Source organism: Leopardus geoffroyi, chromosome B3 (assembly GCF_018350155.1).
Source record: "Leopardus geoffroyi isolate Oge1 chromosome B3, O.geoffroyi_Oge1_pat1.0, whole genome shotgun sequence".
Taxonomy (NCBI): Eukaryota; Metazoa; Chordata; class Mammalia; order Carnivora; family Felidae; genus Leopardus; species Leopardus geoffroyi.
This window is the reverse complement of record NC_059337.1, coordinates 99,156,305-99,624,387: the sequence shown is the minus strand read 5'-3', so window position 1 is coordinate 99,624,387 and position 468,083 is coordinate 99,156,305. Positions and strand designations below refer to the sequence as shown.

The 468,083-nt window shown below is 41.0% G+C and overlaps 1 protein-coding gene and 3 long non-coding RNA genes across 11 annotated transcripts in view; 1 reads left to right on the top strand and 3 right to left on the bottom strand.

Annotated features, from left to right (window-relative positions):
* Window positions 1–16,178: 16,178 nt before the first annotated feature.
* Window positions 16,179–35,713, bottom strand: LOC123583825. Its single transcript, XR_006705008.1, has 6 exons — window positions 35,610–35,713; window positions 23,807–23,926; window positions 22,263–22,336; window positions 17,916–18,008; window positions 17,285–17,394; window positions 16,179–17,117 (listed from the first exon to the last, which is right to left on the bottom strand). It is a non-coding gene; the product is annotated as an uncharacterized LOC123583825 (long non-coding RNA).
* Window positions 35,714–72,795: 37,082 nt separating this feature from the next.
* On the bottom strand, window positions 72,796–86,499 carry LOC123582291. Its single transcript, XR_006704298.1, has 3 exons — window positions 86,382–86,499; window positions 85,691–85,836; window positions 72,796–72,907 (listed from the first exon to the last, which is right to left on the bottom strand). It is a non-coding gene; the product is annotated as an uncharacterized LOC123582291 (long non-coding RNA).
* Window positions 86,500–97,542: 11,043 nt separating this feature from the next.
* FRMD6 (FERM domain containing 6) lies at window positions 97,543–338,058 on the bottom strand. 8 transcript variants are annotated; one of them, XM_045450953.1, is made up of 17 exons: window positions 337,981–338,058; window positions 297,974–298,041; window positions 260,771–260,835; window positions 200,903–200,975; window positions 137,087–137,331; window positions 131,136–131,226; window positions 127,658–127,761; window positions 126,562–126,638; window positions 124,106–124,292; window positions 120,732–120,887; window positions 117,041–117,106; window positions 116,105–116,173; window positions 113,052–113,226; window positions 108,279–108,614; window positions 107,022–107,153; window positions 102,846–102,937; window positions 97,910–100,924 (listed from the first exon to the last, which is right to left on the bottom strand). In XM_045450953.1, the coding sequence occupies exons 5-17, from the start codon at window positions 137,183–137,185 to the stop codon at window positions 100,640–100,642; spliced, it is 1,869 nt and encodes a 622-aa protein (XP_045306909.1). In that variant the 5' UTR covers window positions 137,186–137,331; window positions 200,903–200,975; window positions 260,771–260,835; window positions 297,974–298,041; window positions 337,981–338,058; the 3' UTR covers window positions 97,910–100,639. The 8 variants fall into 8 exon arrangements, with proteins under 8 accessions (XP_045306914.1, XP_045306909.1, XP_045306908.1 ...); XM_045450958.1 differs by lacking the exons at window positions 97,910–100,924; window positions 200,903–200,975; window positions 260,771–260,835; window positions 297,974–298,041; window positions 337,981–338,058 and adding exons at window positions 97,543–97,812; window positions 178,431–178,547; XM_045450952.1 differs by lacking the exons at window positions 200,903–200,975; window positions 260,771–260,835; window positions 297,974–298,041; window positions 337,981–338,058 and adding an exon at window positions 178,431–178,589.
* A 126,077-nt stretch (window positions 338,059–464,135) lies between these two features.
* Window positions 464,136–468,083, top strand: part of LOC123582290 — a 7,559-nt gene continuing 3,611 nt past the window's right edge. Inside the window, exon 1 of the long non-coding RNA XR_006704297.1 lies at window positions 464,136–464,209. This is a non-coding gene — a long non-coding RNA (uncharacterized LOC123582290). The remainder of the gene's footprint in view (window positions 464,210–468,083) is intronic.

The following is a 468,083-nucleotide window of genomic DNA, read 5'->3' as shown; positions in this document are numbered from 1 at the left end:
CCTTCTATTTCTTAGGTCCACCGTGTAGAAGTGGTTGATGGTCATAAAGAAGCCATCGTTTCAGCCTGGTATCTCTCCTGCATTACTGAACATTCTAGCTGAATGTCCCTTGAAATTAACATTTTCCAAATTTTATATATTGCCTTACCCAAAGCATGTTCCCCTTTCTGTATTCTCCACTTTATTTAATGAGGACTATAAACCTGTTTCCTACAGGGGGAATATAAGAATGCTATCAAAACTATTTGTCTTTGTCACCCCATGTCTGATTGAAAGTTCCTTATCTGTTTGTTCCCATATAATTTGATAGCACTGAACTATCCCTTTGACTAAATCCCTGTTTTCCGTGCCCCTGTCTTAACATAAATGCTTTGGTTTCCTCTATATGACTGCAATACTCCCTCCTGTGTCCTGCTACCTCCAGTCTCTCTTCTTTTTTAACGTTTTATTTTTTATTTTTTGAGACAGGGAGAGACAGAGCATGAACAGGGGAGGGTCAGAGACAGGGAGACACAGAATCTGAAACGGGCTCCAGGCTCTGAGCTGTCAGCACAGAGCCCGACGCGGGGCTCGAACTCACGGACCGCGAGATCATGACCGGAGCCGAAGTCAGCCGCTTAACCGACTGAGCCACCCAGGCGCCCCTCCAGTCTCTCATGTTAAAAAAAAATTAAAATGAACAGTTCAGGGGGCACCTTAGTGGCTCATTCAGTTAAGCCTCCGACTCCTGATTTAGGCTCAGGTCATGATCTCACGGTTCCTGAGTTCGAGCCCTGCTTTTGGGCTCTGCACTGCCAGCACGGAGCCTGGAGCCTGCTGGGTATTCTGTCTCCCCCTCTGCCTGCCCCCTCCCCCCGCCTGCTCTCTTTCTCTCTAAATAAATAAAAATAAACTCTAAGATAAGCCGTTGATAGCTGATACCATCACTGGCCTGCTATACCTCGTCAGCATCTCCCCTCCCCATTGCCTAGAGGACACAAATCTTCATTCCTCTGCCTGGCACACAGGACCTTACAGAATGTCACCCAGCTACACTCTCACCTTATTGGCTAACCTACAACCCCACCTCCACCTCCATGGGGATTCTCATGGGACCGTGCCCTTTGTCTCCTTTGCACCTTGGCATATGCCCTTCATTTGGGTAGCAACACCCTCATTCCTTCCTCCATTTTGTCTGCTGACAACCCCTTCCTATCTCTTCAGACTCAGCTTCTCTCCGAAGCCTGCCCTGACTGCACAAGCAGGGCCGGGTGTTTTTGTTTTTGTGTTTAATATTTACTTATTTATTTTTAAGAGCGAGACAGACAGAACATGAGTGGGAGAGGGGCGGAGAGAGAGGGAGACACGGAATCCGAAGCAGGCTCCAGGCCCTGTCTGGACTGTCAGCACAGAGCCCGACGCGGGGCTCGAACTCACGAGCTGAGAGATCATGACCTGAGCTGAAGTCGGATGCCCGACTGCCTGAACCACTCAGGTGCCCCAGGGCCGGGTGTTTTTTGCTGGGAGAACACACGGTGCCTGGCCTCGACCTCTGAGTCAGCATTAACCGCACTGTTTTCATGAGCTGTTACATGTCCGCCTCACCTGTTACTGTTTGAGCCCCTTAAGGTTAGGGCCACGTTCTGTTCATCTTCGCGTGTCACAAAGCAGGCAGTTACTGTTTGTATAATAGTCATCATTGGCAGAACTTCCAAACCTGCCACTGTATTCCTTTGGGTGCCTGGGGAGGGGAAGAAAAGGGAAGTCTCTGATATGAGAAGTTGGTCATGGGATAAGAGACAATAATCCCTCTAGGTTTGTTTGTTTGCTTGTTTGCAGAAAACCACGGTTCTCTGCAACTTGCATGCCAAATTCTGAATTTTGGTTATGTAGGTAAATCCTGGTTCTACGTCTGCACTGAATTGCTTATAAAGAAGCACAATCTGGCAACAAAAAGTAATTTTAAAAAATAAACTCTAAAAAGAAGTAGAAAAAAAGGAAAAAAGCTATTCTTTACTTGCATTTCTGGGTGAACTTTAAAGAGACTGATTTATAAGCCAGAAACACTTTTCGCATTCCCTCCTGCACGCTCCAGTTTTTGCCGCCTCGCAGCTGTCCCAGAGGCTCTCCTATGCCAGATCCCCAAACCCTTCTCCAATCTCTTGACGATATTGTTCCTGTCCCTCTGCCGCCCTCGCCATGCCTGCTAGTTCTTTACTATTTTGATTGACTTGCTTTCTCTGGCTAAGCCCTCCCTACTTTCCTGTCCATGTCCCAGCTTTGATGTCTCTCTATCCTTTCTTATTCTGTTGTAGCAGCCAGGAGCCATAAAGCGAACCGGCAAAGCCGCTGCTGGATTGCATCTGTGTGTGGCTGCAATGAAGAGGGGAGGGTGAAATGGAAAGAAAGTTCATACATTAATAAATCTTGTGCCAGTCAGATCTATGTGTCACAGGGTCATTGCCAACCCCCCTCCCCCCAAGACATCTGAGCCTACCCCAGCTGTTAGGAGTCAACAAGACTAAATCATGTTTGGAGTAAAGAGAGTCAGGGTGGGGGGGGGCGGGGGGAGGTAGACAGAATAGATTTTTCTTGAGAGAGAGCGGCTGCCCCTCACTAATGAAAAGTGGCCGTCTCTGTGTCATGGCCCAGGACAAAAGCTAGTAGGACAAGGGGTCTGCAGAGTAATGACCAAGGCTTCCTCTAGAGGGCAAAATGTTAGAGGCATGAATTCCCCTCTCCCTTTCCCGTGGGCAGGGCTAAGGAGGCGATTCAGTGGAAGAGTGTGACGCCCTCCAGATACTTCCCTGATATTGCCTGAAACGTCACCATTAAACCAATTTGGGTTGTTAACCCAAAGGTACATGTGTGTGTGTTACAGGCATAAGGCCCTGGGGAGGTTGTCACTGATGAATGAGTTCAAGAAATTTGCTTTCCTAATATCCCATGAGTGAAGAAACACAGGTGTTGATGGGAAGGAAGGGGGTGGGTTCGGAGGCCAAGGGTGGCCAGGAGCTGGGAGCTGAGGAGGCTAACCATGAAGCATGAGGTCTTGCTAGAAGATACTAGGTATGGAGGGATGCAGGAAGGAAGAAGACAGGAGATGGGGAGGGAGGCAGAACCAGAGCTGGAAGTCAGTCAGCAAGCGGCCTGGATGTGGATGGAAACAGCGGGCGCTTGGCCAGGCTGAAGAAGGCTGGACGCTCCCCGAGTGCACACTGCCTGCACTGTGTCTGCAGTCCTGGTCTTCCCAGAAGGAGGAAACGTTCCAGACCCTCCACCAGCAGGAGTGGGAGCTGGACCATTGACTAGGTTGATGAGACAGTCTAAACCAAATGCATTATTACCATAAGGACAGAAACAGCAATTGCCGCAAAATACAACTTGTTTCCTCTAAAAAGTCTCTGAAACACCACACAGAAAATCAGGGACAACAGGAAGTGAGCAACAGGATCAAGAAGAGGGAGTCAGCAACAAAGTACGACAGAGGTTAGAGACCATGGAGTGCAGCAAAGCCTTGGGAGAACAACCCTTGAAAGGAATGTCAGTATTAAAGGACAGGAATCGGTGAGATTAACGTCACACAAGGAAACCATTTTGAAGTGTCTTGAAAGAAAAGCTGTATGCTGAGAACTCCAATCATTTGCAGGCAGGGCAGAAAGGCGAGACTTGATTTTTCTGCACCAAATATGTCAACCAGATAAGGTGATCTCTTTCTATAGCAAACAGGGTTGCAAAAGGCTGGAGAACAAAAGATGTTTGAAAGCCTCTTTGTGTCTTTGTTGATTTCCCCATTGTAAAGATACTTCACAGGTTTACTTACGACCTCGGTCTCCCCACCAGCTCTGTTTTTCTCCTAAGTTCTCACTTTGAATTTTCCTATGATAGAATTTCAGAGACAGAACCCCAGGCACTGAGGAAGGAACTATGGTGTTAAGGGCTAGGTGGTGACCCTGTCTCTCCCACCAGAGTCCACTTGAGTCTAATAAGTAGACTGAGTGCTGAGGACAAGGGCTGTGCTCTCTGCACCATTCAGCACCTTGCACAGGACTCGGCATGTCACGTTATGCTCAGTACACGTTTGTTGACTTTAACTGAATCTAAACAATGAGGCCCTGTGGGAGAAAGTTATGAGTACTGCTGACCACTTAGAAAACACAAGCACATATTTTTTACAAAATTCTAGGAATGAGCAAACCACCCTGGCTGCTTAATATATTACCCAAAATGTCCTTCAGAATCAGAAAATCAGAAAAAAAGGAAAAGGTGATACTGAAGTTAAAAAAGGACAGACCCTGGGCTCGGTCAGTTAAGCCTCCGACTTCGGCTCAGGTCATGATCTCACGGTTCCTGAGTTCAAGCCCCATTCATGAAGCCTGCTTCAGATCCTGTTTCCATCTCTCTCTGCCCCTCCCTCACTCTCTCTCTCTTTCTCTCTCTCTCTCAAAAATATTTTTTTAAAAGGACACACCCTGAAGTTACCAGCTGACTAATGTTAATATTAAACTAGTATGAAAATCCATTATTTGCTCAGATGACAGTGGAGTCCCACTCTATGTAGAAAGCTCCTAAAAGTTTTATCATTGATTACTCTTCTTGCAAATCTGCACACTTGGATGGTGCATCTTCAGTAACGCAAAACATTTTCTATAACTTCCTGTGAAATGTTACAAAAATGGTATCAGTTCCGTTAGTAAGAAGGTATTCAACGTTCTTTCATTTGTATTGTTATGCCCAGAATTCGTGATCCCCAAAGACCACCAGGGAGCCGAGTCCGATGCAAAAGCAAAGAGCCTTTATTCGAGCTAGCTTGAGCTCAATCCCCTACCTGCACCGACACAGCAGTGAGACACCGGAAAGAGAGAGAGCACGGGGGGGTTTCAAAAGCACAAAGGTTTTATAGGGATCATGGCCTTAGCCGACTGGCTGGGGAAGGGTCGTGGCCTCAGCCTATTGGCTGGGGAAGGATAGAACAATGGCTGCCAAGGTGTGGTCCCAGATCAGCAATTATCAGTGTCACCTGGAACTTGTTAAAAATGCAAATGTTGGGCCTGGGGCTCACAGACCCACTGAATCAGAAACTCTGGGGGTGGGGCTCAGCAATCTATGTTTGAACAAGTCTTCCAGGAGATTCTGATGCACCTGAAGTTTAAGAACCACTGTGTCTGAGGATCTCTAACATGTTTGGCCTCAGTGTATACAGAACGTTTCTCACTGGTCACCTATTAACCATTGGCTGTCAGCCTTGCTGTGCTATATAAATACCTAGCACCAAACACCATCCCCAGAGATTCTGATTTAATTGGTTTGGGGAGGGGAAAAATGCTCCCAGGTCATTCTAAGCCTGGACAGGGTTGAGGGCTCCTGCCTTTGGCCCCTACCTGAGAGAAGCCCTCCCTCTTCTACTCACACTTTCCACGCCTCTCACACCCCCCTTCCTCCCACCTTAGACTTCGGAAGAATGCATCAATCGGTAGCCTGCTTTCTTAGAAAACATAAGTTACTCAAGGGGAGGAGGCGTGGTCTGAGGTTTGAGCGGGAACTTCTTTCTGCGGCCATGTCGGGGACATAGTCACTAGTCGGCCGGCCTAGGTCTGCTCTTTCAGTATGATTACACAGGGAAATTTCAACAGAGGAGAATTGTGTAGTGTATAGTAAATTTGGATATCTCAAATTATTGACTTGGCAAAAATAAACAATATGATTCCTCAGGAAATTACTATTTTTACTTGTGAAGTTTTCTCAAAGAAAATGACTGGGTTAGGTGGATCCTTCCTCCTTCACAAATCACCTCTTGCTTATCCTGGCTATTGCTCTTATCACACTTTATTGTCATTGTGTGTTTCTCCTTCTCTATCATCTGCCGTATGTGGAATTCTAGAATACCCAGGTAATGTCTTACTCGGTGCTATATCTCTAGTACCTTCTGCAATGCTTAGTGCACAGGATGTTGTAGGTGTGCAATAAATATTTGTCGCATGTATGAATAAAGGCAAAAGCATGCCAAGTAAAGGACACAGATTAATTTTAGGAGGAAGATTATGAGCCAAACATTTGTGGATTTAGTTGCAATTTTTAAAAAAATTAATAAAGTCCTATAGTATCTTGTTGGTAGGCAAGTTTGTCACTATTTATACCTTGTCCTTTATGGCTTTGTTTTCACACGAAAAGAATGGGTTACTTGCTCAAAATCAGTTATTGTCATTGCATCCTTCCCAGCTCAAAATACCAGAATTCACCCAGCCCACAGCCAAGTCATTTGTTTGCTACTAAAATATCTGTGTACATTCCTAACTCCCCAACCTCACATTTTCACATTTAGAAAGTAGGTAGATTTATACTAAAAATTAATGGCATAAATATGACTAAGAAAACTCCACCAATACCCAATAAATACACTTGGCACTCTAACATAAGACTGCATTCCCCATGTTCTAAGGATTATATATGTATATCCGTGGTTTGATATCTGCAGAAAGTGAAAGAAATAATCTCAAACAATATACACAAGAGGGAAAAAAAAACATTGTATGTGCCCATAGCTAAGGGGACCCCACGAGAGAAAAATAAGATTCCAAGAAAGAAGTGAAAGTGTACAGTAATGAATATATTTGCTTAATTTTTTAGTGAGACAGACTCGCCCACTTTATTCTGGAACAATAGCCTAAGAAGAATCTTCAAAGCCCCACCATTTATGACAATCATCAGATGAGAAAAATCAAAACACCTCTCTACCCCTACATTTCTAGGAAGATAACTAGGTGCTTATTTTGATTAGCCAGGGTCTTGATGGTGCCTGGTCCCCAGTATCTACTCACGAAATCTTTGTTAAGTGAACTTGACAAGAATGACAGAAACTCACTATTCATATCTCTAATATATACAAATGATGAGGTTTAGTATTGATGAGAGCTAAAGCTGTTGGTTCTGGTACAGATTCTGAATGGGTGTAGCTCATTACCGAAAGGAATTACAATGAAGACTTCTGTGTGTAGATTCCGTGTGTCAGTATGGCACTAAGTGTGGCACTAAGTCATGTCTTCTCACTGGCTGTAACAACCAGCTTGTCTCCTCCACTCCAAGGGCCATTGCTTCAGAGCATAACAGACTAGTTTTCTCCCAATTCCTATCTGAGAAGGTGTTAATTTATCATGCACCTTCTAGGGCTGGTAGAGGATAGATTTGGGTTTACCCACTCTAGATTTGGGTTTAGATGTTCCTGAGGCTGCCTTCTTCTTATGATCAGTCAGTTGGGATAAGGCATGAACATGGGCTCCCCAGTTGGTGCCGGGGGGGTGGGGGGGCGGTGGTCCAGGACAAGTGTTTTGTTTCCTGCTTGCTCTGTTCTCTTCTGACTATGGTAACCAGAGGTCAACAATCTCTTTAGCCTCTTAAGTGCCACGGAGGACAAGAAATTGTCACATGTGCCCTTGCCAGATTTCAGGAAGAAACAGAGGAGGGGGAAATAAAGGGGAAGCTAGGAGGGAAGTGTTTATTTTCCTCCAAAAACCATTTTTAAACAAGACCTCAGAAAACAGAACTCAACGGAGAGCCAGATAAACAGAAAACAATTTAATTTACTTTTAAGAAGGAGAGATGTGAAACCTTGGTTTTAAAATTTCAGGACAGCACTAGCAACAACTCAAAGGAATAGCAAACCAAAGGAGGAGACAGGACTAAGAGGCAACTGTGTTTCTTGCAAAGCTCCCAGAGGCAAATGCTAATTCACTGAGTAGCAGTGCTCTTTCTTTTTTTTTGGGGGGGGGGGCAGAGGGGATAAGATTTTAGTTTTAAAAAGGTGGAGATGTTACTGGAATTGGGCATTTAAAAACATTTATTTTTTTATCTAAAATTGGGTATCATTTATACATTCAATTACAGAAGTATTTCTTGATAGGTTGCTAAGTGCCAGCAGGAAACATAATAGACTAAGTCTCTTATCTCATGAAGTTTATACGATAGTGGGAGAATAAAAAATAAAACATAGTAGGGGCGCCTGGGTGGCTCAGTCGGTTGAGCTTCCGATTTCGGCTCAGGTCATGATCTCACGGTTTGTGGGTTCGAGCCCTGCGTCGGGCTCTGTGCTGACAGCTCAGAGCCTGGAGCTTGTTTCGGATTTTGTGTCTCCCTCCCTCTCTGAACCTCCCCCACTCATGCTCTGTCTCTCTCTGTCTCAAAAATAAATAAACATTAAAAAAAAATTAAAAAAATAAAATAAAACATAGTTGACCCTTGAACAACATGGGTTTAAACTTCACGTGTCCACTTACACGTGGGTTTTTTTTTCCCCATACAGTACAGTACTACAAGTATAGTCCTTCTTCCTTACAATTTTCTTGGCATTTTTTTTAGTTCATTTTATTGCAAAAAATATAGTATATAATACATACAACATACAAAATGTGTATTAATCAACTGTTTATGTTATGGTAAGCCTTCCAGTCCATAGTAGGCTATTAGTAAAGTTTGGGGGGAGTCAAGAGTTATGTGTGGATTTTTTATTGTGTTGGGTATCAGTGCTCCTAACTCCTGTGTTGTTCAGGGTCAATGTGGTTAATACACAAATATATGTCAGGTAGCATTAAGTCCTATGAAGAAACATAAAACAGAGTAAAGGGGAATGGAGTGGCAGGATGGCATACAATACTTTAAGTAAGAAGGTTGCTATCCCCTGATTTCTACATTCCCCCCCCCCCCCACCCTGGCCATTTCAATTCATCCTCCACCCTTCTTTGCTTTGTGCTGCAGTCAGTGGTATCTCTACTACATCTGAGATGTCCCCCAGTTATTACTGGCTCCTGGTACGCACACCCTTGTGTGGTCTCCTCTCACATTGACTCAGAACTGCTCTACTCAGCTGAAGTGACCCAAGGAATTTTCAAGGCTAGGTCACAAAAGGGCATTGTAGCTTCCACCCTGGTCTCTTGGATCACTCCCTTGGGGGAAGCCAGATGCCATGTTGTGAAGATGCTCAAGCGGCCCTGTGGAGAGGCCCACATGGGGAGGATCTTAGGTCTCCTGCTGACAACCAACAACAATTCACCAGCCGTGTAAGTGAGCCACCTTGGATATGGATCCTTCATCCCACATGAGCCTTCGAATAATTGATGTCTTAACTGCAATGTCACATGAGGGTTGGGACTGGAAACACGAAGATAAGCTACTTCCAAGTTCCCCACCCAAAGAAAGAGATAACAAATGTTTATTGTTTCAAGCCAGTGTATTTTGGGGCTATTTGTTGTGCAACCATTGATAACTTCTATAGTACCCAATACTACATTACCTGGACTCTCTTGGATTCTGGTTTCCAGCTCTGTTTGGCCAATCCACAGAAAGTGAGGTCAGTGGCTTAGGCCTCAGCATTCTGTTCTGGGCAGCCCCACGGGACTCCAGGATGCAGCTCCCTTTGTGCGCCTACAATATTATTTTTTCCCTTTGCCCCCTTAAGACTAGCTATGGCATTCAATCTCGCTGTTGGCTTCCTTACTCCTGCACACAGCAAACAAGTCCTTTCATCTCCTAAAACTTGTGTGACTCTCGTTTCCAATGAAAGACCCAGGCTGATCAAAAGTCTTCCATGAACCACGGGAATCTACCCCCCAAAACCAAGAGCACACTTTACACACTGTATGTTAGCCAATTTGACAATAAATTATATTAAAAAATAAACAAACAAACAAAAAAGGCTTCCTGTAGGAGAGCCTATTTAGAGACTTGAAGAAAGCGAGGAAAGGAGCCCTCCTAACATGGGGGGCAGGGGAAAGAATATCAAGGCAGGTGCAAAGACCCAAAGAAGAATCCTGGATGTGTTCAAAGAATGACAAGGTCAGCATAAGAGAACAGAGTGCACACACAGGGAAGTGTTAGGGTATGAGGATGGAGGGGTCTGGGGCCCCAGCAGGCCACGGCTGCATTTTGAGTGTTGTGCACAGCCATGGGGTGGGTGGGGAGCGGTCTCAATGTGGGCATGGCATGACCTAACTTGCCTTGTGTGACCAGGATGGGAACCAGAAGACCAGTCAAGAGGCTCTTTTAGAATTTAGAAGGATGATGACAGCTTGGGTATGATGGATAAAAAGGTGGAGAGAAGAGACTGCATTCAGGACTTGTTTTGAAACCAGACCTGTAAGAATTAGCTGCTAAACTGAATGTGAGAGAAGTATGGATAAGGAAGACTCTCAGTTGAATGATGAATGTTGGAGCCATTTACTGAGATGAACACAGGGAGCAGAGGAGGGCAGTTTGCAGGAAGGAGGGGTAGAAATCAAGAGTTGGATCATTTCATCTTCAGAAGAGGAAAAGAGTAACAAACACTCTGCTGTTAGAAAGGAAGATGAGAGGTTTTGTTTTTTTTTTCCTCATTTTACAAACCAGAGGATCTACCTTTGCAGAGGCACTTTCCTATCTCCCTATTAGGATACTGCCATTAGAAAACTTAAAAATCAAGTAGGGCATTCTCAAGTTTAGCTATAAACATGATCAAATCATGGGTAGTTCTGGCTCCCCACAGGTCAGACTAAATAAATCCAGGAGCCAAGTCTGTTCAGGGGGACCAGAGCCCCTGTAGTTTGTTATAAAACATGATCTGCCTATCAGCTGGGGATTCTAATTATCAAGCCTGTAAAAGATAATCTCACTGGTTAACCTCACATGACTTTCTTTAAAAAAAAAAAAAAAAATTGAAATATGACTACCCTCAGCTCCAGAAGCAGATGTGGCAGGAAACAAGACATAACAGACACTTCCGTTTTTCTTGGGACAGCACCCTTTGCTCCACTTCTGCAGTTCAGGGTTCTTCTTACCAGAAAAGTAGAACTGTGCCCCAACCCAAACAAGACACTCCCCCTCCTTACACCTCAGTTACCTGCCTTTCCTTTGCAGACCTGAAACTTGAGAGAGAATCGGGCAATTCAGTGTGGAGCTTGTGCTTAGGGACTTCCCTGAACAGACCTGCTAGACCAAGTCAACACCCTGTGCTCTGAGGGGAGAAGGCAACGCCCTTTATCTCCTTGTAATGTTTGCCACCTGCTCACTGGCACCCTCCTCTACTACAAAGAGCTTTGTGATGCCGGAGCATGGTTGTCCGAACGCCAACTGGCATTTTGTTGTTGTTGTCGTTGTTGTTGTTGTTGTTGTTCTTGTGTTCATAATGACCTCTTTCTAAAAATTCTGTAGGCTTCCTGGAAGGGACACCAGCCTACTGGGATAAAATGGACTTCTCCCTGCCCCCCTCCCCACCTCTGGTTACCATGGCAACTCTGAATGACTGATTTCCTGGTTGCCATGTAAATGCAGTGGGATCCCAGCCACTGCACCACACAAAGACGTCAGTAAGACTAGTGAGAACACAAAAATCATATTTAAAAAGACAAAGCGTTTCATTTCAAGGCTTTTTCTCACACAAAGGAGGAGGAAAGGAACCAACTATGATTAGAAATCGTGCTCTTCCCCCTCCCCCCTCCCCCGAGGCAGGAGTGTGTCCCTCCTTCACTGGAGGGAAGACTGGGAAAAAAGGGGAAATCCCTCCTTTGTAGTGAAGTTGGCATGGTGACAGGAAGACAGATGCCATTCTCAGGTGCCAGGAACCCTTCAGTAATCAGCCTGAGTCCCACAGAGAGGAAATCTGAAATATTTAACTGGAGTGGAAGAATTAAGTTGAATTGAAAACAAAACAAAACAAAACAAAAAAATAAGTCTCATGGACTTTGTGTAGAATTACTTCTATAATTTTAGAATTAAGATTCTAAGTGTTCCAATTTAATACTTACTCAACAATGAATTTTTATTTCTTTCCAATAACTTTGGAGAATTAAATGCAGCTATTTATCTATTTTTTTAAAAATTGATTTGTAACACCCTGATGAAACCATATGCTGAATATTGATTAATCCAGATTTCTATGATTTTCATAGACTGTGTGTTAACTGTGTTTAGTAATGTCTATAAAGAGGATTGGCATGTAAAAAGATGTATATTTTGTATTACTCTATGTATGCAAAAACTAAAATTGTTGATAACTTACCTCTTTGATGTTCCATCATATCTTAGAACCAAATGGCTTAAAATTAATCTGTTGTTCCTTTTCCAGAAAAATCTTTCTGCGTTTTGACTAATATTTCACATAAAGGTTTCAAAAACCTAATCAGGCAGAATTTCCATAGGTTTGTTGAAAAACACATATATAGGCAGCTACTGGTGCTTTACTATTAATTTTTGGCTGTTGAATCACAAGGTAATTTTTTTGAATGTCTATCTTGGGGAAGGTTAGATCTGCATTGAACGAAAGCCTCCCACGTATTATAGATGATAGAGAAGTGACACCAAGAGATAAATTTCTGTGCCTGGGGGTACTCCAGGGTACAAAGCAGACAAAGCCAGGCCCTGTAACTGCCATTTCTTAATATTCTTTCTGGCATCCAACACTGCCTCATTGCAAGAGCCAGCAAGTTCCAAACTGGGTCAATAAGTGTTACACAAGGTAAAAAGTTGGGGCAGGAAATTCAGAGCTCAAATAATTTTGTAAAATCTTAGGTTCAAGAATGTTAAGCAGGTTTATTTACTGCGTAACTTCTCAGCGATTTTGATATTCCAATACCTATGGTGACTCTCCAGGAGGGGGCTCTAGACAATATGCTGTTTCCCAGATGAATCTGATCACCGAGTGATATCTTCACAGAACATCCCCAGTACTTCAGAGCATACTTTGAGAAATGCTGGGGCAGATTTCTTTCAAATCTAATTATAATTTAAAGATAAATTTTTATTTATGATTTAAAATTACAAAATTTACACAAGTGATTGGCTCTACATGATACCCTAAAATTTAGCTCATAGATAAATTCTTAAGAAAGCCAAGAGAAAATTTTAAAAAGAATCCTCAATAAATTGGGTGTCTTTCAGAATATTTATTTTGAACCTGAGCATATGAGCACATATTTTCCTTGTCGAAGTTTTATTGTTGATTTTATAGGTCTAGATGAAATTCTCTAACAATAAACCCCACAAGACCTCTCAATTTTTTCAACAAAAGTTGTGGCAAGGAGCAAAGAGGGATGTGAGCCATGCCTCCATTGGGACGGGGGGGGGGGGGGGGAGGAGGAGGGGGCGGTTGGGGGTAAAGGTCAGCTGGAGTTGCTGTGGATTCTCCTGGGAAGTAACCACCAATGCTTAGGTGACTTTTTGGGACTGAGTTCCCATCAATGCAGATTTGGGGGCTTCCATTCTGACCACAGTGACTCTTTATAAGACTACTCCTGGCCCGTCCCCCACCAACCAATGAGCTGGGAGAAACAAAAGAGTTGCCAACAGCCTCATTACCACTGAAGATAAAGAAAAAAGTGACAAAGGGAAACCTCTGCTCCCTCTGAGGTTCCCTGAGTAGGGAACCTCCTACTCACTCTGATCTTTTAAGAAGGGGACCATGTCAGAAAGCAGATGTGCCCCCAGTCCAGCCTTGTCCTGTCTGCCCTGGGGAGATGGAGAGGGGTTTGTACCAAATATGAGATGGTTAACAGGACCAGATTGTCTTAATAAACAGAAGTGACTGAAGAGTTCTGGGATAGAATGAACTATTGTTAAGGGAGCTTGCTGCCCAGAGGGAAAGGAGAGTCAAACAAAGGAACCAAGTGGGTTAGCAGCCATGGGAAAGATAAAATGGGTCCATGTTTTTATCTCAACAAGTTGAGCTTCTTCGATCAAACTGGCTAAGTAGACGGGACAGCCATGTACACCCCTTAGGAGCACAGATGGGGGAAACTGAGGAGAGGAAACATAGGGACGGGATAGATTTATTTTGTCTGGGTTGCCAGGACAGCCTTCAGAACAGTCAGCAACTGAGATGGTGCCTGAGTGCTCAGTGATAGGAAGGGGAGTTTGCAAGCTAGGTAACTGTTCAGAAAGAGGGTAGGACAGAACATGGCTTATTCTGTGAACCATGAATAGTTTGGCATAGTGGGAACAAATGGCTGGGCTGTATCGAGGGGGTGCTCCATGGATTGTAAAGGTGGACTGGGATCCACCTTTTGGGAAGTACCTTCCATGATGTTTCAGCCAGTGTGGATAAATGAGAACCACATAACTTAGATACATAACTAGGCTTGCATTTTGGAAAAACCATTGCATTGATATGGGGTAGGTTTTGAAATGGGGTAGGGTGGAAGATGAGAGCAGAGCAGACCCACAAAATTGTTGAGTGGTTTTCACAGCACTAACTGGTAATGTCTGGGAAGAGATGACAGAGAAGAATGGGAAAGAGGAGGCAAGGAGTAGCCTCAGGAGCAAAACAACCACAGTGAATGCTTGTGCCCTCATCTATCCATTCAACAATTATTGATTTGCATTAATATAAAAACAACATCTCTTCGCTCTCTTTGTCCTGAAGACCTTCCCTATGATTTCCGGTAAGAATAGTGTGGATTGGAAGCACCTGAAGGAGTTCAGCTACTTATAACTTGATCGTGTTGTTGGTCTCCTGCTTTCTAACATGGGTGGGACTTTTGCCACAGCATCTAAGTCCATTACTTTAGCGATACCAATGGTAACAGGGTTCTCCAGAGGAAAAGAACCTTTTTGTCGGTCTTTGGTTCTGACAATAACTGTGTTCTGTGAAAAAGGATCACACGTGGGCCCTCTGTCTGGCAAAACAGGCCAAACTGCCATCTTAATAAATTAATTTTGGACCCCGAACGAATCCATGACCACTCTGGTGGGACCTCAGGAAACACCACTCATGTGCTAGGAAAGTAAGTGGCTTTTCACCACTTTTGTTTAGGCGTGCAGAGTCCTGTGCCTGACGCGAGAGAAACCCTGCCTGCCAGTCACAGGTTCACTTACCGACTTTGGCAGCTCGAGAGGATGTAGAAAGAAGAAACACAACTGCCCTGGCGAAGACCTGGGAAAGATGTTTGCTCTCTCACTTTCTTTATAAAAAATAACACATATTAAGATCAGATTTTCGGAAAATTTATTTGAAGACATCAGCTCCAGACCGAAAGATTCTAATTGTACCTTCTTTCATGAGTCCCTATGTCTAGACCAGATAATATCAGGACACTTGTCTCGTATCTGAATAAGCTTTTAGTGTCCTGGCTCTGAATAGGAGGGTTTTTCAAGGACGTAAATTTCATTACTGTTTAGGTCAGGAAAGGGCAAATAAGCATGACATCATGGTGTCCATCTAGGTTAGACAAAAAAAAAAGGAGGTCTTTTGCACAATGGGAAAATAACACACAGTGGAGTAAAAACGTCCTTAGGCAGAATGTTCAAAGATTAGCATGTTTCCCTCGATGGGACTTTCTGGGTGTAATGGGGGAAGAGTGAACTCATGTTAAACATCTTTCTTAAATATGTTAGCATATATTTCATATTTTGCTTGTGTTATGTCCTCTTAATAATTCTGTTGAAATATTATCATGGGGTCTGAAGTCAGATTACCTGGGTTCAAAAGCAAGCTCCACTGCCTACTAGCTGTGTGACCTCTCTGTGCCTCAGTGTTCTCATCTGCAAAAGGGGGATATTAGTACCTTCCTTACAGAGTCATTGTGAGCACTTTATAGATAGGGAACAGTGGGGCTCTTTTCCTGGTGGAGCCTCTAAACATGGGGTTCCCAGACTTGGGCAAATGTCAGAACCGCCTGGGGAGATATTCTCAAGTGCAGATTCCTGGGGCCACTGCCACAGATTGTGATTCAGTCTGGAGAGAGGCCTGTTGCAGCTGATTCATGCAGTGGCAGTTAAGAACCACAACTTAAAATTAAAATTTTGCCTCCTGTGGCACAGTCCTTGCTCTTCCCTCCTATTCTCTTGAGCTTCCCCCAAGTCATATTGTCTCATAATGGCAAATCTCAGGTGTTTTTTTTTAATTTTTGTTTAATGTTTTTATTTATTTTTGAGACAGAGCATGAGCAGGGGAGGGGCAGAGAGAGAGGGAGACACAGAATCTGAAGCAGACTCCAGGCCCTGAGCTGTCAGCACAGAGCCTGATGAGGGGCTTGAACTCACGGACTGTGAGATCATGACCTGAGCTGAAGTCGGATGTTTAACCCACTGAGCCACCCAGGCGCCCCTATTTTTTTTTTTTTTAATTTTTAATGCTTATTTATTTTTCAGAAAGAGAGAGACAGAGTGTGAGTGGAGGAGGGGCAGAGAGAGAGGGAGACACAGAATCAGAAGCAGGCTCCAGGCTCTGAGCTGTCAGCACAGAGCCCGACATGGTGCTCGAACTCACCAACTGCGAGATCGTGACCTGAGCCAAAGTCGGACGCTTGACTGACTGAGCCACCCAGGCGCCCCACAAATCTCAGTTGTTATAGTGTTTGGCTGATTTGCCTACCAGTGGAGGACCTCTATAGAACTACCTATCTTCTTACTAAACTGGTCTCCTATTAGACATTTCTGGCCACTTCTCAGTGTCAGTCCGCGACCTCTACTTTTAGAAAAAATGATCAGACATGCGAGGGCTCCAATTAATCTGTGTTTGCTATGGTGGGAGGTAATACGTGTTTGGCATCACACGTGCATGTGACTGAACCCAGTATCAGGGCTCCGAATACTACAAGGTAGGAGAGGCTTCAGGGACTTGTTTATGAAACTTACACGGAAGGAAGGGGGTCTCTCTTCTAGCTACATGCGTTGGCGTCATGCCAAAAGGCAGTCCCTTGGAGTGGTGTGAAAAGTCAGACTCTTCTCCTGGATGCTAGACCTGGGGGCTGAAGGGCAAACGTAGCTTTCTTCTCTCATCATTGTTCACTGGACCCAGAGCCTGTCTTCAGCTGCCTCCGTGAAAGATGCTGCAGCAGTGGAGTAAGTGACCACCTAGGCTGAGGAGCAAAGCTGAAGATGCAGAGGGTTTTAGGAGAGTTGGAGACGAATGAATGGGGGAGGGCCAGAGAGGGGCATCACAGAGGGGAGAAGTCCCTGGGGAGCTGGGGAACGGGGTATCTCGGGCCACATCCAGAGTGGAGAGTGGAGACTCTGCCCGGGGAGGGGGGTGGGGGCGGGCAGCTTCACAGGTTCTAGAAGCTACTTCTGATTTTCTGTGGAAGTTAGCTCTGTGTGGAACATTTCATAGGTGTCACAAGGGATGCAATCGATGGAAAGACTCCAGTGGAAACAGTACAGGAACAAGAAGTTTCGTAATGCTAAAATGACAAGGGATAACGTTCTAGAGTCAGGCAAAGCAGGAGACAAGGTGAGAGGCTCTCAGACCCGGGTACAGGCTTCCGTTCCCAGGCTCTGACAATGACAGAGAGCTACTGGTGAAGCCAACCAGTTGGAGTAAGCCTTTCGCCAGACATGAGAAACTCACCTTGCCCATTCTTACAGCTACGTTTACATCTCGTTGAGTTCTTAACAGATCCCTAGTTGCCAGATGTCAGTAATTGTTGCAAAACAACTACCACACATTTCAAGTGCTTCCTGCAAGACAATTAAGCAAAGAAAGACCGATTCACTGAGATCATCCTGCAACTGGCCAAAGGTTCAGGACTATTGGAGATCTGTTCCTAGAACTTCTGGAACTGGCCGTGTCTGCAGTTAGACATGGTGCTGCACATATTCTAGGACTGCTTACGTGTAACTGAATGACTTCTTTTTTGGTAAAAGACTTTGTGGTACCTCTTATTCTTTTTTCTATTAATAAATTCAGGTGTAATTTGCACATAGCACAATTTGCCCTCTTAAAAGTATAGTTGTGTATCCTTTAAGATATGCATATAGTTGATTAATCACCACCATAGTCGAGATATAGGACGACTGCATCACATCGACACCCCTACCCCTGAATTCCCTCGTGCCCCTTTGCAGTTAACTCCTCCCCTGACTCTGGTCCCTGACAACCACTGATCTGCTTTGATCCCAATGGTTTTGCCTTCTCCAGAATGTCAAGTAAATGGAATCCTACAATATGTAGCCTCTTCTATCAGGCTCCTCTTACTCACCTTAATGCATAGGAGATCTGTGCACATTGTTGTGTGTTTCGGGGGTCACTATCACTGAGTATCTTGTCCTTCTTTGAGAGGATTGTGCATAAGCTGGCATGGGGGGACGTATGGCTCCAGAGGGGGATATTTGAAGAGAGCATACAGGAATCCAAAGAGAAGTTTTTTGAGTGATTGAATGAAAGACACTTTGAGGTACGATTTCAAATTTATTTAACTAAACAAATGCCTGTATATTGTTGCTGTGTATCAGATAGTGTTCTACATGCTTTACAAATAATAGCTCATTTAGTTCTCAACCCTCCTAGGTTGGAGTGATTATTCTCATTTTACAGATGAGGAAACTGAAGTGTACAGAGGTTAAATTACTTACCACAGGTCACATGGTTAAGTAATAGAAATAGGATTTAAAGCCAGGCAGCTTGTTTTTTTTTTTTTTTTTTTTCTTTTCCTGCCCCGAATCATAGCAGTCTATCAAAGATTCACCCATTGTCGTAAAAAGAAAAGATAGTGAATTCAAAGTCTGGCCATTGAAGGAAAGCAGTCTTCCCTAGGGCCCTAAATTATATTAATTTGTGGAGTAGGAATAAAAATAACTACAGATTTAGAAATAGTTGTAGACTGTTTAAGATGTACATCCAGGGTATCTGTGGAGACTGCAAATTTTCTATAAATTAGTGAGTCTGCCTCAATTTAGGTAATGATCTAATGTGGACCAGCACACAAAACACAACAACAACAACAACAACAACAACAACAAAAAAGGTAAAGCCCTACTCAGAACAGATAAAGAAAGAAGAGGTGTGCAATCAATATCATTCATAAACATATATCGAGCACCATGTGTTTACTATCTCCTTGGTACAGGGACCCATTCTGAAGTTAGATCTCTCTATATTAATTGTAGCTTGTTTATATTTATGGTTAGATTTATTCAAATGTGCATGGTCCTTTACATAGTAGTAATTAGGTTCCTAACTTAGTCTTTTTATACAGTGCTAAATTTAAAGAAGCTTTCTAATATTACTAAGCATTTTTTAAAAAATATTTTTGAGAGAGAGAGTGCGCAAATGGGGGAGGGACAGAGAGGGAGACAGAGGATCCGACAAAGGCTGTGCACTGACAATAGGGAGCGGTGGGGCTCAAACTCACAAGCTGCAAGATCAAGACCTGAGCTGAAGTCGGACATGTAATCGACTAAGCCACCCAGGTGCCCCTGAGCATTTTTATCAAATAGATTTGATCGGTAAATGCCATCAAAATCATGGCACCCTAAATGAACAGAGGGAATGTATCAAAAAGACATAGTTTTATTTCGGTATGTTACACTTACCTATTAAAGTAGCCCCCAAATTGGAAGCACTGGGAACCATCCACGCACTCCAGACAGAGCTGATATTATTTGATATCACTTTCTCAGACCTAATGCTTTATAGAACTGTCATGTTATTTCTTTCTTTTATAACAGGAAAGGGACCAAATTTAAATGCAGACGAATACTTATTCATATCACAAAATAGTTAAAGATAAAGAGTAACGATTTAAGTGTTGTTAAGGATGTGAACTTACTGCAATCTTCATACACTGCAATGCTAGTAGGAATGCAAACTGGTGCAACCACTTTGGAAAAATATTTGACAGTACTTACTAAAACCAAAAGTATATAAACGTACCACCCAACAACTCCCCTCCGGAGTATATAGCCAACAAAAATATATGCTCATGCTCACAGAAAGGATATACAAAAATATTCTTAATAGCTTTATGCCTTAGAGCCAAAAACTGGAAACAACTCAAGGGTCCCTCAACAAGAGAATAGATGAGTTTGGGTTATTCATGCAATGAACTTTGTAAACAGTTTTTTAGAAAGAATACTACCGCATGCAACGACATGGGTGTATGCCACAGGCATAATTATGAGCAAAAGATACCAGACACAAAACAGCAGCTACTGTATGTATGACCCATTTTATGAATATCAGGCCAAACTAATTTATGGTGATAGATGTCGAAAAAAAAAAAAAAAAAAGGTGACCTGGGGTTAGTGGTGATGGTGGATTGAGTAGAAAGAGGCATGAGAACCTCTGGGGCACTACAAATGTTTAACATCTTGATCTGGGTCATGGTAATATGTGTTTGACAAAAGACACACACATATACATACGTCCTTATATGTAAAAAGCCATTAAAATGTGTACTTAAGATATCTGCACTGTGCCATATGTATGCTATATCTCAATAAAGATAATTAAAACATTTTTGGGGGGTGATATATACACTGTAGCAAGAAAAGCAAGGATTTCATAATTTAACAGATCTGGGTAATCATTTGTTCCAGTGAATTCAAACAAATTTCTTTGTCTCCTTGATTTTCAGTTTCCACATCCGTGTAAATGGAATTAATAATAACCACTTTTCAGAATTGTGTAGGTTGCACAAAATGATAAATATTAAATGCTTCCATACACTATGCATAAGTGCTGTTAAAAATAAAAGTATCCAGGGGTGCCTGGGTGGCTCAGTCAGTTGGGTGTCCGACTTCGGCTCAGGTCATGATCCCATGGTTTGTGGGTTCTTTGTGGGTTCGAGCCCCGCATCCGGCTCTGTGCTGACAACTCAGAGCCTGGAACCTGCTTCCAATTTTGTGTCTCTGTATCTCTGCCCCTCTCCCACTCACACTCTGTCTCTTTCTCTCAAAAATAAATAAACATTAAAAAATAAAAATATAAAAATTTAAAAATAAAATTATCTAAAAATTTGGAAACGTGCAAGTCTTTTTCAGTGTTAAGCCAGGGTTGTGTGTAGACCTGTTTGGTGAATTATCTGATTCTCTAGGTGGGTACTTTTGTCTGAGTTGCTATTTACTCAATCTCACCATAAGGAGATTTTGGAATTCTGCAAGTGTAAAAGTTAACTTGTAGAAAAGTGCTAGCAATGCAAATGATTCTTGTCCAAGAGAAATGCAAATTGATTTTGTCCAGAAGACATGAAACTGCTTTCAGGGTCGAAAAGATAAGCCCAAGATTATCCTGTTACTGCCCTCTAGGACATGAACCAGGTCCGAACCTAAATTACAAATTTTATCCATGTGCTCCCCTTTCTTGCTCAGCCCCTATAAATACTTCCATCTTCCTAATTCTTTTTGAACTATCTTGTCTGTTCCCTCATTCATGAGTTAAATCTTTGACACGTGCTCCCTGTTTTGTTTTAATGTTTATTTTTGAGAGAGAGAGCACGAGCCGAGGAGGGGCAGAGAGAGAGGAAGACACAGAATCTGAAACAGGCTCCAGGCTCTGAGCGGTCAGCACAGAGCCTGACACGTGGCTAGCACTCACAAACTGCAAGATCATGACCTGAGCCGAAGTGGACACTTAACCAACTGAGCCACCCAGGTGCCCCTGACATGTGCTCCCTTTATATTTGAATGAGTCATGCTTTTAACTTTAGATCTGACAATACTTAGCAGAGTGCTTTGCTCATAGCGATGTTCAATCAATTTTAACTCTTAATCTCATCCAACTTTTTTCCTTTCTCCCAAGTCTAGGCATGTGAAACAATCTAAAATGAGGTATTTTCTTTGAAAACAGGTTTTACAATTAATGTATGTTTTATTGCATCCATGTTAAGATTCTTTAAATACAATGCTAAAAATATTTTACTGCGTTTATAAAAACAAGCTTTTATCATAGGCTGGCCTTGAGTCCCTTCTTTAACGGGAAGTTGGAGCTTAGGGGCAAGAGTGGGTAATCCTATAAATGGGCCTTATAATTTTCCCCTCCTGGTGCATCTATTTAAGAGCGTGTAGAGGAACATGGACCATGAGAAAGAGAGTAGGTTAGAAGTGATATATTTTGGTCAGGTTATCCAAAAAGTGAATGGTAGATGACTACTGGGTGTGTGCTAGAATTGTGGGGAGGGAGGGAATACTCATGAGGGAGGTGATATATAGAGCTAACTATAAAAACACATATTTGTATGCTTTTTTTAGAATTCTTTTTTTTTTTTTTTTTGAGATTTGATTTTTTTTTTTTTTTTTTAAGTTATCCCTACACCCAACGTGGGGCTTGAACTCACAACTTTGAGATCAAGTGTCTCCTGCTCTACTGACTGAACCAGCCAGGAGCCCTTGGCTTTTTATAATTCTAAAAACATTTTCATACACATGGTCTCACTGGACTCTCAGAACGCCACCATAAAATATATTTTTCCATTTTGTATAAAAGGAAACAGAGGTATGAAGGGTTCAAGGTCCCTCAGTGAATGAATTCGTGACAGCGCTGAGACCAGCCCAGAGTCCGATGCTTGCCCTGCCACACCACACTGCCTCTACTTACCCACCAAACCCACCTGTAGCAATCTACCTGCACAGCATCTCATCCTGAAACATTCAAGCTTGGACATCGGAGCTCCCTTTTCAGCACCTGTCAGCAAGAGATCTGATGATTAGCAGCAAGGCCAATATTTACCAAATGGTAGGAAACAAAATTACAGTATTTTAGCTAAGATTTTCTATTTGGTTAAATGTTTACATTCATTCCCAATTCTGCAAGGAAGAGACTTTGGGAGCCTCATAAATTTAGGTCTTTCCTTAAGGGGAAGTTGTAGGTTAAGGGCAGGAAAGGATGATCTGATAAGTTTGCCTTAATATGTTTTTCTTTAGGTTCATCTGTTGAAGTGTTTGTAAAGGAGCATGGAACATGGGAAGGGACAGGTTAGAGGTTGATAGGCCCTGGGGCAGCCTACCTCAAACCAATGGTGGGAGATATCCTGGAGCTACAGGGAAGGCAGGAAACCAGGGAGCACACTCCGAAAAGCCCCATCTTATTCACCTATATAGCCTTGGACCTCTGATATATTACAGGTAAAGAGAGATAGGAAACCTGGAGGTCTGAGTATAAAGTAATTTTTCCTCTTCAAAATAAAAGACCTGGGATAAGAAGGTAGGTTTGATGTGGAAAGAATAGGAAACCTGGATGCCTACTCTCCCTCTTCACTTCCCATTTTCTGCTGCTTTATGTCTCTTATCTGATATGATTAGCTCAGCGTTCCTTCCTGCTTCACAGGGTAATTACTGAGTCTCAGCTCCAGGCTCTTTATAAACATCAGATTAGCCCCGAAGCTTTCTTTTGTTTCCTCTTTTGCTTGTTCCTCAGAGGGCATTAAAAAAACCGAGTCTTGGTCATAATTCCAGCGATTAAGCCTATTTCTACAGAGTTCGCCTTCTGTTCATTTGCATTGCATTGCTCTGTTGAAGACGCTGCTGAGCCTCAGGGTCCCCTGCTCTTTTTTGCACGGCATCTGCCCTTACCTGTTTATACATTAGCTGGGTGGGCATTTAGGGTATCTTTAAAGCAGGCATCTAATAAAGAGCTCTAACTCAGAGCATTAAGGAAAATGGGTCTCTTTGGACACAGCAGAAATAAATGGAATGCCCTAAAGGGAATGGAAGAGAAAATCTATTTCCAGAACATTTGCATTCGTATTAATGAGTACTTCAGGCCATGTACCCAGTAACTTTGCATTCATTACAGCCCTAGTTGTGTTCCCAGAATCCACTTAAGTGATGTCCCTTATGCTTTCCTTCTCCCCCATAGAAGGGAATCTCCCAGAAAATTAAAGCGGCATTAGCAACCTCAGTGTTGAATAGCATGTGTTTTTCTTTACCCGCTACCCAGTGGCACTGGCATCCACAGGGCGCATGAGCACAAAGCCTGTTGCAAAAGGCAGGAGAGCCTTTCTTCTGACTTGCTACCCTCTGGAGGGAATAACATTAGCGCCTTGCCAGCCTTTCATCTGCCACCTTTCCCCAGCACTGGACTCTTGTCTCCCAGCTGGTTGACAAGCTCTGTTCTCAGTCACCAGGGAAGGCCTAGCTTCCATGCGGCTCTTACCTCAGCAGGGAAGCTGGGGCCAGGCAAGCCCAGAATGGAGACCATCATGGGCTGGAGCCTCTACACCGCTGTGCACATCCTCCGTGCTGAGCACCAGGCATCTTTGGAAGATTTTGTTATCTGGAGAAAAATATGCATTTGCGTCTGTCTTAGTTACCGTCTCCAAAACCCTTAGTGCATTATTTATTTAATGCACATTCTGAATGAAGTCAACATTCTGCAAATATATTTGCCTTTTTTTTTTTTTTTTTGTCTCTTCCAGGAATTGTTCAGAGAGCAGGACCATGTTTCTAACTCAGCTGTATTGCACAATGAGAGTGGCTTAAGGGCATTCTGATGTTTATGTTGAGGGAATCTCAAGCCGGCTATGGTAAGCTATGAAAGCACAGTGTATCCCGTACCATCCGTACAGCCACCTGTATTATTGTCAAAAGAGGGGAAAAAAGGCAAGAAGTGGTGGCAGTTCTGATGAGATGGGAATTTCATTCATCATCCCGGCCGGGGGCACACAGGAATGACGCTGCGATGAGCCAGTTATGGGGACAGTTGAGTGACATTCTGTAGAATGTGTGTTCCTGGTGGCTTTTCTAAAAACCAACATTGCCATTCTTTATAACCCTCAAATATCACACACCTTTCCCTGAAATTCCACAAAGAGTGGTTTTCATTCCTTTGATTTGAGGCTTCCTGATTATTTAAAAAATTTCTGAAGAAGCCTACACATTAGGCTTTATTACCCATTTCCACCTTAGTGTTAAGAAGTATTGGATTTTTGGGGCACCTGGGTGGCTCAGTCGGTTAAGCGTGCGACTTCATCTCAGGTCATGATCTCACAGTTCGTGAGTTTGAGCCCCGCGTCGGGCTCTGTGCTGACAGCTGGGAGTCTGGAGCCTGCTTCGGATTCTGTGTCTCCCTCTCTCTCTGCCTCTCCCTGCTCGTGCTCTGTCTCTCTGTCTCTCAAAAGTAAACATTAAAACAATATTTTTTAAAGAAGTATTGGATTTTTTCCCAAAGAGTAAGTATTGAGGGGGCACATATTACTAGCTTCATATTCACAATCTTATCGTATTCCTCTCCTGTTCGAAGAAGGGCGCTTTTTGCCTCTTGCTATAGAGATAATGGGTAGCAAGAACTAGAAGTTGCTTAGATGTTACAAGGATTTATTTTAGGAGACATGAGAAGAAGCTCATGGACCAAGAAGAGCTAGAGAAGAGTTTTGAATGGGAAGGCAATATTAGGCTAAATAAAATAAGCCAGACAAATACATACAAATACTGTATGATTCTACTTACATGAGGTATCTAGATGAGGCACACTCAGAGAGGCAGAAAGTAGAAAAGTACATATCAGGAACCAAGGGCAGGGGTGGGTGGGGATTATTGTCATGGATGTAGGATTTCTCTTTGTGATGATGAAAAGTTCTGGAAATGGATAGTGGTGATACTTCTAGGACACTGTGAATGTACTTAATGCCAAAGAATCGTACACTTAAACATGGTTAGAATGGTGAATTTTATGTTATATATATTTACCACAGTAAAAAATAGACACATACACACACGAGTTTTGAATGGGGAAGAAGAATCAGTGAAAGATGGAGATTTTCATGGAATGTTTAGAAGAGAAGATTTAGGGGGAGGTGTGGAAATTGCTACAAAGAGGGTTGGAGATGGGTTTTCCAGGAAGTTCTCTCTAGCAAGACTCCCTTTCAGTTCTAGAACCCAAGGACTGTATTTATGTGCTCATGTTATATTCTTCTTCAAACAAAGTACCCGTCCCCCAACTGTACAAGCTTCAGACCTCATAATTCTGAGTCATGAGTGTGTTTATAGAGAAAGAAATAAATGATGTTAAAAAAAATTTTCAAAACTCTGCAAGGCAAAATGACTTCCTTTTTGTGCTAAGGCCTTGGCTAACAAGCCCTCCATAAGGGCCATCTGAATTCAAAAATTTTTTTTTTCAAGGTTTATTTATTTTTGGGACAGAGAGAGACAGAGCATGAACGGAGGAGGGGCAGAGAGAGGGAGACACAGAATCGAAAACAGGCTCCAGGCTCTGAGCCATCAGCCCAGAGCCCGACGTGGGGCTCGAACTCACGGACCGCGAGATCGTGACCTGGCTGAAGTCGGACGCCCAACCGACTGCGCCACCCAGGCGCCCCAGGGCCATCTGAATTCAGAAGGATATAAAGTTGTCTGACTAATTGCCAATTATTCATTAGACCATTTTACAATTTTGTAAGGACTGTCTTTAAACTTTGCAGAAGACTGCTAATGCAAATGTTTCTCACCTTTCGCTATGGATTGAACTGTGCCTTCCCCTGCCCTCCCTCAATTTGTATGTTGAATCCTTAAGCCCCAGTATGATGATATTTGGAGATGAAACATTTGGGGGGTTATTATAGTTAGATAAGTCATGAGGATGTGCCTCATCATACAGTTAGTGCCCTTATAAGAAGAGATACTGGGGGACAAAACCCAAAATAAAACAAAACAAAACAAAACAAACAACAAAAAAGAAGAGGTCCCAGACAGTTTGCCTTCTCTTTCTCTCTGCCATCTGAGGATATAGGGAGAAAAGGGCCATCTTCAAGCCAGGAAGAGAGATCTCACAAGAAAGTGACCATGCTGGCACCCTGATCTTGGACTTCTCAGCTTCTAGAACTGTGAGAGAATACATTTCTGTTGTTTAGGTCACCCATTCTATATGAGGTTTTGTTATGACAGCCTGAATTGACTAAGACACCTATAGAAAATAATTTGGGGGGGGGGCGCCTGGGTGGCTCAGTTAAGTGTCTGACTTCGGCTCAAGTCATGATCTCACAGTTTGTGGGTTCGAGACCCTGTGTCGGGCTCTGTGCTGACAGCTTAGAGCCTGGAGCCTGCTTTGGATTCTGTATCTCCCTTTCTCTCTCTGCCTTCCCCTGCTCGCTCTCTGTCTCTCTTTGTCTCTCTCAAATATAAACATTTTAAAAAAGAAAGAAAAGAAAATAATTTTTGCCCTGTAGAGATATAAATTACTTCTGAAAGTAGAAAAGAGAACTCCAAAGATAATGGTTTTTGCCCCATAAGAAATAAATCAGTTTTGTATCTAACAATCTTATTCCTGCATTCATTCATTTTTGTTTTCACTAACTACATTTACATTATATTCTCTTATCATCCTTGAACTGCTTTATCATTTTAATGAGTTAAAATAAAACTCTGACATACATGCAATGTGTATAAGAATTTGTGTTTTTAATTTGGAAAATAATGCTTTCAACAGTGAAGAGAGTCTTTTAGGAATTATGCCACATGTTGTGTAATACATTCCACTTTAGTATCTCCTCATGAGACTTCAGTAAAGATATAAATAACTTTTTGTAAAAACAATCCTAAAATTCTTATGGAACCACAAAAGACTTCAAATAGCCAACACATTCCTGAGAAAGAAGAACAAAATTGGAGGCATCATACTTCCTGATTTCAAGCTATATTACAAAGCCATGCTAATCAAAACAGTATGGTACTGGCATGAAAACAGATACATAGACCAATGGAACAGAATGATGAGCCCAGAAATAAGCCCATGCTATACAGTCAACTAATATTTGACAAGAAAGCCAAGTATACTCAGTGGAGAAAAGACAGTCTCTTCAATAAATGGTACTGGAAAAATGAGATATTTACATGTAAAAGAATGAAACTAGACCCCTATCTTATATCACTCATAAAAATTAATTCAAAATATATTGAAGATTTAAATTTAAGATCTGAAACTATAAGAAACCAGAAGAAAACTAGAAGAAAACAGGTAAGCTCCTTGACATGGATCTTGGCAATGATTTTTTTTTTTGGATATGAGACCTAAAGCACAAACAACAAAATAAAATTAAACAAATGGGACTGCATCAAACTAAAAGTCTTCTGCACAGCAAAAGAAACCGTCAACAAAGTGAAAAGACAACTTATAAAAAGGGAGAAGACATTTTCAAATCATATATCTGATAAGGGGCTAATGTCCAAGATCTATAAAGAACTCATACAACTCAATAGCAAACAAAACAAAACAAGCCAGTTAAAAAACAGACAAAGAAACCCAAATCAAATTTTCCAAGGAAGATACTCAAATACCAACAGGTACATGAAAAAGTGCTCAACATCACTAATCATGAAGGAAATGCAAATCAAAACCACAATGAAAAATTACATGAATAAATACATGTGTTGGGAAAAGAATTTTTTTTTAATTTTTTTTTTAACGTTTATTTATTTTTGAGACAGAGAGAGACAGAGCATGAACAGGGGAGGGGCAGAGAGAGAGGGAGACACAGAACCCGAAACAGGCTCCAGGCTCTGAGCTGTCAGCACAGAGCCCGACGCGGGGCTCAAACTCACGGACCGTGAGATCATGACCTGAGCCGAAGTCAGACGCTTAACCAACTGAGCCACCCAGGCGCCCCAAGGGAAAAATTTTTTTTAAACAAAGAGGGAGGGGTGCCTGGATCTCCCGGTCCATGAATTCAATCCCCGTGTCAGGCTCTGTGCTGACAGCTCAGAGCCTGGAGCCTGCTTTGGACTCTGTGTCTCCCTGTCTCTGCACCTCCCCTACTCTCACTTTGTCTCTCTCTCTCTCTCTCTCTCTCTCTCTCTCTCAAAAATAAACATTTAAAAAATTTAAAATAAAAAGAGGGAAAAGAAGTGCCAGAAGTGAGGGTGAGGGGGTAAGTTGAAATATTAAGTAAAGCGATCCCTGGGAATATGACATTAAATCTATTGGTGCTAAATAATTTTTGGATTTGGGGAACTAGCAAAGTAGAAGATGTCTGGAGGATGAGCATTCCAGGCCAAAGGAAGAGCAAGTGTTTCTGGCCCAGAGGCCAGAACATGCTTGGTACATCTGAGGACTCACAAGGAGGCCACTGTGTGGCATGAATAAGGAGAAAGTAGTAGGACACAGGTCAGAGAAGAATAGGGGGAGAGAAACAGTGTTGTAGGGCCTTGTCAGCTATTTTAAGGATTTAGCTTTTGCCTTCAGTGAAATGGGTACTTTGGAAAAGGTTTTTAGAGGAGTTTTGCATCTCATGTTTGAAAAAATCACTTTGGCTGCTGTATTTATTGACTAGAGGAGGAGCAATCATGAACACAGGAAGACCAATTAAGAAGCTACTGCAGGGGTGCATGGATGGCTCAGTTAAGTGTCCAACTCGACTTTGGCTCAGGTCATGATCTCAGTTCATGGGATTGAGCTCCACATCAGGCTCTGCACTGTCAGCTTCAGATTCTCCAACTTCCTCTCTCTCTCTGCCCCCCCCCCCCCAGTGCACTCTCTTTCTCAAAATAAATAAATGAACATTAAAAAAAAGCTACTGTTATAATTCAGGTAAGAAGCATCGGCAGCTTGGACCATAGTAGCAGTAACTGGAGTGGTGAAAAGTGGTTAGCTTCTGGATATATATTAAAGTTTGATGTTGGATTAGATGTAGGATCTGAGAGTAAAAAGAAGACATACGGATGACTCTATGATTTTTGGCTTGAGTAACTGGAAGAGTAGACCTGCTATTTACTGAGCTGGGAGAACTGTAGGAGGAGCCACTTAAAGGTAAGGAGGAGTTCCATTTTGAACCTGTCAAACATGAGATGCCAGCTATCCATCAAGTATAGATGTCCAAAAGGCAGTTGGCATGTGAGCGTGGAGTTCAGGTGAGAGGTCTTTGCTAGAAATACAAAATTGGAAAATCAAGGCAACGATGGTGATTGAAGCCATGAGAAGACAGGAGCTCAGTAAGGGAGTGATGTAGATAGAGAAGAGAGGAGGTCCAAAGACTGAGCGGCTGAAGTGCCTCACTGTTTACAAATCACTACAATGGGAGCAAACCATTAAAGGACTCTGAGAAAGAATGGTTAATGATAGAGGAGGGAAAAACCAGGCAAGTGTGGAATCCTGGTATTAAAAAAAAAAGTGCTTCAAGAAGGGAATGATCGGCTATGAAATGCTACCTATCCATCAAATAAGATGAACACTGAGAATCGTCCACTGCATTTTGCAGTGGAGACCTCAGTGGAGTCCTGAGGAGAACAGCGTTGTGGGAATGGTGGAGGCAAAATCCTGGTAGGAGTGAGTTCGACAGAGGATAAGAGGAAGGAGATTGGAGACGGTGAAGACTAACAACTCTTTCCAGGGGTTTTACTATAAAAGGGGGTGGAAGAATGGGTCAGTGACCAGAGGGTGATGTGGGATCAAGATACAGTTTTTGTTTTTAAGGTGGTAGGAAATGGCTATGCAAACCTGAGTCTGTTGTGTCCGATGAACTGGATTTAACTAGGAGGAAGGCTGCCACATGAGTACACTGGAGAGGTGAATGAGACGAGCTCAAATGATAATGATGATGAGCTATGGGATCTAAACTGGATAAAGGGGGAATGGGGGATGGAGAGAGAGAGAAAAGGTAGTAGGATCAAGAGCTTGTAGGTATGTCAAAGAGCTGTTCGAGTTAAGGAAGTTTAGAGTAAGGGAGACAAGCTGAAAGGTCAGGAGATGGTGAGTGAGATGGAGAAGTGTTCATTGTTGACGGCAATGACAAGTCCAGGATATACCCACGGGAGTGGACAGCTGAGGTGGGAGGGGGCAAGCATGAGACCCCTGGAGGACTGAGAGCCTGGGTGGGCAGGATGTACCTGGCTGCTCTGCTGAGGTGGGGTCTGTTCTAGGTGACAGATGTCTTTGCCCTATCAGTTGTTAAATATTGTGGATGTTATTCCCACGTCCAAGCAATTGACCACCATTGTGGACCTGGACTTTCCCAAGAATTGTAATAGGAGCATTTGGGGAGTGTGACAGTGGCTAAGAGCCTTCAGGGAGTGTCTGTAATGACTGTATGTCAAAACATTAGGTGGAAGGGAGAGGATAACCCTCTGTGCTGTGCCTAACCCTGAGCCACAGGGATGTTCCTGAAGGGCGAGCACAGGACTATAGGGTGAGGAAAACCCAAGGAGAAGGATTTCCAGAGAAGGGAAAAAGACTCCCAAATGGAGTACAATCAGAAACCAGCTTCACAACTTAGCCTTGGACCAGCCCAAGCAATTGTTACTGGTCTGTACATTAAGCTACATCTTGTGGCCATAAGAACACTTAATTCATTCCAGAATTCTCAGTGTGCCCATGAGTCAGAGAGAAATCATAAGACAAACTACTGAGCCCAGCAAAAAGGATCTGTTTTCTTTTGCTTTTGTTACCATCTCCTTGATTTATTCCTTCCTCCCTTTCTCCTCCTGTCTCCCTTATCAGAGCCAGGAGAAGCAATATCTAAAAGTGTTCAAGGTCTTCTGATTCTGTTTTCCTTTATGATAACAATGGGGCCCTGGGACCATTTTCAGTCAGGCACATCCTTGATGGTAGAAGGCCCAGAGCTCTGGCAAGCAGGAAAGTCGCCAGGTGAAAGAGCTAATTGAAGACCCAGTCCGTCCACTACCTATCCATCTTAAGGTGTCTTCCCCATGTCTGCAGTGCTCCACCAGTCATGAAGTGGCCTGTCCCAAGACTGTGGCTTTTGCCACATGCTGACTCAGCTCCCTGGGGGTTGGCGACAGGACTGTTTGGGACCATCAGCCACAAAGGCACCAAATAACTCATGTTGAGGAAGCTAGTCATTTTTAGCAAGGCCTGTCATACTGATAATCCATGGCCACTGTCCCAAAGGCAGATGGAACCTGCCCTCATCCCCCATCCTTCCATACCCGAGCATCTATCCAGCATTGTTCTTTTGTATTCTGTAGCTCATGCTTCCATAGCCTGCCCCTCCCACTCTCAACCCCTGTCTCCAAACTTTTAACCCTTCCCACTATGCCCTCTGCAGCCACTATTCCATAAAAAAATGCTTCCACATTTTTTCTTTACAATATTACTCCACCACCATAAATTGAAGCCTACCTTCTCCCAAAGGTGCATGGTCTTTTGCTTCCATCTCTAGTGGAGGCTCCTGTTTTTCCTGCATGTCTGGAAGCAGGGCTTGGAGTCAGGATTCATCCAGCTTCCTGGCGCTTCTTTTACACGATGTGCAAATTCTGCCAAAGTTTATGCCTCTTGATGCTACCATTTTCTATTTCCCATAAACACCGAAAATCTAGATATGAGTTTTTTCATCATTCCCAAATCCTGACGTAATTCTGGGATATTTAAACATATATGTGGATGATTATCCAACACACTAGTGTTTAGTTTCTTCACCTTTTTGAGCCTCAAAGCTGAGTTAGTTACAGACCGGAAATGCTTGACAGTAAAGGATACCAGTCCTTCTAGCTCTCTCACTACACTCGCTCTTTGAGGGATTACCAGGACAACATTCCTTTTCTTCCTTATTCAGTGGTTGTCAAACTTTAACAAACATGAGAATCACCTGAAGGACTTGTTAAGACAGACTGCTGGACCCCAATCCCAGAATTTCTGACTCAGTAGGTCTGGGGGGAGGGGATCAATGCAAACTTGCATTTCTAACATGTTCCCAGGTGATGCTGATGTGCTGGTTTGGGGGCCACATTTTGAGAATGCTCTGCTAATGGATGTGCCCAATGATTCCCAAATTACCTTCATATTAGAATTACCTGGGGAGCTTCAAAAAGTAATGGAGGTTTGTGTCTGCATTCCAGGCCCTCAGACTGTGATTTAATTTACCAGAAATGTAGCTTGGGCTTTGAAGTTTTTAAGAGATCCTAACTGAGGTGATGCTGTGAACAGATAAGTTTGGAAGCAGTTGGTACCAAGACCTTCTATCTTCCCTTCCTCTCATATCCATCCTGGTAGATGTGGTTAATCATCCAAACTATACCTCCTGCCTGGGTATTCCCCTGTAGCCTTGTATTGGCCTCCTCCTTTCGGGAAATTTGTGTCCAACCTATGTCAATCTATTTGTTCCTTGTTCCTAAATGCTAGCCATCATGTGTGGCTGGAGAAAACCACATAGCTTTCTCATTCTGTAGCTTACCCTAGTTGTGCTCCCTCATTAGCTTTTAACTTATCCTTGATTCTCTCTAGTCTTCATCTCCCTCACTAAAATAATCATTATTAATAATTAATAATAATTTCAAAACTTAACCATTCTAATATCCCTATGTGAACTCTTCAGGTGACCTTCTACTTCATCAGGTAAAATTCATTCCATCCAGCATGATCTCTTTCAATTTTATACTCTATCCAAAGATCAAATTTATCTATAGCCACACCCTTTCATTTTGTTATTGCTTCATCTCAGAAGATGCACCCCTACTCCATTTCAAGGTCAACACTTCCACCGTGCCGCACAAATCACCTCACCTCGCCAGCACATAGCATGATTAATTCCATGCTCTTTCCATATACCTTCGCCTTCCCCTCTCTGTTGGCTCTGGACCCTCTGCTTCAGTTCTTAGTCTTTCTAGCCTCTGACTCTGCTTCCTTTCCTTATGGCTCTTTCATATACACCCCAGCTACCGTTTGTCAGCCCTTGCTGCCTACTGATGATTGATTCAAAAGTAGGAGTAAATCCTTCCAGATGCCTCCTTTACAGGCTTTTGAATTTGGTATTCAGAATTCTTGGTTTTAATGTTTTTTCTTTTTTACGTTCCCCCTTGCCACGTGACTCTGCTCGTATTGTCAGCACCACGCTTCTCTTATTTCTAGAACATAACTTCTTTGTTCAGTATGCTAGGGACTAATGAGAAAGCTGCCTCAGAAGCATAAAGCATTGTATTAATTGTATTTTGCTTCCAACATGTATTTACTGCTCAACAAAAGGTGAGCATATAGCTCCTGTCAGCACAATGAAGAAACAACAAATCCAGCAACCCTGTGGAAATCTGGTTGTCTGGGGATTTGAGGGTCTCCTATTCACACAGTGACAACTCCAGAAGAGGCAGGGGGAAAAAATGAAGGAAAATGACAAAAACACACACAGGAAGCACAGTACAGGAAGGAAATCAACAAGGCAGACAAAAGAGTGTCTGTGTAGTTTTGTTTGCTCAGCTAATACAATTAAATCAACCCTGGTTCAGGAAGTGTGCTTGTATTCTTACTGTGGTCCAGGTGTCAGACTGGGTCTTCAGTACTAGGTGATACATAGTGGATTTCTTTCATCATGGCTGTGAAAAACCTTAACACTAATTTATAGCAGAGTACTACTGTTTCCATTCAAAATACAAAGTAAGTTAGGAGGGATGGCAGAGAAAGCTTTGGTACTAATTTTCCTCATAACATATATTTAATATAACATCAAACATTACATTCACATAAAATTGCATATTATACATATGATATTAAATGTTATATTTATGTAAAATTCCTTATTTTGACACAATATAAAAACAGTGGACATCAAAAGCATGATATTTAAAAGAAAAAACTGTTAAATTGGACCTTACCAAATAAAAAACTTCTGTGCTTCAAAAGACACCATTTAGAAAGTGAAAATATAAGCCACTAGACTGCAAGAAAATATTTACAACTCATGTACCTATAAAAGACTTGTATCCAGAATATATAAAGAACTTTTACAATAAATCCATACAATGGAATAATATTCAACAATTAAAATGAAAAACTACTGATTCATGTTACCACAAGGATGAAACTTGAAAACATTATTCTAAGTGATGGAGGCCAGATGCAGAAGAATGAATACTGTATGTCTGATCCCATTTACATGAAGTGTTTACAAAAGGCGAATTTATAGAAACAAAAACAGATCAGTGGTTGCCTAGGGTTGGGGGATAAGAGCTGTAAGTAACTGTAAGTGGGCATGAAGAAAGTTTCTGAGGTGATAGTAATGCTCTAAAACGAGATTTTTAAAATTTTATATTGATAAAGCTATATTTTATTTTATTTTTTAAAATGTTTATTTATTTTTGAGAGAGAGGGCTAGAGAGCGAGCAGGGAGGGGCAGAGAAAGAGGGAGACAGAATCCCAACCAGGCTCTGTGCTGTCAGCACAGAGCCCAGTGTGGGACTTGAACTCACCAACTATGAGATCATGACCTGAGCTGAAACCAAGAGTCGGACACTTAACTGATTGAGCCACTCAGGCACCCCAATAAAGCTATATTCTTAAAAAGTGACCAACTCATAGTTCTTTAAATTACCATTAAATCAAATTTCCATTTTTTTAAGTTTATTTATTTATTTTGGGAGAGACAGAGAGAAAGATCAAGTGCAGGCAGGGAACGGGCAGAGGGAGAGGGAGAGAGAGAATCCCAAGCAGTTTCCACGTTGTCAGCACAGCGCTCAAACCCATGAACCATGAGATCATGATCTAGCTGAAATCAAGAGTAGGACACTTAACTGACTGAGCCACCCAGGCACCCCCCAAATATCCATTTCTAATTGCTAGAAATAAAACATGAGTAAAGAATTTTAAATATGATATATAAAATAACTACCCCTCTCCACAACCCCAGGATCAGTCATTTACTACACACAGGAGAAGAGGCTTCTGGGAGCTTCCAGTAGTTCATGAAGATGGTTAACCCTGCTTCTGACCAGACCACTCATACTGAAAAGTCTGCGTTCCTCTGCTCTCACTGCCCCTTTACAAAGGAGAGGAAAGCCAGGCGTCTGGATAATCCACAAATTGGATCATGAGTCCTGAATAATAAGGTAGTCAACTCATTTTTTCTTTTTTTTTGACAGATGCCAGCTACTTTTCCCACGATTATATATTAACTATGGTTAAAGCTTGTCATTTTCATCCTTAAAGGCTGTTAAACAGCATGGAATAAATGTGCTTGCAATATTTTCTTATCTGGGACTGTACTGAAAGGTGTGGGTGAAGCACCAGGACCGTCTTCAATATTTACCAAGTGTCTTTCACTCATTAGGCACTTAGGGTGATGGGCCACACAACGAAGATGATGCAGCCTCTCCATTCAGTGAATTTGTAACCTGTCTAGGAAAGAAAGCTAAGAAACGGTTATTAGTAGACAATTAGTAAATAATAAAAAACACTGTAAAGTCAAGCTGAAAATCTCAAAATGTAAGACAAGGGAGTTGCACTACAATATGTTTTGAATTCCATCCTGCTTGAACATTCTATCTTTTTTAGAGAAAAATCTGGATAGCTTGCATATAGGCTGTGTCTGGGTAACTTAAGGATTTGTTATGTTTCTGTGACAACTACTTATTTAGTGATGTTTTTTGGTCTGTTTTTTAAATTGTATGGATTACAAAATTGTTTCATTTCCAAGTCAAGATCTCATCAGTAAGGCTGAGCCAAACGTGTGCGTGTGCATTCTTATGCATGCAGCTGCAAAAATTTATCTTCTTCTCTTCTCTTCTCTTCTCTTCTCTTCTCTTCTCTTCTCTTCTCTTCTCTCTCTCGCTCCCTCCCTCCCTCTCTCTCTTTTGCTGATGCACTCAGTTCTGCAAAATGACAATGCTGATATTATTATTATGGGCTTACGGGCAAATTTCCTAGTACTGTGCATGGGTATGTTAGCTTATCTTGGACTACCAAACCACAGAGGTCCTTGTTTATGATGTTAACTGTTGTACTCAAGTTTCCCAACAAAATCCAGATCTGTTAAGTGAAGGCAGACCACCATCATATGTACTGAAACTCTTGGTCCTCTTCTGTGGTGAAGGGAATGGTCTCACTAGTGATTCCTTCCCTGCTGTTAAGTCACCTCAACTTTTGAATAAATATGGAATTGCACACGTTAATGATGGCAGCCCAGATTTTTGCAGACAAATCTCCATTCAGTTTATGCAGCATTCCTATAGACTTTTATATATTTAGCAAGTTATGGAGAAAGGAGTCATTGTTTAACATAAGGTCAGGATTGAGGTTTGGGTATGAAGTAATGCAAATTAAAATTATATCTTTCCCATCTGCTGCTTTTTTCCCCCCATCTCATTGTATTTACAGACCACCATAGGAATGGAAGTGGCCACATCATACCTAGGCATCTCTCAAATAATCCTTTTATGTGTGAATACTCGTAGGGTTGAGGGGTTCTAGAAATACATTCCTGCTTTTTCTATTCACACCTGAACCTGCCTGGAAGATACTTCCAGAAATGAGATTCTTCCTGCTTCCAAGATCTGTCTCATACTTGGCCTCAACTTGCCCCTGCCTCCTAGAATGCCATACCCTTCATTCATGTTCCAAATTACATTATAAGGTTTTATTTCATCAGAAACATTACCCTGACTTCCTTTTAACAATCCTGTCTTGAAATGCAATACAATGCAGAATATTATAATGTTATATTATTATAAATGATGCTTACCCAACTGCTTAACTCTTGGGAGAAAAAAATCAAGTTAGACCTTTATTTCTCATGACATGCAAAAATAAATTCAACTGGATAAAACTATTAAATATGAGTCCATCAAAACATAAATATACTAGAAGGAATGATAGCTAAAGATTTATATGATTTATGAATAGAAATGTCTGTGCTAGAAAAGGTTAAAATCAGCTGAAGAAATCAGAAAGTAAAATAGTGAATTGACTACATAAACAGCAAAATCTATATGTATGTAAAATTATTAATAAAATTAATGAGTAAACAATAAGCTAAAATATAGTTGTGAAAATATCAAGAAAAACTAATCGTTTTACATAGAAAACTTAAACAGGAAAACTGTAATATTTCTATAAAAAACTAATATCCCAAAAATATGAATAAACAATGTTTAAAAGAAGCCAATTTATAAATGGCCATTTTATTTTATTTTTGTCTTTTTTCATATTTACAGATTTTTTAGAGTAGATTTAGGTTCAAAGCAAAATTAAGAAGAAGGTACAGAGTTCCCCTATATGCACTGCCCCCCAGTATGCATATCCTCCTCCTATAAATGGCTATTTTAAAATGTTGACATTTCACCCTCATTAGCAATGGAAGTAATAAAAATGAAGGCAATAGTAAGATCTGAATTTTTTTTTAAAGATTTGTCAACCTGGTAGACAATAACTACCTAGGGTTGAGGGAGAGGCAGCGAGAAATGCCTTCTCTTGTTTGTTGAGAGAATGAACTGGTCAAAACTTTCTGAAAGTTTTTGACAAGATATATCAAATGCCTTGAAAATATCCATATGTTTTGATAGATCAATTTGCCTGCTGCTAGGAATTTACATTATGAATGACACACAAATGTATGTGTAAGAATATTATATTATTTATAATAATTTCTAACAAATCACAAGTAGCCTTTAGGTCCAACATTAGTGGAGTAGTTAAGGAAATTAGGGAGCAACCATATGATAGACTATTATGCTGTCATTAAAAAATATTTGGAAAATATTTCAAATGACACAGGAAAATATTTCTGATTTCATAACAGCTAAAGGAAATTGCAACAGTAGAAAATGTTGTTCCGCCATGGAAAATTCATTTTTAGTAAGTATAATAAAACATGTACAATATTAACTACACCTTTGAGTAGTGGGATTATGGTTGGTTGTTATTTATCCTTTATACTTTCTGTACTTATAAAATGATCTACCATCGGTAGACATCCGTTTATAGTAAGAAACAAAATTTTTTTTCATGATTCCATGAATAACAATACAAAATATTGTATTATATTAATCTCAAAATAAATAAACTTTTTTTAAAGTTTCTACACAGTAAAAGAAACAATCAACAAAATGAAAAGGCAACCTATGGCATAAGAGAAAATACCTGCAAACCATATATGTGATAAGGAGATAGTATCTAAAATATATAAGGAATTCATATAATTTAACAAACACAATATGCTTTTAAAATGGGCAGAAGACCTGAATAGACATTTTCCCAAAGAAGACACACAAATGGACAACAGGTGCATGCATGAAAAGATGCTCGACATCACTCATCAGAGAAATGCAAGTCAAAACCACAAGGAGATATCACCTCACACCTGTCAGAATGACTGTTATCTAAAAGACAAGAGATAACAAGTGTTGCTAAGGATGTAGAGGAAAGGGAACCTTTGTGCACTGTTGGTGGGAATGTAAATTAGCACAGCCACTATGGAAAACAGTATGCCAACAAACCCACATGCACGCGCATATGCAGGTGCACGCACACATAATGGAATGTTGTTCAGCCATAAAAAAAGAAGGAAATACTGCCACTTACAACAATAGGGATGGACTTACTTCAAGGGCATTATGCTAAGTGAAATAAATCAAAAAGAGAAATACAAATTCTATTTGATGTCATTTATAGAGGGAAATTAAAAAAGTCAAGTTCATGGAAACATGGTTGCCAGGGGCTGGGGGTGGGGGAAATGGGAAAAATGTTGGTCAGAGGGTACAAACTTCTAGTTGGAAGATAAATAAGTTCTAGGGATCTAATGTACAACATGGTGACTATTGTTAACAATATTGCGTATGTGGAAGTTGCTGAGAAAGTAAATCTTAAATATCCTCACCACATTCACGCAATGTAATTGTGTGAGGTGATGGAGGTGTTAACTAACCTTATTGTAGTAACCATTTTGCAATCTATATGTATATCCAATCATCACATTGTACATCTTAAACTTACACAATGTTATATGTCAATTATATCTCAACAGAGCTGGGAAAACATACTTCACGATATGAAAAAAAATATGATATTCTTACTGGAAAAGCAGAATACAAAATTACAAGTACAGTATGATTATGCTTAAATAAAAATGAATTTTATCCATAGACGTGAAGATTTAAAAAATACCCAAATATGACTGTAGTTCAGTTTGGGTGGTGAGACGATAAGTGGTTTTTCCCTCTTTTCCATTTAGATCAAAATGTATTGATGAATTTTTATGGTATAAAAATGTCAGCCATTTGTCAAACAATTTATATAACAAACACTGATTTCATAGCTACTGTATGCCAGGCCCTATGTATGCCAGTTGCTGGAGATTCTGAAAGTGTTATGACAGAGTTTTTGCCTTGAAGAAAATCACAGTATAGAAAGAAGAAGAAACACATGATTAAAGACCTAGTCATAAGTTCTATCATAGAAGAAGGGACTGGCCACTATTGGTGCTACTGGATCCCAGAAGTAGGGCAACTGATTCAGACTGGCTTGGAGGAGAAGAGATAGCAGGGGAGTATTTCACAGGAGAGCCACCAAATAATGACATGCCATGATGGAAGGAAGGTTCAAAGAGGGGGTTAAGTAGGTCACATATTCAGATGACAATATCTTAATAAGGTGACTGTCACATGAAATGCTTACAAAAGAGAATTGTAGGATAATTTTCAGGCTTCTGGCTTAAAGGTGCTGGTGTCCTCTAAAAAGAAAGGAATCCAGGGGCACCTGGGTGGCTCAGTCGGTTGAGTGTCAGACTCTTGACTTGGACTTAGGTCCTGATCTCATGGTTCATCAGATTGAGCCCTATGTTGAGCTCTGTTCTGGCAGCACAGAGCCTGCTTGGGATTCTCTTTCTCTCTCTCTATCTCTCTCTCTTTCGAAAATAAATCAATAAATAAACTTAAAAAAAAAAAGATAGGAATCCTGTTTGTGGACAATATGTTGTCCCCAGTCTCAGTCATGTTGAGTTCAGTGTACCTATGGGCTATACTAATGGAGATGTCTCGTAACAGGTAGAGTTGAGAGACAGAAGCAGAGATCTTAGTTGTGAATTTGGCTGAAGGACCCAGGGAGGATGTAGAGAGTGAGAAATGGAGCCAAGGACCTGGGACAGGCTCAGAGGAAAACACACATTTAAAGAGGCACCCGAGAAGAACTCAAACAAAAGCCAAGAGAGAGAAAGGTCCAGGAGCCAAGCGGGAGAGAGCTGTGGTTAAAGGTGCTGAGTGCTACAGAGAATGCCAGAAAATAAGAGCTGAAGTGCCACATCAGGAGCCAGACCTTGTGTCCAATCCATGTATGAAGGAAAGCAAGGTAGGAATAGAAGCTGGAAAGGTGGGGGAAAAGATGGGAGTTGGGGAGTGGGGGGTAACAGCTGTTAAGGCATTGTGAAGGTCCAGGAAACTCACATGTGCCAGACATTAGGGTCATGGTATAAAGGTAAGTAAGACATGTATCCCTGCCCTTACCAAATTTGTTATGGGAGACAGGAAACACCCAAACGACGAGCTAAAGAATAACTACTTTTCTTAAACTTCTTCCAAACTTGACTCATGGTCACAGAATGGAATATAGCAGTTAGATGGCTCTCAGCAGGACCTGCCTGGCCTTCTGAAACCTGAGCTGAGAGCCCAACCAAACTCAGATGTCATTGCCAGAGGTTTTTGTCCTCTTTGTTACATTCAGTTGCACCTCAATGGTTCTGCTGCTACGCTCATTAAATGTTCTCTATTTCCAGCCACCTTGAACGCCTGCCAGGGCAATACTGTCATCCAAGAGCCTCTGAGACATTTATCTGTCTCAACAGAAAAGCAATTCAAAGGACAAGTAGACACAAATCTGCTCCCTTCAGGTATGCAAGCCACCTAGGCGTTGGCATGCTTCTCATGGTCCTGACATTGTTTTGTGGTTTCTAGGGTATGTTTGGTTTCCCCATGTGAATTGTAGACCCTTGTAAAATTGGGAGATTAAGTCTAGTTTTTCATATGCCCCACAGACTCCAGCACTCGATGCTTTATACAGCCCGTGCCCCTTCCCCCTTTCTTTCTGCTTTGAATCTGGACGTGACGTACGGATCTGAAAGGGTGATCTTGGGACCAAGAGGTGAAAAACACAAGGGAAAGGTCAAGAGCATCACCAAGTGTCTAATCATGACATCATCAAGCTGCTGAATCAATGCCAGCAGCCAGCTAACACAATAATTTAGGTTATGAGGGAAAAATACTTTTTAGCCTAATCTACTCATAAATTGAGTTTTGTTTCCTGCAACTACATGTTATCTACCCAGCATCCATCCTCCTACTTGTTCACTAGCAGAATACCGACTGTGTTCAGATATCCCTCCCTGCCTACTCAGCTAGGTGCCTCAGGTGAGACTGATTCCAGCTCTGGTTCCAGGGGAGGCACTGACTGGGCAAGTGTAATCCCATTACCCTTGTCCTTGTCCTTGTCCATGTAAAGGAACTGGTGAGGCACAGGGGTGCTGAAATCTGGGGCTCTTGAGGAAAGCTCCTATGACAGAACAGCAAGAAGAGTCTGTCTCTCTCTCCTTCTGGAGAATAGTGCTGTGTCCAGGTTTGAGACCTTGAACTATTGCAGTCACCGTGAGGCTCCCTGGAGGAGGATGCCAACACAAAAGATGGCGGAGTGAAGACACAAAGATAACCTGGGTCTTTGTGGACATTGTTGCCCACCCCCCCCCCACCCCCGAGTTAACCGGCTTGGAAGCTTGCACTTCCTTGCACCACCACAATGTAAATTTCTGTATTCTTTCATGTAGTTTGAGTTGGGGGGGGGGGTTGTTGCTTCCCCACAAAGCACCTTTGCAGATAATGAGGTATTTTTTTAGTTGAAGTATGCTTTAATTTTATTATTTTAAAAATTTATATATGTAAAATAAATGTATTTATGTAAATTCAAGTTAAAATACAGTGTAGTATCGGTTTCAGGAGGGTGAGGGTATTTTTTAAAGTTTTGTTTGTGATGCTCTAACTCCAGCTTTTCATAAGAAAAGGTACATCACGCATCAGTGTGTGTATTTAGCATTTTCAAATGCTGAAGAGTATTAATTTCCGCCCTCCAGAAAGTAGAAACTTTGGATACAGACAAAGGTTGAACTCAACATGTGTCCTGAAGCAAATATTAATTTTATCCCTGGTCAGCCTGACCCAGCCAGAAGAGTGCTTTGATTTATTAAACTTGCCCAGCCAATAATAGGTTATCTTCTTTCTGATGGGGTTTTAGGGGGGAAATGAGCCAATGAGAAATAAGACTCTCACTTCTGATAAGACCTGAGGGAGAGAGACCAGTGATTCTTTCATCATGGGATCTGGGGCTGGTGCAGATGGTCTTTCCCTGACCCCTAACATTCCATTCCCTTCTGGGACTATAAAGATGGGAACCCCAGGGTATGATCTGTGGTTGGTGCAATTAGTACTAATTAATGAAAAGGACAAATAAATACTATGTCTCTGAGTCATTTCAACCCAAGGAGGAGAATGCCTTGAAACCTGCAAGGTTCAGACAGCTGGCACGGTGCCTGGCACATAAAAGGCACTTGAGACAATGTGTTTAATGGATAAATTAGGGAAGATAGGCAAGTGGAGCCATTTCTGTATCTTCCTCTCCCCGCCGCTGCATTCGCTCAATCAATTGTCCTCTTTTCCTTGTTTAGACGTTCATTGCTGAATATAGCTCAACTATGCACACAGGTGATTTAGGGAGACTTGGAGTAGCCTGTCTAAGGTCACTGAACAATTCCCAAAGCATTCTATAGCACAGCACCTCAACCCCTGGGCCAAAACTTTAAGCCCAGAACATTTTTAGAAGCTGTGGGCTAGAAAAGGGCCTTTCCCAAAATGTTGCTTAGGCACCCAGAATTTAAACACACACTCCAGTCCCCAAGCCTGTCATGCTTTTCTGAGAAGATGGCTGCATGAGTCTGTCACCATCGCCATGACAGATCCTTCAATAATGAACTTGGAACGTTCCAGGGATATAGCCATGTCCCTCACCCACTCATGGTGAGATAATCTGGAGACTATGTTCCAGACAAAGCTGTCAAATGTGCACCTTACCTTTGAGGCTCTTTTTTTTTTTAAATATATGAAATTTATTGTCAAATTGGTTTCCATAAAACACCCAGTGCTCATCCCAAAAGATGCCCTCTTCAATACCCATCACCCACCCTCCCCTCCCTCCCACCCCCGACCAACCCTCAGTTTGTTCTCAGTTTTTGTTTTGTTTTTTTTTTTTTTTTCAACGTTTATTCATTTTTGGGACAGAGAGAGACAGAGCATGAACGGGGGAGGGGCAGAGAGAGAGGGAGACACAGAATCGGAAACAGGCTCCAGGCTCCGAGCCATCAGCCCAGAGCCTGATGCGGGGCTCGAACTCACGGACCGCGAGATCGTGACCTGGCTGAAGTCGGACGCCTAACCGACTGCGCCACCCAGGCGCCCCTGTTCTCAGTTTTTAAGAGTCTCTTACGCTTTGGCTCTCTCCCACTCTAACCTCTCTTTTTTTTTTTTTTTTTTCCTTCCCCTCCCCCATGGGTTCCTATTAAGTTTCCCTTTGAGGCTCTTTGAAAGTCCTGTCTTCTTAAAGGGCTTAGATCCTACATTTATTTGAATGCAGGTTTCCCCTGTTATCTGAAAGTAGAGTATTCCTATGAAAGCGTTTGTGGGATGCTTGGATGGCTCAGTTGGTTAAGCGTCCGACTCTTGCTTTAGGCTCAGGTCATGATCTTGCAGTTACATGAGTTCGAGCCCCATGCTTGGGATTCTCTCTCTCTCTCTCTGCCCCTCCTCTGCTTGTGCTGTCTCTCTCTCAAAATAAATAAATAAACTTTAACCAAAAAAAGCTTTCATAAGCAGAAATGGAATAAAGTGAAGAAACAATTCCCACTAATTTACATGAAAATTTGAGCATTCCCAGACCCCCAAAATAACCTCTCTGCTTTTCTGATACCTTCGGATACATCTTGCTAACTGACTCATAAAATAAGTGGAGATAAAGCCCAGATGCTCAGAGATGCAGTTCAAAGCTAAGGGAGTATGATACTGAGATGCTGAGTATAGTCCCCAGGAAGGAGCTGGGTGGGGCCACTCTCCCTGCTGTGGGTCCTCTGTAACAGCTGCTGCAAAACAAAACACTGAATGCTGTTATCACTTTTTACTTTTTGTGTTTTTGTAAAAGTGAAAATCTTCTTTGGATTTCTTTCAGTTAATGAAAACAGGTACCATCTAGGTCTTTAGTAAAAGCAAAGTGGAGTAACTTGAACTTTCAAGAAGCAGAGGAACCTATATTAGACTTGCTAAATAAGCAGCTAAATAGGGCTGGTTATAAACCAGGCATGTACTCCCATTTTCAACCCTGAACAATATCATAGGGGACTAAATGGTTTCAACTTTCTCATATATATGTACCTCCTGTGAATGCCCATGATCCAGCATAATGAAGTATAATATAGTGCTCAATACAATTTGTAGAATTAATGAATAAATTTCATGGATAACTAGAGTGGAAATAGATATGGGAGATTCTTTCCTACTAAGTACCTCACATTCAAGGCAATGTATCTCTCAGGCAGTCTAGTTGACAAAGTGGATAAGAAATAATGGGGGTGCCTAGGTGGCTCTGTTGGTTGAGCATCTGACTTTAGCCTAGGTCACGATCTCATGGTTCATGAGTTCAAGCCCCACATTGGACTTGCTGCTGTCAGTGCAGATTTCACTTTGGATCCTCTGTCCCTTTCTCTCTCTCTCTGGCATGCTCTCTGTCTCAAAAATAAATAATCATTAAAAAAAAAGAAACAATGTCATGGGAGGGAGGATCTAAATGCTGAAGCTATAAGGGTTTTCCATCTTATATCATCGTAAATAGATATAATATTTGTTGTTTATTCATATATATATGTATATATATATGAATTGTTGGCATCAGATTCGGTGCTACATGTATGACATTGCATTTTATTCTTACAATACCTGTATAGTGGCTACTACCATTGTAATTCTTGTTCTAAAGATGAGGAAAGTCAGGACCTAGGGGACTAAGTAATTTTTCCATAGCCCCATGGCTAGAAGTGGTCTGTGCATGCACTTGACTTTACAATCCCATTAGGAGGAGCAGGGTACCTCTAAGAAATTGATCAGATCTGAAAGAGGCTGCAAGAATAGAGAGAATTTTGAATCAGCTAGACACTGAAAATATTTCAAAGCTATAAAGATCTCTTTGGACTCTACTAAAACCCATCTTGGCATGGGTTAGCTGATATTCTGTCCACTTTTCAATGAGAAATTTTTAAGTCTTTCCCCATAAAAAATACATCTACTGTTTTCATCCAAGTCATCAGCAACAGTAGACTGTGTATGAAGAAAAATGCCATGGAAGACGGATAGAAGGTAAATGCTTACTCTGAGCTACAGCGCTATCATAAGAGCAGTCTTCTCTAAGCTTCACAACATAGATACGCACCCTGCTCCACAGGCTCACTCACACAACTTGTGCATCTTGAACTCTGTGCTGGAGTGTCCTTTCTCCCAGAGGGCCCCTCAGTGCCACCACCATCAGCCTACATTCTCTGCCATTAATGTTGGCTCAAACCTACTCACCATTCCACCCTGCAGTGACAATTCCAATAGTTAGCACTTATTGAACCTGACTGTATGCCAGACCCTGCGATAAACACTTTAATGTTTACTTAACTGCCACAACAATGCAATGTGGAAGGAACTACTTCTAGTCTATCAATGAGAAAATCAAGTCACAGAGCAGTTAAGTAACATCCCACGGTCATATAGAAAGGAAGTAGCAGAAGAGAAATCTCTTTTTACTTGCTGGTCAACCATATTTTTTAAAAATCAATTTCATTTGGGGGCACTTAAAATAGTCCCTGGTGTTTTTTTTTTTTTTTTTTTTTTTTTTCTACCTGGTGGTTGTCTTCAAGACACTAGGGAACCTGGATTCAAGGAAACACACCCACTACAGTAACTAGTGAAGTAACTCTTGCATGAATATACTGTCTTTTGGGCATTTCTGTTTTCAAGGGATGTGTTCATTCCATGGCATCATTATTTTTTTTAATTTTTTTAATGTTTATCTTTATTTTTGAGACAGAGAGAGACATGAGCTGGGGAGAGGCAGAGAGAGAGGGAGACACAGAATCAAAAGCAGGTTCCAGGCTCTGAGCTGTCAGCACAGAGCCTGACATGGGTCTCGAACTTGTCAACTGCGAGATCATGACCTGAGCTGAAGTCAGACACTCAACCAACTGAGCCCCCCAGGCACCCCTGCATCATTATTTTTTTTTTTGATACTCAACTAATGCCCTAATTCCTCCACAGAGCTCTAGCATGTAGCTTAATAGCTGTGGAATGGTTTTAGTTTTATCACAAAACGTAGTTGTGATGCTCTGGAAAAGATTAAAACATTTGGTTTCTGTAAATAAAAACATTAAATAAACATTAAATTTATTCTATAAATAAAAAATATTACAATAATGATTTTAAACAACATCTAATGGCCTGGAAATAAGTTCATGATATATAGTCAATAAAAGCATGGTACAATACCAAATACATAATATCCATCCGCAATTTAAATTTAAAATATTCACCTATAGATATATATTTTAAAAACCTGGAAATAAGTACGATAAATGTTAAGAGTGGTTAGAGCAATAGTGCTTTTCATTTTCTTCTTTATATTTTATTTTTCAGATCTTCTATGATGACCTGTATTGCTTTCATAATCAGAAAACAACAACACCAAAAGATTCTCCAGTAAAAGGCACTTTGGGGGAAAAGGCTGAGTCTGTGTCTAAGGCAGGAAAAGTACAAGGTGAGTCTTGACATATTGTTTCAGAAGAAAGAAAATGCATGCTCACAGGCTAATGGGAGTGTGTCAAAAGGTTTTCAGAACCAGATCAAAGGGCTCTCACTAGCCAAAGTCAGAACAATTAGAGCATCAGAAATAATAATGACTATCACTAATGGCAACACATGGAATAATAGTGATAGAAAAAAAAGAGAAAGGGAAACGAAAGGAGAGAAGACTTGCTGGATTAGAAAAGTTGACATAACGATAGTTACAAAAATAATCATTTTGCAACCTCCAATGTAATCACTGATTAAGGCAAGAATGATCAACAGATACTAAAACTATCAGGAAAGGTTGCTGGGGGACTGGTCACTGTCAGTGTACAGACCTTTTATTTATTGCAAAGAGAAGGTTGTTCCTTTAACAAGGAAGGGATTTGGCAGATTTTCCCTTAGACAAAAGATCAAACTTCACATCACTAAATGTGTGGCAATCTGACAGCATGTTCCTTCTGATAGGCTGCAACATGAAGCTCACATCTCTGAAGTATTCTTGCCAAAAATATTTAACCTGAATCCAATCAAGCCTCTAGACTTGAATTAAAGAGAAAGAAACAAGTCAATAATACCATGAGCAAATAGTAAGACAAGTTCAGAATATGGTATACTCTGTAAGACAATTGTCTTAGTTTCCTCAAAACAACGGTATAATGAAAAGAGCAGGATTGTAATTTTTTCAAGTGTAATATACCTTGGTTTTTTTTTAGAGCAGTTTTAGGTTTACAGAAAAATTGAACACAAAGCATAGGATTCTCATATACTGATATATGTGTCAGGTAGTTGTAAATGTTATGAAAAAAAAAAAAAGCGTGGTAAGACAGAAAGTAACTGGGAGTGCAAATTTTAGGCAAGGTGGTGTGGTGACCTTGGCCCTGGGGGCAGAGCCACAGGTCTACCTTGAGCCACAGAAGATTATTTTCAGGCCTTGAAACCTTACTGGATTTTAATATTGCTTAGGACCTGTGGCTCCCTTCTGCCTTCCATTTTCTCCCTTTTGTAACAGTAGTGTCCATAACCATTACCCTATTCCTGTCCCATCATTGTATTCTGGAAGCAGATAACTTTTCTAGTTTCATGGATCACATGAGAGGAATTTTGCATCAGGATGGATCATACACAGAGTGTCCCCCATTCCTGGTTTAGATAATTTAGATAATGAGATATGGGACTTGGAAGCTGATAAAAATTTAGATGAGATTTTGGCCTTGAATGGATGCTTTAATGAGTTGAGACTTGTAAATGTATGAATTGGGTACAGATGTGGGAGACGCATCAATCTTTGGGGGCCAGAGGGCAAACTGTTGTAGGCTAAAAAATACTTCCCCCACCAAAGATTCACATTCTAATTCCTGGAACTGGTTAATTTTATCTTATTTGAAAAAAGTCTTTGAAGGTGTGATTAAGGACCTTAACATAGGGAAACTATCTTGGTTTATCTAGGGTGGACCTTATATCCACTTATAAGTGTCCATAATGAGATGAAGGGGAAGATGATTGCATACAGAAGAGGAAGAGGCAGAGATTGCAGTCATGTGGCTCCAAGTCAAGGATTGCTGGTAGTACCAGAAGCTGTCCAGGGCAAGGAACCAATTCTCCTCTAGATGATGAGCCTCTAGATGATGCACAGCCCTGCTGACATCTTGGTTTTGGCCTAGTGATCCTGATTTCAGATTTATGGCCTCCAGATTGTGAGGGAATACATTTATGTTGATTTAAGCCATCCAGTTGTGGTCATTTGTTACAGGAGCCACAGGAAACTAATCCAGGCAGTCAGGGAGGTCACATTTCAAGGGAGAGCAAGGGAGTGAGCCACAGGGCTATCTGGGAAAATGGCACTCCAGAAGGAGATAATAGCAAGTGCCCAGGAAGGCCCATGTTTACATAGCAAGGACGGCAGTGTGAATGACTGGAGTAAGCAAAGAGAAAGTAATAGGAGATTAAATCAGAGAGCTGAGGATAAGGGACAGAAGATGGTTCCAGATTTTGCAGACGGGAAGGCACTAGAGCATCTGAGCAGAGGAGTGACATGATCTGACTTATGTTAGACTCCTTTTCTAGGTGCTGTGTCCAGAAACGACTATGGGGGACCAAGGTAGAATAGAGAGACTAGTTAGGGGGCTCTTGCTAATGTGCAGGAATGAGGCGATGGTGACTTGAACATGGACAGTAAGCAGAGGAAGTAGTGAGAAGTGATTAGGAAACATTTCACAGAGTTCCGGGTTTGCAGACAGATTGTACGTGGAATGTGAGAGAAAAAGAGGAGTCAGGGAAGACCTGGCCTGTTTTTTGGCCTGAGCAGCTGAAAGGACAGGGTCACCATTTCTTGAAATGAAAAGACTGTGAGAAGAGTACATGTGGAGGGGGAGGAATGAAGACATTAGTTCTGGGGATGTAAAGTCTGACACGCCTATTAGGCATTTGGGATGGTTAGGAGGCAGTTGCTTATCTGAGCATGGCATCAGGGGAGACCTCCAGGCCGGAGATACAAATCCACAAGCCATCAACAAAGAGGTGGAATTTAACATGTTGGGACTGATTGAGATTAGCTAAGCAGTGGATTCAGATGAAGAGGAAAAGACATCTGGAGAACTTAACCGTGAGGCATATCAACACACAGACATCATCAACAAGAAGAGAAACTGGCAAACAACAAGAACAACAACAAAAGAAAACAATACAAGATGAAAACCAAAACCAACCAACCCAACAAAAACCAGCTGAGAACGAAGGGGCTGTGAAATAGGAAAAGAACTAAGTAGTGCTCTGCGCTAAAAGACAGTGCCAACAAAAACCAGCTGAGAACGAAGGGGCTGTGAAATAGGAAAAGAACTAAAAGGAAAAGACAGTGGAGCAGTACCTGAAAATATCCCAGAGGAATGATTTTCAAACTGGAATTCTCCATCTGGCCAACATGTCAACTGAGTGTGAGGATGATCTGCCAGGGAGTTGACCGCTTAAGAGGACATCATGAAACCGAGCAAATAGGAGGGCAGAGGGAATTCCTGGGAATCATCCCAGGGAGGGGCCAGAAATCTCTGGGAGAAAGGTGCTTTCCCTGGGGGGAAATGGAATTGACAGTTGTTTGATACACTTGCAAATGGATGTATGCAGATGTGTGTGTGTGTGTGTGTGTGTGTGTGTAAGGGTGGGGACTAGGAAGGAAAGGATGAGCCAATTTTAATCTACTATACAATGGTGGGAAGTCAACTGGTAGGAAGTCAATAGGTAAGAGTTAAAATTGATAAGTCAAAATTACAATTTAAGAATTATTCACTTAAATATTGGAAGAAAGAGCCAAAGAGGTGAATGTGGTTGCCACTGGGGAACAGGAATCAAGAGAGGGACTGAGTGTGATGATGGGCTTTGGTTTTTTTACTTACAAATCTTTAAGTACAAAATAATTGTTAAGTATGTGCACATAATACTTATTTTAAAACATTAATTTAAAAAGGGACAACTGGGTGGCTCAGCAGGTTTAGCATCCAAGTCTTGTTTCAGCTCAGGTCATGATCTTATAGTTCCATGAGTTCGAGCCCCACATAAAGCCTTGCATTGGGCTCCACACTAATAGTGTGGAGCCTACCTGGAATTCTCTCTCTCTCTCCCTCTCTCTCTGTCCCTCCCCTGCTCTCTTTCTCAAAATAAATAATCTAAAATAAAATAAAATACGCAAAAGATAGGTATTCTGTAATCAAGTGAACACAATTTCTCGAACTCACCAACTGTGAGAGTTAAAATCAAGAGCTGGACAGTCAACTGACTAAGCCATTCAGGCGCCCTGATGCACAAAAGTTTTAATTCCAGGGTAAACTTACCAATTTCCTTTGTGGTCTGTATTTAGTGTCCTCTTTAAAAGAGCATTCCTTCATTTTCCTCTAAAATTATTGTCCATGCTTCTTATTAAAGACCAATAAATTTGTTAAAATGAAAACTTTATTTTAAAATAAAAGATGATGACAAATTCTCTTTTCCCACAGTTCTCTAACTTCCTTGGACAAAAGGTCAAATCACTTTTTCTCAAAGAGGAGATATCTATCAAATATTTCCTTTTTGGAATGTCTCATGGAGTACTTTGAAATAGCCCTCTAGCAACTTTGAAATATGAAAGTATTCATTGTATTTTTATGGGATGATAGTTCTGTTGAAGAAAAGAACAATAAAGTATATACTGGTCTTTACTAATTATCAAAAATCTTTATTCCTGTAACTGCTGAATTGTAACAGAGTTCCAGAACTGGATATGGCTGCTTAATCCTTGGCTGCTTGAGGAGTGGTCCATGAACTAGTAGCCTCACCAGGGAACTTGTTAGAAGTACAGAATCTCAGGCCCTACCCCAGACCTACTGAATCAGCGTCTGCATTTTAACAAGGACCCCAGGTGATATCCATGCTCATGAAAGTTTGAAAATTGTGGGCTTAACCCCATGAGACAGAGAAGTGCCCAAGAGACAAATCTCTAATAATTTTCCTCTTCTGAGTGTGGTGGTTCTCAAACTTCCTTGTGCAATGGAATCACCCAGAGAGCTTTCAACACCACTGATGGCTGAGGTCCACTCCCAGAAATTCAGATATGATTGGTCTGGAATGCACACTGGGCACTGACAAATTTTAAAGCCCTGTCCCCACCCCCACCCCACCAGTGGCTCTCAAACTTTGCTATACATGAGAGTCACTTGTGGAAAATTTTAAACTCCTGATGCTTAGTCTACAACCCAAGAGATGAGTATAGTTTGATGGTAGATATTTACAGGCTGGTTTAGTAGTTCCATCATGTTAACTAGTACCCAAGTCCTCTTTCTCCTTCTGTCTTCGCTGAATGGAACTGTAGCTGGGATTTTCCAGCCCTCTTTGCAGCCTCTGTGGCCATGTGTCTAAGTTCTTGCCAATGGAATATGAGTAAAGTGTGTGCCACTTCTAGATCAGCCCCATAAAACTTCTTAGATGTGCTCCTCCATATTCCTTCACCTCCCTCCTGCTGGGAATGGTCATGACCAGAATAACCTTAACTCCAGAGAACAATATAGATGGTTACCAGAGGGAATGTGGTGGGGGCGGGGGGGGGGGGGGCAGGTGAAATAGGTGAAGGGGAAAAACAAAACAAAAGAAAAAACAAAAAAGAAGAGCCACCCACCAACCTGAAACTCCTAACATGGGCTGCTCTGTGAGAGAGAAACAACATCATAGTATTTGTATTACTCAGGCATTATTTACCAACCATTGCGCATCAGACATCATCTGTCCCTATTTTGTAACACCCACAATGAGGCATACCATTATTTGCACTTTACAGTGAGGAAGCTAAGACATATCAAGGTGCAGTAATTTCTCACAGTCACACAGCAAGAAGGTGACAGAGAACAGACTTACAATCAAAGTTTTCTTATTTCAAAACCCAGGCTCTTAATCACACATCATGTATCTTCCCATGAATGTTTGAAAGTAAGAACACTCATCGTTGGAAAAGATAAAGAGTTAATGGAGTCTATAGTTAAGGCAGAAAACATCTGTGCCTTAAAGATGGAATATTTGATTCTGCCTTTTGTGGCTCCTTGCTCAGTAATTTTTAACTGCATGCTTTTGGTTCAGCAATCAGGTCTTTCTGCCTTCTTCTCTCTCACATGTGTTCTGTATGTTCACGTCTGTTCCATATGCTGCTGCTATGTTAATCTTCCAAAACAAAAACAAAAACAAAAACAAAACAAAACCAATCTCCTCATATCACTTCCCTCCTCAGAAATCTCCAGAACCTACCAGCTACAGTTCCAATTCCTCGGCTTGGCACTGAAGGCCCTCCTCATCTGGTCCCAACTTACTTCTCGGTCTGGCACTCTGCTCCACCCAAATATGCTTATCTCACTTCATGAGCCATAAACTTTCAGCACAAGAAGGAACTTTAAGTTCAAGTAATTCAATAACCATCTGTATCAGTTGCTTATTGCTGTGTGACAAACCGTTCTAAAACTCTGTGCCTTAAAACAAGATTTATTATTTCTTACTCTATCATGGGTCGACTGGGTGGTTCCTCTGTTGGTCTCACTTAGAGTTACTCGCATGATTCCATTTGGCTGGCAGCTGGGCTGCACTCGAAGTCCATGAAGCCCTCTCTCACAGGACTGGGTGGGGGTGCTTGGTACTATTGGCTGGGGGCCTCCTTCCTCCTCCACATGGTCTCCCCTCTATGAGATGTTTCATTCTCCAGTCTTCTCCACATGGCCTCTCTCTCTCCAGCAAGATACTCTGGGCTTCCTTACATCTGACTTCCAACAGGAGAAAGGCAGAAGCCACTAGGCCTCTTAAAACTTAGGCCTGTGTCTCATACAACGACTCTTGTGCCACATTCTACCAGTCAAAACAATCACAGGGCCAGCCCAGATAGACTCCATATCTTGAAGGGAGAAGTGGCAAAGAACCTGCAGCCATCTTTGATTTCCTGTGTCGTCTCATTTCTTGTACCTCATCCTTCCCTTATTCTCACCATCACTGACCAATATTCCTTCTTAGTATAGCCACACCACAGCCTTTAAGGGGTGAGCTATGTTTGAATCCCAGCTCTGCCACCAATCTACAACCTACAAGGAGTCACAATACCTCTCTGTGTCTCATTTTGTTCAGCCATAAATGGGGCAGAAGGGGGATGTAAATCCTATGTCATTGGGTTGTTGTGAAACTGAAATGAGTGACAACAACGTGTTGGAACAGTGGCTGGCGTTAGCACAGGCTTCATAAATGTGATCTGTTGTTGGTCTTGGTTGATACAGAACACAAACGAGTCAGACTAGGCCTGGGGTTTAGGCTCCAGGCCAGAGCATATTAGAGAAAGGGATATATATAATCCCTAAGGAGTCATCCTTGCACCAAAATGCCTTGACTTAATTGATCATACGAGGAATATATTTTTTGTTTGTTTATTTTGAGAGGGGCGGGGGCAGGCAGAGAGAGAGAGAGAGAGAGAGAAAGAATCTCAAGCAGGCTCCATGCTGTCAGTGCAGAGCCTGATGTGGGGCTCGAACTCACTAACCATGAGATCATAACCTGAGTCAAAATCAAGAGTCAGACGCGTAGCTGACTGAGCCACCCAGGCACCCCAACTACAGGAGGAATATTTTAGGAGAAGGTGTATAGGCTTCTTTCTCAGTTTCTAAAAGTGCTCCCCCTAAGATAGAACCCCTATTTCTATAAAGTTGGAAATCCACATCCTATGCCCTAAAAGGTAAGCTCAAAATCATCTGAAGTTTAGTTTTCCTGATTGAATAATGCTTTAGAATTCATCCTATTAAGACTTAGATGCCCTCCCCCCCCGCCCTGGTATTTCAATGCCTTTTTTTTAAGGGTACTTTTTAGATCCAAAGGAGAAGCCTGCAGCAGAAGCTTGTCTGCGGTATTCTAAATATTGGCAGTTCCAATGTCGGCACACAGCACACTCAGCCCCGAGCAGCCATGATTTACAGCAGCAGAGTCTGGGCAGGGAATCCAGCGGCTCTCGCCACACATGACAGAACGCAGAGCCCAAAGCACACAGACCATGTGGCATGAGGACCGGGGCAGAGGCACAAGAATAAATGGGGAGCCAAGGACAGAGCTCTGTGGGTATTGCTGGTCCCTTTCTCTCACCATTAGTCATGCTCTGTGGTCATGAGTCTTATTTTTCCAGTTCCAATCTATCACAAACAGGTTAATCATTGCTTTTCCTAAGAGAGAGAGGAAGAAGAAAAATGATTTAAATTCACCCAGAGGCTGAGAGTAATCATACTAATGCATTAGTTCAGATGTTATTTTGGGGCAAGATGGCTATTAGTCTGCCATAATTCATCTGAAAGCTCTGTGATAAGCTTTCCTGACATTATTTATTATTTGTTTTACAGCACAAAATATGCAAAGTGTAGTCTGAGAAATGAAAGTGGTATATAGAACTTGTGCCTAAAATTCTGGAGTAAATTTATTTAGTGTCTTCATTGTCTTCAATTCAAGTAATATTTTTGGATTACCAAGTATGGGCAGAGCATCGTGGTAGGCACTGGCAAAGGAATGGGATACAGGAAAAAAGAATCAGATGTTTTTTGAGCCCATACTCTGGTCAAGGCAGATAACAGGGGATTTCTTTTTAACTTTATTTATTTATTTATTTTGAGAGAGAGAGAGAGAGAGAGAGCGCGCGCGCCTGCGCGCACAAGTGGGGGAGGGGCAGAGAGAGAGGGAGAGAGAGAATCCCAAGCAGGCTTCGTGCTGCTCACACAGAGCCCAATGTGGAGCTCAAACTCATGAAACCACAAGATTGTGACCTGAGCTGAAACCAAGATTTGGACACGTAACCAACTGAGCCACCCAGGTGCCCCAATAATATGGGATTTCTAATGGCTCCTGGGAGTCGCAGACTGTCTTTAATACTCTAAATGTGGACATGGCACCAACAGACATGAATGGGTAACATTTTTTCCCAGCTTTACTAAGATATAATTGCCAAATAAAAATCGTATATACTTCAAGTGCACAATGTGATTTGATTTATGTATACACTTTGAATTGTTTAATCAAGCTGATTAACATACCCATCATCTCACTATTACTACTTTGTGTAAGAACAATTAAAATCTGTTCTCTTAGCAAATTTCAGGTATACCATACAGTATGGTTAACTACCGTCACCATGCTGTACCTGAGCTATTCAGAATTTACTCCTCTGGCATATCTGAAACTCTATGCCCTTCAATGAAATTTGCTCCTTTCCCTCACTACTCAGCCCCTGGCAACCACCACTCTGCTCTCTGCTTCTAAGAGTTTGACTCCTGTAAATTCTACACAGAAGTGACATCATTCAGTACCTGTCTTTCTATGTCTAGCTTATTTAAAAATTTTTTTTAACGTTAATTTATTTTTGGGACAGAGAGAGACAGAGCATGAACAGGGGAGGGGCAGAAAGAGAGGGAGACACAGAATCGGAAGCAGGCTCCAGGCTCTGAGCCATCAGCCCAGAGCCCGACGCGGGGCTTGAACTCACGAACCGTGAGATTGTGACCTGAGCTGAAGTTAGACGCTTAACCAACTGAGCCACCCAGGCGCCCCTGTGTCTAGCTTATTTAATTAACTTAGCATAATGTCCTCCAGTTTCAACCACATTATTGCAAATGATGAGAATTCCTTCTTTTTAAAAGCTGACTAATATTCCAACATGTGTGTGTGTGTGTGTGTGTGTGTGTGTGTGTGTGTGTATTACATTTTCTTTATTCGTTCATCCATCAATGGACACTTATGGTGCTCCAGTATCTTGGCTATTGTGAACAATGCTTCGATAAATAGGTGAGTACAGATATCTCTTCAGCGTTGTGATTTAATTTTCTTTTGGACATCTACCCAGTGGTGGAATTGCTAGACTTATAGCTCTATTTTTACATTCTGAGGAACCTCCATACTGCTTTCCATAGTGACTACCAAAAGTGCACAAAGGTTCCCTTTTCTCCACATTCTCAATACTTACGTTTTGTTTTTCTGATAGCAGCAGACCAACAAGTATGAGGTATGTAGTTTCATTTGTATTTCCCTGGTGATGAGTCACATTGAGCACCTTTCCTATACTTGTTGCCCATTTCTATGTCTTCCTTTGGGAAATGTCTATTCAGATCCTTTAACCGTTTCTAAAATTCAGGCTGTTTGCTTGCTTTGAGTTGTCTGAGTTCCTTGTAATATTTTGGATATTAACTCCTTATGAGATACATGGTTTGCAAATATTTTCTCCCATTCTGTAGGTTGCCTTCACTCTGTGGATTGTTTCCTTTGCTATGCAGAAGCTTTTTTACTTTGATGCAGCCTCAGCTGTCCATTTCTGTTTTCATTGCCTATTGCTTTTGGGGTCACATCCAAAAAAATCACTGCCCAGACCAGTGTCAACAAGTTTACCTTTATGTTTTCTCCTGGTACTTTTATAACTTTAGGTCTTGTGTTTAAGTTTTTAATCCATTTTGAGTTGATTTTTGTATATAGCATGAGATAATGGCTCCATTTCATTTCTTCTGCATATGGATATACAGTTTTCCCAATATCACTTGTTAAAAAGGTCATCCTTTCCCAATTGTTTGTTTGTGGCACCCTGTCAAAGATCAGTTGACTATACGTGCATGTATTTATTTCTGTGCCCTCTATTCTGTTCCATTGGTCTAAATGTCTGTTTTTCCATCAGTACCATACTGTTTTGATCACTATAGCTCTGTTGTATACTTTGAAACCAGGCAGTATGATGTCTCCAGCTTTGTTCTTCTTGCTCCAGATTGCCTTTGCTGAAGGCAACATATTCAGAAATACTTTGAGGCTAAATGAGAGCGCGGGTTGTAAGCATCAGCTCCCATTGTCATGGAATGCCTTGCCCAAGGAGCAGTGCCCTAGAATTTGAATATAATCTAGAAGCATGGGCTCAGCATCCAGATTCAGGTTCTGGCTCTACCATGTACCAGCGGTGTGAACCTGGCCAGCTACTGAACTCCTCTGTGCCTTGGTTTCTTCATCTGTAAAACGGACACGAGTGACATCTACCTCACAGGGTGGTTGCGAAAAGTAAATGGAAAAGTACTCAGGCTAACCACACCACTAGTGTCATTCGAGTGTGAGATATTAGTATTCTTACTGTTTTATGGGCACAGAGGAAGGAGGAGCGCCATCAAAGGCTCATGGTAGAAGGTGACAGAAGCCATCTGTTACAGGACAGGAGTGATGAGCACGGGGTTGTCAGTCTCCCACGCTCCATCCTTTTGCTCACTTGGCTCTTGGAACCGCAGTGTGTGGGCAAAGAGAAATGAAGGGGGGTGTGGGACTTGTTCTAATTGATCTCTTGTGTTCCCTTTGATGCTCTTCAGGAGGTTCTGGTAGGGTTTGAATCGCTTTTCAATTATTCTTGCCCTCTTACAGCTCTTTATATAAAGCTGAAATGGGGTAGAGACTGTCAAGAGGGACTCCTGGCTATTTCCTCCTAATCTGAAGTGATCCCAGCCACATCTGAACCCTGGGGCCGCTTTGCTTGAACTACATTTTTAAACTCTTGCTTAGTCTGCAACATAGTATGTTCACTTCTGCACATATGATACGCCTCTGAAAAACCCCATAAGGGTTAACGCTAGGCCTTATTTGCTTGGCATTCTGACCACATTCCTTTACAGAGTAGCATTTCATAATCATTGTTGAAATAAGGAAAAGACTATTTTCTAGGGTCAGTGATAAGACCAAATACTTGGAAAAGAAGGTTCCAACCTTAAATAGGGGAGGTCCTAAGAATTGTATAATCCTAATCTTGAACAGGATTTCTATTCATTCCAGAAACTGAACAGACACCTTTAACCTGAAAGCAAAAAATGTGACCACTTGCTTTCATTTCAGATGCCGGCATTGGACAGAATCGAGAAGCCTCAGCCAGCCCTGGTTTCCTCCCAAGGTATGGCACTTGATTAAGAATGTGCTAGAGCTGAGGCAGTAATGCCGTTAATGCAATTGGCTTCCTAGTCAGGTAGCTGTGAGCAGAATTTGAAGGCAGGGCTAGATATTTTCAGATCAAGTGCACTTTCAGGCTGTGGTGCTAAGAAACCTCTTCGTGGTACAGTGTTTACAAAGCAAGTCATAATCCACATCACGGTTCAGAAAATATCACAGGAGAGAAAAAGATCCAGATAAATTTTGGATGTCAATTATCCTTCCCGGTGCTATTATTGCGTAAGACATTCTTATAATTCAAAATAGAGGTTTAGAGAAATAGTTCCACATTTATAGCATTTCGTTCCACTCTTTCCCACTAACCCCCAGGCCAGTGGGGATTGGCGATGAGAAGGCAAGTTTCAGGGTGGGTCCACTGAAAGAAGGGGTTCAGAGAAATAAGAGGTACAAGGTAAATCTCATTAACAAAGCAGAGCATGACCTATTTGTTAAATGCCGTTTTGAGGCTGCAGGCTACAAAACAGTGGGTTTCAATCCTGGCTGCCCATTAGAGTCATTATGTTTTTTTCCTGCTTGTTTTTATTTTTACTTTGTATTAAAATATGACACATGTTCAGCGAAGTACACTAACCTTAAGCGTGCAGCTTTGTGAATTTTCACAAGGCCAACTACCTGGGTACACCATCAGATCAAAATATAGAACATTTCTAGGACCCCAGAGGCCTCCCCAGAGGTAACCACTCTCTTGATTCCTATCACCCTGGACAAATTTTTTCTGCTCTTAAATTTCATTTAAATAAGATCATACAATATGCATTCTGTTGTTTTTTTTAATTAAACAAAAATTTTTTGGTTAATGTTTATTTGAGAGAGAGAGAGAGAGAGAGACAGAGTGTTAGCAGGGGAGGAGCAGAGAGAGGGAGAGAGGAAGACACACAGAATCTGAAGCAGGCTCCAGGCTCTGAGCTGTCAGCACAGAACCCGATGCGTGGCTCAAACTCCTGGACTGCGAGACCATGAGCTGGGCTGAAGTTGGACACTTAACTGGCTGAGCCCCCCAGGCACCCTAAAGTGTTTTTAATATTTATTTATTTTTTGAGAGAGAGAGAGGGAGGGAGAGAGAGAGAGGGAGAAAGGGAGACACAATCTGAAGTTGGCTCCAGTCTGTGAGCTGTCAGCACAGAGCCAGATCCGGGGCTCAAACTCACGAGCTGTGAGACCATGACCTGAGCCAAAGTTGGATGCTCAACCGACTGAGCCACCCAGGCACCCCCGCATTCTGGTTTTTTAACTGAATATAATGTCTATGTATCCATCTATATTGTTGCATGTACAGTTTGCTCTTTTATATTATATGCAATATATACATTATATGCTATGTAGTATTCCAACATATGAATATATCACAGTTTATTTATTCTACTGTTTGTTTGTTTTTTTTTCCGGGTGAAACAGATGGGTCTTTCTGTGCATGAAATATCTCTGGAAGACACTGTTAACAATTGCTCTGGGAAGGGAAACTGAGTGATTACAGGGCAGGGATGAGGCGGAAACTTACTTTCCACATACAACTCTCTGTAGCTTTTTATTCTGTCCAGTGTATCTGCTATAGATAATACATAAATTTAAGTAATAAACATTTTCTTTAAAATTAAGTCCTTCTTGTGTCTCAACTCTAGAAATTCATTCTACTGTTGATGGCCATTTGGATTGTTCCCAGTTTTGGGTGATTACAAATAAAGTTTCTGCGAATAATCTTGTACATGTCTTTTGGTACTGCAGACACCCAATTCTCTTGGACATATACCTAGGAGTGCAATTGCTTGGTTGTAAGGAAGACATTATGTCAAGCATTTTCCAAGATGGTTATACTAATTCATATTCCTACCAGCAATGGATGAGAATCACAATAGCTCTAGCTCTTCTCCAACAGCTAATGTTACTCGATTTTTAAAGGTTTAGCCTACGGAGCTTTATATGATACCATCCCCAGAGAATCTTCCCTAATTCTTCTGGTTCTGGGGCAGCACTCACACATGGGTACTTCTGGAAATTCTCCCAGGCTATCCCAATGTGCAGCCAGGGCTGAGAACCACAAATTTGAATAACGTCCTTACTTGACTGGCCATCGGAATCAGTGGGAGAACTGGAAAACATACAGGTTCTTGGGTCTTGTCCCAGACCCACTGAATCAGACGCTCCAAGGGAAAACCTGTGGTCTGAACTAGCTCTTGGAGTGATTTGGATGCAACTGGCCCTACATTTGACAACCACAGATTTAAGACATGTTTATTAAAAACTTCAGCTACTTTTTTTTTTCACTGAAGAAGACACACACAGTTAAAAGCAAAGAGAAAATAAACACAGTTCATTTGCATACACAATGGAAAGGAAGCCTTCTCCTAACCTAGACTCCTAGGGTCCCTCTACAGAGGTGACTGCAGGGTTGGTTTTCATGTTTTGTGTGTTTTCTAAACATTTGGGGAATATACCATATTTGCTAAGATACTTTATGTTGCAAGTCATTGAAAACTCTTCACATACTGGCTTCCATTTTTAAAAGAACATGGAGAGAATTCATTTCCAGAACTGAATAGTTGGATTTAGCCCTGGCTCTGGGTACACTAAGAGCCTGAGACTCAAACTCCGAGTCTCAGGTTTTTACACCTTTTGGCTGTTCCTTTATCGTCAGGTCCGTTCCCTTAATGGCAGCAAAATGGCTTCATGGCTGTTTCTGGCCTGAGAACCTCACCCCTTCACACTGTGCCACCATTTTCTGGTCCTTTTCTCTACAAATCCTGGCATTTTCTCTGTCTCACTGATCTGAATTGGATCACACACTCATCCCTGAACTAATCACTATGGCCACAGGAAATGGAAGGTATCCCCTGGCACTGAAGACTAGGTCATTTTACCAAAATATGTGATTATAGATGTGAATTTATTTCCCAAAGGAAAATCGAATGAATGTTCACAGGGTAGTCATGGCTAACCCTTAATATCATTTACTATGTAACAGCACACTCTATCAAAAACCCGTTTCAGAAAGCATGTTATAGCCCTTTGGTCATGACAGATTGTCCCAGGAACCCAAAAAGGTCCTTGCAGTGTTTTTTTTTTTTTTTGTTGTTGTTGTTGTTGTCTTCTTCCTCCTTGTCTTAGAAGCAGGGAAATGGAGGGGATGCCCAGGGGCAGAAGCTGGGGGAATCGTGGAAGTGAGGGACGGTTGGTTTGTGGAGTGTGAGCTCACTCTTGTGTTCAGGCCTCCTTCCTTCCCCCCCCCCCCGACTTGGAAATGAGTTAGCTGAATTCTATTTATTTCTCAATTAATAGGCATTCACCTCTTTCTGAAGTTGAAGTTAAGCTGGCTTCATTAACAGCTGGCCTTCATACACATGCTCTTGAATAGCTTCACCATTGACAGTATCCCCTGGTGTGGCAGGGTTAGTAGAACAACTCTGTGACATTAAGGGTTAGCCTTACGCTCCCATTTAGCTCCTCCAGACAATCTCCTGGTCACCTTTTGTTAGGACGGGTTCATCCTTAAGGGCATCCATTAGGAAATCCAGGGGTCTCCTACTCCAACACTGATGCTAGACAGAACTATAACTGACCAAAGCAAACCAGCTTCTATTCTAATGTTTGTTTTGAGAGAGAGAGAGAGAGAGCGAGCTCAGGGGAGGGGTTGAGAGAGAAGGAGAGAGAGAAAATCTCAAGCAGGCTCCAAGTCATCAGTGCAGAACCCTCTGCAGGGCTCAGTCTCAGGAAGTGTGAGATCATGACCTGAGCCAAAATCAAGAGTCAGGTGCTTAACCAAATGAGCCACCCAGGTGCCCCAAAACGGCTTCTATTCTAAATGATTAACATATGTCCTAGTAACGACTTACTTAAGACGTACAAGCAACCCTGAAATTGTAAGATTTGTATAAGCAATCCTAAAAATGGTTTCCTTCCTGTTTCTATTTATCAGTTGTGATTAGTATATTAGGTGTTATCTAAAATAAGAACGGAAATTGCATTACTTTAAATAGATTAATAAACAGCTTTGGGGAGGGCGCAGAAGGGTTTGTAACAATACTGTAAACTGTTGTGTTTACTACAAACTTCCTTATATATTCATTTTATGACCTATTTTTGTATCATAATGCTTTTGATAGACATAACGTATCCCAATGGACTCTATTATTACTATTAATTATCTTTATAAATGTGTTTAGTTTTTCTCTACCTTACCAGTGGGAATCCTCTTTTAACACTAATCTAGAAGAACTTTCTAAAAGTGTTCTTACTTTCTGACAGTATCAGAATGTTTTCAGCCTATCTTGCTTTTTCTCTAAGACTGGGTCCAATATCCACCAAGGAACTCTGGCTCCTTTTCATGGAAAATAGTGAGATGGGTCAGAACATGGAGTCTACGTTGCACTCCAGACATTACTGTGACTTTTGGAAGTAGGAATGGCAGAACCAAAGATACATAAAGCATGGGTCTCAACCTGGGAAAATTTGTCCCCCCCACCCAAGGCATTTGGCAAAGTTCAGGGCCATTTTTACTTGTCATGACTGGGGAGAGGAGACTTGGTACTGGCATCCAGTGTCTACACACTAGATAGCCAGGGATGCTGCTAAATTTCCTGTAACACGCAGGACAGCCACCACCACCAAAGAATTATTTGATGCCAAGTGTCAATAGTGTTGAGGTTGAGAAACCTTTCCATAAAGCATTAGCTCATGTTGATGCTTTCAGTTTACCTGCTCAAGTTCCTGCCCTTTGTTTTTGAAATATCTTATTATAAATATCGGTAAGTTTCCTACCATTTTGTGCATACTCATGCATATATATACACATGATATATACATACATGATATATACACATTATATATATATCCCTATATACATGTGTGTGTATATATATCCCTATATATATATATGTATATCCCTATATATATGCATACATGATATATACACACATGATATATATACATTATATATATATATATATCCCTATCAAATTTGACATTTTGTGTTCTTTATTATCACCCCCCAATCCTGTATTTGCATTACAGTGCTGCAAAGAACAGCGCATATCCCCACTCCCCATTTAAGAGCATTTATGGTGCTCTAGCGGCTATATTTTAGGTTTTAGGGTGATTAATGTGATTTACAAACAGAATACACGCGTGGAAACGTCGTGGGAAAGCGTCATGGCCATGATGTGTTTTTCTTCTTCTTTCTCCCTTCCTTCTCAGCCCTTAGTTAAAAATCTGTGAGCTGATTCCAAATAATGCAAAGTCTGTGATGTGCTGGTTGATACTATCAGAGAGTAGCACCAGCTGTCAGAAAAGAAAGTCAAGGGGCGCCTGGGTGGCTCAGTTGGTTAAGTGTCCGACTTTGGCTTAGGTCATGATCTTGTGGTTCATGGGTTCAAGCCTCGAGTTGGGCTCTGTGCTGACAGCTCAGAGCCTGGAGCCTGCTTCAGATTCTGTCTCCCTCTCTCTGTCCCTTCCCTGCTTGTGCTCTGTCTCTCTCTCAAAAATAAATAAACATTAGGGGCGCCTGGGTGGCTCAGTCGGTTAAGTGTCCGACTTCAGCTCAGGTTATGATCTCACGGTCCATGAGCTCCAGCTCCGCATCAGGCTCTGGGCTGATGGCTCAGAGCCTGGACCCTGCTTCCGATTCTGTGTCTCCCTCTGTCTCTGCTTCTCTCCCGTTCATGCTCTGTCTCTCTCTGTCTCAAAAATAAATAAATGTTAAAAAAAATTTTTTTAAATAAACATTTTAAAAATTAAAAAAAAAAGAAAAGAAAAGAAAAGTAAAACCCAACCTCTCTCAAGAGGACCAGTCCTCAAGGGAATCTTAAGGGCGTGCCACTCCTAGCATGACAAGTAGAGGCCCTGTCGTGGAACCCATTTTTATACTTCCCTGTTAATAGTGTCATTTTCATCCCTCCTTATTTTACTTATGTACTTACTTATTTCCTTTTTTAATGTTTATTTTTAATTTTTAAAAGTTTTTTATTTATTTCTGAGAGGCAGAGAGAGAGCATGAGCAGGGGAGGGGCAGAGAGAGAGGGAGACACAGAATCTGAAGAAGGCTCCAGTCTCTGAGCTGTCAGCACACAGCCCGACATGGGGCTTGAACCCACCAACTGTGAGATCATGGACCTGAGCTGAAGTCAAGATACTCAACTGACTGAGCCAACCCAGGTGTCCCAATTTTCTTTATTTTATTTTATTTTTTTAAGATTTTTAAATTTTAAATAATCTCTACACCCAGTGTGGGGCTCAAACTTACAACCTGGAGATCAAGAATCTCATGCTCAAGGGCTCCTGGGGGGCTCAGTCCCTTTAGCATCTGACTTTGACTTCGGCCCAGGTCATGGGTTCATGGTAAGCTTGAGCATGTCAGTGAGGAGCCTGCTTAGAATCCTCTGTCTCCCTCTCTCTCTGTCCCTCCCCCACTCTTAGGCATGCTCTCTCTTTAAAAAATAAATAAACGTTAAAAAAAAAAAAGTCACATGCTCTCCCAACTAAGCCAGCCAGGTGTCCCTCATTCCTTCCTTATTTTAAAAAACTTTTTTGAAATACAACATACATACTGGAAAGTGCACACATCTTAAGCGTGCTACTTGATGGATTCTAAAAACCTGATCACACCTGTATAACTAGCACCTAAACTGAGATGCTAACCAAGACTAGCGACCAGAAATCCCCTTGCATTCCCTTTCAATTACTGCCCCACCTCCCAGCCAAGTCACCTTTGTAACTTCTAACAGCATAGGCTAGTTTTACCAGTCTTGATAATAGAAATAAGTGAAAGCACACAGTATGTATTCATTTGTATCTGGTTTCTTTCACCCAACAGTGTATTCGTGAGATCCATGCACACTGTTGTGTGTTAGTTAGTAGAACCCTCATTGTTACTGCGATTCGGCATGGGAATGGTGTGCGAACATAACCACATTTTCTCCGCCTTACTGTTGAACATTTGTGCATTGAGTTTTCATTTGGGGGCTATTTGAAATAGTGCCGTTATAAACATTCTTGTAAATGTCTTCTGGTGAACATATGTCACACACGTAAGCATTGCTGTTGGTTCCTAAGAGTGGAATTTTGGAGTCATAAATATGCACATGTTTAACTTCAGTATATAATGCCAAACAGGTCTCCAAAGTGGTTGTGCCAATTTATACACCTGTCATTAGTGTAAAAGGGTTCCATTGGCTCTACAATGTCACCAACACTTGATATTTTCCATCTCTTTTCTTTCCAGCCACACTGGCGTGTGTGCAGTGGTATTGCAATTGGTTTCAATTTGCATTTTCCATATGATGAATGCGACCGAACGCCTTTTCATACGTTGGTCGGTCATTTGGATATCAGCTTTCCTGAGATGTTAATTCCCTATGCTTTATTTAAAAAATCTTATGGGGGGCACCTGGGTGGCTTGGTTGGTTAAGCGTCCGACTTCGGCTCAGGTCATGATCTCGCGGTCCGTGAGTTCGAGCCCCGCGTCGGGCTCTGTGCTGACAGCTCAGAGCCTGGAGCCTGTTTCAGATTCTGTGTCTCCCTCTCTCTGCTCCTCCCCTGTTCATGCTCTGTCTCTCTCTGTCTCAAAAATAAATAAATGTTAAAAAAATTTTTTTTTTTTAAATCTTATTCTCCTCCCCCTTCTATTTTATTCCCCTTGCTGTGTAAAGACCTTCTCCCTCCCCTTACCCTGGGGGGGGGGGTCATTATAACATTTGAATTTTTAAGGTAATGTTCTTTCATTTCATTTTTAAGCCTGTGCTAATTCACTCTTTGTTCCTTTTTCCTTAGGAGCATTTTAATGTATTTTACTGATCAGTTGTTAGCATACTAAAGATATAAAGGACTTCATTTGCTCAGGAACTGGAGATGTAGAAGTAGAGCCTAGTAGACAAGAGAAGTCCCACTCACGAGGTTGGGTTTCTGGAAGGTGTTTCAACTTTAGGCCAAACCAGCGCCAAAGAAATCTGTAGTATTGAGGGCTTTCTGATAAATCTTTAGTTTGATTAATAAAATGTGATTAAAATGCATATCAAGATTTTTTTTGGTGAAATGCATAAAAGATTACAGAATACAAGATTACTTTCTTAGAAAGCTTGCATAGAATGATTTCTACTTAAGCTTTCACAAGGTAATCTGAGTTCATAATAATTGGTTACAAAAAAAATACACGTGGAGATAAATTAAAGCACATTTCAGTTAAAATTCCACCTTCATATCATATTAGTTCAATTTTATCAATATTTGGCACATCATTTTGAGCCATATTTTTTTAGTCTCTGATATTTTGTATAAGGTTCAACAGAGAACGACTATATTGTTTTGATATAAGTATCCGTTTTCTGCATCATGATAATATACTATGCCTGGAATCCCCCCAATTTTACATTCTGTGGGAATTGTACATTATACAGTTATCATCACTAAACTTTGCCAGTAGAAATGTATTCCCAATTTCACATGGACTTATCTTTTTAAAAAGTTTTTAAAAAAATTTTATTTTATTTTGAGAGACAGAGTGTGTGTGTATGTGAAGGAGGGTGAGAGAGGGTGAGAGAGAGAATTCCCAGCAGGCTCCATGCTGTCAGTGCAGAGCCCAACATGGGGCTCAATCTCACAAACCATGAGATCATGCCTGAGCCAAGATCAAGAGTTGGATGCTTAACCGACTGAGCCAATCAGGCGTCCCTGGACTTATCTTTAAAAATCCCTCATAGAGGTGCTCCTGGGTGGCTCAGTTGGTTAAGCACCTGACTTCAGTTCAGGTCATGATCTCATGGTTCATGAGTTCAAGCCCCACATCAGGCGCTGTGCTGACAGCTCAGAGAGTCTTCTTTGGATTCTGTGTCTCCTTCTCTCTCTGCCCCTTCCCCCACTCACACTCTCTCTCTCAAAAATAAATAAACATTAAAAAAAATCTTTAAAAAGTCCCTCATAGCGACCCAGAAATAAAAATCACACATATATGGTCAATTAATTTATGACAAAGGATGAGAAAGGATGGTCTCTTCAATAAATAGTGCTGGGAAAACTGGATACCTACATGCAACCCAGAGAAACTGGACCACTGTCTTACATCATACACAAAATTCAACTCAAAATGGATTAAAGACTTGAACTTAAGACCTGAAACCATAAAACTCCATAAAGAAAACATAGGGGATAAGTTCCTTGATCTCAGTATTTGCACAATTTTTTGGATGTGAAAACTAAAACAAACAAGTGGGATTACATCAAACTAAACAGCTTCTTTAGAGCAATGAAAACCATCAACAAAATGAAAGGGCAACCTATAGAAGGGAGAAAATATTTGCAAACTATATATCTGATAAGGGGTTAACATCCAAAATACATAAAGAACTCATATGACTCAACAGAAAATGGACAATTTAATTAGAAAATAGGCAAAGGACCTGAATAAACATTTTTCCAAAGAAGACATCCAGATGGCCAACAGATACATGAAAAAGTGCTTACCATCACTCATCATCAGGGAAACACAAACCACAATTAGATACCACCTCACACCTGTTAGAATAACTATTATTTATTTTTTTTAACGTTTATTTATTTTTGAGACAGAGAGAGACAGAGCATGAACGGGGGAGGGTCAGAGAGAGGGAGACACGGAATCTGAAACAGGCTCCAGGCTCTGAGCTGTCAGCACAGAGCCCGACACGGGGCTCGAACTCACGGACTGTGAAATCATGACCTGAGCCCAAGTCGGACACTTAACCGACTGAGCCACCCAGGTGCTCCTAGAATAACTATTATAAAACAAGACAAGAAGTAACAAGTGTTGGTGAGAATGTAGAGAAAAGGGAACCCTTCTGCACAGTTGGTGGGAATGCAAACTGGTGCAGCCACTGTGGAAAACAGCATAGAGGTTCCTCAGAAAAGTCAAAAATAGAAGTTACCATATGATTCAGAAATTCCACTTTTGGGCATATATCCAAAGGAAATGAAATCAGTATCTTAAAGAGGTATCTTCCCCCTCACATTCACTGCAGCATTATCAACAATAGCCAAGACATGGAAACAACCTAAGTGTCCACCAATGGATGAATGGATAAAGAAGATGTGGTGTATAGATACACAATATAATAGTCATGAAAAAGGAGGAAATCCTGTCATTTGCAACAACACAGATGAACATAAGTGAAGTAAGACAGAAAGACAAATACTGTATGATCTCACTACTAACACGGGAGCTGAAAAGAAAAGCCAAACTCAATAGATACAGAGAGCAGGCTGGTGGTTGCCAGAGGCAGAGGGTGAGGGAAAACACCGGTGAGGAGGTCAAAAGTTACAAACTTCCAATTATAAAACAAGTAAGTTCTGAGGATGTGATGTACAGCCTGGTGACTATAGCTGACAATACTGTATTATGTATTCAGAGTTGTTAAGGGAGTAGGTCTCAAAAGCTGTAATCAAAAGAAAAAAAATATCTGTAACTGTGTGGTGATGGATGCTAATTAAACTTATCGTGGTGATCACCTCACTATATCTACGTATATTGGTCACTATGTTGAGCAATTGATACACCTTAAACTAATACAATACTATATGTCAATTATATCTCAATTAAAAAAATCTTTTAAAGCAAATCCCTGAACTGAAATATACGAGATTTTTTAAATTGTTAGAGTATTTGTTTTTTACCATCTTTTAATTTCTAATTTAATTACTCATCAGTAGTTTCATAAAACAACAACAAAAAAGAGAAACAAAGTTGTCACTCTTCCCTGCCCACACTATAGCTTAGCAGGGAAAGCACTGACCTCAGGACAAAATCATAAAAACTTTCAGTTAACCAACGATCGCTGGTAAATTTCCATTTAAATATCTTTGCCTCGTTATCTCTGGTTGCTTTTCAAACTGTTAGGTCACTAAAGTCTGCTTTTGAGACAAAGACTATTCCTGCCCCAAAAGTCAGGGGAAATATAAAAAAATGAAATTAGTGATTAAGGATATAAGTTAATTAATGCAATCACTTTGGCTTAATCATTTGAAGTCCAGTTTTTTTCCTCCACCACACCTGAAAATACACTATCCCCCAGCTATCAGAATTACACCGAGATCTGTAATTTTTCAATGATGAATTTATAGCGCTCACATACATGAAGAGAAGAAATAGAATCTGGAGGGCGAGTCATACAAAATTATTATATGCTGACATATATATGCCAAGTTTTGCATACACATGCTCCTACATATTTTTACAAGATCAGTTCTCTAATGCTAACAATAAAATTTTGGCTCCAACTAAGCAATTTTGATAATTCTTTTGAGACACATTTACCTAATGAATAATCACCTTTTAACCTTATACTCTTTGAACACTAATTTTCTTTTTACCATCTTACCTGTTTTTAAGTGTTCAAGTCAATGACATTAAGTATATTCACATCATGCATCTCCAGACCTTTTTCACCTTAGCAAACTGAACCTCTGTTCCCATCAAAGAACTCCCCCTTACCTCCTTCCCCCAGCACCTGGCAGCCAGCTTCCTACTTCCTGTCTCTATGAATTCGCTACTCTAGGTACCTCGAGTAAGTAGAATCATACGTTTGTCTTTTTGTGACTGGCTTAATTCACTTAGCATAATGCCTTCACATTTCGTCCATGTTGTAGCTTGTGCCAACGTTTCCCTCTTTTTTTACGCTGAATTATATTCCGCCGAAGGCCATTGCTAGACCTTGAGATTGCGCTGACTTCCGGCTATTGTAAATAATGTCACCGTGAACATGAATGTGCAATATTTGTCGGATTCTCTGCCTTCACGTCTTTGAAAGAAGTAAAGGAATCCCAGAGGTGGAATAATCGATCGCGTGGTGATTCTATGCTTTCTTTTTATGGGGAACTGCCGTGAGTTTACCACAGTGGCCGCATCATTTTACATTCCCCCCACAGCAGTTCACGAGGCGAACACTACATTTTAAAGCCATACCTCTGAAAACCTTGTGTAAAAATCATGTGACCTCAAGATGAGCATTTGTATTTTTTTTTTAATGTTTGTAATGTTTATTTATTTTTGACAGAGAGAGAGAGAGAGAGAGATGAGGGAAGTGGGGGTGGGCAGGTATCTCTCCCTAGCTCTGCAGCCAGAGGGGCATTGCTCAGCAAGTCCTGGTTACCCGCTGTCCTAGGTGGTGGAGACCTGGCCCCTTCTAGAAGCCTTTTCTGTAGGCTCGTAAGTGTATTCTAGAAGTGGTCTCCAAACAGCACTTCCCAGAATGACTCCATTTGCAATTTCCTTCATCTTTGATAATCTCATTGGATTCTCCTCTTTTTTCCCTTGTTTAGTCTTCCCATTAATTTCATCTTTAGCCTTTTAGTATTTTTGCCAGTACATGTCTGAGAATTCCTCCGGGTTTCCTTCTACCCAGATTTTTCACACCCTCAGCAGGAAGTTGCTCTCTGAAGGGCTTCTAGAAAATGATTACGTTTTGATTGGGATTTGTGAGGTAGAATTGTTGTGACCATCAGAAAGGCAAGAGGGGCTTTTATAGCTGAAATACGTGGTCTGTAGAAGTGACTTTTGTCACTTAGGGTTACGAAGAGGTCATGGAAGAGATGGAGGTGACACAGAGGTTCGTTCTCATGGGAGGGAGGGAGCTTCTGGAGTTTTGCCCTCATATGGTGCCTGAGGATTCTCCTGTGCATCCTTCTCTAGCTTCTCCTGTATCTTCTCAAAGATGTCCTCCAAACAGGACTGTGGCAAGGACTGGGACTTAACAGTGATCATGTGTATGTTTCAACGCTGTCCTCACTGACAGCCACTCCTGAGTCTTCTGTGCTAGATCCCATTCCTCACAGTCTCTAAGAGGTAAGGTACCCTGACCACTGTTCTTTTTTTTTTTTAATTTTTTTTAACGTTTATTTATTTTTGAGACAGAGAGAGACAGAGCATGAACGGGGGAGGGTCAGAGAGAGGGAGACACAGAATCTGTAACAGGCTCCAGGCTCTGAGCTGTCAGCACAGAGCCCGACGTAGGGCTCAAACTCACGGACCGAGAGATCATGACCTGAGCCAACGTCGGCTGCTTAACTCACTGAGCCACCCAGGCACCCCTGGACCACTGTTCTTAGATCTCTTCTCCGCCCTATTCACTTTCCCTAGGTGATTTCTACCAGTCCCATGCATTAAATAAATCTTTATGCTAATAACTTCCAAGTGTATATATCTCATTTTGTCCTATTCTTAAAACTCGAGATTTGTTTATTCAACTTCTATACAGTTATCTCGAAATGGATATATAAGAAGAATGTTAAATTGAATGTATCTAAAATCAAACTCTTTACTTTTTCCACCCACGTTAATTTTCACCTTCTTCTGTCCTTCCTAGTTCAGTAAATGGCTCCAGCACTTACCGGTAGCTCGGGCCAAAAATCTTGTCATCTTTAACTTTTCATTCTCAACTGTTACATCGAATTCAATCTGTAAAATCCTGCCGCTTTTACATCCTAAAGTCTACCCGTTCTCACCTCCTTCAGTGCTAACAACGTTGCCTGTCACCATCACCTCCTTCCTGGATCCTGCCGTGGTCACCCAACTGCCCCTCCACCCGCTTCCATGCTGGCCCCTCTACAGTCTCACCTCACCTCACCACACTAGGGAGGTTTAAATGTTAAACCATTTAACAGGCTGATCTTTCATCACATCACCTCTGTTCTCAGACCTCTAAGTGCTTCTCATTTGACTCCCAGAATAAAACTCAAAGTCTTTGTCATGTCCTGTGGGTCACATGAGGCCCTATGTCATCTATATCTGGCTGCCACGTTCATCTTATCTCATACTGTTTTTGCCCCTGTTCCTCTATTGTATCCACACTGGACATCCAGACCTTCTTCACACACGCACCCAGAATTCCCACCTCAAAATCCTGAACTTTGCTTTCCCCTAAGTCTGGAACACTCTTCCCACCATTTTTACATGGCTCCCTCCCTCCTTGCATACAGGTCTCTGCTCATATGCCGCCTTCTCTGAGAAGTCTTTTCTCATGACCTTATGCAGAATCTCAAGTCTCCCCACCCCAACAATACAGATGGTCATACCACAGAAGATGGCTATCCTTGTAGGTCAAAATGGTAGAATATCATCAATTTCAATTGGTCTAACACACACATACATGTTATTGTGCTTACCTGTCATCCTTTATATTTTTATGGTTTTACTATTTATTTATTGGCTTATTTTTTCTCCTCCCCGGGAGTGCAAGTATCTTGAAGGCAACAACTTGGATGGCTCACTTCTAGATAGTACCTGAAACAAAGAGGCATCTATACATCACCATCTGCTGTACACTTCTCTCATCTTTGGCCGAGCCCTTTGATACATTAAGTGCATTAAATGGCTCTCTGTACAGGCGCACTGCCATTTTTGGAGGCTGATCCCTTTCACTCCTTATCAAGAGCCATCCTTTTCTGTTCTCAGATTCTCAGTTTTGAGATCCTGTCATCCCTCTTATACTGTTTTCTCTTTCAGATTGTCTGCTTATAGGATCAGATTGTACTTTCCTCTGAATTTCTGAAAGCTGTGTGCTGACTTTAGGATTCATGTCACAGTCCCCCGAATGGTTTTTTCCAGGCATTTTAACCTCCCCCCCCATGTGAAAGATTCCAGCCCCCAGCTTCCTACACTTCTGCTTCAATTACCAGCTCTTTCTCAGAGGTCAGAATTAAATCTAGGAAAGAAGTTCCTTGTGTTTCTTTCTCTTCCTCTGCAAAATCAAATTATCAGCAAGACAAGGTCAAAAATATACTGTATGTTCTGCTTTTAGAGAAATGAGATTTCCAGTTGAAACTCAGTGGCTGGTAAGTTCCCACTACTGCTATGACTTGCAAATGTGTCAATTCTGTGATCTTTTTAGGAACATATTAATCAGAGCTCCATCTTATTTAGCTGAGGCTATTATATTCACTTATGTTATGCCAGGTACTTTCCAAACCATTTAACAGTGGATGGAACTTCAGTCATCAATATGACAATGTTTAGGACCTACTCCAAGGGATGCACCCAAAGACTATAACTTGAATCTCTAATTATACTTGAGTCAGAGTGTTTTTTGAAGGCCACTGTTGATGAAAAAAAAATTAATGATATTTGTTGAAGATGATGAGAGACTTTATTTAGGAACATCATGAATATATGGAGACCACTGCGATGGAATTTCACAGGGAGAGAGATTGGGCTCAACTCTGAACACAGGATGGGCAAGTGGGAATTTATAGCCAAGGAGCACAGTGGGGATCAGTGGATGAACAATTACTGAGACGAAACATCCAGGGTAAGGGTGGGAGGGTCCAGCTAAAATGACCTAACCGGGTTCTTGCTGAAGACAGGCCAGGGTGATCAGACATCCGCTGGGGGGATAGTGGAGCATGAGGAACCTGATCAGTTATGAACGGTGGAGGGTTCTGGTTAAACTGACTTAGCATGGTTCTTGCTAAAACTAGGTTTTATAAGGTGGTGCACAGGAGAAAGAGACTGAGTAAAGTTTGATCAAAGTAATGTATTTTTGCCACAAGTAGCAAAAGGGAGTCGGTGGGAATAGCACAGAGTAGGGATCAAGGGCCTGGATTTGGAGTCAGACATACTTGATTTTGAGTCCCAGTGTTCTATGTATTAGGAAAACAGAAACCAAACAAGTAACTTTAACAGAAAAGAATTTAACGGAGAGAATTGGTTAAATGGATATCGGAGATGCAAAAAGGTAAAGAAGGAAAAAAAAAAAAAAAAAGAGGACACTGAGGCACCAGAGGGATAATGACTTTAGGAAGCAGCTTCTTCCCTAGGGCTAGGGGACCAAGAGAAGAAGATGAGGGTATCAGAACCTCGAAGCTCAGAGCAGGGCCCTTTATAATTGGGACCCAGACCTCTGGGAAAGGGGTGCCCATTGACTACTGCTGGTATTCGTGAGGTGCTGGTCTGGGAATGTGGAAAGTTACTGCTGCTGAGGTCAAAACCACAGCTGGGGTGAGGCTGACCATACCAGGAAGCAAACAGGAAGAAGCAGTCCCTACTCCCTTGCCCAGCCTTACAGTCTCCTGCCAGCCTGCCAACAGAGCACCTATGACGAAGCAGAAATGCGGTTTGCAGAGTCCCAGACTCAGCACCTCGGAGAAGATTGGTTTTGAAACAGAAAGAGATCACCTAGTAACCGGGATAATGGCCTTCAGGACTTAGAGAAGCTCTCTTAGCCTCAATTCCTCTACCTGTGTAACGGGAGGAAATGCCTCCCTTCCAGGTTTTGGTAAGGATAAATGAATGGTGAATATAGATTGCCCAGCAAGTGCATCAACAGCAGCTCTACATGTATGTTCCTGACACCCCATCTTCAGCCTCAATCCAGCAGCCAGAGGGTAACCAGGAAAGGTAGAAAGAAAGATGGTAAAGAGGGAAGAAGAGAGGAGATGAGAAAAAGAAGGGGCAGGGGGAGGGGGAGAACGGAAGGCAAGTGAGATGCACCCCAGGCTTGTGTAGCCAAGTCTAGGGGGAGATTTTACACCACCGGAGGGAAGGGCTGAGGCTCTGTGGACCATCCCTGGTCTTCTTGGGCAGGCTTTTCCCATTTGGAACAGATTACGTGCTCCAGGTGCTTTTAATGACTCCTGGGTGTTGTTATGATTTCTGCAAAATCAAGGGAACTAATAAGGGTAGTTGGAGGTATGTGACCATTTTCTAAAATGTGAAGGCCCAGTGGCTTGGCAAAGGATGACAGCAGGAGGTCTTAATGAGTTAGACAACACATTAATCCCGGCTTGTTTCTCCTTTTAACTGTTTTTTTTTTTTTTTCCTTGTGTGTCTTTGGCTGGCTCTAACAGCTGTTCCAACTGTGTAATTAAGTCATTTCTAAAAGAGCTGAGCAGCTGGGTCAGTACTATATGTTCCAGTGATCATTGGCTGTCAGGCTCAAGCTTAAATTAATATTCTAAACAGTTATTGAATTTCTGCTGCCCCATCTTCATGGAAACCAGCAAGTGGGATGAGACTGCTATTCAGGCTTCTACTTCTATCAACAAATTCAAGGAGGGATAAAATCCAGAGCCAGCCTGCTATGTCCAACAATATTTCTTAGACTAGCTGTTGATGTGAAAAGTAGATAAGACTAAATTTAGTCTGAGGAATTGGAAATGTGGCTGTTCACTGTAGGCTGACAGGACAATCATCACTCCACCACGCTGAGCTGTCTCTCTTTGCCTCTTGGCCTCATTTCCTTCCTGGATAATAAACATAAATTCCTTACAATGCTAAAGGGTTACTTTCTGGAGGTGCAAATTGAAATTTGCTAGCTGTATAAACTTATGAAATTAGTTTTGCTGGTGGAAGAAATCTTAATTAAAGGACTACTTTGAAATAATGGAGAGTAATAAAGTATTTTTTGTTATGTTCACCTTGGCACCAGCCACATTCATTTAATGATCTACTTTTCTTATTTAATGGATGGCATTAGATTAGCTTTCCCAACAGTTTCATTTCCAAAAAGTTAATGAAGTCAAAAGCTAAGTATATATAGTAGATCATTAGGTTATCTGCTTAGAACAACCAATATTTGGGGTGCCTGGGTGGCTCAGTCGGTTAAGCGTCCAACTTCAGCTCAGGTCATGATCTTGCGGTTCATGGGTTTGAGCCCCGTGTCAAGCTCTGTGTTGACAGTTCAGAGCCTGGAGCCTGTGTCAGATTCTGTGTCTCCCTCTCTCTGCTCGTGTTCTCTGTGTCTCTCAACAATAAACAAATGTAAAAAAATAAATAAATAAAAAGAACCGCCAATATTCCATAGTTCTTGATTCTGCTTTGTGTTTTGGAACAAGATGAGATTTATTAGAAAAACTAGTCCCTCTTTTTATACTAAATGCTCTATACTAGGAAATCATTTTAATTATCAGAATTGCAGAGGAAACAGCATCTCCTCCAAATAAGTAAATTGCCCAAATATCAGATGTTTTTTGTGACTTTTCATAAAAAGAATTGAATGAAAATAATAGAGTTAATGTATGAGAATCAAAATTTGGGAATGTAAAAATTGATGTGTCACAACCCAGTCTTACCAGGGAGCCGGGGACAGGGTTTTAAGCATTTACTCAAGGCAGTAACAGGAGTAAAATTTAACTTTTTATAAAATCATTTTGTTTGCTTGTTTTCTTTTAATTTTTTTAATGTTTGTTTTTTTGAGAGACAGAGACAGAGACAGAGAGACAGAGCACGAGAGGGGGAGGAACAGAGAGAGAGGGAGACACAGAATCTGAAGCAGGCTCCGGCTCCGAGCTGTCAGCACAGAGCCTGACGCGGGACTCGAACCCACAAACCGCAAGATCATGACCTGAGCTGAAGTTGGATGCTTAACCGACTAAGCCACCCAGGCGCCCCTTGTTTGCTTGTTTTAAGGTGGGACTATACCCACTTCTCTTCCATCAGGCTTCTTAAGGAAAGAGCACAGGATTTGGGTTCAAAGGCCTTGGTTTGCTAGTCAACAGGGACTAGATTTACAATTCCTGCCTGAAACAACCAAAAAGCAAAACAAAATAAAACAAAACTCCAAAAAAAAAAAAAAAAAAAAAGAAACAATGGTCTTCAAAAATTTGAACACTGGGGAACAAAGGATTGTTACTCTTGAGTCGTGATAAAAAGTGAAGTGAGTCTTACAATCTATGTAAAGTCAGTGCTATCCTACATAAAATCTCAGATGTTTTTCTCGTAGAAATCAAAAAGCTGATTCTAAAATATGTATGGAAATACAAAACAGCAAGAATAGTCAAAATAACTTCGAAAAAGAAGAGCAAATTTGGAGGACTTATACTACCTGATTTCAAGACTTATCATAAAGCTGTAGTAATCAGACAGTATGGTATTGGCCTAAAGATAAAAAAATAGATCAGTGGGATGGAATGGAGATTGGAGAAACGGGGTTACATATATCTGACATGCAATTGACAATCAAAAAAGGTGCAAAGAAAACTCAACAGAGAAAGGACAGTCTTTTCTATAAACGATGCTGAAAAAATTGGCTATGCATTTGCAAACAAACAAATAAGAAATTCAGCACACTCTCACATCATGTAAAAATTAACCAAAATGGATCAGAAGCTCAAATCATAGAACTTCTAGAACACATAGAAAAAAAAAAGAATCTTTGTGACCTGGGGTTAGGCAGGCTTCTTAAATATGATCCATAAAAGACAAAATATGATCCATAAAAGAAAAATTTTATAAATTTGACCTCATCAAAATTTAAAAGGTCCACTCTTCAAGAGACACGAAGAAGAGAATGAAAAGACAATCTACAGAGTGAGAAAAGTATCTGAAAAATCACATCTGATACCCAAAATATTTAAAGAATCCTCAAACCTCAATAATTAGCAAATAGCCTAATTTTTAAAATGGGCAAAAGATTTGAATAGACACTTCACTAAAGAAGATGTATGAATGGCTAATAAGCACATGAAAAGATACTTAAAGTCATTAGTCATGGAGGAAATGCAAATTAAGACCACAAGGAGATCTCACTACATCTCACTACATCTGAGAATATATAAAATGGAAAAGACTGACCATAGCAAGTGTTGGCAAAGATGTGGATAAATGAACTCTTATACACTACTGGTATGTAAAACATATAACCACTTTGGAAAACAGTTTAGCTATTTCTTAAAAGTTAAAGTTTTTTTTAGTTAAAGTTAAATAAAGTTAAACTTTATTTCTTAAAGTTATATGATGTACCTATCATATAACCCAGATATTCCATTTCTAGCTATTGACCTAAAAGAAATGAAAGCCTATGTCCACAGCAAGGACTTGTACATTAATGTTTATAACAGCTTTATTCATAATAAACCCGAAACAGAAATAATCTAAATTTCCATCAAAGAATGGATAAATTGTGGTATATCCATACAAAGGGATATATGTCAACTATAAAAAATGTACCACTGATGCACACAACATTAATGAATCTCAGGATAAGTGAGATGAAGCCAGACAAAAAAAAAAAAATGTGCACACTGTATGTTTCTATTTATATAAAATTGTATAAAATGAAAACCATAGTAACAGAAGGCAGATCAAAGTTTGCCTGGAGATAGTAGCATAGGGGTGGACAGGAAGGTGGGGTGGGGCAGGGGAAGGAAGTCTAAAAGGGCTGAGGGAATTTATGGGGCTGATATGTTCATTATCCTGATTATTGTGATGGTTTCATCATTTTATACATATCAAAACTTACCACATTTTACTTTAAATATGTGCAGTTTGCTGTAGTTCAGTTACACTTCAATAAAGTTGTGTTTAAAAAGGCCTATGTTGGGGCGCCTGGGTGGCGCAGTCGGTTGGGCGTCCGACTTCAGCCAGGTCATGATCTCGCGGTCCGGGAGTTCGAGCCCCGCGTCGGGCTCTGGGCTGATGGCTCAGAGCCTGGAGCCTGTTTCCGATTCTGTGTCTCCCTCTCTCGCTGCCCCTCCCCCGTTCATGCTCTGTCTCTCTCTGTCCCAAAAATAAATAAACGTTGAAAAAAAAAATTTTTAAAAAGGCCTATGTTGGGGCATCTGGGTGGCTCAGTTGGTTAAGCGTGACACTTTGGCTCAGGTCATCGTCTCGCAGTTTGTAAGTTTGAGCCCTTCCTTGGGCTCTGTGCTGACAGCTCGGAGCCTGGAGCCTGCTTCAGATTCTGTGTCTCCCTCTCTCTCTGCCCCTCCCCTGCTTCCTCTCTCTCTCATTCTCTCTCAAAAATGAATAAATATTAAAAATTTTTTGAATAAATAAAATAAAAATAAAAAAATGAAAAGGCCTATGTTCGAGTCATAGTTATGTGATCTCGAACGAGTTTCTTGAACAAGTGTACCTGAATTCCCTTCGGCGTCAAAGGAAGGCAGTAATAACAAGCATGTCACAGAGGTGAGAACCTGTAATGACAGCCCTTGCTTGGAAAAGTACTACATCGATGGCGGGTACAGCATCTTGTCCTCCCTGTAAAGAACCTGATTTTACAATTAATCCCTCAGACAGTGTTCTCTCTCCAGGCTGTATCTTTTATCTTCAGAAATCAAAGGACATGATTTTTGAAGCAGAGGTAGTTCAATCTCTTAAAATGCCTTTATAAACCAAGTCCGACGAGGAGAAATGAGAACACACAGGAGATTAAAAAGCAACAGCATAGCATGTGTAGCACTCAGGTGGAAATCACACTTGCCTGATCATCAATGCACACAATAAATTCAAACCATCTGGCCTAGGTGTGAGCCACCCCCCCCCAACTCTCCCACAGTCACATGTCAAAAAAGTATAACAATTAAATAAATAAACAAGCAAACAAATAAATAAATAATAAAGATCGTATGCTTTGGAGTCAGACTTCAGATCAGATCCTGACTCGTCACTCACTGAGTCTGTGATTTGGACAGCTCACTCATTCTTGCTGAGTCTCAGTTTCCTCACTTCTTTTTTAAAAAAAAATTTTTTTTTGACGTTTTATTTATTTTTGAGACAGGGGGAGACAGAGCATGAACAGGGGAGGGTCAGAGAGAGGGAGACACAGAGTCTGAAACAGGCTCCAGGCTCTGAGCTGTCAGCACAGAGCCCGACGCGGGGCTCGAACTCACGGACCACGAGATCATGACCTGAGCCGAAGTCGGCCGCTTAAGCGACTGAGCCACCCAGGTGCCCCTCAGTTTCCTCACTTCTAGACCCATTACCTGTATGGCTGGCTATGAGGAAGAAACATGAAAAATACCTTGGACAGCACCTGGCACAGGGGAGGTGCTCAGTAAAAGTTTAACAGACTAAACAGTGGTAGATCTTGAGTAGCAATCTCCTGGCCCCAGTTCAATACTCCTTCCACTATCCTCTGCTGCTAGTTTCCTTTGCTACTCTGTGGCAGAGGGGCAATCAGATATCAGGAGTCTTAGCTCTCAGTCTGGCTTGTTACTGTGCAAGGTCATTTTTTTTTACACCACCATGAATCGGAATTCATTTATTAATTAGGGAAAAGGGCACCTAGAGATAAAATCATATTAGTTGCAGGAAAAAATCTCTTTGGCCCCTCGTCCAATGCCATTAATTACCAGCTCAGTTCCCAGTGTCTCTCTACTGAAGCATTCTCTGATTGCTACCACCCCTCTGAGCCACAACCCTTTCAAGAGCTTTACACCAGGTAGCCCTGGTGCTGGACTGCAAAGGATGTTCTTCAGGTGCATAATTGCTGCTGTGGCAGCTCTCAACCACTAGATGGCACACAACTCTCTCCTTTCAGATGAGAAAAGCTAGCGAAGCCGTGGAAGGAAGTCTGAAACCAGGCATATTTCAAATCAGGTGAAAATGCATTTATTTTAAAGAGTTGCCCCCTTCACTTTCAAAAATGGCCAGGACAAGCCAAAGAGCATGGAAGGAGATCATGCTAAGGCCTGAGAGACGACGGGAGAAGGGAGGCTGCATTGGGGGGACCCAGGAGGGTTGGCAGAAGAGAGGGTGTGTCTTGTTGGTGTTTGCACCTGGTCTTGTTGCCTCCCTCCCTGCTCATATGCTGGTCAGAGCTCCTAACTCCAATATGGGCTATAGGGTTCCCTGTCCCTGACTGAGGGTCTACTTGAGCCTTGACGAGACGTCAAGGTTCCTGAATTCCTCTTCTACTCCCATAAAGATATATGTTCCTTACCTCTTTTCCCATAATGGCAAGGACATGGTTTTTACATTTTCCCACATGTTCTCTGCTGCTGAGCAGCCACTCCAGATAGAACTTATTGTTGTTGTTACGCCAGTACAGGGATACACGAGTCTATTTTATCCTGTATTTCACCTGAATACACCCAGGCCCAGGCAGCAGTGGTCCTGCCCCTCCTACCAGCCACAGCTCCCTGCAGCCCCCTGCTGAGAGGGTCACCATCTTCCTTCCTTGTCCTTCCTCCTCCCTCAGACTCCACCAGCTGGCAAAAGGCGTATTATGGAACCCAAAGCATTTGTAATACCTCCCCCAGGAGCTCATAAATCTCACTTGCAAAGAAGAGAACATTCCCATTGCCTAAAGTAATTCAAAGCCTTGCACTTAAATCTGGTGTCATCATCTTTCCTATCAAACCTTGAGGGAATGTGGTACGGACATACAGACAAATAATTGCAACATAAACCTGAGGGAGTGAGGAGGGCAGGTTAGAGATGATCACCAAAGCCGAGTGAGTGGGAGTTACCTAGTCCCTAGGCTGAGGAGAGGGGCTAGAATGAGGAAACACGTTCTCCTTGGACACAACGGCATGCGGGCTGGAGGCAAGGAATGGCAAATGCAAGCAACGGGCACAGGCAGTATTGTTGTGCTAGAGAGTGAAATGCAGACAGTCACTGAGGAAGCAGCCCCTGCGACAGGCACTTGCTAGATAGAGGGCCTCTTGTGCCAGAGGGAAAGGCTAGGCCTCTGGCTCTAAGTGGTGAACTGAACCACTGAAGAGTTTGATAAGGACAGTTTATATTCTATTTTTTAATTAAAAATTTTTCATGTTTATTTATTTTGGGAGAAAAAGAAAGAAAGAGAGAGAGCAGGGAAGAGGCAGAGACAGAGGGAGAGAGAGAGAATCCCAAGCAGGCCCTGTGCTGTCAGCACAGGGCCCGATGTGGGGCTCGATCTCACGAACGATGAGATCATGATTTGAGCCGAAATCAAGAGTCAAACGCTTAAGCGACCGAGCCACCCAGGCACCCCACGACAGTTTATATTTCAAATAAGCTGCTCTTCCCCTAAGATGAAGGACAGATTTAGGAAAGATATTCCTGTGTCCTGGGAAACCAGTCGGGATGCTATTGCAGTAATTCAAGCAGGAGATGATGTGGCCTGAACTAGGACAGTGGTGAAGGCAGAGAGGAGCATTGAGAAGGTCCATATAAGAGGACCCCATCAACCAACTGAATGTGAGGGACCAGGGCAGACCCCTAAGTGTCCAGCTTATAAGAGTAAGGAGATGCGGGATCAAGAGGGAGAGCTGATTTGGAAGGAAGGTGATAAAATAGGACGTGTGCATGTTGAATCTGAAGTGCTCAGAGGACATCCAGCTGGAGATGACCAGCAGGCAGGTGCAGCCGAAACCTGATCAAGGGCCTGGGCCAGCAACATTTATTTGGGAGACAGCAACAGATGAGTGTGGTTAAAACCAGGACAGTGGATGACCTTGTTCTGGCATGGAGTGAAGAGGAAGAAAAGCAGAGGGTCAAGGAGTGGGTCAGTGTTGATTCCTTTACCATTGACATTGAGGGGATAAGTAGCAAAAGAGAAGCTATTGGAAAGAGAAATCCATAAGGGAGACAGAGAAGAAATGGCCAGGGAGGTGTAAGTGGGAGCAGGAAAGTGCTTTGCCATAGACTCCAAATGATTAGAAGGAAGGAGTCAATGCATTCAGTGCAGCGGAGAGGCCCAGCAAGGTGAGGAATGTGGACTCTCCACACTGCCTGGTGATGGGGAGGCTGCAGAAGGCTGATGGCAGCGGACTGGAGAGCCAAGGGAGCTTGAGAAAGTGGAGACAGCGAGGGCAGATTACCTTCTGGGCACACTGGCTGAGAAGGGGAGGACAGAGGTGGGCGATGGGGTGGTGGCCCTGGGATGGGGACCTAGCAGGGCTGAACTGAATATAAGGCAATGAAGCTTCTGTTACTTGCTTGATTTTAAAGTACAGGCATTTATTTTTTACCTTGTCTTTTGAAATCATTATAGATTCACAGGAAGTTGCAAAAACAGTACAGAGAGATTCTACGTGTCCATCACCCAGCTTCACCCAATAGTAACAGCTTACTTTGCTGTCGTATATATTATCAAAACCAGGAAATTGACATTGCTAAAACCTATAGACCTTCAACAGTTTTTACATGCACTTATGTGTGCATGAACAGTTCTGTGCAACTTTACCATCAGTATAGATTTGTGCCACCACCACTGCAATCAAATACAGAACTGTTCCAGCACCACAAAGGACTCCCTCAAATTATCTAACCTCTGGTGACCATGAATTACTGTAATTGTCATTTTGAAAATATTAAAGGAATGCCATTACATAGTATTAACACTTAGAGACTGTCTTCTGTCACTCAGTCTAATGTCCTTGAGACCATCAATGTTGTTGCAGTTATCAAGAGTTTGTTTCTTTTCATTACGGGGTAGCATGCGTTATATGGGAATATCACCCTTAGTTCAGCCATTTACTTCTTTGAAAGGCATTTGGGGTGTTTTCGGTTTGGGGTTATTAAGGATAAAAGCTGCTGTGAACATTGTATAGAAGTACGGGAGACATTTTTGTGATATTAGTTTACATTTCTCTGAAATATTTGCCATATTTGTATTGTATGTTAAGTGTATGTGTAATTTTATAAGAAACATCAAACTATCTTCTATACCATTTTGTGCTTTCAATAGCAATTTATGAGTGATCCAATTTTTCCATATTCTCACCAGCACTTGGTATGGTCAGTATTTTTCGTGTTAGCATTTCTTTTTTTTTTTTTTTTTATAAATTTTTTTTTTTTCAACGTTTATTTATTTTTTGGGGGACAGAGAGACAGAGCATGAACGGGGGAGGGGCAGAGAGAGAGGGAGACACAGAATCGGAAACAGGCTCCAGGCTCTGAGCCATCAGCCCAGAGCCCGACGCGGGGCTCGAACTCCCGGACCGCGAGATCGTGACCTGGCTGAAGTCGGACGCTCAACCGACTGCGCCACCCAGGCGCCCCTCGTGTTAGCATTTCTAATAGGTGTAGGATATAGGAAGCTTTTGTCTGTGTTGTGTTTTGTTTGTTTGAAGGTTTTTTAGCAAAGGTGAGCCTTCGGCACGTCTGTGGGTGGAGGGGAAGCAATGAGCAGCGATAATGGATCGGAGGTCCAGGAGAAAGGAGATGAGCAGATGTAGTCCGGAGAAGAAGGAAGAGGCGGGGCGGGATGAGCTTGGACAGCAGGATGTGAGCCTTACTCTCTGACACCACAGGAAAGAACGTCAGGATGGCTAAGTGGGTAGAGATAAGCTGTAAGTGAGAGGGTGAAGAGTTGACTCTAAGCAACACGGCAGATGAGACAAGATTAGAGGTGGAAGGCCCTGGAGAACATTGTCACCTGGTGGGTAGCAGCGTAGGCTCTGGAGTCGCGCTGATCTGGACTCCAATACCAGCTCCCCCAGTGTTCACCAGCTATGTGACCTCGGGCACACTACCCGATGTCCCCAAGTACTCGGTGTCCTCATTCATAAAACGGGGCAGTAACAGGCCCTCTCTTATAGGACTACTGAGAGAACTGAGTAAGGTTCTCTGCACCCTACCAGTGTAGAGTGGCAATGATGATGGTCACGCAGCAAATCAAAGAACTAAATACGCCAGAGAAATTCATGGTCCAAACAGTTTGATAATTCGGGGTTTCTCTGTCTTTCTACTGCTTCTCACAAACTAAAAATAAGTTGAGGGTAGGCAGCATATGTCTTCCTTTTCTTTGTTTCCTAAGTATCCAGTTCAATGCATTCCTCCTAGAGGGCTCTCAGTAAAATGCGTTAGGTGATGGAATAAATGGGTGGCAGTCAACCAGGCAACAGCTCAGACTCCTGACTCTCAGGCTGCGTTCTCTTCCCACCACACCACCCCTCCTGGTGGGGCTCTCACTTCTGTGGTTGCTACCCCCAACACACTAATCTCTCTCTGTGATCACCAGACGAATAATGAGTCCTTGAACTGGGCTCTAGATCAGTTCTGAAAATGCAAAACTCTATTATTATACACGATTAAAGTCAAGTGACCATTTGTGTTGGTTACAAATTACCCAGTATGAAAAACGAAAAAGGAAAGACAGATTGTTGGACAGACTTCTTTGAAATTCCTGTTTTTTTGTTTTAAGTTTATTTATTTTGAGAGAAAGAGAGTATGAGCAGGGGAGGAGCGAAGAGAGAGGAAGAGAGAGAAAACCCAAGCAGGCTCTGCGCTGTGCGGAGCAGGGGGGGGGGGGGGGGGCGGTGGGGGCTCCAACTCACAAACTCGTGAGGTCATGATGTGAGCCGAAATCAAGAGTCCCACGTTTCACTGACTCAGCCACCCAGGCGCCCCTTGAATTACCTGTTTTTAGGACCACTTGCATCCTGGGAGGGCTTTAACTTCAGAAAGTTCAACAGGTTCAATGTCCGAGGGTTGAGTAGACCCAGCTTGCTGGGTTGCATCCGCAGTGGGTTCAGGTGCGCAGACAGGTGATGGCCGAGTGCGGTCTAGGCCAAGGAGAGAAAGGCCGCGGCCCGAATATAGCCGCACCCATGCACACCTGTGTCGAGTTACGTTTTTTCAACCTTCGTCCCCACCCCAACCTTCGAAAAAAATAATGTCTTGTAAAAACACCCAACTTCCTGTCCATCTCTCTCTCTCTCTCTCTCTCTCTCTCTCTCTCTCCCTCCCTCCCTCCCTCTCTCTCTCTCTCTCTCCTCTCGAAATGCAGCTAAAATGCCGCCTGCAGGCGTTCAGGGGAGAGGGGCTCCGACAAAACGCGTAAGCAATGGAGGCAAACCAAAGAAGTTGGAAAATCCACAAACTGCAGATCACCCCCTCCTCACAACGTTCCAGTCTTGGCAACAGAGGCTCCGCCGGCGGAGGTGGAATTTAACTTTTCCCGGGACTCTCTACAGCTCCAAAGCACCGGGTCCTGCCCAGCAAACCACTCGCTCTGGCCACCAGGGGTCAGGCTGCGGCCGGGACACCCCCGGGCTGAGCTCCGCCCCCCGCTGTCCCCCAGGCCCCGCCCGCGTCCCGGAGAGCTCACCCACACTGGGCCCAGCGCGCCCAGCCCTGGCCTGTGGGATTCCTTTCCCGTTTGTCACAGAGGCTGCCTGGGGTTGAGTTAGGTCCGCGAGGGAATCGTGCCCTCGTTTCCATTTAAGTGTGAGAACCACTCACCTAAGGATCACGTGGGGCGGGGGAGGGGGGCGGAGGCGGTGCTTATTCTGGGTCCTGCTTATGGAGGCAGACTCGGTAGGAGGGTTTGGGCCCCAGAATCTGCGTTTTACGCAAACTCTTTTGAGTAGTTCTGAGGCGGGTGGTGCAGGGCCACACTTTGACAAGACGCTGCTTTAAGCGATTGTTCAAACGAGGGCAATCCCTAAGTGGAGGGATTTGGCTCTGTGCCTTGCCCTGGACTTAAGTAGGCAGGTGGGATGAGGCATCAGATGTGTGGTCTCTGGCCACTTGAATAAACACCCAAGGTGAGGGGCGCCTGGGTGGCTCAGCCTGTTGGGTGTCTGACTTTGGCCAGGGTCATGATCTCGCGGTTGGTGAGTTTGAGCCCTGCGTGGGGCTCTGTCCTGACAGCTGGGAGCCTGGAGCCTGCTTGGGATTCTGTGTCCCCCCCCCGCCCCCCCCCCTTCCTCTGCCTGCACGCTCTCTCTTAAAAATAAATAAATAAACATTAAACACACACACACACGCACGCACACACACACACACACACACACACCACCCAAGGTGGGATGAAGGAGGGTGAGGATGAAGGAAAATTCTTACTCCCTGGTGCCAGATGAAGACCACCACTGCCGCTGGCTCTTGCCCTCTCCTGATGTCCTTCATGGTCTGTGTTCCTTCTAATTTCCGGGCACCGGTTTCCTTGTTTCATCCCCTTTGATGTGCCTCCCTCCTCCTCATTGCTCAGCACAAGCATCCTGGATTAGAGGCAGCCAAGCTCTCTGCTCAGGAAAATGTGTGTTGTCCTCATCTGGTGCTAAGATACAATTTGCTCCCGGAGCACCCTGATGTCCTAACTGCTTTGCAGGGCGGAGTGGGGGGTGAAATACAGCATCAAATATGCTCATCCATGGTAAGATGCAGCCCAGTTCCAGAAATCAATAAAAAAATATATATATGTTTTAGAATTGAGAGAAGTTTCTCTCCTCTTCTCATCATCTGATGTTACTGTATTCATTCAACTCAGATTCACAGAGTACCTTCTGTGCCAAGACGCTGCTCCAAGCGCTGTGGGAGAGTTAAGCCAGATTCATAGTGTGGTTGCCCTCACACGGCTGAAAATGAAAGAATAATAAATGAATTAGTGAATCAGAGTTGGAGGTTGTGACCGGTGCCATTAAAGAAATAAATAGTATTATGTGGCAGAAATGCCATGGAGGGACCCATTTCAGCTGGGTGTTCAGGGAACTTTCTGCGGAGGGGTCATGGAATTGAGGTTGAAATGAGGAGAAGGACTTGAGGTAGAATATTCCAGGTAGAGAGTACTTTCTTGCGGTTCCAGCTAAGCTCACCCGGCAGCTTGGCCCATGGTGGCAGAATTTCAACTCATTGCTTAACATGTTTTGAGCACATGTTTTGAGTCACATGATGCTAGTTCGTCAGGATGCAGCTGTGAGCAAGAATGCCATGGTTTCTGCCCTCCTAACGCTGATAAATTGGTGCAATTTTTATTTATTTATTTTTAAGTGTTTATTTTGAGAAAGAGCTTGAGAGAGCGGGGGGGGGGGGGGCGCAGAGCGAGAGGGAGAGAGAGAGAATTCCAAGCAGGCTCCATGCTCAACGCAGAGTATGGGCTCGATCTCAAACTGTGAGATTATGACCTGAGCCAAAATCAAGAGTTGAATGCTTGATTGACTATGCTACCCAGGCGCCCCTAACCTGGTGTAATTTTTTAAATTTTTTTTTTTTTTGAGAGAGAGATTATGTGAGCGGGGGTGGGGCAGAGAGAGAGGGGCAGAGAGAGAGGGGGACAGAGGATCCGAAGCAGGCTTTGGGTTGACAGCAGAGACCCCAATGTGGGGCTCGAACTCATGAACTGCAAGATCAGATACTCAACTAACTGAGCCACTCAGGTGCCCCACCTGGTGTAATTTTTAAAGATAAGGTTCTGCTGATGTTCAGTTTCTACATTTACCACTTATCTTCTTCATCATAGAAAATCTATTTTAGTTTGGGACAGTATGGCCCTTCTGGGGAGGCCTTTGTGACTACAAATACCAAAACCCGATGGGAAAATCATCTGTTGGAGGTCTCCAAGAAACTGAATACAATGTCCGGTGACTCATATTAAAGAAAGAAAAGCCACGGATCACAACCTGCCCATTTTGGGGGGAAGAAGGCTTTTCTTTGCTCTCTAGCATTCCCTTCATACCATCCCATCTCACCAATTCTGGGTGAGAAGAAGAAATGGGTTCCCAAAGTAGAGCTCCTATCTTCCATAACTGAATTCAGCCCATTCAGGCATTGTCATTTTGGGAGCCATCTATTGGAGCTGAGCAAAAGCACAATGGCCACGCCTGCCCAGACTTCTCAGACCTCAGAGGGGAAAGAACTCTTTGCCTTTGAATCCCTCAGTTGCCTTTCTGAGTTTCTGACTGAAGATAAGTGATGGGATAAAAGTAGCAACAATCAATAGCAGAGCTTTGTTCCCACCCTTCCCAGGAAGCCCCGGCTTCTCCTACAGCATGAACTGGTAACTGACAGGTGCTGTCAACCCCCTGGCAAAAAGCAGATTTTTACCTCTGGGTTTCAGAAAGTTCCTGCTGCTTCTGAATTGCTAATAAGGAAGAAGAGAAAGCTGAAGTAGGGAGAGGACTGCCCCGAGGCTACAGGCAGGCCAGGCTTGGTCTGGAAGTGGTACAGCGGGGCTTGTGGGGGTGGCCGTGGTGGAGGAATGAGTGGGAGAAACAGAATCCTGGGCCTTAAAACGCCTGCAGGTTCTGATCAGCTGGTGTGCTGCGAGGCCTGGAAATAAATCTATCTTAAAAAAAAAAAAGTCTTTGGAGTTTCTGAAAATCATTCAGGTTTGTGAACACTGATCAACAATCTCCTGCTTATCATTGTCTCCCATCCAGACAGGCTCCGTGTCTCCACCCACTCCCTCCGAATACAAGACCTCCGGTTCCATCTTCTGCCCCACTTTTTGTCTTAGCCCCCTGAGACTGGAGGCTGAAACCTGAGTCAGCCCCAAGCCCATGCCAGGTGGAGGAATTGCCTTGGTCCATTTCAGTAAAGGCTTTGAGTTACCAGACACCCATCTGCTGGCTGTTCTCACCAAGGAAACGGCAGCCAGATCACTTTCACTGGGCATCAACCCCACATGTCCCAGTGTGCAGGGAGGAAGGGAGATTCGTCCCACCTTCTGGCGCTTTCACTACAAACAACTCCCATGTGGCTGCCCAAAGCCTTTTTCATTAATAGGCCAACACCTCCCAGAATAGCCTGCAAGGCGTTGTCAGGAAGAGTCCCTGCCCAAAGGAAAAGCCTCCCTCTTCCATTCTACCTCCTGGGCTCACATCCATACCGTGTTCATTGGAGATAAACTTAACAGCCCGTTCCTCAAAATGAAGACTGTTGCCCACCACACTTGCTTCCATTTGCTGATTCTTTTCTCTTTATGGTCTCTGGGAACCCAGGGTTCTGTGCTAGTGACTGAAATCACTTTTTAAATTCTTAAAAAGAATTAAAAAAAATTTTTAAGGTAATAAGTCTACATTATTTGAAAGTGCTATCATGCCTCTAACAAAAAATAGCAGTTTCCTCTTCCCTCCCCAGATGCTAACACTTTCAGTTCTTAAGGTGGTTCTAGAAGTAAGGTATTTACCTCCATATTTTAAAGTAACATTCTCACAAATATTTGTACACTGCTTTTTCAATTTGGAATGTTCTCTGTCAACTTCTTGTTATGAAAGATGAGAAGACACCACTTGTATACACATTCACTCTCTCTTCTAACACTGAAGGTTCTCTGGTCCTATCCAACAGAGCTTATGGCTTCCAGTAGCATGATAAATAGTTCTCCATCCCCTCACTCTCAATCTAAAGGTGTCCTCAGGTCTAAAATGAGTCTCTTGTAGACAGCAAATAGATGGGTCTTTTTTTTTTTATCCATTCTGATACCCTATGTCTTTTGGTTGGCGCATTTAATCCATTTACATTCAGTGTTATTATAGAAAGATACGGGTTTAGAGTCATTGTGATGTCTGTATGTTTTATGCTTGTAGTGATGTCTCTGGTACTTTGTCTCACAGGGTCCCCCTTAGGATCTCTTGTAGGGCTGGTTTAGTGGTGACAAATTCCTTCAGTTTTTGTTTGTTTGGGAAGACCTTTATCTCTCCTTCTATTCTAAATGACAGACTTGCTGGATAAAGGATTCTCGGCTGCATATTTTTTCTGTCTAGCACACTGAAAATCTCGTGCCAATTCTTTCTGGCCTGCCAAGTTTCAAAAGAGAGATCCGTCACGAGTCTTATAGGTCTCCCTTTATATGTGAGGGCACGTTTACCCCTTGCTGCTTTCAGAATTTTCTCTTTATCCTTGTATTTTGCCAGTTTCACTATGATATGTCGTGCAGAAGATCGATTCAAGTTCCGTCTGAAGGGAGTTCTCTGTGCCTCTTGGAGTTCAATGCCTTTTTCCTTCCCCAGTTCAGGGAAGTTCTCAGCTATTATTTCTTCAAGTACCCCTTCAGCACCTTTCCCTCTCTCTTCCTCCTCTGGGATACCAATTATGCGTATATTATTTCTTTTTAGTGTATCACTTAGTTCTCTAATTTTCCCCTCATACTCCTGGATTTTTTTATCTCTCTTTCTCTCAGCTTCCTCTTTTTCCATAACTTTATCTTCTAGTTCACCTATTCTCTCCTCTGCCTCTTCAAGCCGAGCTGTGGTCGTTTCCATTTTGTTTTGCATTTCATTTAAAGCGTTTTTCAGCTCCTCGTGACTGTTCCTTAGTCCCTTGATCTCTGTAGCAAGAGATTCTCTGCTGTCCTCTATACTGTTTTCAAGCCCAGCGATTAATTTTATGACTATTATTCTAAATTCACTTTCTGTTATATTATTTAAATCCTTTTTGATCAGCTCATTAGCTGTTGTTATTTCCTGGAGATTCTTCTGAGGGGAATTCTTCCTCTTGGTCATTTTGGATAGTCCCTGGCGTGGTGAGGACCTGCAGGGCACTTCCCCTGTGCTGTGGTGTATAACTGGAGTTAGTGGGCGGAGTCGCAGTCAGACCTGATGTCTGCCCCCGGCCCACCGCTGGGGCCACAGTCAGACTGGTGTGTGCCTTCTCTTCCCCTCTCCTAGGTGCAGGATTCACTGTGGGGTGGCGTGGCCCGTCTGGGCTACTTGCACACTGCCAGGCTTGTGGTGCTGGGGATCTGGCGTATTAGCTGGGGTGGGTAGGCAAGGTGCACGGGGGCAGGAGGGGCAGGCTTAGCTCGCTTCTCCTTAGGTGATCCACTTCAGGAGGGGCCCTGTGGCAGCGGGAGGGAGTCAGATCCGCTGCCGGAGGTTTGGCTCCGCAGAAGCACAGAGTTGGGTGTTTGCGCGGAGCGAGCAAGTTCCCTGGCAGGAACTGGTTCTCTTTGGGATTTTGGCTGGGGGATGGGCGGGGGAGATGGCGCTGGCGAGCGCCTTTGTTCCCCACCAAACTGAGCTCTGTCGTCCGGGGGCTCAGCAGCTCTCCCTCCCTTTGTCCTCCAGCCTTCCCGCTTTCTGAGCAGAGCTGTTAACTTATGACCTCCCAGATGCTAAGTCGCGCTTGCTGTCGGAACACAGTCCGTCAGGCCCCTCCGCTTTTGCCAGCCAGACTCGGGGGCTCTGCTTGGCCGGCGAGCCGCCCCTCCGCCCCGGCTCCCTCCCGCCAGTCCGTGCAGTGCGCACCGCCTCGCCGCCCTTCCTACCCTCTTCCGTGGGCCTCTCGTCTTTGCTTGGCTCCGGCGACTCCGTTCTGCTATTCCTCTGGCGGTTTTCTGGGTTATTTAGGCAGGTGTAGGTGGAATCTAATTGATCAGCAGGACGCGCGGTGAGCCCAGCGTCCTCCTACGCCGCCATCTTCCCTCCTCCCTATCCAACAGAGCTTAAAAAGCAAGCCTTTAAATATTGAAAGAAAAGGGCTGTTCAGTACTATACCCAGCAAAAATCTCTTTCAAAAACAAAAACGAAATAAAAAAATAAAAAATGGAAATCTTTCAGGCAAAAAGAAAATACCAGATGAAAAACTTTATCTGCACAAAGAATGAAGGGTCCTAGAAATGGTATATATGTGGGTAAAGATAAAACACAATTTTTTTCGTATTTTAAATCTCTTTAAAAAATAACTGACCATTTTAAGCAAAAATAAGAACAATGTATTATGAAGTTTATAACATACGTAAAAAGTCAAATGTACTGCAATAACAAAAAGACCCGTATAAATTTCTTATACTATATTTGAAGTGGTGTAATATTTTTTTTTTTAAGTTTATCTTTGAGAGAGAGAGAGACAGAGCATGAGTGGGGAAGGGGCAGAGAGAGAGAGAGGGAGATACAGAATCCAAAGCAGGCTCCAACGGTCCGAGCCATGAGCACAGATCCCGATGTGAGGCTCGAACCCATGAACCATGAGATCATGACCAGAGCTGAAGTCGACGCTTAATTAACTCAGCCACCCAGGCACCCCTGACATAGTGTAATATTATCTGAAGGTGGATTATGATAGCTTAATGGTGTATACCATAAACTTTAAAGAAACTACTAAAAATAAACAAAGAGGCATAGGAGAGAAAATGAAATAAAAATCACGAAGCCCAAAGAAGGCAAAGGGGAAAAAAAAGAACAAAGAATAGGACAAGTGAAAGCAAAGAGAACATTGGAACATTTAAACCCAATGATACCAATAATTAAGTGCAAAATTGACCAGAGACATTTACAAGGAATAGCCTAGAATTTTTTTTTTTTTGAAATACAGACCCAATGAGAACACGTTCACTTTTCCAGATGCAAAAAACACCACAGAATTCCTGTTATTAATGGTAATGATGACGAATTGGCAAATGTTTTCTACAAAGGCCGAACAGTAATATTCAGGCTTTGCAGGCTCTATGGCTCCACTGATAGCTACTTCTCTCTGCCCTTGTAGCCTGAAAGCGGGCCTAGATGATAGGTCAGCGAAGTGCTAGCCGAGTGCCGCTGAGGAGGGAGAGAAACCAGTGCTTGCTCTCTCCATTTGCTCTCCCTCTCCTGCTTCTTCCCTCTCTGTGCAGCTCTTTTCTGGGACTCAGCCCTGTGAACTCTAGCTACCTTGGCCTCCTCAAATTCCCACCCTGTTTTCTCAATTCTGGGAGACCACTGGGGTCTGCTTGGTTCCTCCTCCCTCACTGAGGCCTGGAAACCCTCTCCGGACCGTGAGCTGGGGCAGTGATAACTTTTTGTTTGTCCTTCTGGGGCTTCCTCTACCGCGCTATATGGTAGAAGGTTTAAACATTTTTTCATACATATTTTTTCTCTTTTTAAAGTTGTTTAAGGTGAGAGGGTAGCACCTATTACTCCTATTACTCCATCATGGTTACGATGTTTCATCGTTGGGATTTTGATTGAAATTGATGGGAAAAAATGATATTATTGAGTCTTTCCTTTTAGGAACATGGGGTATTAATTTAGGCCTCTTTTAAATTTCCCCAGTAGCTTTCGTGGTCTTCCACACTCACTTTGCTGTTGCCTTTAAAGGCCCCGATAGAGTCTCCTTTGCTTCTCTCTTAGCATCTTATTTATACCCTGTAGCAACGCAGGGACAGAGTTTCAATAAGACTCTGGGGCTTCTGCTTCTTCCCACCTGTAGATCAGAAGGTCTGTGACTTGATCTTAGGGGTTGGCTTCATTCCAGCTGACTCTCATGATGGCAGAGCAGGATTGAGCAGCTCTGGACTGGGGCCTGGGTTGTGGATGGGAAAACCCTAGAAACATCCCTCGTGGAACCGCAAGGCAGAAACTGGCTTAGAGCTGCTTCGTTTTGGCATAGCTTACCTGAAGCCTTTTTCTACTTTTAGCTACAGTTGGGCATGGATGTACCCTGAGACGTAAAACCTGAAGATTGAATTATTGGTCTACTGGGGGTGCTATCTTCTGTATCTGGTTGTCGGGTCACTCCATCTATCTTATTTATACTCTGGGCCTCTTTGTTGGTGGTTACTAATGCACAGGAAAAAATCATCTCTAATAATATCTCTGGGATAAACAGGCATTTGTGGGCTAGTTAGGGAACTTGGCGACGTTGTGTTCTAAATACCAAACAACCAATTTAGAAGCAAACTTGGAACATAATTCCTTTCTAAGTTGGGAACTATCTGTTTTTATAAAATCCATCTCTCGCCATGATAACAGTAATAAAGTGAGGAGACCTTCACAGACTAGGGTTCACACCAGATGGGTAAACACCCATCGTAAGTAATGAGTTGGTTAATTATAGCTGTGCCCTGTTTATAGACCTTCGATTAATCTCTTGAGTGTACATAACTCCATCACCCACAATGTCTCATAGCATTTGAGGAGGACTTTCCAGAGGTCAGGCTCCTCCATTAATTAAAAATGAATGTGTTAAGAATCAAAGAGCTAGGTGGAATTTAGCTTACTTCTTTCCATTATTCTCAGTAGCGATCAACTCATACAAAGCATCAGAGGAATGACAAGGCAAATGAAAGTGGCAGGGAGGAGATTTGGAAGTATTTTACTGTACTCACATAACCTCCACTCTCATACTTAGCAAAATAGTTATGTGTAAGTAATGCCCAGCTCTCTAGAATGTGGGTGTATTCAGACTTCCTGGGATGATGAGTTCAGTGCCTTGCCTGAACGTTGGTCCACTCTCTGAACTCTTTATCAGTAAAAACATTATCATTCTCACAAAATGCAATATGCTGGGACACTCTGGAGACCCAATGCACCCCAAGTGTGGATCATGCTAGTTCAGAGCAAGTAGCCTGCTTGGTCTGTATTGCTCGGGCTCACTGTAGACCAGTGGGTGCACATTAGCCTCCCTTGCTGAACTTTTCCTAGTACCGTATGCCCACCCAGACCAAACAAATGACAAGCTCTGATCTGGGCCCTAGGCATCGCTGTTTTAAATTCTCCAGGTCAGTCTTCTGTGCAGCCCAGCTTGAGAACCTATAGACTAGAGTAGTTGTGGCCATTGTGCCAATTCTTGACATTGGAAGCATCTGTGCAGAGTAGATTGTAATTCATTCTATAAAGCAGTAGTGAGCTTTCTGGTCTTCCCAGGGACGTTGCCAAGTATGGAAACTTGCCTATTTCTCCAGTATTTAGCTTGGAACGTAATGTGTGTGTGTGGGTGAGAGGGAGACGTGAGACAGGAGTGGGGGGGGGGGGAGAGAGAGAGAGAGAGAGAGAGAGAGGTGTGAGGGAGGCATAGCTACATAAGTTTCGAATCTTTCTTCTCCCTGCTGCCACATCCTTGTTCAGATCATCATCTCTCCAGTCCTGCTCCCCTGTCCCTATCTTCTACTGGCACTGATCCCATTATTTCTCTCAAATAATGTCTCTCAAACATGTCTCTTTCCGTTTATAACCCCCTTCAATGGCTCCCTGTCCAGAAAAAACAAAACAAAACAAAACAAAACTCAGTGTCCTCCTCTGGGCACCCAGAGCCTTTCACGACTAGTCTGGAGAGAGTCGTTGCTCAAGCCTAAAGGCCCCCGAATGAGCACTGTCATCCATGGCTTCTAATCTTTGCGTGGACAGTTTGTACCTCACCCCCATCTGCCAGAAGGCCCCCTTCAAGGCTCTTCTATGTTCTTCCCACCTCCCACTCCCTACCACCACCCCCCAGGTCTCCACTGCTTCTGTACCAGAGTACTACCCAAATAATGCTTCTATAGGTCTGGCATAGGGGTGCTTTAAAAAGGTGGGCAGGGGTGCTTGGGTGGTCAGTCGGTTAAGCATCTGACTTCGGCTCTGGTGGATGGTTGAGTTGAAGCCTCACATCAGAGCTCTGTGCTGACTGCATGGGGCCTGCTTGGAATTCTTTCTCTCTCTCTCTGCCTCTCCCCTGCTCATGCACTGTCTCAAAATAAATTTTTTTTTTCTTTTTAGAAGTGTGCAGGGACACCTGGGTGGCTTAGTCGGTGAAGCATTGGACTTCAGCTCAGGTCTTGTGGTTCATGAGTTCACGCACCACGTCGGGCTCTGCGTGGACAGCTCAGAGACTGGAGCCTGCTTCGGATTCCGTGTCTCTCTCTCTCTCTCTCTCTGCCCTCCCCTGCTTGTACTCTCTCAAAAATAAATGAAACATTAAAAACAATGTGTCCCTCTCTCTCTCTCTCTCTGCCCTCTCCTGCTTGTACTCTCTCAAAAATAAATGAAACATTAAAAACAATTTTAAAAACAGTGTGCAAATAAATGTCATTTATCATATTATCCAAATCGTAAGTCTGTCTTCCCTATCAGATTCTGAGCTTTCTCTGAGTGTAATGGATAATGTGGTATGTGTAGTAGAAAAAGCAAAGCTTTTGGAGATGGATTTGGGCTTAAAACTCTGCTCTCTGTTTACGAACTGTAGGATCTTGGGGAAGTTTAACCATTTCCTCAGCTGTAACATGAGTTGACTACTTGAAGGGCTGTGAAGGTTAGACTTGACGTGTGTAATGGCAGATACAGAGCAGGTGACCAGAAATGTTCTTTTCCTTGACTCCGATTTACTCACAATTTACCAGATACGCTGCAAAATTCATGAGTTTACCCCTCAGCAGAAAGCTTTTGTTTTGGACTGTAGGCTTCCGAATGGCCACATGGCTCAATTCTACACAAGTTAAAGGCTTGTTAGAAGATCGGAAAACACCCACCCTCCTTTCTCCCACCTTAGTGATCAGGGGCATGTTATAACTATTACGTTATTAATCCCCCAAATAGTCCTTTGAATTATTAATCCCATGAGAGCCAAGAAAACTGGAGTAACGAAAAGATAATGGACGTTCTTTCACAAGGATGCCAGGCTTTTCGGTGCTTTCGACGCCTGTCTACTGACCGCCAGCTCCGGCCTCTCCCCGATGCCGCTTTGCTCTCACGCCCAGCCTTGCGATAGGCATGCTTTTAAATGCAACCACTTACTTTTTTAAAATTAAAACTAACACGCCAATGATGATTATTTTGAGGGAAAAGTTAAAGTAGTCATTTTAATTAAAAAAAATAAAATGTTGTATCTTATCGAGTGCTTTTAGCCCCACAGCTCAGGCCTGCACAGCGGGTGGCTGCCACTGCCTCTCTGAGCTTCGGTTCCTTCGTCTCTAGGTCGAGAATGAGAACAGACCCCGCCGTATGCAAACACGAGGATGAAGGAGTTAATATGTGAACTCCTCACACACGAGAGCAGGAGCAGGGGCAGCTCAGTCCCCACCAGCTTCGCCACGGGAGGCTCCGGGCTCAGAATCCTACCACCGTGGACCCTTACATGTTCCTCAACATGGCCTATTATAAGAAAGAAGAACATAAAGAAAACATTCACTCTTTAATGCTTCTTGCTTAATTGAGAACTCTTAAAAAAAAAAAAAAAAAAAACCAGCACTTTAAAGACAAATAAAAAGTAACTTTATTGACTGCTAATCTTACCATGAAATGCCTATAAGAAATCATTACAAAATAATGCAGTTTTCTTTTACACACTTTTGGTATCTTCCTGATATGATGATCCTTTCACAGAAAGGATTATTTACAGTTTATGTAGATATAAAGCTCGTTGCAAATACAAATGTCGCTGTATCGAGGCAGTATATACCAACTGGTATACCGACTAGCGATGATATTAACAAATGCAGAATAAATAACAGCTTCATATGTTTCTTTTCCTTTTTTATTTTTTAAAACAATTTCCAAATACAAAACGTAGATAACCAAAATGGATTTTCATATACATATATATAATTCTGCCACAAATAGAGGATCAAAAAGCAAAAATGTTCCTTAGCATGTTTCATTTTTGAAAACCCACAAGACTATGCATAAACCCAATTAGAAAGAGGGTGTGCAAAACCACCAATAATGCTGGCAAAACCCTGAAGACCTGATTCTGGCTGAAGCACAGAGAAACTAAAGCGCTACATACTGAATTAAATATGCTTTTGCCTCGATGTTGCAAGAAATGCTAAGAGCTAGGGAAACGCACCACATTATGATCTGGGCTCTTGAAGGTTAAACTTCCTAGGATTTGTCCCTTAAGCATCTATAAGAAATGGTGGACTATTTAACGACTTACTTATAAGTGAAGCTGTCATTAGATGATCCTTCTACCCTTTCATACAGAAGACTGAGACACTTGTACATTCTGGTATCTGAAAACTTTGGTTCTTTTAAAACTTTTGATAAAAACAAAATAATCGCATGACTACAAAACTCTATAGAACTTCTGTTCCTTTTTCCAAGTGTCGGGTTGAACTGATTCGATTGGGATTGCAGTGTCCACACTGGCCTGGCCCATCCGCACGCGGGCGTCTGAGCACAGCACAGGTGAGGCTTGTCCACACTCCCCTTATGTTCATAATACTGACTCCCGCCCCCAGGGAACACTGCATGTTCTGCTGTACCCTAAATCGATTTCTTTGTTACCTGAAAACTTAATTTTGTATAAAAATATGACTGTTTCTCTAGAAAATAATATATAGTTTTTTTTTTTTAAGAAAACCTGGCAGATAGAAAAAATGGTGTATCAAAATATGGTAAACAAATGTCGTTAAATACGAAATCATTACAAACATCTCGTAGAAAGACATTGTGCTAAAGTTCTCTCCTGAAGTGTGAACAACATTGTTTCTGTACATCTAAAGGTTGATCAATTCACTCTCCTGACGAGGTTTCATTATATATCCTAATAGCAGTGGCAGTAACTGTCTTAAAAATGGTCCTTCCTCAAACACTGACATTTTCTGTACACCTTAACTTCAAAATTAAGAAAAAGACACCCTCTGGAGCAGTGGTTTTAAACCCTGTAGCATATTAGCTCCATCTGGAGAGCTTTAAAGGAAAAGGCAATTCCACCTGGACCTCACTGCAACAGACTGATTTTATTGGTCTGAAGTGGGATCCAGACAGTGTTATTGTTTTTAAAGCTCCCCAAATAATTCTAGTGTGCAACCAGGGTTGAGAATCATGGCAAAAGACACATGGGAAAACAGTTGTTCTTAACTCTGCATATATTAACTGATTGTCTGTAGGTATCATTCATTCAGTGACACCTCCTCCATATTAAACAAGCATGACTATGTACACAAAACAGTCATGGAAGCCAAAATGAAGCGTTAGTAAGCTGTAAACACATATAAACACATACAATCTCAGGTATTTATATATGTATAACATATATGTATAGTTAGGGTGTTTTGCTTAAGCAGAAACAAGCATTACTACAATTTGTTGTTGATTTAAAAAAAAAACAAAACAAAACACCAAGCACAAACATTTTCTAAGACGTTTCCATAGTTTTAACAGAAACTGGTTTTACAAACTCTACAAAATGCACGAAGACGTGAACACAACTGATGAGTTACTCGGACGAGAAACTAGCTGGGTCCCAGAGCTTTCGCGAAGAGCAGGAGGAGGACAGGGCACTGACCAGGCATGAAGGAGTCACAAGGCATCACAGCACACATAGCCTTCTGGTTATTGCTTCATTCATGTCTTCTTGGCCCCGGGCTGCATTTCTGTTATGTACATATCTTTGGCTTGCTAGAACTACAAGATTTTTACTACTTCATTAGTGTTCACTTTGGGACAGCCCCAGCAAGGCGGCAATGGCTATGTACCAGGCAATGGTTTCTCCCTTAAAAGGAGAGACTCTCCTTTCTCTCCTCCCTCAAACCATGTGCATGAGGGAGTGACACACACACACACACACACACACGCACACGCACATTTACAAGCAAACAAATCAATCTAATAACATCTTTCACATGATAAAAAATGTGATGTCGTATGATCAAACTGAAAAACAAAACGAGGGACAAACACACCACAATTCAATATTCTGAAGGCTTGGTAACCAGTAAAGCACGTTTCCTTCCGAAGGGTCACGAACTTCTGGGCACTTGTCTTGCCGTACCTTCTCTGCAGTTCTTTTCTCTCTGTGTAATACTTAAAGTGCAATTGTCCCAAGGCTTTTATTTCCATTGCAAATATCATAAAGAAAGAGCTATGTGGTGGGGTGAAGAAAATATGGCACGATACTTAAAGAGAGAACCCGTGGCTTCTCCGGCCTCCAGCAGACAGCAGGCTGCCTGTGTGGCTAGCTACACGCAGACGTACTTTATACAACGAACTCTGGAACTTCGTCATGAGTGAGATCCAGAGAAAAGTACTTGCTGGTTCTTTTGACTGGAAAAGCATCTTGGATGTTGACACACTGCTGAGCCAAGCAGCTGTTGCAGTAGAGGCCTTCCTCATCCAGTTCGTGGCCACACCCGAAAGTGTAGCTCTGAGCAGTGTCTTGACATAGACCTGCAATGCGCAGGAAGTCTTTCTGGTAAAGCCTGATGTCATCAAGGCTCAAGCTGTGTCGATCGGTGGAGGTCTTTGGTTTTCGACATATGGTCTGCAAAATAAAGTAAGGTTAAAACCACTTCAAGAGGATGACTAAAGTGACAGGTTAGCGCTATTTTGCCCTTGTAAAGAGCGACACTGCAAAATCATAGAAGGTTATGGAATCCTTATATGTTAGAAAGTGATTTCCGGTCTGAGGTCCTGCGGGGAAAACAGCACCACTACCAACAGTCAGAGTGGCTAACATTTACTGAGCTCTGATTATGTGCAAGGCTCTCACCTAAACACGATATTATGTATTTACTCGTTTACTCTTCCCATCTGCCCTATGAGCCCAGTGCTATTATTCTCCCCATTTTACAGATGAATAATCCAAGGAAAAGGAAGTAAATGCAACAGAAGCCTGTCTCTAGCATCTCAGAAGTCAAGAAAATGTCTTAAAAGGAGGCTAGATACGTACAGATATAGTTTCTTCTCTTTTTTCTTTCTACTAGAATATGACAATTCAACATATTCTATACAGTAATACTTTCATGCTGAGCTCTATTATTATTTTCATAAGAAATGTGGAAATGAACCAATTACTCAAGGAATACAATTTGAAGAACGTTTTTTGGGGGGTTTATTTTTTTGTTTTTTTTAAAGCTAGAGTTCTTGGATAGAAAAATAATACAAAGTACGGAAAGGTTGGGAGGCAAGAGGCAGCTCCCAAACACTGTAGGAGGTGCTGTGCCAAATACTCCACACAGTGGGCAACAGACTTACAGAACTCATTATCCCCAGAAGTGGTACTGGCTGAAAACATAAATAGGTTAAAAAATGGCTCAGATAATTACATGAACGAAAGACGCTTAATGGGTTATTTAAGGAAACAGGGCACTGTACCTCTCAGCTTTTGCTGCTGAACACCACAAAAGCCAACCTCGTTAGAATAAGAGATCACTTTTTGCTAAAGGCAAAAGCACCAGGAGGAGAGAACAGGGTCTGAGCCCAAAACCATTTTATTTGGAAGTATCACATCCGAGCACTCCCTGAAGAAGGTCCCCTGGACCCACACAGGCTTCCCAGGTGCCAACGGGCTTTCCCACACAGAATTCATTAGGTCATCCTCACGAATCCACACAGCAGGCACGCAAACGCGCTTCCCATTTTGCAGGCGTGGAATCTGATCCTCAGCTGTGCACCACAAGCACTTACGTACAGGAAGATCTAACACCGGGTGACAGAACTGGGTGCAAACCCGGGCAGTGGACCCTGGGATTTGTAATCATCATGCTACACATACTGCTTTAGAAATTATTCACTGGAGTAATCAAAAAAATATGTAATAAAACATCATGTGCACATAGAAATGAAAAAGAAAACAGGGAAGAGAGAAGCACACACAGAAAGCAAAAAGACACAAAACCCAAAAAAGACAGAGATGGACCAAGAAAGAGAGTCATAAAGGAGAGAGAAAGAGAATACACAGGAAATAGAGGTGAGTATATCAGCTGTGGAACAGATCCAGACGCTACAACCATGAATTTCAGAGTATTTTATCTTTTGATATTTTAATAGTCTAGCAAGTGATCACAGGTTATCAGTCTCACTCAGCATACTTTGAAAACGCAATCTGAATGGAATAATCAGCGTGGAAACGTTTCTGCCATAACACGCCTGACAAGAGAATTATTCTCTCAGTTGTTGAGGTTCACACACACAACCTGAAGTCTGAAGTTACGCACTTCCCACCTCTATAAAGTGGCAAACAAAGTATATAATTTATCCAAATGAAAATCAACTCAGAGATGAATGGAACTAGCAAACACAATGGTTATCAACTGAGGATAAAGCTAGAATGTACCTAAGAAGAATCACTGCCTTATGGTTCTTAATTTTTTGCTCATTTATATAAATATAAACATTAAGTTCCAATTTAACATTTTCTGTAACTTCAGTGCACAACTTAAACATTTCGATTCCTTCTGTACCTGTGGAAGAGAGTCCGTACTCTGGCCACGAAGCTTCACAACTGTTTCTGAGGAGCTAGAGGTGGAAGAACCAATTTCTTTCACAATCAACCCTGAAGTAAAACACAGAAAAACAACGACAATGAAGACTTCCTTATTCATACTTTTTGCCACCTATCTGACATATGCTACCACCAAGACTGAAAGGTCAAGTATTAACTGTTCCTGAGAAATCTCACTGTGACTCATCCGTGGTAGACAACCAGCCTAGGACACATCCCATCTCCTGTCTCACAGTAAATAGGGGGGAGAGGGATAAATGTGGGGTCAGCGTACAGGAAGGAGTTTAGAGTCTGCCTTTTCTAAGGTGAACTACAACTTCTAATTTAAGCTATTTATGATGAAATTAGTAACAAAAACAAAGACCGTAGATGTAAAGCAGTCTCCCTCCTAAAGCTAAACTGTGACACGGCTGTCTAGGTTTGGGTCCCTTTAGATGGACGGTTAAAGTGTAGTGTGGGGCTTGACCTCCAGAGTCACACGGATCTGAGCCGGAAGCAGGCCCAGAAAAGTAATTAACTGTGTATGCTGGCCAGTGACTTAGCCCCCCTATGTTTCGGTCTCATCTTATAAAGTGGGCCTGACAGCAGTGTCTATCCAACAGAGTTTAATGACGACTGACGAGTAAATGCATGAAGAGGGCGAGGTACAGGGCCTGCACACAGGACACATCCAGCTCAGAGCTCCTCGGGCTGACCGGGGCCCTGTGGCACTTGCCTCCTACAATAAATCCTGCTGGGGAGAGGCCACGAGTGGGAGGCCACCCTAAGCATTCAGTTCTGGATCTCTGAGAGTGACAGGGCCCTAAATCACCCCAGTGCCCAGGAGTCACCTCCTAATATTTTGGAAACAGAAATCCAGGGCTGAAACTTCCCTCTGAGGCTCTAGCATGTTGAGTGAAGCACCAGGAAAAAATGTTTCGTAAGATAAGACTGCTAACAAGAATTGGATACGGAAGTGGAGATCACTGACATTTTTCTTGCAAATAGATGAAGCAGGTCAGTCAAACCCCAGATTCTTTTTTTTTTTTTTTTTAATTTTTTTTTTTTCAACGTTTATTTATTTTTGGGACAGAGAGAGACAGAGCATGAATGGGGGAGGGGCAGAGAGAGAGAGGGAGACACAGAATCGGAAACAGGCTCCAGGCTCTGAGCCATCAGCCCAGAGCCCGACGCGGGGCTCGAACTCACGGACCGCGAGATCGTGACCTGGCTGAAGTCGGACGCTTAACCAACTGCGCCACCCAGGCGCCCCAAACCCCAGATTCTTAAGGCCAAATGGCTTCTCAGATAAAGCACATTCTCACCTTATAAAAAAGGAACCTGGAGTGCAATGTGATTTTTATTTAGCTACTTGCTGATAACCTCAGAAATGGCCTTTTGTGTTTTATCCCTTAACTCTTTAGAAATGACGCCTAACGATTCAGTGTCGAGTATATACCTTGTATATATTAAGTGTTTGATATTTTGTTCAATTGAAACATGGAAGGAGGACATTCTTGGTTTACATGTAGACAGTTTAAAAGCCTTCAGGTAGGTACTTATGTTTTGGGGGTTGGTACAGACTGCTTTAGTAGGGGGTCTTTCTTGAGAATATCTTTATCTTTTAAAAAGCTTTAAACTTTTAACAAATCCTCAGAGGATGATGTGGACTGGTGTCCTTGGTTGGCACTTGGCATGGGTCCTTCTGGACTTCCTGGTAAATGTGTCCTTGGCCACCATGTCTGTAAATTATGTGCTCCCAAACCCAAACTCCGCATTAGACAAGTCAGCAGCAAGTCTGGTGCTGAGAACACTAACCTGACTTGTACCAAACTTCCATCCCTATTCGATCTCAGCTCCATGCTTGAGAAACAATGTTTAAATGCTCAAATTGTAGGGGCACCTGGGTGGCTCAGTCAGTTAAGCATCCAATTTCAGCTCAGTTCATGATCTCATGGTTTGAGTTCGAGCCCCGCATTGGGCTCTGTGCTGACAGCTCAAAGCCTGGAGCCTGCTTCGGATTCTGTGTCTCCCTCTCTCTCTGCCCCTCCCCTGCTCACGCTGTGTCTCTCTCTCTCTCTCTCTCAAAAATAAATAAATGTTAAAAAAAAGTAAATGCTCAAATTGTAGAGAATTTGGAAGAGGAGGATGATGCGAGGAAGAAAATAAGATCATCACAACCCCATCATCCAGAGAAAGGCTATTCATATTTTTATGTATTTTTTCATATACATATATACATTTTTGTAATTTGAGAGCATCCTGATTATACAATTTGTGCTGTTTTTCTTACCTATCTTTCTTATATTATTAAATATTCTTTAAAAGTGTCATTAGTTAATGGCTGTACGATATTTCACTATATGGACAGCATATAACTGCTCATTGTTAACCATTCAGGTTCTTTTTCAATAAATAACATTTCAAAAAGCATTTTTTTTGTATAAAAACCTCTTTAAACAGCCACCCTATTTATTTAAATTTTACTTCTATTTAAAATTACAAAATCTTACCATAAAAATTAAACATAGAAATAGATAAATAAAAAGCCAAAGTCTGTTTCCCTCATCTCCTCTCCTCCCATGGACACTTTGGTGTATATGGTTTGGACAGTTTTCTTTCCACAAAAATACCCATGCACATATCGAGTGAGAGCATGATATCCATGTACATATAATGTGCATAAAATTGTAAATTTATATTTAATATATGTGTTAAAATGTATTTGTGAGGGAAGACATCTATGTAAGAAAGTAAATGGGCAAAGAAACGGGGGTAAAGTTTGGTTTGAGAACTCTAAGCCTGAAGCATGACCAGAGCAAGCAGCCTGACGAATCTGTGTTTGCTTAGGCAGAGCGGTTCTCTGTAACCACTGGCAGGTCTATTCCCCGCAGAGCATCTAGAGGCCATGCTTCTGCTAGGTGAGCAGAGGAAATTCTCCAATAAAAGGAGCCTTGTGCTCTTACAGATTCAATGCCAGGATGAGGGGGCCATGTGTACTGTGGTCTTGTTTCTCTCTCATTCCCAGCACCTGTTGCATGGGTGAGGCTCACTTATCAGGGACCGTGGGTCTTGACACAGCAATGGCAGGTCACCCCAGTTGTAAACAGGGTCTTTCACTCAAAGCTCAAAGCGGTTGACCAGTAAGTACCTGGGCCATTTCGACTTCATTCCTAAGGTATGTTTTTTAGACAGAACGGAGACCAATTCATAAAATGTGGCGAGAGCAGTTAGGAGTGACTGAGGTTTAAAAACAAAACCTGGGGCGCCTGGGTGGCTCAGTCGGTTAAGCGTCTGACTTTGGCTCATGGTCATGATCTCGTGGTTTGGGAGTTCGAGCCCTGCGTCGGGCTCTGTGCTGACAGCTCGGAGCCTGGAGCCTGCTTTGGATTCTGTGTCTCCTTCTCTCTCTGGCCCTTCCCCTCTCGAGCTCTGTTTCTCTCTCTCTCTCAAAAATAAATAAACGTTAAAAAAAATTGAAAACAAAACCCATACTGTGGTTTTTTGCAGTAATATTGAAGGGTAATATCTTTTATTTGATAGAAATAGATTATTACATATCGTATTATATAATCCCATAATAGGTTTACAGTGAATGCAAGTGTCCTAGTAGAGTTAATGAAATACAGAATATAATAGGAATGCCTTTTTACGCCAACATTTATTGACACTTTTTCCTCCACACTCCCATACCCACTCTGATCTAGTTGGGGAAAAACAATACAAACCAAACTCGGAGACCTGCCTTCTGTTTCTAGCCACCTAAGTGTCTGTCCCCCTCATCTATGGGTTTTCTCATCTGTAAAAAGGAGGTCTCTGAGGTCCCTTCTAGATGTATTCTAGGATTCTCTGATTATCATTTGTAATAGCAAAACAAAACAACAGCAACAAAGAGAAAACTGTGTTTTACCACTTTGTGCTGAGCACAGGGGAGAGGATGCTAATTCCCCATCCTAGATGCTTCTCCCCTTCTGTTCTCTTTCTTCCTCACGAGGTACTCGACCCTGCAGTCTATGGCACTGACTTGGAAAGGTTCTGATTCCAGCCCTGTTTCTGATCGAGAGCCCCACCCTGACCCTTCTGTTTTCTGAGGCACCTGCTCCTTAGTCCAAGACCATCCACTAGCTCAGGAGAAGAACTTCCCACAAGAGCTCACCAGAGTGTCCATTCAGCTTCCGTGACATGAGCATGTCCTCGGTGATGTAGATGCACATGTCTGGGCTGACTTCCAGAGACTCTTCATTCATCTGTTCCAGGTCCCTGGGGTCATCAACCAACATCTCTATTTCTGACGCAGAAGAAGAAAAAGACGTTTAGTGACACGAAGGGAAATGGATGCCAGCATTCGTAGCCACACTTTGCGGGAGGCTCTGTAATTATTCAGATTTTAAAATACATTTGCTAATGAGAATCTACAATAGGAAACTCTAGGACAATTCTCAACTAGATGTATTTGCCCTCTTTTTCACAGGGTTGCTGTGTTACCTACATGTCTTCTAATGCCACGATTGAACTGTGTTATTCTTTCCTCTGTGAGAAAGAAGGAAAGAGCTATACCACCTTGCTGAGATGACAAAGGGCAACTGAGACTGATGGGCCACATGCCTAAGCCAGAGCAGACTGCTGTCACCTGCACCAGGAGTAGTTCATGAAGCTCCCCATTTCCAGACCTGCCTGCCCGCAGGGCATTCAGCTGACTTCACTAGAGATCCACATGAATTCTAGAGTAAGCATGCAAATGGGCTGCTGTTTTCCTTAATGAAGTCACTACCCTTTCCCCAAACCCGGATGCTATAGCACTTGAGGAATAAAAATAATAAAAAAGATGCCCACATACGTTAAGTTTCGCTGAGACAGTCTGGTTTTTCTCTCCTTAACAGAGTTAAGCATCCAGGTGCTAACTTTCTTTTACATTCCCAGAGTTCTGGCTGCATAGGAGGAATTGAAGAAATACTAAATAACCAATGGCCTGGACTCAAGTCTTTTTTTTTTTTTCCCCCTCTGCAAAGTTTAAGACATTTCTGTCACTATCACTGCGTCTCTGCTGTTGTCCTCACCAATGCCTATTTAATCTGGGAACCAGAAATGCAGACACGAGTGCTGCGGCACCGACCTCTCCTCTACTTCGGCTAAACCGCCAGGACTCAGCCTCCACTGGCGTCCAACCCTGTGGCGGCAAAGGATCGTGACCAGAGGGATGCTTTGTTCACCGACACGAGCAACTCCCCCAAATCATGGGGGAAGGTGCAGGACACCTGTCCATTACTACCCCCCGGCTGTGCCCTACACAGCAGTTCTCCAGAAGGGATGCTTGGGGAAAAAAAACCAGAAACAAGACGAGGCAAGAGGAAGAAGGGGGCGAGCGACAGCGGCTCAGCGCTGCCAGCTTGGAAAGCCGCGGCGAGCGGCTTACCGTCGTCCTGCGAGTCCTCTTCCGGCCGGTCCTTGCCGCTGCTCTCCACCCCGGAGGTGTGGGAGCTGCCGTGGCTGGTTGTGGAGCTGCAGGTCTTCAGCTTGCGGTGGATGGCACTGCCAGAGTAGCTGTCCTCCGGCCCTGCGTCTCGGGGCTTGGTGTCCGCCTCGATGCCCGACGTGTGCGAGCTGCCGTGGCTGGCGGTGGAGTGGCGGGACAGGCGCTTGTGCTTGGCGCTGCCCGCGCTGCTGCCGCTGGCCCGGGACCGCTTTTCCAGCTGGTCCACGTCCAGGTCCAGGCTGTCGCTGATGTAGGACTCCCGGTACTGCTTCTTCTCTGCGCGGTGAGGAGCACATTCACGCAGGACGGCGGGCGGGGGAGGGGAGGGGAGGGGGAGACACGCCTGGTTAGCCGACAGGGCACATCAGGCTAAGAACGCTGCAAGTTCACACCCAGGATCTAGTTAAGCAGGATCACACCCAGGATCTAGGCGCCGTGAGGGTTCTGACCCGGGTGGGTGGGAGGGGGTCAACTTAGGATGATGAGCAAAAACCAGTACAACGGATTTGAGCGAGTACTGAGACTACTCAAAGGGTTTTGACGTTTCAAAACTCGGAAAAGTGCTATTTGAAGTAGAGTCGCCAGACCACCTCTTGTCTGCAAGTTGTTATTGGTCCACAGCGATGTAAGCTCAGTAAGTGAGAATAAATACTTAGAGATTTTCAGAGCAATCTGACAGTGCCGTGACAGCCACTAAGGTGATTTTGTATTTTGTAAAATATCAGTCCATGGTGGATGAGGAATGTTAAAAATCTGGTCCTTCCCCACAAATAGTTTCAGAAGCACTGCTATGGAAGACTGTTTGATAAATATAATTACACTAATTGCCAATGATTTCATTTATTCAATTTGGCCCATTAGTAGCTCAGTTCTGACTGCTGAATATAATTTAAAATAAAACTATTCTTCTCTAAATTTCCTTCAAAGAGTTCTAACATTTAGTTTTTCATTAGTGGAAACTGCTTTTCTCCATTTGGGGTGAACTAGTGAGGTTTAACCATCTACTTAGAAAACACAGTCATCACTACTGGTTTGATGATTTATACCCATGTGGCCTCTGACTGACAAAACTGTTCTTTGATTTAACATGTCAGTGCCATTCTTTAACACCAAGACGCAATGTTAGAAAGTCCCTTTTATCAAAAGCTAAAGCAACGATCACATTAAGGCACAAAGTTACAACTGAGTTGCAGGTATACAATACTTTTGTGTCTCAGGTCAGAACTGTAAAACAGAGAAATAGTTTAGATTCTTTGTATTCTTAATACTGATGACAAATAACACATTAGAACAATGTTAAAGATGGAGAATGCATTTGAGGAATGTTAAATTGATATTATTTCAGAAATTGCTAACTTGTAGACTAATTGGGTTCTCAGAGGCCTGCTGATGAATTTAATTGTCTTGTTTCTTGGGTAAGTGCACTCCTGGTGTCTTGCACTCCTGGTGTCTGAAGTATAATCTACACAGCCTCCTCAGGGAGGGAAGAAGCATTAGCAGAAAGAGAAGATGCGCTTTCCAGGATGCAAAATGCAAAAATGCTTGCAGAAGGCGATGTGTACATTTTTTGGCTCCAGCCATTCATGTCAATTCTAGGGAATCAGGCTGCATCACAACAGCGAGAATGCACAGCCACACAGAAAGCAGACTGGGGCAGGACACCAGAGCCCAAAACACACATCTGAGACAGATGTGCATCATCTAAAATCCATGTTTTAGGGCTAGACTGGGTTATAAACATTCCTGTTTTCTGAAGACAACAGGGGTTGAGAGAAGACGGAGAGATAAAAGGGTTTGCAAAATTCTCATACAATTTCTATTCACTGTGGTTTCAAAATACTAGCCACGTGGCACTTGGAAAGGTGGAAAGTGAAAAAACAGTTTTCTAAAAAGTTCTTTAGGGTGCCAGAGTTCTAAGACAAGTGGGAATTGTGGCTCTAATAACTTAAAAGCTTTCTGCCTCTTTACAAACAGCCCTTTTACTCCCAACCCTTCCCAGCAGGTTCGGAGTCTATTACGGTTACTCTAGTAACAGAAGGCAAGTGCTCGCCTAACTGTGGTCTACCTCACAGGAGCCTAGCGTAAATCTGCTTCGTGTCAGCGTGTCAGCACGGCCTTACTGTTCTACGTGGCTGGCCAGTGTTCCCTTCCCAGAGCTGTATCACTTAGACCTGGTACAAATAAAAAGTGTCATGAAGGAAATGCTGACGTGATTATGAAGTTTATTCTGAGACCTGGGAAATGCAACCTCTTAACTCCCTAGTAATCACCGGAGTCAACAGCACAGATTACCAATGTGTTGGTATTCTTTGGATTCCCTCTGTTGTAAAAGCCCAGAGACCACAGAGCTTTTCATATATTATTTTGGAACAGAATGCAGTGTGACCTCTTGGCATATGGCCTAAGAATAAGCTCCCACTGTTGAATAAAGTTGGGTTAAAAAACAACTTTTGTTTTTAAACTTTTTTAATGGCAAAGGCATTCTCCCCCTTCTAAATGCTATGGAATAATTCTTGTGATCATTTTCTACCATAAGATCTCAGACAAGATGGATCTAAATTAAATTTAAGAAAAATACACTCTCTTTCTGTGCTGTTTTTTTGCTAAGAAAAGGGCTTTATTGTAAAAGTGATGAAGACTTTAAGCGTGAGTGAAATAACTGGCATCAGGCCAAAGCTGGCCCAGAGAAACTTAATTTTGGGTGTTCTTTAGACTGTGAGGGATCTCTAAGTAGAAGAAAAGAAGTATGTTTTCTTTAGAAGAAAAAAAAAGAGATATCCGCCCAAATCTATCTACATTTACCCAAATAACAAATACAATCCACACCTTTATCATTCCTTCATTGCCCTAATCGCGTAAGCCCCCAAATGCACTTGATACTACTAGGCGTGGTAACAGACAAAACCCTGCCCTCTAAGAACTGAAAATTCTTTGTCATTTTACCTGAGAACCTATAGGGGTTCTCGAATTCATTCAGGCTCTAAAGGGCTCCCCTTACGGTCATCTAAGCAAGAATCTGCTAAAATGCTGGCAAAGCTGATGAAATAAATAAACTTCTCAAGGCGCTATAAGCTGGCCATTTAGGAATGTGACCCATCTGGCACATGATGGGCTCTGCACGTAAGTCGCCTATTCTTACAAGTTCCCTTGGCGCTTCTGTCCCATCTCGAGTCCTCCTACTAATCATGTCAGCATTGGAGAGAGGTGCTTGTTATCGCAATGAGTCATCGTGGGGAAGAAGGGGCAGCCTGGCAGCAGAGGAAGCCCATACACCTGGTGGTTATACACCAGTTCTCTCCAAAGACAAGAAAGCAGTTTGGTGGCAGACCGTGCAAAATGATTCATGTTCTAATGGCTACTTAAGATGCAGTGGCATCCCCAAACTGGGTCTCATTTAGTTAGAGAGATAGGTTTTGAGAGAAATTGATTAGATGTGCAAGCTTCTTTCAGGTTTTTTCTTAAGAGGACAAGTATTTGTGTTTCTGTGAGAAAGCTGGGGTCTGAGAGGTCGAAATCTGTTTCAGACACGGACCTAAGGATATGAATCTGCATCCAAATGTTCATGCAGATATCCTAAATCTAATCCAATTGAATTATAAGAACTACCACAATGGGAATCTACAAAACAAATGGAAGACATTGAAATAGGCAGGGGCGCCTGGGTGGCTCAGAGCCTGGAGCCTGCTTCTCATTCTGTCTGTCTCTCTCTCTGCCATCTCCCCACTCATACTCTATCTCTCTGTCAAAAGTAAATAAACATTAAGGAAAAAAATTTTTTTTTAAAGAAATAGGCAAATGAGCACAGTAGCATTTTGGGGGATCAGAAGTTCGTGTGTGTTAAATGGAATAACCCTGGGTGCCATGACTTAAGATGAAGGGCTAACCAGTAGAGTTGAAGCCTGCTCTTAGAGGCCCCAATCCCTGCCTTCCTCTTCCTTACCGTGACTCATTCTCCTTTTCAGGGGCCCCAAATGTATCTCAGCAAAGCTCCCACAGGACTGGCTGATACAATCCTCAAACGGAAACTTCTTTCAGGGCGCTTAGGTGGCTCAGTTGGTTAAGCGTCGGACTCTTGTTTCAGGTCAGGTCATGATCTCACAGTTTGTGGGGTCGAGAACCGCGTTGGGCTCTGTGCTGTCAGCGTGGAAACTGCTTGGGATTCTCTCTCTCTCCTTCACCTTCTGCCTCTTCCCCGTTCTCCCTCTCTCTCTCAAAATAAATAAACATTAAAAAAAAAAAGAAGAAAACTTCTTTCTCCTTTGTCGTTCCTGCTGACCCAGACCTGGGGTCCTCTCAGCAGTCAATAAGAGAGACTGGAGACATTTCTGTCTCCAACCTTTATTGTTACTTTAATCTAAGGAGTAATTGCACTGGAAAAAATTCCAGATTCCAAGGTGCTCGGAGTCGCAGATAAATCTTGCCCTGCATCTTCATGTGGTGGCTTTTTGCAAGGATTTTCAAAGCAAGTGTGGGGAAACGTTAAAGAGACTGTACTCGGGGATAGCTAAATGATAGGGATGACCTCAGGTATTTGGGACAGGTGCTGGGACAGTGGTGAGATGTGAGGCGGAACACGGCCCTGAATCTGGAGAGGCTCAGCCCTCGAATCCCATTTTGCAGGGGTCTAAAGCCCCAACTGATGGCAGCTACAGACTAAGGGGCCAGAGGTGGCCAAGGCACCGTGTGTGCTTCTCCCCCCCAACACTGCCATACCTTCGTTCTCCTCCAGCTTCCGGATGTGGCGCAAGACAGGCTGCAGATTCATGTAGAGGCGGTGGCTGTTACTCAGGAGCTGGAGGAGGTGTCGGGAGCGCATGGGGCACCCTGTGTAGTAGATGAGCTTCCTGGCGGAGGGCAAGCCATCTGGCAAAATCTCAAATTTCTTACCCTGTGGAGCAAAAGCACAAGTCAGCTTTTGGAAGGTAAGTCTCTAATTTGCCAAGGTCCCCTTCATTTTCTCTTTAGTAAGGAGAAGTGCAGATTCAAAAAGAGACGTATAAAGCTGCATTCAAAATTCAGCGAGAGATAAATTGCTGTTTTCCTTTTCAAAAAGGTCCCAGGACAAGGATTACCAAAAACTCAGGGAAGTGTCTAGCCAGGGTCATCCGGTCGACACCGACCGGGTATGACGGTGGAGGAGTATCTTTGGTTTCTCTGGCTAGTCAGGCCATTTATACAATGGAGAAGAGAAGGGCTCATCATGAAAGCATCTTCAAATGCAATTCCAACACCCTAATTCAGCAAACAAGATGACATTCTAGAAGCGTGATGCATTCAAATATTTGTTAAACACTAGGTACCAAACACTGCTAGTCACCAAGAAAACAACAGTGAATAGGACAGACGAGGTCGCTACCTTCACAGAAATACATTCTGGTGGGAGAGATGGCAAATAAACATAAATATATAAAATAACTATAGTTTGTGATGAACTCTGAGGAGGAAATAAACGAGGAGTTATAAGAGCAAACACTATAAATACCTTTTTAGGGTTAAGAAAATACAGAAAACTTCTTCAGCTGGATAAAAGAGGGAGGCTGGGTGGGGGGCACCTGGCTGGCTCAGTTGGTAGAACATGAAATTCGTGATCTCAGGATTGTTAAGTTCAAGCCCCACACTGGGTGTACGGTTTATTTAAAAAAGGTGGGGGGGTGGGTGGGAGGGGATAGGTGGAAGCTAGAGGGACAGCTCAAGGGATGAGACAGGAAAGAGAAAGGAAGAGATATAAGTACCGTTAAGTATTTCTATCAGAGATACCAGGAATCTCATTGTTTAAGTTTGGGATCATTAACATAAAGTTCATTAACATAAGCTGAGGGTGAGAGTGGCAGTTTTTTATAGTTATGGAAAACTGTAAGTTTATTTATTTTGAGAGAGAGGGAGCACACAGGCATCTGAGCTAGGGAGGGGCAGAGAATGAGAGAAAGAATCCCAAGCAAGCAGGCTCTGCACTGTCAGCACAAAGCCTGGCCTGGGGCTGGACCTTACAAAACTGTGAGATCATGTGACCTGAGCTGAAATCAAGAGCTTAACCAACGGAGCCATCCAGATGCCCCAGAAATGGAATTATCAATTCCTTCACCTTTCCTATGAAAGAACAGGGCAGCAGGATTGCATAAGGAATACTGCGGACACAATGATTCTCAGCCAGAAGGGAGAAGTAAAGCAGAGAGAGGCATCTTCTAACCACACACTTAAAGTCAATAAAAAACAATATGGCTCTGTGTATCTCGGTTGGGAATGGATTTTTCACCTCTCGATTTTTCATTTTAAAGGAACCACCAGTGGATCCCAATGCTAGAATGGTAATAACTGACACTGAATGAGCACTAGGCAGGTATTGACTCATTTAATCCTCCGAATCAGTCTATGGGGGAGGACCAATTATCTCCATTTGGGAACAAAGAAACCAATGCACAGAGGTTAAGTAACTTGCTCAAGGTCACACGACTGGGGCAGGACTGGGCTGGCTGTGAGAAGAATCATCTGGGAGGTTCATTAAAATAGATGCCTAGTCCTCAACCCACACCCTCTGAATCAAAACTCTCTTAGGGGAGGAGGATGAGGCCCAGAAATCTTTATCTAAAACCAACTCCTCAGATGAGACTGATGCAAAACTAGATTCAGGAACCACTGTGTCCAGGACCCTTAAGACACTCAATTTCATAAATGCATTTTGTGTCTACTCAATTTGGGACATGACTGGGGTAATGGGCTAATAATTTGCTTATTTTCATACAGCTTAGATCCTTTCACAAAGGGCCTAAATGAGAGAGAGCAAGTGAGGAGGAAGCAGGTAGGGCCCCATTTGATGTATGAGTGAAGTGAAATCAGATTGAACTGGGCCCAAGTAATTAAAATAATGTAAAGTCAGGAACAGGTCTTTGACTTCACAGGGCAGTATGGAGTCAGAATGCAAATGCTCTTTGGCAATACAGCCCTTTATTTATATAGGCCATCTTCTTTATTTGTGTATGTGTACAAATCCTTATCTTCCTCCTTTGTGTATTTTTTTCCAACAATTTCTGAACAAAGAAAAAAATATGGATTTTAATGACCACCAGATATACATATTATTAACTGTAATTCTTTGAACCCTGCCCCAAACCGGATAGAGCCGGCAAAGTAGAGAAACAGCTGGGAAAAATCATGAATTTGCTCTTATAACAAAAAAGAGGATACTATTCTCAATATTCTAAAAATAACACCATTTTTTCCCTGTTAAGAATTGTAGACCTTTCTTTATAATGATGAGTTTCAAAGAGTTAGATATTAATAGAAACATCTTTTTATATCACTCTTTATTCTTTGCTCAAAAGAAATAACTTCCAAAAGAACTGGCCTACCCCCACGCCAAGAGTAATTTATCCTGTGATTATGGCTTTCCGTTTTCTGATCCCTCTGATGTAGGCTTTTGAAAATCATTCTCTTTGCTGAAGTCATCTTGCACATTCCCCCACTACATTTCTTCTGCAACTAGAATAACTTAGGATAGCACGGTGGGGACCAGACTCACAAATTAAATAAATAATTTCTTTTGCTGTAAAATTCCTTAATTTTAGATTCATGACCTATGAGTGGCAACGAATAGAGCACATACATAAGAATATAAGAAAGTGAGTTGTCTTCATTTTCAACTTTTTAAAAAAAACATCAGCTTTTGTGCCTGTCACAGCATTATTTTTAAAAACAAAACAGGGAACAACGAAAATCCACAAAAACAAACAACTGAGCAATTTTTCTTTAGTCAGTTACTTTAAACTTACCACAAATACCAACTTTCCAACATTTGTCCAGGGGAAATCATAAAGTAATTGTTTCTCTTCATCTAAATTCTGTGGAAAAAAATTTTAATGCATACAGAGTTACTGAGGAAACTGCCAGACACTTTAAAATGGCTCTAACTTCTCTCCCAGAAAACTAAAATACAGTAATTAAAATCTGAAAGAGGTCCTCAACTCTCTTTGGAGATGTTCAGACAGTAATTAAAAGATTAGTGAGACAATTCTGTAGCTTTGGGTTCCTGAGTGACTGCATTAACTGGCCTTTCAAAGCAACCTTTTCCCTTTGAGCCTATCCATAAATTTAAATAAAAAATCCAAAAAGACTCAGGCATTGGAGAGATGAGATAAGGCACTCAGACTTTCATAATTGGATATTGTGCCTACATCAAGATAAGAGATTCTTATATTCTCCCTGGTCTCACAGAAAGAGGGATTCTCTCTTTCTTGTTGATGGCTGTGGTATAATACCATCCCACCTGCAAAAGCGTGACAGGGACAGGGGACAGGCTGTATCGGAAAAGTGTAATGAAAATTAAAATACAGTGGTCTGCCACTGTATTAAGATGTCATTTTTTTTTTCTTTACACAGTTGTAACGCTCCAGAGGAGCATTATAATCAGGATATTTAAAATCAGTAACACACAAAGAAAAATGTTTGGATGTTAATGATCTGTTAGTGATGAACCTGAGCCAATCTTGGGCTTATTACTTTCTATTCTAGAGGACTTATTACTGTCAAGGTTTGGACTGTATCACTTCATTTATCCTACATCATCCCCATTTGTACTAGACAAATAGGAAGTAATGGCCAGTCGATGGCCAGAAATGAACCAGTGAACCTGTCCAAGGACCACACAGGTACACTGTCAACATGAGACATGGCGGATGCCACTTGACACTCATTTCTCATTTACTGACCTGAAAAATCTGTATTCCCCGCATGGTCAGTCCAAGCATCAGAGAAGCTTCAATTTCCCTTTTATCCTATAGAAATAAAATCGTATGAAACAGTAGTGGTTTTTTTTTTTTTTTGTACAATGGACAATTAAACACCAAAGGGAAAAAACAGGAGAAATCTGATTAGAAAATTTTTGATTTAAAATAACTTCATTCAGGGGCATCTGGGTGGCTCAGTCCATTAAGGATCCGACTTCAGCTCAGGTCATGATCTCACAACTCCTGAGTTTGAGCCCCACATCAGGCTCTGTGCTAACAGCTCAGTGCCTGGAGCCTGCTTCAGATTCTGTGTCCCTCTCTCACTCTGCCCCTCCCCCTCTCGTGCTCTGTCTCTCTCTCAAGAATAAACATTAAAAACAAAATTTAAATAACTTTGTTCATCTTTTTGCATCCCTAGCTTACCATAAGCTTTAAGAAAATCATGAGCACATACACATGAGCAAGGATATATTCTACTTTTTAAACCACTGAGATTTCAAAGGATTAGTGTTTTTACTATATTATATACACTTTCATATCTGACAATATTCTAAATACCGCCATCGCTGAAAACTCTAGTAAACAATACTATTTTTGCTGCTTATTTATTTATTTATTAGTTCTTTTCCTTTTCTCAGATGTCAAAATCTTGAATCTAATATCATAGATATATTCTGAGATGCATTAGATTTTATAGGTTTCAAACTATGTAACTCTCCTGCCTCTGAAGCCAAAATTCAGAAGCATGCCTAAATATTTAAGACTGTCATCCCATGAGGATAAAAAACTGTAAAAGCTTTATATTCAGTTTGTTTGGAAAGAAAATACTTATTTCTAAAAAGTTCAATTGTCACTTGCCAATATGATATACATTCTACCAGCTAAACTATAAAAAATCAACTAAAATGAGTGTAGGGGACAAAAACCCCTGAAATGTTCTCTGAATTTTAAATGTACTCTGAAATTTGACCACATCTTTGGAGTGCTCATATGTAATAATGGGATATAAGGTATGAAGTTCAAAATAGAAGATAAATAAAATCACAAAGTAACTAAAATATTTTCATTATGAAATTCCTCAATAAAAATAAATGAGTATGTTTAGTGCCAGCGTTCCCAAGAATATGGGAAGAAATATTTTTAGAAAATGCATCCTCATCTGGTATAGTAAAGACAAGGTATGGCCTATTTTCACTATTTGGGCTGTTTTCTCCAACTAATATGTTTTTACATCAAGAAAGGCACATACAGTATAGGTTCAGCAGGAGAAATCAATCTATCACTGTGAGTTTAGGTCAATTTCCTCTTCAAGGCTACTCTGATTGCTTCCTGAAATAAGATTGTGCTCATAAAAATGCTGGCTGTGCAGGCACAAGGCATGTACTACTGGGAGAGGGACACAGAAGTTTTTCTCCCCAGAATGTTTCCTGTCCTCTGTCTACCTTATTTCCACTTTACGAGCAGTTTTAATGGCTGCCACTTGATTTCTCTAAAGAATGAAAACTCCGCCCATGAGGTAACAATATCTATTTCCCCACTTCATTCAGTTTCATTATTATTAATTATCTTGCTTTAAGAAGATAAGAGAGTCATTTTCTTTTTTTTAAATTTTTTAACATTTATTGATCTTTTGAGAGAGAGAGAGAGAGAGAGAGAGAGAGAGAGAGAGAGACAGAGCACAAGTGGGGGAGGGGAGAGACAGAGGGAGACAGAATGCGAAACAGGCTCCAGGCTCTGAGCTGTCAGCACAGAGCCTGATGCGGGGCTCGAACTCATGGACTGTGAGATCATGACCTGAGCCGAAATCCAACACTTAACGGACTGAGCCACCCAGGTACCCCAAGAGAGTCATTTTCTATGCCATGTAGAAGTACCACATCGTAAGCAAATAAAAGGTAAATCATTTAAGCAAAAGATAAATTCCTAACAGGATTCTTTAAAATACTATGTTTCCCTAACAAGTGAGAAGCACTTGGTATTTATTGAGCACTGATTAATGTACCAGACATTCCACCTGGTTATTTCAGATTCATTACATCATAGAATTTTCCCAACCTCGTGAGATGTATTGAACCATTCCCACTTAATAGATGGCCCAGAATTATAGTTCTATTTGCCTAGGATCCCATAAAAGTGGTGATGCAGGGTTTCTGATATCTGACTCTAAAGCTACACTCACTCCTTCTTATACACCATTCGTATTTCCTGTACATTTTAAAATATAAACTGATTGTCAAATGCCATTTATTTGCATTTTCTCATATAAACTGAGGTGTCACAAATGAAATCACTCAAGGAAACAAACAACTCCGTCCTTCAGGAATTTGGCCAAAGAGATCTTAAAGAACTCAATTATGCCTCTCAAGGATGACAGGACATTAACAATTTCATCTCTTGGGCACAGAAGTGAGAAAACAAAAAATACCATTCTTTGGTACCTAATTACGTTTTCTGAACCAGACAAGAAGATCATCCAGTAACATATCCAAACTACAGCCTAGTCTCCAATGGTCTAGTTATGCTAAACTTACCACAAAGGGTATAGTAGTAATAAGAAGCACATTAATAACAATGATAATGGTAACAACTTAACATCATTCTTAACATGTGCTGGGCAGTATTTTTATCCACGAATTCCTTTAGTCAAGTAGACCTGGGTTGAATCCTGGCTCTGCCCCTTGCTAGTTTTGTGGTCTTTGGTCTGTTTCCTCATCTGTACAATGAATATTACAGCTTCTATTTTATAGAACTGTGAGGATTTAAAAAAGAAAATAAAGCGTGCCCCATAAAAACAATACTCAGTAAACACTAGCTGTTGTGGTCGTTCTTCTAATTAATGGATACAGTGCAAGTACGGCTTCACTTAGAGGAACATTAAAAATTACTGATCAAAAAAGTTGCAAATGTTAGTCCCCAAGGCAGAGATGCAGATTTGGAAAGGGGAAAAATAACTATTTCATAGTCACTGAAAAGCCAGACTCACGATTTGAAGCCACTTGGCATCTCAGTATTAGAACCATTATAAAGGGACTCTATCAAGCTCCCAGGCCTGAGGAAAAGCATCATTAACTCGAAGACTGAACTACCATGAGAAACAGTTCACATGAATCCTTTTTAAAAAAAAAAAAAAAAAGCCCACTAAAAAATGATATGACAACTTTTTTTTTTTTTTTCAACGTTTATTTATTTTTGGGACAGAGAGAGACAGAGCATGAACGGGGGAGGGGCAGAGAGAGAGGGAGACATAGAATCGGAAACAGGCTCCAGGCTCTGAGCCATCAGCCCAGAGCCTGACGCGGGGCTCGAACTCACAGACTGCGAGATCGTGACCTGGCTGAAGTCGGACGCTTAACCGACTGTGCCACCCAGGCGCCCCGATATGACAACTTTTAATAAAAGCTTCTTCAAATCATGAAGGTATTTTGTCTTCAGAAGCTGCAGACTTGGGTGCCTAGGTGGCTCAGTGGGTTAAGTCTCCGACTTGGGCTTAGGTCATGATCTCACAGCTCTTTAACGAGTTCAAGCCCCACATTAGGCTCTTTGCTGTCAGCGCAGAGCCTGCTTTGGATCCTCTGTCCTCCCTCTCTGCCCTTCCCCCACTCACTCTCTCTCAAAAATAAACAAACATTTCACAACAACAACCAAAAGCTGCAGGCTGACTGCAGTTTTGTACCTTATACAATCTGTAGTAATGAACGGCAACATCATCCAGTCGGACGGCCTCTTTGATGTATTTAAGATGAGCCTCGGAAGCTGTTAGCGCAAACTGATCTTTGTGCATGTTTGGAATGTGCTTCAGGATGTAGTCCTTCCCTCTCTTGGAAACAACCTGTTGGAATACAATGGGTATGCACTGCCACATCTGTTGGAGTGATGGGAGTCCTACCCTTGTCCCCCAAATGATGAAAGGACAAGGACCTAACATAGGTCATGGAAACTGGCTAATTTCCACCAGGAAATTTCCCACTTGTATTCTGTTTTCACCATCTGTTATGTTACTAGGCTGAATCAGCTAGTACTAGAAGCTCCAAAGTCAATTTAGCTGTATATCTGAGAAGAAAAATCACAAGAAATGAGAAAAATATGTTCTCTTGGCTTTAAACTCACCAAGAAAAAAAAAAAAAAACATGCAAACTTGCAAAATTTTGTACACATCACTGTTTATACTTGCAAAATTATTGGTACTATGAAATACATCTACTGTCAACACATCTTCAGGTTCTGGATCCTACTTAACTCTTCTAAAATTACAGCCACAGAGTGGGAGGTTCTAAATGTTAATCCAAAGAAGGCAGGGGACTGGGAGGAATTTTCTGAAACATTTTTGGTTTTTGCATAAAAGGCTGATGTGAACACTCTATTTGAGTATTTGTGAGGAAACAATTTCATTCAAACATTCATTGCAATTCACTATGGCGTAGTTTTTCAACGGACAGTAGCCTGGGCCTTTCAATGCCCAAAACATATAGTATCCAGCAGCTGCAGGCTAAGATTAGTTAAAAATCTTAGCCAAGGGGCGCCTGGGTGGCTCAGTTGGTTAAGCGTCCGACTTCAGCTCAGGTCATGATCTCACAGTCCGTGAGTTCGAGCCCCATGTCAGGCTTTGTGCTGATAGCTCAGAGACTGGAGCCTGCTTTGGATTCTGTATCTCCTTTTCTCTCTGCCCCTCCCCTGCTGATGCTCTGTCTCTCTCTGTCTCAAAAATAAATAAAAATATTTAAAAAATTGAAAAAAAATCTTAGCCGATTTCATAAGGATTATAAAACATGGAAAGGATTATGCAAAGAGAGCAAAAAGAGTAGTGCTTAAAATCATCAGAATAAAAAATAATTAAAGAATTTTTAGTTTTAAATGTTTTTATAGATATTGACATTTTGTTTCTTCCTATTGTTTAAACATGATAGATTGCTGGCTATTTAATATTGCTGAGAACTCAAGTTACAGATTTTTCTTTCAGACTCCTTTTACATGGAGATCACCTAAATTAGTATTTGTTAACTTTTCTCGGCTCAAAGAACACACAGAAAATAATATTTGCAAGGGCACTGAAGTAAGTGGCTTTGGTGATCTCAAAGGTTGAAGAAACTTGTATCTCAGTGCTCTGGAAGCTATGGCGCACTGACTGGGAAGATCTGATTTAAAAGACCGAGATTCAGCAAGTTACTGGATATAAACATAGGCTAATTTGGGTTCCACAGACACTGATATGTAAAAGCTTGATACCTTTTGTGGTTTCTCTTTAACAACCGACATGCTGGCAATCAGTCCACAAAAATTTATATTGAGCACCTCAATGTGAAGTGCTGAAGAGACAGAAAAGGTGTAGTTTAAGCCTGCCCTTTAGAATATACTAATAAACAGTTCACTGGAGGCAAAAGATAAACAGAAAATAAGATGTAAAACACTATGCATAGCGGGGGCTTCTAGAGCCCAGAGGAGGGGCATTGAGTACCTAGCCAGTCTGCCCAGAAGGAAATACATCTGAGCAGAGTCTTGGAGAATGAACAGGAGTTGGCCAGGTCAAACAGGGAGAGGGGTTCTGTTGGCTAAGGGAACTTCAGGAAGAAAGGCCAGAAGTGCAAAATACCACAGGGCGTTTGGAGACATAGGGATTGCTGGATGTTGTTAGAGCATAAAATTCAAGGTGCAGGACAACCTGAAAGGAAGCTGGAAAGGCTGGCAGAGATCAGATCCTGGAAAGTTCCTCGGTTATGTATGGGAGCCTGGCTTTCACTCTGTAGGTGAGAGGGAAGCCCCTGAAGATTTAAATCAGGAGCAAAATCCACTCATCCGCAAGCTCTAAAGACAGAGGCAAAGACAACAAGCCCCCTCAGCAGTGCTGCTGAGTGCTGATGAGAGCTGGAACCTGGGGGACGGGAGCAAGGACGCTGGGGAGGGCACATGACAAACATTCAGGAAGTCTACCACAAGGAAACTTCAAGAGAATTTGATTTCTTAAGCTGGTGACGGGTAATCAAGTATTTTATGTTCTAGGTTGTTTCGGTTGGTTTGGGCAGGGCAGGGAGAAAGAAGGGTGATGGGGAGACCTCTGCAGGAAACTCAAGTTTCTGGGTGACTGGGTGGATGGCAGTGCTACTAGCTGACATTAGGGACACAGAGGCAGGAATACATGAAATCAGGTGGGAGAAAGATGAAGTTGACTTGGGACATTTTGAGTTTGAGGTGCCTATGGGTAAACAGCTGTCTCATGGACACAGAGGAGAGAAACAGATTTGGGAGCTACTGGCACATAGGTGGTTGTTAAAAAAAAGAAAAGCATTCGTTTGGAGGAGATCTCCAAATGAGAGTGGTTCTATGTCAAATGCAGCCGAGAAAAGAAGTGGAAAGTGTCCACAGAATTTGGCAACTTAAAGGTCACTGGTGACCGTAGGGACAGCATGAGGAGTGGAGGGGAGCGTCGGGGACAGAAAGCAGATGGAATTGTGTTGAGGAGTGTATCTGGGAAATAAGGTAAAAAAATCAGATTTTCAACAGAGGCCTGGAGGAAGGGTGGGCACAGACATGGGCAGGGTTGGGCGGAGAAAGGACAGTTGAGACAGTTCGAATAACCTAAATTTGCCTGCTGCCGTAAAGGCGTGGTTCCTCTCTCGAGAGTGGAGGAGATGGCGGTCAGGGCAAAGTGACTATTTAATTTGTTTTCTCAACATAGGAAAAGCTGTGAATGATCTTACTTTTCAAAGTGTAATGTTTTTCTCCCTTCAAAGGGAGGAAAATGATGCTTGAATTAAAAGTAAATAAGAAAGTAAAGACCAAGCACCTGCCAAAAGAAGGCTGGTAATTTCCAAGTTCCATCACATTTAGGATGGACAGAAATCCTCTTCCCCTTTAACTGGAAGGAGCAGATCAAATATATCAAGAGATCATGTGTACAATGCTCTTAAGTGTTAAACTTCTATCTGGGCATCATGAAGGGTTTTACTGGCCACAAACATCTGTGTTCCCATTTCTTGAAGCAACCTGAGTAGCAGCATAATGAACTAGAAATGTGCTAGAGAAAACACTTTAAAACTTGAAAACAGTGCCTACCCAAGATGGGAAGTAAGCCTCCGGCTCAAAGTATTTTCCATAGTGCTTATTCCTTTTGAAGTTCCCAAGATCAGCCTGCAGGGCAAAGGCTGCCAGCAGGAAATAGGCCTCTTCTCGGAGCACACACTGAGAATGAAGAACTTGTTTTCTCAGGTGCCAGTAATAATAGTATCTTGCTGCTCTGTCACTAGGAAAATAAAAGAAAACAGAACTCACATTTGATGGAACAATCCAATGGCGTGTAAACAGAACCCAAATCCTGCTATCCATCTGGTGACAAGAGCTCTTCTGTTTCTGTTCCCTCTTCCTCCCTCCACACTCCTTGAAAAAAAGTGGGTGGGGGGTTGAGGCTAATACCTGATTGCTGCCTCACCCAGGTTGCAGGGAGGTAGGACTCCAAGTCTGACTACCCCAACAGGCAAAAATAACATTTCCTGAGGCCTATAACATTTAATTCATTCGGAGAATGGAAGCAAGATCTGAATCATCCATTCCAACATGGTAAATATTTCACTGAAACAAGTGTTACTCTAGAAGCCTAGGCGTTTGTTGTCTGCGTTAAAGTAACTTTGCTGCAATAATGCGGCACATATGACAGAAACAAGGACAAATCTGAGGGGACAATCCTGGCTTTAATGTTTTGCTCCTCTGTTTTGTTTTGTTTTTCAGCTCAGCACATTACAAATGCCCTAAGGTCCTTATAAAAAAATTTCTGTTTAAATGCCCATTAAAAAAAACTATAGTGTTTTGTTTTCTTTCTCAGAATGAACTGGAAAAAAAAAAGCTTGCTTTAAATCTCTCTCTCCCTCTCTCTCTCTTTTTTTTTTTAATTAAGTGGATGTTACTTTATGGGTGTGGTTTTATAGGAACATGTTATGACAGTCATGATACTCCTCACAGATGGAAATCCTACTAGTGCACTCATTACAATCCGTTGAAGTCAGAAATAAATATAGTTCCCATTAAATACATTGAATAAGAAGTGCTGACTGGGGAAAAACATGGTCAAGCTCCAAAAAATGTCACAGGCAAATGGGATGCCTTTGTGATCAAAGTAAAAATGCAAGAAAAAAAAAAAAAAGTGTGTGTGTGTGTGTGTGTGTATGTGTGTGTGTGTGTGTGTATTTAATGAGCTTACTTGCCTCCCCTATTAGTTTAAGTCAAAGGTTTACCTGAGATTTATAATGCATTAGCTGATGACAATAAAAACATGAGTTTATTTTAACTAAGATCATGTTTAAGTATGATGAGTTTAAAAATAAAGCATTTATGTAATTTTTTCCCCATGGGACAGAGTACTTTTCAAGGCATTTCTTTTTATAATGCTGACCACACAGTGTTTGGACTAGTTCATCCCTGGGGAAAAGAGCAGAAGTACAGGGATGAATTAAACATTCATTAGCCCCAGGGGGTTAATTTGTGGCTAAATAATGTATTTTCCTTCTTTTCAGCACATTCCATACTTAGTAGGTAAATTGAGCAAAAATTTTACATAAACTCCAAATAACTAAGAAAGTTTCTTGGCCTTTAGAAAAAATTATTTATGGGCTAATATTCTTTACTTTTTAATTTACATATGGCAATAACACAAATATTAAGAGCAGATCTCACATATAACTTATTAGCCAAATGTATCTTTGTATCTTTTAATGGAGTTTCTCAGAGTTTGAAAGTAAATAAGGAAAACAGAGTTCACATTTCTAGTATTTTCCATCAGCATTTTCTATCCATTAACAAAACCAACTCTGAAAGCTTTCCAGCACTGAATCCTCCTATGCAAATGATAAACTGAGCTTTTGAAATGGTAAATTCTGAGTCTGTATCAGTAGCATAGAATTGCTCATGCACCCACCTCCAGAAGAAGAATCAATTACCTGCCCTTGCCAAACTGCATCTAAGATTCTCACAGGATAGCTCCACCGGGTGTAATCTTAGCTTTAAGGCCCCTGCCAAGAACAGAAGCAAGACCCCAAAGGTGGAAAGAAAACCAGGCTATATCGACCCCATTTTTACAGGAGAGAGTTCTTGCTGCTGCCCTACTCCCCATCTCACCACCAGAAAAGAATACAGTCCTTTAATTAATTTCTCCATTCTTCACAAAAGTGCTAGTTCCTTCTTGAATGAAATATCTTCTTTTTGGTGAATGACTGGTTATCGAAAATGGGGAGTACAGACAATGTGAGGCAGTGACATTGTTACCATTTTCACCAATAGTCTAACATTATCATTCATCCATTCATTCATTCATTCCACAAATATTTAGAGTGCTTACTGTGCCTCTTTTCTAGGAACTGAGGATACATGAGTGTACACAAAGATTTCTTTTAAAATCCTTGCTCTTTTGAAATGTGTATTCTAGCAGATGGAGACAAATACACACAAGAACTTTATATGGTTATGTTAGAAGGTGAGTGCTTGTGGAAGTGAAGGTTTAGAGTCTCTCCCTGTCCTCATACCTGATCAATCTGCCATTTTCCACATAGTACTGCACACGGAAGTGAATGATCATAGGAGGTCCAAATTGGTCAATACCCTAAAACAAAGACACATATAAAAAGAAAGCTATTTTTAGTAACTGCAAAACGGGTTTTAAACGCAACAAAATACCATTATTTACAAGATACTTTTAAACCTTGAAAGGTTTTATCTACTTCTAATGGGGCTGGGTGGTGGTGGTGGCTGGGCAGAGGGTAGACAGTTGTCCATTATGGATATTAAGTTCATACAAAACTGGGAAGTTATAAAGCATCATCATGTATTTGATACTCATTCACTGTAATGCCAATGACAACATAAGGGAAGATAAAAATAAATGCCAGTGGAAATTTCTAGTTGAGATCCAGTTCCTCTCTCAGCTCTATCCCCTGTGGTGACCATTTGCTCCTCATTACAAATGTTCTCTTGTTCCTCTGACATTCCACATACCAAATTCTAATATGCTGTTTGTTTATCTAGACTTTAATGTTCCTTACTTTGTAGTTAGCTTCCAAGTAGCCTTCCCGTTTATTCCAAGAATTCTTAAATACAAATCAGAGGATCTAGGATTAGACACTGGGGACTTATTCCTGATTAATATGGTGGAAACACTAGGCAAATTCCCTGTGAATGATGCCCCATGTAAATGGAGTTGATGTTTATTAAATAAAGGCACCAGTATAATAAAGTAATAAAGTATCAAAGGTAAGTACAGTAAAAGTAGATTTAAAAATTAGGAATAACTTCTAGAACATCAGTTTTGATGGCTAACATAGCCACAGAAGAGAAGCAAGTTCTTTTTCCATGGTTCTCGTTTCAAAGTATTATCCCCAAATTACTAAAAAGTTATCATCCAACATGATTTAAACAGATACCCGAAATCTATCATATGCTATAAGCTATTAATATTTTATTAATGTGACATTTTAGAACTTACACATTTCCCTTTTCCATTCTCTACTTCATAGTGTTTTTATGAATTAAAATTTAAAAAATTAAATATTTTTCTAATGTCTAATAGCTAAAATAAACCTTTTAAAAAAATCAAAATAGTTTTGCTCATAAATGTAATCTCACCCAAGTGACTTCGTATTGTCGTACCTTGCTGGCCTCTTTCTTCCATTCTTTTGGACAGTATTTATACAGCTTTTGTGACAACTCCATATAGACATGTTCATTATCTGCACATTAAAAAAGGAGGCAATATGATAAAGAAAAGATGATTTTTTTTTAAAGAAAACACACACAAAAACGGGTTCTTTAAAAAAGCCTCACAATTTGTGAATGTGCTCTGAATTCACATACAAAACGTGAACAATCAACAAGATACTAAAAGACAAAAAGTTGGCTAGACATTAATGAGATTCTTTATAAACTATTTTGCATTCGCAATACAGAACACATCTTATTAAAAATATGTAGTATTTAGAAGAAATACTAGCTTCAACATCCTGCTTTTACTAAGTTTCTATGGTCAATCCTAATGCATAGCCAAACTTCCAACTCTGTGCTTACTTGCTCTTAGAGAAACATGCTTTTGCTTAGCTCACAGAGGACTCCTGTCATAGCTGCAGAATAATGAAACAGGGCAGAAACACCATCCTAACTGCTATGTAAGAAATGAGACAACATTGAGGATAATTGCCTATTTCCAAGTGACGGGTCTGACCCACGCTTTGTGAAGAACATCCTTTAAGACAATTTCTTCTCTGTGTTTTCCACATAAAACACACCCTGGTAAAACACACTGTCTTTGGACTGATCCCATGGAAAGATGAGAAGAATCTCATGCAAAAAAAAAAAAATAATGCTAAAGTATTTCTTCAAGGAGATGATGTTCTTAAGATGAACAGAAACCATGATTGCTAAAAACCCATGTAACAATGATCTAAACATATGAAGACAAGCTGTTAAAAAATATTAAAATTTTCAGATTTCCCCAAGAGAATATTTTATTTTTTTAAAAAAAATTTTTTTTTTTTTCCAACGTTTATTTATTTTTGGGACAGAGAGAGACAGAGCATGAACGGGGGAGGGGCAGAGAGAGAGGGAAGCACAGAATCGGAAACAGGCTCCAGGCTCTGAGCCATCAGCCCAGAGCCGGACGCGGGGCTCGAACTCACGGACCGCGAGATCGTGACCTGGCTGAAGTCGGACGCCCAACCGACTGCGCCACCCAGGCGCCCCCCCAAGAGAATATTTTAAAAGAGAGATATTTCACAACAGAAACCTTCAGCATTCCTATCTTGTACAAAGTTGTAAATCTTTTTAAAATAGTTTAGTCCTTTTTCTCTAACCATCACTAAGGCAGCATCCTCGTGGAAAGCTCTGCATAAAAATGTACTCACTCTGGAAGGGAAGGGTGTCTCTTTGACTTCTCCAAGGATAACAGACCTGACTACACTGTCACTCCTGACTGAATGCTGGAGATGTTTGCTTGAAAAAGAGCCATAAGAGAACAGGAAGGGTAGAGTTTCTCTGTCTATAAATGGCATATTAAGCCAGCCAATTTGAATGAAAGGGATAAGAGGTCCCAGAGACCAAAACAAAACAAAAACAAAACAAAAAAAACCAAAAGGATGCTACTTAAATCCACTTATCAGATCAGCCAAATTATCTCCCATATCTCACATGCTACCAGTTAAACATGAAGTGAACAAGACCAGACAACCTTCCTGTTGAATATGGTTTGTGTTTGGCTTGAATTCCCATCTGAAGAAGCAATATAATGAACAGAATGGAGACTGTTCAGCCTAATAGCACATACTTTTAAACTACCACCATATCTCTGCCATCTGACAGTCTGATCATGGCTTTATATTTTAAGAATTCTAAAGCATATATCAGAAGTCTGCAAAGTGGGTGAAGAAATCTCCAGCTGACACCTGAGAAAACTGAAGTCGAGAGAAGTCAAGTGACATTTCTAAAGCTACCTAGCTAGCTAGTGGTAGAACTAGAATTGGAACAAGGTCATCTGCGTCCTTTTTCAATGTTCTTTTGCCACACTACAATCTCTCTTTTAAAAAAGAGATCTTGGGGCGCCTGGGTGGCGCAGTCGGTTAAGCGTCCGACTTCAGCCAGGTCACGATCTCGCGGTCCGTGAGTTTGAGCCCCGCGTCAGGCTCTGGGCTGATGGCTCAGAGCCTGGAGCCTGTTTCCGATTCTGTGTCTCCCTCTCTCTCTGCCCCTCCCCTATTCATGCTCTGTCTCTCTCTGTCCCAAAAATAAACGTTGAAAAAAAAAATTTTTAAAAAGAGATCTTAAAAACTCATATTTTGAAATCTAAGGAAGCCATAAACTGGTTTTATTAGACTGACTTGTTAAACAACACAGATCAACAATCTGGCTGTCGTGGCAGTAAGAAAGAATTAATTTTGAGTTTAGAATAAAAGAAACAATTTTTAGAATCTATAGAGCATCTTATTTCTCCCAAACCCTTCCTTGAAAGAATGACGGAGGGATGTACTAATAGAAACACAGAGCTAAGCATCTGTGCTTTTATTGCTTTAACTACTACAGGAAAAAAACTGAAGAGCAAATGGTTGATTCATTGGTTCCTGAGGTGTTCCCTGCTCCAAGCTCTCTGGCTTCTCCAAAAAGACAGCTGAAGATGGTTCATATTTTGGAGGAGAAGGGCTGATCATGATACACTTTCTAACTTGGCAGATCTAAGCTTTTTATGGTATTAACCAGATTCTCAAGATGTCATAAGCCTTTAAATTTAAGCCGATTCCAGTAGTAGAATATGATTCATCTACAAGTATAAAATGTAATTAAATACATTTCACAAAAAAAAGTATTCTTGAAAAACTGAGCAAAGATAGAAAAGGTTTTTTGCATAAGGGTAAATTAGAGAAATTTAAACATATGACTTGAAAGAAAAAGCTTATAAGGAAAGGCTGCAGGTAAACCCTGGGAACTTAACTCTAAGGTATTATGGGAGTGGGCAGGTGGAGGAGGCTTCATGTGAAGAAAGCCTTCACATAAAGTAAAAGTAGAAACTGATCCCCCATCTTTAAGTCTTATAGTCTGATTGGAAGAAAAGGAGAAGGTGTTAAGAGGGAAAAACAGGAAACAAGAGCAAATTAATAGATCACTTTGTTATACTATATGGTCAACAGCAAGAAAACTTGAATAGACGAAAGCCATTTTTCTTATGCCTAAGTTTTTTAATGTCAAAAATTATGAAACAAATTACAAAAACATGCAAGATAATTTCCTACTAGCTACAGCTGTTCCCTGAGTGCAAGGAAACAAAAATCAAGCATGGTTCATTAAAACAGAAAAGAACAAATACAAAATTTAGACTCCTGAAAAGAAACCGATTTTTAAGTTCAAACCATGATACACGGCCTAAAATTCTAAGTCTTGTAAGAAATACACAACAGTTAAGATCAAAACACAAATAGTAGACTAAAAATGATAATGAATTTATGGGTATTTTACCAATCACAATCTTATCACAATACGCCCAAATCAAGTCACAGCCAGCTATAAAATATCACTTCCTCGGTGACAGCTGGCTAAATCTATCAGAGATGGGACTAAGACCTACTTTGTATAACACTGAGTCCAAACAGGTGACAGTCCTTTAGCCTGAGTAGGTCACACACCTGGACCAGCAACTGGTGACACAGAATTTTAACCTGTAGAGAAAAACAAACAAGCACACAAAAAACACAACTTGAGACAACAAGTCACTCAAACCCAAATACTGAGCCACAATCAGGCAATTTAATACACCCTGAATATATGCCTTGAAAGGACAAGCCGACACTAGCAAAACCGCTGTTGGTTCATGGAAATTGCTTTAATCTGCGTTGTGTTTCAATACTGATTATCACAATACGAATTTTTACAACATGGCAATAAAGTACCAATGCAATCTTGTACAAGACTCATAAATCTTATGACACATTGACGAGGCCTTAATTCTAAACCCATGGCGCATGGTAAATATTTCAGAAGGTACCCAAAACAGCCTACTCAGATTATCAGAAGCATGAATTAGGCAGGTATCTTTACAAGGAAGGTTTTCTTCTTGATGGTCTAAGCAAAATACTTAGATATTATTACAATGAGTGAATGAGTGAATAACTAGCTTTTATTTATCTTAATTTTATTGTTTTATACCTTTTAAGTACCTAAACAAGGGTCCTTTCTAAGTCCTAGTATAATTCAACCATAAAAAATCATATCAATTTGGAACTCTGAATAGGCTATCCTGAAAAGTCGCATGTTGAATAACAACATAGTCTTTAACAGACACAGTTTTAATGATTTCTCCAATATTTAATAAAGTATTTGGGGGGGCAGTAATTCTGTTGGGTCTGTCTCATTGAATTCAGAATCACTAAAGCTTAGAGCTGACTTTAAGAGACCATACAGGTCAATTTCTTCATGTTATGGATGATTTCTTCATGTTATGGTCAATTTGTTCATGTTATGTCATGTTCTTCAGTAGGTTAAACGTCCAACTGGTGATTTCAGCTCAGGTCATGATCTCATGGTTCATGAGTTCAAGCCCCACAACAGGCTCTGTGCTGACAGTGCACAGCCTGCTTAGTATTCTCTCTCTCTGCCCCTACCCTGCTCTCTCTGAAAGAAAGAAAGAGAAAGAAAGAAAGAAAGAAAGAAAGAACGAACGAAAAACCCACAAAGCTTAAAGTCATATAAGCTAGTAATGGCAAAAGCAGCAACTCACAACTTTGCTCATTTAAGTATTAAAATATTTCCAAATGTGTATTTTAAAATATATACAACATGACAGTTTATCATTTCAGCTATATATATTATGTGGGGCATTTGTCCCTCACTTGTACTATACTTGCAATGATACTGATGCCACTTACAGTTTTAATGATAAATTCTAAATTAACTCTGAATTCATGACTTTTTATCATACCTTAATATGTGACTCAGATTCAGAAAATAAGAGACCCCTGAAACCCCTTGATAACTGAAAGCCAAACAATGCAGAATGGTGATAATTCCAAGTGAAGGTTTGCTGCTCTTTCCACATTATTAAATGGCAACTAATCTGAAGCACCTTATCTAACGGAAAGAGCAAAAGGTATTTATTTAAGACCAAGAGCACCAATTCCACTGCTTAGAAGCACCAGGAACTCAATGAAGCTGGGATCGTGTCTTATCTTATTTTTAAGATATATAGTTGGCACTCAGTAAATGTCTGATGGATAAAAGCAGGTGTCTGATGCCCATTTGGGCCTCTTGCTTTTGTTCTGTTCCAGGACTATGGGCTAGTCTCTGGCCCACTGAGCACAGCACTTTATGAATGTGCCACTGAAGAATTTAGGGAAAATGAAGAATTGCACACTCACAAACACCACTGGGAGACTATATTTGCCAATAGGAAATCATCCTCTTTGTTCATTTAAAAAAACTGTGTATTTTTGAGTTCTATATTGTCCTAATTCTACTTTACAAATAAGCTTAACCAACATGATAAAGTAAGGGGAAAACTATCAAATGTTATATAAAGTTGAAATACACACTGCAATTTTGAGACTTAAGATGCCATACCATCTAGGATACCTTTAATCCTTAGTTTTTACTGTATTTTATTTTTTTTTAATTTTTTTTTTTTCAACGTTTATTTATTTTTGGGACAGAGAGAGACAGAGCATGAACGGGGGAGGGGCAGAGAGAGAGGGAGACACAGAATCGGAAACAGGCTCCAGGCTCTGAGCCATCAGCCCAGAGCCCGACGCGGGGCTCGAACTCACGGACCGCGAGATCGTGACCTGGCTGAAGTCGGACGCTTAACCGACTGCGCCACCCAGGCGCCCCGTGTATTTTAAAATGTTATAAACAAAGCAACTGGGATAAAATGTGATAAAAAGTTAGCAGAAAACTTCCAAACCACAAACTATACATAAAACAAACCATGTTGTAACTGTAACTGTTGTTCAAATAATGCTGTACATTTCTCCCATATATCCCATATACTTATTATTTTTCTGCTAATTTAAATCAAGTATTTGGGGCCTACTGATAAAGCTCTGTAACAACTATGGAGTAAGTAGTGTTCTTGTTTAAAATTGTGGCTCTGAAGTCTTACCTTCTGTGAAAAAAGGCTTGAGTTTTTTGTATTTGCATATTATGAGTCTTGAAGGCTACATTTTAGCTGATTGTGAAATTTTTCAAGTTCTTTAACCTTCAGGAGCAATGGAGCTTTAAAAAGTGCTATAGGGTATATGAAGTATTAAGAATAAGAATTAAAATATTATCTAAAAATATCCTCTATATGGACCTTTTTAATAAAAAAAAAAAAAAAAAAGCATTTGGTCCTAAATGTCAATGGTTATTGAGCAAGCACATTTAAAATATATTCCAGGGGCGTCTGGGTGGCTCAATTGGTTAAGCATCCAACTTCAGCTCAGGTCATGATCCCGTGGTTTGTGGGTTTGAGTCCCGCATCGGGCTCTGTGTGGACAGCTCAGAGCCTGGAGTCTGTTTCGGATTCTGTGTCTCCTCCTCTCTCTCTGCCCCTCATGCTTATGCTCTGTCTCTCTTTCTCTCAACAATAAATAAATGTTAAAAATTTTTTTTAAATATATTCCAGAAAAAAAAGAATTGTTTACCATAGTTTTAGTGAACAAGTATAAACTCTTGGCCACTATTTATATCACTCAAAAATTTTGTGGCTCTTACATTTACCATAACTTTATTTCCAAAATTTTCCAAGTTTCCATATTTAGTATTTATCTGATGATTAAAATCATTTAAAACAGCCCCTACTAGTTCAACCTCATGGAGAAACTCGAATGATCAGATACTAAATATATCTCACATGTAGAAAGACAACATTCTATCAACTACACGTCAAGGAATAAACCATCTTTGTGTAAAAAATATTTAGAAATGATGAAAAAAATGAAACCATTGATAAAACTGGTTTTGTTACAGTTAATTTGCTATGTTATAGCCATACAAATAACAATTACTATTTTATGAATGCAGAGATAACACTTTGAAGGAAAAGGCAGAGCTCTGGCAGTCCTGCACTGGTTTTCCAGCAATGAGGGGCCTCCATACTACTTAACTGAGTCCCTCCTCCCTCCTTTGTTCAATCACTTGCTAGAGAAGGGTCTGGACATGACAGAGGGGTCTACATGCCCTGGAATAAGAAGATCTCAACAGGCCCACAGGGGGTTCGGATTCTCTATTTGAGTTTCATTAACAGAGCTCCCAAATGAAATGCACAAACATAGCTCAAAGAAATTAAAACAAGCACTACTCTGTTAAGTGCTCACGTACTGAGCAATGCTCAGCTGAGATTTTAGGACAAGTTAATCTCTTCGAAAATTCTAGCCGGCTCTCGGTATTCTTCATGAAGCCAGATTAGTCTTCCTTCCACTCACCTGAGGTCAGTAAGGTTTTGTTCCGTATCCTGTATGTGCGCATAGACGCACACATGAACACAAGGATATACAACCCTCTGGGTGGGAACGTATAAATGGAACTGAGAGAAATTTCTTAACTTCTTACAGCTTAGGCTATATGCCCTGGATTTTGAATTTTAAAAAAATTTAGTATCTCTTTATATAAATGTATATAAAAACTGAAATAGCATATTCACCTGTATAAGCAAAATTACATTTTATATATTTTGACCATGACCACACTGAAAAAGATAAGCTGCCAAGTTTTATTAGATTAAAAAAAAAAACCCAAATGTTGTAAAAATGATAGCCTATCACTTCACATACTCAAAAACAACTTTGGGTACCCTGAATAGCAATGTTGCTGATGAACAGAAATTCTGCCCCACAGATGATAAAATTCATCCAAGAGGTAGGTTTGATGCTCAGACAATTCCTATAAGCAAAAACGAGGTTATATTAGTAAATCAAGAAACTAAAACCCAGAAACTGTGGTGGTTGTCAGAATAAAACCAAAATAATTACGGTGATAAGCAGAGCCATTTCCTGTGTAAATTTTGTAATGAAGCTATTTAAATGCCATATATATTCAGTATAACACTTAGAAATATTCTTTTATATAGCAATTGGGTTAACAAAGAAAACTAAGGGGTGCCTTGGTGGCTCAGTAGGTTAACCATCTGACTTTGGCTCAGGTCATGATCTCACAGTTCGTGAGTTTGAGCCCCACACTGGACTCTGTGCTGATAGCCTGGAGCCTGGAGCCTGCTTCAGAGTCTGTGTCTCCCTCTCTCTCTGCCTCTCCCCTGCTCATACTCTGTCTCTGTCTCTATCAAAAATAAAGATCAAAGAAGAAAAAGGAAAAGGAAAAAAAGAAAACTAATTTAAGGCATTGCACTGAGGCAATATTTTTCCTAATTCCATCTGAATACAATCAGTAAAAGGAAGAATATGAAAGTCGATAACAGGGAGAGGAGCTGAAAAGTGCTAGGCATGATTCTGATTACCATAAAACTGTTTGGCAGTGTCTACCAAAGCTAAACACAGGTATCCTTTATGATTCACAGTTCTGCTCTTAGGTGAGGCTCAGAAATGTATACACATGTGCATATACATAAAATGCTCTTAACACTTTTACTCATAGTAATAGCCCAATACTTACAACAACCCAATATCCATCAACAATAAATGGATAAACAAATTGGGCATATTCATACAATGGAATATTACATAAGAATGAAAAAGAATTAGTGTTATGTGCAATAACATAAGTGAATTTCATAGGCCAAGTTGACTGAAAGAAGCTACATATAAAAGAAAACATACCATGTAATTCCAGCTGCATGAAGTTCAGAAATAAGCAAATTACTCTATAGGGGAGGGAATACTTATTACCCTTTGGGTAGAGATGACTGACAAGGAGAAGTCATAAAAGATCTTTCTGGGGTGCTGGAAATGTACTGTATCTCAAGCTGGATGATGGTTATAGGGGTGTATACACTCGTAAAAATTCTCTGAGCTGCATGCTTATGATTCCTATACTTTGCTGTATGTAGATTATAACTCAGTTTTAGAAGTTAAGAAAAACAGTACCATATTCCTCAATGTCCAGGTCAACTAAGAGAGTTACCCTTGACTCATGAACCATAGCAACAGCTTAGTGCTCAAGTGCACAGCCTGTCCTTAAAATTGGCTAGACTTAGGCTACGATTAATGATCAAGATGCATATTAAGAAGCTAGCAATTATTACCATATCATGTGTGTGACAACTCAAAAACATTTAAAAAGCAACATCATATTATAGATTAATAAAAATTTATATTTCAAGACACAGTTTTAAAATAGCAAGGTGTTTGTTTTTCTATAATATAGTAACCAAAATTCTGTAATTCCACCCCCCACCCAGGTGAAAGAATATTGAGGGCAGTCGCTCTAAAGCCATAATTCAAAGCTTGTAGACAACTTTAACCCCCCAATTCTGTCACATTATTATTAATGGTCTCATTCTGTAGCGCTCTCACCCTTCACCAGGTAATAACTTGAATGTGGCCACTGGTGGGAACAGGACATTCAAACATTTCTCAAGTCGAATCTACTTACATTTATGATGATGTTCAGAGATTCATCGTTGGGAAGGAAGATACACACACTCCGGCGGTCTTGCATGACTCTGTTGTTGTGGAAATTCAATTTGTTCATCGTGTTGTGGGCTCTCCAGTGGTCAGGGCTGGGCTCCGAGTCCTCGGCAATTCCTCTGGTTCCGAGCACTCGAAAGCCAAACTCCGTTCCTCATCACACGCCCTACGGGAGAAGCAGCGTGATGTTCCACTACGTAGGTTTCATAGCTGTAAAAAAGCCCAAAAGCCAGCCATAAATGAAGGCAGTGAGATTGGTGAGGAGAGACAGGGACATGAGCAGCAGCACAACTGTTTCTGTTGGCACAAAGACAGCACGTCTCAATGCGAGGGCTGCCTGCTTTAATAAATGAGAACTCACTGAAATTCATTCTGTATTTTGCCCACTATCAACTCTTTCAAAACTTTCATTCATCGTCATGAATTAAACATAGAGCCAATGAGCGCCTCATACATTCAAGGCTGTGCTGTGCACTCCAGGGCTCACAGAAGCAGAGAGAGCCTGCCTTTGAGAAGTTTCCAGTCTCGCATGGGAGATAACAAAGGGTTCCATAAACAAACAGAATGACAAACCAGCAACAACAACAAAATTCTCAATCTTTTTTCCCATCGCAAACTCAAATAAATGCCTTGGCTCTTACATCACATTCCTTCTTTAACTGCTGTGGTCTGGCTTTCACTTCCTTCACTTCACCACCATGGCTCTGCCAAAGGAAGCCAGTGACCTCCAGACCATCAGCAGAATCTGGGATTCACTTCAACCGATCTCTCTCTTACCAAGGTTAAGCCCTCCTGACAACTTTTTTTCTCCCTGAGGTTTTATGGTGCTGCTCTCCCTCCCGATTCTTTAACCTGACAATGCAAACAATTTTTCTGTTTCTTTTCACCAACCAATTAATACCTAGAAATAACAAAACTGTATCTATCAAACCATGTTTGTATACAAAAGAACTGTGGATTTTGTAGATACCCTCTCATATCTATTCAGCTTATTAAACACATTTTTTAATTTCTCTCAGGTTTTCAATATATGCAATTTTTTTTTGCAAGTAATGAAGATTTTATCTCTAATCTTCAACACTCACACCCTTTGTTTCATGTCTTATTGCATTGGCAAGACTTTGCAGAATAATTTTAAAACAGTGGGGGATATATTCTACTTTTAATGGGTGTGTCTACTTTTTCATACATTATTGCTAATATAACACTATTCAACCAAGATTAAGACTAGTTGCTTCTCAAACAGTAATTATTTTTCCCCAGTAGTAATTATTTATATTGTCTCTTTCCAGCTATATTTGTATGATGCAGAAAAGAATTTCTAAGAATACAAAATTGTTTTGCCAGAGAGTATAACCACACATTTTTCTTTCTTTTTTTATCATCACTTATATTCAACACCCAGGGCTCATCACAAGTGCCCTCCTTAATACCCATCATCCATCTAGCCCATCTCTCACCCACCTCCCACCATCAACCCTCTATCATTAAGAATCTCTTGGGGTTTTTTTCCCTCTCTCTTCTTCCCTACCCCCCTTCCCATATGTTTATCTGTTTTGTCTTTTAAGTTCCACATGAGTGAAATCATATGGTATTTGCCTTCCTCTGATTGACTTATTTTGCTTAACATAATACATTCTAGCTCCATCGACGTCATTGCAAATATGTGTAATACACCCCCCCCCCCCCACACCATCTTCTTTATCCATTCATCAGCTGATGGACATTTGGGCTTTCTCTGTAGTTTCGCTATTGTTGATAATGCTGCTGAAAACCTTGGGGTACATGTACCCCTTTGAATCTGTATTTTTGTATCCTTTGGGTAAATACCTAATAGTGTAATTGCTGGATCGTAGGGTAATCCTATTTTTAGTTTTTTGAGGAACCTCCATACTGTTCTTCAGAATGGCTGCACCAGTTTGCATTCACACCAAAAATGAAAGAGGGCTCTCCTTTCTCTGCATCCTCGCCAACATCTGCTGTTTCTTGTGTTGTTAATTTTAGTCATTCTGACAGGTGTGAGGTGGTATCTCATTGTGGTTTTGATTTGTATTTCCCTGATGATGAGTGCTGTTGAACATGTTTGCATGTGTGTGTTAGACATCTGGATGTCTTTTTTGGAAAAGTGTCTATTCGTGTCTACTGCACATTTCTTAACTGGGTTATTTGTTTTTTGGGTGTTGAGTGTGGTAAGCTCTTTATAGATTTTGGATACTAACCTTTTATCAGATATGTCATTTGCAAATATCTTCTCCCATTCCATAAGCTGCCTTTTAATTTTGTTGATTGTCTCTTTCACTATGCAGAAGGTTTTTATGTTGATGAAGTCCCAATAGTTCATGTTTACTTTTGTTTCCCTTGCCTCCAGCAATGTGTCTAGTAAGAAACTGCTCTGGCCAAGGTCAAAGAGGTTGCTGCCTGTGTTGTCCTCTGGGATTTTGATGGTTTCCTGTCTCACATTTAGATCGTTCATCCATTTTGAATTTATTTTTGTGTATGGTGTAAGAAAGTGGTCCAGTTTCATTCTTCTGGATGTCGCCGTCTAGTTTTCCCAACACTATTCATTAAAGAGACCGTCTTTTTTCCATTGGATATTCTTTCCTGCTTTGTCGAAGATTAGTTGATCATATAGTTGTGGGTCCATTTCTGGCTTTTCTATTCTGCTCCACTGTATCTATGTGTCTGTTTTTGTACCAGTACCATACTGTCTTGATGACTACAGCTTTGTAATATAGCTTGAAATCCGGGTTTGTGATGCATCCAGTTTTGTTTTGTTTTTTTCAGGATTGCATAAACTGTGTAGATTGCTTTGGGTAGTATAGACATTTTAACAATGTTTGTTTTTCTAATCCATGAGCATGGAATGCTCTTCCATTTCTTTGTGTCCTCTTCAATTTCCTTAGGCATAAGTATTGTATAGTTTTCCGAGTACATAACCACACAGTTCTAACAGAAAAGCTACTGTCAGTGCTCACATAAATCAACGCATAAATGAGATATAATCTGGTCTATTTGCTTAAGGTTAAATGTCCATCTGTTATGAGCAGGAAGATGGGAGAGAATATAATCTTATATGGCACTATGAGTAAACACAAACTAGCATTTCTTTTTAAAGTATGAATAAAATGCCACCAACAAGGAAACTACTTAAATTAAATAAAAACAAATGGTAATCTTACATACAGTATTTCCTTATTAGGAAGGTGACCGAAAGCCCCCTTACAAGTATTCTGTTTTTCTTAAAGGATAATAGCAATTGTTTCACATTAAGATTGTAGCCAGCACATCACCCTATAGGGTCACTGGAGGTCAACACTGAAGTTTATCTCCAGTATGGGATGGTTAGCCCATGTGTTATATGACCACAAACTAAGTACACGCCAAATCCAATCACTGGTCTGACAGATGCACACTTTCAGTTCAACAGTTCCAAAGCACCAATTGGAAGACCCATTTTGGCTGCATCAGAATCACTTCAGTGTCTGTAAGAAATACAGAATCCTGAGTGCAGTGACATTCTACTCACTCAGAATCTCCCAGGTCAGGACTCAGGCATCTTAATCTTTCTAAAAAAGCTCCCAGGTATTTCTGACACATAGTCATGTATAAAGACCGCACTTGAGTTAACAGAAGGAAGGTACTGAGCAAACAGTTGAATATAATACTTTCATAGCATACACTGGGAAAACATCATGAGGTACAGAATGAGGAATAAGCAACATATAAGGACTTCTGAAAAGTACTCAATATTTTCAAAGGTATAAATTCCTAAAACAGGTCAAATTTTTGTATTAGAACACTTCCCTGAAAAGTGTTACTAGGTGACCTAGGGATAAATAAGTTGGAGAAACAGGGGACCCTATATATACCTTCTCCAAAACAAAGTGTTAAAGGCTCTGAGGAATACTGCAGGCAACTTCCTAAATCTGTTTAACTTAATATTTCTCATATTTACTTGGTCACCGAATACTTTCCCCACCTCTAAGACTTATCTATTAAGGTCCTATAGAATAATATTCTTAAACATACTATTTGAGAAATATGGTTGTAAAACAATTTCCTTGTCAATTTCATGGCAAATTTTTTTCCTACATATTGATCTATTCTAATACTTAGGTCTCCTCTCTGCTATTAAAATCTTTTCAAGAAGAAATACTAAGCTATGACTAAACGCATCTTATTTAAATTCAAACCCTTAAGTGATATTAGTCCCAGTGTAATTCTTCTTATTTAAATCTACACTTCAAATTGAGTTATTCCTATAATTTTCCATTCCTAATTAAAACAATTAAAAGAGGGATATTTCTACTGACCTACTTTCTAGAATTTAAAAAATAAACTAAGGAAAAAAAACATCTTCTGGTGTTTGAGATGTTTCTAGAGCTTCATTAAAATAATTTTCAAATTTCATTTGAGTACAATTTTTACTTATTTTATGATTCAAATAATGTAACAAAAAAAGGACTGGAAGAGGATTACTGAAGAAAAATTAATGAAAAGCAGAGTCTTTAAGAAGCAGCACTGCCTCATTGCTGCCTTTTCTGCTTTGAGGATGGCAAACTAAAATGTCCTAAAAGAGAGATAGGATTACGTTTTTATTTTACCCAGGACTGCATTAAAACTGATTAAAAGATTCCAGTGAAACAGCAAAATGCCTATGTCTCTAATACACTCCAGTATAAAATTTAATCTGAAATTGGACATTCCTAGGGAAAAGAATTAGGCTAAATTTATACCAATTTGAGTTGTTGAAATTAGCCTGTGAGCCATTGGCTACCTCTGCTGTGTCCTCAGCTAAGTCCCAACTCGGCCCCAGGAGGGCACATTTCCTACTCCAGGAGGTCGTTTTCTGCCCAGTGATCTTAGGATAGATTACTGATTTTAAGACAGGTATCCACGAACATACCATGTTGTAGGATCAGATTTCCAGGCAACAAAAACACACCTTTAATAATGATCAAACCCCACATCCTGTCGTCTTTATTAATACCCAACCTACAAATAAAATTTGTTAAGCTATTAGATTCCCCCACTTGAATTTTAAACCCACGTTATTATAAGTCCCTTACTTCCTGATAAGCTGCACTGGGTAGTTACTTTGTTTCTTTTAAGAAACAGGAAGCTACCATCTGGTATGTGTGTACAATGAATAGAGATTTTCATTTTTTTTTTTTTTTTTTAGAATTTATTAGAATTAACCTTTAAAACTGAGTCACCCCAGAATGAAAGTATGACCTTTATTTAATTATCATGCATCAATAATGGTTATTAGTTGTGATAAATATAGCACACTCATGTAAGATGTTACCAACAGGGGGAAGTGGGTACATGTGGGTATGTAGGGGCTCCTATACTCTTTGCAACTCCTATATATTTGAAAGTATTCTAAATTTAAAAGGTTAATTAAAAATAAAAGAACTAGGGGCGCCTGGGTGGCGCAGTCGGTTAAGCGTCCGACTTCAGCCAGGTCACGATCTCGCGGTTGGTGAGTTCGAGCCCCGCGTCGGGCTCTGGGCTGATGGCTCAGAGCCTGGAGCCTGTTTCCGATTCTATGTCTCCCTCTCTCTTTGCCCCTCCCCCGTTCATGCTCTGTCTCTCTCTGTCCCAAAAATAAATAAACGTTGAAAAAAAAATAAATTAAAAAAAAAAAATAAAAGAACTAGGTTACCAGAAATTTCCAACACACATAATATAGTCTCACTTTGAATGGAAGCAAAGGAGGATTCTCAATTCTGAGACTGTCACCCTAAAAAAAGTGAAAGGTGGTAATGTGCTACGGTGATTACTGTAAGGCAAGCATGGTTAGTAGTCATATTTCAACAGTCAATAAGGTATCTTTACTACCTAACAAAAACAAGATGAAAAACTATCTTGGAAAGCTGGATCACAAAGAGCCCTTTTAATTTAATGACTATACATTTAGGAAGCTCAAATTACACACACAGTATTGTATTTATTTGCTGAAAAGCAGAATACAACAGCAATAGAAGACGTGCCCCTGCATCCTTGAGCTTGAAATCTAGTCAGGAACATACCACTGCCAAGAAACTTAAGATGATGATATTGCCTCTGCTTCCCAAGAACACACGTATCCTGACGGATAACTCTCATGGGATGACATAATAGCGGACAGCATTAAGTATATGAATACTGTGGCTAGTATCATTTTGGCATAAATAGTATATGGTCTTTCAATGCATGGTATCCTAAAAGTGATATCAAAGTGCCTTTGGTAAAATGAGTTGGGTTTTTTCCTCATTCATTTATTCATTCATTCATTCCATGTATATACATTGAACACCTACAATGTACTAAGTGTTGTCGTAAGCACTGAGTATATAACACTGAACAAAACAAATATCCTGTGATGATGGAGAAAGACAAATATATAATGTAGATAGTGATATGTACTGTGAGGAAAAATAAACTCAGAGTAGATGACAGAGTTGATGGAGATAAGGTGGTAGTGTAGATGCTATTTCATACAGGGTACTCGGGAAGCATCTCTGGTAAGTAGATATATGAACTGATAACAGAATTAAGAGAGGGATGCCATTTTCTTCCTTCCTTCCTTCCTTCCTTCCTTCCTTCCTTCCTTCCTTCCTTCCTTCCATTTATCCATCCATCCATGCCTCCATCCATCCACCTCGGGAAGACTTTTCCAAATAGAGGAAACAGCAAATGCCAAGGTTCACCTACTGTTCAGAAAAGGCACTGATTATAGCTAACATTTAGTACACACTTACTATGTGCCAGGTGCTCCTGTTAAGGACTTATGCTATATTAAAGAAAACTGTAAACTCTTTGCCATGCTTCCCATTAAGAGATGGGATCTATTTCCCCTTCCCTTGAATTTGGGCTGGCCCTGTGACTGACTCATATTCAGTTAGAAATTCTGCTTCATGGATGACTCATTTGTGCGAATACACTTTGTTATTCCAAAGCACTATCTTTACACTAACAGTTCAGTAGCTTATGTTTCTTGTCTGTCTCCCCTACTCAGACTTCATTTAACCTCCAATTGGCAGGTGTAGTATATGCTCATTAAGTGAGGGATGTTTCACTTACTACATACATGTCCTTGGACAAGGAAGACTCTATAGCAGGGTTTCTTAACCTTGGCATTATTGACATCATGGGTAAAATATGCTTTGCACTGCGGGACATCCTGTGCATTGTAGGACGTTCAGCAGCATCCCTGGCCTCTACTCACTAGATGTCAGGAGAATCCCCCCACCTCCTAGTTGTGACAATCCAAAATTTCTTTGGACATTGTTGAATGCCCCCTTGGGGAAAAATCCCCCACTGTTGAGAACAAGTTTCCTTAGAGTCATTACTTTTTAGCATCCAGTTGTTTTTAAAATACATACACATCTTGTTTTATTGCACTTTGCTTTACTGGACTTCACAGATGATGTTTGTGTGTGTATGGTTTTATTTGCTTGTTGACAAATCTAAGGTTTGTGGCAAATCTGGTTGGCACCACTTTTTCAACAGCATTTGCTACCTTTGTGTCTCTGCATCACATTTTGGTAATTCTCACAATATTTAAAACTTTTTCATCATTATTATATTTATAACGGTGATCTATGATTAAAGATCAGTGATCTTTAATGTAACTATTGGAACTTTGGGGAAGGGGCGCCATAAACTGTGCCCAGATAAGACAATGAATTTAATCAATAAATGTGGGTGCTCTGACTGCTCCACCAACCAGCCATTCCCCACCTCCCTGGCCTCTCCATTCCCCATGAAACAATATTGGAATAAGGACAATTAACAATCCTACAATGGTCTCCAAGCATTCATATGAAAGGAGGAGTTGCACGTCTCTCACTTTAAATCAAAAACTAGAAATAATGATCAAACTTAGTAAGCAAGGCATGTCAACAACCAAGATAGGATGAAAGCTAGGCCTCCTATACCAGTTAGCCAAGTAATAAACGCAAAGGAGGAGTTATCGAAGGAAAAGTGCTATTCCAGCGAACACACAAATGATAAAAAAGCAAAAAAGCTTTACTTAGAGGTCTGGATAGATCAAACTAGCCACAACATTCTTTTAAGTCAAAGAGTAATCTAGAGCAAGCCCTTAACTCTCTTTAAGTCTGTGAAGGCTAAAGGAGCTGAGAAAGCTGCAGATGAAATGTATGAAGCTAGCAGAGGTTGGTTCATGAAGTTTAAAGAAAGAAGTCATCTCCATAACATAAAAGTACAAAGTAAAGTAGCAGGTGATGATGTAGAAGCCGTAGCAAGTTATCTAGAAGATCTAGCTCAGGTGGCTACATGAAACAGATTTTCAGTGTAGACAAAACAGCCTTCTATTTTTTTTTTAATTTTTTTTTTCCAACGTTTATTTATTTTTGGGACAGAGAGAGACAGAGCATGAACGGGGGAGGGGCTGAGAGAGAGGGAGACACAGAATCGGAAACAGGCTCCAGGCTCTGAGCCATCAGCCCAGAGCCTGACGCGGGGCTCGAACTCACGGACCGCGAGATCGTGACCTGGCTGAAGTCGGACGTTTAACTGACTGCGCCACCCAGGCGCCCCAAAACAGCCTTCTATTGGAATAAGATGCCATCTAGGATTCTCATAACGAGAGAGGAGAAGTCAATGCATGGCTTCAAAGCTTCAAAGGACAGGCTGACTCCTCTCCAGGGGCTAATGCAGCTAGCAGGTGACTTTAAGTTTAAGCCAATCCTCATTTAGCATTCTGAGAATCCTAGGGCCCTTAAGAATAATGCTAACTCTACTCTGCCTGTCCTCTATAAGTGGAACAACAAAGCCTGGATGACAGCCCATCTGTTTACAACATGGTTTATGGAATATTTTAAGCCCACTATTGAGACCTACCACTCAGGAAAAGATTCTTTTTAAAATATTACTGCTCATTGACAGTACATCTGGTCACTCAAGAGTTCTGATGGAGACGTACACTGAGATTAATGTGCTTTCATGCCTGCTAACACAACATCCTTTCTAAAGCTCATGGATCAAGGAGTCGTTTCGACTTCCAAGTTTTATTATTTAAGAAATACTTCCATAAAACTAATGTTACCATGGATAGTGAGTCCTCTGATGGACTTGGGCAAAGTCAACTGAAAACCTAGAAAGGAGTCACCATTCTAGATGCCATTAAGAACATTCGTGCTTCATTGGAATAGGTCAAAATATCAATAAGAACAGGACTTTCGAGGCAGTTGATTTTAACCCTCATGGATGACTTTGACGGGTTCAGTGGAGGAAGTAACTGCAGAGGCAGCAGAAATAGCAAGAGGACTAGAATTAGAAGTGGAGTCTGAGGATGGGACTGAATTGCTGCAATCTCAGGATAAAACTTGAGCGGATGAGGAGTTGTTTCTTATAAATGAGCAAAGAAAGCGATTTCTTGAGATGGAACCTATGCCTGGCGAAGATGCTGTGGAAATGACAACAAAGTATTTAGAATAGGATACAAGTTTAGTTGATAAAGCAGCAAGAGGGTTTGAGAGGACTGACTCCAATTTTGAAAGAAGTTTTACTGTGGATAAAATGCTATCAAACAGCATCACATGAGACAGAGAAACTGTTCATGAAAGGAAGAGTAAACTGATTTGGCAAACTTCATTGTCTTATTGTAAGAAATTGCCACAGTCACCCCAACCTTCAGCAATCACCATGCTCATCAGTCAGCAGCCATCAATGCAGAGGCAAGACCCTCCAACAGCAAAAAAATTACGACCTGATAAAAGCTGAGATGATAATTAGCATTTTTTAGCAATAAAGTATTTTTAATTAAGGTATGTATATTTTTAAGACATAACAATATTGTGTACTTAATAGACAACAGTATAGTGTAAACATAACTTTTATATGACCTGGGAAACCAAAAAGTTCATCTGACTCACTTTATTGCAATATTCGCTTTTCTGCAGTGGTCTGAAACCTAACCTGTGATAGCTTGAGGTAATGTACGAGTAATATACAAGTTAGAATAACTACATTTGAAATGTAGTTATTGAATTGATAAAAATGATAAGCTTGTAAAGTGGGGATATAGTAAGAGGTAATATGATGTGCGACTTAAAAGCATGGAGAGACTGCCCAGATTTGGATCCACCTGAAACACCGGAAACCCAGGTGCCCATGGGCAAGTCTCTTTACTTCTTCGTGTCCATTTTTCTCACCTCTGAAATCAAATTGTCGTGAAGATTATTAAATTGGCTACTCATTTACTACCAGGTAACATTATTGATATCATATTACAGAAAGTAAGTGGAAGAATGGCTTTTTGTGTAATACATGGTGTTGAGTTCTAAAAGAAATCGTGTTTTTCTCTTGTTTGTAGCTAATAGATTATTTCATTTCTATATTTAATGATTACATTTGCTAGACACACCGTGGGGCTGGGAATGGCAAAGCACCTTCCAATTAAAGTGGACTTTAATTGGTGCCAACTAATACTTACCATACTCTAAGGAATAAAACTATGCAGCCAGTCCTACAAATGTTTGTACCTTTGACCCAATACTCTGACTTCTGGGGACAAAATATGTAAGAAGGAAACAACCAAAACACATCACACTTTTGATCAAAATTACTCACTGAACTATTATCCATCAGAGTAAAAACTGGGAAAAAAACTAAATAGTCTAACAACAGGAATGGATTAGTAAATTATAGTACATCAATAAAAGGTACCATTTACTGAACACATTCTTCCCAAATCACAAATACCCACTGTAGCCCCAAATTACTCTTTAACTACATTTTCAGACTAGAACTAGCAGGAATAAAGAAAGCCCCTAAATCAAATAGGTACAAAGAAAGACAGACAGTACAAAGACAGTAAGACAAGGAAGGAAGGAAGGAAGGAAGGAAGGAAGGAAGGAAGGAAGGAAGGAAGGAAGGAAGGAAAGAGAAAGAAAGATAGAAAGAAAGAGAGAAAAGGAAACAAAACAAAATGAAACAGGGAGGGAAGGGGGGAGGGAAGGAGGGAGATCCAGAGTATTCTGTTAGTCGGACAGCATGTAAACTAACTGGAATTTGAGTCCTCCAGCACTTCGTTTAAGTATGCTCCTTCTCGTCTCTCACATCATTTCTAAATTCTGGCCTTAGAGACCTTATAATCTCTATTAACACAGTAGGAACAATAGAAAGTAATACAATTGTATTTTAAGTTAAATGCTTAAAAGTGTGTGGTAAAAAGAAGGTGGTATCTGGATTTGTGGAAAGGCTGTGAACAGAGGGAAGTGCGGCACAGAGGAAAAATGTCACAGAGGGAGGTAAAAATGGCTTGTATGCAGTGGGGAGAAAAAGAAAGGATTACAAGGGTGTAAAGTCATACAGATAAGGGCCCCGGCTAGGGAGGCAGGACAGAGGACCGAGCCCCTCAAAAATTCAGTGTTGCTGTCCCATGATGCAAACTCAGACTGGACAGATGAGAAATCAGGCTGTGGAATGTTCCCCTGAATGATAAGGCATTTCCTTCAGTACCCTGACCAGGTTTCTGAGGAGACTCAGAATGAGGAAAAGACAGTCTCTTCAGTAAACAGGGCTGGGAAAACTGGATGGCTATAGGCAAAAGAATGAAACTGGGACACTTTCTTACACGATACAGAAAAATAAACTCAAAACGCATTAAAGACCTAAATGTAAGACCTGAAACCATAAAACTCCTGGAAGGAAACTTCGGCAGTAATTTCTTCAACACTGGATTTAGCAACATTTTTCTAGATGCCTCCTAAAGCAAGGGAAACAAAACAAAATTAAACCATTGGGACTACACCAAAATAAAAAGCTTTTGCCCGGTGAAGGAAACCATCAACAAAACAAAAAGGCAACCTAATGAACGGGAAGAGATATTTGCAAATGATATATCCAGTAAGGGATTAATATCATATATAATGAACTTGTGCAACTCAACACCAAAACCCTCAAAAAATCCAATTAAAAAATAGGCAGAGGACCTCAATAGACATTTTCTGAAAGAAGTCATATAGTGATGCTCAACATCACTAATCATTAGGAAAATACAAATCAAAACCATGAGATATCACCTTACACCTGTTAAAATGGCTAAAATCAAAAAGACAAGAAATAACGAGTGTTGGCAAGGATGTGGAGAAAAAGGAACCCTCATGCACTGTGGGCAGGAATGCAAACGGGTACAGCCACTGTGGAAAAGAGTATGGAGGTTCCTCAAAAAATTGAACATAGAATTACCCTATGACTCTGTAATTCTACTACTGGGTATTTACCCAAAGAAAACAAAAACACTAAGTCAAAGGGTGCAGACATGCACCCTTCTGTCTGTTGCAGCACTATTTACAACAGCCAAAATATGGAAGTAGCCCAAGTGTTCATCCACAGATAAGTAGATAAAGAAGATGTGGTACATATGCATACAATGGAGTAAAAGCCACAAACAGGGATGAGATCTTGCCATTTGCAAAAATATGGATGGACCTCAAGCGTATTATACTAAGTGAAGTAAGTCAGACAGAAAAAGCCAAATACCGTATGATTTCACTTATGTGTAGAATCTAAAAAACAAAACAAACAACCAAAAAGCAGAAATAGATCCAAAAATACAAGAAGTGGTGGTTGCTAGAGGGAAAGGGGGTGGAGGAATGGGCAAAATGGGTGAAGGAACATGGAATGAACAAGTCACAGGTATAAAAGGGACAGCATACCGTAAAAGCATTGTATAGTGACAGAGGATAGCTATACTTGTGGCGAACATAGCGTAATGCAGAAACTTGCCGAATCACTATGTTGTACGCCTGAAATAATGTAACAATGCATGTCAACCATACTTCAATTAAACAGAAAAAGTAATGGGATCTTTACAATTACTTTAGATATTTCAAAACCCCTGATAAAAGCTGGTATATTTACCCATGGTAATATTTCAAAGAAAACTAAAAGATCATTCACTTAAGTCATTTTCATACCAGTTTTCAAGTGCTTATTTTGATGGCACATTTGGTTTTACCTGCCAGATTTAAAAAATGAAAATTCACTTTGACAGACAATCTTTTCATAAGGCCCAAGGAAGGTGGGGGAGAGGAAGGGCGACAAAAATGATCCCAGGGGTCGAAAGGCTGTGATATAGTTGCTACATATACACTTAAAAATAATCTTAGTTACAAAAAATGAATATATATTCTTCCTGTGTCTGGTCTACCATTCTAGTGTCTTTCTCCTCTACCATACATCGTCACTGTACTCTCTCCCTTGGATTTCTAACTGTTTGGTCTTGTTTCACTCTTCAAGTCCGCCACCCCCTCAATGCTGCCAAGGTGACCTCATGAAACTGCACATTCAATTTTGCATCTCACATCCCAGCTCACACATTCTTTCATGCCACAGCACTTCCACAGGACAACTCCTAAACTCGAAGGCACAACCTTTTACCTTCGCGTTGTATCCAGCCTCCACGTGGCCGTTCTGTCAACTCGTGTTGTACATTACTACAGTTGTTTTCCTCAGAGTTCTCTGAACAAGTCTTGCTGTCATATGTCTATGCTTTTGACCATCCTGTTCCCCCTGCCTAGATATTCTCCCTCACATAGTATTCACCCACGTCCAAAAGAACAAGAACAAAATACTGTATCTTCGTTCTCCCCAGAAAACTCAAGATACTTGTCCGGGAAGCATGCCTCCACATGGCTAGGCAGCTGAGGGGCATTTCACTTGCACTCTTATCACCCTTGTACTTGTTGGCAAGTTGTCCACCCCCCCCCCCCCCCCCCCACGGAGAACTGGAATGTCCTCCAGGATAGGATGAATGTCTGTGGTAGGCAGAGACATTGGGTCTCTAATAGGCACACAGCAGGACACAATGAGTAAATTATTTATCAATTCACCAGAAATGTGAATTCTCTAGCAATTAAGATTAAAATTATGTTTTTAAAGAAGCGCTCTCCAATCCCCACCCTAGAAATGGGAGTCAGTATTGGTCGCAGCTTCTTGAATATTCTCTGCATGTTAGTTACAGAAGAAAAGGTGCATATTTTTCCTCATCTTTAAATGTGATAGCCAAACATAAAAGAAAATAATCTTCAAAACTATCAACAAAATACAATTTCTAGGAAAGTCTCCCTGTATATCAAGTTAAGCCAACTTATGTGAAAGCAAATATATAAAAAGATACATTGGCTGGGATGCATTATATTGTAAGTACCAAAAATATCAAACTGAAACTTGAACTCTGTAGCCAAATTGCCTGGGTCTGACTATTAGCCATCTACTTCCAAGCTATGTGACCTTGGACAAATGCCTTTGCCTCTCTCTACATCTCAGCTTCCATATCTGTAAAATGGGAATAACAACAGTAACTACTTTAAAGGATGATATAAGGTATATGGTATACACTACAGACATGTTAACTATTAGTAGTTAGGCTAGTTACATGCTATAAGGGAAATTTATAAAAACCAAAGTAACTTGAAGGCAACAAGCAGGATGAAAGGGCCCATGGGTGGTTTGATGTGGTAGTTTGAGATGTCATCCAGAACCTAGTTTCCTCTTGGTACCTTGGAATCACTCCACTTTAAGGCTTGCTTCTCTCAGAGTGGCCAAATAAACCAGAATGCGGAGGCAAACAGGAGTAATGATACTAATCCTAACTGAATGTCTCAAGTCACCAGCACGCACCACCACCCCCCCCGCCCCCCCGACTCCCAACACACACACAATATAGGGCAGGGGCCTGCATAGATTAGCTGAGGCCACCCAGGGCTCACCTCTAGAGCTAGAGGTAGGATCAACTTCCCCTCAAGTACATAGACATCAAAACAAAAATCTGAGTACATTTGGAAAGCCTGGGAGATGAGGGGAGATGCTAGATAGGCAACCAACAAGAAGAACAAAGTCAAGGGTAAAATTCATGAATTTTAAGCCAGAGAAACTTGATTTTGCATAGCCATCTGTATTCAAAAGTCATATCGGGTTTAGCAACCAGGCACAAAAATTCCTTTCAACCAAGATGGATTTCTAGCATGACATCGCCAACAAAAAGTGCTGTTCTCAGGGAAAATCCTCTAACTTAGAAGCATCTGCTTCTAATTTCCACAATGAAATCTTTGATTCCTTCATTCATGGGACTTGCGCTCAATTCTCTCTGACAGTGGAACTGCAATTTTCTTGATAATGATTTTGCTGTGAAATTCTCATTATCTGGTAAAAATATAGAAATCCTTATATTACATAGGAACCTTAACATTAACTTTACTTATTTTTCCTCTGAAATATATTTTTTTTTCCAAAGAGACTTTAGCACCCCTAAGAAAGACTGAATTAAGGATTTGGAAAGTTTCTAGCTTTAACACTGCAGAAGAACTTTTCATGTTATTAAACAGTTCTTAACAACAACAAAGTAAACACACACACCAGAGAGGCAAAAGTCCATTGACAGAATAAATAAAATACGGTACATTAAGGCAATTCAGCAGTGAACATTAATGAACCACAGCCACACGTGAACAACTGTGAATCTCAAAGACAATGTTCAGTGAAAAAACAAGTTACAAAAGAATATATACAATTCTTTCCTGTGAATAGAAGTTCAAAATCAGGTGATGAAACAATAACTCATTCAGGGATACAGAATATATATTGGTAAAACTGTTAAGAAAGGTAATGAGTAAGTTCAAAATGGTGCTGGATGGGGTAGTCTGGGAGCAGGAGATGTCTTCAGAAAGGGACAGGAGCTACAAAGGAGCTAGAGAATTATTTTTCTTATACTTGATAGTGGATATAATGGTGTTGATTACTATTACTGTTTAAAATGTACACAGACATTATAGGCATTTTTCTGTGTGTATTTCATAATTAAAAAAAATTATCAGAGGTACTGTTGTTGAAATGCTGTGAACAACTACATATTGGTGACTAAACTTGAAAAGATATATAAAGTACGACAAGTATGCAACCCTGTTAAAATAAACAGCCTGTTACTTTTAACATAAATTGAATCCTTTGAGGATCCTATGCAAAGACTTTACAGCAAACTAAAATAATCTTTATAAAATATTATTGTACCCACTACATAAGTGTTTTCATGGCCCAGAAGTGGGAAAAAGCCTTAGATATTCTGGTGTTGTTAATGAATTTTTACAGTATTTACAAGTTAGTAGTAGGCATATGTATTAATTTCTAAGATTCTATCCACTACTAAATGGAATAATAACGCAATAGAAGAACAACCAAATGAAAATTTGACCACTGTACCAGATCTCACAGATGATCTACTCCAATCCCTTAATTCAATTTTACTTTGTAAGTTTATTCATTCATTTTCGAGAGCCAGCAAGCGAGAGCGCGCACAAGCGAGAGAGGGGCAGAGAGAGAGGGAGACACAGAATCCGAAGCGGGCTCCAGGCTCTGAGCTGTCAGCACAGAGCCTGATGCAGCGCTCGAACTGACAAATTGTGAGATCACGACCCGAGCTGAAGTCGGACACTTAACCGACTGAGCCACCCAGGCGCCCCCCAACCCCATAATTTTATAGGTGAAGAAACCAATGTGGTGAGAGAACGATCTGCCAAGATAATACCAGTTAGTTTTAGGTACCCAGTATCCTTTTTTTTCCCCCCGCAGAATTTTTCTTCTCTAAATTCTGTTCAAAAACTCCCATGAGTAGGAAACAATTTAATTTAATCTAGTCTCTCTTCAAAAAGTTCATTTTTGATATGAAGTTAAGAAATATGTTAAAACGATTTACTAAAGTGAATGTACTCAAATGCTAATAAGACCTGCCTTCCACCCTGACAGTTGTAGCATTATATGTAAAGAAGTTTATGAAGCCAGAAAAAGAGTTTGAGGTGCTAGGAATCCAATTTTTACCTTGATACACATAAATGATGGGCTGCAATTACTTTGTTAACCAGACACACCCGAAAGAGTAGCATTCGCATCAGGGCACACCCTCACACATGTGCCCATACTGTTCATGTGCCAAACGTGCAGAAGGGCGTGAAGTAAACCTCATGGGTCCAGGTACTCTTTACAGTAAAAGATCAAAAGCACAATCTACAGACTTCAAAGTAAGCAATTCCTCTGGACATTCTAACAAGGCTTGATACTGCTACAAAAGTTCTTATTCAACACCTCTTTGGGGGTTTTGCTGTGAGTAAGGTAGAGACAAAGTTGTCACATAAACTTATAAAGATATCTGAAAATACCAATTTAAAAAGTCAGAGAAAACAACTATTACTATTATTATTATTATTATTATTATTATTATTATTATTATTTAGTGAGAGAGGAAGAGAGAGCACACGTGTGCACGCACAAGCAAGGGAGGGGCAGAGACAGAGACAGAGAGAGAGAGAGAGAGAGAGAGAGAGAGAATCCCAAGCAGACTCCATGCCCAGCATGGAGCCCAATGTAGGGCTTGATCTCACGACCACAAGAGCACGACTTGAGCTGAAATCGAGAGTTGTATGCCCAACTGACTGAGCCATCTGGGAACCCCAACAATGATTATTTTAATCATTAAAAAAAAAAGTCTAAAACTCTGACTTACAGCTTTAAAAGTCCTTGCTTAAGAAAACTGATGAAAATGTTCATTTTATGTAGGGCTTCCCAGTTATATATAGCTACCCCATCCCCCTGGGGCATCATCCAATCATTAGCTAATCTTCTCCAAGGAGACTGAGGTGATTTGTGCTATTCTGGAGAAACACAAACCCAAGACTGTTAAGACGGATGTGAGGAACATCACTGGGAGCCACGGCTGCATCCCTTAGGTTTTCCCCAAGGTAACCTTCAATCAGAAGTTGGCTCTCTTGTATCCGCCATCCAGCGTTTAATTCCCTTAGCTTACTTGTAGAAGATAACCACCATAAATTTGCCAGGTCCATCAAGTGTGAAATCTCATTTTCAAGTAGTATTTACCTATATAGTAATATTCTATTTCCCATACACCAACTCACAGACCTTGTTTCTAGAACTCTTCTCAACCAGGTTTTGAAATAAGAGACCAAAGCCAACTTGAGTGTTACCTTATATCCCAAAGAGAATAGAAATAAAAGTCATTTAACAGTGAATCTCTGCACTCTCTGGTGAAGTCCACACTGTCCAACAGTGAGTCACTGAATAGCCCAGTCAAGTTGTCTCCATTTGACCCACCTGTTCATTGGATTTTCTGGTTCTGTGATGTGCATCCCTCTGCATACCGCCAAAAGACAACATTCCTCCTGATACTAATCATCCTCTAATGCTGTGAGAGAGACTTAAAAGCCTGATTTTTAAAGGGTGTGGAGGAAGGAAATCAGAATTACAAGTTACCCTACAGTGACAGGGTTAATCCTCCATGAAAAATGGAACCACAACTCAACGTTGAAGTTAAAAACAAACCAATCAAACAAAAAACAGAAACCAACCTATCTCTGTTTAGTATTGCTTTTTTTTTTTTTTTTTTTTTTTAAATGGCTCTAATCATCCTGGAAAGGCAGCTAGTCTTGAGGCTGACCTACAGACTATTACCCTGAATAAACCAAAAGAGCAGCCTACTCCAAGGTCAGCCATTCTTCATGGCAGGACTACTGCCCAATACCAGTGGTCCATCACTGTCCTCCTACTGCCTTAATTCTATCAAGAAAATGTTATATACTGCCAACAAATGCCATAGAATCATTATCACCTCAGATCCAGAGGCAAAACTATTCAAGTATTCAAAAAGTCCTCATTAAGAGATGAGTGCCTATTTTCCTTCATGACCTTCACATTTGGAAAAGTGAATTAAGAAAATACGTTGTTGGTACTAATCATGGGCTCTCTAGGGAAAGCTGGATGAAAATTCTTTGTCAGATAAGATTTGGAAAGTTGTAGGTTGTCTGCTGGTAACCCTCAATACAGTTGGCGATAATGAAGAGACAAAATCCTGAAAATCCTTCTAAGGAGTCTTTCAAAAACATCTTCCAATTGCATTACTCTGTCTGGAATTTGGAAATTACTTGCTCCTAGAAGTCATGACAGTTTAAGAAAAATCTACAGTTAATATTACACTTAATGGTGAAAAAGTAAATGGTTTTCCCCTAATATTGGAACGAAGCAAGTATGTCTGCCCTTTCGACTCAAGTTCAAAGTTGGAAGACTTAATATCTGATTTTTCAGACTTACTGTAAAGAGTACATACGTTACTTAAAGCGGTATATATTTTTACTTTTTTTAAGTTTATTTTGAGAGAAAGAGAGCATGTGTGCATGTGTGAGCAGAGGAGGGGCAGAGAGAGAGAGAGAGAGAGAGAGAGAGAGAGAGAGAATCCCAAGCAGGCTCTGTGCTGTCAGCATGGAGGCCCATGTGGGGCTCAATCTCACGAACTGTGAGATCATGACCTGAGCTGAAATCAAGAGTCAGACGCTTAATGATAGCCACCCAGGTGCCCCTAAAGCAATACAATATTGGCCTAAAGATATGTCAGTCGATGGAATAAAGAGTCCAGATACAAAGCCATATACCAAAAATCATTTGATTTTTGATAAAGGTGCCAAGGTACTTTACTGAGGGAATAAACTTAGAATTGATTTCGGCCCTAATACAAAGATTAACTTGGATCACAGATCCAAATATAAAGGCTAAAACTGTGAAACTTACAGAAAACTTCTAGGAGATCTTTGTGATCAAAAATTTTTTTAAAGGAAAAATTGGACTTCTTTACAATTAAAATTTCTGCTCTTTGCAAGTCAGTTTAAAAATGGCAATGCAATCCTCAGACTGAAAAAAATATTTTTAAACATTTATCTAATTAAAGACTTAAATCCAGAATACATAAATAGCTCTTACTAACAGAAGAAAACTCCCTTAAAAATATGGCCAAAAGATTTAAACACAGTCACTTCACTGGAAAAGATACACAAATGGCAAGTAAGCATTTGAAATGATGCTCAATATTATTAGTCATTAGGAAAATGCAATTAAAAACTACAGTGAGGGGTGCCTGGGTGGCTCAGTTGGCTGAGTATCTGACTCTTGATTTAGGCTCATGTCATGATCCCAGGCTTGTGGGATCAAGTCCCACATTGGGCTCCATGCTGAGCATGGGGCCTGCTTGGGACTGTCGCTCTCTCTCCCTCTGTCCCTCTCCCATACTCACACGTGTGCGCTCTCTCTCTCTCAAATAAAAAAATAAAAAACAAACTACAGTGAGATACCACAATGACACCCCTAGAATGTTTAAAATTGAAAAGACAGAGAATACCAAACCTTGGTGAGAATCTGGAGCAACTAGAACTCTCAGACACTGCTGGTGAGAATGTTAAATGATATAACTACTTTGGAAAACAATTAATAGCTTCTTATAAGGTCAAACATTCATTCATCATAGAACTCATTCTTAGGTACTTAAGCAAGATAAATGAAAAGACACATCCACCAAAGACTTACACTTGCAACCCTTATCAAAATACCAATGACACTTTTCACAGAACTAGAACAAATAATACCAAATGGAACCACAGACTCCAAATAGCCAAAGTAATCTTAAAAAAGAACAAGGCTGGAAGCATCACCATCCCAGATTTCAAGATATACTACAAAGCTGTAGTAATCTAAACAGTATGGTACCAACATAAAAACAGACACATAGATCAATGGAACAGAATAGAGTCCAGAAATAAACACATGCTTATATGGTCAATCTATCACAAAGGAGGCAAGAATATACAATGAGAAAAAGACCATCTCATCTCTTCAATAAATGGTGCTGAGAAAACTAGAATGTTACATGCAAAAGAATGAAACTGGGCCACTTTTTAACACTATATACAATAGGACTAAGGACCTAAATGTGAAGCCTGTAACCTTAAAGCTCCTGAAAGAAAATATAGACAGCAGTTTCTTGGACATCAGCCTTAGCAACATTTTTCTAGATATGTCTCCTGAGGCAAGAGAAACAAAAGCAAAATGAAACTACTGGGACTACACCATATCAAAAGCTTTTGCACAGTGAAGGAAACCATCAACAAAACAAAAAAGGTGACTTAATGAATGGGAGAACATATTTGCAAATGATATACCAGAGAAAGAGTTCTATCCAAAATATACAAAGAACTCATACAACCCAACATCAACCCCCCAATAATCCAATCAATCAAGAATGGGCAGAAGACATGAATAGATATTTTCCCAAAGAAAATATGCAGGTGGCCAACTGACACATGAAAAGATGCTCAATGTCACTAATCATCAAGGAAATGCACATCAAAGAAATATCAGCTTACACCTGTTAGAATGGCTAGATTCAAAAGACGAGAAGTAAGTGTTGGTAAGGATGTAGAGAAAAAGGAATCCTTATGCACTATTGGTGGGAATGCAAATTGGTAGAGCCACTGTGGAAAACAGTATGGAGGTTCCTCAAAAAGTTAAAAACAGTTAAAAAAAAGTTATTATGACCCAGTAATTCCACTACTGGGTATTTACCCAAAGAAAACAAAGACACTAATTCAAAAAAAATATATGCACCCCTATGGTTGTTGTAGCATTATTTCCAATAGCCAAGTATGGAAGCAACCCAAGTTCCATCCATAGATGAACGGATAAAGAAGGTGTGGTATATGTGCACAATGGAGTATTACTCAGCCATAAAAAAAAAAAAAAGAATGAAATCTTGCCATTTGCAAAAAATATAGATAGACCTAGAGGGTATAATGCTAAATAAAATAAGTAGGACAGAGAAAGACAAATACTGTGTGATTTCACTCACAGAGAATTTCATTCATGGAATTTAAGAAACAAAACAAACAAAGAAAAAACAAAAAGAGAGAAACAAAAAACCAGACTTTTAAATACAGAGAACAGGGGAGCCTGAGTGGCTCAGTCAGTTAAGCTTCTGACTTTGGCTCAGGTCATGATCTCACGGTTTGTGAGTTTGGACCCTGCATTGGGCTCTGTGCTGGCAGCATGGAGCCTGCTTCGGATCCTCTTTCTCCCGGTCTCTCTGCCCCTTCCCTTCTCTCTCTCTCTCTCTTTCTCTCTCTCTCTCTCACTCTCTCTCAAAAATAAACAAACACTTAAAAATAAATAAATACAGAGAACAAACTGGTGGCTGCCAGAGGGGAGGTGGGTGGAGGGATGGGTGAAATAAATACAGGGAATTAAAAGTACATGTCTCTTGATGAGCATTGAGAAATGTATAGAATTGTTCTATTATATTGTACACCTGAAACTAACGTACAATCATATATTATACTTGAATAAAAATTTTAAAAATATAAATGAACTGGTGTGCCTCAAATTAAAAAAAAATTTATACATGAACGTTCATAGTAACTTCATTCATAATAAACCTCCATTCCCAACTGGAAACAATCCAAATATCCATTAATAGCAGATGAATGAACAAGTTGTGACAACTTACTATTACCCAATTAAAAAAAAAAAAACAACAAAAACTTGATATATGCAACAAAATGCATGAATCCAGAAAGCATTATGCTAAGGGACAGAAGCCAGATACAAAAGCAAAGCACAAAAAAACTACAGGTCACATGATTCGATTTACATGAAGTTCTATAAAAGGCAAAACTGAAGATCAGTAGTTGTCATGGATAACTGGGGTGGGAGGAAGGAGAAAAAGGAGAAAGTGGTGGAAGAGAAGAGGACTAACTAAAAAGGGGCTGAAGAAAACTTTTTGGCATGACAAAAATGTTCTATATCTTGACTTTGACACTGGTTACATAATTATACACATTTCTCAAAAGTTACCAAATTATCTACTTAAAATTTGTGAACTTTATTTTTACTGCATGCAATTTATATAACTAAAGATTTGATTTAAACAAATTTAATGAATCTACATGTTCACTGAAGTGCCTTACGTGTTTAAGTAACACCACATTACTTCAAACCCTTTGCTGCATGATGCAGGTATTCACAAAAGTGATACAATTATTACCTAAACTGGCTAAACCCATGGCTTCAGAAAGTTTAAACTTGACCTTAAAAATTGAAAGGTAGGAATTCATGGTGATTTGGAAAAACACTACAATTTTAAATGATACTAAGTAAAACCAAAAGTTAGGGCCTTTTGATGTTTACCAATGGTATCACCTGGTAAGAATTCTGGAGAGATAAAAGAAAATTTCTTGTTCAACAAAAATAGCACCGCAGAGTTTTAAACAGGTAGCATTTCACATATCACATGGTTTAAGTGTTCACTGTTTGTCTGTCTCCCTCATCAACCAGGCTCTACTTTCCAGAGGACAGGTCCATGCCTTGGTCATCATTGAATTTCCAGCAAAATGCTTGACATATAAATAAGAGTTGAATGAAAGAAAGATTTGCAGATGTTCTCATGCTAAATTCGGGTTCATTTACACAGTCCACATGTCTAAAACTTCCTACAGAAAGGCCTGTAGTATGTTTCCATAAAACACTAGCACTTAAAGATTATAATGTTCTAAAGGGAAATCAAGCAAATGTATTTAATGTCTCACCTTTAAATGTACAATGTAACATCATTCCAAAAACACCTTTATTCTGATTTTCCTTTATTAACCAATCCTACAAATTACTAGAGGTTTTTTCAAGGTAACAGCTGCTCTGAACAAAGGATTAATAGTGTGAAATTTTATGCATGTCTTGCTGTCTTCTAATAAAATCCAATGATCAGGAATTTTGTGTCAAGTTAAATGCATTATCACAGGAAGTACAATATGTTTGAAAAGACTACCCTATCTAGTTCGGACTGACACAAAAAATTCTCTACGGCAACATCAGTGTAAGCTAATTAAGGAACAAAAGTTGATTTAGTATCGGGCAGAAACCAAAATTGACTTAAAAAATACTAAAAAAAAAAAAAAAAAAAAAAAATCAAAATGTCACACCGTATTTTGCAAATACTCTAGAAATATTTTATCACCAGGATGACTGGTAGCAAGAAAAAAGAGCACAGGCCTCAGAGTCAGAAGAGTATCATGTTCTGGTTTTTCACCAACTGTTTCAGGTAAAGTTGTCAAGTCATACAAATTATTTAACCTTCTCATCTGTAAAACAGGGACTACTACTCTGAGGATCAAATAAAGTAACCTACAAAATGTCACATAGAGATAAATTATGATAATGCCGGAATATCTAGTTGAAGGAAAGACATGCTCACCTTCCTTTAATTTTTGAGAAAGGTAATATATACAAATCATGGTTCTTAATCTGATAAATAGCATGTGTCCTTGCCCCACAAGTACGCATCAATGTTTCATTTTCCAGTGTCAGAGTCTCCCACTCACCATCTGCAGTCCAGGGTAAACGCTGTAACAATCGCTTCTTTCTCCTGCCCACACCTATAGGTAGTAAATGACCACCCAGATAACATCTATGATAAGACCCTGAGGTGTCTCCATGGGATACCACATTTACAGAGCACTTTCAAATGCATTATTTCATCTCAGTAGTATATCCCATTATCTAACAATACTTTAAGATGTGTGACCTTGGCATCTGCGTGGCTCAGTGGGTTGGGTGTCCCTCTTGATTTGGGCTCAGGTCATAATCCCAAGGTTGTGAGATTAAGCCCGGTGTCCGGCTCTGCACTGAGCATGGAGCCTGCTTAAGATTTTCTTCACTCTCTACCTCCTCTACCTCTGCCCCTCTCCCCTGCTCATGAGCTCTCTCTCTCTAAAAAAAAAAAAAAAAAAAAAAAAAATCTGTGACCTCACTCAAATATCAGATGTAATTCAACTTCTCAACGATGATTTATTATAATACCAAACTCTAATGACAGAATTCTTAATCGTGCTGTATAGCTACATTTCTATCTGCATTTAGGTAGAAAACCCTTATCAATTAATATGCATATACCATTCTGAAGATCTATTATTTTACTTTACACTTTAGCATCTCAAAGAGAATTGAGAGAACACTATAGTTATTCTTATGATTACATAATTATTCCCATAATCAAATACATATATATATATATATATATATACATATATATATATATAAATTATCATAGGAAGCTAATCAATGACATCTTGATTTGTTTCTTTGAGGAAAATGTCCTATTTTATAACTACACTCTATTGGTAATTTTCAAAATTCAATCTTTGTTTAGTTTTTGAAAACTTTAAATTTACATTTTTCACAGAGATACAATTTATATTTTTCAGTATGACATTAAATCTAACTACATATTACTGTTATGAAAGTTATATTTTGTTCATATGTCAGATTTGGGAGATATACAACATGGATTTTTATAAACACAGTTTTTAGTTTGTTTTATGGATCAACTGCTCCTGGCCTGTGAAAGGTTTAAATTCATAAAGATACTTATAAAATAACTTTATTAATATCCTCAGGGGAAGCACACACACACACACACACACACACACACACACACGCACAATTTGAGTAGAAAAGAAACTAGGAAGGAGTAGAATCTCTGTACATGATTTTAGTTAAATTCTTGTCTGTGAGCCTTTTCATCCCATTATAGAACATACGACATGCAGAGTTGTTTTTTTCTTTGTAATAGAGGATACATAGGCCATCAGATGAAGCAGGAACAGAACACAGAAGGGTTGAAGAAACAGAAGGCAGGGGAAGCTAAAACTCACATCCATAAGGAGGTCAAGACAACAGCAAAGATGGGTGGCGCAGCAAATATAAAAGTTTCATTTAGAAATAATCCCAACTTTTTGGCCCCACCCCCAATATGAAAGTAAGATAAGACTAATATCAACTATTTTATAAGAAATTATGAGGTCCGTTATCATCTCGCTTCTAGGCACAGAGCCAAGCACATCAACGCAAATGGTGGGAGGGTCGTGTCATTTCAGGACTACCTTCCTCACAGGCAATTCGATCATCACAACGAGGGTGGACACCACCACATGTCAAACCAAGGAGGAAAAACTGCAAGAATGGTTGAATGGGCGTTTCCAGTGGATTAGGCTTGTGTCTTGGGCCCCAGTGCGTGGTGTACCATCACTAAGAAAACATCTGGCATGAGGAAACAAGAAACGTTGTTCTGATGCAGGCTGGGAGGAAATCCCTAATCGAGGTATTTCAAGAGACCTTGTTTTCTTGCACTGAGAAATCACAGATAATTTCTATTGCTGTATTCTATTATTAATGCTTAAACTCCAATCTTCATTTATGGTCTTTTGAAAGTTTATGGAACAAAATTTGTACTCTTCATGGCCTTTTGAATGTTTAAGCAACAAAATGTGTATTTCTAATGCCAATATTAAATATGAATACATGTCATTATTGTGCTATTGATATACATCATTTATACATCAGACTCGGGAGATACACACAAACACAATTCTGTTAACTTTTTTTAATGGGTCAGATGCTTCCTGGACTTGCTGAAGGCTTAAATCTAGATGGCAGCTCTCTCACATCATACAGATCAGAAAGAATAAAGCCACAACGCTGTTGGGCTGAAGTCAAGAGTCAACAGTTTTATAGGAGCTATGAAAGAATTCAAGAGAGTAGAAATCACCTCTTATGTGTCCTCAAACAGTACTGCCTACCTGGGAAGACATGACTAACGTCCATAACACAGACAATAATATCATACCAGAAAAAGATACACAAACTCAGTCACCACTGCAACATGTCTGGTCAGGATTCAAGCACTAGAAAATGGAATTCAGTTGACCACAACCAGGCTACACAAGCCCCCAAACATTTCAGAGCCTTTCCCAACCCCTTGGCAATTGAGAATTTGTTTCAGGCCCCTCAACTGAAAATAGTTCATACATTAAAATGCATTAATTTAGATCCTTTATCTATAATATGGTGACTACAAATTTCCTGAAAACGTATTGGTCAATTACGAGTCTAGTTCAAAAATACATAAGCCAACCAATCATTAAAGGCAACTTTGTTTTATAAGTTAACTAACTTTCATTGGCTTTCCCTGCTAGTTTTTACTCTACAACTAAAATTCATGAAAACTTCTCTTTATATTTCTGTAGGCACCAGTAAAAGCAAATAATTTAGTAAATAACATATCATCTGCTAAACACCCTCTTCACAACTTAAAACTGACATGGGCTCAGTTAATGAATATTTAAGGTTAAAAAGATTTATCTGGTACTTATTTTAAATTCTACATGACATTTGACATTTCTTAAAAACTATTTCCTGATCTGATTTCCTTAAATTTCCTTAAGCTCACATCTGAAAATCTTGGGTGAATTTGAACTAAAACTTCCTTATGTTAATTTTTCTGAATCTCTTTCTATAATTACCAGTAACATGAGTTTCTCAACAGAAATTTCAGACATGGCACCACTACAGCTGACCTTTGTTTCAGTGTGATGCTAAGCTATGCAAAAAATTAACTTTACCACTATATTTAGATGGATTTAGTTAAGTATAGAATTCTATTTTCTTTGGGGGGAAAATGCCTAAAGCATTTCTGATTGCTGTTAATAAATATATACAGCACACAAAATTCCACTCTATTTTTTGGCTCACATATGCTACTAACTTTACCTCTGAGGTTTTTCATAATACCCTATTACATCACTCCAAGATCATACTAATAAACTATTAGTATTTTTTAGTCACGGGCTTGGAAAGATAAAATAAAGGTACTATCCACTACTCACTCTTGAGGGAATAAGTCAGTTTATTTTTTATATCCTACTTTCGGAAGCCATAAGAAATGTCCTCACTGTAAACATCTTCAAAATAATTACAGTTTCATAAAATAAAAGTTAGTTTGCGAGTTAGCTATATCTGAAATTTCTAGCCCAAATTCCTTTTTGTCTTTCATTTACTTATTTTTTTATTTTATTTATTATTTTTTTTATAAACATTTTTTTTTAACGTTTTATTTATTTTTGAGACAGAGACAGAGCGTGAACGGGGGAGGGGCAGAGAGAGAGGGAGACACAGAATCAGAAGCAGGCTCCAGGCTCTGAGCCATCAGCCCAGAGCCCGACGCGGGCTCGAACTCACGGACCGCGAGATGGTGACCTGAGGTGAAGTCGGACGCTTAACCAACTGAGCCACTCAGGCGCCCCTCATTTACTTATTTAAATAGAGTTCAATTCAGGTACCAAACAAAGTAAACTCTAGAGTTATAAAATATAATTCATTCTTCATGGGGCACCTGGGTGGCTCAGTCAGTTAAGCATCTGACTCCAGCTCAGGTCATGAGCTCGCAGTTCATGGGTTTGAGCCCCGCGTGGAGCTCTGTGCTGACGGCTCAGAGCCTGGTGCCTGCTTTGGATTCTGTGTCTCCTTCTCTCTCTGTTCCTCCCTCACTTACACTCTGTCTCTGTCTCTCTCTCTCTCTCTCTCTCACAAATAAAGATTAAAGAAAATAAATAATTCATTCTTCCTCATTAATGACTGTAGCCAATGGTAAGTTCCTTAGAGATTTTTTTAACTCTTATTTTGTCACAGAAATTACCACTTAATTTATTTGTTTCTAAGGTTAAATTTTTTTTTTTAATTTTAATGTTTATTTTTGAGAGAGAGCGAGACAGAGCATGAGCAGGGGAGGGGAGAGAGAAAGAGAGACACAGAATCTGAAGCAGGCTCCAGGCTCTGAGCTGTCAGCACAGAGCCAGACACGGGGCTTGAACTCACGAACTGTGAGATCATGACCTGAGCCAAAGTTAGACACTTAACCAACTGAGCCATCCAGTACCCCTCTAGGTTAAATTTTTACATTTAGAATACTTTATAAACTTCTATGGCATTATGAGAAAGTCAAGGAGTTTAGAATTCAGTTATGTTATACTCCCTATTACAGCCCCACCCTCAGACCAGACTGCTCTGTTAGGAGGTCTCAGAGAACCCCCCAGTTCTTGGTAATACTTACCAAAATTAAACAATTATACATTCTGTTTTCTGATATCTGCCTTTCTGGCTAATGGGTTAAAGCTTCAGGAGAGCAGGTACCATCATGCCTGTTGAATTCACACTATCTCCAGGGCCTTCTACATAGGGTACTCACTATTTGTCAAATGAATGAAAAAATAAGACATTTAAAACAGTATTAGCCTTAGAAAGAAGCATATCTAAAATTATAAAATGGTATGTAATAAAGTTCCCCTTATTTGGAAACATCATCCACCTACATAACAGAATCTAAACAGGCAATACATGAGGTGGTGACTTAATACTCAAATAAATGATATAAATCTTGCTACAAAGAAATCGATATAGTAAATTAAGATTGACCTGTCTGAGGAAATAGATTTTATACAAGTTTTGGGTATTTCCTAATACTTCTCAAGCATCACTATAATTATATATTACCATTACTGGAAGGTAACTCTAAACAATAATTAATCTAGTAAATCTAGAGTAAATTTGCTAGGCACTAGTAAATAAGATATGGTTGTTGTCCTCGAGAAACTTCGAGCTGGTAAGTTAGAATATATAAAAAGATGACAACATAAAGCAGGATGTACTAAGTTCCAGTGAAGTGACACAAGCATTCTGCAGCTCACTTGAGTGCAAGGAGAATAGCAAGCATGACCCAGACTAAGTATGTATGTCGTAGTTAGCCTGGTAATGGAGACAACTGGGGACTACGAGGAGAACTGGGATAGACTGACGGATCTGTGAGATGACATTATGTAAGAATCCAAGTGACTACAACACACGGATAGTCAATTCCCATGCCAACAGGGGCAGGCAAGAAAGGAGTGAAGCCTGCAGGACGAAAATGCCGACAGCAATTTGGTCTCAACGTTGGGGCCAAGAGGATCTCTTCTGGGGAGTATGGTGGGCTACAGAGTACAAACCCCATATAAAAGGGGAAGTTGTTACGTTGCTCCCCAAAACTCATTGCCAGGCCTTCCAGCTTTTCAAAAGAAGATATAAAATTCAATTTTTTTTAAGTGAAAAGTTTCAACTCTTAAAAGTTGGCAAATAATTATTTTCATGCTATGTTAAAAACCAAAATACGTCTGTAGCCAGTCTTCCCGGTGGGCCACAGATTTGGAGCTCTGGTTTGGGATATTGAATTCCATGCTCAAGAGATCTGGACTTCATCCTGTAGTCACTGACTTAAGAGACTTAACGTTTATTCCAAAATTTGCTTAGTTTTATACCTCTGCACACTCCAGTATTTACCACGTACAACTCTCAACACTGCCAAATTATTTCACATTGGTCTTGTGTATTTCTCCGTTACAAGCCAATTATGTTCATTTAACAAACTGTAGAGTGACCTATAAGTTTCAGCTGAAAAAACATTCAAAATGATACTAATAAAGCAGTGTTGACAGAGCAGTGCCTAAGAGAATGCTGACATTATGTTACACCACAACCCACTAGAAACACACACACACAGTCCCTGGAGCTCCACTTCTCAAAAAACATGCACCATAATCCAGTGCAAAAGAAGAGTCTTTGCTCTTTCCAGCATTTTCCCATACTTAGCAACTTTCTAAAGACTATTACTACACTTTCTTTTATCACCAAACAACACTCGAACACATGTAGCAAAGTTTTAATTCTACCATTCACTGTAAGCTTTTAACTATCCAAAAACAATATTTAAGTACTAAAGGCCTATGTGTTAACATTTTAATAAGCTTAGGGAAAGAAAAGATAATTAGTATCAGAGACTTGTTGATTCGTTTTGATGACAGTATTACAGAAAGTTAGCGTTATAATTCAAAGGTAATTCCCAGAAGAGAAAATTCTCAGTGCATAATTATGATATACAATACAGAACTATGAAAATTGCTTAATCACATGCTTTGAAATAATATTCAGAGTGGAAGCTATCAACAAAGTAAAAAAGAACTATTAAACAAGCAATGTTTCTATTACTTAAATTCTTCTGGCTCTTGGGAACCCCTACCCTGAGCCATCCATTCTGTGAACGAAGGCCTCCAGGTTCATGGGGCACTACGATGTGTGCCAGGTCAGCTCAAATCTATCACCATTGCCGAAAAAGAGGCTAACTCAAAGCACATGTCTCACAAGGGCTCTCTTATACCCTTTTCATGTAAAGGATCAATGGGTTGAAGTAAAGAACACGTCTTTACTAGAAACAGAAAAGTCTCAACACAAAGTGACAGTGCTTCCAGGATATAGTTCTTATCTAAAGGGATGCAACATAGAATAAAGACACTGCATTACAACTGATTTTCTATTTCAAAAGAAACAGACTACAATCTATATGCTGGGAGCTTTCCCAATAATAGCCAGAGGGAAGCTCAAAGGCTCCCCGTTACCCCCATCCCTGTCAGAGCCTGCTGAAGACCCCTCATGGCCTCTAGTATTCTGAAGTCCTACCCCACATTCTATCAGACATATTAAAAAGTACTCACATTCAATACTGTTCATAAGAAACTGAACAGAAAATAAGAATTATCAGGGTACCTGGGTGGCTCAGTGGGTTGAATGTACAACTCTTGATTTCAGCACAGATCATGATCCCAGGATTATGCCATCAAGCCCCGTGTCAGGCCTCTCTCTCTCTCTCTCTCTCTGCCTCTCTCCCCTGCTCTCATGCTCTCTCTCTCTCTCTCGCTCTCTCTCTCTCTCTCAAATAAATAAAAGGAAAATTATAATTCTCTTTCATAAGCTTTTCTCTCTTGAGCCCACTCCAGTCACGTTTTGCCCCCACCCCTCCACTAACACAGCACTTGTCAAGGTAACCAATGACTTCCCTTGCTAAATCCAATGAGCAACTCAGTCCTCACCCTACCTGACCTCTCAGTAACCTACGACGCCACTGATTCACTCTCTCCTCCCTGAGACACCTCCTTTACTTGACTTCAAGGATATTCTTTCCATTTCCCTCCTATCCATCTGGCTGCTCCTTCTCATTCTCCTTTACTGGTCCCTTCTTACCAACTCAATCTTTAAAGGCTGAAACACCTCAGGTTCAGCCCAAGTGCCTTATCATAGAAAAATAACTCTCAGTTCATTCTTCCCATTTTGTGGGTCAACAGAAATAAGAGTATCTTCTAATAATAACACTTATTTAGGAAATGGAGACAATTAGATCCACTATGTTAGAAATGTGTGCATAATTCCTATGTCGTAAGATAATTTCTTAGGAGATTTCTTCTCTTCTTCAACAAACTGTAAATACTAGCATGACCCAAGGCTTGGTCCATGGACTGTTTTCTCTGTCTATTCACATTCCCCAAGGGATCTCATCCAAATTCTCTCGGCACCTTCCAAATTTGAATCTCTAGCCTGGGCATCTGAAACTCCAGAATGCTATCGAACAACACACTCAACCTCTCTACCTGGAAGTCGAAGATAACGTGTTTACAACAGCTCCTTGTTATCTTTCCCAAACCAACTCCTCAATCAGATCCCCACCTCAATTCATGGCAACTCCATAATTATGCAAAAAGCCTTGATGTTATCCTTACTCTGATCTCTCTCATATTCCTCAAACAGCTGGCCAAGAAATCTAGGTGGTGTGATCTACAAAATAAACCCTGGTTATTTCTCACCACCTCCTCCACTGCTATTGGCATTTCTCAACTGGATTGTTATCAACAACTGCTAACCTGTATCCCTGATTCTGCCCTTGACCGACCACCCTGCTCCATTTTTCTACCTCAACACAGCAGCCAGTGATTCTATTAAAATGTAAATCAAACCCTTACTCCTCTGCTCAAAGCTTTCCAATGATTTCCCATTTCACTCAGAGTAAAAGCCTAAGTTCTTAAAATGGTCCACCAAGCGGGTCCTACGTGACACGCCCCCTAAACTTCTCTGACCTCATCTATTACTGTTTTGTGACCTTCTCATTGTTCTGGGAACACACCAGGCACACTTCCACCTGAGACCTTTGCCGGTCTATCTGCTGAACAATGTTCTCCAGGTATCTCTGTGTGTCCAACTTCCTCTCTCAAGTCATCTTCTCGGTAAGTCCTACTGTGGCCATCGTATTTCAAATCGCCAACACGGTCCCGGGATACTTCGTAGAGACATAAAACATATTTCTGATGGGCTTAGGAAATTTGATGTTTTAAAAACGTTCACTAAGTTCAAGACATTATTCAACACATAACAAGCATGGTAGGTCCTGCTATTAAAGAACACAGTGGGATGATACATCACAATTATTCTGGAGGATCCTGTGCCTATTTTGACTGGCTTCTAATTATGCTGTTTAGATGTAAATGTGTCTTTTTCTAATATGCTTAACTCTTTTTTAATGCTCCTTTTGAAACTTCCAGACTATTAATTTCCATTGAATGAGTGGTTTAAAATCTTAAGCTTTGGGCCTACTGAGAGAAAATTATAAAGGGGTCCGACCCACATTATAGAAACTATGCCAATGGTGGGGATGGGGAGGGGAGAAATAAACAATAATTGCTTTCTACCAATAATAGTGGTTTTCTTTATTTTTTTTTAATGTTTATTTATTTATTTTTAAGGTGGGGAGGGGCAGAGAGAGAAAGAGAGAGAATCCCAAGCAGGGTCCACACTGTCAGCACAGAGCCTGATGCGGGGCTTGAATTCACAGACTGTGAGATCATGACCTGAGCTGAAATCAAGAGTTGGATGCTTAACTGACTGAGCCCCCCAGGCAGGTGCCCCAGTAGTAGTTTTCTTTAAAAGCACATGTAGTTTATAGGGTACAAGAGCAAAAGACATGGGCCACTGGTAGTCTTTAAGTTTAAAAATACTTTGTTCGGCCTTCATTATCATAAAGAGAGATTATTTTTTAATCTGTAGATTTACTTTTTGGCATCTGGAAAGGCATATATATCTAGCAAGCAGAAGCTGAGAGCCTGAGTAAGACTACTGGAAATCAGAAGAGAAATAGGAAAAATAACTCAATCAATTAGTGGTCAACGGGATAGGCCAGCAGATATTCTCAGTGCAGTGATACAGACTGCCCAGTATCTGTAACTGAGAAACACTAGGTTTTGTTGCCTGTTGAAGGTCATCGAAAACAAAATATAATATCATCTCATGAGCTGCTTGTAAATTAAAGGCTCAGGGACTTCCAAAAAAACTGTAAATCCTATACATCATTTTTTTTTTTTTTTGTCTTAAGTAGTAAGAGCTAACATCACTTGACAGTTTGCTATGTGTCAGACCACGCCATTGTTTTCTACGTACTCTTTCATATAGTAATCAAAACAACCCTGTGGGATAGTTACTATCATTATCCTCATTTTACAGGTAAGAAAAAAGAGGTTTGGAGAACGAAGTAACTTCCTCAAGGTTACACACAGGAAAATAGTGGAGCCTGGATCGGTGCCCCAGAGGATTGATTTCAAAGATCTTGTTGTTACCGTTAGACTTTTCTGCTTCTCTTCCATGTTGCCTCTGAAATGTACTATTCTTTTCTGCAGTAATTTCAGTGAGGAGCTTGTCAGAGATATGACCCTATGGTGAGCACATTTTTTTAATTTTCTAAGATTGCACATGCTAGGTTTTTGCTGTTCTAAGCAGTATTTCATTGAGCAGAATATATTTACTACCCATTTGTAACACTTCTGTTATTTTACTTGTTTTTCACTTTCCTCATGAGCCTAAGTCAAAATTCTGAGCCTTTTCTTAAACCATGAAAAATGCCCTTTTCCCCTTTAGGGAAACATAAAAGAAAAAAAAAAACATCTACATCATTTGTTTTCCTTTGTAAGCACTTTATCTGTTAGATTTCTCATAATCCTCTGTTTTACAGTAAATGCTTCCTGGAGACTGCCACAGACATCAGCATCAGAATTTCACTGTTGTTTTAGGTAGAGACAGGATGTTTCCACAGATATTTATGAAAAGATAACTTGAAGGAGGGGGAAGCGTGTCCAAGGGAGGAGAAAAGTGTATAACCGGTGAGGACATAATGGCAGGAAGAGGCAAACAAACAAAAAAAGACTTTTTCATAGTATCTTCTTAAGAGTGAACTACTCTGAAAATATTTAGAAAGCAGTCCTTTGAAACTGAGTTCCAGCCTAGATCACTTGTGGATCAATGAAACACTGAGTCAAGAGGGACCTCAAGATGTCACCTACCTGGCACTTGACACCCAACCTCTCACTAGAAAGTCCTAGAACACAGGAAGAAGGAGAAAAGGGCTCTGCATGGGAGCAGAGGCGGACCAGCCTAGAGGAGGTAAAATTCTTCCTCACTGGACCACTGCCCTGTTTTCTCCGGGCAGGTCTGAGTCTATCTGAACAAAGCCACACAATCCCTTTGTGTTGACAGAAAAAAGCACCCCATCCTGAGGCCAGTGGACTTACTGCAGAGTAGAGGGCCGGCTGTCAGCCCTCAGATGGCGCGAACCTAGACCAGACTGAGCGTGAGAAGGAGCTTGTTCACTTGGTGCTGTCATTACCTGTGAGACTCTGAGTCACTCAACCTCACAGGGCTTCAGTCCCTCCACTTCTAAAACCTGATGAGGCTGTCTGCCACCTATGGCCTCCTCCCTCTTTCCAGTTCTCAGTTAAAATCTGGCAAGATCCAGTTGGTATGTTCCTGTGTCCCTGAAACAATAGGATTCCGTGGACTGAGCTGAGACTTCAGTGTTTTTGTAATGTTCCTTTCTCTTTTTTTCTCTCACGTTTTTGAAGTAATTTTCTCTTTTAATCTTAAGACTATACTCTCCTTTCAACTCCAAGGTGCTCGACTTTTCTTGAGCCTTCAAAAGGTCCTACCCCACATATTAGTCCCATCCCCAAGTGTCCATCGACAGAATGGATAAATACACTGGATATATTCATGCACAGAAAAAAAGAAAAAAGAACGGCTACCTGCATCAATGTGGACATGACGCTACGCTGAGCTGAAGAAGACACAAGAGAGAACTTCTATTTGATTGCACTTACGTGCAGTCTGAGCGGGGTGCCTGGGTGGCTCAGTCAGGTAAGCGTCTGACTCCTGATTTTGGCTCAGGTCATCATCTCAGGGTTCCCAGGTTTGAGGCCTGAGGGGCTGCCAGAGTGGAGCCTGCTTGGGAATCCCTCTCTCCCTCTCTCTCTCAAAATAAACATTTTTTAAAAAACCATCTAACCTATGGCAATGAAAGAACAGTGGTTATCCCTGGGGCAGGCAAGGACTGTGAATGTAAAGATAGGCTTCTGGGGAGCAGATAATGATGTCTTTTTGGCTTGGATGCCGGCTGCCTGCATATGACCACTTCGTGCTATACTTCTGATCCGTGCATTTTCCTGGTTGTATCTACTGAGACTGGATAGTACAAGTGCCACTACTAAATAATTACTCATTTGATGTAAACTACACAAAGAACTACCCAAAAAGCTAAGTGAGCTTTTCATTAATTTCCTAAAATCTTCATCCGGAATTTGCTTAATTTTTATAATCATTTCCTCCTTCATATGAAACTGTGGCTAGAAGACAGTATAAAATAATTGTTTTTCTCTGTCTTCATGTACCTATAAAACGTTACTACTCAAAGTTGTATCGTATCTATGTACAAAGGCAGGGTTATTCGAAAAGAGCTGAAAATATCCCTGGATAATCAATTAGGAATACTGAGGTTCTAAATAGATCTTTTTGGACCAAATTATCCCAGTTACCATATTAATGAAATACACGGGGTCATGGCAAAATCTCTTAGTTTCTTGCTGTGCAGATTAAACTCTGCTAGGAAAAGGCCGCACGGGTGGGGAAAGGCATTGGAGAAAATGCTGTGCTACACACAGCTCCAAGAAAGCTCTAGTCAACACTGCCGTCTCCTTTGGCCTGTAACTGGTTCATCTGAATTTGATGCAGTGCTACATTTTTCTCCTCCTGAGACTATTCTTCATGTCAGATCAGAGATTTCTTTCCTTTCCCCCTCCCACTGTTGTATGATATCGTTTTGATCAGTATGGTATACTGCATGATTGATTCCACTTGATACGTATCAAGAGTGATATCATACTCTGATGCATTACTTGCATCCGAAGTAATTACACCACCAAATCATGTCAGATAATCTGGAAGCACTGATAGCTTGTTTTCACTCAAAATCTTATCATAACTATGGCCATTATTACTGTAGAGCCCCTCTGGTCCTAAAGCATGGCAGGCAGGCTGTCACTCTCACAAATGCTGGGGGAGTAATTAAATATTTGTAGAACCAGGGGCACCTGGGTGGCTCAGGGCATGATCTTATGGTCCGTGAGTTCGAGCCCCGTGTCGGACTCTGTGCTGACAGCTCAGAGCCTAGAGCCTGCTTTGGTTCTGTGTCTCCCTCTCTCTCTGCCCCTCCCCTGCTCCCACTCTGTCTCTCTGTCCCTCAAAAATAAACATTAAAAAAAAAATTAAATATTTGTAGAATCATTAGAATTTAGACAAAAAAAATGTTTTTAATCTTCAAAATGAGAAGTGGCATGGGTGGCGGTGGGGCACAATAATAAGCATCCAGTCCCTAAACACTATTTAAGACCAAAGCAGCAATTTAACACAAATGCACACCAGCTTTCCAGGATGAGTAGCACACAACAGCACCATTTCATATTGTATGCAGATTTTGTAGGGCACCTTAACATGAATCCTTTTTTTCTCTGCTAAAAAAGATCTTGTTTTTTAATTTCCACTTTTAAATACAAAGTTTTCTCTACTTCAGCCTTGTTTTAAATATTCATCCTTCTAAGTTCAGATTTTCCTTGCAACTCATTGTCCAGTATTCTACTTCCTCCTTCCTCTCAAATTATTCCCTTAACCTGTTTCTACTTATTTTTATAGGCCCCCAAAGCCTCTTCCTCAGGATAATGTGCAATTCAAAAAACCCTCTCAACTACCCCCTGTATCAAAGTTTAACTGCAGAAGCCAATAATACTATTTTTCCTGTTTGGGTTTTAGGAAAGATATGTTTTAACTAAAATTTCACCACTCATAAAACCCCATCACTATTTCTTTTCCATTCCCCCCTCCTGCATTCAACTGTTTAATATGCAATCACAATGTAATCAAACTCTTAAATGTATAATTACATAAACAAAGACTTCTTAAAAATATATAATTTTAAGTGTGTAACACACACCCTTAGTAACTTTAGTGTTGGAAGTACAGATTTTTTTTTAAGTACTGGAGTTTTCTTCTAAGTTGTTTGTTCTCTCTTGGTGTGGGAGCAGGATACAGGATCATCATATGAGGACCAACTGCTTTATCAGAAACCACAAACTGTGTTACAACAGGATCCTATTAAAGACTGAGAACGCACTTAAAACTCTTTATAAAAATAAAGTTGGAATTGGGGCGCCTGGGTGGCTCAGTCGATTGAGCATCTGACTTTGGCTCAGGTCATGATCTCACCATTCATGAGTTCAAGCCCCACATTGGGCTGGCCGCTGTCAGCCTTTCAGCACAGAGCCTGTTTCAGATCTTCTGTCCCCCTCTCTCTGACCCTCCCCTGCTCATGCTCTCCCGGCAAATAAATAAATAAATATATATATATATATTTTTTAAAAAGTTGGAATTGCATAAATGAAAGCCAACGTTTCTATGCTTTGTTCATAAGGATACACAATACTGAATACCTCTGGTTTTCCTACTTATGAAACACACAGGCTCATTTACCAAACCAGGGCATTTATAAGGTTTGCATTCATGTGGAATAGGAAAAACCTATCTCTGCATAAATAGAGAAAACTTTCTATCCTTGAGAATGCTTAAAACAATTTTCAAGTGACTTTAGAGAAGGCCCCTGAAATTTAGTTCTGAACTCAGAAAACCACCTAAGGGACAGTTTGTGAATGCCATCTGGGATCCAGGCAGTTTCATCAACAAAAGGGAAAACTTGTTGAGATCATCCAAATCTAAAATTCACATACATTTTTACATCTGGACTGAATTAATCTTTTCTTGGTACTGGCTTTCATGTAATAAAATAATTGTTTGCAGGCTTTATTTTTTTTTTTAAACCCACAGTCTCAGAAATCAAAATGTGCAGCATCCACGCTGAAAACTACAAAGAACTCCTTTATCAAAAAAGTTAGCTGTGAGACAGGACTCATTTACACTAAACTCTGAACTTGACAGTTCAGTCAAAAGCAATTTCTGTTTGAAACTTTCATTTCAAGCATCTGCCACAAAAGGCTACACAGTCTATTATGTCATAAGTTCTGAAAGCCAAAGGCTTTATAAGTGTAGTTAAAAGTGAAAACAAAGTCCAGAAACCAGAAAAGCTCTACAACCCCCCTTCCCTGGATTCAGCTAGCCCAACTGGATGAGTTTTTACAGAACTTGTTGCCAGAAGTGATCACCTAGCACATGGGCACTTTGCTTTCAAACAAGCAGGGTCTTCCTCCTAGCTCCTATTGTTTCACTGCAGAGCTAGGAGCATCTTCAACCAGCAAGTTCAAATTATGTACTTGAAGCTGGTAGCTTACCCAGGGTGCCCCCCAAAAAGGAGGGAGTGGAAACACGGAAAGATTTCCTTTCCCTTAAGATGTTTTGAGTTCTGCAAGAACTGCTGATTACTGTGGTCCATCAGTGTCAGATCTCCGGCATTTTTACAAGCAATTCAAAAGGGGGAAAATTAGTTCCTAATACAGTCAGTCTGCTTTCTGGAGAAGATATCCTGCAGATAACTTGATAGAAGATATCCCCTGGGGGACCCTTCTCATCTAATGATCCCAAAGGTCCATTTTAATATGAAATATAAATCCAATATGTTTACAAACATACAGAAAGAGCATTTAAATGTCAGCTGCCTCATATTGTGTAGTAGTTTCCTTTTTAACGTAATACTTTTATTTCTCAAAACCACACCCAAGGAAAATGATTAACTGCTACAAGTTTTGTACTACAAAGGACAACAGCAAAAGCATCTGTTTTCCTGCCTCTCTCCTCTGGTCTTTTCCCCTCCCCCATCTCGATGGTGCAGGCTGTAAGTCTTGGTGGTTGTTAAAATTACTTTCTACAAGACTCTCATAATGCTGCAGTTTCTGAAAAACTTCTTATCCTTTAACATTGCTGAGCCTAAATTTATGTGCTGCTCTAAGAAGACAAAATCCAAAAGTCAAAAGCCTTTTTAATGACAGATGTATTACGGAAAATTTTCCCCACAAAGTTTTGATGCTGTGAAATATCAACTCCCTGAAATCACAGAAAGGAAATGACTTACATTCTTGGAAAATGAAGCCACTAGCAGCTTTCTCCAACAGTATTTTCTAATCCCTAAACTACACCCTGTGGCAACGGGGAGTATTTCGTGCAAAAACTGAATTTAAATAGATGCTTATAAACCCAATAAACAAACATCGTCGGATCCCAGAGAAAAACAGAATCAGACACTTTTTCTGCACACTCAAAAAACCTGGAGAGCACAGGCTTGAAGTCAAAAGCAACCTGAGAACGCTTGCTCAAGTTTTCCTGCCCCACTGTGGGCCATGCAAAGCTCCTGAGGGAAATTCTGGCAAAACAGTTTTTTGCCAAAAAATAAAAACGAAAAGGGTGTAAAAGAGCTAATATTTCTTTGGACACTTAACTTCACAACTGCACGACCTGAAAATCTGCCAGTTTTCGTTTCAACTTTAAAATATGCTTATTTTGACACCTTTCCATTTATTCATGCCCTAAAGAAAACGCCCTCACTATTAGGTTACGCTGTCCCGGGACTCGAGGTACTGTTATTAAGTCCTGTGGATCTCACACGGGTGGCCCCCAGCGGTCCATACGTGACAGTTCCTGGTCCTCCTCGAGGACAGGCTGGTGGTCTCTGCTGCCCCGGGCCGGGCCTGCGCGCCGCAAGCACCTCCAGGAACCCAAATTCTGCAGGCCGCGCCCCCCACTAGCATCCCACCGAGGCCCCCTTCTGGCGCCGCCGAGCCCCAGCTCAATCTCGGGCTCCCCGACTAGACACTTTCAGGGACCGTGGGGCAGAGGCTGCTCTCGGGTCCCTTCCCGCAGCCGGGCTGCCCTCCCCCGGAGCACGCACAACAGGCGGCAGGGCACCCAGGAATTCAGGGTTCACGCGCTGGCCCCGGCGCCCCGTCAAAGTGGCGACCGATGGGGCGCAACCGACAGGCGCCCCCGGAACAGCGCGCCAGAGACCACTGGGGAGCCGAGCGCGGCACCGTGAGCCCGGGGAGCAGCCCGCAGCCCCGGCCGGCCTCCCGCCCTCGCCGCAGAGGCGGCCCCGGAGCTCCGCGCCTCCCCCGCTGCCTGGCTCGGCTGCCCCGGGGCCCCGGCCTCCCGCCCCGGCGTGGGCGAGCTCTGACCCGCGGAGAGGCGACCTTCCAGCCAGGTGCCCGAAGCCCAGAGTCGAGGAAGCAAAAAGAAGGCGAAGAAAGACGCAGGGAAGACACTGCTTTGGCTAGGGCTCTCGACTCCCAGAAACCCTCCCAAAGTCCCGTCCAGCCGCCGCCGCCGCCCGGCCGGCAGGGGGCACAGTGGATAGCCGGGGCGCGGTGGCCAGGCCAGGGGACAGACTGGGAGGCCCCCAAGCGCCGAGCTCCCGCTCATACCTCCCAGAAAGCCCGGAGCACCAGGCGTCGGACTCTTCCCAGGTCCTCGTCCCTTCCTGCCTGCGCCGCGCCAGCCCGGCTCCTCTCAGCCCCTATGCCCCGGCAGCTTGTCGAGCGCTCCGCGTCCGCCCCGCCCCCCCCGCCCACGCCTCCCGCCCCGCCCCCAGAGGCTCCGCCCCCACGCCCGCCCCGAGGTGGCGGGGGTGGCCGCCGGGCCGCGGGAGCAGAGCGCCTTGCTCGCGGCCGCACGTGGAGCGCCTGTCGGCCCCGCCCCGGACCCAACCAAGCGTCCCGCAGAGGGGTGCCGCGACACGAAGGTGGGAGCAAACGGAGGGAGCCACCCCTCTCGGGTCCTGAGGAAGGAGGAGAACCCAGAAGGGCACCGTACGTGGACCACTGCCATCTAGCCCTTACCCTCACGCGACGGATGCGGGAGGGGACACTGTCAGCTCCCCCCTTCTGGCCGAATGGCCCTCTCCGACGCTCGGCCCCGCTCCCCGGGAACGCTCCCTCCCGAGCCCAAGTCTGGGTGGGCGGGGGCGGCTGTTTGGCCTGAGCACCGTTTTACTAATTCTGAACGACGGAGTGGAGGGAGGCCACTCTAAGAGGAGGCGATCCCAGTGGAGGAGGCTTCGTGACTCCTAGCTTCCCTCCCGTCTTTCTGTCCCGCACCCACCGGCCCACCCACCACTCGGGACGCCGCGCCCTCGCGGGTTTTATCCTAGATGGTGGGGGCGCCGCCCGGAAGCCAAGCCTCCCCTGCTGAGTCTCTCCAGTTGTAAAGGTAGACACAGCCTCTATTGGCTGTGCTTTTAGTGTCCGTGACCCCTCAGAAATTTTATTTGCCCGCTCCTGGAGGTGGCTGGAGAGAGCGCCGGGTGATGCAAAGGGCCCCCGGAAGGTGTTTTTACGGAATTTTCTTGGGTCTGGGAAACAGCTACGCCTCTTTGGTCAACCTGTGCCCACTAGGACCTGCTGCTGGGAACTGGAACCAAGGGAGAGTCACGTCGTCCCCATACCCCTGGTGCACAGTACTCCCGCCTCTCGGGCTTCTGCCCTCCTAGGTCTTATGTTGATTGCTGACCCAGTGACCCCTGGCCAGTGTAGCAGTAATACCCCACAGGGCCCTTCACTAAAGGAGTAAGGCTGTGTATGTTTCTGGGTGAAGAGACCAAAAGAGGAGGACCTGAGAAAGGACAATACCCAAAATCAGATTTATGCTTACAGAAGCCAACTTAAAAATTGCTCTGCTCTTTTAGTCCAAACATAAATATGTAAAGCTGGCTGTTACTGGTCGAAAGTATGCCTGTCTGTGTGCCTCCTTTGCTTGGCAAAAGAAATTCACTTTTGTGTTCATTAGGGCTGAAGCTAACTTGGAATAGTTGCCTCATTGACAGCTTTTACAATGGAGGAACTATGACACTGGAACTGAATCTTAGAAGCAGCTGTGATCTTTTTTCACAATTGATAATACATTCAGAGCTTATTTCTGATAAAGCAAAGCAGCAGTGTCTAAGGATATTGCATTTAAAGTCATAATTCCGTTATGGAAAAAAGGACCAGAACTACATTTCAATGACTGTCTTCTAAAGTAGTTGTATTTAATTAACAGAGTAAAATTAAAAATTGGCTTACACTGGTTGACGACAATGTAGGCATTTAAACGTGGAGGCTCACACTTTTCTCTCACTTTTTTAGATGCATTCAGAATGAGTGCACAGTAAACACTGGTTGATAAGATCTTAAATTAATTTGATGTCTAATGAGATAATCCAGCATTTCATAAGTAAAGATAAACGAGATAAAGGAGTAATACATTACTATCTTGGAAAACAGTTCCTAAATCTGATTTCTTTTCAGGCTTTCTGCATCTAGTGGATAAAGAACAACATATTGTAGGGTACCTGGGTGGTTCAGTTGGTTAAGCGTCCACTCTTGATTTTGGTTCAATACATCTCACAGTTAAGGAGTTGGAGCCCTGAGCCCCACATGGGGCTCTGCACCAACAGTGCGGAGCCTGCTTGGGATTCTCTCTCTCTCTCCGCCCCTCCCCAACTTGCACATGTGCTCTTTCTCCCAAAAATAAATAAACTTAAAAGAAAAAAGAACAACATATTGTTAGATTGTGAAACATTGCTGCAATATAATTAGGTAATCCAAGGAGCAAAATATTTTAAACAGCTTTTTAAAAAACATGTTTAAGATTGGGTTTATTGTCTAGAATTAGATTGTCACAAAATTTACTGTGTGGATATTTTTTTACTCATAATGATCATATTAATAGTGAATACCAATAAACATACATTCTTACATAATGCATTTTGTAAACTAACACTCTTAAAAACCACTTTATAGCCCCGTGAAACATAACACATTTCTGAAAGGATTGCTTTGGAAAACAACACATAATCCACTCAAAATGGAGGTGGAGCTGAGAAAGGATGGGTTGTTTTAGATATTTCTTACCACAGGACATGTTTTTGTGCACTTATTACAGTAAAGAATGCAAATTCATAGGTAAAGTTATATTTTATGGTTCTTTTTGATGTTTAGGTATAGATCTATTTTCACCAATATGATGTTTTCCTAAATATGAGACATTGCCCATCAGTGAAACATCACCTTGAGCACATCTTAAATGACTACTTTCTCCATGGCATGTAAATATTAACATAACTCCATATTTTTGCTTTTTTTTTTAGGGGGAAAGTATTCATTCCATAAATTTATTGAGTACTTCCATACACCAGGCACAGGGTTAGACTCTGTGATCTGAAGGTAAAAATACTCCTGAATTTTACAGTGGTTTGAGGAAGCAGGCATGTGAGTCAGCAGTTACAATAGACTTTAATGCTCGCCAGGCTAGGGATATGCAGGAGGCATAGTGGGAAGGCCTGGCCCCTTCAGGGCAGGCATCAGACCTCTGTCTGGGTGAGAAGGATGAACTGAGATGAGAAGGATGAGCAGAAGTTTGCCAAGGAACAAGTTGGTCAAGGTGGTGGTTCTCAAACTTGGAAGTACCCTGAATCACCTGGTGACCTTCAAAGACTGTGTCCCAGGCATGTGAGTTAATTGGTCTGAGATATAGCCTGAGGTTGGGAATGTTTTTAAATCCCCAGATTATTTTAAGTGGAGACACGTGTGGATATGGTATCCCAGGTAGAGGGCACAAGAGTGAGCACGTGTACTGGGGTGTGAGTTTAAAGCATGATGGCCATAGCCTCATTTTATAATTCAAGAGGCTTAAGCTTTGGTGGCTGATATTTACACATTTTTAAAGAGCCATAAACTGCTATAATTCACACCCCTTTACAAGTATCTTCCAAACACTGGAATAGTATTTTGAGAATTAAGATCATTCAGAATATTAAAAGACAAAAAAATTAGTTCTTTTTCATCCTTTCTATATAATTCAGGGTTATTTGGGACTCAGAGTATGTTTTAATGCTGAAATATAAGTTCTAGTCAGAGAAAGAAGTCAGTCATTTGACATACTGGCTTTTAAAGAAGACCTTCCCCAAGTTAAATACTGTTCATCATTCTGGATGAAGGTCATAATACGGAAATTAGGTTCATTTTTCTTTTTGGTAATTGCTGAAGTGCAATTTAAAAAGCAAAACAAAATGCATTTTAAAGCATTCAAAATACATTTAAAGTCCTACTCTGAGGTCTTAAATCTCCACTTAGCTAATGTATATTACTTTGAGAGACAAACTAATCACATATGGAAACTTAACAGTGCAGTGATATAGTTCTGGTTTTCACTGCCTAACATTTAAAATGCTCTTTTTATTATTCTCATTGGTATATCACTATATTCTGTAAAACAAAAACACCAAAAGATTTTAAGGGGTGCCTGGGTGGCTCAGTTGGTTAAGCCTCTGACATTGGCTCGGGTCATGATCTCACAGTCCGTGGGTTCAAGCCCCACATTGGGCTCTGCGCTGATAGCTCAGAGCCTGGAGCCTGCTTCCGATTCTGTGTCTCCCTCTCTCTCTGCCCCTCCCCTCTCATGCTCTCTCTCTCTCTGTCTCTCAAAAATAAACATTGAAAAAAAAATTTAATAAAAAAAAAGATTTTAATACTCAAGAAAAGTCAGGAAAATTGATGATCAGTTATTTAATCCAGCCATCTCATTAGTATGCACCAGGAGCCCCTAACCAAGAATGCAAATAATTATTTTGCAGAGGTAGCACAGCATAGCAATATATTAGCATGCATAACATATTATGTAGCAATCTAACACAGATGTACCTTTCCCCAATTTAGAGACACAAAGTTACAAAAATTAAATTAATTGATTCTGCTCTTTTGGCCTTCAAATTTTGAGAAAATATTAAAAACAGGATAGCTTAGGGGCGCCTGGGTGGCTCAGTCGGTTGAGTGTCCGACTTCGGCTCAGGTCATGATCTTACTGCTCGTGAATTTAAGCTTCACTTGGGGCTCTGTGCTGACAGCTCGGAACCTGGAGCCTGCTGTAGATTCTGTCTCCCTCTCTCTCTGCCCCTCCCCTGCTCACACACTCTCTCTCTCTCTCTCTCTCTCAACAATAAATAAACATTAAAAAAAATTTTTTTAATAGGATAAATTAATTATCCTAGTATAAAGTTTGGTTTTAATGCAACATGTAAAACTCTACAGGAGACATATTCGAAGAGCTACTTTTCTTTCCATTCTTTTAAGGCTTTAGTTTTGCCAAAACATCACATTACTATTCCTTGAGGGCTTACATACTTGAACACTCCAGACAAAAGATTTGATAAGACTGGGAGGGTCAAGCCAGGCCCTTCACTCTTGAGAAGTGGGGCAGTGAAGGTGTTAGCTGCACCAGGTAGGATAACCGAGTACTGAGGTCTTGGAGGTGAAAGGCATAATGGCAGAGAGGCCATGCTCTTTTGAGGGATACTGTTGTGAATTAAAATAGAGTGAGGAATTAAGTGTGTGCATAGCATTTCTGCTTTTGCATGGGGCTTCACATTTCAGAGAAGATTGAGGACAAGTACAGAAAAACGTCTAGTAGAAGGGACGAGACAAGGGGTAGACTCCCTATAGGACAAAGCTTCCTGATGTATACCATTTGTGTTTATACAACAGGCCTCAATGTCCCAGAGCAGTTTTTTGGCTCTGATTCCTTGATTACTCTCTGAAAAGCTGAAAGAAAACATTCCTACCCCCAGAGATGAAGGCGACTCCCTCCATTCCCCACTGGGGGAGACAGATGGGAAAGGAAAGGAAGTAGGACCAGTTACTCCAAGTTAGGCCTCAGGCACACTCTGATTATCTTTATCTGAGATAATATTCCTGGAAGAGTCACTTTCAAACACAAATGACACCATTACAGATGTCACTGAAATTCTCTTCAGTATTTTATGACATCTTGTCAATTTGTGCCAGAGACACACGGAACTAGAACAGGAGATGTGAATATCCGTCTTCCAGAACACAGGCTTACAGCCTAGCTGACACTGGTTTTCTTGAGAATACCCACAAAAGCTTCATTAATGAAGGGGATTCGTGAAATGTATCCATTTAGTTTTAATTCAGTTACCTTGAGTTATATTTTAAGCACAACAAACGTGCCCTTAAGCTTCTTTTTAGTTGCTTATAAAGGAATGATGAACAAAAATACAAGTAAGAAATGCTGGTTCTGGAATCCCACGGGAAGCTCACTGACACTAACGGCCTCTGTTGGCGGGGCCTCCAAGGAACACCCTATCCATCCGTGGTGGCTGGGATTTTGGTTATAACACAAAGTCCCGATCCGCTGGCCATATTACCCAGTTGTACGCAAGGGAAAAAACATTTATGAACACCCGCATTAGATCCCTGTTTTCCTCTCACCTGATCCTAGATGAGAAACAAAATCTACCTTCGCTCTTGTTTGGATTGACTATGGAACCAAATGCCAAAAAAAAAATCTTAAGGAATTCTTCCATAGGCAAGGCAGTGGTTATATTTTTCTTTTACAAGAGTAGGCTAATGTATCATTCAATTAGCCTAAACAGAATTCTTATGCTTTAGTTCTTTGAAGAAAGAACACTGGTAATTAGGCATGGAGTTTGAATTAGAAACCGAGGATTGTAAGATTGTTCTCAAATGGCCTCAGATTCCAATGTTTAGTTTTGACAGGCCTGGAGAAGAAAGTGCTGGGTGATAGCATTCTTAACTAGATCTAGCTTGGAAGGTAAGACTCTTGGGGTGGAGGGGTAGGGCCAGTCCTTAAACATGCTTTTCTTTAAAAACATGATTATGTATTTATAATTCATCTGTGTGATTTCTTGAGCAGAAAAATAGAATCAGCAGATCAGTGATTTTCCATTCTGCCCATAGTTCTGTATTAGATAATTTTTGTCCTTTACACCCCAATTTCTTAAGAGATAATGGGATATATTTTTAATATATTATTTTATGTATATATAGACCTCATATTATATATGCATCAATATAAAATATTTTATCACGTCATTCACTTTTTTCATAGCACTTTGCTCATTATCTGAAATTATTTATAAATATGTTCACTTGTTTGTCCATGTCTCTCCCTTTAGAATTTAAGCTTCATCTGAACATAGACCTAATCTCACTAACCGCTGTGGCCCCGGCATCTAGAACAGTGTCTGGAGTATATCTCTTGATATTCCTTAATGGATATTTTATTTCTGTTTGCACCTTTCCCTCTATCTTTAACTACTCAGACTACAGACTTTTGAAAGAGTGAGAAGAACATGAGAGGGATTTTACTAGAGCAGTGAATTATGGAATTCCTTGCCAACAAAGCATTTTGATGAGATACCTCTTGGGAACAGAGTGGTTTGAGTTGAGCAAGGGAAAAAGAAGTGGCCTTGCTTCCATTTGGTCAATGCCCTCACCTCCACGGGAAGGTATCCTAGTGTCGTCTGGAGCTGCTCTATCTCTAACATATGAAGCTGCTCTGTCCACCACGTCCTGCCCTTCTACCTCTCCCACCAGAGCTGTTGTTTGGCCTGAGACTTCCAGTCACCAAAACCCTCCCAGTTCTTCCAGTTTATTGGCCGTTTTTGGCCTCTCTTCTTTTATTTTGAATTTAGTGCCTAGGCTCACCATTTTGACTTTATTTTCCCCCGTAGTCTATGCCCCATATCTCCTTGACCTTCTACTACAGCTTTCTTAACAGCCCTAACAGGTCAACTCAGTCGCCCATTTTCTTGCATTTTGCTTTAAAGTCACCAAGGAAGACTACAGAAAATAATGAATGCGTTGATCAGTCACGTCACCAAGACAACGGTTGTAGCAGTGGAGCACTTAACACAGATGCTTGGTCAACTTTTTATTCATTCCTGATTGGCTCCCTTTCCCTTTTACCATAATGTCCAGATTCTTATGTCTCTCTTCAGGTCCCTCATCCCAGTCCAAAACCCTGCTGCTGTCAAGGCTCAGCCTAGCACGTCTCTCATGGTCACTGGTCTGAAAGGTTTATAAGTATTACCTTGTTGAATCCTTACAACAGCCCTTGGAGGGAGGCACTGTCATTATCCCTGGTTTACAGATGCCTAAGATCTTAAAGAAAGTAGGTGCTGGATCTGAAACTCAGGAAATCTGTCTCTAAGCTCACACTCTCTCCCTAAACTGTCTTGTCAGTGACTTTTTGTCAGCGATTTAGGAAGGTTTGGAAAACTAACCTTTGGCCATTACTGACTGATAGACTATTTGCACTTTAACTGAAATTATTCCCACCAAAGTTACCTCAAACTGGTACCTGTGGTTTAAGCCTTATAATCTATGATTGTGAAAAGAAAGATACAATCTGATTAAAGGAATTTCAGCATTTGTAAGGGGCGGGGGAGATATTTGTAAAACAAGGCACTTTTTAAACCCATATTTTGCAACTTTTAATCTAGTAGTTCTCTGGGCACCTGGGTGGTTCAGTTGGTTGAGCATCCGACTCCTGATTTCAGTTCAGGTCATGATCCGAGGGTCGTGGGATCAAGCCCTGTGTTGGGCTCCACGCTGAGCATGGAGCCTGCTTAAGATCCTCTCTCTCTCTCTCTCTCTCTCTCTCTCTCTCTCTCTCTTTCCCTGCCCCCTTCCCCACTCTCTCTCTCTCTCTCTCAAATAAATTTTTTAAAAATCTAGTAGTTCTCAACTAGAGGGTGATTTTTCCCCAGAAGAACATTTGGCAGTGTCTGGAGATATTTCTGGTTGTCACAAGTCAGGGTTGGGGTAAGAGGGTCATTGCTACCAGCGTCTAGTAGATAGAGGCTAGGGATGCCACTAAGCATCCTACAACACAGGGCACCTCAAGATAAACAATTATTGCTCCTAGTTGATAACCATGGGTCTAAACTTGACCAGAACATTTAGCTGCCCTGTAAGTTGGGTTGAGGGAAGGGTCCCTTTGGGGATTCTGGCTAAGACTGCTGAAGGTCTGTCGAAGACTGTCTAGAGATGAAGAATCATTTGGAACCTACAGAGTAAGTTGTTTGGGCTGAGTTTCTCCGTCTGCTCTTCCCCAAACTTTACCTGAGTGTTTCTCTTAGCTCCAAGACACTTCATGCACATTTTATGACGTCTTGCATCACCTATTTTAGTGTATGGGGACCTGGAGAGGGAAAAGTAAGTAGGATAATCCCTGTATCTGACAAAAGCATCTTTTTACATTAGCAAAATTTCTACCTCTGGCTATAAAATTACCAATGTGGTAGAACACCATGCTCTTTGTCAACAGAGGTAAAGCAAGATTTATCTCAATCCAAATTAAACAATAGGCCAAAGAAGAAAAAAGCTGGAAACACTAAAGCTTTTCACTGACATCAGTGAAGAATCAACTTTTGAGCAATTTTAGTCTTACGGATATTATTAATAAAGTATAAAGTTTATAATTTAACTAGACCTGACTAGTTATTAGCTCTTATAGTGAATAATAACCGTAATTGCTTAAACAATTCACGAAATTTTATTTTTAAGTAGTATAAATGCATATGATAGAATAAACAAATCTTTTGAACAAATAGCCACTGCCAAATATATAGAAATAAACTTTGAAAGGATCATTAGGGCTATCAATTACTTGCATGAATCATATTCATCACATTTATATTGACTAAAGCCATTTCCTAACCCTATACTTCCATTATTCTTCATATTACCAGCATTTATAATAAAGGATATATGTATGTATTCAAATATATTCAAATTTCATGAAAGCAAACCCAAGAATAACTATAAGAAGTATATCGTTAACCACCATTTTCAAATATTACCTGATTTCCACTTTGACTTATTAGCTGATTTCTTTTATATAGTCATTTGCAAACTATAAATGTATCAGAACCATTTAAGAGCCAATGGCAAGGTTGGGAATCTCAGTATAGTGGCAACAAACTCTTCAAATCATTCCTACACCCATTTGTGACCATATGTGTAGTTGCACTGTTAATGCTTATACTAAAGTAAGATTTAAATGAAGAGGCCAGATTAAAGATACTTTAGAAATATTTAATTTGATGCCCCAAAATGCTTTAGGTACTGTAACTCCACCATCCCCTTCCAATGAATAAAACTAGGTGGGAGGGGAGGTGGAGGGAAAATGTGTTAAGATGTGATTAGTAATATTTTATCACAATAAGGATGGTGACATCAGTGCAACCCATTCAACTTAGGGAAGGGTTGCCTATTTTTGATTCTTTGTGATGTAAATGGAGTTACTAAAACTATGATTTTTAATTCGGTCAATAAGAAGCCATTCAGCTAAAGATAAAACAATGGAGACTACCAGTCTTACTGAGTAACATAATTGCATCTAGTCCCCAGAAACTTCCACATCAATCTAATAGTGTATAAATGAATCGGAGTCTTAATTAACGTTTCCATAAATACGCTGAAGGGCAACTCTGAGAAAATGGAATAGAGACTGAAGAGAATATGTAAGTAACCCAATTTCTACTTCTTCCCATTTCACAGCTTTGCTCTTCTGATGCTGCCTAGTAAATACATATATATTTCATCCCCACGGCACTGACTCACTCAGGACTTTGGAAGGTGACACCTCATTGATAAATTCAAAGTTGCGTGGATAGATACTATTTTGTTCTATGAATGACAAGTAACTTCAGAAGAGTAGTTTCCAGGAATACAATGCATTTAACATAATGACAGGTGATTGTTTATTGATCATTTACTGTGGTTTAGGTACTATGCCAAATGTCTTAAGTTTACTATCATAACAGCCACCTTATGAGATAGATACCATCACAATTCCTATTTTACAAATAAGGAAACTAGGGCACAAATTTAAATAGCCCACTAGTATTGGAGTTTCTAAATAATTTTTGTAAAAAACAAAATAGAAAAAGTCACATGAAAATAATGGAAATGCCCAGATTTGATATATTTTTTAAGTTTATTTCTTTTGAGAGACAGAGAGGGAGAGAGAGAGACCCAAGCAGGCTCCACACTGTCAGTGCAGAGTCCAATGCAGGGCTCAACTTCAAACTGTGAGATCATGACCTGAGCCGAAACCAAGAGGCAGACGCTTAACTGACTTGAGCCATCCAAGTGCCCCTGATAAAATTTTTAAAATCTAACACTAAGGTGTCCACTTTTTTAGCAGAGTGACTTTCAGGCAGCAAGCTATGGTATTAGAAAATGTGCAGAAGTACCCACGATATGGACCCACTCAAACTGTATGTGGGACAGGAAGGGCTGGGAACAAAATTCTCAGCCCTGTTTTCAGTGGGTAGAATTACATGAGGTCATTTGGCAAGAAGGCACCCAGAGGGCAGTGCTTGATGATACCTTTCCACTCCACCAGCTGTAAATTGGCCTGTGTTTTAAATTGATCAGACTAAAGGAATGATGACCAAGGCTCTCAGGTAAGTAACTACACCCCTCTGCATTCATCTGCAACTCCACTTTTTCCTTTCAAGTTTCCAGTGACTTCATTTGAGCCACACCACTACATAAAGGAGAGAGGTGGAGAGTTCAGGGGAACATTTGAGGAGCCAACTGGCAGTCCCTAGAATCACCTCTGCCTTTAGTCTCCATGGTTTTAGCATTGCTAGAGCCAGGTTGTAAAATCTAGCATGCGACATGAGCCTCCTAGGTCAGCTGTGGCTCCCAGAACAGTGGCTGTCAACCCTGAGCCTCCAGGAGGAATTCAAACAATGCAGAACCACCCACAGCTGGAGGCTCCCAGTCTGAATGAGGTGGTAGAGACCAAATTACTGTTCCCACTGGCACTGAGGCTTGGGCACCATGCTATCCTGTCTCATTCAACTCATTATCCATGGAAAGAACTTGGCAAATTTTTTATTTCTTAAATCAAAGATTTCCCTACTACTCTTTGCAACTTGGAGAACTCTTGAAGAAAATGTCCTTGAGTTTCAAGAAAAGCCACCCATCAAAATCTTTTGGGGATTTAGGGAGAGATGACTTAAATTGGGATGATTTTTAAAAACTGTTTTAGGGTGGGGCACCTGGGTGGCTTACTTGGTTAAGCATCTGACTTTGGTTCAGGTCATAATCTCATGGTTTGGGAGTTTGAGCCTCACATCGGGCTCTGTGCTGACAGCTCGGAGCCTGGAGTCTGCTTCAGATTCTGGGTCTCCCTCTCTTTCTGCCCCTCCCCTGCTCATGCTGTCTCTGTTTCTCAAAAACAAAGAAGCATTTTAAAAAAATTAAAAACTGTTTTAGGTGGAGGGTGCCTGGGTGGCTCAGTTGACTGAGCTTCTGACTTTTGATTTGCGCTCAGGTCCCAATTTCACGGGCTGTGAATTCTATCTCCACATCAGTTTCTGCACTGACAGCGTGGAACCTGCTTGTGATTCTCCCTGACCTTCTCTCTCTGCCCCTCCCCTGCTCATGTGTGCATGTGCTCAAGCTCTCTCAAATACATAAACATTAAAAAAAAAAAAAAACTTTTAGGTGGGTAAAGGGATGGGTAAAACAGGTGATGGGGATTAAAGCGTGCACTTGCTGTGATGAGCCCTGGGTGATGTATGGAAGTCCTGGATCACTATGTTGTACATATGAAACTGATATTACTCTGTATGTGAACTAACTGCAATTTAAATAACAACTTAAAAAACAAAAACCGTTTTAGATGGATTTATGGATGACATTAATGAAGATATAAACGTATCAGTTTGTATTATGAATTTCACCTTTATCCTCACCTTTCAAAATTGCTCTGTTTGCAAGTCCTCCTTCAAAACAAAATCTCTTTAGCTTTGTGACCTGTTATGCTAATTACCAGAGAAAAAATATTTTTCTTGTTCTCCATCCCCTTTACATTTGTTTTTATTTCTTTGAGTACAGTTAACGCACAATGTTATGTTAGTCTCAGGGGTACAACTCAGGGATTTGACAAGTTTATATATTATACTAATGTTCACCACAAGTGTATCTACCATCTTTCCATTATATCACTATTACAGCATCATTGACTGTATTCCTTAGGCTTTGCCTTTTATTTTCGTCACTTATTCACGAACTGGAAGCCTGCATCTCCCTCTCCCCTTCACCCATTTTGCCCAACTCTCCAGCCCCTTCTCTCCCTCTGGCAACCATCAGTTCTCTGTATTTATAGGTCTGGTTCTGCTTTTTGTTTATTCATTTATTTGGGTTTTTTTTTTTGTTTGTTTTGTTTTGTTTTGATTCCAAATATGAGTGGAATCATATGATATTTGCCTTTCTCAGTCGGACTTATTTCACTTAGCATAATACCCTCTAGGTTTGTTTTTAGATACATCAAGCGTTGCAATTGTGTGCGGGCAGGATAAAATGTTGTTGCTAATTGTACTGGTCTGCGGTGCTGATAACATGCCATTTGCTTTATGTCAGTTTTTCCCCCCAGCAACTATTTCTAGCCAATGGGTATCACTTTTATGTGTAATGCTTCCAAAAATTAAAAATAAAAATTTGCAAAAGTATGTTCCTAAAGTTAGGGAATTACACATATATTTAACATCATTCATTTGCATACTAAATGGGGACACATCAATTATAGAGTAAAATTAGTTTTTAAAGATTTTTCACTTAATGGTTGTTATATAAAATGCTTATTCTTCTCCTTAAATAGGAAGCACACCCATACAAATAAAGTCCCCTGCCAGTTATCTTAAAGAAAAACAAAACTTTATTTTTTAAATGTAAAAGACACCTGCTATTCCACATAAAATGTGTAATGCAGGTGAGAAGATGGTTCAGAATGAAGCTGGCCTTTTCTTCCCTATGGTTGCTTCTGTCTTGCCTTGGTCAGACCCCTGGGTGGGGGAAGTCTCTCCTACCCCTCTGGGCCTCCCTCTCCGGGTGCAGAATCAGGACAGAAGAACAGCTACTCCATGGCCTTTGGGAAATGATCACTGTACCTTGTAATAATGACAGTCCTTTTGGAGGTCACCTCCCACATCATGGCCTTTTTCCTCTAGATTTGATCTTCAAATTGGACTTCACATATAAAAAAGTGGCATTTGAACAGCATTTCGCAGTTTTTAAACCACAAAGCATCTCATTTGCCTCTTGGCAACAGTACAGGGACTTGAGGACCATCTTCAACACAGGTCAGCATTTCACAAGGCTGCTTCTCCATAGCTGCCCGGAATGGGCCAACAGCACGTAGCCAGACAGGGAAATGGTCAACTATAGGCAAATATGACAAATTGACTAAAGCAATTCAATTAGCTGTGGAGAGGCCTAGGACTGCAGGGTAGGGGTGGGCAGGAGCAGGCAAGCAACGACCCCCCTACCCCACCCCGCTGCCTTCCTCGTTTATTCTGCAGATGTGAGCATAAACAGGTCAGAGTGAACAGACAGGTACACAGCAAATGTTTTACTGTGTTCTTTAGTAGGGAAAACAATGTTTTCCCAGATAAAGGATATTTGGAAAAGACCAGTTGTAGCTGCTTTATTGGGTGATTACTACATGTCAGGCGCTCTCCTAAGTGCTTTTGTTTTGTTTTCATTTAATTCTTATGCCTCCCACAAGCGTGTGAAGTAGGTAGCATTATTTTTTTTTTTCTTTTTGTAATCACTTTAAAAAGATGAGGTAACTGGGTCATGGAGAAGTCCCTTGTCCTAAGAGCTATTTTCCCCCCAGCTTTATTGAGATATAATTGACATATAACATTGATGATTTGATATACACATAAATAGCAAAATGATTACCACAATAAGATTAGTTAACACATCTATCCTTATCTAAGTTCTAAATCCAGGATTCAAACCCAAACAATCTGACTGCAGAGAATATGTTCTTAACAGCTGGATATGCTGCCTTCTGATAAAATTTACTTCAAATATTAAAAGAAATGAGAGCATGTTAAACGGTTTCCTAAATATACTCGTTTAAAACATGAACAACAAAGAGCCTTTACTTATATGTGAAAGTTTTTTCTGGCCAGTACCTGGGCTCATATAATTCAGAACGGTGCTGAGTCTGTGCACAAGGCTATGCCAGCCTCTGTCTACTTAATATTGGAAAAGATAGGAAGCTTAACACAAGGCGGTGGTCAACACAAGGCACTGGTCAGCAGCCTCTGGGAGAAGAATAATAATAAAAAAAAAAAAGAATTTTAGAGCTGGAAGGAAACCTAGATAATTTAATCTCACCTTTTCATTTTACAACTGAGCAAGCTAAAGCTCAGATTAAGTGGCTTTACCCAGGGTACAAACAGCTAAATAGTAGCAGAGCCAGGATTCCAACCCAGGCTTTCTGTCTGCATTCTCTGTTACTCTAAGGTGCCTCCAAATTTGTGAGAGAGAATTTTCCATTTCCTTTTCAAATGTTTTAAGGAACGTCAAAAGCTAATATCCATGTATTTAAGTAAATTTATCTGAATTTATTTTTGCCTCTATTATATACAATGGTAAATGGAAATATATTTGGATTTCCCAAGGGTACTTGAATTTCATGAGTTTTACATTTCCTACAAAGGGGCCAGGCTCAGCAATTTAATTTTCACGGGCTAAGAGCTCTGATTAAAGCCTTTACCTTGACAAATAATTGGTTTTGAGAATAGGGGATAGAGCTAATTCAGAGATATGATAAGCATTCATTCATTTACTCAGACATGTATTACATGCCTATTATGTTTTAGGCACTGTGCTAGGTATAGCTCATACAAATATAATTACGACATAGTTCTTTCCCTTTAGGTATATGTTTTCACTTTGTTTCCTATTAGCAAAGGATCTGATACGTTCTTGATGTTCTCAAATGAGGCTGATGTCTCCGAAGGTGTATGAAGAGTATTAATTGTGGTATATACCACGATCATTACCATGATTTTTGATGGTGAGATACAAGCATTTTCAAAAACTAGTTATATGTTCATTTCAATGTATTTTAGAAAAACCAAAACAGCTCAAAACCCATATTTAATAGATGTTATGGCTTAGGACATGGCCAATTATGCTCACGATCCATTTTATACAGACCATATGCACTACGGGTATGAAGCTCAGGCATGTTCCGTAAACCCTCTTCCATAACATTTCCAGAGTATGACAATACAGATTTTTTAAAGTTTATTTATTTATTTTGAGAGAGAGAGAGTGCACATGAGTGCCTGAGCACACACGCAAGCAGGTGAAGGGGCAGAGAGAGGGAGAGAGAGAAACCCAAACAGGCTCTGTGCTGACATGGGGCTCAATCTCACCAACCGTGAGATCATGACCTGAGACTCAATTAAGAATCAGACACTTGACTGACTAAGGCACTCAGGCACCCTGACAATATGGATTTTTGAAAGTACAGATGATATGGAGGCACCTGGGTGGCTTAGTCAGTTAAGTGTCTGACTTTGGCTCAGGTCATGAACTCAAGACTCGTGAGTTCGAGCCCCGCCTCAGGCTCTGTGCTGACATCTCAGAGCCTGGAGCCTGCTTCTGATTCTGTGTGTGTCTCTCTCTCTGCCCCTCCCCTGCTCATGCTCTGTCTCTCCTTCAAAAATAAATAAAAAATATTTTTTTAAAAGTGCAGATGATATGGATAATAGCATAGATTCTGCATGTACTAAATTTCTGTGTTCATCACTGCATTTTTTTTAAGAAGATGTATCGGGGCGCCTGGGTGGCGCAGTCGGTTAAGCGTCCGACTTCAGCCAGGTCACGATCTCGCGGTCCGTGAGTTCGAGCCCCGCGTCGGGCTCTGGGCTGATGGCCCAGAGCCTGGAGCCTGCTTCCGATTCTGTGTCTCCCTCTCTCTCTGACCCTCCCCCATTCATGCTCTGTCTCTCTCTGTCTCAAAAATAAATAAAAAAAACGTTTAAAAAAATTTTTTTTAAAAAATAAAAAAAAAAAAAGAAGATGTATCAAATTGTGACTTCTGAAGTTGACTCATTTAATATGTGAAGTATAATATGTAACTTTATTAGGTTAATTATGCATAATGCCATTCTCTAAGCAACTTAGTTTTAGCTACACATATTAGAATTGATTAGTTATTATTATTTATATTGTTTGCTTTTATATGTTTGACTTATGAAATGTAACATTACTTTTGATTATAATTTTATGGTTACCTTATAATTATGACAAGTTATTCACTTTTTCATTCTTAATTCAACTATGTGTTTGCATTACAAACAGTAAACATCAAAACTAATTAGTAAAAACAAGCCACATTACACTTACTTGTTTAATGAGATGGTTGAGCTTTTAGTTAGCATCTGTAGCTTTAACCTGCATATCTGCGCAACAGGCTTTTTGCTATATTAAAACTCTCTCACACGCCTACATCACTGCTTTGTAAGCTCTTAAAAAACAACATACCAGGCCATGAATGACTAGGTGAGGTGTAAAGGTTATAGCATTCCAGAGGAAGCTAGCATCTCAGCCTTCGTCACTAAAAACCGCTGATAGTAGGATTGTTAAAAAGAGCGAGTGACAGAGAAGAGGAGGGAAAGAACAGAGGACTCTTAGGACCAGTCTCCAGAGAGACTGGTTTGGGTTTCTGATTTCATAGATTGGGGCTGACTGATTATTCTGCATTAAAAAAAAAAACAACTCATCAACACCAAAATATTCAAACCTACAGAAAAATATTGTATAAAATCCTCACCTGTCCCATTACTCAGATTGAAGTTATTAATATTTTGCCAAATTTGCTTCATCTATTTTTTAAAGGATTTTACAGCAAATCCTTAGCATCCTAACATTTCATACAAAACACTTGAGTATGCATCCTTAAAAACTGGCATTTTGCTCATAACCAGATACCATTATCATACCTAACAAAATTAATAATTCCTTAGCCTTCAAGCTTTCTATGTATCCCCAAAATGTCTTCTTATAGTTGGTCTGTTGAAATCCAGATCTAAATAAGTGCCATGCATTGCATTTCATTATTATATGAGTTAGGGTTTTTTTTTTTTTAAGTTTATTTATTTATTTTGAGAGAGAGAGAGAGAAAGAGAAAGTGCTTGTGTAAGTGGGGGAGGGGTAGAGAGAGGGAGAGAGAGAGATAATTCCAAGTGGGCTCCACATTGTTAGTGTGGGGCTTGACGTCATGAACTGCGAGATCATGACCTAAGCCAAAGTCAGATACATAACCAACTTTGCCACCCAGGCACCCCTAGTTTGTTTTTTCAATGAAAAATTCCCGTTTCACATGAAACTACCACTAAGCAGTGCTCAGTCAGGTTGGCCCTTTAGGCTTTTACAAGAAAATTCAGATTTAGAAAGGTCATAGATTTCATTTCTCCTTTAACATATTTCTACGCTCTATGGGTTTACCAGTCAGGGTCCTTTTATGGGCGATATGAGATGGAATGTGGGTGAAATGGAAAGAGGTTCCCGCGTGTGTGAACTTTGAATAGACAAGAAACCGTACTCCGAAAGCAATTGCAAATTTCCTGTCTTTCCCCAAAATGTTTTACAAAATGTTCCCGTGATTAAGTTTTTCTTCTCAACGTATAAACTTGAGGAATCACTATGTTGTACACTTGAAAGTAATATAACATTGTGTGTCAACTACACTTAAAAAAAAGGTTTTCTTTTCAATTCATATTATTACTGCTTTGATTAGGTACACCAATAACCATCTGTTCTGGCAGAGCACTTTAATAATCACATTTGTTAGTTTTCCTCTCACTCTTAGATCCTGTGGTATAAACTGGAATTTTTAATCCCACTGAAAGATAAGTGCTATTAAGTACATGATATGAGCCCAGTAACAAAATGCTGCCAGTTAGGATTTCACTTAAAGCCCTAGAATTTGAAGAACTTAGTTGGTAAAATTAAAATAATCCCCAATTACCTGTGTTGGCTGTCGCTAGAGAAAAAGTAATTTCAGAACGTATCACTCATATTCTCATCTCCCATCCCCTGTCCCTTTTACCACATTTCTAACCCTTGCCTGAACAACCTCTAACTTGGTGCTCTAAGGAATAGAAGAACTTCAGGAAATAGCGACATTTCCGTTGAAACTAGGCATCATAGGGGCGCCTGGGTGGCTTGGTCGGTTAAGCGTCCGACTTCAGCTTAGGTCATGATCTCACAGTCCGTGAGTTCGAGCCCCGCGTCAGGCTCTGTGCTGACAGCTCAGAGCCTGGAGACTGTTTCAGATTCTGTGTCTCCCTCTCTCTCTGCCCCTCCCCTGTTCATGCTCTGTCTCTCTCTGTCTCAAAAATAAATAAACGTTAAAAAAAAATTAAAAAAAAAAAAGAAACTAGGCATCATAAAGATGAGTTCTCACTTTTTCTTTCATGGTGATCACATAAACATATATGAAAAACAAATGAAGTAAGAAACATATAAATCAAATATTCCTAAAGACAAAGATTAAGGAGGCCTCCACTCTGAAATCTGTAAATGTATGTTTTTGTTTTCTTGAGAGAGAGAGAGTTCCTCCAAGCGCCCTGTAGCATCTTCTAACTGCTCCTCTCCATCTATACACCGCTGTGACCGCCACCATGCAGGGATGCCAGGTGGTGGTGGGTGGCAATGACATCAGTAAAGATTCCACTCACCCAAGGGAAGCAGAACTATTACTCAAAAAATGTACCAGTTTAATTCTGGAACTTCTTAGTTCCTCACTCTGGGTGGTAAAAATGTCTCTGTGGAATTTCGCTGCACTATCTGGGCAAGTACTTGGGATGAACAATCTTTTCTCAGCTGGGGGAAAAAATCAAAATGCCTATTCAATAAACAAGAACACCATTTCTCCCCATTCCTCCTGAAGCTGTGAGATTGATTCCTCCTTCCCAAGGTTTGAACTTTGTGTGTGTGTGTGTGTGTGTGTGTGTGTGTGTGTGTGTGTGTGTGTATACAGAAATAAGGCCTGGACCACAAGATAATTATTGGCTGTACAATGTAGTTATAATAATTGACCACTGTAAATCTCATTGTTATATTTTCTCATTAGTTAGCATTACATTAACTTTTCCCCCTGCTCATCAGAATTTTCATCCTTTGTTTTTTTCCTCTCAGTTGGCACAGTGAAATAAAATTGGATTCCAACTAGGTGACCTGGGCTTAAAACCCAGCTTCACTTACTAAGTGTGTGTCCTTATACTATTTACCTAACCTCTCTTCACCTGTGGAATGGTGATTGTAAAATTACCTCAAGGATTATGAGAATTTCACCATGTGAAAAATATGAAAATACTCATCTCATATCCAGTATGTGGGCAATTGGCAGATGTTGAGCTCTTTGCTTTCTTTTCTTTTCCTCTGCTTGCATTATTTATCACTCGATCCCATCATTTCAGGAAGAAAATCAAGAATAAATGACTTCCCTGAATGTGTGGGCTTTTCTTTGACATGATACCAGGATATAGCACCATGAAAGGCTTATCCTAAAGGGATCTGCTTCAATTTGTCGGAGCAGATGAGAATCTATTGGAGAAGCAGCTGTCCAGGTAGCTGGAGGAAAGATACAGGTGAGCACGGAACCTCTACTCCTGCCCACATCAAGTACTAGGTTTTTGCTTTTGTTTTTAACTTATTCTAATTGGCCAAAACAAGTAATGGAAACTAAGCATTCCTTTTCTGCTTGTGTAGACATCCAAGGGCCTGTTTCAAGTAGTAAGGAGACTCTGGTCCATGAGGAATGTTTGTGATCCTACTGTATGAGCATAATTGAAGTGACTGACAATAGCAAGTGTTGACAAGGATGTGGAGAAACCGGAATCCTCTTATGTTGCTCACAGGTGGGTAAAATATATTTTTCAGTTTGAAAAATAATTTGGTGGTTTCTTAAGAAGTTAAACCTACCACCTCACCCAGCAATTTTGTTCTTAGGAATCTACCCCAGAGAAATCAAAACAAATATCCACACAAAGGCATGTATGTGACTGTTCATAGCAGCATTATTTATAATAGCAAAAGACTAGAAACAATCCAAATGTCTACCATTTGGTACATGGACGGTGGAATAGTATTCAGCAGTAAAAAGGAACAAACGACTGACTGCAACAAGTATAAAATTCAAAAACATTATGTTAAGTGAAAGAAGTCAGATGCAAAAGACCTATTGGATGATTCCATTTAAATGTCTAGAAAAGGCAAATCTATAGAGACAGAGAAGATACTGGTAGTCACCTGGGGTCAGGTGTAGAAATAGGGATTAACTGAAAACAGAGATAAAAGATTTTTGGAGAGATGTTGGAAATGTCCTCAAAGTGGATTGTGGTGATGATTAAATAACTCTAAGTTTATTAAAAAGTCATGAAATTATAGATGCACCTAAAATAGATTTTATAATATGTCAATTATACCTCAATAAAGTTGTTTAAAAAATATTTATCATTATGCAGTTAATGAGATGATCTCCACATCAAAAGTAACAGTCAGAGATTGTAGAGGATATCATCATCAGGCTGTATTCTTGGAAACAGTCCCACATCTGTCTTTAAGCTCAAATATTGGGGCGCCTGGGTGGCTCCGTTGGTTATGCAGCCAACTTCACCTCAGGTCATGATCTCATGGTTCATGGGCCCCTCATGGGGCTCTGTGCTGACAGCTTGGAGCCTTGAGCCTGCTTCAGATTCTGGTCTCCTCTCTCTGCCCCTCCCCTGCTCACACACACATAAACACACACACACACACACACACACACACACACACACACACACACTCTGTCTCTCTCAAAAACAAATAAAATATTAAAAAAAATTTTTAAGCTCAAATATTATTATTTCATGACTTTGATTATAAACAACTCCGAAGCTCCAACTTTCCAACTGGGTAAGGAATGGGGTGGTGAGCAAGGGGAGAAGCAGGATTGGGTGATGGTAGCCACAGGAGAGAGATGAGCATTCCAGAGCTACTTCTGTTTATCAGTAGCAGGAATGGAGACAGTAGGATGCCTGTATGGTCTGGTCTTTTGAGGACCTGGACCCAAGATAGCCATCCCACCATTTTTCATCTTGCCCAGAAGTTTCTCTTTGCCTCACCTCTCCCTCACTCTTCCTTGATTTCCAACCTCCTTAGGCTGTGCTTTGCTATCTGTTAGTCCTTCAGTCATCTGTGCACCAGGGTGTCCTATCTGACTAGACCTTCTGAAGTATCTTAACCCTTACATGTAATAGTTTAAACCAAGGAAAACCCTATGCTTCAATCATTATTTTCCTTATACTAATGAAACTCATAAAACCTCTTTCTAGGTCTCATTCACAAACTTATACCTGAGAAGCTAAGGTTATTAATTCAAAACTTACATGGTGGAAGAAAGTGAATGTGGATGAGAATCTCAAAGAACAGTGAAGCTTGACTATTTTGGAACTTGATAATTTAATAATTCTCCTGTTCACTTCATTCAGCACCAGTATTTCAGAGTAAAATTATCAAGAGAGAGGAAACACTGTTTTCATGCAGATAAATGTGATATACTCCTAATACCGATGGTTGCCATTCTACAGTCATATCAAGAATAATCAGAAATGTATGAGTCAACTAAACCATAATTTGGCATATGGTGCTTATTTAAAGTAAAAGCCTATTTAAAATCTACTTTTAAAAAATTGAAAATACCCTCCCAAACCTGTACCTGCCAGGTGAATAATTCAGATATTGAATCATATGGGCTTCTTTTCTATAAGAAGCTTATAGTATTTTACAAATAATAGCTAATAGTAACTGATCTATTCCGATGTCCCAGGCACCTTATTTAATCTTACGAGTAGGAGCAATAGTTACTCACATTTTTTACAAATGAGAAAAGTAACACAGAGGTTTTCTGTTCAAAGTGACAGTTGATAAGTAACATAACCAGGATTCCAGTCCAGGTCTTTCTGACTCCGAAGCCAGTGTCTTCCGTCACTAGACCGTACATCTAAACAGACCTCCTGATAATATCTTGCAAAAACTGTCACCCTCATTTTTTAAAAAATGGAGAAGCCACAGGGGACATCGCATATGACTCACTCAAGAATAGCCAATAAGTTGGTTCTCTGTACATTTCTGTCCTGGGCTCCTCTTCAGCGCTTTATAAATTGTTCACCAGGTTATAAGACTCTCTTGAACAGGACTCTCTTCTTTTATAGGGTACTTACCTGAGCTCTAGCTATAGGCTCCAGACAGCCAGAACAATTCAGACTCTTCATTTTCTGGAAATCACTGGAGTGGCTGAAAATAAAAGGACCATTTGTATTTAGCTTACCAGGTCATCAGAGCCAATTAAGGAGCAGTTTTGTTTACTTTACATTTAATGCAAAGATTTTGGCATCACTTCCACTGAGGAAGAGACATGAGATGATGGATCAGTGACATTATCATGTGGTGGATATATGCATGTATTTTAAGTAACTAAAACTCATCCTTTTACTTAAGGCACGCCATTATATATCAAATCCCTTTAAAATCTCTCTTCAGTATGTTTCAGAATTGTTTATCTTCTTAATCTGACATCAGGCAAGAGTAGCAGAGGAGAAATCCTGAGAATGGAATGAATGATTTACAGAGGAATATGATTTAAAATCTTTCATTGTGGAGATGTGACTGCTGCTATATTAACTGTGCAAAACAACCCAGTCCCCAGATTAATAATGATAAGAGGTTGTATAGGCAAGCCTAGCAACTTCAATCTTTCCTATTTTCCCTCTAGAGTTCTCTGATCGTGAGTGCAAGTGATGGCACTCAATGATTTTTATTTTCCCTAAGTAAAAGAAATCTCAAAACTCTTTAATCTGTTTGGTAAATTAACAGAAAATAGGATCATTATTTCCAGGTCTCGGTTTCATAACCAATAATAACTCCAATTTATTGAGAACCTACTATATAGGTTCTATATAGTATATATAGAACTATAGCGCCTATATAGAAGTTCTATATAATTCCAATTTATTGAGTGCCTATATAGAAGGCGCTGTACATGGAATTTCACATTTCTTATTTCTAATCCTGATAACTAGGCAAATTAAGTCTTCTTATTCCTATTGACAGGGGAAAAAACCCAAATACCTGAGGACAAGGGAGATTAAAAAATTCTGTCTGACTCAGAACTCATGTGCTTTCCATCATGCTATCATGCTTTTCACCAAATCTGGGAGTATCATCAAGGATTAGATTTTTTTTTTTTTGGCCACTTAATACTGTCAGTTGCCTACTTCATGCCTAAATAAACCTAGGATATGACAACCCCTCCCCCCAAATAAGACATGAACCTTGTTCATCAGGAGCTCCTAATTCAGTAAAGAGGAAATAACAGAATTAAGTTATAAAAAGAATGACTTAGACAGTATATGCTAAGGGAATATAGAGAGGGGCAGTTATGAGCTGATGAGAATGGGTATAACTTCCTCAAATGAAGCCAGGCCTAGGTGGGCCTCACAGAAGGCACGGTTTGGATAGCAGAGAAGAGAGACAAGAGCATTCTACAAAGACCTGGAAGTAAGAATGGGCATGTTGCATTGAAGAACAGTGAGGACACCCACCTGTGATGGGTCAGTGTGATGGGGTTTCTGCTGGGGAGCAAAAAGATTTGAATGTTACAGTGACATATCCTATGGCAGCCTGTGACACTAAGGAGATTCCATTCCAGTCAGGGTCCAGGGAATAGTTACTCAGGTACTGCTTCCTGTCTTGGGTAAAAATCTGTCTATTTTTTTTTTTTTTTGCCAGCATATAAGAAGAAGAAAAGAAAAGAAAGGGAAAAAAAGAAAGGAAAGGGAAGGGAAGGGAAGGGAAGGGAACGGAATGGAACGGAACGGAACGGAATGGAACGGAAGAAGTCAGGGGAATCCCAAAAGGGTCATAGGACAAATGTAGGGTTAGAAATCAGAATTTCTGGGTTTTGTTTTAAGTTTCAGTCATTTATTCTCTGAAAACACAACAGCAGAAATTATTGAAGCTCTTCTGAATTAGTTTCAGCTAAATGGGAAAAATATATAATCATCTCCCCCTCCACACACACAAATTCATCCCATTCTAAACATGCGGATTGTTGGAAGTAAGACACCAAGTGTTCAAATTACTGATCTGGGTAATGAAAGTACTCCCAAACTACTCTGTTTCATCCTCTTCAGCACACACAATGCTGGCGACAGGGTGAGTGGCAAATGATGTTTTAAAACTATAACAATGTTGGGAATTTTTAGTATAACAGGAGAGATGGTATTAACACTCTTTATAGTTTTCAAGTACAGTTGTTAGATATAGTGTAATTTTTTTTACTGTCATTATAGTTTTCCTGCTACCTGGACAACTTGAAAAATCTCCAATGTGTTTAATTATAGTTTTGATCGAGCAAGATGGGGGTGAGCAATTATTTTAGTGAGTTTTATGAAGGCAAGTTAGCATTCCAGACAAATGTTCCCAAGCTCCCTCAGCTCTAATTTGGATTTAAAAAATTCATTTTACTAACTTGCTGAGCTTAAAAGATTGGTGCTGATGTTTAGCTGTCTCAGTGCTGCAGTTTAGAAGGGCAAGTAAAGAACACCACTCTGGGCCCCTAAGGCTGGACTGAAGCAGATCTAGACAGTGCCCATGTCCCTGGCTAAGCAGAGCCTAGCAGAGCCATTTTATGAAAGACAGAGCAGTAGGGGATGCCTGGGTGGCTCAGTCGGTTAAGCGTCCGACTTCAGCTCAGGTCATGATCTCACGGATCTCACAGTTCATGAGTTTGAGGTGCACATTGGGCTCTGTGCTGACAGCTCAGAGTCTGGAGCTTGCTTCAGATTCTGTGTCTCCACCTCTTCTGTCCCTCCCCCACTTGTACTCTGTCTCTCTGTGTCTCCCAAAAGTAAATAAATGTTTTAAAAAAATTTTTTAAAGATGGAGCAATGGAATAGACATATATATTCCACAATGGGATAACACAATCATATACACTCATCCTACAAATTCATCTTGCTTTTAGGAAGGCACCAATATATATTTTTTAAGTTTATTTATTTATTTATTTATTTTTGTTTTTCAACATTTATTTTATTTTTGGGACAGAGAGAGACAGAGCATGAACGGGGGAGGGGCAGAGAGAGAGGGAGACACAGAATCGGAAACAGGCTCCAGGCTCTGAGCCATCAGCCCAGAGCCGGACGCGGGGCTCGAACTCACGGACCGCGAGATCGTGACCTGGCTGAAGTCGGACGCTTAACCGACTGCGCCACCCAGGTGCCCCTAAGTTTATTTATTTTTGAAGGGGAGAGGCAGAGAGAGAGAGGGAGAGAGAACAGGCTCCTCACTGTCAGTGCAGAGCCTGATGCAGGGCCTGAATTCATGAACAATGAGATCATGACCTGAGCTAAAATCAGGAGTTAGACACTTAACTGATTGAGCCATCCAGGCACCTGTAGGAAGGCAGCACTAATACGGGCAGGAATGAAGGCGGTAAGGGAAAGTTTCAGAAATTAGAGATTCTAACTTACCCTTGATAGATCAAAGGTCTGGGAGACCCTTGAAATTTTTTATCCCAACTGGTGAATAGTATTGTCCATATGGTGTTCCCAATAGGGGCTACTGTTTCTAAGTTGGGAAACACCAGAGTAAGGCTCATAGGAAATTCTTTTAATCTATTTCCGGAACCACTAAACCACAGTTCTTGCCTTATAAGTGCTCTCTAATGCCATCTTGCTTTCATTCGCTTGTTCATTTATTCAACATTTATTGGATGTCTACTGCAACTACAGTAAATGCAGTGTTTACTGAGATTGCTCATGGTCCAGTCAATAAAACTTGATGATACGGTATAGAGAAAAATGATATGATCGTGAACTAGGTGTTAATGGTGACGGGAGGAAGACAGCAACGGTGAAGTCTTCCAGGAAACTGTGATAGCCGGGAAAACTCTGAAGGACAATGAGGAGTACAGTCCAGGTGGAGAAGAGGTAAAGCGGCTTTCTAATAGGAGAAAAGCATGTCCAGAGGGATGAGAAAATGTGCATGACCTTCACAAAAATAGGAAAGGTGACAGAGCTGGGTGACAGAGAGGGCTGAGTGATTGTCAGGATTTAGCTCTGAGTCATCAGCTGTACTCTGGTTTATACAATATAATGAATTTTGACTGTTTGACTGTTTGGTTTATACAATATAATGAATTTGACTGTTCAGGAGCCCATTTTAAGGATAGGAAACATGATGGCAGACTGGTTCAGAATGCATAGCTCTTTGAGGCATAGATTCTCCAGTGTACCCAGGTGGTAACGAAACGAGAGCACCTCATTTCATTTCTTTTTTATTTATGTTTTTAATGTTTATTTATTTTTTTAGAGAAACAGAGCATGAGCTGGGGAGGGGCAGAGAAAGAAGGGAGACACAGAATCCGAAGCAGGCTCCAGGCTCTGAGCTGTCAGCACAGAAACCGATGAGGGGCTTGAACCGACAAACCGCAAGGTCATGACCTGAGCCAAAGTTGGACGCTCAACCGACTGAGCCACCCAGGTGCCCCTGATTTCTTGAAGTATGAAAAGGAATTCCGCCAAGATCATTTTTGTGTTGTTCTGTTTGAACAATCACCTATACCTTTCTCACGGTCCACAGAGCAAAGGTATTTTAACACGTGTGTAGAGGGCAGCTGATTTTCAGATCTGACCTATTTTTTTTTTGAGGAGCAAAATTTGATCTCCTATTTCTTGAGGTATTAAATCATTTTCATCGCACATCCAAGAGAACTGAAGAGCTTATGAAAAATGACAAAGCCAGAAAATGAGTCAGTGCAGACAAAGAATTAGATTGAAGGTCTCCTAAGGCTTGGTCCGGATGAATCTTCAGGGTATTGTGAATAGGAGCAAATACACTAGAACCTGAGCAGAGTATGTATGTGTTGGGGGTTGGGCAGCAGCAGAAGCGGGGTCAAGGACTGACTCAGAGTAAAGTTCTCAGGCAGGAAATAGCCCTGTCAGTGAGTAATATAAAAGGACCTGAAGCTCACAAACATGCAATGCACCATTTTCTCCTACATTTCTTCCTATAACCAAGGACTCAAAAGCAAGGCCACTGCTACCTCTTTCTTTTGTCTATGACCCTCAGCTCCAGCTGGGAGATTGATTTTCTTCTCTTAGAGCTGCCTTTAGTGATCATTTCATCCTAATTACATTGGTATAAATATGATGAGAGTAAGAAATAACGTGATTTACACCCTACTGGGATGATGCTGGTCCCTACTTCTCTCCCCAGACTGTGCCACCTGAGCAGGTGCCCCTACCACAAACTGTGGAACGTGAGGCTCATACAATTTGTGTAGGAGTCAGAGGGTGCGGACAAGGATGCTCTCTAAAAAAGAAGAAAAAAAGAGGGGCACCTGGGTGGCTTAGTCGATTGTGTCTGACTTCGGCTCAGGTCATGAGCTCACAGCTCATGAGTTTGAGCCCCACCTTGGGCTCTCCACTCTCAGCACAGAGCCCACTTTGAATCCTCTGTCTCCCTCTTTCTCTGACCCTCCCCTCTCTCTCCCTCAAAAATAAATAAACATTAAAACAATAAGAATAAATATATAAAAGCATAACAAATCATGTGTGCAAAATTAAGGCCACGGATGAACAATTACTTAGGAAAGAAATCACAACAGGTAACTGAAGCCTTGGGGATTTGGAACTTTTCCAAAAACGTCTTCAGGGGAATTATCAGGGATGCTTTACACAGAAACGCTTCCTGATCATGGTCAAGTTTTCACTATACAGCTACAACGCTCTACAAGTCCAGGCCACTCCCAGCATGCACAGGGACCCGTGTAAGTTAGGGACCAGAAGCTTCATTGGCTTCAGGGCTCACCCAGATATGGCATCACCGATGAAGGCTGCAGGATGACTGGGATACACATCCGGGTTTGCCAGAAAGCCCCAGGTTATGCCTGTTATTCCTGTTTAAATTTTAATAATTCCCTTTTCATTCTGAAAACAAAACAAAACAAAACAAAACAGTTCCGCTCTGCACCGTCAATTAAATGCTCACCCTATTTATGTCGGTCACCTCTGGAACTGTACACGCTGGGACCAGGTAGAGTCTTTCCACTCCAACTTTTGCAACTTCCTTGCCTTTCTGCCCCCACTGGACCTGGGAGAATCTCTGTTTCCTGATCGTAAAGTGGGGGTAATCACATCGACCTACTTAGAGTGGGTTGCAAGGAAAGGTACTGTTGTGCGGGTTTTTATTTTATCTCCCTAGAAGTCATTTTTAAATATAAATTAAATCTTATAAAAATTAGTCATTGGTGTGTAAGGCATCTTCTGTTTAAATTTTTTTTTTTTTTTAGTGTTTTTTATTTATTTTTGAAGGAGAGAGAGAGAGACAGAGCATGAGCAGGGGAGGAGCAGAGAGAGAGAGGGAGACACAGAATTCGAAGCAGGCTCCAGGCTCTGAGCTGTCAGCACAGAGCCTGACGCGGGGCTCGAACTCACAAACTGTGAGATCATGACCTGAGCCGAAGCCGGACGCTCAACCGACTGAGCCACCCAGGCGCCCCAGGCATCTTCTGTTTAGAGACCCAAGAATCTGTAAGTAATACCACGTAATCCACTAGAGTTAGTCCTCTCTGGTCTGCTTTCACAAAGATCCTTCTTAACCAACCTAGGAAGGAGCAGCAGGAAAGCCTGGTTAAAAAGACCACCCGGGTGCCTGTCCTTTGGGTAAAACACTGCATCTGGAGGTGCCGGTGGACTAAGGAAGTGTTATCCATGCAATAGCTTCGTCTTGGTGGGTCACACTGTGTCAATTCATCAACGTGACAGAAAGACAAGCAGGAAAGCAAGACAGAAGACCACCCCCACGTGAAGCTTCTTGGCATGGCTGGCCCAGCGAGGACAAGAAGACAGCTTCATTGTGGGCAGGCTACTGGATCCAGCACAGCACTTCAGAGCCTTTGAGTCATACGTCAAGCGCAAATAACCGGGCTTATTTTCCCTGCCAAAGTCACATGCACTGTCGAGGCAACATCAAAAAGTTGATTTAAAAGGCAGTTTCCTCTGAGTGCTGATTTAGGCACATAAACAGTGGCTTGCTTAAATGCCACTCTGTGTTTAAAGTAATTATACTTCAGCCCTGGAATGTGGTGATGTGAGAGCCCCACTGCAGCAAACAAAGTTGATTCTATCAGCAAACTCTGGAAAGTCAGCTGGCCTGGATGCCGCTTCTCCCTGAATTTACTACTTCCTGCTTGGGGACCGTCTCTGGAAAAGTCAGAACTTGAGGACAAGTGTGGGTGCACTGCCCAGCTCTCTAAGGCTGGTGCCGGCTTGCAACCGACCATGTGTCGGGAACACAGCTTGGGAATCTTGGCCCATAGGAGCTGTGGTCACTCATGTTCAGAGGGAGCCCTTGGAAATAGCTGAGTCCCGTTGGAGCAGTGGTGGCTTTGGTCTGTGTGTTACCCTGTTTTGCCAGATTCTGCTGGGCTGGACAGCCACTGCTCAGCAAGCCAGAGAAAGGCTGGTAGGTGGGCAAGGCTTCCTGGGAAGGGTGACATCCTTAGGAGCAAGAGATGATGACTCTCAGCTGCTGGTTCCAGAAGCCCTGCCTTGATGGCCCATACATAGGTCTGACTGGTGTAGTCTAACTTCATCCTAAATAGAAGGACACAGGGGCCCTTTTGTCCATTTCCACTTTGGAATCATACCTTTCTCAGAGAAAAAGACCTAGTAATCACCTTTCCGCCCTACGTCTTGGCAACTAATTCCCAACTGTGTGCCAAATCAGTGGAACTTTTCTTGTGTCTGGGAAGAATCATTTCCCTTCATCCTTACAGAATTTCCCTCATAAGTTACTGCTGGCAACTATATTCGTGCTAATTAGCTGCCCTTGATGGATTTATTTCATCCAGTTGTAAATTTTAGAGGAGAAGTTCCCAGGCCGACTTAAAAGTAGAAATCACAGAACAAGCTGAGTGGAAATCGGGTTTGGATGACCTCCACGGAGCAAGTCAAGCCAATTCCCATGGGGTTTGAACACAGCGTTCCCAGGGAGGCAAGTCAAAGTCAAATGACAGACCTGGAAGAAGTCTTATGGACACCATTTAGTTCAGTCACTTCATCTTATAGTGAAGGACCTGGGGCTCCTGGAGGTGAATGAATTTGCCCTGTCACACAGCTATTTACCAGTCACCTCAGAAAGTGAAAAGGGTACGTGCGACATGGTGACCACAGGGATAATTCCTGTTTGTCTTCTGAGACAACTTGAATACAGTTGTCATAAGCAAAGACCTGGTCTGTTTTTCTCAAGTCCGCCTTTCTTTTCACCTTCTAACCTTTTTTTTGTTTTGTTTTTCATGGAATACTGATGTATCCCCAAAGAAAACACATGGAATCCAGCTGATGAGATGTTTTAGATATTCCAAAAAGTATACAAAGCAGCTGACGTAATTTGGGTAGGTACAGTGGACCAGCTGTTGGAAAGTACAGAGCTCCCCAAACATCTGGACTGATCTGTGTCCTAGGTTCCAGTCATAAACTGTCCATTAGCTATAAACCTTTATGCTCTGAGTCTGGTATATTCTCTGATTCCCCATCTGTCTCTGGCCCCTGAAGAGTAGTTAGGGAAGGTGGTGATGGTAGGAAGATTTGTTTTATGGGGTAATTGAGAAGAAATCTTTCTGATCATATTTATGACAGCTCTTCCAAATGGCATTGTTTTCTTTGTGTATTGGCCTCAGATTTATTAGAAGTGAATGTCAGGATTTTCTCTTCTGTTTTTTTTTTTTCTTCCTCCTTTTCTTCCTTCATTTCCCTCCTTCTCCCTCCCCCTTTTTCCCCTCTTCCCTCTATCCTTCCACTTCCCCCTCTTGTTTGCCATTCTTGTCCTCTTTATTCTTCTTCCTTTTTTCTCCCCCTCCTTTTTCTTCACACCTCAAAGCCCAACTGTGCTATTTAATAAACAGTCACCCACACCACATGCTTGTGGAAAGGATACTGTAACAGTTGGTCACTTGTTGAGCCCTGGCCTCCTGTGCATTTGTTAAAAATGAGTGTTCTTTCATCTTGCTCAGCTTTTGTATAGATATGAGGAATACTCATGTTTTAACATAAAATACCAGAAGCCTCTTCATTTTCCAGAACCAAGACCAAGAGTTTTCAGTATAGAACTTCTGTCATGAGAAATTTTTGCTCTGTGTTCAGAGCTGTACTCTTCATGGTTAAGTTTAAATGATGTCAAAATAATAGTCAAGCGGGTACTAAACTGATAGTACTGATTATATTTTTTTGCCTCACAATCGTTTGAAACACTTTAAACATAGGGATTCTAAGGATCATCTGGACTTCCTTAATATTACAACTTTATATATATCTGCACCAGATGAAACCTCATCAGTTCCACAAAATATATACATTCATAATTGTATTACAATAATTATCTGTTGATTGCAATGGGTTAAAACAATTTGCATTGCAATTAAATGATTCTGACAGCAAATCACAAGTAATCATCTTCCCTACCAGACCTGTTCCTCCTACAGACTTCCTCATTTCTGTCAGTGGCTGCATCATCTACATTCACATTCAATCTATTACCAAGTCCTGTCAATTTCACTCCCACAGTCTATTTTGACTCTGCCTATTTTGCTTCCCATCTCCATCTACTCCGGTCCACCCAAACCACCATCAGTTCTTTGCTGGGCTACTCATCAGTAGCCTCCCACCTGGTCTCTCTTCTTCCACACTTGCCTCCCTCCAATCCAGCAACCAGAGCAACCCTTGAAACAAGTGAACGTGGGCAAGCTGTGCTCTTGTTCCAAATTCCTTAACACAGGTCTAGATCTATTGCCCCTTCTCTCTTAGCTCCCTAAACTCTAGCTGCCTTTGGCCTTCTTTTGGTATGTGAAATGATGTGGAACATTTCCTCCGCCCCTTTACCCCCACACCCCTGCCCCAGACACTCACTAGTTTCTTTTCATCTTCAGATAGGTCTTAACTAAATGTCAATCCTTGGAAAGTTTTGTACCCAAACTAATGTAGTTCCCATTAAATATAGTATAATGTAGTTCCACTCCTAAATATAATAACTGGCTTTCTTCTCTCAATACGCTTACCACAATCGATCGGGGATTTGTGTATTTATGTTGTATGATAATAATATTGTTTATTGTATTATATATAATGTTTAACTTCTTCTGAAGACTATAAATTCTATGAGGACAGATACCATGCATGTCCTAGTTCAGAGAGGCATATAAAACATTAATATGCTTTCAATCAATACTTGTGAACAAAGGATCATCACTGTAATGCATTTGTACATTGCATGTTTTTTTTCTTTAAAGTGCATGAGTATTCTAGGGCTTCTGGGTGGCTCAGTTGGCTGAGCATCCGACTTCGGCTCAAGTCATGGCCTCACAGTTCATGAGTTCAAGCCCTGTGTCAAGCTCTGTGCTGACAGCTCAGAGCCTGGAGCCTGCTTCCGATTCTGTGTCTCCTTCTCTCACTACCCCTCCCCCACTCTCTCACTCTCTTTCAAAAATAAATAAATATTTAAAAAATAAAAAAAAAATAAAAGTGCATGAGTATTCCAATACCCTTAAATTTATGTACCTATTGACCAGATGATTGCATCCCCCTTTCACAGACAGTAAAGCAGTTTAAAGAAAAAAAAAAAATAAGTTAGGAAAAGTAGTTTAAGGTTCTCAAGTTCAGAGTTGCCAAATATAGAAAAACAATAACAACAATTAACATTTACTGCTCTTTTATAATGTCCCAGGAGTGTTCCAGTTGCTTCATTTAATCCCCATAACAACCCTGTGAAGCAAGTAATGTTATTATCCTATTTTAAGGATATGGAAGTTAGGTAACTTATCTAAGGTCTCAAACATGTACACACATAGTATTCATTTTTTTTTTAAATAAAAAGTATATTTTCATGTTGGTCATCTTACTGAAATACCGCTCTAACATATTGAGCTTTACCCAGTCAGGTTTCCCATACTGAGGAATACTGCAGGTGGAATGATTTCTGTTCCTCTTTCTTGGTCACCATTCTCTTTCTTCTCTCTCTATCCCCTGCCACTGCCCTCCCCACCCTCCTTCTTCCCTTCCCTTCTGTTCCCTGCTTCCCCGGGGCTGTTCAGTAGTAAAACCTCTGACAGAGCCACTTTTCTGCCAGGCTATCATATACAAGGTCAGTGTTCCCACATTCCAAAGGTAGGTAAAAATGTGTGTGGAAAGCAGGGAATTCTGCCAGAACAATGACTCACTGTGTCCATGCAAAACAGTTCAATAATAGGCCACTGCCTTAGCAAGAAAAATGCTGCCTGTCCCTGTGGAAAGTAAGGGAGCTAGCATATAGCACTCCTGTGATTTAGGAGACGCTTTCTATGACCAATGGGAAAGACATACCCCTCATAAACCGTGCCCTGCCTTTTTATTTCATAGGCATGAACGGTGATTTTCAAAAAGGGATGGGCGTGAAATGTGTTTCTGACATGTAATGTCACACAGATTTATAGGAAGCATGTTCAGCCACCTCTAGGTTATTCGGCAATTAGTGATATAAGTGGGGAAGTGTCTGGTCCTGTTGCTTCTCCCAGTGCTTTGTTTACTTGATTGTTTCTTTGTTTTGTTTTGTTTTTGTCCAGATTCCTGTTGATATAAACTTCCACTAGTGGAAATAGAGGATTGAGGCAGAACTGGGCTGGGCTGCTCCCCGTCTCGCTTTCTTCCAAGCCCAGCCTTAGACTTCAGGGAGCTGACCTGGCCCCTTTCTTGTGCCTCGAGCCTGCATAAACCCCACCTCGGACCAGTCCCACCGCCAGCCTACTTTGCTGGCCTCACACTGTGGCGGGGAGAAAGAACAAAATCACCCTTTGCGGATCAGGGCTCTCATAAATCTGTGCTCTGAAGACTCACCTGGTCTTGAACATCACTTCACAGTGATTCCACTCGCCCTTAATTCCCTTTTCCATTCCCCTCGGTGGCAATTTCTAGACTATTTGATACTTTCCTCAACCCCTTCAGTCTAGTCTGAGCCAGCAGTTCTCAACCTTGACAACCTATTAAAGTCTCCCCAAGACCTTCTGAAAACACAGGCCAATTATATCAAATTCTCTGGCAATGGATCCAAGCATCGGTGTTTTTAAAAGCTCCGCAGATGATTCCAGTGGACAGCCAAGGATTAGAACCATTGTTTTTAAGTAGATAATGTCACCTCCTACTTCAGTAGAAAACGCGATGTGGTATAGCACAAATGTGTCGCAAGCTTTTCTACATGCCCCTGTGGTCCTTTGCTCAGTTGAAGCAAACTAAGTCCTTCATAACCATGTCTTCTACAGTCTTGGCCAAGACCTGCTCATGTCTCTAATCTCTTCCTCTTTGCTGGATCTTTCCCTGCAGCGTATAAGCAAATTTAAGTTTCCCCCATCTTTGATAAGATCCCTACATCTTTTCATCTCTCAGTCTCCAGCCTCACACCCATCCACTCTCCACTTAGTTCTTCATGTTCTGGTAATATTTGCCCTGAAAACCAGCTTTTTCAGCTGGATTAACTCTTACTGACCTTTCATAATCAGGCTTGGTTGTTTTCAGCTCTCCATGAAAGGTTGCCGGATTCAATGGCTGAATCAAGACTTTTCTACAGCATTTAGTGCATTCAACTGACATTCTCTATTTGTTTTTCTCTCTTCCCTTAACTTTAAGCTCCTCGAGGATAGGAACCATGTCCTTTTCATCTTCCTTAACATCAGCACCTGGGGTTTTGTAGACATTCACCCATGCTTGTTGAACTGAACTGCAAAACCATTTTCCCCCTAATTTCTTGGGCGGAATGATGTGTTCCAACTGGCTGTAGGTACATTTCATTTAACCTAGCCCCCATACTTTTATCCTCGTGAATAACTGTCACAGAAATCACCTGGGGCAATTATCCAGACATTCTTTTGAATTTTATATTAAGCCAGTAATGTCATACTTACTTGTTTAGGATAAACTTCTACATAAATCTAATATAGGATTCTTCTGATGAGCATTCCACGCTTTTCAAGGCCATTGTGCCACAATAATGATCATTAGTAGCCAGCAGAAAAACGAATGAACGGTGTGGCTGGTACTATAGGCATAGTCTTAGAAATGAAAATTCATAACCCAACACGGTCTGCTGTGTTTTAGAATCTAGCACCATTTCTTTGCAGAGGCAGGGCCAACCCATCTTTGCAAAGCTCCCAGAATAGGCTGGGCCACTACACTAAGCTTCTGGTGGCAGCAGCTTACTAAAGTTTTTCTCTGTTTCCTTTTGTTTTGCACTTAAACTCTGCTTCAAAAGTATAGGTTGCTCCTCAGTCATATTCCAAATGCATTAGCTCCCTCAACAGAGGAGCCAAATCCCTACCCAGCCTGATTAATTAGCTGAGTAAATCTAAGAAACTCTTCAACGTTACGGCCCTTCTTTCTGCCAAGTTTTGTAAGATTCATAGGCTGCACATATTCACAAGCACGAGAAAACACCTGTGAGCAATTAACCAAATATCCTCGATTCAGAGGCCTTACATGTATGCTGATGGTCCCCAGACTGTTGGCACAGGTCTGTAATTATGTGAGGCCACAGCCAGATCATCCCAACAGGCCAGTTACAGGAAGGGTCATTCCTTCAAATATAATGTGCTGCCGCCTCTAAAAATAATTCTGCCTGAGATTCAGAAAGAAATCTCCCTTATGAGGGTGCTGCTTTAAAGAGAGGACACATCGGTGGTTGGGAAGGAAGTAGTGCCTCCGGCCATTTCTTTGAAATTTGTATATGACCGTGGTGAGGGGAAAAGAAACCGCCAAAACCAATTTTAAAAAATTTGCAGAATTAAGAATCAGGTTTAAATTTATCAACCTAGAAAATGATGCCTATAACTCGGCTTTTGTCTGGCCTGGAAACAATATCCACAAGGTTAACAAACCAAATCTGCAACCCAAAGTGTCCCATGAAAATGTAAAAATCCATCTTTCAGTGTAGACAGTCCACCAGAGAATTACAAACCAAAAAGATGTATTTGGGCAATACATCCTTTTATAAAATCCTTTTATTTGCAAGAATAAATTCTTGTCATTCTGAATTGTACATTACTTTATATTCTGTGTAACCAGAATATTTAAAATTAACCCTCATAATATTGAAGAAAGCCATGGATTTCCAGAACCAGTCTCAAGAAACCTAAAGTCTCTAAAAACAAGAGTTATTTTTTTTTAAAGGACTATTGCTTTACCATTTATTTTTTTTAATGTTTATTTATTTTTGAGAGAATTTATGAGAAAGACAGAGCTCAAGAAGGGGAGGAGCAGAGAGAGAGGGAGACTCAGAATCCAAAGCAGGTTCCAGGCTCTGAGCTGTCAGCACAGAGCCCAACATGGGGCTTGAACTCATGAACCACAAAATCATGACCTGAGCCAAAGTCAGATGCTTAACCGACTGAGCCACCTAGATGCCTCTAAAAGGAAGAGTTCTTAACCAAGCATAGGTATACTTCAGGGGCTAAAAGAATCCCCAGAATTCTAGGAAAATTTTGTGTGCATATATATTTTTCAGGGCAGAGTCGTGGGACCTATCTATAGCCACACAGTCTAATGCAGTAGCCATAGGTGGCTACTAAGCACTTGATATAGTATAGCCTCAGTTGAAGAATGTTGTAAGTGTAAAATTCCAACTGGCTTTTGAAGACCTAGAATGATCAAAAGAATGTGAAGTATCTCAACAATTATTACAGTGATGAATGTTGAAGTTATAATATTTTGTGTGCATTGGATTAAGTAAAATAATTCAAATAATTAATTATTTAATTTATTTCTTAATAAATAATTAATTATTTACGTAATAATTAAAATTAATCGCACTTGCTTCTTTTTACCTTTTTAAAACATGGTTACGAGAAAAACTAAAACTACGTTTGTAGCTGACATTACATTTCCCTTGGACGGTACTGAGTCTTAGAAACTTCTGGCATTTTCAGAGACAAACATTGACCCACCCATCATTTCGCCCTAGCGTACAGATTCTGTCATCTCTCTGCCTCTCATCTTGGAGGTACATGTACCCACACATCTGTGCTGTCTTCCTGGACGCTCCACCTAAAAACCGAACGTACGAGCACTTCTCACACCAGTCCTGCTCCTTCTGCACTTTTTATCTGGGTCACGGGCACCTTTAATTTCCTTGTCTCCTCATTCCCTGCCCGTGCCAGCCCGTGCAAACAATCATTAAGGCCTATCAAGTGTTTCTAATACACCCTTTTGTGTTTGTCACCACTGCGGGGATTATTGTCATGGCCTCCATCCACCTGGCCTCCCTTCCTCCAGATCACCTTCTTCATCACTGTTCTGAGGGTTTCTTTTCAAGTGACAGATCCGGTTATTCTACTCCCCGGTTCAAAGATCATACCATAAAGTCCTCATTGTAGCCAAAAAGGCCCTCCACAAACTGTCTGAACCCTAGATGCACCTACGATTTCACCCCCAACCCACATCTGCTCCAGCCACACCACACGTGGTCTTTCATGCTCCCAAGCCTTGGCCCATGAACTTCCTCTGCCTGCGTGCCTCTTCCCCCTCTTCCCTTTCAAGACCCACGTTATCACCATCTCTACTACATCTACTCTGGGAGTCTGGAGCACTTTATCTATATCTCCATTATGGCACATATCATGTTGTATTGAATTATTTGACCGGGTGCTGCTCCGGGTTACTCATTTTGTCCTCGCTGCACGGTACAGTGCGAAGAACTGTAGGCACTTACTTGCCATCTAGACAAAGGCCACATGATCTTGTTTCTCCAGATTTTCCAAAAGTACAGTTCTCTAGTGTCACGAGATAGAGTCTGAAGGATCCTTAGAGATTTTCTAATCTCCCTTGTCAATCCTGGATGAGCAAATCCAGACCTTCAGAGGTTACATGAGTCACCGAGGGCCCGCTACCTCATTTCACCTCCGTGATGACCTATGACGTAGGCATTTCTATCATCACTCATTTAACAAAAGAGAAAAGCGAGACCTCAGTGAATTTAAGCAACGTACCAAAGGTCATGTAGCTAGTAACCTGGCAAGATTAGACCAGAATTCAGCTCTCCTTATACTTGGCCTAGCTATCCTTCCCTTGTCTCAGGTGACTACTTACAATTCGGGGCACTACCTGAGTTATTCAACAAGCACAAAGATGACATTCTTATTTATTTATTGAAGTATAGTTGACATTCAATATCATATTAGTTTCAGGTGTACAACATAGTGATCTGATGCTTCCATATACTACTCAGTGCTCACAAGTGTAAGTGTAGTCACCATCTGTCACACGGTACAATGTTATTACAATATTATTGACTATATCCCCAATGCTATGATTTTCAGTCCTCTGACTTATGTATTTTTTAACTGGAAGTCTGTACCTCTTAATCCCCTTCAGCTACTTTGCCTACCCTCTCTATTCCCCTCCCCTCTCAAAACCACCAGTTTGTTTTCTGTAGTTATAGGTCTGATTCTTTTTGTTGATTTATTCATGTTTTGTTTTTTATATTCCACATGTAAATGAAATAACATGGTATTTGTCTTTTTCTGCCTGACTTATTTCACTAAGCATAATTCCTTCTAGGTCTACACGTATTGTTGCAAATGGAAAGATTTCATTCTTTTTAATGGCTGAGTAATATTCCATCACACACACACACACACACACACACACACACACACACACACTACATTGTCTTTATCCATTCATCTACTGATGGACACTTAGGTTGCTTCAGTATCTTGATTATTGTAAATAATGCTGCAATAAACACGAGGATGCATACATCTTTTTGGACTCGTGTTTTGTTTTCTCTGAGTAAGTACCCAGAAGCAGAATTATTGGGTAATATAATATTTCTAATTTTTTGAGGAACCTCTATACTGTTTTCCATAGTGGCTGCACCAATTTATGTTCCCATCACGAGTGCATGAGGGTTCCCTTTTCTTCACATCTTCACTAACACTTCTTATTTCTTGTTTTTTTTTTTTTTTTTTTTTGATACTAGCCATTCTGACTGGTGTGAAGTGACACTTCATTGTGTTTTTTTTTTTATGCATTTCCCTAATGATTAGCGATGCTGACCTTCTTTTTCATGTGTCTCTTGGCCAACAAAGACGATATTTTGTACAGATAGAACGTTTTGGTGAAAAGAACCTAATTATGACCATGAGACTAGTTTTAGACTCAGCTCTGTCTCTTCTAGTTTTCTTGTCTGTGAAAGAGATCTATACCAGCTGTACTTTTTATTAATATAAGATATTGTAGAAACAACCTAAGTTTTCATTGACAAATGAGTGGATAAAAAATGTGATATATACAATGGAATATCATTCAGCCACAAAAAGAAGAAAATCCTGCCATCTGCAACAATATGGATGGACCCTGAGGGCATTAGAGTATATGAAATAAGTCAGACAGAAAAGGACAAACACTATACGATCTCATTTATATGTGGAATCTAAAAAAAGCGGAACATAGAAACAGAGAGAAGAATGGTGGTTGCCAGTAGCGGGGGGATGGGGGAAATGGAGAATGTTGGTCAAATTATAAATGAATTCATAGTTACATAGTGGAAAAGTTCCAGGGATTTAATGTAGAGCATGGGGATTATGTTAACAATACTGTACTATACCCTTGAAAGTTTTTAAGAGAGTAGATCTTAAATGGTCTCACCACAAAAATAAAGAAATAAATAGGCCATTATATGAGATGATGGAGATGTTAACTACCTTTACTGTGGTAATCATTTTGCAATACCCATGTGTGTATCAAATCATCATGTTGTTTACCTTAAGTTTACACAGTGTTATGTGTCAATTACATTTTAATAAATTTGGAAAAAATATAAAAGAAAGGCAGAGATAAACACAAAATTGGATATATGAAAATGTTCCACGCACTCTGGTATTTCAACCTGGAGATATTTAGACATTTCTTTTGCAACTATTTTGTTCATTGTGAAAGTTACTGGTGTTTCATTATGGACTGTTCAAAAACTAGAAAAAATAAATGGAAGAAAAATATCACCATCAGGATCACTGTTAACATTTGTTGTAATTCTTCCCAGTTTTTCCATGCATTTTTTATTTGTTTGACATATTTTTGATCACATAAAATTTTATGTCACTGTTACTTTCATTTCCCATCATGATATTAAAATTCCTTCATTATTACTATACAATCTTCAGAAACATAACTTCTCATGACTGCATAAGAGCCCGTCAGTTACTCACACCACAATGTTCGGAGTTGTTTGAGTCCTAGTGAAGTGATACTTAAAGGCATGAAATCCAGCAACTTGGTAGAATGACAACATCAACAGCACAAAAGGATCTCAGAGATCTCTAGCCCCTTGTTTCTCAGAGTGTGGTCCTCAGACCAGCAGCATCTGTATCTCACCTGGGAGCTTGTTACCAATGCAGACTTGAGCCCTACCCCAGACCTACTGAATTCAAATCTGCATTTTAACCAGAGCCCCCAGTGACTTGTGTGCACATTAGTATGTGAGAGGTAGTGGCTAAAAACAGTGGTTGTCAATCTTGGCTGCACTTTAGAATCTCTTGGGAAGATCTTCAAAATCCTGATGTCAAGGTCACACGAGATTAAATCAGAAACTGAAGTGGGGGTTGGGGGTGTGGGCAAACATCAGTCTTTTTAAATGTTGCCCTCATGATTCCAATGTGCTGGAAAGCCATTGAAGGAGGAACTGAAACCCTGCCACAAACTGATTAAATAGTTAAGTAGCCCTTTCTCTCTAGTCTTCGAGTTCTTTTTATAAGACATTCTACAAATTTCTGTGGGAAATTCTGGTAAAACAAGATCAAGCAAAACAAAACAGAGCAACAACAATGAAAACAAAACAAGACCCCATAATGCTTTTAGGAAGATTTAAATTTCAGAATTTCTTAGGCTGCCTGGGTGGCTCAGTCGGTTAAGGGTCCGACTTCAGCTCAGGCCATGATCTCGCGGGTCATGGGTTCAAGCCCTGCGTCAGGCTCTGTGCTGACAGCTCAGAGCCTGAAGCCTGTTTCAGATACTGTGTCTCCCTCTCTCTCTCTCTGTCCCTCCCCCACTTGCGCACGGGTGCGCACACACTCTCTCTCTCTCCTCCACCCCCGACTCAAAAATAAGTAAACATTAAAAAAATTTTCTTTATTTCCCATTTGTGTTTCCCTTTCTACTTCCCCCTAGTTTCCTCCCTTTCCACTTCTCCCAAGAGATTCCATGATATTCTCTGGAGACCCTGCTCAGAGACCACAAAACACGGATTTCCTATAACGTAGCACCAAGAAGCAATAGAAAGACTACTTGATTTCTTCTCAATAATTGTACTTGTCTTGGCACAGTGTCCTGCCTTCAAGCCCCAAATCCAACTTGTCCTATATGCCCATATTTAAGCAAGCTAGTAGATTTTGACACTCTGACTCTATCTACACAAAGCCATAAGCACAGAGAGGTGGGAAAGTCAAGGTCAGAGCCGTGAACCGTTTTCCCTAATTTTCTTTTCAATGAACTGACCACTTAAAAAGACGAACACTTTAGTTCACTTGGTAGACTTGGATTTCCTAGTCCTGCAGAGTGTTTAACCATTTTTAACCCTGGTACCAAGATGGGTACACACTTTTTCAAAACGAGACTCAGCATTATTTCCCCTTTTTACATAAACTAGGATCATAGCACATACTCTGAATATTTTGACTTTTGTGGAGAATGTTGCAATGGAACATGCACACATGTCAAAACACTTGGTCAATTAAAAGTGATTTTTAAGGGGCACCTGGGTGGCTCAGTCGGTTGAGCTTCCGACTTTGGCTCAGGTCATGATCTCGTGGCCTGTGAGTTCAAGCCCCGCATCGGGCTCTGTGCTGACAGCTCGGAGCCTGGAGCCTGTTTCAGATTCTGTGTCTCCCTCTCTCTGGCCCTCCCCCATTCATGCTCTGTCTCTCTCTGTCTCAAAAATAAATAAACATTTAAAAAAATTTAAAAGTGATTTTTAAGCGGTTTAATCTTTAATCCCAGTTTTAGGGACGTTAGCCATTCTGGTTCAAATTTCTTTCAATGCTCAACAACCCCAATTTAATATTTGTTTAAAACTTTAAACTTTAAGTTTATAGTTAAAACTTTTTACTCTAAGTAATACAACATATCAGACAGATGTCTGGCTGGTAATCGCCAACTGAATACAACATTGTTTTGTCTTCCCTCTTGGTAGTATTTGCAAGTATTTTGTTCGTTATTAAAGTAACTGGTGTTTCATTATGGAATATTCAAAAACTATAAAAAAAATGGAAGAAAAATATCACCGTCAAGAAAGGTGGTCTTTTTTAAGGTGTAAAAGGAGAATGCGATAGGGCTATCAGCTTATGAGGGAGTTTTAAATTTCTTGGAAAACAGAAAGTGGTTGGAGGAACAGTAACCCAGAAAAAGGGAGGCTGGGACATTTATGCGCTGACACTCCTCACCCTTAGGTCTTCAGGTTTGGGGGTTGCCCCAGGACTAAGCCTATGTGTGAGTCACAGAAGACACAACTGCCAACGTGAGGACACGTCAGAGCTTGCACGGAACTGTCCACCTCAATGGCACTGAAATCCAAGGTGGGCTGCAGGGACATGAAGCTGGCACAGAGGTGTCACTAGAGCCACATACACCTGGAAGCGAAGAGCCAGAACCCAGTCCTCCAACTGAATGTGACATTCCTGCTTAAAACTTTCTGGGGCTTCCCCACTGCCTAGCTCGAGGAACAGGGAGGGGCTTCAGATCCTTCAAGCCCTGAAAGTGTGTGTATCCAGGCATTTGGGGGGACGAGAAGGTTCATAATTTTTATCCTATTTTCAAAGGGGTCCATGTAGAAGTGTTTAAGAACCTCAAATGTAAAGCCCTAATCCTTAACATGGCAGATGAGGTCTTGCACAATCCAGACTAACCGACCTCTCTGGAGCCCCATCTCCTGCCCGCCTCTCCCCATCCTCTCTGGCTGGGTGAACTAAGTTCCAGTCACAGAACTTCTCACCAGTCTCCAACAGGCCATAAACCCTTTAATACCTCTTGGATTTAACACACGCCTTTCTCTCTGCCAGGAATGCCATTCCCCCTTTGCTACTTCCTCGGCTCCTTCCCTGCCTCTTGGATTTAACACACGCCTTTCTCTCTGCCAGGAATGCCATTCCCCCTTTGCTACTTCCTCGGCTCCTTCCCTGCCTGGGAATTACCTCTTATCCTTTAAGACTCAGCAATCAAATTACCTCTTCTGCTGTGCCCCCTGCTCCTGTCTCCTTCCCAGTTTTTTCTCAGTGGTTTCCTGATCAATCCACACAGCAAGATGCATGTGGAGCTTACCCCTCGGTATTGCTATTGTTCAGGTGCTGGTTTCTTCCACACGTTAGTGAAATCTTGAAAGAACAGATCATGCCTCTCCCTGCCCCAAACCATAATGTGCAACAGCACATAACACTAATTTTGATGCAACGAATAAAGGAATGAATGACTGCTTTATCAGCGTGGCCAACTGTCTCTTTGGTTCTTACAGAGAACCTGACACCAAGAGGCTGGGACATTCATAACCAGGCTCCTGCTCAGCTTGTTGGAATCCATCCTGGTCCAAATGTACATTTCTGGCTGATTCCTATACACTTTTTAAGAACCGCTATGAAAGAAAGAATAATGAGAACAAAAAAGAAGACTTGGTAATTGAAAGCGTAACTGATGACATAAAAAATGCAAGGGGAGGTTTGGAAGAGAGTTGGAGAAGTCTCCCAGAAAGTAGAGGTCCGCGGCAAGGCTGGTGTGCATCCTTGAGGCATCCCGGACAAGACTTCTCATCAGAGCACGTGTTTGTCCCCACACACCGTAGAGCCAATTGACCCAGACTCTAGCCCCCAAAGACTGGCCTTCCCTTAGAGCTGGGACTGTGTCTCTTTCTACCCCTACTACCTATATCAGTGCTTGGCACATAGTAGGCACTAACATAACACTGAAAGAACGAATAATGAATGCATGAATGAGTGGAGGTAAGCCTCACTGGGCTTGCAGCTGAGAGGAAGCTGAAAGGTTTGTGGAAAAGGTGAGTGAGGGCGATTCCAGGGAGCACCCCCCCTCCCACCCCCAGGGAAGGGCCAGGCTGGGAACAGCTGGCAGGTTCCCAGCTGCTGTAAGCCTGCCTGAACAGGGAAAGAGTGACTATCTGGGCAGACGCAAAGGGGTGGAACCACCGAGAAGGATTCTAAGAGATGGAAGGGGTGAGGGAAGCTCACTCAGCACTTGACATTTCATGAGGAATTACTACACGCCAAGCGCTGTGCTAAGGACTTTTCGTGAATTCTCCCACCTAAGCTTCACAAAACCCTCACAAAACAGCTACACTTTTTATGACATCCGTTTTCTAGATGAAAAAGATAAGGTGTGCAGACAGTAAGTATCTGTCCCAAGCTTCTAGAGCTAGCGATGGAATCAGGATTTGAGGGGGCAATGTCTGATCACATCTGTGTCATTTAATCACCGGGCTAGTGTTTCTGGTAAAAGTTCCTGTTTGCCTGGGATGGCCCCGCTGGGGGCCCAGAGGGCGCACTGCATGGCATGGCTCTGGGACCTCATTGAACATTGTGGCCGATCCCTTTCCCAGAGTACTACAGTCTCTCTTTCCCAGAAAATGCTGTGTGGGAGAGAGTAAATAGCTGGGTTTCAGGCATAATGGTTTTCTTCTGTTTTGTGTTACTGGATTTGATGCACAGAAAAGTGCCCAGAACCTCAAATAATTACAGTAAGACGACTCTGCTTCCTTCACGCGGCCACAGCAGACAGGCGGGAGCCCAGAGACGCTGCAAAGCGACTACTGTAACTGTAAGATGGGGAAAGGCAGGAGCCCAGCATCGGGAATCTCAGACAGAACCGCAAGCCCAGCGTGGCACTTGGCAGAAATGGGGAAAGGGCACCCCCTTGAAGTACACTGACTTGTTTCATATGAAAAAAAAATCCCTTAATAAAAAGACCTTTAAGACATACGATTAAGTGGGGAAAATGGCAAGTCGTAAGACAGTTCATGGAGTGGGGTGCCATTTATGACAGGAAAAGATACAGTCCAGATAGTCTGCAGTCTGGAAGGCCACACGCTACCTGCTAATAGTGGTCGTCTCTGAGGAGGGGGCCGTATGTGGGAGACATATTGGCTTAGCTTGTATTTTTTTTTTTTTGATATTTTCACATATATCACATATATATGATAATCCTATATTAATGGGTAACGAAAAATAGTGAAATAAATAAAAACAGGTTTATAAGGAAAAAAAGAAAGTGAAAGACGAACGCTGATGTCAGTCAAGATTAAAGTTAGCGCATCAGGCATGGCGCCAATTCTTTGTTTGATTGTCATGATCAACGAATGCCCCAGTTGCCCCCTCCATATTAAACTGGATGCAGAATACACTTTCCACCCCAACGTGCCTCCCAAACATTGACAGTTTCATAGTTTGTTCTGAGTCAGAAGAGACAGAAGAGCTCCTCTGCTCTGACGGTTTCACAGATGGAGAAAGGGAGTCATTCCCTTCTGTCCTCCCCAACATCAGCCTTCTCGCTTTTCAGTGCTGGTTTTAGAGATGCAACCTTAAAGCTGTTGGGTTAGGAATAATTCACGAGCTGAGCCCCAGAGAGCCAGGGTCACCTAGATATTAGCTGAAGGCCAGTGTATCATTAGGGCAGAGGTGGTGGGAGGGGGCGAGGGGCTAGAAATAGCTCCTTGGAAAGGGCCTGCACGGTGCCAGCTGGCCTGTGCATATGTGCGTATGTGTGTGTTTGAACATGTGTGCATGTTTATGTTTGTGTGTGTGACTGCCTGTATGCATGTCTGAGCATTTATAAGGGTACACATGTGTGTGCATGAGCATTTGTGAATGCTTATATTTATTACTGCATGTGTGGAGTCTGTGTGTATGTGAGTATGAGTATGTGTATGGAATGGAAAGATCCTTCTTCCCGCAAAGCAGAAGCCCAAGGAGCTGTTTCCAGGTGCTTAAAGACTGAATGCCACATTCTTAACTCTTTGCAGAGGACCTCCAGGCACCTCACTGATGCAAGGGTGTGGTAGAGGGTGGTCCTTACCTCACCCCAGGGGGAACATGCTTTCCCTAGCCTCTGGAAACTGACCCATCTCATTTCTGGCTATATCACCAATTTTCAGTTAAGATGCCAGTTTCTCTGACCCTCTGGAGACAGCAGTGTGGAAACTGGGTAATTAATAGTCACTCTAGAGTGGCTCAGGAGAGCCAGCTTCAGCAGTGGGAAGGACACAAGTTCTGGGATTTCGAGGTTCCAGCTCCTTCCAGCACACCCACTTTAATTCCCTTTATAGATGAATAAACTATTTTGTGATTCTAAGTACCTTCCTTTTCAGTATGTCTCAAAATGTATAACATAACCCACATCGTATTACCAGTCCTTGCAAGGGCCACACATCACCTCCAACTGTAGAGGGGGCCTAGCTATAGCAAGAGCCTTCTTCCAGATCCTACAGAGAGTAAATCTTGTATAGTCTTTGTCTATTGAGTACCTTTCCTGCAGATGGGGGTATGGTGTTTCACTGGAGTGCCTGATATGATAGGATATATTTTCTCTCTCTGCATCCTCCCAAGATGCAGAGAGAGAATATATATTTGAACAGAACATATATATCTTTGGGGTAAGACATAAACGGTATAATTACATTGACTCTAAATTCTTCAGGCAAAAACACATTAAGAGAGAATGATTTATTTCTCGTTTGATGTAGCAAAGGCCTGCTTATACAAACCCATCCTAAAATTGGAATAAATAACATAATACAAATCCATGTAAAGAAACCTACAGAGAAGTGAACAGCATAGAAAAAGTAATGACTGTGTAATGCATTAGAGGGCAGGGATGGAGACACAGTGAACTTCACCAAGAGATGGTTGTGGTTGGTTTGGTCTGGTTTTACCCCTCGTGTATCTTGAGATGGCAGTTCGTATCGGCCATTGACATTTCAAGGATATCATTTCAAGAAATGAACCATATTCACATGCCAGTGTCAATAGTGAGCAATGGTCTAGAAGGCTGGGACTTTGCATGGATATGGAGAGAGCCTGGGAGAGAGTAAAGGTGGAAATGAAGTTTCAGAGCAGTATTCCCCGGAAAACCAGGAGAATGAGGAGGACAACGAGAAGAATAAGGCACCCTGTAGAGTTCCCACTTGACATTATCCTACCCAAGAGCTGCTCTTGGTGTTTACTGAAAGAAATGCAATGGGCCACGAATCTTCTCTTCACCTCTTCCCATTCTCTTAAGCATTTAGCATCTAGTCCCCTATGTTACCGGTAGATTGTTTTTAGTGACTGGTTTTATTTCTGGCCCAATCACTTCCTCAAAACACGGCTCTTTTAACAATATTTTAGTAATCATCTTCCTTCTTGCTAAACCCTGAGTGTGCAAGCATGCCTTGGAGTGCTACTGGAAAATGGGCTGGACACACAAGCAATCCATTGCCCAGTCCCTCTCCCCAAAGTCATCTCTCTAAACCTATAAGCGAGGCTCCCTCTGGAGCCACGCTTTATGCACCTTGGGAGGCCTGGCACTTTTCACATAATAGACACTTGAAAACTGCTGAACTAAACAATGAACTGTCGCAACAATTTTCCTCCAAGACCTGCACCGTCACACACATACACATCTGCTCACCACCCGCCCTCTCCCCAGCAATCTAGCTGTCCCCGACTACTCTAGGCAGTAATGGAAGCTTCCTGACTGAATGACAAAACCTATGCCTCTTCTGAACCACTCCACTCTGACTGTCCTCAGGACAGGTGGCGCTCTCATCCCCCGCTGCCCTCCTGTTCACTCATCTGCCTTGCCCTGCTCCTCACTCCACACATTTCACTTAGGGACCGCTTTTCACAAGACAAATTGATGCAGAAGGCAGGACATCCTTATAGCAAATACGTTTCATAAAATAGATTGGAAACTGACAGTTTTGTATTGTTTATGTGCCTATCACTACATGGGTTGCCAAATGTTTTGCATGCATTATTTTTTTTTCTTTGCGAGAGAGAGAGAGAACGTGAGGCAGGAAGAGGGGCAGAGGAGAGGGAGAGACTCGTAAGCAGGCTCCACACACAGTGCAGAGCTGATGCGCTCTCACAGCCCTGAGATCATGACCTGAGCTGAAATTAAGAGTTAAATGCTTAACCAACTAAGTCACCCAGGTGCCCCTCGAATGCATTATTTTATTTAATGTTTGAAAAAGCCCTAAGAAGATGTTTTCTTTCCTTACTGGAGAACTTGGAAAACAGGCTAAGAGTGAGATTACAGAACCAGTGACTGGAAGGCTTGGTTTCTTTTTCTTTTTTTAAATTTTTTTTTAATGTTTATTTGTTTTTGAGACAGAGGGAGACAGACCATGAGTGGGGGAGGGGCAGAGTGAGGGGGGACACAGAATCTGAAGCAGGCTCCAAGCTCCGAGCTGTCAACACAGAGCCCAATGCGGGGCTCAAACCCATGAACCATGAGATCATGACCTGAGCTGAAGCGAGACGCTTAACTGACTGAGCCACTCAGGCACCCCAGGCTTAGTTTCTGAACCCCAGTGAGCAGTTTGATGCTAAGGCCCCTGTTCCAGTATCTCCAGGAAAATTCCTCTTTTTCCCTTAGGGAAGAACACAAAATACCTAATGTATTGTAATAATTTTGTTCCATTTTTCTACCAAGGAAAAAAGAGTTTTTTTTAATAGTTTTTTTTCCTTTTTATAAAGATAATATTTGTTCACTGAAAACCATTTTAGAAATGCAGAGAAGCAAAACTAAGAAAAGAAACCATTTGTAACCCCACCACTCAGATATAACATGTCTAAATTATGGGATGGATCTTTGAAGATATTTTTAAGTTCTTTTAAATTTTATTCATTTTTGAGAGACAGAGTGCAAGCAGGGAAGGGCAGAGCAAGAGGGAGACACAGAATCCGAAGCAGGCTCCAGGCTCTGAGCTGTCAGCACAGAGCCCTACATGGGGCCCGAACTCACAAACAGTGAGATCATGACCTGAGCCAAAGTCAGAGCTTAACCAACTGAGCCACCCCAGTGCCCCTAAGATATTTTTGATTGGAACATTTTTTTGCGTGTGAAGATTCAATACTGGACACAGAGTGCCATGCCAATAAAGCATTCTATAGCATTCAATTGTGTAGATATACCATATGTTAACCAATACTAAATGGTTAGGCATGAAAGGAAAGAAATGGTGTTTACTCATTTTATGAATGGTGAACGATTTTTCACCCAAAAGCATTAAAGCTAAAAAGAAACAAAGAAGAAAACTTTATCTAAGTCAGGGATTGGCAGACTTTGCTTACCAGGGCAGGTGGTAAATATTTGAGCTTTGCAGGCCATATTGTCTCTGTTGCAAGCAGTCAACTCTGCCATTACAGCACAACGACATCCATAAATGATACATAAATGAAACAGCATGGCTGTGTGTTGACCAAACTATTTATAGAAACTGAAATTTGAATTTTGCATAATTTTAATGAGTCATAAAATAGTATTCTTCCTCCTTCTTCTTTTTTTTTAAAACCACTTAAACATGTAAAAACTACCCTTAGCCTGTGAACCACACAAAATCAGGGGGCAGGGCTATACTCTGCTCACTCTTGCTCCAAATCATCCATTCATACTTATGTCACCAGATTCACAGACCAAGTTACAGAATCAGTGAGAATTTGCTTTCCAGCCCTTCCTTCTCCTGGATAATCTCTCTCTCTCTCTCTCTCTCTCTCTCTCTCTCTCTCACACACACACACACACACACACACACACACACACACACACACACACCTGGTTGCCCCAGAGTCTTTCCTCTGTGGACTGGCTGCTCAAAAATTACTTCCATTTTCCTCTATCAGTTCTCTTTCTGGGAGCATCTATCTGACCAAAGTAATTCACATTAAGGAGTGATTGTCAGGGATCAATCCCCCTTCTAGGAATTTCCATTTAAAGGACTATGCACAGTGGTAGCTAACTGGATGTTGAGGACGACATTTTTAAGTAGCAGGATATGTGGTTCTCCCCTCCAAAAGTTGATTTTGAAGAAAAAAAAAAGGAAGTTGATTTTGGTGTTATGAGGCTTGCCAAAGAGGTTCCAATGACTAGTCTACTCAGTGCTTAAAATCTAACTGGGAAGGCAGGACAAAGAAAATTAAAAGTTCAAATCAGAGGCTATCAACTGTTGAACAAACTGGTAGATAAACCAAATGGCTAAGCTGTGATGGAGACTATAACTGCCCAGTGATATCAAGCCCAGGCATTTGGGGACATTGTATATTGCTGGACACGGGGTCTTACTCTTTGCCTTTTGTGGATAATAGCTTCACAACATCTTCTGTGGCTCAAGGCTTTTACCCAGAGTCCCTAATTTATGGTTTTACTGGTGCTGTTGTATGCATAAGCAATTAAAGAAAAATGTGTTTTTATTAAGCAGCAACCCAAGCTTAGAGGCAGCTCTTGAGCATTTCACTAAATCTGTAGATATTTGTGACACACCAAACAAAATATATTCATGAGCCCTTTAGTGACCGAACCTGGTAGTTTCACCACCAACTGTAAGCAACCACTGGGAGATAGGACAACAAATATTGGCACAAAATCATTTTCTGCAAAGGTCTCCTCTTATTAAGGAGGTGGAGGAAGGTAGGTTACTGAAGTCACAAGAATCTTCTTTCCTGAAAGACATCTCCGAAACTCCAGGACAGTGAAAGCTTCCTCAAAGATATCATAGAAAAGTGGAACAAAAAGGTAGCCTCCCACCACAAAAACAATTTTAGACCCAGGGGCTACAAACCAGCAGGTTCTCCCTTGCAGTAACGTTTGTTTGCCATCCACGTAACCCAGGCCAGAGGCTCCAAAAGCTGCATTTCAGCTCTACCCAGAGCACAAGGGAGACTGGGAGAGGGGTCTGCCCAGGAAATGCCAGGAGAAGCCCCAGGGCTAGGAAAGGCAGCTTGAAGGTCAATAGCAGGCCATCAAACTGCTTCTGAAAGTCAATGGTGAAAAATATACCTTCCCTCTAAGTCCCCAAAATTGCTGCCCAAATATCCTTGTTTTTTTAATCGCACAATTTTCATTTCAGTGACAATTGCTAATAAGTCATTAAAATAATACGCACATTACTAACCCAGGCTATGGGCAACTGCAGCTCGCTGCAAGCTCTTGACATTGCCTTCCGTATCTAACCATGGCTCCACTTCATCTGGCTCCCTGCCTTTGGCAATGGCCACATTTTGGTGGTTCAGAGAAAGGCAAATTGCCTAGCTAATTAAAATCTGTATTCTTAAAAACATTTTTCTCTTACATTGTCAGGAGAAGTTAAATGGGTGCAACTTTCTTAGAGAAGGCCAAAAATAAATTTAGGGCTTAGACGGTATAGATAAAATTGCGGTCTTAAATTCTAAATTGCAGAAAAATAAAGGCTTATCAAGGAAATTGTTATTTAGCTGTAACTGTGTGGGTGTAGGTATGGTGCTATTATTAACCTCCTTCACAAGTGGATGTGTCAGGGGCTGTGAAGAAAGACCCAGTTTGGTGGCCAATTGCCAGCGTGGTTAAATACCCACGGCCAACTCTTCTCCCTCTGGTAATTGTAATTCTATGTCTGTTTTTAGCCTCTCTCACCTTGGATATAGCACTCTGCAAAAGTCAAATGGATTTCAGAAATCAACAGCAAGGGAGTAGTCTGGATCCCTGTTGATAAATAAATTATGTCCCAATTGCTGGTGCTTTTCTGAAATATGTTACTGAACGAAGCAAAAAATTAAGCCCCTGAGCTTCAGCATATCTTATTTTGCAAAATCCACTATCATAATTCTGAGTCTGTGTTCGAGTCATTCACTCCCTTGGGCAATTCAAAGGAGAGTTTGAGCTAAGAAAAGGGATAAAATACAAACCAAACTGTCATCTCCTTTATACCTTTTCTGGAGAAAAAAAAATTGAGAGGGCTGTAATTTTTAAAAATTAAAACAGTTATTGGGGCGCCTGGGTGGCTCGGTCGGTTAAGCGTCCGACTTCGGCTCAGGTCATGATCTCACGGTCCGTGAGTTCGAGCCCCGCGTCAGGCTCTGTGCTGACTGCTCAGAGCCTGGAGCCTGTTTCAGATTCTGTGTCTCCCTCTCTCTCTGCCCCTCCCCTGTTCACACTCTGTCTCTCTGTCTCAAAAATAAATAAACATTAAAAAAAAAATTAAAACAGTTATCAACGTCACCTTGAATTTATAAAGCACAGGGGCTTTCAGATTTGTGATTTCAAATCTTCTGACAACTTTATTTATTTCTTTTTCAGGTAAGAACAATTGGGAACCTGTGTGATGCCTGGAGATCAGGCTGGCCAGAGGCAGGTGACACAGACGCCATGACTCCTGACTGCCTCTCCAGAGCCGGAGGACCTGGAGGTTACTCAGGGAGAGGACTAGCCTCCAAAGGGAACCAGGTGCAGAGAAGTAGGAGGGTCTTAAGGGCACGCGTTTCAGCATTTAACAGAATTTTACCTGGGAAGTCACTTATCATTCAGAACCTGACTTCCAACTTTGAAGAAAAGAGACCAAGAGTGACTGACGAAAGCTTGCCTGCCTTAGAAAGGCCATGCGATGTGGCGACAAGCCAGTGAGACTGCCCTACACCCCTGTCCTGACAACCTGTCTCATTAGCTCTCAGACTTCATGTGCTTCTGAGGGCAGCGTGAAGGGGACAGATAAAGGTTCGGCTCCTGGGGCCACTTTCTGTGACTACAGATTAGGACCTTAATTTCTCTTTTTGTTTCAGTTTGGTTGTTTTGTTTTGTTTCCTCCTCTCTACAGCAAAGCTGTTTTTTTCTCTCCCCTCTTTTTTTTTTTTTTTTTTTTTTTAATCCTTTGTTGGCCAAAGAAGGACACAAAAGAGTAGCTGAAGGAAATTCACAATAGGGAATTCTCCACTGGGAGAGAAAGGGATGACATAACAGGGCTTTTTTTCCCCCCTTTTCTTCAGACTCTATATTAACAGCAAAAGTAAGGGTCAGCAGCCCTCTGTTTTCAGAGCTCTCTTTGTTTCTAGGCCTCTGTCTCCTCCCTACTGTTTTCCAAAATTGTCCCCAGGTCTAGTGGGAAGTCGGCCTCCTCCCCCTCAGAGACCACTCAAAATTCACAGTGGGTCGGCATGCTAGGTCCCTAGAATTGGAGGGATCTTAGAGCTCATCTGGTCTTGCTATCTCTTCACCCCTTTCATTAATAATAACTCAGATCTAATACTTAGAGAACTTATTATGTACCATGGAATATTCTAAGTATTTTGCATATATTCACTCATTTGTTTCTTATGCAGCCTTGGGAAGGAGGCACTATTATTATCCCATTTTACAGATGAGGAAAGTAGGGCACAGAGAGGTTCGGTAACTTACCCAAGGTGGCCCTTCAAAAGGTGTCAGAGGTTCCCTTCCTCCTTACACATCCCACATTCTAGCCAAATTTGCTGTATACACCCTAGATCTTCTGTCTGGTGCCCCTGCTCACCCCGTTCCCTATGCCTGGAAAGCCACCCGCCCTGGCCCCTCACCTAAGCTCAGTGTTGTCCAAATCCTACCTATCCCTCACAGTCCAGGGCACATGCTACCTCCTCCAGAGAGCCTCTCTGAATTGCCTTCAGCTGGAGCCAATCTCCTTATTCTGAATTGGCAAAGAACTTTAATTGTACTCTGTTCTACCCTGTATCCTAATGACTTATATGCACCTTTTATCTTTACAAACATAAGGCAGGCACTCTATGGTATGATGCATATCTGATTGATCTCTGGGTTCCCATATCAGCTAGTTCATCCCTTGGCACAGAGTAGATAATATCCACTGCAGTATTTATCACGTGTTAGAAAAAATGCCTGAGTGAATATGTACACTCTACATTATGTTAGTTCACGAATGAATGACCCTTTTACCTATTGCAATTAGGCTCACTGGATATATTAAATGCATATTTATAAAAGGAATATTTAGGGGCGCCTGGGTGGCTCAGTCGGTTGAGCGCCTGACTTCGGCTCAGGTTGTGATCTCACGGTCCATGAGCTCGAGCCCCGCGTCGGGCTCTGTGCTGACAGCTCAGAGCCTGAGGCCTGCTTCAGATTCTGTGTCTCCCTCTCTCTCTGCCCCTCTCCCACTCATGCTCTGTCTCTCTCTCTCGCAAAAATAAATAAACATTAAAAAATGTAAAAAAAGGAATATTTACATGTCGGTCAAGTGCTATGCAATTTTTTGTGGCGTGTCTAAAGATGCAAAACAGAGCAAGAAATCTGAGGACCCCCATGTACACAGGCAGCGCGCCGTCTTGCCCAGTGGAATGGGCAGCCACGTTGCTTCTCGGCATTCTCCCGGGTGAAAGAAAGCGTTTCTGTCTGGCCTCAAGTCCACCACCGCCCTCTCTGTGCCCATGAACTTTTGAACCAGGGCAGCGGGGTTCTGCTCAGGATGAGTCTCTCATCCACCAACGTGCCCACACAGCAAGCTGTGTTCACAGGCCACAGCAGCGTCACTGCGTAACCGTGAGCCTTGGGGCTCAGCCACAGCTCAGGCCACCACCCGCAAGAGGCAAAACAATCCCGCTCTTTATGAAGTAGTGATTTAAAAAGTCATTAGTGAGGAGCCTTTGTACCTCCAGCCATGACAGTAATTTATGAAGGAGTCTATGTCTTGTAATTTTCATGCAAGCAACAGGAGAAACAATCAGGCAGACAGAGGAATACACACAAAGTATTTTGATCGATCAGATGGCAGGTATCTTACGTGGTAAGTACGAGTTGAGAAGAGAGGTTTAAATCACCTTCCAATCCCAGACTTAAACTGTTTGCAGATATTCACTGAAATCAATAAAGTGAGAAGTCTTGATTCTGGCTATGCATCAGATTCCCTGCATTATTTAAATGTGTACACACACACACACACACACACACACACACACACCAGGCTGTCCCTCTGGAAATTCCATAATTTAAAAAGCTGCATAGTTCCCTCTGATGTGAAGCCTCAGTGGAGAATTACTGTGACAAAAGGAGACATAAAAATAATGGCAGGTCTCAGTCCCAGGCCCTGTCTCTTGCTGTTGCTACTTTTTAATCAAAGGGGCAGGAGAGGTACATCAGTAAGAACATAAGTTCTGCAAGCCGCAAGACTCATGATATTTCACAGCTACAGAAAACAGCGGGTAGCCATGATTTCAACATCGGCAGGAGTAAAACATTTTTCACAAGTACAAACCAAAATTCATATAAAACACTGCAAACTCTAAAAGAGAGGAATTATAAATTCAAGACTGTGGAACTTATAGTCCATTCACATTCAGATACCATTAATTAATCACTGGCAATATCTTACTATTAAAAAAAATCAGAATGTTGAAGATCCTTTTTTGCCTGAGACTTTAAGGAAAGCAAGCTATTAACCGAAGAATGTTAGTGAACCATAGTCTAAACCAAATGGAAACATTAGTGTTGTCTATTCCACAGCATGTAATTGACCTGCAATATTATCTTTAACTCACCCTGATTAACAGTGTTTTCCATGCAGATGGCTTTCCTCTTGCCTTCTTCTTCTTCTTCTTCTTTTTTTTTTTTTAATGTTTAATTATTTCTGAGTCGGGGGAAGAGCAGAGAGAGAGGGAGGGAGAGAGAATCCCAACCAGGCTCCACGCCATCAGCGCAGAGCCCGACACGGGGCTAGAACTCACGAACTATGAGATCACGACCTGAGGTGAAATCAAGACTTGGACGCTTAATCAGCTGAAACCCGCCCCCGCCCCCCAGGCGCCTCTCCTCTTGCCTTTGGATTTGATGCTATCAGGGTTTACCCTGTGTTCTCCTCCCTAAATATTCTTTTTCTTTCTGCCATGTTAGTCCAGGGGTAGATCTTCACACTGTTAAAAATACTTTCATACTTTTGTTCACCCTGGAAGCAGGTTTTATTCTCATCCTTCTTAATATAATCAAACTCTACCAGTCTCGTGGGCCATTATTCCAGAGTATCTTATTCCCCAGTCTCTGTTGTGGGAAAGTGAAAGTGTTTTACAAAGGAATCTGGAGAAATTGGAGCTAATAATACATATTTCCAGAAAACAAATTTGAGCTCAAGAGGATCTTCCAGCAATAATGCCTGAGCTTAAAACTAGAACTCGAAAAGGCAGAATTTCAGAGTAAGAGGATTGAAATAGCTTTGCAAAATAAGTCTTTCATAAGCTCTCAAAACCTATTTTCTAAGCATCTACTTAGTCTGTCTACTCCAAGAACCCCTGGTCCACTGGTCCCTGTGAAGTCTGGGTATCCAGAGGAGGATGGAGGTACAGAGAATTCAAGAATACCCCCAAACTCCCCCTTTCAATTTTCAGCACAGTGCAGGACTCCATCCTCTTCTGTTGAGGCTGGATTACCCAGAGTTAACTCAACAGTCTATCATTCGGCTCTTTGTCTTCTACACAACTTTGGGCAGTTTCCCTGACAGCACCTTCTCCCAAGGAAGAAATGAAAATTCAAAGCAGTCAATCCTGCTTTTGCTTAACAGTTCTGACCAAAGTCCTGCTACCTGTAAATAACAGGGACCCTTCCTGTCCTATTTCCCATTTCCAAGTGCAGTGAGGAATTGGATTCCTGCTGGGGACGAGGATTCAATCATGTACTGACTTCTGTTCTTAGGAAGTCTCTGGATACAGTACAAGAAAGGCCATGAGTTCACCTAGGTTCCATCAATAATTCCGTCTGGTATTTCCATTTCACACTCCCTGCCTCGCTGTCCCCAAAAGTACACCTATGAAACACCCACCCGTTTGGCCCTATCTTTGGTTCAGAACATACGAGGATTCTATTCTTGGGAAGGAGGAGTGGAAATATTATAGCCGTGGAGAGGTGGGCTTTATATATGTATACTAACTAAACATATTTCAAATCGCCATCTTCAATTTTGCAAGGCGTTCTGGTTTTCAGAAGTGGGAGTCAAGGTGTAGCTGGATGAAGCCACACAAGCTCCCAGCAGGGCAAACAGAATCAACTGGATTTGCCATTGGAGCGTAGGAGTTCACTCTGTGGGCACATTTCCGTACTGACTACAGCCTCCCTGAGAGCAGGGACCTCAAGGAAACCACTGAAAGGCACAGGGATTTATGTACGTTGCCAACTCTCAGCTGGTACTGACATAACTGCCAGCCGTCATTCGTGCCTCAGTTGTGACAGGTTCCATATAATAAGCCTGCAAGCAGGAGAGTATGTATGCAAAATGCTGGGTGGGGAGAGCTCAAGATTCTAGTTATATTTTGAAATTACAATTTGTGTGTCTTTGCTTTCATTTGTTCCCATTCTTCAGGAAAAGGTGCAATTATCAAATTTCGGAAGGAAGACAGAGTCTTTGGCTGGGTTAGAGGCTGTGCTACAAAAACCTTCTTGTCAGATGCTGAAATCTCGTGCCGTTGGCTGGCAACAGGACAGAGCCCCTCTGCCTGCTCTGTTCTCCAGTTCCCCTCCTTCTGAGACGGGGGTGTGGTGACACAGGCCTCGGTGATGTCTGTCCCGCTAGGCTGAGGGCATTGCCATGAAATGCAATTTTTCGGGAGACCATGAAAAACAAGAAGGCGGTTTAGGTTAAAACTGCGAAACACACTGTGTACTAAGGTGAGTGACAAAAATGGCCACCTCTGTCTACCTCCCCGAGCTCCTACACCCGGGCCTAGGCTGACTTGAGAGTGGATCCGTAAAGACGTCAGGTGCTGCAACCGGGCACGCATGGACTTTGTCTTTCATCGCATTTCGTGTCTTTTTTTTTTTTTTTTTTTTCAACGTTTATTTATTTTTGGGACAGAGAGAGACAGAGCATGAACAGGGGAGGGGCAGAGAGAGAGGGAGACACAGAACCGGAAACAGGCTCCAGGCTCTGAGCCATCAGCCCAGAGCCCGACGCGGGGCTCGAACTCCCGGACCGCGAGATCGTGACCTGGCTGAAGTCGGACGCTTAACCGACTGCGCCACCCAGGCGCCCCAACATTTCGTGTCTTTTTAACAAAGGGCATACATTTTAAAAACTGTGAGATATTTTGTTAATTTTTAATGAATACTATTTAAGAAATAGAAATTGTGGTTTCCAGAACAATCATAACTTTGCTTTTGTACGTATACAGAGATTAAAAAAAAATTCAACCCCATGTGCTATAATCCAAAGAAATGTGTCAAGACTCTGAGGCTGAATTACAGTTACTGTGGAAACGAAAAATGTAACCACCATGACGTAGAAGGCCTCTAGACTCTCAACGATAGTGTTGTGTGAAGAAGAACAACTTAATTTTTAATTAAATGAGTAAAACACTTAAATAATTGTACATGAAATTTCTTCAAATGGTGTTCAAATATCACCTCATTATGTTCCTTGCTGCTTTTGGGGTAATTTCTCCCAGCTACTGCTGTCACGTTTTTGAGAGAAGGTTAGAAATATTTTTTGGGCATCAATTATATATACAGAACACGATTCAGGGCTCCATGGGATAGAAAGGAAAACACTTTATATATATAATGTCTCTATACACAAAAATTTTAATTTTGTTGATATCATTAAGAAATCCAGACAATAATCCAAATGGCTCTAGAACTATATATCAGCAACAAGATATCTTGATTATATTTTGGTTAAGGGGTCCTGAGCCAAGAATAGAGAGGGCCAACAATATTCCCTATGGAGCTGAATGTTAAACCAATTTTATTGTAAATAACAGTTTCTTCTCTGATAATAGAAGTAACAAGTGTTAATTGTAGAACAATTTGAAAATATTAAAAACTGCAGAGAAGAGAGTTAAAATAAGTTACAATTCAGAGAAGGTACAGGCAGTTGTCACCTTGCACGATAGTGTTTGACTGTAAAAGTTACCATGTAAAGCGAAACCATGCAAAGTCATTTTAATAATCAATGGGGGGAAATCCCGTTGTTCTGTGACCTTTAAGGTTTTTTGTCAAAACATTGAAAACTCTCTTACTGTTCGTAATAAATGTACAGGGAAATAGAAAATAGCAAAATGTGACTTTAGTACTCATTAAATTTAGCACCCTTAAAATATTAGAAACACTGAACAATAAAGTGCTTCATTTCTTTATGAAAAAATGTAAGAAAAGTAGTTTGAGTAGTGCTTGTCTATTTTGCATTACAGAGCAATCCTTTCTATGCCTTGGCAAACTGTCATATTCCTCTCTCAGTTTAGATCAGCTTCTGGTATTTTATTCTTTGCACTTTCTTTCTTTTTTTTTTTTAATTTTTTAACATTTATTTATTTTTGAGACAGAGAGAGACAGCGCATGAATGAGGGAGGGTCAGAGAGAGGGAGACACAGAATATGAAACAGGCTCCAGGCTCTGAGCTGTCAGCACAGAGCCCGACGCGGGGCTTGAACTCACGGTCTGCGAGATCATGACCTGAGCTGAAGTTGGCCACTTAACCGACTGAGCCACCCAGGCGCCCCATATTCTTTGCACTTTCAATGTGAGATATCTTCATGAGTTCCTTTAATGTCAAGTGTGTTTTGCCAGCGTCACTTCCTCTAGGACATTTCCATCCCTCTCTTCCCAACCACTTTCGTCATTTATGTCAATTTTGCCTTCCCCAAGTTCCTCTGGCTCCATATCAAGGGTTTCTCAAACTGTGGCAGTGTCAACATCCACAGTCAGTTGTTTCTTTCCTTTTTTTTATTATCTATAACATTTAAAAAAATTTATTTGTTTAAATTCAAGTTAACTAACATACAGTGTGGTATTGGTTTCAGGAGCAGAACCCAGGGACCCATCACTTACATATAATCACTCTATAGTCAGCTATTTCTTCTATAACTCCACTTATATGGATTAAAATTTCACTTCTACTTTTCATTTCTTTGCTGCACTTTCATCATTGTTGACCAATGATGACCAACCAGTTAGCATCTACTGACCATTGTCGACCAATCAATTAACTATTTTTTAAAAATGACATGTGGGGGGTGCCTGGGTGGCTCAGTCGGTTAAGCGTCCGACTTCAGCTCAGGTCACGATCTCACGACCATGAGTTTGAGTCCCACCTCGGGCTCTGGGCTGATGGCTCAGAGTCTGGAGCCTGCTTCCGGTTCTGTGTCTCCCTCTCTCTCTGCCCCTCCCCCATTCATGCTCTGTCTCTCTCTGTCTCAAAAATAAACGTTAAAAAAAAAAATGACATGTGGGTTTATCACTGGAAGACGAGGAGGCAACACAATCACATACTCTGTGGTCTGTACATGAACTAAATGGCAGGTGTACCATGACCGATGACAGACAGACTTGGAAAGAAGTGATGTGATTGGTTACTGATCACGATATGTATCTGTCATTTACAAGGTGATCTGTGCACTGAATTGCTAGCAGTCAAGCATTACTTAGGCAATTACTCACAGTTAATATACTAGGGTAACTGAAATTTGAAAGGTGTCAAGAGATTGCTGTTATTTAACTAACCCATTGTAACTGAAATTCATGTATATCAAGCTTCTGCAAAGAGTGGACTACTGGTGTGCATATTTTTTAAACTTATTTTTGGTCATTAATATACAATTTTGAAAGTTGCTTTTTTTTCCTTAGCATTACATCATAAGGTATTAACTAGTTCCAATAACTAGTCTCCAAAAACATTGCAGAATGATGTAGGTGATCGGGAAAGTACCAAGGGAATGGTAAAATGAGAGCTTTGGATTGACCTGCTTCCTAGTGCAAAGCAGCATAGGGAAAGGCATAGAGATTGACCAGTAGTTTGTTGTTATATAAAGAAGATTAATTTGGCCAGACTGAAGGATCTGTGTCACGATAAAAATGAAAATAATGTCCGAAAATCCATTTGTCCATACTTTACAAATGTCAGAGCTAACATTTATCAAGTACTTACTACGTTCTGGGTACTTTTCAGGTATTATCTCACCTAATCTTCAAATCTTAGCTTCTGTCATCCTCATCTACCATATGAGGACATGGGGGCTCGAAGAGGTCACTGAGTTTGCCCAGGACACACAGCTATTATGGCAGAGCCAGCAAAGACACCCAGATCCTACATGGGTCTTGGTCCTGAGTGCTTCTCCACAGCCCTGCCTGATGACAGCACCTCTTAGTTTACATAGTTCTTCTGCATCTGTTGATACTAGGTGTGCCCCTGGGTGGGTGGTAGCAGGATCTGGGGGTGCCTGGGGCTGCAGTCTAGCCCATGCCAAGTAGCCAAGCTTGAACCAGACACCTGCATACTTGCAGAAGGGGTGCCTTTTTCTAATTAACTAAGATGCAAGTGTGGGCTAGTCTTGGTCCTGGTCAAAACAACTGATTCTCACCACAACCCTCAGAATTGACAGAACAGTTAGGATTACTCCAATTTCACTAAACACAAAACCCCAAAGACTCACATTGGGTAAATGATTTAAGTTTTTTTTTTTTAAGTTTATGTTTTTACTTATTTTGAGACAGAGAGAGAAACAGAGAGAGGAGTGAGGGAGGAGGAGGAGGAGAGACAGGAGGGAAAGAATCCCAAGCAGGCTCCGCGCTGTCAGGGCAGAGCCCAACTCAGGGCTCAATCCCGTGAACTGCAAGTTCATGACGGAGCCAAACCCAAGAGTTGAACACTTACCCAATTGAGCCACCCAGGCTCCCCGGGTAACTGATTTATCTTAAGCGAGAAATGAATTGGTGAGAAAAGATGCAGTTGAAGGAGGGAGTAGATTCCAGGCTGAGCAAGTTTCATTTGAGGCAAAAGGCAACAGGGGACTGTAAGACATTTATAAACCAGGCTACACATTTGATTTTGACAGAGTAAAATGCTGTCATGGCTGTTACCTGGGATAAATTGCCCTGGGCAGCTAGATGCTTTCCCCCCAGCTAAATCATTTCTCCTCCAGAATTTAGGTTCTTCTCTTCATTTGGATCAGACCTTTGGAGACACCTTTGTTTCCCCTGAGAGGTAAATATATAATCACCAGTGTTTAAAAAGAGTGAATCTGAGAGCAATTTTCCCTTCACCTTACTGCCTTTCACAATTGAACTTTATAGACCTCTTTTAATTAGAGAATTGTAATTACTGTTGTTACTATCTTGAGAGTATCAAGGCCCAGGATTTTTCAGAGTTCTTCTGAGCTGCAGTATCTATAACCTTACCTTCCCAAGAAATACATAAAGCAGATCTTTCAGATGTAAGGGATCCATAGAGGTTTACCCTTCCTGGGTGAGTTTAGCAATTCTTCTGGGATTTACAAGCTTTACAAGAATCTATTTTAAAAACAACAACAACAAAAAAGCGTTGGTTAAGAACCAACTCATCCTGGTTCCATGACAGCCAAATGGTTAGGCATTTAAAGATGAAACCAAAACCTCCAAGAGACTGGCCCTGAGAAATGCAATTTGAAAATAAGGACTCTGGTCAAATCTTTGGAAAATTCTAGATACTATACCTCTTCTTTGGAGAGTCACAATACTTCCTTGTATTAATGTAGGTAAGAAATGTTTTAATTTTCACAAATTTATTGTTTCCCATATTTAGCTGAGATAAGAAATACACCATTAACAAAACCTTTATTTTTCTCATTTCTCATTTATTAATATCCTGATGAACAAGAGTTCTATGGAACAGAAATGTTGGACCGTGGCCATGGATAAATTTGGGTATGAATAGCTAATTCTCTATTTGAACTCAGAGCTATTTCTAGTCCCTGAGCCCAGGGCTGGAGGGACAGTGACAGGAAATGGACCACGAATGGCCAACCTCTCTTCCTGAGAGGAGCAACAGCAGTGTTTAAACCTCAGTGGTGTTTTGTGTGTTTGAAATGAGGAGTGTGAGGCCGAGCAGACAGGGTTCTGTTCTCCCTTCCTCTTCAACCCAAGCAGCTCTGCTTTGATCTGCCTGAGATATTGAGGTTTCTTGTAAGGTCTCATTAGAAAAATTTAAAATGCTCCAGTGGCAAAATGAAAACAAAAAAACTTAAAAAGCCAACAATAAAAAATAAAGCAAAATGGGTAGTGGCATTAAGGAAACCCATTCATGAAGCAAAAGAATATAGACGTCACAAATACTTTCTATGGCCTTCCGTAGTCACTTAACCTCTCTGAGACTTGGTGCTATGAACTGAATGTTTGTGTCTCCCTAAAAACCAAAAACCAACCCCCCCCCCCCAAAAAAAACGAAAAGACACTATTTGAAGCACTAACCCCCAATGTCATGGTATTGGAGGTGTGGCTTTTGGGAGGTGATTAGTTCAGATGAGGTCATCGGGTAGAGCCCCCATGATGGGATTAATGCCCTTATAAGAAGAAAAAGAGACCAGAACTCACTCTGACCCATGAGGATACAGCAAGAACATGGTCATCTACAAAGCAGGAAGTGGGCCCTCACTAGATACCAAATCTTCTGGCACTTTGATCTTGGACTTCCCAGCCTCCAGAAACTGTGAGAAATAAATGCTTGTTGTTTAAGCCACTCAGTCTATGGCATTTTGTTATAGCATCCTGAATGAAGACACTTGGTCTTTCTATCTGTGAAATGGGAATAAGAATACTATAAGGATCAAAAAATATTTTTGGAAAAAACCCAGAAGCTCTATACTAGATTTAAGGTAGAAAGGGAGAAAATAGAGGAGGATGGAAGAGAAAGCAAATATTTAAAGTATTTTGGCTGCCTATCACCCGAATCCCCAACCTGTATTCTGGGGACATCACCACTTTGTGTTTGGTAGGAGGCTAATTGGGTGTTTCCTCTGGAATTTAATATTGGAGTAAATGACATAGAGAAGTCTGGACAGGTTAGGGCTCATTTTAGAGGTGATGGCAACCATTGTCCAGGAACAACAGTACCAGCCACGGCACAGGGTCCCCAGAGACGGCAGTGGCTGAGCCACGCTGTTTATGTGACATGAGAGCTGGGCTGTGAGCTTCCTCTCTTCCCTACCTGGGTTCTGAGTCTGATTTTCTGACCTTTTCACAGGATCTGTGAGCTTTTTTATATCTTTCCATTTAATTCCTCAAAGCTGAGATGAGTCAGAACTCTTTAAGCCAGAGCCGTGACAGGCACAGACAGTGGCATATCAGAGTGGGATGCGGGGCAGGCTAGGCTAGTAACAGCATTAAGAGATGTTAAGGCTCTCTACTCGAATTTGACTTACGGGGAATAGGAAAACTAGAACCTCTGTTTGGGTCCTACTGTTGCCAAGTCTAGAAGATATCTCATCAGAGGGCAGCTTTTCTGTCCCCGGTTATTTATAGTTTTTGTTAAATAATCAAGCAGAAACTTATAGAATACCTTTTTATTTTAAACTTCTCCCTGTGTTTAGTATCTAACGAAAATCCATCTTTTAAGATGTCTAAAACCAAATTAGAAGGGAACAAATGACAGCAGAGTAATATAGACAATGGCAGTGCCAGAGAACATGATACAAAAGAAAGATAATATGCGTGACAAATTGTCTGCCAGAATTCTAACCCAAATAGCCCTTGACTACTGGGGATCCACTGAGCTCATTTCCATCTTGCTGCAAGGCTAAGCCTTGCCTTTTTCTGTTGAATGCCCAGAGGAAGAATAAGAATACCACTGCAGTTAAGATTTGTCTGAAGGACCCTCAAGGTTACCTTCATGGACAGGCACAGTCATGAATCTGGTGCCATTTGCACAGAACCCCTTAGAGATTTGGGGGTGTCTCTGCCCCCTCATCTGTATTTCTAGAGAAGTCACCTCACTCTACATTTAAAATTCAGTGTTAGATGAAACCAGCTGTGAATTTTCATGTCTAGCTTATCTGTGTACCTCAGAGAACTATCAAAAAAAGCCTAAAACTGCTCCATGGCCTGTGATATTTTTATAAAGAATATGGAAAAGGGCAGACAGTAGCATCACCATATTGACTTGGAAACTTCTAGTAGTGAAGAGTCTCTTCAAACAGCTCATTTTGTAATAGCTCAGCGCCTCATGGCATTGAGTTCCTCTGGCCAACAGAGATAACTGAAATTCTTGGCTAGTGGCCCATTGGCACCTCCACCCTAAGGAGCCAACATTCTAGATGAAATCAAAACAGTGAGCTTACGGTTTGGCTGCTGCTTTGCTCTGATGGCTTCTAACGTTGTACATCACCTGTCATTGCCAGCAACAACTTGGTTGAGTTATTAAAGCCAAAAAAAAAAAAAAGCTAAAATAAAATCTTTAGGGTATTTTTAAACATTGAGTGTACTCATAACTGGGGGTGGTTTTATAGTCATTTCCTTAATGATATAGGAATACATACACCGGATGCCTGGGTGGCTCTGTTGGTTAAAGATCTGACTCCGGTTGAAGTCATGATCTTGGGATTCGTGAGTTCGAGTCCCTCATCAGGTGAGCTCGAGCCCATTTTGGGTGAACACGAGCCCCACTTAGGATGAGCCCCACTTCTCTCTCTCTCTCTCTCTCTCTCTCTGCCCCTCACTCACTTGCACTCCCCCCTCAAAAAAATAAAAAAAAGAAATACATAACATCTGTTACAGCTTGGAGGATGATGCAGTCATGGCAGCAACGATAACAACAATAATAATAAGAGTCAGAGTTTATCGAGCACTTACTATGTGCCAGGTGATATGCTTTGTAAAGGTTATAAACCTGTAATCCTTATAACAAGCAAGATAGGTGTTAATATTCCTATAAGTGAAGAGATCAAGACTCAGAGGTGTTATGTGATCCAAAGTCATATAGCTAGGAAATGTGAAACCTAGATTTGCCTTGAGGTCCTGCTGCCTCTCAGGTCTTTGCTTTTATTTATTTATTTATTTATTTATTTATTTATTTATGGGGGGGGGGGGGTAAAATCTGTTTTTATTTTTTATTTATTTTATTTATTATTATTTTTTAATATAACTTGTTGTTAAATTGGCTAACATACAGTGTGTAAAGTGTGCTCTTGGTTATAGGGGTAGATTCCCGTGGTTCATCGCTTACGTACAACACCCAGTGCTCATCCCAACAAGTGCCCTCCTCAACGCCCGTCACCCATTTTCCCCTGCCCCTGCCCCCATCAACCTTCAGTTTGTTAAGAGTCTCTTATGGTTTGCCTCCCTCCCTCTTTGCTTTTAATCCCTCTCAGACCGGCGTCAGAAGCAGACAGTTTACTTTTGAAACTTTAACTAGGTGAACTCCAGGATAGGGTGGTCTACTGAATTTGAGAGTTCTTGGGTGAAAGCTGGATGGCCTGATCACAATTTTATGTCATAAGTTTGCATGAAAATAGAGAAAGGGATCATTTTCCCCTGAAAACAAACTTGGGTTGTGTGTGTATATGTGTGACGGTGAAAGGTGGCTTACTGGGCAGGGACTCAGATGTGATGGGGAGCAGGGGAGCAGGAGGCCCTTTGCTGGAGAAGCCAAGGGGACTTCCTGTGGTGAACAAAACCCTCTAAGGTTACAACAGCAGCCCCAGGGAGTGGAGTGCCTGGTGGGAAGGAAGAGCTTCATCTCTCCAGGCCGTCACAGAGACAGAACACTCTGGAATCATAGTGGAGCAGAGTGGAATCACAGAAGAGCAACAATCACAGCTACCGCTTATTCTAAGTACTATTCTAAGCGCTTTACGTGGATCAATTCATTTGACAGTCACATTAGTGCTAGGAGGTTAAGTACTGATCACAGTGTCATTTTACAGATAAGGAAACTGAGTCACAAAGAACTTAAACAATCTGTCCAAGTCACACAAGTGTAGAGCTGCAGAGTAGGATCCAAACTTGGGCCATTTCCTGTCGGAACCTACACCCTTTACCACTATTCTGCTCAACCTTTGAGGGGAGTGAACACGCATGGGGCAGACTGGCGGCAGAAGAAACCACCAAACAGAAGGCCAGGATGCAGCAGACAATGCGTGTCAAAGCATTTCATCTCAGTCTTGGCAAGAACTTTCTCCCACTCTGATGATGGTTGTAACCGCTCAGCAGCAAAATTGCAGAGAGCCTTGGGATCTAATCACCATGTTATAGAAGGTGCCGTATGGACGAGGTATAAGTCACCTCTCTCTCACAGGTACTAAACCCAGACTGATGATCTCTCTGCCCAAGTGGCATCTTTGTCCACTTTCCCTATTTCTGTCAAAGCTAGGTCAACTTGGAGGCACCCTGACCCGTTCCCTTCCTTCATCAGTGACACCCATCTCCACCGAGCACAGGCCTCGTATGTTCACCTGGGTTTTGCACTAATGCCTCATGGGTCACCCTGCCTCTGTCTCTCCCTTCTAAGCTGAACCAAATGCTTCTCCTAGGGGAACCTTCCAGAGTTCCAGGCCTGAAACATTAGAAACAGCATTAAATGATGAATCGGGACAGCTCTGCCCTGTCCTAGCTCTGCCACTAGGTAAGTGACACTGACAATCATTTCAACCCTTTGGATCTTTGGATTCCATAATCACCAAGGAAGGAGTTGGAAGTGATGCTCTCCAAGGTACATTCCAGAGCTGTAATTACATCAGTCATGCATGAGCCAGGTCTTGGCTCTTACACTTGCCTATGGATTTCTGTTTGAACTTTTAGGCCTCGTGCTCAAAGCCCCATATAAAAATGTTCTCATTCCATTTTGTAGGCTAGTCATTCCTCCTATCATACTGTATTCATTTCCAAGTCCCAGTTTTTCTTCTCACCGTCCTTGCTTCCCAAGAAAGTCCAAGTCTTCCCTCTACATTGTACACCATCATGGACACTGTCCATGGAAGATCCGGTCTTGAGAAGCTGAGGGGGCTTCCTATGGTGAACAAAACCTGCTAAGGTTACAATAGCAACCACAGGGAGTGGAGTGCCTGGTGGGAAGGAAGAGCTCCACCTCTCCGGGCTGTCATAGAGAAGAAACACTCTGGAACCATAACGGGCAGCTTCTCTGAGTGTTTTTTCTCTGTCTGGTCTTGAGGAGCTGAGGGGGCTTCCTACGGTGAATGAAAGCTGCTGCAACATTTAATTCTACACTGAATAGAATATATGTACAATGGTAGACTGTGGCCAAAGAGCCTGGACTCGGGAGCCAGACTGCCTGGATTCATATCCTGGCTCTGCTATTTACCAGCAACTAGTTAATCACTCTGTGCTTCAGTTTTACCACCTATAAAATGGGATCATTAAAGGGGCTGCTTGGCAAGATTGTTGTGAGGATTGATACGTGTAAAACGCATAAAGAGTTTCTGGCACCTAGAAAATGCTATGTAAATATCATCTATTATTATTATCACAACTAAATTTCACATACTTTAAATAACTCTTAAGTTGTTTCACCCATGTCTATATTGCCTCCCCAAGCAAATAGCAAGGATCTTCACCATTTTCTATTTTTTTCATGTCTTAGCAAACGACTGGTTCTTAATAAATGCTTTGAGGGGTGCCTGGGTGGCTTAGTTGGTTAAACATCTGACTCTTGATTTCGGCTCAGGTTATGACCTCATGGTTCATGAGTTCCAGCCTGTGTCGGTCTCTGTGCTAACGGTGCGGGGCCTGCTTGGGATTCTCTCTCTCCCTCTCTCTCTGTCCCTGCTTTGCTCATGTGTGCTCATGCTCTCTCTTTGTCTCTCAAAATAAATAAATAAACTTAAAAAAATGCTTTGAATGAGGGTATGAATTAAGTAAATGAGTAAACAAATGACTGAGATACCGTCCAGCCTCAACAGGAGGGAGAAGCAGGTATAAAATCTATTTTATGTAATTCTGGAGGAAAGAGCCCAAATATATACAGGACTTCTTTCATGTACCACATCATAGTTTACTTGGTTGCTAAGGATGAATATCATACTGTAGCTGTTTTGCAGGAGGACACCAGAGCAGGGAAAATACAATGAGAACAAATATCAACCTAATATTGGTTCCCTATCTGCGGGTATTTTTAACTTTAGGAAGAGTTGGTTCCTAGGAAGAAGAACCACATTTATTCATTATGAGAACCAAAACATAGGGAAAAAAACAATGCACACGTAGGAATTAAAAAACTATAGCTGTTATTTTTATTTTTATATTTATTTTTATTTATTTATTTTTTTATTAAAAAATTTTTTTTAACGTTTATTTATTTTTGAGACAGAGGGAGACAGAGCATGAACGAGGGAGGGTCAGAGAGAGGGAGACACAGAATCCGAAACAGGCTCCAGGCTCTGAGCCGTCAGCACAGAGCCCGACGTGGGGCTCGAACTCACGGACCGTGAGATCATGACCTGAGCCCAAGTCGGCCGCTTAACCGACAGAGCCACCCAGGCGCCCCTGTAGCTGTTATTTTTAACAACATATTTCTTGAAGAAAAAAAAAAGTTTTCCTTTTACTACTAACTACCCAAATTTCAAATTGAGGAGTCTATTTCAGATCAATAAGGGCCCGTCTGTCACTAGGTCATTAGAAGAACATTAGCAGAGAGTTGACACAACAGTGTCCACACCAGCAGTGGATGGTTGACAGGGTAAAAAAGGGAGGATTTGGTGCCCTGGGTGGGCACATGTCTTCTTCCAAACAAACACCTGAAGGCAGGCAGTGGGGACCTACATGATACATCACAACTTAAACCATTTTGGTTTGGCCAACCAAGATGGGTATGATGTAAACAAACAATAAAGACCCTGCATCTGCAACCACTAGCTTCTCCTTAAGGTCTTGGTTTCTTTCTGAATCTTTATGGCCAAACTGTGAGAGTTGGAAATGAGAATTTGTAACGGATTTACTGACACTATATAATTCCATACATAAGAATATGAAAATCCTCTGAAAATGTATATGGGTGCCACTACGTTGAGAAGTTATTATAGGACAGGAGAGAAAGTAAAAAATATGTGTGGAATAAAATGGTAAAAATGCCCTTATTTCATCAACTCATCTTTTTACTTATTTTATTGTGAATTCTAAATGTGTCCAGATGAAATGTGTTTATTTGGCCTTGAAACTTCTCAATAATGTGCTGAAGGGGCATTTCATGAATGCTAGGCAATACAAATTTCCTATAAAGCAACCAAGCTTCCTTAAGAAGTGCTCTGGAAGGAGCCTGGCTGGCTCAGTTGGTTAAGTGTCCGACTTCAGCTCAGGTCATGATTTCACATTCCATGAGTTCCAGCCCCGCATTGGGCTCTGTGCTGACAGCTCAGTGTGGAGCCTGTTTCAGATTCTGTGTCTCCTTCTCTCTCTCTGCCCCTCTCCCACTTGCATTCTGTCTCTGTCTCTCTCAAAAATAAATAAACATGAAAAAAAATTTAAAAAAAGAAGTGCTCTGGAAGGAAAATTTCTCAGAGTTTTGTTACATTTCTCATCACCAAGTCAAACCAAATGCCATTGCCAGGTTGAACAGGAAGACGGTTGTAACAGCGAATTCCACATTCCATTGAAGGTGAGATGACATATATATATATTGTGTTTTTCAGACCAAGCATGATTCTTTTTTTTTAAATTTTTTTTTCAACGTTTATTTATTTTTTGGGACAGAGAGAGACAGAGTATGAACGGGGGAGGGGCAGAGAGAGAGGGAGACACAGAATCGGAAACAGGCTCCAGGCTCCGAGCCATCAGCCCAGAGCCTGACGCGGGGCTCGAACTCACGGACCACGAGATCGTGACCTGGCTGAAGTCGGACGTTTAACCAACTGCGCCACCCAGGCGCCCCAGACCAAGCATGATTCTTAAGGTACTTCCTGTTTATAAATTGATCTCACAGGTGATCTAGACCAAGGTGTACTTAGCAGTGGTATGAGGCGGTGGGAAGGCTTGGGGCATCTTAATGCCTTTGGAAGACATGTGAGGTCTAGAGCCATAGAATGGGCTGGTTACAATTCCTGAGGTGAAAATATAGCAAAACTTCAAAGTAATAAGTGTACTCATCACAGAGAAGATAAAGTCAACTAATGGCTGTAACTCATCAAGTGGGATGGTCAGTGGGCCAATATCTAAGCTGTCTTGGTGGACAAGGTTCTTGATTTCATCCTGGTCTCTCATGATTGATGACCTATCTCAAAAACAAAGAAAAACAATTCTCCTTTCTGCCCTATCCCCCAAAACCCCAAACATTAACTCTGATACCTCTTTCTTGAGAACATTAGAGAATATGACAAACCGTCAGAGAACAACAAAGACTTCCACTTTGATCAGCAGAATAACATTCATAAATACTTACTGAGCCCTATGTTGGGTGCTTGAACTAGACAAGTAAATAAGACACAGTTCCTGCTCGAAAGGAGCTCATAGTCTACTAAGATAAGGCTTTGTGTCTCAAATGGAACATGCATGGCCAGCTGAGACTTCATATCCATAGTAGAGGATATTTTTTAAAGTCTTTCACCTGTGATGGTTCTCATAAGATAATCTGTTACTTTATGTCTTTGGGGATGAAATTATTTTCATACTACATATAGTTGTTTGGCTTAAGCCTCACACATTTAATGAAAAAAAAATCATTTCCAGGCTAGAATGATATATACGTTTCTTTTGCTCAGCACAAGCACTGGGTAGACTCTTTGAATCTTAACAACACAGTAAAATGTGATGTCAAGAATTTGGCAAGTATCTAGAGAAAATCAACTGAACTTTAACTTTCCATTTTTATTGCCCCCTCACAAAATGGACCAGAAGAGATACAGACATATAAACTTACTGATTTACAGCTTTCAAAATACATTGTGTTTTTCTACAATGTATTAGTTTTAAGTGTTTTACATCGTTCCTTAACCCATACAGAAATGCACTGTACGTGTTTCCAGAACATGAGAATTCCTCTAGATAGGGGGAAGAAAAGAGAATGTTTATAAAACTTCCTAGAGAAGACTCATTTTATTTAATCCCCTCTAGACTGTGAGCAACCTGGGGCTGAGGAACACCTTCCTCATCTCTGTCACTTTGTATCTTCTTCAAGGCCTGGGTTATGGTAGGTGCTCCCAAAACGTCTGTTGAATGAATGGATTGAAGAATATCTACATCTTGAAGAAGGAGGTAATAAGTAAAGAAAGATGGGGAGAGGCTGAGGAAGAGGGAAAAAGCATTTACACAATTTAGGAAGTATGGGAAGATGTGTGTGCAAGGAACAGTGGCAAGTGACGCTGATAAAGTCGAGTGGGAAGGGGTGGTGACAGAGGAGATTGCAGAGTCTCTCTGCAGCCACACTGGGAAAGACATCTTCTTTCTATTCTATTATGATCGGCAGGTTATCATTGTTTCATGTTTTCCTTTATTTAGTTTTTGAAGGCCACACTAGCTCAAGCCCCATTAATACATTGTCATTTGGTCCCTATATTAATTTATGGGTATAAAGAAGCATGCCTTCTGGAGCCACCGTGTAAGGCTGAGCAGTCTGTGCACTGCACAATTCCTGGGAACTTGCAGTTCAATGTGTGGCAGCCCAGTGCTCCCTTAATCTCCCTGTATGTATAATGGGATACATTTACAAATTCATAAACATCCTGAGAAATACAACATGTTTGGAAGATAGTTTTAACGAACCTCTTTACCTGTTCCTTAAAGCAAACGATTCTTCTATTTTCCCCAGTTGTGAGAGTTATATTGTAAAAACAGATGTTTGTTTTTGTATGTGTGTTGCTTCCACATTCTAACTCTCAGTGATTAAGGGCTACCTACTTAGAACTCTTCCATACTGGATGGAGTTCTGTTGTTGGAATGCATGGGTTCTAATCCTGGCTCCATCACTTAGTGTGTAATCTTGTGCAAGCTACTTAGTTTCTCTGTGCCTCAGTTTCCTTAGTTACAAAACAGGAGTAATAAGAGCTCCCACCATATAGGGCCGATGTAAGAAAGAATTGAAATAATCTATGTTAAGTGCTTAGCACAGTGATTGGAACATAGGGAGTTCTCATAGGTGTTAGCAATTATTATTATTGCCAGTACTGGACTACCAGGTTTGGCCTGCTAGGCAGAGCTCCTCCTGAGCCCCTAGAGCTGGGACTGCCCAGCTAGGGCCTTCCCCTTTCCAATGAGCAGGCAGGTATCATATGTTCTTCCCAGGCTACTCATTCCATGAGAGTTAGCCAGACCATCCCCAGCTGCAGGTTGATATACCACACACACACACACACACACACACACACACACACACACACACACACTATAAGCACACATACTTCCTCTCTATTCTAAGAACTGCCAACAACAATGCTATAGAATCGAGATGTTGCTGCCATCCCCGTATCTTTTTTTCCAGGTGAGCCCATTCAAACATAATTGTTAGATCTGAGAGGAAACCCAAGAGACACAAAACGTTTCATGGCTAACAGCAACAGAATGATAGGTTTTGGCAAAGGATGACCACCAGAAAGGAGAGAGAAAACAGATTTTGTTGTTTTTGGTGGTGGTGAGCGTGTGCATGTGTCAGATGGTAAATAGAGTGGGGGATATGTAAGACCTGGAAAGTGACATGGAAATCGATGATCAAGTTGGTGTTGGGGGGAATCTAGGGTCAGACAGACAATTAGAGAGGGGAAAGTTCACTGGCAAGGTGAAGGTGAACCATAAGGACCAGGGGATCAGAACACTTACTTTCTCATTTAATCATTTACTTGTTCATTTGGAAAATTGTTACAGAGTAGTGACTACATGCTGAGATGTGTCAGATGCAGGCAATCAGTAGAGAACAAGTGTTCCTACCTTCATGGAGCTAATAGTCTAATCTAGACAAAAAGCACATTCTCAGTGAGAGGTTGTATCCTAGAAGTAAGAGCAAAGCATTATGGAGGTTAGGGGTAGTGTGTGGCCTGTTGCAGTGCTTTGGAGAAAAGCACTGTTGTTCCTGGTGCTTTCCGGGAACAATAGTATGGCCGAGGTGCATCATGGGAGTGGAGCAAGATGAGGGCGAAAAAGTAAACAGGAGAAATACTAGAAAGAACTTCTTAGAATCAAAGGTTAAAGAGTTTGTTCTTGATTTTAGGGCACTCTGCTGTGTAAGACTTAAATATTACTCAGATCTCAAGGACTGGAATCTAGGGAGGGAAACCGAGTGGCCATTTTCTTAAAAATGATATAATATATGAATAAAAGCTCAGCTGAGAATATTTTTTGGATAGGCCTTCCTCCCTTATGTTGTCATGAGAGCTGAAGGACCATCCCTGCCTAGAGCGGAGCATTCTCCAAAGACGAGTGAACATCTTCCGCCCTTCCCAGCACCTCTCCCACTTTATAGCGAGCCTTGTGGCAGCCCTTATGTTTGCTGTGGGTGAGTTTCATAAAGCCATAAAGAAAAAAAGGAAGCTTATCACTTATTACCTTCATGTAGCCATGTTCTAATTCCTTAGCCTGGCCTTCAAGAACATCCAACCTCTTCTTTTAATTTTTTTTAATGTTTTAATTTTTTTTGGAGGAGAGAGAGACAGAGCATGAGTGGGGGAAGAGCAGAGAGAGGGGGAGACACAGAATTCGAAGCAGGCTCCAGGTTCTGAGCTGTCAGCACAGAGCCTGCTGCAGGGCTCGAACTCACGAACTGTGAGATCATGACCTGAGCCGAAGTCGGACGCTTAACCGACTGAGCCACCCAGGCATCCCTCATCCAACCCCTTCTACCTGTGCTCTTACAACTCCCCTGCACGAATCCTCTTTTCCAGTCAAATGAGTCTCAAACACTCCATGTACTTCCCTGCTTTGGTGCCTCTGACCCTGTCCTTTTAAGGGCTTAGCCCTTCTCACACTCAGTTTCCTCATCTGTAAATTGGTGATAATAATACCTTTATTCAGCATGTTACATGGATCATGTGTCTCAAAGTACCTATCACAGTGCCTGGTATGAAAACACTGTTTGACACACGTGAGAAGCTGCCAATTTCAGGTTCTAGATCCTTGTCCGTATGTCACAAACTTCAATACTGAAATGTTTTCAGGCTTGGGTAGGAGATGGGCACTGGGAACTGGAGTAGACTGGAAAGGGCAGGCCCGTCAATAAGCATGCGAGGAAACAAACACAAAAACTAAAAACACAAAAAATGAAAACAAAAACAACAAAAAACCATGTCTGGAACCTCATTTGGCTCAAGCCTACCATTTATTTTGCAAACCCTTTGACTTTTGCCTCCTTACTTTAGGTTATAAATATCCTTCCTTTTGTACTTCTCTTTCATCCACCCTACGTGCCACTTATTTTTCACTTCATATTCTTTGTAGCATTACTGATATTTCAGTGTACATTTTGTGACTTTCAGAACCACAATGAGAATGAAGTCAAGCTACATATGTAAGGTGTCGAGTGCCTGGCACATACGTTTTAGCTTTATTGTTTTGAATAATAATAATCATGACCATAGAAATCTCTTAAATTCAGAGACCAGGTCTCTAAGACTTCCAAGAATCTCTTTCCTGCTTGTTGACTTGGTGAAGAATAATAATAACAATAATAATGACTACTAATTAAATGGTTGTCCACATGACAGGACCTGTTCTGAGTACTGTGCATGCCTGAACTGATTTCTGCTCATGATAACCCTTGAGGTAGGCTCTGTTAGTATCATATAATATCATATGGTAGAAATAAGAAAACGGACGCATCAAAAGATAAGTAACTAGCCAAGTTTTGCAGGTGGGAAGTGACAGAGTCGGGATTTGAACCGGTTGGGCTGGCCCCACAGCCCACGTACTAAACTACTGGACTGTATTCACTCTCTGACCAAGTTCTATTCATCCTTAAAGGCCCAGCTCACACGCTACCTCCTCTCCAGCTTCCCATACAGAGTTGGCTGAGTTACTCCAACTTCTGTACTCCCCCTGCGCTTTGAATATACCTCCCCTGTAGCAATGTTCACAGTGAATATTATTTATGTGTGTGTTTATCCGTATGTGAGTTTCTTAAGGAAGAATCTGTAAATTACTCATTGTTATACACTTTGCAGAGGGCTTGGCACATAATTGATAAGTAAAAATATGTGTTGAAATTTAATGGAGCTAGTAGGACATCAGTAAAATTTGATGTCCATGATGGTGGTAGCTATGAGATCAAACATGGGTGAATGGAAATTTCAAGTGAAAAGAAACAGTGCTAAGTTATTGGCTGTTTTGCTATGGTTTTTACAATATTGCTGCTGCTGTTGTTGTCCTTTTCTGGGTTGGAGTAGCTAAAATGACTCCTATCTAAGATGTCTCATTAACCGGAGGCCTCCTAGTCCCTTTTAGTTACATGTCTTTCCACCCCAACCCTTCTGAGGAATTATCAGTTCATGGCAGGTGTGACTGCCCTGTGAAAGCCACAGAAGAAATAAGCAATACTGAAATGTATGCCACTTAGCAACTATTAATATTTCACCAGAGGTTACATAAACAAGCTAAAAGAATGACTGAAGGTACCCCACCTCAATGTGAGCCAAGGACCCATATTTTATCATAACAATGCCTTCCGTAGTACTTTAAAATTTATAATCCTTTCCCTTCCATTACTTCATCTGATTCTTACCATAGCTCATTGGAATAGGCAGGAGAAGCTCAAGGAAAGAAAGACACTTGCCTCATGTTCATGGCCAGTGCAAGATGGAACCAGGACAAGGACCTGTTTTCCATACACAACAAGTCAAACGAGATGGTCAAAGTAACTAATTCGATATTGGGACACTCCTGTCCCCAGCGTGCATAGATCTGTACTGTTACGGGCTCTGAAGACAGGGAAGATTTTGCAGATGGTGGAAAATGGAAACACTGAGAACTGGGCCAAGAGATAATATGCTGGGGTTCAAAGAAAAGATGGAGTTTGTTAGTTTAGGGGTGGAAGGATGTATTGGGTGACGTTTACTTATGGAGTGCAGAAACAAGGTCTGTCACAGGAGATAATATGTTGAATTTTATAGGATAAAGATTTTAAAAAGCAGTTGGTTCAAAAGAAGAGATGAGATAGGCATGTGTAAAGCTAGAAGACAGAGGAATTTTCAGTCGGTGTGAATGGACTTGGCAAACTACATTATGTTTAATGTTCCTATGTGTGCTTTTAAAGAATTCTTCCTCCCTATGTCACTGTCCCTCCTACTAAAAGATGTATCAGATTCTTTGTACCTGCTCTCATCTCATTCCCCTGTTCCCACCTATACTGGGCTTACTGTCAGTCCCACAGGAATGTGGAGACATTCAGAAGCAGGAAATGATCAGAAGGGCTCCTTTGATGCTGGCACATACACTTGCCTTGTGCTTCCTCATGCTTTGTCCCTGTGGTTCCTGCAGACTCCATGCACCCTGGTGTCAGAGACTCTTCCTACAAATCGTCTTCCTGTGTCTTGGGTGTCAAGCCTGCCCTGATCTTTGAATTATTTTGACTCCCCTTTATCTCTCATATGCTGGCTGCTCCTCTCCCCACCGCTGACCACAGGGCTCAAGCTGGATTTGTTCTGGCTCATGGTCACACTTGATGGCCGGCGACTGCCTGGTGCTGACAGGCACCTGGTGCTCCAGTGCATATCTATTTTCTTAAAAAATGTGTGACCATAGCCGAAACTGGCTGAAATAGGGTGACATTTGCCTCATTTGGGAATATCTACTGATAGGTTCACGTTCGCAAGGATACAGCTCATGTCCATGAGCTCTTGCTGGTTGAGACAGAGAGAGAAAGAGAAAGAGAGAAGAGAAGAGAAGAGAAGAGAAGGGAAGGGAAGGGAAGGGAAGGGAAGGGAAGGGAAGGGAAGGGAAGGGAAGGGAAGAGAAGAGAAGAGGTTGAGTTCCAGACATCTGCAAATGAAAAATAAGGCAGAGACATAGCAAATTCCAAAGTGCAGCTGAAGGCACTGCAGTTTGGGCAGCTGAATCCCATTAAAAAATCATGTGAAAGCTCTATGCCTGCCATTGTGATGAAGAGGGAAAGCAAATGTCTGAGGGTTTCACAAAGAAAACAATTTGTGACTAGAAGACTTAAAGTTCTGTAAAATCTCATGAAAATGGAAACAGTTTGATGGGTACCCAGGAAGTCCATGAAGTATAGCTAGTACACGGAGGTCACAGAAAGGTAATTCCACTCCCCTCAGCCAGGGAGCATCTATGGGAGAAGTCAAAGCCAGGTGGGCCCCTTCAGCTGACGTAAGACCAAAGACCTGACACACAAGGAGCGCAGACAAAGCTGTCTTTATAATCATAGCCTGTCTTTTACACAATCATTTCATGTCAGTAGAAAATCGACCTGAATTCTTTTCCTCCAAATTTTTATTTTAGATCATCTCTGGATCTTAAAATTAAAATTTAAGCCATATTTTAAAATTACATTAAGTAATAAATCTTAAGATGAAAATTTAAGCCATTCTCAGCTATAAACTAGAATTAATGAAAGTGTTCCTGGCAGCCATTTTGAGTAACTGGTGGGCATCATCTCTCTAGACACAGAAGAGTTATTTTTATAGGCTTCACAGTGTGTTGGAAAAAATCCACATTGGTCTTATATAAAAGCAATGGGTTTATATTTTATTTTAGGATTACAAAATCCATATAGATCTTAAAAAATACACACTTTTTTCCTAGGGTAGTTTTAAAGGTTTGGTGAATATTTATATTCTGCTTTTGCACATATACTGCCCTATATGCTTGGAATTCTTTGGGCCAATAAACTCCAGGGCACGTCCAGAAAAGGGAACTAGAAAGGCCGAGTGTAAGGGAGAATTATCACACCTTTCAGCCCAAAAAGATGAAGGCTGGAGGCAGAGAGGACTGATACTTACTAAACCATAAAGAATAGGGTAGGGAGAGAACACCAAGGACTGTCCTCAAAATGAATCAAAGGTAGGTTTTGCATATATAAAAGAAAGCATGAAGCCACACAGTGGCTATTCATTCTATGGAAACCATTATCTAAAGAGATGTTTCAAGTAGAAAATAAAAAATAGGCTGGAGGATGATGAATTTAACAAGAGCTAAGCTAATGATTACGGGATTCTGGGAATGCCTCCTAGAAAGCAAACTTAGCTCCACACCACTCCCCCCACCTCCCACCCCCCATCCCCGCAAAGTATTCCTAGTTGTTAATTTACAGTAAAGCTACTTCATGAGAAAGACAACCAGGCCTGTGGTCTGAACTATAAGTGGAGATTCTTCTGTTCTTTTTGAGAATGACAGCTTTGGCATGTGGTCATCTGCCCTCAACCCTTGCCTCTTGTAAGGTAAATCGGTCCACACTCCTGAATTTAATAACTTGGGTATAAAAAAGAGAAGACACGGGGACTTTCTTCATTACCATGATCTGAATACAAAAGACCAGCATGAGACTGGTTCAGCAGTAGCATAATGGGAAGTCAGTGTGCCCCCAGAATTTCATTAATACACTTTATGTCTAATGTACAATTCCATTCCATGGCTCACCTGAGATCTGGCTCTTCACAATATTTACTTTCTTGTAAAGTACTTAAGAAGAATAGCAGATTGATGTAGGAGGAGAGAATACCTATTTCACTTCCAGAAATCTCCTTTTCATCATCCCTCCCACCTTCCTTCTCCCTTGTCTCATACAGGCAGAAAGGATGATAAAAGGCACAGCAGGGTATTGGCATGAAATAATCCCCAGGGCAGGAGAGGGCGGGGAGGTGGTCCCTTCAGAATCCTAACACCCTGGGTCACCTCATTGGCCTACTTTCCTTCTAGTGAGTGACTAGTTATGAGCCCCAGCAAGGGCATGTGAAGCCCCAATTGAGAACACAGTAGGATTTAAGTAACCCATAAACCTGTTGTATACTCACTCCCTAGTCCGTCTTGGGCAGAAGCCTATCCATAGAACTAATCTTTCTCAGAAATAAAAGAGAGAAACCTCACTTATAATTCCCAACTGCATCATTAATAAAAATAAGAGCCGATGTCTAGGTAGATCTCCTTCCATTAGATTATTTTATTATGGAGGAGTGCTGGTTATGGAAAAATCATATAAAATAACTTAAGAATCATGAGAAAAACGAGTCCTCTATCTTCCCCAAAAAATGTACTATTAAATTTCAAATAGATCTGTAAGCCTTTGACTCTTCAACTGTGTATTAAAATGGAACAAAAGGACTCCTTTGAGGAGACAGAATTAAGCTTAGTTGATGGAAAGTAAAAACTCTTTGAAATTAAAGAGTTCCCTTAAAGGCCTTGGGGTTCTGAATTAAACTACATTCTCTTCTCAACCACCTTAGACATTTGTTTTTAATAAGTCTTTACAAAGTAAACAATTTAAAAAAGGACCTCAACTGTGTTTCTGACCAGCAAAATAAGTACAGATTCCAGATGTTTCTCATTTTTCTATGTCACTAATTCAAAGTCTGAAATCTCTTGTTTATTGGACATTTATTTAATCCTAATGTTTTATATACCTCTGTTCCAAGAATCTCCTTTCCTATCTCTGCATCCCTTCTCTCGCCAAAGTCATCTATTTGTTAGATTTATTAGTCATAAATCTATTTATATCAGTATCTATATGAGATATTAGGGAAATTTCCTTCTCCCGAAATCTTTAAAAATTGGATACATGTTGGGTTTTGTAAGTTGAATAGAGGTTAGAGAGGTAAATCACCTTTCAGAGTTCCCTTTATGCCTTCTGACTTCTGATGCCTGCACTTGGGTCATCCCGTTGGCCTTTTGGATTTTGCTCTAAAGGGCTGATAGGTATTAGAGGAACTAATTGCAGACGCTACTCTGTGCTCTCCTAGCCCTACAGGTCGGCCATGGATGATGGATTTCTACACTCTATCATGTATTTGATTCTACCTGGCCCCATGCTGGAGTTCCAGCAATGGCCAAGGAATTAAGAGAGCAGAGAGCTGACAACAGTAAATCTCCATGGAAAATATAATGTAGTAGTGGTTGGAATCATGCAAGGGAGATACACTTGATCTCTCCCCTTTGTGCTTGTTTTTAATGGTATGAAGTCTAAGGCGACATTTTTGAATGTATAATTCTATTAATAATTTTTTAATCATAGCTAATATTTATTTAGCCAGGCACTGTGCTAAGTGCATCTAGATTATTTTCATTATTTCTTACAACAATACTAACAAGTAGATTCTTTCATTGTCTCCAGTTTACAAACGAGGAAACAGTCTTAGAGACTCCAATACCTACTTGCCCATGAAATATGCATGCTACAGAGAAGAAATCATGTAATCTCTGCAAGGGAGGGATATCTTGAACAAAGGCATTTTGGGGGCAGCATTTAGCAATCACTTCAGAATGACAGCATAATTCATAGATTAGTAGACATTCATAGGTATGCACAGGATTACACCAAATTACATTAAGGCTGGTGGTGAAATGGCTGCTGGGAAGCTATCAAGACTGGCTTCCAGAATTAGAGATAACAAATACTGTTCAGACCTCAAACATATCCTAAACACTACAAGAGAACATGAGCTCCTTTTGGACCACACAATCCTTGCAGATGACTTCAGAGGTGAAACTTCAACACTTGCAGCCCAGATAAAAATATTAACTTGTAAAAAGAATGTCCTACAGATATTAGGCATCAAAGGCAACCGTCTTAGAAAGTGGGCACCCTTTTCTAGATGTGTCTTATGTGACTACAGAGGTTTTCCTTCTAAAGCCTAAAAAAGGGATTTAAAAAAAGTTAATTAGTCGACAACTTCTACGGCATAGCTAATTTTGATGGAGTCCCATATTAGATAGCAATTAAGTTGTCATAAAGACAGTAATTACAGGTTTTAATGTAGTATGATTTTGTGAAGCAAACTTGAGCTTGCTAAATGAGCAATGGATGAACTTGCAGGAAGGAGGAAAATACAATGGAGAAAAGAAAGGAAGAAGAGACATCAAATCCATCAAATTCCATCAATCCAGAGGAGATATTTTCTGTTCCTTTGGTCCATAAAGCCCATCTAAAGCAGAGATTCTCAGACTTGTGTGTGCATCAGAAACACCTGGCAAGTTTGTTAAAGCACAAGGAAGGGCACAAGAGTTTGCATTGCTAACAAGTTTCAAGGTGGCACTGATGCTGTTGGTGTGGGGACCAAACTGTCAGATCCACTAAAATAACTAGAGATCCTGCTGGACTTTTCCTAGTTCATATTCTAGACATTTGTCCAGAGCTGACACATCTTTGGATTTTCTAAACTTGGGTTCTTTCACAACAAGCTTTTCAGGTTCACATTTAGTACTCCTTACCTGATGAAATTTGGTAGTTTCCAACCAGAAGAAGCCTCATGAGAAATAAAAAATGGATGTAAAGGCTGTTGAGAGAAATATAAGAGGCAATTAAGAAAGGAAATCCAAATTACTCTGTCATTGTAATTAATAGTAACTTTTAGATAAACACCATTATCCCAAAGATATATTCATTGTATTTTCCGCATTTGCCTTTTATTAGCAACTTAAACAAATTTACAGATGAAGATGTAATTGGATCAACACAGTGACAAGTAAAAAAAGACGTTTCATTATTTATAAAATCCTATTGAATAGAAGGTGATAATTATATCAGAGATACAACTAAATTTTCTAAACAATGTTAACGTTTATTTTGACCCAAGTATTGTTTGCCTAAGTCGAGGCATTATTTTTAGTAACCAAAGCATTCTTTTTTTTTTTTTTTTTGGCATTCCAAAATCTACTTCCTAATGTAATGAGTCCTGTTTACTTGGTAATGTTTTTCTTTTTTTTTAACTACTAAATAATATGCAGAAAATGATGAGAACTGTGAAGTATTTGAAAGGCACATAGGTCGTTTTGTGAAAATAAGGAGTATGGAGAGAGAAAACATTTTCAGTAAAAGTGCTCTGTGAGTATTTTTTCAGTATTTCCCAGTAAGGAAGAAAATACAATGCTTTCCTTTGGTCAGACAGTCAATTCACATCAGAACTGGTCTGTTCACTTTAGCCTTTGGATTCCCCATCACATCAAGCTCAGCAGACTTAGGAATCCACAGGGGTATTGTTTCCACACTTCTCAACGTGCAAGTGGTACTGGCCAATTCAAACCAAACACTAGGCCCCCTCCCAGACATGTTTGTGGTTGCCCTGACACACATGCCTAGCTGTTCTGACTCTGAAGCCTGCTTCTGTTAGTGTAGAGATAACTTTAATGTCCAGCATACTGCAAAACTTGCTTGTGATGAGAGCCATCGCTTGGCCACCCATCGGGACAAAGATAGCGGTTGGTCATTTCTGGAGTTTCAGTGCTTGCTCCATTTCTCCTCCCAATGCATTCATTTCTGGATTAAGGTTGACTGCAGCTCATGATTCTGCTGCTTCAAATCACTCTAAAATAGCCCAAGAAGTTCTGACTTGTGAATGTGAAACATGAGTTTGACCTTCTCTAAGTGAGCCTACCATTCTCTTACTGCCTAAACCAATGGTAGGTTTCCTGCAGACAAGAGTTGGCTCAGAAAACTTTTTGAAGTCAGGACTTACATAGGACCATATCATCTCCATTGGATAATATACATTCTACAATATTTTTATTCTAGAAAAGGCATGACGAACTCATAACTATTCTACTAACTGCTTTCTTCTTAAAAATTTATAGCAAGCCAGTGATTCTCAGCTCAGCAGGGCACAGTGCCCACAGACTTGGATTTGTTCGCTTGCCTAGGCTAGAAATTCAGGAATGTCAAGATACTCAACTCATTTCTAGTATAACTATGTATTTGTGTGTCAGCAAAGGCTATCCTCTTTTTCCTTTACTGAAAAAAAAAAAAACAACTGCAAGTGTTTATTGAACTTTGAGGCTGGCATAAAAGAACTATTAGATTATGGTTTTTGTCCTGGAATTATTTATAATGAAGTCTTAATGTAAGATCTGCACATGTGAAACAATTACAAATAAGGAGAAAGAGGACAGATTTTATTTAGCATGGACTGTGTAGTAAAGACCATACAGATATATGATGTCAGAGAGTTGGGGACAACTTTAGGAAGTTGATTTAAGTGATTTAAGTGATTTAAGTGATTTAAATTGATTTAGAAGTGATTAAAGTAGATTAAAGGATACATAAGATTTGTATAAAAAGGTAAGTGGTCTTTCTCTGTGTTTTATTCAGAAAACGAATGCGTACATTTATACTATTTAATCTCACTCACTAAATATCTTTATAGGGTGTCCAGAAACCTCACAATGGTCACCAGTGGGCCAAAGAGCTTTTTACTTGACCATCACTTGCCACGTTTTCAAAGAAATTTGAACTAGTTACCAACATTAACAAGTTGAAGGATTTTACATTAAAATGTATAGATTTAGATTTTCTCTTGACAATTGGACAGTCTATCAAAACCTGGGATATATTTCTGCCTGGTAACAATGAATTACAGCTGAGTAAAACCCACCCCCATTGGATGGGGCACTGACCTTCTGCTCTCCACTGCCCAAACAAATCCCCCTAGCTTCTCTCACCTAACATGCTGTGCTCATGTAGATCCCCTATCTGGCCTCTGTGGGCATTTGAGCTTATGACCCTGCTGTACGTTAATAGGGCCTCCCGCACAGGGAGCTGTGATATATGCTCCACTTCAGCTAATTCGGTCACAATCAGTGATCCTGCCCTCTCAGCCTCACTTTAGAATGTCCAAGCAACTTACACACAGAAGGACACTTTATAAAATTGTTCTCAACCCACAGAGGAAAATATCATGGACAACGTACACAAAGAGTTGAACTTTGGATTCTGTAAGTACGCTGGTGATCATGAATCAAAATGTATGTTCTCTAGTGGAGGTTACCAGGCTGTGTTCACATACGAAGGATGGATGCTCCGTTAGCTCCTTCAGGTCACTTACTATAGGAAGATCCATGCAAAGCGCATGCTATGCATGAAAATTTGGAGTGAGATAGCAGATAAGTTGAGGTTGATTATTCTCTTCCAGAAAATTTACCTATTTCACAAAGAATTTTATTTAAGCAGAGTTGTTCCTATGTTTTTGAAATATAGTCAGATCTACCTATAATGTAGCCCTGTGTGTCCCAAAGTAAGGCACATCTGTATGAATATTTACTGTGGGCAACCAATTCCTTCTGGTATGCTCTGAGGAAATGTACAGAGCACCCAATGGTCGGGCAATGCAAGCAGCATGTGTTAGATCTAGAATGAGTTCCATACTTGTATTGGAACAGTCATTCATTTATTCACCTGGTCATCCCAAATGTGTTTACTTCTTTAGCCCAGCCCCGTGGGCTTTCTCTTGGCTCTTCTATTAACTAGCTCTGTGAACTTGTCGAAATCCATTAACCTGTCTCGGTTTTGGTTCCTCAGATGAGAAAGGCATATTAAATGATCTCTGAGGTCCCTAAAGATAAAACATGCCAAGTTTTCAGAAGAAGGTGCCTAGGGTAAAGGGAGGCAATCTGTTCTGACTTAGGAATCAGGCTGCAATCCTTTGCACGTAGACATCGCTGCCTAGCCTGCCAGTGTGCAGGCCAGGTGTGGTCTCATACCCAGCTTGCGCCCACCAGTAAGCCCACACTGGTGTTTCATATCCAGCTTCCTTTCTGTTTGGCCCTATAGTCTAATGGTAGATTCCCTGGGATTTCTGATTCTGATATATACTTTATCACTGATGCTCATGTTCCCCTAGGAAGTCTTTTCCCTTTTTAGCTCAGTCTCATCTTGTTGACTTAGAGGATGAGATTTCATCCTCCTTCTTTGAGGCTACCTGGGAAGAGAAGAGGGGCCAACTTGTAATACCTCTTAAGATGGAAAAGTTATAGAAAACATTACATTAAATATTTGAATTGCCTACAGTTTTAAGAAAAAAGGAAAGGAAATTCTGTGCTTTTTCTTATTTTTTATTCTTTTCGAATCTCACCTTTTCTTAGCAAAGATAGAGATTCTCCTATAAAATAGGTGTTGGGGAAAGAGAGCACAAAAGGAAAGGGTCTCTTTAGGGACCAGGCATCTGGGGGGGCAGGAGTGGCTGATTCTAACTGTATCAGCCGATTATTTAGAGCAGAAGTCTGCCCCTGAAAGACCCTGGGGAGTTATTGTCACTGCTACCCTCTTGCCCAGTGGATATTTTCTTTTATACTTTTATTTTTTTTAAGCAATAGATACTTATTGCAGAATAATTATATCTTCAAAATATAAATAAATCCTCTAAGCTACCCCAAGAGTTATACAGTTAACATTTTGATGTCTATACTTCCAACAAATATAAACATGTATATTATGTAGAGTTTTTAAAAAATGGGATAATATACGGGCTCCTGGATGACTCAGTCAGTTAAGTGTCTGGTTCTTGATTTCAACTCAGGTCATGATATGGTGCATGAGATCGAGCCCCATGTCAGGCTCTGTGCTGACAGCGCAGAGCCTGCTTGGGATTCTTTCACTCCTTCGCTCTCTGCCCCTACCCTGCTCACACACTCTCTCTCTCCGTCTCAAAATAAATTTTTAAAAATGGGATAATATATTCATATACATATATATGTATGGACATACGTATACACATTACATACGTATATACCATATGCATACTATATACATATTTATATCATATACATTGACTATACACACATTATTTTGCAAACTTCTTACTTCACTTGATATGTTATAAAATTTTTTCTATTCCTGTAAATATGGAATTTCAAATAATTTGTAGTGAATGTATCATTCTCCATTGTGTTGGCGTATTACAATTTATGTAATCAGTCCTCTATAACTGAGCATTTAGACCTTTCTTCCCCCCATTACTAGTGTAATGCAGTTGGTGGAAAAAGTCTTTTTTTTCTTTTTTTTTTTTTAGAGAGAGGGAAAGAGCATGAGCAGGGGAGGGGGCAGAGGGAGAGGGAAAATGAGACAGAAAGAGAGAGAGACAGAGAGAGAGAGAGAGAGAGAGAGAGAATCTCAAGCAGGCTCCACAGTCAGTGCGAAGCCTGATGGGGCTCGATCCCATGACCCTGGGATCATAACCTGAGCTGAAATCAAGACTCTGACACAAGCAACTGAACCACCCAGGTGCCCCACAGAGAAGATTCTTTTAAAGCCTCTGGAAGAATTCCCAAGGCAGAAGAGGCAAAAATGGATTGCCCTCCTTGATAAAAAAGCAGCCATTCTGATGTTCTAGGGACAGGAGAAAAGAAGGGGTGCTGGGGAGAATCTGAGTTTCTGAGGCCCTGAGACCAGGCACGAATCTATATGTTAGAGAAAATAGGTTTCTAAGAAATTCCCAAAGACTTTTAAATCCAGGGCAATCTGTTATCTAATATTGACCATCTATTGTACCATGCTGTGATGAAACTTTCTCCTGTGACCAACTGCTTTTTCTGAGAGACTTTGGGAGGGAAATTAAAATAAGTAACAGGCTGTGTTACTCATTTGAGTTGGCAAAGGGCAGAAAGACACAAAGCTGTAGGATAAACTCTATAAGTGTAATTAAGAACCTCATGCCATTCAGGAAATAGGATAAGAGGTGCACAGAGGAAATGTTACTACTCTGAGAAGCCTTGGAGGTGGCGAACACTGAGCTCCTCCAGCAGGAAGAGGACTTGAGTCATTTTCTTGCAATACGAAAGTTAGAATGACTCCATGAACCCAGAGTGTTTGGATATGCCTAGGCAGCTAACACAACACTGAAATGAAAATCCTTACATGTTTATTGACTAAATTCCAATTTGTGAGTTTTGAATTTCCAGATTAGAAATAAAACTCATGGGCGCCTGGGTGGCTCAGTCAGGTGAGTGTCCAACTTTGACTCAGGTCATGATCTCGCAGTTTGTGACTTTGAGTCCTGCACCAAGGGTGCTGTGTCAGCGTGGAGACTGGTTCAGTTTCTCTGTGCTCCTCTCTCTCTTCCCCTCCCCTGCTTGTGCTTTTCCTCTCAAAAATAAATAAATATTAGCAAAAAGAAGTAAAACTCATCTACTTTTCTATATCTTTCTCCCTCCTATTCTTTCCCTCAGCCATTTTCTCTTTGTTTTTTTCCTTTCTTTTCTCTTCATTAAAATAAAATACCTTTTCATTAGGTGATCCATTCATACTGTACAAGATTCAAAAGTGAGAAAAGGATAAAGGAGTATAGGCTAAATCATGACTATGTAAGCCTACCTTGCTCTTCATTGGAGTCAATGAATGTTATCTGGTTGTATATTCTTCCAGATGTTCTAAGCATACACAGCATGTATGAATAACAGCCACTCCCTTTCTGTTTGCACAAATAGCTGTGTACTCCACAAAGAGTTTGTGGCTTGCTCTTCTCATTTAAAGGCCACTTTCTTTTTTTTAAGTTTATTTATTTTTGAGACCGCGAGAGACAGAGCATGAATGGGGGAGGGGCTGAGAGAGAGGGAGACACAGAATCCAAAGCAGGCTCCAGGCTCTGAGCCATCAGCCCAGAGCATGACGCGGGGCTGGAACTTACGGACCACGAGATCGTGACCTGAGCTGAAGTCGGACACTTAACCGACTGAGCCACCCAGGCACCCCTTGCCCTTCTCATTTAACATACGTCACCAACGGTTCCACATTCGTACACATAGAGCTGCTCAATGACTGTATTTGTAATCCAGTCCAAATGAACATAAATAATTTATTTTGCCTTTCCTTTTTCAGATGAGAATTAAGGTTGCTTGCTTTTTTTCCCCAACAAAAAATTCTTCAGTAGTCTTGGACATATGGTTTTTTCATTATGTATGAGAATATCTATCTGATAAAATCCTAGGAATGGAATTGATGAGTCACGGTGTCTGTATATTTAAACTATTGATAAGTATGGTTAATTATCCTCCAAAGAGGTTGTATCAATTTGCACACCTACTACAAATGTATGAGAATATCTCTTTCCTTACACCTTAATCTAAATAATGTTACTGATTTTTAAATCTTTGCCCATCTGATAACTGAAAATTAGTGTGCCATTTTAATTTGCATTTTCCTATTATAAGTGAAAGATAACATTTTTAAAAGACCTTTAGTTCCTATTTATTTGTTCATTTTTACATTGTATTATTTGGTTCTTTCTTTTTGGCTCATAGGAGTTCTGTACATATTATAGAAATTAGTTCTTTTACTATATAAATTATAGCAGATATTTCACCTGTTTTGACTTTTAACATTGTATATGTGTATTTCAATGGAATAGAAAATCTTATTTTTTGAGTAGTTGAATTTACTGATTCTTTCTTTTATGCCTTCTTTTTGTTGTTTGGGTTTTTTTTGGGGGGTCATTATTTTTACCCTTCAAGAATTAAAAAAAAACTCCATTCATATTTTCCTCCAGGACATTTATGGTTGCCTGGTTATACTTCAATCTTTGGCTCCATCTGGAATGTATTTTGGTATATTCCTCTTCTTCTCCTTACAGTTCCCTTTTCCTCTTTTAGGTTTAGGCAAGTTGCCAAGGAGATTTAATGGCCTGGGTGCAGTCCTTCCCTCTCTGGCCCACTTCCTCACTGAGAGACCCAAGGAAAGAATTAGCTGCTCCAAGTTTTGGTTGAAAGGTGATGTGGGGCATGGAGACTGGAGGAAATGGAGACTAGGGATGGGATGGTCACAGGAGTCTCTATACACTTCTTCTGAGAAGAGTTCAACAGCTTCCATTTTAAAGTTTGAGAATAAAATTTCTCGATTCCCAGATGTATTCTTTAAGCTTTACTGCTTAAACCATTTTCTCTATGAATTTCTCCACAGAGGATAGAAAGTGTGGAAATGAGATGGGATTAAAGAGAAAACAGCTTGAGGGGCACATGGGTGGCTCAGTTGGTTAAGTGTCCAACTCCTGATTTCGTGTCAGGTCATGATCTCGCGGTCTGTGGGTTCAAGCTCTGCATCGCGCTCTGTGCTGAAAGCGCGGAGCCTGCTTAGGATTCTCTCTCTCCCTCACTCTCTGCCCCTCCCAACTCACTCCTCTATCTCTTTCTCTCTCAAAAATAAATATTTTTTAAAAGAAAATAGTTTGGATATAAATAAGAACTTACTGATAGAGAAACCTACAACAGGTTGGAAAGCCATGTGTCTTGAAAGATAGAGTTGAAAACTTGTCCTGGAATAGGAGCCCTTAAAACCCTTTATTTTATGGTTTTATCAGCTTTCCCATCAGGAAACAGACAATTTTAACACACAGGTATCATGTACATTAATATCTATAAGCCTAACACCATTAAGAAAAGAGGTTGCAGAAATATAAAGTAGCATTATCACAGATATGTTTTTCATAGGTTTTGTAGCATGTTTTAGAGTAAGAGTATTTTCTGTCCAGCTTGAAAGTTGAAGAAATTCAGGAGAGGGTGGATGGATGAACCATCGGTCTTAGTACAACCTTATATTGATCTTGGCCAAGTTACTCAAATCTCAGAGAAGAGACTTGATGATGAAGTCAATTAGACAAATATTAGAGAGTACCCAGACCAAGAACCAGTGGCTAGCCTAAAGGATTTTAACCTTTTGTATTGTGACCCTCAGAAAGACATAAGTTTTCCATTTTGGTCCAGAATAACACTACACACGAGACTGAAATTAAAGTTACATGAAATGGTATTAACTTTTACTTCATGCATTCTGGTATTTTCTATTTCATTCCATTCCATTCCATTCCATTCCATTCCATTCCATTCCATTCCATTCCATTCCATCCTGTTTCTTTTAAAAATTGTAGGTCAAAACACGCTAAATGGATTTATCAACCATTTGACCTTCAGTTTGAAGAAAGCCAGGCTAACGGAAAATGAACATTCACCTACCCTGACATAGATATAGAACTAATTGTCATATATTAAAAGCTTCCCTTGGAAGTCATATAAATAAAGCTTGTAAGTAATTGTACCATATATAGATGTCATATATTTTCAGCTCCATTTGAAAAGAACACAATGTGTTTTGGAGCACATCATCTGTAGAATCCAGATAATTATTTAGAATAAATTAAAACTCACAACCTAGGTAAAATATAAAATATAATATATAAAATATAAATATATAAAATAGGTAAAATATAAAATCCACACATGATTGCCTCACAGCAATAGCTGTCATAACTTAGGAATGAGTGATTTTCTGACCAACTGGAACTTTAAATAAATTCAACCAATTAGAACTCATGCTTCCATCATTTGATGATCACGTATAGTTGCCTATTCATATCAGTGACCACAACTCAGGCACTAATCCTTAGCAAGAAGGGTTGTTTCTTTCAGAGTATTTAAAACCAACCCCCCCACCCCAATCCCTTTCAGCAGGTAGCTTACCATCCATTCTTAAACAGCTCAACTATAGCTGCCCCTCAATGGTTTACAGTGGTAATTGGCAGGTTTACACTAAGCAACTTCCAATGGAGAGGTCATATCAGTCTCTGGTCATGTCAGTCTCTGGTCATCAGTCTCCAGTCATATCAGTCTGGGAGAAATACAGAATTTGACCATTTAGTTTCCATTGTTCAGAAAGTTGCCAGACTTGTCCTGCCTGGCAGTGGTGTCAAGAACTTTCAACTTCCTTGGCTCCACCTCCTCTCTGCATGTGCAGAGCAGAGCAAAGGGAGGAGGCCCCATAGCAGTGTCATCCGAGGAGCCAAACAGAGGTTTGGGTGTGGAGTGAACAATTGCTTTTGAATTCTAAAACCTTTTCCACAGAAGTTTTCACTCATGACTTACTGACTTGACAAATCGGAAGTTAAGCGACAAGAACAGGTCTGCAACTATTCCTGTGCAAGATAATTTCCCCGTGTTTTTTATTCTCTACAAATACGTTCATAGGGGACATGCACACATATTTTTCCTATATTTTTAGAGACTATCATACACGCTAATAAACTTGTTCCTGTAAGTGACATGGTACCTGATTTGAGCAAGTACAAACTCCTACACGTAAGTGAAGTCACTCTGTAACTAGTAGGTGAGCTCTTTATTTAAACATTTGCTTTCCCTTATGCTTGGAAGAAGGATGTTGCCCTGAGGCCTTTCAAAAAGGGCTCTTGACCCCTCTTTCTAAGGCTGTTGTTCTACTCTTCAGAGGAAGGTTGTTAATTATATCCTTTAAACCATCTATTATTCTGACCTACCTCAGTCCATAATCTCTTCTGTCAAAGTTGTCCTTGGTTGGCTCTCTCTGGAACCACAGAGCTCTATGCTCAAAATGGAGGCCTTTTAATCTCCTTGGGTCCTCACTGGTTGTTCCATCTTACCTCCTCTCTTCTCAAGGGGGCAACTTTTTTTCATCTCATCATTTAAAAGTCATAAGAAAGAGGGGAGTCTGGATGGCTCAGTCAGTTGAGCATCCAGCTTCGGCTCAGGTCATGATCTCACGGTTCGTGGGTTTGAGCCCTTCATTGGGCTCTGTGCTGACAGCTCAGAGCCTGGAGCCTGATTCAGATTCTGTGTATCCTTCTCTTTCTGCCCCTCCTCCACTCACTCTCTGCCTCTCTCTCTCACAAATAAACATTAAAAAAATTTTTTTTAAGCCATAAGAGATTTTTGTCTAAAACAAGGTTATGCAATTTTCTTTCCAGATTCATTATTATAGAGAGGAAACTGAGGATCTGAGACACACTGAAATCATGTAGTGCCTCAAAGATCAAAGACACCAACATGAATGCATTTTCTCTCACTCTAATGAGTAGACTACCCTTTAGGAATTAAAATGCTTATAAGTCATGACAAATATGAGTACAGTGCAGGGAGAGACTCAATAAAATGGAATGTGGCCAAAGGAGGATTGAAGAGAAATTAGGGCTTTTCTGTGGGGTATTAAGTGACATTGAGTAAGTCTAGTGTAAATAATCAATATAGCTATAATAAATGCAATCAATATTTGGCTGCACTTCCAAGAAATTTTCCATAACAAAAAGTTTAAGCACTGGTTATAAAACAATTATTTTCAGGAGGCAAAGGCAGTGAGAACCTAGAAGTTTTACAACTTGCAATTCTAAGTTATTTACCTTGTAGGCATTCTGAAAATCTGTTTTCAAAAATCTGTTTGGAAAATCTTTTTTCAAAAATCTTTAAATGTACGGTTATAAAACCTTAATATTTGTGAAGAAACCTGGACTTTCCAAGCTCAGTTATATCAAGCATTTCCAATAGCCATTAGTATTGTCATATACTGATCTCATATACTTTCCTCATATACTGTCATATGCTGTCCTCATATACTTTATCTTCATCTTTCTTACTACCTATCGTTACTGAGATACACATGTAATCAAAATTGCAACCACTATAGTCTTTTTTCTTTCTATTGTGGCTCTAGCTCTTGATAGGTATGATTTATATGGATGACGCTACTTTGAAACATATTTAAAGCATGTATAAAATTTTTTTGACACATTGAGAGGTGGGATTTTCTACTCGTTCCCTTGAGTTTGGGATGTAAGCAATATTCTATTCTATGGAAATGACACTGTATAAGGCTAGGTCAGCAAAGGCCATGCAGCCTCCTCCTGGTTCTCTTGGGATATTCACTCTTTACACTCAAGTATGAAGTCTGGCTATCCTGAGACTGTCATGCTGAGAGGGTCTACTTTTTGGGACTTGAGCTAATTGCCCTATGAGCGCCCAGCCTGAAATCATCAGCAACCACTAGACATGTCAGAAAGAAGCCTCAGAATCAATCATTTCAGCCCCTAATCATCAAGTCACCCCCAGCCCTTGGGTCTTCCTTGCTGAGGGCCTTGACCTTATGTAAAGAGATAAGCTATCCTTACTGTGTCCTGTCTGAATTCTTGACCCAGAGAATCTAAGGGCATCACAAATTATGGTTTTATGCCACTAAGTTTTGGGGTAGTCTGTTATGCAGCAATAATACCTAGAACATTCCCTAATCACTATAATACAAATTGTATTTAATTAATCTACCATGTTTAATTCAATTCAGGTTATAAAATTTTATGCTGGAGGAAAGCCTTTACTGATTCAAATCTTCTTGGTAATATGTTTTCCCAGCCCATTATGATTTGTCATTGCACAAAAATTGTACTTGGGTAAGAGGATGGGTAGAGGGAGGGAGAAAGAGAGGGAAGAGAGAAGATGACTTGGATGTTCTTTTATAAGAAGTAAAATGAGCAGCTTTATCTAGGCTAACACTTTAGGGGTCTCATACAATCACCATGCACAATCGACTTGCACTCTTAGTTATTCAGAACAGTTTTGGCACCAGGATTTTAATAAATTATGACTCCAGAGTGCTTAAACCTGGGCCAACTTGAAGATCCCAGGGTGCCATGTGGCCTGAACAATGCTCCTACCCTCCTTCACTAGCTGATGAATGGCATCACGTATGACTCCTGATGAGATCTAGCTCTAATCTCCTAATCTACTTCCATTAGTCCCCAGATCTAGGAAATTTCTGGTTAATATTTACATTCTGATTAAGAAAGTAAGATATTCATTTTTAGATCATGGAACCCATGGACCTGGGGATGGGGCAGGATAGAGATATGGAGGTGAGTGATGGATATTTACTTTGCAGTGTTCTACGCCTCTCAAATTGTCATTTTTCAACTCATCTTGAAATTGAAGAAGCAATTTGTGCTAGACTTGGGCCCTGGAAGACTTATAAAATAAGCCAAAGTGAGAATCTTTGATTTGGGCCAAATTCTACAGACTAAGAAAATAAAGTGAATTGGCAATGCTGGAAATAACAGTTTTATAAAATGATAACACCAGGATCTTTCTACGAAATCAAATTTCCTAGGAAAGATGAAATAATATTTATTAATTTTTTCCCAATTGGGATAAGGTTACAAATGAATCTATAGTGATTTCTTCCTTTTTCTTTTGACTGAATTATGATACTAAAAAGCCCAATTAAAATAGCCTGAAAGGATCATCATTCAGAAGATTTTGATGTTCATTTTCACTGAATAAAGTTGGCATATCCATTAACATGGAAACCTCCTCTCCAAGGAAAAGAATGCTCTTGAATTCAAGACTATTTTTCTGAAACTCATCAGATCAATGTTAGGTTGGGGTTGTTAAAAAACCACCTAAGCCTATCATCAAATGCAACCTAATCTTTCCCTACAAATCTATGGATGTTTACCTACAGCTCTGTTACTTAAATGCATGATTCACAGCTTCAGACTCAGTTTCTACAAAGGATACTTGTTTCCCTCTACTCTAAGCACTGGTAGTTTATAACACATTCCTAATTTTGGGCCACGACAGGCTCTAGTACAAAGAAGGTCCCTTCCACTGTTGAAGGGATTTTCAAATTGAATTGTTTGCTTTTACTTAATTTCATATTCTAGCACTTAATGATTAAACATACCTTTTCTGTAATAGGCTTAGGGTTAGAGGCCACAAGAGGAAGACTAGACTGATAGTCTAGGAAATTAATGTTGCCATTCATATAAAGGAATCACAGTTGCAGTAATTTCTTTCCTCTATAGTCACACATGGTTAGCTATATGAATTTGCCTGAGTCACCCCTGGAAGGCAGCTGGTACAAACGGCTCTTCCAGAAGGACTTCATTTGAAAAGAGTTACCTAGATTCAGAGGGCAAATATTCTGTGCTCAGAATTTAGCTCAGTTTTACCCCAAAATTGTGATACTTCCAATTGAAATGGCAAACTGCTAAACCATAGTCTTCTGATGGTGGGGAGAGGGGCTTAAGAATATGGTCTTCATAGATGTGAACAATTCAAGATTAATTTCATTCAACAAATTCTGTTTTTAAAGTACAAACATCAGGTTACTTTTTCCCTAATACAAAGATGATGGACTGGAAGCTTTTATCAAGGAAGGACCAAGAGTAATTTTGGAGTTTGGAGAAATCCATAGAAGGACAAGTCAGAGCAGGATATGGAAAGGACCCCATTGGGATGACTCTGGATGCCTAAAGAAAAGAGGGATCAGTGCAAAGGAGTGGGATTTATCAGAGATCACCTGCCCACTTGGCCATTACATAAAACTCATCAGGGTTGAAAACTCTCCCCATGCTTCTTCTGACACCCTGTTGCTGACCTGCGTGAATATCACTACATTTATGACTATTACTGCTCCATTCATGTGGTTTGTTATATAAATACATAGGACACTGACATGAAAGCTTTCAAGAGTTTATTAAGAATATTTAAATAAGTATAGAATTAAACTTAGTTTTGGGTTGGTTTATGCCCATTTCATTGTGATAGGTGAATTTCTGCTTTCTCACACCTAGATTGTGTGATATAGATCAACACATATTTATTCCACGTCAATAATGTATTGTAGATTCCTAGCGTGTACTCTAAATGAACATTAAAAAAATCTAAAACATAATCCTCAGAGAAGAGCTTCAAAATACAGAGTCAAAAAACTAACAAATATCATAAAGTGGAGACAACAAAAAATAATAAATTACTATTTACCTAGTCAAGACTCTAAATAAGCCTAAAAATGGCTGTATATATCATCTAGTTCTTTCTACTTATAAAGATAAACTCACATGTTTAAAACTTCCTGAAAACATGTTTCATCAGTTTATGTAGCCCACTTATACATGCAGGTTCAGGGAAGCAGCTGAGCAGATGGCAGGAGTTAAACGCACACAAAGAAAATGGGTATCTTATTTCTTTTTAATTAGAGAAAGATTAATGAAGGAGATAGAAAATATTCAAAGGAAGGTACTTGTGGGTACTGAAATTGGAGGATCCGGAGAGTGGAAAATTCAAGATAAAGTGGATAAAGAAAATGTCTGAAATGGCCAAAGAAAGCACAGAGGTCTGAGGAAAGCTGGTGGGGGAGAACTGTGAAGGATGCCAGAGGGGACACCAGCATAGTGATGGAGACTCTCAGTCTGCCTGAGAGTCAATCCCAGGGGAGCTGGCTTTCTTTAAAAACCAGAAAAAAAAAAGTACGTAGAACCCACCACCAGATGATTCTGAATGGATTGGTTGGAACTAGGGCCCAAGAGTCTGCACGATAACATGCAGTCTGAGTGTTTCTGATGCAGTTGGTCTAAGGACCGCAGTCCAAGAGACGCTTGGAAAAGATGACTGCTGGAGCCTTGCAGAAGAGGGCAAAAATTAATGACCTTTAAAGAGAAGCAGAGGGGGGAAAAGATGATATTTTCTTAGTGGACTTACAGATCTTATTTCTCCCCTGAGTGAGAGCTGGCACATTCTCTAGGATCAGAGAGTAGATACCAAAGCAAGTGAAATACTGGTCATGCCATGTGTGCATGCAACTTTCTCTTACCTAGCAACTTCATTTATCTCTAACACTGTCAAGCTGGGAAATAGGGCAAAAAAAATGTTTCAGCATGGAAAAAACTGACTTAAGCAAATCCACACACAGTTCTCATAAAATAACTCCTCAGGGCCTTGCTTCAAGCTTATTTATTTTTGTTTTAGAGATGTCTAAAAACTTGGCTATTGGGTTTCTTAGCTTAAAGCAGTTAAAATCATAAAATTTGGCAAGGAGAGGTGCAGGGCGTGGTGGGGCAGGGGCGGTGCTAGAGGCACAGACATAGGTGGCAGAAAGAAATGATAGCTGACACTGAAGACATCCTGATAGTAAAGAATATGAAAAGCAGACAAAAGAACTCATTTGGAAGAGGGGCAAAATTTCTTCAAATGATTAATAACACCTAAGATCTAGTGTGTTACTGTATGTTATAGCAACTAATATTCATAATGGTGATCTCTAAGTAAAAAAGTAAAATTGCTAAACTATGTTTAAAATATTTTGCTGAAAATGGCATGGAGGTATGACATTTTTGAAGAGTTCCTATTTAAAAAGGCTACAATTTCAGAGATATCAGCTTCGGTAATCAGCTTTGAGATAATCAGCTTTGGTTTTGCATATTATATATTCAGTTATTTATTTGCTCATTTATTACCTTCCTTATGGCATGCAAGGTATCATGCAAAGTGCCAGGAGAAAATAACATGGTCCCTCAAAAAGCAAAATTCTAGAGTCTGGAAATGCAAGCTTCTTGGTTTAGAAGAAAGGTCAGAGATCTCTATGTGGATCTGGAAGCCACTTATGCAGAAATTTCAGTTGAAGTCACAGGAGTATGGTGCAGAGAGCAGAGAGGAAAACAAGGCAGCTCAGGGTGGAGGCAGGTGATGGCCTCACTCTCCAGTGATAAACAAGGCATTACCATACTATGTTACATGTAAGTTACATTTCAATCCTCATACAACTGGGATGGACTATGAATTGGGAAATTTGGACACAATTATGGACTAAATCTTCTTTGAAAGAGTTTTGTCCAACGTTCCTCCTCACTCCCTTGCCCACCAAGGACCTGGTCTAGATGCATAATAGGATCAAAAATAAGAGTTGCTGAGAAAGACAAGCCTGACTGAGCCTCTGTCTGATGAAGCAATTAAGCAAATGTCACCACAGAGCACATTTCAGCGCTGAAGGCTTCACTCTGATCATTAAGGCTCTCACCTACTCAAATGTACAATTTTGCAAAGTAAACTGGTGCCATGAAATGTTTTGACACTTTGAAGAAAAAGAAATGCCATCTAATTGTTCAGAGACTGATAGGAAGAATAAAGTATATGAAAAGATAAAACGTATAGTGCATTAATATACCAATCTGCTAAGCTGAGCAAACAAAAGCTTTCTAAAAATTACTGCTGATGTTTGTGGGTGGGAGGAAGTAGTAATCACAATGGTGTATTCTGAGCTTGCTGTGATGTCCTGTCAAGCCTCCTGCTAAGTCACAGGAGAAAAGAGTTAAACGTTAATTCATACACCAGATGTATGGAACACCAACTATAAGGAAGGCCCTTTGGTAGTTATGTGGGAGACACAACAGTAAATAATATTTAGCCCTGGCTTTGAAAGAGCTTATGAATAGCTGAGGTACAAACAAATGACTACATCGGAAGGCAGGGAGTGATTACAGAGTGACTTTGCACATCTCCTGTTCCAACCTTCAAACAAATCATCCAGAGAGTTTTGATCTTACATACGATGTAAACCCAACCCAATGTGTAATTAAGTTAGTGGCAATTTCAATAGTTTTATCTTTTCTTTAATATATCACTACTATTTATCAGTTGTCTTTTTAACCAGGAGCAGACCACATCAGTATCTAGATAAAGCTACAAATTTATGAGTGCTTAGAACTAATCAGTTCCAAAGGCAATTTCTACATGGCCCAGTTGTAAAAATCAAAGGCCTGTGACTTATATATATAGGATACATATTTACACAAAATACATCTTTATATTTATGTTAATATACTTATAATCATATATTTATTTTATGTAATGAGTAATATAATAAATATAAACATAAAATAAAACAAATATCTATATTTCCTTATAACTAAATATCTAAATATAAATAGTTATATATGTTCGTATGTATAAATATTGCCTGGCACATAGTAGACAGTCATTATTTATCTGTTGAATGAATAACAGAACATAAAATCTGGATTAAATTTGCTATGAACTGGGGCACCTGGGTGGCGCAGTAGGTTAAGCGTCCGACTTCAGCCAGGTCACGATCTCGCGGTCCGTGAGTTCGAGCCCCGCGTCAGGCTCTGGGCTGATGGCTCAGAGCCTGGAGCCTGTTTCCGATTCTGTGTCTCCCTCTCTCTCTGCCCCTCCCCCGTTCATGTTCTGTCTCTCTCTGTCCCAAAAATAAATAAACGTTGAAAAAAATAAATAAATAAATAAATTTGCTATAAACTACCTGAGTTGTATATTTATGATGTGCATTCATTGCTATTATTTGAAATTGTTAAAAATATCACATTATTTAGATAGACATCATCAGTAGAATTCTTCCTTGGAAATTAAATGCTCTCCCACATGTATCTGAAGATTACATGCTCAGCGAGAAAGTCTAGGGAATAATGTTTTGCCAGATGACAGACATCTGGTGGCCCTCAGGTAAAACGATGCCTAGTGATGCCATTAATGCCCTTTTAACCAAGAAAGCTTCTTGAGGAAAAAAAAAAACGCACTGGAGAGATAGTTCACATTATGTGGACTATTAGTGTTAGTGTTTCCTAGTTCAGACTTGGATGCTAGTTTTAATAAAGTTTTTAGACTAGTCTTAGATTTACAGATAAATTGTGAAAATAGTACAGACAGTTCCCACATACCTCAGGCCCAGTTTCCCCTATTATTAACATCTTACATTAGTATGGTATATTTATCACAACTAATGAACTAATATTGACATACTATTATTAACAAAAGTCCATACTTTACTCAGTGTTCTTTAGTTTTTACCTAGTGTTCTTTTTCTGTTCCAAGAGCCCATCATGGATACCACATTACATTTATCTCCTTAGGCTCTTCTTGGTTGGGGCAGTTTCTCAGACTTTCCTTATTTCTTAATTTTTTTATTAATTTATTTTCAAGTTAGTTAGCATACAGTGTAGTCTTGGCTTCAGGAGTAGAACCCAGTGATTCATCTTTTACATATGACCCCCAGTGCTCATCCCAAAAAGTGCCCTCCTTAATGTCCATCACCCATTTAATCCGCTCCCAGCACCCCTCAGTTTGTTTTCTATGTTTAAGAGTTTCTTATGGCTTGCCTCCCTCTCTGTTTTTATCTTATTTATTTTTAATGACCTTGACAGTCATTTTATAGAATGCCTCTTTTTGGGGTTTGTCTAACATTTTTTTCATGATCAGACTGTGGTTATGGGTTTCTGTGAAGAACACCACAGATGTGGTACCGTTTTCATCACATCATATCAAGGATATATAGTATCAACATGGTATCACTATTGATGTTGATCTTGATCACTTGGTTGAGGTAGTGTTTGTAAGGTTTCTCCACTGTAAAGTTACTCTTTCTCCTCCTTTTCATACTGTACTCTTTGGAGAGAAGTTACTCTGCATAGCCCCCCCTTAAGGGATGGGGAGTTATGTTCCATCATCTTGAGACCAAAGCATCTAAATAAACTACATGGAATTTTTGGCATGGGGAATTTCTTTCTTCTCCTTATTTATTTATTCAATCATTCATTTATATCAGTATGGACTTATGGATATTAATTTTAATTTTGGATATTCATTTTAATTAATATTTAATCCAAATACCATTTCATTTTGTTGCTCAAAGTGTTCCAGTGTTGGTCATTGGGAGCTCTTTTCAACTGGTTCCTTTATTCCTTTGGCATTCCCTAATCATTGTTAAGTTTTTGGTTTTGTTTTGTTTTTAGCTAGCACTTCCTTACTGGCTTTATAAGATGTGCCAGGTTCATCTTGTATATTTTTGCCCTGTCCTAGAATCATCCATTTCTCCAAGGATTCCTGGTTCCTTCTATTGGAGAATGGTCTTAGAAACCAAAATCTGAGCACTAGGTATGCTTCCTGTTAATGGGGTTTTAGGGTATTATTTTGATATTTGGGTGGAAGATTGCCCTCATTTTCCTAGAGGTTCTCATAGTCCCATTTCTCCTTTATTGCTGTCTAGATTCACAGCCTGCCCCTCTTCTTCATGGTAAATATCACTCCATTTCTTCTCTTAGCTCTTCACTATCAGCAACTCCTTCACGGTCAAAGTAGCACTAGAAATAGCCACCAAAAGAATAATATCTTTCAGATATTTTTGTATTTCTTAAAACTGGTTAGTAGGTATCCCCAAAGAAAACCTGATCCATTCTTCTACCATTGGTCAGGTGTTTCAGTTCTGATGTTTTTGGTTATAGCATTAGGTATCCACCCCTTTACGGAAAGTGATCTTTCCTTGCTAACAAAAAACTCAGCTCAAAATAGCTAAAACAATACCAAAATGTAAGCCAGTTCAGTGATCCAACAATGCCATCAAAGATCTAAGATCTTCTGAACTTTCTGCCATGCTATCTTAGTCCTTGTCCTTAGAGTAGATACCCTTATGGCCACAAGATGCTTGACACAGGTCTAGGTGTCATATCTAGATACATAGAGAATCTACTTCTTGCCTTTGAAGTATGAAAAAAAAAGCTTTCTAGAGGCTCCCAGCAAACATTTTCTTATGTCTCACAGGCCCAAATTGGGTCATATCTTCACCTCCAGATCAATCATTGATAAATTACATGGGATTATCAAAATTGGTTTAGACCAAATAGAGTATATCCTTGAGCTTTCCTGAGGGCTAGATACCTAAATAAAATCAGGATTCTGTCAGCAGAGAAGGGGAAAATGACTATTGGGTAGCTCACCAAAAATGTGTGGTAGAGTAGCTATGGCATTATTTTATTCCCTTACAATACAGATTAAGTTGGGTTTGTGTGTGTGTGTGTGTGTGTGTGTGTGTGTGTATGTGTGTATATTATATATATATGTACATATATGTATGGGAAATACATATATTATAATATGTACATATATTATATATATGTTATATATATACATATATTATATACATATATACATATATTATACATATATTATATATATAATATATATATGGGAAAATAGTGGAAAACTATTTACATGTCATTTATAAAAGAGCAAGTCTATAACATACCTATAACAAGTCTATATACATACATATATATAATACATACATATTATATATATACATATATATAATACACACATACATATATATAATACATACATATTATGTATATATATAATACACACACACACATATATGCATACACATACTTTCAGAACCATTATACCTCTCCATAGTATGTCTTAACCTAGAATCCTTGGAAGCAGAGCCTGAAAAAGGACTACATGAAGGTAATTTATTTGGTGATTGATTTCAGGAAATCGAAGTGAGGAACTAGGGAAATGAAACAGGGAAGGGGAAAAGCCAGTAAAAGGATATACTATTGATTTGGCCACTGCTGTGGGCAACTGACGCTTGAACCTGCTGGAATATTTTGAAGAGCCTTATGAAAAACATCTCAAAACTGCCTATCCATGGGATAAAAAGAGAAGGCATTAATTTATTATCCTTAGTTTCCCATTTAGTAAAGGTGGCCTTGTAGGTATTAACGCCCTCCAGGCTAGCTAAATGTGAGTTCTGAGCAGGTTCCCACACTTGAGTATCAGATAAGCCCCAGGGCAAGAAGGAAGAAGCAGCCACAGTCTAAGGACAGGCACTGTCAAATTATACATCTGTGAGGCTAGTCAAAGGCTGCCTGGAACATGTTGCCACAATAGGGGTTGAATAAGAGGCAGGGCTGAGGGGGTGTGAAAAAGAAGAGCAAAAGGAGTGTCCAGTGCATAGCATTTATGCTGATCATAATTATTCACCATTTGTAGGAGTATGTAATGGAAGTCTCCTCCACCACCCACACCAGGCTGCAATCTCTGTAAGGAGAAGAACTGTGTGTGTCTGGATTATTTCTTCTATCTCTGTCACCTAGCACAGTGTCTAGCGCGTTGTAGGCATTCACTGAAAGTACAGTAAGTGAATGGACAGATGGATGGATGTCACGAAACGAAGAAAAAGGTAATCCAATTGCCAGACCCATCATTTCAAAAGGAAAGTGTTCAATAATAAGCTAAAAATCAGCTCAATTCCCCCAAGATACAGGACCAAGTCATCTCCCTAGGTTCCCAAGCCCTTTGAGGAGCTGGTTTAGGGATGGGCTAGGTCAGGAGAAATACAATACAGATGCTAACTAGTGCTTGGTTTGGAGAAGACCTAAGAGGAGGTGTCCCCTCCTGCCTCATTCCAGCATGTATTTGATGTGATTCTGGAGAACCCACAGGACATCTCATTCAGGTGTGTTTTCTATGGAGTAACTCTTAGCATCTCCTGGATATCTGGAGGTCAGCTCCTGAGCTTTCCTTATTCCTCCTCAATCAGTCCAGTGCTGACCTGGCCCCACCAATGAGCCATGGACTATGGGGCATGATCTGACTTGAACCCCAGTTGCATCAGAGTACGTGCCATTTGGGGACAGAGAGCAGAATCAGGTGTACTTCATACCTCAAAAGTGGGCATACTCCATTGAGTACCACTTTACTTGAGGTGCATCTTTCTTGTGCCTCTCTTCTTATAGTTGTGTATTTATTACCGTTTGTCCTTTGAAATTACATAAAAATTTCCAGAGTAGTGACTGTGTCAACCTCCATTTTTCAGTCAACTCTAACACTTGTAGATGCTGAATAATAAAGATGCCTAACTATTCATTTCCCTTAAAAAACACTTTAGCCATAAAAGAAAATGTTCTGGGTTTCTTTCCCATGTTGATCAGGCAAGTACAATCCCCTGCTTACATCCTGCTGTAACCTGATATAAGAACCTGTCTGATTAAAGCCATGTCTCCAACTTGCAGAGTTAAGGGCATTTATAGGAAAAGAATATATTTTAATGTCCATTGTGCAGATGCTATTAAGGCTATTATCCTGAAATGACATTTCCCGTTACTTGGCTGGGATTTGTCTGTTTTTGACATCTACCTCCTTTTTAAAATGCTATTTAGACTTTTAACTCTAGTAGACCTCCAAGAGCAGGTAAATCTGAGGGTTTTTATAATTTAGTCCCAGGAATATTTTTTAGAAGTGAGAAGAGCTTATTCACAATATATTTAGGACCTCTCCCTCTGATCAGCTTGCCAATTCACTGAGCCAGGTAAAAAATGTTGGCCGTCTCCTCTATTTGTATTGACATTACTTATGGTAATTGCCCAGCAAAACCTTCCATCCACTTAGGATTTCCTGCAGGAGCCACTGAGAAGTCTGGTTTATGAAAATGACAGATTGCACCCCTTGATGATGACAGGTACAGTCAGTCCTTTAAAGCAGTCACACCTGGCATTCAAGTATCTGCAGTCTTTCAGGTGAACAAAACAGCTCCCCAGCCTAATCCAGAGGCTTAAAGTTCTCAGGTGGGTACTGTAGGACTTGTAATGTTAAGTATTTTTATCACACACAAATAATAAAAATAAAAATGAAAAACAATAATAATAAACAAATAGTCCACTTAAAAATGGGCAGAAGACATAAACAGATGTTTCTCCGAAGAAGACCTCCAGATGGCCATCAGACACACGAAAAGATGCTCAACAACACTCATCATCAAGGAAATGCAAATCAAAACCGCAATGAGATACCACCTCATACTTGTCAGAATGGCTAAAATCAAAACCACAAGAAATTATAAATGTTGACAAGGATGTGGAGAAAAAGGAACCTTCATGCACTGTTGGTGGGAATGCAAACTAGTGCAGCTACTGTGGAAAATAGTATGGAGCTTCCTCAAAAAATTAAAAATAGAAACACCTTACAATCCAGTAATTTCATTACTGGGTATTTACCCAAAAACATAAAAACACTAATTCGAAGGGGTACATGCACCCCTATGTTTATTGCGGCATTATTTTACAAGCAGCCTAAGTGTCCACTCATAGATAAATGGATAAATAGGGTGTGGTACGTATATACAACAGAATATTATTTGACCATAAAAAATAATGAAATTTTTCCATTTGCAACAACATGGATAGAGCTACAGAGTATAATGCTAAGTGAAATAAGTTAAAGACAAATACCATATGATCTCACTCGTATGTGGAATTTAAGACACAAATGAACAAAGGAAAAAAGAGACAGTGAGAGAGACAAACCAAGAAGCAGACTCTTAACAATAGAGAACAAACTGTTGGTTATCAGAGGAGAGGTGGGGGTGGGATGGGTGAAACAGGTAAAGGGGATTAAAGAGTACACTTACCGTGATAAAAATAAAATAAAATATAACAATAAAAAAGAATAAACAACAACAACAACAACAACAACAACAACAACAACAAAGAGGGAAGAAGAAAACCTTTGGAGGTGACAGCTATGTTTATGGTATAGATTGTGGTGATGGCTTCACAGGTGTCTCCTTATCCCCAAACTCATTGTTTCATACATTATTAAGTATGTACAGCTTTTTTCTATGTTGACCATACCTCTATAAGGTGGTTTAAAAAATAACTGTAAATTAAATGAGTTGCCATTATTTCAGAATTAGGAATTTCCCATAAATATTCAATTTTTGGTGTCTTTTGAAACATCAGAAGAGCTGGCACCACTGGGCCTCACACTGGCACACGAATGGGCCTCAGTAGCGGCTACCTGTTGGAAAGGACTGGGCACTCCAGTTTGCAGACTGTCTATACTAGGTTTAGATCAGCATTCTGTTCAGTCTGCTTCTCCTGTAAAATCACTACCTGGCCCCTAGAGGCATCAGAGTTTGCGCCTGTTGGCAGGGGATCCAAAGGGCACTTGTCACCTGTAACTGTTTGCCCAATCCCTAAAAATATTACACTTAAAGCCCCCAAAGTTCAAAGGCAAAATGGCGTCTACACTTATAGTGCTGAATCTACCCAAACAGGACACCGATTCTAAATCTGTGTGTGGTTCTGGGATGTCAAGTTATGGCAGATAGGGGACCACCTATCTGGTGGTCACCTTGGTAAAGAATCAGGCTTTTTATTTCATGTATACTTTTCATGACAGTTCATCAACCAATTTGCTCCCATTAAAGGAAACCTATCACAGAAAATTCAAAATTTACACAGAAAATACATTAGCATATGTACACTCGTTTACTTTATACACACACACACACACAGACGCACACACACACACACACACACACACACACACATATACACACACTGTGAACCGCTATGGGCTAAGCAATATTCTAGGCACTAATCTCTTTAAACTATGACTTATATTCAATAACATGAGGGATAATCAAATGAGAAAAAACAGGTCATAAATTCATTATATATTGTATATATAACATACTAAGATTGTGTATGTACATGTGTGGTTTCTGATGGTTTCTATTAAGTTAGTGATGGAGCAAATACACATAGACATATAGTCAAAATATCTTAGCATATATTTACATGATATATGTTAATATACTTTACATTATATGAATTTATTTGTGAATTTATTTATATAAAATGAATTTATTTGTATATTATATGTTCATTTATATAGAGATTTCAAAGCATATTGATCATCTGTATTTAAACAATTTTTTTCTTCTACAATGAACTTACATGCCTTCAGGTCACTTTTAAAGATTATTTATAAAGATTATACTTTCTTCAAGAATGCCAAAATTATTAAAGTTCAAAGAAGTATCCTAAGAATACTACTTTCTGGTTCTGATATTTGTCTACATGTCAGTTAACTGTGACAAATGGGGCAAGGTTTTTACTTGGATTAGACAGGGCAGAGATCTAGATATAAGGGCCGGGGTAAACCAGGAATGTACTAGTGATCAGGGATGGGCAGAGAATACCACAGGTGTTGAAAGGAAGTGTACTTTGCAGATAAACCATCATTTCAGACCATTTCAGTGAGGGACAAATGGAAGTTATTCCAATAGAACACTTGAATCCAAGGAGATCTTGCACAGGGAAACAGGGTGTGCCACATAATGAGTGGCACCAGGGACCAGCAAACTGGGAGGGAATTCAAAGCATTCATTATGCACGTCAATGTGCCACATACTAAAGGATGCAATATTTTTCTGCATCACAATGAGGAAACTGAGGCTCAGAGAGGCAAAAGAAACTAGTATTTGGTGAACGCTACCAGGTATCGTACAATCACAGACATGATGAAAACTGCCCAAGGTCACACAAGTAGTTACTGGGAGAGCTGGAATTCGAATCCAAGTTTTCTGATTTCATGGCCAGTGCTCCTAATACTCCCTTTACCACCCCACTTCTACCTCCATATCCTGAAGCTTCATCTCAGGAATCCACTCATGCTGGGAGTCATGGAGTGTCTCCTCCTAAGCTGCTCTTTGATGAGGCTGGTATTGGCAAAGCCACTCAGAGCTCTTTCCTGAGGGTAGCACTGACACACAGGCACAAGTGTTTTCATCACGTGTCAGAGAAGCAGAAGCCACCCCCTGTTACACGATATTGGCTGGCTTTAATTTCCAACAACTTATTGAATGAAAAAATGAACCAATAATAGAAGGATATCATGCCTCTTTCCAAAAGAAATGGTATCAGTGAACAGGTGTATTTAAGATGAGAAAAGGAGGCACAGGTTGTTTCTCTCTGAATGAACACCTCTGTGTTAACATAGGACTCTGATTATTAGCAGACATGGCATGAGCACCATTGTGGTGGTCAGGTCAGTGGACATGTTCTGATGGCAGGGGAGTGGATGTTTAAGGCATGGTCCCTGTCTCTAAAAGGTTTATACTCTAGTTGAGGAAATAGGGCACAGCCAGGAAAAAGGAACATAGCAACAAAGGGCCCAGATGCAGAGTGTTAGATGAGTTTAGCGGAGGGAATATTGTCTTCATTGCTGGAAAACACCCTCCACACCCCAAACCTGGCTCCATGGGCTGATGGAGGCCTATAACTGCCCAATCAATTCCTAAAATAAGCCTTTTTTGGCCTGTCAATGTTATACTATATTGTGATCATGACACTAAGCAAGCCTTTCCTGATTAAGTAATAACAAAAATTAAATTCTGCTTGGACTTGATTTTTTTATATATATTTATATTTTTCTTTCAAATTTTTTGGAGAAAAAATGGTAAAGGTATCATGCTCTTCATCCACCCATACATCCACCCAGCCAGCCAGCCACTCACCCACCCACCCATCCATCCATCCATCTGTCCACCTCCAATATGTCATGCACCAAGCTAAGTGATGCGAATCCAAAGGCCTGGAAGGCAGTATCCCTGCCTTCAGAGCATGCTCTGCCAAGGAACAACACTGCACCCACTTCTTTCTGGATCTGCTTGGCAGTCATGTATGGAATATGAATGCCACCTAGACAGAATGATAAGCTCCATAAATGGATTAAGTATCACAGACATGCATTATGTCTGGTTCTCAAATGTCAATATGAATACAAGTCACGTGGGGGCCCTGTTAAAATGCAGATTCTGGTGTAGGTCTGGCGTGGCCAGATTCCACATGTCTGATTAACTCCCAGGTAATGCCACCAGTCCTCGGACTACAGTTTGATAGGAAAGATGTTATAGTACGTGAAGATGACCTTGAAGTCTGGACTTTGGAACACCAGGGTCCCCCTTCATAAGTTTGAGGATAAATATACCACTACCAAATCCACATCTTTCCTTCTTCAGGGAAACATCTTTACAGAAGTGCTTTAGGCTTTAACTGAGATCTCCCCACACTTCCCCTTCCAAAAATCAGGAGTTTATTTAGTCCAGTTAGCTTTCTATTTCCACAGAGCTTCTTCAGTTCTCTCAACGGCAAACTGTGGCTTCAGGAATCCACTGAGAATTAGAAGCACTTCAGAACAAGAAGAGGGGATCCAGAGTTAATTACCCTAAGCCTACTAGGCTATGTTGCAGATTCTCAGAGGCACCTGCAATTAATTCTGATGGCTACAAGCCACGGGGTACCTAACAGCTTGTGGGTGATTAAGAATGAATTAGTAACCTTTCATTTAAAAGGTCCCAAGAAAAAATGGGGACAGATGCCAGATATGTTTACATTACTTACAGAGCTCAGCCATCGTGAGCATTCTCACTTATTTTCTGGCAATGCCTCTTTTTAATTTTTCTGTTTTTAGGTGGCACTTGTCCTTTGGTGCCACACTTACACAGTCTTAATGATACTTTTGCAAATAATGGGAATTCCTTTCTTTCTAAGATCCAGAAATCTCCGGGTGTCATTTTTTCATAGAAGAAAAGAAATTGGTAATTATCTCCGCAGTCTGATGTTGGGCACATTTCGTTTTTTAGTAAAAGATGATTTCATGGCAGCACCTCATTAACATTTCTGTGTATTTCTTTGTTTTAAATTTCTTAAGGCTGTTTTGTTTTGTTTTGTTTTAGAGATTGAGAGAGAAAGCACAAGTAGTGGATAGGCAGAGAGAGAGGGAGACAAAGAATCCCAAGCAGGCTCTGCACTGTCAGCACAGAGCCCAATGTGAGGCTTGAACTCACGAAACCTTGAGATCGTGACCTGAGCCTAGACCAAGAGTCAGTCGCTTAACTGACTGAGCCATCCAGGTGTCCCCTTTCTGTGTATTTTAAAATGAATGCTGTGTGATGCTATTTACAGATTCTTGGTTGGTCTGCAGTTTCTAGTTCAATTACAAAAGACCTAAGATATTTTTTTCAGGGCCACACAGAGTGCCAACATCTACCCAATCTCAAAATCTTTGGGAAATATGCCTACCCTCCAAAATGCTTACAGATGTGACTATAGTAAAATACTCTTCTAATAATACTTGGCATTTCCTTGGCATCATCACAGGATTATTTGGTATGTTATATACAATGATGAAGATAAAGGCGAGTGTCACAATAATTAAAAACAAATCACATTTGGCTGGGATACCATAAGACAGAAAGTTCCCAGGGGATAGAAAAATTAAATTGCTCCATACTAATATGCACTATAGGGCTCTCAATATATATCTCCAGAAGATGTGTTTGGTTAGGGCACACCAAGCTAGGATGTGAATCACGGAATGCCACTCCAAGACTGTTACAGAATGTGCATATGATATAAACCAGAAAAGGCTGTATTTTAACCACTGTGACTCATGTATGACAGCCTGTGGCTTCAAGAGAAGGCTCAGAATCAGGATGGCATCAGGCACAGGCAGAACAAACTTGCAGCCAAGAGAAACAGAAGCTTCAGCTTTCCAGCAGAGACCATGATGCACAGAGTGTAGAATTATGTAACCTGTCAGTGGTGGGTACTCTGGGGATAGAGGGGTTTGTGCCTTTTTATTTTTTCTGGCGTAAATATTTAAACTTCTCCATAACATTAGAGTCACAACTTACTTTCCTGGAATGAGATTCTAAAACAAATTGATAGCCAAAGACTCTGGAATTTCTACATGCCACCAGGTTTGTTTCCATTACAGAACACTCAAATGTTTTTACGTCTCTCAATTTTCACAGCGATGCTTCTTCCCAAACCTCTGTCGTTGTACCACGGGCTCGGGTTCTTGGTCAACAAGGCACCAATGGCATGTCGGGAACACTCACCTGGTATCTGAACTGTCAATTTGAAATCTGCCTGTAAGGTGGTATTATAAAACTTGTTTGCCAGCACTGGCTTTTGAACAATCTTTTACTGGGTTTCTCAAAATCAGTTCCTTGTAAAGATACTCTCTCTATTCATGCCTCCCTATGACTAAGGTCTCTAACGGCATCAGAAGTGCTCAGAGCTGAAACCCAGCCTGAGAAGGTTACTGGCAAGCAGTGTGCTTATACTCTACATGTGTACACGAGTTGTTGTCATTTTTATTCAATTACAGTGAAGACGATTTATGGTAGACGATATTTGGGGCGCCTGACTTGCTCAGTTGGTAGAACATATGACTCTTGGTCTCAGGGTTGTTAAGTTTGAGCCCCACATTGGAGGTAGGGATTATTTTTAAAAATTATTTAAAAAATATAGTAGAAAATTGGTTTTTTTTCTGATTGCCCAACACTCACCCCATCTCCTTAGTGTAATAGCACCTCGGTTTTTTTCAAGAGTACGTTTTCTCGTCTCTATTAGACACAGTCTATTAACTCACACTAGAGTTAGCCATGTGACAATTCAATCAGAGTGAACTTCAGGAGTTGTGCAAGAACTCTAAGAAAAGTGTTTTTCTCTTTTCTGGTGCATATGATTCTGGGAAGAACTTTCCACATTATTTTTTCTTTTCATTTATTTTATCTATCATCTATCTATCTATCTATCTATTTTTGAGAGACAGAGACAGAGAACATGAGCAGGGGAGAGGAGCAAAGAGAGAGAGAGAGAGAGAGAGAGAGAGAGAGAGAGAGAGAGAATCTTAACCAGGCTCCACACTCACCAAGGAGCCTGACACAGGGCTTGATCCCATGATCCTGAGATTGTGACCTGAGCCAAAATCAAGAGTTGGACCTGAAGTGACTGAGCCACCCTACTGCCCCAAGAACATTCCACTTTAAAGATAGAATTTGAAACTGCTGGGGCTGCCATATGGAGTCTGGGGATGGAGCTAACAAAGTCGAAGGCAGAAAACAAAATGAACTTTCAAGAGTTAGCAAGAGCCCTGCTGCAAACTGTGTTCAAAAACAGACCTATCTCTGAATTCTTACTTTTGGAACAAATAATTCACTTTTTTGGGGCTTAACATAATCTGGGTCCGGAATTCTGCCATTTGTTGCCGAAATCCAGAATTGTCAGATTTTTCTACCAAGCATTTGACGTTGTTCATCATTTTGTCATTTGCCATTTATAATGAAATTCCAACGAGCTGTCTCAAGGAAGACAAAAGTCGAGTGACCGTTTGAATTTAAATATAATCCTCTGTTTTCAGTCTGTCTCAACTTTCTTCCTTTTCTTTCTCCCATCAAACGTTTTGCCAGGATGAAGATGATGTAAGAAGGCCCACGATGATTTGATTAGGTTTTGGCTGCTTTATTTTCTGTGTCTGAACATGTTTCCAGGTGATAAATCGTAGATCATGCATCAGTTTGATAAGGAAACAATTGAGAGTTGGTTGCATTAGTGTTTAATGGTAAAATACTGGCACTTACTGAATGCTTTCTGGTAGGGGGAAAAACATGCAAATGCTTGACAGAAACCAACTCGTTTTGTCCTTAAACCTATCTGGTAGGCAGTAGTGTGCTGGTAAACCAGCTCTGAGGAATGGGGAGGGAACCCTAATTTATAGGGTTCCCTGGTTCCTGGGATGTAAATATTCCCACCATGCCTGATTTTAAGCAGCCAATGGTTTACACACTGGCTGGAAAAATTCTTGCACATGTAACAATCAGCCCTTGGGAGCCAGTCTAACAGACTCCAGCCCATCCCGGGAGGAACCTGAATCACGGAGAGGCTATGCAGCTTACTCAGATTCAGCGGTTTTCAGACCCAGATCTGTCCTCCTCCACAGCCCATGCTCTCAGTCTCTGCCCTCCTCTCTAACCATGGGGAAGGGTTTCACCCTTTCTTTGAGAAAAGCATACGAGAATGCAAAGGTATTTCTAATATCCTTTGCATTCAGATAAATTATATTTAGTGAGACTATTTAAAGAGTACTCGCATTTTCTATATTTTATGGGTAAAGAGCAAGAATTTATATTAAAAATGACATTTGTATCAACCTCTTTGATGAATAGTTAACCACGTTCTTCTACCACAGACTGTTTTGAAGATAATCTATGTCTAGTATGTCTGGGAATGCTTATGAAAAATGAAGAAGTGATTTAAAAGGATGGAGCGCCAATTAAGGGTGACCTATCAACATTTTTCAGCTCTAAACCCTGTCCTAATTCAAGTGTTACTATGTTTCTTAATCAAGAAACAAGCCTTTCCAGAAGTTTCCAGGAAATTTATGTGTGGGTTTTGAGTCCATGAAAGATACTGGCTTATAACCATGAATTTAAAATCGTTGTGTGTGAGCATAAATACCAAATATTTCCAAACTATGAAAAATTAAGTAAATTATAATTGATAAGATATTATTCACAGTAATTTCCTTTCATACCCATGCAGGCCTGACTACAAAGTCTTTCTTGGCTCACAAGTAAAGGATTTTGCATATACTGTTTATTATTTTAATCTAAGTGTGAAAGCTACAACAAAGTAAAATTGATAACAATTGTAAACATTAGATAATAGACATCTTTGCACAGCAGAGATATCAGAGTTCACTAGATAACAGGCATGAAGGCACTTTGGAAAATTCAAGGCTCTATACAAATGTGAAGAGTTATTACTGAATAACAATTCCAACGGTAAAATTTCTCAACAGCCCAATTTATACACATTATTTTTAAACTATAAATTTGTAACAAAGTAGAGACTTCCCTACCTAAATACATGTAATAGTATTTACATGTATTTACATAGTCCTAGGAACTACATATTTTCTGTGTATTTCAAGCAGTATTATTTTAGTTTTTAAGAAACTTGATCACCTCTCCAGCCCCTACCAAAAATATTAAGGAAAAAAATTTCTATAGGGAATAAGATGGAATTCTTTGTGTAAATATTTTTGTAAATTCTTGAGTTTAAAAAACCTCCTACTATTAAGAAATTATTATTAAGTTTATTTAGGTAGGATAATCCTATTGAGATTACATTTTAAAAATGGTTCTCATCTGTTGAAGTTACATAATAAAATATTTATGGATGAAATAATATGGTCTCTGAGATTTGCTTCAAAATATCTGGAAGGGAGAAGGGGCAGAGGACACAGATAAAATATTTGGTCCATGTACTGATAACAGTTGGATCTGTCCTGATGGGTATATGGAGTTTGTTTACTAGTCAAAGAGTTTTTATATGTTTACAGCTTTCCGTAATAAAAAATTTAAGAAAACTCATATCAATATTTGAAGCACTGTAGAACATTTCTAGGGCTGAATAAAATGATATGAGGAAAAATTAATTGCCAAAATATCCATTCTTATTGATTATACTGACTGGCTCTTGTCTGTTCTGTTCCAGTCCTCTCCCCCATTGCTGCCAGAATTATATTTCTAAAAATTAAATTAGTTCATGGAGTTTCCCTGCTCAAAAGACCTCTTTGGAAGACCCCCATCACCTAAAGGATACAGTCAGTGATTCTTTCTTGTTTTACCCCAGAGCACTTTGGTCTTATTCTCTTATAGGAACCTCTTGTATGGTATGATCTTTTATCAGTTCCTATGTTTTTATCTCTGGCAAGACTGAGATCCACAAGGACAGGGAGCGTGTCTTTTTTTCTTCTATTTTTAATGCTTGGCACATTGGCATATGGTAGGTGCTCAATAAGATTTTGGTGAATGGAATGAATGTGAGATACATACTGTATAAAAGTAAATGTTTAGAACAATGGAACTAGAAAAGGAAGTTGTAAAGATGACTAGACAATTGGTACTTGTGTTTTGCCGTAACCCTTTTAAATTTTTTTTTTTCAACGTTTATTCATTTTTGGGACAGAGAGAGACAGAGCATGAACGGGGGAGGGGCAGAGAGAGAGGGAGACACAGAACCGGAAACAGGCTCCAGGCTCCGAGCCATCAGCCCAGAGCCTGACGCGGGGCTCGAACTCACGGACCGCGAGATCGTGACCTGGCTGAAGTCGGACGCCCAACCGACTACGCCACCCAGGCGCCCCGCCGTAACCCTTCTAAATAATGCATGAGAATTACTTATAATCAAAATTTAAGGTGAAAGAATACTTACACATGATACTTAAGTATCTTTTAATTGAAAAGACGCAAAGGTGAATGCATGTTATTTCTTTGCTATTTTTAGGGATGCACACCTAAAGAAAATCCAACCGTTAGGAATATACTATCCTCAACAAATAGTATCCTGGTAATATCATCAGTACAAGATTGTACTGCTTTAGTGTATAAGCACGATCACAAAAATCATAATCAACTCTGGTGCTTTCCCACAAGCAACAAAAGAAAGAAATAGATTGGACTTCATCAAAATTTAAAACTTTTATTCATTAAAGGACACTATCAAGCGAGTGAAAAGACAACTCACAGAATGGGAGAAACTATGTGTAAATCCTATTCCTGACAAGGGTCTAGTACACTATAGACTATAAAAGAACTTCTATAATTCAACAACTAAAAGGCAAACAGCTCAATTAAAAAATGAGCACTGGACCTGAATGCACTTTTCTCCAAAGAAAATATATGAATGGTCAGCAAGTACATGAAAAGATACTTAAGGTCATTAGTCATTAGGGCAGTGCAAGTCAAAATCACAATGAAATACCACTTCACACCCACTAAGGTTACTATATTAAAAAACCCAGAACATAACAAGTGTTGATGAGGATGTAGAAAAATTAGAATATGCATATGCTGCTAGTAGGAACGTAAAATGGTGCAACCACTGTGCACAACAGTTTGGCAGTTAACATAGAACCACCATGGACTCAGTAATTCCATTTGAAGGCATATACCCAAAAGAACTATAAATGAGTGTTCAAACAGAAACCTGGACACAAATGTTTACAGAGACACTAATTTACAATAGCCAAAGGAAGAAAAACATCCAAATATCTATCAACTAATGACTGGATAAACAAACTGGTATACCATACAGTGGAACATTACTGAACCATAAAAAGGAATGAAGTTCATGCTACAACATAGATGAACCTTCAAAACATGCTAAGTGAAAGAAGCCAGATACAGAAGGTCGTATATTATATGATTCCATTTATAGGATTTATCCAGAATAAGCAAATTCATAGAAACATAAAGTAGATTAGTAGTTGTCAGGGGCTGGAGGGCAGGGAAGCATGTGGAGTGTCTGCTTAATGGGCTTATCTTTTGGGGTGATGAAAATGTTTTGAAACTAGACAGCAGTGACGCACAACATTGTGAATGTACTAAATGTTACTGGATTAACACTTTAAAATGATTAACATGGTGAATTTTATGTTATGTGTATTTTACCAAAATAAAAATTATGTTTTCCAAGTCCAACTTCCAGAGATTCTATTGTGGGGGGCCTGGTATGTAGTTTTAACAAGCACTCCAGTGATTTGATGCAGGTGGTTTTGGGAAAATACTTTGAGAAACATTGATATTCTGCTCCTACAGGCATTTAAATTACTTCCACAATAAAAGCCTCATACCACATAATTTAGCAAGGAAAATGTCTCAGAGGCACTACACATTACCTTTCTAAAGTTCCTACTTCCTAAGATGAAAAATTGTTAACCACTTTCAAATGATACTTCTCCAGAGCCTGGTTACATAAGCATGTGTACAGTCTCCCACTCAAAACTTTTTCCCATGACACCTGGAGTCACAGTCCTGTTAACTGATCAAGGCTCATCTCTCCTATGCCCTTGAAGGATGCACATGTTTCTACATCCTACCAAAGGATCTCCTTTGACTTCTGCTCAAATCCATACGTAGTCAAGAGACTTGAAAATCTGCTGGTGTTTTTTTTTTCTCAACTTCTCTCTGCCTTCCATCTCCCACCTGCATCCTGATTTAGTCCCCAGAACAACCTTGGGAGGTATGTATTATTTTTATTCCATTCTACTATGAAGAAAGTGAGTCTTAGAGTGAGTGGTTAGGAGACTTGTTCAGAATCATGCAACAAATTATTAAAAACTCAAATTCCATCTCTAGATCCCAAGCTCTGCAAGGGCATAATTTCCATGAGAAAAGGAACTTTGTGCCTTGAATAAAAAATAGTGGGTATGTTCTTTTTCCCTGAATCCAGAAGTGTACCTCAGTCAACGCACAGTGAAAATTTATAGAGCATGTAAATGATAGACAAAGCTTTGAGAGCAGAGGAAATCTAAGAAAGAAAATCCAAGTTCAATAATCTTGACCCATATAGAGATATAACAGTTTGCAAATTATTAAAGTCAAGTAAAGTCATCCTGATTTGGAGGTCTGCCACAATTTTGTCCCCGGGAATTTTGTTAGGCAGGAACTGGAAACTTGGCTGTGATCACTTGGGAAAACCTCTGGCCTAAGACACCGCACATCTACATTACTGACAGAGATTCCAAGAGTTCAGAAGGAAGGACTCCAAATTGTGATTTTGTTCTTCTACTAGAGAGGTATTCTAAAATAGGAGAGAAGATAAGAAATGGTAGTTCTGCATAGTATTTAGCTTAACATATCAGTCTAAGAAATGAATATCTTTGAGTGTTGTGCTTTCATAAACTTCCTCTTTCATTCTTGTTTCAATGTAAATGCTTAGTATTTTAAAATTTCCTTTGACAAGACATTTAAAAACCATAGGTAGTAAGATATAATGTTTACTTTTGAATCATTCTCCTTTGAATTTTATTTTATTGGCAGTAAAACAATGATTTGGTTCATTTACTTATAGAATTTATCATTAATTACCTACCCTAAACAACTACAAATTAAATACTCAAAATATGTGCACTCTGTTGTCTAGGAGACAAAATGGGACAATGGGAATCGGATGAAATAAAAAACAAAGAAAATGGGCTTAGGTCACTGGGCTGTAATATCTAATTTGCAAATTTAGTTTGGCCTGTTATCCTCTTCTTTAAGCTGTTCTGTTGAATTCTCATTGAGCCTCTACTCTGAGCCAGGCATTGTGCTAGGTGACAGAGACACAAAGACAAACCAGCGTCCCCTCCCATGATGGTATCCTAGTTTCATAATGTAATGTTTCACTATATCTAAAAGATCTCAAACCCCCTAGAACAAAACCTCATCTCAGATGTGTAAGAATCCTCTAAATTATAGCTCCAAATGAAAAAACAAATCTCTATTTCCCAAATTTCTTTCACCACACACACACATTTTCCTTCTATCTGGCCTGACAACTGGAACATGGATTCTGAGAATAGGACAGGAAATACGTTACGGGCCAACAAAGCTGCAGGCCCATTTCATCTTTGCTTCATTTTCCAGACCCCATCGCTACCTTTCCCTCTGTTCTCTTATCACCCTTAATCTTAATATTTCCAACTGAAGCACCAGGGTTGAAGCAGCAGACTTTTAAGAGAATTCTAATTAAGAAAAAAACACCCTGTTCTAACTATTGTCCCTGATATCAATGAAGCACTCAAAAAGGACAATAATTGCAAGGCTCCAGAGCAGTCTTTCGGGAGGGCCAGCACATAAAGTGTGTTTTCTGTTGCAGTGTTCCAAGGAAATATTTTTCTTGCTAGTCACTGGAACAGCTGGTTGGGGATTTCCCTATTTTTTTTTTTTTTAGAGTGAATTGATTTGGCAAGAAAAATAAATGAATCTTTTCAATTCCCCTTCTCCTCCCCTTTTACCCCACTGCCTCCTCCCCTCCTCTCCCACAACAAGTCAGCTGTACCCCAGGAAAGGTAAGAAATGAATAAGAAGTCAGGCTGTGGCTATTATCTACAAATGACTCACATAGCTGGGTCTTTTTTCTCTGTGTTTCTTACCACCAAGTAAGGAGATTTAATGGGGGAAAATCCAATGTTACTGGCTACACACTCGATGCCTCGGCCTTCCTAAGATAACCACATTCCATTCCAGAACTTAATTCTCCAGAAGGAGGCCAGATCGGTTATACAGATGGTATGTGCCCCATCTTCAATTTGCTCTTTGACCCCCCCACCCCACCCAAAGTTCTTAATTATAGCTATATTTCTCCAGTGCTAACCATTCATTCTTTATTTCACTCAACAAGTAGCTGTTGAGTATCCACTATGTGCCAGGCATAGTGATGAAAATTATAATAGTGAGAAAAATGGGAGAGGGACTTAGAATCTGTTGGGGAAGAAGGACATCAGTCAAGGTGTAACACAAATGAGAGCATAAGTTGAGGTATGTGTTAAGGAAGAACACAGTATTTGTGATGGCTTCCAGAAAAGAATCAGACATGGAGTGGGGTGGGAGGGCAGTTCAAATAGAAAGAGCTGAAGGATGAGTAAACCAGGTGAAAAATGCAGGAGAATGGTGAGATCTAGGCAGAGGGAACAGCATGTGCTAGGGCCCTATGACAAGAAGGAGCTTGGCATATTAGAGAAACTGAAAGAAGATCAGAAAGGGTAGAATTCAGAGAAAAGGGAAGAGAGTAGTACAAAGTGGAGACAGAGCCACCAAACAAACAAACATAAAACAAACAAAAAAATAGAAGTTGTAAGTGAATTCACTCAGGTTTCAGGACACAAGATCAATGTATAAAAGTCAGTTGTATTTCTACACAATAGCAGTGAGCAATCTGAAAATGAAATTAAGAAAACATTTTCATTTATAATATCATCAAAAAGAATAAAATACTTAGGGATAAATTTAATTTCAAAAGTGTAGTACTTGTACATTGAAAACTATACAATATTGTTGAAACATTTAAGGAAGAAGAAATAAATGGAAAGGAATCCTATGTTCATAAACTAGAAGATTTAATATTGTTAAGATGGCAATACTCACCAAACTTATTAACCCCTATTAATGCCCCAGATGATTTCTTTGCAGAAATTGACAAGCTGATCCTAAAAATTCATATGGAAATTCAAGGAACACAGAATAGCCAAAACAAAAAAAGTTGAAACACATATTCTTCCTAATTTCAAAACTTATTACAAGGTATATTCATCAGGACAGCATGGTACAAATATGAAGGCAAACATATAGATCAATGGAGTAGAATGGAGTGTCCAGAAATAAATTCTCTTACTTTTACAGTTAGTTGATTTTTTTTTTCAACGTTTATTTATTTTGGGGACAGAGAGAGAGACAGAGCATGAACGGGGGAGGGGCAGAGAGAGAGGGAGACACAGAATCAGAAACAGGCTCCAGGCTCTGAGCCATCAGCCCAGAGCCCGACGCGGGGCTCGAACTCACGGACTGCAAGATCGTGACCTGGCTGAAGTCGGACGCTTAACTGACTGCGCCACCCAGGCGCCCCTACAGTTAGTTGATTTTTGACAAGGAAACCAAGAAACTACTGGGGAAAATAATCTTTTCAAATTGTGCCAGGATAAGTGGTTATCCACATGCCAAAAAAAAAAAAAAAAAAAAAAGAAGCTGGACCCCTACCTCAGACCATGTACAAAAATCAATTCAAAATATGTCATCAACTTGAATGAAAGAGCTAAACCTGTAAAATTATTAGAAGAAAACATGGAAGCAAGTCTTCTTAACCTTGGACTGTATAGTCTTAGATATGACATCAAATTCACAAGCGATAAAAGAAAAAATAGATTGGACTTCATGAAATTAAAACTTTTATGCTTCAAATTTCACCATCAAGGAAGTGAAAAACCAACTCACAGAATGAGAGAAAATATTCTCAAATCATATATCAGATGAGGGACTTATATCTAGAATATATAAAGTACTTTTATGACTCTTATGACAGTAAAAAAGACCATTCAATTTTAAAATGGGCAGAGTCAAGGAAGGAAGGAGGAAGGGAAGAAGGAAAGAAGGGAAGAGAGGCAGGAAGGAGGAAGAGAGAGGAGGGAGGGAGGGAGAAAGGAATGAAGAAGGAAGGAAGGAAGGAAGGAAGGAAGGAAGGAAGGAAGGAGAATGAGGGAAGGGAGGAATCTAGACACAGACTTTAAACCCTTCACAAAAATTAACTCAAAATGGATCATAGACCTAAATTTAAAATGTAGAAGTATAAAACTCCTGAAAGATAATAATAGAGACAACCTCGGTGGTGGCAATGACTTTTTAGACACAACACTAAAGGCACGATCCATGAAAGAAATAATTAATAAGATGAACTTCATTAAAATTAAAAAGTTCTGCTCTATGAAGGGCACTGTCAAGTAAATGATAAAATAAGCCACAGATTGGGAGAAAATATTTGCAAAAGACATACCTAATAAAGGACTGTCATCTAAAATATACAAAGAACCCTTAAAATTCACTAATTAAAAAAATGAACAGCTCAATTAAAAACTGGGCAAAAGACCTGAACAGACACATCACCAAAAAAGAGTTACAGATGAAAGTGTAGGAAAAGATGCTCAACATTGCATCTAGGGATTGCAAAGTAAAACAACAATGGGATACACCTATTAGAATGACCAAAATCCAAAACACTGACAACAGCAAATGCTGCAAGGATGTGCAGCAACAAAAATTCTCATTCACTGCTGGTGGGAATGCAAAATGATGCAGCCACTGTGGAAGACAGTTTGGCACTTCCTGACAAAGCTAAGCATACACTTACCATATGATCTAGTAATTACATTCCTTCGTATGTACCCAAATGAGTTGAAAACTTATGTCTATACAAAATCCTGCACATGAATGTTTATAGCAGCTTTATTTATAATTGTCCAAACTTAGAAGCAACCAAGATGTCCTTCAGTAAGTGGATAGATAAATAAACTTAGGCACATCCAGACAATGGAATATCATTCAGCATGAAATGAGCTATCAAGCCATTCAAGGACATGGAGGAAGCCTAAATATATATAGCTAAGTGAAATAAACCAATCTGAAAGATCTACATACTATATGATTTCAACTACATGACATTCTAGAAAAGGCAAAAACTAAAGCCAGGAAAAAGATCAGTCATTACCATGGGTTGGGGGAGGGGAGATTAATAAGTGGAACATGGAGAATTTTTAGGGCAGTGAAACTATTCTGTATGATACTATGATGGATACATGTCCTTATACACTTGTCCAAATCAATAGAATGTACAACACTAACAGTGAACCTTTGGGTGATGATAATGTGTCAATGTAGGTTCATCAACTGTAATAATGTACCACTCTGGTGTGGGATGTTGTTAGTAAGGGGGGCCGTGCATAGGTGGGGGGGGGGAAGTATAGAGGAACTCTCTTTGAACTTAAAACTACTCTACAAAGTTGATATTTTTTAAAAACCCACCCAAATAAATAAGAAATTCCATTATTTATCTCAGTCCACCATACAAATCATTCTCCCTAATACTGCTAGACTGGTTTATGAATGATCAAAAATGGAAGTTAAAATATTTTCCAAAACCCTTTTTAAATATAGGCAAAGATTTGGAAGAGTATTTCTTCAAAGAAGATACACAAATGGGCAATAGACACATGGTAACATGTTCAAGATCATTACTCACAAAGGAAAGCAAGTCAAAACTGTAGGATACCACTTCATATCCACCAGGATGGCTAAAATTTAAAAGACAGATAATACTAAGTGTTGGCAAGGATGTAGAGAAATTAGAACCCTCCTATCTTGCTGGTGCAATTTTTAAATGGTTTCATTCCTTTGGAAAACAGTTTGGTACTTCCTCAAAAAGTGAAACATACTGTTACCATATAACCTAGCAAAGGCACTCCAAAAAAAAAAAAAAAAAGGAAAGGACAGAAACTTATGTCCACATAACTACATGTACACTAATGTTAACAGCAACATTATTCATAATAGACAAAAACCAAAAGTTCATCATCTGATGAATGGATAAACAAAATGTGGCACAGCCACACAATGGAATGTTCTTTGGCTCTGAAAAGGAATGAAGCACTGACACACACTATAACATCGATGATCCTGGAAGACATTAGGCTAAGTGACAGAAGCCAGCCACAAAAGACAGTCACAATCATATAATCACATTTTATGTGATTCCATTTTTATGAAATGTCCAGAATAGGCCTATTCAGAGAGACCCAAGGTAGATCCATGGTTGCTTAGACCTGGGGTGGCGGGGATGTGATAGCTAGACGAATGTCCATGTTTCCCACTGGGGAGTACCTGGCACGTGCTTCTCGTTGTATCTGGGTTCTTGTTCCTCTACCCCGCTCATCAGTTTTTTTGTAAAACTAGCAAGAAAGCATAACTTTTGGGTCACACAAATGACCTTGCTACTAAGCTCAAGTCGAGGCCTTTGTCCAAATGCTCCCTGCCTCACTTCCTGGGGTGGCACGTATTGATTTTTTCTCGTGATGGAGCACGTATTCACCAGTTCTGGAAGGCTGAGAATTTTAATCTCCAGTTTTAGGGGAAGGATTATGACACTGACCACACCTGTAAGTAAGATGTTATAGAAGGAAAAGCTAAATAAAATGACTGCTGGCTGGGCAAAGGAGAGACATGGTGATATTTATATAGACCTGACAGGTATTCAAAACAGGAAAGGTAGAAAGGTTTTAAAAGGCAAGCAACTCAGATTGTCCCCCAGGGAAGAAGCCAGGCCCTTGGTACTTTTCCAGAAAATATCTAACCATCACAACCTTCCTCATTCTTCAACCCTCCAGCACTGTTGGGACTGAGTTCTGAGTGCTGATGACTGAATCATATATTGCCAGGGGGACAGTGACAAAATCCCTCCATTTTTAAAGCAGTGATATGGAATGGGTGATGGCTGTTTATGTAGGGGATGTTGGTTTAAGCATGTGGTTCAAGAAAAAATAACGAGGGGCAGCTGGGTGGCTCAGTCAGTTAAGCATCCGACTTCGGCTCAGGTCATGATCTCATGGTTAGTGAGTTTGAGCCCCACGTTGGGCTCTGTGCTGACAGCTCAGAGCCTGGAGCCTGCTTCAGATTCTGTGTCCCCTTCTCTCTCCGCCCCAGACTTCCTTGTGCTCTGTCTCTCTCTGTCTTTCAAAAATGAATAAGCATAAAAAAAATTAAAAAAAAAAATAACCAATTAGTAGCCTTTGGAATGAACTGATCTCCAGCCATCTGAATGGTGTGAACAAGTCCCTGCAGGCCGACAGGAATGGGGTGTGCCCTCTGTGTGCCTCCACCCTCCACTGACTCACCTCCTTGGTTGTGCAAGGAGCTGGCAGAGTTGCCTCACACAAGTGCAACACCACCAGGCAATGCACGTCTGCAAACTGGGTTCTCTCCCCACCCACCAGGGAGGGGCATTGCTGTTGTTCTTCTCAACACTTTCCTCCTATTGGTCTCACTGCAACTGGCAGATAAAGGGATCCACACCGTGGAAAGGAGACTGCAGTGAAAACTGAAAACAGGGGAGTTATGTCAGTGGGTGGTGACGAGGACTCACAAGGTAGGATTTGAGGCAGGACCCAGAAGCTCTCTCTGAATGCAGAGCAGAGGAGATGGATGGAATCCTGGGAAAGAGCAGGAAACCTGGCCCTAAGGACCTGGTAATGCCATGCTGGGAGCATGACATTTTATTGATAAGAGTTCAAGAGGATGTTCGTTTCCTATAAGTCGGAATTACTAGGTTTGACAAACTGGACAGAAACATCTGGAGACAATTATTTCACAGTTTCTCATTTTGAATGGGTCAGAGATCCCCAACATTCGGTGAGACTCAGCAGTAGGTCAGACATTATGCAAAACAGAGGCAGCCCTGATCGCCTCCATCCTGCTCCCATAAAATACCAGTGTCCTACTCAGATCCTGAGCTAATAGCCTTAAGAAAAATCATTTATGCCATTCAGGACAACTCATGCAAATGTAATGTGGAATCTGTTTTTATCCAGCTTTTTTTTTTTAAGGCAACCTTTCTGTAAAGCAAACCACCCTAAGAAATAAATCCTATCAATGCTGCTAACTAATTGCCAAAGCCCTCGAGTAGTGCAGTTCCCTACCATCAACTTGCCCTTTCCCAGAAAGAACTTCAGGTTCTTTTTGAAGCACAACAAAAACCTAAGCAGGTCTTGGCTTTGTTCACGCGACCTTGTGACTCCTCTGAATTGTACTCTCTTTGCCACTGTGTTGTACTGGGGTCAAACCAAGAGGGCGGCACAAGGTATGTAAGCCCAAGCGTTGGGCAGACACGGAAGATGTAGACACAGTTACTCTTCATAAAAAACAATTTCCAAACTGTTCCAGGGGAACATTCTTCAGAGTGACCTAATAGCCGTGTTGCAGCCCTCAAAGGGATTAACAACATTTATAACATTTACTGAGAGCCCACGAAGAGCCAGGCAATGTGCTAGGCACTGGGTTGATGAAGAATTACAAAATGAGGTTGAGTGAACCTTGGGATAACCTAGGGCTGAGTGCTGTCCTCTCACTGCTGTCACTGTTAGAAGGTTAATTGTGTTTTTAGTACTAAAACCAGTGGATAATAGGGTCTATGAAAATATGGACTGAAATATGAAAATATTCTATGAAAATGTGGACATCACTTATAGTGTCCATTTGTTTTTAAAAGCAGTCAACAAATATTTATTGAATACATGCTAAGGTTCTGGAATGATTTATAGAAGCATAGGAAGCAGTTAGTCTCTGTTGTTAGGGGCTTGCAGGCATATTGGAGGATAACACATAAACATGCACACACAACCCAGCAGTCCAATATATCATGTAATCCCTGAATGGTACTGTAAGAAGTAGTAATATAGAAAATAATACGGGAATATAAGAATGAAGACTGCAGGTATCTTCATAGAGAGCTTCATGTAGGAGTGAGGAAAAAATCAGCAATGCGCATGGTAAAGGGGCAAGGTTCACTTGAACAGAGAGGTAGAGAGAAGTTACTCTAGGCAGTAGTAGAGGGATGACCAGGCATAAAAGGCAAGCAGAGAAAAAGTGGACTGAGGCAGCTGTGAGTCTAGCAGACTAACCGGGGCAAAGACGGTGAAAATGCAAATGGCGGCTCCCATGCCCAGAAAAGTAGCTTGAAGCCAGACTGAGAGCATCAGGGGTTATGTTTACATATCTTACTATTGGTGATATTAACGTCGGTCACTTTGTTAAGGTGGAATCTGCCAGGCTTCTACACTGTAAAATAAAACTCAACAAATATCTTGAGGTAGATGCAACACACTTTTAAGTTTAAACTGCATTATCAACACTTTCATGTAACTAAGTCTACATAATCAACAAGACAATAAGCGGAACCCTGGTTTGTAGCATTTGCTCGTTTCTGTCCTGTAAACATTCCCACCACAGCAACATGAAGCTTCCAAGGTGACTCCACTAAAGACGGAGTTGGCAAGAGATACAGAGTAGCACCCCAGCCTGCCATCCACATACAATAAGATGCATGGAACCCCAGGAGTACACAGGACAGTGATTCATAGTAAAATAATTAGAACTTGATGAGTTGAGTATTCATTACCTTTGTGTAGAATATAGTTTGAATTTTTTTGTAATGTTTATTTCTTTATTTTTGAGAGAGAGAGAGAGACAGGGAAAGAGAGAGACAGAGTGCCAGCGGGGGGAGGGGGGTGCAGAGAGAGAGGGAGACACAGAATCCGAAGCAGGCTCCAGGCTCTGAGCTGTCAGCACAGAGCCCGATGCGGGGCTCAAACCACGAACTGTGAGATCATGACCTGAGTTGAAGTCATATGCTTAACTGCCTGAGCCACCCAGGCACCCCCAGAATATAATTTATGTAATTGCAAATTTACATAAGTTAGGTTTTAAGAGTGACTGTGTTTTACAACTGCCTCACAAAATTCCTGAAAATCTAACAGTTGGCTCTCATGAGCTGGTAGGCGCTGACTCCAGCACATGGCTGTGGGCACGGCTGTCTACAGCCAGGTGGCCCACCCAAGGCATCTTGTCACAAAGCTGGGAATAAGCAGTTAAATCTCTCTTAGATCCTGTGGTCTGGCATTTGTTCCAGTCATAGGAAATGTGCACTTGAACTAGAGGAAAGAGTAACATTGACTGGGTTCTTCGTTACAAGATACAGGTGCCAGGTGCCTTTGCCAGGCAAGAGTTTTCGGATGTGCGTCTTTCCACGTAGAGTGATCCGTGCCGAGACACTGGGACTAGGAGACCAGACTCTCAGTTTGACACCTACTGCTCGCTTGGAGAGAAAGCTCAATTCTTTTTCTTCATCCATAAGGGCGAAATGATTGCTAATGAGTATATAATAAATACACAGATACATACACAATAACAATATTGATAAAATGCCTGGTCCAATACCTATGCTCTTTGTGCATGTGTGTGTGTATGTGTGTGTGTAGATATATCTAATATATATAATATGTATATTTTATAGAGAAAATTTATGTTAAAATATCAGAATTATATTGATTTTTATACAAAATATATTTTTATGTATTTTTCTCTATATATTGTATATTTAATGACACACATGTACATGTATATACGTATATGTGCATGCATTATTTTTACTCTTCTGTAGCACTTCTTAAAATGCAAGGTACTTTAGGGGCACCTGGGTGGCTCGGTCGGTTAAGCGGCCGACTTCGGCTCAGGTCATGATCTCACAGTCCGTGAGTTCGCGCCCCGCGTCAGGCTCTGTGCTGACAGCTCAGAGCCTGGAGCCTGTTTCAGATTCTGTGTCTCCCTCTCTCTCTGCCCCTCCCCTGTTCATGCTCTGTCTCTCTCTGTCTCAAAAATAAATAAACGTTAAAAAAAATTTTTTTAAAAAATGCAAGGTACTTTACAGCACTAACACGTATTAACTAATTGTCATAATCCTGAAAGGCAGATAGGTGTTATTATTGTCATTGTCATTGCTACTTTTTTCTTTACCGATGTGCATGTAAACTAACATAGGGAAGTTGAGCAACTTGTCCAAGGCCAGAAGACTAATAAGTATAGAATCTAGGATTTAAGCCCAAGGAATTTAAGCACCAGAATTAATGTGCTCTCAGGCACTATGAAGTGTTCGTTTTCTTGCCCATTTAGATGAAAGGCAGGAAAAGAAATACAAGACACCATGTTTCTACATCTGTGGGCTGTTCCACCATGCATGCCCCACGAGACAGACTATTTATTACTTCTGTATGTTTCAGAAAAAAATGACTTGTGATTGTTATAGGAGGTGTCTGAACATGAGAGGAGGTGTGGGGGCTTGTGGAGTGGGAGAGCCCTTATGACGAAGTTAAAAGAGGAGAGAGCAGCAGCCTTTGCTGGGAAAGCTATGCCAAGCCCTTACTGCCGAGGGGGCACCAGCGGCGGTGAGAGTGTTGAAGCTACAAAACTTCTTGGCTGCTCCTCCGCTGACTGGCATTGCTGGAAGGTCTCCCTGCATTGACAGGATTCAATCCCATTCTGCTCTGGTAGAAAAGAATCGTAGACTATCAGAACAATCTCAATGATTTCTTTTATGTTTTCACAGAAAAAAAGCAGATATCTGGACCAGTGATTTTTCAAACACTTTTTTTTTTTTTTTTTTTCGCAAGAAGAGGCCTTCTTTTTTCCCTTTGTTTCCAAATGCAATCTTGCTTGGGCACTCAATATATAAAAGAGGGGAAAAAAAAGTGAGGCAGTTGGTCGTAGCTAGGTCGGGGACCTTAGTGTTCTGCCTTCTGGGATCTCTTTAGTGGCTTCTGAGAAATCTCTTGAAATGCAGGCATTCTGTGGTACAGGTGGAAAATTACAGATCTGAGGGCTTGAGTAACAGAAAGAGAACATGATTGTCCCAAAGCCACACAGCTGAGAATGTGCCAGTGGCTAGTGCTCCAATGCTTTGTGTGTCACATCTTGGTATCACATTATTTTTTTTTTAATTTTTTACACATTGATTTATTACTGATAGAGAGAGACAGAGCACGAGTGGGGGAGGGGCAGAGAGAGGGGAGATACAGAATCTGAAGCAGGCTCCAGGCCCCGGGCTGTCAGCACAGAGTCCAACAGGGGGCTTGAACTCACAAACTGAGATCATGGCCTGAGCCCAAGTCAGACGCTCAACCAACTGAGCCACCCAAGTGCCCCTTTGGTATCACATTATTGACTTTGGTGCTTTCTGGGGGCCAGCTGAGGAGAGACAACACAGGGGTCGGTGAGCCACAAAGTCACTAATACCTCTTGGCTGGTGATCCACTGGTCAAAGTGGGAATTCACCTGCCAATACCAGGGCATAAGCAAGAGGAACTGGCAACTGCTGACCAGCAGACTTGCCACTCAGTCTTGATGAAAGGTTCCCGCTACATTTGCAGAACAGATGCTGAAAGAGAGGGATCATATTTTACTGAAATGGAAGCCGTTTTAATGTATGCCTCACCCATCTGTCTTTTCTAAAGACACAGAAGCCTTCCCCCTTTATCTGGCTAGAAGGTAGTTATCTTCACTGTCAGGAGCATAAAATACGTAGGGACACTTGAATGGGCATCTTTGGAATGCACGCAGAGTATCTGCTCAGCACAAAGCAACTGCTAAATATTTTGTAGGGTTTTCATAATTCATGAAACCATTAATTCAGTGGAGGCTTTTCTAGATATCCCATCAGGAATCCCAGATTGCTTCTACGAGCTGCAGAGAAAGGAGAGGGAGCTACTTTCCTTAAGGGTCTGCTTATCTGATCTATTTGCCTCATTTACCCAAATATTTACATAGGGCTATCTCTTGATTACTAACTCTCCTAGTAGTGACCTGTTTCTTGCCCTGAATCTGGATGTTTTGGAACAAGCCGTTTCGCTATTTCAGGACCTGGTTTATCAATTCATGTAAAGGACCAGTCTGCATGTTATCATGAGGAATACACTGAGTTAATGTTTATAAATGATGGTGATGTTCTCAGATGAAAGATGTTTGGTGAATATAAAAATACTTTTCTGTGATGATTAATGCATGGTCTCTGCCAATGAGATTATTTAAATGATGGAACGGTGGCTACTATTTTAATCGTGTAGAGCCTCACTGAAGTTTCAAAGCACTTTTCCGACACTAAATCATGGCAAGTGTTACTTAATCCTCGCTTTAGAGACAGGGAGGTTTGAAACATAGTAATGCGTGTGCTTTACTTATGGGCAGGGGTTAAGTCTTACTGTGGAGAACTTTTCAGGGTTGTTTCTCTTCCAGAACATTCTCGAAATTCATTCACCTTGTCCGTCTTGCCAGGCATTTTGTAAAATATCCTTAGCTGAGACATTTTTGCTGGCCAAGGACTGCAAAGCTCACAGGAAATCCACTTAGCAAGCATTTATTGGGGTCCTGGAGATACAGAGACATAATATTCTCAAAACACTTACAATTCAAAGGGAGAGGCAGAGCAGTGAGCGAGTGGTGAGCCGGGCACTGTGATAGAGCCTTGCATTCACAGGGAGAGTATCCGGATGAAGAGTGAAGTAGGGAGTGTAGACACAATATAAGAAGTGAGGCTTTGTTTGTTTGTTTGTTTGTTTCCAAATGTGCTTTGTTCATGAATCTTAATTTGGGTTCCCTCAGACACAATTGTGAGGGCAAGGATTTGAGGGTTTTTAAAAATTTTTTTTCAATGTTTTATTCATTTTTGAGAGACAGAGCATGAGTAGGGAAGGGGCAGAGAGAGAGAGGGAGACACAGAATTCAAAGCAGGCTCCAGGCTCCGAGGTGTCAGCACAGAGCCCAATGTAGCCCTCGAACCCACGAACTGTGAGATCATGACCTGGGCCGAAGTCAGCTGCCCAACCGACTGAGCCACCCAGGCACCCCTAGGATTTGAGGGTTATAAAGAGGCTTATTTGGAAGATGTCACCACAAGGTGACAAGAAAATGAGGCAAGGAAAGAAAGCAGTTATCCTTGTGGGCAACTGGAGCTTATTTCTGGGGAAACACATCTCAGAGGGATCCCTACAAGGAGCAAGGGGACCGGGGTATTTATGTCCCAACTCCTATTGGCTGTTGATGGGGGCCTGCTTCTGGGGCATTAATTCCCTGGCACTACCTGCGGATGGAGTGTGGGACAGAGAAGGCTCCAGACTAGAGGAAGTCTTCAAATAAAGAAGTGGCGGCAGTTGGAAGTTCTGTGCACTTAGGGATAAGGGTGAGGGGGGCAAGCAAGGCGCAGTGACTACTCTACCTTTTGAAGAAAGTCACTGCTTGAATGCAAAGTACTTATTCTCTAGTGCATCTTTTTGACTTTCTGGTTTATAGACAGCTATTTAACTATAGATTTCAGTCTATAGAGGACAGTCCCTATTAAGAGCAGGGACAGTCCTGGGGGAAGATCAACTTATGGCTTACTACTCATACTTGCACAAAAGACACAGCTCACTCCTCCTGTCCTGTGGGTTTCAGAATAGATGTCCCCTCCTTAGCCTTAGCCTTCTGGACCCCCTCCTGTGTCCTCTGTAGGACTCTGAGCTCACCCCTCTCGTGGCACTTATAACATCCACTTTTGTATTTACTCATCCATCTTTGAAAGAGTCAACTTCCTGAAGGCAAAATTTGTACCTATCAGAGAAACTCTCAAGTGATGCATGTGATCTCTTAAAAGATAAAAATATTACATCTTTTTTATTTTATGACTTTCCCTTTAAAGCAAGTGTATGGGAGGGTGTGCAAATGTGTGCCATACTCTAGAAGTGTAAGATGAGCTGAAAGTAAGGAGGTCAGTGATTGTGATGCAATGAACACAAAAGGAGGGGGCAGAAGGAAGGAAGATCCACCAGCGTGATAGATTCTAGGGGTTAAAATCAAGCAGGAGGAAGTGTAACATCATATGAGGAAAGAAGATTCTTTAAAAACAAGGCCGAGAGGAACCTCCATGCTGTTTTGCACAGTGGCTGTTGCAGTTTGCATTCCCACCAACAGTGCAGGAGGGTTCCTTTTTCTCCACATCCTCATCAACATTTGTTGTTTCTTGTGCTTTTGAGTTCAGCCATTCTGACAGGTGTGAAGTGTTATCTCATTGTGGTTTTGATTTGCATTTCCTTGATGATGAGTGATGTTGAGCATCTTTTCATGTGTCTGTTGGCCATTTGTACGTCTTCTTTGGAAAAATGACTACTCAAGTCCTCTATCCATTTTTAATCCGATTATTTGTATTTTTTTGATGTTGAGTTGTATAAACTCTTTATGTATTTCAGATATTAACCCCTTTTCTGATACATCATTTGCAAATAAATATCTTCTTCCATTCAGTAAGTTGCCTTTTTGTCTTGCTGATGATTTCCTTCCCTGTGCAAAAGCTTTTCATTTTGGTGTAAAAAGTTATAAAACAGAATTACCCTATGATCCATTAATTCTGCTCTAGGGTATTTATCCAAAAGATATGAAAACACTGCTTCAAAAAGATATATGCACCCCTATGTTTATTGCGCCATTATTTTACAATAGCCAAGATATGGAAGCAACTCAAGTGTTCATTCATAGATGAATGGATAAAGAAGACATGATATCTATATCTATATATATCTATATATATAGAGACAGATACAGATATAGGTATATAGAGATATAGATATATATATTATTCAGCCATAAAAATGAGTGAGATCTTGCCATTTGGAACAACATGCATGGACTAGAGGGTATTATGCTAGGTGATATAAGCCAGACAGAAAAAGAACATTCCTTATGATTTCACTTACCTATAGAGAACAAATTGATGGTTGTCACAGGGAAGGTGGGTGGGGGGATGGGTGAAATAAGTGAAGGGGATTGAGTACACTTATCTTGATGAGCACTGAGTAATGTATAGAATTGTTGAATCACTATATTACACACCTGAGACTAATATAACACTGTGTGTTAACTGTACTGGAGTGAAACTAAAAGAAGAATAGCTAGAAAGTCATTTCCCTAAGGTACTTAAAGTAAAAAAAAAATTTAATTCACTTTTTGTCAACTCTGTTTTCAAATGTAGGCAGTCAAGTTTGAGTGAACATATCATTTTGTGTTTAAATGCTTATTTTATTTTTTTCTAATTATGAATTTTCACACCCCTACTGTGGAAAAAAAATTCTAAACTAGAAGTTTCAAAATCAGAGTCCTAATTCCCCAAGATAATTACTGTCTACATTGAGGTTGTATTTCTGTGTAATTTTTGTCCTATGCAGATCACATCTATAACTTACATTTTGGTAAAACGAGAATCACACAAGAATTTGCATGACATCTTTGCGCAGGTACCACGCTAACCTCCCGTACTGTTCCAACTGGAGTACACATGGAGTACAAAAAATTTTATATTACGTGTTGCATTTTCAGTTTCTGTTATTTTTTAACTTTGCCCACAGCAATGCGTCTCTTTGGTCTGAGTCCTTCAGGCCAAGTCTAATTTTCTCTAGTTGCTGGAGAAATTTCTGGCGTAGCAAGCATTTTCGACCCAGGGGGAAGGGCAGCATTGTCTTTCCAAATCCCCAAAGGGGCACACCTGTGCAAATCTATGATTTTATGATGATGCTAAGGTGCAGATACATATGACTGGATTTTAAATTCACGCTCCATTTCCTAGAGCGCTTTCTAAAACCGTAGAAGGGAAAACAGGCACTCTTATTATGGTGTGACTATTCCCCAACACGGTGCTGCAGGATTTTATATCAGCGATATGATGGACAGAAACCTAAATGACAGAGCTAATTGAAAAATGTAAAGCCCATCTGCAAAGGCTAAGTGTAAATTGCCCATCGTTTTGTTATTTTACCCCATCCCTGCTCTCTGGATTTATGTCTTCACATAAAAATAGCCACATGTAAAATTTGCAATGGAAAATGCTATTGTTTGCGTGTTATTCATAACCTAAAATTTTGAGGTTAAGACAAGATTATTTTCTGTCACTTAGAAGTAAGACATTTTATATAAGAATCCATTTTTGATTTGATGAGTGGTCCCGGATAAATCGGTCTGAGGTGTGTGTTTAAGCCACTTTAAAAATTCTGCTCAAGAACAAATCTAAGGAACAGCTAAATTAAGAATGCCATCTTTTCATTTTATGTTTCCACAGATGAGTCATTTAAATGACCTTTAATCCTAGTACATTTAAAATGACTACTACATTTAAAAGCACTCATTCCACACTCCACAATTTCCATTGCATGTTAACCGAGTACTCTCTGCACAGCTCAGAGAGAAGTCTAAATACATAAATGGGCCTAAACCAGATGGGACCAAAAATATGACGTGTTCAGAGATAAGCATTTATGGTAAATATATATCACTTCTGTTCTTCACAAACTTGTCTTGGTGAGTTTAAGAAAGGTAGAGAAACAGAATTTTAGAACTGAATGTTTCATTTCACAATAGATATTAAGCTTCCCACATGCCAGTTGCAAAGCTAGAGGCTCATGAAGGAAGGTGGGTAAGTCATGATCTCTATCTTGGACTAGCCTGTGCCTGAGCAAAGGAGTCTCAGTGTTTGCCGTAAAATAGATATGAGACTTGGACCCAAGATATATTCTAGGGGAAAGAAAGGGAGTAGATGGGGCCAAGCCTGGGATTTGTGTCTACAAAGCACACAGAGCAAATTCATTGACCTTGGCATCCCTGGGAGACTAATCTATCAGAGCACAGCATCTCTTTAGTGAAAATTTATAATTTCAAAACAGTTGGTCCCTGCAAGGGTCTTTTCCCTCCTCCTCCTCCTTCTTCTCTTTTTGACTGATGTTAAGACCTACCTCTTGGCTGGGGTGTTTGCATTTAAGTTTCTTAACCTGCCCAACTCTATCAACAAATCACTACTTCTATTCCACATTCTTTTCTAAGTTTAAATAAAAATGACAGCAGTCCTTGCTTTTAAGGCTATATAATTTATACTGGAAGATAAAATACATAAATATGTAAGTGTTTCCTGAAGATTCAGGTGCATTGTATTTCATCTCTGATACATATCAGTATGAGCGTTAAAAGAACATACAAGTAACACTTCCTTCAAGTTATGCACTCCAATCTTACTTTAGCTCTTCCGTTCAACTACAGTAAAGGTATTCACTTTACTATGAATTGTATATAATATAAATACTTTGCCTTAGTTCTATTTGAGCACATTTATGTATGTCCTTTCATGATGTCAGTTTTTAAAAATCAAGCTTACGGGGGTGCCTGGGTGGCTCGGTCAGTTAGTGTCTGACTTCAGCTTAGGTCATGATGTCACAGTTTGTGGGTTCCAGCCCCGCGTCGGGCTCTGTGCTGACAGCTCAGAGCCTGGAGCCTGCTTCGGTTCTGTGTCTCCCTCTCTCTCTCTGCCCCTCCCCTGCTCGTGCTCTCTCTCTCTCTCTCTCTCTCTCTCTCTCTCTCTCTCAAAAATAAACATTAAAAAAAATGTTTACATTTTACATAGAGTAAAATGCACCTGTGTTAATATACAGTTTCATCAAAAGTGTGCATCTGTGTAACTACCTTCACAGTCAAGATACAGAACATTTGCATTACCTCAAAAAGTTCCCTCAAATTTATTTGTAATAACATCCTCCTTACCCCCAGCCCAGACAACCATCGACTTGCTTTCTGTAACTATAGATTAACTTTTTTTTAGCATCATAAAGTGGGCATTTTTTGTGTCTGTATTTTTATTTTGATCAGCATATTTTTGAGATTTATCCATGTTGTTGCATGAACCCATAGTCCATTCCCTTCTAAATGCTAGATTTAATTCCACTGTATGGATATATGACACTTTGTACATTCATTTACTTTTTGATGGGCATTTGGGTTGTTTCTAGTTTTGGGCTAATAAGAATAAAGCTGCTGTGAACATTCATATATGAATATTTGTAGAGACATATATTTTCATTTGTACTGAGTAAGATACCTAAGAGTGGAATTATTGGGTCATGGGGTACATTTGATTAACCATATAAGAAACTGTCTCTTTTCCAAAGTAGATGCACCATTTTACATTCCCATCAGCAGGGTATGAGAACATTTGCTCCACATCTTATCCAAATTTAGCCATTCCAGTTGGGTATATGTTGGTATCTCACTGTGGTATATAATTTGTATTTCCCTGATGACCAGTGAAGTTAATGTGTTTTAAATGTGTTTATTGGCCATTCGTATATTTCTTTGATGAAGTCAATCTGGTCAAATCTCTTGCCCATTTGTAAATTAGGTTGTTTGTCTTTTTATTATTTAGTGATAAAATGTCTGCATATATCTGAAGACATTCTTTGACAGACATGAATTGTGAATTTTTTTTTCCCATTTTGTGATTTGCCTTTGCATTTTCTCAATGCTGTCTTTCGAAGCGAAGTTTTTGACAGCACCATTCCTTGGAACATGGTAGGCATATCTGTTTACAAATAAGCTTTGCCAGTGAGTGCAGTAAATATCTCTTAAAATGTAATGCCAAGGTAAATCACGTTGTCTATTCCACAGTGATTGATAATGCTTCTGTGGCAAAGAGTCCCGGGGATTATCAAGCATAACATTCACCAATGATATATCTCCCCAAATTTTGTGCTATCAGGAGTTTCTGCCTCAGGACCACCTTCATTCCTTTCCTTTCTTTCTAATACTTCTCCACAGAAAGTCTTCTTTATTTCAGAAGATGAGTCAGCAATGAGTACAAACACTATTTCATTGCAGTGTAAGGGTCATCATGACCTCCTTGTTGCATTGTAAAAGTAATTTAAAAGTTGAGTCTGTTCTAGATTTTAGGAATAGAAATCTCTGATAGATTGACCCAGAAAGCTCAAACCTCTCCTTGCCTCTCAAAATCAGAACTCAATGAGTTTGTCCTTTCTTTTAAGAAAACTAGTGGCCTGTGTTTTGTTCACATATTTTAGAAAATATTTGTTAAAATGTACCGTATCCCAAGCATTGTGTCAGAAAGGCAAGGAATATCTAGAGTACCATGTATCAACTCTTTTAGTTTATACTTAGTGGAACAACGAGCCATCTTGAGGACAGGAATCTTATTCATTCTCCTGTGCTCAGTGCTTAGCACATAGGTATTTATTAATGTAGTTAATATATGAATGATTGTATACATGCATGAACAAATGAAGCATCAGAGAGAGTTGCCTTGCCTTAGTTTCCTATAATGGGAAAGCTATATAACTAAATAGCCACAGCCACTCAGGGGAAAACGATGCTATGATAGCAATAAAATAATCCAGATCTCCCAGTAACATCCTAGCTAGGAAGTCAATTATGATTCAGAGTAAGACGTCTATCATTTTGATTCCTAATGGTTAAAATTTCCCAAAGTGGGGGAAAATACATGGGACCTCAGAAATGAGCAGGGTCACAAGGAAATCAGTTTCTTCCTAGATTAGATCAGCGATAAGATTAATAATAAGAAGAAAATTGACTACAACTATAACACATAATATTTAGTACAGTTTATAAGACAGTTTCATATACATTTTCTTACTGGATTCTTACAATACTCCTGGGAGGTAGCCACAAGGGGTATGAGTATTAGTACATCCCCATTATACAGAGTTGGAAATGAGGTTCAGAGAATGAAAGTGTCTTGCCCAACATTTTATAAAGCTACTTAACAGCAAAGTGGACTAGCTGGATTCTAAAATTCTTCTTTGCTACCCTTGGAGGACGACGCCCTTACTTGACTGGGTGCCATGGGTGGTAGTTTACATCTAAGTGTACATTTCTCTTCTCCTCTTGAATTTTAAATAATATCCCTTTTGTGTGTCATGAGATGAGATAAATTATCCTTACTATAGTGTATCTTTATGGTACACTCTGCACAGTATTAAAGAAAACTCCATTTTGAAAACAAAGCTGTATCAAAAGAAAACTCAATTTTGAAAATGAAGCTGCATCAAAACTTTGTTTTCAAAATGGAGTTTTCTTGAAACAAAGCTGCATATAATTCCATAGGAATGAGCCCCTTGGAAGTCATGACTCTGTGAACCCTCAAATTCCTTTTTGTATACAAACCCTATTTTATAAGTAGTTAGCTAGAGCATGAAGACATGATTTTTTTCTTTTACACAGATGAAACCTCCATAATTGTTTTTATGTGCTACTTGTCCAAGAGAAACTGCATAGCTGAGGCACATCTATTCAGAAATCTCATTGCCTTGATATGCTTGGAGGAACAATGGGGCTTGATACTTGTAGACAGGAACTTGGGAGGAAGGACCACAGAGCTACTCATCACCTCTGTTCAATCCTCCAAGGAACAAAGCGAGGCAGTACTATCTGTGAGCTATCACATCAAGTCATATTGGAAACCCAGCTTGCATTTGGAGAATGATCTTCAATGGCAAGTATGGCCATGGCTTGACATTAATATTGTAGCAGGATTACATTTTTAGACCATTGCTTTGCAGAAAGTCAAGTGTTTTTGTCTCTGCCTCCTTCAATGACAATGGTGTAATTGTAGGCTTTGTAATGGGCTGAAGGAAGGAAAACTCAACTTTGTTCAGGATCAGGGCTGGGTCATTGGACAAAATTTGAGATTCTATCATCCCCACAAATAGTTGAGAGCTATGACCAAGAAAAACACAATTTAATCTCTCTTTCTTCAACAGCTATATTTCTACATTCTCATTGGCCTCTATAAAAGCTATGTGAAGGATAAGCAGTTCTCTTTATTAATGCTTCATTAAGAATTTTTATGTCTATGTGACAAGTGGTATATTCTTTGCTCAGAATAAAGTACTTTAGAGACTTGATTCCAGCTGGTCTGGATTAGAAAACTCATTAATGCTGTTAGCATGACTGACAGCAAGCTCCTCAGGGGAGAGATATGGCCTTATATGTATGGAAACAGTCAAACTGGATTGGTCAACTTTTATAAATAAACCATTGGAAAATGTAATTTAGAGAGAGGAGTACATCAGTTACAGATTGTTTCCTTAATTGTGCCTGTTATTTCCCAGTTTCAAATTTTAGGCATTTTTCATGACAAAAATAATAACTAAAGTATCCAACTAAGCTCATCATTCAGTCTTTCATACCACAACGTCCGTAATGACAATGGGAATTGTCATTAAATCACATTATGATTCAGAGGCAAAATAACAAGATCCTTTATAGTTAAGGCAATTGATAGCCACCTTGACCAAGTTCTAAATTTAAGTCACCATCTCTTGATTCAAAGATTGGCATTAGGTTAAAACAGACAAGGGATTGTTTCCAGTGGAGAAGATTAAAATGCAATTATAAATACATCTATCTTCCTTTGCCCAGGGACTCTCCATCCCATAATACCATTTGCATAATGGGTTACTTTGTTTGTTCCCTTTTAAATGTTAAATTTGGAACATTTTATTCTAAGTGCCATGAAAAAATAAACACATGAAGTTCTAAACCCACAGCTTTTCATATTTATCTGAGACTAAGAATATGTCCATTTTGTCTGTATTTAGGGAAGCACAAGTACTTTCTCATTTTTTAACACACCCAAGATGACAAGGATCTAAAGAGTTATGAATATAGACAAATGAAAGTATTTCACCTCATTCTCAAAGACACACACACACACACACACACACACACGCTCCCTCATCCTTACTCTGCTTCTTTCTGAAGGCATCTGGAGGCTCCAGTTTGTTTCTGTGTTGGCTTCTGACTGCCCTGCTCCCTTCCCTTCTCTGATACCTTCTATTCCTGAACTGTATTCCTGAGTGGATACTTGAATCAGTGCATGCCTGCACTCTTTCCTTCTGCTGGTCCCCAGTGTAAGTGGACCTGCCCTATGTCTAATTGCCTGGATGGCAAAGGGCTAGCCTAAAACCCAGTCCTTGCAAATAGAGAATCTATTATTCAACTCAAGTGGAACACATTTTGCTTTTTAAGAGGGTATCTTGATGCATAATAGCCAAGGTTAGTCCTTAGAGGAGGGAATTCACAGCACAAGGTTGACCAGTGGTCAAATCTTTGGCAGGAGGAGAAACTCCCATCTTCTCCCAGATGTGAGCACCTTCCCCTCTCCCGGGTACAGCCTGGCTCAGGGCTAGATGAAGTTAAGATGCTGTTTAGAGCAGTGGTCAGAACTGTGACCTCCCAGAAGGTTAGAAAGAGCCCTTTGCATATTACTACAGTAACTATTTGCAGCATCTCAGCCTGCTGATGTTTGAAACTGCTGGTCTAAAGCTTCTCACATTCTATTTGTATTAGCAACTGGCTTTTCCTGGATTCAAACTTCACTGCCTAGGCTCCCAGTAAAGAGATTTTATGCTATTTAATGGTAAAATTCAGCTTCCCTGATGGGTTTCCTCAACACAGCTACTGGAGTAGCCAGGGGATGGGTCACCTTGGAAACATCAGTAGCAACTCAGCTATTCTGTCTCCTGACAACAATCTCTCTGCATCACTGGCTGCCTATTTCACGCGGCCGGTGTCCTGACTGGAACTGGACACTGAAGACCATGCAGTAAGGAGGAGCAAATGTGTTATTAAGGTCAAGACAGGTGGTGGAAGGTAGGCCCAGGTGATAGTGGAGATTCTGCCAAACCAAGCCACTGTGTCCAGGGAACATGGATAGCTCCATCCAGAGTTCCAACAGATGGGGGCACCAAGTGTTCTAGAAGTGGGGGCCCAACACGTAGGCAGAGCCCAGCCATGGGGAATTTGGGCAGCACGTATATTGAAGTTCAAGCAGTTAGGCAGTGGTGCATCAAAAGATGGAGAACAGAGGCCCTGCTACTGGGCAAAGGGCCTAGTTAGAGAAAGGCAGGCCTGAGGGGTAGAAGGAGACTAAGGTATGTCCCAGAACCAGCAGTCAGAAACGGGACAAAGGCAGAGCTAAGATTTGGATTATGGGAACAGGGGTGGGGAGGACTGCCCTGGAATATGGGACCAAGGTCAGAGCCCCATTATGAGAACTGGAGCACTGAAGGAAGGGACTAAATGAGGGAAAGTGTGAGGTATGGATCCGTTTCTATCTTGTAGCATAATCTAAGAAAAGAGGCATAACTAAGTTCTAGGATGTGGGGTAGGGACACCACCATGGTTGAATCAAAGGGTCAGGAACTCCGGGGTATGCATGAAAACTCTATCAGTTAATGAGAGAAAAAAAAAAGCTTAGGAAAAAAAAAGTATTGGGGCACCCAGGTGGCTCAGTCAGTTAAGCACCCAACTCTTGACTTCGGCTCAGGTCATGATCTCATGGATGTGTGATGCAGCCCCACTTGGGGCTCAGTGCTGACAGCACAGAGTCTGCTTGGAATTCTCTCTCTTCCCTCTCTCCCTGCCCCTCCCCCTCTTGTATGCTCTCACACACAGTCTCTCTCTCTCTCAAAATAGATAAATATACTTCAAATAAAAATAGCACCCACAACGATCCCCCCCACATTTTTGCATCTTATACTGTTTCCTTTCTCTTCTTGTCATCATAGTCTTAATAACTGTTTGTATTAAATAAACATTTTATCTTAGAAACTGTTGAGAGGGATCACTTTTGAAGAATGTGCTAGGGTGAAGAAGTGCTTTGAGACTGATTCCTCTGTCTCTGTCCAGCTGAATCGTGCTTGGGGGTTGGTTGTCAGGACTGGCTGCATCCGGGGTTAGGCGAGCAGGCAGAGACCTGTGTGGGAAGCAGTCTAAAAGCCCAGAGAAGATGAGCGTCACATTATATCATGTAATCGAGCACGCTCTGTGTGACCAGTACAAGGCAGGACACTTAACATACATAATCTAATTTAATCCTGTCAAGGTAAGAATTATTCTTCTCACACACACGAATAAAGCCACTGAGGCTCAGGGAGGTTGTGTAACTTCACTGATATCCCACAGTTGGTTAGTGCCCCATCAGCCTAAGCTCTTTCCATTAGGGGGACTGGGAAAGCTTAAATTGTTTGCTTCCAATCAGGATTACGGAGGAGAGAGGGGCATCAGCTGCAGAAATAAGAGGGCCCAGATGTGAATAAATGAGGAAGGCAGGGGATTAACAGAAGGGTAATAACAGAGAATATCAGATACTCCTGGCCCAAGTCAAAAACTAAACTATTTTAACTGACTGGTACCCAGACCTGACTCTGGATCATTAGAAAAACTCCTAATGATAGATATATGCTCCTTAGTTTAAAAATATAGATTCAGAAAAAATAGATAGTAGATTCAGGAAGTAGCCGAGAACGTTGATTAAATGAATACTATGTTTCTAGGAACACAAGAACTTTTGCCTGAATCTTTGCCACCCAGATTACACTGTAAAGCCAGAGCAGCCATTACAAAGAAAGGTCTTGCACAGGTATTTAACACGTGACAGAACTGTGGATTTGGGCTGAGAAGAACAGCCAAAGGAATCAGCTCCTTAGTATTCTCTGATGTGTAATTTACATGGTATTTTCTCAAAAAAGGTAGCAGCCACCTAATATGCCAGCTGACAAGAATGGCTACTCTCTTTTCAGGCAGCCTGAAAAGAGCCTGTTTGGCTTTCTTCTCTGAGCTCTTTGGCTCTTTTCATCCAGCCTGTTTGGGTCATTGGGACCAAACTTTTAGGCAAGACTGGTCTCAACAAGAAGTGGGTCAGGGTATTGTTCTAGTTCAGAGAAACCTGGAGAGCTTGTTAAAATGCAGAGACCCAGGCCCACAGATTCAGGACATTCTCCAGGTGGTTCTGATGCAGATGGTCCTGGAAGTCCACTTTGAAAAAGTGTAGCAGAGGTTCCCTTCGCACCACCATGCACTGTGTTTGTCAGAACTGAACTGAACTGGACACTGCTCATTTTGAGAGCACAGGTAGAGAGCCTCCCCATCTGCCTGTGAATGGCTTCTTTTCCAATACACATCAGTGCTCAGTGTTGGGGAGGAAGAAAAAGCCCTCAAGGTGCTCAGAGGTCAGCAATGCTGTGGTCAATCCCAGGAGACACTGTGGCAGCAAAGACAGGAGCCCTCCCAATGCCACAGACACCTCATCACTGAGCCCCAATCTTTGCTTTGCTTTCATTCTGGTCACATGACTGGAAGTGGGTGAGTTCCAGAAATAAGGGACCAAAGAGGGGACATACAGGTTGTTCTTCCTCCCAATTTCTCTCCCCCATGGCTACTGGAATCCACTTAATTGTGTTGCAGCCTGAAGACTGCCGTTCTTTTTATCCTTCTTGACAAAAATGAAACATTACACCAACTATCAGGAGGAGGTTGTGACTTTCTTGCATGAGCCCGCTTTAAGGACAAGGAGTTGCTGAGACAGAAAATACGCCAGTGGCCGGCTCAAAAAATGATATGACATTGTCTCCTGGGGACACAGTGATTTGCGGCAGCATTTCAGCAACCCAAAATAAACCATCACTCTGCACAAGGGGTGACAAGCTTAATGTCTATACTCTTCATCATAATTCTGGGAGCAGAATTCCCAGACTCTAGGTTAAACCCCTTTAGTTTTGGCCAAAAAACCTGGAGCAGGAACATGGGAGAGATCGTAAGATAATTGTCCTTTGGAGGAGCACCTTTCATCTGAGGATTTCCAAGTGCTTTATAAATATTAATTAAATTGCAACAACGCCTTAGTATGCACAATTATTATCCGTCTACCACCCCCAGCTCCATACCAGCCCCTTAAAGATGAGGCCCTTGAAGAATAGCATGGCTAGTGTCTCAGCCATTTAGCGTCTGAGCTTATCACAGAGGCAAAACCCAAAATTCAAGGTTCTTCAATTCTAGAACTACATTAAAGAGAACTAAAGTGATTCAAAGGACCATATGATTCCTATGCATATATACTGTGAAGTACTATTACTAGAAGAGAAGAATAAAATATGTATGCTGAATTTATCATTTAATTAGAAGAACTACTCTATTAGTCCTAGCTTTTAACCAATCTTTTCCCTCCTAAGGGAAAAGATTCTTTCTTTTCTTTCTGTTTCAATTTTTTCCACCTATGAAACAGTGATACGATGGGGTTTTCTTATTGCTCGTATTATCCTATCACTCTATCATAAGCATTGATGGCTTATCAAGAGATGTGTTCTACAACCTACAAAAAGTATTCACATTTCCAATTAATGGCACGCTCTGTGCCAATTAATGGCAATACAATTAATTCATAAGCCAAGCCAATCCAATTGACGGCACACTTTCACAATTTGAGATGCGTTACCTTGATCCATCACCCAACCCCAAAGAATATTCATGATCAATTCAAAGCTGTTACTCACATTATCAGAATTACCTTCTTCTTCATATTAGTTCACGGCCACTGGCCTGTATGATACTATGATACTGTCTTATTTGAGTCAGTCACAATCTTTTTTTTTTTTTTTTTTTTTTTTTTGGAAAGCTGGTACTAAAACCACCACCAAGATTAAAAGTAAAACAAAAACAAAACAAAACCCAGAAACCAAAACAAAACAAAAAAAACTATAAAGACCAAATACTGTCAGTGATTCTAAAATCACAAGGAAATAATGCATGCTGCTTGCGGTATGTCAATGAGAAATCTTTCTACAGAGTTTTCTTTTATGAGGCAAGTGAGAAACATCTACAAAGGAAGCCAATTGGCTAGAGCAAAAATCTGTAGTCATAAAATATTCTTAGATCTTTTGGAAATCATTAATAATATCTTAGGAAAACAGAGAAACCAGTTCCTGAAAAAAAATATATATATATATATATAATGGGAATAATGAGCTAAGGACAAACAGCTGCACAAAAACAGGCACGAACAGTATTTGTTTCACACTCGACAACCTACGATGTATTTCCATGCAATGTCTTATTTGATGCTCTGAACAACCAGATGTGTTAGGAGCACAAAGAAAACAAGTGACCTGCCTCAGGTTGGTAACTTGGGGAATGAGCCCTGGAGTCAGAAAAATGGGTCCAAATCCTCCTTCTGCTACTCCCTAGCTGTGTGACCTTGGTCAGTCACCCGCCTCTAAGGCCTCAGCCTTCCCTCAGGGTTGTTGGGAGAATTAAATGAGATACTGCACATAAAAAGCTCAGCACAGATCCTGGCACATCACAGAGAATGCACTCAATATATGTTAGTTCATATCACATGTCACAACAGTCTCCCTACCCAGCCACAAAGCTGATTAAAAACAAACAACATACAGGGGCGCCTGGATGGCTTAGTCTGTTAAGCATCTGACTCTTGATTTCAGCTCAGGTCATGATCTTGTGATTCATAGTTTCAAGCCCCGTGTTGGGCTCCAGGCTCACAGTGCAGAGCCTGTTTGGGATTCTCTCTCTCTCCCCTTCTCTCTGCCCCTCCCTGGCTCATGTTTACATACTCCCTGTCTGTCTGTCTGTCTGTCTGTCTCTCTCTCTCTCTCTCTCTCTCAAAATAAATAAACTTTAATAAATAATAAAATCATAAAAAAAAATCCAACTTTTCTAAGCCAGTATATCCAAATGAAACACTATCTTCCCAAATGGCCACTTTGGGCGCTATGTCTGACTCCAACGTTACTCTGTTTTCACAAAATAATTTTGGCCTGACTCTGTTAGGAACATCCTTTGTGCTTGTTTAAAATATACACACATATGTGTATTGTTATTGGTGGCAAATCTTGGTCCTTCTGGAGTGATTTTTTTTTCATTTAGAATTTGTCACTTAGAGCCAAATCTAATGAAGAAGGAACATAATCAAGAGGGAACAAAATTAAAGTGTACAGATTGATTGTATGCATGTGTGTGTGTATGCATGTGTGCACCTTGTAAATTACCCCTAAAGGCAATCCCAAATGAGGACTTGTATAAACATGGTGAAAAATGGTGCACAGTGATGTTAAGTTCATAACTTCCTGAAATCATTACTTGAAGGCTGTCCTTCACCTAATTTTGACTTTTTAAATATGATCTAACATACAGGTCTCATTCTTTTATTGTTATACATGAGCTGTTGGCCTCTACTCACTTTTCCAGGTAGGGAACGCTGGGAAGAAAGAAAGGAAAAGACCCAGGATAGAAGAAAGGGGGTGGGAGGAGAGAGAAAGGCCAAGAGTTAAAGGACAAGTTGAGGCAGGGAAAATCAAATAAGCTTAGAAACATCACAGAGGAATCAACCGTGTAGGCAAGAGATGTTAATTACACTTTGCTTTTTAAGACATAACTCATGCTACTCTTTGTTTTGTGAAGCAGGGAGAGTGCGTATAATGGGCTGCAATAAACTTTCCAATTAAGGCTAAATCATTTTTTTTAAACTTATTTACTTATCTTGAGAGCAAGAGAGAGAGAGAGATGGAGAGGGAGGGAGGGGCAGAGAGAGAAGATGAGAGAGAGAGAGAGAGAGAGAGAGAGAGAGAGAGAGAGAGAGAGAATCCCAAGCAGGTTCCACACTGTCAGCGCAGAACCCAACATGGGGTTTGAACCTACGAATCAAACTGAGTCAAAACCAAGAGTCAGATGCTTAACCACATGAGCCACACGCCTGAAGGCTAAATCATTTTTTTAATTCTGTTTTGAGAAAATGTGTTATTAAAATACTTTAGGCTTTTGAAAAATGGAACCATTTCTTAGGCCATTTACTGTACTTTTTCGTTTATATTCTGGATGATCGCTTACCACCTGTTCACTTCTTTGCTCTTGTCTCCTCGAGGCTCCTGGACAAGCAGGGGCTTGTGGGAAAGGAAGGAAGCACGAAGAACTCTCTTATGTGAATAACGTGATTAAGAGAAAGTATAAAAGAGGCTTCTTCCCCTATTCACAAAGCAGATTTTCTTCAGAAGCTGGCAGAGCTCCCAGACAATTTGCTCTGGGATAGACACTGGCTAAACTGCTGCCAGTGCCGCCTCTGGGGCCCTCGGGATTGATGAGTTGGGGTGGCCACAGGGAGGGAGCAGGGAAGAGGCAACACCAGACAGGGCCAGCCTGGGTCACCCAGCGGGAGACAGAGCTGTGAGCACAGAGCAGGCGCTCTGCTGTCTCCTCCACTCACTGCCCAGGCCTTCTGGCACTGAAACAGCAACACGAAGGGCTGGGGGGCTGCAGAGGGGAGAAGCTGGCTCCAGGGTCCAAGATGGAGCCTGAGGGGTCAGTGCTCACAACGCAGGGGAAGGAGTAGCAAAGGAGGAGCTGGCTCCCACCTGTGTGTCCCAAGGGCTCAGGCCTGATCAAGGTGCACCGACCAGCTTGGAAGGCAGAGTAACCCTATTCCCCGGCACCTAGAAAATAGTGTCTCCTGACTTCCTGCCTGGCACAGGGGTCTGACCAAGCAGCCAGTGGGTCTGGGGAATGATCTTGTGTCAAATGTAGCTGCCACGCTCAGGATCCTGTATTCACCATTGTCACCACGGCAATGCCCAGCCCACCCCTTTCAGCTCCCCCTGGGTGGTGTTTTCAACAAACACTTGCTCTGAAGTACTTCTAATTGAATTGGAAATTAGTAGGCGTTCTGTGATCTGAAATGTGTTGGTGGGGAAAGGAGAGGAAGGTCATTGGCTTCCAAAGCTATTGCCTGCTTCCCTGCTAGGTTTTAGCTCAGCCAGATCTGATTTCTGATGAGATTTTTTAAAAATTATTTTCCTCTGTAGTAGGATTTTATTTTATTTATTTTTTAAATGCTTATTCTATTTATTTTGAGAGAGACAGAGAGAGAGACAGAGAGAGAGAATCCCAAGCAGGCCCTGCTCTGTCATGGGGGGAGCCCAAAGTAGGGCTCAATCTCTTGAACTTTGAGCGGTGACCTGAGCCTAAATCAAGCATCAGATGCTCAACTGACTGAGCCACCCAGGTGCCCCTCCCTTATAGTAGAACTTTAGAAAGGTTTACGGCCATGAATTATTCAGGGTCACTAACTGATTTGCCCCCCTCTTCGCACCCCCCCCCCCCACACACACACCTTCCAAATATCCTCAAAAGGATTCTTGACTAGCTAGGATATTAACTGAAAAGGTAGGGACATATTTGCCTTTCCGTTGCCTTAAATGTCCACCAGCCAGGCTGCCCTGAGGCTACCTGGAATAACCTGGCTAATGGAATAACTTAAGGGGGGGGGGGCGGGGGCAGTGTGCATGTGTATGTGTGTGCACACATACTTCAACCAATTTTCAAAATTCAGAAAATATAGTAACATGTGAATACCACCAACTCAAAATAACCACAGTTGACGTGACAGTACATATCCTCATGATTTTTTTGAATGCAGTATTTTGAAGTGAGATTACAGTATGCGTATATTTTTATAAACAACTTTTTTCACTCCACGGCAGGTCACACATATGATCCTTCCATGTTAATAAGTACAGGTTCATGTTATCATTTTAATGGCTGCTTAATAATCCAGGATAAAAATGTGCTGTAGTTTCTTCAATCAATTGCTTATAGTTAGACATTTCAGACGTCACTATGTTATTGCTGATAGAAATAAGGATCTTTACATAAACATTACCAAATCCTTGTCAGATCACTCGCTTAAGATGGATTCTTCAAAATGGAGCTGCTGGGTCAAATTCCATCATCTTTAAAAGCTTTGATGCATCCTGTCAAAATTCTCCTACAGGAATCCTTGACCAATATTCCATCCTTCCAACAGCAAAGGGAGCTGTCCATTTTCCTCGTCCACCCTGGAGGCAGGGCATAAGGAGTGTGGTTCATCTTTTCTAGTCTGAGGGTTGTAAATGATTGTCCCATTTGCGGTGTTAATCTGATGTTTAGTGTTTTCTCTTCTCCCTCTGGCACCTCCGTCATGGCATGGAGCTCTTTTCCCACCAGCATCTCTTTCACTCAACAACAGACATTAATAGAGCACTTCCTGTGTGTAGGCACCATACTCGACATCCATGCTACAGAAGTGGCAAGGTCTAGGGTGCTCTGGGGAAGGAGGGGGTGGCTGGGGGAGCAGGAGAGAGCTTCACAGAGGAGGTGCTATTGATGCCAGGTTTAACGGAATGGTGGAAAATGTCATTTAATGCAGAAGACAGAGCATAAGCACAATCAAAGACCTGTGTTCCAGTGAGGCCGGGGGATAGGATGGGTGGGGTGCCAGACTGAGACAGCCTCCACGTACTGCACTATGGAGTTCAGATTTTATTCTGTGGCAACAGCAGATAATTAAAGGATGGGTTTTGAGGGGCAAATAGTGATAAAATTTATATATAGGAAGCTAATTCTGGCAGTGGTGTGAAGGAAGAAACAAAAAAGAGATAGAGGACGAAAGACCAATTAAATGGCTGTTGCAATCGTCTGTATGAAGAAGCTCAGAGCTAGAAAGAAGTCACGGGTGGAGCGGAGAAGCGGGTGAGATGAAATTTTCAGGACTGGTGACTGGGGTGGGGGGAATTGAGGAGAAATTCAGGAAAACTTGGAGCAGAGAAGGTGTGAGTTGGCGCAAAAACGAAGAGACGGATTCAATTTTGAACACGTTCCATTTAAGGTCTACTGGACTTTAGATGGATATATCCAAGGGAAATTGTTATTGCCAATATGGATTTGGGACTCTGGAGAAGGGCTGTGGCTGTGGATGGATGCAGATTCGGGAACCATTAGCACTCCGAATCCACACATCAGTTGGCAGGAGCCCTTTCCCTACCTTGCAACCAGGCCTGCCACCCTGTATTCTGGTCTTTATCCTTATGTCTGACCCGTGAGCCCCATTGCCTGCACTCAGAGGTGCCCAGTTTGCCACGAGAAAGAATGGATCTAAGGTAGCCAGTTCACATAAAATTTTGAAGATTAAGAAGTCTATCTTATGGTGCCATTGACATGCTTTTTTAAAGGGGGTATTTGTCTAACACAAAGAAATCACCCCCTATTAGTGTGGCAAATGGGTGGGAGATGTTTGAGGGACAAAAAGCCTTTCTGAGCTCTCTCGAGTCATACCCATGAAGTTCCACCCACCCCTGCCTCTGGGTCGGGGGCTCTGTTTCCTTGCTGGAGATCCCAAATGCAAAAAATAAAAATAAAAAAAGCCAAACCAAATAAAACACTGTCAGCTGCTGGAAGAACCATTCATAACCACTGGAGTTTGCCTGAAGACAGAGCTCTGCAACCTGAGACCCGCTCGTAGGAGCCAGGTTTAAACACCAGGACCTAAAGAGGAACAAGGGGTGTGGCGCCATGCCGTTGGCTGCTTGGCTTCTCAGCTAGGATTTGAACAGCTCAATTAAACGGACTGGCAGCTGCCGCGTCAATTTCAATAAAAACATAACACAACAAATCTGGGTAACGTGAGCCTGCTCGGCTCCCTTCAGCATCTTAATAAATCTTTACGTGGAAAGACAAAAAGTGCTTTTGAGAGTCATGCTGAGGTAGAAACGTGAGCGTCAGCTCCAGCTCCCATTTTTCGGCAGCTCATCGCCAGACCAGGACAACCTTACTCTGACCTGACCAGAAATGCCTTTTTGTTTTGTTTTGTTTTGTTTTAATTTTTTTTTCAACGTTTATTTATTTTTGGGACAGAGAGAGACAGAGCATGAACGGGGGAGGGGCAGACAGAGAGGGAGACACAGAATCGGAAACAGGCTCCAGGCTCTGAGCCATCAGCCCAGAGCCTGACGCGGGGCTCGAACCCACGGACCACGAGATCGTGACCTGGCTGAAGTCGGATGCTTAACTGACTGCGCCACCCAGGCGCCCCTGTTTTGTTTTGTTTTAATCCTGTCTCCTTTTCTCACTGGCTCCCTTCAAACCCTCTTTTCTGGGTATGTCAAATCAAAAGTGGCTCCTGCTATCTGGTAACGCAGTTCTGGCTGGGCCCACAGAACCAGGAACTACCCATTCCGCATACTGCTTCAAAACAGTCACATTCCATCTTGTGCTGTATCAGGAAGGAGTCTGCAACAGAGGCACCTCACTTACCAAAACCAGCAAATGAACAAATAAAACCTCTACTACTTCAATAAAAAGGACTTCACTAGAAAGGAGATAACGTAATTTAAGCAATATTTGCTCCATAAGGAAGTATCACTGTTGCGGGTTGCCTGACTTTCCTCTTTCCAAACATGGATATAACTAGCTACGAGTCAAAAAAAAAAAATTCCAGGTTTCTTAAACACACCAGGAATCTGAGGTATAGAAAGACAGCACAGACAACACACCTGATTTCCATATGCTCGGTCAGGGAACCAATAATGCAGAACATGGGAATAAATGGCTCCTATCAAGTGCTGAAATTCCACGAGATAAATCATAGCTAATGCTCTAGATTATTTCCTGTTAGAAATGCCTAAAAGGCCATTCATTTAAAATGACGTAAACACCCCAAATGAGAAAGCAAGGCGGAAGGGAACAGGGCATGGAGAGATTCTGAATTTCCATTTCCGATCTCTTATTCAGCAATAGCATGGCTTTCAGCCCAAACTGTTAAGAGTTTTGGGGCAGAGGAAATGATTTATACTATGAAGGAGGAAAAGAAAAGCTCTCTGAAGCATCAGCTTCCTTAATGACAAGCCGCCCTGATAAGTTGGCACATTTCCTATAAGTATTCATGGCAAAAATCCCTGCAACATCAGAGATCAAAACAGCTTCCTAATTTAGGCCAACATTTCTGAAACTGCTGACACTTTCGATAGAAATTAACCCAGAAACAGCTCACTTCACTGCTCACTGCATGGGCTTCCAACTCAGGGTGCTCAGGGTGTGTGGCGTTTAAGGGGTGTGTGACTCACACCCCTCTATGTATACGCGGCATCGTCTACGGCCTCCTTTTTTTTTCAACCTCATAAATCTTCTTCTGCTACCTGAGGACATCTTAATTACCCAGGCCTTTCTATGTTCACACAAACAAAAACTAATCTAAAAACAGTCAAGTAGCATGGATCTTGCTTCATTCAAAACTGTTTCCTGTATGCACACACTACATCATACTGTTCCTACCTTAGTTTATATCTTTAAGATTTCCCCCATCATTTCCCAAAATGTGTTATCTGGCAGAAGCCTTTAAAGTACAACTCCAGTAACGTGTGGGCAGATTTTTAAAAACATGATTGTAAATGTGAGCTGCTTCTTTTTCTCACCCTACAAACTTGGCACCTTCATATATCGTAAATCTTACAGTGGCAGCAGCAGACCCAGAGCGACTCCACTCTCTTGGGACCTGTGTGTTCGCCACCAGCATGAGAGGAGCCGTGCCAAGGTATTCTGAGAAGCATGCTCTCTGGACAGTGTTCCAGCCAATATTTCACAACACATCAGAATATTTTCAATCTAACAAGCTCAGCTCAGAGAGGAGAATCCAGTGAGATCAACTAGAAAAAAAAAAAAAAATACCTCCCTACACATCTGCCCTGATTGGGAAAGCTGGTCGCCAGAGAAAAGAGTTCTAGAAGAACAGTTTATGCAGAAAACCCAAAGAACTAAACGCCTGAAAAGATCGTACACAGACTCTGACGTGTCGCCCTGCCCTCTTCTGCACTCCAGGCCTCATTTTCCACCCTTGCACTGTCTCTTCTGCCTTCTCTGAACGGAGACAGCTGTGGGACAGCGATTATGAGCATGGCCCCGAGAGCCAGGCTGCCTGGACTCAGGCCCCGGTTCCGCCTCTGATTTGCTGCATGGCCTTGGCTGTTAACTAGTTTCTCTGTTACTCATTTCCTCATCTGTAAAATGGACTACTTGGAGGATGAAATGAGCTAACATAGTTGAAGCTTTTCGCACACCGTCTGACATATAACCTGTCTGCTCAACTCTTTGCTCCTGATTAGACCACCAATGGAGCAAACATGGATGGATCTTTCCAAACATAAGGTACAAGCAACTTTGGAACCCAGTGCCGGTATCTGCCCGTGAGACTTTAAGTGTTTATGTACAAATTACCTCATGTAATCCATAAGATACCTGGAAGAGACAGCATGGCAGGCCTTATACAAGTTATTCCTCGACCAATCGTGCCTTCCAAGACCGTGCGCTTATGTAGTTTCCTCCCATGTTAGCTCTGGACTTGGTCGTGGGCTTACTCTGGCCAGTGCCATCAGCAAAACTGAGATTCTTAGAGGTTTCATAAGTGCTTGCACGTTAAAGCTTGGACCCTCAGAACACGGCCGCTACCGTGTGACAAAGCCTAGCCTCCTAAAGGATGAGAGAGCGCATGGAGCCAGCGAGGCCCAGCTGGCCCAGCTGAGCCCAGCCCCCAATCTTCACGCTCTTCAAACTGAAGGTAACTGCATGAATAAGCCCAGGTAATACCAGCGATTAAACTAGCCTGTCAACTCACGCAAGCATGGAGAAACAATAATCTGTTGTTTTCAGTCGCTGCGTTTTAGGGTTGTTTGTTACTCTACTGTGACTAAAACAGAACCTGGTGAGGAGGACGCTGCCGAACAAAGACTTATAACATGTGGTATTGCCTTTGGGACCAGATGGCGGGGAGAGGCTGGAAGGGCAGTGAGGAAATTGGTTTTGGAGGCTGGGAAACGGGCAGCCCTTCTTGCTGAAACAATCAGCAAAACTGTCATCTGTAGTAATTTGTAAGGTTAGAAAATAGATTTAATCAATTTATTGGTCTGGCTAAAGAGACTTCTGGGCAGAATGCTTAAAGCACCAGTGGATATTTTAGCCTTGCACAGTAAGGTACAAGGAAAGAGAGTTAAAGCCGGAACCCATGTTTGCAAACAGAAAACTGAGAAGAAAGAAGGGAGGTTCAGGATTTGCTACGTTGGAAAGTTCCTCATTTCCACTCTCTCCAGCTGGCAAAGGATTCTCAAAGGAAGAGATGGTCTCAGAGTAAAGACTGATTAAAGATAGGGTGTAAGACCCTTCATTAAGACCTCAAAAACACTTTAGGAAGTGCTGAGCAGGCCCTCTCAACTAGACAAAGGGCTTCTAAGATTCATAGGAGCCTAATCCCAAAATAGCTCTGAGTAATCAAGCTGGGCTGCCCAATATAGCCACATGTAGCTATTGGGCACTTGAAATGTGGCTAGTCTGAATTAAGCTGTGCTATAAGCATAAAGTATATACTGGATTTCAAAAACCTAGCATTAAAAAATGTAAAATATCTTATTAATAACATAATGTTGCAACAATATCTTGACTATAGTGAGTTAAAAAATTTATCACTAAAATTAATTTCACTTGTTTTGTTTTTACTGTTATTTAAATTGTGGGTCTTCTCTTAGAATTAGACAAAACCCCACATATGTAGTTCATTTCACATTTGTGGTTTGTACTGTATTTTAATCAGACAGCACTACTGTAGAGGCCAGTCCCCAAAAGAATTGTGGATAATGGAATGAACAATAATGAGATACATAGACAACCCATAGTTCTTTTTTTAAGTTTATTTATTTATTTTGAGAGAGAGAAAGAGAGAGAGAGAGAGAGTAAGCACGCAAGGGGGGAGGGGCAGAGAGAGAGGGTGAGATAGAATCCCAGCCTCCCACAGAGGCTGACACTGTGCTATAAACAGGGAGCCCCTATGTGGGGCTCAACCCCACAAACCGTGAAATCATGACCTGAGCTGAAATCAAGAATTGGATGCTCAACCGACTGAGCTACCCAGGTGCCCCAAGATCACAGACTTTGAGCTTGATGTGGTCATTGGATGAGACTACAGGGGTCCTGGGAGAGAGGAGTGTATTTTACATATTATGGGAGAAATTGAAATAATTATGGCCAGAAGCTGGGCTTGATAGATTAAATATAACCACACACTATTTACAAATCGTCTTGTTAAGAAGCAGTTTATTTCTCCCACCCTTTAAATTTGGGCTGGCCTTTTTATTTGCTTTGTCCAACAGAATGTGGAAGAAGTGATGTGTAACTTTCGAGCCCAGGCCTCAAGAGGCTTTACAGCTTCTATTTTTGTCTGACTGGTACTGGGAGAATTCCATACTGTGATAAAGCCCACAATGAAAGGCCATATGGAGAGTTCTAGCAACCCCAGCTGTTCCATCAATTCCTATTTGTGGCCCCAAACACGAGGGTATCACTCTTATTTGGGGGGTGGTTTGTTCTGCAGCAATAGATAACTGACGTCTATTTACAGTCTAACAGGGAGCAAAGAGTTGAGCAGATGGTTCAGGTTTCCAGGCAGAGGTGTGACTTGGGACTCCACCACAAGTAGAATGCTGTCACCACCATGTTCTTCATTACATGGGCTTCTCCAGAGTGCTGCTCACAGCATGGTAGCTGGTATCTCCCAGAGTGAGTGATCCAAGAAATGGAGAAAGTGACCAAAATGAAAGCCATGACATCTTTTATAACCTAATATCAGAGTCAACATCCCATCACTTATCCAGTGTTCTACTGGGCACACAGACCAACTCTGATAAGTTGTGGGAGGGGACCACACCGGGCGCTAATATCAGGAGACAGGGATCATTAGGAGCCATCTTGAAGGCTGGCTACCACATAAACCAATAAATGAATATGTGTATTTCACACACTTGAAGAATTCGCAAGAGGCTAATTTTCCCATATCCTCCACTATTCTCTGACCTATTTATTCACCACGGGTTCTTTAATATTTCTCTTTACTTCTCATTTAATTCCATACCTGTTATTCCCCTCTCCAACTTTGTTAGGCCATGGAACATGGCATTTCATGTCTTTATTACTCTGACTAGAGGCTTGTGTGGTTAGCGGGCTCAGTGTCAGTCTTCAGGTAGAAGGCTCAGTGATGAGAAGAAAGACACTCAAAGATTTAGTACTCCCAAAACTTTTGGAGAGGAGAACTATAAATAAATTCAGCTCAATAAAGAGCAGGCCAGCCTGGAATTGGAGGAAAATGAGTCCTTGTGTTTGTTGCTGGTGACAATGTGAGGTTTCTGACGAAAGCAGTCCGGCAATTTTTCGTAAGAGCTATAAAATTTGTTATACCATTTGACTCAGCAATTTCCTCATTGGAGACCACACACTCCAAAAGGAAAAGCAAAAGGAAGAAATGAACTTGTATTCTTTGGACCATCTCAACTGCTCAATAACAAGGAATCAGCTTGAGTAACAGAACAGAAAACTGTCTCAGTGTAAGTGATAAGTATTTAATTTCATTAACATTGACCTGCATTTCTGAAATAAAATTATGTGAGAAACACAGAGTAGGGCATATGTAAGTAAACACACTACTAAGATCAAGGTTTGGAAAATCAAAAGTGATACAAATAGATTACTCTTCATTAGGATCTTGGGGGTTAAAATTTTTCACCTGAACACCATTTCTCAGCTGTCTGAGATGAATAGGAGATGATCAAAGGCTTAATAGCAGCTGATTTCCATTAACCCAAGCAGTACCCTCTGAATCTAGTTTCCTCATCTACCAAATAGGTATCACATACCTAAATCCCAGGATCATGAAGATCTGAGTGTACTCTGTCCACTGGGAAAGGCTTTAGAACCCAGGTGACATGGTGAAGGCAGTATGGAATAAGGGAATCTGTGAATTCTGCCCCACCTTTGTATTACGCTTCCATCTACAGTAGCTTAACTTTTTTGAACCTTGAGCTTCTTCAACTGTAAATGGGCCTTCCTACCTTCCTAGATTCCATCAGGATTAAATATCATATCATGTGTATAGAGACCAGTGGAATATGTAGCACATAGCAGGTGTTCAATTAATATTAGTCCCCTTCCTTTTTGCTGCCCCAGACCTCCAATGCTTTCATTCTCTTCAAATAAATACAATAGGGGAAACAGTTGGAAACTGGAAATAAGCAAGTTAAGGCCAAATTTCAAAGAAGGTAATACTTCACTAGCTCATTGCCAAGTCACACAATAAAAATAGTCTGCAAGAAGTCTAAGGGGAAGGGGTTTTGATGCACTGCTCGAGTTATCCAAAGGGCCGTCCAATAGGCTTGGTGCAGGGGCTGATCTGAACCCTTCTTTGGTCTCATTGGACAAGATCCATATTATAGAAGAGTTTGCCTAAATGCTGACAACAGGAAGGGGTTCAAAATGTGAGAGGACCCCTCAGAAATGAGCCTGTGACGTGACTTATGAATTGTGGAGCCCATGGGTAAACAGCCTGGAGACTTTCCAAACTCTTCCTCAGAGTAGTTTCAAAAAGGTACTAGAAGTGGTAATTGACCAAGTAGAGACCATTTCTAAAGGAGAACTCTTTTTGGTTCTAGGTAGGCTCTAGGGAATATATTAGCTGAAATCAAGGAAGGGAAAGAACTTACTACAAACATTCCCTGACGCCTCTTAAGGGCTAACGTCTGTCCCAAAACACCAGCAGAGTGGAACTAGAACATATGCTCCTTTAAAATTAGAGTCAGCCCTAAATAGCAAGGAAAGAACAGGATGCATGGCCTTTGTTTGTAAACAAAGACCAAGATAAATGTTGGTTGCCAGACCTCAAAGGGAGGCATGACAAGCCACTTGTAGAGAAGCCACAGGCAGCCGAGCAATCCCTTTGGTCTCCCTGGTGGTCTCCAGTAGACCTTTCCAGAGGCATCACTGCAGAGCAGGAAAGCCAAGAGGGCCAGAGGGCATCTGCCTCAGCACCCTGCTCACTGGTGTGTACTATCTTCCCTTGGCCAGCATTCGAGCTAAATTTGATTGTCACTCTTATCACAGGCTGTCATTAAATGCTTTGGAGTCAGGCACTTAGGTCTGAATTGCAAGCAGTAAGTAAATGGTTAAGCTTCAGTTTCTTTGTCTGTAAAATCGGGATACCAAGGGTCCCCACCTCATAGGTAGTTGTAAAGAACAAATGAGATCAGGTATACAAAGCCTTTAGCACAGCGCCTGGCACACAGGCAGGTCTCACAAATGTTAGGTGCTATTATTATTTTTGTGTTGTACATTTTATCCTCTGCTTTGTTATTTCACTCATTTCTCACCAGAACTGGGAGACGGGCAGAGCCAAGGGACCACCAGTGACAAACTCAGACCTTTTCCAGAGTGGGGGAATGGTGCTGTTTATAGCAACCAAGAGAAGATGCAGCCATAGGAAAGAAGTGAAAAGGGAGAGCATGTGCTGGTAATGAGGTAATATTTATATCTATCCACCGTGCCTCTGGGTCTGCCTCAAATCAGCTCAGAAGCCAGCTTCCCAAAGCAGAAGAGGGCCCAGGCCTGGCATGTAAGGAGGTTCGATCATATTCGCTGATCGAATATGATCAGGGCCTGTTGCCAGCTGATGAAGCAGGTCCCCTGACATACACCCAAAGGGGAAGAGTCCCCACCCATACCCCACCCCTCACTTCCACAGAGTTTCTGGGCGAGAGACTAGCAGACAAGGCATTGCCCCTGTCTTAGAGCCTGCATGACTCCAGGCCAAGCTTCCAGTCAAGGATCAGCGCCTCACTTACCCAGGAAACAGGAGTCACAAACAGAGCACAAATCTCATAGTAGTGCTCTACTATTCCTTGGCCTCAGAGATCTGGCTTTTAGGAAGCTCAGGAGGAAGTTTCTTTTTGACAGAGTGTCATTTCAACTGGAAGACAATATATATTTTTCTAGCAGACCGATACATAAGCGGTTCAGGTAACCAGGCCACCTGAACAGTTCAGTTATAAGTAATTGCACTAAACTCTGTGGTTGTCTGTTTGTTGGTGACACTAACAAGAGGTGGGCAAAAGTTACTGAAGAGGAAACTGAGCATGACACATATAGTCCTGAGCCCAGCACAGTGCCCAGAACACAAAAGGTGCTGTTTGCAGAATAAGTGGTTACTGAGGTGCATTTAAAATAAGCCAGTCTCCAACCCAGTACGTGAGGAAAGTATCTCCTCCCTTTTTCCATCTCTCTCCCTCTCCCCTCCCCCCCCACCCAGCAAACAAGAGACACTTGGTCATTCACAAGCGTTTTCTCAGAGAATTGATTCTTTGGTTGCTGACTCACAAACTCAGTTTGTTTTTAAAAGGTAGACCTGGGGCGCCTGGGTGGCTCAGTCGGTTAAGCGGCCGACTTTGGCTCAGGTCATGATCTCGCGGTCCGCGAGTTTGAGCCCCACGTTGGGCTCTGTGCTGACAGCTCAGAGCCTGGAGCCTGTTTCAGATTCTGTGTCTCCCTCTCTCTGACCCTCCCCCATTCATGCTCTGTCTCTCTCTGTCTCAAAAATAAATAAACATTAAAAACAATTTTTTAAAAATAAAAAAATAAAAAGTAGACCTAAAAATTCTCATAAAACTCCATTTTGTTCCTTTCCATATTCCCTTTATTACTTCCTCCTACCACACACACATCATATTTTACTTTTACAACACTTGGGAACTGGTTATGACAAACTCTGTAACAGCTCATCATGTTCACTTTATGGTTTCTTGTCTACTTTTACTAAGTTATATTCCTTATAAAGAAGTGCATGACCCCCAAATACATGAAAGCCTTTTGCTGTGATCCAGAGGGTGAGCAAGTAACTGTACTAATGCAACTGACACCTATTCAATATTTCTCACACTCCTAATAACTTCCTCCTAAAAAATGCATGGTGTTGTCTTCTAAGAAGTCAACCGATGGGCTCTTGGAAAACTTAGAATAGAAATGCATCAAAAGGGGACTATCTTCCGGTCAGATCATCATCTGTGCTTTTGTGAGTGTTCTTACCAAAGGTGATTGTGTGTCTGGAGTACAGGATACATACACCTGTAAATATGCACACTGCAAGTGAAAATCTAGAGAACACAGATGCTGTCTAATTCATCAAGACATGAGTTTCTTCCTGGCACTGACCACGATGGCTATTATAGGGAACAACCCAAGGCACCGCTTGCCTCCAAAAGAAATCCCGAGACAGGTTCTCCAGCCAGCAGAACCAACCCTCCCACTAGTCGAGGGTGGTTTACACATGGAAATCATATTATTTAAATCTTTTGGTGATTCTACTATGCCTAATACACGGACATGTCACATCAAATCTGCCTTAAAATTATATTTTATGTAAAACAAAAGGTAAGAACAACCATTCGTTTCTTACCTGCTGCTGTAGTCACCAGAAACCAGGCTGCTGCTCTTCTAATGGGGCAGACTCCAGGATTTAATCTTCAGCTCCCTCCCCTGGAACCAGAACCATCGAAAGAAAACTTTCAATTGCTATGAGCAAGCAGACAATTTACTTCCAGCCAATTCTTTCTTATTCCCATGGCTTGCCGACTATGAAAGCGGGGTGCCTAAGAAAGGATGTCTGGGGAGAAAGGGATGGAATTGAGAGAAAGGAGAAGAAAGAGTCCTCAAAGCAAGAGTTGGTTCAGCCAATATACGTCCTTCAAGGAGAGGAAAGTCCTCTTTTTTCAGCTTTAATTTCTCATAGAAGGTCTGCCACTACATTACTCACAGGTAATTGCTACATTGCCCCTTCACAAACAGCAGACATACTTTTTGGGCGAGCCTCCAGATTTGTGATGCATGCCTGTACCTGTCCACAGGGATATCACTGTGCCTGGGAAAATTGGGAGGGCAACAGCCCGCCCAAAGGGAGGACCCAGTCTAGACTATTAATCAAGCTCTTCGGATAATATATGCCACAAACTAAGATCAGAGGCTGGTGTGAGCCCCTCTGTCCATAGGGCACCCACCTCACTCATGGGATCACCTGGTTAGGGCTCGAACTTCTCCCAAGTAGATCAGCAGCTACACTCTGTCAAGCTTTGACTTGTTTCCCCAACGAGGGAAGGAGTAGCAAGGATTACTATCACTGAAGGAATGTGGTTTTCTTACTCTGCGCAGTTAATGGAGGAGCCTCAAAGATGATAGATGTGCAATTACAATTCCTTTAAGTTTAATATCATGAAATGCAGTGTTTAAAAAGGCATTTCAATGGCAATCAAGTGTCATAGAAGCTTCGTGTTTGATTCATTCCTGGTTTTCCAGAAGATGGAGGTAACACCATGGAGGGGACAGAGCAGAAGGACAGAAATTGGAAAGTCTTGGCTCCAGTGTTTATTATCCTGTCTGTGGATAAATCACTTAACCTGGCTTCCAAAGAAGTCAAAAGAGAAGACGGGCTGGAGATCTGCACAGTAACAGAACACCACCTCTCCACTTCCACATCTATTTCACCTCGTCCTAGTATCAATGTTTTTGTTCTCCTTCAGGGAACCACCCCTTCTTCTCAGCTGGTTCGGATGAGGTTACACCACCCCCAGGCTTCTTCAGAAGTGGGCATGTGGCCACATCAAGCCAATCGGAGTCACTGATAGATTCAGAGATGGGTCCGTACACAATGAGCGTCATCCCTGGAACGTGAGCAGGGAAGGGGACTTCTCACCTGGCTGTGGCTGCTAACCTGGTAGAACAGAGCCTAGTGCTTCTGGTGGCCATTCTAGAGAAAGAGGGAGGGCCTGAAGATAAAGCCACTGCAGAGGAAAACAGAGCTTAGAGATGGCAAGGGACCGATTCCTGAAAATGTCATTTGAAGGCTTGGATTCAGCTATGAGTGACAGCAGCATTTTCCTTGGCTTTCTTAAAAATTTCCTTTAACTTCTTAAGCCCATTTTAGTTACGTTTCTGATGCCTGCCACTGAAACATTTTAGCTAATAGGAATGCCTTCCAACTGCCCCCTACACCTAACTCTATTGCTTTTAAACATTCACATCTATAAAGATTTGGGTGGCATGGGATGCAGGGGGACAAGAAATCAGTTTCCTTTTGACGCACTCTTACAAATTTTTTTTAAGGTTAAATCTGCAGAACACAGAGATGTAGAAGTAAGGCAAATTCTGGTGAAAGATTTTTAAATTCTTTACTCTTCTCTCAGAATACAGTTCTTTGTCTAAAAAACAAATGCAAATAATGCACAAAGGTGAAATGTAAAGTGAAGACCCTCACAGTTCTACCTTCCAGAGATAACCGGGGATGACGTCTTAGCGGCCTGCTATTCAAAACATGGCCCACAGAACAACAGCACCTTGGCCTAGAACGGGTTAGATAAGCAGAACCCCAGGCCTCAAGCCAGTCTTGTACTTTATCAAGGCCATTAAGTAATCTGTATGCACATTAAAGTTTGAGAAGCACCAGCTGAAGGTATAGTCCTCCAGGGATTCTTTTTTTTTTTTTTTTCATAGGTTTGCCAATATTTTTTTGCACATATAATTCATTGGCTTTTTGTTTCACTGATTTTGTAAAGAAGAGGCACACCTGAGGGGTGCCTGGGTGGCTCGGTCAGTTGAGCGCCCGACTTTGGCTTAGGTCATGATCTCGCAGTTTGTGAGTGTGAGCCCTGCACCAGGCTCACTGCTGTCAGCCTGTCAGTGTACAGCCCGCTTCAGATCCCCTGTTCCCCTCTCTCTGTCCCACCCGCATTTGTGCTCTCCCCAAAATGAAAAATAAACACATAAAGAAGAGGCATACATGAATACAATGACTCAGAAACAATACAGTCAAAATCCCTTATAAAACATAAGTGATTCATTTCCTGGGACCCTGTGCGAATTATAAAGGCATTACAGACCCATCCTTAGTGTCCTGAGGGACTCTGTACACAGTAGTAAACTCTTCCAGAAACGGACACGCAGAGCAGTGGTTCCACAACTTGCACGAGCATCAGAACCACCTAGAGGTCATGCTGCCAGCTGCACACTCAGAGTTTCTGATCCAGTAGGTCAGGGGTGAGGCCTAAGAATGCACATTCCTGACAGGTTCCTGGGTAATGCAGATCCCGCCGGTCCCCGGACAGTATTTCAACCAATACTGCAAAACCAAAAATGGTTTTATATTTCACACACACACAACATACACTGTTCTGAAACTTGCTTTCTTCTCTTAATACTGTATCTGGGACATCCTTCCATGCCATCCACATAGCATTACATCATTCTTTTTAAAGGCTGCAAGGCCAGAGATTTGGGGCTTATATGACAATATATGTTAAATGACAAAAAAGGGGATCACTGGCATCTTCAACATAAGGACAAGCATCCCCACCCCCAGATCACCACTTTCAGACTGTGTTTACATCTACAGATAAGCAAAGCTCTGGACTGACCAGGAAAGTGAAATTAGCATGGTGCCAGGGCCACTGAAGGTACAAGAAGACAATCTGGTTTCTTTGCACGCTATTCTAGTCATCATCGTCATCTTTTTTTTTGTTTCCGTATATCCATAGTGCCAGATGCAGTAACAGGTAAACAGTGAGAACTTCATAAATGTTATGGAGTTGGTGAATGAAATGTCCAGAGCATCACGTGTGCAGAACAATTCCACACGGGAATCCTTGCTACCGAGCTGTACCATACTGCATACACTAATGTTCGTGGCCGGGTACCCTCCTGAGTCCATTCAGACTCCCAGAGAGAAAGCAATCCAGCTTGAAGATACGCCTGGAACTTCAAGGAGGCAGTGCAGCAAAAATCAGACGTGGAATTTTGAGGCAGTTCCTGAGACGCACACTGATACACTTCTCAGCAACCCCTCTGCTTGGCTACAGGTGCTTTCCAGATGTCTCCCATTGTTAAAACCCTCTGGGCTCCTCAGAGAAGTTAACCTGTGGAAGACTTTCCCCTTAGGTAGGAAAAGATAGCCATATAAATAAAATATGAACATATATATATATATATATATCAACATTCTTCAGCTGGGAAATGCCCATGCTTCTGTAGCGACATATGCAATCACCACTAAACGAAAAGATGGCATGACCTCAGTAGACCCTGGAGAATCACATGTTGAATATTCTAATGTGAAAATTAGAAATCTCAAACAGCCACACACTACATATGAATAAGCCACGTAGTGGCCCTGATTTGTCCACTTACTAGTTCTAAACTCTGTTGGAAGACCTCATTTTACTCACTTGACAAGCATTTCGTAGACCCACCTACTATGTGCCTCGTATTGTGTTTGGTGTCTGGGATACAGATATCTGGAATATGGAGAAGAGAGGTACACACCATGAAGGAACCTAGTGTGAGAGACAAGAAAATCCTTGGAGTAAGCCAACTGTGCATACAGATGAGGAGGGTCAAATGTGCACAGAAGGGTATACGGAACCCTGCTTGAGAATCATCAGAGATGGCTTCAAAAAAAGTGAAGATGGAGCTGAAAGGGAGTCTGCAAGGTAACCAGATGGAAGTCAGGTAAGCCTGGCACAGCATGTCGTGTCACAGAGCACAGGTGAGCTTGGGAAAGTGCAAGGCATTTAGTGTGACTGGAGTGAAGTAGCCTGGGAGCAGGTAAGAGAGGGGATGAGTTGGAAGTCAGCTGAGAGATTAGATGCAGTCACCAGTCAGCAGGGATGGGAGATGACCTAAATTTGCATTTCTAAAGGCTCTGGGGGCAATGTGGAAATGGGAACTGGAGAATGGGATCAGAGCCAGGGGGTGCAGCTTTGAGGCTCGTACTTGTCCCAGGCAGCCCTGGAGGAGCTGGGGCTGGCTTTGGAAGACCAAGACAGGGGAGAGACCAAGAATGCATGGGCCTTGGTGACTGGGCAGAATAAGGGGAAGGGAACAATGAGGGCAAGGGATGAGTTCAAGGGGACACCCAGGTTTATGGTTAGGGTAGAGAGCCAACAGGCAAAGAATTTTGTACAGAATTGAGTTGGGGGTGCGATTGGGATGGAGGATGATAAGGTGGCATTGCTCCTCAAACACGTGTATACTGGATCTAAGGATATCCTTGCTGAGAAAGCATACACCCCATTAGGGCACAATTTAAAGGTGCCTTGGGGTGGGGTGAATAGTGTCTTCCCAAAATTCATGTCCACGCAGGACCTCAGAATGTGACCTTATTTGGAAATAGGGTCTTACAGATACAGTTAAGATGAGGTCATACTGGATTAAACCCTAAATCCAAGGACTGGTGTCCATATAAGAAAGAAGAGAGGCCACACAGAGACACAGAGAAGAAACCCATGTGAAAACACTTGCACAGACTGGAGTCATGTGGCTACCAGCAAAGAAATGCCAAAATTCCTAGGAGCCACCAAAAGCTAGGAAGGGGCAAGGAAAGATTCTTTCCTAGAGCCTTCAGAAAGACCATGGTCTTGCCAACACCTTGATTTCAGACTTCTAAGCCTCTAGAGCTGTGAGAGACTTGATTTCTGTTGTTTTAAGCCACTCAAGTTTGTGGTATTTGGTTAGGGCAGCCCTAGACAACTAATAAAGCTCCCCAAATTCCTTTGGCTCAAATTTTCCTGAAATTGCACCATTACTCAGTTTTCTAGGTGGCAGTTGGGGGGGGGGGGAGGTTGATCTGTTTAACTGGGAAGGATGCTATATCAAGCCAGGTTCACACACATTTTATGATTCACTCTACTTCAAGGCCCTGTGGGATTGGAACATGGGTTAAGGTGGGTCTGAAGAAGGTGGGGGGGATGTTCTTGGGATAATATAGGCCAAGATAGGATCTCACAGCAGGGTAATTCTAGAGAGGAGGGGCATCAGATGCCACTGACATTCAACAGGATTCTAGGAAATAGGCAAATGGTTATTATTACTTCCATCTTACAGATGAAGAAACTTAAGTTGACAGCCTTTAAGTGATTGTGTGAAGGTTACACAGTTAATAAATGCTGGAGGCAGATATAAAAAACAGATTTTCTTAGTCCTACTCTCAGGATTTTCCATGGGACCATGCAGCCTCTATCATGCTGTCTCTAGGGAACCACCTTAGACTAAAATAAGAAAGAAAAAATATCATTATCAGTTATTGTCACAAAGGGGTTCTTCTACACAAATAAATTTCCTATACAACTAAAAGTATTCCTGTAAATGCCAGTTTCTTTATTTTTACCATTTTACATGGAAGTCTTCCCTGCCTTGTAAAACAAATCATACTAAAAGGACTTAATCTCCTCCCACTGGTATGACCATTAATCACTGCTAATAACCTTTGTTAAAGTGCCTTAGTTTTTCAAAAGAAATGGGCAGAAATCTGGAGGCACAGATTAGATCTGGTCACCACACTATCCATCAAGAGGAGAATCATGCAGGTAAGGGATCAAAGCTTTCATTGACCAAGTGCTAAATATATGCCAGGAAACATGTGAAGTGCTTTCTTATGTGTTCTCATGCAACCTTCCAACCTCCCTGTGATATGACTATTTTTAATGCCCATGTTATACAGAGAAGGAATCTGTGGCTTGGGGACCTTCTAGCACTCACCCAAGAAACACGAGTACACTAGGTTGGTGATAAGCTCCTATATGAAATAGATACCTGTTGATTGAGAATCAAGTTAATAAACATCCACATTTAAATCCAAGAGTCAAGCCAGAATTTTTCTTTGAGAACTCAAGGAAAAGGGTTGTGTCCTTAACTGGCATGAAATGCTGCCAAGTTTCTCAGCTCAAACTTCTGAAGGATGAGGTATAACGTTCATGCCTGTATTAGCTAATCTAAATCTTGTGTCAAGTCAACTTAAGTGGGCTCACCTGAGTTGAGATCAGGAGTGAAATGCTTAACCAAGTGAGCCACCCAGGCGCCCCCACTCTGCAAATGAACTTTCCATGTGAGTGAGCTGCGATGCAAAGGGAAGGGCCTGGAGGCATCTTTCACCTTCTTGGAGCTAGTGGTTGGCCTCCTAAGACCCATGATCTCAGGCTTCTCAAAAGCCTACCATTCACTGATGCTCACAAACTTGGTTCTGCTGGGTTCTTCTGAGGACCTCCCAGGGCATAATCTAATCCTCAATTCTTTTTCTCTTTGAGGACAGAAGCATCATGATACAAACACAGGTCCAAGAAGCTTCTCATACAAGAAGGTGAGCTCCTCATTGCTCAGAGGAGAACTACATCTGACTAATGTCAACCAAAAACTTACCTCATTGGCTGCATTTTTAAGTTTCCAAATTGCTTTGCCAAGTGATGAACATTGCATTTGGGTTAAAAGGGGGAAGACTATGTGGATATGAGAAACTGGCACCCATCATCCACTCTACTTTTTTTCTACTGTAGAGGTTGGAAAGCTAAGAATTACTTTCTCCAGGCTCCTTGCAGCCAGGATTTGGTTTGCAAATCAATCCTCCAATTAGACGCAAGTGTAGCAGATTTGGAAAACAAATGTGAGAGAGGGACTTTTCCCTCTGCTGCCTCTACTGTTGCTTTTGGAAACGGGTTTGTGTGGGCGGCAGCTTTTCTGCAGCAGTGTTCCAGGGTCTAGTCTCCAGATGTGTAACAGATGAGGGGCTGTTCTGGTGGTGGCAGTGGAGTTTTCCTGAACGTTTCATTGCAGCTAAGGGGATGTGTTCTTGAAGTCAACAGTTCAGTCAACAAACTTCTGATGCATACCCTGTTCCTGACTGCAGCAGAAGGAGGCAGAGGGGCTCCTCCTGACAGGTCAGATTAGTAATTCCTTCTGGGAATCATCCTGCAGTTCCAGCCTAGCAACCCCTCTTCCAGTCTCTCCAACAACGTTGAGACCTTCACAAAAGGGTCTTGCCTGTGGAGAGTTTCTAGTTGTTGTTCCCATGAGGGGAACTGAAATCAGGAACCACACAGTCACCATCTTGCTGATATCATTCTTCACACATTTATCAGATAACTCAGGCACCGTGACTCCTCATACTTTATTCACAATCCTTAGGAGGTCAGGTTTCACTCTCTGACAATGTTGAATGTGTTCAATTCCTTGTATTACATTTTATTCTGCTGAAGAAAGCTAAATGGATTATGTTTCCCATGATTGAAACCTGCATGGGTTCTAATTCAAACACAAGTCCTGAGTTTTTCTCGATAGTTCCAAACAGTGTTCAGCTCCTCAATAAAGCAGGGCCAATGTTATTGTTTTTATTTACCTCTTAACCCTAGGCCATCATTTTGGGATTTGGTGTTAAAAATAAAGGAAGAATTTTTAATGGAAATGTTCACTCTTCCCATATTTTAACAAAGATTTATTGAATGTCTTCTATGTTTCAGGGACTGTGCTAAGGTACCCAAATGTTAAGACAACATGGCATAATGGAAATAGCACAAGCTCTAAGTTGTTGACTTTTGGCTTTGCCCTTTATGTACTGTCCGTCCTCCTCAGTTAGAATGTTAAGTGCCTTGTGAGCAGACAGCCCCACTGTCTTCCTCAGTACTACATCTCCTGTGTTCAGAACAGTGTCTAATGAATTAAAAACATGCAATCAGTATTTACTGGACGAATCAATTAATCTTGCAGTAAAAATCCCCGAAGATAATGGTTTAAAGAAAAAACATTTATAAAACCAAACTGTTATTGATAATAATAGTATTCCAGTGTGTGACTAAACATATTTAGCTTTCAAAAATGTTTTTAAACCAGAGCAGGAGGAAACATCACTAGATTCATTAAAAACCAACTAGACAGGCACAGTTCCTCCCTCAGTTGGATTTCCCTGTTCACCAGGTATAGTTGTACTATGCCTATTTCTGTGTTCCAGACAGATTCTCCCATTTCAAAAGAATGTGGCATTCCTAAAGTTTACTGTTCCCAGTGATTCACAGTGAGCAGTGACGGAGTAAAACACAATTCTGACTCCCTGGTAAAAACAGGGCATAGAAATACCTACAGAGCCTTTCTTTCAGACTGTTCTGCTGCCCTTCAAGTTTGTTCTAGAAACATGAAATGAGGATCCTCTCCACTGGCCCTGGAGAGAGTACAGGCCTGCAGCCAAAGGTGGGTGTGGGCTTCTGCAGTCTCCATGACACCATGTGCCAGGGCTGGCTCCAGAAAAAGGGGCTGCATCCTGCCCATGTGCCATGACATAAGCCCCAGTCAACATTTCAGGCGGTCAGCAAATAGCTCTAGGGAACATCTGGATTTGAGCCCAAAGTAGGTAAAGCCAGATAATTCTATTGGAGGCAGCATCTCTTTTATGTCATGAAAAGCACTAATCAAGTTCAGATTGTCATCTTTTGCTAGACATGTTTTTCTTTTCTATACTAAAATGATCCCCATTCTCCAATCCCTGAAACATCCAACTCCTTTGAAAAATGGCATGAGCTGTGGTTCCCAGCATCATACTGCTTGCTCTCAGGTACACCCAAGGGAAAATGCAGTTATAAAGTATGATCTGGACAAACAAAATAAAACCTAATACAAATTAGGGCCAGTTCCCGGAACAACAAAAGGGCCAGTTCTGCATATGCTCTAATCTCTGTTACTGATTTACTGGCTGAATGGTCCACTCCAGAAAGCACTTGGAGGAGCCCCCATGCCAGAAAACACTCTAATTCTTTCCAGTTTTCAGTCAAGTGACTGGGAGTTCTCCTTTGACCCTACATGTTTATTGTAATCTCGCCACTTTTCAGGACCTAAGATATAGCTTGTCTACAGTGCAAGAGCTACAATAAAAGCCAACTTGTTTGACCAGGGAAAACATGATCTAAGGGAGCTCAACCTGAAATTCAAGTGATATTAACTTATGAAGTGTTTGTGTCTTTTATAGCTTATACTTTTACAAATAGTAGGTACCTAGTATTTTCATTCTTGCCTTTCAAGTGCTGTGTGTATAAGAATGCAATCCGCATAGCATTGTTTTAATTAAGTGCTCACTGTATGAATGATGAATCAAGGTAACACTCTGAAACTTAAGACACTGGCCCTAGTAGGTGACCCCAGGGCCCCCCGATATTTGCTCTTTACTTGCACAGCATCATGCACATGGTTTCACAAGATCATCTTCGACAATCACACTTTCAACATACTGGTTGGAGATTGTCTCCTGACCACTACTGGGTTGAAGTGAACTGTCACCTTCACCAGTATACCACAACCCACCACTACCACATCTCCTCCCAGATAACATCTCACACTCACCAGGCACTGTTCTAAGCACTTAGCATGTATTATCTCTCATATGCCTCACAATATCACTGTGAGGTAGATACTATTATTATTCCATTTTTTAAAAACATTTTTTATTTATTTTTGAGACAGAGAGAGACAGAGCATGAAAGGCAGAGGGTCAGAGAGAGAGGGAGACACAGAATCCGAAGCAGGCTCCAGGCTCCAAGCTGTCAGCCCAGAGCCCGACGCAGGGCTGGAACTCATGGACCGCGAGATCATGACCTGAGCTGAAGTCGGCCGCTCAACCGACTGAGCCACCCAGGTGCCCCTATTATTCCATTTTAATCATGAAAGCGCTAAAACACAGAGAGGTTGAGTAACTCACTCAGGGGCGTTAGTGTCAGGATCTGCACCTAGGTCCTGGTAGGACACCAGACATCCCAACTGATATATATATATGTTGGGTACTTTCTTACCCTCAGGCACCACATGCACTAATGGAGGATACACATATGCAAAATAGATTATTACAGTTCTGGGTTTTTAAACCAACAGTTGCTTCCTAGGTCTTAATTTTCTATACAGCAGGAATACAGATACATAATAGATAGAAGCAAAAAGAACATCGAAGAGGACAGACACCCTTCTCTTCATATTCTTTCCCAATTTATTATTGGTCTTTGTTCTCTGCCTGGCCATAAACTTAGGGTTCTCATAAGTTGCATTTTCAGTGACATTTTCAATTATTCCGCCTCAATCGTTCTATAAACACACATGTATGTGTCAACCTTGCATCCTGATGCTGGGCTCAGAAAATGTAGCACCAGATCTCAAAACATAGTCTTGTCTTCCGTTGCTCTGCTGTTTTCCCCCAGCTTGTCACTACTTCTTCCATAGTTCCTTGGCTGTATCTGACTCCCCATTCTGCTAACCCAGCCCTGATTACTGCTCAACTGGGCTGTCTTAACAGCCTTCTCTCACCTCCCTGACTTCAGCAATCCACTCTTTCCAACTGTCCTGACACCCACTTTCACTCAAGTTTAAACAATTCATTGCTGATCATCTCACAACCCAAACTCCTTTGCCTGACTTGTAAAGCCTCCATAATCTTTTCCCACCCTATCTAGTCAATTTTCTTTCCCACAAATCCCAAAAGACCAACACACACCCGCTGAACCAGTCAGGCTGTTATCTTAACTAGTGAGGCAGCAACCCACATGCCCCCACAGCTACCATTTTCCCACCTCAGGTGACATCTGCATTGCTCAGGTCACCATCTCACTAGATTTTACCCATCATTCAAAGGCCCAGCTCAAATTGCAATTATTTAAGTAAATTTTCTTCGCTGTTTCAGCACACACTGATCACTTCTTTCTCTATCACATTTACAAATTAGTAATAATATAAATAACAGTCAGGATGGGCTAACTTCTATTGAGTACTTCATGTGTACCAGGCCCTCCTGGGAGAAGTAGTTTTATTATTCCTCTTTTACAGAGGAATAAACAAACACAGATACGGGAAGACAATATAACTCATCTTTACACTTGACTGTTGGCTAATCATTTCATTTGTGTTATGATGGTCTCCCCAACAAGCTTTCCATTCCTTTGAGAGCAGAGACTGAGATTCATATTTATTCTGTGTCTTCTGCACAACTAGTGGAGTCTGTGTGCACTGTAAGTTATCACAACTGTTGGTTGGCCCTTGTAGACATCGATATTACACATCTTTCAAAATCCCTACCCTGCAAGACTTGCACCATGTTTGTACAGTGCACAAATACATGCTAAACAAACCCTTTTGAGCACAATGATGAATGGTTTGGGACAATTCATAGTCTACAAATGTCCCTAGGTGATTCTCTGTTAACCTTACTACCTCCATCCTCTACGTGCTTGAAACATTTACAGTTGAGAAGCCACAGGGAAGCTGTCAGCAATCAGTGACAAAATTAATTAGAAATTTTGGAGGAACGAGTGGGGAAGAGGGTGACATAAGAGGATGCTGGACTCACCTCATCCTGCTGATCACTTAGATTCCACCCACATCTGCCTAAATATCCCAGAAAACTGCCAGAAGACTAGCATAAGGGACTCTCCAGAACCAAGCATAGACAAGAGGCCCACAGAAAAGGGTAGGAAGGGCGGAGAGGTGGTGTATGCTACATGGGCTGGTAGGAGGGAGTCAGGGCAGTGGAGGGGGAGCCCATGCGGCAAGGCAGAGCTCCCGAAGTCTGGCTTGCAAAAGCAGAGGGGCCAGAGTGAGTGAGTTCTGACAGCCAGAGGGACTTAACATCTGGAATATTAATAGTCAACAGCTCTGCTCTCGGAGAGTGAGGAGGGCGAGAGGACGCCAGGAGAGAGACTTGTTGAGCTCCAGAAGACAGAGCTCAGCTCGGCTTGGAACAAAGGCGCTGGAAAGCAACATCTCCCTCTCCCATCCCCCAGCCAAAATTCCAAAGGGAACCAGTTCCCATCACTGAACTTGCTTGCACTGCACAAACTCCCAACCCTGTGCTTCTGTGGATCCATCCCTCCAATGGGGCTGCCTCCCTTGTGGTGCTGCAGGGCCCCTCCCACAGGGGACCACCACAGGCAAAGTGAGCTAAGTCTGCCCCTCCCGCCCCTGTGCACCTTGCGGATCCACCCTGGCTAATATGCCAGATCCCATCAAAGCAGCACCACAAGCCTGGCAGTGTGCAAGTAGCCCAGACAGGGGCTACATCACTCCACAGTGAGTCCTGCCCCTGGGAGAGGGGAAGATAAGGTATACACCAGTCTGACCGTGGCCCCAGCGGTGGGCTGGGGACAGACATAGGGTCTGACTGCGGCCCCACCCACCAACACAAGTTACTCCCGACAGCACAGGGGAAGTGCCCTGCAGTTTGGCGCCACCCCAGGGACTACCCAAGATGATGAAATGGAAGAACTCCCCTCAAAAGAAACTCCAGGAAGTAGCGACAGGTACGAATTGATCAAAACCGATTTAAGCAATATAATGGAACAAGAATTTAGAATAATAGTCATAAAATTAATCGCTGGGCTTGAAAAAGTATAGAGGACAGCAGAGAATCTATTGCTACAGAGATCAAAGGACTAAGAAATAGTCATGAGGAGCTAAAAAAAATGCTATAAATGAGGTGCAAAATAAAATGGAGATGATCACAGCTCGGATTGAAGAGGCAGAGGAGAGAAGAGGTGATTTAGAAGATAAAATTATGGAAAAAGAGGAAGCTAAGAAAATTAGAGATAAAAAATTCCAGGAGTATGAGGGGAGAATTAGAGAACTAAGGGATGCAATCCAGCAGAACAATATCCATATCATAAGAATTCCAGAAGAGGAAGAGAGAGAGAGAAAGGGGCTGAAGGTGTACTTGAACAAATCATAGCTGAGAACTTCCCTGATCTGGGGAAGGAAAAAAGGCATTGAAATCCAAGAGGCACAGAGAACTCCCTTCAGACTTAACTTGAATCGATCTTATGCACAACATATCATAGTGAAACTGGCAAAATACAAGGATAAAGAGAAAAATCTGAAAGCAGCTAAGTATAAACAGGCTCTAACTTATAAAGGGAGACCTATAAGACTAGTGGCAGACCTATCTACTGAAACTTGGCAGGCCAGAAAGGAATGGCAGGAAATCTTCAACGTGATGAACAGAAAAAATATGCAGCCAAGAATCCTTTATCAAGCAAGTCGGTCATTCAGAATAGAAGGAGAGATAAAGGTCTTCCCAAACAAACAAAAACTGAAGGAATTCATAACCAGCCCTACATGAGAACCTAAGGGGGATTCTGTGAGTGAAATGTTGCAAGGACCACAAAGTACCAGAGACGTCACTATAAGCATGAAACCTACAGACATCACAATGACTCTAAACCCATATCTTTCAATAATAACACTGAATGTAAATGGACTAAATGCTCCAACCAAAAGACATAGGGTATCAGAATGGATAAAAAAAACAAGACCTATCTATTTGCTGTCTACAAGAGACTCATTTTAGACCTGAGGACACCTTCAGATTGACAGTGAGGGGATGGAGAACTATCTATCAAAAGAAAGCTGGAGTAGCCATACTTATGTCAGACAAACTAGACTTTAAATTAAAGGCTGTAACAAGAGATGAAGAAGGGCATTATATAACAATGAGATAGTCTATCCATCAGGAAGAGCTAACAATTATAAATGTCTACGCGCCAAATACGGGAACCCTCAAATATATAAAACAATTAATCACAAACATAAGCAATCTTATTGATAAGAATGTGGTAACTTCAGGGGACTTTAATACTCCACTTACAACAATGGATAGATCATCTAGACATAGATTCAATAAAGAAACAAGGGTCGCGAATGATACATTGGACCAGATAGACTTGACAGATGTATTTAGAACTCTGTATCCCAAAGCAACAGAATATATTTTCTTCTCGAGTGCACATGGAACCTTCTCCAAGATAGATCACATACTGGGTCACAAAACAGCCCTTTATAAGTATAAAAGAACTGAGATTATACCATGCACACTTTCAGACCACAATGCTATGAAACTTGAAATCAACCACAGGAAAAACTCTAGAAAACCTCCAAAAGCATGGAGGTTAAAGAACACCCTACTAAAGAATGAATGGGTCAACCAGGCAATTAGAGAAGAAATTAAACAATATATGGAAACAAATGAAAATGAAAATACAACAATCCAAACGCTTTGGGTGCAGTGAAGGCAGTCCTGAGAGGAAAATACATTGCAGTCCAGACCTATCTCAAGAAACAAGAAAAATCCCCAATACAAAATCTAACAGCACACCTAAAGGAAATAGAATCAGAGCAGCAAAGACACCCCAAACCCAGCAGAAGAAGAGAAATAATAAATATCAGAGCAGAAATAAACAATATAGTATCTAAAAAAACTGTAGAGCAGATCAATGAAACCAAGAGTTGGTTTTTTGAAAAAATAAACAAAATTGATAAACCTTTAGCCAGGCTTCTCAAAAAGAAAAGGGAGCTAACCCAAATAGATAAAATCAGAAATGAAAATGGAATTATTACAACCAATCCCTCAGAAATACAAGCAATTATCAGGGAATACTATGAAAAAGTATACGCCAACAAACTGGACAACCTGGAAGAAATGAAAAAATTCCTAAGCACCCACACACTTACAAAACTCAAACAGGAAGAAACAGATAATTTGAACAGACCCATAACCAGCAAAGAAATGGAATCAGTTATCAAAAGTCTCCCAACAAATAAGAGTCCAGGACCAGATGCCTTCCTTAGGGAATTCTACCAGACATTAAAAGCAGAGATAATACCTATCCTTCTCAAGCTGTTCCAAAAAATAGAAAGGGAAGGAAAACTTTGAGACTCATTCTATGAAGCCAGCATTACTTTGATTCCTAAACCAGACAGAGACCCAGTAAAAAAAGAGAACTACAGGCCAATATCCCTGATGAATATGGATGCAAAAATTCTCAATAAGATACTAGCAAATCGAATTCAACAGCATATAAAAAGAATTCTTCACCATGATCAAGGGGGATTCATTCCTGGGCTGCGGGGCTGGTTCAACATTAGCAAATCAATCAATGTGATACATCACATTAATAAAAGAAAAGATAAGAACCATATGATCTTGTCAATCGATGCAGAAAAAAGCATTTGACAAAATTCACCAACCCTTCTTAATAAAAACCCTTGAGAAAGTTGGGATAGAAGGAACATACTTAAGCATCACTAAAGCCATTTATGAAAAGCCCACAGCTGATATCATCCTCAATGGGGAAAAACTGAGAGCTTTCCCCCTGAGATCAGGAACACAACAGGGATGTCCATTCTCACCACTATTGTTTAACATAGTGTTGGAAGTGCTAGCATCAGCAATCAGACAACAAAAGGAAATCAAAGGCATCACAATCGGCAAAGATGAAGTCAAGCTTTCACTTTTTGCAGATGACATGATACTATCCATGGAAAACCCAATAGACTCCATCAAAAGTCTCCTAGAACTGATACATAAATTCAGCAAAGTTGTAGGATACAAAATTAATGTACAGAAATCAGTTGCATTCTTATACACTAATAATGAAGCAACAGAAAGACAAATAAAGAAACTGATCCCATTCACAATTGTACAAGAATCATAAAATACTGAGGAATAAACCTAACCAAAGATGTAAAAGATCTGTATGTTGAAAACTATAGAAAGCTTATGAAGGAAATTGAAGAAGATATAAAGAAATGGAAAAACATTCCGTGCTCATGGATTGATGAATAAATATTGTTAAAATATCAATACTACCCAAAGCAATCTACACATTGAATGAAATCCCAATCAAAATTGCACCAGCATTCTTCTCAAAGCTAGAACAAGCAATCCTAAAATTTGTATGGAACCACAAAAGACCCCGAATAGGCAAGGTGATATTGAAGAAGAAGACCAAAGCAGGAGGCATCACAATCCCAGACTTTAGCCTCTCCTACAAAGCTGTAATCATCAAGACAGCATGGTATTGGCACAAAAACAGACACAAAGACCAATGGAATAGAGTAGAGACTCCAGAATTGGAGTATGGCCAACTAATCTTTGACAAAGCAGGAAAGAATATCCAATAGAAAAAAAGTCTCTTTAACAAATGGTGCTGTGAGAACTGGACAACAACATGCAGAAGAATGAAACTCGACCACTTTCTTACACCATTCACAAAAATAAACTGAAAATGGATGAAGGACCTGAATGTGAGACAGGAAACCATCAAAACCCTAGAGGAGAAAGCAGGAAAAAAACCTCTCTGACCTCAGCCACAGCAATTTCTTACTTGACACATCCCCAAAGGCAAGGGAATTAAAAGCAAAAATGAACTATTGGGACCTCATGAAGATAAAAAGCTTCTGCACTGCAAAGGAAACAATTAACAAAACTAAAAGGCAACCAACGGAATGGGAAAAGATATTTGTAAATGACATATCGGACAAAGGGCTAGTATCCAAAATCTATAAAGAACTCACAAAACTCCACACTGGAAAAACAAATAATCCAGTGAAGAAATGGGCAGAAGACATGAATTGACACTTTTCTAAAGAAGACATCCAGATGGCCAACAGGCACATGAAAAGATGCTCAATGTTTCTCCTCATCAGGGAAATACAAATCAAAACCACACTCAGATACCACCTCATGCCAGTCAGGGTGGCTAAAATGAACAAATCAGGAGACTATAGATGCTGGAGACTATGTGGAGAAATGGGAACCCTCTTGCACTGTGGTGGGAATGCAAACTGGTGCAGCCACTCTGGAAAACAGTGTGGAGGTTCCTCAAAAAATTACAAATAGATCTACCCTATGACCCAACAATAGCACTGCTAGGAATTTACCCAAGGGATACAGGAGTGCTGATGCATAGGGGCACTTGTATCCCAATGTTTATAGCAGCACTTTCAACAATAGCCAAATTATGGAAAGAGCCTAAATATCCATCAACTGATGAGTGGATAAAGAAATTGTGTTATATACATAATGGAATATTACGTGGCAATGAGAAAGAATGAAATATGGCTTTTTGTAGCAATGTGGATGGAACTGGAGAGTGTTATGCTAAGTGAAATAAGTCATACAGAGAAAGACAGATACCATATGTTTTCACTCTTATGTGGATCCTGAGAAACTTAACTGAAGACCATGGGGGAGGGGAAGGGAAAAAAAATAGGTTCGAGAGGGAGGGAGCCAAAACATAAAAGACCCGTAAAACTGAGAACAAACTGGGGAGCCTGGGTGGCTCAGTCGGTTGAGCGCCTGGCTTCGGCTCAGGTCATGATCTCACAGTCTGCGAGTTTGAGCCCCGCATTGGGCTCTGTGCTGACAGCTCAGAGCCTGGAGCCTGCTTCAGATTCTGTGTCCCCTCTCTCTCTGCCCCTCCCCCACTCATGCTCTGTCTCTCTCTCTGTCTCAGAAACAAATAAACATTAAAAAATTAAAAAAAAAACTGAGAACAAACTGAGGGTTGTTGGAGGGTGGCAGGGAGGGGAGGGTGGGTGATGGGTATTGAGGAGGGCACCTGTTGGGATGAGCACTGGGTGTTGTATGGAAACCAATTTGACAGTAAGTTTCATATTAGAAAAATCAAATGTAATTCTTTTTTTTTTTAAAGAAATTTTTGAGAATTACAGGGCAGGGAAGGTTGTTAATTTTATCCTGGCCAAGAACTGGGTCTTCTGTTTTTATTAAAAATTAGGTAGCAGCAAGATTTCCCCAAGTAACCAAATATTTACACCACAATATTATGGATTTTCTCCAAATCTCTTCCAGCACTTTTTTCCCCTTTAATAACCATGGTTAGGGGGTGCCTGAGTGGCTCAGTTGGTTAAGTGTCCAACTTGAGCTCAGGTCATGATCTCACAGTTTGTGGGTTCAAGCCCCGCATCAGGCTATGTGCTGACAGCTCAGAGCCTGGAGCCTGCTTCAGATTCTGTGTCTCCCTTTCTTTCTGCCCCTCCTTCACTCATGCTCTCTCTCTCTCTCAAAATAAATAAACGTTAAAAAAACAACAACAACCATAGTTAGTATAGACATATTCAGCAAAGATAAACAGCACAGTAAAAATTGGGAAAGATAATGATTTAGACCAAGCTTTAGTATTTTTTAAAAGTCACAATTATTTCATACATTCATCATAGTCGTAATTTCTAGTTTCTCATTCCCATACTCATTCTACAAAGAAGAGGATATGTAAAAATTCACAAGATTCCTCTTCCCTGTCACTTCAGATCAAAACTTCAACAAAAGCCAACAACCACAGAGAAAAACTTACTTAAAAGTTCTTACATTGGTTCAACTGCAACTCATGAGTTTCTGAGCAAACTCTTATAAGCAGTAAAGAATCTTTTCTGACCAACATGTCCAGTGAGAAAATTCAGCCCACCAAAGTCAACCTAGTTGTAGTTACCACTGCATATGGCTCACTTTCACTGATGCAAGCAATTTTCTTCACTTGAAAAAAATATATATACAGAAAGAAAGAAAACCATTTATATATCTTGTCTCCTGATGTAGTTTCTTAAAGCTTCAGCTTATTAGGATTTCCTTCACTGCCAACTGAAGCCAGATACATGGCCCATCTGATCCTATAATAATTTCAGTTTTAGAGATAAGCTGGCTTGAAAAGCATTCTCCTGGAGAATTTTCAACCTAAAATCACTCACTCAGATAAAACATTAACTCACATTAAATAATAACATTTTATATTTTCTCCCTAATTGTAGAAAAGATACCTACTTGCTGTGGAAAACTTGGAATACAGTCCTACTTCCTCTTTTATCAATTTTTGTTCATCTAATTTAAGGTTTTCAGACCTAAGTAAATCTTTTTTCAGCAATAGGTATTAGCTTTTGTGTATAGTTTTGTAATCATATTCAAAACTTTAAATTTTTAATTTTTATTTGAGAGAGAGAGAGAGAGAGAGAGGGAACACATGAGTGGGGGAGAAGGGCAGAGAGGAAGAGAGAGAGAATCTCAAGGAGGTTTCACATGCAGTCCTCAGGATCATGACCTGAGCCAAAATCAAGAGTCAGATGCTCAACTGACTAGGCCACCCAGGCACCCCTAAAAATATTTTTAATAATTTCCAATTGCTCACTGAAAGTCATTTTGTACTTTTCTGTGTGTGTGTCCTCATACCAACTTACCTGTTGATCAATTGGACTTCAAATTGAAATACATTTTTTTTTATAGAACGGACCATGTGGGCTGGGTTTTCTACTTCCTTGTAAATCTAGAAGTGAATTTCTACGGTCTTTGCACATAAATATCTCTTTGGGTGAATATGATGTTCTTAAGAGACAACCTTATCTTCTAGAACAGTCTTTTAGTCTTTAGGGTTGAGAGATCTGACCCCAGCTGGGTGTTTATTTTATTAATAACCTATTCATTTCTGTCTAAATGCCTAAAATATTCCTTAACCTGGAAACACAAACCTTTTAAGAGATATGTCTCTATTTGGGTCTGTTATCTCAGATCTTCTTCAGTTCTGGAAAGTTTTCTTCTGACATATGCTTGACCATTGTTTCCAGTATTTTGTTCCATTTCTTCTTTAGGAATAAATATAATTCTTAGATAAGATTTGTGTTTTCTGTCTTCTCTCTCAACATTTTCATCTTGGTCATTCTGTTCCTTATGTTACCTTCCACTTTACCAGTTTGACTTCTGTAGAGTCTTGTCTATATTTACTCTCTTCAGTACAGGCTTTAATTCTGCTACTATACTTTGGGCATATTTGTTTCAACCTTTACAAATCATCTTTCATTTCAATCTTTTTATCCTGATGGCCCCTGAATCCTATTTCATGGTGGCTATGCCTTCTCACATCTTTCTAAGTATACCAAAAATATTTCTGCTAACATGTTTTTCTCTTTCCTGGAGAAATTTATTTCCAGATAGATAAGCTTGCTTCAAGTTTTAATGGAAAAGATACCTGTCTCTTGTCTTGCAGTATTCTTTTCCTAGGTCCCCTTTGGGCATCTTTCTGTCTTTTCATAGACAGAAAAGAGAACAGTATGTTCAAGTCTGGCACTTGCCAACAGATAGTACTGGTGAAGAGTCTTAATATTCCCTCACTTTCCTCTTGGGTACAAGCAAAGCAGATCTGAAGGGCAAACTGACTCACATAGTACCTACCTCCGTTTTCAGGGTCTACCAGGTCTCTGGGTGGGGCTTCTCCTGTTCTATCTGACTAGGAAGAGAGAGACCAAGAGGCAATCTGCTGTTCTGTTTTAGAGGGCAGTACGTAAAAATCATATGCCTTTCCAGTATGCATTGTCCCCTGCCTTCTTCTTGCTTCTTCCCTATTATGGCACTTAATATCACACAATTAGCCCTTCCAGGACACAAAACATTCTCTGCTTGTTTCCATCTACCTCCTGCCTGGGAGCCATATCTCTACATGAATATAGAAGGAAAGAAACTGATAGGTTGGGTTGGGAGGCATGACTCTGGATTTGACTCTGGCTATTTCAGAAGATAGTTTCTTCCCAGTTGGACCATTTGCTTTCCTGGCCAGTGCAGCTCTAAGATTCTGAAATAGCTGAGGGCAAATGATAGGGACAAGGTACTTCTGTGTTTTATTCTCTTTTAGCACTAGCTGGGTTCAGTGCATGAGGCATGTATTTTGTAAATTTAAGAATATGCTTCTTGGGGGGTGCCTGGGTGTCTCAGTTGGTTGGGCATCTGACTTTGGCTCAGGTCCTGATCTCACAGTCCGTGAGTTCGAGCCCACGTCGGGCTCTGTGCTGACAGCTCAGAGCCTAGAGCCTGCTTTGGATTCTGTGTCTCCCTGTCTCTGACCCTCCCCCATTCATGCTCTGTCTCTGTCTCAAAAATAAATAAACGTTAAAAAAATTATAAAAAAAAAAAAAAAGAATATGCTTCTTGGGGCATCTGAGTGACTCAGTTGATTAAGTGTCCAATTCCTGATTTTGCCTCAGGTCATGGGCTCAAGGTCATGAGATCGAGCCCCATGTTGATCAGGCTCTGCACTGGGCATGGAGCCTACTTGAGATTCTCTCTCTCCCTCTCCCTCTGCCCCTGCTCCTCCTTTGCTTGTGCTGGCACTCACACATGCTCTCTCTCTCAAAAAAAAAAAAAAAAAAAAAAAAAGGAAGAATATATTTCTCAATCCACCTCATTGACAATTAGACTAGCAGACATTCCCTGTGGACCTCAACATGTAGCCTTTCTCTATCTTAAATTTACAGTATATCATCCTTCCTTTTTCACATATTTTGTATAGTTTTATGGGTATTTTGGTGAAAAGTTTGGAAGGAAGCATCTCTGATATTATCTGTCTCCTGCTATGATGACCTGAGAAGTTTGTAAATGAAAATTTTAAATATTACTAGCTAGGATGATACAGGTAGTCTATAGTAGCTTATCCATATTAAGTTTTGAAAGCAACACAAGGGAAGAACAAAGAGATTTTTTTCATGCTATTTATAGATTCACAGGACAGAAAAATCATGCATTATGCTAATAGCTCCATATAATGGCTCATGATTCAAAGTGGCCACAAGCCTTCCAGAACTTGAGAGTAAGAACATTCTCTGAAGTGGAAAGCATTATCAATTTAGAATGGGTGAAATCAGCTGCCAGCAATAGTGACTCCTGAGGTTATAGTGTTCCCCAACTCTACAGCAAGGAGAACAGCTTGTTCATCCAACTGAGTCCAGAAAAACCACATAGTTCAAAGAGCCAGGTTGACCTGTCTACATCCTCAGGATGTGAATGTTGTTGATGTAAATCAATTTATAACTAAGTAAACTGCGTAGTCTCCTGACTGAGGAAATAATGAAAAATATACAGTCTGCTCAGAATCTAGGAAAAGGATAAGCAAAGAACAGGAATTTGTCAGTGAGCCTCAACACTGCCTAAGAGAGACAACATGTTCTGGCTAGCTGAAACAAGCATTGTCATTCTCTTGGCAGGTACAACCCTATTTTGGAAGGGGCATTATCATAACTGATGACTCACATTACTAAAACCATCTAGCTCTTTTACCCTGAGACAGTGAGCAAGCTCTCACCACATAAGGTTTTTCCTCAGTTTAGGGAAAAATCTAGGTAGGAAGAATGTGGCTCTAATGCTAAATGGATAACAGAACCTAATTTTCTGGAGTTCAGGGCTAACATCTTGACTCTAGCCTGTGTGATATGGTGAAATGACCCATGCTGTGAAAAAAACATTCCATAAGAATTTTTTTGGCCTATATTTCTTATATCCAAATGCCTTCTGTGATCCCTCACTGCCTTCAAACTTAATTCCAAACTTTCTAATATGACACTCAAGATCCTTTTCAAATGTATCCTCCACCATTCCCCAACATGGGCTACTTTCTAATCCGACCCAGTTTGATGCCTTCCCAAATGCCCACACTCATTCCCTCCTCCCTGCCTTTGATCATACTTTCCTTACTTAGAATTTCCTTTCTTCTTTCCCATAAACCCAAATCTCATTGGTTCAGGGTAAGTTCAAGTCCACCCATATCCATGAAAACCTTTCCAGGCCGCTCATTTCTTCATTTCAGCTGTACTATGTAGCGTTCTGAGGTTTAACTCTTCCCTGCCAGGCCTAAATTGCCAAATCTAGATCCCTGTTGACTATGTCACTAGTCCATCCTCTTCTGTGTTAGCTAAGCTATGAAATTTCATCATGTAGTATTTAACTCCTGTGTATGTGTTTGGTCTTTCAAATTTCTAAGGGCAGAGAAATTTCTGAACTCCCCTCTCTATCCTCACTATGCTAATCACAGTGATGATAACAAATAAGTACAAGCACTTACCTGAATTGAGGTAAAATGTAAATCAGTCCACACAGACCTGGATGTAGACTACTTACTATATGTCTCTCTGCATTGGAATGGCTGGTATCCTAAGTCTTTTCTGTGTGAGACCAAATGATACTAAGAGCATGGATTCTGGATTCCAGAAAATCAGGATCCTAATCTCTGCCTGGCTATTTTTCTCTGCAAATTTACAGCAAGTTTCTTCGATTCTCTAAGTCAGGGTTTTTTCCCTGTAAAACGGGGAGTTCATACGGTTTTGGTGAAGATTAAATGAGATCATATAAGTAACATGTTTAGCATAGTGCCTCACACATGGTAGGTGCTGAGTAAATGTTAACTATGATTAGCAACAAGAATTCGAAGGGATGCCTTCGTCTGCATCTTTCCTTTGAGAACTTTGGACAGTTCTAAGACAAGAGAAATTATATTGCTTAAGATCTTAAGATTTAATGAGATTAAAAAAAAAGTATAAAAGCATCAAAATTAGCTCCAAGAGTATGACTATCAATCCTTAGTAATAAGTTGGAGACAAAGATGCTCCCATCTCAGATGTGGGTGGTTGAAACCAGAAGAGGGATAAAGGAGTGTGGCGGGGGGGGGGGGGGCATTGCTCTAGAAAGGCAGAAAACTTCCTGAGATAGGGCCAGAAGCTTGGGCCCTAACCTGCAGCATCAGTCTAGAATCAGCAAGGAAGATGCTTGGTGACACTACAGATAGTGTCTTCAAATGGAAGGAGTACCAGTCCCAACCTGCTCAAATGTCCTCAACCAAGGGTGTGTAAAACAGGAAGAACAAGACTACCTCTGGAAGTGTGAAGAGTTCTAGGTGGTCAGAAGCTACAATCACTGGAGAAGCAGTGTCAGGTTCTGAGTCAGCTGGGGTGGCTGAGGAGTAGCAGTGGTGGTGGCCTCAGGGGATTGGAAATGGCAGCAGAAACCTACCACTGGCTGAGTAAAGATGGCCCTGCACTGAAAGCCTTTTAAATATGAATATGAATTCATATAAATTGGAACCAGAGTAAAACTGAGAAGTGGCTGAGAGCCACATGAAAGGGTGAGTCAAGGCCAAGTCCTGATTGTCGCTAATGGTATGGCCCCAGAAAACTGTGGCTATAAACAATTCTCCTAGGGTTGGGGACCAGCAGCAGGAGCAGGGCTGGCAGGGGCATAATCCCAGGCCCTCACATCTTCCCAGCGCCTCCACTGTTGGCCTAGGTACCCTTATTTGGATGACCTCCAAAATACTTTACCTCATTATACCTAATTTGAAAATTATTTCCCAAAATGCTTAAGGGTATTAACTAATAAGTGTTCTATGGGGTAACCATTAGGTCTTATCACATGTAGGGGCAAATACTCTCCTAAAGCAGCACACAGTACATTATTCTTAATTGAATCTGGTTAACAGACTTACAGCACAACCAGGGGATTAACTTGCTAAAGTGGTTCAACAAAGATTCCTGGCGCCTGAGTGCTTGAGGACTAAGAACATTTCAAAGATTTACATGACTCAAGTCAAACCAGAAACCTGGGTAAGGGGAACAGGGCAGCTTTGAATTCTTGGCAGGACTGCCTCAGCTATATGAGTCTAATTTCAGGGAAGCTGAGGACAAGGCTTAGGAACTGAAAGGGAGGGATCCTGTTGGTTCTCCTTGGACAGGTATTTCTCTCATGGCTATCATCATCCCTTCAGCAGTTGAGTGAAAAGAAAAGGGTCCCTAAAACACCCAGATCTTCTGAAATTTCATAAATGTGCCTTGGTCTAGCTCTTCAACCTACACTCTCATGGATCTTAGGGAGGCCCTTTGAATCTGGTAAACTATGCCCGTCATTTACAGGAAACATTTTTATATTATTTCTTGGGTTTCTCTCTCTCTCTCTCTCTTGTTTTTAAAACTCTTATTATTTGAGGATTGGGGCGCCTGGGTGGCGCAGTCGGTTAAGCGTCCGACTTCAGCCAGGTCACGATCTCGCGGTCCGTGAGTTCGAGCCCCGCGTCAGGCTCTGGGCTGACGGCTCAGAGCCTGGAGCCTGTTTCCGATTCTGTGTCTCCCTCTCTCTCTGCCCCTCCCCCGTTCATGCTCTGTCTCTCTCTGTCCCAAAAATAAATAAACGTTAAAAAAAAATAAATAAATAAAACTCTTATTATTTGAATGCTGGACCTCACTGAGTACTTCTGCTAGGTTCTTATTTATCTATCATTTTCCATCACTGTCATTTTCTTTGTTTTTGCTGTTGGTTGGGGGGATGGGGGTCTCTATAACTTTATCTTCTGAATCTTCTTTTTAACAAATATATTTCAAAATTTCAGTTATCATATCTTAATTTTCCAAGAGCTTTTTAAAAAAAGCAATGAGTATTTTATAATGATAAAAGGAATAATTCATTAGGAAGACATAACAATTATAAATGTGTATGCATTTAATAACAAGATACATGAAAAAAAACTGACAGAAGTAAGGAGACAAACAGTTCCACAATTATACCAAGAGACTTTAACATCCATCAGTAAGCAATTCAGAGAAAACCTAGATAAAATATCTGCATAGACACAGAAGATGTGAACAACACTATCAATCACTATCTAACTGACATTTAAGAAACATAATATCCAACAACTGCAGTATATATTATTCTCTTCAAGTGCACAAAGGTAGGCCATATGCTGGATAATAAAATGGGCCAATGAATGCTAAAGGACTGAAGTATGCAGACTGTATTTTCTGGTCACAGTGGAATTAAAACAAGAAATCAATAACAATATGGTATCTAGGGAAACCCCCAAATATCTGGAAATTAAACACCTTTTTAAATAATTCATGAGTGAAAGACAAAATCACAAGGGCAACTAAGAAACATTTTGAGCTAAATGAAAATGAATTCAGCTAAAATATCTTTAAATGCATATATTATATAAGGAAGAAATTTTTTAAAAGTCAGAGAATGATAAAGATAAGGACAGAGACGAGTGGACTAGAAAACAGACAGATAAAACAGAAAATTATCAAAGACAAAAGCTGCTTTTCAAAAAGATCAACAAATTTGACAAATCCCAAGATAGACTGAGAGAAAGAGAGAACAAATAGAAATTGCCAATATGAGGAATAAAAGGGGAGTTATCACCTCAGATCCTACAAATATTTAAAGGAAAAAAAGAATAATATAAAAAATTATGTTAAGAACTCTAACTATTTGGATTAAGTGAAAATTCTTGAAAAATACAACTTACCAAAATTGATACAAAAAGAAATCAAACATCTGATAACCCTTCAAGTAAATAAAAATGGAATTTGTTATAAAAAAAAATTTCTAAAAATAAAACTCCAGATGCAGAGTATTTTAGTGGTGAATTCAATAAAGTATTCATGGAGGAAATAATACCAATCTTATACAAACATTTTTAGAATACAGAAGAGGAAGGAACATTGCCCAGCTTGTTTTCACGAGGCCAGCAGAACCTTAATACCAAAATCTGACAAAAAAAAAAAATTCCAAATTCCAAATTCCAAAAACAACAACAAAAAACAAATTAAAGACCACTATTCCTCATGAGTATAGCCAGAAAATACCTAACAAAATATTAGCAAGTTAAATTCAGAAATATTTAAAAAAAATTTTTTAACGTTTATTTATTTTTGAGACAGAGAGAGACAGAGCATGAACAGGGGAGGGGCAGAGAGAGAGGGAGACACAGAATCTGAAGCAGGCTCCAAGCTCTGAGCTGTCAGCACAGAGCCTGACGTGGGGCTTGAACTCACGGACCGTGAGATCATGACCTGAGCTGAAGTGGGACGCTTAACCAACCAAGCCACCCAGGCGCCCCAATTCAGAAATATTTTAAAAGAATATTATATCATGACCAAGACCAAGTAGATTTTATCCCAAAATGCAATCTTGACTTAACGTTTTAAAAATCAAGTATAATTCACAACATGAGCAGAATAAAGGAGAAAAACCATACAATCATTTCAAAAGACGTAGAAAAACTATTTGAAAAACACAACACCTACTCATAATTAAAGAAAGAAAAAAACTCACTGCAAACTGGAAGGTAGAGAATTACCTCACATTAATAAAGACCATCTAAAATCAAACCTACAGCTAACTTCATACTTCATGGTAAAAGACTGAATTGTTCTGCCCTAAGTTTGGAGAAAAAAAAAAAAAAGGAATACAACCTTTCACTATTCCCATTCACCGTTGTACTGAAGGTTCTAGCAATGAGGTCAAAACCAAAAGAGAAAAAAAGAAAAATTATTAAAGAAATAGGTAAAACTGTCCTTATTTTCAGTTGATAAAACAGTTTACATAGAAAATTTTAGAAAATCTACAAAATGCCTTTTAGAGTCAATATGTGAATTAAGCTAAGTCACAGGATACAATGTCGATATAAACACCATTGTATTTTTATATACTGGTAGCTAATGATTTGAAAATAAATTTTCAAAAAACTAAAATTTTAGTAGCACCAAAAAAACCACATAAAACAGAAGTAAATCTACCAAAATATTTCTAAGACTTCTTCACTGAAAGCTATAAATCATTACTGACAAAAATTAAAGAAGACTAAAATATGAGATATTTGACATTTATAGAAGATTCAACATGATTATAATAGCAAGTATCCCCAAATTGATTTTAGATTAAATGAATTCCCTATCAAAATGCCCGCAAGATATTTTGCAGAAATTGACAAACTTATGAAATTTACGTGGAATTGTAAAGAACCTAGAATAATCAAGGCAGTTTTTAGAAAAGACGAGTGAAGTTGGGGTACTTAGCTTGCTTAATTTTAAGAATTACTCTAAAGCTATAGTAACAATAACAGTTTTGTACAGGCAAAAAGATAGACACATATGGGGCGCCTGGGTGGCTCAGTCGGTTAAGCGGCAGACTTCGGCTCAGGTCATGATCTTGCGGTCCGTGAGTTCGAGCCCCGCATCGGGCTCTGTGCTGACAGCTCAGAGCCTGGAGCCTGTTTCGGATTCTGTGTCTCCCTCTCTCTGACCCTCCCCCGTTCATGCTCTGTCTCTCTCTGTCTCAAAAATAAATAAACGTTAAAAAAAATTAAAAAAAAAAGAGATAGACACATAGATCAATAAACAGAAGAGAAAACTCAGAAACAAACGTATACATATATGATAAATTAATTTATGACAAAAGTACCAAAATGATTTATAGGGAAAGAAAAGTCTTTTCAACAAATTGTGCTAATCAACTGGATATCTGTATGGGGAAAAAATGAGTATCAGTCCTCATTTCACATCATACATAAATGATAATTCAAATGATTGGATCAGAGACCTAAAAGTACAACCTAAAAGTATACATCTTCTAAAAAATATATGGGAGAAAAGTTTTGTTACCTTAGAGAAGGCAAAGGCTTCTCAGGACTCAGAAAATATAAATCTCAAAAGAAAGAAAATGATAGACTGGACTTTTCCAGAATTAAAGGTTTTTGCTCTTCAGAAGACCATTAAAATATGCAAATGCAAGAAAATATTCATGAGTCATATAAAAGAATTATATCCAAAATATAGAGCATTCTTATAAAAATCAGTCATGAGACAATCTACTTTTAAAAATGGATAAAAGATTCAAACACTTCACAAATATGATATGCAAATACCCAGGAAGCACATGGAAAGATGCTCAACATCAATCTTCACCAGGAAAATGAAAGCTAAAACTACAATAAAGCTTTAGACCTCCATTAGAGTGACTAAAATGAAAAAGACTTTCCATATGCAGCACCAGCGAGGATGTCGAACCACAGGAACTCTCATACACTGCTGATGGAATATAAAATAGTACAACCACTCTGGAAAACAGTTGGATCACTTCTTGGAAAGTTAAATATGCACCCTACAACCAGCTATTGCACTCTTAGATATTTACCAAAGAGAAGTGAAAACATGTCTACACAAAGACATACATGTTCACTGCAACTTTTGTAACTGCCTAAAACTAGAAATGTCCAAATGTCCATCAACGTGTAAATGAGTAAACAAATTGTGGATAGCCATGTAAGGTAATACTACCCAACCAAAGGGAACAAACTTTCAATATATGCAGCAGCATCAATGATTCTAAACTCATCATGCTGGTAAAAGAAGCCAGAACAAAAAAAAAAAAAAAGAGTATTTGTATGATTCCATTTATTTAGAATTCTAGAAAGTGAAAGTTAATTTATAGTTTCAGTAAAAAAGAATCATAGTCTCCTGGAAATGGAGGCAGAGGGAGAGTGGAATTATAAAAGACTGTGAGGAAACTTTGGGGAATAATAGAAACATACATTTTCTTGATCATCATGACAGTTTCATGTATGCATACAAATGTCAAAATAATCAAATGGTACATTTAGCTATTGCAGCATTTTGTTACTAAGTTATAGTTCAATAAATTTAAAGCAACAAAAACAAAACCAGAAACAACCATTCTGGTTGTTCAAAAAATTAAACTGCATTTTTTTTCTTTTACACTTATGACTCAAAATCTTTGTTAATTTTCTAAAACTGTTAAATCTTTCTCCCTATTTTTCATATGTTCCTTAATATTGTCTCCACGTCAGGTTTTTGCTTTTCATTTTATTTTGTTTTCTGTTTTTGATACTGAGTGGTTCTTTCATTTCCGGTGGTTCTTGGTTGATTGGAAGCTTTGCGTATGTGCAGGGAATGAGTTCGATTATCACGGGTTGACTTCATCCTTGGCTGACCTAGCAGAGATCCAGCTTTTTTGTTAAAGGACTCCTAAATCTGTTTCTGCAGGCCATTTCTCCCGAGCTTGTCTGTTTCCCTGGAGAGCAATTCTCTAGCCTTCTGCTTCAGGTATGAAAGCCTGGTTGCCAGCATTCTGGGGCCAAGTTGGATTGGAGATATTATCATTTAGTATGCAATTCTTCCTTCCTGTTTACAGACCCCCTACCTCATTTCTACCCCATGTTCTAACTGAAGTCTCCAAGTCCTGAGCCCCTTGGTCTGTACCTATTGATACAGAATCCCTGCCTTTGGCTCTGACTGGGAAGGCCAGTAGCACAGGCTAAGGCAGGGGTAGCTTTTGCTAACCCAGTTCTCCTACTTTCAGCTCTACCCTCATCCCTGCCGACAGAAAACCCAGACTCTTTAATTCTCCAGTCTTTCTGAGGTTCTTCAGCACAAATTACTTGGCTTTCAGCACATTCTGCTTTCTCTGTTCGAAGTTAGACACCACTTCACCCGTTTGCTGTCTTCCAAAAATTTATCTTCTCCTCTGCTGTTGTTTCTTCTGCTCTCATTGTGCTGGGTTTACAGAGATTTCATTCTTCTACTGCCAGCAAAGTTGAGGCTTTAGTTGGAAGAGAAATAAATATGAGTATTATTGTTCTTTCCCCACTAAAGCCTCAGGAAGAAAACAATAACTGTGTTCTAATAGTGAAGTGCAAATGGCTATTGTGGACAATGAATTAATGTGTCTTTCAGGCTGAAGGCCTGCAACGTGCCCCGTGGAGTGTTAGGTGTTGGCAGCCCTGAAGCCTGGCTGTAAGCAGTGCGGCTTATGGCGATGCTGCACTGATCCCTGTTTTAAGGCCATTATTAAGAGTTTCTGGAAGTGTCAACACTACATCTTGTGTTAGTGTTTCCCCGGAGCCTCCCAGGACCTTTCCCGTGGATTAAGTCAATAGAGTAGTGTTATTTAGTAAACAACTAACAGAATAGAATTGAGAAAATTCATGAAGGAAAGAGCAAACTTCTAGAGATTCTGGTTGAACTACAATAGGAAAAGTTGCTCTTCTCATGTTTCCAACTTGCCCCAAACCAGATAGTTCTGGAAGCATTGGGTAGCTGAAATATATATATGTGGCCAAAATTAATTTTATTTTTTGTAACCCTCTAGCAAGGTAGGTTAGTACCATAATACCACATTTTATGGACAAAGAAATGAAGCCACCAAGTGATCAAGTAAGCTACTTGCCCAATGTCACTAACAAGTTGTGGCCAGATGGGACTGGAACTCTTAGCTTCTGGGTTCTTAACTTGTTTCTTCATCTATGAGTCACTTTTTAAATTTTTTAAAAAGACTTGACTTATGGTTCCTCACAATCCCATTTCCAAAGAAGTTTACACTGATAAACCAAATTCAGAATGGTCCACGACCAAGCTTTTCCTCATCTATGGGTACATTGTTCTGATGAAGCAATTCAGAAAACACACATGGATATCCAGCAGTAACACTCGCCTCTCAATTACCAGGAACCAGGTAGATGGGGTCTACCCATTTAGTCTCAATGAACAATTACTGCACAGAAGCCCAGAGAAAAGGGAAAACACCAGCCCCAAAGCCCCAAACTCAGGAAGGCTCCTCCTCCACCAAGAGCCAGTTCAAGCAGGCACATGACCAAGGAAAGCCATACCAAAGGAAGAGTTGTAGATAGAGATAGCCCACACCCCTATCACTCTTACCACTTACAAGGCTCCTACCCATACATTAGCTCATTTACACTCACAATCAACCCAGGAGGCAGGTATTATTAACATCATTCCATCTACAAAAGAGAAGAGGACTCTGACATTCAGTGTCATCTCATGACTGTTTGGATCACACACCTAATGAACAGCATAGCCTGGCCCAGAGCCCAAGTCACCTAGACCCAAATCCTGTGCTCTTCTCCAACATTCCACAGGAAGAAGTCTGTGACAAGGGTTCCATTGCTTTGTGATTTTTCTTTCCTCCCACCCTTCCTTCCTTCCTTCCTGTTCAACAGAATGTCTTCTAATGAATTTTACCATAAGAGTAAGAACAGCTAACATTTATTGACGGTCTGATATTCAGGAACTGGGTATATGAGATACCCTACATGGAACTTCTCTTTATTGTTATTATCTCCATGATGCAGATGAAAACCTGAGACACTGAGAGGGAAGTAATTCCAACTAGGTCACCAGCTAGTAAAACATAGAGTCGAGGCATTAAACCCAGGCACTCTGACTTCAGAGTCAACACTCCAACTCATTATTACCTGTTTTCCCTTAATGCAAAATGAAAAACAACAAAAAAATGCTTGATTCTTATATTGACCAGCAAATTGGTGGTAGGCAGAGTTTTTAGGAAAACAGTTCTCACACATTGGGGACCTCAGCAATATTATGGGTGAACCCTTTCTCTGAGGTATATCTGGTTTTCATTTTTTCAGACAAATTGGCAAAAAGCCATTTTGTAGTTCCTTTTATTTCCCATCCAATACTGTGCTAAATGATATGCAGGTATTATCCACACAAGTTTCAGCCCTTGACTGGTGAGATTTCTTCATCATATCAAATATCTTAACAGTTCTGGTCTGCTATTGGGGATAAGGACACAACATAGCCTTTAACCCACAGCTAACCTCCATGAACACAATTGGCAAAAGGTTTCAGAGATGGGAAGCTTTTTGACACCTTTCATTACTTCCTCTGGGGAGAAACAACAGGCAGTGGCAGCATCTAATCATAATTCCACTGTCTCCATACAGGCAGGTTCAGTGGTCAAGTACCTTGTTACATTCTGAGACCAAAAAAAAAAAAAAAAAAAAAAAAAAAAAACCACGAGCAACTGTAATTCCTGGACCAAGAAATTTCTCACAGAAATTCATTAAACAACACATGCCCCAATTGTTGCAATGGGTGGGCTTTATCTTTCTGGGAAAGGTATTCACAGATCTTGTGTGGCTTAACTTAAATGTACATGTTTGTTGGCAAAGTTTGCTAATCCCAGTGGTTTCCCATGAGAAGGAGGGGAATTGTTATATGGCACCAGGGCACTTTGGGTCTGTAAAAGGAAATTTGATTAAGGGGGTTCCACTAGCTTCCACACTAACTGTGTGGGGAAGGACTTATTTCCTCCTCCTTTATCATGAACAAATACTTTCATTGTAAAAAATAATAATAATTACTAGGAAAGAGATAAAATGAACAAGTAGCATACAGTATACACAGCCAAATTTTTAACATGAAATCACTATCATAGCGCCATAAAGGTTTTTAAATGTTTAATTGTCCATTTCCAGCCTTATCACAGACTCCTAATCAACATCTCTAGGACCTACGCCAGTCAGAAGACTATACCTTGAACAGCATCAGTTTAGAGCATGTGCAAGAAACATACCAATTGTTTTCACTACTAATTTTACTGATTTCTTAAAACCAACTCATTATTTCCATGAAAGTAGTTGGATATGTGGTGGCCCAAGACCCCTCACCAGCTACAAAAGCACCAGCTGCTTCTAGAAAACTTTTTAATAAAAATGTATCAAGAGCCATAAAATATTCACATTCTTGACCCAGTAATTACATGTCTATGACTCTACCCTAAGGAAATAATATTGCTTATGCACAGAGGTGTTAATTGCAGGTTTATTAAAAATAGCCAAGATTGGAAACAGCATAAAGTCCCCAAACAGGGGAATCACGAAGCAAATTATGCTCCATGCTGCCCAGAGAAGTTTCTCTTACGTGACACACTAGGCCAAGTTACCCCATGTATTCCCTATCATGGTCCACCCGTGCTTTCTTTGTGTCATGTACTATGATTACTCAAAGATCTGTGTAATTATTGCAGCGCCTAAGTGGCTCAGTCGGTTGAGCATCAGACTTCAGCTCAGGTCATGATCTCCCAGTTTGTGGGTTTGAGCCCCTCATCAGGCTCTGTGCTGACCGCTTGCTCAGAACCTGGAGCCTGCTTCAGATTCTGTGTCTCCTTCTCTCTCTGCCCCTCCCCTGTTCATGCTTTGTCTCACTCTGTTTCTCAAAAAGTAAATAAATGTAAAAAATAAAATAAAAAAAAAGATCTGTGTAATTATTTAGTGATTTCTAATATTTAACCCTGTTTCTATTGTCTTCTCCAACACATCTTCAACTTAAGATAGTTTCTGGCACATAGTACCTGCTCAATGATTGAGAGAATGAACACAGTATATATGAATAAATCTGATGACTTGGGAGATTCTCATGATGTAATACCAAGTGAAAAAATTAGGATATTAAATTGCATTAACAGAAAAACAAGAGTATGTTTTATGTCATTTAGTGAGAACTTGTTAAAATAGTGTCTGGAAAGGGGCACCTGGGTGGCTCAGTCAGTTAGGAGCCCAACTTTTGATATTGGCTCAGGTCATGATCTCGTGGTTTTGTGAGATGGAGTGCCATGTCTGGCTCTGTGCTGTCAGCAGGGAGCCTGCTTGAGATTCTCTCTCTCCCTCTCTCACTGCCCCTCCCCCAGTTGGGCATGCACTCTCTCTCTCTCTCAAAATAAATAAACATTAAAAAATAATAATAAAATAGTGTCAGGAAAGCTAAAGAGCAGCATTAGCTGACACTTTTAAAAAATACTAGAGTCAGAAATTGGTTTTAAAGGTATGTTTGAAACAAGGAGAAAAGCAAAGGACTTTGCTTGATGTAGTGGTAAGGGAGGTAAGAGAGAAAAAAGAAGTGTCCAATTGACTTTTTTTTTTTAATTTTTTTTAGTGTTTATTTATTTTTGAGACAGAGAGAGACAGAGCATGAATGGAGGAGGGTCAGAGAGAGAGGGAGACACAGAATCTGAGGCAGGCTCCAGGCTCTGAGCTGTCAGCACAGAGCCCGACGTGGGGCTCGAACTCACGGACCGTGAGATCATGACCCAAACCGAAGTCGGACGCTTAACCGACTGAGCCACCCAGGCGCCCCTTGACTTTTCTATTCAACAAGGAAGCCCGGTGTTCAACCTAAAGAGGGTAGAACAATGCAAAGAGGGAATTTCAGTCCCAGATAGGCAAGAAGCTAGTGAGAGAGGGCCTTGTCACTTCAAGTGGCCTCAACAATCCCAGCACGTATGAACTGGACTCCAGGGCCTAAAGGACAGTCATCTTTGAGAGATTACAGGAAGCACAAAAAAAAAAAACAAAAACAGAATACTGTGGAGGATGATGGATTATCAGAGAAAGTAAGATCTGCTCTTTGTTGCTTTAGAGACCAAAGGAAAATCAAGGGATTTCAGTTATAGGTAAATAGATATAAGGGTCAACATAAGGAGAAAACTTTTTTTAAATTTTATTTATTTATTTCGAGAGAGAGAGAGAAAGAGAGAGCGGGGGAAGGGCAGAGAGAGGGAGAGGGAGAGAGAATTCCAAGCAGGCTGCATGCTGTCAGCACAGAGTCCAATGTGGGGCTCAATCCCACGAACCATGAGATCGTGCCCTGATCTGAAATGAAGAGTCTGACACTTCAACTGAGCCACCCAGGCACCCCAAGAGAAAACTCTTTAGCCAGTTACTAGCACCAGTCAATACTTCCCTGTACTGCCTTGTTTACCCCTGACATCTGTGACCTGACAGAGATGATGGAGTAGAGCTGGGAGGGGGTGTTAACGGAACTCTGCCATCCCTGCTAATTTATGCTCCCTCATTTTCTCTGGCAGCCCAAGCCACAAAGTCAAAGCCATGATCTCCAAAGCCAATGAGCTTGAGTGTTTCAGTAATATAGTCCTTCATTTCCATCGCCAGCCCTCTGTGCAGCTTAAAACAGCTGCAGACTTCTCATGAAAAAGACCAAGAGGACATCAAGGCTTGTGAATCAAAAGGCACACCACGGGGATGGTTGCTCAGGGAAAAACTGGACACTGCGATTCACCCTTTACTAACCCCAACACCAGTCCAACAAAAGAAGTCAGGATTCAGACTAGAACACAGTCCAGGTTCCCTTTCAGTTCTTTTTTCTCCGCCTTGTTTATCTTCTAGTTTTCCTAATTATAAATAATCAATCATCCAATTGGTTCTGGAATTGCATCATTAATGGTCTGGAAGGATAGTACTGTGGCATCGACTGAGTTTATAAAGACTGTCTCCCAAACTTCAAAGGATTTTCTCATTTAAAACACACCAAAAAAACCTTAAAGATAGCATGTGGTTTAGAGTAAAGACACCAAACAGCTTGAAGATAAGATATATAACCTTGGAACTTTCTAGGGAAGCTGTGAAAAAGCTATCAGGATCATCTACAAAAAATGCAATTTACTGTGAAAGTCTAATCAGTCATTTGGCAAACATTTCCCCAGACAGATAAGAGATTAGAGTGGGGTGAGGGGAGATGGCTAAGGGGCCAGGCAAGAAAGAGGGACAATTAATTGCTGGTATCAACCACTCATATCATAACAATACAACTCTCCTCCCTCTTCAAAGATTATTGAATATTATGACACAGGAAACAAAATAGGTCAAAGAGTGAACAGCTGAATTTCGGAAACAAAGGAATCAAGTTATTCATATGGAATGCGAGTCTGCATTTTACCCACTCTATCTGGCCCACATTCCAAAGCACCTTAGAAAGGTTACTAAACAAACAATCATGTCAGAACCCAAGCATATCTCAGAGCAAGCACAGGCTGAGTTCTCAAGTTCCTCTTCTGTACAGGAGTCCATGATTCACTAAATATTCATGATTTCATCCATTTGTTCCACATTAGTAAACATTTGTTCTGTGTTAAAGCATTCATGCTTTTTATAAATCAGCCATTTTGCCCTACTGAAAGCTCCCATGAGGGGTATTTCTGTACTCACTGATTAAACCCTTCATCCGATTACAGCGAGGGGCTATGGTAGAATCTTTCTAATTCCCAACACCTGGAACCTACTGTTTGACCAGGGCATCTTGTAAGGCACAATTCAGTTGTGATACTTAATAACCGATAGATGTTTAGGAAGCCTATCTGCAGGGTAGAAAGTGAGGAACATCTCTTGGACTCTTTGCCACATCATTAGCTTCAAAGGGAAAATAATAAGTTTCCTCAAATACTTTAATTTTTTTTAATTAATTTATTTTTTTTTATTTTTGAGACAGAGAGAGACAGATCATGAGCAGGGGAGGGGCAGAGAGAGAGGGAGACACAGAATCCGAAGCAGGTTCCAGGCTCTGAGCTGTCAGCACAGAGACTGATGCAGGGCTCGAACTCACAGACTGTGAGATCATGACCTGAGCTGAAGTCGGACGCTTAACCAACTAAGCCACCCAGGCACCCCTCCCCAAATACTTTAATAGATGCAGTACAAAGCGAAGGCCTGGAATCACAGAGACTTGTATCTTCTCAAATCTGCTTTTTATAAAAATGCTTTGTCAACCACAACACCCACTTTTCTGTCAGGTTTTTTTTCTAGTCATCATACACTTGATGATTTATAGTCTCTTTTTTTTTTTTCTAATAGTCTCTGAAGGTTTTCAAACATCATTATAGTAAAAACTCTTAAATATGGCAATACCACTTCTTTATTTGTGAAGGTTGCAGAGGGGTTGAGGTAGTCCATTTTTGTGGTTTTTGCAGACAGCTGCTATTTTATTATTTTATTATTTTTAAATTTTTAAATTTTTTTATTAAAAATTTTTTAATGTTTATTTATTTTTGAGAGAGAGAGAGAGAGAGAGAGAGAGCACAAGCAGGGGAGAGGCAGAGAGAGAGGGAGACACAGAAACTGAAGCAGGCTCCAGGCTCTGAGCTGTCAGCACAGAGCCTGACGCAGGGCTCAAACTCACGAACTGTGACATCATGACCTGAGCTGAAGTCTGATGCTTAACTGACTGAGCCACCCAGGTGCCCCACAACTGCTATTTTAAAGTGGAGGAAAATCATACAGTGTCTGAATGGATCTTTTCATTGTAGGGAGAGGTAGCTGGAGAAGAGCAGTCCAGAGAGGTGAAGTGATTTGCCTCAGATCACACTTTGTCAGAGGCATGAGGAACCTACAAAGCTAGCTCTCCAGACATCTTGTTCAGTTTGTTGTCTATTTCTACATTCTAGCATTTTGCATGGTCTCATTTATCAAGTTTGAACTATGTTTAAATATAAGGATTTTTTACAAATATCTTGTAATTGAGGCATTTTGATGCCTTGCTTCATTTTTTTCCCCCATAAGTTGGAATTAGCAAAGCTTTGTGTACATTTGTATCTGAATTCATGGGCCCTCTGAAAACTGAAGTCCTTTGACAAAGCCAGGCAGTCGATCACTGTGCCATTTTTTTAGAGTGAAACAGAAAGCATGAGAGACTTCCCCTTGAGCAGACAGCCCCCCTCCCTGCCAGGAACAAAACCCAGCCACAAGTCCTCATGCATTAAGACAAGTGGGATCAGCAGAGGCCCAATTGGGCCAGGGAGAGCAGGATGGGTTGGAGCTCCAGAATACAGTCAGCTTGTGGAGAGGGTGAGGTCAGTGAGAGTAGGCAGGAGGCAGAGGGAGAGAAGGAGGGGTAGAAGAGAGAGGGGAGACCTAGTAGGGAGGAAAAGAAATAACAGGTATCCTAGGGCAGATGATCCAAAGCATAGTCAGATATACCAAAGACAAGACAAATTGGCTGAATCAAGGTAGCCAAGGAGGCCAGAGTTTGGGGTGGGGCGGGGGGGAGTGAGGCCTCCTGGGGCACATCCCATGACTCCAGGAGCCTAGGGGGACCAAGAGTCAGACGGTCTGTATCTGAAGTCAGGAACTGTGTCTGCCCCACTCATCTTGTGTCCCAGTGCCCAGCTCACAGCAAGTCTTCAGATATTAGTGGAGGACTGAAAAGGGTAGAGGAGGTTCAAAAGCTTAAGCCAGGAAGTCTGGTTATTTAGGGGCTAAAATCAATCAAAAAGTCTGGATAACAGCACCAGTGACATGATTCTGAGTCAACATCCCTAGAAAATACCATACCATTCTCCCCAGAGTTAGAAAAGTTTAGAAAAGTGGGAAGTGAGTTCATGGCCAACGGCAGGAAGGAGACAACAGGACAGGAAGAGAGGGAGGAGTCAGAGGAAGGAGAGGAAAGAATAAGTTTTGATTTTTGCTAATTATTCATGGAAGCTTCTTTTTTCTATCACCTACATCCCAAGACTCTTGACAAAGACACTTCTGATTTAAAAAATACGTATATACATATGTGTGTGTGTATATATATGTATATATGTACACATGTATGTGTACATGTATATATGTATATATGTACATGTATACACACACATATATTTATGTTGTTATTTATGTTATATATTTATGTTGTTATTAAGCATGTCATGGTAATAGTATTATTCCACTTCAGGCTAGACTCAGACCTTATCTAGGAATGGTTTATGCAATCTATAAAGAAATATTCCCATTAGAAGATTAGCTAGGTAGAAATAAACTCCCACCCAGAGTCCCCTTGAATCCAGTGCTTCCAAAACTTTTTATCAAGGAACTGTTTTCCTCCCTGGATCCTTAGCTCACATGTCTACAGGCACAGTCTACCCACTGCACCAGCGTGTTTCCTGCTATTCTAGACAATGACAGGTAGATGAGGCCCAGGTCCAAGATCTCTCCTGAATTTTGGTTCCCAATCTTTCCTCCTGAAGACGAGGCTTCTGCAGACCCTGAACTTTACCCTTCACCTTTTCCATCTTTGCATTGACCTGCCCTGAGAAAGAGGCCCTACTATCACAATGGAGAGCTCAGATTCCTCTGCCTTTCCCTTTACTTTCTCCTCTCACACCGGGATCCCCAGAACTTTGCTTTTCCTCTCACTCCCACAAACCCTGTGAATCTGAGCTTGCTGGTTCTTGGGCAGCTCTCTGCCTGGTGTTCTCTGCTCCTGAACTCCAGCCTACATCACCTGAAGAGATTAAATGAACTCCAGCCTAACTCACTTAAAGACATTAAATGACTCATCAAGATCATACAGACGAATAAAGGTAAAAGTCAGAGCTGAGAATGCTAGTATAGTGTCAGGCACAGACTACCACTCAGTTGATAAATATACATTTGAGAAAATTAAAAATTGTCCTGCAGATGCAATGCAAGAATTTATAAAACTTATAAAATATAGTACACAGGGTCAAGAGGGTTATGGTTTTTAAAAATCCAGCTCAGGACATCACCACGATGATTGGAATAGTCAGGAAAAATTATTAAAAGAACCACAATGGTGCCTTAAAAAAGCACATCTTTGGGAACTGAAAGAAGGAGCTAGAACAATATTACTCAAACTGTGTTCTATGGAAGACTAACACCTTGGGATGTGAATCAGTGTTCCTTGACAAAATAGTCCAAGATCCTGTTAGCTCAGGATGCACACTGCCTATCACCCTCTTGGTATTCCCTATGTGTTTAAGCATATTTCAAGTTCTAAGACATCCTAAAGAAACCCATTAAATTTTACTTGACATAAACTTTTCTTTAAAAAAATTTTTTTAATGTTTTATTTATTTTTGAGAGGAAGAGAGAGAGACAGAGTACGAGTGGGGAAGGGGCAGAGAGAGAGAGAGGGAGACACAGAATCTGAAGCAGGGTCCAGGCTCTGAGCTATCAGCACAGAGCCTGATGAGGGGCTCAAACCAGTGAACCACGAGATCATGCCCTGAGCCAAGGTCAGATGCTCAACCGACTGAGCCACTCAGGCACCCCTGACCTAACCTTTTCTAAACTTACCTGACTATTGCTCTCTTTTTCTAGAGTATACCTATTCACTCTGAGAACACAGTTTGGGAAATTCTGAGCCAGATTTAGTTAATAGGTTTATTTAGCTCCTGATTTTTTAACTCGATTGCTAGCTAGAATAAAGCAGGGCACTAGCTTTACCCAGCTCACTGGATAATCATACACCTTCTCTCATTAGAGAGTTTCTGCCATATGTCGTGCATTGAAATGCATCCTTACTCAGTGCATTTGTTAATTTCCAGAATTTAACAAAAGGATAGGAAAGCAGTCACATCACTTCAAAAAGCCTTCTTCATAGCTTCAGAAGACTCAGGATTTCAGAGTGGGAGCTATAATTGCTCCAGAAGAATTTGTGTTCAAAATCACATCTTTCAGGGAGTCAGAATATCAGAGGCCCGGGCTGGAATAGGCCCTAGAGGTTAGCCAATCGATGCCGTAATCTCATAACCAGAAAGCAGTCTCAAGGGGATTGGCAGCTGCCAACACCACAGATACTCAGTGGTGAAGCTGGGATTAGAACCCAGATCTTCTGGTGCCTCTTCCAGGAAGTTTTTCCTGTCCTGGGATTATCGGCTTTTCTCAGAAAGGAAGAGATCAGTTCTCTTCATCCTAAAAACCACAATGGAAAAACAAGAAGGAAATATGCCAAAATGTTAACATTGCTCGACATAGAGATGTGTTTTGGTCTTAATTCTATTTCTCTGCATTGACCTAAATGTCTACAAAGGGCACCGACTGTTTTTATGCCAGAAAAAAAAAAACATTACTTTAAAAATGAAAAAAAAAAAAATGGAGAAGGTAAAGTACATACCCTGGACAGCATCACTATGTGGCTCTTAGTCGTTGATCAAAATAAGCACAACTAGTAAAATGCCATGGCATTTCCCTGTGCCAGGGGAGGCACCAGGCTGTGAGCAAGGATGATTCACTGTGGCAGTGTGGGGACCTCCCTTCTGGCTGCCTGTGGGACGTCGGCTCTCTCATAGGCTTCGTGTTACTGTGGCTTCCCCCATGGACTGGCGAGGAGCAGAGCCCTGCTTTGTTGCTTATGGTAATTTCCTCTTAAAGCATGTGTGTCAAGATTGGTTTGAATGACTCCTCAATGATTTCTAAGCTCAACCTAACTGAATACACAACTTAATTAGAAAGGTAATTTTTACTTTGCTTTTCTGTACTTTTGCACTGACCTCCCACCTAGCAAAACCTTCTCTTCAGCCTGACTGGTCCTGAACACAACACTTTTAGAGATTTAACTCAGCTTGGAGACCAAGCAATTTGTAAATTGTTTATGCACAAAGCATAGGTGTAGGGGTGTGTGTGTGTGTGTGTGTGTGTGTGTGTGTGTATTGTCCTTTTGGGCCGCTCTACAAAAATATCAGATTGGGAGACATAAACAACAGAAAACTATTTCAAACAGTTGTGGAGACCGAGAAATCCAAGATCATGGCTCCAACAGATTTTGTGTCTAGTGAAGGCCCACTTCCTAGATGCCTGTCTTTTTGCTGTGACCTCATCTGATGGAAGGGGGAGCAAGGGAGCCCTCCGAGGTCTCTTTCATAAAGGCACTAATCTCATTCAACAGGGCTCCCTCTCATGACCTAAACACTTCCCAAGGCCCCACGTTCCAATACCATCACATTGTAGATGACGTTTCAACATATGGGGGAGAATTCATTCAGTCGATAGCAGTGTGCATGTGTGCTATTTGATTCTGACTCAGACCCTTTCATTCTAAAGGGAATGATTGGATAAGCCTCTCAAATAACATGCAGTCACTTCTGAATTATTTCCTGAAGCTTTCCAAAAACTGTATGTCCATTGTTATCTGAAAATGCCCTGAATCTTTAGACTATAATCATTCCTCCTAAAAGTAGTGGTTGAGGTAGATCTTCAGCATGTCTATAATTTCCTCTGATATTTCATTTTTTACTGTCTCCTTGCTGACATTAACCACAACTCTTTGTTTTATGCCTTCCCATTTCCAACCTGTCATTCCTCCTTTCCTTCAGCACTATCCTAACCTGCCCTCCCTCCCATAGTCCCAGAGTGTGCCACATCCCTCTTTCCCCTAAAGCCAATGGCCAATGGCTTTATCATTTCATCTCCCCATGGGCCCTGATCCATTCATTACTTCTCTTAGTCACTGTATCTTTAATTTTCTTTTTACCAATTGCTCCCTCTCGGTTTATAAGTCTATAAGCTTCATAAGTTTATTTAGTTCTCAGCCATCTTAAAGAAAATAGCTCCTCCTTGACCATACATGGTCTTCTGGCTTTTGCTTTACCTCTCTTCTTCCCTTTCCCTCAAGTTTCTCAGGTGGTGAGACTGTACTTACCATCTCCATTTTCTCAGTTCACATCCACTCTTCCCCAGGAGTATACTGGCCTCTACCCATCAAACCACTAAGAAAGTTCAACTGAAGATCACCAATGAGGAGGCCACTTTTTCTCATCATGGTCCTGGACATGTCTTGCTCTTGACCCCCATGATGGCTCATGCCTTGAGACACTGTCTACCCACTTTGCTTCCAAGACTGAGCATTTAGTCTGTACTTCTTACACTCCTCTGACTGTTCCTTCTTAGTTTGTTTCCGAGGCTCTCTTTTCTCTGTATGCTCCCCAAACACTGGACTTGCCATGTTTCATTCTACAGTTTTATTCTAGATCCACTTCCCTTTTTGCTCTATAGTCTCTCCCTGGATGATTCTCCCTGGATGGCCCTAAACAACCCCTATTTATGTTGATGGCCTCTAAATCCACTCTCTCCAAGTCAAAATTCTCACGTTTTTGAGCTCCACCCCCACCCGCCATTTTTTGAGCTATTGATTCATCTAAGGCCTACTGAATATCTTCATCTCAACATCCGCTCGCACTTAAATTCAATATGCTTCAAATCAACTCATTATCTCCCCAACCTCCCAGACTTATAGCTTCTTCTACTGTTTCTCATGTTAGTTGGAGAACTATTACTAGAATGACCAACCATTCCTATTTGCCCTGGACTGAGGGGCTTCTCAGTATTTGGGACTCTCAGTCTTAATAGAACAGTCCTAGGAAAACAGGGATAGTCACCCTAACCATCACCCACCCATCATTGGGTATGGAATCTGGAGTAATCTTTGACTGTCTCTCCTTCATCCCCTTCTTCAATCTCCATGTCCTTCCAATCTAACTTCCTAAACAGTTATCAAATTTCTGCTGTCTTCCTCACCCCTAGCTCATGCCCTTACAATTTCTTGCTTTCTTTACTACTCTAGGTTCTTAAATATTTCCCTGATGCCTGTCTTCTTCCCTTTGAGATTTATGTTCCAAATACATGCTGAAGATATAGTTTTAAAACAGAAATCTCACCATGCTTCTACCCTGCTTAAAGCATTCCATGGCGCCCCCCCCCCCCGCCCCGCCCTTGCTTTTAGGATAAAGCCCAAACAAGTTAATACAGAAAAGTCTTCCTTGGTCTCTCCATCCCCAGCTTCACCTTGTTATCACTCATTGAGCTGTATAGGTGTCTTCACCAGCCAGACTATGCTCATCTTCATTTCCTGCGGTGATCTTTTCCTGCTATGTCCCATCTACCTGCTTCATCTGGTTAGCTCTCAAGAGTCAACTGAAGTTCCAGACTCAACTCCTCTAGCATCATTGCCTCCAGGTGGCTTTCTGTGACATGCAGAGTCCACAGGTGAGCTAGCTGCCCCTCACCTGCACATCCAGTTCACTCTCCACAGTGAGCTCATATGATCAATTTGCAGGTCAGTCTTTCTTCCCCTCTGGTTTGTGAACTTCCCAGGATCATATATAGGACTCCCCTCATCTTGATGTCCATAGTATCTAGGACAATGGCTGGCCCAAGGTAGATAATAATTCATGGAGCTTTTCCATTTGGGGTAAAAACTGGTAGCCAGCAGATCAGATCCAGTCCACAGTCACATGGTTTATTTGGCCCATGTGATGGCTATTTTTGAAAAATATCAATGTTTAAAACTCAGGAGACCTCATATAAAAATCTTAAATTTTGGATCTCATAAGAAGTCTAAATATCTGAAAACATTAGGTTCATATTTTTCTGTGGTACTGACCTCATCAGAAAGGGGACTTCCCATCTTCACATTCACTCTCAGCCTACATCACTCCTGGACCCTGGAAGGAGCTGTTACGCCCAGAAGCAGGTTCCTCACATGCGTTCTACTTTGTGCTCAATGAGATGTTTGGGGGAATTTTTTGGTTGGGCTTCATTTGGAGGAGCTAACAGATGCTGACCAAAGCAGGTAGATGGTTGCTTTGGGTTAACGAGTGAAAAAATGGTCAGAGACCATTGAGAACATTGAGAGTGAGCAAGAAGTCAATCCTGGGTGGTGACTTCTGCTCTGGTTTTCTGTCTTTCCAGATTTCTATTAATATAGAAATCTTTCTACTTTAATTCCTAGCTCAAATTCTGAAACTCAAAAAACTTTCTCTCAAATTTCCTTCCATATCTTTTCCCTAGACAGCTGTAAGAGAAGATGGTAGTAACATTATCATCTCCAAACTACCACTGCTATCTCATTTAATTCTTACCTTACCTCTGGGACAATAAGTCACAGGGTCTTGGCATGAAAGATTCAATGTTATAAGTGTACTGAATTTTCACCACAGGTATAAGTGTTTTCACCCAAAACAGACAACAGTCACATGCACAAAGACATATCAAGAGCTTTCTACATCTTATCTGTTAACAGCTTTATGAATTTTAATGGTTCAGAAGAGGTTTATTTTTCACCACAGGCCCAGATGGAAATCACTGCCATCCGGAATAGCTGAAATCCCCGGCTGAGATAAAGCAAAAGATTTCCAGGCAGAGGAAATCAAAATTGGACCTACTGGGGCTGCCATCTGTTCCTCTGTGCTGACCCAAGAGCTGGGGACTCCCCTGGGGCCTGACGAATCATCCAGCTGTGGTTTTATGCTTTACCTGGACTGCATTCAGTTAATGTCCCTGAATTCCAGGCTTTAACAATCATCCTATAATGTTCACCTCTATTAGATACCTCCACTATATGTTTTTAATACATATCTATTAGTAATAATAAAGTTAATTCAACTTAATCTAGTTATGATAATTTGAGGACATATTTTGGGATCACTGTGGGTACCACTGAGCATGCCCAAGTCAGGATTTCAGATCAGGGACTACAGAGCATCCTTCAATTTCAAATGGCCTGCTCTGGAATCGTGGACCAGCTATTTCTTTGTGGCTCTGGAACTGTTCTATGCCAGCACCGACAAATAGTAGAAGATGTACCTTAGCCTGATAATCACATAAGCTGTGAGGGAAAGATTCATTGTGTTCTGAGATTCCTTTTTCATTGGGTGGAATCTCAAAATCAGCAGCAGACATCACATGCCCTTTTGTAGAACTGCCCTGAAGACTGATTTTTGTGTTTCTCTCCAAGAACCTCCCACTGAAGAATGGCCGAATGCCAGACGCTGAATGCCACAGGGAGAGACTCACCCTTCCCACCATCCCTACCCACCCCCCCCCCTTGCCAAAAACACTCTGGGAAACTCCCTCTGAAGTCATGCATATCTTTTCTGGACTGTGACCTTGCCTGTGCATGACTGTGGTCACCAGCAGCCGGGTACAACAACTGAGGGGCAGACATGTGTTCCACAAAGATGGCAGGGACAACTTTTCCTTTTAATTAGACTTAAAAAGTAGACTGCTCTGGCTAACTATAGCAGCAGGTATTTCCAAGGGGAGGCTGCATACGCTATTTGCCTACCCTTGTCCCATTTACCTGCTGCCTGGGATGAGATACCACAACTAGTCTGAACAAGCCTTCTGAGACTTACTGAACTCCTTTTTCTTGATGGTAACCTTCTTTCATGTATTTTTAAGTGGGGGAGGATGTCAAGATCATACCTACATCAAACTGGGTGAGGTAACCCAATTCAAAAGTGGCTTTTCCCTAGGTTTGGGACTTGGCAGTATGTCTCATTTCCTGCCCCAGTTTTATTGCATAAGCAGAATGATATCTGGGAGTTTTGTTTGAAAGAGAAAACCTGACTTGGCTGTGGTTGGTAGGCAAGCCTGCCATATGCTCCTGCCTGGCTGAACCTGCCCTTCCACCACAGAGAGAGCAGTATAGTCCAACCAGTCCCATATATCATTATTGTAAGCAGTGAGCCCTCATGGTTCCTCTTTCTTTGCCAGCAGATAACCAATTTGTATTTTAGCATGTATTTGTACCTTGAGTTGAACAGGAAGATCAGGCCAACAATAACCCCTCCGACATGCCAAGCAATTAATTTCAGCAAACACTTATTATTCACTGGCTATGTCCCAGACACTAAACTAAGATGAACTATATGTAGTCCCTCACCTCAAGGAGTTCACAGATTTAATGTGTGGAATTAGATATACACACACTTAAGTATAGATTAGTAAACCAGAATATGGAGGTAAATATTCCAAATGCAACCCATAAAGTGATGAAAATATTTTTTAAATGGTTAAACACAGATGGAGAATACAGTAAGAACGTCTACCATACATCTATTTGGAAATCTAGAAGGAGCTAACAGAAGGAATAATGAAAAAGCAATATTTAAAGAGATAATAGCTGGGGCGCCTAGGTGGCTCAGTCGGTTGAGCATCCGACTTCAGCTCAGGTCATGATCTCACAGCTCATGAGTTCGAGCCCTACATTGGGCTCTGTGCTGACAGCTCGGAACCTGGAGCCTGCTTCAGATTCTGTGTCTCCCTCTCTCTCTGCCCCTAACCCACTTGTATTCTGTCTCTGTCTCTCTCAAAAATAAATAAACATTAAATTTTTTTTTAATTTAAAGAGATAATAGCTAAGGATTTCCTAAACATCAGGAATTCCAAAAACTTCCAAGTAGAATAAATGAAAGGAAATCTGCAAATAATCCCATTATAATGAATCTGTGAACAACAACATGAAGAGATCATCTTAAACATCTAGAGAGAAAAGACATATTACCTATGAAAGCCAATTAGAATGATGCTAGCCTCCCCACAACAATACTGGAGGCCAGAAAAGACAGAATATCTTCAAGTAGTACATAGCTGTCAACCTAGCATTTTAAGCCCTCAGAGCAATAATAAAACCATTTAAGTTGTGATAAGAATTGTAATAGTTATAAAGAAGGTGCTCTGAGGAAGCTAAGGAAGGAACAACTAATTCTGCAAAATAGTAGTGTTGAGGGGTGATGAATGGAATAAGTGGCATATAACTGGATTTGGATCCTGACATGAGTAGGATTTAGACAGCTGGAGAATGGGGGTGAAGGGGAGCTACCTATAGGATCCTTTGTTCATATGAGGAAAAGGCCCTACCTGTAAGTCAATACAGCTCCACCCAAGGTGCCTAGAGTGTAGGCTATAAGCAGAAGGCCAACCCTCCCTTTATTCTTCAGCCTGTTGCCCTTAACAGGGCATAATCTGCACAGAGGTGTCTTGCTGCCCTGTGGAGAGGTGCTCCAGACAGAACAGTGTGAGTAAAGGCCTGGAGGCATATGTGGAAGTTCTGAAATGTTCAGGTGATAGAAAATAATGGAAAGTCTCTAGTATCTGCATCCAGTAAGTATGACTTCTTCCTGGTGTTCAAGCTGGTGCACTAGATTACGTAGAACACCACCCATCTCTGCGAGCAGGAGAGATAGCAAAATTAGAAAGCTAATTCAGAGTTTCAAGGTGATGAGGCCATTCTAGAAAACAATTTTTGTGATTTCTAAGGACATTAGGGACCTATTACAATTCTGAACCTAAGGAGGTCAACTACAGTTATACAAGTTCCGCTGCTTCTCCCCATAGTCCGATGTGGCCTTGGGGTTGCTACCTATGGGTGCTCTGTTCATTTATACTTTGCCACTCCAAACCAGGGGAAATGCAATGAGTTAGAAGCTACAAAAAATTCCTTTGTACCCTCCTTGTAAGTCCTGGATCTCTGACCACATTTGCCTAGTCATATGGGGACAGAGCATTAAAACAATATTGGAGGAGACAACTACCTTTTTCAGTTCTTCCTCACAGGCAGTGTGGAATTTCCAGTACTATGTCAATGACGAGTGCTGTCTTCCCTGCCTGCCCAAGTTCTCCCAGGAACCACGGGCTCATGGCTTACTTCCCCAGGATGGCCCTTCTCTCCAACATGTCAATCACTTCCTCCCTATGTCTGTCTTCTCCCAGGCAAAGAACCTCAGTCCTTTTCTTAAGGGAATGCTCCATAATCATCTTAATATTGTCAGGATTTGGCATGGTGCCTGCACTCATGTCAATCAGAGGTCTTATTTCCCTATCCTGTAATCACCTTCACTAGAGCCTTCAATTGGGGGTGAGGACCATTGCTTGTTGATTACTGACAAAATCCAAAGGGTCTGAGGCACTAGAGGATATATAGTAGACTCTCACTGAATTATTTCTGAAAGAATAAGTAAACTTAGAACCATATTGCATGACTTCCAAACCACTCAACTCATCTTTCTTTGTATATGCTACAGACTCAGAAAACTAAGAGATCTAGAATCCAATACAGGTAGCCCCAACTTCCACATGTGTATGTACATAGAGAGATGCACTGACTTACTCTGTGGCCATAGCATTTCCATTCTTCACTTCCCCTTATTCTTCCTTTGGGCAGCAGCAGCCTCTTATCGATCTTCAAATTGTCTCTATTTTTTCTTCATTCTTAAGGTAAATTTTCCCAAAGATGGAAATGAGAAGCAAGAGCACTGGGGAAAATATCAGTCATTCCTATGATCCCTTCCTCTACCACTACTCTGACTCGAATCTCTGCTGCTATGCAGATCCTGTTTTTTTTAAAGTTTATTTATTTATTTTGAGAGAGAGAGAAATAGAGCGTGTACTTAGGGTAGGGGCAGAGGGAGAGAGAGAGAGAGAGGGAAAGAATATCTCAAGCAGGCTCCATGCTTCGCAGGTTTTGACCCCATGAACTCTGAGATCATCACCTGATTCGAAATCAAGAGTTGGATGCTTGGGGTGCCTGGGTGGCTCAGTCGGTTAAGCGTCCGACTTCGGCTCAGGTCATGATCTCACGGTTCGTGAGTTCGAGCCCCGCGTCGGGCTCTGTGCTGACAGCTCAGAGCCTGGAGCCTGTTTCAGATTCTGTGTCTCCCTCTCTCTCTCTGACCCTCCCCCATTCATGCTCTGTCTCTCTCTGTCTCTTTCTGTCTCAAAAGTAAAATAAACGTTAAAAAAAAAAAAAAAAACTTAAAAAAAAAAAAAAAGAGTTGGATGCTTAACTGACTGAGCCACCCAGGAATCCCCAGATCTTGTTTTATCCCAGAAAATGTAAATATCTCAGGAAAACTAACCATCTTCACAACTCCTAGCACAGTATGAGGCACACAACTGACTTCTGAGAGACACCATGGAAGTGAAGAATGGGCTCTGCAACCAGTCATGATGAGTCTGAATCTTCACACCATTCCCTGGCTCTATGGCAGTGGGTAAGTACAAACCACTCAATGCTCTTGCCCCCCTTTCCTCTAAAATGGAGGTAGTGATGCTACCTACTGCACGGGATCAGTGTGAAGATTAAATGAGGAAAATACATTACAAATACCTGGTATGTAGTAAATGTAAGAATTGCTTGTTATCAGAATAATCATTATTTAATAAGTATGTATTGAGTTAATTACGGACAAATGCAGAATCACAGCAGTGGACGATCCTTTGCTTTTTCATATCATACAAAGCATTTACAGAGCCTCCTCTGTGCAAGCTGTCGAGGGTATAAAGACGAAGAGCACCTGAGATGATGTCACCTGGGAAGATATTCTTTTCTCGCCTTTTCCCTATTATATTGGATGCTGCAAGGAGTCTCTAATAAGGTGTTAGTTAGCAGGTGTCAAAAAATCTTTTTTAAGCAAGTCCCTTAATCCTTTTGGGTCTGTTTCCTGCACTTCAAAGCCAGATGATTGGGCTAGTTGATCTTTAAGGCTCCTTTTAGCTCTAACAGTGTAGGATTTTATAATCATGGGGGATTTGGCTGTTTGTAAAAGCTCTCACTTCCGTTTCAGCAGATTTTCCTCCCATTCTCCTTCTCATGGACTAGGAAAGCCCACAGAGGACTCATTTTTGAGGTCACAAAAAAGGAAGCACCCAAACCCCTCAACCCAGACCCGATCATTGGCTTTGATGACAACAGGGCAAAAGGCGGAGAGTTCTGTGCAGGCCTAGGAACCTGGGACATGACTCTCCATTAGGCAGGTGGGCCCGAGGGCTCTGTGGGGGGCCCAGCTACAACCCTCATACAAAGCAGGCTGGCTGTGGGTACACATAGATCAGACCAGGAGCAAAGAGAGTCTTTCAGGCTGAGAGCTATAGAAGGAACTGCCCAATCTCTCACTGTTTTAGACGATAGTCCAGCTTCTCCTGGCAGGAACCAAGCCTATGCAGAGAGTCACTGAGGCTTGATGGTCAACTGAATGGACACAGACCCTCACTTTCTTCCTGGGTCCATTAAAGAGAAGAATAAACAGTCAATCAAAGTTAGGCCATCTCCAGGCTCCTGAAGCATTTCAATGATCACTATGTTATCTCTGAAGTTTTCAAGCACAGTGCTTCAGAGACATCTCTGAGGAGCTGCTTCATCTCAGGCTGGAGGGGAATGGACCAGGATGTGAGTTCCCTAGAAACTGACATTAACAACTGAGAGGACTCACACATGGAGATGCCTCCACACCCCAGCAGTTCTAAGGGGGCTTGCTAAAGCAATTTAGAAAACGTTTTAGAAATCTGGAGAACGAAACTCTAAGGGAGAATAGGGCTCAGTGACCTTTGCCAGGGCCAAAAGAAGAGCTGGCTCTCATCCTCCCTGTGCCATCACCACCTGAAGGAGAAAGGGCCTTCAAGTACTTAACAACAATGGACTATGAGTCCAAATTCCCTTGCCCTCCCCCATTCTCCATCAGCCCCACAAATGTGGGCTGGCAGCTTTCGAAATAACTGACCGCATATATTGCTAACAATGGAATTGTAATAGATTGTCCAGGGAAAATGGGAGAGGAAAAACTGAGCTGAGGCATAATCCCAAATTCATATCATGGCAACCCTGTACAACAAACAACTCTTGCTGTGTCAACATGGGAGTGTGCCTCTTCCCTCCCCAGTCTCACGCAGTCCTCAAGAGGACCCTCAAGAGGGTCTGATGGCCACAAAATTATCATTAAGTCCCTTGATGGTGGGACCAGCACTGACCAGATAAAAACTCACAGCTTGAAGGGAATAATACATTCCCCGCCCCCCCCACCTCAAACATTCACACACAAAGTTTTCTTCATGAAAGCAATCAGCCTTGCTATTCTCTGCTAGTGGGAGGTAAGCCAGACTCTAGCATTCTGGAAAATGCTGGAAAAAAAAAATACTTCCCTGTTTATTTTCTAAGGGGGGACTGCATCAAAGAAACTTGGGCAGAGAGAGCTTTTGCACGGTTTCCCATGAAAGATGAGGACAGGGGCGCCTGGGTGGCGCAGTCGGTTAAGCGTCCGACTTCAGCCAGGTCACGATCTCGCGGTCCGGGAGTTCGAGCCCCGCGTCAGGCTCTGGGCTGATGGCTCAGAGCCTGGAGCCTGTTTCCGATTCTGTGTCTCCCTCTCTCTCTGCCCCTCCCCCGTTCATGCTCTGTCTCTCTCTGTCCCAAAAATAAATAAATGTTGAAAAAATTTTTAAAAAAAAGAAAGATGAGGACAGAGATTACATCGAGACAGTCTTTTTGGAGAGAAAGGTGAGGCATGAAGTCCATATAGGCAAACCAACTACTGGTATAAGTCCTTTGAAGCTTCAGTCTTATCAGGTCCAGAAGGGCCACATATGCAGTACAAGCTGGTGAAGGTGCAGCCTTAGGTTTCACGCAACGCAGGTTTTTTTTGCTCGTATGCATTTGGAGGCAAGAGTCTGCATAGTTTTTGGCAGCCACAAACCTTGCCATATGCTAAGAGAGTGAGGGTTGAGTTACATGCTGCCTAATCCTTTGGTGTTTCACAGCTGAGTCACATCCATTTTGACACTCAGAGGATATAAATAGAAAGATCTGGGGAGAAGAAATAAAAAATCTATATCGTGGACTCTTCCAAATTCTTCTTGCTTGTACGTGCCATTTTCCCTAGCAGGCGTGGCTGTGATGAAACAAAGTCAGAAGAAGAGCCTTTGCTCAAACTTTTGAGTATCTTTGACACATTAGATTGGGGAGTTCAGTTGAAAGAGAGAGAACAAGCATGGTTTCTTTCTCAGAACTAGGTAGAATGTGGGTCTCCTAGGCCAGGGGTGGGGAGAGGGGAAAAAGCTGATGGGCAATGGGCATCAGCTTCAAGTCCTATGGAGCTAATCCCATTCTAGTGCCTTCATGACCTCATTAGTATGCAGAAGCCAGAGTCACACAGAGATTCCTGCACCAGGAATCCTACCTCAGAAAGCATCAAGGCACAAGGCCAGATACTGCTTATTCTTCTATTTTGTACTCCGTGGCTTCCTGATAAAATAATGCATTACTTTGTGGGCTTTCTTGCTCTTCTTCAGAGGTGAAACATAACGTTTTGCCATGTTTTATACCAAAATGATTACACTAGAGAAGCCTGGCATAGAGTTACCCTGAAGGAGGCTGCCCCAGAGGAGGGAGAATTGACCAGCAATGCTTAGTTACAAACCACAGAAATTAGGTGACTTGGGACAATCAATATGTCAAATGTGTCAACAAATATTTCTTAAGCTGTCACTAGAATAGTATAAGTTTAAAAGGCATAGCTCCTGCCCCCAGGAGCTTATAATATTTTGGGGGCGGGAGGAGGAAGGGATAAATATTTAACAACTTAAAGGCAGAAAAACTTGAGGCAAGCCAGGCTGGTGCTCTCTAGGAGTTTGCCTGAGTGAAATCACAGAAAAAAACTCACGGGGCCATTTTGTCTTATGTGTAAGTTTCAAGATTAGTCTTCTTTCTGGATGTCTAATTAATTAGCACTATACTTGGCAATTACTGAAATTGTATTTCTCAAGGTGTGGAAACCCCTGATAGGCCTTAGAAAAAAGATGGGCGGGAGCACGTGCTAGTGCATATATGTCAGAGAGAGCGAGCACAAGACAGAATGAGGGAGGGAAGAGAACGGAAAGGAGGGAAAAGGAGAGAAAGGGAAGATTAGGGAGGGAAAGAAAGGACAAGAGAGAGTAAAGGAGGGGAGAAAGACAATGAGGGAAGAAGGGATAACCAACTTAGTTCAAACCCCTCACCCCAAACCACTAAGCACTTTATACCAATATCAGAATTATTATAGTCACTACCATCCATGAATGCTTTTAAGTCATCTAAAAGTATAAAAAGTATTTAATGTGCTGTACATAACAAGCTCAATTAAAAGGATTCTTGCACCTGGACCTGAGGGACTCCTCATGGGCTGAGTGCTACAGGGAGTTCTGAGCACGTAAACAGACAGGGGACAGCAAGCCTGCCTCAGGATAGGGCCTTGAGAATCCTCACTTTTCAGGTGCTCAGAAGGAGAACAGACAATGTTTCTATATTCATCGGACTGGATAGAGATAGGAAAGATTAATTATGTCATTAAATAGTATATAATTACCAGGCACATTTAATGCACTGTATATTTATGGCAATTTTCTAAAGCAATTTTACATTATTATATTATTCCCACAACTAAAATTTTTTAATGTTTATTTATTTTTGAGAGAGAGAGAGACAGAGAGCACAACAGGGGAAGGGGCAGAGAGAGAGGGAGACTAAGGATCCAAAGCAGGTTCCACGCTGACAGCACAGAGCCCAATGAGGGGCTTGAACTCGAGAACCATGAGATCATGACCTGAGCTGAAGTTAGATGCTTAACCGACTGAGCCACCCAAGCGCCCTCCACAACTAAGATTTTTTATGTTTTTCCGAAATACAATAGTTCTACAAGGAGCTCCATATACCTTCTTTAACTTAATTCCAACACCAATATAGGAGAAGGACAGATTCTATCAAAGCTCTAAGTGTACTGGATTACATTTAGACATTCATATTCTCTTGCTTGCTCTCTCTAGCATGCTTGCTCTCATCCCCTCCCCCCAACCTCTCTCTCTCTCAATCTCTCATAGTATTGTGACACAGAGAGTAAAACTGGATCAAAGTCTCCAGGTGAAGATCACAGAATGGGGTATTTCAGTTCAACTCCCTTCCTTAAGTAAATAAATAAAAATTTAAAAGAATGGAACATAGAAACATAAACTCAGCCATCTCTGATGAAACTAGGAGATTGAAGACAGCCACAACTCCAAACCTCAGGCTCTGAGGCATAGATGCCATGAAAGTGAAACTGGGACTCAGGAGAGACAGAAGGATGGACATACAGATCCCTGACAGGACACAGAGATCTCCAGGAAGATGAACTTCTGGAGTGGCCCGGTGATCTCTTCGCTGAAGTGTCAGGAGCTAAGCACTTGGGCAGGACCAGAAGTTCCCCTGAGTCTTATTCCAGGCTGTGGAGCATAAGGCAAGGCCAGACTGGGATTGAGTACACAACATATCTGCAGGAGGCATAGTGGGGAAGAAGGCAGGTGGCAGAAGGAGCATGACCAGACACCACAGTTGCAGTAGTGACTCCAAGCCTGCTGGTAAACATGGTTCTGAACCAAAGAGAATTCTGCCCTCCAGGGGACACTTTACCAGTGTCTTAACATTTTAGTTGTCACACCTGGAAGTTAGGGGTGTAGTATGGCATCTAATGGGTAGAAGTAAAAGATGCCACTAAACATGAAAAATGCACAGGACCTCACTCACAACAAAGGATTATCCAACCCAAAATGTTAATAGGAGAAGAACTGAGAAGCCCTGTGCTAAATCATCAGATTAGAGGATTCTGGGAGCCATCTGCACCTCCTGCTTGCCTGGAAAGGGAGAATTTGGATCCCTGAGCAGAAACTTGCTTCATGGGGATGTTCTCAGGACTCAATGCATTTAGTTGGGATGTCTTTTGAAACAACATATTTAACTGAAGTCGTTGCTACTCCACCTCACTCCCTACCACCATAACATAATAGGTCTTCAATAAATGACTGGCTTGGTTAGGAAAGCGTCCGTTCAAAATTAAGCAATAATCAAAAGGAAATCTACATGCAGAAAAGTTGAAAGCTATTGGTTTAGAGCATGAGGTTTAGAATTTAAAAGACCTGGGATCAAATACTTAAAAAGTCTTTCTGGCCTCCAGTTGAGAAAATAACTGGCTTTTAGTCTAAGGTTTAGCCTAATGAGAGGCAATCCTCATGGGTTGGCCAAAAAACCAACCAACCAACCAAACAGAACATAAGTATTTAGGAAGGACAACCCTTTAAAGAGGTCCTGGCTCTGGTGAGGCTGGCTTAATCTGCAGTTTCTCAGGTGGAGTCTCCTCCTCCAGCCCAGGAATCTGAGGGGACCATCTCCCCAACTCTGAAGACAACAGAGCAGGGCAGAACTCTGAAGCTGCCTTTACTGCTGTGTTTTTCTGTTCTGGAATGCTTGAGATCAACTCTGTGGTTCAAGAGTGTCCCTTTTAAATGGCCCCAAAGAACTTTCCAGTAAACTTGAGTCATCAAAATGCAGTCCAAATATGTGTGGAGGTCTGCCTGATGCCCAACTCAAAAGGCTGTAAGAGCCAATTCAGGTGACTCCAGTCATAAGCTCACTGCAGGAAAAGAAGGGATTGTTTTTTCATTCGAGTCACCACCAAAAACCAAACCTCTCCCATAGTGCCTCAACTTCAGGCACATTCCGTGTTCTTTACCATGGCTTTCGAGCTTCAATTACACACAGGAAAAATCACCAAATTTTAGGTAAGAGTTAACAAAGAAAAACCCAAATTCTCATGCACAGTCTACATACTGAGAATACTAATCATTTTTAGAAAACATTTATTAGATACCTACTATATGTCAAGCACAAACCTGATGATCAGACCTATGTCTGTCAGATTTTGAAGTTCTAAAATATGGCATTCTACTGTCTGGGGTTGAGTCCTGGTCATATCACTTGTTCTCTGACCTAGACTAGTTACTTAACCTTTCTGGGCCTTAGTTTCCACACTTGGAGAATAGGACTAGTTAATTCCTATCTTATTGAGTTATTGTGCTTGACATATTACAAAATTGACTTATGTTGGCAACTCACTGTTGCTTTATTTTACTTTTTTTATTGTGGTAAAATATACACATCATAAAATTTACCACAGTAACCATTTTTAAATGTACAGTTCAGTGGCACTAAGTAAATTCACACTGTTGCACAACTCATCACCACCACTACCTCCAGAACTCTTTTCATCTTTCCAAAGTAAAACCGTACCAATTAAACAGTAACTCCTCATTCTCTCCTCCCCCACCCCCCCACCCAGCCCCTGACAACCACCATTCTACTTTCTATCTCTATGAATGTGACTACTCTAGGTACTACATATAAGTGAAATTATACAGTATTTGTCCTATTTTGTCTGGCTTTTTTTTTTAAACAAATACAATCCGTCTCTTTAGCTGTATAACCTATAGCCATTCTTTGACACCATTCTGCCTCTACAAAGCATCTTCAGCCAAATCTTGGTTCTCCAGGACTTTCTAAGAATGGCCTACTTCATTCACAACTCTTCCATGAGAAAAGTGCTAAAAATGCAGGGAAGATTCAGATCTCCATCATGGGAAATCTGATCCAACTGAATGGTCTAACACACCACTCTGATTTTTGAGTAAGGATCATAATCCACCGTTCAAGCTTTACCTAACCAAATTAGAGCAAAATCCAGGCCATCTAAATCCTTGGATAAACAACTGTTTTTAGGTAAGTCTTCTGGATCATTGAAGATTTAGATGCATAGGCATCAAAACTTTCATTTTAAACATTTGAAAAGGAAATCTTCCTCAAATGAATTATACATTTCTCTGTATTTTTTAACAGAGTATATTCAACAGTTTAAGCTTTACTTCATGACTCAGGATCATTACAACTAATATCAATTATCATATATGCTTCAATACAATGATGGCCTTAGGATCTACTGAAGTAAGCTGAATCTTAATCTACATACTAAATAGCCCCAGAGCACTATGTTTTTTTTTTTATCTTTTGTTTATGTTAATTAATAGGAGTTTTTTCCCTACTTAATTCCTTGTTATAACATCTCTAACTCGGTCTTCCCTCAAACATTACAGTCATTGTCAAGGGTAGATTCAAACTTTTAGAGGCCTGAAGACCATACCATTGAGCAGAGGGGGAGGAAAGAGCTCTTTAAGAATACAAAATGACAAACACAAAATTAGATTCCAAGTTGGGAGAGTGGGAGTATTCCTGGAAGAAACCCCTACCCTCGATCAGCTACCAATGATTTAACGATACACATAAGTGACTGAAAAATATATAAATATATCCTGATAAACCCTAATTCACCTCAGTTACCTGGAGCTCAAAAATGCCTGCCGCTACTCCAGTGCCATGTGACAGGAGGTGAAGCGTGTTAGAGGGCAAGTCAGAGTGGCCACAGGCAGTCCCACCCAATTATGGCTTAAATATCTCACCTCTGCAAATTTTACAAAACGTTATGATCTAGCCAACACATCACTGGGCTGTTTACTATGTTTCTGCCTCTGTAGTGATCAGATGCACGATTACTCTCTCCTCACCTGTTATGAGCTGGAAAACCAGACAGAGCTTGAACCAGAGAGAAAACTTAATAGAGCTATGCATGAAGTAAGAATGAATAGGCTCTTAATCAAGATGAAGGGCATCTTCTTGAAGTAAAGTATAAGGACTTCTGTGCAGAGAATTTTAGATACGAGCATAAAATATCTCTGGTTTATGTCTTATTTCTAGCTGTGTTTCACCAGGTGAGGAAAAACCAGCTTATCCCTGTAAGGGTCGTTTTTTTTCACATATTCTCTTAATATGAATAATTTTTAATATGATTTGGGTTCAAGTAAAAATAATTGTATGTGGTTGGTACTCTTTTTAGTAGTATAAATTCAAGACTTGGCCTCTTAAGGTTTCTAATAAAAGGCAAAAATGGTTATTTGTGTCGCCTTTTGTTCCTCTTTAACCAACTATTTCTTTTTAATTTATTTTGAAATAAGTTTAGGCTTACAGAAAAGTTGCAAAAGTAGTTCAGAGTTCCCAGATGTCCTTCAGCCAGTCTCCCTGACATTCACATCTTACACAATCATACTACAATGATCAAACAGAAAATTAATATTCACATACTACTACTAAATAATATTCAGACAAGTGGGAAAACTGGAAAAATTCAAATCATATCTGCCTCAGGATCTAAACCACAATTCCATATGTGTTGCCTTAAGTTGTCACATCTAAATCTCCTCTAACATATGACACTTACTTAGCCTTTTTTGTCTTCTATCATCTGGACACTATTGAAGTGTACCGGCCAGTTATTTTGTGGAATATCCTCAATTTTGGTTCATCTGATGATTTCTCATAATTACACTTTTTTTTTTGCAGGAAATCCTAGAGGTTATGTTATGCCTTTTTTAGTGCACCACATCAAGGGGTACACAATATCCCTATGTCATTACTGGTGGCAACTTTGGTGATTTGGTTATGATGGTAGCTGACAGATTTTTCTACCATAAAGACACTATTTTTCCCTTGGGAATCTTTAAGAGTAAAAACTTTGAGACTATGCCAATAATCTTTATTTCTTCATGGAATTCTTAATCCCTCTTTCTCCCCATAAAAAACATTTACCAACTTTGTGTACAATATTTGTATACAGTTATTTTTGTCTTCAGTGTTATAGTACATACTCAAAGTTTTCCAAAGTTACTTAGGTTAGTTCTTTTCTTACTGATGTGCTCTATCTTGGTTAGGTTTAATTAATTATTGCAAGAGAGGGATATGTGAGGCATTGCCATAGTTCTAAAAGCCAGAGCTGTACATGAAGGTGTACTCATAGAAGTGCTGCTCACTGTTTGTCCTTACTACTCTGACCTCATTCCCTATTCTTTGGACCCTGTTTTCATCCACCTCCTGTACATAACCAATCTCATTCCCTTCTGATTTATTCTTTTTGTATTACTTATATTGAACTGAACAGATGCATATATTTGCTTTTAATATCCTATGTTTCCTTACATGAAGAGTATTCTTGCACTTTGCTTTTTTCACTTAACAATATATCCTGCAATCATTTCATAAAGATTTCCTTATCATTTCATAAAGATTTTCTTTATTCCTTTTTAGAGATACATAGTACTCCATGTATAGACAAATCATTGTTTGTTCAATCATTCTTCTATGTATGGGCATTGAGATTATTGCTAATATTGTTCGATTACAAATGATACTTCAGTGAACAACCTTGTACACATGTTTTCCATATTATTGGAGATATGTTTGAGGTTAGATTTCTAAACGCAGAACTACTGGGTCAAATGGTAGGTAAATATGCTATTTTAAAAGGTATTGCCAGGGGCAGCTGAGTAGCTCAGTTGGTAAAGCACCCAACTCTTGCTTTTGGCTCAAGTCACGATCTCATAGTTTGTGAGATCAAGCCCCGCGGTGTCTGGCTCTGGGCTGACAGCAGGGAGTCTGCTTGGGATTCTCTCTTTCCCTCTCTCTCTCTCTCTCTCTCTCTGCCCCTCCCCCCCCAACACATGCTCACTTGCTCTCTCTCTCAAAATAAATAAACTTAAAAAAATAAAAATATATTGCCAAATTTCACTCCAGAAAGGTTGTACCAGTTAGATTTCCTATCAGCAATGTATGTGAATGCCTGTTCTCCCCACACACACAAACCTTTACCAACAGAATATGTTGTCAGATTTATTAATTTTAGCTAATCCAACAGGCAAGAAATTGTATCTGTTTTGTTTTCCTTGTATTAATTATGAGTAAGTATAAACATTTTTCAACATGTTTAAAAGGCCATTTCTCTATCTTTTGTGTGGGAACTATCTGTTCATCAGTGCAAAAGCCAACAGCAGAAATGGCTGTGAGACTTTTATATCTGGCTTCAGGGAGGGCCCTGCCCTTGAGGTTAAGCTCCAGACATAAAGACCTTTGACTTGCCTCCTTTCTCAGCACTATTCATACCCAGCACACTGGGCAGACTCCAGTTCCTCCTAGCGACTATCTGAGTCCTTCATCCTGTAGTTTGGCTGGTGTCCTAACCAGGCTCAGTGATCTGAGTATTCAAGGCTATGGTTATTTTTAGGTTTCCCATGTCAATAAAAACTGTTTTTGTAAATGCTTAAGAGCAAGCCCTGTATTTGGTGTAGAAATCATGAAGTTAACAATTAACATGAGGCCTGGGGTCTTTCAGTTTGAGTTCCAGGCTTTAGTACTCATGTTTCGTACTGGGAAGTCATTGAACTCATCATTCACAAAGGTCAAAGCAGGGGAATCACCTCATGACTAACAATTTTGTGTTCCAGATCACTGTGAATTCCTCTACCTTTCTGTTTGTAACAGGAAAATGGAATTTTCCCAAATTTCATCTGTATTAATCACATTTAACAGCTCTTTGGAGGGAAAAAAATCAACCTTATAAACCACAAGTCTTCTTTAACTCCCTGGAGATCCACACTTGAGGTATTATGTGTGTGTGTGTATGATCAGGCCGGAAAGGGAGCTGGGTTTCATCCACCTAGGACCACATCTTCACCAAAGGCAGCATTTCTGCCATTCTCTGCCTTTCCAATACTGTATCATTAAAAACTGGATCAATTTGAATAAAAGCGTCATTACTGTATCTTAATTTCAATATTTTCTGCTACATCTTGTCTTCTTTTGATTGTCTAAATCAAAAGAGTTGTGTTGTTTTAATTTAGCGCCATTATCAAATTAAACAAGGAAATATCTTACTTGGTGATAGCCTTCCTCCAGGAATGGAAGGGAAGTAATGAAGTACAAGTCTTATTCCGATCACATAGTTCAAAGACACCCTTACAAAATGGGTGCATTTAAAAGGGGTGCTTCCTCTGCATATAAGTAATCTCACCAAGAACTCCACATGGACACCTAAAAACCATTATACTTGCAATTCGATCTCTATTTGTTAGTTAGATGAGATTAAGAAAAACTAAGCCATCCTCAGGGTCCCATTTACCCTACACTGCTCATAATTCTATCCCCAATTTGGAAAAAGTACATAAGAGGAGAAATAACTAACAGCGTCCATCACTGACATCAGGTGAAATTCAAAGTCTTGCTTGTATTACTGCTACATTTCTGTGTATGTAAATCAATGATGCTTCAGTTAAGGACCATGAACTATAAACTCAAGTTTGCTTTTCACTACGACCTTGGTTAAGAAGGAGAGGCTATGAATACAGGCTTTAATCATCCTAAAGACCCCTGGCACGTGTGATGGTTTCTCTGACTTTGATGTAAAAGAAAGTTTCAAGTTTTTCACTTTCTGTACCAGGTGGGATTACCGGTAACTTTTTCACAGCCCTTTAAGGAAAGAAAGAATGAGTTGGAAGCATATCGATTTGAATGTTTCATAGAAACCTTCTCTGAGAGCCCCTGGCATACCAAAATTGCTCAATGTTGAGTGAAATAGGGAGTCTGTTTTGGAAGGATTTCCAGTTTGAGTGACCATTTTCCTATTGGTAAACACTGAAATTCCCTTTATCTGAGTCAATGGCTTAACCATTAATAAGAAAAACACAGGCTTGTTCTCTAATTCTGCAGTTCCTTATTGAACTTGGCCACTCACAGGTATGATGGCTTAATGCCCACTAAGCCATTCCAACACCATTCTGGGTTAGATGTGGAAAACAATGACCTCAATTGTGTGTGTGTGTGTGTGTGTGTGTGTGTGTGTGTGTGTCTCCCTCTGTCTCTCTCCACACACACACACACACACACACCAGCATGTACATATCCTCCAACACACACATACGAGCTGTTTTCTGCATACACACATACTGTATACATGAATAGCAATGTCCTTACTAGAGTAATAAAAGTCCCTTTCAGCTCTTCTCTCTTTAGCGGTTCCCATTTCAGAGCCACACCACAGATTCTTTGTGTCCTAAGTTCACAGGAAGCATCCCAAGCATTCTTGCAAGTCCTGTGGCTTGGCTTATGCAGCTGGGAATAAAAGGTCCCTTGAGTACAGATGGCAATGTTGCCTTCTAGCAGCTGCCACCCAAGGGTAGTAAACACCATGCAGTTCATGTTTTGTACTGCTACATTTTGTGCCAAGGGAAAGATGAGAGAAATGTTCTTACTGGGGACTCCTCTTGGTCTGATTTATGAGAGGAAGGAACTGTTCTTTTGATGATTCCCTGTGGCATGCAAAAAGCTTGACTTTGATTTTAACTACCAGGAATATGTGAGCTTCTATACAATGTTATGTCTGAACTTTAAAAGTAAAGGAATTGGGAAATGATTCCAATTGACATGGAGACACCACTTTTCAGGTTTCAAAACTGACACACAACTATCACATGTACAGTTAGCAGCAATGGGTTCAATCCTCTTCTATTAATGGAGGCCAGAAAAGAATACTTTGGGAAAGGTCACCAAGGCTTAACTGGAGATGGAGGAAGTGAGTGACTATATTTACAGTCCTAGAATGGAGCATATTTCAGCTTTCCACACAAAGAATGCTTTCTTTCAGCTTTTAACATGTCACTAAGGCGAGGTGGAGAGGCTCTGAGGACTCACAGAGGGATTTGTTGCCAAATTGTAAATCCAAACTTACATGTCATGAATTTCATTACCGTATCCTTCATTCCACCAGGACAGCCTATGGCACGGAAAGTCTTTGGCCTGGCATAATCACAGTGAACACAAAGCATCTACAGAATGTGATGGAATGAAAGAATGGATACTGAGCTTTATTTTCTTTTTTGTTCTTTCCTCTTGAACTTTGTGCATGCAAAACAGGCATGCATACTCAGGAAGCTAAGTGCCTGAAGAAGTTACTACTGATGTAAGCACAAAGCTTTTCAAAACCCCGGGGTGGTGGTTATAAATCTAGACTGAGTCAGTGGTGATCAAGAGCAGATTGATGGGCTGTGGGTTTTTCTGTGAAAATAATATCTCCCTATTGATAGTTATTATTCCACACACCATTACACCGACTGCCACAAAACCCCACAAGTGAAAGGGAGCTTAGAGACAACGTAGTCTAACTTCCTCATTTTACAAACATCAAAAATAAGACTGGGAAAAGATATATGACTCACCCAAGGTCATAAGAGCTAGTCATGTCAAAGCTGGGAATAAAGTCAAGGTTTTCTGATTCATATTCCAGGGTTTGGTCTCTTTAAAAGTCCATGACACTTTATTGAATATTATGGATTATCTCCTCCAAATGCAGGAGATGTCTTTTTGCCCATAAAAGTAGTTTACTTAGGTGGAAAATGAAGCAAATGTTGTGTAATGTGTGAATAGGGGCTAGGGGAAAAATAATATTTGTAGCTACCCAGGTGGAATGATTTCTAAATGGCTAGCCTGCACATTAGAATCACCTGGAGGGGAGTTCTGGCTATCCAGTGTGCTGTGACAAACTATCACAAAACTTAGTAGTTGAAAACAACAGTCATTTTATTAGATTTCACAATTTTGAGGGACAGGAATTTGAGTAAGTCTCAATCAGGTGATTCTTCTGCTCCATGTGGCATGAACTGGGATTACTTGGTGGTATTTAGCTGGCAGCTGGACTGACAGTTTGGAGGATGAAAAATGGCCTCACTCACTTCTTTCATTCACTGATGGAAACATACGGGAGTCCAAGCTCAGCTAATCTTTCTTCCCGTGCAGTCACAGGGAATCTCTACCTAATTTTCTTATATGGCAGACTTCTTACATGGTAGCTCAGGGTTCAAGAACTGACAGAAAGTGCCACTGCCTTATAAACAACTCAGCCCATAACTGGCCCAATATTGTTTCTGTCATTTCTATTGGTCAAAGTAGTCATAGACAACCCAGACCCAAAGGGAGGGGAAACAGATTCCATCTCTCAGTGGGAGGGGTATCAAAGGTTTTGTGGCCATCTTTAATCTACCACAGTCCATCCCCTAACCACTAATTATTTCTATTCTTCCCACATACAAAATCCACTCTCTTCCTCCCCTGACCTTCAAGAGCCTCATCTCATTATAGCAAAAGGTTTAGATTGGAGATCCAGAATTTCGTCTTCTAAATGATGTCTAAGGAACGGTAGGGTATGATATCTTCATAAGGTATGATTATGAAGTATGATTCTCTCAATCTGAAGACCTGTCAGCCAAAAAGCCAAGTTTCCTGTCCCATATTCCCACCTTAAAATGATCACACTGAAACAGAAAATCACAGGAGACATTCAAATTCAGAAGTGGAGAAGGGAACAACAGGATTCACAGAGAAGTAACTTGTCCATAATAAGTTTGAAATACAATTGGTCACACATCACTAATTCCTTGATTAGAGTCCTGATTTAATTGTGTCTGGAGTGGAGCATGCACACTGGTATTTTTTATTGGCTCCGCAGGTGATTCTAATGGGTAGACAGAGGTGAAAACATGTTCCAGCAGTTGCCGGAAAGACAGGACTTGAGCTCAGAAGAAAGGATCACCTGCATGGAGGCAATGGGGGAAGCAGTGCATGAGGTGGGGAGTGCCCCAGGGAGGGATGGAAGATTCAGAAGCACATAAGATATTGAAACCAGACACAGAGCCCTGAGGTGTGCAGGGTCAGTCCTGGGAGCCCTTGGCAGGGGGTCACAAGTCCAGCCTGCGAATTGAGGAGCAGAATCAAGGTAACAAAGGATAGAGAGCTGATAACAGAGAAGTTCACGTGGGGATTCCAAGGGCGAAGATAATCAGAGAGGGTGCGAGGCCAGGGCAGAGAATGAGATCAAGCAGCAGTATCCAGTCCAATCCAAACCATCCATTGCATAAGAGCACCAGCAGCACTGCTTGGCACCAGCAAGAGCAAAGGATGGAGCCACAGGAAATAAAAGGAGGAAGAGGCTGGGGCCAGATGCTGCCCAGGATAAGGCAGACACAGACGGCTCTGGTGGTGAAGAACATGAACTGGAATTCCCTATTTCAGCTGTTTTGTATGAAAGCGAGTCCTGCCCAACTCAAAATGCATGATGTGTTCACAGAATATGCTGACCTTTTGTTCTCCCAGGAGTGAGTAGAGCAGGGATAGAGAAGGGAGTTGTTCTGGAGAAATCTACAACTAAATTAATGGCTCAGAAAGGCTAGGAGTGTGATGACAGCTGCTTTTTCTCACACTTTTCTTTCCCGTTCTTGGAGATACTTTCTTTTCCCATAAGCTTTGCTGATTGTTGCTAAAGAGCAACACAACACATGCAAACTTTTAAATCTGTACAAAAGAGAAACAGAAATTCCTCTTTAGAACAGTGCTTTAGACCACAACAAAGCCATGAGGAGGAGTTTAACAGCATGACACCTGCTGGACTGCCTGCAGCGAAGGTGTACCCAAAGCCATGTATCCCTAAAAGAGAGGCCATTTTCTGGAACATATTTGGGAAGCCACAGAAGGTTAACAAAAATGGTTGCCTCTGCCTTTCAACTGAAGCATCCTGGCTGATGCACAGCTTGTGATTTCCATACAATGCAGATCAAGGATCTGAACTTAAACGTGGGATTGCCACGTTTTCTACTTTCACTGTGCTCTTGGAAATTCTTATAAAATGTAGACAAAACAATTTCACGAAGTGCTTAGCTTGTTTATATCCACATGTGGACTTGGGAGGTTCGTCTCAGTATGTAAAATATCTTAAAATTACAACACCCCGGGGCACCTGGGTGGCTCAGTAGGTTGAGCATCCAACTTGATTTTGGCTCAGGTCATGATCTCATGGTTGTGAGATCGAGCCCTGCATGTGACTACATACCAGGCATGGAGTCGGCTTAAGAAGTCTCTCTATCCCCTTTCTTTCCCCCTTCCCCGCGCGCGCACACACACACACACACACACACACACTCTCTCTCTCTCTCTCTTTCTCTCTCTAAAAAAAATTATAACACCCTATTTTAAGCTGAAAACAACTTAGATTTGAATTCAATAAAATTCCTGAACTTTGCATTTTACTTCTCCTCCCCCTCATATTTTAGGTTATTGCTGTCACAACCTACATATTTTTAACAGTGTAACTTAGATTATTATAGTTATGGCTATTTTCACTACATTCGTGAATATAAGTGAATTATTCACCATATTGCCATGTTACACAATATAACTTTGGCATATTTTCCCTTACCAGTGAGTATTTATGATGGTAATCTGTAGCGGCCTGGGGGAGGGGCAATGTGGTCAGCTGCTCCTCTTAACCTTTCTAAGGTCTTGGTCTACGTGGTACATGAGGGTGCTTCAGCTTCACCTTCATGTTCTAGGATGCTCTCAGTGGTACTTTGTTCATGAATAGTTATTAGTTGTTGTTTCTGTGAGGTAGAGTGAAGTCAGGAACTACCTATGTCACCATCTTGGTGACTTCCTTCTCTCAGTACAGATCCATTCACCCTATGAAGCAAAAATGTTCTATTTCCACATTTCTTCTGAAGTCTATTGTTCTTTCCCATCCCAGAGGATGAGAAAGAATGCAGCAGTCTTTCTCTTCAACACCTCATCAAGGCTTATTTACCTTATTAATAGAATCAAGCACTGTGCAGCTTCATCTATGACTAATCTATCTCATCACGCCTAATCAATGACTACCCAATTTTTTAACTGTCTAGACAACATGACATAGAATTCACTGGCATAAAAAACTGTTAAAAGATAACCTGAGGCATAGCAAAACATTTTAAGAGTTTATGCAAGCAAAAATTGATTCCAATGGGGCAGCACCAAACCAAAAGGGGTTAGGAGAGCTCCATCAAAGAAGCTCAGCAGGAACTTTTATAGAGAAAAGGCAGAAGAAAAGTATGGAAATTATTGACTGGCTATATCTTGAAGCCTAGTTGGTTGTGATTAACTGTCCTTAGGTTTTAATTCCATAACCTTGAGGCATTTACAGGCTAAGGTTCTGGTTTGCTTATGTAGGCCACCGGGCATTAGAGCCACATCTAATTGAACAATACATGATGTTTAATTAATTCAACAATACATAATGCTTGAATGTAATACTCTTTCACGCACTATTTCAAATAAACAAGGTCTTTCTCTAACTAGGCTGGAAGCATTTTATACTCAAGGGTTATGCATTTTACTTTTTAAATTTTCCTATATTGAGCCCCAGGAGAGTGCTAGATCATTTTTAACACAGAGAAACCGGCCACTTCTCCAGACGTAAGTCACCTTATTAGTAAACCTTTAAGAAGGGGCTAATAAGAACAAAAATGGAGGACAAAGAAATTAAATAGGGGAAATTGGTGAAGCAGGCACCTCCCCTGCCCCCATTGCTGATATAAAAGAAAAAAGAGTATGTCCAGAATCATCCCCCGGTTCAGTGCGATGGTGGTGACAAACTATAGAAGCCTCAAAAAAAAAAAAAAAAAAAAAAAAAAAAAAGGCCTGGGAGGCAGCAGAATAAGTTCTTGTCCAGAAGATTCTGGAACAGATGAGTTTAACAATCTGGGAGGGGTGTCCACTAAGGGGTGAGGAAGAGAAGATGGAAAGTTTCTCTGAAGTGAAAGGAGGGTCAGCCATCATAGGAGCTCAGTTCCAGCTCCAGGACAAAGGCTTAAGGTCCTGGTAACTAGTTAAAGGGGCCTAGTCTCAAGGTCCACATGCAAGAAGAGCTGCAGCAGAAGCAAGAAGTAGCCCGCTCCCTGGCAGATGGACTTTTCTGGCCAGGAGGCCTGCAAGGTATGGTTCCTTAACACCACAATAGCCATGGAGTGCCCAGATGAGGAAATAGCCACTGAGACTCCACAATGAGATATGAAGCTTGTGCACTTGTAAAGACATGGGGGAGAAGGCAACTCCTGGAAAGGACTGGTTTATCTTGATCTTATCAAGCGCCCCTATCCTGAAACTCGTGTGATGAACCAGGTCAGAATAAGCTAAACTCCAGAATCTCAGTAGCCTCTCATAGCAAAAGTTTCTAGGTCACTCATACTGCAGGTCCACAACAGGCTGGCAAAAGGCTCTGCGGCCATACTCACTCAGGGAGCGAGGCTGATAAAGGGGTTCGACTCACCATGAACTTCCATGTTCCCCCAGGTAGTGGGAAGGGAACTATGGGAACGGGGAGCTGGCTCAGAAAGGTTGCTCCCGAAAGCAATGCGCATCACTGCTGCTCACATCTCATTGGTCAAGGTAAATCGCGTGGCCACACCCAACTTCAAAAGGGCAGTGAGTCCAATCCACCATGTTGCTAGAGGGGAGTATTGGCAAACCGTGCTAGTGACTACCACCTACATCACAGAAAAGACCTGTTTGCCCAGAGAACATTGATCTTCCTATTCAGCACTGTGAAAAACCTTTCTCTACCAGGCCAACTCTGATTGCCTGCTCAATTTCACTTCATCATTAAAGTACTGCCTAAATATTAAATGAGAAGATTCAGATTTAAAACATCTTTTAAAAAGGTCACTAATCAATTTTACTACAATAAATTATTAAATGGTAAATTCTTCTCAGGAAATTCTTCCCAGGACACTCTGACTAGCCCCCCCTCTTGTCCTCTCTTCTTTTATCCTATTAGTTCCCTTCATAGAATTAGTCACTATTCATATTTTTCTATGTACACTTCATAAACATATGAATACACATGTATTATGTATTCATAATTTTCTATGTAAATTTTTATTTTAAAAATTTAAATAGATAATATTGGTTCAAATCTTGTCCTAATTACAGAAGATTTAAAATATATAAATATCACTCTCTAAATACCACTCTCCAGGCTGATAATGATAGTAAGTAAAAAGGAAAATAATTTTCTAAGGCCATTTCACGAAAAAACAAACAGAATTATGTATGTCGTTGGAACCTGAATTATTCGCTAAATAAATAAATTAGTTTATGAGGATGAACTTGAGTTATAAAAATAAAAAGTTTAGGGGCGCCTGGGTGGCGCAGTCGGTTAAGCGTCCAACTTCAGCCAGGTCACGATCTCGCGGTCCGTGAGTTCGAGCCCCGCGTCGGGCTCTGGGCGATGGCTCAGAGCCTGGAGCCTGTTTCCGATTCTGTGTCTCCCTCTCTCTCTGCCCCTCCCCCGTTCATGCTCTCTCTCTGTCCCAAAAATAAATAAACGTTTGAAAAAAAAATTTAAAAAAAAAAATAAAAAATAAATAAATAAAAAGTTTAGCTTATACTCAATATCCTCTTGTTAAGGGTACAAGAATGACTTTGGTAATACACGTACTTCAAACCCAGAAAAATCTTTCCCTTCTAGATCATGACTAAAAGTATCAAAAGAATATTCAACTACGGAAAACCTGCATCAGCTCTGGAAAGAAGGAAAGAGCACCATCAGTATGTTAGGACTTCAAGGAATTCCTGATGGATTACAGATAGAAGCAACTTAAAGGAAAGCCCTAGGTGGTGACTTGGAGACTTCCTTCCTGAAAATAACAGGATTTTGTAAGAAACAAATGAAGGGAACCTGTATCTAAATGTTCACAGCAGCATTATTTATACTAGCCAAAAGACAGAAACAATTCAAATGTCCATTGACAAATGGGTAAACAAAATGTGGTGTATTCATACAATGAAATAATTGGCCGTAAAGAAAAGTACTGATACATGCTAAGCATGGATGAACTTTAAAAACATTTTGCTAAGTGAAAGAAGCCACTCCTTATATGATTCCATTCATATGAAAAGTCCAGAAGGGAAATCTGTAGACACAGAAAGTAAACTAGTGGTTGCTTTAGGGGTTGGGGGGGTGGGTTGTGGAATAGGGGAAAATAACTGAAGGGTACATGTTTCTTTTAGAGGTGATAAAAATGTTTTAAAATTGGCAGTGGTGATGGTTGCACGTATTTATGAATAGACTAAAAATCAATGAATTTCAAAATGAGTGAATTGCATGGTATATGAGTTATATCTTAATAAAGTCATTAAAAATTTAGGAAGGAATGAAGGGAGGGATGGGAAGGGAGCCTCAAGAAGACTTAGCAATGCTTCTAAGTCTGGCTGAGGGTGGAAGACAGCTGCAGGATAGATGATTCCAGCTCCTTTGAAACCTTCTTCCTGTGGCAGATCAGCAGCATTCTACAGAAACTACACAGAAGGCCCAAGGCCAAATGCAGCCAGAGCAAAGAGAAAGCTTGCAGGCCTGGGCTCCTCCCCAGTGCTGTGGGACTCTTCCTGATGTGTAGGTAAGAGGCAGGGCAGAAGGCTGGCCCAAAGAACAAACAATGTTCAGAACTTGGTCTCTTGTGAAGTTGCTTTACCAAACACAGGGCAGAAACTACTTGAAAGGGTCTCACTTGGGATTGAGCATGGCCCAGATCTGTGGCCACTGTATAGCAGTCTTTGGCTGCTATATTATGACACAGATGTGTCACCTCCATCCACCAGTCCCCAAGTTTATGATCATAGAGGAGGTTTCTAATGATATCCAGGCTCTAAGGAATCTTTGGTTACATAATTTTTCCAAGCCCTTAGTAAATATCTAGTGCATTTGCTTCCAAGAAGTTCTGTGTGTCAAAAACCATACCTAAATTTCTTTCCTGGTCATAATTCCCAATCCTAATCCAGTTTTTTCTTACTCAACTCCTTTCCACTCTCTCAATTTAATGGTGGCTATTTGGGGAGGCTGGGTAAGGAATACCGTACCTTTAAGGAGTTCTTTGCCTTGGACTGAGTCTTGAAGGGCTCTAACTCCTCAACATCTTCTTTCAACTTAGTTTCCTGCTCTTTGAGCCCTATGGCCATCAACTTTTCCTATTTAAAAGCCCAAGTTTCAGGTCTCTGCAGTTATTGCTTGAGCTTTTGCTTCTAAAATGTCATAAAATGTAGCCACTATCAACTCCCATACAGTATAACATTCTTGTAGTCAATTTATTCCCTTAGAACTAAGAGCTCAGTAGGCATTTTATCTACCTTGCAAGTTATCACTGACAAAAATTTTTCCAGACATTTTGCCATTGCAAATCATGGGTCTCCACCCCCTAGTCTTTGAGATCAGTTTCCTTGCTGCCCACTCCCCAGCTCTTAAGACAGTACTATATGTTTTAGTTTGGGGTTATGGTAGCACCCGCTTTCTTTACCATTTCTTGCATTAGTTCACACCAGCTGTCATGGCATTAGCAGCTGAGTGGCTTTACCTAAGTTTATTTCTCTCTCATACAGAGTCCAATTGGCAGTAAAGGGTCTCTGCTCCCTGCAGTTATTCAGGGACTCAAACCAGTAGAGACTGCCATTTCACCTGTGGTTTACAAGGCTGCCGTGGCATTGTCATGCAGACCGGAAAGACAAAGGGATCATGGCTGAGAAGTGCAGGCATTTCACTGTCACCATATTCTGTTAGCCAGAACTCAGTCATGTGCCCACACCTGACACCAAGGGAAACCGTGGACCCAGCAAGAAAACGAAATGAGCTTCGAGATGGTTACACGGTGCATGAACTTGTCCTATTAACTCTGGAGACTTTCAGATAGGTCTAAACAAAAAATATTAACAAAATCTCTATACTTTCAATAAGAGACACTTAAAAATGTGATATGGAAAAGTTTAAAAAGAAAAGAGTAACTAAAGACATATCAAAAAGTACACACAAAAAAAGAAAGCAAGGTGGCCATACTAACATTAGGCAAAAGGTGTCACGGCAATGAACATTAAATTAAAACAGCACTTGAGGAAATGAACTGCATCAAACTCTGTAAAGTGATAATTGGAGGTATAAGAAAAAAGATGGTCAGAAATAGTATACTAGTAAAGACTTTAACAGACTACTTTTTAGTTACTGACAGATTAGAAAACCAAAATTATATGGAGTATTTAAAGAATATATTGAACAAAGTTAAATAAAAAATCCATTCCCTTAAGTAACTCTTGGGTCTAAATTATCAAAACCATTGTGTTATTTATATCCTTAGGCTTCTGGGTACAGAGACTCACTTCAACCCCCAGTCTATGGGTGGATGAATTGGTGGATGGACTTGTAAGGACACATGGAGCACCAGGGAAATGGAATCTAGCAGAAATCCAACAATAGGATTGAATTGGTAGAACTGGGGCACCCCCAGCATAAGCAGGCAGTGACCTAAGGGAAGGACCAGCAGACTGAAAATGGGGATATTGCTGTAGTGCTCTGCCATGAGTTGACTCAGCCTCCTTCCCAGAGGAGAAGAGGGAACACATGGTATAAAACATAGATGTCTGATTACTGTCCTGTCTGAAAAGACAGGGGTAGACTGCCCAGGAGGAGTTACAGGCATGACAAGCTGGATAATATAATATTTGTTGAATGAACAAATGAAGAACCTGCTAGTATCAGGTATTTTGCTAGTCGATAAGCACATTGTGTACGACACCTATAAAATACTATGCAGTTGTCCAAAATTCACATTTACATGGAGATCCACGATATAATGTTGATTTTTAAAAATCAGATTGCAAAACAGGATTATTCTGTTCTTTGAAAAAGAAAGTATGTGTATGCATAAGAAGAAAATCTAATAAGGTATATAATATACGAACATGTTTAACCATGGTTTTCTCTGGGTACCAGGTTTGGGGTAATTTTAATTTCTTCTTAAATCTTTCTGAAGTGCACATATCTAGCATTGAGTTTATACTGGTATATATATATTTTTTACAATCAGGATAATAAGGCTGTTTTTATTATGGGATGGGGAGTCTTAAAATATGCATACCTTTTGACCTAGTGAATCCATTTCAAAGAATTTCTCCTGAGAGAATAATTGGAGTTATGCTCAAACATATTTTTATAAGAATGTTTAAAGAATTTTCCCCCCTCTTTCTAAAAGGAGAAGCTATTTAACCTTTTGAGGCTCCATAGTTTCTCTATAAATGTGGCTGAAAAATGAGCCTTCACATATCCTTGGCTGGTCTCAAGAAAATTCAGTAAAACAAGGTTATTTTGAGATCAAGTAACCTAAAGATATAGGTGAGACTACCCCCATTGTAGTGGTCAGGGAAATGGAATCAGTGAATGCTGGATTCTTTACAGAGAAGAGTAATTTTTCTGATGTCACTATCAGGAAGATGTTTTTCTCCAGCTATCAAGTATTCCTAACCTTTTTTGTTATGAAAATTTGTTTCAGAAAAGAATTTGAAAGTAATTTTTACAAAAGCATAAAAGACAGATAACAATTTAACAATGTGATTCTCCACTGGAACGCTTCATATACATTCTTCTTCCCTCCATCCCAAGATTTGTATCAGAAAGTTTGAGATGTGACCCATGATCAGCATTTTAACAAGCATGCCACATGAATTTTATGGCAGTGGTTTTAAGATGCCACTGTGAGAAATACTGCCTTAACATGCTGTCTCAAGCAAAGACATTTACATTGTAACAAGGACCAAAGCCTCAGCTTAGAGGAATGCAGTTGATATTCATTTCTGGTAGCATTGTGGGAAAAACTAAAATCCTGGATAAAAATGTCTTTTAGCATCTTTTCAAATTTGTTGATAAGCTGTCCAGAAAGCAAAACATTCTCTGAGGCCAAAAAACCTAAATTTAAAGCACGAAGCAAGAAAGGTAAACAGAGCACTTAGGTTGGCTTTTGCCCTGAGGGATTTGCCAACCCCAGGTGAAACTAAGCATTAGTTTTTGTCTTCATGGGTTCAGGACAGAAGAGACAAATCTCTCTACCTAAGACCATGGGGAAGCTAATAAGAGATCCCCACTGAAGCTGGGGTTCATCAGGGCTATTCAGTTAAGGAGTAGACTAGAAATAAACCTGTCCTCATCCCTGAGTAATGTAATGAAAAGTACCTCTCTCCAACTGCGGGGATGGTGGGAAGGAGGAAAGTCTCCTTTGGATATCCAGGTTTTATGTGCCTTTATGCTACCGAGGTCATCTAAAATTGCTCAAGGTAAATACTGGAATTAAAGTGTTTTGGGGTTAGTAGTTGCCCAAGAGCCTGGCAGAAGCAGAGAACATTCTCTGTGATGGAAATCATTTTTGACCTAGGTGCAAAAAACCAGCAAAGATAGTTTTCAAAATATGAGCTCATATAAGAATCCCTCATATACATACAAACATATAGAAGATGTCAATATCACACTGAACAACAAATCCTGATGGCTTGATTTTTAACATATATACACTATTTCACCACCCCTACTATTTTCACCTCCCCCACCCTAGTTCAAATGATCATCATCTGCCACCCGTACTACATGTTTAGGCTCACAATTTTAGATATATATAAACAACGAACTCTAAGACATGATCTTAAAAACACTGATTTACACAATAGCATCAAAAATGCAGAGTCATACATCTAATAAAAATGTACAAGGCCTTAGTATAGAACATCACAAAATGTTATTTCAAAGATAAAAAATAAATAAATGTAAAAGCTAAGGTCACAATAGGAAATGGTTAACTAGACACCACAAAGATGCCATTGCCCAAAAAATCTGTAAATTTGATGCAATGCACACCAAAATCTCCAAAGATTTAGTTTTCCCTTTTGTGTGAACGTACATGGTAGATATATTACTAGACAAGCTGTGTTTTAGAATATGTGGAAACACAATGAACTAAAAGTATTGAGATCATCTTGATAAAAAATTGGCTGAGAGTAGAATTTACCTAATCAGATATCAAGAATTATTATATAACTATATCAATTAAAACACGAATATATTGGAATATGAGTCAGGGATAAAACAGAACAGAGTGCACATGTTGTGTATGGCAGAGAGGAATTACAGAACAGTAAAGAAAGGATGGGCTTCAAAAAAAAAAATGGAACTGGAGCAGTTGGTTATCCATAAGAAAGACCAATCAAATTGGAGCTCTTGCTCACAGCTCATGTAAAAGTCAATTCCAGGTGAATTAGAGAGTTAAGAGAGAAAGATCATACTTTAGCATCTAGGGAAAAATAGAATATCTTTATGATCGTGCGATAGAAAAACATTTTTTTTAATAAGACTTAAAAGCACAACCCATAAAGGAAAGACTCAGCAAATATTCCCTATGTTAAAATTAAGTACTTCTGTACCTTGAAGGACACCAAAAAGGGAGTGAAAATTCAAGCCATCAACTGGAAGAAGATACTTGTGACAAATACAACAGACAAAAGTTTAATATTCATAACAGATAACAAAATTTTACTAACAAAAAAAAAGAAAAACAGTCAAAGCTTGAACAGACATTACTATAGAGAAAATATAGCAATCAACCTAGAAATATCAGCTTATTGGTAGTAAGAAAAAAATGTAAATTAAGACTGCAGTAATGTCTTGCATGCCTACCAGAAAACCAAAAATTAAAACTTCTGAAAATAGCAAGTAATGGTGACAATACTTATACACTACCAGTGGACATTTAAATTGTTGCAACCACTTTGGAAAATAATTTGGCATTTTCTAATAAATTTGAACATTTATAACACCTATGATCCTACCTCTTCTCTCCTAGGAATAGATCTAGAGAAAGTCTTGCACATATGCACCAGAAAAACCATGCAAGATTATTTATAGCAGGACTGTTTTGTGATAGCAAAAGTCTAGAAATAACACAAATGTCCATCAATTGTAGAGTAAAATCCAAATTGTGGCATATTCATTCAATCCAATTATATATAGCAATGAGATGAACTATAGAAACACACAAGAATATTCCAAGATACAGCATGGATTTTTTTTAAGTTGCAGAATATAGTATTATTCCATTTATAAGAAGTTCAAATGTAGGTAAAACCAAGTAACACGTATTAGAGGAAAATAAATATAAAAGGTAAATCTTAAAAGCAAAGTGATGATCAACACGAAAACCAGGATTATAATTTCTCAGAAGGGGGAAGAACATGCAAAGGACTTTATTTTCCATAAACCAGATGCATGATACCCTTATTTGATCTTATACACGTTTAATATACTATTTTATATCTTTCATTCCAAAACTACTTTCAGATATGATATACTCTTCAAAAAGTGAATTTATATTAGGTTATTTAAAAATTCATAAGCAATTGGGAGAAAGATTTAAAAGGGATTCAGAGAACCTTCTTGGCCCCCTAACCTATGGGCATGAGGAACAACTGCCTTGCCTGAGACAAGTGCCTCTGACTCCCCTGTTCTCCCACCTTTTTTAAAACTTGGGGTTCAAAATACTCTCCAATTCTCCTACTGCCATTTGCAGGCATTCTTTTCAAGACTATTGTGGCTCATTTACCCGAGCCTTTTTTTTTTTTTTTTTTTGAGAGAGAGAGAGAGAGAGTGAGTGAGCAACCTGGGGAAAGGAGAAGAGGGAGAAAGAGAGGGAAGGAGACAGAAAGAGAGAGAGAGAGAGAGAGAGAGAGAGAGAGAGAGATCTCACCACCGTGAGATCATGACTTGAGCTGAATTCAGGCATCGGACACTTAACCCATGGAACCACCCAGACACCCCTACCCCAGCCTTTTTAAATGAACACAGTTTACCCATGCAAATTTGCTAAACACAAATGAAAGTGCCATTTGCTCTCAGCAGAATTTGCCAAGACCTCAACCAATTAATTTTCTGGTTACTCAAAGGCCCTCATTTTGGCCCAGTTCCATGGCTCTTGCCATTGGCTCAGCTCATGTGATGGGCGACCTGGATGGGCCACGGTTTTCACCCTCACCTTGGGCACTACCCCCTACCCAAGCCCCAAGCCTGTTTTTCAACATCCATCCTCAAACCTTATGAGCCCAGTGATCTCCACGGACAAACACCCTTGAAAGAAAGGAGTCCAGCCCAATCAGGCACCCACATCACCACCCCAAACACTGTGGGAAGGAGGTGAGAGAAGAGCAGCTGCTTCAAATTCACTCTAGCAGAGTGACTTCATCTTAGGCTGAGTCACATACCTCTGCTAGCCCCCCCTGCTCAAGCCCTGTTGACATTAGCAAGTTGAATACTACCACTGGCAGTTGCGAACAGTGGAAAAACTCTTCGGAGAAATGGATGACTGTTTTACTGTTGGCCTGAGCTTGGGGTAGGATGGGCATTCCAGAGAACCCATCCAAGACACCACCTGATCTGCTCCTTTGACTCTCAGAGTTCAAGATGTTCCTCACAGAGGGACCTTGCATTTTACAGACTACTGCCCAAGGAACTTGTTGCTACAACAAAAACTCCCAAACCATGGAAACTATTTGTAGTGGCCAAACCCAAAGCTCAACTATATACAAAGCCTAAAAATCAAGTTGCCTTAATCTTGCATTTTTGGCTCATTTTGCCTGGCCACATCCTAAAACCAAATGGGTTGAATTACTAGATGAAAAATAAATTCCATCCGTGGGAACTGTTGCTATTGTCACAGAAAACAAAGGGAAGGTGTTCTCCTGCCATGTTTTGGAAGAGGTGAAATCACCATTTTAAGATAAAATAAGACTTAAATTCCTGCCACATGCCAAAAAATAAAGTTAGTTGCCTAATTAGACTCCCTGTTAAAAGGTCTCTTATTATTTTAAATTCTGCTTTAAAATATCAAGTCCAGGGAAACCTTTCTAAAGAACAATGTGAAAATGTGGATTTAAAGTCTTTAAGATGTATATAATTTTACACAGTAGTTCCAATTCTGGGAAAGTGCCCCAAAGAATTAGCTGCATGGACAGTTAATGCTGCATTACTTTTAACAGTGAGGGCGGGGGGTAGGGGGGGTGGGGGGGGTGAGGGGGTGGGGGCAGTGGACAAAAACAACAACAACAAAAAATCTTTAGATGCCCAACATAGGAAATTGGTTAAATAAATTACTGTATAGAAGTGCTCTTCAAAATCTAAATAGTCCCCTGGAATAACCATAACTCTCTATTCTTTACATAAACTTAATGTCTAATGCCCCAGCATGCTGAGTGCTCACAGCTGGCAGGCTCTTTTTAGTTAACCCACACACTTATAGTCCCACTAGGTGAGTCGTATGCTTACCAGGAATCCATTGTGTTTGTTCCCAAACATGTTTATGCTAATCGTTTTTATTGTAATTACGTAATTTAATTAAATAATATGTACACCGATGAAATGACAAAGAGATTCTTATTTCTCCAAACACTGGATGTTTTAAAGAGACTGGATAAAGTTGAGTTGCCAAAACAACAATAACAACAACAACAAAAAACTCCACTGTTGCATTAGGTGATAGTGGACAACTGCAAAATATTAAGGGAGAAATTGTAATGATTCCAAGGTCTTTTTTTCTGGATTGGTAAATATATTTGAGAAGCTATGTTTCGCAAGCTCCTCATGGAAGCCTGGCATACACTCATGTCTGAGAACCACTGTGTGACCATGAATGAATGCTACCTCATCTCCTCTCAGGTATGACTCTTAAGTCGTTGAACTCAGTTCTGCTCCTGGTTCTGACTTTCATTTGCACCATGATCTTAGGCAGAACATTGAACCTCCCTGGACTTCAGGGTCCTCATCTATAACCCAGATGCGGTTGGAGAATACACCATCTAAAATCCCTCTGGTGTAAAATATTTCAATATCTATGTTGTGAGTGATCTTTTTTTTTTTTTTTTAATCTGAAACATACCTAAAGGCATTTCAGGTTCATAGTGGGCTTTAATTGCGGACAGATCCCTAAAAACCATGTATACCCGTATGCAGTGCATAGTAGACTTCGACAATAACAAAGAGTTAACTTTGTTAACTCTAATATAGGCAGAATTTCAGAGTTTCATTCAGTTCTTTGCACTAAAATGGCAGGTTCCTTCTGATTCAGCATATGTCCTTAAATCATTAGGACAAGAAAAGATTTGGAAATTTTCTACAAAAGGATACGAGTTGTAAGAATGACATTAGGGCTTTTCACTCCGGTTTTGGAAAACCACTTCCAAGGCGAGCCACCATTATGATCAGGATGCGGACTGGGGAGGGATTGTGTGATTTATTCTTCAGGTATTATGATTCTAGCACAATTTCAAAATTGTCAGGGAAAAAAATTGATACCCGGAGATGTAAATGACTGATCCAAGGTCAGCCCTCCAGTGGGGAGCAGAGCACCAGCACCAGAAATCTGCCTTCCTGACTCCTTGTCCAAGGCCCTTCCTGTCATACCTCCAAAGGCCTAGTTCCAGGGCCACCAGACTTTTCCTAGAGACTCGGGGCCTTCCAGCATCAGAGAGGTACCACTTTAAAACTCCTGTTGTTCCCTGGGGGTAAACAACATGCAGAGTGGGACATGTTAACATTTTCCTTCCTGTGGATGTAGAGAAGACTCTGTAACACTTCCCAGTCTAGGTCATCCTCCATGTCCCTGAGGCAACTACGCAGGGGAAAGGCTTGTTACATTAACCCCATCCAGTTACCTCTGGATGTCCACATACAATGGTTTACACAGAAGGAAGTAGGACTCTGACCCTGCTGCAAAATACCAACTAAGGCTAATCACAACGGTGGCCCACCTGGGTGCACAGACTGTGTGCACGGGCCTGCAGAACCGGGGGCTGCAGGTGGGGATCCCCCCACTTGCCCTCCTGAGAGCAGTTAAACATTGCCCCTTATTAGTTGACTCTCTGAGCCTGGGCTCCTGCCCCGTCTCCCTCCAGAGCTCTGTGTATCCTGAAAAGGACAACCTTCCAGTCACTTGTTCAAAACTGAGCTCATCTTTCCTTCCTTGAGTCTGCTCCGGCTTCTGTGTTTCTTATTTCTATGAAAGGCGCCTCATCTTCCTTTCCGAGACATTTAAGACTATAGAGACAGCTTTGAGGATCTCTTCTCCCGAAAGCAAGTATCTGTAGCAGCAGCAAGAGTGATGGATGACAGCAGGGACAACCACCCTCCTCGGTGGCTATCATCAGGGTCTGCTGTATGCACACACACGGTGACAGTGGCCTTACATACGTTACTCACAGCGGCGCCACAAGGCAGGCATTGATTCCCATTTTTCCCCTGGGGAAGATAAAGAAGTCACCCAAGGACACACAGCTAGAGAGTGAGGGTGCCAGTACCAAACTCAGGTGGGTCCCAAAAGCCCAGTTTCCCACTCTGCTGCCATGCCTCCTGCTCTTCCTTCATTCGTCCCCACCATCCATCCCTACCTTCTCCCACGCCACTGAGACACTTCCCAGCACCTAGCCCAGCTTCTGGTCCTTCTGTGTTTCAATCTTCCCGGTAAGTAGCAGCCAGTTATCTTTTTGAAAAACTGCTTTTGTGTGTTGCTTTCCTGCTCCAACCTCCTCCATAGCTCCCCATTTCCTCTCCTGGAAAGTACAAATTTCTTACGTGGGCATTAAAAGCCACAGTGTGGACCCAGGTGCCTTTCTAACTGTAATCGCACATTATTCTTTCTTTTATGTTTTTGTTTATTTATTTTTGAGAGAAACTGAGAGAATATGTGCAGGGCAGGGTCAGAGAGAGAGGGACACAGAGAATCCCAAGCAGGCTGCACACTGTTAGCCCAGAGCCTGACATGGGGCTTGATCTCACGAACTGTGAGATCATGACCTGAGCCGAAATCAAGAGTTGGATGCTTAACTGACTGAGCCACCCAAACACCCTCACGCTACTTTTTTTTTTTTTAATTAAAATATAGTTGACATGTTATATTAGTTTCAGGTATACAATGTAGTGATTTAACCATTCTGTGCATTACTCCGTGCTCACAAAGGAAGTCTCCTTATCATTTGCCACCATACAAAGTTATTACAATATTATCATCTCTATTCCCTATGCTGTACTTTTCATCCCATAACTTATTTATTTTATAACCAGAAGTTTGTACCTCTTAAATCTCACAGTACTCTTGCCCATGTACCCAGAATTTCACTTTGGAGTCTCAGGATCTGCACCAGACTCTTGTGACATCGGGCCACTTCTCTCTGTCCCCTTCCCTACACCACGTCTCCACGTGAAGTCCTTTCCTTCTAGACAGCACGGCTAATGGGCCACCTTCTTCAGGCAGTCTTCCTCAGCTTCCCACCAGCAGCAATTTCTTCCTCTGCTGACCTCCATCGGCTTTTATTTGAATCACTCTATTGTCTTTCACCCCGTGGAACTTTAGGCCATAACAGCATGAGGCACAGACGAAGTTTTCTGGAGTTGTTTGTTTGTTTGTTTGTGAGAGTGTGTGTGTGCACATGCACAAGTGGGGCAAGAACAAAGGGAGAGGGAGAGAGAGAATCTTAAACAGGCTCTGCGCTCAGCATGGAGCTACATCTCATGACCGTGAGATCAATGCCTGAGCCAAAATCAAGAGTCAGAGGCTTAACTGACTGAGCTACCCAGGCATCCCTGAGTTTTCTGCTTTATTGCTAAGGAGCTTCATTCAGTCCCTACCTGTAGACAGCACCGTCTTAGTACCCTGACTCTACCACCTACCAGCTGTGTGACCTCAGGCAGGTTACTCAACCTTTCTGTGCCTGTTACTTCATCTCTAAAACGAAATGATAATTCCATCACATCTCCTAAATTCTACAGGAATTAAATGATCTCATAGAATTAAGTGAGTTAATAAATGTAAGATTGTTAGAAAAGTGCCTGGCACACAGTAAACATTCACTAAATGATAGTTGTTATTAGTCATATATGTACCAGCACTGATAAAATACAGACATCTGTTTTATGTGTTTTATATAAGCTGGCTTCGGCAAATGACTAAGTTCTGGTTACTAATTAACATGGAAAAATAGATAAATAAGAAAATAGCTTATTCATTTATATCCTAAGTCTATGTCATTTTTATTTTACTTAAATAAAGTACTTACTAGATATCTCACTATTACCTGAAACTAGAATAAAATTGCAAACCCTCGTAAAATCTGTTCAAATTACTAATGGTCTATAATCAAGAAATAATTGCTAACAAAGCAATGTTCCCTGAAAAAACAGATTTATTTTTTTTTTTACTTTCTTCTTCCTCTGTATTTTGCCTTATGCAATAAAACTTCTCAATTCTACCTGACTTGATTCAACAATTTCACTAATAATGATAAGAGCTGGGCTAAAGTTTCTCTTGGGAGAATCAATCAATATAATTCTGGAATAAAAATTCTAAGAAAACAGTTCTCTTAGGTAGATAAATGCTTTGGGAGCATCTACCTAGATATCGATAACTCCACTGAACTTGAAACATGGTGGGCACTGTTATGGCTATCATGAGAGCATTATTTCAAATGGTTCATCAGGATCAATTCAAGGAGAAACAACACATTACACCCTAACTCTGGTAACTGCAGGCCCTCAAAAATAATAAAGTCATATTTTGGAAACAATATTCTAATGATCAGATATATTTCTAACTCAGACTAGTACCTCTTAATCTAGATTAATGAGATTTCACTAGACATAGATACCTATACTAAAAGATGTAGTACATTCAGATGGGGGCTAATGTCTGCTACAGAGGAAAGTAGTAGATTGAGCATGTATTGAACACTTTCTATTTTCTAGTGACCGTGAGGGATGAAAGATTAAATAATCCCTCAAAGCGACAGCCCGACACACTAGTGTGGGAAATGTGCAGAGATAGTTTGATATTAATACAAAGCAGAAGGGAGCTATGCAGTGATGTCTGAGGAAGGTAGAAGAGGGAGTGGTTAATTCTGACTCAGGGAATGAAGGAAGAGTAAGGTTTCCAAGAGCAGAGCTGGGGCCAGAGCATCAGCAGACAAGAGCACATGAGCAATGGTAGACACATAGGAAAGGGCTTGCCCAGGGAGCAGTGAGAAGTTTGCAGTGAGTTGAAGGTGTGCCTGTCTGGGGTGAGGACAAGCAAATGTGTGGGAAACAGAACTTGAGAATGGGGCTATGGCCAGGCCCTAGAGGTACTTAGTGACCATTTCAGGGAGCTGGGGTTTTATTCAGTAAGCACTGGGGATCCATGGACATTTTATGAGCCAAGGAGTGAGCACACCTAGGTTTGAGGCATTCTCTTAGGCGGCAGTGGGTAGGATGGTTTAGAGTTAGGAAAACCTAGGGACAAGTGAGAAGGTTATGAGGTTCATTGTCCCTGATTGGGAGTTTTATTCCCAATCTTTCAGTTTACTTGCTGTCTTCAGAGAGAATTATTAGCCACTTTAACAAAAAATTTTTAAACATTTATCTTTGAGAAAGAGAGCGTGAGCAGGCTAGGGGCAGAGAGAGAGGGAGACACAGAATCTGAAACAGGCTCCAGACCTCAGCTGTCAGCCAAGAGCCTGACGTGGGGCTCGAACTCACAAACCATGAGATCATGACGTGAGCCAAAGTTGGACACTCAACCAACTGAGCCACCCAGGTGCCTCCAGATGCAACTTTTCGAAACTAGAAAAGAATTAGCTAGATTTACCATTATTTCTTTGTTCCAAAAGAGTGGTTATCAGAGATTTTTTTAAGTGCCCTTTTCATAATCTAAGAACATCTAGTGAGTAGTTACACATGCAAAAAATATATACAATTTGCTCAATTTATAAATATTGGCCATTTTAATTGACACTTTTTGGTACATCTATGTGTCTTTGATATAGAGATGATGAGACAATGTTCTTTGAGAAATTGTCTATTAATGCATATCTATCACTCTTGAGTAAGGTGCTAAAAGCATTCCACCAGGAATGGAATGAAAGAAAATTAGTTCTGCTTTGCCTATGGACCGTAACTCCTACCTCGGGGCAATGTGCACTGAAATGAACACCCACTTCTGCCAGCAGACATGGGAAGGGATCATGGGTGGAGGAGCCCAGTTAGATTGATTGTTCTTATCTCAGGATGGCCTCAATAATTTAAACACAAGTACCAACACCTCCATGTCATGAGCAAGGAAACAGACCAAAGATTTAAAATTACTAGTTTCAGGGGTGCAGGGGTGGCTCAGTTGGTTAAGCGTCTGACTTCAGCTCAGGTCATGATCTCACAGTTGCTGAGTTCAAGCCCTGCGTCAGGCTCTGTGCTGACAGCTCGGAGCCTGGAGCCTGCTTCAGATTCTGTGTCACCATCTCTGCCCCTTCCCTGCTCATGCTCTGTCTCAATCTCTCTCAAAAAAAAAAAAAAAAATGAATATCAAAAAATTTTTTAATAAAATAAAAATACTAGTTTCAAGAAAAGCACCTAATCAGTTCTAAATGTGAAAGAAAATCCTTATCTTTGGAACTCTTTTTTGTATGTCTGTGGTACATACACAGCGACTTTCTCCTAAGGTCATTTGCTTCTTTTTATCCTAGAAAAAAACTTTCCGTGCCCAAATGCTTCTAAACTTTCTCCCAGGACTTCACACTTTTAAATATATCAAAGATAACCAATTTGCTAGCAAAGCAAGTCACAAAGTACAACCACACACTTATGCCCTTAATTTTGAAGAAAGGCAAAAAACAGATTACTACGTAAAAGTTATTTTCCTTCCCCCACAAATCATCATTGTATACAACATATACTTTGCACGTATTTCAAAATTGCTGAAAACTTCACATCTCTTGTCTCAACTCTAGGTCTGAACCTGCCTATGATACTGTGGGGTCTGAGGGAGGCATCTGAACCACCTTGTTAATCTTAATACTTAACCTCCCCACCTACGGCAGAAGCCACAGACCCCTTTAAAAATGGGACTTATGGGGCGCCTGGGTGGCGCAGTCGGTTAAGCGTCCGACTTCAGCCAGGTCACGATCTCGCGGTCCGTGAGTTCGAGCCCCGCGTCGGGCTCTGGGCTGATGGCTCAGAGCCTGGAGCCTGTTTCCGATTCTGTGTCTCCCTCTCTCTCTGCCCCTCCCCCGTTCATACTCTGTCTCTCTCTGTCCCAAAAATAAATAAATGTTGAAAAAAAAAATTTTTAAAAAAAATGGGACTTATGGCTGTGCTTTGTGATGGGGGAACTCTCTGCAAGGTGTGTGCACGCCATCCTTTGCTTGAACCTCTTTATTTTTGCCTTAGTTTCTTTCTTCAGGTCATATGCCCAAAGAGAATCACCCAAATCTTTTGGGTTGACAACTCATCAGGCAGGCCGCCTATGTTCCAACCTCCCGTTGCAGATAAGATATTATCTCTCAGATTCTTCTCTTCTCCTCACGGACCAAACCAAGGGCCAGCTCTTCTCCCATCCAGCCCCTTCCAGAAGGGGATCCATGGAGGGTGAGTTACAAACAGTCACAGCAAGAGATGAATCCCCTGAACTCTACACATGATGCAGCTTAACACTTAGCCTTAACTACATGAACACCTAACACCCACTTGAGCACAACTGTAATTGGGAAATTGGATTTGCATATAAAAAAGGAGGTTGTTGGAGCTAACCCATTAGTAAGACCCTTGTAGCTTGCCAAGCTACATGTTAGTGTCCAACTTGTCACATTGGCTGGCTGACTAAATCGGCTGTCAGATACCCCAAATGCAAGATTCTCATGACTCACCTGAACTTTTAAAGTTCAGAAAACTGGCCCTTCTACCTGGAAAGTTTTCTGAGGATCAGGATGTTAATTTGTGAGCCTGAGCACTGCCTTGCCTCTGGATGGGTCTGTGTGCCGTCCGCGGAGACAGCTCAGCGCAGATGGTGGCTCCTGAATCATTAACTTCGGGCAGCTGTGTTCAGCAGCCACCGAACTCTCTGGCAATGCACGCACCACAAGCCCACGGATTATAACGATAAATAGTACAAGACCTCTCACAGTTGTGGGCCATGGAACACATGTTTAACTTCTTCAGGAAAAAAAAATAAATTTGACAAACACCTCATTTCCTGCTATATAACCAGATGGTTATGAATCATGTGAATATCCCTTCCACCTCCATGAGCAAACATTTCGTGTTATTTACAAACTAATAGCACGTTGGTGAGTGCATAAATGTGTAAGAAATTTCTAGGCCATGGAACATATTTCTCAAGTATGTGGAAAAATATATTACATTCAAATCTTTATCTTCCCAGGTGTTCCGAATAATGTTTATTAAACAGTTATTGATGACCCAACAAAGATTACTGTGGGTATTCAAGTGCTAGACAAATCAGTGTTCCAGAGAAAAGATGTTCCATGAAGCAGGAACTAAACTTCTTCACTGTGGTTTCACCCTCCTATTTACAAACAATAAACATGGTGGGGGCATCTGGGTGGTTCAGTCAGGTAAGCATCCTACCCTTGATCTTGGCTCAGGTCATGATCTCACCATTCGTGGGTACGAGCCTCATGCAGAGCCTACTTGAGATTCTCTCTCTCTCCTCTTCCCACCCCTCTCAGAATAAATAAACTTGAAATAAATAAAACTAAAAACAATAAACATTTTTGTTATAGCTTTGAAAAGAGAAGCTGAATGCTTTTTTGAAAGAGAGAAAGAGAAAGGAAGATAGGGAGAGAGGTGGGAGAAAGAGACGTGAAGAATTAGATGATTCTTTCTAGCCAAGGTGCCTGAGAGCTATGAACAAAACTAGGCAATGCTGGAACTTTCTGCACCACATCTGCCTCTCTCGGGAGCAGAGAGCAGGCCCTCAGGCTCCTAGCCTCTGAGGGGAAGTGTCACCCTTCGGCACAATGTGGCACAGAACGGTTCTGGCGTTGTCCTCTTTGGCCTCCTGACAAGAATGTTGGCTCACAGATCCTCAGTTATCCTAAGTCCATCTGGTATGTTCTGAGGACCAAAAACAAATGTGAGAGACTCCCACCCCCACCCCCACCCCCGCCTTGTGTCCACCCTCTCTCACAGGCTCTGACCCGCTTTCACAGGCACTTGGGGTGAAGCCCAGACTTGTCCCAAGGAGGGAGACACCAAGCACACAGCACAGAGACTGGCACTTCTGCCCCCTCACCCCGCCGGAGAGGCAGAATGAATCAGCCCCTGCAGTCGCTGACAAACAGGGCTGGAACACTGCTGGGCCTCACAGAGCCTGCAGCTTGGCCAACAGCCTCACACTGTTTGGTTGTTTCTTAGTCGACACAGAGCTCTAAGGGAAGTGAGACGTGATTTTACAGAAGGAAGAAGCCCAGAAAGGTCAGGCAATTCACGCCACTCACACACCAAGTTGCAGAAGAGCTGGGATTAGATACCCAGGACGGAGGGTTCATTTTTAATGTTTTGCCATCACACGGACTGGTTTAAATTAGGAGTAATAACCTTAACCCAGCTACTCTTCGAGGAAAAATACAGCCAGGGGGTTGCGGGTGTTGTGATGGGGAAAGGAAGCAACAGTCATCACTTTATGTCATAAACGGACACCCTTCTGACACAGGTATGACACGTCCAATAAAATACCATGGCACCTGCCCCAGCTGGCTTGACCTGAACAACAGGTTCAGATGCCAAGGCACTGGGGAAGGGGGAGGGCACAGGAAGAGGAGAGAAGGGGAGACGTTGCTAGTCTTTCTCAGGGCAGGAGCCTGGCACCTCAGTCTTTTTTGAACAATAGAGCCACTGTGTAAGCCCCACATCACCCAGGAAAGGAGAAACCCAGGAGGCCCCACACTTTGAAACCTGCAATGCTTCTTTTTCATTTCCTCATTGACTCATGATTCTGGGGGTTCCAGGTGGGCAGCTCTTGGGGTCCAGTTATGTTAACTGTCCACACATCCCATCCTTGATTTTCCCTCATTACAGCACGCAGCCAGAGTGCAAGTGGAAGCTCTCTGGGTCTGGATTTTATGACAAAAGAGGATTTATAAACAGAACTCAAGGGCCTTCCTGAGAAGGAAGAACTGGCCTCTCTTCAGTCAGGAGCCAGGGGATTATTTGCACGCCAAGCAAATAGCTCTCAAGCTAACAGTAAATGACTCTGGGGATGTGTCATTCATTGACCCTGGGAATTCACCCGAGACACCTCTGGAATTTGAAAATTGCTGTTAAGGACATTAAATTGTGAGGGTTACAGATTCTTCCAGAAGGGATGATCATTAGAAATGTATGGTGTCAAGTGAGGTTCTGATGAACAAGCACTACAAGTTTTAATTGTTTTTCTCATAATCCAAGTCCCTTTAAATGATCTGAGAATTCACACACGCAAGCTAATTGTAAGGCAGGATTGGCCAACATTATGGGAAGTGAAGTTAAAACCTGTGTTCTTCCCACCTCCCCTTAAAAACAGAGTGCATACTGCATTGGTCTAGTGCTTGAAACACACATCATAGGTTATTACTTTGGGCTTAAGCATTTGTAGATCTAAGAGACTTCCTTCAAAATGAAAATACCCTGGGAAGTGACAGCACATCAGGCTGTTACGAGCTGAATTGTGTCCTCCCCCAAATTCATAACACCCAATATTTCAGAGTATGACTGTACTTGGAGACTGAGTCTTTTAAGAGGTAATTCAGTTAAAATGAGGCCATTAGGGTGGGTCCTAATCCAATATGGTTGGTGTCGCTATAAGAGTAAATTAAGACATAGACATGTACAGAGGGAAAACCAGGTAAAGACACTGGAAGAAAGTGAAAGTCCATCAGCCAAAATGAGAGGCCTCAGAATAAAGCAACTCTGCTGACACCCTGATCTTGGACCTCTAGCCTCCGGGACTCTGAGAAAATAAATTTCTGTTATTTGAGCCTCACAGTTTGTGGTACTTTGTTATGGTGGTTCTAGAAGACTAATACACAGGCTATTTACACTCAAATTGATAGTAAAAACACAAAAAACAAAAAACAAAACAAAACAAAAAAAACAAAAGCAAGCTCTGTAAGGAACACAGACCATGAACCAATCAAGCCCTTTACAGGGATGTGGGGCACAGTGTTTAAGGGCATAAACTTTGGAATCAGCACCAGCTATGGAAACCTAGGTAAGATACTTAGCTTCTCTAAACTTCAGCTGGCTCATCCATGCTGTGGGGATGTGGGGATTATAATTGGACCAACCTTATGAAGTTGTTGGGAGTAAATGAAATGCATGCCAAGTGCACAGTGCCTTCAACATAGTGAGCTCTCCATATGCTGCAGTCATGATAATGATGACAGGGGCCAGGAGACGAGGTCTCTGAGAATGGAACTGGGTGGAAGATGGAATGGGAAGCTGACAGAACAGCGGTGCACTGAAGACTCTAGAGCCCTGGATTTTAGCTCCAGCCCTGTAGCTGATTAGGTAACTTTGAAAAACCACTTTGCCACTCTGATCCTTGGTTTCCTCCTCTATACAATAAGAGAGCTGGACTATACACAAAAGGGAAGAGGGAACTGAAAACCACCTTAATGTTTTCTCAAAGTGGTCCAGGAAAGAAGAGGTTCTTTGCCTTCCTTCCCACAGATGTCAATTATAGATCAACTTCAGAGTCAGGCAGGGGACGTAAGCATAAGTTTCTACTCTTGTTTCTATTCTACCAAATTCCCATCTCTGTAGTACGTACCATGATTGGCGAGAGGAGCATTTTCCTAGGTCACCTTTAGCAGCGATCTCAAGACTGTGAATCTTCATTTGACTCTCCCTTCTAAACTTCCCTACATCCAGGAAACTTGAGATTTCCACATCCCAGGGCGACATTCCATTCACTGGGTCCTAGGAAAGCAGAAGAGCATAGAGGGGTCAGACCTTATGCTACTGTGAAGGGATACCCAGAAATTTATTCTGGCAATGAATTGTCTGCCAACGTCAGAACTTAAGAGCCTTAATCACAAAAATGATTGCATTTATTAGACAGTAATTGACGAAGCTTTGAACAAGGGCATGCATTTATTCAAGCAATCAGTGCTTGCTCTGTGCCTACTCACTGCCAACATACTGTGCTAAGTGGACACAGGGAGAAATAAGACATGGCTCCTTCATCGACGGAAATTCACAGGGTCGTATCGTAAAAAAGGAATCCCTCATGTTTTCATGCTCTTTCTATCAAATGAGCCATGACATGCTGCTGCCAAATATTGATATAAGCCATCATGAAAATAATTAAACTTTCTCACCTCCCAGGGCCATCCATTTGTCATTTCTCACCTGTTCACAAGAGGCATAGAGCATTTTTCCAGATTCCAGGACTGAGACTCATTGCTAATAACAGGACACTTCTCAAGACTGGGAACTCAGAATGATCCAGGTCTCTTGCTGACTATGAGCAGACCTATGAATCAACAGAAAGATGTGTGCCCTTCAGGTATCTCTGGTTAAAACAAGTACTTGAAATCTGACTCTGCTGTAATCTGGCACCCACGCTGGGCCCATTCCTAGAAGTAATAGGACTAGAACACATCAAAATGAGGGAATTAACAGGCAAATCCCTACAGAGTGGATATTGGGCATGGAAGTAACTGATAAAGAGTAGTAGTTATAAAATGAGAACATGGTTTTCTAGTTATAGAGTCCATGAGTCCTCTATGCATGTGGATGGACTCTAAGGTGTGCTTCGCATGCCTTGATTACCAAAGGAAGAAGGGAGACTGAACACACTCAAAAGTTCCACCCCAGTCTTTAAACACAGTTTGAATGGAGAGTAGAAGAGATAAGTTCTATTCTACAAGGTAAAGTTTAAAGATTATATGGATGACCTTCTTTGCCACTTGTTCTATGGGCATAAAAAACCTCATATCTCAGGGGTTCCTGGGTGGCTCAGTTGGTTAAGTGTCCAACTTTTGATCTCGGCTCAGGTCATGATCTCATGGTTTATGGGTTCCAGCCCCACATTGGGCTCTGCACTGACAGTACAGGGCCTGCTTGGGATTCTCCCCCTCCCTCTCTCTCTCTACGTAGCTCTCCTCTGCTCTCTCTCTCTCTCTCAATGAACAAACAAACTTAAAAAAAAAAAAACCTCATCTCTCAGAAGGAGAATAATGCAAGGCTTAACATGATAGAGAGCAAGAGAGGGCCAGAGCAAGAAAAGAAGGAGGTAAAGGAAGGGGAGGAAGGGGAGAGATAAAGGAAACACAATATAAAATGCAGCATTTGTCAAGCTCTGTCAGTAAACTGACTTGCGTGGTTATAGATGAACTGGCTTGACAATAAAGACCCTATAACATAGAACTTCTTTTAAGATTCTTCAAATAATAGGAATCCTAGATCTAGCTCCCTGGTGAATGGACTGCTCCAAGAAGGATGCATGATCAAAAACTTTCTGCAGCCAGAAACCACTCAAAGCTGCCTCACAAATCCTACTTGTATACTGAGTTGTAAAGAATATGCTTTACTTTAAATTCTTGATGATACAGATCCATTTAAATGATTACATGCATGAAAATACTCATGAGATATGGCTTTAAAATACATTTTTATTTTTATTTATTTTTTTTCAACGTTTATTTATTTTTGGGACAGAGAGAGACAGAGCATGAACAGGGGAGGGGCAGAGAGAGAGGGAGACACAGAATCGGAAACAGGCTCCAGGCTCCGAGCCATCAGCCCAGAGCCCGACGTGGGGCTCGAACTCATGGACCACGAGATCGTGACCTGGCTGAAGTCGGAGGCTTAACCGACTCCGCCACCCAGGCGCCCCTAAAATACATTTTTAGATTAAAGGTTTTCTGAAGCTAGACGGTTTCGATCTTGCAAGTAGATTTCTTTTTTTCTTAAGTTTACTTATTTATTTTGAGAGAGAACAAGAGAGCTGGGGAGAGGCAGAGAGAGAGGGAGAGAGAGAGAGAGAATCCCAAGCAGGCTCCATGCTGTCAGCGCAGAGCCCGACATGGAGCTCGAACTCATGAACCGTGAGATCTTGACCTGAGCCAAAATCCAGAGTCAGATGCTTAACCCACTGAGCCACCCAGGTACCCCTGCAAGTAGGTTTCTTACCAGAAAACAAAACCAGAATGTATCTCAAAAAGTGTGTCTGTAGAATAGTTAAAATGGTCCTTTCTGCTTTGCAGGTTAAAGAATATACTCAATCGGTGGAAGTAAATTGCAGTTTTTTCAATGTTTATTTATTTTTGGGACAGAGAGAGACAGAGCATGAACGGGGGAGGGGCAGAGAGAGAGGGAGACACAGAATCGGAAACAGGCTCCAGGCTCTGAGCCATCAGCCCAGAGCCTGACGCGGGGCTCGAACTCACGGACCGCGAGATCGTGACCTGGCTGAAGTCGGACGCTTAACCGACTGCGCCACCCAGGCGCCCCGTAAATTGCAGTTTTTAAGGAAAGAACAATAGCTAATACTAACAGGTGATGTTTACTGAGCATTTACCATGCACATTTGTTCTTCCCAACAACTCATGAGGCAGGGATTACCATTTTCCCTACTTTACACATGGAGGCAATTGAGATTTAGTGATATAAATACCCTAACCAAGGTCACGAGATTAATAGGTGATGAAAGAAATCTAAGAACCTGAGCAGTCTGTCCCCAGAACCCATTCTTGCAAGTATTGCATTGTACTGTCTCCCTACAAGGAAAACGTCTTAATCTTCCATTGTGTCCTCAAATGACCAGTGAGTCCTCTGCTTCAGAGTAAATGAAGTATTTATAGAGCAATAAACTCTCTTCCACTTGTTTCTACCTCTCCAGGATTTCCAGCGCTTGTCCTCTGGTCAGCTGCTCAGCATAAGAGGAAATTGGAACGTACCACCCATTTTATTTTCTCTCTAACTGCAGCCAAGAGCTGTCTTACCCTGCAAGGCTCTGCCCCAGCTGCTAAAACCCACCTACTCTCTCACACACCAAGGGGTGTGCAGAATCTGGAGAGACATCACAAACCTCATGAGTACTGAAGAGGCAAGGAGGTGCCTGGAAACATTCCACAGGGAAATCTGGGTCATGGGAGCTTTTAAGAGACACACTGCCCACTGAAGAAAGGGAAATGCAGAGCTTTTCCACCCTCAGGCGATACATATGTAGAAAAATTATCTCTTAAGGATGAATGCAGCACATGTAAGATCTCAATTCTTCTGTCATCTCTGTCAGTCACTGTCTTTGAAAATGGGCTAACGACCCACTTGCTCATTCTCTTGGCCAGCCGCCTTTGGGTCATTTGTCAACGTTTGGTACTGTATAAGGGATGAGAAATTAAGTCAGACTTCAAGCTATCAGAGGTTATGGCATCTTGGTAAACAACTGAAGTGGAAGGAGAATAAATAAGTTCCATCAGAGCAGGAACTTTGTCCTGTTGACTGGTGTTCCATGAATATATGTCAATAAGGATGGTGGGGAGAGGAGAAGGAGGAGGGAGGAAACTTTTGCCACCTCTAGAAAAGCACCATTTGCTGCTCACCTGAGCCTCAGGCTCCCCCTGTTCTCAAGATCTAATTATGTCTTAGGTGGAAGAATACGTTTGTCTAGCATCAGTGTAGCCCTGAGTCAGTTTGCTGCCAATTTCTCTTGATTACGTACCTGAGGTCAAGAATGAGAGTGATTGTATATTTCAGTTATCTATTGCTACATAGAAACCATCCCAAAACGTAGAAGCTTACGACAGTGGCAATCATTTATTTGCTCACAATTCTGTCATTTGATCAGGATCCAGTGGGGACAGTTTGTCTCTACTCCATATGATGTCAGCTGGGGCAGCTCAACTGGGGCTGGATGGCCCACTTCCAAGATGGCTCACTCACAAGGCTGGCAAGTTAGTGCTGGCTGTGAACTGGGATCCCAACGAGGACTGTTGGCCAGGGCCCCAGTCCTTTGCTCTCTAGGCCTGTCCACATGGCTGCTTGGGCTTTTTCATAATATGGCAGGTGGGTTCCAAGAGCAAATAGTCCAAGAAAACAAGCCCCAAGAGCAAAGCACTTCTCAGGCTCTCACTTGTATCATAGTTGCTAATGTTCCACTGGCCAAAGTTCCATGACCAAGTCCAGGGTCAATGTAAGAGGGAACTATACAAGGGTGTGAACCAAGAGTCAAGGTTCATTGTTGCCACCAAGGTAACGGTTTACCGCAGAGTATGATCATTTTTGTTTCCATTAGCAGAGAAAAGTTGAATGTTGATGTTGTTCACCCACTTACACATTTTTTATTAGCTAGAAACTTAAACGTTTATTTATTTTGAGGTAGACATAGAGCACAAGCAGGGGCGGGGCGCAGAGAGAGGGAAAGAGAATCCCAAGCAGGCTCCATGCTGTCAGCACAGAGCTTGACACAGGGCTCGATCCCACAAAGAACCACAAGATCATAACCTGGGCTGAAATCAAGAGTCCAACACTTAACTGAATGAGCCAACCAGGGACCCTTTAGATAGAAACTTAATACCAATGTTTTCCAAGTTTCCAATTGGCTTAGGAAAATTGTCAGAGAAGAATAAAACTTCACAAGAGAAAAAAATGTCATGGGTATATAAAATCAGGAAAATAGAAGTTCTTACTTTAAAAAATAAACTATCCTGGAACCACAGGAAAGGAAGGGGTACACATGTGATTGGGGGGGACGATTATGAAAACCATGGTATATTGGTTGGCAAAAAATATATATGACATAAAGCACACACAAATCTCATAAGGAGTAGAAATGTCACAAGTTAATAAAGATTCATGAAGAAATAATAAAAGGTATCTCAGGTAAAGTCAGAGAAACAAAAGCAAGAAAATAGTTCAATTTTGTAAGCAACATTTCAACTGGAATGTTTAAAGGGTTGTTAATTTGACGGATATTTTATGTTTTTATCAATGAGGACATTGTTAAAATAGTGAGATGACTAGTATTTTAAAGGACTAGATTAGAATTCAAATTAATTAAACAAATAGAAGCAGTGAATAAAGATGTAAGAGTACTTACATCTCTGTTAGCTAACATTAACATTTTTTGAGCTGTTACCATGTTCTAAGCCTGCATTAAAAACTCTATGTACGGGGCACCTGGGTGGCGCAGTCGGTTAAGCGTCCGACTTCAGCCAGGTCACGATCTTGCGATCCGTGAGTTCGAGCCCCGCATCAGGCTCTGGGCTGATGGCTCAGAGCCTGGAGCCTGTTTCTGATTCTGTGTCTCCCTCTCTCTCTGCCCCTCCCCTGTTCATGCTCTGTCTCTCTCTGTCCCAAAAATAAATAAACGTTGAAAAAAAAATTAAAAAAAAAAAACAACTCTATGTACATTTATTGTCACAAAAAAACTTAAGCCACAGAGTTTTAGTCATTTTTTCCAGGTCACATAGTTGGTTAGTGTGGGAGACAGAATCTTAGCCTGATGTCTGCTTAATCAATTGGTTAGATAACACATTTCTGTAAATGGGAATATTTTTCGTCAATGAAATAGAAATCGAAAATGGAAAATATATTCCCATAGAGAAAAAAAAAAGCACTGACCAAAAATGCGATAAACCTTAACTTAAGAGAACTTTGAAAACTCATCTAATCCCCAAACTGAATTGAAAGAAATTTTTAATGAAATGGTATTAGCTCTCAAAATAATTAACCAAATCACATACTGAATGTTTAAATATCAAATTATGAACATGTTTCCCTGTGGCTAGATATATGTGAGGGTATTTTTAAAAGCAAAAAGCTGCAACCTTCTCTATTCCAAGTATTCCCTTTTAAATCTCCCAAAAGTTATAACTGAAAAACCAAATCTTGGTACTTTAAAAACTCAAAGAAGACTTGTGCTGTAAAGTCTTTATCTTGGCTTATTTGCTTACTTCCTATGGGTCCCTCCCAAATTCTTTATTACCTGAGGATTTTGCTCTGCTCAGGCCAAGAACACTAATATGCTGCATTTAAGTGATCCATTTGCTTGACATGCTTTGTAAATTCTTGATGCTAAAAAAAAAAAAAAAAAAATCACTCATTTTTATGTTTTTCCTTAGAACTAAAAAAGATATGTATAGAGATTGACCCTTACTGTAGTGGTAATAGCAGCTCTGTTAGATACCGTTAAAAGCCCTGGCTTCCTAATTTATTGATTTTTTTCAAAGTTGGCATTTCTTTGAAATGCAAGGAAAATGACTCAATATGCTGTAGCATAAACACAGACCATGCTCCTGGGACATATAAACAGGACCAGGGTATACAGGACCCTGGGGCCAGTCCTTTGGTTCACCTTTCTCAGAGCTCTGTCAGAGCTAAATGTCTAATTTTGGACTCAGTAATTGAGACAAGTAGTGAAAAGTTTGGAAAATGTCCAGAAAAGAGTTGTGAAAATTATTAAAAAGCTAAGTAAACAGGTCTTATGAGAAATCTAAAAGAACCAGCGCTATTTATTCCAAGAAGGAGATGTCTACAGTGAGATTTAAGATCTGTCTTCATGTCTGGGTCAAGCTATTAGAGGAGTGGTAGTGGCCCCCATGAAGGGGATTAAGGCTCAAAATGAGGGTGTCTATAAGTGCTGGAAGATTCTAGAACAGACTGCCAGGAAGAGGAGTTGGTTTAGAAAATGAGCGAGAAGCATCTTTGTCTAGTGTTGCCTAAGAATACATTTCTACTTATCCATCAACAACAGGATTGGCTCTGTTTCCTGGACATTAATTATTCACAGAATCCAATGAGATTCAGAGGCTAGGCCAGAAGAATAAACCCTCTGGCTCCACATCCCCTGTTGTTTTATTTTCAGTGGATTCCTTTAGTACAACACTAAGTATCTGCTAATGGTAATGTTCTCTCAGTAGACCACCCGGGATCCTAGAAGGATTCAGGTTTGAGATTCAAGCAGACATAAGTTGAAACTCTATCTCTGCCATTTTATCAATTGGCAAATTTTTCCATGCTTTTCAGAACTCTGTTTTCTAAACTATTGGATGTGGATAATAACACTGAAATTTAATTTTCTATTTACTGCATCCCAAGATCTACTGCAAATGCTTTCTGAATGCCAGGTTCTTTGCTGCGCACTTTACATCCTAAAACAACGGATATGTGTTATTGTTCCCATTTTTTAAACGAGGAAACTGAGGCCCTGGAAGGGTATGTGCTTGCTAATTCAGACACAAGGTGACCGAGATGTGGAACTAGAACTGGAACCCAGGCTCTTTCTGGCTCCAACACCAACAATGGTGGAGGGGCAAGGAGAAACCAGAGGACTCACTCAGGGCAAGGCCAGGGTTCAAACTGAAAGCTTCCAAGTGCAGAGTGACTGGTGAGCTGCACAATCAGGCCCTGGCACCTGGAAGCTGTCACCATGTGTACGTGTCATTAAAAAAGATATTTCCCAGAGTTAGGTGCGAGTACCCTGCATGAAACCCACCGCAGTGCATGTGTTCCAAGGAGGGTAGAGGACTGTTTACTTCCTCACACCTAATCTCTTTTTATCTTAAGTGGATTTCTAAGGGCACAGAGAAAAACTCTCTGCTCCTGACACCAGGAAGTCTTGAGAGTCACCTGATTTATGCTTCTTCCCAGCTTGCACCAGCATGTACCAGCATGTCTCTCTGTACCTACAAATAGCTTTCTGTTCATTTAAGGCATACAGGTAGAAACACAGCAATTCTGACTCATCATTAGGCAGTTCCAAGCTGGTGCTATTTGCCTTTCTTCACCCCGTCACCAAGTTAATGGCTTGTATGAACAGTGATATTTATAGACCACAAATTGAACCCCAAAGCAGCAGCTATGCCCATCTCGTTTGGAAAGGGCCTATTCACTGTGGCTCTCATGCTTGTGGTACTGTTGTGGCCCTAATCCCAAAGTGCTTGCCAGATAGGACATGTGTTTCTTTCCCTTGCAAGGAAGAAGCTTTTAGCTATAGGGATTGAGGGGGAAAGGATAATAAACATACCTAATACTGACCCTGATGCTTTGTATTCTGGTTTTTATGTCCTTTCATACTTTGAATAAAATAAAAAGTTATTCCTATGACCACAGGGCTCTTCATTGTCTGCTTCTCCCCCAACACACACACACACACACACAAATACACACACATATGCACCAACTACCATCTTTCCATCCCTCAGTCACCTGGCTCCAGCCACTGTGGCCTCTTTGTAGCTCTTGAATCACACTTACACATGACCATCTCAGGACCTTCGCACTTGCTTTTCAGATGCCTGGAACTCCCTTCCCTTATATAACCTCATGACTGACTCCCTCATTTAGTTCAAGTCTCTGCTCAGATGCTAACTGAACAAAGTGAACTTCCTTGGACATTCTATCTGAAATAGTACCTTCAGTCACTCTTTATCCCTTTATCCTGCTTTATTTTTCTTCTTAGTGCTAAATATTTGACACTATATTGTAATTTGGCTGTATTCAGTCTACATACACATACACACTCAAAGGGAAGATCCATGAGGGTAGGGTTTTATCTGTTTGTTGCTACAGCCCCAGCACCTAGGAGAAAGCCAGGCCTGTAGTAAGTGCACAACAAATAGTAATTGAATGAATGAATGATTTGCGAGACTAACCTTTAAGGTGTTTTAAAGATATCAAAAGTTCTATGTACCTATTTCTGGCTGGCTTCAAGGATGTTAAAAACAATAGCTTCAATTTTTATTTTTATCCAGTTATTTGTTTATTACCGTTTTTATTTGAAAGACAGCAAGAAGAGGAGCAGAGAATCTTAAGCAAGCTCCACTCTCTGTGTGGAGCCTGACACAGGGCTCAATCCCACAATCCAGGGATCATGACCTGAGCTGAAATCAAAAGTCAGATGCTCAGGGCGCCTGGGTGGCTCAGTCGGTTGAGCGTCTGACTTTGGCTTGGATCATGATCTCATGGTTCATGGGTTTGAGTCCCACATCGGGCTCTAGGCTGACAGCTGGGAGCCTGGAGCTTGCTTCGGATTCTCTCTCTCTGCCCCTCTGCTGCTTGTGCTGTCTCTGTCTTTCAAAAATGAAAAAACATTAAAAAAAAAAGAAAGTCAGACGCTCAATGGACTGAGCCACCCAGGTGCCCCAATAGCTTCAATGTTTAAATCAATAACTTATAGGTAGCCTCTGAAAAAACAAAACAAAACAACAACAACAACAACAACAACAACAAAAACCAAACTCCTTCTCTTGATATAGAAGGAAACATCTTGAGCAAGGAGGGAGAAATAAGGAAGTTGAAAGCTCTACTAAATACTGTACCTAGTTAATGATATGATAATTTTAATTGAAGGAAGTAGCTAGACCTCTTACTGTTTTTGAACAGTATCTGGATCTTAAGCTTATATGGAAACTTACCAAATAGTGCTAAATTTCAAGGCCGGGTGTTTCATAAATCATTACAAGCACCATGAAAAAGATAGTTGGTGATCCAGAAAAGAGACATTTCAATCTAGTGTTTTCCACTAGAGGAAGCAGAGGTCACAGCTCACCTGAGGTCTTTACAAGTCAATGGAAAATGTAAGGGCTAGAACTCACTCCCACCCCTCATCCCCCGCTCTGGCTGATCTTCTTCCAAAGGTGCTTATTTCCTCCAGCTGCATTTTCCTCTGGGTTTTAACAAACTATCTTCTCTTTTGCACACAACCCCCTTTTCCAAAGAGAATTTCGGATTTATCTTTGGACCAAAGCCAGCTCTTCCCAAACTGCATTCTATATAATATGCAAAGTGTTTACACAATGTTCTTCAAATTAATATAGAATAGGTATATAGTGCACTATACACCTTGAAGAGGGAGAAAGACAGACTGATTGCTTCCTAAACTTAAAAGTATATAATGCACTAAAGACCTTGAGAAGTCATGCAATACAGAAATTGTATATCTTTGTACAGCTCAGTACTTCTAGAACTTATCTGGCCAACGAAAATGAGGTATTTTCCCTAGAATTTTCTCACAGACACAATTGAGAAAATATCTCTTTCTATCTTTGTATCTATACACACACAAGATACACACATAGGCATTTACAAGTCACTATTTGTATGGGAATAGAAATATACAAAAAGATACATATCACTGGAACATACTCATGTTGCCAGAAGTGCCATTATCTAGCCAATTGGAGGAATGGTCAAGTCAGAGTAGACTAAGAGCTCCTACAAAGCTAAAGCTGTAGTTAGCCAGCAGAAAAGAAAATAGGATAGCAGGTATAGCACGCATGTTATTTAATTTTTTTGCTCAGCGCCTATTTTCTAGGAATGACTTCTACCCACTCACTCACCACCCAAACGGTTTTGGTAGGAAGTGCTATGTCTCTCTACTCTGGAGTTCCTGGCCACACAGCTGTGGTGGACTGTGGGTAGGGTTCTCTATTAAGTCTGGCCAATAAATTTTGGATCCAAGACTGAAAGGCCTTAACTAAAAGAATAAATGGGCATTGAGAGAGAAGCTGAGATAAAGATTGAGAGAAAGGAGGTACCCTAGAGAGTCCCACCCACGAGTCTCTTCCTGAGGCTCAGCTATATCCCTGCCTTGGAGTGCATGAAATATCCCCCCAACCCACCAATAAACTTTCTCTCTTCTCCTTTTGTCCTACTTTTTTGCTAGGATCTGTTCCTGCTCCTTTCAGACTAATATTAGTCTCTCCAACCTAATTACTTTTAATAAATACTTTCAAATTGTCCCACTGCCTTCTATAAGTTCATGCTACTCATATCATCAAACTTTGCCTTTTAAAGATCTCTCTCTCTCTTTTTAAGGACCCCTGAAGCTTTTTTCTGAGGGAAGTATTTCAGGTAATTTATTCTACTTCAGCACAAACATTATTTAGCCCTTTTAAAGCTTATTGATATTGTGGCTACATTTCAAAAGCATAGCTGCAGATTGAAATCTGTACTTTGGTTAGTGAGGGCGGAGAGTATCAGAAAGCAATAAATAACCTAACTTCATTGCAACCACTTGCCAATTTTAAACAGAAGAATTGCTTTCCTATAAATTAGGCCAACACAAAAGAGCTCTTGAACAAGCAAATAACTTTAGAGGGATACAATTAGGAAAGGACTCAAACCTACAAGGAATCAGAGAATTACAAACTAAAATAAGGCATCAATTTCTATCAGCAAAACTACACACACACACACACACACACACACACACACACACACACACACGTATTTCCTTTGGGGACTAACCTGGCAGTGTATACCAAATGCTATATAAATGCATATTCCCTTTGATCCCCAGTGCAACCTCTAAGAAGAAAGAAAAAATATTTTTTTTTTTAATTTTTTTTTCCAACGTTTATTTATTTTTGGGACAGAGAGAGGCAGAGCATGAACGGGGGAGGGGCAGAGAGAGAGGGAGACACAGAATCGGAAACAGGCTCCAGGCTCTGAGCCATCAGCCCAGAGCCCGACGCGGGGCTCGAACTCACGGACCGCGAGATCGTGACCTGGCTGAAGTCGGACGCTTAACCGACTGCGCCACCCAGGCACCCCAAAAGAAAAAATATTAAATATGAAACAGTTACATCCTTAAATATGTTCAATGCTATTATTTTGAACAGTAAAAAATGGAAACAAGAAACCAATGTTCAGCTAGAAGGGAATAAATAGGTAAATTAGAGTATATTTACTTGATAAATTATTATCCAATAATTAAAGTGATGGTTGTGGAGACTATGTAGGCAACTAAAAATTATTAATTTCATATTAAAGAGCAGATCCAACATTGCATATATGGGATATTTACAACTATGTAAAAAGAAATGTCATTTTTTAAAAATCCTGAAGTAAATAGTCCACATTGCCTAGAGTGACTTATTGAATAGTAGTGTAAATACTTTTCAGTATTTTTTAAAATATGATTGTATTGCTTTTCTAATTTTACATTTTATAAATGAAATTAGAGAAAATTTTATATTTTCTACATGTTCATACTCCAAGAAACCAAATTTTGATACTAATATACAACCAACTTGATTTAAGACTCAGGAGAATCCTTAAAAAACATCTGTGAGAAGATGTAATTAAATCATTGATCTACATCTAGTATGAATCCCAGGGAAAGTGTTATAGTGAAGAATATTAAGACAAGGTACATAATATTTTAGAAGCTGTATACCAAGGGGTCCTGGGTGGCTCAGTTGGTTAAGTGACTGACTTTGGCTCAGGCCATGATCTCATGGTTATGGGTTCAAGCCCCATGTCAGGCTCTGTACTGACAGCTCAGAGCCTGGACCCTGCTTCAGATTCTGTGTCTCCCTCTCTGCCCCCCTACCCCCACCCCCCGCTTGTGCTCTGTCTCTCTCTCAAAAATAAATTTAAAAAGTTAAAAATTAAAAAAAAAGAAAATATTTTTTAAATGTTCACCAATGCAATTCCTAGGTGTGATAACATACTACTCAGCATGGACATGATAATTAGATTCCTTCCATTTTACAAATTATACTGTTAAATTTTCTTCTGAGAAAAAACAAACATGAATGTTATAAATATTAAACATCTACTCTTTTACATATTGTTACTATGTCAGGCTTTGTTCCTGTGCATGAGAAAGACTGGAAAAACTCCCCCAATGTGTAACAAATTCCAACAGGCCACTTTGAAAGAAATACACACGAGTTATGATTCTGTTGAGTTTTGCTATTACTACTGCTCTACATTGTGACTGAAATTTAACGTTCTGAGGACAAGCTTTGTGCTCCCCCCCCCCACCACTCTGTGAAACTCTCCCTCAGAATGTCATTGCTCACTTCCCTTTGCCAAATGCAATGCGTGGTTTTTATTTTCTCCCTATCAGCTTGGAGTCCTCTGTAGCATTTGGCAGTATTGTTTTTGAATTACTGTTGTATTTCAGGCATTATTCTGGGTACTTCCAGGTGTGATTTCACTCAAGCCTCACAACAATGCTAGGAACAGATACTTCTGACAGTCCCATTTTACAGATGGGGAAATTGAAACATAAACAGGTTAAGTTACCCAAGATAACCCAGCTAGTTAAGCTGTGGAATCTGAATTTGCATTCGGCCAATTCTATTTGATAGTCCCTGCTCCTGTCCAACAAAGAATCAAAGTCAACATATTTGCCCCACGTTTAATAAATGATACTATTGTTACTATTTTATCACCTGAGAGTACTGCTGTATACTCTTGAAAGTGCTTCAGTATATCTTTTATTTGATCCTCAAACTTTACATGTTCAAGATCAAGTTTATTATATTTCTCCCCAACAACTTTTGGCCTCCCTGTTCTTTCAGTCACTATCTTCCTCCTGTGCTCAAACCTGAATCATCTTTTTTTTTTCTTTTTTAATGTTTATATATTTATTTTGAGAGAGAGAGAACAAGACTGAGTGGGGGAGGGGCAGAGAGAGAGAGGGAGAGAGAGAATCCCAAATGGGCTCTGCACTGACGTGGGGCTCCGTCTCATGACGTGAGACCATGACCTGAGTCAAAATCAAGAGTCGGACGCTGAGCCCACTGAGCCACCCAAGTGCCCCAATCTGAATCATCTTTAACTCCCCTTTCCTCCCTAGTCTCCACATCCGATCTGCTGCTGCTCCTATAGGTTTCACTTCCACCAAGCTTTGGGGCTCCTCTCCTCCTTTCCATTTTCCCAAAGGGCAGCTAAAGCACCACTGCAAGAATATCCTCCTCGTCACCTTCAGTGGCTCCCTACAGTTACCTAGTTAAGTGTAAAGTCCTGAGTCAAACACTAAGATTTCTTTATGTCTTCATCTTACCTTTCAGCATTAATTCAAGTTAATGCACTATGTCTATCCTATGTTCATTCACATTAGACAGCATTTGCCTTCATGTTTAAGCAAAGGGGACAACTTCAGGGTTTCAGACAGATTAAATCATACACATTTGGCCAGGGCCAGGCTTTTCTTAATGGGTGACTTCCGAGTAATTTGACCTCAAAATCCCTTATAACATCTTGAAAATATCAGCTAAAACAGATATATATCATGTAACTATTCTCCACAGTCAAATTTACAAAATAATCCCCACATTTTAACACAGAGAGCTGCTCCTTCCATTCCACATAGCAGTAGAAAAGGAAGAGAGAAAGTTACAGAATACTGTTGGGCTAACTGGAATTGCAAAAGTCCCCTTTAAGTGTTCTCTCTCGTCCTAATAAAAGGGTATGGCTCCCAAACAGAAATCAGTGTGCGTCAGAAGGAATGTAATCATGACATCTGGGAGTATGAACAGAGTTACCCTGAAAGAGTGGTGAGACAGGTAGCACATTTTTTTCTTGGGCTTTGATTTTTTTAAGAACTTACTCATATGAACCATCTTTAGTCCTAATTTTGGTAATATTATTTAAGTTCTACATTTTTAAAGAAGTAAAAATTACCTTATTCTCTGGCTATAGTAAACGTCTGGAGTTTGACCACCCAACCAAGGCACTGAAGCGCCCCCTGGTGGTAGCCTATCATTATTGCAGGTTCATACTTGACTCCCTTGAGGGTTCTCCGACGCCATCCTTTCCTCTGTTGCCTATTCAGGACACTGTTGTCTATGCAGTGCTATTAATTTTCAACTCGCCTTTTAAAAATCTTCCGCCACCTAACTAATGCCTAATATTCTTCTGGTAGTGCTTTATTCCTTTATCACAAAAGCATGGGGAGAGAAAGCTATGTGTCATTTGTAAGCTATGGAACATTTGTACTATGTTCCATTTGATGGAAACAGGTTACTCCATGGTGTGAATGAGTTCAGGACTCTGCTGAGAAGGATTACGACAGCAGAGACACACTCCAGGGCCTTCAGAAGAAGCAGCTATTACTGGCAAAGGTGAGGGAGGAGCACAAAATGGAGCGACTAGAGGGGCCAAAGATAAATTCCGTCCATCTTGATGTTTTCCTTTGTTAAACCATAGTCAGCTTTGGGTAGGAATAGCTTTGGTGGAAGCAAAGACATTATGGTGGAAAAGAACCTTGACATGAGCAATGGGCACTTGGACAGATGGGGGTTGGGAGGGAGACCATCCCCCTAGGGTGCCTCTGCACTTCACCATCAGCAGTGGTAAACTATTCTGCAATCTGTCCTGGGAAATGTGTTTAACCTAGCTCTCAGCACATGTCTCTAAGGTTTTCCACTTATTTGCCTTACGCTCAGAAGAGCTACATGACCTGGTTATAATTTAATGCAAGCCATTGACTAAGTGATTTCTCTAATTCCTTTGGGGAGGGGGAACCTATGGTAAAAAATCAGATTCTAAGAATCCAATCTAACATTAATCCTAGAAAGAAGATCTCTATTATACTCAACAACTAGTTTGGGAGATCTGTGGGTGATGCTTGTTTTCTGAGAAGGATTGGGCCAGGAATGCCAAGCCACAGAATTTTAGTCTTTCACAACCCTGATTCTAGCACTTGACTCAGCTATGCAGACACCAAAATCCCCAAAGATGCTTGTTCATCATACTGGTTAATTCCAGGAGAGAAAAAGGGAATGTGGCCAGTGACTACCTTCTTACCTTTTCCTAGATCAAAACCAGAAGTCCAACACGTCCCAATATCATCGGGTACTAAAGACTCAGCACAGTATTCATGTGCCTTATAGAGCATTATGGAAGGATCTGACTACATCACTTAAATCCCACCCAACGTGTCCTTTCTTGGAAAAAAAAATTTGCAAACCTTCTAAATTCTACTTCCTCACTGAATTTCCAAACTAACCTTTAAGAGGTTGTTTGCAAAGGGGAAATAATGTGGAATTATACCTTACTGTCCCCTAAACCATCTCTTCTACTTTAAATAGACAATCATTTTGTTTTCCATAAGTGGAAATCTATCTTTCACAGTCTGGCGCTACACTATTCCTTGAAGCTGTCCTGTCCAACACAATAGCCATTAGCCACAGCAATCTACGGAGTTATTGAAATGTGCCTCAGCTGAATTGAGAGGTGCTGTAAGTGCAAAACACACAACAGATTTTGAAGCTTAGTTAAGGAAAAAGAATATAAAATATCTCTATTTTTTCATATTATTTACATGTTGAAATAATATTTTTAATATATTGAGTTCAGTAAGATAGATTACTAAAATTAACTACACTTGTTTCTACCTTTTGACTTTGGCTACTTGATCACTGAAAATTACGTATGTAATTTTATTTCTAACAGTGAGGCTCAACTCTTGTTGTATTAGAATCACTCAGGGCTTTTGAAAACCCCAGAACACTCAACTCAGTATACCTGGGGTTGGGGCTCAGCATTGCTCATTGCTACTTTTTTTTTCTTTTGAAAGCTCCCAAGGTGACACTCATCTATAGCTAACATGGAGAACCAGTGCTCTACATTCTGGAATTCTATGATTCTAAGACTTCCATGACTACTCAGGCAGGTTAAAAGTTCAGAGTTGTTTTTTTCCTTATTCTGTATAATCAACTTTGTCTGTGCTGATCTATTTCTCCCTAAAGAAACAATGAAATGTTTTTCCAGCCATGCAAGTTAGAACTTTGTTTGTTTTATTTTTTAATGAAGTTCACATGAATCCAATACACTGCCAGGGCTGGGGAAAAGATGCATTGAACTTGGGATTTTAAGGTTGATGAGTAACATGTAATCTTTCCTGGGGCTTCTTCTCATACTTGCCTTTTTTCTTCATGGAGGCACCTGCTTTGTTCCTACTAATAACAAGGAACCCATTCACAGTGCTTCTGGACTTGAATGTGCATACGAATCACCTGGGGATCTGGTTCAAATGTAGATGTTGATTCAGTAGGTCTGGGGTGGGGCAGAATCCTGTATTTCTAACAAGTGGCCAGGTGAGGCTGAGGCTGAGGCTGCTGGATGGTGGACCCACTCTGTGAGCAGCAAGGCATTGGGGCTTGGGGAAATGGCAAAGTTTCACCTGGGTGGGTGGCACTTGTACACAGCTGCCCAGCCAACCACAATAAAGCGGACGGCATATTGACTCTGTTTTCTACCGATGAGCGCAGAGCAACCTTTTAAATGACGTTTGCTCTGATATGCCCACTGAGGCATAGTTATGTGGGCACCTGTGTTCTCTCTCTATAAACGTGGGCATCCCGAGAGTGAGGCTGTATTTTCATCCCACTATGAGACCGAACTCCCCTAGGCCTTCTTCCTTCATCCTCGGGGCTGGACGAGGAGTCTGAGAGCTTGGAGAAGGCTCTTTGAGTAAGACTAACTCCATGTTTCTCCAGACCTCTTGGCATCCACCGACAGGGGTCGAGGTGGAGTCCCAGGAAGCCCAGCTGCTCCCTGCTCTCCAGCCCCTTTGCCAGCACTCTCTGCCTTGGGTCCCCCAGACTACTCACATCACGCTTTTGATCCCTTTGGATCCACAGAAGCCTGACTTCAGGGTGGCCCCAGGTCTCCGATTTTCTACTCCCCAGAAGGTCTGCACATCTCTTGTTCTGTCTCCATCTTCTAATCACAGGGCTCTCCAGTGGATCCACAGCCCTTCTATAGCAAAATCTATTCTGAATATTCCTTTCATCTAGGGCTCCTGAGGGCATTCTTCCCCTGCAGTGCGCTCCTGCAGCACTGATGTTCTCCCCTCATTCTTCCCAGTACTGGGCCTGGAGGTGGAGTGGGTGTCCTCCCTGCCCCCACAAATACTGCCTCCATACCGCTCCGCTCCTTCCTTCCTACCCTCAGCATGTTCTCTCTTGCCATCACCCCTGTAGCCCTCACTACCTCTCCTTGTTGCCATGGCCCACTCCTGCTGGCTCCTGCCCATTGTGTGATTACTTCAGCGCCTAGCTCACTGTCCCTCTCTTCTATACTACGTCTCTCCCTATTCTTGGTGATTTCAATGCACACAGATGGAGCATCCAAATCCATCCTCTTAGTCACTTGAACTCCCCTCCCCTAATCATCCTGTTTGAACTCTCCCCTCCACCACGCACTCCCAAGGACACACCCTCCCAAACCAATAATTTCAACATCTGATTTAATCAGGGTGGGATCAGTGCTTTGCAAAATACCAAAGAATCAAACAAAATAAATACACTCCAAGCTTATGTATGGTTCTTGGTATATCACCCCTTTGGGGCTGGATGGAGGGCCGTCCAGGTGACAGTTCAGGGACCTGGGATCCTTCTAACTTGAGGTACAGCCACACCCCAGGAACTTACAGTCCTTGGCTGGATTCTCAGCATCCAGCTGGCTGTCAGAATAAAGGGAGGGTATGGGATTGCATGGAAAGGTTTTTTGCAGGCCAGGCTAGAAACCGGGCACATCACTCCCACCTACGTTCCATTTGCCAGAAGTAGTCACTGGTCCTATCTAAGTGCAAGGAGGAATACAAAAGGTAGCCCAGTCATCCACGACGGTGAACAATTACCCCACCATCCACATGCTCATTTTCATCCATCCCAGTCTCTGACCACTCACCTCCTAACTCTCCAGTTCACTCACCTCATGCCCCAACTATTACAAGCCTTCAGCCACTGGGACTGTGGATCCATTGATCCTGCCACCTCTCACCATCCCTTGTCCTCTTCCCTTTTTCACCGCTTAAATTACCTGGCCAATTATCATAATGGCTCCCTTGCCCCCTCTAGCTTTGTCACTCGGCAAAACCTCAGCCCCAGTTAAATCCAGCAACCTGTGCCTGCACCTGAACACTTAAATGTGGCTAGGGAAAAGCTCAGCCACGCTCACCGATCCCACTTCAAGTTCATGATGATGAACAGCGGTGAGCTGTTACTGCTGCCAAGCAACCGTGTCTGTTTCCCTGCTCTCCCAGACTACCGTGTAATACTTTATCCATCCTCCTCAGGCCTCTGATACTTTCTCTGCCATCCTCAATTTTAGATGACGACCTTCCTCCCTATTTCGCTGAGAAAACTGAAGCCATCAGAAGAAGAAGAAGAAGAAAAAAAAGAATCCACTGACTCACCCACTACTCACCACTGGCATCGGCACCCACGCGTGCTGCCTTCCCACCTAATACAGGGATGACCCCCCCCCCATGCACCACCCCCAACCTGTGCTCTAGATCCATCCCTTCCCACCTACTCAAGGGTATTTGCTCCAACAGCTCCTCCCCGCCCCACCTTTGGCATCAAGAATCCTTCCTTTCCTTATCCAATTATTTTTACCATCACACAAAAATGCTACAGTCATTCTCATTAGAAAAAAGAACAAAAACCTTTTCTGGACTTAATTCTCCTACTCAGCTCCCTGCCGTTCCTCTATTCTGTCTCCAAGCTGGCTTTAACCTCTGCACAGAAGACCACTCCTGTCACGGTATGTCATGGTTTCCCCGTCATGAAACCCAGCGGGCGCTTCTCTGTCCTCTACCCCGACCCACAAGTGGCACCTGGCCCAGTGCCCTTGTCCTCACCACACTTGCTCCCCTGGGCTTCCAGGTCACCACACCCTCTTCATTTCCCTCTCAGTTCTCCAGCCCTTCCTCATCTTTCTCCTTTCTCACTCCCCCTTGTCTCCCAGACCTTGTGGGAGCCTCGGAGCTCAGTCCTTGCTTTGTCAATTCTCCATCTGCACTCCCCAGGGACCCCAAGCAGTCCCTGGCTCTAAATATCACCTATACCCTGATAGCTCCCCACATGTGCCTGTCCATCCCAGATACTCCTCCTAACTCCAGGTCCAAGGCCTCCTAGACATCTCCACTCAGGGGTCAGACTCAAATGACCCAAAGCAGACTTCAGTATTCCTTCCCAAACTGGCCTTACCCACAGTCTTCCCATCTTGCAGGCAACTCCAGTCTTTCAGTTATTCAGGCAAAACCAAATAAACAAAACAAAACAAAACAATTAAAAAAAAAAAAAAGCCCTGGGGTGCCTGGGTGGCTCAGTCGGTTGGGCGTCCGACTTCAGCTCAGGTCATGATCTCACTGTCCAGGAGTTCAAGCCCCACGTCAGGCTCTGTGCTGACAGCTCAGAGCCTGGAGTCTGCTTCTGATTCTGTGTCTCCCTCTCTCTGGCCCTCCCCCACTCACACTCTGTCTCACTCTCTCTCTCAAAAATAAATAAACATTAAAAAAAATTTTAATAAAAAAAAAAACATTGGAGTCAGTAATTCTACTCTTTATCTTATACCCAATTCAACCTGTCAGGAAACCCTGATGAATTTTCCTCCAAAATATATCTACTTCTCACCACCTCCACTGCTGCCGTTTTAGTCCAAAGCACCAAGAGTCTCCCCTGGATTCATACAGAAGCCTCCTCCCTTGTCTTCTCCTTGGTACCTCGGCTCTCCTATAATCTATTCTCAATGCTGCAACCAGTGTGATCCTGTTATATTACAAGTCCTATCTGTCCACCCTTCCTGACCCGCAGAGGCTTCCTGTCTCCCCTGCCCAATGTGTCTCCTTAACTGTCTCATATAAAATACCTTTAAATAGCATTTGACCACAGTCTAACATTCTATGATTTACTTACTAGGTCTACTTTTTACTGCTTATCTCTCCCCATTGGAATGTGAGCTCAAAGAGGGTAGGGATTTTCATCTGTTTTGTTTTGGGTTTTTTTTTTTTTTTTTTTTCACGGATACATCCTAACACCTAGAGCAGTGCTCAGTACAAAGTTATTGAAGGAAAGCAATCCTATCTCCACGGTCCTTAGCCCAGGAGGCACTTAATAAATTTTCATCACACGAGTGCCTTAGCTCTACGATCTTGATTTTAGAAGGGTTGTACTTTATTTGACAATGTCCAAAGCTCTCCAGCAGAAAGTCATTTTAAAATAAAAACATAGCAGAAAAGTGCATGGAAGAGTTGTTTCATGCAAATGAAATACCGGCAGTACTGCCTTTCACACCTTCACATTTGTTGTTCCAGATGTTGAAAGCAGACTAATTAGCACCAAGACCTCAATCTTGTGGCTTTCATCTAGCCATTTGCTGGGATCCATGTCCAACATAAACACTGTCAGCCCTCACTTGTTTCTCATGCCTCTGCTCCCCCAACCATCTCCTGACTGAGCCCACCTACACCCACACCCAATAGCAAAGAAACAAGGAGAAAGGATGAGAAAGAAGATGAGGTGGTGGCCGTGGAGGAAGAGGGGAATGAGGAAGCTGCCTACCGTGTCTTGTTGCCTACATGCACCAAGGCAATTTTGCTCAACTCAGCTGGAGGGTCTTGATCACCTGTAAGCTCCCTAAAACCACCGATGCTTGGAACCCGCCCTAGACTTCCTAAGCCAGAAACTCCAATAGTCGGGTCTGGGTGTGTGTGTACATTGCTAACACTAGGCATGGACTATTCTGATGCGCAGCCAGAGTTGAGCAATACCCAACAAGGCACTTGACGTTACCTCACTTCATCTTCGAACAGCCACAGAAAGTAGGTATTTTGATCTGCGTTTTATAGATGATGAAGCCAAGTCTCAGAGAAGCCAAAAACTTGCCCAGTGTCACACAGTTATGAAGTGGCAGAAAGAAAGTTCAAATTCAAGCCTGCTAAGCTATACTCTGTCTGCAAGTACAGGCTAAGTCCTAAAGCACCCTGGCAGGGGCAGGCCATGCTGGTGGTCCTGGTAGAACCCAGATGTCAATCACTCTCAGAAATCCAGAAATGCCCCTTGGAGTCAGTGTCTCAAGGACTGCCCACTGGGCACCCAGTAGACTCAGCAATCCAGCTCACCATCCCTGGGCCCTGGGACATGGCTTCAGCCTCAGTCCCTGTTCCTAAGCCCTGTCTTCCAGTCCAACTCTGGATAAAGCTATGAGGTGGTCCACCTGGCTGTATGCAGATCTTTAGTACAACTGCATGTTTCCTTAACAGTGTGAGCATCTCGGCCCTGGATTCCCCATCTTCTTGCTATACCTTCTCAATGAGTTTCTGATCCTTCATCTCGTAGAACCACCTGACCCAAATCCAAGCATGAGGCTACATGCATTATGCACTTGTTCATTCATTCATTCACAAAGTATTTCTTGAGCACCCGCCAAGAACTAAAAAGTATCAAGCTCAACAGTCATTGTTCCTTCATGAAAGTTATGGCAGAGACAATGAACAAGTCAATTCACTCTCATGCTTCCATTCTTATAGCCTGTATCTAATTATTTGTTGTAATGGCCATTTACTCCTCCAAGTATTCAACAAATATTTATTCACAAGTATATATGTGGTAGGTACTTTGAAGAAAAAGAGGAGGATTCAGCCTGAGAGATTTACCTGTGAGAGACTGGTTCAGAAGGCTTTGCTGCAATGGACCCATCTACATTGGGACCATCAACTGTGAAGGAGCCAGGTATGGAAACAATGACAAGAAGGGTATCAGAGGAAGAGGGGACAAAACAGATGGATCCACAGGGCAGAAAGGAGCTCCGAGGGGCACGGCAGCAAGATGGTTGGCAGGCACACGGGGGTCAACATGTAGCTTCTAAAAGAAGAGCAGGTGTGATATACAATTTTACGAACAGATACTAAATAGATACTAAATTATATCTATTTACAATTATATCTATTATTATATCTATATACAATTATTATATCTATTATATCTATATCTATTATTATATCTATATACAATTTTACGAACAGATACTAAATAGATACTAAATAGATACTAAATAGATACTAAATTAGACCGACTCGCAAAGCCATGAATACTGAAATGGGGCAACAGGAAAGAAAACCAGCAAGGCAGAAAGAAGGCAGAAATAAAGACTGGGTCATTTCTGACTCTTCACGCACTTTTAAACAACACTTTCTAAGTCATGTTCTGCAAGTTATTTCCTTCACCTCTTCAACAAATTGTCTAGTATGTGCCAACATAGTGTTGTATGCTATTCTAGATGCTGGGGATCCAGTGGCAAATAAGAAAACTCCTTTTCCCGCCACTCATCACTGAACACATTCTGACTGCCCGGTTGGGATCTTTCCTTCCTTGTCTTGCCAGATGCTTCCTTTGGGGTCTTTAATACAGAATGAGAAGCAGAGGATAGAAGGAGAAGAGAGGCATGGACTACACTAGAAGAGGATGTCCCCCTCCCCCTGCCCACCAAGGATTTTTAAGAAAGAGATAAAGCTGTGGCGTGTGAAGAAAATTAGCAGGAGAGAAAAGCAAGTTTTAAGAAACAGAAATAACATAGCCAACGTGTGTTGAGCTCTTACTATATATATGCCTGGCAATATCCCAAACATTCACATGTATCTTCTCATTTAAACTTCACGATGATGCGCCGAGGTTGAAACTATAAGGTCATCCACTTTACAGATGAGAAAACTGAGACACAAAGAAGCTGAGTAACTTGCCTAGGGTTACACAGCTGGCAAGTGGCCACGCTGGGATTTGGACCCTGTTGGGGTAGTTCCAGAGCTCATGCTCTTTACCATTCCCTCGTACTGCACCTTGACCCAAACGGCTCTCGACTATCAAAGCCCTTCACATCATTCATAAAATGTAAATGTGAAAACTGCTATCCAGGTTTTCTTCTTCTCTTTCAGACTTTCCATTATACAATAAAACCCAGATTCAAAAAAAAAAAAAAAAACTGCAGAAAGTAAACACATAGCTTAATGAAGCCCTTCAACATGTCCTGTGCTGGTCAATGTGGCTTCCTCTTTACAAACATAACCACAACCCTGACTTTTATAGTAATCATACCCTTGTGTTTGCAGTTTTATCATGTAACCATGCATCCCTAGATACTATAGTATAATATTACTCATTTGTCAATTTGACATGTCTTGTAAAGTCTCTTATATTCCACAGATTCCCTCCTCCATCCCTTTCTTTTGCCTGCAACTCCTCTGGAAATTTGACCTGTGGAGCTCCTATGTTCAGGATTTGGTGGATTATACACACGGGGGATCACCATGTTCCTCTGTCCTGCACATGGGCAGTTGGATCCAGAGGACTGTTCATCCCTGGGTTTTATCTTTTGCAAGACTCTAGGTATTGATTTGTTCTTTCCTCAAGAGTCATGTGATGTCTGTTTCTCTCTCTGTGATGGTAGCAGCTGTTGATGTTCAATGTTCTATTACTTGAGAGGGGGTTGCAGAATGTAATATTCTACTTCTAGCATTTCTTTTCTCCTCATTAATCCATAATTTTTAAACACCTGCTTTCCCTCATCTACTATTTGGTTACTTGGTGGTATCATTCACCTGGGAAAAGCAGAATAAATGATTATTTCCCTTCATCTACCAATTGTCACAAAAATAATTGCTTCCTTATCATACTCTAAAGGGGATCATTTTTTTAAAATAGCATTATGAAGCCATGGATTTAAAGTTATTTGATGGGTTCCAATTAATTTTAATTATTATCCTTTTCAAAGCTCAAAATTTCCCTTTGTTGGCCACCAGAAGTCTCTTCAAGTTGGTTCTGGAGTGTTTTTCACATAATCCTGGTGGTCTTTGATAAGTGTTCTCACTATCTAGTATGACAAGATGTTCCAGACACATCTTCATTTCCCACCCCAGACCTGGAAATAGCTATTTCTCTAGATTCTTTTAGGGGGAAATGATATTTCAAGACTACAGTCTGGGCACCAGAGATGCTCATTTACCAGATGGTCATTGTTTCTAGGCCTTTTCAGCGAGCAGAGCTAGAAAATCTGTGCACATGCACACACATACACACATACAATACACACACAACATACTTTTTTGTATGTACGATAGACTCAATAAAAAGGGTGTTTTGATAAAATTCTGCATTTTGTCCCTCACTTTGTTTGCCCAGACCCCGCCCCCCACCGCCCCAAGCATAGCCCCCTAAAAGGGCTATTGATATGAAGCCCACCTCAGTATTTTGGAGGCTTTGAGGAAAAAGAAAGAAGTTCTTCTTCAACTCAGATTTAGGGATCCAGCTCCCATTTCAATGTTATTTATTTTCTCTTTCATATATTTGTTCAGAAAAATCTCTGTTCACCCATACCATTTTATGAAGTCTATTTATATATTCCAAATGTCAAAATTTCATCAAATAATCCTTTTGGGGGGACTGTTTCAGATGCAAGCTGTTGCAGAAAAGAAGAGGAAACATTATCCCGGAGGCCAGCCCACCTGCCCTTTGCTCTAGCTTTGTGAGTTTGCCAGTTGCAAGTCCAAACCAAAGAAGGAGCTGCACAGATTGCTAACAACACATCTTGTTACAAAGGAAATTAGCAAGAATATGGCCCTGAATCCAAATTTGGCTTAAGCACTAGGCTATAGAAGGACAAGTACAAGAGACTTGTGAGAAGCACTAGATTAAGAAAGGATTTAATCTATAATGAAAAGCATAAAAATAGGACAGCATATGCGAAAGAGTCAAGGGCAAATATTCTGTTTCTGTCATACTTCCCAATGGAAATAAAGGAAAACATTTGCTGTAACACTTGTGTGATCATGAAGACAGGTCTAATGTTTCAAGTAGCACATGGAGTAACACATGCGAAAGTCCTTTCCATGTTGCAATACGCAATGCAAATGAACTAACTATATTATTATTAAATGTTATTTAATTAAATTCAAAGATTCTTTCACAAATTATCTTGACCAAGTCTATGTGTTTCTACATGTTGTTTTTAAATGAAAGGCAAAGGAACGTCAGAGCATTAGGCTGCCTGCCTCTGAGTGCCTGCAGGGAGGCCAATAATATGACTCTGTGATCATCATTATCTTCATAAAAAGAAAGGTGTAGAGGTTGAAACAGGGCCAGCCTCCTGGGCTTCCCACTGACAAAAAGCACAAAGGCAAAAATCTTCCCATCCTCACAAGTCCATACATGCCTTTCATTGTTTACCAGAACTCAGGCCACAGGGTGTTTAGATATAGGTGCCATGTCTCAGGAAAGTTCCAGAAAGTCCGCTGCCCTGAGGCGGGATGCTGGGGACCTGAGCACAATGAAGGGAAGGCATTTGTGATGCTTCAGAGAAACTAAAAATGAATGAGAGTTTTTGAGAGACAAACCAAGTGAAAGACTGTCAGATCTCCTGTGGGCCTCTAATTATGCAGGTTTATGCGTGGGAATCCCAGCTACACTAGAGGTAAATGAGAGTTATCCTATCAAAGAGATTATTCTTCTCTAGAGGGGACAGAATGATGAAGTACCTGAAAAATAAGTGGGGGAATGCTATAATTATGTTTATGGATTAAGCTGGAATAATATCTTTAAAGATGCTTCAAAAATCATTTTGTCTAGATCCGTATCTCTCTAATCTGTGGACCCGTATGGCCTCTTTTCCAATCCACAGGGATCTGCTTGTCAAGTTATGTTAACCACTACCACGCTTTGCACCACACAATGAGTTTTCACTGAGTTTGTTCTAATGCTATTAAGAAAGAATTGGCAGGGGCGCCTGGGTGGCGTAGTCGGTTGAGCCTCCGACTTCAGCCAGGTCATGATCTCGCTGTCCGTGAGTTCGAGCCCCGCGTCAGGCTCTGGGCTGATGGCTCAGAGCCTGGAGCCTGTTTCTGATTCTGTGTCTCCCTCTCTCTCTGCCCCTCCCCCGTTCATGCTCTGTCTCTCTCTGTCCCAAAAATAAATAAACGTTGAAAAAAAAAATTAAAAAAAAAAAAAAAAGAAAGAATTGGCAAATATGGTGCCCAAAAATAGGAAGTGTAATTATTCCAGTTATACAATTTACTTAGTTTTCCTCTGCTGTGAGAGGAATAACAAATGAGACAGTTAAACTGAAGTATCTGACTCACAAGACAGATTCCCTTCCTTTCTCAAATGGAACATCATGATTGGAGATAAACAAACGCTTAAATTTTAAAATACGAATTTCAGATAGGTTGCCTCAACCCAACTGCAGCCTTCTCTCAGTCTCTTTCAATCTCTCCCTCCCTCCCCACCCCCACACTTTCTCCTCAATTGGACTCAACTCAACTCAGTTCAATTCAATTCAATTCAGTGTTTCAGGAGCATTGAAATTCCTTCTCTAGAAAAGGGCATGAATGTACCATCAAGGATATCACCACTGGTATGCAGAGCTCTCATGTCCTAGCTCCAGTACAATCAGACCCTTTAATCCGCAGAGAATGGGAGTTTTCGTGTCATTTCAGAAGAACTTTGTTTTCTGAGGAAGCACCAGTGGAGATGCCTCAGGGCCTCAGAATTCTCAGCCTGGATAGGAACCCAAATATCCGTTGGCTTTCCATTTATGTCCTTGGCACCTCAACTTCTGGCTCCCTGCCCCTCTGTCCTGGTTCCAACTTGGCCATCCTTTCCTCAGTGTCCATGTCAGTAACCGTCAGAAGCAACTGCCTATTTCTGACTCCAGGGCCCTGTTCTTGGGTCTGAGAGTTCCCAGTACATCCGCTCTTTCCTGCCCCTGCCCCCCACCCCTGACTCCTGACCATGAGAGCCCTATCTGCTCAGCTCTAGCAGGATTCAACCCTTATAATTCTAATAGGAATCAATGCATTGGATTGTAGCAGCCATCTGTTTTGGGGGAATGTACTTTGTTTTAATGTTTATTTATTTATTTTGAGAGACAGAAAGCTAGAGGGGAAAGAAGGGCAGAGAGAGAGGGAGACAGAATCCCAAGCAGGCTCTGCACTGTCAGTGCAGAGCCCGATGCAGGGCTCGAACCCACGAACCATGAGATCATGACCTGAGCTGAAATCAAGAGTTGGACATTTAACCGACTGAGTTACCCAGGTGCCTTAAGGAAGGTAGTATTTTTACAGCTACTTCACAATTACAATGCCATGGGCCCCAGGTATGATGGACTTCTGCTACTTAAGAAGACATAAACACACACAGACAACAAGCATGCTTTGGCACAAAAGGAAGGAATATGTTAAATGGGCAATCGAAGTCTGCTCCAGAGAGAGAAGTGTAGAAAAGGCTCATTTGGCTTTAGGGAGATTTTTCAGTGTATTACAGCAATAGAAGGCTGCCCTCTCAAAGTTAAAAAACAGAACCAGAAGCACTGAGAACTTGTAACAAGTTCATTGAAGTGGTATTTAAATGAAATCTGCAAAGTTAACTTTGGTTGAAGAAAAAAAGTATGTGAAAAGAGGCTAAATCATCCTATGCACAAGTCAGAAAAAAGGAATGGGTGTACTTCTTTTATGGATAGAAAACCTCAGCTATCCGGAGCCCTCAGTCTTGCAGAACAGGTCAGGCCAAGAAGCTGAGAAGGAAGTGAACGAGCTTTCTGATGGTACAGCCCTAACCTTGAGCACGCTGAGCCCTTGGGGACAGGTACAAAGCTTGCTGGAAAAGAGACAGGACACAGAAACCCAGCAAACTAGGGGTCATTTGTGGAAGGGCAGGGGAGGAACAAAGGGAATCATGACAGGGGCACCTGGGTGGCTCAGTCGGTTAAGCGTCAGACTTCGGCTCAGGTCATGATCTCACAGTTTGTGGTTCGAGCCCCGCATTGGACTCTGTGCTGACGGATCGGAGCCTGGAGCCTGTTTCGGATTCTGTGTCTCCCTCTCTCTCTGCCCCTCCCCCACGCATGCTCTGTCTCTCAAGAATGAATAAACGTTAAATAAATAAATAAATAAATAAATAAATAAATAAATAAATAAAAAGAAATCATGACAAATCAGACACTAGAATAGACCTCAGAAAAGAGAGTCAGCCAGAAAAATTTAAGATGAAACAGCTCCTCAGGGTAACGTCCTTGACCGTGAGTTTAGGAGATTACTATGCTATTACATTTGTGGGTTGAAGCAGAAGGGGAAATTCTCAAGGCCATCAGTGGGGCGCCAGAAGTGCCTCCCAACAAGGACAGTCAAACAGTCTCAAAGATCATTTGCTAGGTGTGCAGTTCAGTTTCCCCATCTGCAAAATGGGGCTAATAATAGCACCTCTCTCAGTTAAGTTGTTGGAGTACCTACACAACAGTGCCTGGCACATAGTAAGCATTCAGTAAACATGATCTCTCTCTCTCTCTCCATATATATATATATATATATATATGGTCACATATATATAGTCAAATATATACATAGTCACATATATATATAGTGATATATCATAACACTATAATACTTGTGTTACCACCATTGAGAACTAGATCATTGACATATAATATTGTATTTACACAAATGACACTATGCATTAGATGTTTTATAGGTCCTCTCCTCCAGCATAGGATCCGCTGAAACACGATAAGCAGAAATACACAAAATTATATAAAATGACACTATAACAGAACAGGCTCAGCATTATGTGACTTGTATAAGGCAAGTACAAGAAAATGCTGTTTGAGAATTGTTAACTGATTAACCTTGTATCATATTAGAACTCAGACATGTTTACTGTTTAAATTCTGAATAGATCCTTAAATTATACAAAGTTAGGAGCACACCACATATAATTTTAGCTGGAGAGAAAAACGTCAGAGGGCTCAGACTCTCGTTCGTAAGGGAGCCTGTTTTGTTATACAAAAGGCAGAGTCAAACTGGTGTATAAGGAGCCAGCCCGAGGGTCAGTACCAGGATTTTCAGGAAGCACCCAGAAACTAAGCTCCAGGAAAAGATCAAAGCCAAATGTTGAGACCCAGACAGACTGCTGAAAGTCTTGCTTGTCATTCCAGACCGCTCTTTATACAGCAGCTCTTGAGTTGACCATGAGGCACAGTAAAACATCCACCCATGTATTTGGGTTCTCCAAAGAAACAGAACCAATAGGATTGGTACATAGAGGGGGAGAGAGAGATTTATTTAAAGAGTCATGCTCATATGATTATGGAGGCTGGCAAGTCCAAATCTGTAGGGTAGGCTGGCAGGCTAGAGATCTGGGAAAATACAAATGTTGCAGAATTCTCCCTCCTTCTGGGCAGATCAGTCTTTTTTATTAAGGTCTTCAAGTGATTGGACAAGGCCCATCCACATTCTGGAAAGCAATCTGCTTTAGTCACAGTCTATTGACTTAAATGTTAACATCATCTAACACTAACTTCACAAAGACATCTAGAATAATGTTTGACCAAATATGTGGGTATCATGGTCCAGCCAAGTTGACACATAAAATTCACCACTACAATCCACTCTCGAGCAATTAGGAGGCCACCCTCTGAATCGCAGCACCTAGGCTAAGGCTCTGGAAATGATCACAATCTCTAGAAATGATCTCAAGAATTAAAGCTAAGGAAGCTCCTGTCTCTGAACTTCTGGTAGGGCAGAAATATCCTATCAGTACGCAGCTTCCTGAAACATACGTGTATTTCAACATACTGGTTCTGGTGTTTCAGCTCAAGACAATACACTAAAAGGCTAGTAAGGACTGGCACAAAGCTCAGCATTGGTGATTGGGAAATTTTTTTTTAATCAGAAACTAATTTATGAATAGATGTTGTCCTTTAACATTTAAAAATTCCCATGAAAAAAACAATTTGATTCCCATGAAACTGGCTTTGCTGAGGACCATTTGCCAGGCTGGTTAAGTTTGTGTGTTTAAGAAGGCAGACAGGGGGCGCCTGGGTGGTTCAGTCGGGTGAGCGTCAGACTTCAGCTCAGGTCATGATCTCACGGTTTATGGGTTCAAGCCCTGTGTTGGGCTCTGCGCTGACATGTCAGAGCCTGAAGCCTACTTCAGATTCTGTGTCTCCCTCTCTCTCTCTCTGCCCCTCCCCTGCTTGTGCTCTGTCTCTCTCTGTCTCTCAAAAATAAATAAATATTTTTAAAAATCAAAAAAAAAAAAAAATAATAAGGCAGACAGGCTGACTCTGGGATGTGTTCAGTCTGCAATGCCCATCAAATAAGACCTTCAATGAGTAGAAATTATCTTGGAAGAATGAAGGTATCAGATATTTACTTTCTACCAATGGGGCACATCAATAGGCAAAGAACACAGCAAAATATCTTGTATGTATTCAAATGTTGAGGGAACTGAAGCAAAACAATTTTTAGCAAATTCTTTCATTGCTCTGCACCTTAATAAACAGGTAATTTACTAAGAAAGGGCCTATCTAGGAGTTGCCAAAATATTTGATTTACTTTATAACGTTTAAGTCACTCTGTGGAACAATCACAGTTTTATTCAAAACACAAAACATTAACGCCTTAGACTGTGCAGCCATTCATTCTCATTTTGGCAATAAAGGTTCTCAGCACCCGAGACACTGTCGGTTGAACCTTAAGGAAAGCTTATATAGAATTGTGGTCTGGCATCCTGACAGCAAATGTCAAAGCTTCCTTGTGAAGATAAAACCTTTTTAATCTTTAGAGTAAGCACCCTGCAAGCCCTACTGTACATTCTTGAGATGTTGAAATATAGTCCTCTGTCTTTCTCCATGAAATAAACAGGGTGGGGTAAAGCTGATAGGCGCTGCCTTTGGATCCTGATCTGATACCTCTGGAGCAGGAATGCAAATAGCCTACTGCTCCACATCATGCTGTCAAGTCAAAGCTCCTGACACAGCTGGGAGGGGGACTTCCAACCTGGGGTTACTGACCCACTTTGCAGGAAAGCGACCACCTTTATGTTCATCAGGACCTCTGTCCCTACATGAGCAGGGAACGGCACTGCAACTACACGAGGCTTCATCTGTGCATAAAAGAAAGAACCTGCACTCAGGAAGTAACAGAGTTTCCAGTACTTGCCAGGATCCTCAATGTTCTTTACATAGTTTGGAGGTGTTGTGTCTCATTTGTGAGTTGTTTTAATGGTTGCAAAGTTCACCCATAAATATTCAGGGTACCTTATACTTATCCTACATAATAGCTAACTCCTTAGGGAAAATCTCCCAGAGCCATCATTCACAAAGTGTTTTCCAGAAAGCACCATGTCATCAGAAATCAAGGTCACTTGGGGGAGGAGGAGGAAGGATTCTGAGATTAATTTCAGAAAAACATGATTAAATAAAATTCAATAGTTCTCTACTGCAGGACTTCTCAGAGCCCTTTAAATGCTAATATGGGTTGCCATTTGTGTGTTTTGTGTGTGCACTGTGGGGTGTTGTATGTACTGTGTGCCTGTTGCATGTATTGTGTACGTTGTATCACAGAACTTATGTTTTTCAAGGTATATTCAGAGTATAAACTGGAAAATACAATTTATTTAACCTTAACTTTTTGAATGTACTTCTTAAGCTTTATTTTTGTTTTCTGCACTTAAAAAATCAGTATACTTTTAAACTAGATGAAATAGTTCATTACAACATAGCTATTTCTTGTTTATCAGAATTTTTGGTAAGCTTGTATAAAAGAAACTTCTACTAAATACATACAATTTCCTGGGCACCTGGGTGGCTCAGTCAGTGAAGCAACCAACTTCAGTTCAGGTCATGATCTTGGCTCATGAGTTTGAGCCCCTCCTCAGGCTCTATCTATGCTGACAGCTCAGAGCCTGGAGCCTGCTTCAGATTGTGTGTGTGTGTGTGTGTGTGTGTGTGTGTGTGTGTGTGTGTGTGTGTCTGTCTGTCTGTCCCTCCCCTGCTCATGCTCTGTTTCTCTGTGTCTCTCAAAAATAAACATCAAAAAAAATTTTTTTAAATACATAAAATTTGCCATCAAGTCTGCAATGCACTTGAAAAGTATTCAGCAAAAAACTGAATATATCAGGCCTTGATGCTAATAATTCAATGAAATGCAGTTTTTAAAAATAATATTCTGTTCTTAACAGAATGGGGGAGGGGAAGGAAAAAAAAGTTAGGGACGGAGGGAGCCAAACCATAAGAGACTCTTAAAAACTGAGAACAATCTGAGGGTTGACGGGGGGGTGGGAGGGTGGGTGATGGGTATTGAGGAGGGCACCTGTTGGGATGAGCACTGGGTGTTGTATGGAAACCAATTTGACAATAAATTTCATATTAACAAAATTTTTTAAATAAAAAAATAATATTCAAAGAAGAAATAAAGCACTAATGAAAGAGTAGCAATCATACTTCAAATATTCCTATACAAACATAAATTATAAGAACATTTAAATATAGGGGCACCTGGGTGGCTCAGTCGGTTAAGCATCATGATCTTGCAGCCCATGGGTTCGAGCCCTGCATCGGGCTCTGTGCTGACAGCTCAGAGTCTGGAGCCTGCTTCAGATTCTACATCTCCTCTCTCTGCCCCTCCCCTGATTGCACTTTGTCTCTCTCTCTCTCAAAAATAAATAAACATTAACAATTTTTTTAAAATATACAAATGCAGAGAATCAATACAACATTATTCATTGTACCATGACTCAAACCTTGACATTGCACAATTCCTAAAACTTTAGCCATTCTAAAGCTAATTTCCAAGAAGTAAGTACCTAAAATAATTTTAATATTGTATCCAACGTCTTTCTTGTCCTTTCTTGGCACTTTATTCTTTCACTTGATCTTGGTTTTCTTTTCAGCCAATCTCACCTGTCCAACACTACCTGAGCAAATATGGTAACATATAAAGCTAAATCATGATTAACTTGCTGAACTACAGAAAGTCACTCAATGCCTACTTCCCATCAATCAACTAACAGCAAGGGTCCAAATCTGGTACTCTCACAAGGTTCAACCACTCTTTTCTAATATTTCAAAAGCTAATGGAAATTGCATTAACTATAACATCAAATGTCTTTGCTTTTAGCCAAATTATATTAATTATAATTATTATGTTACTACTGCAAACTGATCAGAAGCTCTGTGTGTCTAATTAAGCAGAAATAGATGGGGAAGTGAACGATTACTTAACAAATTCAGTTAAAGTGACAGACAAAAATCTTCCAAACTTGGGGTACGTGGAGAAAAGAAATGATGAAAATGTTTAGCATTATGGAACTAAAAATGCCCCACCTCTGCTGACAATGAAAAACGCTTGCTGAGAACTTACTAGTGTCATGTGCCATGCTAAGTAACTTACATGCATTATTTCATTCAATCCTCAACACCCTGAAGTAGGTACTATTTTAATAGTTAAGGTAACAGGCTCAGAGGGGTTAAAATTTGCCAAGGCTGTATAGCTAGTAAGTAGCAGAGCTGAGATTTAAACCCACTCTCTTGCATGCTACTGGGATAAGGAGACAGTACCGCATTTCTGTTGCTGAGTAACAAATTACTACCAGCTTGGTAGCCTAAAACAACATCCATTTATTCTCTCAGTTTCTACAGGTGAGAAGTTAGGCATGGCTTAACTGGGTCCTCTGCTCAGAGTCTCTCAAGCCTGCAGCCTAGGTGTCAGCCCAGCTGCATTTTTTTCTGGAGTGTGGGGGCCTTTTCCCTGTTCCCATGGTTTCCAGCATAATTCAGTTTCTTGTAGATGAAGGACTGAAGTCCCGGTTTTCTTGCTGGCTCTCACCCGGGTACCATTCTCAGCCTCAGAGGCTGCCCACAGTTCATTGCCATGTGGTAGCTTACTTCTTCAAGGCCAGAAGGACAATCTCTCTCTCTGGAATCTACTACAATGGAGTCTTATATAACAATAACCATGGAGGTGACTATTACTGTTGCCATATCCCATTTGCTAAAAGCAACTCATAGGCTTTTACAAGTATGACTCACTGGGCTCATCTTAAAATTGTGCCTACTATAGGTACCAGTGTTCCATTCCTAATTGTTTTATTTATTTAACTGATGATTATTTTCTGCATAAGGGTCAACACTACATGGAAACATCAAAGCATTCAGGTTGGCCACAGCTCAGACAATTGACAACAACAGAAATCAAATGATAGATTATACAATATGGATCCTCAAATTCCATAAGTCTGAGGACTTTTGTGTCTACAGTAAATCTGAAATTTCATTGTTACATAATTTGAGATCAGTGTTAGATAAATTCCCAGTGAATGAAGAATATTATTTAGCAGATAACACTTACAACTAATTTTCAGTCTATCAGTGAACTTCGTATACAATAAGTAAGGAACATTTAAGTGCTGAGTTTTTCGAACCAGTAATTAAATAAACCAACACTGAGCTGCCATTTTATAACTGCTGAACTGAAACCTAAGGAAAAGGTTTTCATGGCAACCTCCAGAGCTGGGAAGGTTGAGGTGACCCAGTTGCTTACAGGCATAACCATTGGTGAGATCGTCAAGGGGTACATTCCTTCTGTACAGCAATATCGTGCTGGCTTTGTTAGTCAAATTCTCTTCAGGCTTACAAGCAGGATATGTGAACAAATTGTTAGCAGGTATAAAAGTTTATTACAGAGAACCATGGGAAAGTTCAGCAAAAGGGGGAATTATCCATCAGCACCATAGATACTCAGGGACCTCAGCTGACTGACTGCAATGTCCAGCCAGCTTCACAGATAATCGGTGCCATTTGCTCACCCTTGCTCCAGACAAAACAACAGCCTTTAGCTGAGTGGCCTTTTCTTTGATCATCTTATATGTATATATATATTTTTAAATAGGGGATTTGGCTGGTTCATGTAGCAATGCATGGTTAGGAGGGATTTAATGGGTATGATTTCTCCCAGTCTCCCAGGAGTGATTGGTTCCCTCACACCATGCCCACACAGCATTGCCTTCAGTTTTGAATCTGGCCCAGGTCCAGTAGGTAGGAGCCAGTTAATAGGAAACTCTACCCATTAAGAGAATATGAACTAATTAATGACTACAGCCATGACAGAAAGTTGGGAGGCCACTGTCTTAAAAGATGGATGTGTATGTGAATGGTCTTCAAATATGTATGACTATCCTCTTTAGTCCAAGTGGTTCAAATGAGGATGTATAAATCAAACGCTATAAAAAATTTTTAATCTCTTTGACTCTTTGAGGGTCTGTGACCTGAGAATTTGCCCTAAGGAAAAAAAAAAAATCGACATCAAAGGAGGAAAAAAAAGTGTGTTTGAAGATATGTAAACTGAGAACAAACTGAGGGTTGATGGGGGTGGGAGGGAGGGGAGGGTGGGTGACGGGTATTGAAGAGGGCATCTTTTGGGATGAGCACTGGGTGTTGTATGGAAACCAATTTGACAATAAATTTCATATATGTAAAAAAAAATGAAGATATGTTATGGTATTGTTTATAATAAGTCCAAATCAGAAACAACCTAAATGCCCAATAAGACAGGATAAAGACCCAAATAACCTAATAAAATAAACACTAAACAAATAAACAAGTAAATATGTTGTATGCTGCTATGGGCTGTTTTGTGTCCCCAAGAAAACATGTGTTAAAGTCCTAACTCAGAATGTGACCTTATTTGGAAACAAGGATAATTGTACATGGATTCATTAAATTAACTGAGGTCAAATGGAATAGGGTGAACCTTCAGCTAGTATGACTGGTAGCATTTTATGAAGTAGGAAAGAGACACGGCGGGAAGGCAGCCATGTAAAGATGGAGGCAGAGACTGAGTGGTGCATCTACATCCATGGAATGCCAAGGGTTGCCAGCCATCACCAGAAGCCAGGACAGAGGCACGGAACAGAATCTCAGAACCCTCAGAAGGAACCAACCCTCCCAGCACCTTGATTCCAGACTTCAAGCCTCCAGAAGCGGGAGAGAATAAACTTACGTAGTTTCAAGCTACCCTATTTGTGGTACTTTGTTATGGCAGCCGTAGGAAACTAATACATATGCTCCATAGAGAAAGTAATATGGAGAATAATAAAAACACGAGTGTGGAGAGGAAGTATTGGGTGGGAAGACAGCTCTTCATATAGTTCAGGGAGAACTGTCAAAGGTAAGATGGTATTTGACCAGAAATACCAGAAGCAAGGAGGAACAAGACAGGCAGCTGTCTGTGGGGAAGAACCTATCAGGTTAGGATACACCCAGGCAAAGCTCCAAAGGGAGAGCAAACTGGACACCTGTGTGGCTGGAGCAGGGTGGACGTGGGCCAGAGGGGTGGGGGTAGAAGCACTGATGGTTTGTGGCAGCTTTTACTAGCAGTGAGTTTGGAATACCCCTTCCGAGGCTTTTGAACAGACCGATGACAGTATCTGATTACTGTGTTGAACATCAACTGTCAGGGTCCAGAAAAGAATCAGGAGGAAGACCCATTCGGTAGCTTTTGAAATCATCCAACCAGGGGATGAAGGTGGTTTGGGCCAGGGTGGTTGCAATGAAGATGAGATGAAAGGTGAGTTCTGATTCTAAACATTCTTTTTTTTTTTTTTTTTTTTAATTTTTTTTTCAACGTTTATTTATTTTTGGGACAGAGAGAGACAGAGCATGAACGGGGGAGGGGCAGAGAGAGAGGGAGACACAGAATCGGAAACAGGCTCCAGGCTCCGAGCCATCAGCCCAGAGCCTGACGCGGGGCTCTAACTCACGGACCGCGAGATCGTGACCTGGCTGAAGTCGGACGCTTAACCGACTGCGCCACCCAGGTGCCCCAGATTCTAAACATTCTTGAAGGGAAGAGCTGGTAGGTTTTGCTGAAGGGCTGGATGTGTGATATAAATGAGTCAAAGAAAACATCAGACCAAGTTGGAGGCCCGCCGTAGGTCAAGGATGGAGACCTTGCTAAGATTGGGACCTGGGGTGCAGGTTCATTAGAGTTTAGCTTTAGACCTACTTAGTTCAATACCTTCATGAGTCATAGAGATGCCACAGAGATGGCCGAAAGGCAGTTGTACTTATGTTCAGCTCTAAAGATAGAACTGGGGAGCTGGCAGTACACGCATGGTATTTGAGGCCACGGTAATGGATGGGATCACTGGGCACGAGAGTACAGCTGGAGAAGAGAGGCAGCCTGAAGCCTTAGGACTGAACTCTGGGGCACTTCCCACTGTTAGATACTGGAGAGGTTCAGAGCGCCTGGGTGGCTCAGTTGGTTGAGTGTCCAACTTCGGCTCAGTTCATGATCTCTTGGTTGACAAGTTCGAGCTCCACGTCAGGCTCTGTGCTGATAGCTCAGAGCCTGGAGCCTCGTTCGGATTCTGTGTCTCCCTCTCTCTCTGCCCCTCCCACGCTCATGCTCTGTCTCTCTCTGTCTCAAAAATAAATATAACCATTAAAAAAAATTTTTTTAAAGAAATTGGAGAGGTTCTGCAGAAATTTAGAAGATTCTAAAGTGGAGAACCGAGAGAGAGAGAGAGAGAGAGAGAGAGAGAAAGAGAGAGCGCTGTCCTAGCAGCTAAATGTAAAAAAAATTCAAGAAGAGAATGGTGAAATATTGTGCAGCCATTATAAATAATGTATTCTCATCTTAATGTTACAGGAATAGGTTGAGGTGATGTGGAGTGAAAAAAATGAGGACTCCAGAGTGTATTGAGCAAAGTGTTAATTTTGTTCAAAGAAAATTACGTAGGCATAGAAAAACAGAATGAAGCTATAGCAATGCAAACTGTTACTTCTAATTTCCACTAGAGGATGACTTTTGTTTTCTGTTTTTAGAGCAATTTCCAAGTTTTCACCAAGTACCTATTTTTTCATAAATGTATATATGAAATTTCTTAAAATCTAATAGCAAAGGACTCTGGGTTCAGTGGTTTAAAAATGAAACTATGTAACACTTGGAGAGTCTTCTAAGCAAAACAGTAGAAACTTGTTGACATATCATGTGGTTAAGTGTTTTTTGGTTGATTTCAGTTTGCTCTCTTCTCCAAAAAAATAAAGCATGGAAGTATTTTTTTAATGTTTATTTATTTTTGAGAGCGAGAGAGAGAAAGAGAGAGCATGAGCAGGGGAGGGGCAGAGAGAGAAGGAGACACAGAATCCTAAGCAGGCTCCAGGCTCTGAGCTGTCAGCACAGAGCCCTACACGGGGCTTAAACTCATGAACTGTGAGATCATTACCTGAGCCGAAGTAGGACACTTAACCAGCTGAGCCACCCAGGTGCTCTAAAAACAGGGAAGTATTGAGATTTTTTTCATCTGCATTATAATTATCTCTTTTCAGAAAGGAGCAGTGTAATTAAAATAGAATCTGATTATTTTTAATTCACATAAATGATCATTTCTACAGATATGTAGAAGCTGGGTTTCCATTTTTAAATGTTAGGGTTTTAGCAAAATAACTCAGACAGAGAAAGACAAATACTATATGATCTCACATCTATGTGGAAGCTAAAAAAAACTGAACTAGAAACAGAGAACAGATTGGTGGTTGCCAAAGGTCAGGGTTCCAGAAGGTAGGCAAAATGGGTAAAGGGAATCAAAAGGTACAAACTTCCAGTTATAAAATAAATAAATCACGGGGATATCATGTACAGCACTGTGACGAGAATTAATAATAGTGTATTGTATACTTGAAAGTTGCTAAGAGAGCAGATCTTAAAAGTTTTTATCTCAACAATAAAAAAAAAATTATGTAACTATGTGAGGTGATGGCTGTTAATTAAACCTAATGTGGTGATCATTTTTGCAGTATATACATATATCAAATCATTATGTGGCACACCTTGAACTTATACAATGTTATATGTCGACTATATCTTAGTAAAACTGGAAAATAAAATAAAATAAAATTTAAAAACAAAAAACAAAAGCAAAACACAAATGTTAGGGTTTCAATGTAACCTTAAGCCTTAATAAGTTTGTGTCCTGGTTTTCTGGTATTAAATGAGCTTGATGAACCCTCCATGCTCCCTAGTGTGCTTGTAGGACTATTAGAGTAAATCACATACAGTGGTCTCACTGCCTGTCTGTGGGAATATGTTCTAAGACCGCTTCCCCCCCCCCCATGGATGCCTGAAACCATGGATAGCATTGAACCCTATGGTTTTTCCTGTACATGTATAACAAAACTGAATTTATAAAACAGGCAAAGAGATGAACAATGTTAATAATAATAACAAACTAGCAGGGGCGCCTGGGTGGCTCAGTGGGTTAAGCATCTGACTTTGGCTCAGGCCATGCCCTCATGGTTCGGGAGTTTGGGCCCCGAGTTGGGCTCTGTGCCAACAGCTCAGAGCCTGGAGCCTGCTTTAGATTCTGCATCTCCCTCTCTCTCTGCCCCTCCCCCACTCGTGCTCGCTCTCTCTCTCTCTCTAAAATAAATAAACATAACAAAATTAATAATACACTAGAACAATTACAATGATACACTATAATAAAAGTTATGTGAATGTGGTCTCTCTCTCCAAAATTATCTTATTGTCCTATACTCAGCCTCCTTCTCTCTGTGATGATGTGAGATGATGAAATACCTATGTGCTGAGATGAAGCGAGGTGAATGACACAGCCATTGTGACATTGCGTTAGGCTACTTATGGCCTTCCAATGATACGTCGGAGGAGGATCACCTACTTCCATACTGCGGTCAACCGCGGGTAACTGAAACTGTGGAAAGCAAAACCACAGATAAGGAGGGGAGGGACTACTATAGGGCTACTGTAGGGTAATGGTGGGACTGAAGAGAGAAGGTGGGCAACCCTTCACCAGCCTCCTCCAGGCTCTGGCCTCACTTGCAGCAGCCAACACTAACAGCAATAGATGGCTTAA

What these genes read in the sequence shown, in the direction of transcription:
- FRMD6 (XM_045450953.1), bottom strand. Translation starts at nt 137,185, where the DNA reads ATGAACAAATTGAATTTCCACAACAACAGAGTCATGCAAGACCGCCGG. An exon ending in TTGGAAAGTTGGTATTTGTG is followed by an intron (nt 113,227 to 116,104) that starts GTAAGTTTAAAG and finishes TTTGCTCCACAG; the next exon opens with GGTAAGAAATTTGAGATTTT. An exon ending in GAAGCTGAATGGACACTCTG is followed by an intron (nt 102,938 to 107,021) that starts GTGAGCTCTTGT and finishes GTTTTACTTCAG; the next exon opens with GGTTGATTGTGAAAGAAATT.